The sequence below is a fragment of the Diprion similis genome, chromosome 5, assembly GCF_021155765.1.
Source record: "Diprion similis isolate iyDipSimi1 chromosome 5, iyDipSimi1.1, whole genome shotgun sequence".
NCBI classification, from domain to species: Eukaryota; Metazoa; Arthropoda; class Insecta; order Hymenoptera; family Diprionidae; genus Diprion; species Diprion similis.
In genome coordinates this window covers 502,899-1,064,441 of record NC_060109.1, presented here as the reverse complement: position 1 = coordinate 1,064,441, position 561,543 = coordinate 502,899, and the positions used below count along the sequence as shown (strand labels likewise).

Genomic DNA, 561,543 nt, shown 5'->3' with positions numbered 1-561,543 from the left:
TGGTGAAAATTTCGACGACTTTGAAAAGTGCTGCAATTAATTCTGTAGGGCACTATTCCGACGTAATTTTGCGAGAGAAATCGATTAAACGCAGTCCCAATACGCTGCGAGCAACACCTGTAAAGTTACAGCCGAAAAACTCATGATTTTCGTCGTCATTTCTCTGCTGCTGGTCCTACGCTATTTTTGATGTGTTTTCTGAGTTCCTGGGCGTCGAATTAGTCTAGAAAACGTCATACGAATCGATTCCCAGACAAAAGATTTTTCGGCCCAAAAAAATCCAAGGCTAACCCCTTTGCATTTTTGGTGAAAATTTCGACGACTTTGAAAAGTGCTGCAATTAATTCTGTAGGGCACTATTCCGACGTAATTTTGCGAGAGAAATCGATTAAACGCAGTCCCAATACGCTGCGAGCAACACCTGTAAAGTTACAGCCGAAAAACTCATGATTTTCGTCGTCATTTCTCTGCTGCTGGTCCTACGCTATTTTTGATGTGTTTTCTGAGTTCCTGGGCGTCGAATTAGTCTAGAAAACGTCATACGAATCGATTCCCAGACAAAAGATTTTTCGGCCCAAAAAAATCCAAGGCTAACCCCTTTGCATTTTTGGTGAAAATTTCGACGACTTTGAAAAGTGCTGCAATTAATTCTGTAGGGCACTATTCCGACGTAATTTTGCGAGAGAAATCGATTAAACGCAGTCCCAATACGCTGCGAGCAACACCTGTAAAGTTACAGCCGAAAAACTCATGATTTTCGTCGTCATTTCTCTGCTGCTGGTCCTACGCTATTTTTGATGTGTTTTCTGAGTTCCTGGGCGTCGAATTAGTCTAGAAAACGTCATACGAATCGATTCCCAGACAAAAGATTTTTCGGCCAAAAAAAATCCAAGGCTAACCCCTTTGCATTTTTGGTGAAAATTTCGACGACTTTGAAAAGTGCTGCAATTAATTCTGTAGGGCACTATTCCGACGTAATTTTGCGAGAGAAATCGATTAAACGCAGTCCCAATACGCTGCGAGCAACACCTGTAAAGTTACAGCCGAAAAACTCATGATTTTCGTCGTCATTTCTCTGCTGCTGGTCCTACGCTATTTTTGATGTGTTTTCTGAGTTCCTGGGCGTCGAATTAGTCTAGAAAACGTCATACGAATCGATTCCCAGACAAAAGATTTTTCGGCCCAAAAAAATCCAAGGCTAACCCCTTTGCATTTTTGGTGAAAATTTCGACGACTTTGAAAAGTGCTGCAATTAATTCTGTAGGGCACTATTCCGACGTAATTTTGCGAGAGAAATCGATTAAACGCAGTCCCAATACGCTGCGAGCAACACCTGTAAAGTTACAGCCGAAAAACTCATGATTTTCGTCGTCATTTCTCTGCTGCTGGTCCTACGCTATTTTTGATGTGTTTTCTGAGTTCCTGGGCGTCGAATTAGTCTAGAAAACGTCATACGAATCGATTCCCAGACAAAAGATTTTTCGGCCAAAAAAAATCCAAGGCTAACCCCTTTGCATTTTTGGTGAAAATTTCGACGACTTTGAAAAGTGCTGCAATTAATTCTGTAGGGCACTATTCCAACGTAATTTTGCGAGAGAAATCGATTGAACGCAGTCCCAAGACGCTGCGAGCAACACCTGTAAAGTTACAGCCGAAAAACTCATGATTTTCGTCGTCATTTCTCTGCTGCTGGTCCTACGCTATTTTTGATGTGTTTTCTGAGTTCCTGGGCGTCGAATTAGACTAGAAAACGTCATACGAATCGATTCCCAGACAAAAGATTTTTCGGCCAAAAAAAATCCAAGGCTAACCCCTTTGCATTTTTGGTGAAAATTTCGACGACTTTGAAAAGTGCTGCAATTAATTCTGTAGGGCACTATTCCGAAGTAATTTTGCGAGAGAAATCGATTAAACGCAGTCCCAATACGCTGCGAGCAACACCTGTAAAGTTACAGCCGAAAAACTCATGATTTTCGTCGTCATTTCTCTGCTGCTGGTCCTACGCTATTTTTGATGTGTTTTCTGAGTTCCTGGGCGTCGAATTAGTCTAGAAAACGTCATACGAATCGATTCCTAGACAAAAGATTTTTCGGCCAAAAAAAATCCAAGGCTAACCCCTTTGCATTTTTGGTGAAAATTTCGACGACTTTGAAAAGTGCTGCAATTAATTCTGTAGGGCACTATTCCGACGTAATTTTGCGAGAGAAATCGATTAAACGCAGTCCCAATACGCTGCGAGCAACACCTGTAAAGTTACAGCCGAAAAACTCATGATTTTCGTCGTCATTTCTCTGCTGCTGGTCCTACGCTATTTTTGATGTGTTTTCTGAGTTCCTGGGCGTCAAATTAGTCTAGAAAACGTCATACGAATCGATTCCCAGACAAAAGATTTTTCGGCCAAAAAAAATCCAAGGCTAACCCCTTTGCATTTTTGGTGAAAATTTCGACGACTTTGAAAAGTGCTGCAATTAATTCTGTAGGGCACTATTCCGACGTAATTTTGCTAGAGAAATCGATTAAACGCAGTCCCAATACGCTGCGAGCAACACCTGTAAAGTTACAGCCGAAAAACTCATGATTTTCGTCGTCATTTCTCTGCTGCTGGTCCTACGCTATTTCTGATGTGTTTTCTGAGTTCCTGGGCGTCGAATTAGTCTAGAAAACGTCATACGAATCGATTCCCAGACAAAAGATTTTTCGGCCAAAAAAAATCCAAGGCTAACCCCTTTGCATTTTTGGTGAAAATTTCGACGACTTTGAAAAGTGCTGCAATTAATTCTGTAGGGCACTATTCCGACGTAATTTCGCGAGAGAAATCGATTAAACGCAGTCCCAATACGCTGCGAGCAACACCTGTGAAGTTACAGCCGAAAAACTCATGATTTTCGTCGTCATTTCTCTGCTGCTGGTCCTACGCTATTTTTGATGTGTTTTCTGAGTTCCTGGGCGTCGAATTAGTCTAGAAAACGTCATACGAATCGATTCCCAGACAAAAGATTTTTCGGCCAAAAAAAATCCAAGGCTAACCCCTTTGCATTTTTGGTGAAAATTTCGACGACTTTGAAAAGTGCTGCAATTAATTCTGTAGGGCACTATTCCGACGTAATTTTGCGAGAGAAATCGATTAAACGCAGTCCCAATACGCTGCGAGCAACACCTGTAAAGTTACAGCCGAAAAACTCATGATTTTCGTCGTCATTTCTCTGCTGCTGGTCCTACGCTATTTCTGATGTGTTTTCTGAGTTCCTGGGCGTCGAATTAGTCTAGAAAACGTCATACGAATCGATTCCCAGACAAAAGATTTTTCGGCCAAAAAAAATCCAAGGCTAACCCCTTTGCATTTTTGGTGAAAATTTCGACGACTTTGAAAAGTGCTGCAATTAATTCTGTAGGGCACTATTCCGACGTAATTTTGCGAGAGAAATCGATTAAACGCAGTCCCAATACGCTGCGAGCAACACCTGTAAAGTTACAGCCGAAAAACTCATGATTTTCGTCGTCATTTCTCTGCTGCTGGTCCTACGCTATTTTTGATGTGTTTTCTGAGTTCCTGGGCGTCGAATTAGTCTAGAAAACGTCATACGAATCGATTCCCAGACAAAAGATTTTTCGGCCAAAAAAAATCCAAGGCTAACCCCTTTACATTTTTGGTGAAAATTTCGACGACTTTGAAAAGTGCTGCAATTAATTCTGTAGGGCACTATTCCGACGTAATTTTGCGAGAGAAATCGATTAAACGCAGTCCCAATACGCTGCGAGCAACACCTGTAAAGTTACAGCCGAAAAACTCATGATTTTCGTCGTCATTTCTCTGCTGCTGGTCCTACGCTATTTTTGATGTGTTTTCTGAGTTCCTGGGCGTCGAATTAGTCTAGAAAACGTCATACGAATCGATTCCCAGACAAAAGATTTTTCGGCCAAAAAAAATCCAAGGCTAACCCCTTTGCATTTTTGGTGAAAATTTCGACGACTTTGAAAAGTGCTGCAATTAATTCTGTAGGGCACTATTCCGACGTAATTTTGCTAGAGAAATCGATTAAACGCAGTCCCAATACGCTGCGAGCAACACCTGTAAAGTTACAGCCGAAAAACTCATGATTTTCGTCGTCATTTCTCTGCTGCTGGTCCTACGCTATTTCTGATGTGTTTTCTGAGTTCCTGGGCGTCGAATTAGTCTAGAAAACGTCATACGAATCGATTCCCAGACAAAAGATTTTTCGGCCAAAAAAAATCCAAGGCTAACCCCTTTGCATTTTTGGTGAAAATTTCGACGACTTTGAAAAGTGCTGCAATTAATTCTGTAGGGCACTATTCCGACGTAATTTCGCGAGAGAAATCGATTAAACGCAGTCCCAATACGCTGCGAGCAACACCTGTGAAGTTACAGCCGAAAAACTCATGATTTTCGTCGTCATTTCTCTGCTGCTGGTCCTACGCTATTTTTGATGTGTTTTCTGAGTTCCTGGGCGTCGAATTAGTCTAGAAAACGTCATACGAATCGATTCCCAGACAAAAGATTTTTCGGCCAAAAAAAATCCAAGGCTAACCCCTTTGCATTTTTGGTGAAAATTTCGACGACTTTGAAAAGTGCTGCAATTAATTCTGTAGGGCACTATTCCGACGTAATTTTGCGAGAGAAATCGATTAAACGCAGTCCCAATACGCTGCGAGCAACACCTGTAAAGTTACAGCCGAAAAACTCATGATTTTCGTCGTCATTTCTCTGCTGCTGGTCCTACGCTATTTCTGATGTGTTTTCTGAGTTCCTGGGCGTCGAATTAGTCTAGAAAACGTCATACGAATCGATTCCCAGACAAAAGATTTTTCGGCCAAAAAAAATCCAAGGCTAACCCCTTTGCATTTTTGGTGAAAATTTCGACGACTTTGAAAAGTGCTGCAATTAATTCTGTAGGGCACTATTCCGACGTAATTTTGCGAGAGAAATCGATTAAACGCAGTCCCAATACGCTGCGAGCAACACCTGTAAAGTTACAGCCGAAAAACTCATGATTTCCGTCGTCATTTCTCTGCTGCTGGTCCTACGCTATTTTTGATGTGTTTTCTGAGTTCCTGGGCGTCGAATTAGTCTAGAAAACGTCATACGAATCGATTCCCAGACAAAAGATTTTTCGGCCAAAAAAAATCCAAGGCTAACCCCTTTGCATTTTTTGTGAGAATTTCGACGACTTTGAAAAGTGCTGCAATTAATTCTGTAGGGCACTATTCCGACGTAATTTTGCGAGAGAAATCGATTAAACGCAGTCCCAATACGCTGCGAGCAACACCTGTAAAGTTACAGCCGAAAAACTCATGATTTTCGTCGTCATTTCTCTGCTGCTGGTCCTACGCTATTTTTGATGTGTTTTCTGAGTTCCTGGGCGTCGAATTAGTCTAGAAAACGTCATACGAATCGATTCCCAGACAAAAGATTTTTCGGCCAAAAAAAATCCAAGGCTAACCCCTTTGCATTTTTGGTGAAAATTTCGACGACTTTGAAAAGTGCTGCAATTAATTCTGTAAGGCACTATTCCGACGTAATTTTGCTAGAGAAATCGATTAAACGCAGTCCCAATACGCTGCGAGCAACACCTGTAAAGTTACAGCCGAAAAACTCATGATTTTCGTCGTCATTTCTCTGCTGCTGGTCCTACGCTATTTCTGATGTGTTTTCTGAGTTCCTGGGCGTCGAATTAGTCTAGAAAACGTCATACGAATCGATTCCCAGACAAAAGATTTTTCGGCCAAAAAAAATCCAAGGCTAACCCCTTTGCATTTTTGGTGAAAATTTCGACGACTTTGAAAAGTGCTGCAATTAATTCTGTAGGGCACTATTCCGACGTAATTTCGCGAGAGAAATCGATTAAACGCAGTCCCAATACGCTGCGAGCAACACCTGTGAAGTTACAGCCGAAAAACTCATGATTTTCGTCGTCATTTCTCTGCTGCTGGTCCTACGCTATTTTTGATGTGTTTTCTGAGTTCCTGGGCGTCGAATTAGTCTAGAAAACGTCATACGAATCGATTCCCAGACAAAAGATTTTTCGGCCAAAAAAAATCCAAGGCTAACCCCTTTGCATTTTTGGTGAAAATTTCGACGACTTTGAAAAGTGCTGCAATTAATTCTGTAGGGCACTATTCCGACGTAATTTTGCGAGAGAAATCGATTAAACGCAGTCCCAATACGCTGCGAGCAACACCTGTAAAGTTACAGCCGAAAAACTCATGATTTTCGTCGTCATTTCTCTGCTGCTGGTCCTACGCTATTTTTGATGTGTTTTCTGAGTTCCTGGGCGTCGAATTAGTCTAGAAAACGTCATACGAATCGATTCCCAGACAAAAGATTTTTCAGCCAAAAAAAATCCAAGGCTAACCCCTTTGCATTTTTGGTGAAAATTTCGACGACTTTGAAAAGTGCTGCAATTAATTCTGTAGGGCACTATTCCGACGTAATTTTGCGAGAGAAATCGATTAAACGCAGTCCCAATACGCTGCGAGCAACACCTGTAAAGTTACAGCCGAAAAACTCATGATTTTCGTCGTCATTTCTCTGCTGCTGGTCCTACGCTATTTTTGATGTGTTTTCTGAGTTCCTGGGCGTCGAATTAGTCTAGAAAACGTCATACGAATCGATTCCCAGACAAAAGATTTTTCGGCCAAAAAAAATCCAAGGCTAACCCCTTTGCATTTTTGGTGAAAATTTCGACGACTTTGAAAAGTGCTGCAATTAATTCTGTAGGGCACTATTCCGACGTGATTTTGCGAGAGAAATCGATTAAACGCAGTCCCAATACGCTGCGAGCAACACCTGTAAAGTTACAGCCGAAAAACTCATGATTTTCGTCGTCATTTCTCTGCTGCTGGTCCTACGCTATTTCTGATGTGTTTTCTGAGTTCCTGGGCGTCAAATTAGTCTAGAAAACGTCATACGAATCGATTCCCAGGCAAAAGATTTTTCGGCCAAAAAAAATCCAAGGCTAACCTCTTTGCATTTTTGGTGAAAATTTCGACGACTTTGAAAAGTGCTGCAATTAATTCTGTAGGGCACTATTCCGACGTAATTTCGCGAGAGTAATCGATTAAACGCAGTCCCAATACGCTGCGAGCAACACCTGTAAAGTTACAGCCGAAAAACTCATGATTTTCGTCGTCATTTCTCTGCTGCTGGTCCTACGCTATTTTTGATGTGTTTTCTGAGTTCCTGGGCGTCGAATTAGTCTAGAAAACGTCATACGAATCGATTCCCAGACAAAAGATTTTTCGGCCAAAAAAAATCCAAGGCTAACCCCTTTGCATTTTCGGTGAAAATTTCGACGACTTCGAAAAGTGCTGCAATTAATTCTGTAGGGCACTATTCCGACGTAATTTTGCGAGAGAAATCGATTAAACGCAGTCCCAATACGCTGCGAGCAACACCTGTAAAGTTACAGCCGAAAAACTCATGATTTTCGTCGTCATTTCTCTGCTGCTGGTCCTACGCTATTTTTGATGTGTTTTCTGAGTTCCTGGGCGTCGAATTAGTCTAGAAGACGTCATACGAATCGATTCCCAGACAAAAGATTTTTCGGCCAAAAAAAATCCAAGGCTAACCCCTTTGCATTTTTGGTGAAAATTTCGACGACTTTGAAAAGTGCTGCAATTAATTCTGTAGGGCACTATTCCGACGTAATTTTGCGAGAGAAATCGATTAAACGCAGTCCCAATACGCTGCGAGCAACACCTGTAAAGTTACAGCCGAAAAACTCATGATTTTCGTCGTCATTTCTCTGCTGCTGGTCCTACGCTATTTTTGATGTGTTTTCTGAGTTCCTGGGCGTCGAATTAGTCTAGAAAACGTCATACGAATCGATTCCCAGACAGAAGATTTTTCGGCCAAAAAAAATCCAAGGCTAACCCCTTTGCATTTTTGGTGAAAATTTCGACGACTTTGAAAAGTGCTGCAATTAATTCTGTAGGGCACTATTCCGACGTAATTTTGCGAGAGAAATCGATGAAACGCAGTCCCAATACGCTGCGAGCAACACCTGTAAAGTTACAGCCGAAAAACTCATGATTTTCGTCGTCATTTCTCTGCTGCTGGTCCTACGCTATTTTTGATGTGTTTTCTGAGTTCCTGGGCGTCGAATTAGTCAAGAAAACGTCATACGAATCGATTCCCAGACAAAAGATTTTTCGGCCAAAAAAAATCCAAGGCTAACCCCTTTGCATTTTTGGTGAAAATTTCGACGACTTTGAAAAGTGCTGCAATTAATTCTGTAGGGCACTATTCCGACGTAATTTTGCGAGAGAAATCGATTAAACGCAGTCCCAATACGCTGCGAGCAACACCTGTAAAGTTACAGCCGAAAAACTCATGATTTTCGTCGTCATTTCTCTGCTGCTGGTCCTACGCTATTTCTGATGTGTTTTCTGAGTTCCTGGGCGTCGAATTAGTCTAGAAAACGTCATACGAATCGATTCCCAGACAAAAGATTTTTCGGCCAAAAAAAATCCAAGGCTAACCCCTTTGCATTTTTGGTGAAAATTTCGACGACTTTGAAAAGTGCTGCAATTAATTCTGTAGGGCACTATTCCGACGTAATTTTGCGAGAGAAATCGATTAAACGCAGTCCCAATACGCTGCGAGCAACACCTGTAAAGTTACAGCCGAAAAACTCATGATTTTCGTCGTCATTTCTCCGCTGCTGGTCCTACGCTATTTTTGATGTGTTTTCTGAGTTCCTGGGCGTCGAATTAGTCTAGAAAACGTCATACGAATCGATTCCCAGACAAAAGATTTTTCGGCCAAAAAAAATCCAAGGCTAACCCCTTTGCATTTTTGGTGAAAATTTCGACGACTTTGAAAAGTGCTGCAATTAATTCTGTAGGGCACTGTTCCAACGTAATTTTGCGAGAGAAATCGATTAAACGCAGTCCCAATACGCTGCGAGCAACACCTGTAAAGTTACAGCCGAAAAACTCATGATTTTCGTCGTCATTTCTCTGCTGCTGGTCCTACGCTATTTTTGATGTGTTTTCTGAGTTCCTGGGCGTCGAATTAGTCTAGAAAACGTCATACGAATCGAATCCCAGACAAAAGATTTTTCGGCCAAAAAAAATCCAAGGCTAACCCCTTTGCATTTTTGGTGAAAATTTCGACGACTTTGAAAAGTGCTGCAATTAATTCTGTAGGGCACTATTCCGACGTAATTTTGCGAGAGAAATCGATTAAACGCAGTCCCAATACGCTGCGAGCAACACCTGTAAAGTTACAGCCGAAAAACTCATGATTTTCGTCGTCATTTCTCTGCTGCTGGTCCTACGCTATTTTTGATGTGTTTTCTGAGTTCCTGGGCGTCGAATTAGTCTAGAAAACGTCATACGAATCGATTCCCAGACAAAAGATTTTTCGGCCAAAAAAAATCCAAGGCTAACCCCTTTGCATTTTTGGTGAAAATTTCGACGACTTTGAAAAGTGCTGCAATTAATTCTGTAGGGCACTATTCCGACGTAATTTTGCGAGAGAAATCGATTAAACGCAGTCCCAATACGCTGCGAGCAACACCTGTAAAGTTACAGCCGAAAAACTCATGATTTTCGTCGTCATTTCTCTGCTGCTGGTCCTACGCTATTTTTGATGTGTTTTCTGAGTTCCTGGGCGTCGAATTAGTCGAGAAAACGTCATACGAATCGATTCCCAGACAAAAGATTTTTCGGCTAAAAAAATCCAAGGCTAACCCCTTTGCATTTTTGGTGAAAATTTCGACGACTTTGAAAAGTGCTGCAAGTAATTCTGTAGGGCACTATTCCGACGTAATTTTGCGAGAGAAATCGATTAAACGCAGTCCCAATACGCTGCGAGCAACACCTGTAAAGTTACAGCCGAAAAACTCATGATTTTCGTCGTCATTTCTCTGCTGCTGGTCCTACGCTATTTCTGATGTGTTTTCTGAGTTCCTGGGCGTCGAATTAGTCTAGAAAACGTCATACGAATCGATTCCCAGACAAAAGATTTTTCAGCCAAAAAAAATCCAAGGCTAACCCCTTTGCATTTTTGGTGAAAATTTCGACGACTTTGAAAAGTGCTGCAATTAATTCTGTAGGGCACTATTCCGACGTAATTTTGCGAGAGAAATCGATTAAACGCAGTCCCAATACGCTGCGAGCAACACCTGTAAAGTTACAGCCGAAAAACTCATGATTTTCGTCGTCATTTCTCTGCTGCTGGTCCTACGCTATTTCTGATGTGTTTTCTGAGTTCCTGGGCGTCGAATTAGTCTAGAAAACGTCATACGAATCGATTCCCAGACAAAAGATTTTTCGGCCAAAAAAAATCCAAGGCTAACCCCTTTGCATTTTTGGTGAAAATTTCGACGACTTTGAAAAGTGCTGCAATTAATTCTGTAGGGCAATATTCCGACGTAATTTTGCGAGAGAAATCGATTAAACGCAGTCCCAATACGCTGCGAGCAACACCTGTAAAGTTACAGCCGAAAAACCCATGATTTTCGTCGTCATTTCTCTGCTGCTGGTCCTACGCTATTTTTGATGTGTTTTCTGAGTTCCTGGGCGTCGAATTAGTCTAGAAAACGTCATACGAATCGATTCCCAGACAAAAGATTTTTCGGCCAAAAAAAATCCAAGGCTAACCCCTTTGCATTTTTGGTGAAAATTTCGACGACTTTGAAAAGTGCTGCAATTAATTCTGTAGGGCACTATTCCGACGTAATTTTGCGAGAGAAATCGATTAAACGCAGTCCCAATACGCTGCGAGCAACACCTGTAAAGTTACAGCCGAAAAACTCATGATTTTCGTCGTCATTTCTCTGCTGCTGGTCCTACGCTATTTTTGATGTGTTTTCTGAGTTCCTGGGCGTCGAATTAGTCTAGAAGACGTCATACGAATCGATTCCCAGACAAAAGATTTTTCGGCCAAAAAAAATCCAAGGCTAACCCCTTTGCATTTTCGGTAAAAATTTCGACGACTTCGAAAAGTGCTGCAATTAATTCTGTAGGGCACTATTCCGACGTAATTTTGCGAGAGAAATCGATTAAACGCAGTCCCAATACGCTGCGAGCAACACCTGTAAAGTTACAGCCGAAAAACTCATGATTTTCGTCGTCATTTCTCTGCTGCTGGTCCTACGCTATTTTTGATGTGTTTTCTGAGTTCCTGGGCGTCGGATTAGTCTAGAAAACGTCATACGAATCGATTCCCAGACAAAAGATTTTTCGGCCAAAAAAAATCCAAGGCTAACCCCTTTGCATTTTCGGTGAAAATTTCGACGACTTCGAAAAGTGCTGCAATTAATTCTGTAGGGCACTATTCCGACGTAATTTTGCGAGAGAAATCGATTAAACGCAGTCCCAATACGCTGCGAGCAACACCTGTAAAGTTACAGCCGAAAAACTCATGATTTTCGTCGTCATTTCTCTGCTGCTGGTCCTACGCTATTTTTGATGTGTTTTCTGAGTTCCTGGGCGTCGAATTAGTCTAGAAAACGTCATACGAATCGATTCCCAGACAAAAGATTTTTCGGCCAAAAAAAATCCAAGGCTAACCCCTTTGCATTTTTGGTGAAAATTTCGACGACTTTGAAAAGTGCTGCAATTAATTCTGTAGGGCACTATTCCGACGTAATTTTGCGAGAGAAATCGATTAAACGCAGTCCCAATACGCTGCGAGCAACACCTGTAAAGTTACAGCCGAAAAACTCATGATTTTCGTCGTCATTTCTCTGCTGCTGGTCCTACGCTATTTTTGATGTGTTTTCTGAGTTCCTGGGCGTCGAATTAGTCTAGAAAACGTCATACGAATCGATTCCCAGACAAAAGATTTTTCGGCCAAAAAAAATCCAAGGCTAACCCCTTCGCATTTTTGGTGAAAATTTCGACGACTTTGAAAAGTGCTGCAATTAATTCTGTAGGGCACTATTCCGACGTAATTTTGCGAGAGAAATCGATTCAACGCAGTCCCAATACGCTGCGAGCAACACCTGTAAAGTTACAGCCGAAAAACTCATGATTTTCGTCGTCATTTCTCTGCTGCTGGTCCTACGCTATTTTTGATGTGTTTTCTGAGTTCCTGGGCGTCGAATTAGTCTAGGAAACGTCATACGAATCGATTCCCAGACAAAAGATTTTTCGGCCAAAAAAAATCCAAGGCTAACCCCTTTGCATTTTTGGTGAAAATTTCGACGACTTTGAAAAGTGCTGCAATTAATTCTGTAGGGCACTATTCCGACGTAATTTTGCGAGAGAAATCGATTAAACGCAGTCCCAATACGCTGCGAGCAACACCTGTAAAGTTACAGCCGGAAAACTCATGATTTTCGTCGTCATTTCTCTGCTGCTGGTCCTACGCTATTTTTGATGTGTTTTCTGAGTTCCTGGGCGTCGAATTGGTCTAGAAAACGTCATACGAATCGATTCCCAGAAAAAAGATTTTTCGGCCAAAAAAAATCCAAGGCTAACCCCTTTGCATTTTTGGTGAAAATTTCGACGACTTTGAAAAGTGCTGCAATTAATTCTGTAGGGCACTATTCCGACGTAATTTTGCGAGAGAAATCGATTAAACGCAGTCCCAATACGCTGCGAGCAACACCTGTAAAGTTACAGCCGAAAAACTCATGATTTTCGTCGTCATTTCTCTGCTGCTGGTCCTACGCTATTTTTGATGTGTTTTGTGAGTTCCTGGGCGTCGAATTAGTCTAGAAAAAGTCATACGAATCGATTCCCAGACAAAAGATTTTTCGGCCAAAAAAAATCCAAGGCTAACCCCTTTGCATTTTTGGTGAAAATTTCGACGACTTTGAAAAGTGCTGCAATTAATTCTGTAGGGCACTATTCCGACGTAATTTTGCGAGAGAAATCGATCAAACGCAGTCCCAATACGCTGCGAGCAACACCTGTAAAGTTACACCCGAAAAACTCATGATTTTCGTCGTCATTTCTCTGCTGCTGGTCCTACGCTATTTTTGATGTGTTTTCTGAGTTCCTGGGCGTCGAATTAGTCTAGAAAACGTCATACGAATCGATTCCCAGACAAAAGATTTTTCGGCCAAAAAAAATCCAAGGCTAACCCCTTTGCATTTTTGGTGAAAATTTCGACGACTTTGAAAAGTGCTGCAATTAATTCTGTAGGGCACTATTCCGACGTAATTTTGCGAGAGAAATCGATTAAACGCAGTCCCAATACGCTGCGAGCAACACCTGTAAAGTTACAGCCGAAAAACTTATGATTTTCGTCGTCATTTCTCTGCTGCTGGTCCTACGCTATTTCTGATGTGTTTTCTGAGTTCCTGGGCGTCGAATCAGTCTAGGAAACGTCATACGAATCGATTCCCAGACAAAAGATTTTTCGGCCAAAAAAAATCCAAGGCTAACCCCTTTGCATTTTTGGTGAAAATTTCGACGACTTTGAAAAGTGCTGCAATCAATTCTGTAGGGCACTATTCCGACGTAATTTTGCGAGAGAAATCGATTAAACGCAGTCTCAATACGCTGCGAGCAACACCTGTAAAGTTACAGCCGAAAAACTTATGATTTTCGTCGTCATTTCTCTGCTGCTGGTCCTACGCTATTTTTGATGTGTTTTCTGAGTTCCTGGGCGTCGAATTAGTCTAGAAAACGTCATACGAATCGATTCCCAGACAAAAGATTTTTCGGCCAAAAAAAATCCAAGGCTAACCCCTTTGCATTTTTGGTGAAAATTTCGACGACTTTGAAAAGTGCTGCAATTAATTCTGTAGGGCACCATTCCGACGTAATTTTGCGAGAGAAATCGATTAAACGCAGTCCCAATACGCTGCGAGCAACACCTGTAAAGTTACAGCCGAAAAACTCATGATTTTCGTCGTCATTTCTCTGCTGCTGGTCCTACGCTATTTTTGATGTGTTTTCTGAGTTCCTGGGCGTCGAATTAGTCTAGAAAACGTCATACGAATCGATTCCCAGACAAAAGATTTTTCGGCCAAAAAAAATCCAAGGCTAACCCCTTTGCATTTTTGGTGAAAATTTCGACGACTTTGAAAAGTGCTGCAATTAATTCTGTAGGGCACTATTCCGACGTGATTTTGCGAGAGAAATCGATTGAACGCAGTCCCAATACGCTGCGAGCAACACCTGTAAAGTTACAGCCGAAAAACTCATGATTTTCGTCGTCATTTCTCTGCTGCTGGTCCTACGCTATTTCTGATGTGTTTTCTGAGTTCCTGGGCGTCGAATTAGTCTAGAAAACGTCATACGAATTGATTCCCAGAAAAAAGATTTTTCGGCCAAAAAAAATCCAAGGCTAACCTCTTTGCATTTTTGGTGAAAATTTCGACGACTTTGAAAAGTGCTGCAATTAATTCTGTAGGGCACTATTCCGACGTAATTTCGCGAGAGAAATCGATTAAACGCAGTCCCAATACGCTGCGAGCAACACCTGTAAAGTGACAGCCGAAAAACTCATGATTTTCGTCGTCATTTCTCTGCTGCTGGTCCTACGCTATTTTTGATGTGTTTTCTGAGTTCCCAGGCGTCAAATTAGTCTAGAAAACGTCATACGAATCGATTCCCAGACAAAAGATTTTTCGGCCAAAAAAAATCCAAGGCTAACCCCTTTGCATTTTTGGTGAAAATTTCGACGACTTTGAAAAGTGCTGCAATTAATTCTGTAGGGCACTATTCCGACGTAATTTTGCGAGAGAAATCGATTAAACGCAGTCCCAATACGCTGCGAGCAACACCTGTAAAGTGACAGCCGAAAAACTCATGATTTTCGTCGTCATTCCTCTGCTGCTGGTCCTACGCTATTTTTGATGTGTTTTCTGAGTTCCTGGGCGTCGAATTAGTCGAGAAAACGTCATGCGAATCGATTCCCAGACAAAAGATTTTTCGGCCAAAAAAAATCCAAGGCTAACCCCTTTGCATTTTTGGTGAAAATTTCGACGACTTTGAAAAGTGCTGCAATTAATTCTGTAGGGCACTATTCCGACGTAATTTTGCGAGAGAAATCGATTAAACGCAGTCCCAATACGCTGCGAGCAACACCTGTAAAGTTACAGCCGAAAAACTCATGATTTTCGTCGTCATTTCTCTGCTGCTGGTCCTACGCTATTTTTGATGTGTTTTCTGAGTTCCTGGGCGTCGAATTAGTCTAGAAAACGTCATACGAATCGATTCCCAGACAAAAGATTTTTCGGCCAAAAAAAATCCAAGGCTAACCCCTTTGCATTTTTGGTGAAAATTTCGACGACTTTGAAAAGTGCTGCAATTAATTCTGTAGGGCACTATTCCGACGTAATTTTGCGAGAGAAATCGATTAAACGCAGTCCCAATACGCTGCGAGCAACACCTGTAAAGTTACAGCCGAAAAACTCATGATTTTCGTCGTCATTTCTCTGCTGCTGGTCCTACGCTATTTTTGATGTGTTTTCTGAGTTCCTGGGCGTCGAATTAGTCTAGAAAACGTCATACGAATCGATTCCCAGACAAAAGATTTTTCGGCCAAAAAAAATCCAAGGCTAACCCCTTTGCATTTTTGGTGAAAATTTCGACGACTTTGAAAAGTGCTGCAATTAATTCTGTAGGGCACTATTCCGACGTAATTTTGCGAGAGAAATCGATTAAACGCAGTCCCAATACGCTGCGAGCAACACCTGTAAAGTGACAGCCGAAAAACTCATGATTTTCGTCGTCATTTCTCTGCTGCTGGTCCTACGCTATTTTTGATGTGTTTTCTGAGTTCCTGGGCGTCGAATTAGTCGAGAAAACGTCATACGAATCGATTCCCAGACAAAAGATTTTTCGGCCAAAAAAAATCCAAGGCTAACCCCTTTGCATTTTTGGTGAAAATTTCGACGACTTTGAAAAGTGCTGCAATTAATTCTGTAGGGCACTATTCCGACGTAATTTTGCGAGAGAAATCGATTAAACGCAGTCCCAATACGCTGCGAGCAACACCTGTAAAGTTACAGCCGAAAAACTCATGATTTTCGTCGTCATTTCTCTGCTGCTGGTCCTACGCTATTTTTGATGTGTTTTCTGAGTTCCTGGGCGTCGAATTAGTCTAGAAAACGTCATACGAATCGATTCCCAGACAAAAGATTTTTCGGCCAAAAAAAATCCAAGGCTAACCCCTTTGCATTTTTGGTGAAAATTTCGACGACTTTGAAAAGTGCTGCAATTAATTCTGTAGGGCACTATTCCGACGTAATTTTGCGAGAGAAATCGATTAAACGCAGTCCCAATACGCTGCGAGCAACACCTGTAAAGTGACAGCCGAAAAACTCATGATTTTCGTCGTCATTTCTCTGCTGCTGGTCCTACGCTATTTTTTTTGTGTTTTCTGAGTTTCTGGGCGTCGAATTAGTCTAGAAAACGTCATACAAATCGATTCCCAGACAAAAGATTTTTCGGCCAAAAAAAATCCAAGGCTAACCCCTTTGCATTTTTGGTGAAAATTTCGACGACTTTGAAAAGTGCTGCAATTAATTCTGTAGGGCACTATTCCGACGTAATTTTGCGAGAGAAATCGATTAAACGCAGTCCCAATACGCTGCGAGCAACACCTGTAAAGTTACAGCCGAAAAACTCATGATTTTCGTCGTCATTTCTCTGCTGCTGGTCCTACGCTATTTTTGATGTGTTTTCTGAGTTCCTGGGCGTCGAATTAGTCTAGAAAACGTCATACGAATCGATTCCCAGACAAAAGATTTTTCGGCCAAAAAAAATCCAAGGCTAACCCCTTTGCATTTTTGGTGAAAATTTCGACGACTTTGAAAAGTGCTGCAATTAATTCTGTAGGGCACTATTCCGACGTAATTTTGCGAGAGAAATCGATTAAACGCAGTCCCAATACGCTGCGAGCAACACCTGTAAAGTGACAGCCGAAAAACTCATGATTTTCGTCGTCATTTCTCTGCTGCTGGTCCTACGCTATTTTTGATGTGTTTTCTGAGTTCCTGGGCGTCGAATTAGTCTAGAAAACGTCATACGAATCGATTCCCAGACAAAAGATTTTTCGGCCAAAAAAAATCCAAGGCTAACCCCTTTGCATTTTTGGTGAAAATTTCGACGACTTTGAAAAGCGCTGCAATTAATTCTGTAGGGCACTATTCCGACGTAATTTTGCGAGAGAAATCGATTAAACGCAGTCCCAATACGCTGCGAGCAACACCTGTAAAGTTACAGCCGAAAAACTCATGATTTTCGTCGTCATTTCTCTGCTGCTGGTCCTACGCTATTTTTGATGTGTTTTCTGAGTTCCTGAGCGTCGAATTAGTCTAGAAAACGTCATACGAATCGATTCCGAGACAAAAGATTTTTCGGCCAAAAAAAATCCAAGGCTAACCCCTTTGCATTTTTGGTGAAAATTTCGACGACTTTGAAAAGTGCTGCAATTAATTCTGTAGGGCACTATTCCGACGTAATTTTGCGAGAGAAATCGATAAAACGCAGTCCCAATACGCTGCGAGCAACACCTGTAGAGTTACAGCCGAAAAACTCATGATTTTCGTCGTCATTTCTCTGCTGCTGGTCCTACGCTATTTTTGATGTGTTTTCTGAGTTCCTGGGCGTCGAATTAGTCGAGAAAACGTCATACGAATCGATTCCCAGACAAAAGATTTTTCGGCCAAAAAAAATCCAAGGCTAACCCCTTTGCATTTTTGGTGAAAATTTCGACGACTTTGAAAAGTGCTGCAATTAATTCTATAGGGCACTATGCCGACGTAATTTTGCGAGAGAAATCGATTAAACGCAGTCCCAATACGCTGCGAGCAACACCTGTAAAGTTACAGCCGAAAAACTCATGATTTTCGTCGTCATTTCTCTGCTGCTGGTCCTACGCTATTTTTGATGTGTTTTCTGAGTTCCTGGGCGTCGAATTAGTCTAGAAAACGTCATACGAATCGATTCCCAGACAAAAGATTTTTCGGCCAAAAAAAATCCAAGGCTAACCCCTTTGCATTTTTGGTGAAAATTTCGACGACTTCGAAAAGTGCTGCAATTAATTCTGCAGGGCACTATTCCGACGTAATTTTGCGAGAGAAATCGATTAAACGCAGTCCCAATACGCTGCGAGCAACACCTGTGAAGTTACAGCCGAAAAACTCATGATTTTCGTCGTCATTTCTCTGCTGCTGGTCCTACGCTATTTTTGATGTGTTTTCTGAGTTCCTGGGCGTCGAATTAGTCTAGAAAACGTCATACGAATCGATTCCCAGACAAAAGATTTTTCAGCCAAAAAAAATCCAAGGCTAACCCCTTTGCATTTTTGGTGAAAATTTCGACGACTTTGAAAAGTGCTGCAATTAATTCTGTAGGGCACTATTCCGACGTAATTTTGCGAGAGAAATCGATTAAACGCAGTCCCAATACGCTGCGAGCAACACCTGTAAAGTTACAGCCGAAAAACTCATGATTTTCGTCGTCATTTCTCTGCTGCTGGTCCTACGCTATTTTTGATGTGTTTTCTGAGTTCCTGGGCGTCGAATTAGTCTAGAAAACGTCATACGAATCGATTCCCAGACAAAAGATTTTTCGGCCAAAAAAAATCCAAGGCTAACCCCTTTGCATTTTTGGTGAAAATTTCGACGACTTTGAAAAGTGCTGCAATTAATTCTGTAGGGCACTATTCCGACGTAATTTTGCGAGAGAAATCGATTAAACGCAGTCCCAATACGCTGCGAGCAACACCTGTAAAGTGACAGCCGAAAAACTCATGATTTTCGTCGTCATTTCTCTGCTGCTGGTCCTACGCTATTTTTGATGTGTTTTCTGAGTTCCTGGGCGTCGAATTAGTCGAGAAAACGTCATACGAATCGATTCCCAGACAAAAGATTTTTCGGCCAAAAAAAATCCAAGGCTAACCCCTTTGCATTTTTGGTGAAAATTTCGACGACTTTGAAAAGTGCTGCAATTAATTCTGTAGGGCACTATTCCGACGTAATTTTGCGAGAGAAATCGATTAAACGCAGTCCCAATACGCTGCGAGCAACACCTGTAAAGTTACAGCCGAAAAACTCATGATTTTCGTCGTCATTTCTCTGCTGCTGGTCCTACGCTATTTTTGATGTGTTTTCTGAGTTCCTGGGCGTCGAATTAGTCTAGAAAACGTCATACGAATCGATTCCCAGACAAAAGATTTTTCGGCCAAAAAAAATCCAAGGCTAACCCCTTTGCATTTTTGGTGAAAATTTCGACGACTTTGAAAAGTGCTGCAATTAATTCTGTAGGGCACTATTCCGACGTAATTTTGCGAGAGAAATCGATTAAACGCAGTCTCAATACGCTGCGAGCAACACCTGTAAAGTTACAGCCGAAAAACTCATGATTTTCGTCGTCATTTCTCTGCTGCTGGTCCTACGCTATTTTTTTTGTGTTTTCTGAGTTTCTGGGCGTCGAATTAGTCTAGAAAACGTCATACAAATCGATTCCCAGACAAAAGATTTTTCGGCCAAAAAAAATCCAAGGCTAACCCCTTTGCATTTTTGGTGAAAATTTCGACGACTTTGAAAAGTGCTGCAATTAATTCTGTAGGGCACTATTCCGACGTAATTTTGCGAGAGAAATCGATTAAACGCAGTCCCAATACGCTGCGAGCAACACCTGTAAAGTTACAGCCGAAAAACTCATGATTTTCGTCGTCATTTCTCTGCTGCTGGTCCTACGCTATTTTTGATGTGTTTTCTGAGTTCCTGGGCGTCGAATTAGTCTAGAAAACGTCATACGAATCGATTCCCAGACAAAAGATTTTTCGGCCAAAAAAAATCCAAGGCTAACCCCTTTGCATTTTTGGTGAAAATTTCGACGACTTTGAAAAGTGCTGCAATTAATTCTGTAGGGCACTATTCCGACGTAATTTTGCGAGAGAAATCGATTAAACGCAGTCCCAATACGCTGCGAGCAACACCTGTAAAGTGACAGCCGAAAAACTCATGATTTTCGTCGTCATTTCTCTGCTGCTGGTCCTACGCTATTTTTGATGTGTTTTCTGAGTTCCTGGGCGTCGAATTAGTCTAGAAAACGTCATACGAATCGATTCCCAGACAAAAGATTTTTCGGCCAAAAAAAATCCAAGGCTAACCCCTTTGCATTTTTGGTGAAAATTTCGACGACTTTGAAAAGCGCTGCAATTAATTCTGTAGGGCACTATTCCGACGTAATTTTGCGAGAGAAATCGATTAAACGCAGTCCCAATACGCTGCGAGCAACACCTGTAAAGTTACAGCCGAAAAACTCATGATTTTCGTCGTCATTTCTCTGCTGCTGGTCCTACGCTATTTTTGATGTGTTTTCTGAGTTCCTGAGCGTCGAATTAGTCTAGAAAACGTCATACGAATCGATTCCCAGACAAAAGATTTTTCGGCCAAAAAAAATCCAAGGCTAACCCCTTTGCATTTTTGGTGAAAATTTCGACGACTTTGAAAAGTGCTGCAATTAATTCTGTAGGGCACTATTCCGACGTAATTTTGCGAGAGAAATCGATAAAACGCAGTCCCAATACGCTGCGAGCAACACCTGTAGAGTTACAGCCGAAAAACTCATGATTTTCGTCGTCATTTCTCTGCTGCTGGTCCTACGCTATTTTTGATGTGTTTTCTGAGTTCCTGGGCGTCGAATTAGTCGAGAAAACGTCATACGAATCGATTCCCAGACAAAAGATTTTTCGGCCAAAAAAAATCCAAGGCTAACCCCTTTGCATTTTTGGTGAAAATTTCGACGACTTTGAAAAGTGCTGCAATTAATTCTATAGGGCACTATGCCGACGTAATTTTGCGAGAGAAATCGATTAAACGCAGTCCCAATACGCTGCGAGCAACACCTGTAAAGTTACAGCCGAAAAACTCATGATTTTCGTCGTCATTTCTCTGCTGCTGGTCCTACGCTATTTTTGATGTGTTTTCTGAGTTCCTGGGCGTCGAATTAGTCTAGAAAACGTCATACGAATCGATTCCCAGACAAAAGATTTTTCGGCCAAAAAAAATCCAAGGCTAACCCCTTTGCATTTTTGGTGAAAATTTCGACGACTTCGAAAAGTGCTGCAATTAATTCTGTAGGGCACTATTCCGACGTAATTTTGCGAGAGAAATCGATTAAACGCAGTCCCAATACGCTGCGAGCAACACCTGTGAAGTTACAGCCGAAAAACTCATGATTTTCGTCGTCATTTCTCTGCTGCTGGTCCTACGCTATTTTTGATGTGTTTTCTGAGTTCCTGGGCGTCGAATTAGTCTAGAAAACGTCATACGAATCGATTCCCAGACAAAAGATTTTTCAGCCAAAAAAAATCCAAGGCTAACCCCTTTGCATTTTTGGTGAAAATTTCGACGACTTTGAAAAGTGCTGCAATTAATTCTGTAGGGCACTATTCCGACGTAATTTTGCGAGAGAAATCGATTAAACGCAGTCCCAATACGCTGCGAGCAACACCTGTAAAGTTACAGCCGAAAAACTCATGATTTTCGTCGTCATTTCTCTGCTGCTGGTCCTACGCTATTTTTGATGTGTTTTCTGAGTTCCTGGGCGTCGAATTAGTCTAGTAAACGTCATACGAATCGATTCCCAGACAAAAGATTTTTCGGCCGAAAAAAATCCAAGGCTAACCCCTTTGCATTTTTGGTGAAAATTTCGACGACTTTGAAAAGTGCTGCAATTAATTCTGTAGGGCACTATTCCGACGTAATTTTGCGAGAGAAATCGATTGAACGCAGTCCCAATACGCTGCGAGCAACACCTGTAAAGTGACAGCCGAAAAACTCATGATTTTCGTCGTCATTTCTCTGCTGCTGGTCCTACGCTATTTTTGATGTGTTTTCTGAGTTCCTGGGCGTCGAATTAGTCGAGAAAACGTCATACGAATCGATTCCCAGACAAAAGATTTTTCGGCCAAAAAAAATCCAAGGCTAACCCCTTTGCATTTTTGGTGAAAATTTCGACGACTTTGAAAAGTGCTGCAATTAATTCTGTAGGGCACTATTCCGACGTAATTTTGCGAGAGAAATCGATTAAACGCAGTCCCAATACGCTGCGAGCAACACCTGTAAAGTTACAGCCGAAAAACTCATGATTTTCGTCGTCATTTCTCTGCTGCTGGTCCTACGCTATTTTTGATGTGTTTTCTGAGTTCCTGGGCGTCGAATTAGTCTAGAAAACGTCATACGAATCGATTCCCAGACAAAAGATTTTTCGGCCAAAAAAAATCCAAGGCTAACCCCTTTGCATTTTTGGTGAAAATTTCGACGACTTTGAAAAGTGCTGCAATTAATTCTGTAGGGCACTATTCCGACGTAATTTTGCGAGAGAAATCGATTAAACGCAGTCTCAATACGCTGCGAGCAACACCTGTAAAGTTACAGCCGAAAAACTCATGATTTTCGTCGTCATTTCTCTGCTGCTGGTCCTACGCTATTTTTTTTGTGTTTTCTGAGTTTCTGGGCGTCGAATTAGTCTAGAAAACGTCATACAAATCGATTCCCAGACAAAAGATTTTTCGGCCAAAAAAAATCCAAGGCTAACCCCTTTGCATTTTTGGTGAAAATTTCGACGACTTTGAAAAGTGCTGCAATTAATTCTGTAGGGCACTATTCCGACGTAATTTTGCGAGAGAAATCGATTAAACGCAGTCCCAATACGCTGCGAGCAACACCTGTAAAGTTACAGCCGAAAAACTCATGATTTTCGTCGTCATTTCTCTGCTGCTGGTCCTACGCTATTTTTGATGTGTTTTCTGAGTTCCTGGGCGTCGAATTAGTCTAGAAAACGTCATACGAATCGATTCCCAGACAAAAGATTTTTCGGCCAAAAAAAATCCAAGGCTAACCCCTTTGCATTTTTGGTGAAAATTTCGACGACTTTGAAAAGTGCTGCAATTAATTCTGTAGGGCACTATTCCGACGTAATTTTGCGAGAGAAATCGATTAAACGCAGTCCCAATACGCTGCGAGCAACACCTGTAAAGTGACAGCCGAAAAACTCATGATTTTCGTCGTCATTTCTCTGCTGCTGGTCCTACGCTATTTTTGATGTGTTTTCTGAGTTCCTGGGCGTCGAATTAGTCTAGAAAACGTCATACGAATCGATTCCCAGACAAAAGATTTTTCGGCCAAAAAAAATCCAAGGCTAACCCCTTTGCATTTTTGGTGAAAATTTCGACGACTTTGAAAAGCGCTGCAATTAATTCTGTAGGGCACTATTCCGACGTAATTTTGCGAGAGAAATCGATTAAACGCAGTCCCAATACGCTGCGAGCAACACCTGTAAAGTTACAGCCGAAAAACTCATGATTTTCGTCGTCATTTCTCTGCTGCTGGTCCTACGCTATTTTTGATGTGTTTTCTGAGTTCCTGAGCGTCGAATTAGTCTAGAAAACGTCATACGAATCGATTCCCAGACAAAAGATTTTTCGGCCAAAAAAAATCCAAGGCTAACCCCTTTGCATTTTTGGTGAAAATTTCGACGACTTTGAAAAGTGCTGCAATTAATTCTGTAGGGCACTATTCCGACGTAATTTTGCGAGAGAAATCGATAAAACGCAGTCCCAATACGCTGCGAGCAACACCTGTAGAGTTACAGCCGAAAAACTCATGATTTTCGTCGTCATTTCTCTGCTGCTGGTCCTACGCTATTTTTGATGTGTTTTCTGAGTTCCTGGGCGTCGAATTAGTCGAGAAAACGTCATACGAATCGATTCCCAGACAAAAGATTTTTCGGCCAAAAAAAATCCAAGGCTAACCCCTTTGCATTTTTGGTGAAAATTTCGACGACTTTGAAAAGTGCTGCAATTAATTCTATAGGGCACTATGCCGACGTAATTTTGCGAGAGAAATCGATTAAACGCAGTCCCAATACGCTGCGAGCAACACCTGTAAAGTTACAGCCGAAAAACTCATGATTTTCGTCGTCATTTCTCTGCTGCTGGTCCTACGCTATTTTTGATGTGTTTTCTGAGTTCCTGGGCGTCGAATTAGTCTAGAAAACGTCATACGAATCGATTCCCAGACAAAAGATTTTTCGGCCAAAAAAAATCCAAGGCTAACCCCTTTGCATTTTTGGTGAAAATTTCGACGACTTCGAAAAGTGCTGCAATTAATTCTGTAGGGCACTATTCCGACGTAATTTTGCGAGAGAAATCGATTAAACGCAGTCCCAATACGCTGCGAGCAACACCTGTGAAGTTACAGCCGAAAAACTCATGATTTTCGTCGTCATTTCTCTGCTGCTGGTCCTACGCTATTTTTGATGTGTTTTCTGAGTTCCTGGGCGTCGAATTAGTCTAGAAAACGTCATACGAATCGATTCCCAGACAAAAGATTTTTCAGCCAAAAAAAATCCAAGGCTAACCCCTTTGCATTTTTGGTGAAAATTTCGACGACTTTGAAAAGTGCTGCAATTAATTCTGTAGGGCACTATTCCGACGTAATTTTGCGAGAGAAATCGATTAAACGCAGTCCCAATACGCTGCGAGCAACACCTGTAAAGTTACAGCCGAAAAACTCATGATTTTCGTCGTCATTTCTCTGCTGCTGGTCCTACGCTATTTTTGATGTGTTTTCTGAGTTCCTGGGCGTCGAATTAGTCTAGTAAACGTCATACGAATCGATTCCCAGACAAAAGATTTTTCGGCCGAAAAAAATCCAAGGCTAACCCCTTTGCATTTTTGGTGAAAATTTCGACGACTTTGAAAAGTGCTGCAATTAATTCTGTAGGGCACTATTCCGACGTAATTTTGCGAGAGAAATCGATTGAACGCAGTCCCAATACGCTGCGAGCAACACCTGTAAAGTTACAGCGGAAAAACTCATGATTTTTGTCGTCATTTCTCTGCTGCTGGTCCTACGCTATTTCTGATGTGTTTTCTGAGTTCCTGGGCGTCGAATTAGTCTAGAAAACGTCATACGAATCGATTCCCAGACAAAAGATTTTTCGGCCAAAAAAAATCCAAGGCTAACCCCTTTGCATTTTTGGTGAAAATTTCGACGACTTTGAAAAGTGCTGCAATTAATTCTGTAGGGCACTATTCCGACGTAATTTTGCGAGAGAAATCGATTAAACGCAGTCCCAATACGCTGCGAGCAACACCTGTAAAGTTACAGCCGAAAAACTCATGATTTTCGTCGTCATTTCTCTGCTGCTGGTCCTACGCTATTTTTGATGTGTTTTCTGAGTTCCTGGGCGTCGAATTAGTCTAGAAAACGTCATACGAATCGATTCCCAGACAAAAGATTTTTCGGCCAAAAAAAATCCAAGGCTAACCCCTTTGCATTTTTGGTGAAAATTTCGACGACTTTGAAAAGTGCTGCAATTAATTCTGTAGGGCACTATTCCGACGTAATTTTGCGAGAGAAATCGATTAAACGCAGTCCCAATACGCTGCGAGCAACACCTGTAAAGTTACAGCCGAAAAACTCATGATTTTCGTCGTCATTTCTCTGCTGCTGGTCCTACGCTATTTTTGATGTGTTTTCTGAGTTCCTGGGCGTCGAATTAGTCTAGAAAACGTCATACGAATTGATTCCCGGACAAAAGATTTTTCGGCCAAAAAAAATCCAAGGCTAACCCCTTTGCATTTTTGGTGAAAATTTCGACGACTTTGAAAAGTGCTGCAATTAATTCTGTAGGGCACTATTCCGACGTAATTTTGCGAGAGAAATCGATTAAACGCAGTCCCAATACGCTGCGAGCAACACCTGTAAAGTTACAGCCGAAAAACTCATGATTTTCGTCGTCATTTCTCTGCTGCTGGTCCTACGCTATTTTTGATGTGTTTTCTGAGTTCCTGGGCGTCGAATTAGTCTAGAAAACGTCATACGAATCGATTCCCAGACGAAAGATTTTTCGGCCAAAAAAAATCCAAGGCTAACCCCTTTGCATTTTTGGTGAAAATTTCGACGACTTTGAAAAGTGCTGCAATTAATTCTGTAGGGCACTATTCCGACGTAATTTTGCGAGAGAAATCGATTAAACGCAGTCCCAATACGCTGCGAGCAACACCTGTAAAGTTACAGCCGAAAAACTCATGATTTTCGTCGTCATTTCTCTGCTGCTGGTCCTACGCTATTTTTGATGTGTTTTCTGAGTTCCTGGGCGTCGAATTAGTCTAGAAAACGTCATACGAATCGATTCCCAGACAAAAGATTTTTCGGCCAAAAAAAATCCAAGGCTAACCCCTTTGCATTTTTGGTGAAAATTTCGACGACTTCGAAAAGTGCTGCAATTAATTCTGTAGGGCACTATTCCGACGTAATTTTGCGAGAGAAATCGATTAAACGCAGTCCCAATACGCTGCGAGCAACACCTGTAAAGTTACAGCCGAAAAACTCATGATTTCCGTCGTCATTTCTCTGCTGCTGGTCCTACGCTATTTCTGATGTGTTTTCTGAGTTCCTGGGCGTCGAATTAGTCTAGAAAACGTCATACGAATCGATTCCCAGACAAAAGATTTTTCGGCCAAAAAAAATCCAAGGCTAACCCGTTTGCATTTTTGGTGAAAATTTCGACGACTTTGAAAAGTGCTGCAATTAATTCTGTAGGGCACTATTCCGACGTAATTTTGCGAGAGAAATCGATTAAACGCAGTCCCAATACGCTGCGAGCAACACCTGTAAAGTTACAGCCGAAAAACTCATGATTTTCGTCGTCATTTCTCTGCTGCTGGTCCTACGCTATTTTTGATGTGTTTTCTGAGTTCCTGGGCGTCGAATCAGTCTAGAAAACGTCATACGAATCGATTCCCAGACAAAAGATTTTTCGGCCAAAAAAAATCCAAGGCTAACCCCTTTGCATTTTTGGTGAAAATTTCGACGACTTTGAAAAGTGCTGCAATTAATTCTGTAGGGCACTATTCCGACGTAATTTTGCGAGAGAAATCTATTAAACGCAGTCCCAATACGCTGCGAGCAACACCTGTAAAGTTACAGCCGAAAAACTCATGATTTTCGTCGTCATTTCTCTGCTGCTGGTCCTACGCTATTTTTGATGTGTTTTCTGAGTTCCTGGGCGTCGAATTAGTCGAGAAAACGTCATACGAATCGATTCCCAGACAAAAGATTTTTCGGCCAAAAAAAATCCAAGGCTAACCCCTTTGCATTTTTGGTGAAAATTTCGACGACTTTGAAAAGTGCTGCAATTAATTCTGTAGGGCACTATTCCGACGTAATTTTGCGAGAGAAATCGATTAAACGCAGTCCCAATACGCTGCGAGCAACACCTGTAAAGTTACAGCCGAAAAACTCATGATTTTCGTCGTCATTTCTCTGCTGCTGGTCCTACGCTATTTTTGATGTGTTTTCTGAGTTCCTGGAGGTCGAATTAGTCGAGAAAACGTCATACGAATCGATTCCCAGACAAAAGATTTTTCGGCCAAAAAAAATCCAAGGCTAACCCCTTTGCATTTTTGGTGAAAATTTCGACGACTTTGAAAAGCGCTGCAAATAATTCTGTAGGGCACTATTCCGACGTAATTTTGCGAGAGAAATCGATTAAACGCAGTCCCAATACGCTGCGAGCAACACCTGTAAAGTTACAGCCGAAAAACTCATGATTTTCGTCGTCATTTCTCTGCTGCTGGTCCTACGCTATTTTTGATGTGTTTTCTGAGTTCCTGGGCGTCGAATTAGTCTAGAAAACGTCATACGAATCGATTCCCAGACAAAAGATTTTTCGGCCAAAAAAAATCCAAGGCTAACCCCTTTGCATTTTTGGTGAAAATTTCGACGACTTTGAAAAGTGCTGCAATCAATTCTGTAGGGCACTATTCCGACGTAATTTTGCGAGAGAAATCGATTAAACGCAGTCCCAATACGCTGCGAGCAACACCTGTAAAGTTACAGCCGAAAAACTCATGATTTTCGTCGTCATTTCTCTGCTGCTGGTCCTACGCTATTTTTGATGTGTTTTCTGAGTTCCTGGGCGTCGAATTAGTCTAGAAAACGTCATACGAATCGATCCCCGGACAAAAGATTTTTCGGCCAAAAAAAATCCAAGGCTAACCCCTTTGCATTTTTGGTGAAAATTCCGACGACTTTGAAAAGTGCTGCAATTAATTCTGTAGGGCACTATTCCGACGTAATTTTGCTAGAGAAATCGATTAAACGCAGTCCCAATACGCTGCGAGCAACACCTGTAAAGTTACAGCCGAAAAACTCATGATTTTCGTCGTCATTTCTCTGCTGCTGGTCCTACGCTATTTTTGATGTGTTTTCTGAGTTCCTGGGCGTCGAATTAGTCGAGAAAACGTCATACGAATCGATTCCCAGACAAAAGATTTTTCGGCCAAAAAAAATCCAAGGCTAACCCCTTTGCATTTTTGGTGAAAATTTCGACGACTTTGAAAAGTGCTGCAATTAATTCTGTAGGGCACTATTCCGACGTAATTTTGCGAGAGAAATCGATTAAACGCAGTCCCAATACGCTGCGACCAACACCTGTAAAGTTACAGCCGAAAAACTCATGATTTTCGTCGTCATTTCTCTGCTGCTGGTCCTACGCTATTTTTGATGTGTTTTCTGAGTTCCTGGGCGTCGAATTAGTCTAGAAAACGTCATACGAATCGATTCCCAGACAAAAGATTTTTCGGCCAAAAAAAATCCAAGGCTAACCCCTTTGCATTTTTGGTGAAAATTTCGACGACTTTGAAAAGTGCTGCAATTAATTCTGTAGGGCACTAATCCGACGTAATTTTGCGAGAGAAATCGATTAAACGCAGTCCCAATACGCTGCGAGCAACACCTGTAAAGTTACAGCCGAAAACCTCATGATTTTCGTCGTCATTTCTCTGCTGCTGGTCCTACGCTATTTTTGATGTGTTTTCTGAGTTCCTGGGCGTCGAATTCGTCTAGAAAACGTCATACGAATCGATTCCCAGACAAAAGATTTTTCGGCCAAAAAAAATCCAAGGCTAACCCCTTTGCATTTTTGGTGAAAATTTCGACGACTTTGAAAAGTGCTGCAATTAATTCTGTAGGGCACTATTCCGACGTAATTTTGCGAGAGAAATCGATTAAACGCAGTCCCAATACGCTGCGAGCAACACCTGTAAAGTTACAGCCGAAAAACTCATGATTTTCGTCGTCATTTCTCTGCTGCTGGTCCTACGCTATTTTTGATGTGTTTTCTGAGTTCCTGGGCGTCGAATTAGTCGAGAAAACGTCATACGAATCGATTCCCAGACAGAAGATTTTTCGGCCAAAAAAAATCCAAGGCTAACCCCTTTGCATTTTTGGTGAAAATTTCGACGACTTTGAAAAGTGCTGCAATTAATTCTGTAGGGCACTATTCCGACGTAATTTTGCGAGAGAAATCGATTAAACGCAGTCCCAATACGCTGCGAGCAACACCTGTAAAGTTACAGCCGAAAAACTCATGATTTTCGTCGTCATTTCTCTGCTGCTGGTCCTACGCTATTTTTGATGTGTTTTCTGAGTTCCTGGAGGTCGAATTAGTCGAGAAAACGTCATACGAATCGATTCCCAGACGCAAGATTTTTCGGCCAAAAAAAATCCAAGGCTAACCCCTTTGCATTTTTGGTGAAAATTTCGACGACTTTGAAAAGCGCTGCAAATAATTCTGTAGGGCACTATTCCGACGTAATTTTGCGAGAGAAATCGATTAAACGCAGTCCCAATACGCTGCGAGCAACACCTGTAAAGTTACAGCCGAAAAACTCATGATTTTCGTCGTCATTTCTCTGCTGCTGGTCCTACGCTATTTTTGATGTGTTTTCTGAGTTCCTGGGCGTCGAATTAGTCTAGAAAACGTCATACGAATCGATTCCCAGACAAAAGATTTTTCGGCCAAAAAAAATCCAAGGCTAACCCCTTTGCATTTTTGGTGAAAATTTCGACGACTTTGAAAAGTGCTGCAATCAATTCTGTAGGGCACTATTCCGACGTAATTTTGCGAGAGAAATCGATTAAACGCAGTCCCAATACGCTGCGAGCAACACCTGTAAAGTTACAGCCGAAAAACTCATGATTTTCGTCGTCATTTCTCTGCTGCTGGTCCTACGCTATTTTTGATGTGTTTTCTGAGTTCCTGGGCGTCGAATTAGTCTAGAAAACGTCATACGAATCGATTCCCAGACAAAAGATTTTTCGGCCAAAAAAAATCCAAGGCTAACCCCTTTGCATTTTTGGTGAAAATTTCGACGACTTCGAAAAGTGCTGCAATTAATTCTGTAGGGCACTATTCCGACGTAATTTTGCGAGAGAAATCGATTAAACGCAGTCCCAATACGCTGCGAGCAACACCTGTAAAGTTACAGCCGAAAAACTCATGATTTCCGTCGTCATTTCTCTGCTGCTGGTCCTACGCTATTTCTGATGTGTTTTCTGAGTTCCTGGGCGTCGAATTAGTCTAGAAAACGTCATACGAATCGATTCCCAGACAAAAGATTTTTCGACCAAAAAAAATCCAAGGCTAACCCGTTTGCATTTTTGGTGAAAATTTCGACGACTTTGAAAAGTGCTGCAATTAATTCTGTAGGGCACTATTCCGACGTAATTTTGCGAGAGAAATCGATTAAACGCAGTCCCAATACGCTGCGAGCAACACCTGTAAAGTTACAGCCGAAAAACTCATGATTTTCGTCGTCATTTCTCTGCTGCTGGTCCTACGCTATTTTTGATGTGTTTTCTGAGTTCCTGGGCGTCGAATCAGTCTAGAAAACGTCATACGAATCGATTCCCAGACAAAAGATTTTTCGGCCAAAAAAAATCCAAGGCTAACCCCTTTGCATTTTTGGTGAAAATTTCGACGACTTTGAAAAGTGCTGCAATTAATTCTGTAGGGCACTATTCCGACGTAATTTTGCGAGAGAAATCGATTAAACGCAGTCCCAATACGCTGCGAGCAACACCTGTAAAGTTACAGCCGAAAAACTCATGATTTTCGTCGTCATTTCTCTGCTGCTGGTCCTACGCTATTTTTGATGTGTTTTCTGAGTTCCTGGGCGTCGAATTAGTCGAGAAAACGTCATACGAATCGATTCCCAGACAAAAGATTTTTCGGCCAAAAAAAATCCAAGGCTAACCCCTTTGCATTTTTGGTGAAAATTTCGACGACTTTGAAAAGTGCTGCAATTAATTCTGTAGGGCACTATTCCGACGTAATTTTGCGAGAGAAATCGATTAAACGCAGTCCCAATACGCTGCGAGCAACACCTGTAAAGTTACAGCCGAAAAACTCATGATTTTCGTCGTCATTTCTCTGCTGCTGGTCCTACGCTATTTTTGATGTGTTTTCTGAGTTCCTGGAGGTCGAATTAGACGAGAAAACGTCATACGAATCGATTCCCAGACAAAAGATTTTTCGGCCAAAAAAAATCCAAGGCTAACCCCTTTGCATTTTTGGTGAAAATTTCGACGACTTTGAAAAGCGCTGCAAATAATTCTGTAGGGCACTATTCCGACGTAATTTTGCGAGAGAAATCGATTAAACGCAGTCCCAATACGCTGCGAGCAACACCTGTAAAGTTACAGCCGAAAAACTCATGATTTTCGTCGTCATTTCTCTGCTGCTGGTCCTACGCTATTTTTGATGTGTTTTCTGAGTTCCTGGGCGTCGAATTAGTCCAGAAAACGTCATACGAATCGATTACCAGACAAAAGATTTTTCGGCCAAAAAAAATCCAAGGCTAACCCCTTTGCATTTTTGGTGAAAATTTCGACGACTTTGAAAAGTGCTGCAATCAATTCTGTAGGGCACTATTCCGACGTAATTTTGCGAGAGAAATCGATTAAACGCAGTCCCAATACGCTGCGAGCAACACCTGTAAAGTTACAGCCGAAAAACTCATGATTTTCGTCGTCATTTCTCTGCTGCTGGTCCTACGCTATTTTTGATGTGTTTTCTGAGTTCCTGGGCGTCGAATTCGTCTAGAAAACGTCATACGAATCGATTCCCAGACAAAAGATTTTTCGGCCAAAAAAAATCCAAGGCTAACCCCTTTGCATTTTTGGTGAAAATTTCGACGACTTTGAAAAGTGCTGCAATTAATTCTGTAGGGCACTATTCCGACGTAATTTTGCGAGAGAAATCGATTAAACGCAGTCCCAATACGCTGCGAGCAACACCTGTAAAGTTACAGCCGAAAAACTCATGATTTTCGTCGTCATTTCTCTGCTGCTGGTCCTACGCTATTTTTGATGTGTTTTCTGAGTTCCTGGGCGTCGAATTAGTCGAGAAAACGTCATACGAATCGATTCCCAGACAAAAGATTTTTCGGCCAAAAAAAATCCAAGGCTAACCCCTTTGCATTTTTGGTGAAAATTTCGACGACTTTGAAAAGTGCTGCAATTAATTCTGTAGGGCACTATTCCGACGTAATTTTGCGAGAGAAATCGATTAAACGCAGTCCCAATACGCTGCGAGCAACACCTGTAAAGTTACAGCCGAAAAACTCATGATTTTCGTCGTCATTTCTCTGCTGCTGGTCCTACGCTATTTTTGATGTGTTTTCTGAGTTCCTGGGCGTCGAATTAGTCTAGAAAACGTCATACGAATCGATTCCCAGACAAAAGATTTTTCGGCCAAAAAAAATCCAAGGCTAACCCCTTTGCATTTTTGGTGAAAATTTCGACGACTTTGAAAAGTGCTGCAATTAATTCTGTAGGGCACTATTCCGACGTAATTTTGCGAGAGAAATCGATTAAACGCAGTCCCAATACGCTGCGAGCAACACCTGTAAAGTTACAGCCGAAAAACTTATGATTTTCGTCGTCATTTCTCTGCTGCTGGTCCTACGCTATTTCTGATGTGTTTTCTGAGTTCCTGGGCGTCGAATCAGTCTAGAAAACGTCATACGAATCGATTCCCAGACAAAAGATTTTTCGGCCAAAAAAAATCCAAGGCTAACCCCTTTGCATTTTTGGTGAAAATTTCGACGACTTTGAAAAGTGCTGCAATTAATTCTGTAGGGCACTATTCCGACGTAATTTTGCGAGAGAAATCGATTAAACGCAGTCCCAATACGCTGCGAGCAACACCTGTAAAGTTACAGCCGAAAAACTCATGATTTTCGTCGTCATTTCTCTGCTGCTGGTCCTACGCTATTTTTGATGTGTTTTCTGAGTTCCTGGGCGTCGAATTAGTCTAGAAAACGTCATACGAATCGATTCCCAGACAAAAGATTTTTCGGCCAAAAAAAATCCAAGGCTAACCCCTTTGCATTTTTGGTGAAAATTTCGACGACTTTGAAAAGTGCTGCAATTAATTCTGTAGGGCACTATTCCGACGTAATTTTGCGAGAGAAATCGATTAAACGCAGTCCCAATACGCTGCGAGCAACACCTGTAAAGTTACAGCCGAAAAACTCATGATTTTCGTCGTCATTTCTCTGCTGCTGGTCCTACGCTATTTCTGATGTGTTTTCTGAGTTCCTGGGCGTCGAATTAGTCTAGAAAACGTCACACGAATCGATTCCCAGACAAAAGATTTTTCGGCCAAAAAAAATCCAAGGCTAACCCCTTTGCATTTTTGGTGAAAATTTCGACGACTTTGAAAAGTGCTGCAATTAATTCTGTAGGGCACTATTCCGACGTAATTTTGCGAGAGAAATCGATTAAACGCAGTCCCAATACGCTGCGAGCAACACCTGTAAAGTTACAGCCGAAAAACTCATGATTTTCGTCGTCATTTCTCTGCTGCTGGTCCTACGCTATTTTTGATGTGTTTTCTGAGTTCCTGGAGGTCGAATTAGTCGAGAAAACGTCATACGAATCGATTCCCAGACAAAAGATTTTTCGGCCAAAAAAAATCCAAGGCTAACCCCTTTGCATTTTTGGTGAAAATTTCGACGACTTTGAAAAGCGCTGCAAATAATTCTGTAGGGCACTATTCCGACGTAATTTTGCGAGAGAAATCGATTAAACGCAGTCCCAATACGCTGCGAGCAACACCTGTAAAGTTACAGCCGAAAAACTCATGATTTTCGTCGTCATTTCTCTGCTGCTGGTCCTACGCTATTTCTGATGTGTTTTCTGAGTTCCTGGGCGTCGAATTAGTCTAGAAAACGTCACACGAATCGATTCCCAGACAAAAGATTTTTCGGCCAAAAAAAATCCAAGGCTAACCCCTTTGCATTTTTGGTGAAAATTTCGACGACTTTGAAAAGTGCTGCAATTAATTCTGTAGGGCACTATTCCGACGTAATTTTGCGAGAGAAATCGATTAAACGTAGTCCCAATACGCTGCGAGCAACACCTGTAAAGTTACAGCCGAAAAACTCATGATTTTCGTCGTCATTTCTCTGCTGCTGGTCCTACGCTATTTTTGATGTGTTTTCTGAGTTCCTGGAGGTCGAATTAGTCGAGAAAACGTCATACGAATCGATTCCCAGACAAAAGATTTTTCGGCCAAAAAAAATCCAAGGCTAACCCCTTTGCATTTTTGGTGAAAATTTCGACGACTTTGAAAAGCGCTGCAAATAATTCTGTAGGGCACTATTCCGACGTAATTTTGCGAGAGAAATCGATTAAACGCAGTCCCAATACGCTGCGAGCAACACCTGTAAAGTTACAGCCGAAAAACTCATGATTTTCGTCGTCATTTCTCTGCTGCTGGTCCTACGCTATTTTTGATGTGTTTTCTGAGTTCCTGGGCGTCGAATTAGTCTAGAAAACGTCATACGAATCGATTCCCAGACAAAAGATTTTTCGGCCAAAAAAAATCCAAGGCTAACCCCTTTGCATTTTTGGTGAAAATTTCGACGACTTTGAAAAGTGCTGCAATTAATTCTGTAGGGCACTATTCCGACGTAATTTTGCGAGAGAAATCGATTAAACGCAGTCCCAATACGCTGCGAGCAACACCTGTAAAGTTACAGCCGAAAAACTCATGATTTTCGTCGTCATTTCTCTGCTGCTGGTCCTACGCTATTTTTGATGTGTTTTCTGAGTTCCTGGGCGTCCAATTAGTACAAAAAGCTTCATTTGAATCGTTAGCCAGACAAAAGATTTTAGTTGAAAAAAATTCCTAGGCTAACCTGTTCGCATGTCCGGTGAAAATTTTGTTGATTAGGAAAAGTGCCGGAAACAATCTTCTATGCACCATTTCGATGTGATTCTGCGAGAGGAATCGATGGAACGCACTCTTGACACGCCGCGAGCATCGTATCAAAAGTTATAGCCGGAAAACGATAGATATGTTCCCTTAGTTCTGCTGCTGCTGGTCTTTACTGCGTATTTTCCATGCAAGTGGTCCTTTGCTTATTTCCGTGTGGTTTCCGAGTTCCTGAGGGTTTGATTAGCCAAGACAGGGTTATACCAATTGATTCCCAAACAAAAGATTCGGGAAAGCGCAGAAACTTATTTAATGAGGCACTATTCTAGAGTAATTTTGCAAGAGAAATCGATCGAATGCAGTCCCCATACGCTGCGAGTATCGCATCAAGAGTTTCAGCTGATAAACGAATGCCTTTCTCTTGTAACACCTTTTCTGCTGGTTTAGCCTACGTAAATTATTTGTTCTGTGCCCTCAGCCTTTGTTTTTGGTTCTTACCATTTCACAGTGCTAATCAGTCAAAAAGAGTTTATACAGAACAATCCTGAGACCAACGATTTTTCCGTGCAACACAAACTGCAGGTCAAGCTCTCTGGATCCTTGGTGAACGAACTCCAGTGACTTAAAATAATGCCCGCACAATCTATCGATGCATTATGTTGTCATTTGGCGAGATAAATTCAATGCCAGCCGTCCAGAGTCTCTGTCAGCGGTGGGTGACGAGTTGCAGCAAGAAAACAATGAAATTCTACGTATCTCATCAGCTCTTAATTCAACGATGTCCTTGATGTCTCTTCTTAAATCTCTATCTCTCTCAGAGTCCAATCAGTCGAAGATGGTCCGTCAAGTCGATCTTACGAGCAGAAAATCTTCTGCTCCAAAAATCTCAGAAAAACCAAGTTAAATCACTCCTTTTTTTCCTCAATGGCAATTAGACTGATTTAAAATAAGAATGGAAAGAATTTATGAAGACCCTGCATTATCGTGATTCTTCCGGAGGGATCAATGATGCGTAGTGCAAAGTCGCTGCAAACGACGGTCAGAATTACAAATGAAACGCTTCAAGCGTTACGCTAAAAAGGTGAATTATCTCTAGAAATCGATATTGAATGGTTAAAACCGGAAGGACGTAAACCACGATTTTTCAGATTATCGGGAACAATTCTCTTTCTTTTATTTTTGTTACATACATTCATCATTCTCACTCTTCGACTTGTTCAACAAACTCATACCTCATTTAATCGCCGAAAAGCAAGCAAATATGCCTAATACAGGTATACACATACAGAAATCAAACTTATGCCTGTCTACAATTAACATCCATAACTACAACGGTCACTTGAACCTCATCAAATGGAAATTGCAAGTACACAACTAATCGACATACATTTTAGCCACATGGTTCAAATATCTAGTCTACAATTCATTGGGATACAAAAATATCATCGAGGTGATTATATTTACTGAACTAGAGTTAATAGAAATTATGGGATTTATCACACGAAGTGAATTGTCTTATAATAATCCATTCCTGAATGCTTCATTTGTAGAGGTATCTGCAACAAAAATCACATCAATTGTTATTCCAATGATTCATCGGAGGTAATTTCGCATAAAGCCTCGCATAAGACCATTTCAAATTTAGTACCACAATAAAAATATGAAACGGATTCACTAAAAAAACGCGTTCCAATCAACCGATTAACGTACTTTTTCGATCACAGGGCAGTAAAATCACGAATTCTTGGAAACGGAATCAGTTATGAGACGAACACATGTTGACGGTGAGATGCGATAGTCTACGATCAATAATAAGTACTCTGCTTCATCCTGAGATCGACGCGTCAATGAGAACCGGAGTCTAGAATGCTTTCTCTTCGTGACGTATGTGCCATACCTCCAGAGGCCCAAGTCTCGAGGTAGGCCCAGGTGACGGGCCGCACAAGCCGCTAACCTCCTCCAAGGCAAAGTCGCTACTATCCTTTCAAAAACCTCAGTCCGCTTTCCAACAGAAGCGCCTAAAGACCGCGATCAAGCCGCGAGACTAGCTCGTCACCTCCGTGAAATCGCAGTCCATAAAGTGAGTCAAACTTCGTTGAAAGGTTGGCAGTTTTTCGATAAAATGGAGTGTTGATTTTCTTACGAACACACGAATAATAACTGCTGTCTTCGTCAATTAATTAGCCCCAACGATGTGTGAGCATATGCTACTTTGAAGAATTTTTTTTTTTATTGTTTTTTTACTAACAGAGAACGCGACTTGCATTCTCTAGCGTTTGAACATGTGGACAAGTGTTACCAAATGTTTCATAATCGTTGCAATTGGCTGTTTTTATCAGGGTGAGTTGATTTTATTGATACATATGTTCTAAATATCCATATACAAGAAATTACTATAATATATACAAGAGAAAGGTAGAGCTACGTATAGTTTATCGAAGAAAGTTTTATTTGCTCCAAAAACTTCGCATATTGACTATTTCATCATTAGCTGACAGTTAACTGTTCTGTAGAACTTCAATGTCATCGGGAACATTCTTTGAATGTTTGGTCGCCACTTCCGGTTTGATCGGTTCCTAGAAGATCGGTGACAGCGTTGAGTTCCCTTTTAGGAAGTCACGTGTCGTATAGATTCTTGAGAAAGGATTGACTCTTAATGATTACTTTATGCTGCATTTTAGCTCGCGATCTTTATCAACTTCATACTTTAATAAGGTGTTTTGCAGTGGAAGGGTGGGGTTATGCCGTTCACGCGTCCGTAGAACTCTAACCGACAGTAAAAACAAACTGTAAAATTTTGTCTCCCAACAGCACACGCTCAAGCGGAAGATGACGGGGAGTACAAAGGCAAGTACCTCGGACGGTTGAACAACTACCATCACCAAGTTGCCGGTGATGTCTACGCCGTTGACGAATACACTTTGCTCTTCACGTCGTTCAGCTACGACGGTAACGGCGCTGACACCTTCTTTTGGGCAGGCGCATCCAACCGCCCTGGACCCCAGGGTTTCATAGTTCCTGACGAATGGGGAAAGTTAGTTGATTGGAAAATAAGAACAATAAAATTTTCGTCGAGTCTTAGTCTTAGACCACGTTATTCGTATTTTTCGAACTCTTCAATGTACTGGTCGAAATGCAATTTTGATTGGAAGCGGACGCTAATGAGCATTCTCACTTTACCATAATCATGGTTCCGGCAGAATAGAGACTTTAGAGTCTCGAATGAATTAGTAAACCGCATCGTCCAGTAAAGAAACATGTGTAATGAACACAATTATTTTTCAATTCTTGCAGGACGAACGTGCTGGAAAGATACTTTAACAAAGACTTCACCCTGACGCTTCCCGATGGAAAAAAAATCACCGAAATCAAATGGATCGCGATCTACGATCTCTCAAACCAGGTGATATTCTACTCTCAATAAGAATTGGCGATTCCCTGTCAAGTTGAAAAACATTCTTCTAATCGTTTCTTTCACCATGCAGAACACTTTCGGAGACATTGGCATACCTGATCAATTTGATCCTCCGAGACTTCAGCGGATCGCCCAATTCTCCACAAATTCTCACGGTGTATCTTCGGGCGCTATCGAGGTCCTGGATGCAAAAACTATCAGGATTCCGCAGTTCAATTACGACGGACAGGGCACCGCGTACTTCTGGGTCGGCATCGGTCCGCAGCCCTCGAGCAAGGGCACTAAAGTCCCTGACGAATACGGATAGTTAGTGATTATTCCGGATGTTTTAGCTTTCTTATGATAGGTGGATGGTTTTAAATTAGGTCTCTTGTAGCCTGGATCCACTGCGAGCTTACCAGAACGAGGACATCATCATCCAGCTACCCGGAGAGATGACAGTCTTCCGTATAAACTGGCTGAGCGTTTACGACCTTGAGGAAAAGTCGAAATTCGGATCTGTCATCATTCCGGAGGGTCTGAACGTGCCCCCTTCTCTAGTCAAGGTGAAACCATCGGGAATTGCAATTCATTCCTCTTTCCCACTATCTCAATGAAAATCTAGTAGTAATCATGGAAATGACACTTCGTTTCTCACTCATTTCCTTCTTAGGTGACAAAGCATGCCGAATCACTACCCAACTGTGTTCAATTACACAAAAACTACCAAATGAGCTGGGAGATCTTTGGTTCGCAGATATCAATACAGTTGACCGGTCAAGTCGGTGAGTAATCGTTAAATCGTTATCTTCTCAACTTTACGATAAATCGTCAACGTTTCTCGTGTTCTCTATCTACACTTTCAAAACACTTTCTCCTTAATTCCTTCAGCTGATGACGAGTACATGGCTTTCGGGCTCTCGGGGTCCGACGAAAAGAGCCAAATGGAAGGCTCCGATGTCACAATTGCTTACTTGGACGGCACTCTAGGATTCGCAACGGATTACAGTATTTCTGCGTACGCACCGGTGAGTATTTCGTCTCTACTGATGCCGATAACAGTGAAAAAAATTGATTAGAGAACGGAGGAAAACAGTAGTTGGAAATAGGAGATAATAAAAGCCCCCTTTTCAGTGCGGGAAGGTCCTTGGACAGTACAAGGGTGTCTGCAAGGACAGTCTGGTTGGAGGGCAAGACAGCAACCAGATTTTAATCGGGTCCAGACAGGACGGGATCAGCATCATCACTTACAGACGTACTCTGCACTCACGTGAGTGGAGAATGGGAAAGTTTATGATTGAAGGGGTACGAGGAAAACGTTAAAACAATTTGATCATTTCAGCTGATCCAATCGATAAGGAATACTTAACTGACCGTCCAGTTTACGTGGTCTGGGCGCTGGGTCGTCTGGACGAAAATAAGGAACCGAATTTCCACGACGTTTATCCAAAAGGGAATTTGAAACTCGACTTAGGTCGTGCGCAGCCGGAGAATTCTTGCTTGGACTTTACACAGAACGATAATTCGCTTCAGTGAGGTTTTTTTTTTAGAGATTAAACATTATCCTGGTTATATTAGTCTTTGCATAAGTTTGCGAGAAACTTTGCACAATTATGCAAAGTGCTAAAATTGTGATAAAGAATGTTTGAATACTACGTAGGTGTTACAGTTTGCCGGAAGTTGAAGTTGGACCTTGCAAAAAAAAAACAAAAAAAAATTTTATAATCGGGACAAAGAATCAAAAACGCAAATACACGGTTCATGCAATCATAAATTTGACAAATCCATTTCAGAAAACCATGGGATAAGACAGAGATATTCGACAGATCGATCAGAACATTCGTGGCAACGCTCGGTCCATCCGGTGGCAAAAAGGGCTACCAAGGATTGACCGGTAAGGAAAAAAGTGAAGAAACTATAAAATTGCCTCATTCTTTATTCGATTTTGAATTGGATTATGAGGACGTTGTCAAAAAATTACAGGTCAGACATCGACGGGACTCGCTTGGTACATAAACGGGTATTTAATTCCGGAAATCTACCTTCGACGGGGTTTGACCTACATATTCAGGATCTATGGTGGAAATAATCCACACAGTGCAAACTTTTATCACCCTTTGATAATCACCGACGAATCTCACGGCGGTTACGACAGACTGACTGACATATCTCAGACAAAGATTCGCGTTTTAGCGGGCGTTGAATTCACAAGGCGAGGCAGACCGCGGCCAACTGCAGGTGCGTAAATTTCAATGATCGATTTTTCGCATTTCGATTCGACTTTATTTTCTATTTTTATCAAAATTTTACCTTTCAGTCGGACCACTTTGCCTGAGCAAACACAACGGCAGAGACAGGAGACTGGACGACGATTTTTCTACTTTCAGAAAATTCAACAGATCGTTGATTCAAGTTTGCGAACCAGGTGAAGTCTTTCTGCAATTTATTTTCTCCAATTTTTTTGAAACGATTTTTGCACACTTTCGCGGTTTTTTTAATTAAAAATTACGCAAGTCGATATCAAACCATGGAATAAATAATTGGAAAGCACCGTTTTAAACATCATACAATTAGATTGATTCACGAAATTGAAATATTTGCATCTTGTACTTTACAGATGAAATCCGTCATATGTACACTTTGTTATTATAGATTCCTTAGGTTTCTTTTCTCTTTTCTAATGTGAAACTTCCAAAAAACGATACAGGTGACCCCGGACTGCTAGAAATAACACCGAATTCAACGTGGCCCGATACCGTCTACTACAATTCCTTCACTCACGCAAATATGGGATGGAAAATTCACGTGGTTGACTCTTACTCGACGAGCGAGGCGATTGTAATGAGGCTAAGCTGGCTCTGCGGGATTTTGGTTGTTTGTTTTCGTCTCGTATAAACTGAGATTCAAAATAGTTAGGGTTCTAAACGCGTTCAGTTATGTCAGAATTCGTTAAGAAAAATGGCAAACATACACTCAGGATATTAGACCGTTTGATCTTGATTTAACTAAATTCTGTTGCACTCGTTGCACAGAAACTATTTTGAGAAACTGCCATCAAGCAGTTGTGAATATTGAAATATTAATTAAGCTTTTTTTTTTTATTTCTTAATACTAGCATTTAGAATCTAGATTTTATTATAAGATTGTTTGTAAATACGAATTATGAAACAAAAATCGAGTAAATTTTAATCCGCAAATGTGTTTAAGGAAAAAAAAATATTATATACATATCGCTTGTGATGAAATTATACCTAAATTATTGTTTATCGCTTTTTTCAATTACGATTTCTAAACCGCCAATATACGTAAATTAAATTTTTATTATGGATGAATTGTCATGAAAATTGGTGGAAAAAAACATTGATAAGAGAAAAATAAACTCGGATGAGCAGTAGAAATTAGAAGAAAGGCGTCCCTACGTCACAGACTGTGTAGAATTTTTTTTATACTCTTTTATTTCTCATTCTTTGTTCTCGTGCTCGTCGATTATTTGGTTGGGAAATTTTTAAAACATGTTATTAAAGATAATGTGCCGTTGTATGTTACGTTGTATTATATTTGTATCCTGGTGTTAATATGCGAATAAAAATTCTTTTAAGAAACGAAATATTTTATATAAATAATATATTTATAAGATGTTTAATATCACTTTATTTCCCGCACATAAAAATTCGTGTGTAGATATAAATTTACCACTAATTACTATCAGCTACCATACTCCGTCATTATTATAGACGTATTGTTATTTTATACATATATGTTTCTTTTTTCATTATCAATTAGCATGCTCGTTTGATTGTGTGTTAATTATATTTCGTATGCATTATTGTAAACGTAAAACGATAAAAACTTTTAATTATCTCACAGTATAAACACCGATCATGGAATAAATCTATAGGAATTTTTATTACTATTATGATGTATATTAGGGTGGCGCAAAAAAAAAACGACTATTTTTTTTGAGTCTCGTGTGACAAAATGTTAGTTTTTGATGTTTTAAGAGCCCACTCCAAAGAACAGTTCAAAAAAAAATTTTTAAGAGGTCGCTCCAAATTTTTTAAAACTAACAATTTAATTTAATAAATATATATATACACGTTCTTTTTCATTCACTTTTCGTCTTAGCGTATTGGTATTACATGCAATGATTGATTCAATCGAATTTGTGTTTATACAATATAATATGAGTAACATTAGCGTTAAAACTCTTGACGACTATTTTTTGTTGAAGAATTAGCGTAGTTAAAATTCACAAAAATTCAAATATTCATTAGATATCAGAATATCTGTATATTTTTAACTTTTTCTCAGGATTTACCGATATTTTTACCGCATATAAGCAAATTAATTGAACGGCTTTATTAGTAGAAAAACTAACAAAAAAACTGAATTTCTTCAAATACGTTAACTCTGCAATTGTTTATTTCTTTGTAAAGAAAGATTTTATGAGATAGAAAATTTTCACTTCAATGAGTGAGACGTTCTCCTCGATCAATGACGACCAAATTATTACACAATATAAATTGTATATTGATTGATCGTTTATTAACCAAATAAATACATCACATCTATCTACATACGAGGAAAGAATTGGCAAGAATCTTTTTTATGTACCTCCACGCCTAAAATCTACACGTATTTGTTATCAGTTTCAACTTTGCAATTATATATCATAGCTGCAGCCATTATGTATATTTTATCATCGTTTCAATCGAATAAATTCAAGATCGAATTCAGCGTGAGTGATTTTAAAATAAGAATTATTACCTACACATATCACGTTCGTCAATATACTTTTGTACTCAGGGATAATTTTTTTTTATTTTTTTTTTTTTTTTTTCATATAATATACATAAATACAGAGAAAAAAAAATGTCGTCAATATGCGTGTACCGTTGAAAAAGTCAACGAAAAGGAAAAAGACAAAGAGTAATAAGAATCAAAACCAGTTGTCGAATTATTTTATTTATTCCAGCTTGAGAACCTGTTTTTTTTTTTTTTTTGAGTTGTAACTAAAAAAAAAAAAATCAAAAACAGAAGACACAAAATGCCTGGTTTCTACTTCGTATTTCTTCTCTTCCAATATATTCGAATATTTTCAATGAATACATATGTACATGCAACTAAATCGAGATTATCCTTATTTTTCAATAAAGCGATTCTAATCCTTTCATCGTGTAAAAAGCGATGAGTTCTTTGGATGAAATCGAAATCATGCCTGAATTTTTATAATATTGTTATATTTTTATTTCAAGATAATTTATTTAGAGTGCCTAATGTCACGCTCAGTATATTCTTGAGGTATGTTGCTTGTTCCTTCATAACCGCATGGTTGAATTCATTTTCAGCGTCTTACTTCAGGCTCACATCAGTTCATTAATTAAAACGCGACTAGAAACGTTAAGATTTCTATTCCTTATGGAATTCCAAAAATCTGTGAAGTGTCCTCGGCACCTCGGTGCAATGTATCGCATACTTGCAAACAATTTGTGCAGCGAGGCACTTCAGAGTTATGTAATTAACCAAGTTCACACTGTTGTGAGGATTTAGGGATATCAGACGGGCTGGAGTGTCGCCAGACTTGTTGGGCATGTCCAAATGCGCTCCGTAGTCGAGGAGGAGTTTGATCAGCTGGAAGGAGAAAATTAAACCATTATGATATCGCCGTTACAACCAATTGACGCTCGACGTAATTCCCGAATCGAAAAGCATTTGACTTTAGACTCGAAGAATAAAGAAAAAGCAAAAACAAAACAAATCATGATTACCTTCGGAAATTCCATATAATCTGCAATTATCTTACTTTGGAGTATAAAAAATTAGTATTCATCTGTTTTTTCCTCATACCCCGATTTTCTGTGATTGGAATGTTCGGATTAAAAAGAAAAGATACAAATCCAGGTACGAATATTTTTTTTTTATGTAAATTTTGTTTATCTTCTTAACTAATATCAATGAGTCAGCAGAATATTTTCATTCGGACGAAATTAGTTGAAAACCTCTGCTAAGTTGCGAAATTTCACATACCTACTTCGAGTATGGTAAAATGTTGAGAAACTGATGAAATCTATTCTCATAATTAGTGTACTTACCGATTGAGTAATGAGAATATACTAATAATTACATTATAATTGATTATGACAACCGTATTACTAACGAATTGATAATTAATTACTCACCGGGTTTGAAAAGTTGTAGGCATTACTAGCAACGTGAAGGGGAGTTGACCGAAATTCGTTTCTGACGTTAACGTGGGCTCCGCATAACAGAAGAAGCCTGATTACTTCGAAGTGTGGGAATATCATCTGAAACAAGAATAATTCAAACGTCGTGAGATTTCCCACTTAAAAAAAAAAAAAAAAAAAAAAACGTTGAAAATGAAAAAAGCGGATCTTAGCTTAAAGTCATCGACATTGGCCTCATAGATCCTACTCAGAGTAACAGCATAAGTCATGATTAAATGCGCTGCGTAGACGCGAAACTGCCGGGAAGTTTGCTCAAAATATTGAAAGCAATGCATATCTCAGTCCGGTTATGCAGATATCTCGTAGGTATGAGATCAGCTGAGGAAAACCCGGACGGCCATCTTGGCTCGAGCGTGTTGCCTGAGCGCGCGATACTTACGCGCGAACACATGTGAACCGCTCGAAAACTGGTATTTAAGAGTGAAGTTAGCAGAGAGAAGGACGGAGTACATCTCAGGGCTGAGCGTCAGAATTTTGCAGAAAGCAGTCACGCCGTGACGAGAGAAGTGCCAGACGCTCAGGATGCTGGCCATTTTCGTACTGTGCGGTTTGATAGCAGCGTCGCCATCTTGGTGCCTGGATGACGATTGGGACCCGGAAAGAAACGAGTTGCTTACGAGTGACCTGGGACGACGAACGGAGGAGTTGCTGAACTGCTTCATGCAGCTGGACAGATCACTAGCTGACAAATGGAATTCACGTTACAAGCTTAACGATGATTTGGTGATAGCGAGTAAGGGTGCGGTGGGACCGGAAGCGAGGGAACGAATGCCGACAAGTGAGCTGAAAGGCTGCATGGGGAACCTGACAATCGGACTGAAGAATCCAGGGTTAGCGAAGTGCCTGAAGGACCTTATAAGCACCGAGCTGGAGAACGAGTCGATCATTTCGTCTGCTGCACTCTTCGACGAAACCCTACCGGTCCAATTCCGAGCCTTCCTCAACTACCAGGAACTACTCGATGTGCTCTCAGAGGGTAAAATCCGAATGTGGATTATGCCGGAGTTTCGACCGATCCAAAACACGGTGAAACAACTTGTAGATCGCGACTACAGCGGCGCTGACAAGGCCTTTCTGATCGATCAGGCCTGCGAATGGCGCGACCTCGCCGAGCTCGAGAAGCGTCAGGAGGACTGGGACCAAATGCTTGAGGAGTTTAAGGCTCAGGTTCTTCGCTCGGTTTCGATCCAGGTGGCGCATGCTGTCTTTGGCGCCAAGGATCTGAAGCCAGGCACGTGGGTCACGGTGTACAGACGTTGGCTCCCGGTCAGAGCGAAGAACCTTAAGGATCTGAAGTCCATTATGGGTGACCTTGTACCTGGCACATTCACCACCGAGCATCTCTGCAAGTATGCAACCATTCTGGCGAAGTTCTTCGCCGAGGAAGAGATCACGGTTCTATTAGCCGAGAGGGTTTCTCCTCTCCATTTGGTCACCACTGACTTCAACGACAACAGCTGGCTCAGGGAACTCGAGATCTGTTCCAACGGCGAGTCCAAGGAGTGCCTTGATTTCAGGCGGTTCAGGCATTCCTTCCAGCCTCAGCTACGGTGTATAGAGACTTTCGGAGAGTTGATGTCCAACCACTTCTTGTACTCGATTGTTAAGCGATACGTTCAACCTCAGAACTCTCTCACTTATCCCGAAATCGTCTGCAAGAACGCACCCACCAGTACACCGGAGCACATGGCTATTAGGTACTGCAGATGCGCTGGTAGCTTCTGTACCATCGATGATGTCGGAGAGCTCAAGGCCAGCATGTACAAACTCGTGAACGGCAAGGTTGTATTGAAGACACCGTGAAGAAGACGGAAGAATATGATGTGTCGGTTGACTAAACTCGATATCGAGTGATAAGCTTGTCGAGAATTCACTTGAATTCATCAAGTCTGTAAGAATCGTGAACCGGTTTGAAGGATGAGAAATCGTATGGTGATGACGTATAAGAACGAACTATGTATGTTATAATAAATTATTATTCATAAATGGTTTTCTTCTTTCATTCGAATTATGTACTTCGGTTACTGTAGGACGGAAGAAGGGTTCTTTGAGCACCTTCACAACAACAATGGAGACTACGTAGAAGAGCAACTCTGTTTCTAGTATATAAAGTATATAATTTATAAAAATTATCTACGCAAGTTTTTCAAGGGTGGGAAAAATCTGAGAATAAAAAAACTGTGCCTTTCGTATAATCACGTGACATTTCATTAATCATTAGGATAGATATTTCTATACCAACAAGCAACCGTTCATCAGAGAGTCAAATGATAAAGAGAAAATTAATAATTATGTTTTGTAATATGTGGACAGATCCTATAGTCATGATGACAGTTATTATTAATGAATTCAAACTCGATTCTAAGCTTCATTTTGATTACCTTAAGTTAAAAATAGCGAAAATCAAACAAAAATAAGTAAATAAATAAACTGGCAGAGTAAGTATGTTTTCTTAACCCTTTTTTATACCATGAATAATTTATCTAGCTAGAGACTGTCGATAATAAAAGGTCTTTAACTTTGGTACACACGCATTAAATACTGTCGAAGGTCAATCTTAGTCATTGAGCAAGCCGGGACCGGTTTGACAGGTAAACTACCTGCGATCAATAAAAACAGTGTATTTATACGGAGACTGAAACTGAGTGGTTTGAAAAAAGATACGTTCGTATTATCGAAAAATTTCAGAGTAATTCTTCGGCTGTTTGTCAGTTGTGTCTCTGTCTTAATGTGATACTATTAGAAAACGCTTTATACAGGATAAGATAAGGCAAGTATCTCAAGCACGCGAACGACTGTTTATGACAAACTACTGACGTAAGATTTGAATAGTGATAATAATCAAAAAAGATTCTGAAAAATTCGTCAACTGTGCGTTAGGTTTGAAATGTGACGTCGTTAGTCTTAAATTTTTTGTCAGAGTAATTTCAAACGAGTTACAAGTAACTGACGAACGTTTGCAAACTCCATTAGTCGACATGCGCGGATAACTTGTTCTCGTAAAAACGAATAAAGCCAAGGTTGCCAACGTCGTTTTGTTACTACATAACCAAGGTTTTTAATTTTTGTAGATACAAAACGTGTATTTTGGGGGGGGGTCCCAATTACTATAGTGTTGCATAATTGTAAAATAACGCGAAATAACGTAACACACGCGAAAAAAATGGTTGAAAGTTGGCTATCAGCCTGGTTGTACAATGTACATACTAGTTTGGTTTTATCCCGCCGCAGGCCGCTTATAAAGTGACAATCCCAAAGTTAAAATCCTTAAATTCCACCAGAATCGAGGCGATCGACACTCTTGGTATGGCATCGCTATGCAGTTGATCCTGCTTCTGGTTATTTTTTACACAGCCGTGCATGTCTCCCCACAAAATTGAGAAAATACAAAACTTCAACGAAGAGTATTTCTTCGGACTCCAGCGCGGATACTTCGAGGACTTGAAGTTCCTGAAGAGGATCAACGAACTTCTGGCGTCCAAGTGTAACGGCGAACTGGACAAAATATTGGTCGAAAATCTTAACAGTAAAGAGCTAGAGTATCAGACATACGATAACGGTAAGTGTGGTATAAAGTACGAAGAAGCATCAAATGACGTGATGTTGTTCTCATAAAGACACGAGGAGGAGTGGCTCTTGGAAAGCGGATCGACTTCGATGACAATAGAGTTGTTCTTGCAGAAACTGCTTCCGGATATTGTGCCAAAGATGAGCCAGAGCGAGGTAAACAGCGTGAATAGAATTTTCGAGTACCTCATTAAACGGAAGCCGTACAGGAGGACATGGTTGTCAGATATTTGGAATCATCGCGCCATGAACAGGTTCCGTTCCGCAAGTTCGTCGGCTGGGATGACTTCGTGGAAATGATGTTTCAAAGTAGGACTCCGGATGCTTTGGACAGGGAGGAATGAAACGTTTTCGAACGCAGTAGAGAATCTTGGAGGACAAACCGAAACAGGTTCAACCCCACATTCACAATCAAGCAGGAATGCGATTGGAAGAATGCCAGAGCATCGCGTGAGGCGCAAAATGACGACACGAGGTTCGCGGAGTTCACACGTCAAATACGAGACTGTGAACCAAAAATTAGGGTATCAAATGGTTAGGAAGTGGTCTATGAACGACACGTTGTCTCAGTCTCAGCACCAAGCTTGGGTCAAGGCCAAAAAAAAGATGATGTTGGACATCAACGACGAGGTTGCGAAGCTACTTGCTCGAAAAAAAATGGACACCGGCTGTGTGAGCGTGCCACTAAATTAGCTTACGAACTCTCACTAAAGCAGAAGTACATTCTTTTTGCGGAATGCATCTACTTACCGATGATTGTTGCAGCCAAGGAGGGCGCGGAAAAATGTAGAAAGTTGGAATTGAGGCTAGAGAGAATGAAAGATTTTCATCAAACAGAGGTCAAGATCCTTGGCGAACAATTCAAGAATGCAACAATGTGTTTCGAGGCATTCGTACACCTTGTGGAAAATCATCACCGACTTGACATCGCCATGGCTGTTAGCGACGAGCATCATTACAAGTATCCTCTATTTTTTTTTTGCAAAAATGAGTTGGACAATTTAGACACTATTGCAACGTACTTTTGCAAATGCATTGGAACGTTCTGCACCACTCAAGGCATGGCTCATATTTCCGATGATCGGTATATCCTGCTTCGAGAATGGGACGAAACTTTTAAAGTCATTCTAAACCGACCTATAAAAATTGATTGAGATGCAATTACGTAATGATATGATCCCTGAACCCAACCGATTCTTAAATAATTTTTTCAGTTTAACATCATAGTTTCATTGATCAGTTTTTATGTAATATCGTAAGACTTGAACGACGCCTTTAGCACTTCATACGTTATGATTATACAAAACTATGTGATGTATTAAATTTGGTGTGGATGTATATTAAGAAAAAAGATAAAAATCAAAGAAAACATGTTGTCATGAAATTTAAAGAATCAACAACGCATTCGTTGTTCTATTCACACAAACTTCACCCAATAATTGCTCTGAAGTAAGCATCTTGATTTTTATCTTGTTAATAAATTATTTAGTAAATGCGTACGACTGTTATTGTTATATTCGCTGTCCGATTTTACTGACGTAACATTTTCTTCTTTCATTTATTATTTTCTTCAATCCGAAACTAAAATTTTCTTTATCTAGGTAAGTAGTTATAACCGATAAAAATCTGTGAACTGCACAAAACATCATTCATGCACACAGCAGTGTTTTGAAGGTAGCCTATAACCAACCAGTTTTCGGAAATTTGTTGGAACAAAATAAAGCATGAGAAATTCGTGGAATTTGAAAAAAAATTATCCTCAACAGTACCGTTATGTTAATGATGAACAAAATTTATATCGCGAACTTTGAGCAACGGATTGTTCCTGTTGGGACTAGGGGAACCTGTTATGCCCCCTCTCCAACTGTTAAATTAAGTATAAAGAAGCAGCGGAAAGGCATAAATACCATTCAATCCAAGGAAAGTCTAAGTCGCGTATATAATTTGTGCATATAAGACATGCGCAGTTAAACAACTCCTGGATCAGTGTCGTCATGAACGTGATCCTGTTTTTCGTTCTCCTTTATACTGGAGTGCACGGCCTCCAGAGGAGTCAAGCAAATTTTAAAGAACCAGCAGCCTTCAACGAAGAGTATTTTTATGCACTTCAGCATCGACACGTTGAAGAGTGGAAGTGCCTGCAGAGGGTTGCCAACTTCCTAACGTCGAAATGGAACAACGGATTGGAAAAAGTATCAGACAATGGTTCGCTGGTGAAGCGACAAGACGGTAAGTTGAAAAATATGGGATAAAGCACTGAATCCTTCTTAGGATTCTTGCTTTTATTATCACTCTTATGGATACCTAATTACAGAGAGATATAATACCGACGAAGAAGAATGGCTACTAGAGGCAGGATCGACATCGAATACCATACAGTCGTGCGTTCTCGACATAATGCAGTCAGGCGTAATGACGACGATGAATGAGGAAGACTTAAAGTGCTTTGACGTAATCCTCAGAAACTACGTCATGGAAGAAGCGGCACAGGAGAAAACGTTCAATAGATTTTTGGAATCGTCGCTCCAAGAGCAGCCTCCGTTCCGTAGGTTCGTCAACTTCGTCGAGTTGGTGGAGTTGCTGTTCCAGTCGAAAGAACCGAACGCTCTTAACGATATAGAAAAAAAAGTTTTCGATCAGAGTAAGAAGTACCTGAGAACAAACGAGGATGAATTCGATCGAATATACATAATAGAACAGGAATGCGAATGGAAGAATGCCAAAGCATTGCGTGAGGCTCCAGACGACGACGCGATGTGGACGGAATTCGCACGTCAAGTAAGAGACTCCGTGAACCAGATGGTAGGGAATATAATTCTGAGACACTGGAATTCGAATTCCACTCTGAACCGATATCGGTACAAGACCTGGGTGGATGCCAGAAGTAACATGACGATGGAAATCGATGAAGAAATCGCGAGAATACGTGTAGAAAATAAAGATCCTCAGTGGCTCTGCGTATCGGCATCAAGGTTCGCTTGGGAATTGTCAAGATTGCAGGGATCCATACTTGTCGATCGATTCAGCCACGATCGACCGTCGATCGAACTTCTCGCCAACGACGATGTGCACAAAAGTCAGAAAATGTGTTTTGAGGCATTAACACACGCTGTGGAACACAATCATCAGCTAAACATCACACTGGCAGTCGTCGACGAGATCTATAACTATCCCCAATTGTACTGCAAGAATGATATTGAAAATGTCGGCCATATTGTTCCAATCTTTTGCAAATGCAATGGCACAATATGCGCTACGCACTCCATCCCTCATGTATACTGGCACAATTATACTTTGGTTCAAGAAGAAAATGGAACGTACAAAGTCACGTGTGATTATTCCCCTAAGGATGGCTGGCTATGGACGTGACAAAGTCACGTGATTATATATTTGTCAAAAATTTTCAGATTGTGGTATAATGTTATTGTATGTTTATTAAAAAAAATTTTATGATGCTATATTAATAAATTTTATGTTGGATTTATGACTGACGTTTATTCAAAAAATCGCAGAAGCAATAATACATTCGTTCGTTTCTCCAATATATATTCGATCACCTTCAATAAAAGCAGAAAAATTGATAACTTTGAGGATGTCGAAGTTGAATACAATCATAAACGTTTTTCGCGATTACCTCGACGATCACACAGATAACGTATCACGTTAATCGATCTAACCTCGAGTAGCAATCTTAAAGACACACGCAGTGAAAAGTGTGTAGAAATTTAAAAAAATCAGACGAGGACGCGCAAAGATGATGCGTAACACACTTTTTTACATACCGAAGGAAGTTCGTGTGGCGTACGTAAGCATGATTAATACCCTTACCGTTATTCAAGATTAAAAAAAATTACGTATCCGTTACAAGGATAATCAAAGAACTAATCCGAGATCTAGCAATACACAAACCAATGAATATTTATCAGGAAGAAAAAGATACTCAGTGTCAAATGCACAGCAGATTGTATCGCGTAATCAGATGTTCACAAGAAATCGAATGCTTTTCAGGTGCACAACCCCAAGAGGGGGGAGAGTTCACTTATATATTAGCCGCCATCCAACAGTCTGTACATCTGCAGGATGTATACCAATCAGTGCTCGATCATGAAGCTAATTTTATTAACACTATTTGTTCTAACCGTAAAAATCCACTGCGAAATAAAAGATTTCGCCGACATATCAGCTGCCGCGAAAGGTTACGTGAGAAAACTGCAGACGCAGTATAAGCACGAGTTTTACTGCCTGGAACGATTCGACCACATACTCGCTTCCGGATGGGGTGCAAGAATGGCGAAAATCACCCGAAAGGACCCAATTCAGATGCACATGTGGCCTGCCTGGATTGACGAGAATCCTACGAAGTCCATTTCCAAAGATGCTCTACGACAGTGGCTGATGGAGAGCAGTTCACCAGGGAGAAAGATCAACACGTGCATGCGACAGTTGGTAAAGAAAGTCACCCAGCAGTTGAGGAAGGGAGACATCAACTGTCTGGATAATCTGCTCTCGCGACACGTAAAAATGGAAGATGAACTAGAAAGGAACTTCACGGGTTCCCTAAGCAACACTTCCAGCGATCAGCTCCTCTTCAGAAGCTTCATAACGTTCCACGAGCTCGTGGAACTGATGTTCCAGAACCGAACCATGAAGAACTTGACGCGAGCCGAGAAGATACTCCATGAAAACGCGAAGCACCTCTTGTCGACGGAAAAGGAAATGAACCAAAGATTTTTGACAGTACGACGGAATCGGTGCGACTGGAAGAACGCGATGGCTCTGCGGGCGGCCCGAAACCCGAGGTCAAAGTTCCGAGAGTTTGCATCACAAGTTCGAAGATCGCTGAACGAAATGCTGGGCAAGTCCGTGCTGGACAACGAAGCAGTAATTTCTCAAGAGAACATTGAAGAATGGCTTCGAAGCAGAAAAGCGACGAAGCTGCTATTGGCCGAAGAGATTGGAAAGCTTTGGACCCTGAAGAGAGGTACTAAGTGGCTATGCGAGTACGCGACTAAACTGGCAGGCGACTACTTCAGGTCGGAATCATTCAGTCTCAGTAAAAATGTGACGAACCTTCGAGTGCGATCGAAGACTGGTACGATAGCTGATGGAGTCAGAAGGATCCAAACGGTGTTGAAAGAACATCGCCGAGACATTCGCCAAGTGACCATGAACTCGCTTGCGACGAAACTAGACCGGGATTCCCAGTGTCTGGATGGGTTATTCCTGATGATCCAGCACCACCACCGTCTCATGATGGCCTCGGTATTCACGGAGTCTCGATACACGTATCCAGATGTATTCTGCAGGACGTCGAGCCCTGATTTGGGAAGCGTATCTTCTCACATTTGCAACTGCAGTGGAAGTTTCTGCACCGTTATTGACTTGCCAACGCTACCGGCGGACGATTACAGGTTAGCACAAGATCGGAATGGTGTTTACCACGTCGTCAGCAGGGAAGAGTGGCGAAAAGGAAAAGAGAGATTGGTAGGTGTAGCTGGATACCGAGAGCATCGAGGTCCTCGTTACTTTGGGGTCAAGGACTGGCGAACACTTCGACAAATCTTCTTAAATCTTCGACGAAAAGTGTGATGGTGAATTAGTCAATGTTAGGTGTATACGACTAAGGCTTAATGAGCACAGTTCAGAGTGGCTTATGTCATACATTTGTCTTTTATATCTGTTCTCTGGGCGACACAGTGGTGAACAACATGGATTCGAGCGTAAAAACAAGAAACCGTAAATAGCGTATTAAATTGGGACTTACATAATATAACGTGTATATAAAGTACTGTCCAAAAACAGAAAACCAAGGATATACGAGTATGCACGGATATATTAAGCATCTGAAATGTAGTTATCCCAGTTCGGTAGAGTCCATAAAGCGATCAGTCAAGCTCGAAACTTTGCTTGTGAATGTTGGGAATTCCCACATGTAACAGGTTCAAAACTGATAATAAGAATATTGAAGACGACAAGATTTTTCTCTTTTTTCTCTTTTGAGAAGTAAAAGAAATAATAAACGTGGAATATTTACAATCACTGTTGATGCGGTGAGTTCTAGCCGCATCGTCTCCGACACCTTCACCTTTTTTCCCTTTGAAACTGGTTTAATACATCCAAGCATAAATTACCGTAGGCTAGGTACATAACCGGTGTAATCTAAAGATATACTGGAGTCGAGCCAGATCCTTGCCGAGACGATGAAGTCTGCCTTGTTCTTGTTCGTCTGTTACAATGTCGCGGTTGCGCAAGAAGAAAATTGGGAACTACCAGCCTTCAATGAGATGTACCTCACATCTCTGCAGCGTAAATACTACCGGGATCTGAACTGCCTGAAGAGGGTCGACGAGATCTTGGAATCGAAGTGGAGCAGCGAGTTGGACAAAATATCGACCCAGGATCTGGGCCACGTTGAACCGGAAAGTAACTTCCAGGCACCATCCAAGCCCAAGTTCAACACCGATGAAGAAGAGTGGCTGATGGACGGAGGATCGACTTCAAGGCAATTAGACACCTGCATTCGGGGTCTGGTGCCGGGCATCGTGCAGTTCATGAACCAAGAGGAGATAAATTGTCTGAACTCAATCTTCGCGTACCACATTGAGGAAGAAATAGTACACGAGGAGATGTTTAAGGAGTTCCTAAAGACTTCAACCCGCAAGCAGCTTCCATTCCGCAGGTTCCTCAGCTTCACCCAGTTCGTGGAGTTGATGTATCAGAGCAGAACACCGGACGCACTTAACAGCCTGGAGAGAACAGTCTACGAACACGCGGAGAGCTTTCTCACGACCGAGCAGGACAGGGTGGATCCTTACTACATAATGGAGCAGGAGTGTGAATGGAAGAACGCCAAGGCGCTGCGCGAAGCTTCGAACGGCAACGCGAAGTTCAGAGAATTCGTGCGGCAGGTGCGAGACTCGGTAAATCAGCAGTTGGCCAATCGAGTGTTGAAGGATTGGAACCTGAACTCAACCTTGCCAAGAAATAAGTACCAAGCTTGGGTCGCAGCTAGGAAAAGGATGATTCCAGAGATCAACGCGGAAGTGGCGAAGTTGCGGACCCAGAAGAAGGACGCTCAGTGGCTCTGCGAGAGGGCGACAACCCTGGCTTACAAGTTCTCGGACGAACAGGGGGACATCCTTCTGGGAGATAACAACTCTCGTGTCTCTCTAAGGATTACCAAGGTCGAGGAAAAGGCTAGAGGGATCGAAAAAGCTCTTGAGAAGTTCAAGGACTTTCGTCATCCCGTGGTCAAGACCCTCGCTGATCGGTACCAGAACGGAACAAGGTGCGTCAGCTCTTTCGTGCACGCCGTACAGAACCATCACCGGTTTGACATCGCGTTGGCTTTCGTTGACGGGCGATATATCTATCCACAATTCTTCTGCAAGGATAAGAACCTCAACTTGGGACTTATTGCAACCAGACTCTGCAATTGTGTTGGCAGCTTCTGCGTAGCTCACGGTCTCGCCGCTCTATTTGCTGAAGAATATGCCCTCATTCAGGCTCCTGATGGAACCTTCAAAGTCGTCCAGAGTGGTCTTAAAAGCAGAAAGAAGGTCCAGCCCTGGAGTAAAGACTAGCTAATCGCTGGCTCGCGCGGTAAAAAAAGCGAAATCAACTCAAGAGTATCTTCATTTCTTCGCTTCAAGTAGAAATACGATTTAGCCGGTTCTTTGACATTTAGAGAAACTAGGGACAGACATGTTTATAAAGGTTAACATCACGTTATCGCCATTGATTTATCTATTATAACACTGGTCAGAACGTTTTTTTTTTTTGGCATTAATTAAACTATACATATTTTGTATTTTACATGTATAAGTATCAACAGAAAAGTATTAAAAATATAATTTCATCACATCGAGGTGTCTAAATATACGACGAAGTATATATTTGACATTATCATTAACGCTTTATCGCGTAAAACTATTCCAACTTTCCTAAACGAACGATTCACGATGTACCCTTAATCTCTATACATTTGGCAGAATATTTTCAGAGCATAGACTGTTTACTTCGAATTCATTGATTTTCAAAATTTGCGATAAAAAATAGATATCAAGAAAAATGGTCAACGGAAATGCTCGCAGATTTTTGTTGAACGTCAAAACGAGATTATACATGATATAAGAGAAAAGCAAAAGGTATCAAAAAGTCGACAAAATAATTCAGCAAAAATTAGATTTTTTTAAATTTTTACGCACTTTTATTGTTTTAATGATGAGATTTTTCTGAGAAAATAGTCGTTTGTTTTTTATTTTTACAGCATTATTTTAACTATTTTCGTACCAAGGTATAGAAAAAACATTTATGAAGCAAGGCAAAAATATATGTTTTTGTTTTATTGACCAGTTTAACGATAAGAAAAAATACATTACGCATGAAATGTGTCATTGATTCAAGGTATTCCTTGTCTACTTTTTAGAATATTGGTAAAAAGATGAATAGGTGATAATTTTTTTTAACAGTGAACCAGAAGTATCCCGAGAATAACCTATTTTGCATATTAACTACTTAAATCCTAAGAGTTATTAATATTCTTCTCATCGATTTGTCCAGCCGTTATGATCGCAACGCGTGATAATAAAATATCTGACGTCACTAGCTGAAAAATGGATAATCGTTTTGTAAGTTGTACGCAGAACCATCCGCGAGTCTCTGCGTGGTGAGGAAAAGGTGAAGATGCGCAGTTTCTAGTTTTTTAATAACCACTCTCGCGGAAACTGGTTCCGTGGACAGGGTGACCTTTGTCTGAACAGTACAACAGGGTTTCGGCAAAAAGTAAAATTCATCTCGGCGTATAAATTTAAGGATCTTAATTCGACCGTAGCTAGTACTCCACGAGGTTCTGTATCGCGTCAACGTGTGAACAAGGTGATCAGCACAGACGCGGTTTTTTGCTTTTTTACTTTCTTCGCAAAGTCGAATTCGACTCTACGAGAGTAGAATGCATCTCCACGTGGTGTTTATGACCTGCGCAGTGGTGGTTGCTGTGAGCAGTCACTGTGACTGCGATTGTCCCTCGTTTAACCCGGGTTGGGATGATGACTATCAGCCGGATTTTCGACCACCAACGAACCATAGACCACCACCTAGCACTTGGACGCGGACAACGACTCCAACCACCAAAAAACCGCCTCGCACTACGACGTTGAGACCGACGCCAACCACCAACAAGCCAGTACAGCCGACGGTGGTTTCGAGGTTCCAAGTAGAAGGGGTGGACCTGACCACGATACAGCAGGGGCAAGTTAACGAGCTGTACTGCCTCGTGGTGCTGGACAACCTGATATCTAAACAATGGCAGGAGGAGATCGACAGACTATCTATAAACGATTTGGGAAATTTCTCGACCGTAGCGGCGGTGCCGGTGTTCAAGAACCTCTACAGCAACCCACAGTCCGAGTGGTTACTGGACGAGGGGATGGCTCTGAACAAGCTCGACAAGTGCGTCAGGAATTTAGTGAGCATGGTTGCGCCGAAGATGGACTCCGAGGAGATAGAGTGTCTTAATAGAATGTACCCGAAGTACCTGGTGAAGGAAAACAGGACCGCGATGCTCATGGAACAGTTCATACAGGAATCCTCGCGCGAACAGCTCCCCTTCAAATCGTTCTACACTTACCGCGAAATTACCGAACTCCTATTCCAGAACACGAATCCCGACGCCCTCGACGAGGACCTGCGAGCGATATACGAGGATATGACAGATCTGTATATCAAGACTGAGGAGGACAAGAACATGAAGTTATTCATAATCGAACAGGAGTGCGAGTTCAGGAACGCGAGGGTACTCAGAGAAGTGGGAATTGAGAATGCAAGGTACGAAAAATTCGGGGAACTGGTCAAGTCTCACGTAGACACTTATCTCGTTGCCGAAATACTCCAGATGTGGGTGCCTGGTTCGATAATCCCGGAATACAGGTGAGTACAGCGCGTCAATCGAAGTTTTAAATCGCTTCTTAATGTCTCGTTTAATTACCAGGTACAACTTGTGGAACAAAGCAAGGAGCCGTATGGAGAAGATGATCTTGGACAAGATAAATAATCTTAAGAGAGAGAAACGGGATGCTCAATCACTTTGCACACACGCTGCGGAATTCGCGTACGATTTCTACGTAGAGCAGAAAGATATCATATTTGACAAAATGCCGAAGACTTCACTGTCGTTTGAACTCGAAGCGAGCAAGAAGTATTCGTACATTGTGGCACTGGAAGAGGTTCTCAAGGCGAAAAATGACTACCGTCTACCCGGGGTTCAGCCTATAGTGGCTAACTACAAAGCGGGTTCTTATTGCCTGACCAACTTCGTTCGGATGATAGAAAATCACCAGCGTTACATGATGGCCGTCGCATTCGTCGGCACCCAGCTGCCCTACGGATACGCGTACTGCAACGTCAAAGAAATGTCGTCTGGTTTAGTCCAGCCGAGATACTGCAAGTGTCAGGGGACGTTTTGTGAAAAATTTGGAGTCGCCACTGTCAGGGCTGAACGATTCCAGCTCAACCTGCTTCCGGACAACACTTATGCTGTAATAAAAAACTCTTCCTACCACTATAACCGCGAAGATCTACTCATCAGAACTGCCAACAGCAGAATAGCTCACCAAAAATTCAGTACTTGGTGGTACCGACACCAGAAGAATCCCCCGAAACTCAACATTTAAGCTATACGCATTGCTTTTAACCAGATCATTAACGAAATATAGATTCTTTTAGTGATTATGCACAGTCGACGAATGAGAAGAAGTTATTTTTTAATTTGTTGAAAAAAATGACCAACGTTGATCTGGAGTATAGAAAATTTGTAAACAAATTTTATGAAAACATTTTATACATAACTATTGGCGTAAATAAAGTATAGTTTACTGTACATATTTCTATTATACGTTTCTGTAATTCCTAAAATTCAGGTATTATAGCTTGATAAGTAACACATGGAGATTTGAACGAGGCATAAGCGTATATATCTATTTAAATAATCATAATTAGCCGATCACTAAATAAGAGTAACGCACAGTTTTTCACCGAGTTTCGTAAATTAGCTCAAACCACTTTAATCCCGGGCCAACTAACCACTTTTTGAGTAGGTTTGTTGATTTCGAATATGGACACGGTGTAGTCACCGATGTCATTTTTCTTCAGTATAAACCTCTCGGCATAAAGTACATCAATGTCATGACGGACGCAAAATGTGCCGACGCATTTGCAATACATGGGTGCCAATAGACCAAGATTTAAATTCATTTCCCTGCAGTAAATCTGAGGAAAGGAAAATCCCTTTCCGGTAAAAAATTGAGCCAACTCGTAACGTTGTTGATTAAACATCATGAGATGAACCGACGAGGGACATCGCATCTCGATCTCGAATCTATCTGCCAATTTTTTGAAGTCATCTTGTCTTGTGTCGTTCAGATTTTCCAGGTGTTTTTCAATCGATCTAGCCTTATTCTCAAACGATTCCACCGTCAGGTCACCGTAGGAGCCATAAATAAAGTCCGGAAAAAGAATATCCCTTTGTTCCCTGGCGAATTTATTCGCAATTTCACTCGCGTATTCACAGAGCCATTGAGTATCGTTCTTCGGAGATTTCTTCAGCTTTTCAACGATACTGTCCACCTCAGCGATCATCGCTTTCCTCGCTTTCAACCAGTCTAAAAGATTCTCCCGTGTTATATTACGGCGAAGGTTGATATTTCCGACAATTTCGTTGCCCAGCTGTTGGTTAACCATCCGCAATGTCTGGTTTTTGAACAATTCAAGAACGACGCGTTCAGCGTCCTTGGCCTCTTGGTACTGCCTCAAATCATCCCAGTCGCATTCTTGTCTCAATATCCACACCCTTTCATTTTTATCTTCGTCAGTTGGAACAAAGGACTTCATATGAACATAAGTGTTGTTCTCATGAGCTGTAAGATTGTCGCAGAAGCTTCGGTTTTGGAAAACTAAATCCTCGAGGTCGGTGAAGCTCAAGAATTCACGAAACGGAAGCGGCCTTTCGTCGTTCACCAACTTCTCGATGTCCTCGATGTATTCTTCTTGACGATCAAATAAACGCTTGAAAAATTCGCTCGAACAGCCCAGCGTTTTATTGTCCATCAGATGGGATGCTGCCTTGTACAATCCGTCAATGCATGTCCGCAATTTTGAGATCGGCTTGGGATCCTCCATCAGCCATTCTTGTGTCTGAAAGTCGTACTTCGGTTTGCTCGGTGCCTTGAACTTCTCCCGAAATATCGGTATCTCACCGACGTCACTAATGTCCGTATCGTTCAATTCAATGTTCCAAGACTTCAACCAATATTCGTCAAACTTCCCGATGCACAGTCGTTCCTGCAGTTGGCTATCTTGTAGATTCACAAAGTTCTCTAGGTTTACCGCGAACTGGTCGTCGGCTAGTACGCAAAGTCCAAGCACACTGTATCCGATTAGACCCAGAATAACGGACGGGAAAATATTCATTATGAGGTTTGATTTCGTCTAGGAAATACGCTCGACATAAGGCGGATAAGAACTCGTGATCACCTGTAGTCGTAGGTGAGCACCTTTTGAGTTAGTTCTCCGTTTATATTCACCTTTTATGCCAACGATTAAAATAGAGAAACCAGTTATAATGAGATGATATGCGATATACAAGTAAAAAAAACTGAGGTAGACTGATGGTGGGTAATGCTATACCTCGCCCAATAGCCTAAAGGCTGTATCAATTATCGTGCGCAATAAAAATAATTAAAACTCACGTCAGTTGACTTTTTTTTTAATGATTTCTCTTGACAACTACCTAGTGGTATAAATTAAGTCATATAATTTCCATATGGAATAGATGAACACGGTATTCGTACCTATAAATTTATATGCTCAAAACTCACTATAGGAGCGAATTTTATAGAGAGATGATAGAGAAATAAATGAATCTCAGAAACGTGGAACAACGACTTGATGGTACGAAAAAGGGAAACATTTGTCTCGGAGAGTTTGACGGGAACAATTGACTGATTGAAGAGTTTTACTCACCTGTATGTCATCGCTGGGAAAGTAGCTAGATCTGATAGTGTTCAATCTTGATGCGCAGAGATGAAGGAGAGAATCTCCCGTGGAAGCGGATCTCGGACTTTGCCTGACCAGATTGCAGACCAGTAATTGAGCTTGTGCTTTCTCACTTTCGGTTCGTGCTGTTTCGACCAGGAGGTATATGAGGTGGGTAACGCATTTTAGAATATGGTCGTAGCTGTCCTGCTGCCTTTTGTGAACTGGACGGATCTGCATTGATAATTTAACAATAATAACAAGTGGGATAGGGTTTATAATGCGAGAGAAAACGAAAGACAATAGAAATTTCACAATGTTAATAACTGTAATCTTTGGACAACTGATGTGTCTCCAATTATTGCTTCGTTAAGCTATTTTTCCAGTATTTTGATGGAGTAAGAATTCAAATTGTCTGTATCTATTTATATTTCTCCAAAGATATTGTCTCATGTGAATTACATTTCGAATGGCTGATGGACCTTACTCAAAGATTGCACTAACAAATTTCTCTGTTAACCATTATATCTTACTTCTAATAGCTGCCTTGCTTCTGTAAGTGGAGTAGCCAAGAGATGAAAGATTGCTTCAACGTCACTAAATTCTGGCTTTCTTTTCTCCGGCATTCTATCATCATATTCTATCTTCTTTTCGTTAATATCCACCATTAGCTTAACTAGAGCTTGCGCAATGAAACAGGTATCGCTGCACAGTATCTGTACGATGATAAAAACGTAATATTAATTAGGAGGCTCTCCTTTATTCTCCTCAATCAGAATATCAACTGCAATTATAACGATATATAAGAAAGAACACTTACAGAATCTTTTTCTACCCGAATCTTGAGTGCTCGCCTCCACAGATCGATGCATCTTTGATGTCTGTAACACGGATGGTTATTATATTCTAGGCTTGAACATGAATTGCTTTAATATAAAGAAAAAATTAATAAAGAAAATTAATTTAATTCACACCTCAGAGAGTCCGCGTAAGAGGCACCTCTATAAATCAATCTAAACAGTGTGTCTTTGTGATGAGATCCAAGTATTCTTTCGCAAACTAAAAGACTCTGTATTCTGATAGCGTCGACATCCAAGGCGATAGCATCAAGCTCTTCTACAGTAGTAAATTCTGTCGCGTTCCCAAAACACTCCTGTTTAGGTACGACAGGTCGTTTGGGCAGTGGCTCATTGTTTACTGTGTAAGCATTTCTTATCGCTAGAGCTACTCGCCAGTATTTAATAGTTGAATGAGGGGCGTTATCCTCTTCCAAAAACGTCGAACCCATCAACTCATGCGCATCCGCTAATCTTTCTGGCGAGTAGGTGATGTTTTCGACTATAACAATGCAGAAATAAGGAAACGTTAACGGAGCTCATTTATTTCTCTTTCCATCCTTGAATTACCGCAGTCTTCCCATTAACACTTACTAAGGTAATCAAAAATTTGGGTAGATCCCTTCAAGCAAGCTATTTGAAGGGCGTCATCATTATCGCTAGATCGTATAGTCGGATCAGCATTGTGATCAAGTAAGAGTTTGGCCGTGGCAAATCTGTGTTCTTGGATGGCGTAGTGCAAGGCAGTCTTATTCTGTACATCCCTAGCATTGACATCGGCTTTGTTTTGCAACAGAAACTTGCACAATTCGTAACTCTGCACAGAATTTATTAAACAAGTACCGCCGTTGTAGTTAGCCCTGAATATATCGGCCCCTTTTTCCACAAGATACATGACGATATCTGCAAAAAATTTGTAAAATATGTATATCTCTGTTTTTCGTCCTACACAGAGAGAAAAATCAAGCTTTGAAACAATGAACCTTCATGCTTTCGGACCTTGTAATTTTTACATGCTTTCAAAGCATGAATTTCACGAGTTCAACCGGTGAATTCATCGTTTAGAAGCAAGACTCTATTCACGGGATAGAAGGAGGAGATCCATGCTTTAGCCGCATGGACTTCGTGGTCCAAAAGCATGGAATCTATCGTTCGAACGCTCGGAATGATTCAAGCCTCCAAACCATGAACTCCACCGCTTGAAACTGTGAATCTCGAGCGTTCCCCCTCCCTGCTCTAGCGGCTTATTAATACTCGAGACCAAGAGATTCACAGTTTAGAACCGTGAAAGTCTTGCTTTCGGACCGTGAGCTACTGCAAGCTTCTGCCCGGTGGTATTCATGGTCCTAAACGACGAGGTTCTTGCTGCAAAAGCATGAGTTTCATGCGTTTCGAGCAGAACACATTCCAAGCTTTAGAAGGTTGAATTCATCCTTTAAAAGGATGGTCTCTCCAAGCCTTCAAAGCTTGAGATGCTTCCATTGTTTCAAAGCTTGATTTTTCTCTCTGTGTATCTATATAAAACGATTTCTTGAAATTTTATAAATTACGTGGGTGTGTCATGAAGCAGGCCGACCTAACAGGCGTTGAACCAGTATCGGAAACAGCGTCGATCTCTGCCCCATGGGAGACGAGACATTCGATGACCCGCAACCTACCAGAAACGGCAGCGCACCACAAAGGAGTTACGCAATGAACAGATCTGTCATCAGGTACTTCGTACAGGCCACGCTGTTCAATGTCAGCTTTGCAAACAGTTATCAGATACTCGACTATCTCTACGTTGCCTCTCCTGCAGGCGATAAACAACGGCGCACATCCATCCTTCTGCCGGCATACTATATTCTTCCGTATCTTCGACTGATACTTTTCCAGATGATTTCGCAGGCCATACGAGAGCCGCGCTCCTGGCGCCGCACACTTGCATTCTTGTATCAGATCATTGAACAGATCTGAGATCCTCTCCTCCTGATGACAGTACCTCCACATTTCACTATCGATTCACGATGTCTTCTCTGTGAAAAATCACGACTTTGATTTTACAATTGTAGGAGTTTAAGAAAAATAACAAAAGAAAGCCTCACCTTATCTTCTTCGACAGTCAAGCTGGCGGGACAAACACAATAGAAACCCGCACCTCCGACCTTCGCGGTGTTTTATTCTGTTTAAAGGTATTATAATTAACCGTGTATTATTATATTTAGAACAACGGTATAACTATACTTGGCACATAACCTTCAAAACAACTAGTAGCTATTTTAATCGCGTATCAAGTGCGAGCGACTGCATTTTATACTGTCTTTGTTCGTTTATTTGTGTCTAGTCCACCTGACACTTGACAATGAAATTCAGGTAAGCTTTCGAGAAAACTGAACAAATTATTAAAACGTTAATCGTCCGAAAGTTGCAATAGGTTCAACATTAAAACAATTTTACCAATGGCTGGACATCGGAGAAAATAAGTAAGGTTTGTTGTTTTCACCGCGAGACAATAAACTTATCCGCTCGTAGCATACTCCATTACTTTTGCGAAACGGAACGCATTTATTCGGCTCGGTAAATAACAAGCATGACAGGTGGAAATTAGAATCATAACACAGATGTAGAGAAATCTATCCGCCATCACAGGCTGCTCAGCTGATTCTGATGATGGCCGGTCGTTGTGACCACTTATGACTAGGTTCGGAATCTTGGAGCATATACTACTGAAGGGAGCTACACATACAATCGACCTCGCGAAAAATTCAGACGAGATGATAAGAGAGAGAGAGAGACGTATTTTAGTATTACTCCATCTCTCTCACTCTGCATTTGATTGGCTGAGCGAAAACGTATTAGCCAATCACGTGTAGAGCGAGAGAAACAGATTATAACCAACATATACCTTTTTCTCTCTTACATTTCTGCGCTAGACTTTCTGCACGGAGAGAAAAATTAAGCTTTGAAACGATGGAAACATCTCAAGCTTTGAAGGCTTGGAAAGACCATCCTTTTAAAGGATGAATTCAACCTTCTAAAGCTTGGAATGTGTTCTGCTCGAAACGCATGAAACTCATGCTTTTGCAGCAAGAACCTTGTCGTTTAGGACCATGAATACCACCGGGCAGAAGCTTGCAGTAGCTCACGGTCCGAAAGCAAGACTTTCACGGTTCTAAACTGTGAATCTCTTGGTCTCGAGTGTTAATAAGCCGCTAGAGCAGGGAGGGGGAACGCTCGAGATTCACAGTTTCAAGCGGCGGAGTTCATGGTTTGGAGGCTTGAATCATTCCGAGCGTTTGAACGATAGACTCCATGCTTTCGGACCACAAAGTCCATGCGGCTAACGCATGGATCACCTCCTTCTAACCCGTGAATAGAGTCTTGCTTTTAAACGATGAATTCACCGGTTAAACTCGTGAAATTCATGCTTTAAAAGCATGTACAAATTACAAGGTCCGAAAGCATGAAAGTTCATCGTTTCAAAGCTTGATTTTTCTCTCCGTGTGTATACGCGAAACTTGCGCGAAACTACCTCCAGTAGTACATGTAATACAGTATAATATACTTTCAGCTCGAAATATAATGAATCTTTAGTCAACGCCACAATGATCAACAAAGAGTAACGACCTGTGCATTCGTCACTGCACAAATGCCGCAACGCGGTGAGATTCGCATATTGGCGAAGCCGCTGATTTTGACTGTTAGTCAACGGAACAAAATTTATTTTTGGAATTTTATTGTTCAAATCATCGCTTCTGGAGATTGGAATTATAAAAAATTGCGGGATAATATCTTGAACATTTGTTATACCGAGTTCTGCAATACCGAACAATGAGATCATAATTACATTCGAATATTAAATGCAAACCCCTGTACCATTTTCTTTGTTGAACGACTTTGATTAGATTTGAAAATCGAAGACGGTAAAAAAACGTAGAATAGCCTTTTTAGATAGATATTTTTGATGAGATTGTGAATAAGCCATAGACGCCAAATAACGAACAGAATGAAATGAATTATTAAAATTAATCGCAAGATTGCGTGAGATAGATAGCAGCCTTGTTATAACCGCACAGAACTGCGATTTTGCCGTGCGGATGCCATCGAGCGTCGGCAACTGATATTCCTTTAGGCGTCGGTACACAAGCGGCAGAATCGGGTGACCATTCGAAAATGTTCGAACTCTCGGTAAATGCTAGTAAACTAGTACCTGTGGGATTCCATAGTACACCTGAAAATTAAAAAATTTAGCACTACACTTTCTATCGAAAAATTTTCTCTGAACATGAGATATATTGTAAAAATATACTGTTGCACACGTGATAGCAGGCAGCAATATTTCTAGCTTACTAGTTATCGCGTTATGCAATATGAGATAGTCAGTGGTGTCCGACAGTATGTTCCAGATCCACAATGTCGTGGGATACGCCTGATGTCTCGTAGCCAAGTATCTGCCACAAGCGCTGAACTCAAGAATATCTATTTCAGGCACTGAATTTCCGCTAATTAAGTCTCTTTTCACTACCGGGAGACTTATAGGTCGTGCAATCACCTCTTCCACTGTAAAAAAAATTTCAGTGATATATTATCTGTACGTACAAAATATTGAAGTGCCAACTAACTTTCAACAGTGTGTTCTGCAACATATTTTATTTTATTTAATAGACGTACTGATGTGCCGATTGTGCAGCGAAGGTTGCTTGTTGGAATCCTTAACTTGCATAACACATTCTTTGTACACTTTAGTACGATAGTTATTCTCCCGTATTATTGGGTCGTGGTAAAGCAACAACAAAGGCTTCCAGGTCAAATAATTCAACAGAACAACCTGAAAAAGGTAAAGCAAATTGCAGTAAATATAATTCTTAAGTGACATTATCACTGTCATGGCGTAGCGGCGGAATTTTATTACAGTCTCTAGCTTTCTATTACCAATTCGCCGTGTCCTGCAACAGCTAATAATTGTCCACCAGTGATCCATTTCACCCTGTTAATGCCCTTTAGCTTTCTGGCAAATTCATTTTTGGTGTATTCACAATCTTTAAATTCTTCGTCAGGTACGTATGAACCGACAAGACTCTCCGAAGCGGTTGAAAAAATTAATAATTTAGAATCGATAACGTCAGAGGACCAAATGCAAAGTAAATCGCTATTTGGGGACCATGATATGCCATCGATGCTCTTCAAACGTTCGCATATCAATTTCTGAAATAAATTATACAAAATAAAATTGAAATTATTTCAAATTTCGAATAATATTCAAAACATGGCGCGAGATTTAAAATGGCCTGTAATTGCAGATTTTCGTTCAAAGATGGCGTTGTTCGAAACAAAATGGCCGCCTCCATCAATGACAGCAGAGCAATAATCAAACACGTGCTCGAATGCCGTCGTCGATATGCTGATAAGTATTGATGAGAATAATTACTGACAAAAGAACGAGATGAAGAAACACGAAATCGGCGAAACGGTGAAAACCTCATACATAAGCTGCGCGTGTAATCGATCGCCACATTCGGCGGATTGGGGAAATAACGATTTGCTTTGTTACGGAGCCCGAAATGCGGTAGCGATTTACGACCGCCAAGCGTCGAAAACCGGCAAGGTCTTACTGACGCTGCACAAACACAGCAATCAAGTGACGGTTGTACGTTGGATAAGGCGAAGAAATGGCGAACCAGAGACGGAGCTGATATCTGGATCAACGGATGGCACAACCATAATCTGGTCGAAATTTGGGCTCACTTACAGGCCAGCGACTACGCTGAAAGACACAAGCGCTGTGAGAATAGCAAGCGCACAATATCTCAACGAGTCGAATTCCAGACTGCTGATATGCACAGGCAACACGGACGGTCAGATAAAGCTCTGGGAGAGAGGCGAGACTGGAGACGAGGCAAGCTGCCTCCAAATCGTTGAATTTTCTAGAAAATTACCCATCGAATCGGCTCTCTGGTTCTTGCCCGAGTCGAATACACCGCTCCTTGCAATCGCAGTTGAAGACTCGACGATTCAGCTGTTCTGTCGGCGCCTAGGTAATGATGGAGAGACTACATTTGTGAAGGTCCAGAGTCTCGCCGGGCACGAAGACTGGGTGCGATGTTTGGATTTCACCTTCGACAACGACGGCGATGTGCTATTGGCCAGCGGCTCTCAGGACAGCATGATACGTCTGTGGCGTATATCTGTGCAGACCGAGGATGAAGTTCAGAGCAACGAGCTGCGACAGAAGAAGGAAATATTTTTAGCTGATGACAAAGAGTACACCGTTGCCCTTGAGTCGATTTTGATAAGCCACGAGGGTTGGGTTTACGGGGTGCATTGGCACCCTCCAGAATTTGAAGAAAAGAGGCGACGCCAGCCGATGAAATTGCTCTCCTCTTCCCTCGACAAAACGATGATACTTTGGGAGCCTGACTCGAGTTCTGGAATATGGTTGGAGTCCGTCAGAGTGGGAGACGTCGGCGGGAATTCGCTCGGCTTTTATGGTTGTAAATTTGGCCCACGAGGAAGTTCGCTGCTGGCGCATGGATATCTAGGCTCGTTTCACATCTGGGAATATTCTGAGAAGAGCAGAAATTGGGCGGCGAGATCAGCGCCTGGCGGACACTTCTTAGATGTCGTTGATCTCTGCTGGGACCCCAAAGGGAGGTTTTTGTTGACGACAAGCGCCGATCAAACTACAAGAGCTCACACACCATGGAAAGATGAGGCGGGTGAAACTTGGCACGAAATCGGACGACCCCAAGTGCACGGATTCGATATGTCCTGTTTGGCAATGCTGACACCCTATATATTCGCATCCGGAGCTGAAGAAAAGGTCGTTAGAACTTTCACCGCTCCTGCGACGTTTGTTAATTATCTGAAGAAGCTGTCCAACGCTGACGATTTTGCTGGCTCCATGCCTGAAAGCGCCTCTGTTCCAGCTCTTGGACTCACAAATAAGGCAGTTTTCGACGGCGAAGTTGCTCCCGGGGAGAATTTGTATGTTGGAAATTCGAGGGATTTGGATTTTGGTAAACCGCCAACTGAGGAGGAGCTGATACAGCACACGCTCTGGCCGGAGTTACAGAAGCTGTACGGTCATGGATACGAGGTGTTTTCGATGGCTGGAAGACATGATGGGACTCTCCTGGCAACTTGCTGTAAATCCTCGTCCGCCGAACATGCCGCCATCATTCTGTGGGACACGGCGACATGGAAAATTCAACAGAAACTGATGGCGCATCAACTGACCGTGACACAGCTTGCGTTCTCCCCGAATAACGAGTACCTTTTATCCGTTTCTAGGGACAGGAGATGGTCCCTCTTCACCTGTGATAAAAATCAGTATAATTTGAGCGCCGCTAGTTCAAAACGAGACAGTCTTCACAGCAGAATTATTTGGTGCTGCGCGTGGTCGAACGATTCGAAGTACTTTGCGACGGGATCGAGAGACGGAAAAATCGGAATTTGGTGTCCTGCAGAATTCAAGACTAAGGAGTATCTTCCGATTACCAGTATGGAAGTAAAAGATGCGTCGATAACTGCGCTCGCTTTCGCTCCAGTCAACGTTGCACGAGATTCTTACGTTTTGGCTGTTGGTTTTGAGAGCGGCGATATTGAGATACAAAAAATCATATTCAAAGGAAGCTCTCAAGTGTTTAGGAAATACTTGACCTTGAACTCGTCTCACGCCCATCATCTTACTGTGAAGAGACTTTCGTTTAGACCATGTATAGATATATCACAAAGTGAAATTCTACAACTCGCCAGCTGCGGCTCCGACAATACAGTTAAAATTCACGACCTCAGATTTAAAGATCTCTCGCTGTTGTAACATGTTGAAATGTCGTGAAGAAATAAATAAAATCTATTTATGTACATATATTATGAATTCTTTTCCACAGAATGAGATTCCAATCAGTAAATAGTCTCTGATACTAAAAAAACGTTTCTCTGTTTATTTTAGAATAAAAACATACTCACCCTACTTATCTTCCAATTATTTGTTTTGTATAGAGCAACATTACTCTCCCCGTTATTTAAAACGAGGGCCAACCTCTTTCCATCAGGACTAAAATGTAGAACTTTGCTAAACGACGACTTGATGTTCTGTATATAAGTAACAGATCTATTCTCCAAGGACCATATAGATATTTGTATCTATAAAAGAATGCAGAATTCTTTACAAAAACCGTCCATTGCACACCATTTTTCCAACGAAAGAAAAAATTCATACTTGGTTGTTCTTAAAATTAGTAAAAAAAAAAAAAAGACTGTAAAATTATTCTCACGTTAAAATCTCCAGTAGTGATAATATGCCGACTGTCCGGTGTCCAGGTGACCTGTTCTAAACCAGAGCTACCCTCCGTTAGCTTGCATCTCCAGTCCGGATAACAGATCGAAAATACTTGAATAATGGCTTTTTTGAAGGTAGCGCATAAAATGTATTCGCTATCAGGAGACCACTCGATGTACTGAGAAAAAAATAATCATGTGTGCTTTAATCAAATTTCTTACTTGATTCAAATTGTGTCAGTATTAATCCCAGAGCTTAGCAGTTTACCTCTATGATATCGACGAATGGAAACGAGAGAAATGTATCAAAGGTTCCAGTATTTTTTATCACTAAATTGCCCTGAAACGCGAATGCCAAAAATCTTCCATCACTCGAAAATCTGCACAAGTGATTGTTTGTGCGAAATATTTCATTCGCCGCTTCAAGTGTCATGATGATTTCAGCGTGAAGAACTGTATTGGCTGGCAGGAATACCTGAAAAAGAAAAGTCTTGTCTTATTTTAGCTCGATAGCTGCAATGATTCTGAAACTTTTCAAAATAATAGTGTACACATCATGGAATTTTTAACAGTTTATGTGAAATAAATAAGAAAAACAATGAAAAAAACAGTTATTTTCCAGCTTCATCAACTTATTCGATACCATCAAATTTCTTTCACTTTCTTCATAGGATTAATATTTATCTATGGGCACGTGATCGCGTGTTTTATTTGATATCACAGATTTTATATTTGATTAGTCGAATTTTTTGATTGATTGCGATGATTACGAGTATAGTAAAACCAATTGGTAATTTCATAATGTCTTGTTTCGGTATGACACGCTAAATCACCATCAACATAACAGAAATCAATTTCTGATAAGTAATTGATACAGATACATGGATTGGATAATACTTACATCGCAGGGGTGCAACGATGATAAGAATTTTAGAATTTAGTGTGATATTTGAAACGAATTGTGATTAAATCTGTACCACTTGCTGAAAGGTTTTTTATACAGGTATGAAAAATGAAAGTACCAGCAGTTGTAGGAGAAAAAACAAACCAACAGATCCTAACAAAAATTGGATTGTTTTAGTTTGCTCAATCCTGGCTTTTTGTAGCACAAACAAACCTAGTCATGTATGTACGAGCGGAGAATCGGATCACTGATTGCAGATGCACATATTGATAAATTGATGGCGTATTAATCAATCATCCAAGTATAAAATGGTAGCGTTAGTTCTTTTTATCAACTATCAGATATCAGTCGAAATCACATGAAAGAGGAATTGATAGTCTGAAAACGTTAAAACAGATTAATATTCTGTAATTGATCCAACTCTGATTTTTCCGCTGTAGAAACGACCAGGAAATCTCATGATCGGAGACTATAATGCCAAATATTCAAATTTGATGCATCGTTGACGTTTAAATGGAGAAAGACTGTTGCATGTTGTTTGATCAAATTTGAAAGGGTGGTTCTGACATTTTCAGTATATACAAATTCATCTACCTTTATTCCAAAGTTTGCCAAATGGAGTCTAATGTCATGAAAAGATAGCGGATAGAATTTTCAAGCGAGTTACAATGCTTTCTGAAAGACTTTTTTCGCTTTTATTCCCATTTTCAATGAGCTGCAGGAAATGAACATTGAAATTGTGTTTTGGAATGGGAAAAATAACTACAAAGTGATGAATTAGATAGTGACGAATTGAAAATTTGATAGATATATGATTTGGTAGATAGATAGGCACGTATTAAACGTTCCAGATGAATACCTTTAGAAGCAAACCGAAGAGAAATGATTGATCTGATGTCCAAAAGCATATCAGCTCTAAATTTTTAATTGATTGCAACGCAATAACAAAATAATTACATCTTTGGTTCACGCTATAAATACGGTTTGTACAATTAATACAGCGCCATTCTTTCGAAAGTTTCAATTCGAAGATGAAGCTGCTGTTGTTGGTCTCTCTTGCTGTTGTGGCCTCAGGTATAGTTCAATTCCTTCTTTCACTGCTCAACTTTTACTAAATAACTGCCTTTTGCGTATTTACCATTATAAAATACAAATTTTCCTTTTTAAAATTGATACGAAGTAGTAATAGATGTCAATAACAGAAATTCCATGTTCGCTGATGGTCTCTGTTTGTTGAAATCGTCCTCACCGTCAATTTATTTCACAGCTCATGCTAGGGCAGTGGCCGAGCCTGAACATGACTACATGTATTTTCCGGATGGGAAAGGGGAGCTTCATCTGATCGACTTGAAGGCGAAACCGGAGGATCTGTCCTCTGATGTTACACGCAACGTTAATACCATCACCTTCAATCTGTACACACGGTCAGTGTCCAATGTGTCTCATTGTTCAAATCTTCAACAGCTTGACTCGTTTCTTTCAATTCAAAGTTAATTATTGTTTCAACCATATTTACAACAGGAACAATCCAGGAACCGCCCAAATCTTGACTCTCAACTCAATAGCCTCTGTAACCGGCAGTAACTTCCTCAGTTCTCGCCCGACCAGATTTGTTACTCACGGATGGAACTCTAATCAGAGATCAGACGCCTGCGTTGTTATACGAGATGGTAAAAATGATCTTATGTGTTCTGGTTTCAACGATTATCACCTGAATTTGTGCAAAAAACTTTGCATCCAAACTGTTATTGTCTCGTTTTACAGCCTACCTGACCGCCGGAGACTACAATGTAATCGTTGTGGACTGGAGCAGCATCGCAGGTACTGCGTACAATACTGCTTCAGGTAGTGTTGGAAGCGTCGGTGGAAGAATATCGGCGTTTTTGGACTTCCTCAACAGAAGTGCTGGTCTCAACTTTGGCACCACAAAACTAATCGGCCACTCTCTTGGCGGTCACATCGTCGGTATTGCTGCTCAGGGTGCCAGCGGAAACATCCAAGCTGTTATCGGTCAGAATAACAAACCACGTTTGATACGCCAAATCAATTGAATTCCCCTATTTCAAAGACTGATTCTTCCAGCTCTTGATCCAGCTCTACCTGGATTTAACAACGCCGGCGCTGGTAGCGGAATTCATGAGAGTGATGCTGACCACGTTCAGGTGATTCACACCAATGCTGGTTTTCTGGGGCTCTCCAGGGCTGCCGGCGACAGCGACTTCTATCCCAACGGAGGCAGAAGTCAACCAGGATGTGGCCTCGACTTGTTCGGTAAGTGCGGAAGAATTTTTTACCCAATTATGAGTGTATTCTATGCACTTTGTCTCACGATGTCAAATGTGATATATCGGCACGATTTGAAATCGAAGTTGCATTCAAATTTCTACATTCTTCTTTCAGGAGCCTGCGCTCACTCTCGCGCTTATTACTTCTTCGCCGAGTCTATTCTGAACCCGACTGGTTTCCCAGCTACCGTAACCCGGTCTCAGGATCTTGAAGCTTTCATCTTCAAGTCCACGGTGTTTATGGGTGGCCGAACTCTCAGTACACAGTGAGTATAATGGATAATACCATGAGAAGCCTATCAGCAGTGTAAGCGTCTGTAAACAAGTTGACATTGTGTCTGTTAGAATGAAAATTCACCCTCTAAGATTTCATAATTTTCGAAAATGCACATTTCCAGTTGCGTAATGTGATTTCTCAGTTCAAATTTCATAACTTTTCTCAATACGTTTTTCTTTTGCAGCGCCAGAGGTAGCTTCACTCTCACCACTGCCAGCAGCTCTCCATTTGCACTAGGCTAGATGAAATTTTACAAATCGGTGGTTACCACATTCTGTTGAATTGGAATTTTCGATTGTACATTTTTGAAACCTAATAAACGCAAAACCTGTACTGGACGATTATTATTGATCCTGAATTACATCTCGAAATCCTGTCTCATGTCTTTATTGAAAATTTGCGAATTTGATGGAATATATTACACTTGTACTTGATTTCTGTTGAGAATTATAGAGAAATTTTCAAAACCATCAAGTTATATTTTAAGCGTCGACTTCACAGTTAAAATTTCAAGTGCACTCTTTATTCTGAGATGAAAAACTATCAAGAAATTGATTAGAAGTTGTAAAATTTTGCTAATTGCGATAATGACTGAAAGCAAGCAATTACAATCAATAATAATAGATTGCATCTCATGATCCGATAATTCAACCACACTGGTATAAAGGTAATTATGTGATAAAATCTGAGATTTAGCTTGTTTCACGTTGATAATAAATTAATCATTGTCACAGATTGCTATATAAATACCAATTTTAGAATAGAAAGACGAGTAATATTCGGTGCTCTGAATTTCAGGATGAAGCTATTTCTGCTCGCTACTCTCGCCATCGTGGCGTCAGGTGAAATTCCACTCATTAGATATATAATTCACTATTTCAACTATTCTGCACTGTGTTGAAAATTTTCCGTGGTTGGTCAAAGAAGCGTAACCGAAACTATGATCATACTAACATCACCTTTTTTTTTTTGAGCAGCCCATCATGGGAATGAGCTGGAACATGAACACGATTACATGTATTTCCCTGATGGAAACGGCGTTCCTCACCTAATCGACTTGCAGGAACGTGTCGAAGATGTCGATGCCGTCTTTGCACGCAACGTCGACACTATCGCCTTCAACTTGTACACACGGTCTGTATTTCAGTCCCATTTTCTCAATTTCGATAATACACTGATTCAGTTTTGTGACATTTTCGTACCCAGAGATGTGAAATACAGGGTACAGGACTAATAATTCATCCAAATGTTTTATCATAGAAACAACCCTGCCTCGGCCCAAATTTTGACTCTCAACTCAATAGCGACGGTTACCAGCAGCAACTTCCTTAGTTCTCGTCCAACCAGAATAGTAACTCATGGATGGCGTTCCAGCGAGTTTTCAGACGCCTGTGTAGTAGTTCGTGACGGTATGTAATATCACCTGGCAATATTTTTGCCCATAATTATCTCCTGCGATTACTCAGTTTACCAATTCCCTTAAATTCCACAGCTTATCTGACCGCCGGAGACTACAACGTGATTGTCGTAGACTGGAGCAGCATAGCAAGTGAAAATTACCTTCTTGCCGCTGGCAACGTCAGGAATGTTGCTGGCCAAATATCATCGTTCCTGAACTTCCTCAACGAAAATGCTGGTCTTCAATTCAGTGACACAAAAATAGTCGGCCACTCTCTCGGTGGTCATATCGCTGGTATTGCTGCTCAAGGCGCCAGCGGAGATATTCAGAGCGTTATCGGTTAGTTCAAAGAGAATCACAAACAGTCAATGTTCCCTTACCTCCGACCTCAACAGATGTGTACTTTATCTGCTTGTCCAGCTCTCGACCCGGCTCTTCCCGGATTCGACAGCGCCGGTGCTGGCAGTGGAATTCATCCAAGCGACGCCGATCACGTTCAGGTAATTCACACAAACGCTGGACTTCTTGGACTATCTCGGGCTGCTGGTGACAGTGATTTCTACCCTAACGGTGGCAGCAGTCAGCCAGGATGCGGCCTTGACGTGGTTGGTAAGTGAAATAGAACTGAAGTTAGTTGCAATACAAAATAAGTTATATCAGAAAGGTTTCTAATCATGGATTTTACGCTGCGACGAGGGATCGGCCATATTCTTATACTCTGAGAGTAAACAACGATTTGGATTAAGGGGGCTATACCAGTGTAACCCATGAAAAATTAGGCGATTTTCAGGAATTTTTTTTAAAAGAAAGTACTCGATAGAATGTTTTGAATTTTTTTGAAAATAATAAAGTATATTTTCAGGTATATTTTAAGATTTTTTTTTTACAAAAATATTGAAAAATAACGGAGTTATGTGGTGTCTTCGGAGGTGCCAAAAAAAAAGTTCCCCAACTGCTGACATGATTCCGGCCGAATGAGTAGCCGAAACAAAAAAATTCAAAAAGGTCATCGAAGTTGAAGGTATTTCCTATACAATGACCTAAGATTTTTGAAAAATATCAAAAATTAACAAAATGGCGTAGTTCTGAAAAAAGTGTCGTGTTTTAGAGGAAGAAAATGGTCGTTTTTTTAATGCCAAATTGACAATTTTCAACCAATCAAAAAGATCGTACGTCATTGTATAGTAAATATACTAAAAAATACTCAGTTTAATTTTGAAGTCGATCGGTCAATTTCTCTTTGAGTTACGATGTCAGCAATTTTGAAAAATGTCGTTTCGAGAAAAACGCAGTTAAAGTTTCTAGATAACTCCGCCTATAGGCAAGTGAAGCGGTTTATACCTGCGAACGGTCGCTTTTTAGAACGCTGTCATTCAAAAACTATTCAAGATACGACGTTGCCGCTTTCACAGGATATTTTTGAAGACATAAACTATCGAATAAGCCAAAAAAAAAAAGGCGATTTTTTGAAAGTGTCACACTGGTATAGCCCCTTAAATTTCTTTATTCTTTACAGGATCATGCGCTCACTCACGTGCTTACTACTTCTTTGCTGAGTCTATCATAAATCCGACCGGTTTCCCAGCTACTGCGACCCGTTCTGGCAGTGTGGAAGCTTTTACGACGAAATCAACAGTATACATGGGTGGCGAGTACCTCAGCACGCAGTAAGTATCGACAAGATGACGGAGAATCTCATGATCTGATAGGCATCTGTGAAAAATTGATTCATTAGACATTTATATTATTAGTATAGATTATGTTTATAAATTATATATTCATAAATAAGACAATTTTCGCTAACGAATTATATTCAACTAAAAATTGTTTTGCAGAGCAAGCGGTAGCTACACCCTCACCACTGCTAGCACTTCTCCGTATGCCCTGGGATAAATGGATATTAAAAGAACCAACTGAAAGACTTATCACATCTTTATAATGCAATTCGTTGTTGTATGTCTTTAGACGTTCAATAAATACGACGCAACTATTAGATACCGTTGTTTACTAGATTCAAATTCCCTCCTTCCTTATTATTGTATTTATCAGTAATGTGACGTAAGCGCGAAACAAAAAACGAACGAATGAATGACGTTCGAAAATCGAACGCCAATAACGTAGTCAAGTATAACCTGTCAAAACAGAAATATTCCACTTCGGCTGACAGTTAGAAACGAAAACCAAGGTTAGAACTTACGAATTGCGGTAAAATACCAGGTTGAAGTTAGTAACGTTATCTTACCACGAATATTCAGTATTTTTGAATTTTCGACAGGTCAAAAATCGCGAAATAACGGTTTTTCCAATCCTCAGCATGAAACGTCACGATAAAGTTACTAACTTCAATATGATGATAAAATCTCTTCGTGTGACAGATCAGAGGTTATGTAAAATTGTAAAAACTTGGGAATTGATTTCAAAGTGATGTTATTTTTTATCGAGATCTGTTACGCTTTGATTTAAAATTACGTTCCTTGTTTCCATTAATAGATAACTGATAAAATTAGCAGGCTTTAGAAGTTCTTACATCAGCGTTCCGGCATTAGCGGCATGTGAACAGAGAACGTAAAATGTACGAAAATTTGTTCAAAAGCCCGCTGCAGCGTGTATTTTTATACGGGACGCTTAAACGCGGTGAGCCAAACCATAAACTGATCGAAACTAAAAGCAACGGTTATGCGAAGTTCATCGGGATTGGAAGAACAGTCGCAAAGTATCCTCTGGTTATTGCAACTAAATACAATGTTCCTTTCTTGTTAAAACAACCTAATGTTGGTAATGTAAGTACAATAATCAATCCCTAAAAGTCTTAGCTATCTTGATCCAATATTTTGCTGATAACGATCGGCATAAGTATGTGCGTCATCAAATACTTGAAATTATCCATTTTTTCTTCGCAGCATGTCACAGGGGAAATATACGACGTCGATTCAAACATGTTAAAACATTTGGACGAGCTCGAAGAACACCCGACGTTCTATACGCGGGTTGAGGACGAAGTTCACCTTATTCCAGAGTCTAAATACAAGCAGGGATCATCGAAGTTTGAAGAGGTAATTTACACTTTATCTATACTTGAATCTATACGTGTCAGTGTATCAGGAATTTGAAAATTCAAATTCGAAACATTCCAGGTTGGAGAATTGACAAAGGCCTGGATATACTTCCTACCAAAGTTTAAATTGTCTTTATTAGATGGACCGTTATATTCAGAGTACAGCAACGGCGGAGATCACGGCCTTAAATATGCGGAAAGGTATTTACGTGATCCGTCTTACAATCACCGTACAGAAGTACAGTAACACAAGTGAGAAACAAGCTTGTTAATGTATTGGATACATAATAAACGGCATGCATTCTATAATGAATTATGTCCATCATACCGTGTAAATAAATTTCGTTGATCATTGCTCGTTTAACTTCAAATATGAATAAAGCATATTAGATTTAACTGCATTCCAAATTCTCAATTTTTAAAACATTTTATAAAATTTTTCAGTGATACAGACTTTGTCAAACTGGAGGACGTTCTCTGAAACAGTCGCAGATTGTTAATTAAAATTTCAAATACATATCCTAAGATATTCTCTCACTGTATAACGTAACGATACTATGTACTATGTACAATTTTATTTTCAAAAAAAGTAAACGTTTAACTAGGAGAAAAGCTATATCCATAGGTTCGCAATATAGGTCAAATAGATAGCATATTATTATTAATTAGGCATAAGATTGTAACCAAGAAAAATGCGATCTTAGTGACAAAAGGGCGTACAATTTTTGTCTTCTCACCATTTGCTCTAAATTTGGTCAAAACTTGCATAATTCAATCGAAATCAAACACTTGAAAATATAAAGGCAAAAGTTCGTGTGTCAGGCAGATGAAATCTTTTTCCATTAATAAGTACACGGAAAAAAAAGATCAAAACTGAAATCCGTAACAACCATTCTTTTTTTTTTTTTTTTTTTATGTTACTGGATGAAAACGTTCTAGAAACTATTGAAACGTATGGATAAATCGAAACTTGTAAAGATTTAGAAAACGTTAAACAAAAAAAAATTCGAAGATTAAAACAAAAGAGCGTAACTGCCAACTTCTTTTTTTTTTCCCTCTGCAAGTGCTCCAAAAACCATTGAAACGCATAAACCGTTTGAAATTTGCGAAAATCCCAAAATGTTATAAAAAAAAATTCTCAAAGATAAAAAACAGAGGGTCGTAAGCGTCAATTTTTTTTTTTTTCTTTTCAAACGCATAAAAAAATGCAATTAACAAAATTATACAACAAGGATATCGATTTTCTGTACGTCTATTATACAAATCGTCAATTATCGGAATGCTGATAATAATTTTCGGCAGTTTGACGATCTCATGCGATAATCCTAGTTGACAATCTACCAGCACATACGACATTTTCCTTTTAGTTGACGAATCTTAATACTTGAACCCAAAAAAGTAAAGAAAAATATTTCTGGCATATACGAGCCTGTGGAATTAGTCGACACAAGTTAATTGTTGTTATTGAATCAGTATAGCAAAGGGTTTAAATTCTAACGTTGCTGTCCATATTTTCATGTTTCAAGCCTTGATATATGATTTATAAAAAAAAAAAAAAAAAAAAAAAAAAAAAACATGCACCCTATTACTGCTTTGTTTCGAAATCAGACGTGATATGTAATAAATAAACATTTCTTTCAGAACAATCAATATGTATCGATGAAAATTTATGTAATAAAATCATTAATCAAAAAGTATTATAATTAAATGTCTATCGCTGTTCGACCGCCGTTCGCCTGATGGCGGCAACCCGCCCGACATATTATGACAGTTCGAATTGTTTACACTTGATAGATGGCAGCACAAAACGGGTGCGACCATTTCTGTTAATCCCAGGGGTCACACCACCACACAGTCAGATACTCTTTGGTATACAGACAACCGAACAGACAGACAGACAGTGAGACAGACAGACACACAGTTCAGTTCAGAAGAGACCCAAGTGACGCGAACGACGGAATAAATATTTTTTATTCAATCGAAAAGGAAGCGCAAAAGTGACAAGTCCCAGGGTTGTGTGGTGTATTGTGTGTGTGTGTGTATGCGTGTGTTTATTTTAATCAAAGCTATTATACGTAGTGCGTAAACATACAAATGCAACAATGTTTGTTATCATGGATTGTTTCCTATAGTAGAGCGAATGAGTGATTTTTTTTTATATCACGCATAATATTACAAAGTTTCGAGGAAGAAAGAACGACTGACACTGTTTATCCCATTGTGTGCCCATTTCGCTCAGCTATAGCTGTTAAATTGCAAACGGCATTAAAAGACTGCAAAGCGTACAAAAAAGAGAGAGAAAGAGAGAGAGAGAAAGAGAGATAGAGATAGAGAGAGACACCTTGGACGGTTTTCTTTGTGCACCTAAATAACAAACCGCATAATTTCACCCGCCCAACAACAACCTTGTGCAAGGAAAGTGCATATATACATTACATACCGACGTAATTTGTATACGCTGCAGGTTACGCGAAAAGAGATTTCATCAAACGTCACGGTATTTCGTTGAGATAATATACTGACTTTGCGAAAAGTATTGTAAAATAAATCCTAGTCTCGTCAACGACGTCGTCGACAGAAATAAAAAAAAAACAAAAAACAACAACAACAACAAAAAAACAAAAGAACAATCTTTCGTACATATTAAAATAAATTTGTGTAATGTACCCAACGACGCGTCATACAAAACAACAAAATATCATCAAATCGAGAATTAACTTCGTACATTCGAAAAGGAAAGGGATCTTCATACACCCGAAAAAAATGTTCAAAAACTCGATACATCATCGATGTTTAAGTATAAGTTTGTTAAATCTTCACTGTTTCTAAAAAGACTCGTAGGTACGAAGACGTCTGTACTTCTTCTTCTTTTTTTTTTTTCATCCCTTCCATCGTCAATGATTTCTTTCTTCTTACAACTGCATACAAACATACAAGCACACAGGCAAATGTGTGAAAATTGATATGAACAGATAACTTTAAGTTGAAAAGATTAAACGTATTAAAGAGAAAAGGAAACACGTAAGACAAACGCTGATACTCGTCAGGGTGAAAGATGCACGTTGAAAATACCTGTCGTTGCTGCAATTAAAAAAGCAATAGTTTATCATCGAGCTAATGACATCGTTCTGAGATATCAGCAATTAACGATCGACAAAGACATCGACGACAGAATGAAGCTGTTGGAAAGTACCCGCTTTGAAGCCATCAACAGTGCCTTGTGGATTAAAACCGGCGACAGTAAAATCCTGGGGCGGTAAGTTGAATTCAATTTTAATAAACCGTCAAACAGCTTTAAGGCGTTGACAATATTTTTTACATTCAAAACTAAGATCTTATCTGCATCACTGGCTTAACTGATAAATTTCTTTTGTCAGAGTGCATAGCGATCGAGCTAAGATAAACGATTCTTTTTAGTCAGATATAACGAGTAACGTTTGGTTTATGAATTACAGGATTGAAAGCTACTCGTGTAAAATGGCGGGAAACGATAAACAGCTCTATAAACGGTTCAACGCAGAGCAAGGAGTCACTCCTCACGACCTACAAGCCTTGTCACCTCCGCAAACTTCGTTAGGAGCATCGCCGGCTCAGAGCTATTTCAGGTGAAAGATTGGAGGCGTTTCTGTTGCAACAAAGCTGAGGAAAACAAGCGGCCGACAAGTCGTATTAATTTTTTATCTTAATTTTTTGCTTCTGTATCAACAGTCACAGCATTTCTGGGGACGAAGATGGCCCGTTGTGCGACACAATAAGCAGAAAGACTTTATTTTACCTTATCGCAACGCTGAACGCAGCTTTTTATCCAGACTACGATTTCTCAGACGCCAAAAGCCACGAGTTCAGCAAAGAGCCGAGCCTTCAATGGGTCATGAATGCTGTTGACAGCAATCTCAGCGCCACTGCAGGGGACTATTATCGTACGCTGCGCTCTGCGCTTTGGACAGCCGTTGAAGATGAAATCTCAATGGGAGAATGTGACATCTACAGGTAGTTTATTCGTCTTTGTAACTTTTGTTATCGTTTTGTTGTTATAGCAGCTTGCGTTATTCAAATATCCAGGCAATATTATAAATGGCATCGTTTTCATCGTTACAGTTACAACCCAGACTTAGCTTCCGATCCATTCGGGGAAGACGGATGCCTCTGGTCCTTCAATTATTTTTTCTACAACAAGCGACTCAAGAGGATTGTATTTTTCACGTGCAGAGCAATAAAGTAAGTATCGAAAACGTCGGAATACTGAAATCTCATTTTTACCCATGACGTTTCTCGTGTTTCTGAGTTTTTGTTTCTGATGTTGCTTCAATAGCAAAAATTCCATCAACGTTGAGCAGCCCGAACACCTGCGAAATACGTAATTAGTATGATGTAATATAACACAGTGACTTTGTTTATTTTTGTCACAGCCCAATTTATACGTGGGATTCTGGAGTTGGCAGTGATTTTGCAATGGACGAAGACGACTAAATATCAACACTACAAATGTTCTCCTGTGTATGTATTAGGTCACACTCCTTGAACTACACCTTTAAATGGCAACTTTCACATTTGATTTTCTTTTTTAGCAGCTCTTGATATTTCAAATCAATTAACAACTTAAACTTTAGTATTTTCATTTATGTTACAATCTTTAACGGTGCTTGCAGGCATTTTTTCATATTATTAGCTTTGTTGAGAATGCAGGTTTGTTTCTAATTATGAATCACATTGAAAATAAAAACCACCGAAATCACTAGATCACCAGACATTTCATAATCTTTCGATGAATATTGTTTTTAAAAGATCTTACGTTCCAAATGTCAGATTACATTTTCAAACTTGTTTTTACAATTGACGAAGCGTTACATCATTTTCTTTAATTTTCGAACATATTATTTAATATTTGAGCTTAGATCTGAGAAGCAAACGATTGTTGATACGCCTGATAAATTCATCCAACCAATTGTGTAAACGAGTTTTCTCTTATTGATGTTACAAATGGTACGTCAGGGAAACTCAGCTTCTGTAGATTTAAATTACTCGGTTCTTTTTCAGGCAGTCATATCAGCTGCAGCGTTAGGTATATATATGATGTTAATGCAGGTATTAAACAGAACATTCCTGCAGTCTTGACAAGATATTGAATTTTACCACGCAATTGTTGCAGATTTTTATTCATTAAGGAAGTCTTCAACTTCTGCGTGTGTACAAATGATGAGACATATGTGATTGCCTCTTTTCTGTTACACATCCTGCTACACGTTCAATCTGATAATCTGCTTTTTCAAAACCCCGTGAAGAAATGAAACTTGTCTATTGTTGTTAGAATTTTGCTTCATTGTTCACATTTTCGCCAAGAAGTGTTTTATTTCTATTTCTCGTCACCATTGCTTCGTACGTACTATTAGTAGAATACAGTAGTAATAATAATAAGTACTGTTTTAACAGATAGATATCGTTTTAAATCTTTGAATATAGAATCAGATAGTGTGCAAAATAACGGCGCTTAATTCCGTACATATTAAATTCACTGTAGCTATAAACAATAATAATCGTACTTGCTGCAAATCCGATAATACCAAAATATTTCTCTATTCAGAACGTGCCTTGTCAAAGAAATGGTAGTTGGATTAAGTATATTATTTTACGTTATAAACGTTTACTTGCATTCGTATTGCGTAGTTTTAGTATCAAATATACATGTGTTTCTTTTACCAGATAATTTTTGTCGCTAGTTACTGTTGACCATGCCAACTATACATACATTTCAATTTGAATTTACATTTTCTGAATATTTGTCTTTACTCTCGACAAGATTGAAAGAAGTTAGTTTTCTTTGCAGAATATACATATACTCTTATATTTATATTAGCATATCGATAAGAGGTACCTTGATTTTAATTTGTGATTAAATAATTCAAATAATTATTGAATACCAAATGCGTAACGGTAGGCGCTGGTAATAACAAGGGGATATAATAAACCGGTTTTTTTTTTCTCATATCTTTTCTCTTCTACCAGTTAAAAAGGTAATTAATTTGTGTATACATCAGTCGAATAGAAAATAATGTATTTGAATTCATTAAAAAATATTTTTGGTTCATTACTCATGACTAAACATGGCATTTGGGCCAGATTTTTAGCTGACGCGATCTTTAAAAGTAGGTAGTAACGTGGTCAATAATTGTATTTGTAACATTTCAAAGCTGTTTTTTTTTTTTTTTTTTTGCGTATTTCTTCTAGTAATATCGACGTGTGAGCCGTAAGCAGTGGCACAGATTTTCTTATACATTTGAAATTCTTTGACAATCAACAAAACCTAATGGAAATTAAATGTCATATTTACTAGAATATCAATAACATACAAATAACAGTCTAAACGACTCTAACAGTTCATGGTGATATATACGACAGATTATTATCTAGCAAAAATACAATTTAAAATTAGAGAATCGTAATGAAAGCAAATATTGTGCCGAGTTTACGAAGCTAGTAGGGTAATTTTAATGTATCTCAGAGACTTTCTATTTGATGTAAACTAAGAATTAAGAAAAATACCACTTATTTACAAAGAAAGAAAGAGAGAGAGAGAGAGAGAAAGAGAGAAACAATAGAGAGAGCGAGAAAGAGGATATTTTAAGATAAGAATTATATTTGCGATTCATTAATTGATTATAAAAACATTGATAAATTTATGCCAATTTGAAATTTTGCATAAATTTACCAAAAATTTTCGACTAATGTATCGGTAAATAATATAACTATGTATTTGAATAAATAACGATCTAATACTGTAACTTTGAACATATTAAGTGTGACGAACAGCGTTAAGACTCAGAGGAAACCGATTAGGCCTGTCATTTAATTAAAAGGCTGCGTATGATTTGATATTTAAGAAAGAGTAATACTTAGTTTGAAATTTAATTCTACTTAAAAAGCATATGTATCTCATAGTACATAGTTATAATACATGTATAATATTAATAATAATAATAACAACAACAATAGTTTCATTATAAAATTATAATTATACTTCATATTAAGTGTGTTATTATATTGTATAATTAAAAAGTACAGAAGCGAAGTAGACATATCACACATCTGACAGCGATTTTAAAATCTGACTTCAATACACATACGTATATACGCTGCGGCTTTTAAATTCGCGCACCAAAATCGAAACACATAAAAGTATTATATCAATTTTCGTTTATTTGCCTGTTCAATAAAAGTCATCATTAAATGGATCATTTATGCCTTCATTTTTTTTCTTCCTAAATCATAATACTTGTCATTCGTTTTATCATTGAGACCGATTTCTTCACTGATTGATTATCGGTACATCATCACATCTGGCGACTGATACATGCACATGTAAGCGTCGCACAGCAATCGCTTTGCGTGTTCAGGCAGCTGCCGATCATCAGTCAATTCCGCCAAGTAGTGTGCCCCGTCTTCACTTAACCAGTACGGAAAATCGGGGCATGGAACCATCTCTGGTATGTTATAACCATTTTGTTCTCCTGCAAGATAAAAAAAGAAATTTCATATTATTTGCAACCGAAGCGAGCTCACTTCACTAAAAGAACAGCTTTCATTCCTAAGCTGGTCAGGGTGGCGACAATTTTGCTGATATAATATTACCTGATCTTTTTCTACAAAACTTAGGTAATTTCGGATGGCTTTCATGACCAAAAGCACCAGAAATTGTGCACCAAAACATATTTAAATTAGACTCAAAATCACGATAGTATTGCTTCGTTTCATACAAATAATTAGAAATTGAACATTCCATTTCCGAAAGTTAGCTCGGTTGAATTTACAAAGCTTAGTTGAAATTTGAAAACAATTTATACAAAAAAGTACGTTTTCTCTGTGGTCCATGATAATTCCCGGATTTCACGAAAAATCAACGAAATTCTCTGACTATTCCTGGTTTTTCTGGTGTGTCGCCAGCCCGCTGGTATATGAAGTTAACATTCACCCTTGCGGTCTGCCATCGAATCGAAGAAGCACCAGGGCGCATCCGAACCGGATCCACATTTGACAAATGAGACGTAATGCGATGTCTCGATACATACGACAGCGGAGAGTTCCATGTAGAGTCGTGGAACGGGGCAGTGCTCCTGCAGTATTGCAAACTCGATAGGAACCGTTAGCTTCTTGGCTTTGTGGCTTTTCCGTTTCTCGTGACTATGTACCTGCAATTTGTGTGTTTTAGATTACAATAAGTCAGGAAGAAAACGATGAGTTCTCTCTGCCCACTTTACCTTTTCTAAACACTTGACACAAAACGCTATACTCTCCAGGCCAACTCCACATTGTCCGTAACACTCCTTGCATTCAAACTCCGCTAACTTTCCACATACGGTACATTGCCTGGGAGCTGAAAGGAGAAATTCTTCGTTTAATCAAGCCTCGCACTTTTTTCGCTTTCCATTCTGTCAATCAATTGTACTCAACAATCTTCGATGATGTCTGTTACATCGAGGAGCTGCGAGGGCTGTATTTTCTGATACATTTTAAAGGACTTTCCAAACCGCGGCATTTGGATTATCAGGCAAGAAGGAACTTCTTTCAATCTTATATCGCTAGTGAGGAAACTTTGTTCGAGAAGTTGCTGAACGGTGGGTAAATTTAGGTGATCATCCTTCTCAACAAACAGTTGATAGTGATATGCATCCTGCCCAGAACTTAGCTTCAGAAAGGGCTCGGCGTTCAATATTTGAGCTACCAGAGAAGTGAGAAATTCTTCAGGGTCTGAAAAAAGTTAACGCATTTGAAAAATCGTTCCATAGAGATGGATTGATTGTCTTCCTCGACATGAGAGAACCGAACCATGAGATTCACCTTTTTCTTCGCTAGTAAGTCCCGATATCGACGATAACTTCTCAAGCAAAGTTCTAAGCTTCATGACACGATCTGCTCTGACAAATAGATTCTTTCGCAAAGGGTTTACAATCTCTTCGCGAAGAACTCGCTGCACTTCCTCGTACTGAGCACAGTCCTTTTCATTTGGAGGCCTGAAAATGCGTAAAATTATGTACACCGTTACTGTCCTTCTTACAGTAAAATTTTTCATCGCATACCTGAACAAAAGACTGTCGAAGACATTGGTGAACGTAAACATGCTGAAGAGAGTTGCGTCCAGGTAACAAGAGTTGTGATGTCCTTGAATACCACGGTACTTTCCACAAATAGTTTCAAGATCACCTTTCACAGATATCGGACGAACCATTCCCGCCACAACGGAATTCCCGGTATTGCCAAATTTGTCAAATTCCATTTTTTTGGGCTCACCATCCTTCAATTCGATTATTAATATACAGGTGAATTTTACCAAGTTTTGAAAAGAATTTTACAGAAGAATTCACGACTTACGTCTATTCTATTGTGCGACTGACACTGATTTATATCCACAAACAAAGCTCTGTGTGGTTTACAGTGGAAGTATCTTACGTTGTTACATATGCCGTCGGTTCCCTGCGGATGCTCGTCCTCCTGCATTATGAAAAACATACTTGTTCGAGTTTATAACTATTCAGCTAGATAATTTTTACTAATTTTCTCAAGTATTTACCAATTCAACACCAGCTATAAGTTTCTCAGGCGGAATACCAGGGAGAGCGCCGATCCAGCGAATGAAACCATAATTTCTGGACGATCCCAATTGTATTTCCACATGCGATCCGATGTGCAGTTCTCCCAATTTATCTGTATGACCAACATTTTGACTTTCGTTGTTCACTGGAACGTTACCTGTAATTAAATTTATGTTCAGAGTTAGATTAGCCCAAATTTTTTTTTCACAACAGACGGAAAAATTGGAGATATAAACAAAATAAAATTTAGTAAAAATGGGACAGTTTTATTAATTCTGAGGAAAATTTTACCATCGAAAACTTTTCTTTCGCAACTTTCACCAGTGCGAAAGTTAGATGCAAATGATTATTTACCTGAATTCAACTCATCGTTAGCACACGTGATTTTCTTTAAAACAATATATTAGTTCACATGATTCAGAGGTAAAAATATCTCCACAAGACGAATGGAAATTAAAACGTGATACGTAAGAAGTAAACAAAACCTGTAGTGAGAACGATGCTTACCGTAATTTGGGCTAATTTCTTTTACTTGAGTTTCTAGATCACTATACGCGTTTGAGTCTAAATCACTACTCCATTTATGCTCTAGGACAAAAAGTGGAATATTTTGTAGCATCATAGAAATTGCGAATATAGCGAGAGTTTGTGTTTAAGCTAAATAATTGTAAGCAAGTCTTAAGATCCTCATGTCTTCTAGCAGCTGCTAGACTGGCCAGCTTCTCACAGATCTATTTTTAAATCTCATCATGGTTATTATTAACTCGAACAAGATTTCCAATTATCATGATATAAAATACAATGATATTTGAAGTAATTCAACCTCCCTTAATCCTCTTTCATTATGACTGTCATAGATTCACCCACTGGTTATTTTTAACACGCTTATAAGTATTATTAACTATTTCCCAACCGTGGACGAGTGGGCAAGACTGCAGTGTAGAAATCTGCACGCCAACCGAATTACGTGGGCAGAAAGATTATCAAGAATTTATTGGGGAGTAATTTAGGTGTATGAAATCAATTATTAAGTGAACATGAAAAGTTCATGATATTTTTTTTATTCATATAACAGTTCGACTTGTAATTCTGAATTCAATGTTTTTAACTGCTTTTCAGAAGTTGGAAAGCGAGTCTATTCCTTTCATACTCACAAACACTGGTCACATTGTCAACGATATCGATATTTCTTCTCTCAGGCTCTCCAAAATCCAATAAATCAGTTTTACATGGTCTAATGTTACTCAGGTCTACAAATATCCCAATTCCCTGCGCCGATGTCGTAAAATATTTCTGAGTTAGTTCAACATGCTGAAAGGATTGTCGATTCCCCTGCAAATAAGGCATCCGTAAATAGTGATCAATTAAATATTTCTACAACAGATAAGTTTCTTATCAACTGCCGCAATTTGCTTTTCCAGATTTTTCGACTCTTCAACAACTCAGTGTCTCAAAGAAAAGGAACAAAAATTACAGACGATTGTTTCTGCCTTGTTAATTGATCTTCAAATTACCAAAATCTCAAGACCAAAGTAAAGTCCATAGCCAAGCTCGGGAACAGGTCCAATGTATTGAATCACAGCAGAAATCTGTTCCCCGGAAGTGGGTGCTGGATCATTTTGCAGCAGGACTTTGCTCTTTAATTTAATATCGTTTAACTCCTTGCACAACTGTTTGTCTGTAGCAAGTTTGACCCGTTCCTGAGGCGAAGAAACTGCGGCTAAGTACTGCCACATGATCGACGAAACGGGGACAAGGTCGTAACGATGACAGAGCCATTCCGTGTTCTTCCAAACATCGGCACCAGCAGGATCCGTGACACGTATCCGTAATCCACCGTCTCTCAGTACCTCAACAGCTTCGACGAGCATTCCAGCCCGGAGCTTGCTGATGTTAACGTCGCAGCTGCCGGATATACGATTTAGCAACGTGTTCTTCTTCGCGACATAGTGAATCACGTTAGATCTCTCGGCATTTTTGTCGTTTCCACGCTTGTCCATGTTGCTAGGAATCGTTGGAGGCAGCGATCGACGCTCGCCTCATCGACAGCGTGCTTCGAGCAATCTGAAAGATAAATATGCCTGTTGAATAGTGAAATTTACTATGATACTAAGTCGAATGTTTAGGAATTCAAAACCAGAGAATAAATTTTCTCTTCGCCTCGTTGATTGATTTCTTAACTATTTGTTTACATGTTGACGGTGACTGAAAACGTGTTTGGACTGGGAAATGAATACTGACAACAAGTTGCTGTTAATTCTTTCGTATGCAATTCCAATCCTTTTCGGAAATTCGGGATTGAGGTTAGGCGATAAGATTTTGTATTTTTTTCAATTTTCCCTCACGGCAATAATTCCTAATATTATAATTATTTTGTGTATACCTAGCGAAGATACGACTCGTCAGTGACTGATTCCTCAATTAAACTCATCAGTTATCGTCGTTGTTTTATACCGAGTTAAGCCGATCGGTGTTTATTCGTCTGCTTCATAATTGTTGTAAATTATTTTTGTTGTCAATTTAATCGCGACAGGTTTACAGACCATATCCACAGGTATCCGTTTATCATCAAGAATTCCGTTAATTCCAAATTTCCCCGAGATGGAGCGCTGCTTGAATGTCTTCTCGGTGGCGACATACTTTGGGATTTGTAGAAAATATGTCTATACGACACCTGTTCTAATTCGAAATCTCACATGTAAGCGATGTAAAATGATATGGACAAGATGGAAAGCAAATTGTCAGATTTACTCGAGACTTCATTCCACGCTCTCCTTTCATTCTTGTACAATGTAGTTTTAATGTAATTACTAATTCTTTTCTGTAATAAATTTGCAATAATGCGATCCAGACTCGCGACGTTGGTAAAAAAATAAATTGCAACGTATATTTATCATCGGAATGAGGAAAGGAGATTATTTATTCGGGATTATGTTAATTCAAACCCCGTCGTTATTTAAAGAGGAACGCATTTACGGTTATCGTTTCTGTTCCAAGTGGTTATTTCATCAATCTATGTGCCGAGAAAGCCCTAGTGTGTAAAATTGAGAATTCGAGCTGAGCGCATGATTCGGAAAATGTTTTTATTCGAATGGGTTTTAATTCGAACCAGAGAGTTTAGACTGATAGCCATGGGTCAGCTCTCGAACTTTCTATTTACATGCTGCAGGTTCCAAGTTTATAGGGAAAAAAGAATGACATCCAATTTGAATTTCGAACTAGAAATTCAAGTTCGTGATTACAGATTTTAAAGCCTTCGGATACCATATTACATGAAAATATGACGATTGTTTTTATTTTTAACCACTATAATGGATCCACCATAACAAATTTTGGAAGTCCGCCCTTGGTTTCGTTATCGATGACCCAAAAAACCTCTGCCCACCAATTCCTATCAAAATTGGAATATTTTCAGATTATTTTCCCGTCATATCAGATCGCCATTTTGTATTTCGCAATCTGACTTCAAATTCGTGATCAGCCAGCCAACAAACGGAGGAGTAGCAATTTTAGTTACAATCCAAATGTTTTTTTTTTTTTTTTTTTTTTCAGCTCATTGAATAGGCCAAATTATAATTCAGCAAATCTGACCTTATAGATTCGTAACTAGTGTAGCATCGGAAAACTTTCCAACATGGCAGGCTTCCGTGATTCTATATGAAAAGAAATAAGGATTGGAGGATGAAATATGGAACGAAATAAATTAGTCTAAATACTCAATTGAGCCAAGAGAAATTGTTGCAATTTATTGGTTCACAGAGAAAAAGACGCTGAGGCATAGAAAACCCCTTATTATTACAGTTAGTGTACGATCAATGGTTGTGTCTCGCAAGTGGAGACGAGCCACCGTGAGATTCAGAGGCCGAAGGCGTGAATCTACGGAGGTTCGATCGGCTGGCGAGAATCTGCTGTTTAAATTGGCGAGGAGAGGAAGAGAACAAGAAAGTTCCGAGCGCGACTGGAATGGCCGGAGACTCTAATTAGACTGACAAACCGAACTTCGATTCCCGGTCAGTTATTTATTTTTCCAACGATCAGCGCCATCTTTGCGGTTAACGACGATCCACCCAATCGCGAACCCTCGCGATCGCGCCTAAACTTACCGCGGCTTGTTGGTAGCGGTACGATCGGTAGAGATTTTGGGTATCAGATGGGGTAGAAAGTACGCGCGGACATGGGAAAGGTGAGGATTAGGGATGTGCGAATAATTCGAACTTTAACGAAACGAATATTAATATTCGATTCGAAACTCGAAATTCGAATTATTCTAAAGTTCCCGAATAATTCGAAAAATTTCGAATTTCAAATTGTAGACATATAATAGAAGAAAATGACTAAGTTAATTATTTTTTTTCATGGATCAAAAAATTAAAAATATGTATAAAAAACTTGGAGAAATTAATTTCGAGAACTTTAAAACATTGCATGTGTAACCTTTTTCTTATAGATTTTTCTCAAACCAAAATTAATAATTATAAAAACTAAAATGAATTGAAAAGATCTCTTGCCAATATTAGTTTCTAGATTTTTATGTTACTAACAGAGATAAAGACTCGGATAAAGATATATTGAAATTGAGCAATTGTTTTTGTTTTCTCCGGGTAATTGATTTTTAATAAAAAATTATATTATTCGTAAGTAGAATATTTTGATACACGATGTAATGGAATTTAAATTGGAAACAATAGAAAATCCAGTGATATTTCGATAATTCGCGAATTGTTCGAATTATTCGTCAAGTTTCGGATAATTCGAAAATTCGAATCGAATATTAATATTCGATTCGATTCGATTCGAACGATATTCGCACACCCCTAGTAAGGATTGGTACGGTCTGAACAACTAGCAACTCATAAAACCTCACGGTACCAATTCTCATTGAAATCCATTCACCCATTCTCAAGTGATCGTATTTTGATTAAATTTTTTTTTTAATTTTGTGATTCGAATAATTGAAAAAGTACCGAATCGATCAAAACCAAAATCTAATCAGTTCTAAGTTTTGAAAAGCCGCGTCGACTGAGATCAGAATCATTGAAATCCGCTGACTCGTTCTCGAGATATCGTCGGACAAAAAATTTGATCACATACAACACACATGCATACATACACAGCTCAGACGTTCGTCCCTGAAACGTGTCAAGATCCGGTAAAAATTCAACTTTTCATTTCCGGAATGGTTGCAAAAACTTCCCATTTTCTCTGAGAACAGAAAAACGGGAAGTCGAAACGAATCGATCGTTCCAACTTTGACACCCAACAGACATCTGGGGGATTGACGAAACTGGATCGAGTGGTCGACGTTCGGCGTCGCGGTGCCGCGGGACAAACGTCGAGCTTCGACGACGAGCGTCACTGACGATGCGTCCGTGAACCAATCGGCGCATGTGACCATCAGCAGTAGCCACAAGCTTGGGCGGCAAAGCGGAGTGAACAGATCCGTATGGAAGATCAGGGGTATAAGAGTTAAAATCGGTCGTTGGAAACAGTCTGCACTTGTAGCTGTGGTCTCGGTCCGAAATGTAGTGCGAATACCGTGAATTTGATTTATAGACAAGTTGTTTTTTTTTTTTTTTTTGTTTGTCTGTTTTTTTGGTTTTCTTATATTCTATATTCCATGATCTTTCATTCTTCTCTTTCGTTCGAATAATAAATATAAAAAATAAGAGAAAGACAATTTCAAACTCATGGATGAAGGAGTAAAAATTTTCGAAATAACGACTGCTGGAGTAGACGCTATATAGTTATATTATTATTATTATATTAATCGTAATTTGTTTCAATTGAAATTTAATTCTTTCGCTGATGATCGTCCGCGTAACGCGTGCACCAGTATTAACAGCTATATTACACGATCGCGCATGTATATATATACTGTATAATATACTTGACACATCTGTACAGTAGGTGTACAGTTATATAGGTATGTAGCTGAAGCACGGTTGTGAAAATAACTCGGAACCATTTATAGGAGGAGCATAAGTTATTTATAGTATAAAACTAGTGTGTATCTTTACTGGTAGTGAGAAAGAGAGCTGCTCGCCGGCGTATATTGCGAGGCTGCTATAACCGAAAATCTTGACTTTATTACAATATATGTGTTGTATGTACTATGCGTACATTATATGCATCCGTTATTCATCATACACGCGCGTTACACAGGCATGTGAGCGATTGGAATAAAGAAAGTAAAATTGGTACGGAAAATTAAACGAAGAGAGAAGTATGCAAAAATGAAAGAACGATAATTGAATTTATAATAATGTAAAGAAATCTAATCATCTCTTATATAATAATAATAATAATAATAATCACAGTAATACTAGGGGATTGTTAATTCCGATAATTACCAATGAAGCAATAATTACAATTTCTCTACAATGAGACCGCGATTCTTGCAAATGAAAATGTTTAAAACAACTGAAATCCGTCTCGGTGTATAATTTTTTAGTGCGCGGTTAGAGTAAAAAAAAAAAAAAAATAATAAAAAAACAAAATAAACAGAAAGAAAAGTAATTATAAATAATATAATTGGAACGATTAAACAAGATTTGAATTTTGTTGGTAAATAATAAGTGATCGTTCGAGGAGGGATGCGGTGGTCGTCGGGTGAAGAGAGTGAAAATGATCGGTGCAGGAGTGAGGATCTGCAGCAGGAGGGAAATAACAAAGGTCCAGTCTTCGTTTCTAGCGGGCGAGGATGCAGCGAACGAGGATATAGAGTCGGCTGCAGTTTCTGCGGTTCTTAGGGAGCAGGACGGCGGTATAACGGTAGAGGAATTTCCCCGAGTCGAAACAGAAATAGTCAGAGGAGAGTCGTCAAGTGGTGACGGCGTCGTAGAAGTAGAAGCGAGAGGACGACAAGGAGGACGTCTGGAAGTGCAGGGAGACGGCATAACGACGTTGGATTTGAGCGTCGTCGGTGATCGTCGGCCGACGGATTCCTCGTCGGATCGTCGTCGTGGTGCGGCTCGAAGGTTTTCGCTGTTTCATTGGTTCCGTGGGAAGGGAGTCAGCGAAATATCCGAGTCCAATCATCAGTCGTCGTCATCGTCGTCGTCGTCGTCGTCGTCGTCGTCGTCGACGGTACCGAGCGGAGGAAACAAAGCGACGAATGAGCGGGCAACGAACCAGCTTAACGTGAGGGGTAAAGACGTCGAGAGCGCGACTCCGAATCAAGGCTCCACCGTTGACGTAGCGGCCGCAAATACCGTCGGGCGAAATTCGACGCTTCTAAAGTGCAACAGTCTCTATTCGAGTTCCGGTAGCGTCGACACAACCTGCAGCACGGCGACGGTTCACAGTTTCACATTCCTGCAACCAGGTGATCTGATCGACGGCGTTAAATCTCCGTCGATCCAAAGACGACGGTTCCATCGTTTCCGGGATTTCCGGAAGCATTCATCGGCCGAGGATTTTGGCACGCGGGAGAGAAGATGCGCCGGAAGTCCTTGTGACGGTAACGCGGCCGTTGATTCCCTGCGCGGGGAGAAGGAGGAGCGGGAACTCGTCGACGAGGACCTGGAAGCCGGCTCACCCGGAAGCACTCCGTACCACTATCGCAGCCTCCCTACTTCCGGCAAGACTGCCGACCTTGCGGCGCGAAAGACGAACAAGGTTCACGTGCGGGGCAAACGCAGAGCACCAAATCCACCGAGCGGTTGCGGTTCCGCAGTCGCAACAGTCGAGGTTCGTGGCTGTACCGCGGTTCACCAAAAGACGGGAAACACCGGAAGACGGAACAAACGTCGAGCACCGAACCCGCCGTCGGAGGCGATCGCAAAGACATGCGTCGAGTCGAAGAAGAGTGACTTCCACGGCGCCGAAGAGCGGCCGCAGGTGATAAGCAACGATACCCTGAAGCTGGAAGGGGGTCTACTTCTGCCGACGAGGTTCGACCTGAGCGAGAAACAAACCTTCGCCATGAACCACGAGGTCTCGTTAGACAAGAAGGCGTCTCCTCTGGTACCGACGACGCCTCTGCAGGTGCAGGCGCCGAGGCCGTGGTACAAGAGGAGCAACACAACCCTGAGCGAACGTGACTGCGGATCGTTTAGAAGAGAGGTCCTGAAGATACCAACGCTGTCCAAGAGCCGCGGGGGGGCGGAGAAAACGGGTCGTTTCAGCCTCCATCACGAGGCCCAGAGTTCCAACAGCGACTCCGGGGACACTGGTACCTTCGACAAGTCCTTTTCGAGGCTGAACCACTTCTTCGGAAGGACCACGGAACGCAGAGAGCAAGTTGAGTCGTCAAGGGCGCAGAAGAGAGGGGACGAAAAGCGAAGGTCGAACCTGTCCATCCTCACTAACATCAGCGAGTTGGACAGAGAAGCGGCCGCCATTGTGCAGGAGGAGCAAGCCCGGAATCAGGCTGTCCTGGCCAGGTCTTCAGGCTTGTTTCCGGACGGTTCTGGCGACTTCGAGAGGCCACCAAGCGGCGACATAATCTCGGATATGGTCTCCTCGTCCATCGATCAGCCCCAGAGAAAAGGCACTCGTGCACTGATATCGAAGTTCAATGCTATCAGTAACATCACCAAGGTCACGGTGAACGCGACGTTCTTCACGAAGTCCTCGAACCAGTCGGGGAAGATCGATGTCGTCAGAGGTGAATCGGTTCAGAGTGGTAACGTAAACTCCGGGAATAGTGATAGAATCGTGACTAAACGACTCCTTTACGATGGTGCCGAGCAGGTGAACGAAACCGGCGTTGATGTATCGTCGATAAACTTCTTCCGGCGACTTGAGGCCGCCGATGCTGCCCAGACCAGGGACGATATTCACATTGGTTCTCAGCGCTCAGCACCCGGCTGGGAGGAAAAGATAAAACGATATTTTCCTGAGAGATCGAGCGCCGATTTTCAGGGGCATAAAATCCAGGCGAGGAAATCCGTCGCTTTAAGCAACAAGCAGAGGCTGCAATCGACTAGAAACGATCTACAGGGTAAACGTACCGAGCAAAAAATTGTTACGGAAAAATATCTCCAACCGAACACCGTCGCCGAGCAACACTTGTCGCGTGCCGATCTCAAGGAGATGCTGATAGAGATGAAACACTCGTTGCCAAAGAGACCGAAGCCGAAATCAGGGGCGAAATCGGTTGCCGTTTCGATCGGCAATGACAAGGTGACTGCGCAGATAAACATCGGTGAAGCTCAGCAGCGATCGATGGCCGTTGGAACATCGGGTATCCAGGGTGAAGGACAAGCTGTTCGAGGGGTGAAAACGTTGGTGCAGGATCAGCGATCGCGACCGATGTCATCGACTTCTAATCACACGAGATCGTCGATTGCAATGGGAAAACGCGATCAACAAGCTTCGAGTAGGGCTGGAGTAGTTCCGGAGAAGACGAAGGTCTCCTCGGGTGTTCAGACCAGTGCGAATTTGCGAAAAGTTGGAAATTACACAACGCGGGAATTGAGTCCGGTGATTAATCGTGTCAGGAGTTCGCCGAAATTGGAATCCCGGAAGATCGAGGACGCGAATCACACGTCGAATGGACGCAAGAGTCCGGCACGTGGTGCTGGCCTCACTCGAACCACTTTCCAGCTTATAAGGCCCAGGGATTTCGCCTGCATCGAGGCCCTGAAGACCGAAAAAACTGGAGCAGCAAAGGAATCAGGGCAAAACACGTACATGAACGTGATCGAAGACTCCCTTTACGCAAACACGGTCATTAGTACGTCGAAAAACACCTCCGGCGAGCCTGCTGGTGATGAAAAAACCGGAAGCAGGAGTGCAACTGAGGAGAAAATAAATATCGTTAAAGATAATAAACACGAGAACGTTCAACACTATACTGCAAGCGTCGTTACGCAGGTCAAGATATCCGAGGAACCAACGCGACCGGAAGTAACCTCGACGACGGTTAAGAACGAAGGTAATTACTGCCTGTGGATGGATTTTAGAGGACTGTTTGAGTTGGTTTTGATAAATTGAAGTTGAACAGTGTTTGTGGTTTGTTACACCATTTTTGACAATATCAATTTTTTGTGCACCAGGTCTTTATCCCGAAGAGTTAAAGACGGCCTTAATCTTCAACTGATTCGTGGTAACAATTCCTTTTACAGAAGATGCGGAAAGACCGATATCAGAAACGAACATGAATACTCTGGCGATAAATCGACTGCTGAGGAAATTGGAAGGTGCGATTGCTTCTGGCCAGCACCAGCAGGCAGCTGGACTAGCGAAAGAACTTGCTCAGCTCAAAATTCATTGCTCAGTAGTCCGACAACGGTCCGAAAAGACCAAGGAATCCGACGTCATAAACGTGGATATGTACATAGAAGATAAATTGGCTCATCAGGGTCCGATTCCGCTTCAGGTATTTACTTTGGTGACATGAAATGCGACGAGTGTTACTGTATATTGAAGCCTCTTCAAGGTAGAATTTTGAATTTCTCTACAGCTTTCGGTAAGCACGACCGTTTCTGAGCTGAAGAAGAAGGTGTTCGCGGAATTCGAAATACCAGTGAATGTCCAGCGCTGGATAATCGGAAAGAACTTAGCCGACAACGACGACTTCACTCTGGAAGCATTAAAGGCTGTGGACAAGTCTTCCATTTTTTTATACCTCGTTGCACCAGGTACCAAATTCAAACGATTAATCACTAATTTACGTTTCAATGATCATCAGGATATCTTGAAGAGATTTTCTTCCATTCGCAGACTTGCAAAATGACGAATGCACACGAGTCGAAAAGATAGTCAATGTCAAGGAAGAGATAACGGCACCTATTGAAGCGACTGTTGAAGAACAGCCGCGTGAAATAGAGCCGATCATAGAGGAGGAAGTGGAAATTACACCTCAGGTAAGAGTTTAACAACAACGTAAGTGACGTAAGAGTTTAATAATTCATAAAGTTATAATTTTAACCGAAGGAACCAACGGTGGAGGAATTGAAGTTGAAAAGATACGAGCATTTAATGTCCCTCGAGAACTCTGACCTTATACCAAATTCAGTACCGATCGAGTGTCCGATTTGTTTTGCCCCATACGGACCCTGCGAAGGAGTTATTTTGAGGGACTGTCTCCACATGTTTTGCAGGTACTTTTCGTTATTACTATTCGTCAACGAAAGGGTATCAAGAAAAATTGATTTGAGCATAGATCCCCCCAAAAATGTTGACCTTACTTTTATCTTACAGAACCTGCATTGCGAATACCATAATGTACTGCGAAGAGGCAGAGGTAAAATGCCCCTTTAGGGACTCGGAGTACACTTGCGAATCGACCCTTCAGGAGCGAGAGATAAAAGCGGTAATGTTGCGAAAGCGTGAAAGAATGAGAACTAAAACGAAAGAAAAAGATAGATTGCAATCGTGATATGGTAAAAAAGCGAGACCATGCACGCCGAGACTTTTCATGAGCTTGAAGTTGGCAACGTTACTTTATCAAACATCGTTGGTACTCGGACACCATGTTGATATTTTGAAAAGTTAAAAAACTTGAAAATCGTTTTAAAATTCTATGATAACGGTTTTTTCCATGATGTTTCGTTACGTTAACGTTACTAACTTCGGCCTTATTTTTTATCCGATATTTTCAACTTGTGTTTTCATTGCAGCTGGTCACTTCCGAAGTCTATGAACAGCACTTGGCCAAGTCAGTATCGCAAGCTGAAAACAGCGCGGGAAATAACGCTTTTCATTGTAAAACACCCGATTGTCCCGGCTGGTGCATTTACGATGATAACGTTAATGTTTTTCTGTGTCCAGTTTGCGGAGTAAATAATTGCCTGACGTGTCAGGTGAGTTTTGGAAGAATTCTAACTGCTTGTGAGGGTTTAAATTGACTTTAAGAGAACCGTGATAAGCCTGTTGATTATTTTTTAATCCAAGGCTATACACACGAACAAGAATTGCCGTGAATATCAGGACGAGATAAGGCTTCTCAAAGAAACTGATCAGGAAACCAAACGGACAGCGGCTGTTCTCGAGGAAATGGTCGAGAGTGGTGAAGCCTTGGCTTGTCCAACTTGCGCGGTTGTACTTATGAAGAAATGGGGATGCGATTGGCTTCGTTGCTCCATGTGCAAGACTGAGATATGTTGGGTCACTCGAGGACCGCGTTGGGGCCCAGGGGTAAAGATTTTTCAAAATTTTTCTCAAGATAGCCCGAGGGGTTAACCTCTTGTGAAACCCCGTGTACACTTTTCCTGAAATCTTGTGAAATCCCTTGAAATCTTCTGGAATCTTCTATAATCTCTGAAATCTCTTGAAATCATCTGAAATCTATAAAGTTTTTCTTTGAAATCATCTAAAATTTTCTGAATTCTCTTGAAATATTTTGAAATACATTGAAATCTCTGAAATTTACTAAAATCTTTAAAATTTTGCTTCGAAAAAATCCTTTGAAATCCCACGATGTTATTTGTAATCTTCCGAAATCCTTCAAAATGCCATGAGGTCTCTTCTAATCTTTCGAAATCCTCTGAATCATCCGAAATCTTTAGAAATCCCTTAAAATATTTTGAAATCTTTGAAATCTTGAAGTCAGGATTAACCTCCTCGGGAAAGTGATTAAAAGTGGTAAAAAAATTTCCCCGACATTTGCGTTGATCAAGTTATCATTTTTTCCTGACTAAAACTCGAGTTTAATAGTGTCAATTCGAAAATATCTAATAATTGAAACTCCAAACGAATCTTTATTCAAAGACACTTTCATGATCTTTATATGAGGGATTGTATTATTTCTCGATTCACAGTGCTACAAAATTCCCTGCCTTTTCCCTGATCAATGGTCACCATGTTCCTGCCCATAAAATCATCAGTGACTAAACGTGACTTTCGGTTTTACAGGGCAAAGGGGATACTTCCGGCGGCTGTAAGTGCGGGGAAAACGGAGTAAAGTGTCACCCTCGTTGCAATTATTGCCATTGAGAATTGTTCTCAATTATTCATAAGCAGTCCAGAAATATCGGACAATTATTTATATTAAAGGTGATAAACACGCAGTGGCTTAATTGTCGATATCGTATTAGTTGGATTTGATTTCTACAATATAATTATATTTTATACAGTTTCTACCGATATTATAGACAGACCTGTTATCATTATTATTATTATTATTATGTACACGTTTGACGGTTCTAGGCAAAGGGAGATGTTTAATTAAAGATTTGTGATAAAGAGATAAACCTGATGAGTCGTACACTTGGCGAAGTGTTACATCCGCTGTTACAAAATCAGTTTGTCGAGCTCTACGCAAGCGCTGATATCTACAGAAGTTGTATAGGTATGCGTATAAAGCTATTTGGATCAAATTGGTATCAAAGAATATGAGGAAAAAAAAACAAAACGAAACAAACTAAAACGCTTTATATAACGTGACTATATTCAAACGCGATAAAAAGTGTAAATATTTTCTTCCTAAATAAAATGAAAGAGTTGTGATAATAAGCTTTTTGTGAGCAACCTTCGCGTGTTTATCCTTATACGTAGGTAGATTTTATTAAAATAATGATAAAAAAAAAAAAAAATTATACTTCAATTTCCAACGAAGGAATTACGGTTACATTTTGTACTTGTGTCAACTAATTATTCAACTATCTCCTCGGGCGAATCAGGCGTCGTTTCCGCAGGCGATGATATTTGTTTCAAGCGGGAAACCAGAGTCGACTGATGATGCGTGAGTTGACGATTCAGGTTCACTCCTCCGGCGTTTTGTAGCACCTGTACAAGTCGCGATCTGACTGCTGTGATGTCGCCCATTGCTGCGTAACTCACTAACTCATTCTTGCTCATAAGCTTCCCGTTGATTATCCCAGCTGTGAACAATCCAAAGATATTTAAAGAGTCGTCGTATTCGGATTTCGACTTTGCGATGTGACATCTGGTGGGAAAATATCAAACTAATGCAACCAGGCTGACGACTGACCGTTTACAGTCTTTTTTTCGCGTTCGAATAATAGAACAGATACATTATTGATTATGATCGATGAATTTATGTGACACGAGTGAGTTAAAAGTTCAAGAATTATGATTTCCCTCTATTAAAATAAAAAACTTAGGTTATGTCGTGATAAAATGGCGCCGACAACCAGACTCTGACGTCATGCGGACATTTTCCAATTACGTACCCATCAAAACGAGTTCGGACCTCTTCTGCAAGAGTTTCAACAGCGTTCGAATGTCTGTGTTTGGACTGAAGATAGTCAAGCTGTGGGATTGGAAAAGTGGAAGAACAGCTGGAAACGGAGTGTCCTTGAGAGCGAGCTCTATCGTCGGTCTTCCGTAGACTTTGAAATGCATGTTTTGCTTTTTCAGAGCGACGGCAAAATTGAATTTTTCCTCGCCAGGAAAAGGATTCGCATGACAAAATGCAATCATGTTTGAATTCTCAAACCAATTGCGCGCCTCCCGAGCGATGATTCTTCGCATCGGATGAGGTTCCGCCATCTTTTCCACTCCATCCTGTGCCGACTGATTTTGAAGGTTGGCACATAATTCCGACAACGGTTTACCCCATCTTGCATTGAAGTATATCGGTTCGACAAATTTTTCCACCACCGCTCTCTTGTAATGAGGTGCCTTCGGTCTTTGGATATTTATTTTACCACGAAATCTTTTCGGTTGTACGATCACTTGCCTCGTGGGTAAAAGCCACGCTGAAAAACAACGTAGATTGTTAATTGAATAATAATCAGAGTGAGAAATATTAAGTTGAATAATTATCAATTATTATAATATTATTTCCATTTTTTTTTTTTTTTTTGTTTTTTTTTTTTCTGGACAAGGAATAGAAAAGGTGAAAAATAGGTATGTATTAGAAAATTATTTATTCAAATGGTAAATTTGTTTTATTAACGATATTTTCAGAAATAATTTCATAAATTTAACCATCAATATTTCAAGACACATTTTTTTACATATATATAGATATATATAGCTAATTCAGTCGCACAGAAGTTGATATTAATTGTAACACAATTGTAATATCATTCGCATGTGAAAATTTAGCTGCTGCAATATGCGATATTAAAATTATATTTTTTAAAACTAATGGAATGATTTGTTGAAAAGTCTTGATTCGTTCGATATAGTGAGGGAAAAAAAATATGCATATATAGAAAAAAAAAAAATCAGATTTATACACCCTGTGATATAATATTCAATAAAATTTTGAGCATCTTGTCGTACGATGGCAAAAGTCAAGAGACGTGATAGTTGAAAAAAAAAAAAAAAAAAAGAAAATAAAAACAAAACTATCTTTACTCGCTAATAAAATACCTATTTTGTAATTTATTAAAATAATCTAAGTTAAATCTCATCATATTATCAAGAATTCAATTTCAATCATCACGCACTTTTGATTGTGAAAGCCATACAATACTGTCTAAACACATCTACAAGGTATCGTTTTAAGTACATCGTCATTGTATAATTTGTTACAAGATTCGTTATTATGCAATGAAAATAATTCGTTTAATATAAGAATGTATTTATTAATAATAATAATTTATGTATAGATGTCGTATATGAATGTTTTTCTTTTAAATTATGAAAATCTAAAGTTTTTTTTTTTACCACGACGACTGTCTCCTAAATAATACACAAACGGAAAAAAGTTCAGTCTAATCCGGAAACTACGAAACTGCGTCCTATATGCAAAAACCTAGAAGATAAATATTAACTTTAACGAGTAATTCGACTCAAGCAACTTAATTATGATTTTCTGATACGCCAATGCGCAACTTGATTGATAATTAATAACAAATTGCGCAGCGTTATAAGTCAAGAATTTGCGTTATCATCCATTCAATTCGATTCAATTCAATTCAATTCAAATCAAATCAATTATTCAAGGCACAGGTGTATTATTCTCATTCGCTTAATTATATATGTATAGTATTGTCTTTGTTAAATAAGTATTATATGTATATGTATAATACAAGTTTTCTTTTTAATACGTAATATGAGCTTGTGTGTGTGTGTGTAACAAAAGAACTGTAATCTGACGTTAAAAATTCAGCTGCTCGTCAATACGTCTAGAGAAAATTAACTTTATTATTAAAAAAATGATTTTCATTTTCCTGTTAACGTCTCTGTGAAAAAATATCGATTAAATACTTTATTCTATTCAACTTCGATATCGCTGAATATTTTTAATTATACCTGAATACTGTTTGAAAAGAGTAAATATATGGTATACATATACCTATATAATATACATACTGTGTGTTTTTTTTTTCTTTCTTTCTTTTTTTTACAATGTTTAATTTACCGATTAAAATTAATGTATATAATTAAATTCTATATCGCACCTTAGAGTTTTTTTTATTTTCCCCCGTCACTTTTCTTTTTGCTTTCTTTCTATGTACAGTTATTTAATTCATTTACAATCTGATTTCTACTAATTTTTCATTCAATTTGAATTGTGTCTAAAAACTTACGCATTACAAAAATATAAATTGAAAATTTCAAGCATCGAATCTTGGTAGATAAAAAAAAAAAAACATGGTATTTTGACTGTCGTAGTAGAGGTAGCTTTTCGCAAACAAATATCGCAATAAAAGTTATCGTTTATAAAACATAATATTACATCATATAACGCGTATAATCATAATAATTAGAAGATTATTATTGTGTCGTAGATAGAATAAAAAAAAAAAAAAAAAAAAAAAAAAAAAAAAAAAAAAAAAAAAAAAAAAAAAAAAAAAAAAAAAAAAAACCTTGTCTTTTATTCTCTCTACGGTCATTCAAACCAGTATTACTTGAGTAATGCAGTTTTGGTGGTTTACGTCCTTATCTAATCGTAAATACAACATACAACATACGCATTTCGTGTCTGATTAAAAAAATTTATGAATCCGTAAAATTGATGCTGTCGGCAAAAAATATCTTTGCAAAATAATTTCTACTTCGTTATTATTATATACGTTAAAAAAGAGAAAGTGTTTTTCTTACGAAATAGTATATGTTCAGAGTCTAGAAATATGTCGATTCAACATGAATATATAAAATTATATATACACATAGATATATTATGTAACAGAAAGTTATTTCGTCAACAATCTTAAGGCACAATCATCGTAACGAGGAGAAAAGTTTTTGTGTAGAAATTGGAGGAAAATATATATATATATATATATATATTTTTATATTTATATATATATATATATAGAAAATACCTTAATTACGCTATATAATTTATAGTTCCACTGCAATAATTATTAGCCTCTTGGCGTGACTCTATATTGTCACCGAAATTGAGCGACTTTCTATTCTTTCCAAGTCTGAGCATCGATCTGATGCCACCTTTTTTCCTCGACCTTTTATATCTATCGTCGAGAGCGGAATTTAGCGAAGCTTGTTTAACGTCGCCTCGGCTATTCGGAAAACCATCGTTTTCGCTTCTGTAATTATTCGCATCCGAAATCTCCGCCTGAACGTCGTCGACAAGCCAGTGTTTTCTCGGTGAAATCATTTTCGTTCGTCCAGGTATCGTGTAGAGGTAGTCAGTGTCCGGTGCCGGATCAGGATTGACCTTACGTCGCCCCTTTTGCTCGTCGACGAAGGTACTCTCTCTGGAGATGGTCTTGACGGCAATTTTTTCGAAATTTTCAACGCTCTGCGCCTTCTTCGGGCTCGTATTCATCGGAACTTCCACATTCTCACGCTGATGATTCTGAGTCGAGGATGGTTCAGCGCTTTTCACCTCTCTTCCCTCTCGTAGTTTCTTGTTTCTCTTGTAGGTGTCGGTATTCTTGGCGTCTAGAGCGGCGTGCCTCTTCTCGGACATGCTTTGTCGCCCCAGAGCATCCCGGGAAAACTTATTTCCCGACGAACTGATCTCCTCCAATGACAACTGACTGTCGTAGCTCGGATCCTCGGAAAACTGTCCTTCCTTATCGGTCGAGTTGTGTTTTCTAGTCGTCTCGTTTTTACCGACCTGGCTGATGGATTCCTCGGCGAGAATGGATTCCATCGAATCTTCCTTGTGCATCAGGGCCAACTTTGGTCCCTTGTTACCGTGTTCCAACCAAGTTTTGTTCGTCGCTAAACAATAGCTCTCGTTTCTTAGACTATTCTTGTTGTACTGCTCCGTCAGTCTATCTATAACCGGGTTCCAAGGGGAAGTCGATGTCGCCGAGTTTATTTGCCCGTTGTCCACCATGTCTGACTGGCAATTCAAATCGTTCTTCTCCCTAACTCTACTTTCGCTCTGGTTAGTCGCCGCTTCGGTACCCCCATAGACTCTGTTGACCAGGTCAGTCTTCGATCTGGAATTCGACACGGAGTCGATGTAGATCTTTTCGCACCCTCCGTCGTAGGATGAAACTCGACGAGCTATCGTCAGGGTGATGACGCCGGTGACGGAGCTGTTTGTGTTGAGCATCGCGCGTCTCAGCGTCTCCATCGCGTCGGAATTTGACAAACCGAGTAGCGATACTCCGTTGACATTGAGGAGCTGATCGTTGGTCCTTAGACGTCCGTCTCTCGAAGCGGCTCCGCCGTGCAGAACGCTTTTAATAAAAATCCCAAGATCTACGCTCGAGTTATCATCGGTGCTGCTGGTTTTCCCCTTTACGCTGACTCCGAGTCCCGCTTTTTCCGAATCATGAACAGGAATGTCGAGCGTAAGTATCATCCGATTTTTCCTGGGCGATAGAATGACGTCGTCGGATGTTTTCGGGTTCTTTAGTACACCGCCTTCGGTGTAGCTGTGAGGATCGGTCTTTTCAACGGGTTCGTCTACGTCTCGTTTCTTGCTCGGCGATCTGCTTTGAGCGTTCCAATAATCCGTCGTGCTTTCGCCGGAATGAGATGAAACCGTCAACTCTCTCGGAACGTACGATGGTATTACCGGCACGTCCGACGTTACCGACGATACTTCTTCCTGACGAGATACTACCATCTTGACTTTACCCCCCGGTGAAATACTTCGCAGCAACGAAACTACCTCCGCCTGATTCTTTCCGGTCATTTCCATGTTGTTCACCTCCAGAAGACGGTCTCCAGGCCTCAAACGACCATCCTCGACTGCCGCACCTTTCGGAAGAATATTCTTAATGTAAATCGGACAATGACCACCGGCAGGATTGTCTCTGGTGGTTACGCTGAAACCGAGTCCGTTCGTGCCCTTGGTTAGTTCGATTTCTATCATTCTTCCAATTTTCCTCGTGTTAGCCGTCTGGAGTAGATTATAATTGCTGCATTGTATTTTCCTCAGGCTATCGTCGGCTTCGTTTTTCGAGTTGTTACTGTGGTTGCTCAAGTTCTTCGCGTCCTTGTCGCTTTTCGATTTCCTATTTTTTATGACGGATATCTTGAGACACGGTTCGTTCATGGCGGTCATGAATATCTCTTGAACCTTTGAGAATGGTACATGCAACAGATTGTTCCCATTTATTTTAACGATCTTATCATGCAGTTCGATTTGACCGTCCCTGGCTATCCGACCGTTGCTTTCTATCCTCTCGACTCTGAGTCCCTGATCATTGCCCAATAAATCGTAGCAAGGAACAACGTGGAGTCCCAAGGGTCCGGCCTCATTTTTTATCACCACTTCCTCGGCGTCGTTAACGGCTTGACCGTTGAGGCAAAAGTTTTCATTTTTCGATACGGCAAAGTCAAAATACGACTTTGAGTCCTGACCGAGGGGTTCTTTGCGTCTGGATTCACGGGGAAGAGATTGAGCCGAGTAAGGCGTCAAGAGGCAGGGTTCTTTGGTTGATAGGGAATGCATCGACAATCTCTTGGCGCTCTCCCGTTTTATATGGCTCGACGAATTCGCCGCTCTTGGATTTACGACGTAGTGTTGTTCCTTGTGATCCGTCTGAAAGAAGTCCGGACTATTCGTGCCGACGGAACTCGCGCCGTCTCCACCGACGTGTATAGTCTCTCCGGAGACAAAATGCGCCACAATTTGCTCTCGGTCGTCGGCCACGTCGCAAAGCCTGTCGTCAGGGTCGAGGAGACCTCCACCGGTCAATGACGACAGGCTGTTAATCGTCAACCAGGCATCGCTTCGTCCCGTTGCTTTTTTGTATCTCAATGTGGCCTCGCGCATCAGGTCTTTGACAAGTAGCGTTCCATCTCCGCATGGAACGACCACCCTTATATTGTCAAAACAAACGGTTACCTTCATCCTCAAATAAAGTACATAATCCTGTTACTCCATGTAGTATTTGTTCGGTACTTGTTTTGTTTATGGTGAAAACAGTTGAGCAACGACGACGACGACGACGACGATGATTGGTTGTTGGAAATAGATCGATGAAAATTTACTTGTCACAGTCGTTAGTCTTTGAAATTTTATCGATGATTAACAATAGTCGATAGTTTTGTTGTGCAGTGATTCACTGGCATATCAGCACCACCACCAGTACCAGCAGCAACATCATCGTCATGAGCAGCAACACCCACGGTATTAATCTGAGAACTTTCGACCGCGATCACAGCTCGATAATGGTTTATAGATCCTGAAAAGTCGCGCGATATTACCCGGCGAAAACTGTGCCGCGTTTTAACGCGACGAGGGACTGGTCGAGGCTCACTAATTGTCAAATACCCGATTGAACAGACGCATTCGCCATTACGTTGTTTCGACGGGTTCACGCTCTGGCCACTCTGACTAAGGGACCGGCGGAAATGGGCCGCGGCGTTGCACGTGCGAACGCCGGAATTGATCGACCGACGAAAGTCGACGATAAATATTTGTCGAACAATAACACACTCGGATAAAGTGGAGGATGTTGATTACCTTTGTTCAGAAGAGAAGTCATCGTTGGACGGATATCCTGGCGAACGTTTCAGCTATGATTTTGAGTTCAAGTATCACGCGACAGGGCTGTCGTTCAATTATTATTGCATGCTGCTTCCATTACTCGCGGTCCGCGGAAGGATGAGTCCAATTCCACCGTTCCTTGTGTTCAATACGCATCGCCGCCATCATGGCTTAAGGGAGTTAGGTGTGCTCGATAGAGGACCAATTTTCGTACAAGGTCGCGCATTTCGACAGTGACGTCATGGCCAATCACAGTGAGTCTCTGGCGCAAGCGCATTCACGCGTACACAATGCAACATAACCTCGACGACACCGTCAACAACACGCATAAACAATCTCGGTAAGTCGGCATCGTGTCGGAAAAAGGTGCGTTCCGAAATTAGCTTCTAGTACTGTCAACAATCTTTTATCTCTTTTTCGTTACCGAGTTCACGAATAGCTATATATGCCTTAAATATTATTGCTAGGTTCGAAATGCATCCAAAATTAATCAAACTTTCAACTGTTTAGTTAAGAGCTGTGAGAACCGTGGTGGGATATGGGCAGGTAAAAGTATTCGGTACGATCGATCACCCAAGGAGCCCGAAGGTGCTGCGGAATAGTTGAAAGTTTGCAGGAAACAAACGTTTTCCAATACAAGTAAGTATATTGGTAGCGTCAATAGAAATACATATATTATAAAGATAATTACGTTTTTCGACATACATATTTTTGGTTTTAGTGCAAACAAGCTTGGAACATTTCCTCGGGACTGCTTCTCCAGAAACTTATATTAACGAGTTTTGAAGTATTCGACAACTCGTCGGAGGAAACCAAAGGACGATGCCGCTCTATCATAAAATATCTTGAGCGATGACACGAAAACTACTCCATTTGCCTCTACCAGCACCAATATTGAGATAACGGAAACTCCTCTCAAAATATTCCGTTACAATATTCTCACTTAAGTAAGCAATTTTACTGTCATGTAAATAATATTGAAATAATTATTTTCAGAATTTCTCAAACGCAGATCCAGTTTTGATGGTGATACATGGCAGCGTCGTCAATTTATTTCCTTTAACGTTGTTATCGTTAAATTCAATCTAGTTTTGTTCATAAAATTACGATGAATCACTATTCCATCACTATTCGAAAGCAACAACACACAGGAATATGATTTTGAAGTTAGTAACGTTAACGTAGTTACATCTTGGAATGAAAAATTACTATTTTGCAACTTTACCATGATTTTGAAGCAGTAGTATTTACTAATATAAGTATGTTTTTGTTTATTCCAGCTTACCGAATTTCATATAAGTAGAGCTGTAAAACTACAATCAACGCTTTCACATAGATGTGATATTTATTTCTATTCGGTGCATCGGTTTATGAGGCTAGACGGAGCCATAAAATTATTCTCAATTATGTATTTATCCAATTGTACATATTCCATCAAATTTCGTGTGCAGCTTTTCTATGTAAACTAAATCTACACTCACTTTGGTGCAGAAATTTCTTCTCTTGATCACGTTCAGGGCGGGACATATATTTAGGCAAAGAAAAAATCGATTTTCACGATACTTTTGACAAGGAAAGACTTGTTGAAATTTTTTTAGCCTTCGGGTACTTTTTTTTTGCTACTTTTGTTTATTGCATTGTATTTTTTTGATATTTATGTCTCTTAAAATTCAAACACGGTTTTCTGTTCGGGTTGAGGAGAACGTAATCAGACAGCGTGACGTGTCGCGTTTGCTAGATTAATCTAAAACTAAATGAACAAATATCTTTCTTTCAATAATACTCAAATGCAGAATATTAACGTCCAAAAAGTGAAGAATGTTGAAAATTGAAGAAATCGTACACTTTGAAACAAAAACATTGAATTGCGTGGTTTTGCAAAAAAATAATATTCTGTTTTTATCTAATCTCACAAATATGTAGATTCGTATTTTATATTATAAAGTTACGAAGATGTCCACCAAGTTTCATCGAAAATAATCGATTAGTTTTTTAGCTGTGTGTCACACCAATTTTGAAAATGTATTTTTGAGAACAACTGAATGATATGAAGTGTGCTCGCAAGCAAGTGAATTTTTGTAGGATCATAACATTTTTTAAGCCAATTTGACTTTGAAAATCGAGATCAAGATCGATTTTGCGGTAGCATATCTTTCAGGATCTTCACTGATCTTGACCTGGAGAACCATCTGGTAAAATGACGAATAATAATTTTTTTACACCCTGCATTTCCATTGTCATTTTGGTGGTTTCTAGGTTGCAAAGTGAAGTTTTGTTGATAGTTTTCACTTTAATATACTTGGCGTAAGGTTTTTACACCAGAGGTGCTTTGTGGGGATTTCTGCTCATCCTATTTATTTGATTTCAGTGATACGTAGAAAATAAAGACTAGCTGAAAGAAGAGCCACCAATAACCCGGACATTATCAAGACGGAATCTTTCCTACTAAATCACTCGCAGTGCTTAATTTTTGTTATACAGGCATCAAGACATGCGAGGAAAGGTTCTTCTTTTTTGTTCTTCTGCAAACTTGTTGACACATTTTTCATTTGCATGTTGAAATCGCTTTCTTACGTAATAACACGAACCAATTTTCTCAAAAGTACAGACACCAAGATCTTGTGGCCAAAAAAATTAACGAAATATTTGATCTACCTTATATTTAGAATAGACAACTGATGTTGCGATATCTTACACATTCATCAAAATTCCCTGAAATTTTATTTTTTTACATGCTGTATAACGTGTCGTACATTCATACCAAACGTATTTTAAGTACGATGTGAAGCTAATGTGATGTACCTAACATCCTCTTCAAAAGTACAAGCCTGTTCCCTTCAAATTCTCTCGCGTCCACCGGTCGAATCGTTCTATGATATCCGGACTCATCTCGAATTTCCATTGGTTCATCTCACCACACCTCATGAATTTTCCGTCGACTGTCGATCGTGTCACTTTCTTAATTCTACGAATGAGATCTTCGTTGTTTGTAGCTGGATTTGCTCTCATGTTCTCAAAACTCAAGTGCTCGGTCAGGGATAACAACTGATCCGTGGTAAAATTCTTCCCGAGGAATGTCGCAGTCTTCTTTATTACACCCGGTAAATCCTATTGAATCGGATTATCAATAAGTGGAAAAATATGGACGTGAGGATAAAACAGTAAACGTAGTAATTCAATGGGAGTGTAGCTGACAAAACGGCGAGTCTTACTTGTTTCATGTCCTCGTACTTCAAGAAGAGCAGATTCCCTTCGGTTCTCTTCTCCCAGTAACCAAGCACGTGTTTCCAGAATGGTCCATACATAACTGAAATGCATTGGAATTAGGACAATCCTTTAAAAACTCACAGTTTCGCCTCCAAGATGACGGTCTTTTAACTCACATGCCAGTAAATCATTAATACATGAAGTATGCGAAGTGAGAGTAATGCAAGGATCATTCGTACGAACCAGCGTCTTGAAGAAAGAGATTACACCAGTCCTCGAAGCTCCCTTGCAGATCTTCCAAGGTTCTAAGGTAATGATAGGAAGAGATGCAAGTGTCCTTGGCGTTGCGAACAACGTAAACGATTTTAGGCTTCTTCTCCCCCGTTCGGAGCTGTCGCGGAAGAAGATTGAACGGTAAATGGGTCATAATGAATCGCGGACTGGGTGAATTAGCTATGTATTTGATACTGTCGACGACTGCTTCAGGTATCTGGATGTCAGGATTGGACGCCACTATTTCAGGAAAGTCAGCATGCACCGAAACTCTGTTCAAACCAAAAAACACGGCTGATATGAAGTAAATTGAATCCAATCAGCAGATCTTCCGAACTTACTCCAAGTTAGGAAACCTGTCCTTCAGAGGAACTCTTCCTCGTCCGTAATCCAAATTATTCGCGATGCACCAAACCATTTCCTGCGTCCAAGTCGTGCCTGTTGAAAAATGACCGGAATCAGAATTGATTGTGTCACGTTGTTTGAGAGTTTGCAAACTTTCTCATCCTCACCGGTCTTCGGGAAGCTGCAGACCCAGATATCGTCGTCGCGAACTTGGAAGTTCTCAACGGCGTCCGCCAACTTTTCATATTGCTCTGGCATTGTTACGCCATCAAATTTCACCATGTCACTAATATTCGGATCATTGTACACCTTTCGCATCAGGTCCAACAGTTCACCACTAAACAGTTCGATTTGTAGATGCATTTTAATCCTGCCGTCCGCGTGGGTCCAAGTTGTTCTAATAACTGAACCGACAAACAAATTCTTGTCTAATATTTGAAAGTTGCGGAGTGTCGAGAACCCTACTCTACTTCTTCCCTCTCTGCCTTCCGCCCCCAGGGGACTCGTGGAACTATAATTTATCAAGGTTGAGCACAGTTCACTGAAAAACAAGACTGATAATAAATGCACGCGAGCTGATGCGTGATCTTTTCTCTCCCCTCATGATGAAATTCGACATTTGATCATTTTTATCAGTTTATAGATAAAAAAGGCTTTGATTCCAGCCGTATATTAATACGATCCAGGCACGGGGAACCGAAATGTATCATCTGTCATGTTTCCAACACCGTCGAAATCGTCAGTTTGAACATGAATATCCTTCACCTTCGGTTGTTCTTTTTGCGAACACAGACATATGACATGCACTTATTGGTGTACATTTAGGGCAAGAAACGAGCAAGCCCAACCGATGGGGTCGGGAATTTGAGTCATACATTTTTTTTTAAAAGGGTTTGAAATTAGGAAATGTACTCCTAAAGGGATTTTTTAATTGCCGTCTTCGTTCGGACAGATTCGCTCTCGGTCATTTTGAAAAATTTCATATTCGAGGTTAATTTTGTAATGGAAATAATACATATTTCAAAAAAACTTTTTTCAAATCTTAATTTAATCTTCGTCAAATTATGAACCTTTTAAGCCCTCATACACCATGGAATAACGATTTTTCAATGTCTTAAAAAACATTTTAGAAAAATAATGTCTGAAAACATATTTCAACGAAAAAAATAATTTTTTCTTATATATTTTCATTGTAATTGAACATTTTTTCTTGTATATATTAATGAGTTGCTTCACAGTCGTAATCTTGATACCTCAACAGCTTATCCTGATGACACAGCTGTTATATCAGCTGAAAATACATGGAATCTTGCTCACCTCAAAATGAACAAATATCCAAAACATGTATCTCATCTGATGTGTCTTATAAATCGTCAACGCATTAGTATACTCATAAAACCAGAACGTAATTTAGTAGGGGATTGAAGGCTCTACAAAGGCTCTATTCTCATTTCATGATAAATCTACTCTTTCGAAAGTTATTTATGTTATTTAAGGTCCTTCCTCGACCTTTGACCTTCACAAAAAGACCTTAAATAACTTTCGAAAGAGTAGATTTATCACGGAATGACACAGTCTTGTTGCGAGTCACTTATTTATATTTTAAATTGACGAGTCAATAATATTAATATATTTATAATTATATATACTAATACAATGTAGTGAATAAATATTCAATCCTAACTAAAATGTATGAAAATTTTTTTATTCTTCAGTAATATTTTTCTAGATTGTTTTTTGTTCCAAAATATTGTGTAAAAAATAGAAAAATCGTTATTCCATGGTGTATGAGGGCTTAACGTTCGTAATTTGACAAAGATTGTTTCAAGATTTGATTTTTTCCAATGAAAGAATTGCATATTTTGAGGAGGAAAAAAAATATTGATTATTTTCGTTTATGCTCGTTTTTATGATACCGCAGACTTGTTTCTTGGAACTACGTTCAACGACGTTTTTGAAATACTAATTTTTTCTATTAGAAAATTAGCCTTGAATGTGAAATTTTTCAAATCCACCAATGGCGTTTCTATCCAAACGAAGGCAGCAGTTAAAAAATCCCTTCACGAGTACATTTCCAAGTTCAAAATTCAAATTCCCGACTCCATCGGTTTTGCTTCGTCGTTTCTCTGTGAAATGCCCCATATTGTATAGATATGGAAGGTGATGAAAAGTGAAAGTGTATGAATATTAACCGGGGTTTCGAAAAAATATATAATAACGAACATACAAATAATCGACGGACTTCCATTCAAGTGCCGACCTACCAATAGACTCGGATCAACGATATGGAGAATAGGTCTCGTTGATAAAGTACTAACTCAAGCATTGAAGTGTGAGTCAAGTCACTTTATCTTTGTTTATTGAATATTCAAGTATTCTAATTTTTCGTAATTCCATTCACATCTAAAAGCGAGATTGTAATCAAAAATCATACCAATTCACTCTCAGAGATTGATCGATCAGATCATTTCATTCCGATCATTGCAAACTGTGTTTGCAAACGAATGCTGCAATTTCTGTGAGCAGTCAAAAGATTATATTTCGTCGGTATTTTGGCTCAGAAATCGACACACGCAGCGTCGAAGTGTTTTTGAAATCCGAAAAAATCATGATTTAAGACATGAATATCAATAAACAGTATCCACGCTGTTGATTTCTGTTTTCGAGCCTCAAAGCTCTGTAATTACAAGCTATGGTACTCCAAAACTACGCAAATCTACCAACAAAATTAGTCTATTTGAATTTCTGAGATGCTTGATGAGACAAAGTAAATTTTTCCATACCATGAAAAGTGAATCCATCGCTTTACGTAATTCTCTTCGTAATTCTATGGTGACGTTATAGTTTGAGAGACAGTCGGAACAAATTGTCAGTATGAATTTTGATGTGAGAGTGATATTGTTAAAAAAATCTGTAACTGCGCGATTTTAGTTGGCATTAACTGATTATGAAAGAAGATAAAATTATGAAAAAATTACAAATTTACTCTCGGCTGAATTGTGAGATTATTTGCTCAACTCTGTCGTCTATTAGGTCAACAAACGGATTTTCGACTCCAGTCTATGAGTTATGACCTAACAGGTACGAAAGGCGTCTCGGCGAGTCGCTTACGATGTATTCCACAGAGACTTTGATTCCTCGCTACGAGTAGAATTTTCTATGATCATAAAGTTTTTTAATCCAATTTGACGTTTGAAATCGAGATCACGATCGATTTTTCGGTGGCTTATCTTTTAGGATCTTCACCGATCTTGACATGGAAAATCATCTGGTAAAACGACGGATAATACTTTTTTTACGGCATGGGCATTGAAAAGTCCACTTTTTGTGGCAGTTTTCGTTCCGTAAAGTGACGCTTTATACGGCAGCGAACAAAGTTGCGGAATAAAGTCTTTATTCCGCAGTTTTCATGCGCAGTTCGATGTGCGAATTTACTTTTTACGGCATGGGCATATACAAGCATCGAGATATGTGAGGAAAAGTTCTTCTTTCTTGTTCTTCTGCAAACTTGTTGACTCATTTTTCATTTGCATGTTGAAATCGCTTTCTTACGTAATAACACAAACCAATTTTCTCAAAAGTACAGACACCAAGATTTTGTGGCCAAAAAAATTAACGAAATATTTGATCTACCTTATATTTAGAATAGACAACTGATGTTGCGATATCTTACACATTCATCAAAATTCCCTGAAATTTTATTTTTTTACATGCTGTATAACGTGTCGTACATTCACACCAATCGTATTTTAAGTACGATGTGAAGCTAATGTGACGTACCTAACATCCCCTCAAAAGTACAGGCCTGTTCCCTTCAAATTTTCTCGCGTCCACCGATCGAATCGTTCGATGATATCCGGACTCATCTCGAATTTCCATTGGTTCATCTCACCACACCTCATGAATTTTCCGTCGACTGTCGATCGTGTCACTTTCTTAATTCTACGAATGAGATCTTCGTTGTTTGTAGCTGGATTTGCTCTCATGTTCTCAAAACTCAAGTGCTCGGTCAGGGATAACAACTGATCCGTGGTAAAATTCTTCCCGAGGAATGTCGCAGTCTTCTTTATTACACCCGGTAAATCCTATTGAATCGGATTATCAATAAGTGGATAAATTTGGACGTGAGGATAAAACAGTAAACGTAGTAATTCAATGGGAGTGTAGCTGACAAAACGGCGAGTCTTACTTGTTTCATGTCCTCGTACTTCAAGAAGAGCAGATTCCCTTCGGTTCTCTTCTCCCAGTAACCAAGCACGTGTTTCCAGAATGGTCCATACATAACTGAAATGCATTGAAATTGGGACAACCGTTTAAAAACTCACAGTTTCGTCTCCAAGATGATTGTCTTTTAACTCACATGCCAGTAAATCATTAATACATGAAGTATGCGAAGTGAGAGTAATGCAGGGATCATTCGTACGAACCAGCGTCTTGAAGAAAGAGATTACACCAGTCCTCGAAGCTCCCTTGCAGATCTTCCAAGGTTCTAAGGTAATGATAGAAAGAGATGCAAGTGTCCTTGGCGTTGCGAACAACGTAAACAATTTTTGGCTTCTTCACCCCGGTTCTGAGCTGTCGCGGAAGGAGATGGAACGGTAAATGAGTCTTAATGAATCGAGGGCTGGGTAAATTAGCTATATACTTGATACTGTCGACGACTGCTTCAGGTATCTGGATGTCAGGATTGGACGCCACTATTTCAGGGAAGTCAGAATGCATCGAAACTCTGTACAAACCAAAAAACACGGCTGTTATGAAGTAAATTGAACCCAATTGGGAGAATTTTCGAACTTACTCCAACTGAGGAAACCTGTCCGTCAGAGGAACTCTTCCTTGTCCGTAATCCAAATTATTCGCGATGCACCAAACCATTTCCTGCGTCCAAGTTGTGCCTGTTGAAAATTGACGGGAATCAGAATTGATTGAGTCACGTTGTCCGAGAGTTTGCAAACTTCCTCATCCTCACCGGTCTTCGGGAAGCTGCAGACCCAGATATCGTCGTCGCGAACTTGGAAGTTCTCAACGGCGTCCGCCAACTTTTCATATTGCTCTGGCATTGTTACGCCATCAAATTTTACCATTTCGCCAATATTCGGATTCTCGTACACCTTTCGCATCAGGTCCAACAGTTCACCACTAAACAGTTCGATTTGTAGATGCATTTTAATCCTGCCGTCTGCGCGAGTCCAAGTTGTTCTAATAACTGAACCGACAAACAAATTCTTGTCTAATATTTGAAAGTTGCGGAGTGTCGAGAACCCTACTCTACTTCTTCCCTCTCTGCCTCCCGCCCCCAGGGGACTCGTGGAACTATAATTTATCAAGGTTGAGCACAGTTCACTGAAAAACAAGACTGATAATAAATGCACGCGAGCTGATGCGTGATCTTTTCTCTCCCCTCATGACGAAATTCGACATTTGATCATTTTCGTAAGTTTATAGATAAAAAAGGCTTTGATTCCAGCCGTATATCAATACGATCCAGGCCCGGGGAACCGAAATATATTATCTGTCATATTTCTGACACCGTCGAAATCGTCAGTTCGAACAAGAATTTCCATCACCTTCGGTCGTTCTTTTTCCGAACACAGACATATGACATGCACTTATTGGCGTACATATGGGGCATTCCACTAAGAAACGATCAAGCCCAACCAAGGGGTCGGGAATTTAAGTCATGTATTTTCTACCAAAAGGTATTGAATTTGGAATTGTACTCCTAAAGGGTATTTTTAATCGCCGTCTTCGTTTGCATACATCTTATCCTTATCTTCTTACATCATGTAAAGTACTCTCTGAATTGCTTACGGTCTCGCTGATAGGGTCTAGAGAAATACCTGAGAGAGTCAGTACAGTAATAGCTTTGGCTGAAGTGAATTCATATTAAATTTTACAAAGTAAACTGCGGATGCGTTCCGAAATTGGCTGGCAACGCTAAAAACTCACTAGACAGAGGCAGACCTACTCACGCACTTGGCAGCGCAAAAGAGATAAAAGATCGTTAACTGGTTAACTGGTTACAGTACAGGAGCTGATATCAGAACGCACCCTCCGTCGGTAATAAAGGAACGTCGGTAGCTGGGTGGGTCTTACCGACACAACGTATCCCCGAGGTCTCAAAAAGCAGCGACAGATGGCGTCCAGAAAAGGGCCGCTAGAGTCACGCGTCTGCGCAGTGACAAGTCTGCGGTTGTCACATCCGGCAGACGCCCTGTCACCGTGCACTTTGTGTCAGTCCGAGTGGAGAGTTCGGTGTTGATTTAAAGTCCGAGTTTTTTTTTCTCCTCTCTCTCTAACCCTGTCACATTTCCAACCACCGTTTAGCGTAAACAAGTTCTTCGGCAGAAGGTGTCAGTGTCTTCAGTCCGAAGCAGAAACTCGTTTTGTAAGTAAATTCGTTCCACGTATATATTCGAGATTCTCTACTGAATTACGGTCTGTAATTGTAGCGGCTTGTGGCTGGTCAGTCACTGCCTCTCTCTTTGCGTATAATATGCATGTGTGTGATGCATCATTTATGCCATTCAACTATCGGCCGAAGCATCATCGCCACGTTACGAAAACCGTTAGATCCTGCATCATAAACGCGTTGTGTTCGCGAGCCGGCGAGCACGAGAGGGGCTAACGGAAACGCCGCTGCTTTGCTCACAATCTCATTAGACAGAAATGCAGTCCGGGTGTCTCGCGCCCCCCACTAAGAATGCCCGTCTCATTCTCTCGAATGACTCACCCTGGCACCTGGCGTTTGTCAAGGTAGTTCAGATGACGTTTAGACTAATCATCGCGCGCAGTTTTGCAGATCTCTGGCCCTCACGTCCCAGCGCTAATTTCGTGCTTGTTTACTTTTTTTTCTGTTTCATTGCCTCGCTCGACTTCCGGATCACGCTGAAGTTAGCAACGTTGATAAAACAAAACACACTCATATTTCGAAATCTTAGTTCTTTCAAAGTCATTGGAAAATTAAGCAAATAGGGACTTTTTTTCCTCAATGTTTCGTTATGATTATGTTACTAACTTCAACTTCGTTACTTTAGGTTCAAGCCTGCAAAGTTAATTACACAATGAGTTGTGCTTCCTGTAAAACAGTAATCAATTTTTCACGGAAATCTGCTTCTCACTGATTATAAACAAACCCGCCTTATTTCCGGCTATCGCTTGATCACGATTGTTTCGTTTTTACATTCCATTCCTTCCTGCTTGCTGCGCCGGAACGCGCAAAATGAAATGAGTCTGAAGCTAGTAACGTTAACGTAACAAGATCAAGTTTTGCAACTTTATGGCGACTTCGAGATTGTAGAGTTTTCCAAGTATAAATATATTTTGCGTTATTATAATTAACCGCTTTTAGACATTTTTCAAATTGCGAAATAACAATTTTTCCAATAACATTACTAACTTCAGCTTATTCATGAGACAAATGCACTAACTACCCGACGAAAAATAAGTTTCAACAATTATCTATTTCGTCGAGTAAACCGAAATCGTATTTATTCGGTAACTATGTATATATATATATATATGTAGAATTATGCAAATTGACTAGGTAGAATCCGTTTAATAGCTCCTCTTCTCTACAATCTAGGATTCACAGTTATCGCGGTTCACCTATACACAAAGCTATATTAAATTATGTTCGAATGATTTTCTTGCTTATTTTTTGTCACTCATTTACTTATTTTACAATATTTATGATGACGTACTCTATACAAAAGTCGACTTATTCTCATTAATCGTTCGGCATTTCTCTTCGATTAGTACACAAGTTCTCCTGTAAATACGTACCGGTTTTACGACTACAACATATCCGACACTGTAATGCGCGCTAATAATTAATGCGAAGTAATTTGGGCACTTGATCGGCCAATCGGGAGCCCCGAAGAAGAGGGAGAAAAATAACGGCAAAATGTGCTTTCGAGGCGAGGGATCTATGAACTCGAAGATAACAACGTTATACTGTTGCTGAAAATTTTTAGTTACGTTTAGAATTCGACCGAGGTGCGATCGTCGAGCTAAGATTACGTAAACAGTACCGATAATTCATTAGATAAGAGCGGAATAAATTCTTTCGCCAATTCTATCTTCGAGATATTAATAATAAGTTTCTTAGTCATTGTCGCGTGAAAATGCGCTCTCATTTTTGCTTGGAATTTTGACGCGAATGATTATCGCGCGCTTGGATGCAACCAATCGGAAAATTGATTAAGTTTGTTATCAGTACGTGATTGACTTAGTTCGACGTCGTCACGCCTTTATTTTATCGCGAATAAGGTTCGTCTTATATACGCGACCGTTACACCCGCCTATTATAGATTCGTCCTTCTTTCGCGATATTATGCCACACCTACAGACCAAAGACTCGGGCTCTAGGATGTTCCCCGAGGATTATAAAGACTTGTTAACACTTTGGAAAAATCGTAAGTAATTTTTTTCATCATCCTCAGACTATCTGCTTGGTGAAAACATGCCTGAAATTTAATCTATGAAGCGAATTTTTTCATTTGTCAACGATATTCGACACGATGAAAATTACCTTTTGTCATGTGTTTTTTTTTGTTGCCATTTTACATTTATACACAAAAATGTTATTAACAGGAAGTAAGTAGGTAGTCAATTTATCGGCTTAATAGAACTGAAATTCTTGAACCGATGTATACATTACTGCATGACTATCTCATTTATATTCAACATTTTTAGCAGTATATTTACAAGATACATATTCATCTCAGCGGGGGCTGATTCAGTTTATTTAGAAATCTGTATCTTTAAAGCTTACCGAATGTTTCGACACGTTTACCGCTACTTCGGATTTTTTTTAGACACCAATGCAAGGCGGAAGTAAAAATTTTCACACTATCAAAAAAATATAATCGAAAGTTTCCACCGTTTTTCTCTTTCTCTTTATAGCATACGTCGTACAAGATCGTAAAAAATCTTGTTTCGCCGTTCATCAGCGTTAAAGTTTAAACACATATTTCAATTGATGCTTCTCCTTTTCAACCAACAACTCTCTTCCCCTTACGGTTACATCATAACGGGTTTTTCAATAAAAATTCATCGATCACTCGCGTCAAATTTCGTTGATAATAAGCAAAAAAATAACTGTCGGTAGCAACGAACTCCGTTGTTACCGACTCACGACTCGCAGCAATTCGGTGTCCAAAATTTCGCGTCGAGTCTGCCGTCTAGTTGCGTTAAATACCCGAAACCTACGCGCTGCTTTCCCCCCCTCCTTCCACTCGCGCCCAACTTCAGGCTGTTCGTTTATTCACGATTCGGCCGTCGGCTTTGTAGTGCGGTTGGTTGTCGTACGATTAGCGTCGATGAATTGACAAGTGTAAATTTGGAAGTGTTCTAAATTCCGACACCCTTAGGTGCTACGGGTGCTACTAAACTTAGATAAATAACGATAACGATGATAATATTTGGAGAAAACTAATCGATGCATCGTCTTTTTAAACCTTTCTAAAATATACTTCGTCTCGTTTTTTCAATTTCACCGACGACGGCGACGACGACGGGGAGCGGCAAAGCACTAAGATGTCGATGTGAATTGTGTTTAGACATAGATCCTCGAGAATAAACGACTGCGACGAAAAAAGACGAGGTTCCTGTGCTTTTACATGTATTAATAATTTTTACCTTTTTTAAAAAAAAAGAACCTCGATGTTATCATCCTTTTAATTTACAGTAGATAATCAACTAACCGTTGATCGAAATCTCCCTCCCATTGATGAACTGTAGCAATACACTTGAGGTGGTTTGATTTGATTTCATTCAAACGTTGGATCGACCTTGACTCTTGATATACTTACTATTTCGTGATTTTTAACATCGTCGTTATTAATCGATAATAAATATTTTTAATATATATGATAAATATATTCGGTATTACGTTTTATTCAACTAACTGTGTTCCTGTATTTTGCCAAAAATATTAGAGTATTGATTAGACGAGATTAGAAAGTTTAGGTAAATAAGTATAATCAAAAGATAACGCTAAAAAAAGCCGAGATTATTGTTAATCGTTTTACCGGGAATATGTTCTTACGATCGATAGCCTAATTTTTTCAAATCTCGCTAACACTGCGTTCGATAATTATTTTAATCAATCGAAATGGTACTAAAAATAAACCAAGTTTAAACTGTAATTTCAATTCAAACAACTGACAATTGATAGAATTTTTATCGATTGACGTTGTTATTATATTCAATTGAATAATAATACCTATGAAGATAAACTTGTTGTTTAAATCTATTATGTAAATAAATTTGTTAATCCGTTATACTATTGCAATATATATATATATATGCGTATGCATAATCAGTACAAAAAGTCGCCTGTTGATTTCGTACAAAGAATATAAATAATCGTATAATCTGTTACAATGTTTAAATGCTGCGTGTGTAATAAAAAAGCAAACAAAGAGGAGGCGAATAATGAGATATCAAAAAAGGAGAAGAAATCAAAGCAGAGTAAGATTAACGAAGCTAAGGAGGTAGAAAATCGTTGTGTAACAAAAAAGAACGACGATAACAGCAAGGAAAAGTTATCAAGCAACGATTCAGGGAAAGAAAGTCTCTGCGATAAGCCGGAAGAAAAAAACAAGGCAAATAATCTGACCGTCGGATCCAAAAATGATGATAATCTACGCGAAACTAAAATAAATGCATCCGATACGATTGACGATAAAAATAAAGCTTCGACAGTCGTTCCGCAGGAGATGCCAAATTTAGAAACATTACTGTATTCACCGCATTCTCAGTCGCCTAATAAAACTGCACCGATTCCGCATAAGAACTTTTTGTACGGAGCTGCGGCTTATATCGAAAGAACTATTGACGATGGACCCGAAGAGGAGGGAGACGACTCTGTTTTTGAGGCTGGACCGCCTTCCATAGAAAATAATTTGAATAAGAAATCATTGCCAGGTATTTGACGAAAGAAATGAAAAGAAATTTAAAACAGTTACCATGAAAAGAAAAATTTGTGAATTTATAAAGTTGAATTTCTTTACAATTAAATCTTTCATTTTTATTCACGGGTTTTTTTTTTTTTTTCGTCCCAATCGATTGTTATGCTGAGAAATTGAAATTTTGAAATAGAGAAGCGGAAAGCTTTTTCTTTACACCGCTTTTTCTTACTTATTCACTGTAAATTTAAAGCAAATTTAACTTCACACGCATTCGAACAGAGTTACATTGCAACTCAATTCAACCGGCTAACGAAGCTTGTTTTTTCCTTTGGGAAAAAATACAAACAGCGTCGAGATAACGAAGGATCGTAATTTCCCTTGGGGGTGAGGAAAAATCGCGGACGAGCACCGAAGGCCGTTAGTTGAATTGAGCTGTAATTTAATCGTCTCACTGAAGTATAAATTGAGTGTAAATGAACGCATTTGACATAAAAAAGGAGTATCGCCACTGACGAGATGGCTTTCCCAAGAAGAGACCGATAACACGTCGGAGGGATGCGCCGGAATGCAAGAACCGCCTGCCACGCCGGTAGCTAGGGATGAATTAGCGCTTCGCAGGCACAGGTTTTTCTCCGACTTGCTCGAAGCTGCACAAAACACTTCCGAACATAGAGTTCGATTTGATCCACTAGGACCAACAGTGCACGCCGGTTAGGGGAATGGAAATAAATCATAATTCATTAAATGGATGCATGCGTTACATGTCATTGATGTTTTCACCGGATCGTATAAAAGCTAATTATTATTTTCTTGCATTTTTTAAATTACGATAATCATTATCCAGATGTTTTTTCAAGCCATATTCAAGAATCGAGGAAATTCAATAAGTTTGCTTATTCCATAATTATGGAACTACTTTGTTCATTTTGTAGTATAAATATTAGACTGTATCAAAAAAATAGACTATTTTTTTTTTTTTTTCGAAAAATATACTGAAAATATTGTTCAGGATACCGAAAAAAGGCGTCTGTTAAAATGGGAGCTCTTAATTTTTATACTAAGAAGTGCCTCGTCGCGATTTTCTACTTTCCATAAGAATAACATGGCAAAAATGGTTCTTGCTCCTTGCGATTTTTATAACTAGATAACGACGCGTCGTACAGAAAATTCGTAAACATGTTTTTGTAGGAAATTGAACGTTGTACAAAAAAGGTCTCTTGTCATTTTACGATAAATCTACTCCTTCAAAAGTTATTTGAGGTCCTTTGTTAATGTTTGACCTCAAATAACTTTTGAAAGAATAGATTTATCGTAAAATGACAAGACACCTTTCTTGTACAACGTTCAATTTCCTACAAAAACATGTTTACGAATTTTCTGTACGACGCGTCGTTATCTAGTTATAAAAATCGCAAGGAGCAAGAACCATTTTTGCAATGTTATTCTTATGGAAAGTAGAAAATCGCGATGAGGCACTTCTTAGTATTAAAATTAAGAGCTCCCATTTTAACCGCCGCCTTTTTTCGTTATCCTGAACAATATTTTCAGTATGTTTTTCAAAAAAAAAAAATAGTCCATTTTTTTGATACAGTCTAATAAATATTATATTTGTGGAAAATAATTGTTCCGTGAAAATAATAGTAAGATAGAAAAAACTTGACTAAACAGGTGGAATGAATACATGGAATATATTAGATCGATTAAACTTTACAAATGCATAAACGGAATTAAATTTAGGATACTTGATTGAAAGTTTAATGAAAAAAATTATTCACCAACAATTATAAGTCATCTATGAATTTAGTGTAAAGCTATAAGTGTGCTAACTTACGCCTACACCAATCCATTGCATGCGTGAATTCATTCTTTTTGCTGCTTATCTAAGAATAGAATTGGTATATTCTGGCATCTTGTATCATCCGTAAAGATATCTTAGTTGGCCTGCTCACTAGTAGTCGATTCTGGAAAGTGAATAGAGGTGTGTCCAGAATTATGATATTTTTGTTACATAACCAGTAGAATCAGATTTCCAATGTAATGCATAACAATTGATTTGCAAAAATTATATACTCACTAAAATATTGTTTTTTGCCTAATTTCACCTTTATTTTTTCGTTTGCTACAATTCAGCCGTGCCAATCTTTGAAATTTTTACGTCCGACTCATCGTTAATAACTATTCTACTCACTTTTTGTGGACTAATTTCAATATTTATTATCCTTATTATTTTTCCTTTTCACTTAACGCTCGTTTCGATTGAAAACACGTCATTGTCAAGTAATTGGATCAAGCTTATCTGCTGCAATATCCGTTGAAATTCAATCCCAACCTCTGCTGGATTATATAATTCTAGAAGTCGATATGAATTCTTTTGCACCGGTCGATTGGAATGTTATTGTTGTACATTCGATCGTCGTCTTGAATGAGGAATGCAATTTACCGATTCTTTCATAGATATGATATAATAACGAGAATGAAGTTAACAACGTTATTGTAACGATTGATGTTTAGGCAAAATCGTTTCTTCATGGTTTTAGGATTGTTTAAGGTAAACCGTTATAAGACAAAACATACTCATGCATATGTATGTATTTTTAAAAAACAACTCCTCGAAAGTCGTTCTGAAATTGCCCAATAATGATATTTTTACCTGACATTTCGTTACGTTAACGTTATTAACTTCAACCTCGTTTATAATAATTATGTCTAATTTTCATGTTCTATGCAGTTCTAGCTTATTTTTCTCTTCGATCTTTAATGTATGCAAAATTTGCTACGTATGACTCGTTATTTATTTATTAACTTCGTAATATCTCTATTTTTTTTTTTACAGGCTGCGAACCCGACAGCAGAGAGGAACAGCTTGAGGATCTTGTAACGCGTTTGGAGAACGTAACAAGGCGTCTTGAAAGAGTTCCTGGAGCGGGAGCAGAGACCCAGGAAACCGCCGTTCAAACAAAAACGCCATCTCCTGCCAATCAATCTCCGGTAGCTAATCAAACGACCTCAATATCGCCGCAAGCCAAGATGTCTGTCGCAGGCTATGAAGATATCATCGCCGGGCCAGTTTCTCAATATTTACAACTGAGTCAAAAGATCGGTGGCGATGTTTTGACGCACAGCAAACTGGTCGAGAAAGCTTTCCAGTTAGTAAAGTTTTTTTGTTTCTTTTTCTTAAATTCAGGATATCTCGTTACAATGAATTTTCATTCTATTCTTGTTTTTTTATTTTCTCTTCGCAGAGTTCAGCTGCAGTTCATCCAAACGGCCGCTTCACATCCTGCTCCAGCAAACCAGTCGCAACAAGTCGCTCTCCTCGCTCCAACTTCGACTCAAATTCAGGATATACAAGAGTTCAGAGAAAAGAACAGAGGCTCTTCATTTTTCAATCATCTCTCCGCTATCAGCGAAAGCATCCCGGCGCTCGGATGGGTCGCCGTATCCCCAACGCCAGCACCCTATGTCAAGGAAATGAATGACGCGGGACAATTTTACACTAACCGTGTCTTAAAAGACTGGAAAGAAAAGTAAATTTGTTTGTTCGATCATTATGATTAAGTTTCGAGTTTCTTCTGCCTTTTTTCCATAGATTTGTACATCAATATTTATTCAACAGGGACAAGAATCACGTCGAGTGGTGCAAAGCTTGGGTACAAACTCTGACCGAGCTTCAGCAATACGTTCGCCAGCACCACACGACCGGTTTGGTTTGGGCCAAGACCGGCACGCCAGCAGTTCCCGCTGCCCCTGGTGCTCCACCACCACCGCCGCCTTCGATGCCGGTAGGAGACGTTGCTGCGGATCTCGGAGAAGATAGAAGCGCACTTTTCGCCCAAATAAATCAAGGGGAAGGTATCACCAGAAGTAAGTGTAAGAATAAAATCGTCGCATTGTCAATCGAGAATAATATATTTCTTCTTCTTTTTTTGCCCACTTTACTGCGTAGAACTTGTTTAGAAATTTACTTACGTAGATTCACTGTCTGTTTAGGCTTGAAGAAAGTTACTTCTGATATGCAGACGCATAAAAATCCTGGACTCAGAACTGGACCCGCTCCTTTCAAGGCACCTGCTAGCGGACAGGCTAATTCCGTCTCTGGAAAACCTGCAAAGCCTATCGACAAACCACCAGTCTTTGCACGCGATGGCAAGAAGTGGCTCGTTGTATGTCATCGATTTACAATACTTGACTAGATTTATTCTATTGATTGTGGATTGGCTTATACTTGAAACAATAGTAATACGGGCATTTATTAGAAGAAAATAACTTCTCCCCGTATCGTTTTCATCATAGAATTTTTGCAAAACCCATAAAAACACGTTAAACTAGCATAAATTGAAGTGCGCATTTCGGAATACGACTGAAATTGAATTCGCAATCTGTTACAGGAGTATCAAAAAGGCAACAAGAATTTGCTGATTGAAAATCCCGAGATGAATAACGTTGTCTACGTTTATCGTTGCGAGGACAGCACGCTGATAGTGAAAGGAAAAGTGAATTCTATCGTCTTGGACTCGTGCCGCAAGACATCGGTTGTGTTCGATTCTCTTGTGTCCAGCATCGAGTTCGTTAACTGCCAAAGTGTACAGATGCAGGTATGTTGGTTTCACATTTTATTTCGATAATTATTGCTATCGCGACTGCAAGAGAAAGTTTTTGTTTACTAGTTATTTCAACGAGTTATCGCCAAGTCGCTTGTAATATTCTCACATTTGGCATTACAGTCGGCTTTTAAAGAATCGATTTATTGTATTGACATTCTGTTGAAAGTAGAAGCTTATCTTAGAAAACGATGTTTAATATTTCAAATAGACAGACACAAAGATTGAAATATGCCGATTAGTTTTAACATCGTATATTATTAAGCAACATATTCGTTCTAACGAACAAACACTTGTTGTACAGAACTGATAAAAAGAATAAAAATAGACGTTTATAAAAAAGTTTATAACGTGAACTGAGAATTTTTATGATGTTCGATGTGTAAGGACTCGCTTTTACGAGTCGAAACATTTATTCCGGCTGCTCTTGACAGCCGAGCCCAAGTTTATTGAAGAGTTTGTGCGTTTTTTTACATTCATAGATATTTGTATCTGAATTTAACATCTCTGAGATAATTATTTGCTCCTTCTTAACGTGTTTTTTCGATATGTCGAACACCTCGTTATTTGGATTATAAAACAAGCCTTTTTTCTCCAGCGATGCATCGGGAAAATCTGATACCGATGTGCTCGTATTTTTAACTGACGGTTTTGCCAAAATTTCCATTTCTCTTCGCTCCACTTTATTCGAATTTGAAAGTTCTAATGTACTCGTTGACAGCCTTTTGTTCGCTGTTTTCATCACACTTTTAGGCTTTGGTAAAATTCTTTCAGAATTATTTTCCACACCTTTATTCGTCGTCAAAAGTGGCTCACTTTCGTCAACCAATTCTTTCGTCAAATCTCTAAATAGATTTTCATCCAAAGTTGGATTTACCTTAGAACTTACTTCTTCATTAGATGGATTGGAAATCATGTGTTTCAGAGATAAACTTTGACTCTTTGAGTCTACCGTCTCTGCAATCAACACCGCCTCCTGTTCGTTCACGTATTTAATCAATTCCTTCGCATCTGCAACTTGCATTTCGTTACGATCCGCATCTGATATTATATTTATGTATATAACTGTACATTCCTTAGTCAAATTTCCTTGAGCAGCTAAGAGATTGCATTTTTCTGGCATGGCAGACAATTCTGTCGACACGGATTCCACAGTTTTGCACCTTTCCGCAGTGCGTTCTTCTCTAGTCTCCTTTTTGCTAGGTTCCAGCGTGTACGATTGTTTCCCATTCAACGATTTTTTACTCCCAGAAATTATTCGCTTTACTTGTCTCTCGTTTTCATTCGTTCCGTTAGTCGATACCGTTGCACGACTACTTTCAGAGCGCTGGCTCAGTGGCGTGCTCGATCTACGGATAGGGCTTTGCGAACGTGCTTTGCTCTCCATTGATTTAGCTCTTTTTGGAGGTTCAGTTCGTGATTTCAGAACCGGTATACATGATTTAGACGCTGTTTTACCCTTGCGCAATGTACCGTTCAATTTTGGAGACAATTTTTCCAGATTTAGATTCAGGCTACATTTTGAAACATTTTGATTTGAATCGCTGCCGCTCGCTATGCCAAGTGAACTGTCTTCAAGCTCCGGAGATTGATCTTGTTGATTCTGTATAGCGCGACCATTTGACGGTATACTTGACGGACCTTTTGATAGCAGTTGCGTTTTTGTTAAAGATTCATGTTTTGACTCAGTGTTACTGGCATCTGTTGGTACAGTTTGATCGTTCTTTGATAAATTAACATGCATATTCGAAGAGTTATCTCTGGCGTCGACGTAAACGGACGACGTATCGCTACTATCTGTACCAATTTTTCGATTATTGTTACAGTTCGAATTTTGGGATGCTAAAATTATACTCGATACAGCGAAATCGTGGTTGCTCACGTCGAAATAAGACTCCGATGTATCTGTACTGAAATTAGTTATACTCAATTTTGCTAACTGACTCTTTTTCCTAGCCAAATCATTTTTCTTATTGCTCTGCAATTGTACTTCACATTTTGTATATTCGTCATTATTTTTACTGTTTTCCACAGTTGAGTTGTCACTTCTAGAATTTCTTTCAATATTCGGAATTTCGATTATCTCAAGTTTTGTTTTACTCAGATCAGCTTGCTTTTCTCTCTTTTCAATTACGTCAAACTTATTTCCTAAGATTAAATTCTGAGTATCTGCTTCAAGTGTTTTGATTTCTTCCACATGGATCAGAGATTCGTAGTTTTCTTCAGCACGATCAAAACTTCTCGAAGTTGATGCGTTTTGAGCCGCTGAATAATTCTCAACACTATTTTTCGACATTTCAATTTTCATTTTGGCCAAACTTTCCGTGTTCTTTGCCGAGTTAATGTTGCGTTCTGATACGGGCCTGGCTTCTTTGTCGTTTTCACATCTTTCTGAATTACATTCGTCAAAATCGAGGGGCTTTGTCAAAGCGTCAAGTCCTTTCAATGTACCTAATATATTTTGGTTTCTCCGTAACTTTTGCTGATCCAAATTTAACGCGCTGTCTGAATTAAAACAACTCGCATCTTGCGTAATATTCGTCTTCTTTGATTCAGGATTCTTCGTTAATTGAGAAGTTGTTGGATCTCCGATCTTCTCCAATAGTTCTTCTGCCATCTCGTCGCTACGTTCGCACACATTTATTTCCAAAAGCGAAACTAGACTGGGACTTTTTTTTCCATGCGAATTTTCATGAGCTAATGCAAAACTTCTATCGTTGTAATCCGTTGAGCTTAGCATCAGCAACTTCTGCTCTGCTATAGCGTCGATACTTTCTGATTCTATACTTGCCAGTGTGTTTACAAACTGTATTATACTATCATTACTGGAAGATTGGCTTCCTGAATTCCACGTTATTGCTTGTTCAGAATCTAACGAACTCGAACTTCTGAAAAATTTTATTTTTGCTACCTCTTTCCTGCTCTCTGCATTCTCGGTTATAGAATCTATCAGCTCTTCTATTTTCTCACTTGAATTTTCCCACGGTTCATTGTTATTTGCATTATTTTCTGTAACATTTCTTTTACTACTTTCGTTAATTTCTTTCTCAGGTATAGGAAAGTTTGTGCCTATAATTGTATTTTGAATCTTACAAATATCTACGCTTTTTTCTCTCACAGTAATATCGCTGTTTTCATGGCATCTATTTTTTTTTTCAGCTTCATTTTTCTTCATTTCTAATTCTAAATCTTTGGTTGGCTGATTGATTTCATCGCTTTTTTCTACATCTAATTTCAGCTTATCTTCAGGCGTTTCTCTGCTGTACGATATTTCCATTTCTTTGATTCCATCTCCGTCCGCAACGCACTGATTTATTTTTTGACTGCTTACATGTTCATTGTCTATTACATTATTCGCGCTAAAGTATTCAGACGAAGTTGTGGTGACCGGATTTTTCGAATCCCCACAGGACTCGAAATTTGGAACATTTTTACTACTTTCCAAATTCCTAGCATCATTATTTTCTCCAAGAAACTTACCGGCCTTTTCCAAAATATTTGTTTCGCTTATTGCTCGCGAAAGTATATAAGTTCGGCTTGTTCTTTCCGTTGAACTGCCGGCAGATTGTTCCTCAGAAATAATATCTAGTATCTTAGATCGGAAATGATTGTCAGTTTTGGATTTTGCTGTATCGTCGGAGTCACATTCGCTGTTTTCATTTGTTCCACATTTTTCCTCACTCGTTATCTCTTCGTTTTCCATACGAATTTGCATCAGTAATGCTTTTTTGAATTCTAATGCCTCTCTGAGCAGCATTGTTGTCGATTTTCCATCCGTATCGCTGTCCTTGGAAACTTCCGTCTGGCTTGAAGTCTGTGAAACATACGTCGGATCTTCGTCAGTCTCCATCGCTGTTTCATGAAATTGTTTTTCATTTCTCTGCGACAATTCAGCCTTGGTAATCGCTTTCTGGAAATCAATTCTATTCACTTTCAAGTTTATATTATCTTCCATGCTTATACTATCGCTTGCCATGTCAACCGACTTTGTACCAGCAGTATTTTCACTTGTATCGAAATGTCTCTGTTGATTCACATTCAAATTAAATTGCCCGCATCTATATTCCACATCTTCTTGCGTATAATCGGCATTTGTTTTAAACGACGCACTTGAATCACTTTCAGTCTTTGAATTTTCAACTTTCGATGCTGTCTTCGTTAGAACTAGACTTTTAGTTTTTTTATTCTGGTTGTTTGACCGATTAGTTTTAGATCCTTCATGCTCGCAGTACGGTAGGCCTAAATTTTTCCCCTTCATTTTCTCTTTAGAAGTTGCTAGAGTTTCTCTTGGGGTTGGCTTTGAATCAAACTCCGCTTCGCTGGTTTCGTTAGCGCTGGTAGAAACCACATTTTGAAAAATTCCAAATTTATTCTGCATTCTATTATCCAAAATCTCTCCATTGTTTTCTCCGTACTTCCAGTCTCGATTGCACGAATTACTTGCGCTGTTTGTTTCAGTCAGCATGACAATCTCCGATCTCTTTTTACCGTTCGTACTTCCCTCGATACTGCTCAAAGATTTGGAATTTTCTGTGCTACGTTTGACGTCGTGGAAATTTTCAAGCTTATCTTTGACTTTGTTCAACGATTCGTTCTTTCTTGTTTTAATCCTTTTACCATTTCTCACGCCGTAGTTGTTTGCAGTGAATTTATCTCTCGATGGAACACCTTTGAATTTGTCTGACAAAAACGTTATGCTTAAACCCGGCGGTAAATACTTCGATACGGCTTTAGAATCCTCCGAGGCTTGGCGGTCTTTGTTGGCAGTAGAAAGAGCTGCCTCTTCTTGCCGATAGTTTAACGTAGTAAACTCGCTTACTCCTACGTCTCTGTTTTTCTGGTTCTTTTTCTCACAATCTTCTTCCCACTTTTTTGGATCCATTAAAAAATTTCGACGACTATTTAACTCCGACTAAAATTTAGGGACGAGACGATAAATGGGAATTAGCAGAAAAAGAACTAAGCGAGAAGAGGAAATATATTATCATCATAATAATTATTGTATATCTACCTCAACTCTCATGTATATGTCTTTTATCGAATGCTGATCACTGACTTCTGACGAAGTGTCGAGCAATCCGAGACTTTTATTGCTCTCGTTTATCTCATCCATATACCTCCTGCACTCGTCCGCGGTTCTCACGAGTCTCTCGTAATCCCTGCAGCCATATTCTCTGCCTAGTAATTTCAATTTTCGAGAATACTTTTCCGGGTCGTAAAGATTTTTTTGGTTCAAAAACTGCGACAACAGTTTGTCGTTTTTCAATTCCACGTGATCATCGGTCGACGAGTGTTTATAAGTCGATTTATCATCCTCGGAACTTTGGATACACTTTGATATGTATCTGCAAAAATTTTACATCTTTTTAGATTATTTTTACTCCTTGAAGAAAAAACGTTTTTTTTTTTTATCAAGTCTTGAATATCAATCACCCGTGCAAATGATGCTTCGTCCACATGTCCCGTCTACTCGTGTTCGAGAGTGTTAATTTTACGTTTCTTAACTGGTTCAAACTAGGCGTAGGAATTTCGTGAGGCATCGGCCAAGTTCCGTACTGCATTTTGTACGTCAAAATGTTGATCTTTAGTTCCAAATCTTGCATTTTAAAGCCGACTTTTATCAAATCGTCTTTGGTCAGCGTGTCTTCGCCACTTTTGTCTAACCATCTCGTCTTGTGGTATACAGTGTGAAACAGCATCGAACACAACAGCATCGCGGCTAATATCTTGAGTAATTTTCATGTCAGTTAAATTAATCGATCGAAGGAAAGAAATTATTCAAATATTGCTTACGCGCCACAAGTGTATTTCCCTTGTCAGACTGTCGACAACATCGGTAACTATCTCTGTCCATACGTAATTGGCAACTGCTATCGGACACTCCTTCCAATCGTATTCACAAATCATTCGAACCGGTTCTAAATTACCTCCTGCATTAAGCAATTGAATTATATCAGTACTCGATCGATTATAGCGGCTGTTAAACTCGTGTGCTTTTACTTTTCATTGCACAACCTGTCTTGTCACATTGCTCTATACACGTTCATTTTAAAACTTACCAAAGTTCCACCTCATTTCTAAAGATTATTTCCTTAACAATACAATTTCATGTGTATAAAAACAGATAATAAAAGCTCGATCACATAAATTCTAGATAAACTATCTAATACGGTGTATATATAAAATAGATAAAAAACTGTGATTCTCTTTGACGTCTTTTTACGCCGGAGACATGTTGCTTTATTCACAGACAAATGAAGGTCGGAAGAAAAAATAATGTCACACATTGCATAGCGACGAAATGTGAACATGCGATGACAGGTACAGACGACAAGTATCACAACGGATATGAAAAATGTTAATGTGGGGGAAAAAAAAAAAAAAAAAAAAAAGAATTGCACCGTAAAGAAAAGTAATCTGATCACCATTTTTTATTTGGTTTCGTTACAGGTTCTGGGAAAAGTACCTACCATTTCTATCGACAAGACTGATGGCTGCCAGATGTACCTGAACTCAGAATCGCTTCAAGTCGAGCTTATTTCTAGCAAATCTAGCGAAATGAACGTTATGGTACCGAAAGGAAATGGGGATTACGTGAGTATTGAATTTTGATGAAACTGTTACTTCTTCCTTATGCATAAAAATTTTCAATATTGTTTCTAATCTCGTTTTTTTTTTTTTTTTTTTTTCCTTATCTTACAGACGGAGTATCCGGTACCCGAGCAATTCAAAACAACCATAAGTGGGACGGGCCTATCGACAACCGCTGTCGACTCCCTGGGTTAAATATATATATATATATATTTACATATATATATATATATGTATAATTTTTATTTTTATTTTATTTTTCTAATGAAATGAAATTTCACATAAGTTTACCGTATTGAAGAGGAAGATTAAAAAAGAACTCTACATAAAATGAAATAAGGACGTCACTTTTATGCGAACGTAAAGTATTAGGCGAATACCTAATTATTGGTATGAAGAGATAGGAAAAAGAAAAAAAAAATAATCATCAAACTATTATTTATTATTAATGATTTACTCGAATTAATTCCATTCATTCATATTTAATCTGTAATCTTCATCGTGCAAAGAGAGGGACTTTGTGACTGTGTTCAAAAAAAATTTGAATACTGGATAAATTTACACACCGCAAGAAAATTTTTATTACCTATTATTTTACATACGTTTACACAAATACGATGAATATATTTTGTTCTTTTCTTCGTCTAAATAACGCAGATAAATTATATCGACCTAACTAACGAATATATTATTCTTTCTAACAAATCCTCGTCGCACTCGTTTCATTCAGGATTGAAGCTGTCATTCTGCGGTTTCTTGTTCGTACCTAAGCTAAATTTAATCCATTCAATGGAAAAAGAAAAATGAAAGAAAAAAAAAAAAAAAAAAATCTACGAGGAAAAAGAAAAAGAAACGATATCATAGTGTTTAAAGAATTCTCGATTAACTACTACGGTTAATATACCTAATACAACAGTGTGTGAAATGCGTTCGTGTATTTTTTTTTTCTTTCTTTGCATGAGTACGTGAACAACGGAAAATAACCTAAAGAAAAAAAAAAAAAGAAAAAAAAAGGAAAACTATAATCAGCTTATTTAAAATTATGAATGACTTTTGGTATTCGAATAATAATAATAGTAATAATAATAATAATAATAATAATAATAATAATAATAATGACGAAAAGATGATAAGAAATCGTAAGAAATCAGTATGCAAGATATTTCTTGCACGAATACTTACATATAGAAGTATACATTAAACATTGTTTGTTTCTATGCTAATTATCTATTTAATAAATATCCGATAAAACTAATAGCGCGTGTACTAATAACGTTGCAAGCGTTTCGTGATTTTCCACCGACGATATTTGATATATCCTAACTACTACTACTACTACCTTACTATTGATACTTTTAATAATCACAAATACCACAAATGTATTTACGCTGTTCAAATTGAAACATGAGTAGGTACATTGTTTCGTAGGCTCCGTGAATGATGAAGAAAACAATCAAAAAGCATAAAAAAAAAAAAAAAAACTAATCAAGTTTGGACAAGAGTTTTGCTGTCATCCTTACCCGTAGAAACAAAAAAAAAAGAGAAAAATAAAAGAAAAGTTTTATAAAATTTACACCGTTTTTGTAACCGTACGATAACAAACTTTTGCCCAAACTGTAGAACTGTAGAACTTTGCAATCCTTGATTTTATACTTATTGTTAGACACAGATTAACGATACAATTATAAAAAAAATAGTCAACAACGTTTGTTCCGATGTACAAGTGGCTTCCATAATTATTCGAACGGGATACCATGAAGATAAGTTAAAAATCTGAAATTTGTGTGAAAACGTAAGTAATTTGAAGAAGAGAGAGAGAGAGAAAGTAACACTATAATAATGAATAAATACTCTTAAGAAAAATTGATATTCGCCTGATTCATAATGCATTTGTAGTATCAGAAAATAGCATCAAGATTTTTCAATTATTCTTGTAATATCAACTGTACAGACCAAAAATGTCCCTGTATGTGAAAGAAATATTTATGAAATTCAAACAGGTGAATGTTTCAAAAACTCGTCCTACAGATGTGACGAATAAAAAAAAAAAAAAAAAAAAAAAAAGCGTCATTTTTCAGTAATTCGAATCTTTCACGCATCGAAATCAATCGCTACATCTTTTTCTATTTTCTTTTCACACATTTGAAAATCATAAAACGTTTGTGGGAAATGTTTTTTTTTTTTTTTTTTTTTGTTTGTTTCATTCATTTTTATCCATCTCGTTTTACGAAATATTCACACGTGGCTTGTTAATAATGGGACCGGGATAAATAAAGATGAAAAGATGATTTGTTTTTTTTTTTTCTCAGTTTTTTTTTCAAAATCTTGCAGATACTAAGCTTCAAATCGTATTTCCGTATCAACAATCATAACATTGATAGTAAGTAAGTAAGAGTAGCGAATAATTTTCAGATTGATATAGTAATGTGATTTAAACTTTTTAATACATATTTATTAAATATACATACATATATATTATACATAATCGTAGACCGTTAGTCGTAACCTTGTAAGTTTAAAAATTCAATTAACTGAAGAATTAGAAGGTAAAAAAGAAATCAGCAACTAGATATACTAAAATGATTTAATTAATTAGTCAAGCTTGTTCAAAAGTATTACATACCGTAATTAAATCAATCCATTTGAAATCTGAAACATCAACGCGAACAATTTCATATCGGGATCGTAATTGCGTTTACGGAAGTCTTTTCTTTCTTTTATTTCACGTCTAAACGAAAAAATGTCACTTTACTTGTGAGTAAGAAAATCGCAGAAGTTTTTTTTTTTTTTTTTTTTTTTTTTTTTTATACACAGACGAACGAAATCAACGTTCAACATAGTGGACAAAAAATGTTCTCACTCGACGTTTTCGTCGAACGAAACAGATTCCTCTATAATAGATATAAAGTCTGTACTTGAAAGGCAAACCTGGTAATTTTATTAAAAACAAAGAAAAAAGAAAAAACAAGAACAAAAATCAATCAATCTAAATGAATTTCACTCCCATCATTCAATCCACGATCCAACTTTGAAATTTTCGTTAATTTTTTTTCACTTGTTCTTGAACAATTTCGTACAATTTTTTTTTTTCTGTTCTCATCTAGTTTAAGTATTAGTTTCGTTGTCCGTTGATTTTTTGAACGTTGTGATAATTAAAAACGTGATTCGTCAGTATTCACCGTAGTCGTACACGTACATACACATACCTATACGTATATATATATCTTTATTATTATTATTATTCTCGTCAATTAAATTTTTTTTATTCTTATCGGACTATACATGTTATACGTAATGCAATATACTTATCTACATATAACAATAATATTTACAGAGACGGAACAAGAATTTATACCAAACTTAACATCATTATACTAAATTCTATAGACATGGCCTTAGGGTTTTCTCATTTTTTGCAAAGACAAAAAAAAAAAAATAGAAAAAAAAAAGAAATTGAAAATAAAAAAACCGAATTGCCAGGTTTTTTTTATCGCAACGTGTATCGTATTCAAGTAATTCTACAATTCTCTCGCGATTTTATTGTAAAATTCTAAGCGTGAGAAATTTAGAATTACCTTTCTAATATTATCTTATATGTATCACACAAATAATAATTATTATATTTTTCGTTATTTTCATTTATAAAGGTTTTTTGCAAATCTTCATTATATTAAAAGAAAGAGAGAAAAAAAAAAAAAAAAAACAGTCGTCAATTAACATTGCACACCGTTAGTATTTCCGTTTCTCTTTTTCTTCGTACGTGTAAAAAATAACACGAAAGATGTAAAATAGTATTTCGCTTCTACTAACTATCGCTCTTGTAATTCAGTTGATCGATGCAAATTATAATCAACCGCAGCACCTTCGCCCAAACGATTATTATTCGCCTGTTCAGCAGTAGTATCGGTTTATTTTTTCCCTTTTGTTACATCGTAGAAAAATTCGTTTTTTTGTTCAATCCTCTAATTTTTGCTCGTATCTCAATCGATTTAAGAATAAGAAAAAAAAAAAAAAAAAAAGTTGTAGTTAATAATCGTATGCGCGTTCATTGTCGTTACAATTGTAATAATAATAACAATAATAATAATAATATTTGTTATTATTCTCGTACGATCAGTGATGAGATACGAGTATTTTATTTTATTTTTTTTTCGTCGAGTATCTTCAACTCTTTATTTTTCAATTCTATTTGTTAATCAGTCGATTGTGCATCCTAGCTCGTCGCTACCGTCCGAACATTCTAAATACCCGTTGCAGACACGCGATTTTGGAAGACACTCTCCCAGGGGGCATCTGTGACCCTTGCAATCCAATGACGATGACGATGACGATGACGATGACGATGACGAGGATGAGGTGAACTCATCGCTTGTCATCACACCCTCTATCCACGGCACGTAGCTGTGAACCTTTGTGTAAATTCCCGGTCTCCCGGGCCTCGCACATCCGTATCCGTTCGACGTTATACCTTGAAAAACAGGATAACAAATTACCTTCAAATTTTTTTCCCAACACGATAGTACAAATTTTTTTTTTCTTTTTTCCATTTTGAGGATATTCAGGTGTGTAGATAGAAATCGTGTCAGGTTAATGAAAACTGTACAAATGATCCTTACTTTTATTTTATATAACTGTGTCAAATTTGAGAAAACAGTCGTCTGAACCATATCGGAGTTATTCTACTTTTTATTTTTTGTAATCCTGCATTTATGACTTGTGGGAAACTGTCAGACTCAATGTAAAGTCACGGGAAACTAAAAGCAAAATAATTTCGGTATAATTCAGACATTTGTTTTCAAAATTTTACACGGGTGTTTAAAATAAAAGCACGATTTCGACCCATACACATGTACATCCTTAAAGGAACCTTTTTGTACATATTTCAATGACTACTTTCGAGGCCAAATTATTTTGAAAAAAATCAGTTAATACACTTCTTCAATAGAATTTTGTTATACTGTTTCTTAATTTTTTTCTTCTTATTTAATCCGAGGTGCTAATTACCTTGCAGGGTGTACTTATTGTTCGATTCAGGGCAAACCAGAGGCCCCCCGCTATCTCCTAGGCAAGCGTCTCTCCCGCCATCTTTTAAACCAGCGCAGAGCATACCTGACGTTATTTTGTAAAGTGGTAAAAACAACGTCCTCCTACGGCACTCATCCGTAGATATGACCGGCAAGTCGACTTCTTGAAGTGTGTCGGCTGCAAGGAAATTCCGATTATTATTATCCACGGATGAAAAAAAGTGAAAAAATCATCAGCTTGATTCAAAATGTATATATATATAATATATGTGTTTCTTTTTCGTCAATTTTTTATAATATTTCAAAAAAAAAAACTGAAGATTCTTAATAATGATCTCATGAAAACTTGTGCACTTTCGTATTTTGTGTATAATTTGATGCAATCGTAAATTAATTGCATATTGCTACCCCTAAGTGATCAGGAATTGGAACAGCTCTCTTTCCATTTTCTGAATTACGTAAAGGGAATAGGTACACTTGGCCGCAGCAATTCTGTATGGGAAAAGTTTTTCAACGAGTCGTTTACGTTGGCAATACCGAATCAGTTCGCAGCGCCACCGCTTGCCGGTCGCGGAACAGGCTAACCTTCAATCTTTGTAAACGTAACATTACCCAAGACCGTTGAATCTAACCTAAAAATACAAACAGTCGACAGTTGTGTTACTTTTACGGATATAGAGTCTGCTTTACGGCCGGCCGACGGTGGCGCTGCGAGCTGATTCGGCATTGCCAACGTAACTCACTCGTCGAAAAAAATGGTCGTTTCAGCGTTACTGTGGCCAAGTGTACAAACGTTTTGTATTGAATATATGAGATTCAAGGTTTCATCCATCTTTCGAGTACATTTACAGGTTCATCGAGATCATATCCGCTCGGAATATGGAACTGCAAGCTGTTTCCAGAGACTAGACAGTCGACATGTTCCGCGAATTAAGGAGAGAATGAAGATAAAGCTGAAGAAGAAGTAGAAAGAACGAATAATAGAAAATCTACAGCGCAAGAGTGAAGAACGGAGTATGGACTAGATCGAGAAAGTTCAGGTAATTACCAATCATTTTTATTGTACGCAAAATTTAGGAAAAACAAACGGAATAAACGGTGCAAAAAATCGTTTGCGATGACTTTCGAGATCGTGGATGGAATTTCGGGTTCACTGGCCCTTGATGTGACGGCAATTACTATTCACCCAATTGTTCTAAACATCAATATTCTTCATGACACGATAAAGTGCTTCCATTTTTTTTTTTTACTCACGAAATACTCTGCCAACTTCAAACAATTGTCCCCAGCCGGTAACCTTGCAGATTTCGCCACCTTTTGGTTCGGTTTTTGGCAGACAAATGGGCCTCACATAATCGCTGAAGACTACCGGGCGCTCAAGTTTCAGCAGAGCAATATCGTTTATGAATCCATTATCGATGTAATCTGGGTGCAGGATTATCTGATTAACGTGGATCAGCTGCTCGTGCGGACTCGGAAAACTACCCCTTCTTGTTGTCCCAATTCTTGCGACCCAGTATTCGTTTTGGGTACTGAAAAAAAAAACATAGGTCAGTATTTAAAATATGTTTCTGTTTCTTTTTCTCATGTTTTCTGTTTTCTTCTCTCATTTTTCATGAAACTTTGGAAAGGATCAAACTTGGGAAACTTTTGTCATATTTTTATGCATGATATGTTTCTTTGTAAATTTTGATATTTTTACTTGATGCTGATGTACCGTATTGTATTGAATTTTGAAAAAATCGGAATTGTAATGATGAACTTACTGATAAAAACAGTGTGCTGCAGATATGATCCACATATCGTTTACGAGGGCCCCACCGCATTGGTAATCACCTTCTTTGTAGAGAGCAACTTGCCATGGCCAACTTCCAGATGCGGAATTTTCGCCACCGATGATCCTGGAATCCCGATAAAAAGGCCATCTGGGTGAGCGATTTATTTTTCATTCCGATTGCGTATAATCCTTAATTGTTATTAACATTTTTTACTATAAACAAGCGAGTTGAATCGAACGAAGTTTTCTCCTCGACGTATCCAATGTTATGTTTTTTATTCTCACCTGGCCTGCGTTGGCGTTTGAGTTCGAACACCGCATTCAAGATTCTTGCATTTCACCCTTAAAACCTCTCCGCTTGGGCAGTTCGACGATTTGAATGTTAGACTTGTTTTTTCCACCGATTTTTCGTTGTATACTAAACTGTAGTAATCGTGTTGCCGCGTTTTTGCACTCTCGAGTCTCACTTTTTCAACCCTTTCGTAATCCCTGTGAATAGATAATTCATTTTTCGACTGTACTTTTTTTTATACCAAAATTGCTTTTCGCTTATATTTACAATTTTAGTTACTCATTTCATCAAGCTTTTGTCATTCTTTTCTTATATTCTCGCTTTTCTATGTTCGAATTTCAGAAGTTTAAATCACTTCAAATTTCAAAATTGGGGAATTTAGGATTTTCCGATTTTTATCACGTTCCAGAAACGAACGCGCTTTTATATGTTGATATGTTTTTCAGCAATTTTTTCGACTCATTGCAATTCATGAACTAATTGGCAACATTTTTCTTCCAAAAATGTTTTTGTCTCGTTATTTGAAAAAAGCGAATAATTATAAAAAAAAAATTTTCTATAATTGAGTTTTTCTGTTTAGAAAATTAAACGAAAAAATCCAACGATTACCAAAATAAGTTCGAACGAATATTGTTCTAATAAAAAACGAATCTCTCAGTAATTGAGGAAATTTTCGCTGGTAAATTGATTGAAAAAAAGAAAACTTCAAAATAAGATGATTATCTTAATCTTACTGATAAGTGATAGCCTTGCAGACGGCACGTCCCAAATCCTCTATGGTCCAAATGGTCCTTTTCATCTCCAGAAGGTTGTCCATACCGGTGAGACAAAGTTTGCCCCACTTGCCGTTTTTTCGAACACTAAGAAACCCTTTGTTGTTATAATCGTCGATCTCGCTTCCGTACGGATTACCGATCACCGAACTTATCTGATGATTCGTCGAGCCTTTATCAACCGCATGGAAAGAGTTTCCCCCGTGAATTGCAGCCGATTTTAAATTCGCTGCTATTTCCCTGCCGGAAACAACCCCCCCATCGGAATTCAACGCTTCCTGATCATTTGAATCCAGCGATTTCCTCGTCGTCGTTTCGTCCAACGCGGATTTAACCACTATGCGAAACGTCGTCGTCTCCAGGACCGACGACTCCATCATCTCTTGGTCGGTTTTGTTCTTACCGATATCCGAAAAATCCTCTTCAGCCTCATTTTTTTCCCACTGTGAAAAATTCCCGCCCTCCGTTGTGGTCGCCTCCCCCTCAACTTCTTCTTCATCGTCTTCTTCTTCTTCCGATGCAACATCCCTTGATTCGAGGCTCGCAATTTCAACCCCTTCGTCACCCTCGCCGACAGATATGTTCTCCTCGATCAAAGCCGCGCATTTTTTTTCGTCCTCGCCGCTCGGACAGTCCCGAAGACCATCGCAAACCTTTTCTGGGTTCACACAAGCTCTGCTATTACCGCACACGAATTGACCCTTCCCGCACCATTCTGTGTGTTTAGAAAAAGTCTCTGCGTTTATTTAGGCTCCGGTCAATAAGACAACGATCCAATCACACCCCGAATTATTTTTTCATTTCATGTTTAAGGTGGTTATAAAGAAGCGTTTTACACCTCGAAAACGCGGGGAAGCAAGACTCCTATACCGCTCAAGCGATCAGAGTAAAACTTGGGCAATTAATGCCTTATTTTGGCAAAAAGCGGAGCGTCTTTTTACTTTTTCAAAATTTGGAAAAAGAATTTACAGATTGGTTACCACCCACAGAAATTGGCCAAATTTTCACAGTTTCACTGGATGTATCGAACTATCCGGTATGATGCCACTCGGCGGTGATGAAACACACATTTTGACCCCAGTCCCATGAGATTTGATGGTGAAATGACGAAATGGCAGCTGATCTGGTTCTCGATTACGAAGTACACCGAAATCTCATTTTGGCGACATTTGTTACCGACCTTTCATGCATGCCGGTAATTTTTTACCGACATTACACGCATACATTACCGGCATGCGCGTAATGTCGGTAACAAATGTCGCCAAAATGAGATTTCGGTGTACTTCGTAATCGGAAACCAGATCAGCTGCCATTTCGTCATTTCACCATCAAACCTCATGGGACTGGGCTCAAAATGTGTGTTTTATCACCGCCGAGTGGCATCATACCGGATAGGTGGATCCATTCAGTGCAACTGTGAAAATTTGGCCAATTTCTGTGAGTGGTAACCGATCTGTAAAATTTTTTTCAAAATTTTGAAAAAGTAAAAAGACGCTCTACTTTTTGCCAAAATAAGGCATTAACTGCCCAAGTATCACTCTGATCGCTTGAACGGTATAAGAGTTCTGCATCTCCACGTTTTCGAGGTGTACAACGGGTCTTTATAAGCACCTTATTAAGACAATTTTCAACCATTTGATACGACTTATGATTACTTTTTATGGAACCTCACAAGTGATTCGACTGATTTAAAAGTTTCAATGGTTTTTAACTATTTCCCCTGATTTTATTTCATTAATTCTAACGATTTTGTACAAAACTTTACAAACTAATTTTAACGATATCAAGATATCAACTCATTTCAAACTTTCAGACTCTAATTAGTCTGACAATTTCATGCAATCAGGTAACAAGCAATTCAAAATGATTTGACAGTTGATTTCATCATCATTGCAGAATAATTCACATTACGTGCCATGTAAGGGGCGACATATGGGGGGGATTTCTTAATCAAATTGCTCCTCAACGGTACACCTTCAATAATCGTAACCTACACCATAAAGTCGTGAAATACGAACCGCAATCGGTTTCATCCGAGTAGTCCCAGCAGTCAGGAGTACCGTCGCAAATCTTGTGGTATAGTAGTTGAGCTTTTAAAAAATCACCGCATCTACAGTTAGACTCGTCTTCGGACGTGGCGCATTCTCTCAGCATGTTGCATCTCGCACCAGCTGGCAGGCATTTACCATCGTTGCATTGAAATCCCTGACACGTTTCTCCTGTGACGAATGAATGTTATGTATAACGGTATAATGATGTATGTTTATTTGTCTATATTTCATTATATTTTTTGTATAACACACCGTTTTCTTTTTTTTTTCTGATGATACACAATCACGAGTTGTATCAATTTTGAGATTTTTGAGATTTTTGAGATTGAATAACAGTTTATTCGACACAATTTTCTAATATGTTTCAGATTCCAATTTTTGACCTCATTTTGCCAATTATTTGTTTGAATTATTGCAAAGTAAATAAAAAATGAAGGAATAATTGTATTTTCGAAAAACTATGGTGGAAAATTTATCTTATTGTTTTTTTAATACTATTTTTTTCGATCTATCACTCACCGATATTCTCGACCGGATTTTCCTCGGTGCTAGATCGCATTTTCTCCGTCCTTTCCTCGGCTTTGATCAGAACTTTAGTGGGAATCTTGATGCCGTCACGACTGAGTATAAAGTCTTTAGTATCATTTCTCGAAATGAATTTATCATCGCTTAAAACTGTCGCGAGGTTAGTTAGCTTGTCAAAATTAGCCAGTTGCTCATCTTGGTTCCCGCTCAGTACTTCCGGTCTCGGTATCGTCGAGTGAGCGTGCGACTGATCGTCCTTAACCTGATCCTCGCCATCCTGCTTCGTCGATATCGTCAAGGTGTCAGTCCTGACCTTTGCAAACTGCTTCAACTTTTCCAAAAGCATAATGCTTTCCTGAGCACTTGGTATCTTCCTATCGGAGTTTCCTGGGTTCTTAAAATCGGCAGAAATCGGCTCTTCCGATCGGTCTACTTCAAATTCCGGAGCCTCGATCTTCGCTCGTTGACTTCCACCGATTTTTGAGTCCGAAATCCGCACTTCCGGTTCCGATACCCTCGTGCTGATCGACGTTATCACTTCTACGACTTGCCGATCCGGCTGATTTGACTCGTCCGGACTTCCCGTCCTCTCTTCATGCTTCTCTTCATCACCGGCTTGCAGGTTTTCATAGCTTCGATCGGTTACCTCGGCGATATCCTCCATCGCTACTTCGACACTCTCGCTGTCGTCATTCTCTTCCGTATAATTGTCCGAAGACCCTGGAGGTCTGGGTCGAGGTCGAATCGGTCTACCGATTCCACTATTGCTTTTGGCCGGCGCCAACGTGACGAGATTCTCAACGACGTTAGCCCTCAGAGTGTCGTTGTAGACCTTTGACTTCAGCTCCGATTCCTTCGTCGCTTCATCCTGATCAATGTCAACATCACTCTTGACCAGGGAATCGTTTTTCACACCACCAGGCGTGTATTTCACAGTCTCGATCTCAACGAACGTCGAATTTCTACCGATGTTAACGACGCTCTGAGGACTCGGATCCTCCCGTTGCTGAAGCTTCTCCATTGGCTTCTGAAACTCCTGACCTTCGTTCTTGTTCAACGGTTGAAGAATCTCCGAGTAAACCTCGGTTGTTGGGTGCTTCAGAGTTTTGTCATCGTCGATCGTTATCGAGGTCGTCAAATCGATGATCGGTCGTCGCTGCTCCTCGAATTCCAGCTTCGATTTCTCCTCCAGCTTTGATGGTCCCTCTTGATTCTGATCACGATCCTTATCCTTATCCTTATCCTCGTTCTCCACTTCGGCTATCTTGTCGACCGGTATCGTATGCCTGAAGGGTCTCAAGGTCCCCGGATTCTCCACTAGGATCGGTTTCGCCTCGCCGTTCAAGTTCGGGCTCTTGTAGCTCGTGTAGATCGGTTCTCGTCGCGAAATCGCCTCCTGAAGAACAGCTTTGCGGTCCTGCATGGCGTCCTCGAGGCTAGCCTCGATTTCGGAGAACCGATTTCTCCCCTCGAGCTCATCGATGTCCAAGACAACCTCAGCCTCTCCGATACCCGCCACTTTGGGCTCACTCTGGAGCCCGGAAATCGCGCTGCTTTCGGTTCCAGGAATCTGGACGTTGCCCAACGAGCTGACCCTGACGTTGTACGTCTTCTGGATCGGTTCCGAGTCCGCTACCTCGATCGAATCAGCTCTGAGCTCCTTGTCGATCGGTAGACTCACCACTTCGTCCCTGAACAACGGTTCGTCCGCTGGCTGAGTCGGTATCTTATTTTTGAACTTGCCGTTCACCCTGAAGTTCACCATCTCCTGAGGCACTATTCGGTCCTTGTAATCCTCGGACTCTGGGCTCGTAGTTTCCTCGATCGCTTCGAACACCGGAAGCAAAGAGGGTTCGTCGACCTTCGACGTGACGCTGGAAACTTCGGGTACCGTCGACGGAACGGTTTCGTTGTTCACTTTGAGCTTCAATTCCGTGTTCACAAATTCCGGGATTATCGGACGCCATGGCGACGTCTCAAATTCCGGATCCATGAAGTCCTTAAAGGGCTTCTTCGTCGTTGGAACTTCCGTTACTTTAGATGTCGAGCTCGAAGATTCCGGTCTCGACGTTTCCGTGCTGCTCGACGTTGGTTCGACGTCTTTTCGCGTTGTTTTTATCATTCTCTCGGTCGTTTCCGGGGGAATGTAGGTCGTTGAAGTGCTTCGACTTCTCTCCGCGATTTCTGGACGATTCGTTCCGTTCAGTCTGGTCACTTTGTAGGTGCCTTGAATCGTCGGTATGTTGCTGAAGTCGATGTTTGCTTCGTCTGGATCCGTTCTAATCGGACTCAATGTCGTCGTTGATGATGATGGTGATGATGATGATGATGTCGATGAAGTGTTTCTGATACTTGGTCGCAGAAGACCGTTTTTCGTTATCATCGTGTTCTTCTTTCGCGTTGTTTGCTGCTGTTGTTGCTGTTGCGGTCTGTTTGCTGTTCCTCCGTCTTGATCGAGCTCTTCGTAGAACAAAAGAAAAAAAAAAATGGAAGAAGTCTATTACGATTTGGATTGGACAAAACTAAAAATCGGTTTATAAAAATCCTTGTTTTTTTTCTGTAATTCATATACAATCGATTCTACTAAAAATTTCAATCTTCGTTTCGTTTTCGAATTCCTGATTTCTCTTTACGAATTGTAAACACAAAAACTAAAGAATCGTTTCTCGCTATTTCGGAATGATTTTTTTTTACTCAATTTCGAACATTAATGCGACTTACTTTTAACCGTGATGCTCGTCAAGTCTAATTCCATGTCTTTGAACAAAGATGACGTTGAGTAAGTTTCTTTAGCCAGTATATCGGCTATGGTGTCTTCGACATTGCTAATGGATTTCGGTATCTTCCTACGGTCGAGATAAACTCTGAAGAATACTTTAAGCGTGCCGTTTTCAAATTTGTCGATAAACGTTTGTTTGTACGCAGGAGCCAACACGCTTCTTCTGAACAGTAGCTCGAACTGTAAGGAAATAGAAAGATTTTCCATTTTTTTTCAATCATATCGCTGATCAGAGATACTAAAAACTACAAGACGCGTTCAAGCTTCTTTCTTTTTTCTTTCCTTCCTTCGTACTATTCTTAGTTCTGTTTTCAGTCCATTTTTCACTTACTATGTTTTTGTACTTCCGCTCCTTCTCACGGAATGCCATACTCGTGTTCAGCTTCAACATCGGATAGTAACGCTCTCCACTCGTCACTCGAAAACTGCACGCAAATCCTGTTACAGCTACGAAAAAATATGATCGATATACAGCACACGTTTTTTTTTTTTTTTTCTTTTCACCAAAATTAGTTTTTCCCATTATTTTTGCAACGGAAAAAAAATACTCCAATTCTTTTATTTGGGAAATTTTCTTTTGGTCGTTTTTAAACAAATAAAAATTCTATTCACGTATATCAACACTTTACCAGTTTATTTAACGAATTCGTGATTTCACTGATTGTTATAAGTTTTTAGAAATTTCTGCGTAAAAATATTTTTAAACTGTTCTTACCATTTTTGGGATCATTTCTGAGAGCTGTAACAAATTGAAACGAATAAACGAAATTAATTGATCATATTTTTCAATCAATCGGTTTTCCAGTGTTCGGTTAATAAAAAGTAAAAATAATTAATAAATCGGTAAATTGGAAAAAATTGAATGAATGAAGTGATGTAAAAAAATTTAAAGGTCACTCACCACCCATCCATAAAGCTAAACCAGCAACGGCTAAAACGACAATTAGCACTAGCATCGCAGAAATGATTAGCACAGCGCTACCGATTTTCCATTTCGTTGTGTTTTTACCGTTTTTATTAACGTGGGGCGGCACTCTGTACCAAGCTGATCTTGGCGGCAGGTAATATTCGCTCTGTAACAAAAAAAAAAAAAAAATAATAATAACGCTGATTATAATTACACGGCATATTGCACGTATTTTATTCAATAATAATATCGTTATTAATCAAATAAATTATTGTAGCTTTTTTCTTCTTCGCAAACGTAAGAACGAATTTAATGCTTTTGATTATTATTTTAGTTAGCTTGTCGTACAAAAAACGTTCCATTTATCGTTATAAAAAGAGAAAAAAAAAAAAAACGAAATTTCAAATTTATAATAAACACTTTCGAACGATTCAACTAAAATCTGTAGTCAATTTTTCAAATTAATCTTTATATTGATTGCTTCCGAAATTTGAGAATTCCTTTCAAATAAAATCAAACGTAATGCCGACACTGTGCTCGTCGTTTTTCTACGCAAATTTGGTGAAATTTGTTATAATTTGACAATCCGGAAGCTAGAACTTGGGTTTATAATAGTTTTCAGGAATTTCGATTCAGCAGCCAAAGTTGATGAATTTGCAGGTTTTTTTTTTCTCTTCGTTGAAATTCCTTCTTCGTTGTAACTAATTTTTCAATTTTATCCTAATTTTTTTTTTATTTTGCTCAAATATTATCGTTAAAAGTTTCCAATTTTCAAAATGTTCATTTGCATTTAATGCGAGTCGAAACTCTTTTCTTTCCTTTTATGGTCAGAAATTTGGTAAACGTTTTGAAAAAGTTTTATAACTTCAAGACAAGTTTTATAAATCGTGTTGTTTTTATTTATTTATTTTTTTCTTTTATATCGTTTCTTTATCCTTTTTTTTCTTTCAATTTCTTGCACATTATCTTCACAATATACCCACGAATCGCACTCCAGTGAAGAATTTTATCAATAATACGATCTCCGAGTCGATTACACAAGTTCACAAAAACAAAAACAAAAAAAAAAAAAAAACGTTTTTTTTTTTTATTTTATACTTGAACAAATAAATTTTTGATTCTATACATCGAATAATAACCAAAATCTCCATTTATTATTTATAAAGTTTTAAGATGTTACGGATTTTAAGCAAAATTACCTATTTTCTCAAATATTTATTGTAAATAAATTAGAAAGAAACTTTGGTTTCGTATTAAAATGAATTTTATTGAAAAAATTTGAAATTCTTGTTCCGTGTGACGAAATCTTCTTCCATTAAAACTTGCGTCATGCTTAAGTGATGGGAAAAGTGTATATTTTAACGAGGGAATCTAAGGTTCAAAAATCTCGCGAGATAAGGCGACGAAGAGAACGAAGATTAAGTGAATAAAATGAGTTTAAGGAAGAAAAAAGTAGGAACTCTAGATTTCTTCTTTTTCATCCTCTTCTTCTTCTTCTTCTTCTTCTTCTTCTTCTTCTTCTTCTTCTTCTTTTTCATCCTTGTTTACACCTCGCGTGCTGCTGCAGATGCTGCTCGTTCACAGATATTATCTCTATCAACGTTTTACCGTTAGAAACTCATTCCGCATCACACTTAGAGTTACACATACGGCGTGTGTAAATTTACTTCGCGTATTATATTGTTTCAACGCATGTGTTATAAACTATTATATGTATTACAAATAACTTACACAACAAGCGGTATAAATATTTTACAAATTATAGCTATGCAACTCTATATATTTTAAAGAAAGAATTTCATCTGATTCTATGGGTAAATCATATCCTCGTGTATTTTCGCAGTTTCATTTTTTTTTTCTATATTTACCTTGTAAGTATCGAAGAGTAAAAAGTACTTTTAAAATTGTGTCGAAGAGATTTTCTTTAACGATAACGATAAAAAAAAGAATGTCTTCAAATTTCATTGATGGTAAAATGATAAAAAAAAAAACTTTGCGACGAGGGAGGATGGGGGGGGGGGGGGCTAAGTATCGAAAAGTTCTACCGACAAATAACTCTAGGATTAAAATGAACGGGAAAGCGTTAAAAAAAAAAAAAAAACTAGAAAAATGTTGACATTACGATGACACGAAAAAAAGAAAAGAAAAGAGAAGACAAAAATGGTGGGGAGGGGAGCAATACCGTGGGAAAAACTTTCAGAAAAATACGGACGAAGAAGCGAAAAATTAAGTAAAACGGGCATTATTATAGTCGATTATTTTGCGATTACTGGCTGCTGCAAGCAGTTTTGCACGTCATTTCATACCTATATGTATGTACATATACATACAAACGCAGTGTCACCAATCGCGACTGTCCGAGAATATCACTAGGAGACCGCAGCTAACGGTGGATTCCTAGGAATATTTTCTGACAGTCACGATCGGTTTGCGTCAGCTGTTCAATCAGCCGGCCAATAAAATTCGAACTACTTGACGCACGCGCGTTAATTAAGGTGAACACTTTCATCATGGACACACGGTATAATATATAATATGGTTAGAGCTACGTATGTACTTCCTTTAACTAAATATACTTCACGCAATGTGACAACTTTATTGCAGTTTTATTTGTACACATTAGTTTCAACGGCACACATCGTCATTCATCGTGAAATAAAAAAAAAAAAAATAAAAAAAAATAAGTAAGAATAATAATAATCGCGTATGCGCATGTTTATGTAAGCAGAATAGATCTAAGTTCGTGACGTGTTGGTTCTAATTCATACTCATGTCGTGTCGTCATGCGTGTGAAACTATTATTATTATCATATTCAATTTTTCATTATAGATTTCGGTCTTGTAAAAGCTGTCTGTTATAATTATTTTTTCATACAATTCACTTATTTATTTCGTAATTATTTATTATTATTTTTTTTTTTTTTTTTTTTCCACTACTTTCAATGTTTAATTTGCAATTTGTCAATATTCGATACTTGAATACGTATTGTTTTGATTTTCTTCTATCTAGCCGTTCTCTTTTTTTTTTTTTTTTTTTTTTTTTTTCTCTTCACAAAACCTTACAATCACTTATAAAATATTCATATCGTACGAGTTTTTGATGATTGCTTCTAACTATCGGACGAAAAGATTGTATTACGTGATGAAAAAAATCTACGATTGTGTATAAAAGTTGAGGTACTTCCAGTCGGTAAGAGAGAATAAAAGAAAGAAAGAAAGAAAGAAGGAAAAAAAAAAATAGGTGAATAAATTGGGGGAAAAAAAAATAAAAAATAATAATAACAATGCTGAAAAATGAAACTGAATACAGAAATAAAGCATCATTCTTAACTAACCGTTTCAAGGGTTTCAGGCGTCTGAGACGCGGGCATCCGTACCACGTCAAAGAATAAGACGCGCTGCATTGCGACGCGAAATGCAATTCCAATATACATATATATATATATATTTTTTGCTTTATGAGTGCGTAACGAACCGTAATGGCATTGGTGCCTACTTATACCGTCGGCAAAATCTTTTTAAACGCGTATCGCTTGCGTTGTTTTTGCACTTCTCACGATGCGAATTTTCACGGAGAATTTTACATGGTAAAAATTATTGATGAAATATATTTTTATCTTTTTTTTTTTTTTTCTAGCGTTATTGTATCATATACTTCAAATTATTTTCCCAAGTCTCTTGAAAAGTTTTACAATGTTTGTATTTCATACGGGGGATTAAAATCGTTGGTTAATAATTAAAAAAACAAAGTCAATTGATGATTGTACATCCCTGACACGAAACGAAGAATACTTGAAATAAATAATGTTTTTTCTCTCTATCAACATTACAATATCATACAGTGTAATCGTGAATTCGATCGCTTTCTTTTTATCCGTGATATTATTTCAACAAGGTTGAGCAAAAGGGGAAAAAGAAAACAGGTGATAATAATATTACGGTATGTGTTTTTTTTTTTTTTTTTTTTTTTTCTCGGCAGTCATTAAGTAATTTTATTACCTTCCAGTCACGCGGTCAGCGCGCGTTGTGTTTTCATTATTTTCAATTTTTCTTTTTCATGCAAATAAATTACCTATACTATGCAGTATAATAAACGATGTATGGGAATTAGTGGAACAAATTTTTGTTTTTAAATTTCAGTCGTTTTCCCGTTAGATTCATCCGTTAGACTCGATAAGCGATGAATTTTTTCTTTCTTTTTCCTTCTTCTCATTTTACGTTATTTCCAGTTTCCTGAATATGAAAGAGATAAAAAAAAAAAAAATAAAAAAAAAAAGAAAATGTGTCACCACAAAAATCTTTTTTTCTTGCGATAATCAGATAAAACTTATGTTCAGAATATGTAAAGTAACGTGGATATATCTGATAGAAATTTTTTAAATTTGGTTTTATATTCATGCAGCGATAAAACGATACTTGCAGCTATACTCGAGACTGTCTAATTGTGAGTCAATTTAGGCAGTTCATGGTCGCGATTCACAATGTTCAGGCACCAAATCCTCGCATCAAGCTTCCTCAATCGCAATCGAACCGAGGCTTTTCTTTCGCTGCATTACATATCCGTGGTCGTGACTTTTATTACATTATTATAAATATATCTAAGTTTGATCGATATATGCCGGATATAATCCGTGATGAAATCATTATGCAAAAATTTACACTTAGACATTCGGTTCAATTTATCGTTCGTTCATTCGTTCATCTATCAATCTATCATATTGCACAGGATTAATTAAAAACCTTTCACAGCTTTTGTCTTTTTTTTTTTCTTCTAAGATTTACCTGTCAGTAGATACACTTATTTAGATTTAACGCATAGATCGCTCGAATCTCATATCGTATTTGAATAATTATAAAATGGACATTTTACCTCACTTCTAACCCTTTATCAATTAAAAAACGAGAGTTTAAAAACTTGCACGAATTATCATGCGCATCGACTCTCGCGCAACTCGCCCGAAACGATCAGCTGATCGGCCGGCGCGACGCCATGTTGTACGTAAAAGCCGCGGGAATGCTGGGTAATGTGTGCATTTTTTTTTTTTTTTTTTCATTACTCAAATTGACTTCTACTCTATCGAGTTTTCCTGACCTTTAAGGATTATCGATATCTGGCACAGATAGTTACGGGCATAAGTAGGCATACGAATGTATGTGAAACCGCAAGGACGCTCGTATATGTACCGTGACTATCCTAGATGCGAGAACCAATTCTCAGCTGATATAGCCTTATACACGTTTCATTGCACGTTTATTATATATCTACACGCGCGTGTACGTGTCTCTTTGCCATAACGGAATTCTACTTGACACCCTTTTTTCGCGGCCGTCGTATTCATGCTCACACGCTTCGTAAAACGCTTCGTTTGTTTTGCGCGTGAAATCCATAAACGCGGTTAACTCATGCTCGAGGAATTTAACCAACCACAAATATTATTTCACTTGGTAATTTATTTTTCGATAATATTACACACGTTCTTAAGTTTTTTTTTTTTTTATGTACAGATAAGTGGATAGATAATTAAATTAACAAATATTTTTATAATTAGTTGTAATTCAGTATTCTGCACGTGTTTGTGAGGTAGAATAATCTACAACGACTGATGAAACGATTGATTGACACGTTTATGACAACATTTTTGATCATCGTTAACCCTTTGAAGCATACGTTTTTAAATCATCGTATGATCGTGAAAATTCTTACACCGAGGGGTTTTTGGGTTCACTGATTAGGAATTGGAACTCAGATTTTCAAAATTCAAAATGGCGGATTCAAGATTGCGTAATTTTCAGAAAAATTCCACAATTTCCTACATTTTTTGTCGTCATTTTGAATTTTGAAAATCTGAGTTCCAATTCCTAATCAGCGACCCCAAAAACCCACTTTCACTACATTGCAACTTATTTTCTTGGATAGATTCTTTAAAAATGAATTTTTCTGAAAAAAACGTCATTTCTTTTTCAGTTTGTTTATATATAATATTAAACCTGATTCGGATACGTAAAAAAGTAAATAAATTAGAAAAATTCAAGAAAGTCAAGGTGAGAACGTGGGTTAAAGTAATTCGGATTTCTCAAGCCGAGTGTTCTACATTCGAGTTAATAAACATTGACTGTTATTATATATTATACAGTCGTGGAAAATTATGCATTATATAAACGAAAACAATAAATTCCTAAGTCGTTCAATCCTTCCCAGATATGGCTGAAGCATTGAGCCGTGTTTTATAGTATATATATATATATGAGTAAATAGGTTGGTATCCCTAACAATTTCCGTATGACGTGAAGTGTGACCGTTGTCAATTTTTTTTCTCTCTTTTGCTAGCATCGCTCTCCTAATTTTTTCTCCCCCGTTTCTTCCTCGCCCTTTTATTTCTATATAGTTACTCGCAAAGTTTTATCACGCGTTGCGAAAGGAGGACCTTTTTGCGCAGCTCAACGCAACGTCTCACGTTTTAAAGTTTATTATACCTGCTGTAACGAACGGGCACTTAGAACGTCACGCCGTGCATGTCCGACTAACTATGTCTACGCGGATCGCAAAGCGTGGTAACAGCTAGAACATGCTCTTGTAAAAACTGAAAAATCATGCTTCTTCTCTTCCTTGATAGATCACCTCTTCATCCTTATTATACTGGGTGTTTCTAAGTAAACCTCGCGGTATCTTGGCTTGCCTACATCTCAGGGGAATAAATATCGGTAATACAGATCTACCGAGTTATCGGTAGGTAGTGCATTTAAAGTTCTCGCCAATGACTTGTGTCGTCAAGTTGCAGGGATTTGGCCAAACAGTCGTTTCATTGTTTATAACTTATCCTGAAGCGTTCAGTAATCGCATTCCGAAGTCACGTCGACGTGATTATATGACTTGACTTGACTAAAGTGATAGCCACTTGGTAGGTAGCTGTTTTATCGATATTTGCTCCCCTCGGCGGTAGGCAACCCAACATACGGCAGAGTTTATCTGCCTCTCTTTTAATCCCGCAAATCCAGAGGCGCAAAGAATCGACTGAGAAAGTTTTCTTCATGTATTTATTTATTTATTTTTTTTTTCAAACTTCTTTCACATTTAAATCAAACGATTCTGATTTATTTCCGTTTGTTTTCTTGCAAAGTTAACGCGTGGGAAAATAAAATGGAGATGAAAAATATCGGTGGACAAAATCGAGCGTGTGAATAATGATTACGCGATTGATCTATGAGCGCAACAGCGTTTATATACAACGTGCTGGTTATTAATTACCGCATAGTAATGTGCATAAGAAAATACACCCGCGCTGACGATGGTGATGAATAATTTATGCGTCGTACGAATGCGTGGCTCGCATTTTTTATTGCCGGTATTATGTCTCTGATCGTGAGTATATAATTTTATCTACATCTAATATCATACGGTAGAACCTTTCGTTATAATTCTACTTTAATCCATTTCATACAGGCTATTGTCCCAAGTTTTTTTTTTTTTTTTTCTTTTTTTTACAGGAAAACTATATCTTTTGGGAAAAAAATTATAGATTCTAAAGAATGAAACGAAAATCTCGTGATGATGGGAAAATTGATCTTTGAAATGAATTTAAGGAAGAGAAAGTAAAACAAAAAACATTGAGAGCAGATGTATCAAGTAAATGAATGTTTGGAATTCGGTAAAAAAAAAATTCTTTTTTACGTCATGGGCATCGAAAAGTCCACTTTTTGTGGCAGTTTTCGTTCCGTAAAGTGACGCTTTATACGGCAGCGAACAAAGTTGCGGAATAAAGTCTTTATTCCGTAGTTTTGACGCGCAGTTCGAGGTGCGCATCCCAAACTGCCTTATAAAGTAGCTTCGTCGAACAGATCGCGACATAACCTCACTCTTCGTTATGCTTTTCAATGCCCATACCGTAAAAAATATTGTATGTGGCATGCCCGTAAACCGTTTTTTGGCTCGAATAATTTTGAATACTCGCTTCCGGCTCGCCTTAAGCTCGTTCTGAAATCTTTATCCTTGCCAAAAAAAAAAAAAAAAAAAAAAAAAAAAAAAAAAAAAAAAAAACAAATAGGCGGTTTACGGGCATGCCACATAAATAGCTTTTATACGAAATTTTTTTAACCAAACAATAATAAATTGTTCTCTTATAACTACGTATGCATAATTTTTTCGAAAATTTTATAATCTCTCGTTAGTTATTAGATTTGAAGAAATATAATCCTACGAGAGGTTCTACTGTGTCTAGAGAATGACGTGTAATGTAGATCTATGTCCCAGAATCGACCTTGCATTCGCGGCTTTGACGAGAACAGAACGTCCCGAGTGTTCTCAGGTGGTAAATATCCCACCTTGACTGCAGCTCGGAAGCCTCGTCATCTTGTTCTCGCAGTAGTCCATAGTAGCAGTTGCATTTCGCGGTGAATCGCATGCTGCGCATTGCAGTTCGGATGATTATTTTTTGCACATGCAGAAGGGCTACACGGCCTAAGAACACGCGGGGTAAACCGAGGAGGGGAATTTATACATCGCGTTCATGCCTTGCAGACGACGCTTTCAGAATTTTTACCATAAGAAAAACGCCGCCGCTCACGAGCAGCTATATTCCCTCTTTAAAATAACTCGACCGCATTGCGTTCTTGATACTGATCCTGATCCTGATGCCGCAGACACGAATTACGTATATTATTATAAACAAGATCTCGGTGTCGAGTCATTATAAAGCTTAGATTCATTTTTCTTTTCAAATTCTTTTGATGGAAATTTTTACTTTTACTCTACTTTTTTATAATTATCATTTATACACACGTGACCAGAATTAAAAATTGAAAAGATTCTGAATAATTCTGCGTCAGATATCAAAATTTTTCCTTTCTTACTGTTTTCGAGCTAATTCCGCAAAAAAAAAAAAAAAAAAAAAAAAAAAAAACAACGTTAAACAATTGAAAGCGAAAGTCATTTTACTATGGATGGTTGCTGAAACAATTTTATATGTTACATTGGATTTTTGAAAATTTCTTCACACTTTTCCCAAATAATTTTAGGATTCGCAATTTTTTTTTTCTTATCAGCAAAATGAAAGGGGGGAAAAAAATGTCTGGTGAAGATAGTTAGTTTCGTTTCAAATTTGAGTTTTCAAATTAGTCGATTTCGGTTTTCTTTCTTTCTTTTTCTTTCTAAAAAAAAAAAAAATCGTAGTAATGTTTAGTTCGAAAATTTTTACTTTATTCCCTTGTTACATGAACATTTTTTTTTGGTCCTTTCAAACTCTTCTAACAAGCAATTTTGATTTTTGTTTCGTATAACTATCATCATTTATATATGCATAGATCGATATCATTTTTCGTTTTCATTTTTTTTTTCTCCCAGTTTAAAAAATTTCATTTTTGCATAAATAATGAAGAGTAACTAGAATTTTTTTTTTTACCAAAGAAAGACGATCTAATTCTCGGACATAATCTCATCGACATTCATTCTGTAAATAAAAAGAATTGAATCAAAAAAATTATCGAACGTTGATAAAATGAGGAAAAATCGATCTGAATCGTGAATATGACGAATCGTTTTCCCCTCGAATTTATTATCGTCAGATTTTTAGTGACTGTGTTACACGCTGTATCGAAGTGGTCCATGACCTATGGGATGCTGGGCGCGTCCTTCGGTTTACCGCCGTCAGTTGAAGATGTGCAGCACTGGGCAGAGCAGTGCAAGGAGTGCCTGGATGTGAGGTCAAAGATCTCACAAGGTCGTCGCAGCGTGTAACACCGTCCTTGTCAAATTAACGAGATCGCACAAAGCTAGTATCACGTATAAATATTATTAATCTCCTACGATCTTGGATGGCGCGAATTAAAGATAGATATAATCGTGAATTGTAACTCCAAAATGTCATCTTCACTTTATCAAGTTTCGTTTTTATTCTCTTTTTTTTCTTTACCTACTTTTATTTATGTAACTTTTTGTAAAATTTCTTGAAAATTTCACGTTTTTCTGACCCTTTAAACTTTGAAGAAAAATTTTACAAAATTTCATGTAAATCAAATAAAATCGAAGTATATGTAGAATAATTATCGGTCATAAGACGAAATTTTCACGCTTTGAATTTAAATAACTTTTGTTAGAAAAATTTGAATAGTATGCAAAACTGAAGTTTTGTTTAATTTTTCTTTACGCAATAAATGTTTTGAGAAAAATAGGTAACATTTCATAAAATCCGAAATATCGTTCTGATTTCTACAAAAGTAAAACTTTATCCAACGAAATTATTTCTTCTTTCACCATTTACCTGAAATAAATCAAAATTTCACATCTGGAGAATCTACAGATTCAAAATTCCTGTCGACCGATCTAATCAGTATAAATAAAATAATCTTCATTAGTTTGTAACGAATAAGGCGTATACCGGAAACACGTATGAAAATGCTAATGCGCCGTCGGTAAATACACGTATTATACATACATATATACATGTATATATATATATATATATATAATATACACCTATACCCAAACGTTATTGTTTATACCGAAACGATACAATTTCCGGTTGTTTCTTTTACGGCGTGATATCTTATATGTACCAATATATACGTATATAATATATGCATGTATAGGACTTGTGCAACGCATCACTTATAACGTTTTATCGGACACGTCGATCTCCGACGAAGACGCTTTTAAGAATTTGCATGTGGGAATTATTATATATACCTATATACAGTATATATATATATATATATATATGTATATACGTAGATATTACACACGGATGTGATATTCATAATGGACTTGTGGCGGTTATAAAACGCCGAGGATTATTACAGTAATTGTAATAATATGCGTATAATCTGTGCTTATATATATATACATGAGGCATTCCACGGAAACTCGAGCAATGAAAGATCCTCACTATTTTTGATTAGCTTAACGATTTTTTATACGATTTTACTGTCTCGATAAAATGCAACTGATTTTTTTTTTTCAAATTTAATAAAGATACCAATTCTTAGATGGATTTGAATGATCGTATAATACTGACGGTTGGAGGAAAAAATCAGAACAAATTCAAAAGTGATTTTTTAAGACCGTAGAATCGTATAAAAAATCGTGAAGCGAATTAAAAATGGTTTTTCATTCGGGGAGTTGACATGGAATCCCCCATATATATATATATATATACACAATTTTATATGGAAAACTGCAGCGACGCGGACTCTATATTATATGTATACTTATGCATTTCCATACTTTATACACTATTCAGAATTTGTATTGCAATGTAACTAATAATTGTCACACGCAGAGCAGAAAATTTATTTATAGATATAATATATGCAATGATTGTCAATTCATTTGCATTGCATCCCTTTATGCACTTTATATCTGTACTTGAGGCTTGATAATGTTTATATACTTTATTCACGGTTATCAAATCAGCTGCACTATTTGTAATACTTTTTTAATACTTCTAATCTCGAACTGATTGCGAAACCAAGAGAAAATTTATCATAGATCGTTGTAAACCTCAAGTCATTATTATTATTATTATTATCCATTGGAAATAATGAAATTGTGGTCAAATCAGAATTCAAACTTTCGCGCGGTTTTCGGAGGGAACTAGTTTAGGTTATGTTACCTTAGGTCAGGTCAGGAAACTCGGCAAAAACGATGACCACTAAGGTTAGGATTCCTCCATCGTTAATCGAAGTTTAAATCAAGTTCAGCCTATCGTAAAACTATACAGAAAATATTTAACGCCGTTTAAACAGGCGTGAGATCAAAGTAATCGATGCATCGATTAATCGAGTCCAAAAGAATAATCGAACACGACTCGATTGATTTGGTAAAAATTAATCGAATAATCGATTAATCGATTATCTGGTGTTTTTTTTCAAAGGTGCATTTGAAAGCAAAATCTCGTAAATTTCGATAATTTATAAATATTACTCAATATTTTTCAATTTTAGTTAAAAAATATTCATTTATATTTCACTTAGTAAATAAGGCAGTGATAACAATTAATATTTTAATCACATAAATTCATATCGTGTTGCATCGTTGATGGGATCAAAAAGAAAAAACTAATTGTGAAGAAAAAAAAAAAAAAAAAAAATTAAATTAAATTAAATAATCGAGCAAGTCGATTAATCGAGTTTTGAAAAATAATCGAGTCGATAGATCAATCGAGCTTTGAAAAACAATCGAGTTTCGTAAAACAATCGAGTCGCTCGATTAATCGAGTTTAGAAAAATAATCGAGTCGCTCGATTGATCAAGCTTTGCAAAAGTAATCGATCACACTCGATTAATCGCGAAAAAGTAATCGATTTAATTAGGTACTTGACCAAAGATGAACTCGTCAATTTCTTACTCAAACGTTTTTAAAGATCTGATCAAACGCAAAGAACAAAAAAAAAAAAAAAAATAACTGTCAGAGAGAAATTGAAGGAACGAAGAAATTTTACTCGTCCATACATTGTAATGCATTTATTGAAACGAGCGCACGATTCCCGATTAAACTCCCGCTAATCTCTCATTGCATCTATATATATATATATATATATATATATATATATATAAATATATGTGCGCACAGACACATTCACGTCATAGATATAGTGTAACAAAAGTTGGTACGTTGAACCTAACCTAACTGTGAATCGTATTGTGGGATATTCATCGCTAGACAAAAAGCATTACATGCCTATACGTATATTTCATCTTATAAATACGAGAATACGAATCGCTGGGTCTTCCCGCAAGTTCACGAACTCAATTGGCCAATTCGTAATATATTTGTAATTTTTTTTTCTTTCCATTTTCAAACTTTAAATCATATTCTAGACAGACAATAGAATAAAATTTGAATCGATGTAAAATTGAGTCAGAAATATGTTGTAGAATTTAGAGTGTGTAATCAATCGATATTTTTATGTACCAAGATTAACTTCCATTCGAGTATGTTATAATAGATATATATATATTTTTTTTCTTTCTTTTTACTTTTTTACTCATCTCGAACGATCGAAAAATCAATATGAAAAGCTTTGCTTTATTTATCTTAATACAAGATTTATATTCATTCAGGCTTAGTTCTGGTATTCATGATGACTGGATAATTGGTCAAGTGATCGGAGGAAGCAGTCATACTTTCGTTTTGTTTGTAAAAAAAGAAGAAGAAGAGGAAGTAAAAAAAAAAAAAATTGAGATTATATCCAATTAACAATTTTTTTTTCTTCTGTTCTTCGTACAATACATTGTAAACTAACAACCGTCCAGAACTTAATCACATGAATTAACCACACATCGTAACATATTATACACGAAATTATTATTCGTAGTAGTTTTTTTTTTTTTTCTTCTATTCAAAGTTGAATGCAATATAATTAAGAAGAAAAAAATAAAGAAAGAAAGAAAGAAAATAAAAACAAGCAAAAAAGGATTTCCGAACAAGAAAACGAAATAAGAGAATACAAAAAACGAGACGACAATTCCGAAAGAATTCTTTCTCTTTCCAGTTTTGATTTATCGAGAAGAGAGAAAGAAAAAAAAAAAAAAAAAAATTGGACAGAAGGAACGAAGAAAAAATAATCGAAGTTTGAGGTAAATCGACGTCATATCCTGTCGGTTTAAAAAAAAAAAAAAAAAAAAAAAAAAACACATATTTCCATTCGTTTTATATCGATCATTGTTTTTTTACATCATGGGTATCACACAGCGTTGTCTTATTTTATTATTATTATTATTGTTGTTGTTTTTTTTTTTTTTTTCCTCTCTCTCATCTATCAAGTGTCGACCATCGACTCGAGAACGTAGGTATATAGCATGAACGAGAGCGAGGAATGATGATCGGGCAGTAGAACTTTTTTTCGACCTCGTGTCTTTCTTCCGTTCGACTCCGTAAGAGGTCGTGGGTTCCCACAGTACCGGGTTTCCCCTACCTTGTCCTGCCTATCCTGCTCCTCTTTCCTACTCCTGCTCTTATGTACTTCTTTTCTCTATTTATAGCTGGCCTGCACTATGCCATTACACTATTATATATATATATATATATATACACAACACTATACTTTACATTCTCTTACACTTACACTCTTGTCGTCTGCTTTCGATAAACCGGACTGCAATAGACCGGCATGGCAGGCGACTAGTTTTTCACGGCTATTGAGGTTGAAATAGAAAAAAATACAACTCGAATGTGTGTTAATTCGAACATTTTTATTTCTGTTCACGGTTTTTTTTTTTTTTTGTTTTTTTAAATTCTTTATTTCTTTCTTATTTTTTTTTTTTTTTTTTGGTTTTTTTTTCCTGTTCTTCTCTAGTTTTTATATCGAGTAGCGCGCGTTGCCATCATTTTTATGATGGACTAGAAAGGGCCGTTCAAGGAGGACTAGTTTTAGGGAAATTTTGGGGATATCGAGTTTTGAGAAATGAGGTTTTTGCTAGTTTTTATCATTTTTTTTTTATTTCTTTGGTCCTCGAATCGATTTTTCATCAATTAAAATTCGATAAAACTGATTTTGATGTCCGCCATATTCTTTTCTTGATAAAAGAAAATCGCGAAGATTCATCTATACGTACGAGTCGTAAATTTATTTAAACATTTATCCCAGTTTGTTGTAGTATGGTGGTAAAAAAAAAAAAAAAAAAAAAAAAAAAAAAAAAAAACTGGAAATGTTGGGGGATTTTTAATTTGGTGATGGAAAAAACTGAAAATTTCATTATTCTACTTTTTTTCTCATCGAGAAAACAAATTGGCTCAAACTGACTCTTTTTTACGTTATATTTTTCCTCAATTCGAATTGAATTTTAACCGAATATAAAATTCGTACGCTAAAAAAGATTCAGGTTTTAGAAACTTACTAAAACTTGGAAAATTTCAGGGAAAACTTATTAGGTTTTAGGTCGTGGAAAAACTGGAAATGTCGTGGAATTTTTTTTTTTTTCAAAAATTTGTGGCCACCCTGTCTTGGTTTTTCCATTCCTCCCTTCATTTATTTGCACGAATTGAGAACGTTTTTATCGAAATATATTAACACCGTTTTAACGCTGCTCTTTCTAAGCAGCTGTTCTCAACGAAATAATGATTTTTATTTCAAATCTTTGGAAAGATAATTTGAAATTCAATCACAGATTTTTGCTCACCGATATCGAATATCGCTGTAAAATGTATAGTTTTTTTATTTTTTTGTTTTTTGTATAAACCAAAAGCTTTGTTATTCTAATAACGAAATATGTTTTGTTTTCATTTTGTAACTGAAAAAAAAAATTATACGATACGACGAGTTTAAAATTCAGATCAAAGTTTCGTACGGTGAGAACAATTTTTTGTTTTTTTTTTTAAAAATTTTTTTTTTCTAACTTTGTTCAGAAGGTAAAAATGATGAGGAAATAGCGGTAGCTTTTCAGAATTTTTGTGACGGCGCTGCAGCTGGAGAACGGAATGTGATGAAAGGTTCAATCAGAGGTTCGAGTTCATCATCAGATTGAACATCGAATTCCTCAAGACTTTCTGATCCCGAATCGCACTGTCCGAGCTGTGTAGGTACGATATGAAGAAACAGAAGAAACGCGTTCTCTTCGAGCTACTAAAAGTAACAAGTATATAAGTTGAACAATAAAAAATTACGAGTTGAAAGTAGTTTTTTTATTCTTCACATCGTTTCGGTATTCTACTTGTGTTACTTTATTTATACCGACTAGTTCGAATTTTTTTTTTTATCTTTTTCCCGTAACTTTGAACTGATAGAATTCGTTGTCGGGATTTGAAATTCGTAATTTGAAAATTTCCAAATTTTTTTCTTCCTTCTTTGCTCGAATCAAATTGAATCAGAGAAATAAAATTTCAATCTTTCACGTAAACACGTCCTTATATGACTTCCAATTTTTTTTCTCTTTCTTCTCTCTCGAAATAACTACGAGTTCCTTCGGCGCTGTTTGGTCATGAAAAATCTACTGACACTGACCTAGCAGCTCTACACGCTGCATATATCATATGCCACGAGTCTAGGGTCTAGGAGTCTAGGATTCCGCGCCCACCCGCGTAACACAACTCGCCCAAGCCTACGGAGAAGAGGACCGTTCTTTACGCCCAAGTACTGTTATGTCACTGACATACTTCCGATCGAATACCAAATAGTATTACACGCAGCCGGTATAGACTGAAAACATATATGTATACGGGGCGTTCCGCGCCAAATCGTACGGTTTGAAAAATTTTCATCTTTGATTTCCTCGATTGTTTTTTTTTTTTTTATTATATATATATATATATATATTTATATATATATATATATTCTTTCAATTACCCATCGACAGAACATTTTCTGGTACATTTTTTGACTTTTTTTTGATTACTTGTTTGAGAAGAAAAAAAGTATCAAATTTTTTCGTTTTTTCTTCACAACTTTATTAACAATGCTCCAAGTTGAAGCTGCCTTTTTTTTTCTTTTTTTTTCTGTTAATCCTTGTTTTTAGACGCCATTTGCAGAGAAAAAAAAATACAACAATAGAAATATTCAAAGTGTTTTTGATCAAGATTTTGAGTTTGACATTTTAAATCGTGTTTTTCAAAGCGTGTGTACCTACCGAGTTTTACTCGAAATTTGATTTTTGTTTTTTTTTTTTTTGTTTGTTAACGAACAATCAAACAAATCTCAAAATTTACCAGAAAGGCGTTTTTGACGGGTACGTTATGTTCATCGTAATCATTTTTTTCTAAAATTCGTTCCGTTGGTGTGAAATTTTTGAACGATAATGATTTTCAACCGTTCGAACGAAGAGACGAAGCGGAAAAAGTAAACGAACAATTTTTTCGAGGGTTTTCTTTTTGTTGCTGTTGTTTTTGTTGTTTTGTTTTTTTTTTTCATTCATTCATTACAATCTCATTGTAACTGTATACTTGTGCAGACAATTTGAAGACAGAAAACAACAAAAACTAAAAAAGAAAAGGAAAAACACAAATTTTGCTTCCTTCGTAAAAAAAAAAAAAAAAAAACACCTTAAAAGAGAAAAAATGAAAAGTAAAAAATAAAATCGGGTTCCCGCGATGTTGTCTCAAGGATTGCATTGTGAGTTGGGACAGCGGTCTCGAGATTTTATATTTTCGAGTCGTTGAGTAAACGTTTGATCAGCAGTAGACAGACTACAAAAGAGTCTTGTGTTGTGCGCCCCGCCTACGTCAACATCGTCGGACAGGTGAAGTCGAGCGTGTTTCTTCCTTTCTTTCCGTTTTCCTTTTATTTTTTTTTTCTTCTTCGTCTTCTTTTCGGTTTTTTTTTTTTTTTTTTTTTTAAACTTCTTCTCATTTTTTTTTCATCCGTTTTTCTTCTTCCGACCAGATATACTATATATGTATATATATTAGGGTGGCGCAGAAAACCGACTATTTTTTTTTTTTTTCTTTGAGTCTCGTCCGACAAAATGTTAGTTTTTGATGTTTTAAGAGCCCACTCCAAAGGACGGCTCAAAAAAAAAATTTCAAGAGGTCGCTCCAAATTTTTTAAAATGTCAAAAATCGTCAAAAAAATTGAATTAAAAAAAAATATATTTTCTGTATTCTGTTTGATTTTTAATTCATGTCGTGATGTATTGTTATCGTTTCTTTCTTACTAAATAGAAGAAAAAAAATTTATGAATTTTTCATACGAATACCAAAAACGTTGCTCGAAAGGATTTAAAGAAATGCACGAAAAAGTTGAAAAAAAATTATGAACGATCTTTCAAATTTCAAATTTTGAACTGAAACTTTCGGAAACTTATTTTTTTTTTTTTTGTCTATAAAATTATACCGTGACGAGAGAAAAAAAAATTAAAAAAGAAAAAAAAAAAAAAATCGATCTTTGACGATTTCTGACCTTTTAAAAAATGTGGAGCTATCTCTGGAAAATTTTTTTTTTTGAACTGTCCTTTGGAGTGGGCTCTTAAAACATCAAAAACTAACATTTTGTTACACGAGATTCGAAAAAAAAAAAAAAAAAAACAGTCGGTGTTTTTGCGTCACATGCATGGATTACACCTAGAGAGCCGTTCTCGAAAAATTTGACTTTCTTTTTCTTCTTCTTCTTTTTCTTATTTCTTATTTCCTATTTCTTATCTTTTACTCAGGCGAGAGCCGCGGTGTTGATGCAATCATATTGCAGTATGTGTTTATACACACCTATTCTAACATCAGCCGCGATGTTTATTATCCAAATTAACGATAACATTGTCATCTTAATTTTTAAACATTTATTCGACCCGAGCCGAGTCTCACTTCGAATTTCTCTCAACGTTATTTTATCTCGTATATATATCGAAGGATCGTTTTTCTTAACATTTTTTTTTTTGCTTTTTTTTTAATCTAATCATCAACGTGCAGCATCTCCAGCCTTTTCTTTCCCTGCAGCAGTATTCGGGAGTTTTGAATAATAATATTAACAGAGAATCGTTACTCTTGTGCGTTTCTTTCTTGTTTTTTTTTTCTTTCTTTTCCTTCGATTTTACAAAACTTTTGTAAAAATTAAACGAGATTTTCTTTTTTCTTTTAAACTACTTTTCTCACAATCATTTCTCAAACGATATATCAAATGTTTATCGAGAAAAGATCGTTTTTTTATATTCTATTATTGTTATTATTAAGTGTAACATCGTGTCTATGGAATCGATTAAAGTTATTAAAAAATTTATCTGCAAACAATGGGAAATCTCGACTCGCATGGATTATAATTGTTCCCATGCATTTACGAGTGGCCGTTGTCTCTGGGCCTTGGCCTTGCAGTCTTTGAGCTCGCATGAAAATTACGCAAGCTATATATACGTATTTTACATACACACACATGTACGTAAAGTATCAAGAAGGTTCTGCAGTCGACGCTGATTCATCAGCATCCCGTCGAGATATTCATCTAAGCGTATTTCTTCCGCTTTTATCCCTGATTCGCCTTTTTTTTCCTCCTTAAACTCCTTTTTTCGCATTGCCTGAATTTTATTTTATATTTGTATTATTTATATTACCTTGTTTAATTACTGCTCGTTTACATAATTTGAAAATCAAACATGAAACCTAACAACGATTACAAAATTGTATATGATTAAAATTATTCTAAAATTAATTATATTATTTTAGAATATTCAATGATATTTCACAATAATGCAAGGGCAGAAAAAAAATATTCAATAATTTCAAACAATATTAATATTTCTATTCAACAATACCTGATAAGGGTAGCTTCCCGGTCTGTAAAAACTGCTCGTTGTCAAAGCCGGATGGCTTTTGGTACTTCCGCACATCGAGGCCATATTTCTCGAATATTTTCTCCTCCTTTTTCACGATGAAAAATTCTCCGCAGTCTTCGTATCGAAGTTCTTGATCAGTGACATAATCTTCATCTATATTTTATATATATATATATATTTTTTTTTTTTACCCAATTTTTATCCTTTCGTTGAATTCTTATTCTTTCTTTTTCATTCACATAGATTATTATTATTGTTATTGTTATATATCGAAGATTACTTTAAAACTTGCAAATTGAATCGTTTGCACAAAGTTCATATATATACATATATATATATATATATATATATATATATATATATTAATATCACCTTTAAGTTTTACTTGGGCATTTCGTTATACATATATATACATACCATATGTATTTACCCTCGGAAACGGTAATTAACTAAACACTCAGGTATATCGTATCCACGATAATGTCAATTTAACGTCCCTTTTCTGTCTACACATTTAGTTATGCATATAATAACCGTGAATTTTAAATATGCATTTAGACACGTAATATACTCAACTTCAATGTACGTAATTAAACACTTGGAAAACTTTTCGACTAACTTCGTTATGCAATGATTTGATATTCGATTTAGTATATATATATATATGATACTTTAAAGTATCTAAAATTTATCTGAATTATTATTATTATTATATTTATTAAAATTCAGTATCTTGTACGATTAAATACATCGAATAACGTTGTTTATTAAAAAAATATATTCAAGCAATTGAATCAGTCGTTAATTATAAGTGAGCTTTTTTTAATTATATGATTTATTATCGATAATATTCTCTCGCGTAAAATTTTATTCCATCTTCAAATATCCAAAATTTATTTTTCTTAAATTTTCTTCATAATATAAATAAAATATTTAATAATATTCTTATATTAAAAAAAAAAAATTCACTTTTCGCGATATTCTTGTCTCATGTATATCGTATCGTTATGCACTCTTTTTCTCGTCCATCGTGTCTCTTTCTAAACGATTTTACCTTTCCGGTTGAGGTGAAAATCGCTCGTGCAATCGACACTGTCTTCACTCGAGCACGGCTAACCACCGACTGACTGACTGACATCCCGAAGATCTTCACACGCCGCGTATACACGTCCACCTATTCTTCATCTTCGCTCTTCCCTATGCATTCGTCCTGTATATCTACAGTATACTCGCATAGCAGCCATGACACTCGACTTTGTATATCCTGTTCGACCTAACTTCACCGTTATTTTTCGGGGTAAAGTATGTCCTTTTCGAAAAATTATGCTTTTATATGCTCTCTTATACGAAAGTCTCATTATTTCATGATATGCATGGAATTTAAAGATTTTTTTCTTTCTGTTTTTTTTTTTTTTTTTTTTTTTTTTTTTTTTCTCCTCTTCATCGTCGTTTCTTACAATTTTTTTTTCTCAACCGAAATCAAAACTAGGGCAACGCGTGAAATATTTTCAGAATTTTTACCGTCTAGATAGAATGTGAGGTTGAAAACAAAAAAGAGAAAAAATGTTTTCCCACTTTTTTCAGACTCGCAAACGAATTTAAAAAAAAAAAAAATTTTTCCTCGAGCACTCTCAGGACTTTTTTCTCTCAACCTTTCCTCTTTCAATCATGATTTGTGAAATCGTGAAATTTTTTCCGTCTAGATAGAGTGTGAGGTTAAAAAAAAAAAAAGAAATGTTTTCCCGCTTTTTTCGGACTCGCAAACATTTAAATTTAAAAAAAAAAATTGATAATTAGAATTTAAAAAAATGTTTTTTTCTCAAACACTCTCAGAACTTCTTTTTTTCTCAGCCTTTTTTCAACCTCTTTCAATCATGATTTGTGAAATACTAATATCGGTACTGTCGTCATCGAATTTTGGTAAGAAATTCAAAGAATCGAGGTTGAAAATATTCCTAAACTAATGAAATATTAACACGAAGTATCTATATATTTTCTTTCGTTCGTTTAAAAAAATTTCCGGGTCTTCTCGCGTTCTGTTTAAAAAAAAAAAATTTCTATTCCTCGTTAGAAATAATGGGGGGAAAAATAAAGAAGAAAAAGACAAAAAAAAAAAAAACACACCACTTGCTGTATGGCTGTGAGAATTAATTGAAAGTCTATGCGAATTTCGGTGACTTCGACGCGTGAGTAGAGAGTAAACCGCCTGTTGACAGGCAATCGCATCGACACCGCGCAACACGTGTAGGTAGGTACGTATAAATATAATATACAAAATGAATTTGCGGTCTGCAAAGTTTGGTTTTTTATTGTTTTTTTTTTTTTTTGTCTGGAGGGGGAGGGGGGGGGGGGGGGTTATTATCTTCAAGACAAACCATTGGAAAAAAAAAATTCTCATAATTTTCAAATTACAGTTAACGACGTTTGAACAAACTTGGTAAATTTTTTACGACATGAAATATCGAATATATAACCCAATGTAAACTGCCTGATAGGAAGGTGTGTGAAAATAAAAAAAAATGTGCCCGAGTGTAGAAAAGAATTCGTCTGTTCTGCTAATTTGAAATAAAAAAGGGTAAAAAAAAAAAAAAAAAAAAAACGGCACTTTTGTTTGTAGACTTTTGGCTATGATATGAAACAGAATGAACACAAAATTTATATTAATAATATAAAAAAAAAAAAAAGAAAAGAACCGTCACATTATACGACGCCGTTAATGCGCACGCGCTGCGATCCAAGAGCGGCTGTTTAACCAGGGTGACCAACCGTCGTCGTGAAGGTAACCTCGAAAACTTTGAAGGTGTATACATAAAACTGTGTCAGTGTGTCAAGTGTAAAAAAAATTTCAGGTTATAGACAGTTGGTCAGCCTGGCAAACAGCTGGCTCTCAAAATTGTAGCGCGTGCGCATTAAATTTTAGCAGACGACGGACCCTGCAGTCAATATCTATTCACTCTGTATACATATACATATACACACATTGAGGTATAAAATATTTCTCTCTCGCTCTGTTCACTCTTGTGTTGCAGCAACGCGGTTGGCAGTGAACTACACGACACTAAACAGCCATTGACCGCGAGACGGTCCGGTTTTCTCACGTCGACTTCACCTACACACTTAAACGTGTATTACATGCCTGTCATACATGTGTGTATATATGTATATTTATTTATATATATATATATATATATATATATAGCTTTGAGATATTGCATTGCCGTGTGATGGTGCACGATGGGTGAATGTTATTCGAACATTCCGTTGCCGTGCACTCCGCCTTTCGGATTCTGTGGATAAATACGTATTCATATTATGTGTATTCATTATACCTTTTAAGTGGACATTTTTACCATCATAATATAGAGTGTAGGTAGGTAGGTAGGTAGGTAGGTGTATACCTAAGGGTGGGCGAAAAAAGTGAGGTAAAAAATTTTTTCGTTAGCCACCATGAAAATATTGTTGAAGATGACGGAAAGAAAAAAAATTCCGTCAAAGTTTCAGTTCTTAAAATTATTGTTAGGTATGGTGCCTATTTGCGATTTTCTATTTTTCGTTTAAATAACACTGGAAATTATTTCTTTTTTTTTTTTTTTTTTTTTTTTTGGAACTTTATCGTTCAATAACGGATTATTGACGTGTCGTAAAGTGCGATACGGATTTTTTTTTTTTTTTTTTGTAGGAAATTGAACGATCTCAAAAAAAAAAAAAAAGGTTTCTAGGGATTTTTTTTCTTCTTTTTTGCGAATCTACTGGTTGAAAAGTTATTCAAGCTTAAAAATTAGTTGTTTCAAATTTTGGGATTTTTTCTTGCATTCAACTATGAAATAATTGTTGAAAAAGTATAATGTTTCTTAAAATTCATGTTACCTTCGTTACTGAAATATCGAAATTTTCACGTAATTTCCGATTACTTGACAAAAAATGAGTTTTTAACTGTAGTAAATACAAAATTTATATTCTTATCAACTTTTGCATCAGCAGATTCACCCATAGAAATTCGAATTAGACTTTTATTGTATATTATTCAGTATTATATATGTATATATGTATAGATGAACATATGCGTATCACAACATTTTATTCGTGTGCTTTCATTCGTAGATTTTTATTTCTGTTTCGTACTATTGGTCAAAAACAAAAACAAAACGAAAAAAAAAAAAGTAAAGGAAAAAGAACGAAAGAAAGAAAAAAAAATTGTATTCTTTTCGTTCGTCAAGTCTACCAGAAAATCTGCTCTGCACGAGTGACCGAACGAACGAGACGAATGAATGAATGGGTGAACGAATATGTTGAGAGAATTTTTTTTCTCGCCCGGTAACTTCTTTTTTATCACATGTTTCTTATTCTTTTGTTGCATTTTACGTTAGGTTTTTATGTATTTTTTATTTTTCCCGCCTACATTCGAATCGGTGGCAATTTTCTCGGCTTATGAATATTTAAAACAATTGAAAATAAAAAAATGAGAATTGTTATAATAATAATAAATATCAATATGCAGAATTTTTGGATCTCACGATAAATGTGATAAGGAAAAAAATTGCTCACTCAGATAATTTTGAAGCGCTGTTAAGCGTACAGTTTTTTTTATATAGGGTGGGAGTTTTGAATTTAACGCGAATATTTGAGCGTGTGCGACGACGGCTATAACAGTAAAATGCATACGAGTCAAGCGTGTGTACGTGTGTATTCGAATATCGTGTCGTTGACTTAAGGAAATATGTATAACGAGCGGTTTTGTGTGAGGTTCAGACGTGCGGCTCTGCCGGTTACCGGTCCTTGGACCAGACCGATCCTGAATATTTTACGCCCAAGTACCGAACACAAATGTGCATGACTAGTTTTGCGGGACTGACATTTTTCCAAAAACGAACTTTATCGTAGGTCGAACGAATGGATCGTAGGGAATTCAAAAAGAGGCCCAAAGTTTTCTAAAAACAATAGAAACCCCGAGAAGTTCCGGGAAAAAATATTTATTACTTGTCTTCAGTCCGCTAAATGATTTGAAAATAAATGTGAAAAAGGCCCAAATTATGAAAAAGGTTCTAGGAGTTAGATATTTCAAATCGATGTCGTGTATTGATTAAATTTAGACTATTCTTCATAGTATATATTATATTTTTTCTTTTACGTAAGTTTAGTTGTAATATATGGTCAATGCAGAAAATTAAAAAAACAGGCCCAATAATATTCTGAAGGGCCCAAAACCTCGAATCGCCGATATCAGAAAGATAAGGTCCTACGTGGTATTAACTTGTGTCAACGAATTGCCAAGGATTTTGAAAAACGTCCAAAAGTGTACCAGAAGAGTCCAGTGGACCCAAAAAGGCCCAAAGAGTAAGAAATTCAAAGTCGACGTCATGTATCAATTAAATTTAGACTATTCTTCTTAGTATATACATTATATTATTAGTTTAGTTATAATATAGTCAATGCAGAAAATTAAAAAACAGGCCTAATATATCCTAAAGGACCCAAAACCACGAATCGCCAAGATAAGGGTGATAAGATCTTACGTGGTATTAACGCGTGTGAACGAATTCCCAATGATTTTAAAGAACGTCCAAAGGTATGCCAGAAGGGTCCAGTGGACCCAAAAAGGCCCAAAGCGTTTAAATTCGCGAAGAAAATTCGACGTGTCGATTAAATTATTTAAAAACTTTACTCCTGAAAATTTTTTGCGCATCAACCAATTAGATGGGAAAAATCAAAAAATGTCATGGAAATTGGCGAAGTACAAAAATTCATAAATATCAATCAGATGACCGTGATAGTAAAATTTTGCCGGCTGATTCCCACAGCAGCACTCGGGTATATGGTGGTTGGAAGAACTACCGATTCTCGATTTCGCTCCTCGTGCTCGAGATTGCGTGCCGAAGCATCGAGGAGTGAATATAATTACCCGATGCCGAGATTACGGTTTTTCTTCAATTATCCAAATTAGCATAATCGACGCTGGCGTACAGCCAAGTTCAAATTTACGTCACGTTCGCCGTACATACTATAATACTTCAGGCTAATCAGAGGCTTATATACCTTGTGTTCTTTCAATTCCATTTACGAGCTTCAACTTTGTATACATCAAGTTCAGTTAATACCAGCTCATACTGAGATTTTTTCCCACCAGACGGAGGTTTATCTAATAAAATATTCTCAGTACAGTGTAGAATTATTCTTTATCTTAAAATACTTTTTTATAAATTTTTTTTTCAAAATATTTCAAACAGCGTTGCAATTAAGTTCCATTTTGAAACGAATTAGAAAAAGAAAACAAAAAAAATTATCATGAATTTTTCTATACTTTATCTCGTCATTCTACTACTGTAATACTGTTTTTCTTCTTCTTTTTTTTTTTTTTTTTTTTTTTTGCAACTTCAAATCGCGAAATTTTCATCGTTCCGTATCGTTTTCTTCTCACAATTGCGGACGTTACGTTAGACGTAGGTACGAATCAGCGTATGATCCTTTTTTTCACATAACCCGCGCACCTAATTCTCGGTTATTACATTCAACGCTGGAACTCATACGCTTCTAACATATGATGTGATTTTAGACGTACCTATTTGTAATACCGTTTCTCCCATGGTTTGTACGGTTGTTAGATTATACGCTTATTATAATTTGTATTATGCTCAGTAATTTTTTTCTCAACTTTTTCTTTTCCTTCTTTCTCTCGTACAGTCGCTCACATTTACGACATGAATAATCGTACCCACAATTAGAGTCAAACTTCGTTGTTTCTATTCTATGAAATTATGTATGGACGCAGAATTCTTTTTGTAGGTTATATTTTTTCTTCTGTCATTAGAATGTTAGGAAATTTATGTAATCGGGAATCTCTCTTTTTTTATACCGACTACACGTAATTTCAATGTATCAATAAATTTTACGATATCGGCTCCCGTGAAGAACTGACGAATTAGGAGTTGAAAAATAAATTAAACGGATTCTTAAATATACAGAAAAAATTTTCAAGATCGAAAAAACGTTTTCAGATTGAGGATTTCGATTAAGTCGATTATTTTTCCTATAAAATATCAAAAAACTATTCCGCTATTAAGACTAAAAAAATCAAAAAAAAAAAATCGAAACAATCGATTCATTTTTATCGACTCAACCGAGTCGTGTTCGATTGTTTTCTTGGACTCGATTAATCGATGCATCGATTATTCTTAGCTCACACTCTAGTGGCCACGCTGAGATCGGCCGTTGGCAAGAGAGTACGGAGCGAGATTATCGTGCGTTTATCGCTCTGATGGTAATTTATCGACTCGACGCACATATGTACCCATCCACTCACGGCTCGAGATGAAATACAACTGCAGGTACTGCACACCTGCGCGCCAATTTGGCTATACAAAATTGCAAAATCGTTTTTGCCGCAGGCTCGGTAATGCCTGCTTATTTCTTCCTCCCGCTTCCTGCGCCTCAGCCTTCTTCCTCTTTTTCTCTTTACGTGTTCGTGCTTCGTGCTTCCTTTTTCGCGTTGAAAAAATTCCTCTCGTATTTTTTACGCTATTTTCTTACATCTCCGATCTTTAAACTGCTGCAACGTGTATTCGTGATTATCTCACATACGATATCTGCATGCAAGACTTAACTCTTCGATCGTGCTTGCCGACCACGATTGCGTGCGATCTTCTTGAAACAGCGCGGTGAAATTTGCTGTAAGATTTAAAAAAAAAAAAACTGTAATTGCACCGAGCATAATTTGGACGCAGCGCGTACAATGTACGACATCGTTTCGTCAAACGAAACTCGAGATCGATCACGATTCGATGCCGATTATTAACCTCGTCGGTAATTTACGTATTTACCGATCGTTGGTAAAGAATTTTTAAAGAAGAATAATCCACTTTTGCCAATATCCGAAAGCGCTACGATTAATTGAAAAATTGAACGCTTTTTTTTCTTCATTACATGGTCAAATTTTTTTCGCATACCATTTACCCAAGATTTTCATTACCGAAATATATGTGAAGAGAGTATAAGCTGCGCAAATGATATATATTTATACATATATATATATATATATAGGTAAAAGGTACGATTAAAATATAATTAGTTCGTCGAACCGGTAAAATATTTTCTGCCGTATAAAGTCGGTCGAGGATGAGACAGCGATCCACCGCAAATTTTGTTCTTTCGTTTTATTTATTTCGGGCAAAAAAATTCACCGAAAGATCGAACAAATGACAATCTGCCCTGCAGACTGTCCAACGCTGTGTGCGGAAAAATGCGGACGACTCGACGATTTGCGGGAAGGTTGCAAAAACACGCATTTCTTCATGCTGTCCTCCCTTCATATCTGATTTCGATGCTTTCATTCCTTTACTCTCGATTTTTGCGCTGCTCTCTAATTGCACGAATACGTCTTATAATCCGTAGTTCTAATTTCCTTCTTTTTTTTTTTCTCTTTCTCTTTGCGATGTTCAATTAAAATTTTCCTCTTATATGACGAATTCTTAAAACTATAGTTATATTTTGTTACAAAGAAAACAAAGAAAAACAGAAAAAAAACAAACAATAATAGATAAAATTTACTTATCACTGTAACGTTTACAGTTTTTTTTTCGTTTTTTTCTTTTGCTTAGCGGCCATATGGGGTAACTCATTACCCCACGCTGAAAACCCTAATTGTACAAGAGTTCCTCTAAACATTTCTAATGATTTTTATCGGTAAATTTATAGATGGCGTTTTAAAAACTGGTCATATATGTGAAAATTCAGGAAAAATGTTTTTTTTTTCAGAAAAACAATTCACTACTCCGCCATTTTTCAATATTAATTAAGCTAAAAATTTTAGGATTGTACGCACAACATGTACCACTGACATAAAAAAAAAAAAAAAATAGTATCCGCCGATCGTTAAAAAAATTCTGTTTGTTTTGCAAAATTACTGGAGAAAAAAATGAAAAAAATTACAAATCATAAATTTTGTTTTCCTTGTCTTTTATTAGCTTCCAAATACTTATTTTAGACCTCTAATTTTACTAAGGGTTAAAAAAAACTTGGTGGATTTTACGGGATTGAAATTTATTTCCATTGATCCTTAATTATTTTTTTTGCTCATTGTAATTTTTTCACCATTCGAATCTGAGTGATCGATTGAATTATTGAGAATCTGTCGTTGAAAATGATTATTTGAAAGTAACGAAATATGGAATTGCGCAGATACGACGCGGCGTTCCGGCTCGCCAATCTCGAGGAAAAGAAAAATGCGTCGAAATTCCATTCGAGGTACATTCCTGCAGCTGGACTGCATTTGCTGGGAAGTTTTTTCCGTCGTAATAACAACCGGAGAGTCTTTATTTTATAAACCCAACGTCTTGTAACAGCGCAGCGCAATTCGGCAGCCTTCAGTTTTTTTAGCTATTTAATCCTATATCTATCTTGTATTGTTGAAATTATCACCGAATTTCACGATCATGTCCCGCCATATTGACTTTGTATGATATACGCAAGACATGGATTGACGCCATATTTTTTTTCCAAGCTAATTTTTACCGACAATTATTCAGCTAATTTGATCACTTTTTGATCACGTAGATCAGTGCAGGGATTTACAATGATTTCTTTTTTTTTTATCATAGATCGATAGTAATTGTAAGGACACGTTTTGCAAGTGTGAATATTGGAAGCATTAGACATCAACAAAGTGAAACAAAATATCGATAATTGAGTGAAAAAATAAGTGAATAATCAAAATTAGCTGCGGGAAGTTGATTTAACAGGTCTTTAAGGGGTCTGAAAATCAGTCTGAAAAAAGGTAGGTTTTCGGGTGTTCATGATTTCTCAGAGATGGTTAACAACATGATAAAAGATAATTTCAATAGTATTTAAAACGTTTTGGTAGTATAATAATTAATATTTCACGAATGAGATTTTTCGTAGCCTGAGAATTTTGGTATTTGAAAATATTTCAACCCCTCGCTGATCCGACGGAAATTCTAATTCTGGATTTGAACTCCCTCTTCTCGTGCAAAACCCGGGCTTCGAGTCACGGACGAAAAGGGCCTTAGGGCCCCCCATCTCTTCCTCCCTCTCTTTTGCTCTCTCTCTCTGCCGTTTCGTTCGTTCGTCCCCCGCGTTGCATCTCTGTACCCTATACTTACACTACGCTTATCGGAAATTTCAGATGACGTTGGACGTGGGAGAATGCAGCCGGGCCCACGAGGCACGCCTGATTTTTCTTCGTCACAAGGTGGCGCCACCATGGGAAAGGGGAAATTCCGTGAGCGTCGCACCAGTGGCTGGATATTATTAAAATATGATGAATTTTTAAACATTGAGAGACAACAAGTAAGCAATTCTTAACGATTTAGTTACTTTATTACAGAAAAATCATTTGAGGACTGTTTCATTGTCTTCAAATTCGCGACTCTTTCGATTTTTCAATATTAAAATTGTATACAAAATACGCCAAATAACGTAACATCGCTTTATGGCTTCTAAATTAAATATCTTTTCATACGATTCGGTGTCCTGATTGATTGAAAAATAATTTCACTTATGATTTCAAATAATTGTTAATTATTTATTCAACTCAAATCTGTAATTGAGATTACTTTTTCCGTTATATAGATCCTGTGTTGCAATCAGAATTTGAAAATTTTCTAGAAATCAGGTACAATTGCCGGTTTTAATAGGTTTGACTTTGAATGAAGTTTACCAAGAAAGTATAATAAAAATTTTTAATACTTAACGCGAGAAAATGTAACCAGAAAATGTAATTAACTGCAATTGATGGTAATTCAATTACAGGAATACAACTTTCTGGTGTTATTGTTGAGTGAAAAAAAAATGTCAGACCAAGAATCGCCTTCACTAGAACCTCTTTGAGATCAACGATACGTAGACTCTGCAGATAATAGCTGAACAAGTGAAATTTCACTCGGTCAGTAAAGACTGAAGTTTATCAAGAAAGTTTATTAAAAAATTATTTGTATTTAACTAAAAAATAACGCCAGAAAATGCAAGTAACCGCAATTGATGGTAATTCAATTACAGGAATACGATTTTCTGGTGTTATTGTTGCGTGAAAAAAAAATTTCTGACGAAGAATCGCTCTCACTAGAACCTTTTGGGGTCAACCATACGTAGACTCTGCAGATAATAGCCAAACTAGTGAAACTTCACTCGGTCGGTAAAGACTGCCTGTAGCGTCACCTTAAGATCGTTTATTGCGCGCGCATTCTCGACAAGAAAATTTGCCTCGAGGTTTCGACCGAAGGCCCGTCTTCCAACAGTTCCTCTGATTTATCGGGCCCCACTTTCCGACGTTTTTTACCGCCTTTTAATACTCGCGAATATTTAGTCGACCATCTACCCTCCTTCATTTTTCGCCGATTCAACTTGCGGACATTAATTATACGCGTGTTGCATGCCGCGTGCGTATGTAACGCATCGATGTCTCTCTAAGTACTCCTTCCAGAGAGACTTTGGCCAGTAGTTTTCAGCAAAAACTCAAACCCCGGCTGCTGCGTTCGCCTCGGTGGTCGTGACAGACGGACCACGCTGCCAGATTCGATCGGACGGATAAAAAGAGGGAGGGAACGCTGTTCGAAATTGTTTTACTCCCGATTTTTACCTCTATTGTATATCATACGGTTTATTCGGCGTTGTATAATTTAAGGAATGAATGGTTTTTTTGTTTTTTTTTTCTTTTCTTTTCTTTTCAAAAAAACGATTTCAAACTCGTTTTAAAGGAAGATTATAAAAACATTGATGTAAAGATCACCCGCACATTCGATATAGTAGAACGTGAGGAAAAACAATCTTGATAGTTGGTTTAAGGCTACTTCGATTTAACAGATTTCCATCAACAAACTCGACGATTCATCTAAAGTTATATAAATTTTATTAATTCGTGACAAGTTGATCATTTCTTCACAAGTTTTCTTTTTCTCAATATTCTTGTGCTTAAGAGTGTTTTAAAATTTTTATTTCTAGGATTTTTTAAACCGACTCTAGTACGGAAAAATGATTTTAAATAAAGTATAAAACATTTTTCAAACGGACTTTTAATTTATTTAACTCGATTATTTTTGTTACTCGAGTTTTAAATTCACACGCGAATAATATACATGTAGATACAAATTTATGTTTTGTAAAAACTCAAAGAAGATTACAAAAATTTCATATAAAAGAAAAAGAGACATGAAAAGTAATTATTAAATATTAAAATAAACTTTCAAGTATTAGGGTTATATTATAAAATAATTATGTTAGATACAGCGGTGAGGCTGAGTTTCAGATACATTCTATACATAATGTATTTACTTTTACACCTGCTTGAAGTAAGAACAACCTTAATATACATTCCATATAAAATCGTTCCTAATTATCAGCGGTGGAAAGAAATTGTCACAATCCGTCGATATAACGCGTCTGACATACATGCAAAACGATCGGAAAGTAAAATTTTCTTTTTCTGTCTTGAAAAACGCATTGAAAAAATATATAGAAATATTTATATCCTAGATTGACGTGTGTTGGAATTTATCGCCACATTCTATACATTTATAATAAACATATTACATATCGTCGGGTTAGTGGAATAAAGAGACGAGCCATTTTCATTTTCGAAAAATTGACGCGCAGGTTTTGAAGTTGAAGAAAGTGACACGTCGTTTTGATTTTCAAAAATAGAACACGTCGTAGATTTTTCTAATAAATTCATTTTTAATATAAATCAATGCGTTTTGAGGTCTGCTTAACTTTAAAGATTGTTAACTTGCGATGTAATTTATTAAAAAAAAAAAAGTAGAGTTGGTCTACTCAAGTCGATCAAAAGTTAATCCATTATAAAATAATCCACATAATCATAGTTTTTTTTTGTTAAGGATTCTAAAAATAGTCTTTTTATTTATCACAACAAAAAATGACTAATGAACATCATTTTTTCAAATCTATAAAATGTTGCTATATTCCCTTTTGTATAAACTTGATATTTTTCATTTCATTCGCTATTCAAATTATTATACCTACTATCAAAATTTGTGATTAAAAAATTTATCTCCGACGTATCCTGTTTTTGGAAATCAAAACTGAGGTGGTTCCTTTTTTTTCAAACTTAAAACGACGTGTCCCTTGATTCCACCGACCCGACAATATTGTACAGAATGTGCTTCACTGCATCTTGAACTCTTAACATCCGCTAATCGGAATTACAACAATGGTAATTCAAACCGCGTGATACGATAAGCCGAAGCAATATCCACGACCGATAAAAAAACAAGTAGACGGAAAAAATTGTCAGTAAAATTCCCTCGCCACCGCGTCCAGTATCCTTTGAAAAGCCTCGGGACTCAGACCAAGGAAGGTCCTTTCCTGAGGGGGTCGGTAGATCGACCGACGTCTCCGCAGGAAATAATCCTCGTAGTCGTCGTCTGTCGAAGGATTCACCTTTGCGTAGTACAACGCTGCGAAACCGCTGTAAATCAGCAGCGCCGCTGTTCCAAGCTGAAAAGTTACGTGAACAGGTTTCTGTATTTTTTTTTTTTTTTTTTTTTTTTTTTTTTTTTTTTTTTTTTTTCTTTTTTGGAGCGGGGGAAGCATTTTTTTATTGCGCAACTGGAATGCGATTATTCAACTTCAGATTTAGAATCTACGATTTAGTTTCATAAGAATCAGAAAATTTTCCAAATTTGAAAATTTCACGTTTTCTAAACTGCAAAAAATTAGCAACTTTAATCTTACGGTTAAGAACTTCACTAGCTAGTTGTTTTATTGATGATATTTCGACCTCGATTTAGAACTTTGGATCTGTTTTTCAACTTGATTTTTCATTAAAAAAAATCTACGCGTTGCACTACAACAATTTTCAAAAACGAAGAAAACTCGGCTTATTAGGGTTTGAATGTTCTTACCTGGAAGACGGCCCAGAATTTGTAGCTTCCTTCGTTAATGAGGAAGTCGTAGTAACCTCCCCAGTAATCCTCCTTCCCCTCGACCATCGCCTTTTCCTCATGGTGTACCTCGTGGGCATCGTGATAATCCATCACGTCGTCGTGATCGTCGTGATCGTCACCTCCTCTGGCGAGTCCGCCGGGTCGATACCATCGCGATTCTCTGAGGTGACGTGATAAGAAAAATATAAAAACAATTTATAAACATTCAACATTCTTTCATTTGTCATTGGAATTCATGAAAAGAAAAATGGTGGCAAGTTTTACCTTAAGGACTGGACGGTAGTCGCGACCCCAGATGCCACTTCCGTCGTGGAAATCGTTTCCGGTTCTCTGGTACCCGTTATTGACTCGACTTCCGAATCGTCCATGATACTAGCTGTCAGTACGGAACAGGCCAATACCAGAAGCAGGAACGACCCATGCAGAAAACTTGATTCCATTTTGACTTGAGGATATAAAAAGAATGAAAATACAAGTCAGGGAAATTCATCGAGGGAAACAAAGACGCTGAAGAAGATCGAAAGCTCACCTAGAAGAGGATCAAATCTGTGATAGAAATTTTCAAAATTTTACGATTCAATATCAGGGATAATTATGAATTGTAATTCACGTCTTTCTACTTTCCCTACATGGACTGCAAACACTTTTTACAACAAATCTTATCACGTTCTAATCACGCGGAACAAATTTTGATCAAGTAAAAATTTTCGACAGCATTTCGACTCTGTGTTATATGTAATTACATTTTTTTTTTCTCGCGCTCTCGAGTTAAATAATTTCACTGGTTAACCGGTCGACGCAGAGAACTCGAAAGTTTTTTAAACGTATGAATTTTTTTTTCTTCAACTAATCACGCCGGAGTCTGGCGAACAATCAGAGGAGGTTTTTGGGGACGGGACACGTTCTGGGGGATTTCTTAGATCGAACTGAGCCTCCGAGACGTTGAGGGTGAGAGATCCTCGACGTCTCGCATCTTTGTAACTGTATTACAAGAAACGTTAGGTAAACAACCAATTGGTGTTAAACGTCCTAATTGTTACAAACCCAACGCCCAGTCTGTACGTGCATATCTATATACTGGAATAAAATTGGCTCGTGAGTTCGCCAGATATCGATTCGTAGGCAAAAATCTAACAACGCTATTTTTATTTCCCCAATTATTGTCTCTGTCTGGCAGGGATTTATTTTTTTCTCTTCAATTTTCGTGTTTTTTTAATTTTTTTTGTTATTTTTTTATTGGTGAAATAAAAGACAAGAAATTAAATCATGTCTCAGAAATATTACTCGAGTTTTTCGTTGCCATTCGTTTTCGACACAGGTTGATAAAACGTGACTGCATATTTGACACGAGATTTTTTATCGAGGAAACAGAAGTAACGTGTAAAAACTGCAACTATCGGAAGTGAGAAATTGGAAAGATAAAAAACTGAAAGATTTTTATAAATTGTTATAACAGGTAGCAGCTCGAAATTACTTGGACAATATTTTTTCCATCACGTGAACATTTGACTCGAGAGTGACATCAGACGTCGACTTTATTGAATTGAGGGCGAAATGAAAAGATTAAACCTCGTTAAACTTACTGCTCCAGATTTCTGTTTGCTCTAATCGGTTTCATTCAACACTTCACCGCAGGTCCGTTCTTGTTATCAGGTTCAATTCTAATTTTGGATATACTAGGTTGAGCTTGAAATATGTTTTTACATTTTCGGTTCCGGAATCTCTTACATGACACAAATGATAATTTTCCAAGTTTTGTGGGTTAAATTTCAATCGATTTTTGAAGATATCGCTAAATTAAAATGATGGGTAACAAAAACTCCGATACATTTCCGGATGATGAATTCCCGGAACGCCTAAATTTGGAAATATATTTATAATCAGATTGATCGGTCAAAGATTGAAAATATGATTAGCGAATAAAGCTGGATTCCAACTACAAAAATTTCATTTTGCGAAGTGCACATTTTTCCTGGATAAAAAATTCTGATCACGAACAATCTTTTGCTCTTAATTAAACTGTTATTCGATTTCAACATTTCTGATCATATTTTCATATTTTGAGTCTAGATACGATAAAAAATAAAATATCAACGCCCTTTTGTCTTTTTCAAATGCAAAAGGTCGTAAGTTGACGCTCAGAACCTTATGCCATTAGACACCCAAAATAGAAATCGATTCTAAATGGAATGTGCATGTCCTAATATAGTGAAACATGTAAATTTAAAGATGTTCCCTTGGTTGAGTTTTTTCTCGAAAAATCTTATAAACGGGTGAAAACGACGATCAGATACTAAAATGCGTTTGAAAGAATAATACAATTTTAACGGAATTCTTCTTCAGCTCGGAGTTCAAGGCCAGAAAATTTAGCCTCTAAGATTTATTGGGTCATTTGCTCGTCTAATTAGCCAGTGAACTCGTCGACCTCCTCGTAGCTCGTGGATTTGACCAGCGCACGGGGACCAGTTAGATGCTCCATATCTATACCTTGGTACGTTGGAACAGCTGATTAGCGATCACAGCCAAGTCCCGTTGAAACACTACTCTAAACAACCGACGATAATTGGTTCCAGAACTCGGCCGTTGGGACGACACGAGTTCTGTTATGCGAGGACCTTGGCTGCGAAGCAGCGGGATTGACGTTGCGAGAATCGGCGCCATTATGGTCCCAAAGTCGTGAAAGATCGAACCATTCTCAAATCGAAAAGTCAATCGCTTTTCATCTCCCGCCAAAGACTGTTCCTTCGAGTAATGGCTTAGAGTAAAAGTGATCCAGTGAGTACAATTACTGATCAACTAGGACTTTTTACTTTGGTCTTATTTGTGACCTAATGATACTTCCAAAGTCTAGAATTTATAGTAATTATCACACAGGCTTGATGGGTTTTTGGAGCAGCTGAATAGGGATGTTTGGGTGACAGTGACTGGTTGATATGATTGCGAGTGTAGTAGGGAAGTTGTTTTATTGGTTTCATTTATCGTCGAAGATATATATTACAAATTTTAGCTAATTATTATACAAATACAAAAAAAAAAACACAAGGCTTAAACTATGTACAGCGGTACGGTACATACTGGATACCGTATCCTGTGCATATTCGCATTCTCCTCCACTAGATAGCCGAGATGCGAATAATTCTTGACCGTGTCAAGACTTGGTCGCAATGGGGCTCAATTGGAGTGACGAGAAGGTTAGATCGAGAGGAATGGCCTCGTTCTAACCTTCCTACGACAGTCTCAAAACGGGTAATTCAACCGAACACTGAATCCAAGTGACGCTACGCCTTCTGGGCGAAGCTCTTCCTGGCCGTCTCAATGCCCTCGAGTACCTTTACGGTGAGGTCGAGCCACCCAGGGGAGTCGTTGCTTCTGCTTTGAACGGCGGAAGCCAGAGCGTGTGGGAAGTTGATCTTGTGCCTGGCGATGCTCTTCAGTATAAGAGCGGCGATGTAGATGATGAAGTAGATGCTGAAGTAGAGCGGTACGTACCACAGCTTCTTACCAACGAAGTAGTACGAGTATGGTCGCTTGTTCAGACGCTGGTCCATCATTTCTGGCTCCGGTGTCGTGTGGTCATCCGGTATATGGTCGTATATTATGTCGTGGTGAAAGTCGTGTCCGTGGTCATGATCGTGGATGTATGGATCATCCACGAACGATGGATGGTCGTAGTGACCTGCATAGTCCACTGGCTTTGGCGGTACCGCACCTCCGTATATCGGACCCGAACCAAAGTCCGAGGAGTGAATGTCGCTGCTGAGTTCAGGGTCCGACTCGTGGTGGTCATGGTCATGGTCATGATCATGGTCGTGGTCGTGGTCAGGGTAGTCTGCTGGTGGTCCATACGGAATCGATGGCGAGTCGTACGAACTTGGAGCCTGTGAAACGTTTTTGTGTGGTTCATTCATCGGTACCTTAAGATATACCCAATATGTGAATAGGACGCCTGAGTAGATGCTCCAGTGTACCTTCATATCAAATCTCATCAATCTGAATGGTCGAAATTCGGAATAAATGCTTTTGATCTTCTCATTGTCTGAATTCTTGTACAACAATCTCTCATCACTGATTACAATCACTTCAACCTTCTAACTATTCTGACCTCTGAGATTCGACCTAATGGACGATTTCGATTTACACTCACACCCAGAAGCGTTTGCCGAACGGAACTGGTCCAGAGTGTCAAGTACTAAGTTTCACTTTCATCTAATAGTGCATTTGTTCCAAAATCCAGTCAACTCACCTTGGGCATCGAGTCGGGGGGTGAGTAGCTGTCCATGGACATGGTCATTGGCTTGACGTCCAGGTAACTCGGGGGTTTGTAGTCATAACTACCCGGAAATATGGGTGAAGAGTATCCCGGTCCTGTGGCAACCGGGCTGCTGGACGCGCCCGAGTCCTGTGAAGATGAACCGGATGGTCCGGAAGAAGACGAAGAAGAAGAAGAAGAAGACGATGAACTGGCCATCGGCTTTGTACGCATTGCGTTTCCGTGAGCAATATCGTGCTCGAATATTGCTGGAGGATGGAACCTGTCTTGGGCCCTGTTTCGACCCGCCTGAGAGTCTAGACGTGCCAGCATTTCCTCGTCGAGAGTTGAATACCTGAAAAATATGAAATGTGTGTCTTCTCTGTGTCGAATGAAGGCAAGAATTATGGTTAGTTTACCGACCTCTTTGTGGTTGGATAATCCACGGCTTCCCCTTTGTGCAGTTGAGGAATTCTTGGCGGAACGTAGACAGGCGAAACGGTGATGCTGACGTCGGAGCCACTTCGCCCCTCCGAAACTTCGGATTTCGTTTTGTTGGTCATTGATAATGTGCTTTAACAAAACGAGGATTTGTAGTGACAAGCCGATGTCAGGGTCCAATTAAATTTCGTATAATGATCACTTGTGCTTACTTGATCAGCCATGTTAATGGTCCGCCGACTCCACCCTGAGTATTATTCGTCTCTTCTCCATTCTTGGTCACTTTGGCGTAGGTTGTTATTTCCGGTAGGTTTGCAGAGGTCGCAAGCCCCAGAGCGAAGGCCAAAACGAGAAGCTGACGTTTCATCTCAACGGTTATTCATCTAAATGACCAGACGAGCCCAGTTGCACCTCATATATAGACTCGTAACTGTACCTGACACGCGTCGGTGGCAATGTTACTGTCCGTCTATACCGTCAATGAGTCTCACTTCGCGTTTTAGTCGGCCATTTTTATTTCCTAACTTATGTATTGTCGAGCAGGGTGAGAAAGTGGCGAAAAACCTTTATGCTCGTGATTAAGATGGTTTGAAGTTTTCCGTGCACTTAAGACTTTTCCGAAACAACCAATAAATGCTTGGCGCTTTTCAAGTGTCAAAAGATATTCTTCCAACGCTAATGAGGCGCTAACCGGGGTCAAATTCTTCCGACAAAAATCCTCCTAATTTCTTTGACAAACTGTAACAGACCGTTACGAGCATTCCGAAACGTTATTAAAGATTCAGATTCACCAAAGTGAGAATAAACTTTGAACGATGGTCCTTATCCTATTCTAGATGCGTGTGAAATTTTACAGGTTTCGGAAACGGAACATTCGTTGTACGTTCTTCATCCTTCTGTGTTAGTTGATAATTTGCCCCATATTTCACCGACACTGCAGAGGTCACGAAAGACCGTGAAGAAGAAAAATTCAAGCTCTGGAATTCTTCGTGTTTAGAATTCAGATTTTTGACGAAGATGATTAAAAACGTTGTAAAAAGTGAAATAAGAAAAACGACAAGTTTTGGAGACGTACGAAATTTTCAAAATTTTTTTTTTATTCATCAACATTAATTAATATATCAGTATGTGGTTAAAAGTTGTTCACAATAATTATTCTAAAAACACTGATATACACGTACAGTATTGTGTTCATAATCTGAAAATTTTGGGATACACAAAAAAGTAGCCTCGTTTTTTTTTTTTTCTATTTTACATTATCTAAACGCTAATCACTAATATCTAAATGCAGGGGAGAAATAACCTGGTCGACGGTTTTCTTACACTAAATTAAATAAACTTTTAACGTTATTTTTATTATTATAATATTTACCTGCACCCCGCGTGCCGTGGTTTTACGTCTTAAATATCAGACCCCGGTCTCTCCCGTCGCATTGTTTCCTGCTATGAAATCTCACTATTATGTATATGTATGTATGACCATATTCACGTGCGATCCCAAGTTATTTGATTGAGAAATCTCTGATACATTTGCATTTTTGCACCATATTTGCACAGTTATTTGCACACATTCAGGTATTTATAGGTATTGTTAAATATTTTTCCTAGATCAATCGAGAGCATAAATAGAAGGTTTTTCGATTAGGGACACCGACTACTGCGTTGAAAATAGTATGAAAACTAGGTACAGAATATTCTTGAGAAGCGTGTTTTTTTTCAGAACTTTTTTTTTCTTTCTCACAAACTAATGTAACAGTTATGCGTCTTATATCTGCGTACGTAACATCGTCATTATTATCGAGAAAAATATAAATAATAAAACATAACGTACGTATATTGAACGTCGATATAACTGATATTTCTATTAATAATATGCATATACCCAGCTGCTATAATTATATATACCTATCTATACTACCTACACGGTAAATAAAAATTACTTTACAGTCATTCGTTTAATCGTATTTCAAATGTATGCGGAGCTTATCTATAATTTATAATATGTTTACATTTTTTTTTTTTTATCTTACTATTTACCTCTTGTCTCGCCTGATATTGACATTACGGGTAACGAATTCTTTTCAGAATGGTATAGAATAATGGGTAATAAAAGAAGTGAAGAAAAATTATCGCTCAAGTTCATCGATGAAAAAAAAAAAAAAAAATTTGCGAGTATATCTACAACTGATTTTAAATTACGTGAACGTCGCGCTGATTCTCGACGCCATCACCAGTTGGCGCTACCTCCGACTTCTTTGCCCCGAACTTGTTTGAAAATCACAGTGTATAGATCATCTTCTTATCGAATTTTCTTTTCATTCTATCGCGCAGATTAAGCTTTGTGCTTAATATACCATCGATAAAAAAAATTATGTTACGACGTGTATTCGCAAAATTGTACGAGATCTCGGTTTAAAAAACTTCAGAAATCTTTTTGGGTAATTCAGTGATCTATGGCAATTGGGTTTGATGTCTTGAAAATCACTGTTTGGGAATCCAACGAACGCCGTTTGGCGTTTTTTCTTTCTTCTACATTCGACGATACTTAATTTTCTACTTTCTTTGAACAAAATATTCACCTTTAACAATCCTGTCTTGAATTATCTTCGTAAATTCATTTATTTTCTATCTTCGGGCTGTTTTTCGATCGTGACATTGCACTTTCCCGTATCATCGTCGTCCTCCTTGTCGTATGCGAGATTGGTACTTCCGTTTAGTGAGCCGGCGACCTTCACGGCACTTCCGTCTCCGCTTTCGACGTCATCGGTTACGGTCTCGTCCCTCGAGTCCTTGATCTCATTTCCCCCGTTTCTCTCAGCCTCGTCGATTTTCTCTATCCTATCGAGATTCCTCGCGTTTTTGATCGCCTCCATTTCCTTAGCCTCATGCATTTCCGGTTTAGTTTTTTGCGCGGTTCTTTTCTCGATATCCACGTCGTCCTCCACCGAAAACGCCTTGTTTTCCGAACCGTAGGATAACTTATCCTTGGTGAATATCACCCCCGATTTTTCCTTTGGCTCGATTTCAACCCCTGTCTGCGACTCGCCCTCTGACTTTTCCACCTTCTTGGGCTTCTTTTTCACTATGTCGTTGCCCTCAACCTGCGGTCGCTTTCGTAGGTAAAGCGCGTTGAACAGGAAATACACTATACCCGTCACCAGCGACATTCCTGAAAATATTTGGTACGTTGGCCGCGTACCGAAAGCCTTCATCAGGTAGCCGCCGATCAGACTCCCCGATCCTTTGCCTGAAAAAGTTTGTTTCGAATGGTTAAAAAATGTATTTTTTCCGTCTAACATCCGTTTGAGAGTTTATTCTACTGAATACATCAAACGAAGTGATTTTTTTCACTTGAAAACGGGTCAGGCACTTTTTGGCTACATGATGAGGTTCAAAGAATTACGAAGAAGCAACAAATCCGCCTGTATGTAGGCAATTGGATTTACTTAGCCTCTTTTTATACAGGCAATATAAACACACGGACGTAATGTAAGTTGCCTAAAAACAGGCGGGTTTGTCCCTTTTCTTTTGTAAAATCTCACATACGCGTAATCTCGAAAAATCAGATAATAACTTAAACTTAAATTTAGTTAAACGAATACCACGAATTTATTATTATTCATAAACTTGTGCTCACCAACACCGTAGTAAAGCCCCCCTAGAAGACCTTGAATTGAGCTATCTGTCGTCGTCGTTGAAAGTTTCGCCGCGTAAGTAACGGCCGCTGTAAAACTCAGGGATGAAGTCACTGATTCAAGAGCTTCAAATATGAGGCACAGCCAGGGATTGTAGATCAGCGAGTATCCTGCGAAATTAATGTTGAAAAGACTATCAACGAGAATATCAGACCTCCCGAAGGATCCATTATTAATCTATATCAAAAACGATCCAATGGATGAAGCACTAACAGATCAAGAGTTCTATGTTCCAGGGCAAAGAGACATCTCTAAAAGTTTCTGAGGTCTGGGAGTAACTCTTTTAAGTAAACATCATGCTTTATCGAGAAGTATCGAGTTGGTTTTCGTAAATAAATTTGCAAATTTCGAGTATAATTGTTGGATTGTCAATTGCCGAACTCACCTAGGAGTCGCACTGCGTAGAAAATGAAACCAATGAAGAGTACATTTGCGTGCCCAATCTTCTCAATTATCGGACCGGACATGACGAGCAGCGGAATTCCCGCGAGGCCACCGACCGTTATGGTTATACCCATGAGCGATCTCGAGCCCCCCAAGTCCTGGAGGAGCCAGAATAAAAAGGACTCGATGTAACCCCACGCAGTTCCTAAAGAAATGCACAAGAATTGGAGGTGGAAAAACATATTTTGAGGGTCTCCTGGAGGCGATATTAAAGTTTTGGCACACTACTGCGTTTCTAGTGAATTTTTCACGAATTTTCGGATCAGAATGACCCCGATATTCGAACGATGGGAAATGTCAACTGCAGCAAATTAGCCACGCTCTGCCTCTCGAATTAAATTTAAACATTTATACATGTGTACATGTATACGTGATGCACTCGTCGAGTATTCAATGCATTATAATTTGACCAATCAGTTGTGCGTTAAAGCGAAACGAAAGCCGTCGTCGTCGTCGATCGTTGCGCAATTTCCGGTTATTATTGTCGCCTTGGTGACGTTTTGTTGTGTCACGGTCGCCGGGATGCGCGACACTGCGAATGCTGTTAATTTTCAAACGTGATCAGTATTCCGACTGACGATCAATCCGCATACACGAGCTGAAATTTAATCGTACCATATCGAGTCGTGCATGTGCATGCACCCGACCAATTAACAAGATGCCGCAAAGCGATTGACGAAGAAACTCCGACGATCGGTTACATTTCTTGCCAATTTTTTTTTTTTTTTTTTGTCAAAAATTAGATGTCTGGAAAAATGCATTGCAGACTTGTTCGAAAGATGAGAAATGAAAAGAAATGAAAAACTTGATAGCTCGTCAAGAAGGTTGAATCGATAGAAATCTTAAACGATCCAAGGTGTGTGTTTCATTAGTTTGAATTCAACTTATGACGTAATGCGTACCCAGAACAAAGCAGGCTATGAAGAGCGCGACGATTTCGATGTTTTTGAGAACGCTCATCACGTCGCTGACGACGTTATTGGCGGGAGCTTTGAATTCCAAATTTATTGTCAGCATGAGCAGACCGGAAAGGATTTTTAGTCCCGCGTAGAGGTAGAAGGCCGGTCTGAAATGGATAGAAAAAAAGGTGTAACAGAAAAGACGGCGTTTTTTTCGCCTTCTTCAGTTTTCTAGTTCGTTTAATCTTGGTGTCCAACTATTCAAAATCCACACCTGAAATCCGTGTACTCTTTTCCGCTGCTCGCGTAGTCGATCAAAAGCCCTGAGAGGAGAGACGATATCATTCCACCTATCGTTCCATATATCCTCTGGAGTCCGTAATCCGCTTTTTGGTCTCTCAAAATGGCGATAACAGCTCCTTCGAACATCGCAAATGCTGTTCCACCGATCATACCTGTGAACAAAGCGATTATTCATGGATCCTCGAGTCATTTTTAATCAATTTCCTCCAACATCAATGTTCGAAACTATGAACGCATATATTTCGTTCCAAAATTCAATGGTTCTTTTGAAATCGAAATGGATTACGAATGTAAAACCACGTTTCTTAGTATCTCTTTGAATTTTCACTCTCGCCAGACTTACTGATGAAAACCCTGATCGCTAGGTACAGCCAAAACGTCAAACTGACGTCGTACTCGATCTGTGTGTTCATGTTAGAGCAGACATCCTTCCTCGGCGCTGTAACGACGCACCTTTTGCTGCATCCGTCGATGAACAACGACTTGTAAACCTCATTGCCAGCGGTGTAATTCACCAACGGCACCGTCAGGATAACTCGCTGATCCTTCCGGTCAGGATTAATGCAATTTGGTTTTTGGAAACCGGGTTTCCCGGTCCACGATATCGTCTCTCCCAAGTATCTCCGTTTCGCCTCCAGCGTGTCTATATCGGTAGCGTTCAAAAGCCTCAGCGTCGAATTGTAATTGTGGTAATTCACGTCTCCGCTTTTGTTTCCCTGTTCATAAAACAAAAATAAAATAATTAGAACGAAATTAAAAGGAACAAAAAATATTCAACATAACATAACAACAACTACAACAATAACAAGATTCGCTAAAGGCAACGAGTAAAGCGACAAGATTAGGAATGGAATATCCCGGAACGGAGCGATCATTCATATTCGCATTCATCTATTATGTGCTATGACTCGGCAATTTTTTGTTCATTCAACCGTGTTTGGAATCTCTTGAGATTTTGTTTTGCATTAATAAAAATGTCGAATCATCATCGCGTATTTAGCCGTCTCGATCGTCGGAGCTGGTGGCACGAGAAAGCGGCGTGTTTCACGGAGGATTTAGGTCAGGTTTTAGGACTCTCTATAATTTCCTGGTCTCTTGGTAGCGGAACATTTCTTTAAATCAGGAACTTAGTGAGAAGTTGCACAGAATCCGATTTTATTGGATGGAAACATGGATTTTTCCGTGTTTTTTTTTTTACGGAATTTCCAATAATGGAAATATGCTAAAGATTTTTTCTTTGTGTGAAAAACTACTTGAAAATAACTCCAAGTCTCTTACCTTATTTCCGAATCGTCCAAAGGAACACCGAGTCTGGTTTATCGTGACGTTTGATTCTGTGCAAGTGAATTCGTAGAGTTTGCTCGTGGGAAAGAAGTAAGTACTTTTTGAGAGCTGCCTTATTGACGTCTTGTAGAAATCATTGTTAGAAAGTAAACGGTGCTCCCTCACGTCATCTGACGTAGTTTTAATAATCGTCTGCAAAGTTCATCAAATTCATTGTCACAGATCAGTTATAATGCAAATTTTTTTTTTTTTTTTTTTTTATTGTATTTTGATTATTTTCCTTTATAATCCAAGAACATGTTGTTTCCGCGTAATGAATATTCTCTTTTACTACTACTACTTACTTGCCAAGAATATAAATTATAACTTTCGAGTAATCGCTTGGAGGTCATGCGCAGTTATAATTTTTATTACACTGATATTTATAATCCATAAAAACAAGTTATATTCTTCAAGACTATTATTCAATGAACTTCTACTGATTAGTACTTGAAGAAAAGTAATTAATAAAAAGTAATAAGTATAAATAGATAATAAATGTGTTATAGTCACCTGAGGTAATTCCGATTTCGAGATCGTGTATTTATAGGAAAGATTTGAGCCCGTTGTAAGATCGTAATGCCTGACGGTGTATCCTCTGGATGCCAAGACAGCCTGAACCTCGGTGTCGTTGTGCAAATCGACGTGGCAAATGTACCTGCACGTAAGGGGATACAGGTAAAAGAAAAAACGAGGGGTAGAAATAAACGAATAAACGAGCAGCAATAATAATGTATTGAAATATCGACTTTTAACATTGCGAAGAAATAATATTAGCCGATTTAAAGCAGGTATGTATTATGAGGTGAACAAATTTTTACAACAAAATTAACAACAAATGACAATATTTACTATTACTCGAATTATTTTTTGTCCATTTAATTTTGTCTCATAAGTTTCTTTTTACGGCATGGGCATTGAAAAGTCCACTTTTTGTGGCAGTTTTCGTTCCGTGAAGTGACGCTTTATACGGCAGTGAACAAAGTTGCGGAATAAAGTCTTTATTCCGCAGTTTTGACGCGCAGTTCGAAGTGCGCATCCTAAACTGTCGAATAAAGTAGCTTCGTCGAACAGATCGCGACATAACCTCACTCTTCGTTTTGCTTTTCAATGCCCATACCGTAAAAAATATTGTATGTGGCATGCCTGTAAACCGTTTTTTGGCGCGGATAATTTCAGTACTCGCTTCCGACTCGCTTCCGGCTCACCTTCAGCTCGTTCTGAAATCTTTATCCTTGCCAAAAAAAAAAACAGGTGGTTTACGGGCATGCCACATAAATAGATATTTCTCGCACAACGCGAGCATGTTTTACGCCAATTTAGTGCCTTTCTTTCACCTACCCGCAACTTTCTATTCGCGTAGCGATTTCCGGGGCGAGTTTTGTCTCGCAGGGGTGTACCTGGCTCATTGTGTATACGAGATCACCGTTCGATCCCGGACAGCCCAGGTCCATTACAACCCTCTCAGGAAATCGGACCGTCACCCTTCCTACGGGTACAAGAAGAAGCAGAAGGGCTGCTGCTCCTCCAAGGGATGAAAACAGGGACAGCAATATCTGCGGGTGCGAATAGGCAAAAAATTTATCGCCAGGTTTAATGGTTTTCGAGCAAAACGTGTTATTGTATAATCGGAAGTTTTAAGATTATTTTTGCAATATTCAGACACCTGAATTATTTCCATTGAAGTAGAAATAATTTCCTGATGATTAGAGATTCAGAAAAAAAAATTTCTTACAAGAACAGAAATCTGTACGATTAAACACACAAGAAAAAAAAAATCGTGAAGCAATAGATTTGTGGGAATTAAATACCGATAAAAATTCTTTCGGGTTTAATATATTATGAAATTTTCGGTAAGGAAATTATTTACGACTCATGGCCGATGGCATTGCAATTTGTAATCATGCGAATGCGTACCTTGAAGTTTCCGATTCTGTCAGCTATCATGCCAGCTAAAGGTGGCATTACTATTGCCACGACCGGTGTAACTGCGCTCATTATTGCCGTTTCTTCGACGCTTACGCCCAGTTCTCGCATGTGGATTGTCAGGTAAGGATAAAGTACGTACAATGCTATGGAAATTCATCAAATTGTTATGAAGTGTGAGCCGAAATCGTGTGGAAAATTCGAATCCGATAATAACGATGATAGCAAGTGATTGACATTATTATCCAAACAACAAATAACCCGAACTTTATTTAAGGCAGCAAAACCAAATAAGAAGAAAACACCTAATCACAAGGTGAAAAATTTTTAGTGACAATTTTTCTAACTTGGTTTGCCATTTTTCGGCGGAATATTTCCAGCGGTGCGTTTGCTCAATGACTCATTATTGACAGATCTTATATACGTCACCAGATTCAAGTGTCAATGGGTGAGACGTGACGCGAATTAATTGCTGGCAAACGGTACGTAGGCTAGGCATAATCGAATGCGTATTCATAAGTTAAGTAAAATATATGTCTGGAGGATACTGCATACAATGGGAATTGATTTGAATTTGTTGCTAAACAAAACAACTTCTCTAAAAGCTTGAACACAATCAAACTGTTATTTCGTGGAAATGTTGGTAAATCCGCCTGAATTTATGCAATATGGGATACGTTTGACAAAAACTCGCCGGAATTTTGACAATTGGAAATACAACGTAGCATACCATATTGCATAATTGCAGGCGTACTTCGTCAGTATGTCCTTCGAATTGCATAAAAGTAGGCGAATTCATCCTGTGATAAATAATCCATCTCGAATTCCCATGAAATGACCTGGTATATCCTGGAGATATTATTTGAAGGTGTTCAATGGTTTTTTTTATCTCGTTAACTTTTTCCATCTACTAATTCGGGGGGTAAATATTATGTAGAAACACCTTGAGGCGCATTAAGCGAAAATATAATACGTAGGTTTACCCACACATACATTATATTATAATTGTAAGTACTCAGCTGCCTTCCGCCTACGTCTCAAGTACATAAAATAACGTTCATATGTCAGGTTGTACACGGGATTTGATGCCGCCGTCAGTGAATTATTAAGAAGATGATTGAGCACTAGCCTCGGGCCTTCGCGCATTTTATTTTTATTCTAATTCTCCTTTCTGATCTTCTGTAGATGGCAAGCAATTTTGAAGAGGACTCGCGAGGAAGATCGTAAATCGTAATGACGGTGAAAAAAACTGTGAACAATATTATTTTCGCATTCTGTTTTCGCGTAATCGTCGTAAAAAAAAATTTCATTCTCGTTCTATACGATTTGTGTAATTATTCTTTTACGGAAGTTTACATTATATCATCAATATTTAATACGTACTCGCTGCCTGAACGAAAAACAGCAGCTTCAACGGAAGCAGCTCCTTGTGCCGGAAGTCGGTGATTATTCGTCTGAAGAAACTCCTGAGCAGCATCATTTTGCGGTTTTAATTATTATCACGATTTAAAAAGAATAACAAAAACAATAACGAAAACAATTGGAATAAAAATAACAAAAACTTGAACAAGAAGGCTAAAAATATTCAGGGGAACTCGAAATCGGTTGGGAAAAGCTTCTTTTCCTTTCGTTCACGGCTTCCTCTGACTACCTCATGGTAAAAATTTCTGGTTTGATCTGAAATCAAAAGAGACAAATCGGTGTCACATATTGCGATACGGTGATTGAATTTCGTCGTGTTAAATTACACGGTTCGAACACTTTTTATCGGCTGTTGATCAATACATGCTCGCAGGAAAGGAGAAAAGCAATAATGCAAATTGGACTGAATTCATTTTTTGTCATTTGAAATTACGCAGTAAATTAATACGAACAAATAATTTGATTGTTACATTCGCAGAGAGAAAAATGATTAAATAGTAAAAGCAGGCTATTTTGACTTGTGGAATCCTGCAGCTTCAATAAACCGTCTTCTCTATTCATCATTTCGCTTTTCTGATCCGATGATCACAGATTGACTATAAACTTTGATCCTATTATCGGTTGAAAATATCAAAGATCTTTGCAAAAATTTCGCAGGGGATTTGAACGAGGAAGAAAATGTTCTTTTTTCTACTCGAAGATAAGTGAACGACAATTGACACACAAATCAATTTTTTCAACGAATTTCGTTTTGGCCAATGCGAAAAAGTCATAGATCATTCGAACGATATACATATTTCCTGTCACGTATATAAACATGCGCCTCGATGATCCACCTCCGACTGGCCTCCGGATTTTAAATCACATGGCCATGGGCAGTATAATTCTTCACGATGACTGCCATGCCGGGCCAGTTATTGTCAGGAGTTTTCAATGACCCAGACATGATTGGCTTTCTACAGCCAATGACCCTGATGGCTGCCAGAGCCATGGGATCCTCGTGCAAATTATTCACCTTTACATAACCGAGACGCACCTTCAAGCGTCAAATTATGCAGCTCATCGATCGGTGATTTATCCTCAACTACGATTGCATCCATTCTCTTTACTGCTAACAATAATCAGCTGTATAAATAATGATCATGCCTCGAGTAGTTTTTAAATTTCTTCTTTCCTTCTTGCGATTGATTTGCAACGATGATCGATTCTATTATCGATCTAATGACTTGATAAAATTATTTTTAAACAGTTAAACTCTAAGGGTAAAACGAAAAAAAAAAAAAAAAAAAAAAATTAACGAGTTTTCAAATACACAAACGCGCTTACATTTTATATTTTTCAAGGAGTAACGCGTGATTTGTTTTTACTTTTTTCATTCGAACACACGTTGTGCCAATAATGCACGTGCTGCTGCAGTAGCATGGCTAATCGTAAATCTTTCTAGGAACAATGTGACATGTGCATGCCATTTGCAACGATAAACGTGCCATAAGCCTTTAAGTCGAGTGGAGCAACCGGATCCCTTCAGATTCCTATGCAGTTGCAAATTGAATGAAATACATAATAACTAAACAACAGCTGTCTTAAAATATCATTATTTTACTTGTCACTTCCTGCAAAGATGACATCTGTCTTATGTTTACATATATATATTTATGCAAGTGTAGGTATTCAAGTTCGCAATGCTGCAAACGAAACACTGTTTATGTCTATTTTTATTACTAAAAACACAGCTTCAGTATCGACATTGATCGAGTCTTTTACAAATAATACGTTATAAAAATTATTCGAAAATCGTTTTATCAAAAAATGTTTTCCGCGATGCTGTATGGATAAGAAAAGTTCGATACAAACGTCGATTTGAAATTGATCGATTTAAAATAATTATAATAATTTTTTTTTTGGCATGAATCTTTAACCGTTTTTTTAATTTAATTAAAACCGAACATTTCCTCTCAATTGTTCTTTTTTTTTTTCTTTGTCGCCGCGCAGAATTTCTACGCGTCAGTTTTATTGTTCGTAGTAGCGAAAGCATGCGGTTTCATTATTGAATATTAAATGTTTGATATTGTGCGTTCGTTGCAATCCGAGATACATACTGCATGTTTGTGTTATAACGTCGAAGGTATAAGCTGCTGTGCTTTTTGAACACCGCGAGCGATGTTTGTTATCGCGTTTCATATATCTTACAATGAAGTGCATCGTATCGTACAAAAATTGTACATCACGTGCGAACCGATGGGGGAAAAATAAAATATCCTTAAGGCAAAATTTAAGTTAAAGTAGAAAGTAAAAAGTTGAGGTAAATTGTATACGATTTTAAAGTTGGAAAATGAAGGGAAAATTAAAAAAAAAAAAAATTTCCGAACTCCTTGCGGGCAGTGAGAAATTTTTTACAAACTATACTATCTAACGGGTATGAAAATTTACTAATAACTCAGAAAAATAAGTCGCGTTGCGTAATCTAACCATCGCACGCTATCCGTACGATTTCTCAAGACCTTGTTGAGTGTTAACTAACGGCTTCCTGAAATTCCATCGAGCTACGATATGACAATGGCTTAAACATAATTTGCACAAACGCTCGGCGAGTTTTTCCCGAGGAAAGAGCAAAACGAGAAAATGAAAGATTAATGTGTGATTGACAAATACAAGATACTTCGGATTTTCTTATAGTTATACGTGTTTTGCTAAATATGAAAATAACGATATCCGGTTTATCGATATTTGCACGGATTACTGTGAAGCATTACGAAGCAATATGTGACCGAATCGTGCAGAATATCTTTGTCATATTCTCTTCGGTGAAAATATGTAAAAAAAAAGAAAAGAAAAAAATTGTAACCCAATCGAGTACTAATTAGGAATTGGAAATTTTATCTTTACATTCTCGTGAAAATATCTTGATTCTTATTTTTATCAAAGTAACGTATCATTTTCTACGATTTCTGTCATTTGTGTCGATGGTCATTATAAATGCTGTGGAGACTCGAGTGAACTTAATTGTAATGCAATTGACGATTATCGTCGAGTATATGTATGAAAGAAAATTTCTTGGAAATTTCAACTACAGTTTTTGTGTATAAAAAGTGATTAAAATCAATGAAAAACAATTTTTTTTATGTAATTTGGGAGTGTATTTTCTAAGTCTAACAAAGCTCATATCAATATACTATACAGTTAAAACTTGTTAAACATTTTTTTGAAAAAACCCTTTTTTTTGCTCGTCTGTTGGGTAGACCCCGTAAATTAAATAGATAGATAGATAGATAGATAGATAGTAGATAGATAGATGGTAACGGAGAGCGTCTGAGTCCGCACCAGTGTCATTGGGCCCAATTATCCATTTTATCCGGTTACGTTTGCTTGTGACTCGGATATTTGCGGCGCCTATTCTAGGCGACGCTGTCGACGCTCGAGTCTGCGGACGTATAAAACCGTTAAAAATTCATCTGCGTGATCATTTTGCCCGATCTTTTAGTGTAATCCGAGATATTGTATTTGTTTGAAAAAACAGAACCACAGATTTGCAGCGAAAAAATCAACCAAGTAACGTTATATTAATTTTTATTACTTCTGACTTTGCGATGGTTTCCTTTATAGAATTGTTATTTATTTTTTTCACCGTCTCTGCTGCACCCTCTTTAAATTAATTCAACAATTCATATTCAACATTCATTCCGCGATAGATTCTGTAATTAGTATGATCAATTCGAGAAACCAGTTTCGCTCGGTGAGAATGTAAGAAATGATGAGAAAATGTGCAAAAATGAAAGTTTGGCGTGTGAGTAAGAGAGGAATGAACTCGTAGAAGGAGAACTTGGAGTGAAGATCGACGAAAAATGCATGGAATGAGTCCGAAATCTGATGTCCAAAATATATTTATCAAAGAATTCGCCGAATCTCATATGATGAGAAAAACAAACCTCCATGGTCAAATTTCCAAACACTTCGTGCTTCACGACACAATTTCACGACGCGAAGATCGACCTTGTCTTCACTTGCCGGAATACGGCGGAAGTGCGTTAAATAGAAGCGAGCAAATCAACCTTGTCGATTCGCTCGTGAAGACATGAATTGTAGAATGAAAGAATAAAAATATGTAATTATTAATTCGTTACACAAGTTGAATAATCGCTAATTGCTAACGAATTTTTTACGAAGATTAACCCCTTCGTTAGCATTGACGAAATAGTGCGTCAACCTTTATTTTTGTTTCCGCTGAATCCGAATTTGAAGGCAAAATTTAGAATCTCAAAATAGCGGCGCCAATATGGCGGACAAAAACCAAAAAACTTTACTCGATTTAGATAAAAATTAGCACCCAGAGATTTTTGAGGTCGCTTATCACGAATCTGAACTCTAAATTTGAAAATTCAAAATGGTGGCGCTAAAATGGCGGACCGAAATTGAAAATTTTACTCGATTTAGATAAAAATTGGTACTCTGGGCTTTTCGAGGTGGCTTAATACGAATCTGAACACAATATTGAAAAATTCTTAATGGCGTATCTAATATGACGGACGACCGTGCAAAAAACAGTTCGAAATAACCCATGAGTAGCAAGATTTATCCAAATTAAACCGTTTTTCGCACTTTTGATGGCCATATTAGATCCGCCATTTCGAATTTTTAAATTTTGAGTTCAGATTTCTAATCAGTAACATAAATCACTTATTTTGGGCACTTTTTATCGAATTCTTGCTGCCAACGAAGGGGTTAAATCACCGGAAATTTTCAACACATCGGCAGCTAGTCGTTCACAGACATGCCTTCTCAAATTAAACCAGTCACATACGATCGGTTTATGGTGGCGTCGTCGTGTACGAAATCCGTTAGGTACTCATTACTGATCGTAAACTTAGCACGAAGCGGCATCGAAACGATGAATAGACGAAGATTGCGATCAAGGATCTGGGGAATCCCCGCGAAATGTTTTCACAATTCTTGCTTGGCCCCCCACGTTGCTGCGTTCAATATTGAAACGAAGGACACTGAACCCCTCTAATATCCTTATTCTTAGCCCACTTCTTGACGTAAGTGGGCGTAGACGACGCTCTTCATTGGCGAAATTCTTCGCCCCTAACCTCAAAATTCGCGCTGCAAATTAGACCCGGAATAGCGGAATAATAGCGTCGAATTGTAATGACGATTTTTTCTCTCCCTCTTAACAATTAAGATCAATGACAATACGTGGATGGAAATTAGGTATATTATTATTATAAACTGCGTTAATTGCGGATATCATTCGTATTGCAGATCGGATCAGCCGCTATAGCGGAAAAAATTTCACGAGATGAATAATTCATCGGTTGTAGATATATTTTGCGACAGCCGTATGATAATTTGTCATTTTTTAAAACCCATATCCATTAAACATGATTCTATAGGCGATGTGACAGCGAAGTCTGTGCCGATCTGTAATCTCGCGGATCACTGCAAATCCAATACCGCAAATCATTTCTCGCCAATGTTTGCGGTTTACTTAGCTGGAGGCAAATTTTACTCTTTATGGTCACACGTCAATTGATATCATGCTGATTGAAAAGTTTCTTTATGGATAAAAAAAAGGTACGGTATATACGTGATTGTTGACGTTTTTTGCCACGTAGTTAGTCGTCCGAAAAAACTTCATTTTCTAATTCCGAAAGCAATTATACTTTGAATCGGATGTGTAATACATGGTTCATTATGTACGTAATCTTAGCACCGTATACGTCCATGTTTATTACCAATTATCTACTGCTAGATAATTTACGCAGCGCGCTTAGAGCCGGAGATTATCTAGCCTGCACTTTCCTTTCTCTTTCACTCTGTATCGGCAGTTTTTTTTTATTCTTATTTTCCAACATATTACACCGCGGAGTTGTTTATTGTGTCTCCGAGTGATTGTTTTTGATCCTTTGAAACGTTTCGCATTTTTTATTTCATTTTTATTGTTTATGACCGCGTACGTATTTCCCAAATTTCGATCGTATTAAGATTATCGTTACGAGATAATGATTGTAAAAATGAAACCACATATTTTCAATAAAATCTAATTATCACGAGATTGTAAATAGCGATATTTATTCACTCGTTATTGTTTTCAGTGATTATTATTAGTCGCATGAAATTCAAGTGAAAGAATATTTCCGAAAAATCCTCCTAACCGCAAGTTGTGTTTTGCCAAATTCTCTCAGCAGAGGTATATTACCTTTATTCGCATGAAATATTGTTCATAAATTCGATTAATAATAATAAATAAAATAATATATATTATATAACATCTCCGATTTCGTGATTTTTGATCTTCGAATTTCCAAGAAGACGAGAAAAGGTGGCAAACAAAAACTCGTCCTAGATGAAATAGAAAAATACAATTCCTTTGACGGAGTCTTGATTTCAGATCGTCGGATCACTCGATCGATCGAGATGCAATAAGCTTTCTACGTAATTCTGCGTATCGGATTGCGTCGTGACGCAGTTCGGTTTAACGGCGCCTTATACAATTCTACGAGGCAGCGTGACATTAAACTGTAAATTGTCTAGACTCTTTCGACTGTAGTAGGATCAAGCCATGCTGTTTCAAACGTGAGTGAAATCTGCAAGGCCGGATTTTTTTTTAACCTTAATCGCAACGTTGGGATAAAAGTTTTCTCGACGTCCTTAATCATAAAATTATATTTTTTTTTTATTTATTTATTTATTTATTTACGTACACAACACAGGTATAGTATTATTTAACCTAACAGAAGGAAAGACAGGATAAGCAAAATAATCTTTCAAAGCGTAACATAATATGGCGGGTAGAAAATTAACGATAAAAAAAAAGACAAAAAAATATTATACCAACTAAATAAATTCAATTTTTCAATTCGATCGTATCACGATTCATAGTTATAATCTATATTCATATTTTCATCTCGGGATTCATTTGTCTCGCGATTCTCGTTGAGGGGAAAAAAAAAGGCGAAAATTTTCTTAAAAATAAAATAGAAAAGAAAGAACATTGCGCAGCTGCTTAGGCTTTCGTATGTATAGATTATAGATACATATATGTACACAATTTATTATCGAACGATGTATAATCGATGGATTTGTTAACGGTTAAACTTGTGTAAGAAATTATCATCGTAAACGTCTCGGTGTAATTATTATCCCTAATAATTGATAGTCGATTATCATAGCGGTATAATGACTGGCTTAGTAAAAATAATTTCAAATCAAAGTCTGTATAATTCAGTTGAGAGTTTCGTGTCTTTGTCACATCACTAAAAACGGTATATAAAACGAAACAATTGGATGCCAATAAAATAAAAATAAAAAAAAAACACGGTAGCTCTTAAAGTTGACTTAAAAAATTCGGATGAATCGAATAAAAAACATCTTAACGTCGATAACGAAAATCGTCGAATTGCGGGCACGTGATTGCGGCGAATTTGCAATTTTCTACTTTTATCGGCCACGTGATTGAGTCCCTGACTGCAAAGTCGTGTGTTGATGCGACATCATTTCGACTTCAAGAACCTCGAAGTGCGAGACATACTCACTCGATATTCGGGGACCGTTAACGATTATAGCAAACGATGTGCGATGCGCGGTGAAAGGTTGGGCATAGCACGTCAATTTACCATCGATTAAAACCGCGGTTTTTCTTTCTAATACCCTGCAGGTCCGCCGAGACTTAACAATAAATAAAACGTGATTACGAAATATGCTTATCGCGTATATATAGTAAAGACGGATTTTCGTCGCATGTATTTGCATGCTTAGTCAGAGGTCCGGTGCTTTGGTATTTCGACACCGTAGGAGAGCCGAAATATTTGACGTTGGTGAAAATTTAGGTCAATGGTACCACCGTAATATTCCACGTCACTTATTGACACAGGTATTCCATGCCAGTCGTGTAGTACAGCCAGAATCAAGACGTCCTACTTTGTTTTGCCGCAAATCATCGGTATTTACTTCACGTCTTTGAATCTAAATATTGCAATTTACCGTGAAAAAAGTTTCATTCGTGAATTTCAAATGAGTATTCGTCGATGTTGGGTTGGCAGTGTCGACTTCATGCGAAAGCAGCTCAAATTCTACTCCGGGGTGGCCGTAAAGCCCGCGATCAACTCTCCTATGGGAGCGCTGAGTGTCAGCGCCATCTGGCGCCGAGTTGGCGAACTAAAAATTTTTTTTTATTCCATCCGATGCGCTACGTCAGCTTGTGTACGATTAAACAACCTCCGAAACGCTATACAGTGTTTTGGTCAACACGAAAATACAAAATTATCACATTATGCCTTAAAAAAAATAAAGAAAACAAAATAAAAAAATTAAATCAGCTGTTTTTCGTTTGTAGATAATTTTTAGCACTCACCCTTTGAATTTTATTATTAATCCACAGTTATCGATCGCATGCACTTTTACACACTTGTTATACTCGCACCGAACAATGAGCTTGAATAAAGAGATTTTTCAAATGTCGTTATTTTTTATTCTCAGTCTCTTTTTGCAACGGTTTTGCGATTGCAGTTACACGTAGTTATAGAATATTTGAATAATATGAATTATCGCGTTATTGGAAAAGAATGCGGTCGTTACTGCAGGTATACGTTAATGGATCGAATTGTAGGATATCGATCGCGCGGTGAGCATTATCAATTCACAAAGTTACATTATTTCGTTTCTATTTTTTTGTAAAAATTGTGCAAAATGTTGAATTATTGCTTAAGGTTAATCGATCTAGAGATCTTAAGGAAATTTTTCTTCTATAAATCGGTGAACTTTTCGAAAGATTATAATGTTTTATTTTATTTTTTCTTTCTTTCTTTCTTTCTTTCTTTCTCTTCTTTCCTTATTCACATTCCGCCAATCGGTGAATACAATTATATTAGTGCAGTGTTCTGCACAGTGCGATGTCGGCCGCGCGACTGACTAGTTACTCGCTGACTACATTACTCGCACTCACTACCATGGCAGAGCTATTGTGCGACTTGTATTACCTACTCGTGGGGCTGCAGTCAGGCTCGAGGTACATGGGCCGAACAGCGGTGGTCGCTTCTCTTGCGTCAAAACTTATTTTCTAATCACCGAAACCAATTGCGCCAAGAGGCGAGTGAGTATTTTATATTCGACTCGGTCCGCAGCTCCGCGGCCAAACGCGATCGGCGGATTTTTACTTGGACCGATTTTTTACTCCTCGATTAAAATCAAGGGGTGCAAAGACCGCAGGGGTGATCAAATTTCGGGTGGGGGTTGAATATTTCGAATGGCCGATACATCGAAATTTCAAATATGCGTAAATAAAATAACGAAAGATGAAGTTTTCGAAATCTTGAGACATTATTGGATTGGTAGTCGTTCTAATCAGTGACACTTTTTAAAATCAAGATTTAGAATAATTCATTCTTTGTTATTTTATTTTCGCATCTTTGAAATTTGAACGAATCAAGTTTGGAGAAAAAATCCCAATTTTCAATCTATGAGAAAATATCGTGAACTTGGCAAAAAACTGGATTTTGAAATTTCTGGATGAACCTGAAAAGTACTCTACACCGTTAATTTTAACTCTTTTGGAATGCATGGAGATTATTTTTATTCCAGATACTTAATTTCTGCAATGTTTAACGAGAAAGAATGTTCTGTTTTTATTTTCAAATTCTTTCTCATTATTTTCACACATGTTTTGCGTAACGCAGACAGGTATATAGAAGGATTTTCTTCAAGCACATGTGATACGCACCTCGTGTTCTTCCTGCGTTGTTAAGTATACCTGCCATCTGTATATCTATATATATAATATACAAGCGAGCGAGCGTCTTTACACGAAAATTGCAATAACAACGTTGTTGCTTGTTAAAACTTGACGACCGCACGTCCAGCTAAACGTACGTGCAAATACGAAGCCGGAGTAATCCAGAAAATATTGACCTTTCAAATTCAACGCCATGGATATAATAATTCACGCGTACAGTAATGTGCCATTATTATGGGGTATTCATGCCAACTCAACCAGTGTTAAACCCCGACCATCTCAAATCCATTTTATATTTTTCTCTCCGTTTCTTTTTTTTATAAATATTTTGAAGTCGATTGCGAATGCCCATTTTTTTTTATCTGAAAAATATTCTCAAAAATCCAGTGAATTATACAAAACATCCCCCGTTATGAAAAACGAGGGCCGAATTTTTTTTCTATTTTTTTCTGCATCGCCTAATTCGGAATTTCGAAATTTTTAAACCCAAAATTAACGCAGGATCGAATCGTGAGTGTCAAAGAAGGGTCAATTTACTTGTAAATGTTTGGTTAGTAAAGAGAATTTTGGGTTTAAAAATCTCAAAATTCCGAACTAGGTGATAAAAAAAAAAAAATTAAAAAACGGAGGGTGTTTTGTGTCATTCACGGGAATTTTGAGAATTTTTTTCAGACTTAAAAAAATTGGTATTCGCAATCGACTTGAAATATTTATAAAAAATAAACGGTTTAATAAGAAAAATTTGAAAAAAATTCAGGCAGTAATTTTTACCGAGTAAAATGTTAGAAAAAAACATGAAATGATTTTGAAATGGTCTGGGTTTAACACTGGCTTGTCGAGTTGACGTGGAATACCTCATATACGTATGAAATTATCTTTACTTAAAGTCTATTATAATGTTATGTACACACGGTGTATCTGAAATTGCAGCTCGATTTACGATATTATTTTTACTTTTACATACACAACACTGATAAGTTAATAATTGTTATTGTTTAGCGCAGATATTATATCTTTAGTCTGCGGTGTTTGAATCATTCGCATTATTTTATCTCAATTTCACTTGTACTTTGTTTTTACAGCATTGGTATAATTTCTTCCACGTATGTACGTACATACCTACATACGTTTTACTATACGACAAACAATACCGTAAAAGAGTTCAACTTCATCCGAATCTAATATCTATACGTCAATTGGTTAAAGAAAAATATTTATTTACTCCAGCAACGCGTGAAGAAATTGAATTCTAATAAACTCACGGAATCGAATTGTGATTGGATTTCTGATACTTCGTAGAAGAAATATAATTCATTCACCTAGTATTCATTCTTACACTTTGCATTTTGCGCGGGTCGGTGAACGATCACTTTTATTCGTCGTTACAATATCTGGAGCGTTGCGCAGCGCCGTAATATCCTCTAGATATATTATACACGTAGCGCTTGAATCGCCTGAAGGGTAATTATTTTTTTATTCCCCCTATTCCGTATACTTGTTTCGAAATATGTAGACCTTTCCAGACGCGGTCTACTTTGTCTATATCTATTATTATTTTATACGGATACCGCTAATGATTTCTCTACGTAATTTTAACTGATTATGCACAGGATAAATTTCGGGGTGTAATTATATTAATCGTTATACGTAAGGATAATTAAAAATCGTATTATAATTACATATTTTTAAGCATATAATAATTACAAATATTATCAATCTTGGAGTTATTAGCTCGTTTTATTAACATCTGGAAGATCAGTGTAATTATACTTCGATCAATCAGGTGAATCAATAAGACTCGTTTTGAAATTTTTTTCTATAACTAGAAGAGATGAAGAACGATATTTTTTACAATTGATACAAACGTAGGTTTGGACTTTCTTGAATTCATTTTATACCGTATCGTTAAAATTATTTATCGTTACTGAAGTAATAACTCTGCAAATAGTTTTTTCATCGTACTCTTGGACTCAGTATTTAAAAATCGAGATGAAAAGCGATCAAAAAATTTCAACAAAATTTCTCTTTTTCTTTTTTAATCTTGCAAAAAACAAAAAATGTAAAAATTTCCGCGATTACTTTGCATTTACGTTACACCTTTGCCTTCGAAGTAAAGTAATTTCTTACTTGGCTTGTTGTTTTCCTATTGCAGGTAGGATATTATCGGTAAGATACCACGGCTATTAAACAAACGCTAGTGAATGCCTGTGAAGAATTTCTTGGCAAGAAACGAAGGCTAATAGTCTGAGGAATCATTCATGTCTTGCGAAATTTCCTAGTCTTCTATCATCATGTAAGGATCATTTCTTTATCTCAGTTTCATTCACGTTTTTTTAATCCTCTTATGTTACGGACATATTCGAAATAAGCGTGGCTGATCGTGAGTATCGAATATATGTTTGGTCGATTAAACAAATTCCATAAATAGACGCTGTACATGTAATGCAAAATATTTACGGTTGTACGGCCTCAATTTTGCACAGCGGCAAAGTAGGTAGGTAATTGAAATCGTTGAACGAATAGCTCTAGTCATCAGTTTTGCAATGGCGTAATACAGCATGATGTGTCCATTTACTCATTTCCATTTCCGTGTATTCGACTTGGAAGTCTAATTACTTTACATTCATTCGTACCCTTCATTCATCGACATTCATTTCTTCTGTCCGAATGAATGAATGAAACTAAATTTTCAACGTATTTCACACAGATGTTATAACATTGATCGATCTAACGATATCTATGCCGATTAAATATGGCGTAACGAATATTGGATCAACTCACTTAAATGTGATGCTTTATTCACTTAATAACACGAATCACTGTTTCGATTATTTTTTTTTTTCTTTTAATTGAATAGCATTTATTTAATTCGAACAAATATTTCGTTTGCCATATTTTATCGCAATATTTATTAAATTATTTGTTTGTATGATACAGGCGACGACGGTTAAAAAAAATTATACAAATGATTTTTGAGTCTAAATTCATTTCGATTTATTGTTTATAGAAAAATATTTATGTACACAATTTATAACGAAGTTTTAATTTACAATGTATGTCAAATTTGCGGATGTAGTGACAGCGTTGAAATCTCCTAACCATCGGCCAGTATCTTGAAGAAATATTCAACCTGTAAAGAATATAAAAATATAAAAAAACAAATATACAGCGGCGTTGCTTATTTTTTCATAAAACTCTGAAGAAGGTGATGGTAAAGAAGAGATTATGTTTATCTAAAAATTATTCATGCGATTCGGAATCACAGGATGAAATAAAGGATTTAATTTACTCAATTTACCTCCAGTAATCCATCCTCCGGCAAATCGGAACAGTGAACAGCATTCTGGACTTTGTTCTTCCCGTACTTTGCTCTCAGGGTTTCCGGCCTCAACTGCCGCGCTATGTCCTGAGAAATTCAAATGGAAAATTGCGTCAGTTTGACTAATGAAATTTGAGTGCTTCGCGAAATCAAGCATACATCGTCAAGAGTAATTTAAAGATAGTGGAGATTGCTTCGAAGAAAATTGATTGATTTGACCAGAAAAGCGGCGGGTGGGGGGGGGGGGGGGGGGGGGAGAAAGAAGACTCACGGGGTCCATGGGGCCACATAACTTCCTGAATTCCGTTGGCACATCTTTTCCACGGTGGCTGTGCGTGATCTCCATCGCAACACAGGGTCCAGACTGCATTTCTGTGACCATTGCCTGCTCGACATAAACGCGATTGGATTATGTACTGCTCCGATAATTCTCAAGCTCATTATTATCGCAAGGTTGCGTTATGTCCTCACCCCATATTCGGGTAAAACTCCTTTATAGACCTCCAGAAATTCTTCGACGTTTGTAGGATCTACGTAAAACTGTTGTACAGCTGATATTGTGTATCCTGCCTTTTGTATATCGTCGATGATGTAACCTACGTGTTGAGAATGTTATATTTTTAGTATGAAAATTCACTTAGATTGTCATTCATCGACTAATTGTTACTTGATCTTCTTTCTTTCGACGAACCTGAGTTACAAATACTCACTAATAAGACGCGACTGAACGGCGTGTGGTTTTATCACGCAGCAGGTGCAGTTCTTGAGCGTTGCGGTGTTCTTGATACTCCTGCTCCTGACCTTTGCATCAGGAAAGAAGTATCTCAATTCCTGTAACAGTTTACATTCAGTTTACACGCTCTCTATTCCATCTAGGGAAATTTTACTGAATTGTTCAACATACTCTAGCTGCACTTTCCGTTGAATCCGACCCATGCACAGCGTTATAGATATTGTCTTTGCCGTAGCAAGCCCGAATTGAATTCTGAGCGGTTTCTCGAGCTTCCACGCTGTCCATCGGTCCCATCAGTTCTCGCCATTTGTCAATTCCCTGTTCGCCGATAAGCTGGAGTGCCAAAATTGGACCTGACGTGATGTACTTCAGCAACATTCTGCAAGAACGGTGTGACATTGTCGCATTAAAGTCAAGGAGCACCGAGTCAAAGTCGCATTTAGAAAACAAATGGTGTTCAAAACTCACGGTAAGTTGCTTTGTCCTCTATCTTTGTTATAAAATTCCTCAGCCTCGTCTCTGGTCATGTGGACCATTTTAACATTTCCTATATGAAAGTTGTTCCTCGTTATCCGTTTCAATATTTCTCCCATTTTATCTATAGCATCCGGTTTGATTATCGCCAATGTTCTGGAATTTTTAAATTGCCCCAGCTTTAGCATTATATTCAAACTCAAACGCCGCAATACTGAATTACCTTTCCATCTGATCGGCAAGTTTCGCTTTGGTCGCGCCATCTGCAAAATCCTTTATCTTTAGGCATCGTGAAAATATGTGTACCATTCCTCCGACGTAGAAATCTTTCGCAGTAATTCCTTGGCATTTTGTTCGACGTAGAAATACTTTCCTATTCTTAATATCGTACTGTAAAAAAATGAGAAAGAAACTGATTTCATCGTTCGTCGTTCTCTGTACAATTCTTTAGCTCTTGCCTTGTTCGGAATAGTGAATCGATTATCGCGCTTACAATTTCTACCGTATTATCAGCAGGAAAGTAGTAGAGGAGAAACTTTTTCAGGAGAGACGCAACCGGATCGAACCACTCGGCTTCGAAAGTATGCTTCTCACTATAATTGGACGACATTTTCCTCTGATGCTCTTCCAAATTTCCTCCGCCGCCGCAGATGAGGCTAAAAAGATTTAGAATTGTTGTTCAAATTAGATGCAGATCAATTATTTTTGGCCAATAAAACTGTTATTGGCATAATGATCAGTCAAATTTAGTTCTTGGTCGCGTTTCTTGAATGAAAGTCAGCATGAACGAATCAGTTAAGTTGTGGACAAAAACTTACCGATACCCTGAAAAGTTGTTTGATGTGTCGATCTTATTTGTCACAATTGGAGTACAATTTCCATGCGCTTACACCACGGCTTACACTTATGACAGTTTCGTTTCCATGACAACTCCGAATCTTACTGGTCCTTTCATACTCTAAACAGAATCTGTTTAATGATTATTTCAGACGTATCCAGATGCCGCTACTGTCCGAAGTCGTCCGTATGGCATTCCTCAGTCAACGGTGTTGATTAAGGCGCAAAAACCAGGGGTTAACAGCTACACGGATGCATATCAAGTTGCCGCAAGTCAGGCGCAGTAGAACACCGTGACTGTGATGGATGACTGTGCAGAGACTTTTAATCTTTCGTCTTCCAACAATATGGTGTTAGAATGTGGGATAAGTGGATTGATAATGAATTGTTTGATTCATTTCTGATAGTCTAGTTGTGTTACTATACGTAATTATGCGTGTAATTTCATGATTGAATAAGACGCGTTGTTAACTGCAATAAATAGGGTACAGAAATTATGTATAGTTCGGAACTTGGAATCAGATACTGAGAGGATGATACGTTTGTTTACGTACTATAGGATGATATCTAAGTATTATTCTGTAATTCATGTGAATTTATTGCAAGTACCTGTATGAATACCTGATACTGGATATAATACTGAGGAATGAATGAGGAACACTGTTGGACGAAGTTATAGCCTAGATTTGTGTGATGTAATAAAAGTGACTTTGTACATTCGTTGGTGTTCTAATTATAATTGGTTGTGCAGTAAAAATGAAAAAGAGTTTTGAATCATATACTGAATTGGTAAAGATATTCACTCTGTAAATAGATGAGAAATTAAGAAAAACTGGGCCTGTAAATCTGCAGGTTGATGTAATAAAACATGAACTGTGACATGCAGTTCCAGAATCGAAAGAAGACGCCGAAAGTTTTTTTGGCCGGATAAATTTTTGTCTCGAATCCAATGTGTATGACGCGCACCAAACTAAGAGGACCCCCAGGATCTCCAAGTCTTCGAAACACGGATAGAGAGGAGCGTGGGACCAATGGCAAAGAAATGACGTTAAAAATCTTCAGTTTCTCGAGGCGTATAAGGATTGCGTTGGAGCGATTTCTCTGGAAAAATTACGTCGCAATAGTGCTTCAAAGAATTGATTGCAGCCCTTTTCCGAATCGTCGACATTTTCGCCAAATATCCAGAGGGGTTTGCATTACTTTTTTAGTCATTTTCGGAGCCGAGAATTTCTCGTCTCGGAATCGATTTGTATGACCATCTCGGGAGTCAATGGAACCCCAAAAACTCAGATGACACATGAAAGAACGTAGGACCAACAGCTGAGAAATGACGACAAAAATTTTCAGTTTTTCGGCTGTAACTTGGCAGGTGTTGCTCGCAGCGTATCGGGACTGCGATTAATCGATTCCTCTCGCGAAATCACGTCGGAATAGTACCCTAAAGAATTAATTGCAGCACTTTTCAAAGTCGTCGAAATTTTCGCCAAAAATGCAAAGGGGTTAGCCTTGGATTTTTTTTAGCCGAAAAATCTTTTGTCTGGGAATCGATCCGTATGACGCTTTTTGTACTAATTCGACGCCCAGGAACTCAGAAAACACATGAAAAATAGCCTAGGACCAGCAGCAGAGAAATGACGATGAAAATCTGCAGTTTTTCGGCTGTAACTTTGCAGGTGTTGCTCGCAGCGTATCGGGACTGCGATTAATCGATTCCTCTCGCAAAATCACGTCGGAATAGTACCCTAAAGAATCAATTGCAGCACTTTTCAAAGTCGTCGAAATTTTCGCCAAAAATGCAAACGGGTTAGCCTTGGATTTTTTTTAGCCGAAAAATCTTTTGTCTGGGAATCGATCCGTATGACGCTTTTTAGACTGATTCGACGCCCAGGAACTCAGAAAACACATGAAAAATAGCCTAGGACCAGCAGCAGAGAAATGACGATGAAAATCTGCAGTTTTTCGGCTGTAACTTCGCAGGTGTTGCTGGCAGCGTATCGGGACTGCGATTAATCGATTCCTCTCGCAAAATCACGTCGGAATAGTACCCTAAAGAATTAATTGCAGCACTTTTCAAAGTCGTCGAAATTTTCGCCAAAAATGCAAAGGGGTTAGCCTTGGATTTTTTATGGCCGAAAAATCTTTTGTCTGGGAATCGATCCGTATGACGCTTTTCAGACTAATTCGACGCCCAGGAACTCAGAAAACACATGAAAAATAGCCTAGGACCAGCAGCAGAGAAATATCGATGAAAATCTGCAGTTTTTCGGCTGTAACTTCGCAGGTGTTGCTGGCAGCGTATCGGGACTGCGATTAATCGATTCCTCTCGCAAAATCACTGCGGAATAGTACCCTAAAGAATTAATTGCAGCACTTTTCAAAGTCGTCGAAATTTTCGTCAAAAATGCAAAGGGGTTAGCCTTGGATTTTTTTTGGCCGAAAAATCTTTTGTCTGGGAATCGATCCGTATGACGCTTTTCAGACTAATTCGACGCCCAGGAACTCAGAAAAAGCATGAAAAATAGCCTAGGACCAGCAGCAGAGAAATGACGATGAAAATCTGCAGTTTTTCGGCTGTAACTTTGCAGGTGTTGCTCGGAGCGTATCGGGACTGCGATTAATCGATTCCTCTCGCAAAATCACGTCGGAATAGTACCCTAAAGAATTAATTGCAGCACTTTTCAGAGTCGTCGAAATTTTCGCCAAAAATGCAAAGGGGTTAGCCTCGGATTTTTTTCGGCCGAAAAATCTTTTGTCTGGGAATCGATCCGTATGACGCTTTTTAGACTAATGCGACGCCCAGGAACTCAGAAAACACATGAAAAATAGCCTAGGACCAGCAGCAGAGAAATATCGATGAAAATCTGCAGTTTTTCGGCTGTAACTTCGCAGGTGTTGCTGGCAGCGTATCGGGACTGCGATTAATCGATTCCTCTCGCAAAATCACGTCGGAATAGTACCCTAAAGAAATAATTGCAGCACTTTTCAAAGTCGTCGAAATTTTCGCCAAAAATGCAAAGGGGTTAGCCTTGGAATTTTTTTGGCCGAAAAATCTTTTGTCCAGGAATCAATCCGTATGACGCTTTTTAGACTAATTCGACGCCCAGGAACTCAGAAAACACATGAAAAATAGCCTAGGACCAGCAGCACAGAAATGACGATGAAAATCTGCAGTTTTTCGGCTGTAACTTTGCAGGTGTTGCTCGCAGCGTATCGGGACTGCGATTAATCGATTCCTCTCGCAAAATCACGTCGGAATAGTACCCTAAAGAAATAATTGCAGCACTTTTCAGAGTCGTCGAAATTTTCGCCAAAGATGCAAAGGGGTTAGCCTTGGATTTTTTTCGGCCGAAAAATCTTTTGTCTGGAAATCGATCCGTATGACGCTTTTTAGACTAATTCGACGCCCAGGAACTCAGAAAACACATGAAAAATAGCCTAGGACCAGCAGCAGAGAAATGACGATGAAAATCTGCAGTTTTTTGGCTGTAACTTTGCAGGTGTTGCTCGGAGCGTATCGGGACTGCGAATAATCGATTCCTCTCGCAAAATCACGTCGGAATAGTACTCTAAAGAATTAATTGCAGCACTTTTCAAAGTCGTCGAAATTTTCGCCAAAAATGCAAAGGGGTTAGCCTTGGATTTTTTTTGAACGAAAAATCTTTTGTCTGGGAATCGATCCGTATGACGCTTTTTAGACTAATTTGACGCCCAGAAACTCAGAAAACACATGAAAAATAGCCTAGGACCAGCAGCAGAGAAATGACGATGAAAATCTGCAGTTTTTTGGCTGTAACTTTGCAGGTGTTGCTCGCAGCGTATCGGGACTGCGATTAATCGATTCCTCCCGCAAAATAACGTCGGAATAGTACCCTAAAGAATTATTTGCAGCACTTTTCAAAGTCGTCGAAATTTTCGCCAAAAATGCAAAGGGGTTAGCCTTGGATTTTTTTAGGCCGAAAAATCTTATGTCTGGGAATCGATCCGTATGACGCTTTTTAGACTAATTCGACGCCCAGGAACTCAGAAAACACATGAAAAATAGCCTAGGACCAGCAGCGGAGAAATGACGATGAAAATCTGCAGTTTTTCGGCTGTAACTTTGCAGGTGTTGCTCGCAGCGTATCGGGACTGCGATTAATCGATTCCTCTCGCAAAATCACGTCGGAATAGTACCCTAAAGAATTAATTGCAGCACTTTTCAAAGTCGTCGAAATTTTCGCCAAAAATGCAAAGGGGTTAGCCTTGGATTTTTTTTGGCCGAAAAATCTTTTGTCTGGGAATCGATCCGTATGACGCTTTTTAGACTAATTCGACGCCCAGGAACTCAGAAAACACATGAAAAATAGCCTAGGACCAGCAGCGGAGAAATGACGATGAAAATCTGCAGTTTTTCGGCTGTAACTTTGCAGGTGTTGCTCGCAGCGTATCGGGACTGCGATTAATCGATTCCTCTCGCAAAATCACGTCGGAATAGTACCCTAAAGAATTATTTGCAGCACTTTTCAAAGTCGTCGAAATTTTCGCCAAAAATGCAAAGGGGTTAGCCTTGGATTTTTTTTGGCCGAAAAATCTTTTGTCTGGGAATCGATCCGTATGACGCTTTTTAGACTAATTCGACGCCCAGGAACTCAGAAAACACATGAAAAATAGCCTAGGTCCAGCAGCGGAGAAATGACGATGAAAATCTGCAGTTTTTCGGCTGTAACTTTGCAGGTGTTGCTCGCAGCGTATCGGGACTGCGATTAATCGATTCCTCTCGCAAAATCACGTCGGAATAGTACCCTAAAGAATTAATTGCAGCACTTTTCAAAGTCGTCGAAATTTTCGCCAAAAATGCAAAGGGGTTAGCCTTGGATTTTTTTTGGCCGAAAAATCTTTTGTCTGGGAATCGATCCGTATGACGCTTTTTAGACTAATTCGACGCCCAGGAACTCAGAAAACACATGAAAAATAGCCTAGGACCAGCAGCGGAGAAATGACGATGAAAATCTGCAGTTTTTCGGCTGTAACTTTGCAGGTGTTGCTCGCAGCGTATCGGGACTGCGATTAATCGATTCCTCTCGCAAAATCACGTCGGAATAGTACCCTCAAGAATTAATTGCAGCACTTTTCAAAGTCGTCGAAATTTTCGCCAAAAATGCAAAGGGGTTAGCCTTGGATTTTTTTTGGCCGAAAAATCTTTTGTCTGGGAATCGATCCGTATGACGCTTTTTAGACTAATTCGACGCCCAGGAACTCAGAAAACACATGAAAAATAGCCTAGGACCAGCAGCGGAGAAATGACGATGAAAATCTGCAGTTTTTCGGCTGTAACTTTGCAGGTGTTGCTCGCAGCGTATCGGGACTGCGATTAATCGATTCCTCTCGCAAAATCACGTCGGAATAGTACCCTAAAGAATTAATTGCAGCACTTTTCAAAGTCGTCGAAATTTTCGCCAAAAATGCAAAGGGGTTAGCCTTGGATTTTTTTTGGCCGAAAAATCTTTTGTCTGGGAATCGATCCGTATGACGCTTTTTAGACTAATTCGACGCCCAGGAACTCAGAAAACACATGAAAAATAGCCTAGGACCAGCAGCGGAGAAATGACGATGAAAATCTGCAGTTTTTCGGCTGTAACTTTGCAGGTGTTGCTCGCAGCGTATCGGGACTGCGATTGATCGATTCCTCTCGCAAAATCACGTCGGAATAGTACCCTAAAGAATTAATTGCAGCACTTTTCAAAGTCGTCGAAATTTTCGCCAAAAATGCAAAGGGGTTAGCCTTGGATTTTTTTTGGCCGAAAAATCTTTTGTCTGGGAATCGATCCGTATGACGCTTTTTAGACTAATTCGACGCCCAGGAACTCAGAAAACACATGAAAAATAGCCTAGGACCAGCAGCGGAGAAATGACGATGAAAATCTGCAGTTTTTCGGCTGTAACTTTGCAGGTATTGCTCGCAGCGTATCGGGACTGCAATTAATCGATTCCTCTCGCAAAATCACGTCGGAATAGTACCCTAAAGACTTAATTGCAGCACTTTTCAAAGTCGTCGAAATTTTCGCCAAAAATGCAAAGGGGTTAGCCTTGGATTTTTTTTGGCCGAAAAATCTTTTGTCTGGGAATCGATCCGTATGACGCTCTTTAGACTAATTCGACGCCCAGGAACTCAGAAAACACATGAAAAATAGCCTAGGACCAGCAGCGGAGAAATGACGATGAAAATCTGCAGTTTTTCGGCTGTAACTTTGCAGGTGTTGCTGGCAGCGTATCGGGACTGCGATGAATCGATACCTCTCGCAAAATCACTGCGGAATAGTACCCTACAGAATTAATTGCAGCACTTTTCAAAGTCGTCGAAATTTTCGCCAAAAATGCAAAGGGGTTAGCCTTGGATTTTTTTTGGCCGAAAAATCTTGTGTCTGGAAATCGATCCGTATGACGCTTTTTAGACTAATTTGACGCCCAGGAACTCAAAAAACACATGAAAAATAGCCCAGGACCAGCAGCAGAGAAATGCCGATGAAAATCTGCAGTTTTTCGGCTGTAACTTTGCAGGTGTTGCTCGCAGCGTATCGTGACTGCGATTAATCGATTCCTCTCGCAAAATCACGTCGGAATAGTACCCTAAAGAATCAATTGCAGCACTTTTCAAAGTCGTCGAAATTTTCGCCAAAAATGCAAAGGGGTTAGCCTTGGATTTTTTTTAGCCGAAAAATCTTTTGTCTGGAAATCGATCCGTATGACGCTTTTTAGACTCATTCGACGCCCAGGAACTCAGAAAACACATGGAAAATAGCCTAGGACCAGCAGCAGAGAAATGACGATGAAAATCTGCAGTTTTTCGGCTGTAACTTTGCAGGTGTTGCTCGCAGCGTATCGGGACTGCGATTAATCGATTCCTCTCGCGAAATCACGTCGGAATAGTACCCTGAAGAATTAATCGCAGCACTTTTCAAAGTCGTCGAAATTTTCGCCAAAAATGCAAAGGGGTTAGCCTTGGATTTTTTTTGGCCGAAAAATCTTTTGTCTGGAAATCGATCCGTATGACGCTTTTTAGACTAATTCGACGCCCAGGAACTCAGAAAACACATGAAAAATAGCCTAGGACCAGCAGCAGAGAAATGACGATGAAAATCTGCAGTTTTTCGGCTGTAACTTCGCAGGTGTTGCTGGCAGCGTATCGGGACTGCGATGAATCGATACCTCTCGCAAAATCACTGCGGAATAGTACCCTACAGAATTAATTGCAGCACTTTTCAAAGTCGTCGAAATTTTCGCCAAAAATGCAAAGGGGTTAGCCTTGGATTTTTTTTGGCCGAAAAATCTTGTGTCTGGAAATCGATCCGTATGACGCTTTTTAGACTAATTTGACGCCCAGGAACTCAAAAAACACATGAAAAATAGCCCAGGACCAGCAGCAGAGAAATGCCGATGAAAATCTGCAGTTTTTCGGCTGTAACTTTGCAGGTGTTGCTCGCAGCGTATCGGGACTGCGATTAATCGATTCCTCTCGCAAAATCACGTCAGAATAGTACCCTAAAGAATTAATTTCAGCACTTTTCAAAGTCGTCGAAATTTTCGCCAAAAATGCAAAGGGGTTAGCCTTGGATTTTTTTTGGCCGAAAAATCTTTTGTCTGGAAATCGATCCGTATGACGCTTTTTAGACTAATTCGACGCCAAGGAACTCAGAAAACACATAAAAAATAGCCTAGGACCAGCAGCAGAGAAATGACGATGAAAATCTGCAGTTTTTCGGCTGTAACTTTGCAGGTGTTGCTCGCAGCGTATCGGGACTGCGATTAATCGATTCCTCTCGCAAAATCACGTCGGAATAGTACCCTAAAGAATTAATTGCAGCACTTTTCAAAGTCGTCGAAATTTTCGCCAAAAATGCAAAGGGGTTAGCCTTGGATTTTTTTTGGCCGAAAAATCTTTTGTCTGGAAATCGATCCGTATGACGCTTTTTAGACTAATTTGACGCCCAGGAACTCAATAAACACATGAAAAATAGCCCAGGACCAGCAGCAGAGAAATGCCGATGAAAATCTGCAGTTTTTCGGCTGTAACTTTGCAGGTGTTGCTCGCAGCGTATTGGGACTGCGATTAATCGATTCCTCTCGCAAAATCACGTCGGAATAGTACCCTAAGGAATTAATTGCAGCACTTTTCAAAGTCGTCGAAATTTTCGCCAAAAATGCAAAGGGGTTAGCCTTGGAATTTTTTTGGCCGAAAAATCTTTTGTCCAGGAATCAATCCGTATGACGCTTTTTAGACTAATTCGACGCCCAGGAACTCAGAAAACACATGAAAAATAGCCTAGGACCAGCAGCAGAGAAATGACGATGAAAATCTGCAGTTTTTTGGCTGTAACTTTGCAGGTGTTGCTCGGAGCGTATCGGGACTGCGAATAATCGATTCCTCTCGCAAAATCACGTCGGAATAGTACTCTAAAGAATTAATTGCAGCACTTTTCAAAGTCGTCGAAATTTTCGCCAAAAATGCAAAGGGGTTAGCCTTGGATTTTTTTTGAACGAAAAATCTTTTGTCTGGGAATCGATCCGTATGACGCTTTTTAGACTAATTTGACGCCCCGAAACTCAGAAAACACATGAAAAATAGCCTAGGACCAGCAGCAGAGAAATGACGATGAAAATCTGCAGTTTTTTGGCTGTAACTTTGCAGGTGTTGCTCGCAGCGTATCGGGACTGCGATTAATCGATTCCTCTCGCAAAATCACGTCGGAATAGTACCCTAATGAATTATTTGCAGCACTTTTCAGAGTCGTCGAAATTTTCGCCAAAAATGCAAAGGGGTTAGCCTTGGATTTTTTTCGGCCGAAAAATCTTTTGTCTGGGAATCGATCCGTATGACGCTTTTTAGACTAATGCGACGCCCAGGAACTCAGAAAACACATGAAAAATAGCCTAGGACCAGCAGCAGAGAAATATCGATGAAAATCTGCAGTTTTTCGGCTGTAACTTCGCAGGTGTTGCTGGCAGCGTATCGGGACTGCGATTAATCGATTCCTCTCGCAAAATCACTGCGGAATAGTACCCTAAAGAATTAATTGCAGCACTTTTCAAAGTCGTCGAAATTTTCGTCAAAAATGCAAAGGGGTTAGCCTTGGATTTTTTTTGGCCGAAAAATCTTTTGTCTGGGAATCGATCCGTATGACGCTTTTCAGACTAATTCGACGCCCAGGAACTCAGAAAAAGCATGAAAAATAGCCTAGGACCAGCAGCAGAGAAATGACGATGAAAATCTGCAGTTTTTCGGCTGTAACTTTGCAGGTGTTGCTCGGAGCGTATCGGGACTGCGATTAATCGATTCCTCTCGCAAAATCACGTCGGAATAGTACCCTAAAGAATTAATTGCAGCACTTTTCAGAGTCGTCGAAATTTTCGCCAAAAATGCAAAGGGGTTAGCCTCGGATTTTTTTCGGCCGAAAAATCTTTTGTCTGGGAATCGATCCGTATGACGCTTTTTAGACTAATGCGACGCCCAGGAACTCAGAAAACACATGAAAAATAGCCTAGGACCAGCAGCAGAGAAATATCGATGAAAATCTGCAGTTTTTCGGCTGTAACTTCGCAGGTGTTGCTGGCAGCGTATCGGGACTGCGATTAATCGATTCCTCTCGCAAAATCACGTCGGAATAGTACCCTAAAGAAATAATTGCAGCACTTTTCAAAGTCGTCGAAATTTTCGCCAAAAATGCAAAGGGGTTAGCCTTGGAATTTTTTTGGCCGAAAAATCTTTTGTCCAGGAATCAATCCGTATGACGCTTTTTAGACTAATTCGACGCCCAGGAACTCAGAAAACACATGAAAAATAGCCTAGGACCAGCAGCACAGAAATGACGATGAAAATCTGCAGTTTTTCGGCTGTAACTTTGCAGGTGTTGCTCGCAGCGTATCGGGACTGCGATTAATCGATTCCTCTCGCAAAATCACGTCGGAATAGTACCCTAAAGAAATAATTGCAGCACTTTTCAGAGTCGTCGAAATTTTCGCCAAAGATGCAAAGGGGTTAGCCTTGGATTTTTTTCGGCCGAAAAATCTTTTGTCTGGAAATCGATCCGTATGACGCTTTTTAGACTAATTCGACGCCCAGGAACTCAGAAAACACATGAAAAATAGCCTAGGACCAGCAGCAGAGAAATGACGATGAAAATCTGCAGTTTTTTGGCTGTAACTTTGCAGGTGTTGCTCGGAGCGTATCGGGACTGCGAATAATCGATTCCTCTCGCAAAATCACGTCGGAATAGTACTCTAAAGAATTAATTGCAGCACTTTTCAAAGTCGTCGAAATTTTCGCCAAAAATGCAAAGGGGTTAGCCTTGGATTTTTTTTGAACGAAAAATCTTTTGTCTGGGAATCGATCCGTATGACGCTTTTTAGACTAATTTGACGCCCAGAAACTCAGAAAACACATGAAAAATAGCCTAGGACCAGCAGCAGAGAAATGACGATGAAAATCTGCAGTTTTTTGGCTGTAACTTTGCAGGTGTTGCTCGCAGCGTATCGGGACTGCGATTAATCGATTCCTCCCGCAAAATAACGTCGGAATAGTACCCTAAAGAATTATTTGCAGCACTTTTCAAAGTCGTCGAAATTTTCGCCAAAAATGCAAAGGGGTTAGCCTTGGATTTTTTTAGGCCGAAAAATCTTATGTCTGGGAATCGATCCGTATGACGCTTTTTAGACTAATTCGACGCCCAGGAACTCAGAAAACACATGAAAAATAGCCTAGGACCAGCAGCGGAGAAATGACGATGAAAATCTGCAGTTTTTCGGCTGTAACTTTGCAGGTGTTGCTCGCAGCGTATCGGGACTGCGATTAATCGATTCCTCTCGCAAAATCACGTCGGAATAGTACCCTAAAGAATTAATTGCAGCACTTTTCAAAGTCGTCGAAATTTTCGCCAAAAATGCAAAGGGGTTAGCCTTGGATTTTTTTTGGCCGAAAAATCTTTTGTCTGGGAATCGATCCGTATGACGCTTTTTAGACTAATTCGACGCCCAGGAACTCAGAAAACACATGAAAAATAGCCTAGGACCAGCAGCGGAGAAATGACGATGAAAATCTGCAGTTTTTCGGCTGTAACTTTGCAGGTGTTGCTCGCAGCGTATCGGGACTGCGATTAATCGATTCCTCTCGCAAAATCACGTCGGAATAGTACCCTAAAGAATTATTTGCAGCACTTTTCAAAGTCGTCGAAATTTTCGCCAAAAATGCAAAGGGGTTAGCCTTGGATTTTTTTTGGCCGAAAAATCTTTTGTCTGGGAATCGATCCGTATGACGCTTTTTAGACTAATTCGACGCCCAGGAACTCAGAAAACACATGAAAAATAGCCTAGGTCCAGCAGCGGAGAAATGACGATGAAAATCTGCAGTTTTTCGGCTGTAACTTTGCAGGTGTTGCTCGCAGCGTATCGGGACTGCGATTAATCGATTCCTCTCGCAAAATCACGTCGGAATAGTACCCTAAAGAATTAATTGCAGCACTTTTCAAAGTCGTCGAAATTTTCGCCAAAAATGCAAAGGGGTTAGCCTTGGATTTTTTTTGGCCGAAAAATCTTTTGTCTGGGAATCGATCCGTATGACGCTTTTTAGACTAATTCGACGCCCAGGAACTCAGAAAACACATGAAAAATAGCCTAGGACCAGCAGCGGAGAAATGACGATGAAAATCTGCAGTTTTTCGGCTGTAACTTTGCAGGTGTTGCTCGCAGCGTATCGGGACTGCGATTAATCGATTCCTCTCGCAAAATCACGTCGGAATAGTACCCTCAAGAATTAATTGCAGCACTTTTCAAAGTCGTCGAAATTTTCGCCAAAAATGCAAAGGGGTTAGCCTTGGATTTTTTTTGGCCGAAAAATCTTTTGTCTGGGAATCGATCCGTATGACGCTTTTTAGACTAATTCGACGCCCAGGAACTCAGAAAACACATGAAAAATAGCCTAGGACCAGCAGCGGAGAAATGACGATGAAAATCTGCAGTTTTTCGGCTGTAACTTTGCAGGTGTTGCTCGCAGCGTATCGGGACTGCGATTAATCGATTCCTCTCGCAAAATCACGTCGGAATAGTACCCTAAAGAATTAATTGCAGCACTTTTCAAAGTCGTCGAAATTTTCGCCAAAAATGCAAAGGGGTTAGCCTTGGATTTTTTTTGGCCGAAAAATCTTTTGTCTGGGAATCGATCCGTATGACGCTTTTTAGACTAATTCGACGCCCAGGAACTCAGAAAACACATGAAAAATAGCCTAGGACCAGCAGCGGAGAAATGACGATGAAAATCTGCAGTTTTTCGGCTGTAACTTTGCAGGTGTTGCTCGCAGCGTATCGGGACTGCGATTGATCGATTCCTCTCGCAAAATCACGTCGGAATAGTACCCTAAAGAATTAATTGCAGCACTTTTCAAAGTCGTCGAAATTTTCGCCAAAAATGCAAAGGGGTTAGCCTTGGATTTTTTTTGGCCGAAAAATCTTTTGTCTGGGAATCGATCCGTATGACGCTTTTTAGACTAATTCGACGCCCAGGAACTCAGAAAACACATGAAAAATAGCCTAGGACCAGCAGCGGAGAAATGACGATGAAAATCTGCAGTTTTTCGGCTGTAACTTTGCAGGTATTGCTCGCAGCGTATCGGGACTGCAATTAATCGATTCCTCTCGCAAAATCACGTCGGAATAGTACCCTAAAGACTTAATTGCAGCACTTTTCAAAGTCGTCGAAATTTTCGCCAAAAATGCAAAGGGGTTAGCCTTGGATTTTTTTTGGCCGAAAAATCTTTTGTCTGGGAATCGATCCGTATGACGCTCTTTAGACTAATTCGACGCCCAGGAACTCAGAAAACACATGAAAAATAGCCTAGGACCAGCAGCGGAGAAATGACGATGAAAATCTGCAGTTTTTCGGCTGTAACTTTGCAGGTGTTGCTCGCAGCGTATCGGGACTGCGATTAATCGATTCCTCTCGCAAAATCACGTCGGAATAGTACCCTCAAGAATTAATTGCAGCACTTTTCAAAGTCGTCGAAATTTTCGCCAAAAATGCAAAGGGGTTAGCCTTGGATTTTTTTTGGCCGAAAAATCTTTTGTCTGGGAATCGATCCGTATGACGCTTTTTAGACTAATTCGACGCCCAGGAACTCAGAAAACACATGAAAAATAGCCTAGGACCAGCAGCGGAGAAATGACGATGAAAATCTGCAGTTTTTCGGCTGTAACTTTGCAGGTGTTGCTCGCAGCGTATCGGGACTGCGATTAATCGATTCCTCTCGCAAAATCACGTCGGAATAGTACCCTAAAGAATTAATTGCAGCACTTTTCAAAGTCGTCGAAATTTTCGCCAAAAATGCAAAGGGGTTAGTTTAGTTTAGTTTAGTTTAGTTTATTGGATATCTCCCATTTCGGTGAACACAATACATTTTTCAAAAAATACGCTACATAGTTATACTTGTAATTTTATATAATGTTTTTTTTTTTTTTTTTTTTCATTTCTGTCTGCGTGAAAATTAACTTATATTCTACGATGTGTACCTCCATGTAGAGTGCGTCGCCCTTCCCCACATAAGTTCGGAAACTTGTGCGTAGGGTGTCAAGGGTTCGGCTTACTTATTTTCCTTATTTTGTTTGTGTTGTCCGTCCTGTGTTCTGATTTGTAGGTCTTATCTGTTTCATTCCTGGCTTGTAATTTTGTTGAAGTATTCTCTTCCTCTGCTGAAAATCCATTGTTTCATGTTTTTTTTGAATCTGAGTGTTGGTTGTTTCCTCATTTCGTTATCGAGTTCGTTATATATTTTTCGGCCTATGTAGTCAGCTTGGTGTTGTCCTTTCGTTGTGTATGTTTTCAGGTTTGTTACCTCTTTGTTGACTCTTGCCCTTGTATCATGCGCGTGTACGATCTGGTATTCTTCGTCCGTTAAGTTCGATTTATGAATCTTTATTGCTGCAGCCTTCATGTAAGTTTGTCTAATGTCCAGTAGTCCCGTTTCTTCATATAATTTCTCGGTAGAGTATTTTCTATCCTTCTTGTACGCTATTCTTAGGATTAGCTTCTGAGTTATTTCCAGTGGTTTCAGATGTTTGCTGTATGTTCCACCCCAGCCTATTATACCGTATTCTAGTACGGAGTTCACGAGACTATAGTATACTCTTTTCATTGTTGTTTTGTCTACCATATTTTGTAAATTGATGAAGGTGTGTATCAGTTTTCGGATTCTTGCCGATGTTTGAAGTATATGTGTCTTCCATGTTAGTTTTTGGTCAATGATTATTCCTAGGTACTTCATTTCTTCTGTCTTTTCAATTTCTTCATACGTACATTTCTTGTTTGTTGTATCGCATCTATGTAGTTTAATTGAAAATTCCGGTCCTCTTGTTTCTTCTCCTATTTTGCTGGATGCGTATGTCATATATTTGGTTTTTTTCTCATTCAGGGATAGTAGGTGTTCGTTAAGATATTCATATACTGCATTCAGGTCTTGGTTTGCTGTTTCAAAGGCTTCTTTCCACGTATCCTTTGCAGTCAATATGACAGTGTCGTCGGCGTATGCTAATATTTTCGATGACATTTTCATGTTGCATATATCATTTACATATACGTTAAACAAGATTGCCGATAGGACAGTCCCTTGGGGTATTCCGCATTCCGTAATTTTTCGTTCACTGTATGATGTTCCTAGTTTTACTTGTTGCGTTCTTTCTGTCAGGTAGCTTCCGAACCATCGCAGAGAGATGCCCCTGATCCCTATTGCTTCCATTTTCTCCAACAGTCTTTGATGTGGCACCGTGTCGAAAGCTTTCGCTAGGTCTAGATACACTCCTACTATTTTCTTCTTTTTGTCTATCTTCCCGTATATGTACTTTGTTAGTGAGTAGATCGCATCCTGTGTGCTGCAATTTTGTCTGAATCCATATTGATTTACTGAAATGATGTTGTGCTTGTCCATGTGTTTTATCAGCCTAGTTTTCATACATTTCTCAAGGAGCTTTCCTATCGCACTGGTGATAGCTATGGGCCTATAGTTGGCCATGTCCATTTTATCCCCTGTCTTATATATAGTCGTTATGGTGTTTGTCTTAAAGTGTATCGGAAATATTCCTTTTTCTATACTAAGATTGAATATGTATTCTAGGGGTTTTGTAAGGTATTCTACATTCTGTTTGAGAAATTCGGCTTTAATGTTGTCATGTCCCGTGGATGCACTGTTTTTCTGCTCCATTATGTGTTTTTTTATTTCTGCTTCGTATATTGGTGTCAGGAATATTGAGTCCTTTATGTTTATTTCGTTTTTTGTGTTTCTCATCTTGGTTTTTGGGATTTTTTTGGCGAGATTCTTACCCATACTGATGTAAAACTCGTTAAAGCTGTTGGCAATTTGTTTAGGGTCGGTTATTTTCGTTTCTCCTATTTTTATTGTATATACACGTTCCTTGTTTCTATCCACTTTTTCATATCGATTTTCGTTGATTACTTGCCAGATCCTCTTCTGGTCATTGCCTGCTTTTTCTATTTGCTTACTGTAATAAGAGTTTTTTGTTGCTTTTATAAGTCTTGTGAGACTGTTCCTGTATATCCTGTATTCTTCTTTTTGTACGGTGTCGTTTTTGTTTCTCCGAAGCTTTCTCGCCATCTCGTCCCTCTTTCTAATAGATGTGATTATGCCTTGTGTGATCCATGGTTTTATTTTTTTCCATTTTGTGTTTGTTATTATGGTCTTGGTATTTGTTGCTTCATTGATTGTCCATTTTATTATTTTAATCAGGGCTTCCGTAGCTTTATTGACATCAGTTTGTGTTGTCACTTCTTGCCATTCTTCTCTCCCCAGAGATTCCCTGGTTTTGTTGTAGTCGATTTTTTTTATTTCAATTATATCCGGTTGCACTGCTTTGACGGTCTTCATTTGTATCATCGTCGAGAAGTGATCTGTTATGTTAGTTTGGATGACACTTGCTTTGACGTTTTTGGCATGTTTTTGTTTAACGAAGATGTGGTCGATACATGTGCTGTTGTTGTCTGTAACCCGAGTTGGAACATTTATGCAGGATATAAATTCGTGGTTGTACATTACGTAAGGTTAGCCTTGGATTTTTTTTGGCCGAAAAATCTTTTGTCTGGGAATCGATCCGTATGACGCTTTTTAGACTAATTCGACGCCCAGGAACTCAGAAAACACATGAAAAATAGCCTAGGACCAGCAGCGGAGAAATGACGATGAAAATCTGCAGTTTTTCGGCTGTAACTTTGCAGGTGTTGCTCGCAGCGTATCGGGACTGCGATTAATCGATTCCTCTCGCAAAATCACGTCGGAATAGTACCCTAAAGATTTAATTGCAGCACTTTTCAAAGTCGTCGAAATTTTCGCCAAAAATGCAAAGGGGTTAGCCTTGGATTTTTTTTGGCCGAAAAATCTTTTGTCTGGGAATCAATCCGTATGACGCTTTTTAGACTAATTCGACGCCCAGGAACTCAGAAAACACATGAAAAATAGCCTAGGACCAGCAGCGGAGAAATGACGATGAAAATCTGCAGTTTTTCGGCTGTAACTTTGCAGGTATTGCTCGCAGCGTATCGGGACTGCGATTAATCGATTCCTCTCGCAAAATCACGTCGGAATAGTACCCTCAAGAATTAATTGCAGCACTTTTCAAAGTCGTCGAAATTTTCGCCAAAAATGCAAAGGGGTTAGCCTTGGATTTTTTTTGGCCGAAAAATCTTTTGTCTGGGAATCGATCCGTATGACGCTTTTTAGACTAATTCGACGCCCAGGAACTCAGAAAACACATGAAAAATAGCCTAGGACCAGCAGCGGAGAAATGACGATGAAAATCTGCAGTTTTTCGGCTGTAACTTTGCAGGTGTTGCTCGCAGCGTATCGGGACTGCGATTAATCGATTCCTCTCGCAAAATCACGTCGGAATAGTACCCTAAAGAATTAATTGCAGCACTTTTCAAAGTCGTCGAAATTTTCGCCAAAAATGCAAAGGGGTTAGCCTTGGATTTTTTTTGGCCGAAAAATCTTTTGTCTGGGAATCGATCCGTATGACGCTTTTTAGACTAATTCGACGCCCAGGAACTCAGAAAACACATGAAAAATAGCCTAGGACCAGCAGCGGAGAAATGACGATGAAAATCTGCAGTTTTTCGGCTGTAACTTTGCAGGTGTTGCTCGCAGCGTATCGGGACTGCGATTAATCGATTCCTCTCGCAAAATCACGTCGGAATAGTACCCTAAAGAATTAATTGCAGCACTTTTCAAAGTCGTCGAAATTTTCGCCAAAAATGCAAAGGGGTTAGCCTTGGATTTTTTTTGGCCGAATAATCTTTTGTCTGGGAATCGATCCGTATGACGCTTTTTAGACTAATTCGACGCCCAGGAACTCAGAAAACACATGAAAAATAGCCTAGGACCAGCAGCGGAGAAATGACGATGAAAATCTGCAGTTTTTCGGCTGTAACTTTGCAGGTGTTGCTCGCAGCGTATCGGGACTGCGATTAATCGATTCCTCTCGCAAAATCACGTCGGAATAGTACCCTAAAGAATTAATTGCAGCACTTTTCAAAGTCGTCGAAATTTTCGCCAAAAATGCAAAGGGGTTAGCCTTGGATTTTTTTTGGCCGAAAAATCTTTTGTCTGGGAATCGATCCGTATGACGCTTTTTAGACTAATTTGACGCCCAGGAACTCGGAAAACACATGAAAAATAGCCTAGGACCAGCAGCGGAGAAATGACGATGAAAATCTGCAGTTTTTCGGCTGTAACTTTGCAGGTGTTGCTCGCAGCGTATCGGGACTGCGATTAATCGATTCCTCTCGCAAAATCACGTCGGAATAGTACCCTAAAGAATTAATTGCAGCACTTTTCAAAGTCGTCGAAATTTTCGCCAAAAATGCAAAGGGGTTAGCCTTGGATTTTTTTTAGCCGAAAAATCTTTTGTCTGGGAATCGATCCGTATGACGCTTTTTAGACTAATTCGACGCCCAGGAACTCAGAAAACACATGAAAAATAGCCTAGGACCAGCAGCGGAGAAATGACGATGAAAATCTGCAGTTTTTCGGCTGTAACTTTGCAGGTGTTGCTCGCAGCGTATCGGGACTGCGATTAATCGATTCCTCTCGCAAAATCACGTCGGAATAGTACCCTAAAGAATTTATTGCAGCACTTTTCAAAGTCGTCGAAATTTTCGCCAAAAATGCAAAGGGGTTAGCCTTGGATTTTTTTTGGCCGAAAAATCTTTTGTCTGGGAATCGATCCGTATGACGCTTTTTAGACTAATTCGACGCCCAGGAACTCAGAAAACACATGAAAAATAGCCTAGGACCAGCAGCGGAGAAATGACGATGAAAATCTGCAGTTTTTCGGCTGTAACTTTGCAGGTGTTGCTCGCAGCGTATCGGGACTGCGATTAATCGATTCCTCTCGCAAAATCACGTCGGAATAGTACCCTAAAGAATTAATTGCAGCACTTTTCAAAGTCGTCGAAATTTTCGCCAAAAATGCAAAGGGGTTAGCCTTGGATTTTTTTTAGCCGAAAAATCTTTTGTCTGGGAATCGATCCGTATGACGCTTTTTAGACTAATTCGACGCCCAGGAACTCAGAAAACACATGAAAAATAGCCTAGGACCAGCAGCGGAGAAATGACGATGAAAATCTGCAGTTTTTCGGCTGTAACTTTGCAGGTGTTGCTCGCAGCGTATCGGGACTGCGATTAATCGATTCCTCTCGCAAAATCACGTCGGAATAGTACCCTAAAGAATTAATTGCAGCACTTTTCAAAGTCGTCGAAATTTTCGCCAAAAATGCAAAGGGGTTAGCCTTGGATTTTTTTTGGCCGAATAATCTTTTGTCTGGGAATCGATCCGTATGACGCTTTTTAGACTAATTCGACGCCCAGGAACTCAGAAAACACATGAAAAATAGCCTAGGACCAGCAGCGGAGAAATGACGATGAAAATCTGCAGTTTTTCGGCTGTAACTTTGCAGGTGTTGCTCGCAGCGTATCGGGACTGCGATTAATCGATTCCTCTCGCAAAATCACGTCGGAATAGTACCCTAAAGAATTAATTGCAGCACTTTTCAAAGTCGTCGAAATTTTCGCCAAAAATGCAAAGGGGTTAGCCTTGGATTTTTTTTGGCCGAATAATCTTTTGTCTGGGAATCGATCCGTATGACGCTTTTTAGACTAATTCGACGCCCAGGAACTCAGAAAACACATGAAAAATAGCCTAGGACCAGCAGCGGAGAAATGACGATGAAAATCTGCAGTTTTTCGGCTGTAACTTTGCAGGTGTTGCTCGCAGCGTATCGGGACTGCGATTAATCGATTCCTCTCGCAAAATCACGTCGGAATAGTACCCTAAAGAATTAATTGCAGCACTTTTCAAAGTCGTCGAAATTTTCGCCAAAAATGCAAAGGGGTTAGCCTTGGATTTTTTTTGGCCGAAAAATCTTTTGTCTGGGAATCGATCCGTATGACGCTTTTTAGACTAATTTGACGCCCAGGAACTCGGAAAACACATGAAAAATAGCCTAGGACCAGCAGCGGAGAAATGACGATGAAAATCTGCAGTTTTTCGGCTGTAACTTTGCAGGTGTTGCTCGCAGCGTATCGGGACTGCGATTAATCGATTCCTCTCGCAAAATCACGTCGGAATAGTACCCTAAAGAATTAATTGCAGCACTTTTCAAAGTCGTCGAAATTTTCGCCAAAAATGCAAAGGGGTTAGCCTTGGATTTTTTTTAGCCGAAAAATCTTTTGTCTGGGAATCGATCCGTATGACGCTTTTTAGACTAATTCGACGCCCAGGAACTCAGAAAACACATGAAAAATAGCCTAGGACCAGCAGCGGAGAAATGACGATGAAAATCTGCAGTTTTTCGGCTGTAACTTTGCAGGTGTTGCTCGCAGCGTATCGGGACTGCGATTAATCGATTCCTCTCGCAAAATCACGTCGGAATAGTACCCTAAAGAATTTATTGCAGCACTTTTCAAAGTCGTCGAAATTTTCGCCAAAAATGCAAAGGGGTTAGCCTTGGATTTTTTTTAGCCGAAAAATCTTTTGTCTGGGAATCGATCCGTATGACGCTTTTTAGACTAATTCGACGCCCAGGAACTCAGAAAACACATGAAAAATAGCCTAGGACCAGCAGCGGAGAAATGACGATGAAAATCTGCAGTTTTTCGGCTGTAACTTTGCAGGTGTTGCTCGCAGCGTATCGGGACTGCGATTAATCGATTTCTCTCGCAAAATCACGTCGGAATAGTACCCTAAAGAATTAATTGCAGCACTTTTCAAAGTCGTCGAAATTTTCGCCAAAAATGCAAAGGGGTTAGCCTTGGATTTTTTTTAGCCGAAAAATCTTTTGTCTGGGAATCGATCCGTATGACGCTTTTTAGACTAATTCGACGCCCAGGAACTCAGAAAACACATGAAAAATAGCCTAGGACCAGCAGCGGAGAAATGACGATGAAAATCTGCAGTTTTTCGGCTGTAACTTTGCAGGTGTTGCTCGCAGCGTATCGGGACTGCGATTAATCGATTCCTCTCGCAAAATCACGTCGGAATAGTACCCTAAAGAATTAATTGCAGCACTTTTCAAAGTCGTCGATATTTTCGCCAAAAATGCAAAGGGGTTAGCCTTGGATTTTTTTTGGCCGAAAAATCTTTTGTCTGGGAATCGATCCGTATGACGCTTTTTAGACTAATTCGACGCCCAGGAACTCAGAAAACACATGAAAAATAGCCTAGGACCAGCAGCGGAGAAATGACGATGAAAATCTGCAGTTTTTCGGCTGTAACTTTGCAGGTGTTGCTCGCAGCGTATCGGGACTGCGATTAATCGATTCCTCTCGCAAAATCACGTCGGAATAGTACCCTAAAGAATTAATTGCAGCACTTTTCAAAGTCGTCGAAATTTTCGCCAAAAATGCAAAGGGGTTAGCCTTGGATTTTTTTTGGCCGAAAAATCTTTTGTCTGGGAATCGATCCGTATGACGCTTTTTAGACTAATTCGACGCCCAGGAACTCAGAAAACACATGAAAAATAGCCTAGGACCAGCAGCGGAGAAATGACGATGAAAATCTGCAGTTTTTCGGCTGTAACTTTGCAGGTGTTGCTCGCAGCGTATCGGGACTGCGATTAATCGATTCCTCTCGCAAAATCACGTCGGAATAGTACCCTAAAGAATTAATTGCAGCACTTTTCAAAGTCGTCGAAATTTTCGCCAAAAATGCAAAGGGGTTAGCCTTGGATTTTTTTTGGCCGAAAAATCTTTTGTCTGGGAATCGATCCGTATGACGCTTTTTAGACTAATTCGACGCCCAGGAACTCAGAAAACACATGAAAAATAGCCTAGGACCAGCAGCGGAGAAATGACGATGAAAATCTGCAGTTTTTCGGCTGTAACTTTGCAGGTGTTGCTCGCAGCGTATCGGGACTGCGATTAATCGATTCCTCTCGCAAAATCACGTCGGAATAGTACCCTAAAGAATTAATTGCAGCACTTTTCAAAGTCGTCGAAATTTTCGCCAAAAATGCAGAGGGGTTAGCCTTGGATTTTTTTTGGCCGAAAAATCTTTTGTCTGGGAATCGATCCTCATGACGCTTTTTAGACTAATTCGACGCCCAGGAACTCAGAAAACACATGAAAAATAGCCTAGGACCAGCAGCGGAGAAATGACGATGAAAATCTGCAGTTTTTCGGCTGTAACTTTGCAGGTGTTGCTCGCAGCGTATCGGGACTGCGATTAATCGATTCCTCTCGCAAAATCACGTCGGAATAGTACCCTAAAGAATTAATTGCAGCACTTTTCAAAGTCGTCGAAATTTTCGCCAAAAATGCAAAGGGGTTAGCCTTGGATTTTTTTTGGCCGAAAAATCTTTTGTCTGGGAATCGATCCGTATGACGCTTTTTAGACTAATTCGACGCCCAGGAACTCAGAAAACACATGAAAAATAGCCTAGGACCAGCAGCGGAGAAATGACGATGAAAATCTGCAGTTTTTCGGCTGTAACTTTGCAGGTGTTGCTCGCAGCGTATCGGGACTGCGATTAATCGATTCCTCTCGCAAAATCACGTCGGAATAGTACCCTAAAGAATTAATTGCAGCACTTTTTAAAGTCGTCGAAATTTTCGCCAAAAATGCAAAGGGGTTAGCCTTGGATTTTTTTTGGCCGAAAAATCTTTTGTCTGGGAATCGATCCGTATGACGCTTTTTAGACTAATTCGACGCCCAGGAACTCAGAAAACACATGAAAAATAGCCTAGGTCCAGCAGCGGAGAAATGACGATGAAAATCTGCAGTTTTTCGGCTGTAACTTTGCAGGTGTTGCTCGCAGCGTATCGGGACTGCGATTAATCGATTCCTCTCGCAAAATCACGTCGGAATAGTACCCTAAAGAATTAATTGCAGCACTTTTCAAAGTCGTCGAAATTTTCGCCAAAAATGCAAAGGGGTTAGCCTTGGATTTTTTTTGGCCGAAAAATCTTTTGTCTGGGAATCGATCCGTATGACGCTTTTTAGACTAATTCGACGCCCAGGAACTCAGAAAACACATGAAAAATAGCCTAGGACCAGCAGCGGAGAAATGACGATGAAAATCTGCAGTTTTTCGGCTGTAACTTTGCAGGTGTTGCTCGCAGCGTATCGGGACTGCGATTAATCGATTCCTCTCGCAAAATCACGTCGGAATAGTACCCTAAAGAAATAATTGCAGCACTTTTCAAAGTCGTCGAAATTTTCGCCAAAAATGCAAAGGGGTTAGCCTTGGATTTTTTTTAGCCGAAAAATCTTTTGTCTGGGAATCGATCCGTATGACGCTTTTTAGACTAATTCGACGCCCAGGAACTCAGAAAACACATGAAAAATAGCCTAGGACCAGCAGCGGAGAAATGACGATGAAAATCTGCAGTTTTTCGGCTGTAACTTTGCAGGTGTTGCTCGCAGCGTATCGGGACTGCGATTAATCGATTCCTCTCGCAAAATCACGTCGGAATAGTACCCTAAAGAATTAATTGCAGCACTTTTCAAAGTCGTCGAAATTTTCGCCAAAAATGCAAAGGGGTTAGCCTTGGATTTTTTTTGGCCGAAAAATCTTTTGTCTGGGAATCGATCCGTATGACGCTTTTTAGACTAATTCGACGCCCAGGAACTCAGAAAACACATGAAAAATAGCCTAGGACCAGCAGCGGAGAAATGACGATGAAAATCTGCAGTTTTTCGGCTGTAACTTTGCAGGTGTTGCTCGCAGCGTATCGGGACTGCGATTAATCGATTCCTCTCGCAAAATCACGTCGGAATAGTACCCTAAAGAATTAATTGCAGCACTTTTCAAAGTCGTCGAAATTTTCGCCAAAAATGCAAAGGGGTTAGCCTTGGATTTTTTTTAGCCGAAAAATCTTCTGTCTGGGAATCGATCCGTATGACGCTTTTTAGACTAATTCGACGCCCAGGAACTCAGAAAACACATGAAAAATAGCCTAGGACCAGCAGCGGAGAAATGACGATGAAAATCTGCAGTTTTTCGGCTGTAACTTTGCAGGTGTTGCTCGCAGCGTATCGGGACTGCGATTAATCGATTCCTCTCGCGAAATCACGTCGGAATAGTACCCTAAAGAATTAATTGCAGCACTTTTCAAAGTCGTCGAAATTTTCGCCAAAAATGCAAAGGGGTTAGCCTTGGATTTTTTTTGGCCGAAAAATCTTTTGTCTGGGAATCGATCCGTATGACGCTTTTAAGACTAATTCGACGCCCAGGAACTCAGAAAACACATGAAAAATAGCCTAGGACCAGCAGCGGAGAAATGACGATGAAAATCTGCAGTTTTTCGGCTGTAACTTTGCAGGTGTTGCTCGCAGCGTATCGGGACTGCGATTAATCGATTCCTCTCGCAAAATCACGTCGGAATAGTACCCTAAAGAATTAATTGCAGCACTTTTTAAAGTCGTCGAAATTTTCGCCAAAAATGCAAAGGGGTTAGCCTTGGATTTTTTTTGGCCGAAAAATCTTTTGTCTGGGAATCGATCCGTATGACGCTTTTTAGACTAATTCGACGCCCAGGAACTCAGAAAACACATGAAAAATAGCCTAGGTCCAGCAGCGGAGAAATGACGATGAAAATCTGCAGTTTTTCGGCTGTAACTTTGCAGGTGTTGCTCGCAGCGTATCGGGACTGCGATTAATCGATTCCTCTCGCAAAATCACGTCGGAATAGTACCCTAAAGAATTAATTGCAGCACTTTTCAAAGTCGTCGAAATTTTCGCCAAAAATGCAAAGGGGTTAGCCTTGGATTTTTTTTGGCCGAAAAATCTTTTGTCTGGGAATCGATCCGTATGACGCTTTTTAGACTAATTCGACGCCCAGGAACTCAGAAAACACATGAAAAATAGCCTAGGTCCAGCAGCGGAGAAATGACGATGAAAATCTGCAGTTTTTCGGCTGTAACTTTGCAGGTGTTGCTCGCAGCGTATCGGGACTGCGATTAATCGATTCCTCTCGCAAAATCACGTCGGAATAGTACCCTAAAGAATTAATTGCAGCACTTTTCAAAGTCGTCGAAATTTTCGCCAAAAATGCAAAGGGGTTAGCCTTGGATTTTTTTTGGCCGAAAAATCTTTTGTCTGGGAATCGATCCGTATGACGCTTTTTAGACTAATTCGACGCCCAGGAACTCAGAAAACACATGAAAAATAGCCTAGGACCAGCAGCGGAGAAATGACGATGAAAATCTGCAGTTTTTCGGCTGTAACTTTGCAGGTGTTGCTCGCAGCGTATCGGGACTGCGATTAATCGATTCCTCTCGCAAAATCACGTCGGAATAGTCCCCTAAAGAATTAATTGCAGCACTTTTCAAAGTCGTCGAAATTTTCGCCAAAAATGCAAAGCTGTTAGCCTTGGATTTTTTTTGGCCGAAAAATCTTTTGTCTGGGAATCGATCCGTATGACGCTTTTTAGACTAATTCGACGCCCAGGAACTCAGAAAACACATGAAAAATAGCCTAGGACCAGCAGCGGAGAAATGACGATGAAAATCTGCAGTTTTTCGGCTGTAACTTTGCAGGTGTTGCTCGCAGCGTATCGGGACTGCGATTAATCGATTCCTCTCGCAAAATCACGTCGGAATAGTCCCCTAAAGAATTAATTGCAGCACTTTTCAAAGTCGTCGAAATTTTCGCCAAAAATGCAAAGGGGTTAGCCTTGGATTTTTTTTGGCCGAAAAATCTTTTGTCTGGGAATCGATCCGTATGACGCTTTTTAGACTAATTCGACGCCCAGGAACTCAGAAAACACATGAAAAATAGCCTAGGACCAGCAGCGGAGAAATGACGATGAAAATCTGCAGTTTTTCGGCTGTAACTTTGCAGGTGTTGCTCGCAGCGTATCGGGACTGCGATTAATCGATTCCTCTCGCAAAATCACGTCGGAATAGTACCCTAAAGAATTAATTGCAGCACTTTTCAAAGTCGTCGAAATTTTCGCCAAAAATGCAAAGGGGTTAGCCTTGGATTTTTTTTGGCCGAAAAATCTTTTGTCTGGGAATCGATCCGTATGACGCTTTTTAGACTAATTCGACGCCCAGGAACTCAGAAAACACATGAAAAATAGCCTAGGACCAGCAGCGGAGAAATGACGATGAAAATCTGCAGTTTTTCGGCTGTAACTTTGCAGGTGTTGCTCGCAGCGTATCGGGACTGCGATCAATCGATTCCTCTCGCAAAATCACGTCGGAATAGTACCCTAAAGAATTAATTGCAGCACTTTTCAAAGTCGTCGAAATTTTCGCCAAAAATGCAAAGGGGTTAGCCTTGGATTTTTTTTGGCCGAAAAATCTTTTGTCTGGGAATCGATCCGTATGACGCTTTTTAGACTAATTCGACGCCCAGGAACTCAGAAAACACATGAAAAATAGCCTAGGACCAGCAGCGGAGAAATGACGATGAAAATCTGCAGTTTTTCGGCTGTAACTTTGCAGGTGTTGCTCGCAGCGTATCGGGACTGCGATTAATCGATTCCTCTCGCAAAATCACGTCGGAATAGTACCCTAAAGAATTAATTGCAGCACTTTTCAAAGTCGTCGAAATTTTCGCCAAAAATGCAAAGGGGTTAGCCTTGGATTTTTTTTTGGCGAAAAATCTTTTGTCCGGGAATCGATCCGTATGACGCTTTTTAGACTAATTCGACGCCCAGGAACTCAGAAAACACATGAAAAATAGCCTAGGACCAGCAGCGGAGAAATGACGATGAAAATCTGCAGTTTTTCGGCTGTAACTTTGCAGGTGTTGCTCGCAGCGTATCGGGACTGCGATGAATCGATTCCTCTCGCAAAATCACGTCGGAATAGTACCCTAAAGAATTAATTGCAGCACTTTTCAAAGTCGTCGAAATTTTCGCCAAAAATGCAAAGGGGTTAGCCTTGGATTTTTTTTGGCCGAAAAATCTTTTGTCTGGGAATCGATCCGTATGACGCTTTTTAGACTAATTCGACGCCCAGGAACTCAGAAAACACATGAAAAATAGCCTAGGACCAGCAGCGGAGAAATGACGATGAAAATCTGCAGTTTTTCGGCTGTAACTTTGCAGGTGTTGCTCGCAGCGTATCGGGACTGCGATCAATCGATTCCTCTCGCAAAATCACGTCGGAATAGTACCCTAAAGAATTAATTGCAGCACTTTCCAAAGTCGTCGAAATTTTCGCCAAAAATGCAAAGGGGTTAGCCTTGGATTTTTTTTGGCCGAAAAATCTTTTGTCTGGGAATCGATCCGTATGACGCTTTTTAGACTAATTCGACGCCCAGGAACTCAGAAAACACATAAAAAATAGCCTAGGACCAGCAGCGGAGAAATGACGATGAAAATCTGCAGTTTTTCGGCTGTAACTTTGCAGGTGTTGCTCGCAGCGTATCGGGACTGCGATCAATCGATTCCTCTCGCAAAATCACGTCGGAATAGTACCCTAAAGAATTAATTGCAGCACTTTTCAAAGTCGTCGAAATTTTCGACAAAAATGCAAAGGGGTTAGCCTTGGATTTTTTTTGGCCGAAAAATCTTTTGTCTGGGAATCGATCCGTATGACGCTTTTTAGACTAATTCGACGCCCAGGAACTCAGAAAACACATGAAAAATAGCCTAGGACCAGCAGCGGAGAAATGACGATGAAAATCTGCAGTTTTTCGGCTGTAACTTTGCAGGTGTTGCTCGCAGCGTATCGGGACTGCGATTAATCGATTCCTCTCGCAAAATCACGTCGGAATAGTACCCTAAAGAATTAATTGCAGCACTTTTCAAAGTCGTCGAAATTTTCGCCAAAAATGCAAAGGGGTTAGCCTTGGATTTTTTTTGGCCGAAAAATCTTTTGTCTGGGAATCGATCCGTATGACGCTTTTTAGACTAATTCGACGCCCGGGAACTCAGAAAACACATGAAAAATAGCCTAGGTCCAGCAGCGGAGAAATGACGATGAAAATCTGCAGTTTTTCGGCTGTAACTTTGCAGGTGTTGCTCGCAGCGTATCGGGACTGCGATTAATCGATTCCTCTCGCAAAATCACGTCGGAATAGTACCCTAAAGAAATAATTGCAGCACTTTTCAAAGTCGTCGAAATTTTCGCCAAAAATGCAAAGGGGTTAGCCTTGGATTTTTTTTAGCCGAAAAATCTTTTGTCTGGGAATCGATCCGTATGACGCTTTTTAGACTAATTCGACGCCCAGGAACTCAGAAAACACATGAAAAATAGCCTAGGACCAGCAGCGGAGAAATGACGATGAAAATCTGCAGTTTTTCGGCTGTAACTTTGCAGGTGTTGCTCGCAGCGTATCGGGACTGCGATTAATCGATTCCTCTCGCAAAATCACGTCGGAATAGTACCCTAAAGAATTAATTGCAGCACTTTTCAAAGTCGTCGAAATTTTCGCCAAAAATGCAAAGGGGTTAGCCTTGGATTTTTTTTGGCCGAAAAATCTTTTGTCTGGGAATCGATCCGTATGACGCTTTTTAGACTAATTCGACGCCCAGGAACTCAGAAAACACATGAAAAATAGCCTAGGACCAGCAGCGGAGAAATGACGATGAAAATCTGCAGTTTTTCGGCTGTAACTTTGCAGGTGTTGCTCGCAGCGTATCGGGACTGCGATTAATCGATTCCTCTCGCAAAATCACGTCGGAATAGTACCCTAAAGAATTAATTGCAGCACTTTTCAAAGTCGTCGAAATTTTCGCCAAAAATGCAAAGGGGTTAGCCTTGGATTTTTTTTGGCCGAAAAATCTTTTGTCTGGGAATCGATCCGTATGACGCTTTTTAGACTAATTCGACGCCCAGGAACTCAGAAAACACATGAAAAATAGCCTAGGACCAGCAGCGGAGAAATGACGATGAAAATCTGCAGTTTTTCGGCTGTAACTTTGCAGGTGTTGCTCGCAGCGTATCGGGACTGCGATTAATCGATTCCTCTCGCAAAATCACGTCGGAATAGTACCCTAAAGAATTAATTGCAGCACTTTTTAAAGTCGTCGAAATTTTCGCCAAAAATGCAAAGGGGTTAGCCTTGGATTTTTTTTGGCCGAAAAATCTTTTGTCTGGGAATCGATCCGTATGACGCTTTTTAGACTAATTCGACGCCCAGGAACTCAGAAAACACATGAAAAATAGCCTAGGTCCAGCAGCGGAGAAATGACGATGAAAATCTGCAGTTTTTCGGCTGTAACTTTGCAGGTGTTGCTCGCAGCGTATCGGGACTGCGATTAATCGATTCCTCTCGCAAAATCACGTCGGAATAGTACCCTAAAGAATTAATTGCAGCACTTTTCAAAGTCGTCGAAATTTTCGCCAAAAATGCAAAGGGGTTAGCCTTGGATTTTTTTTGGCCGAAAAATCTTTTGTCTGGGAATCGATCCGTATGACGCTTTTTAGACTAATTCGACGCCCAGGAACTCAGAAAACACATGAAAAATAGCCTAGGTCCAGCAGCGGAGAAATGACGATGAAAATCTGCAGTTTTTCGGCTGTAACTTTGCAGGTGTTGCTCGCAGCGTATCGGGACTGCGATTAATCGATTCCTCTCGCAAAATCACGTCGGAATAGTACCCTAAAGAATTAATTGCAGCACTTTTCAAAGTCGTCGAAATTTTCGCCAAAAATGCAAAGGGGTTAGCCTTGGATTTTTTTTGGCCGAAAAATCTTTTGTCTGGGAATCGATCCGTATGACGCTTTTTAGACTAATTCGACGCCCAGGAACTCAGAAAACACATGAAAAATAGCCTAGGACCAGCAGCGGAGAAATGACGATGAAAATCTGCAGTTTTTCGGCTGTAACTTTGCAGGTGTTGCTCGCAGCGTATCGGGACTGCGATTAATCGATTCCTCTCGCAAAATCACGTCGGAATAGTACCCTAAAGAATTAATTGCAGCACTTTTTAAAGTCGTCGAAATTTTCGCCAAAAATGCAAAGGGGTTAGCCTTGGATTTTTTTTGGCCGAAAAATCTTTTGTCTGGGAATCGATCCGTATGACGCTTTTTAGACTAATTCGACGCCCAGGAACTCAGAAAACACATGAAAAATAGCCTAGGTCCAGCAGCGGAGAAATGACGATGAAAATCTGCAGTTTTTCGGCTGTAACTTTGCAGGTGTTGCTCGCAGCGTATCGGGACTGCGATTAATCGATTCCTCTCGCAAAATCACGTCGGAATAGTACCCTAAAGAATTAATTGCAGCACTTTTCAAAGTCGTCGAAATTTTCGCCAAAAATGCAAAGGGGTTAGCCTTGGATTTTTTTTGGCCGAAAAATCTTTTGTCTGGGAATCGATCCGTATGACGCTTTTTAGACTAATTCGACGCCCAGGAACTCAGAAAACACATGAAAAATAGCCTAGGTCCAGCAGCGGAGAAATGACGATGAAAATCTGCAGTTTTTCGGCTGTAACTTTGCAGGTGTTGCTCGCAGCGTATCGGGACTGCGATTAATCGATTCCTCTCGCAAAATCACGTCGGAATAGTACCCTAAAGAATTAATTGCAGCACTTTTCAAAGTCGTCGAAATTTTCGCCAAAAATGCAAAGGGGTTAGCCTTGGATTTTTTTTGGCCGAAAAATCTTTTGTCTGGGAATCGATCCGTATGACGCTTTTTAGACTAATTCGACGCCCAGGAACTCAGAAAACACATGAAAAATAGCCTAGGACCAGCAGCGGAGAAATGACGATGAAAATCTGCAGTTTTTCGGCTGTAACTTTGCAGGTGTTGCTCGCAGCGTATCGGGACTGCGATTAATCGATTCCTCTCGCAAAATCACGTCGGAATAGTCCCCTAAAGAATTAATTGCAGCACTTTTCAAAGTCGTCGAAATTTTCGCCAAAAATGCAAAGCTGTTAGCCTTGGATTTTTTTTGGCCGAAAAATCTTTTGTCTGGGAATCGATCCGTATGACGCTTTTTAGACTAATTCGACGCCCAGGAACTCAGAAAACACATGAAAAATAGCCTAGGACCAGCAGCGGAGAAATGACGATGAAAATCTGCAGTTTTTCGGCTGTAACTTTGCAGGTGTTGCTCGCAGCGTATCGGGACTGCGATTAATCGATTCCTCTCGCAAAATCACGTCGGAATAGTCCCCTAAAGAATTAATTGCAGCACTTTTCAAAGTCGTCGAAATTTTCGCCAAAAATGCAAAGGGGTTAGCCTTGGATTTTTTTTGGCCGAAAAATCTTTTGTCTGGGAATCGATCCGTATGACGCTTTTTAGACTAATTCGACGCCCAGGAACTCAGAAAACACATGAAAAATAGCCTAGGACCAGCAGCGGAGAAATGACGATGAAAATCTGCAGTTTTTCGGCTGTAACTTTGCAGGTGTTGCTCGCAGCGTATCGGGACTGCGATCAATCGATTCCTCTCGCAAAATCACGTCGGAATAGTACCCTAAAGAATTAATTGCAGCACTTTTCAAAGTCGTCGAAATTTTCGCCAAAAATGCAAAGGGGTTAGCCTTGGATTTTTTTTGGCCGAAAAATCTTTTGTCTGGGAATCGATCCGTATGACGCTTTTTAGACTAATTCGACGCCCAGGAACTCAGAAAACACATGAAAAATAGCCTAGGACCAGCAGCGGAGAAATGACGATGAAAATCTGCAGTTTTTCGGCTGTAACTTTGCAGGTGTTGCTCGCAGCGTATCGGGACTGCGATCAATCGATTCCTCTCGCAAAATCACGTCGGAATAGTACCCTAAAGAATTAATTGCAGCACTTTTCAAAGTCGTCGAAATTTTCGCCAAAAATGCAAAGGGGTTAGCCTTGGATTTTTTTTGGCCGAAAAATCTTTTGTCTGGGAATCGATCCGTATGACGCTTTTTAGACTAATTCGACGCCCAGGAACTCAGAAAACACATAAAAAATAGCCTAGGACCAACAGCGGAGAAATGACGATGAAAATCTGCAGTTTTTCGGCTGTAACTTTGCAGGTGTTGCTCGCAGCGTATCGGGACTGCGATCAATCGATTCCTCTCGCAAAATCACGTCGGAATAGTACCCTAAAGAATTAATTGCAGCACTTTTCAAAGTCGTCGAAATTTTCGACAAAAATGCAAAGGGGTTAGCCTTGGATTTTTTTTGGCCGAAAAATCTTTTGTCTGGGAATCGATCCGTATGACGCTTTTTAGACTAATTCGACGCCCAGAAACTCAGAAAATACATGAAAAATAGCCTAGGACCAGCAGCAGAGAAATGACGATGAAAATCTGCAGTTTTTCGGCTGTAACTTTGCAGGTGTTGCTCGCAGCGTATCGGGACTGCGATTAATCGATTCCTCTCGCAAAATCACGTCGGAATAGTACCCTAAAGAATTAATTGCAGCACTTTTCAAAGTCGTCGAAATTTTCGCCAAAAATGCAAAGGGGTTAGCCTTGGATTTTTTTTGGCCGAAAAATCTTTTGTCTGGGAATCGATCCGTATGACGCTTTTTAGACTAATTCGACGCCCAGGAACTCAGAAAACACATGAAAAATAGCCTAGGTCCAGCAGCGGAGAAATGACGATGAAAATCTGCAGTTTTTCGGCTGTAACTTTGCAGGTGTTGCTCGCAGCGTATCGGGACTGCGATTAATCGATTCCTCTCGCAAAATCACGTCGGAATAGTACCCTAAAGAATTAATTGCAGCACTTTTCAAAGTCGTCGAAATTTTCGCCAAAAATGCAAAGGGGTTAGCCTTGGATTTTTTTTGGCCGAAAAATCTTTTGTCTGGGAATCGATCCGTATGACGCTTTTTAGACTAATTCGACGCCCAGGAACTCAGAAAACACATGAAAAATAGCCTAGGACCAGCAGCGGAGAAATGACGATGAAAATCTGCAGTTTTTCGGCTGTAACTTTGCAGGTGTTGCTTGCAGCGTATCGGGACTGCGATTAATCGATTCCTCTCGCAAAATCACGTCGGAATAGTACCCTCAAGAATTAATTGCAGCACTTTTCAAAGTCGTCGAAATTTTCGACAAAAATGCAAAGGGGTTAGCCTTGGATTTTTTTTGGCCGAAAAATCTTTTGTCTGGGAATCGATCCGTATGACGCTTTTTAGACTAATTCGACGCCCAGGAACTCAGAAAACACATGAAAAATAGCCTAGGACCAGCAGCGGAGAAATGACGATGAAAATCTGCAGTTTTTCGGCTGTAACTTTGCAGGTGTTGCTCGCAGCGTATCGGGACTGCGATCAATCGATTCCTCTCGCAAAATCACGTCGGAATAGTACCCTAAAGAATTAATTGCAGCACTTTTCAAAGTCGTCGAAATTTTCGACAAAAATGCAAAGGGGTTAGCCTTGGATTTTTTTTGGCCGAAAAATCTTTTGTCTGGGAATCGATCCGTATGACGCTTTTTAGACTAATTCGACGCCCAGGAACTCAGAAAACACATGAAAAATAGCCTAGGACCAGCAGCGGAGAAATGACGATGAAAATCTGCAGTTTTTCGGCTGTAACTTTGCAGGTGTTGCTCGCAGCGTATCGGGACTGCGATTAATCGATTCCTCTCGCAAAATCACGTCGGAATAGTACCCTAAAGAATTAATTGCAGCACTTTTCAAAGTCGTCGAAATTTTCGCCAAAAATGCAAAGGGGTTAGCCTTGGATTTTTTTTGGCCGAAAAATCTTTTGTCTGGGAATCGATCCGTATGACGCTTTTTAGACTAATTCGACGCCCAGGAACTCAGAAAACACATGAAAAATAGCCTAGGACCAGCAGCGGAGAAATGACGATGAAAATCTGCAGTTTTTCGGCTGTAACTTTGCAGGTGTTGCTCGCAGCGTATCGGGACTGCGATCAATCGATTCCTCTCGCAAAATCACGTCGGAATAGTACCCTAAAGAATTAATTGCAGCACTTTTCAAAGTCGTCGAAATTTTCGACAAAAATGCAAAGGGGTTAGCCTTGGATTTTTTTTGGCCGAAAAATCTTTTGTCTGGGAATCGATCCGTATGACGCTTTTTAGACTAATTCGACGCCCAGGAACTCAGAAAACACATGAAAAATAGCCTAGGACCAGCAGCGGAGAAATGACGATGAAAATCTGCAGTTTTTCGGCTGTAACTTTGCAGGTGTTGCTCGCAGCGTATCGGGACTGCGATTAATCGATTCCTCTCGCAAAATCACGTCGGAATAGTCCCTAAAGAATCAATTGCAGCACTTTTCAAAGTCGTCGAAATTTTCGCCAAAAATGCAAAGGGGTTAGCCTTGGATTTTTTTTGGCCGAAAAATCTTTTGTCTGGGAATCGATCCGTATGACGCTTTTTAGACTAATTCGACGCCCAGAAACTCAGAAAATACATGAAAAATAGCCTAGGACCAGCAGCAGAGAAATGACGATGAAAATCTGCAGTTTTTCGGCTGTAACTTTGCAGGTGTTGCTCGCAGCGTATCGGGACTGCGATTAATCGATTCCTCTCGCAAAATCACGTCGGAATAGTACCCTAAAGAATTAATTGCAGCACTTTTCAAAGTCGTCGAAATTTTCGCCAAAAATGCAAAGGGGTTAGCCTTGGATTTTTTTTGGCCGAAAAATCTTTTGTCTGGGAATCGATCCGTATGACGCTTCTTAGACTAATTCGACGCCCAGGAACTCAGAAAACACATGAAAAATAGCCTAGGTCCAGCAGCGGAGAAATGACGATGAAAATCTGCAGTTTTTCGGCTGTAACTTTGCAGGTGTTGCTCGCAGCGTATCGGGACTGCGATTAATCGATTCCTCTCGCAAAATCACGTCAGAATAGTACCCTAAAGAATTAATTGCAGCACTTTTCAAAGTCGTCGAAATTTTCGCCAAAAATGCAAAGGGGTTAGCCTTGGATTTTTTTTGGCCGAAAAATCTTTTGTCTGGGAATCGATCCGTATGACGCTTTTTAGACTAATTCGACGCCCAGGAACTCAGAAAACACATGAAAAATAGCCTAGGACCAGCAGCGGAGAAATGACGATGAAAATCTGCAGTTTTTCGGCTGTAACTTTGCAGGTGTTGCTCGCAGCGTATCGGGACTGCGATTAATCGATTCCTCTCGCAAAATCACGTCGGAATAGTACCCTCAAGAATTAATTGCAGCACTTTTCAAAGTCGTCGAAATTTTCGCCAAAAATGCAAAGGGGTTAGCCTTGGATTTTTTTTGGCCGAAAAATCTTTTGTCTGGGAATCGATCCGTATGACGCTTTTTAGACTAATTCGACGCCCAGGAACTCAGAAAACACATGAAAAATAGCCTAGGACCAGCAGCGGAGAAATGACGATGAAAATCTGCAGTTTTTCGGCTGTAACTTTGCAGGTGTTGCTCGCAGCGTATCGGGACTGCGATCAATCGATTCCTCTCGCAAAATCACGTCGGAATAGTACCCCAAAGAATTAATTGCAGCACTTTTCAAAGTCGTCGAAATTTTCGACAAAAATGCAAAGGGGTTAGCCTTGGATTTTTTTTGGCCGAAAAATCTTTTGTCTGGGAATCGATCCGTATGACGCTTTTTAGACTAATTCGACGCCCAGGAACTCAGAAAACACATGAAAAATAGCCTAGGACCAGCAGCGGAGAAATGACGATGAAAATCTGCAGTTTTTCGGCTGTAACTTTGCAGGTGTTGCTCGCAGCGTATCGGGACTGCGATTAATCGATTCCTCTCGCAAAATCACGTCGGAATAGTCCTTAAAGAATCAATTGCAGCACTTTTCAAAGTCGTCGAAATTTTCGCCAAAAATGCAAAGGGGTTAGCCTTGGATTTTTTTTGGCCGAAAAATCTTTTGTCTGGGAATCGATCCGTATGACGCTTTTTAGACTAATTCGACGCCCAGAAACTCAGAAAATACATGAAAAATAGCCTAGGACCAGCAGCAGAGAAATGACGATGAAAATCTGCAGTTTTTCGGCTGTAACTTTGCAGGTGTTGCTCGCAGCGTATCGGGACTGCGATTAATCGATTCCTCTCGCAAAATCACGTCGGAATAGTCCCTAAAGAATCAATTGCAGCACTTTTCAAAGTCGTCGAAATTTTCGCCAAAAATGCAAAGGGGTTAGCCTTGGATTTTTTTTGGCCGAAAAATCTTTTGTCTGGGAATCGATCCGTATGACGCTTTTTAGACTAATTCGACGCCCAGAAACTCAGAAAATACATGAAAAATAGCCTAGGACCAGCAGCAGAGAAATGACGATGAAAATCTGCAGTTTTTCGGCTGTAACTTTGCAGGTGTTGCTCGCAGCGTATCGGGACTGCGATTAATCGATTCCTCTCGCAAAATCACGTCGGAATAGTCCCTAAAGAATTAATTGCAGCACTTTTCAAAGTCGTCGAAATTTTCGCCAAAAATGCAAAGGGGTTAGCCTTGGATTTTTTTTGGCCGAAAAATCTTTTGTCTGGGAATCGATCCGTATGACGCTTTTTAGACTAATTCGACGCCCAGGAACTCAGAAAACACATGAAAAATAGCCCAGGACCAGCAGCAGAGAAATGACGATGAAAATCTGCAGTTTTTCGGCTGTAACTTTGCAGGTGTTGCTCGCAGCGTATCGGGACTGCGATTAATCGATTCCTCTCGCAAAATCACGTCGGAATAGTACCCCAAAGAATTAATTGCAGCACTTTTCAAAGTCGTCGAAATTTTCGCCAAAAATGCAAAGGGGTTAGCCTTGCATTTATTTTTGGCCGAAAAATCTAATGTCTGGGAATCGATCCGTATGACGCTTTTTAGACCTATTCGACGCCCAGGAACTCAGAAAACACATGAAAAAAAGCGTTGGACCACTAGCAGAGAAACGACGATGAAAGTCGCGAGTTGTTTGGCTGTCAATTCACAGGTGTTGCTTGTAGCGGATTCGGACTGCCCCTGAACAAATTTTTCTCGCTAAATTACGTCTTGATTTCGCATGACAGATTCGACCATAGCATTCGTCAAAGTTGTCTATACCTTTCATATAAATTCACCACGGTTATTCTAACTTTATTCTGAGTTACAAATATCACGTTTCAGAATTGATTTGTACGATCCTTCTCAGTCTTAACAGACCCTCTGGCGTCTGAAGTAAATAATCACATCAGCAACCAACGCCCTAGGGGATTCAACAAAAGATTCACAAAAAATTTTTTCATCCATTCATTACACTACAGGTTACCTAAACAGATACTATAAAATATCACACCGCATCGTAAGCTGCGGAGGCAAGTTGGGCCTGTACGCAGGTCAAAAATGCAGCATATTTTTGAAACCATCATATTAACTATTCGATCTAGCTCATGCTCATATAATGTTTATGACAACGTACACTCATTCACAGTATCCGCATATAGTTATAATATTTCTCACTCAATGTTGTATAATAATCACTTTTCTATTTCTCACCCATTTTTCACCTTGTTTAATAACTACTCACTCACAACCGAACACTTGTAACATAATCAAGGCATATTGAATAAACTAAAACTCTGAAGTATATATTTTTCAATCATTTTGTTTCATTCATGCCCAATTGTTGTATGGCGTAGTATGAGTTCCCAGCGTGCCCATGCCCTGGTGCTTTCGATGTTTAATTGTCTCCGGACGTCGTTTAAGTCGCACCAGCACATAATTAATTACACTTTGACAATCCTGAAGACTTGATGGCGTAGCTTAGGTGCTACCTGTTTGAAGTGTTCTGTCCACTTCAGTCCCCCGTCAATGGTGACATCCATATATGTGATGTGAGCTGTTATATCTATATCTTGACAGCTGCATCCTGATATGGCTTTTCCGCAAGTGTTTCCTTTCAGCTCCAACTTTCTACTGTCTTCAAGATCTTCGATTCAATGGAGGCACCAAGAGATTCTATCTCTTTTCCGTAACTTTTTGTGACATGTTTTGTGTGCGTAATATGCCTAGGATAACCTGATATAGCATTTCGAGCACTACTAGCATAGCCAATTTTCAATTTTTAGAGAGAATGACAATTGCTTCTTCTCTAAAACGTTTACTTATGAAAATACTGGAAACGGTTCTTGAACTGGTCCCTCCAAACCACTTCTTTTCATCCATCTTCCAGTAAATAATTCAAAGTTTTGTATTCCACGCATCATAGTACAGACGCCAAGTTTCTCTGGGCTAGCCCATTTCAGACGTACAACAAAATATTCAAACCACTTAACAATAGAAGCAGACAACTCATTTTGCGATATCGTATACGTTAAGTAAAATACCCTGACATTTTATTTTGTCATTAATTGTCTCAAGTATTGTACATTCATTAACCAAATGAGCTGGTCACACTTTGGTGTAATGTCGGTTTTCGTTACGATATAAAGGGAAACTATGTACGCAACATCCTCTTCAAAAGGACAGGCCAGTTCCCTTCAAATTTTCCCGCGTCCACTGGTCGAATCGTTCGATCATATCCTGAGTCATCGCGGACTTCCATTGGTTCATCTCACCACTTCTCATGAATTTTCCTTCGACTTCCGATTGCAAAACTTCCTTCATTAGATGAACGAGATCTTCGTTGTTCGCCGCTGGATTTAATTTCATACTTTCGAAACTCAAGTGCTCGGTGAGAGATGACAACTGATCGGTGGTCAAATTCTTTCCGAGAAACGTCGCAGTCTTCTTTATCACACTCGGTAAATCCTATCGAATCAGATTATCAATGAGTAGAAATTCAGACGTGAAAACAGAACAGAGGAAATATAGTATCGGAAATATCGCTAACAAATCAGCGAGTTTCACCTGTTTCATATCCTCGTACTTCAAGAACAGCACATTATCTTCGATTCTCTTCTCCCAGTAACCAAGCACGTGCTTCCAGAATGGTCCGTACATCACTGAAATACATTGGAATTAGGCGATCCTTCGAAAAATCACAGTCTTACTTACTATGTCATTGTTGTTCATGTCACCATAGATGACTTATGCTAAACGAGAGTAAGGCGGCAATCTCTTATACTGTGAGACTGCGGCTACGTGTATGTTTAATTTTATGAACTTGACGTTGGGCGCCAATTGCTTTGAACAATAATAATGAAGGAACGGAGCGGAAATAGGAAATGCGGAGAGCCCCTCAAAGCGTTGGAACCATAGAAATGTCATACTGGGCGAGTAACATCAAGCTAAAACGTGAATTCAAATACTAAGATCTGCTGTTTTCAAAAATCAAACAGCTTAATGAGCGGAAGGACCGGGGTCAATCTGGGGGCACCACTACTAATTTAAGGTCATGTGGCAGTCCTGCCTTTACCTACCGAGTAAACTCACAATTATGCTTTCTATGTTAGGTAAACACATAAACAAAATTCCGATATGTGACAATACGAACCAGCATCTTGAAGAAAGAGATTACACCAGTCCTCGAAGGTCGCCCGCGGATCTTGAAGGCTTCTGAAAAAATGATAATAAGAGATGCAAGCATCTTTGGCGTTGCGAACGACGTAAATAATTTTTGGCTCCTTCTCCCGGGTCCTCAGCTGCCGCGGAAGAAGGTTGAACGGCAGATGGGTCTTGATGAATCGCGGACTGGGTGAATCGGCTGTATATTTGAAACTGTCAGCCATTTCTCTGGGTATCTGGATACCAGGATCAGCTTTCAATATTTCGGAGAAGTTGAAATGCGCCGAACTGCTATTTAAACCAAAAGATATGGTTATTCTGAAGCAAATCGAATGCAATTATTAGAGTTTTCGAACTTACTCGAAGAAAGGGAACCTGTTCGTCAGAGGAACTTTTCCTCGTTCGTAATCTAGATCGTTCGCAATGCACCAAACCATTTCCTGCGTCCAAGTCGTGCCTGTTGAATAATAATAGGAATGGGAGTTGATCTTGTCGCGTTACCTAAGAGCTTGGAAGTTTGCTCTTTCTTACCGGTTTTCGGGAAGCTGCAGACCCAGACGTCGTCGTCACGAACTTGGAAATTCTCAACAGTGTCCACGAACGTTTCATAGTATTCCGGCATCGTTACGCCATCCACTTTATACAAGTTACTATGAATTTGATCTTTGTACACGGTTTTGATGAGATCGGTGACTTCATCGCTGAAACGTTCGGTTTGTAGATGCATTCTAATTTTGCCTGCTTCTACGCGGGTTGAACTCTTGCTGATAACTGAACTGAAAGAAGTTCAGGTACGACGATGAGACTGACCGGTAAAAGTTACGGAGGAGTATATCGCGACAAATATCTTTTATACCTTCTACAATTTACAAAAACAAAGATAACGACGATAAGGATATATCCTTGTCAGGTGATGACTTTATGATTTCCAATGAAACAATCTATCAAGAGCAATAATACATATTATACAACGCTGCACTTGATCCGCAGTATTTTCAGTTTATGGCCGATGCAGATAAGTTCGTGCAATATAAGTAATCACGTTCCGATGACTAGCTGACATCAAAATTGAAACGCATGGATAATACCAGTGTGTATAACCGCATATCAAGACAGCGAATGCGTCGATAGATGATATACATTCATTCAATGTCCTCATTTACAGGAATTCAAACGTTACATTTGCCTTCATTATACTCACCTTCGCAGTTCCACTTGAGATCAATAGTCCTCCTCTAATCGTAGCCTGTGACGCTATCAGACCGAATGATTCTCGATTTCAGTAAATCTGAAAACTTGATCGGCTACGTTTGCACTACAAGTATGTACTACGCCTATTATTTATGGTACTGTAGGTACTATATTGAGGTACCGCGAATACCTATTTTTCGTTGATTTTTTGAATCGATGGTCAGGTCACTGGTGTGGTTATGCCTGAAAGTTTGTGTAAGTCAAGTACCAAGTTTTTCAACGTCCTATTCGAAGAGAATGAACAGTTATGTTATTCGTGGGATAAGAAATATTCCGACTTTTCACCGTATCTTTATGATGGCACTTGATTTTGAGCATTATTGGCACAACCAATCGTAAATCTTTACAGAAAATGGCGATTACTCTTCACTGACGATTTTTATTTTTGAAAATAACGGAAAAGATTTCACGGCTGGTAGCTTTAACAACTTTTTTCCCTCACCTATCTACTTGTGAGAGATTATTCTTACGTCAATCCAATCCAAAATCTCTTCCATTCCACTACTCCAATAGTTTTTCATACGCTTATGTACTTTAACCCTATTTATTTGGTTTCACCGATGTGAATAAAACACAGAATAGCTGGAATAAAAACCACCTTAATAAGTCGGTCATCATCGAGACGGAATATTCCGTGCTAAGTACTAAATCACGTGGAGTAATTAATTTCCGTTATACAGGTGTCAAAGCGTGTGTGATAAGCTCTGTGAAATTGGGTATTTTGTCGAAGGATCGTTTATTTTTTTAAATTTTAATTGTTTGTATTTAAAAAAAAAACTTGACCACAAATTTCGTTTTGGTACGTTGAAACTGCTTCCTTTTGTAATAGAACGAACGAATCTTCCTGGTAATACAGGCATTAAGTTTTTGTGGCATCGCCAGATTCTTAACGAATAACAAAATGTTTCAATCACTTGACATTTGAAGTAGACAACTAATCTCGTGATATCGTATCGTTGAGTAAAATACTTTGATATCTTAATTTGTCACAAATTCTCTCGAGTATCGTACATTCATTAACCAAATGCGCTGGTTACGCTTTGGCGTAATGGCGGTTTTCGTTACGATATGAAGGGCAAATATTGTACGCAACATCCTCTTCAAAAGGACAAGCCAGTTCCCTTCAAATTTTCTCGCGTCCACTGGTCGAATCGTTCGATCATATCCGGAGTCATCTCGGACTTCCATTGGTTGATCTTACCACTTCTCATGAATTTTCCCTCGAATTTCGATGGCGTAATTTCCTTCATTAGATGAATGAGATCTTCGTTGTTCGCCGCTGGATTTAATTTCATACTTTCGAAACTCAAGTGCTCGGTGAGAGATGACAACTGATCGGTGGTCAAATTCTTTCCGAGGAACGTCGCAGTCTTCTTTATCACACTCGGTAAATCCTATCAAATCAGATTATCAATGAGTAGAAATTCAGACGTGAAAACAGAACAGAGGAAATATAGTAACGGAAATATCGCTAACAAATTAGCGAGTCTCACCTGTTTCATATCCTCGTACTTCAAGAACAGCACATTATCTTCGATTCTCTGCTCCCAGTAACCAAGCACGTGCTTCCAGTATGGTCCGTACATCACTGAAATGCATTGGAATTGAGACGATCCATTAAGAACTTACTGTTTCGATCGTAAGATACCTGTTGTTTACGTCACAGTTGAATTAGGCAAAGTGGGAGTAAGGTGGCGATCATTTATACGAACCACCACCTTGAAGAAACAGATTGCACCAATCCTCGAAGCTCCCTTGCAAATTTTCCGTAATTCTACAGTAATGATAGCGAGAGATGCAAGTATCCTTGGCGTTGCGAGCGATGTAAATAATTTTTGGTTTCTTCTCCCCGGTCCTCAACTGCCGCGGAAGAAATTTGAATGGTAAATGGGTCTTGATGAATCGCGGACTGGGTAAATCGGCTACATAATTGACACTGTCAACCATTTCTCTGCGTATTTGGATTCCAGGATTGGCTTTCAATATTGCGGGCCATTCGGAACGCGCCGAAAGACTGCTCAAAACCAAAAACACAATCATTATGAAGCAAGCTAATTCAATCAGTAGAACTTTCGAACTTACTCGAAGTAAGGAAATCTGTCCGTCAGGGAAATTTTTCCTCTTTCATAATCTAGATCATTCGCGATGCACCAAACCATTTCCTGCGTCCAAGTCGTGCCTGTTGAATAATGACAGAAATAAAAGTTGATCTTGTCGCGTTACCTGAAAGCCTGCAAGTTTTCTCATCCTCACCGGACTTCGGAATGCTGCAAACCCAGACGTCGTCGTCACGAACTTGGAAATTCTCAATGGCGTCCGAAAACTTTTTATGTGTTTCTGACATCGTTACGCCATTCATTTTAACAAAACTACGAAATGGATTGTTGTACACTTTCTTAATCAAATCCTCCAGTTCATCATCAAACCGTTCGATTTGTATATGCATTTTACTTGGCCTTCTTCGACGTGGATTGAAGTTTTGATCACTGAACTGAAATTAATTCGATCTATCGATGAGACTGAGCGGTAAAAATTACGGATAAATATATAGTAAGAAATATCTTGTATATCTTGTGCATCTTAGAGATAAAAAAAACTAGAACAATAACGATTGATTCTCGTCGTGTGATTACTTTATCAATTCGAATCAAGCAATCCAGTAAACACAGTTCTGGACTTCAATATTTTGAGATCGGCTAAAGCCGATACGGATAAGTGGATCCAATATCAATGATTACATTCCGATAAACACTTGCAACGGAATTACGATCGAGATATAAAACAATGGATCAAAAAAGTATAAGTCACGAGCATGCGATGTTACACAATCGGCCTTTCCTTTAATAATTGTTTACCTCATAGTTTGATCGCCACTCTTTTCCACACTAGTGCCAATGGTATGTTACCCATATTGCATTATGGAAAAAGTTTTTGAGCACATATAGGGTGTGCTTCGACAAATGCAGAAGGGAAGAAAAGAGAGGTGAACAGGAGAGGGACACTCAGATCAAATAATCTTACGAATATCAGCTGCTGCCACGGTTGCTTTGCTCACCTGAGCCGCGAAGCGTTGAGACAACTTCGTAATCCCCTAGCCGAAGGGCTCCCAAACTGCGACGGAAATCAATCATACTTAACGAAACTTAGACCGCCTGTATAAAAGAAGATTTTTAAAACTTTTCCCAAAGAGAAATCATTTTACACGATTAAACCGTCATACTCACCCTCGGGTGTTCAGCCGTCTCCTTAGCGTCGACTTAAGACTGACAAAGAAGGAATGATGACAAAGAAGAAAGGAAAAGTAACGGAAAAAGACAAGTTTCGAAAATGACTAGGACGTGACGGTGACGGAGAGAAACAGAAAATCTCAGGAAAATATTGACTCAACTTTGTCGATAATTGTGACGTAATTCAACACGTGACCACGAAATGTATCATTAACCCTAGAACGGTAACGTTGCTTTTGTTTTGACCTATTCCCGTAAGGGGGTGGGGGTGAAAAACTCCCCAATAGTGTAAATTCCACTTCTCTTTTATTTCCAACAAAGAATCACGTGAACCAAAAAATTTTTTTGGTGTAACTTCGAAAAAAAGTGGTTAAATATTTTTTTCGAAGGGTGAAAAACTGTAAGCTGTTCCCTTGCGGGGGGAAATTTAAATTCGCAGTTCCAGGGTTAATATTCCAAAACGTTTATTATTTATCTTGACTTTATTTTTTCGGTCTTCTTTGCAACTTGAAATTTAACAAAATTGCATATCGACGAATACAACGAAGCGCGAAAAGTGTCCTTCAAATTGTTCACGATAAAGCGAGAAAAGTTCAGCGTGTTTATTTGTATGTAAACCTTTCGCAAAGGATAAGCGAAATAGAATTTGCATTTTGCCTTGTTTTCAAAGGATCCAGAGAAGCAATTTCCTACGAGAACGATGTTGCCTACGTACACATTTGTATATGTATATATATAATACATATACACATATATATATATATATATATTCACGTTCTGTCTTCCCCAGGCGGAATTCGCTACGAGTGAAAATATCCGCGGTTGTAAGGTAAATTGGTGAGTATGTATGTACCCAGAACCTACGGTACATACGTGGTTATACAAATACATACCCTTCGATCGTCTGAGCTTGCAACACAGTTTCATTCCGCGTCTTATTCGCTACCTTGCGCAGTGCTTGTAGACTGAAAACTGCAGTGCGGCAGCGTTTCTACCCCTGTCTTATACCTGCGTAAGGAAAAATTGGAAAACAGGATATGCCGATGTACCGAGAAAAAGAAAATTAACGGTACTTGTAAATCGGAGATGAAAAGTGATTCCTTAATTATAAATTATATTTCTTCATCATTGCGATAGGAGTATGACATGAAAGATCCAGTCGAACCGGAAATGCAAATGTGCTTAGTAAGGAACATTTTTCTACTCGCCTTAGTGAGTGTTTTTTTTTTTTCTTTTTTCTTTCTTTCTATTAAAAATTTTCTCTTCGCTTCAACGGTTCCCCACTTGTTTCGTTCGATTTTTTTTTTGTCGTAAAATCGATGACGAAGCGAATTGAAACATTCAACAAATTTTATATGCAGTATAGGGAAACGTATCTTTTCAATGATTCGGTGCAAGAAATTTGAAATTATTAACTTTTTTTTAATTACTTATAACGATTTTCTCGTTCATTGTTTTTCAACGATTATTGACTACTCGAAGGTTTCTGTATCTTTATGTGCTATCATTGATGCAACGGTACTGATATTGATGATCACATACCGATATTGATAATAATAATAATAATAATAGTAGTCAGAATATTAATAATAATAGTAATAATGACGATAATCATAACAATGATTACAACGATGATGATGTTGATGATATTACTTAGACGAATAAACGATAACATAATATATATGTAATTTTATTTCGATATCAGTTATTTACAAATTTTCCTTTAGCGGTTTTTTTTTTTTTGTTCTTCTTCTTTTGTCACTATTAGTATGAATTACGCATATTAGTTGCATAATGCATAACATTCATGGTTCGAATTATATAGAAAATCCCTATAACCGAGCACATGATTAGAACGCGTATTTGCAATAATTGGAAACCACGTTCTCTGTACAAGTTGGATAATCCCATAGCTTTATTTTCACTTTACTTCTTAGGATCAATGAAATGGATTAAATTTTTGATCATAATTTATAATCTCATCGATTATAATTTTCATCGGAATCTGTAAATTCTAATTGCAGTCGGTAGATAAGGGTTCCGATATTTTAGTTTTCTTTCTCCTTTTTTCCTTGCAATAATTTTCAAATTCAAGATTGGTAGTCACATAATATGCATATACATGTACATTATATATCATATTCATATATATTATATACGTATATATATAAATTATATTTACAAAGTTTCTCAATCTAAAAAACAGCTGTTAAAGTTCTTTTGTTTCTTTCACTGCTCTGTTTTTATGTTTCACCTCAAATCGGGTAAAAATTTATCGTCACTTTCACAACAATAATTTCACCAATAATTCATCATTCGTATAATATAAACGTCATATTTACTCGTCTTCATATGTATGTTATATAGTATATTATAATTATTCATATAATTGTATTTAAATTTACCTTATCAATTTTAATCTACCTATATTATATTTTTTCGTTAAAATTCTGTTTTTCATTTTCCTCTTCCTCTTCACTTTATAGACGTTTATGGAAAAAAACGACGATCAATCGCTGCTCCGTGTCACAGAGTTTTCCAATCAAATCTGGATAGATTTTATACACTCCGATAAAAATTTAATTCGCATTCTTATACCGGTAATTAAATGAATTAAAGTTGTCATCTTGTTTATTCTTCATTTTAGTTACGATAATTACTTTTTATTATTTTGTCTCCAAGTCTTCTGTGTAACTTGTTATGAAACAAGTTCGATCACACTTTCGATTAGTAACATGTAACTTGTGTATGTTTATCGGAATATTATTATTACTGAATGTACGCATGAATCTGCTTTATTTATTACTACTATTATTTACTTTGGCAGTTGTGAAAAAGATATCATCGGTTCAATACCGTTTCCGTTATACAAACTCACGCATACAGTGTAACAAACGTGTTCGTAAAGCCAGGGCTTTTCTTCGTTTTTCAAACGAATGGCAATGCTGGATATAAAACGATTTGAAAGTCATGCGAAATTTTCCATCAGTGATAAACGTAGGAGAGAAGAATAAACGAAAATGTCTCAATTCTCCAGCGAGTTACTATAGACTACCATTACCATCCAACATTGCAATGCTGAAATTCTATTTCCGAGAATCGCGTGTATATCACAGATCATCGTCACGAGGAAAAGAAAAGGCAGGAGTCAAAAAGGAAGAGAGAAAAAATCGAGGACAAAGAAAACGCAGGAGCTTTTCCTAGGCGAAAAAGGCTCTTCTGGAAAACCACAGTAACCACAGGAGTAACAGCCTCCCGGTTACTCGGTGAGTAAGAAGTCCCCTAAGGGAAAAGGTAGTTCCAGTCGTCCTTCCTCCGCCTGATCCTGTCCGCCTGAATTTCCTCCTCCCGCCTAAGTCAGACCCTTAATTCCTCCATGATCTGTTGATGGTTGTGTCCCTTTTTCAGGGTCCCACCACTTCCCACCATCGCCATGCTCTCCTGCTGGAGCTGGTTGGGACTTATGATGAGGTTGGGCCCAGCGGGCTTTCCGGGTTTCGTGTTCTTCGGGGGTGGCGGGGGCATCGGGACGTGACAGGAGTTGTTCTGGAGGTCGGCGAACTCCGGGGGTGGGATATGCTGGATGTGGTGGCGTTCGGTTTTCGTCTCCAACTCGCCGCATATGTTGTTGGGCATCTGGCCGTTTTCCTGGGTCCGTTTCTTCGGGCAGTTGTGCTGGTTTTTATCCCGCTTGTAATAAACGCCGGCGAATATAAGGACGTTGAGTATCAGGAGGCTGCAGCCGATCGCTATCGTCACACTCAGCGCCGTCGAATATGCTGCGAAACCGTCTTCCGGCTGTGGCGTCGTCTCCTCGAAGGCTAACTCGCTCGGCATGGACGTCGACGCGTTCTGGCTCTTCTCCGTTGTAGATTCCTGCGTCGTCGGCCTCGACGTTGTAGGCAAACGCTGGATTATCCTCGGTGGCACCTGCGGATCGTTGGGTTTTTAATTGTTGTGAAATTTTTAAGTGCTGGGACTTAAATCGTCCGGAAATAATAGTCGGAAGAAAATTAATACCCAGATGGAAAATAACTCGTCGGTAAAACAATCCGTCACTGCAAAAGTAAACCACATAAAATGTGACTTATGACAAAAGTAATCCATATAAAAATAACTTATGACAAAAGTAATTTACATGAAAATAACTCGTGACAAATATATCAGATCTGAAATTCAGATTTACTAAATTCAATTCAATGTAATTTAATTTTTTGTCAATTAATTTTTTTTTTCATGGATTATTTTCATCTCAAAACCGAAATATAGAATCGTCAATAATTTTTACGATTATTCATAAATTTTGTCTGGTAGGTTCGTGTTCTTGTTGATTCTAATCACTGTACACTTGATTTTTCTATACCTCCATATTAGAAATCGTGAAATTCTGCAAAACGGATTATCGCGTCTTAGCGAAATTTCAATATTGTTACCCTTTTATTTTCTGATCTTTTTATATTTTTACAGACACCGATGTTTTTTCCATTTTAACTGCCATTCGCATTTATTCATTTTCAGTAACTGCATGACGCGAATAACGAACTTCAGCTTTTCCGTTTTGAATGGGAGTTTTTCGGAAGTAGTCCTAATTTTGTTTCACTACTCGAAATTTTATCTCAAGCTTTAACATCTTTTCTCGCGATCACAATAATTACAATTTACTGTCTTCTAGTTTCAACGATCTTCTTTCATAATTATCAATTTTGGAGATTGTTCCGAATCAATTTTGAGCCTAGTGAAAATCAATCGATAAAAATGAAAATAATCAGAATTTAGATAAAATTTGAAAAATAATATTTCCAGTCGTTGAATTTAACTTTGTTACTGTTTCTATTTTTACTTATCTAGATTCAGGCGTCTATTAAATTTATAATCGATTCCTATCCATGCCATGCCATCCCAGATAACGTTTCGCGGCGTACAACCGTCTGGTATATCGACATGACAGTTATTGCATTACAGCTGAAAGCAATTTAGCTGAAATTGGCACCACCGTGTGACAGTGATCAGTATTACACACTCGGTGCGTAAAATAAATATAACGATTCCCCGATCTGGTGATAATTAGCCCTGATCTGAACGCGCCACCAAAGTGCTGGATAAAAAAATGATCATTCAATTGTACTTGATTGGTTTAGCCACATTAACGTGTAGGCAATACGATGATGGATCGAAGAAGAAAGGATCAATCGGAGGATTTTAATTCTCACTAACTTGTCTTCTATTCTATTCTATTTTATTTTAGTCTCAGTAATCATTATCTCGACTCGATTACACTTGATAAGATTTTAAAGGGCGAAAAAAGTGCAGGTATTTAAATCAATTAACCCGAATTTTTTTTTTTTTTTTTTCTACGTGTTTAGTGTTTAGACAATTGTTTCAGAGTCGAGGATAAGATGATCTTTTCACACATCAAGTGAACGACTCAAAGTTAAGATACCGAACTTGGAGGAAACATCAAAGTTTCGGATGGTCCGGAACCCGTCGCTCAAAATTCCGAAAGTGCGAAAATGAGAAAATTAAAAAATCTGAAAAATCAAAATATTGAAAATTCATTTCGGAATTTTGCGCCATCGGCTTTCCGACCATTCAAAACCAAATCGAACTTCATCCCCATAGCAAAAAAATCATTCCCGCAGGCATTTCTATTTCAAAATTGATATATTCACCTGCTCCGCGTCGAGGAGATGATGAGACCGAGGAACATCGTCGGCACCGGGTTTGTGCAAATCAGGGACCAGGTTGAGCCAAAAGGAGAGTCTGTGGGCTCTGTAGTGGCCCTTGAGCTTGGACTTAATGTCTGAAAAGAGGACAAAATTCAGCTTCGTTTTAGCAGAAAATATCGCAGGAAATTCAGAGAAATAACGAATGTTTGCTTTCGTTTCCAAAGTCTAACAGAGAATGGAAGAACACTCCTCTCACCTATATTGAGGTATTTTTTGTGAACCGCTTCGTACGCCGTCCATTCAGTGTTTTTTAATTTCGTCCTCTCTGGCCTGGAGCTCGAAGGTCCTGGTTCTGGCGTTCCCTCATTTGGGTTCCTGGAACAAGAACAGCCACCGTGAATTGACATTTCTTGTTTGCACGAAAATTCAGGACTGTATAAGTAAGAATTTCACAGAGAGACGGAGATAATTGTTTGATGTAAATTACTGCCGAAAAATTAGCAAGGAAATCGGTCTTTTTTTTTTTTTTGTCCTTTTCATCCCATTTTCAAATTTTCGACTTCTACAAAAAAAAAAAAAAAAAAAAATCAAACTAATAAAAAAAGGAATCATTTAAACCGGTTTATAAAATCTGAAAAAAAAAAATGTCGAAGACAAATTTTATCCTCCTTAAATAAAAATTGAAAAATAAATTAGAAAGAGTGTAAAACAATTGGTGTTCAAATAATCTGAATACTTGTTTGCTGTTGATAAACCTGCTGAAAAATTCTGTAAGCATGTTATTGTGGCAAAAAAAAAAAAAAAAACCGTTTCAACGTTTCTTTGACAAGATTTGAAGAAGAAAAAGGGGGAAAAAAAATTACCGTCGCTTATGTTTAGTGCAGTTTAAAAATGAAATTACTTGGCGATAAGAACCGTTGACATTTCTGTAAAAAAAATTATCCACCCTTGGAGATTTGCGGAAAATATTTTCTGCCTCTGAAAAAATATACAAACGCATGATAATATCGTAAATTTTGAGGATTACGAGACAGTCGTGACTCTGACTCGTTAATTGTAATTAAAATTGTAGAATGAAAATTGCCCAGTTGTAGGCACACTTTTGCACCCCACAATGTGACTCCGTGGCTTTCTGTATTACACCATAAAGCGCCCTATGCAAAATATATCTGCCTACTTATCCACGGCTGGTACACGCATTATAAACGCATTCAGTCTGCTACGTAACACCTCGGCATGAATATCTCGAAAATTAACAGCTCGTCCCCTCTCCTTTCATCTTTTTTCTCTTAATTTTCAACTATTTTCACCAGTTCGCGCGATCGGCTTGCAAAAAAAAAAAAAAGAAAAAAAAAAGGAGAATTATTTTTCATTCTTTCTTCATCGTTTTTAAAAATTCAGTTTTCAACTAAAGTCTGGAATCGGATTTGATTTTACTACCCACACGATTCTAGTTCAAATTAGTACGATGATCGGTGTGATTAATTTTAAACTCGTGTTCTTCTACTCACCCGGTACGTGCGAAATTCGTAAAATACAGGATCACGCTTTCCGAGAGAGCCAATTCCGCCCTCGTGTAATTTCTCGGCCAGTGAGCCAAACCGCCGACGAGTGGTGCTCCAAAAACATAAGGCAACTCTTCTCCGTGGATGCAACCCTGTCTCTGAAATTTTTAAAAAAGTTCTGCTTTCAGAGTTGGCATAATTGTGGAAAATTTTTTTAAACAAAATCAAAAATCGTGGGATCCAGACGTCGGTTGTGTTCGCATGGAATTCCCCACATGTGGGAGAGGGTGGGGCAAAGTTATTACCTTAAAATTTTTAATATCTCAAAAAATTTGGGGGCAAAGTAGGCCCCCTAAAATTTTTTTCAATAACAAGGGAAAAAATTAAACCACTCAACTTTTTATTGAATATGAATCATTCGGAAATTATTTACTCGAGTAAATCGCCCAGCTTGTAACGCGAAACGTTTCAAGTTGTGCTTTACGCTCAACTCGTCAAAGTGAAATAATTTTCTGAACTTAAATTTATGATTATACTTTTTCTCGAGAAGGCTAGATAATAATTAAACGTAATTATTCATATGAAAACTAAACATTTTATTCTCATTTTAGGTATTATTTTCTTAAGGGGCCCACTTTGCTCCACCCTTCCCCATAAAAATATAGATATCTTTCTATAGATAAATATCTTTCAGTTTCGCTGCTACCTTCATTCGAGAGAACTGAAATTTTCAATTTAAAATCCGTATTTCCATTTGGACACGATTCGACAAAAAAAAAAAAGAAATAAAAAAATAACACGAATCGTCGATTCTGCGAGTCGTATTTTGTGTTATAATTTTTACGGGATGTATCTATACGTTCAATTCCATTTGACTTGATTTATTCTACGTTATTTCATTCCTTTCTCATTGGTTAGGAAATTACGTATTCCGCGGTCTTCGCAAGCTCGCAGTTGATATTATTAAAGTGAGGAATAGCCGTGATATCATCTTGATGAAAAAGAAAATAAGGGAAAAAAACAGACACAATAAAGTCTTTTTATTTCGACTGTGAAATATTTACGAGTATAATAAATCCGAGTAATTTCACGTATATCTTCATTTATTCTAAATACTTTTCTTTATTGTCTTTATGAATGAAACTTCCATCTCTTTTCTTTGAAAGGCATTTTCACTATACCACATAAATATATATATATATATATATATACATAGATTCGACGATTTATACTGAATAAATATCTCTACTCTTAATCAATTTCACACAGATCGCTAATTCGTGAAAAAAAAGTGGCAAAAGAAAAAACAATGTCGCTAAGAAATGTTATTTTCAAACTGCGGATAGAGGCGAGAATAAAAAAGCTAGATAAAGGAAGAGAAGAAAAATTTTTTAACAAAAAAGTGAAACTTATTTCTCACCGTCTATTAGGTGAACATTAATTGCAAAGTATTATCGATATCAGGTAAAGTTGAGTAGAAAAAATGTTATAAAAAAAAAAAATACTGTTTCACTAACATTAAACGTAGGGGGACAATTTTTGTATGCAGCAAAAAAAAAAAAAAAAAAAGAAAAAAACTTCACGAAATTCGTCGAGAGAAAATTTCGTAGATTGAAAAAAAAACGAAGCACGGGAATGCGCGATTTTTTTTAGAAATGATAAAATAATGTAAGAAAAGAATCTTTTCTTCTTTCTTTATTTCGCTGATAAATTTTTCTTCAATCACGGTCAAATTAATTAAAAGAAAATAAATAAAAAAAAAAAAACAACCTAATTTGAGACAATTAAAAAAATTCTCATAATTGTATACCTATATTTAAACATTGACCCGGCTCTTCGTACTGGTCTGAAGTCACCTGCAGTTCACTTCGCATTGCTACTACAACCACCACTACCACTACTGCTAATGCGGTTTTCCGCAAGCTCTGCCAGCCAGGGCCGACCTGTCCCAGCAGTAATCACTGCAGACGTTTAGCCTGAGGCTGCAGAAGTCTAAGATATAGGGCATTCGGTATTGGGGCTACAAGGGTGGGGTGGAAAAATGCGAAAGATGAAAAATTCGACGGGACGAAATCCCGAAACTCAAATCAGCCGACGCGACGGTTAAAAATGGTTAAAGAAAATTACGGCACGAAAAAATATCTGCTGCGGAGTATTTTTTATCAATAATTATTTGTGAATTTTATTTTTCCTCAATGATTTCTCAGAAGATTATGAAAACTAATGATATTTTATTAAATTTGTTTATTTTTTTTTTTTTCACTATTATCGAAACTGTAAACATACAGTTTCACTTTTTGTATTCGATGAATTGCATTAATTTACAAACAAATCGATTTTTGTAATGCCGATATTTGGATTACAAATAAATTTCATAGGCAAGTATCGACGAAAAATGAAAGTAACGAAAGATTTGTGTAGTACGTACTTTTTGTTTAAACGCAAAGTCCGAAAATATATTTTCTATTCCCTGTAAATAAATATTTGAACAAATTGTCGGCCCTTGGATGTATAAAAATTGCGATGCAGGTATAATCATGGGAATGATAATAATAAACGAATGATAATAACAATATTAAAACACATCGTAACGAAAAACGCGAGACAATTTTTTACTCCTTTCAGCCTCCGGTGAAAGTCGTCGACGCAATTGCATGAAATCAAGATTAAGCACAATTTAACGAAGTAAAGAAAAAGAAAGAAAGAGAGAGAGAGAGAGAGAATAAGAATGGAAAAAGGGAGAAAAAGTAAAGCAAAAAAATCAAATATTCATGCGAACCTCCACGTCTGCGTTCTTTGATACGTATACCTATACGTATATAAAACAGGTGGCTAATATGCAGAGTGTTTCTGTGTATTTACGCGACTACCACGTCGCTTATTCTTCACCACCATTTCTTAGGCTTCAACCACTCTGAGGAAATTCACCCTCGGGTTCTAGACCCTCGGGATTCGGGTGGTTTATTTTTAGAAGCGAAGCTTGCGTTTCGCGAATCTCTTCAACTCCGAGATATATATATATATATACATATTGTATCTTTTATTCTTTGCAAGAACTTTCTTTATTAAAATATAGAGAATTTGAATATATGAAAGTAGAACAATGGCCTAAAAATTTACACAGTTGACGAGAAATGAATTTTCCAATTTTGACAATTTTTTTCACCCCGATTTTTTAAAAATCACATAAGAAATGTAAATTGATTATTAAATATTTGATAATGTTTCGTTAGTTATTTAATAATTAATCTTCAGCTACTTAATTCGTTGAATATCATACTTACAAAGTCGTCAAAACTATGAAACTAAAAATTAATAAACGAGTTTACCACAGTGTAGAAAAATTTTGCAAAATCTGTAAATCCCCATACGAATCTGACTGTAAAATCTGAAGCTTCGCATCAATTTTCATTGAAATCGCAACGCAGCTTTTATAGCATCGTTAATAAAAATTATAATCCACTGTGTATGGATTGAGATTTTTCGAAACTGTAGGAGAAAAAAAAAAAAAAAAAAAAAAAAATTGGAAAAACAGAAAATCACGTACCGTCATCCATTTTGATAACGGGATTTTTTTTAATACGATTTATATGCAGATGCGACTGCAACCTATTTCCTGCACTTTACAAATCCCCGAACGACCTCGAACCCGTCCACCACCACCTGCTTATACACCGCGTGTAGCCCAGTGGCTTATGCAATGTGCAAGCCGTCGAGGCGGAAACTTCGCCGTGCAGTTCGAACTTTTCCATTTAAATAGAAATGCTCCAGAGAGTCCGTATTCAAGCTACATACCTCAATTTACACGTTTCTTTACACCTACTTGAGAATGTCGGACAAATGTTCTGCAGACTCGCGATTGTGAAGCAAAATAATCCCAAGATATTTCTGTATTTCTCAATTTTTTCATTTCTTTTTTATAACTGATAACTCTGCAAATACACTTTACGCAAATATTTTCAACACAAGTATCTCACACAGATATATGATTCAAAAATTAATTAACAATGAGATCTAAATATTTTTAGAATCACAGAGAATCGTGTAATTCATTTTCCAACTTCACTTTTCATACTTCATAGTTCTCGAATTCTGTGTTTTTTTTTTTTTTTTTTTCTTCTTCTTTTTAAATTGTAACCGAAGAAAATAAAAATGATTTTCACATGTCAGGGTACAGAAAAAGAAAATTTTCGAAAATTCAAAATAATGCTCAATAAAGTTTATAGAAGTAATTTTTAACGATTTAAAAAACATTCTGAAAAAGAAAAAAACTTTTCATAAAATTTTAAGGATAACCCCCTCTGCGTCGTTTTTCCCGCCCCACCCTTATTTTATATATATATATAAATAAAAATTCCAGTTTTTTTTTTTTTTTTTTGTGATTTGGATGATCACCATAATCGAAAAAATTGCTTTTAATCTCGCGCTCGATTTTTATACTCAAACGTATTACTTTCCCTTTCATTTTTTTCCAAACAGTAGTGGGATTTTTTTCATATTACATCCAGACGCGGATAAATAAATTTAAAAAAATCGAGTAGGCGTGTTTTCACACAGCAGCGTGACGACGCGTCGATGAAAAGAAGGCGAAACGAGGGTTTGGGATAAGGTGGTTTCGACCCTTTCGAACTGGGGCATACACAAGGTAGGTATTTATTATTCCATGCCTTCCATTATGGACCCAAGGGCTGGCCACCATGATATTCATTTCAGGACGCTGCGCTGCGGACATGTTTAATACATTATACGGAAGAGTGTGTGTTTGGCTCTTTCAATAAATCATTTCTCTGCTAACATTTCGCCCCGCATCGTCGCGTATTTTTTCCTCTCCAAGTCCGCGATCAACTAGGCATGAGTGAAATAAAGTGAAATCGAATAGAATTTGTGTTTTTTTTTCCCGTTTTGTTTGTTTTTTTTTTTTTTTTTATTATTTTCGTTTTGTTTTCACAGTAACCGATGAGCAGAAAGACGAAAGAAAAAAAAAAAAGAAGAGATAAACTGAAAATCAACATTTTACAAGCGATCTGTATTAAGGACACGCATAGGTTGGACTATATTTTTCTCGTCTATTTTTTTCCGCCGAACAAGAATCTGTAATCAGAATTGGGGATGAATGTGAAAAATCTTGAGAAAAGCCATAAAACCCGTGAGAAAGACGATTTAGTAACTTTTTCTTATGATTCCTTCATCGAATGTTAAAATATGTTTGTAATTTTTTTTTTTTTTTTTCTCTCTCCCTCTTTTTATGGTTTTAATAAGATAAAAGCTCCGTAAGATAAAAACAAACATATTTGTAGAGTACTGGTGTAGGGTACAGAGAAGCAAGCAAGAAAAAATAAGAAAAAAAAAAAAAAACAATATCCGACGAAAGAATGATAAGAAAAAATTACTAGATCATAGTTTTTATGGGTTTTATGGTATTACTCACGATTTTTCACACTGACCTCCAAAATTCTGACTTCAGATTCGTGTTCAGGGGGAGCAAAAAAAATAATACACAAGAAAAATATAGTCTGACCACCAGCACGCGTGGCTTTTTTTTTTTTTCTTATGGATCTGTAGTATCTCAGTGAACGGAAAAATCTGGAAAAAGAAGGGGAAAAAAAAATTATGACATTACAGAAACAGATACGTACGTGAAAGTTTTCCGAAAAATTACTTTCCAAACAAATAATAATCCCTTATTCGTCTCGCTGAATATCATTTCGTTTATCAAGGATATAATTCTAAAAACCGCGAGACTCACGAACAGCTGCTGTGTCGAGTATGAGACACGCGTCACGGCTGCTTTTCGGTTGAGTGACGTGTGTTTCAGAAAAAAAAAAAAAAAAAATTTCCCCGCACGATCCCTCGGGAGTTTATCCCTCCGGGGAATCGGGTGTCTCGGATAATGCGTGTGTGGTCGCAAAGCGCGGGCGGGGAACAGAAAAAAATTTAAAGCGAAATCCGAAAAATAAAGCAACAAACGAAACGAAACGATGGAAACAAAAAAAAAATCGAAAAACAGAAAACGAGAATAAAAAAAAAAAAAAAAAAAAAAAATTTGTAAAAAACGACAGGTATTTGTACGCATTAACATCCTCTTTCAAAATCACCGATAATAACGCAGGGAGTGACAAAATACTAAACGCGACGAGCTTTCTGTATATAATCCGGAAAAAAAGCTTCTCTTGTTTTTACCCTCCGGCTGTCTACCGCAATTTCGTTTTTTCATCGAGCCATCTGCAGTCGCCAACAGAAAATCAATTTGCAAAGACTCGATACAGTCGAATTTCTAGAGATTTGATAAATTGGAATCTTTTTTTTCTGGTAAACGTTGTAAAATCAGTAGAATCGATTCATTTGATTCAAGTTAACGTGTTACGCGTAGAATACTATAAATTCTACATTTGGTGACAAAAATATTTATCGCTGCACATATTTTTAAATCTTTTTCTTTATAGTCTTAGAAATTTTTTTTAAATAAATAAAATTTTAACATTGATTTATCGTAGCATAGATATCCAATTATTGCAATAGTCGAAAAAAAAAAAAAAAAAAAAGAGAATGACCATTAAAAAAAATAAACTCGTTAAATTCCATTTCGTATGTATAGAAAAATATTTTTCACTCGCGATGAAAAACGAATAATATAGTCAAGGACTGCATAGTATAAACCATATATTATTAGGTAAAATTCTTTCCCCCAAGACCAAATTATTGCTCAAACATCGGCTTGACAAGCGCTTCTTAATCTTTGACCTCAGAGTCGCACCCTCGAAGTTTTTCGCGATAAAATCGGTGAGAAGATGGAGAAGCATGAAGCTCAATATCGTGGGCTTCGATTGTCCGTCTGTAAGGATGATCGTTGGGCGAATCCTGGAAAATTCTCCTCGGTTTCATATCAAACGGATGATCCCCCCTCCCTTCGGTATATTTTTCACCCACGCGAAATAGTCTCGGGATATTCTGAAAGCCGAGTTTACTTATAATATAACGAGTTTTCTGGGCGCCCTGATCTTTGCATATTCGCTGTAAATACGCGCGATTCGCGTCGAGCCTCGACCATTTCAACCCCTGAAACGAGGGGTGCGAAAGATGCGAAGGTGAGATTGCGAGGGTCCGAAGCATATATCAGACCCGGTCTCAATATCCATCGGTCAAGCATCCAGCCTTCTTTTCTCGATCGCGTTTAAGACGCACTGTTCAAAGCGCCAGACTGTCACGGGGTGAAAATGCTGAGCCAGGCACCCCGTGATTCTCACATTTCACTTCGCTGCCTGAGATATCGGCGAGTAGGGGAAAAATTGTCTGAATATTTGGAACCGCCATAGATTGCTGAGAAAATACGTAAATCGAGGTGTTTTCCTCGGTTTGGCAATTTTTTTTTTTTAACCATTTTCGAATCCACCCTTCACCAAAAACGATATTTTTTGGCATCAGGAGAGAAATTTTGAATTTTATCTAGCGATAATTAACCCTTTGAACGGCAAGAAAAATTTTATTTTCACACTGAGTTTGCATTCTGGGACGCACAAAACCTCTGAGAACCAGATTTCATCCCAATCATTTCACTATTTAAATTTACGTCCCCTATATTGGATACGCCATTTTGAATTTATAAGTTGCGAGTTCAGGTTCGAAATCAGCGGCCTCAAAACCAATTGAGTCCGAGTTTCATCCGATTAGAATCAATTTTTGTACTCAGGTCCGATATATTGGATCCAGAATTTTTCCGTAAAATTTCGCAAAAATCATAATTCATGTGCGCTATATGGCGTCAATGCCATTCAACTGGTTAATTGTGACTATAAATAGCAATACTTGATTATACAAAAGAAAAAATTAAAATTTTCGGTCTTGGACCTGTAACTAGAAAATCTAGCATATTTTCATATTTTTAGCTTAGTACTTAAGTATTTTCTAGTATCTATTGCGACGATTTAATGCTGGTGTTACAATAAATTAATGTAAGGACCTCATTTGAATAACAAGATAAAAAAAAAAAAAAAAAAAAAAAAAAATCGAACATTATGAGGATTATAACTTAGAAGAATTTAGCATACCGTATAAATTTTCTTGTCATTTCATTCAACCCTTCGAAGCTCATAAAAAAAAATAAAAAAAAAAAAAGTATTTCTTTTGCCAAATTAATTGGTACAGAAAAGTAAAAATAATTATAAAAAACAGATATGGAAAAAAGACAGAACACAGGTACATGAAAACAAATTGGCTTTTGCAGATGAAAAATTGGTGCAAAAGTGAATCCCGCGGGTACGATAAATCGATATATTGTGATATAGCAGAAATATAGATTGATGATGGATTCTGCAGGTTCGATATTGAACTGACGATGAATTTGGGCAAGAATTTTCTCTTTTTTTTTCATTATCGACGCCTTCTTTAGATGATTTTTTCAATTCGTGACGGTATTGAAAAATACGAAAACAACATCTGTAAGTAAAAAACACACGTCTAAAAATAATATCTCGAGAAGTGTCGAGAAGAAGATAAAGACGTCCATATGAACGACGTACGAGGTATTTTACGACGTAGAATAAAGCTTCTCCTGGCGATATCACCCGGTTTTCATGCCTGCAACCCTGCGGTGCATCCTTATGCAGGATTTTAGATGCGTTACGTAGCCGGCTAGAATAGAGAGAATACATCTGCAGTGTATGTGAAGCCAACGATCTCGATGCAACGCCATTTTGCATTTATCTCCGCAAAACGAAGCCGGACTTCTTTCCTGCTTTTGCCCGGAAAATAGGTAAATCGGTGCGCTGCAGTTTGCGCGATCGTTTCGATAAGAAGCATGAATTTTACGACGACGGATCTTGGCCGTTGAAATTTTTCTCATTTTTACTCGAGTCACTTGTATATTCACGAAACTCCTCGTTTCTCTGTGTTTGAGACAAAAAAAAAAAAAAAAAATTTCATTTTCTTTTCTCAAGAATAAATTGCCTTTTTTCGCTACAATTTTTTTTTCTCTCCAACATCTGTCCAAAGTATATAACTTTTTAATCTGCTCTGTGAAAAATACTTAAACATTCTGATCAGCGAAACTATACTGGAACAAAGTTTGTACCGTTTTTTTTTTTTTTTTTTTTTTTTCTCTTTTTATACGAAGTGATGTGCAAGATGTTTGTAGATTAAAAAAGTCCGGTCAAAAAATTAACAAAAGTTCTAGCTTGATTTGTTTAGAAAAAAAAAAAAAAAAAAACCTTCTCGAACATTCTAGAAATCAAATTCAGACTAAATAAAAAGCTCAAAATTTTAAAACATCCACTCTTCAATTTTCCTGTGAAAAAATTTCATTATATTCAACAAAATCTTCGTTGATAATAAATTTTCGCTCGGTCAAAATCGTTGATTTTTTATCTTTATTTGCATTATAACCAACGCTTAAAGTTCAGAGTCAGAGTCGACACACACAAGTCTAGAAAAATGGTGAATAATTATTCGCTCATAAAATATATCCACGTGAAGGTCGCACAAAATCCGTGAATATAGTCGTTTAAAGTAAACCGTGTATTTCTCCCCTTTTCCATTTTTTTCTTTCACCGTTGTGTAGGTGGGAAGAATAATCTCAGAGAGAAAGAAAGAAAAAAAAATCGTACTCATTGCCTGACGTGATAATAATAATAATAATAACAATAATAATGATAATAATAATAATAATAATAATACGTGCGCCACCCATCTACGTATATCTCTATATTGTAACCATGACATAAATTAACGTCGAGTTTTACAGTGGGAATAAATTTTTTTGTCCTTCTCCTGTGACGGTTGTAATTTTTTCGAATTGTTTTTCGTATCTTACCGCGGTAGCATATTTCATTTCTTGCCTCTTTCCTCGACGAGCGGAATCGTTTAATCGATAGGGTAAAAATTTTCCCTCCGTATAATAATTCTTTCTGAGACAGAAAAAGAAATGAGCTTAGTTTTTTTTTTTTTTTTTTTTTTTTTTTCAATAAACCGTGAAATGTCGTTTTACACTCTAACGCAATGTTTGTTGATTTTTAATACAGTTTTTGCCTAAATGTGCATCTAGAAAATTGGGTAATACGAAGTGTGAGAAATGGATCATAGAATAGAAATTAGATTACTAATTAGTCGGGTTAGAGCGAGCGTTGCAGTCTATCTGTAAGCTCGACCACTGAATTCACGGCAATAAGGGGATTAATTAACCGGGTCGTAATCAATTTTCACTGATTGACGTAACCTGGAGCGAAACTTGGTTGAGGAAGATACGCGACTCAGGTTCCTTGAAGAGATTTTGCGTCTAGCGTGCACTTGATTCACTGTCTTTCAATAAATCGTTCAAGATTTTAAAGCACCTTACAATATGCATATTTTTCAATCTTAATGATCTCTGCACAATTTCCTCGTCATTTGTATACTTATTGTACGCTTGCATAAAATATCCGATAACGTGGAAAATTATGGGAAAAATTGTAAAGAAAAATGAAACGAAGACCGAGGATGAAAATAAAAAGTCCAGGAAGCTGAACGTCTTCGTAATTGGATACTGACACACGCCAGTCAAGTCAACGTATATTTTTCTCCTTTTTTCCTCCACGATCTCTCTTCGAAAGCTTTTTCTGACTTCCTTTTCTCCCTCTAATTTGCCGTAAGGTTTCTCTTATCATATTTGCATTAATAATAGCGAGTTCCGAGTGGAAGGACTATATAAACTTGTGAGGCGAAGAGATCTTCTACGGTACATTCTCACCGAACACATGATTAAAGAATATAATTGTTTACCGTAAAAGTAAAATAAAAAAGCGATTTCTGGACATAGATTCTTTTACCGACACTTAGCCAAGACACAAACCTTTTTCTAGAATGTTTTATCACCCTGCCGCCGAACATTGTAGAAAAAGGTTTGTGTCTTGGCTAAGTGTCGGTAAAATTTAGGTATAGGAACCTGTGCCCAGAAACGGCTTTGGTATTCTACTGGTAGAGAATTAATGGCTGAGAAAAATGCCAAAAAAAAAAAAAAAACACACACACACACACAGAAAATATCAAGAGACGAGAAATTCTCGTATGAAACAAATGAGAAAAATTTTTCATACTAAAATTATACGGACGATTTATCTGTCTCATCCACTGCGACCTCGGTGTGTGAGTAAACGATTTGTCTTCGCGGGTTAAACGCGGTTAAACACAAACTTTAAAACCCGATAAACAACCCCCTGAAGTATCGCTGCAGGTATTGCATGGCTACCAATCGTCTACAGTAAGTATACCAAAAGTAGATGGATATAATTTATACAAGTACATGCATATATAATGTATACCTATATACATAGACATACGTGCCATGAACAAAGTTGGAAATCAGAACTGCGGTGGTATAACTTCTGATATAGTTTCCGCGGCGGGATCAGATAGGGAATAAGTATTAGAGCTATATATCAGGCATATTGCCGCAGCCCCCAACGCAATCGGGGGATGTTCCGGATGCTCGGAAATTAGGCGGGAAATAGCAGGGCGGCTCGGCGTCGCGGATGAGCGGAAGTATGATGAAAAAAAAAAAGAAAAAAGGAAGGTTGAAAAAGAATGAAGAAAAAGAAGGAACTGAAGGAAGGAAAAAGAAAAAAAAAAAAAAAAAAAGAAACGAAAACGAAGAGGAAAAGCCCTAGAGGAAAGCAGGAAACGGTGAAATTCCAACTAGCTGACGATTTATGATATTAGTTTTACTCGACGACGACGGGGTAATTATCACATTTCGTTTCCTCCGGTAAACCGTCGAGATTATTTATGCGTACTAATATTATATCTATAACTATGTATACGTATATGTGTGTGTGTGTTTATATATACATATATCACACGTGAATGCGGTTTAATCGTGTATGCACTCGTGTTACGTACATAACATGGCGATAAAATTCTAGGGGAAATAATGGAACTGAAAATTAAGAAAAAATATAGAAGCATTACGAAGGTCAGAAGACAAAGAGTTTTTTGGTAATGCAATTTTTACTTTTTTTTTACAAGAAATTCGGAAATGGTTTTAACAATTTTTCGAAAAAGTTTGACAAGTTTTAAGTTTAATACAGAGAAAGCAACCGATTTTTGGTTTATCGTTGGACATGAAAAACGTGCATTTTGGAAATAAGTTAGGAGCAGCTCATCCAATTTTGCTTAAAATTTAACGAGCCCTAAGTTAGGACTCGATTCGCAAAAATTCGTTGATCACTCTCGAGATTATTGCCAGGCAAAAAATTCGAGTGATCTTTAGAAAGCTCGAGTCAATTATGATAGAATAACTTCTCCTCATCTCCGAATGCGGAGAAACGGGAAGTCGACGATGTACCCAAGGAATTACTCGAAATTAAGGAATCTGGGGTGTTTTACTCACTGGGGGATAGTCGCCGAACTTTGTTTGATAGTCGAATACGTAGAGGTAGGAATTCCGGTGCGTTTGACTGTGAAGATCCGCAGTCCGCGTTGCTGGAGCGACGGTATTTGCATCTCCCAAGGCTTCAACGGTCTCGTCTCTGCAATTATGTGCGTCAAGGATGTAAATAAATGGCACCAACTCGTTGATTGTTCACTAAGATCTCTGAATTTCGCTTGATTACCTCATTCTTGCCGCTGCACGGTTAATCGAGAAAGAAATCGTGTGAAGCAAATTCGTTCGCCTGAAAAGCTTTGCACGTATTTAACTACGACTTTATCTCTTTATTTTTTATTTTTTCTCTTTCTCTTTTTTCTTCTTCGGACAAGTGTTCAATTATTATTTCTACAATTTTTCCTTGCTTATTGCAAATCTGTAATTGAGCCTTTTTTTTTTTTTTTTTTTTTTTTCTACCCCGCTTCTAAAAATCTTGTAAATTATTCTGAAATTTCGGGACAAGGAATTCGAAAATTATGTAAAATCTTTTACAAGTGTGTGAAATTTTTGAGAATTTTTTCGAAAATCTTTAATAATTTCATCACGTGATTTAAATTATTTGATTTTTAGTTGAACTGACAGAGATTTTTTTAAATATTCTAAAATTTGTGAAAAAATATAGAGAGTTAGAAAAATCTTGGGAGTATTGAAAAAAAAATTTATTTCAATTTGACGGTTTCAATGTTCCCAAACACTGTTGATTTTGTGAAATTTTTGATGAAACGAATCGGACTTTTCTGAGTGAAAAAAAAAAAAATGAAAAATAATATAAAAATCAACACTGTTCAAAACCGAAATCTGAGGGAAATTCAAAGCCTCGTTTATAAAGCGAGAAAATACACGGGAGGATCAATGTTTGAACTGAAAGTAACAAAGTCAACAGTCAGGAACATGTCACACGCGTCAAGTATTACAAATGGATATTCGGTGGGATGATTACCTGCCTACCAGTATGCCTACGTCGTATCAAACGGTCAAAAAGGGTGAGGACTTCGTTTCGAGCTCACAGCTGACACGAAAACGTGTCCAATAAATGAGGTTGAAACGCGTGAAACCGTCCTCACAAAATATAGAGAATTCGAAACAAGGTATAACAAACGAAAGAATTACGAAATAACGAATTAACAAGCCTGGATGTGATGTTGATGGAGTTAAATTTTGTTACAGCGTTAAAAAGTGAGTCAAAAAGTAACGAAAATTTTTTAAACAAAATGCTGTTCAGCTTTTTTCTTCCAAATTGTAATTAAAATTTTTTTCGAGTACTTTTTGGTTAAACAAAAAAAAATAAGTTTTCTAAAATCAATACCGGTCTCAGGTTATTCATTTTTCAACCATCTCTGACAGTCTTCCTGTATAAGAATTATCAGCGATTCACTCCGTTGCTCACAATTTTCTAATCATTTCTATCGAACTGTTTTTTTTTTTTTTTTATCGTAACAATTTTTACTGGCCTTTAAAACCGGCGTTGGCAAAGTGTTTCCCCTTAATTTCTGATCAACGTTACTCACTTCCTGTACCACAGAACCGTTCCTCTCACCTGATATTTACAGGATGTTGAACCGCCCTCTCCCAGTCCGTGTACTCGTTTATAATGGTGGCCAATATCTCTGGCTGATGATAAGTGTAAGTATTGCGAACGAATTCCCTGAGTATCTCAGTCCTTCGGTCAGCCTCGATTCCATACTGCGCGTTATCGGCAGTCAGATAAAAGTAAGCTTCTGATTTCACCACTCCGACCATAAGATCGTACCTGAAAATCGACGAGCATTAATCGACCAAAACTCAGCCTTGTCATTTGGTCTCAAAAATTTTTTCAGTACATTCATAAAATAAAAAGTACCGCAGCTACGAAACAACTCGACCTGCAGAACAGATGTCGTACGTTTTTCCAACCAAAAGTTAGTTTCTTCAACATAGAAAAAGTTATATACATACATATACATAGGTATGTATATAAGTTTGGCCCCGCTGCTGCTCGGGGGAAAGTTTCAAAGAAAAGGGAAGGAAGGGGAAAGAAATGTCGAGTATTATGTACACACATGTAAGGAAGTCAGGGTGCAATACAGTTTCAGGCTTATACTCGATACAACAGCACGTATTTATGTATATTCTATACATATATGTACGTACAAATGTACAACGTACGTTATACCAACTACTATTCAAAGACCGAGAAGCAGCAGCTTTTAACTCGAGTATTCATAGCTGTTTGCTAAGGGTATGTGTACGAAGTTGTCCTTCCTCTTCTACTTTTTATTTTACCATCCTTCCATCTTTTCCGCCGTCCATCTTTTTCTTTTTTCCATCTTTTACTTTTACGCTCGAGTAGCGCCAACTTCAACCCTCTTAAAGGATCGTTGCATCGAGTTAAAACACAGAATTGTACGTCAAATAAATTTATAAATTAAACTCGTTATCATTAATCCTCGAAAATTAAAATTATAGAGAAAGAAGAACAAAATGGTGCAGAGGAACAAATTCAAATGGTATTTATGGTGAATCCTATGCGAAACCGAACAACGTCTGACCCTCGTCGTTTCCGAATTTTTTAAAAATTTTTCTAAAATTGTCCCAACTCTGAAATAGTAGCCTGAATTTTTTCACATTTTTCATCCAACTGCTCAATTATTTATGAATATTTGAAGTGATTTTGAAACAGACCTTTCTTAAAGCTATAAAAAACTTCTCAGAGACTGTATTTTCTACCCCAAACATTTTTAAACCGGGCCCATGATGAGCGAAGTTTTTTTTCCACTCTCTATTCAGCACTTTCAATTTTTATAGACAGCTAAAGCATTGTTTGAAAAATTTGAAAAATTACCGAGAAATTCTTAAAACTTTCATTTTTCACTTCGAACATTTCTACACTGGTTCCATTTCAGGGCAATCTTTGTCTATTTTTTGTCCCCTTCAACCTTGTTTTATCAACTCATAATGAAATCGGTCTAGAAATGTTCCAAGTGAAAAATAGAAGTTTTGTGAATTTTTTTGGGAATTCTCAGACCGTTTACACAACGTTTTAGTTGATCAGAAAAACTAAAAGTGCTGAAAAAAAGAAGAAAAAAAAAAATAGAAACAAATTGGTCCATTCTGGGCTGGTTCTTAGAATGTTTGTAAAAGATAATACAGTTGCTGTGAATTTTTTGAGAACTGTAAAAAAAGTCCTTTTTAAAATCGCTCTTCATATTTATGAATAACTAACCAGTTGAATGAGAAATCTGAAAAAATTTTGAACAAAATCAGAAGTGGCGAGGGTCAGACTGTTTTGAATTCTCTGTATCCAGAGGAGAGTAACGAAAGCGAGGATTTCAGTTGAAGTAATTTGGACACTTCTATTCTACGGAAAGGGAAAAAAGGCAAAATAAGCCATCGCGGCGGAAAAATTGAATCAATTGATTGTGAGACGAGGTTATAATTTTTCTTTCTTCTTCTTCTTTTTTCATTTTTTTCCTCTTCGAATCGCCCTCCACCTTTTGTCAATACGCAGACCGGTTAGCATGACAGCATCTGCACAAGACGGCGGAATAAAGGGAGGAAAGAAGCAGGGGGGAAAGATGATTTAACTGGGTAAACTCAATTTCCCAAGATGTGTATAAGCAATATCGCGTCGCGATACGTCGGCAGTAATACGTTATATATACTCGTATCTAGATATTGCCGGTTTCGATCATCCGGAAATTTTGCACCCATTGTTAGTGATGTCTTTTTCTTTTTCTCTTCCTCACCTCCTCCATCTTTTCCTTTCGTTTGACACGATAATATTTTCAAAATATTTATCTCCAAACGCTTGTACGCGAATACAATTTCTTTTTTCTATCAAATCTGTACATAATTTCTCCGCGCTACGTAAAAGAAAGAGAAAGATGATCAATTTTTTCTTCTCCCATATTTTCTCCCCTTGATTGATAACTGAAAGTTATTCTCACATTGTATATTGGATATACGTATATGTACAGGATATATCAGCTCCAAGTGATCAAACTAATAGGGGTTATAGAGGAGGTCAAACTAAGTAAATTAACCCGAAGAACATGTGGTCTCCGAAGTCGCGTTCACGAGATACGACTGGTTAAAAAAGTCCCACTCAGCGCCGGCATTTAGGCAACCAAGCACGCAAGCGCCGGCACGTAGGCAACCGAACACACTAAGCGCCGTCATGTAGGCAACTGAGTACACAGCGGGCAGCGGTTAGCGGTCTTGTTGATACGCGCTTGACTACTGATGCGAAACATAACGCTTTCAAATTCACAAATTTCAAACGAAAACACTCTTGACATTGAATTTTCGCCACATCCAACAAAGAAGATGTGTGATAGAAATATCCTTATCATTTATCCACAATGAGCTGTGAACTCAGTTGCCTACGTGTCGGCGCGTAATGTGCCCGGTTGCCTATATGCCGGCGCTTAGCGGGACTTTTAACCGGTCGTATCTCGCAAAATAAAAACATTCGAGCAAAGTGATCGGAATGGAATACAAAGAATGACGACACCCTGAGCATGAGAAAGAAAAAAGAAAGAAGAAAAAAAACATAGAAAAGAGATTACAGTATGAATGGCATGATGTGAAAATGAACTACGTGTTCATCGAGTTATTTTATATGAAAACTGCTCGAATCAGATTCCGTTCAATTGTGGATATCGGGTCGAGGAAGCGGAGGGCCGAACGTCAATATTCCATCGGAATAGAATATCATTTCCAGGCAAATAGATGGCGGGATAATAGAGTTCAATAGTTCAATAATTCCAATTCAGAATACGTGAGGCGATGGCAAAGAGGCATCTCAGATAAAATTCAATCGTCGGATTTGCGAATATAAAATATTATACGTATCTATTCCATGTAGGTAATCTATAAAATATAATATTGTCAGTACAGAGTTGCAGAACTCGAGATTGTAAAATTCATTGCTATATCTCATGAGTGGCAATAAGAATTTGCATTCTTTGAACCATGTCCGCGAAAATTTGGTCTCGAAAATGCAAGACGAGAGACATAAAAAGGCGACCACTGAATTTTCTTTTTATCTTCTCTCGCCTTTCCGTTACATATAATGCATTTATATCTATATATATATGTATACATATATGTTATATACATATACAAAAGCTTCGAAAGAGGAATTTTTCCCGGTATTGAAGCTGCAGGTGCCCGCCCGTCGTTCTAAAGGCTAGACGACGAGCTAGGTCAGTTACTCTATGCGAGCCGAGGCCACGTTTAGAAAATTTATATTCACGCCGTGCAGTTCGCCACAAAGGGAAGAGGAAAAAAAGGAGATAGACGAGAAAAGAAAAACGAAGAAATCATAGGAGGTAAATGGGGAAGAAAAAAGGAAGCTGAATAAAGAAGACGAAGAGATGTGAAGTGAAAAAACGAACGCGAATGGGAGGAGATGAAAAAAAAAAAAAAAATTCCTAAAATAAAGTAAAGTAAACCTCTCGCCGCTTTGCAACGCGATGACGAAGTTGAGGTTTTCATTCTTTCTGTTATATTCCGTCCAGGGTCCACCTGCGGTGACTCGCAGGCACGGATTTTCACCGGGAATTTAAACCTCGGAGTTACAGCAAAAAAAAGATTTAGAAAAAAAAAAAAAAAAAAAACAGCGCGAAAAGTACTCGTTTGCGGATTTTAGAAATTATTATTATACCTACGTATATTTTATTTTACGGTATCAAATTGCTGGTGGATGAAAAAGGAGATGAGAACACAGGAAACTAAAAAAAAACTAAATCAGGAGCAAGAAAAACGCAAAACTTGTACGCAAATTTTACGGATTCTTTTGTATATTTGTGTTTAATAAAAGAGAGCGGTAAAAAATTGCTTCACAAATTTGTATAAAACGTTCGTCAAGTTTTCTGATAACGTTTTTAGGAAAAAAAAAAAAAAAAAAATACAAATAGAAAAACTTTCTCGCAAGTCTTGGTTAGAAATTTTTTTTCAACATTTCCGTAGAAAATTCTCTTTTCGCTACCCCTCTTTGCAGTGAATCTTAAATCGAGAAAATTTCTTTTCACTTAGTTTCTTCAATTCGGAAAATGAAAGTCTCAACTCAAACGACAAAATTATCAACGAATTTAAGACGACAATATGACGTACAATGGAAGAAATTTTTTAATGAAAGATTTCGCGCTACAGATATGATCGTTTTTAACGGACGAGTGATTTCGAAAGCGGGAAAAGGAGGGAAAAACAAAGTTTCAAAAAATAACGGTAACGTCAGAGAAAGAACGTTAGCGAGCGAACAATAACAAGATCTTTTCTGAGGTAACGAGGTTCGGTTATGGCTGTGTGTACCTATACCAATCGCCATGCATGCCCCATACAAACTAGGAGGATACGCGCAGCGTGAGATCTTGCAGTTAATTTTTACGATAATTTTTCCTGCCACCCCTCCAGCATCGAAGCAGCAACAGCCAGCCTTCGTTAACTGTATTTTTTTCTACTCTAATCACGCCTCTTTAGGTTTTACGACACTCGGTATTATACCTACTCCCTCCCCCCCCCCCCCTCCCCTCTCCCCTTAATTTTATGGTTGAAACGAAGGCCTGCCTTTTTACAAACTGACTGAAATTTTTTCCATCCAGACAGTGGTACCAACTTCCGGTAATTCTGCTGCTGCTGCTGCTGCTGCTGCTGCAGTTGAAATGAAGTTGCGTTTTTCACGTTCAGAGGGGTAAAAAAATTTATACACAATACACATGAAAACAGAAAAGAGAGAGAGAGAGAGGGAGAGAGAGAGAGAGAGAGAGAGAGATGATGAAGTGAAAAAAATCACCGAGCTGGAAAGCAAAAACTCAGTCGTTGAGCTTCGTCGAAAGTAATAAAGAACAAGAATAGTAAATAAATGAATAAACAAATAAAATATACAGTATAATGAAATTTGTTAAATGAATTTGTTTTCGTAAGAATTTTCAAGGCACGCACCGATAAAAATCGTCGTTCATCAGAAGATAAGAAAGAGTAAAAGAATATCGTTTTGTAAAATCATCAACCGCGTATAATTCGTGTCGAAATAACAGATTTATGGGTTTTAAAATTTTTTTTTTTTTTTCAACAGACTTTTATAGTGTTCAGCATAAAATTCGTTCGATAAACGCGTTAACGCCTGCGGAATGCCGGGTATTATATTAAACGTCATTTGTTATCGGGTGCGGCTGATTTACCTCGAGGGTTGTACGGTGCTAAAATTTTCCCTGCATAATACAGACCCGCGACATATGTATATTGATTGATCTGATCTGGCTCGGTTTTCCAATATCGCCCGACGCCTGGCTGCTCGTTCATTTGTGCAGTTTAAATGACAGTCGCAGCACCAGCAGCAGCCTGGGAGAATCGATCTTTAGATAGTGTACGTATCTCGATTTTTCCCCACGAGATGGGACGATAGAACGACCCGGATGTCAGCGTCTCTCTTTTACATCTGCCAAAAGCACACCGTGCAAGCTCGCCGATCGAAACTGCATCCGGTTGACGTAAATCGTTCAAATTCATAGTCGTCAAGTCATTTTTTTTCAATCACTGTCTCTCAGTTTTTCGATTTGTTCATAACTTTTGTTCTCAATTTTCTATTTTCTTCTTCTTCTTCTTATTATTATTATTTTTTTTTTTTTTCTCGACGCCTTTCAACGGTTACGTAGAATGCATGCAGAAAAATATCGCGAAGCTTGAAATTATCGAAGCTTTTGCAATTTGATTGGCAATTTTGTGGACGCGTGTACGGAACTCGATGTTTCCTGCATGTGTATCGTACATATATAGCGCCAATTTGCCGCAGACTTTGACTTTCTAATTGCAATTTCGAAGGCCTGAAGTGACATGTGGATGAAATTCAATCGCGGGCAGGAAAAAATTGTCGCAACAATAATGGTAATTAATGAACGGAGCCGTAACGATCGTTTCCAACGTGAAAGGGTGCGCCAATATTCCGCGAATTTGATGCGCTTTGAAGTGGACATGGTGGAATGCACTTGTACGTCGTGTCTACTATTTCATCGAATTATTATTCACCGGTTGCAGCTAGTCTGCGAAAGGCGCGGAGAAATTTTTTCGCTAATTGTACCCAATTGTCTTTTTGTTACACCTTTTTGCCGCCGCTTCTGTTTCATTCCAATTTATCGAAAATTTATTTCACCATGAATTTGTCTCTTCAGTGTCGAGCAATGATGGTATCATAAAAGAAAGAAAGAAAAAAAATAACCCAGCAGCGTATACCAAAGTTGACAAATACTGTTGTGATATTTGAATCGGAAATTGCGATAAAAATTTATCTTCTGCTTCTGGGTGTCGACGAAATAAGGAGACGAAAGAGAAAGTGGAAAAATCGGCTCGAACGTGATATATCTTACCTCGACAATTTGGCGACTACGTCCTTCCTGAGCAGGATATTGTTAAGGGTGTTTATGGTGTCTACTTGGAGGGTGAAATCCTGGTCGTCGGGATCCCCGGGATCTATAACGACGCCATCGATGGAGGGGCCGAAGGCAGGGGCGAAGGCGAGGCCCTGGACGGGGGTTGATAAGAGTGCGTTAAGGGGAACATCCCTCAAACACCTGAGCAACGCCTGCGGATCGCCGGCGACCTGAAACACGACATCATGGGTATTAATTTCTGCCGAAAATCAGTTTTTTTTTATTTTTTTTATTTTTACTTTACTCCACACTGCACTGAAATTCTTGCAACCTCGTAAGAATTTCGAAAACCCAATAAGAGTTTCCGAAACCTCATAAAACTCCCATAGGAATACCCTATAAGAATTTCGGTGTTTTAAAAAATTGCTATTCATTTTCTAATAAAAATTTTCTTCCAATTTTCATAATTAAATGGAGCGTTACTGGTGCTAGAGATATTGATAATAGTAATAATAATAATAATAATAACAACAATAGTTCAATTATATGAATATGGAGAAGCGGTGGTAAAGAGTTTTCCGATTTAACGGAATTGCGGCGAAGAGATGAAACAAGGCGAATAAATTGTGTAATCGGGGAATAAAAACGTAAAACACAGGTGATAAACGTGAACAAGTTAAAAAAAAAAAGAGGAAGTGGAAGAGGAATGAAAAAAAAAAAAAAAAAAAAAAAAAAAAAAAAAAAGAAGAAGAAGAAACAAGTGGAATAACCCGATAAAAACAGGTAGGAAGCGAAGATCAATATTTACTCGACGTCTATGTAAGGATGAAAATGTATATAAGGGGATTAAATGACTTCGTCGTCGGTTATAGAATAAAGAATCACTTTACACACGGATGATTTCTATTGCGTAATTAAATCTCGCTTGGAGCAGTCATTCACCGAAACGTGGTGAAAAATATCCGTGGGAAATTCTTTCCAGATATAACAACAACAACAACAACAACAACAACAACAACAACAACAACAACAAGAACGTTAAACGACAACGTCGACGTCGAGATTGAATGAATATTTTATTTCAGCATCTCTAGGCGAGCTTGACGTTTAAATAAAAATACAAGCAGAGGAATGGAAAAGGAATTAGACGTAGATACAGAGGTGAGAAAAAAGCAAAAAAAAAAAAAAACAACAAGATTTATTGGTATGCCGTTTGCAAAACGACGTCGTACGACTGCAAATTGTATATATTAATATATAGGGGAGGAGGGGGCAAAACGGGGTACTGATGGTAATACTCGGTTTTCGAGGACTCAAATACGCTAAATCTTTCTTGTTTCTTAATTTTTAACCAAAAAAGAAAATCAAAATGTTTTTCAGCTGTCACGGATGAAAAAAAAAATCTTTTGACAATTTTTGAAAATTTAAAATAATGCTCAATAATGTTCGTAGAAGTCATTTTTATCTATGTAAAAAAACATTTTGAGGAACACTATTTTCTTATAAAATTTTAAGGGTACTACATTTTACCCCCCCCCCCCCCTTCCCCCCTCTCCTATGTGGTTGATTTGATACTTAGGGTGAAAATATAATATTGATCAAATCGCCGCAGTAGCGAAATCCGAGTACCTATAAGCGATCGGAGTTGGAAATCGGCGATAGGAACGAAGCGAAATTATACCGAGCACATGTGTACGTGTGTTGATAACGCGATTGTACAATAAACGAGAGATTACAGATGTAGTACGGTGTGTATAAGAGAAAGGGGCGCGTTCGGATTACCTATTCGAATTGTTCAACAATTGTTAGTTGAATGGAGAATCGTTCGATTTATGCGGTTACCGATTTAGACGCTCGTGACGATTTAACAGCACGTTTCACTTCACTACCGAATCTCGAAACGATCTTTTCTCTCTTTTCTGAAATTCGCTGTCTATGATTAAATCAGAATTAAAAAACGATAACTGGAAAATGATTGATGACGAAAAAAATAAGAAAAAAAAATAGGTATAAGGTGATTTGGGGATGATTAAAAAAATTCGATACAACGATATTTTGAATAGGAAGTTTTTCTTTTTTGGCAGATAACTGAGTCAAGAACTTAATACAAAAAATAATGATAAACTAGATACAAGAGAAAAGAAAAATTTTCATTACATTTTTAAAAGCCAGGTGCGAACAAATGTATTCGATTTACCCAATTCTACGATTATTTGGATGTTTATACATCGAGATGCCAATGCCAACGTCGTATCTTTGAATCTTTGGTCTTCGACATGAAAAATAATTGCATGAATAATAGTGCGAGTGAAAAAATTATAATTCTTCAGCTTTTTCTAGAACAATTTGACATTAACAGGCAGCTGCACCCCCATCTAATGCTATAAACGGATGATAAATCGATGGGGTCAACTTACCGCGGAGCAGTTGAGGTGTCTGGCGACTTGCATCGCGTATCCAGCAGCCCCTCTTATGAGGGCCCAAGGAGATAACGCGCTGCCGGACATCAGGATGCCACGATGAAAAAGCAGTCCTGAAAACAGAAGACAAAATCATTAGCAACGTAACCGTGAATGGCAATGCTATTTTCATTATTAATCATTGCTTTAATCGAACCAAAAATTAACAAACAAACGAATAAACCACCAGTGCAAGGACACAGAGAAGGATCAGTCCCGACACTGTCGAACCGTCAAACCTATCCATTTCCAAATTTTGTGGTTTTCGGTTCACCCTGTCGGGATTCGAGCGGTCCGGGTGGTCCTGAAAGGGTGAAGTTGTATTCGGGAGGCTGGATCGAGCCAGTGTACTGATTGTGTTTGGTTAGCCACTTGATGGAGAGTGCGTCGCGCGTTAGCAGGTTTAAATAGCTCCCCTCTGGTTCGGGGCTGATTAAAGGGTCTTTTTCGTTGGGACCGGATGTCGTCTCGGCTGGATTTTACTGGAGGTTGTAACGCGTCTTGGTCACGGCTACGAGGCTGGCTGGACTTGTCCAGCCCTTCCCTTTGTCAAACGCGACAGTAAACACAAGCCATCCTGCAGTGGCCGTTAGTGTTGCCCAGCGTTAGACCAGCCGGAGTGAGTAACCTCGGTTAACAATGAGCCATTATCCGCCCTTCAGCCTGAGTTATGGCCGGTTGAACCACCCTGAGCCACGTATTGACAACGTGTATCCCTCAATTCGTGCCTCCTCATCCAACTCCCCCCGATTCTCACTCATAATAGCGCTCAACTCTAGCCACCCTTCGCTACCCAACTTCGATGATGATACACACCGCGCTGTTTCAGCCATCCACCACTACCGACACACACCTCTTACCCTCTTCGATTATATTGTCACAAGTGGCGAGGACCATGATCTGCATCATCCTATCCTATAGCAGTTGCTGTTGTGGTATGGTCATCGTATTAACCATTGAAACGCGTTACGGCGATTAATATGCATGCCGTAGATACGTGGTCAAGGGTACGTCACTGCAGTTGGGCAGGCTGATGGTGATTGAATGTACTCGAGAAAACGTGTGCCTGCTGGATTATTCACTGTTCTGTCAACTGCATTTCATTGATTTACAATTCGTTGCAATTGCTTTGAAATACTTCAAGTGTATCGGGATGGCTCTGGACCATTTGACGTGTGACTTAAAAGTGGTGTTAACACTGCTTTGTGGGAGTTTGAATGGAAACAGAAGACTCGACCACTAACCGAACTTGAAGATTTTGGCAGGTTTCGTTCGGTTGGAGACCCTCTCTTCATCTAAAGAAAGAGAGAAAGAGAGAGAAAGGGAGATTGAGATAGACAGGAAAGGCGATAAAGATAGGGGATATAAATCGAAGAGGAGGGGGTGAAGACGTGATGGTCGCAGAGGGTTGGGATGGAGAATGATAAGAAAGAAGCCAACAAGCGAGAGACGTTCGACAATAATAGCTGCGGCATATTTCTCGGCGAAGGAGGTCGACGTAGTCCTATAAAGGTTGAGTCATTTCCGGATGATAGAGAAAGAGGGAGAGCGGAGGAGAAGGGGAATGAACAAAAGTCCCTCCGCTAAACGGTATTGGCGTAACGGCGGAGTCCTCGAATGAGAAAAAAGGAATGAGAATAAGCTGGACCGCGAAAAAAAGAAACAGAAAGAAAGAACACCCACACATTCCTCGAAATATGACGCCCGGAAAAAGGGATGCCAGGAACGTCAGACATTTGTACAATCTATTCCACGTGGCGAATGAATGCGGGAATGAGATAAGACTTCCAGGTTCAACTGAAGATCTTCTGTCTTCTCATTTCAGCTTGTTCATTCCTGCATCAAACCATATAGTCTGTCTTCAAAGATTCATTATCCAAACGAATCAAATATTTTTTCGTAAATTTAGCAAACGTGAAATGATTTTGAAGGATGATTTCACATTATTTTCGCTTATTCGAAGTCCATTTGTCCATCAGTAGTGATGTATGGCCGTTTCTGGTTACAGATCCCGATACCGACGTCTTACCGACATTTCAACCGCTTCATAGCCCGGACACTCACCCTTTTTTCGAGGTGGGAGTTGTCTCTGCTCCGAAAAAACGGGTTCGTGTCCGAGCTGGGAAGTATCTAAAATGTCGGTATCGGGATCTATGCACAGAAACGGTCGTACGTCAATAACTCATCCAAAGTGACTCGTTCCGAATTCTAACAACTTTTCCGAACTAACAATTAAAAAGACTCAAAGTAAAGTTTTCATAACAATTCGGGTGTGATTCCTTTGGAAGAAAAGAAATCAGAACATTAAACGTTGAAACCGGTGAATTTTCTTCGGAAAATTCACGTATCTAAAAAAAGAAAAGGTCCGTGACTCTTCAATTTCTACGGTTGGTAAGATTTTTATGCACTTTTCGTCGGGATGCAGAACAATTTTCGATTACCTTGTCGCGATATTCTCTTACGTCCCGAGGGAACGAGTCGTCTGTATTATACGTGCGATGACGAGAAGATGAAACGGGGAAAGTGGGGAGGGGAAATATAAGCGTCATCCCCCTCTTGAGGCTAGACTTACCATCTGGGACCGCGTGACTCGTCATCAAAAAGTTGACACAGGCTGCTCCGGTTCCGTGGCCGACCAACGTCACGTTTCCCGGATCGCCACCAAAGTAACCGATGTTCTCCTGCACCCAGTGCAGAGCAGCAATCTGATCCATGAGTCCGTAATTCGCCGGTGATCTGAGATGCGCGTCTGTATTCGCGTTTAGAAAACCTGGAACAGTCGATAAGCATCGAAGAATCCGGATTAAAAAGACAATTCGAACAGCATAGTCGCACAGTTTTCCTTCTGGCTGTCAGTTTTTGAGCTGAATAACTTTTCTTTTCATTGAGCATAATGTAATGTAAATATAAGGGATTCCATGCGAACCCGACTAACGTCTGACTCTCACGATTTCTGATTTTGTTTAAAAAAAATTTCTGCAATCGTTTCAACTTTTAAACAGTACCCTGAATTTTTTCACATTTCTTATATTAAACTCCTCAATTATTAATAAATATTTGAACTGATTTTGAAAGAGACCTTCTTTAAAGACCTTTTCAAAAATTTTTTAGAAACTGTATTTTCTATTCCAAACACTTTCGATTTTTTTTTTTGGGCTTGACTAAAGCATTGTTTGAAAGGTCTGAAAACTTAGAAATGTCTAGAAATGTTCTAAGTGAAGAATAAAAGTTTTGCAAATTTTTCAGGACTTTCCAGACCGTTAATTCAAACAATGTTATACTTGATAAAGCAAATTAAGAATGCTAAACAAATAGAAAAAAAATCAACGCAGTCTGAGTTCGGTCTTAAAATGTTTACAAAAGAAAATATAGTTTCATGCGATTTTTTTTATAAGTTTTAAGAAAGGTCTTTCTCAAAATCGCTCTCAATATTTATAAATAATTAGGAGGTGATCCTGAAATCACCTCCCACGAGCACATCATGTGACTCGTCTGATACATGGAACACCATCATAGAGAATGGACGCAATATAGAGACCTGATCGAGTGTACGGCAAGTTATGAAACACGCGCTAAGACGCGCTCGTCCGCACTAGCTCGCTGCCAAAACTTATCTGCCCAAAATCGCGCGCTCGTGGCTCTCGGGCGTAATTTGCACCCGCCCGCCCCCTGGTTTTTAGCGCTGAAACTATATTCAAACTACGCCCAGCGTTTTCAACCGCACAGATCGCTAAAGGCGCGAACACAGTCTGTTCCGTAAAATGAGCGACCGTGAAGTAAAATCGAAGAAATAGGGGGGGGGGGGGGGGGGGGCAAAACGGGGTACTTGAGTACTTAGTTTGCGAGGACTCAAATACCCTAATTTAAAAAAAAAAAAAATTTCCAAACTGTAACCAAAGAAAATAAAAATTATTCTTAGATGTCAGGAGAAGAATAAATTTTTGAGCATTTTTGAAAATTCAAACTAATGCTCAGTAATGTTTATGCAAGTTGGTTTTGACTAGTTAAAAACCATTTTGAAAAAAAGTATTTTTTTCTAAAATTTTAAGGGTATCCGATTTTGCCCGCCCCTCTCCTACATAAATGGATTTTTTTTTATAATTTGATTATTTAATATTTTTGTATACTTTGAGAGACCTGATCGCAGCTTCCGAGTAAAATAAATTAATAATTCGAAGCAGGAATATGTTTCGGTGGAATAATTAATAAGGAGAATCAATTTGTATTCAACCAACCTCTTCAAACGAGCAGTTACAGAAAAACAATTATTGATACACTAGCCATAAGGTGGAAAGAATTTTCTCTCCAAATTACGCGGTACGTTGAATCCTTTCCACGGTTGCTTTGATATCGGTAGAAATAAAACAAATTCAATTTAGAAGCTCTCCGTGATGTGGTTTCCTGATGAGAAAAAGCTTTGCTTCATTTTCCTTGACTAGCGTGCCCAGCATATGTTCGATTTCTACGGTTTAATTAGTGATAAACGATCTGTAAAATTTTTTTCAAAATTTTCAAAAAGTACAAAATTGCTTCAATTCTTGCCAAATTAAGGAATCAATTGCCCGAGTTTAATCCTGATCGCTTGAGCGGTACATGATTTTAGGCTCGCCGCGTTTTCGAGGTGTACAACGCGACGACTTTCTAAGCACCTCAGTCGGTAAAAAAATCTGTATTTTTAACTCCTCCCCATGATACACGGCGATGGTGTATCGTGCATGGGAAAACGGTAATATATCGTTTTTAATATTGACGACAGCGTTGGTATTCCGGATTCCATCGAGGGAAATGGCGACGGGGCTTAGCCAGAATCTCTCGGATATTTATTTCCCTCTTCCCTGCTCTTTTCGCCCTACTGCCAGACTCCTGATCGGGTGATTTTTCTCAATCGTTATCAGTCATAATTTGCCGCAATTTTGCTCGTCACTTTGTATTCAAAGTAGACTTTTTTCAGTTTCTTTTTATTTTTGAGGTGATAAAATATGCACGTAGGTACAGTTCAAGCTTCTCCCCGACTTTTCAGCGCAATATTTGGCACGAAAGTGAAACTCATCCCACGCTTCGCTTACGCAAACGTGTTTACTAATTCAAAAGCTTCGCAACTTTCACCCTGCGCTGCAGAATCGGCTAATAACACCGCACTTACCGGAGTGTTACTTGAGTGGCAACACTTCTGAAACCTGCGCCGCAACTTTTCCCGTCAGAGGGAAAAACCGAGAAACTACAAAAATTTGCCACTGGCTTGTTTACGCGGACAAAAACAACAAGCCGAAAAAAGAAGAAGAAGAAGAAGAAAAAAAATAAATAAATAGTTTCTTCGCGATACTTTTCATCATAACCATGAAAAAGAAATGATTCTGTCAGTCTGTCCTCCAAATTTTGATTTTCGATCCAAATCAATGATTTTTTTTCCTTCTATCACCGAAGCTGATTAAAAGTAAAAATCATCGCACTTGGATCAAATGGAGGTTCGTAATTTTTTTCCAATTTCAAAAAAAAAAAAAAAAAAAAAAAAAAAACCGGGGAACTTTTCGCCGGAGTATAAAAAGTTCCTTGATATCGAAATTATTACAGAATAAAGATGAAAAGAAAAGAAAAATAGATGAAAAAAAAAATACCACAGAAACGATTATCAAGAGAAGAAAAATAAGGTATAAGGTGGCAACAATATAGGGCGTACACCAACTCGGAGAGAAATTGAAGCAAGGTGGAAATACGCGTAACTCGGGGAATCGGAGAAATATCCTTAGGGATTCGAGTCGCAAACCTCGAGGCGTTTGCGAATTACACTTGCACTCCAGTCTTATTTTCGTTTTAAATTATTTCTCTCTGGATTGAATTCTTCCCCCATCCTTCCCTCTCCTTCACTCGCTCTGTCCTATCCTCTTCAGCGAATTTTCTCCACCTCGATACCGCATGATCACGTTTTTTTTTTTTTTTTTTTTTACACTTGCAAAATTTTTTTCTCTCTCACCTCTTCAATGTGTATAATCATAATTGTTGTTGTTATTATTATAGTAATATTATAATTACAGGTCTGAGAGTTAATATTTTTTTGTCATTTTTAGCGTGAAGAACACGTTTCAATTAGGATAAATTATTGCGCCTGCATACCTGCTCGACAATTTCTTCTTACACGATTCGTTTATCCTCTTATAAGCCGTGATTCTAGTTTTCGCAATATTGTTTAATCTCATTTTTAAAATAACTGCTGATACTCGACTTTGACGAAATTGAATTCAGTGAGTTAGATTAGGCGGTTTTCTTAAGGGGACGAAAGCAATTTAGCATGATTTTTAAAGTTGAATAATTCAAGGTTTAAAGTTAATCATCTCTAGATAATTATCTCGATTTTTACTAATCGTTCATTATCATGCCTGTCAAGTATCCACGTTTGGTGAAATTTTCATTTTCACTTCCAAAGTTTCGTACTGGATTTTGCGCTTTATTGAAAATCAATTTGAAAAAAGAAACCAACGAGAATGATAAAATCGTGGTTTAAAAAATTGAACTCCAATCGATTGCTCAGTCTGAATTTTTCATCGATAAACGAACCTTTTCCTGACATCAGAGAAACTAAAATCCCTAAATTCGAACGTTTAAAACGTCTCTGTAATAAATTATACACCTGATTCAGTCGCAGGTTTTTTGTATATTTCCAATTTCTTTTCAATTAATTTTTCAAAAAAAAAAAAAAAAAATTCCATAACATTGGTTTCATACCGCAGGAAAAAAAAAAGATGTAAAACGGCGAAAAAAACATCGATTCATCCAACGAAAAAGGAGAAAAATGAAAAATGAAAAAAAAAACTATTAAACGTACAAATAATTATGTAAGCCGCTGATGAAAAGTGGCTTGGAAATTTCAACGGGGATGAGGAAAACATTGGAAGAAATTAGGTCCTGGGACTAAATTATAATATCTTACAGGAAAACCGTCGATACCGAGTAATTTGATTGAAAGACATGAACGATCGGCACGGAGAATAAAACCAGAACTCAAAATGATTGGGAAAATTCCCAGGAGGTGGTGGAAACGGAAATAAACAAGAAGACTTTCCTCGTTTCGCAGCGAAGGCGAGGATTTTTTTTATTTATTTTTTTTTATTTTAAATTATAAACCTCTCAGGTTGAGCTTAAAAAGCTTTTTTTACCTGCACGTGTTTTCCGTTCAAGGTCTGAAACCGTTCATGTAGATATTAAGTTGTGTATTTAGAAGCGTTACATAATAAAAAACACTTGTGAGAAACGAACGGAAAGTCGAGGATTGATATCGATTTTTCTTCGACCCAAATTTTGTTTATCCACCGATTTATCAGGGGGAGAGAAAATTCACGGACACGGAAAATTTATTAGTTTCAAGAATGAACGAAGAGGGAAGAGAAGAAAAATCAAAGAATTTCGATGGAAAAGAATCGAAGTTGAAATTTCGTAGCTATACCAATTTCTTTCAATTGTTTCTTTTTTTTAGGGGCAGGAAAAAAATTCATCGCAAACACGTTCGTCGAAGCGAAAAGAATTTCTCAAATTGACTAAATTGGAATTATTTTTAACAATGCAAGAAGAGAAATGTTACAGAATAAACAAAGAATGAATAATACGAATGAAATATATGGAATTTCTGAGCTTGAAATTTTACAGCAAGCATCGGAAAGGAAAATAGGGAAAATACTCGTTTGATTCGTTCCGAGAAAAGCGTGTGCTTTGGCTTTTACAACTCGGTTCGTCTGCGCTCTTTACGATTTCACCTTATTCAGCTCACCTGCTTTTAGCCTCTTTTAAAATGGATAAATGGATTCAATATGCATAATACGGTAAAGAAAGTTGCACAAGGAAACGAAGTAGAAAATAAATGAGAAGCTGGAGAACAAGAAAAAAAATTTTCCGGATCGGCAAAATAAACGTCGAGTAATTCGATTTCAATTTTTATTTCTTTTCCGTTGATTTTGAAAAATCATTTTTAATTCCCTTTTCTTTTTCTTTTATCTATAACTTTGACTTCCGGTTCTTTTTCAACTTTTTATTTACGTATGATATGATATGTGTATGAAAGTCGGCTAGAGCCGATTAACTTATTTTTCAAATTCTGGGTGCGGCTATGAATTTTCTATCCCGAAAACGGAAGGTTTTGTTGTAATGAGTTTCCTATTAGATTTGCGACGTCTCGTTGCTTGGCAACCGCCGCCATTTCCGCCTCTGCGCTGGTAAGAAACTTTCAATCCTTTTACTTCCTTTGCTCCTCTCATGATTTACGATATTCGATCTCTCCTTACGCCGATTTTCCGTTCGCTTTGCGAGTCGAATGTGGAAACTGAATGCATCGATATTCGGAAACTTATCTAATCCGCAAGAAATAAAAAACAGACGTGTGTGAATGCGAAAAATTGTCAAGCAAGATTATTACGATGTGACTTTTTTTTTTCCGCGTCAGAATATCTTGTATTTTCGTTAAACTTCAAAAATTCAATTACCGAATAGAAACCAAACTTTTTTTTTCATAAGAAGCAGACTGGCGAGGAAAAAAATCAAGGATAAAAAATTGAATTACGCAACGCAGCGTAACTTGTGGAACAAGACTATAAAAAAGTTGAAAGCATGGAAGAAAAAAAAGAAAAGAAAAGAAAAGGAAATGATCGAAAGACGTAGAAATAAAAAACGAAGGAAAAAATCCGTGCATGTGATATATAATAATAATCTTCTTATACCTTTGGCACGGGGAAAATCCTCGGCTTTTCTAAATTTACAGCCAAATCCGCAAACGTTGAAATAACTTTCAACGGCGAAGTTTAAATTATTTATTTATTTTTTCCCCTGTTTTTCTTTTTTTCTCTACTTCCTCATCGTATTCCCAGTCTTTCCGTTTTTAATACTCCTTCGCAAGGAAAGAGAAATGACATAGATCGATGGCGCTTGAGCCTTTTTCACTTCACGAGTCCTCTTTACGCAGCTTTTCAATGCCGAAGAAAAGCTCGTTTTTCAATTTTACCGGGACACCGCGAGCAATGCGTACGAATTACGGGTTCCGGAATTGTCCCAACCAACACAATCGGCTCTGAAGGCGCGATTTATTACACGTGTTGCAAAAATTTGTATTTATCAAAACCTCCCGAATCATCCTTATTTCTCTTCTCTCGATACTCGTTTGTTTTTTTTTTCCCCTCCCTTCCTTCGCTTCTTATTTTGTCTTTACGCTGAAATAATTTTCTTACAAAACTTGATCTTATTTAATGAAAAAATTTTCTAATTTCAAGAAATTTTCTTACACTAAAAAAATAAATAAATAAATAAAGCTGTTTTTCCGCCTTGTTTTCCTTTTTCTTCTTTCAATTTTCGACCGTTCGCTTGATAATAATGAATATATAAAATTGCTGGTGTGGTTTGGTTAAGCTTACCCAGAATTCCGAGTCTGTAGTTTATCGTCACAACGACGACGCCTCCAAAGCTTGCCAAAACGCTACCGTCGTACGGATTTCCGCTGCTCCATTCGTAGCTCTCGCCATGAACGAATACAATGACGGGATAACGTCTGCCTCCCGAGTCTCTCGCACCAGCTGAAAGAAGAGAACAGAAAAAAAAAATATTGAGGAACGAAGAAAACTGATGGGAGACATGAAAATTTACAGAAAGATTACGATTTTCCTTTTTTTTATTTGTGTTTTTTTTTTTTTTTTTTTTTTTTTTTTGTTGTTGTCTTTTCGTTTTTTCTTGTTTCTAAAAATCTTTGGTTTTTATTTTCTCTTTGTTCGTTTACATCGGATTAATTGAAGAAAAAAAAGAAAAAAAAAAAACAGTTTTTATCAAGCAGTAGTTTGTAGAGAGATTTTGATGAGAAAATTTTTCAACCCTCGACACTGAATGAATGAGACGAGCTTGCAGGCTGCAGGGTGGTTTAATAGACTGTGGGTGGGTATAATTAAAGTGGCACGTGTGTAAGGCGCCATTGCTCATCTACCGCGAAAGCTTTTGCGGCCTCGCGAAGTGTCTGCACAGTGCAAATGTTTGCTCCGACAAATGTTGAAATTTAACGAGCTGAAGACTCGCTGCTTCGCTATCTCTCCCCCTCTCTCCCTCTCTTTAGCTCTTTATGACCGCACTGTGTGTTTAAAACGAACTTAAATTTCAGGCAGACACAATAAACTTTGATATTCATGTGAAAATTAACATCCCGTTTTCGTCGTTAAGAATTAATAGAAAAAAAGAAAAAAAAACGTTTCGAAAGATAGAAGAAGAAAAACTGATTTCTTACTTTCAAACTTTTGAGTGTATGAATGTTCGTTTCTTTTTCATTCATGATGAAAGCTTTGAAACAGCGAAGAAATTATAGATAAAAAAAAAAAATTCCTGACCGTAAAAATGAACTTTAATATTAATGAAATAAGGAACAGGTGAACGAAAAATTAAACTTTATTATTATCTACATGCTATGGTTTAAAATATTTTCAAAGGTTGGTTAAAATTTTTTTTTTTTAAATTTACCTCCTCTGGTTTTGTAGATTATCAGTGAAATTCGTTGTGACATGGCGGTAAGATGAGAAAAGTTTAAAGAAATATAAATAAAAACCTGAAGCTTAGCGCTGCGCGTGATAAATATATATATATATATATATATATATTACGGTGTTTCAGAAAAAAATAATCTGCGATTTTCCACCATGGTACCCCCTGAAAAGTTTATTCTGGTTAAAAGAAAAGTTCTGGCAAAAGATTAGCGTTCTACGTTACGTGGAAAATCGCGCTCAGTTGGTTTTACTTTTTTCAAATTTTTTTTTTTTTCAATTTATGAAGAATCGTAAATAACATTTTTTTACAGTATATATTAATCATAATAGTATTAAGTCTCCAATTGATGTTTTGAGAATTGTATCTGACGATCTTTTTCATTACTAATTAAACCTCATAAAATAGTTATAATTTAATACGTACTTTTAATTTAAAATATTTTTCAAAACCATTTTACTGATCGACACAATTCAATAAATCTGAGAAAGTTCTATGAATGGTTGTTGAAACATTTTTATATTTCACACCAGATCGTTGAGAATTTTTTTCAGATTTTTCGCAAGACATTTTTTTTTTTTTGAAAAAAAAATTGCAAATCGTAGAATGTTTCCGAAAAATGTAAAAAATTTTCAAACATTCTATACGACATATGAAAATATTTCAGCATTGATATATAGTAAAACGACTCCCACTTGTAATTTTTTAAACATTTTTTTACCAGAAAAGTTTGAAAACAGTGAAAATAAAAAATCTCCCCACTTCGGCTCTAAGCTTAAAAATTTTGATACATGGCACAGATTTTTCAGATTTTTTAATTTTGTCAATCAATAAGATGGTTTTGAAAAATTGTATAAAATTCGATGCGTGCCGAAAAAATCTGAAAAAAGGAAATTTGTGATTTTTGCTTTTTTCTATACCTACGGAAAAGTAAAAATTTTCCCTCATACATGAAGATTATATATAATAACTTCGAGAGTGTTGTGTAATATGATGGTTCACCGAGTGCAGGCAGCTATTAACGTCTTTGTATAACGATAATTTCTGATAGTGGCAAACGTTTGCAGTAATGGAGTCTGTTCATGCGATTACATCCCGAGTTTCATTAGGAAGTAGCTGCGGTTTCGAGGGCTCGATTTTCCCCGTTGCTCGATCCCATCTTTCCTGAACGACGTAATTAAATAATAACACTGATGTACACCGCACGTCGCGGATCGTTCAGGATTCTATTCACTCCAGGAATTGAAAGCGAAATGGAATTATCCTTCAGAAAGTGTCTAAAGTCCTTAGCGGTTCTTGAATATGAGTGAAAATCATGATTTTGAGGATGACTTGAGTCACCGCTTGATGGATAAAATGACCAATTTCATCAATACTAAGATCCAAATTCCAGAAATTATTTTATTTCTGGATCAAAGACACACGCTTCTGCTCTTTTTCATCATGACGTTTTGTCCAAATCAAACATTATCAAGCGTGGAAGGTTAATTTTTCATCTATTAAAATCTTACAAAAAATTTGATGAAAACAATTTCTCTCGTTCTCGGAAAGCACGTTCAATTTTTGAGCCTTAAAGGGAAGAGAAAAAAAAAAAACTCTTATTAAATTCTCAGAGCTTTTACGCTGCATTGCGGGCTTTTAACTGCGAGCTTGACCCTCCGGTTAACCTGTTGAACAAAACGTGGACGCTACAGCTTCATTGTGTGAGAAATTATTGCAATTTCAGATTTACACAGCGTTTCTGGAGCGTGGTAGGTTTTCTATTTTTTATTTTTTATTTTTTTACCCCTTTTGTTCTAACGGAGTCAAGACTCGTTTATTCATGGGGGGAAAAAACACGATACAAACGAAAATATCAAGATCAAATTTTCGGAAATTTTTCACACATGAACGAAAACTCTCTTTCCTCTTAAATTATAATTTTCCAGTTGTTTTAACAAATCTCTTAATATGTGTGAAAGAGAAAATACAGTTTTTGAGAATAATTATAGAATTTTAAAAAAGTGCTTTTCAAAATAACTTTGAATATTTCTGGATAATATTAAATATTTGTAATTAATTTGTTCAATTGAATGACCGTTTAATCGTTAATTTTTCTTCTCATGCTTGGATTTTGTTTCTTCTTAATTTTTTTTTTTTTTTTTTGTCTTACTAGCATTATTTCGTGATAAGCAGATCCAGAGTATCGTTTATTTTACTTGACAGTTTTCTTCGTTAATTAAACATTCTCCGAAACGCTGGTAAATATTTTTGAGTAAGAAGAAAATGTTAAAAATTGTTTCAGGGATGTGAAAATACTTTAGATCCGACAGAAGAAATAAAAGTGCGATCTTCTGATTTCAAGTACTATCCGAGTTTCTTTTCATTCACTGTTATTTGAGGGAATTCGCGAAGAACCAGAATAATAAAAATTGGTGAATTAAGAAAAACGTGACGGATTTTCAAGACGCTGTCTTTTCTCGACGAGGAGCGATTGAGCCGCGAGAAAAATCGACGCTGTCGAAACGCGCCGGGGGTTGAAGTGAGATTCGCAGCTGGAAGCTCTCTGTGTACAGAACTGCGGATGAGAAAATATTATAAAGCTAGGAAATACCTTCCTTCCTTCCTTCCTTCCTTCCTTCCTTCCTTCCTTCCTTCGTTCCATCCGGATTTACAGATTTTCCCCATACCTAACCGGGGTGAGAAGAGCTGGGAAAAATCGGGACTTCTCGGATATATTTGCCTCTGCAGAGAGACGCGGATGTGTCGTAAGGGCGAAATCAAATACATGGAAATCGAGGCGGTGACGTGGTGCGTCAAAAAATTTGGCCACATCCATCGACAACCCTCCTCAATTGCGATGATTGAACTGCGAGGGATGGAATGAAAAATTGACGAAACGAAGAAACGCCTTTTTTCATCCCGAGACTTCGGTGAAATTTTTCCGCTCGTTTCGTTACTTTTTTATTTCTCCTTTCGTGTTTCTTAAATTCCAATAATTCTCACAGACTGAATAATTTTTTTGAGAGAAGAAACAAATCCAGATTTTTTTCGGATTTTTTGTCTACCGTAAATTAAAAAAAAAAAAAGGATACAACGTAGAGAGAATCGGTTTGTTGCGCAACTAGTGCTCGTAATAGGTGATTCTCGCACGTGTTGCACATACTATTTTCCCTGACTTGGTGTGCGAAAAAATCAGAATATCCAGTTACACTGCGGGAAAAGATGTTCCAATTCAATTTTCGCACTAGTGTGGAAATGCACCGTTTTACGCATTCATCCGCGTGCGAAATATCGAATTTTACGCACTCAGTTGGGAAAAAAATGACCTGCGACGAAAATCAAAGTGTCGACGTGCAAAGTGAAAGCTGGCAAGTTTTCAGGTAGGGAGCGTATCGCGTTTCAATGGTTAATTCCGATTGCGATGGGAATTGGATCGGATGAATCGATTGACGGAGGTCGATCATCCGCGAATTTAGGTTTTAACTCGGGTTCCCAGGCAGGCCGGCTCTGCGGCCGCAACAACGAACGTTCCGATCAATCGAGCGTTCGGCGAGCCCTCAATTGACTGGAATTAAGCCCGTCCAAAGAGCGAATTAATGCTCTTTGCAAGTACCGACCAATCAGCCGAGGAAAACTGGCTCTGAGCGCTTTTCGAAAGTTGATTTTCGACAGTGGGATGAGACGAGAAAGTTGGTACACATCACAGACTCTGCGTATCTTCCCGGTTTTTGGGGCTGCGATCCAAAAAAGGGACCGTCGTGTAAGTTTCGAATTATTTTCTCGTCATGAACGCTTATTCGAGAGGAAAAAAAGTACGGATTTGTATATGGAGGGATGAAAAACAGTGAAACGATGCAATTATATGGCGGTGACGGAAATATATGTCACAGGAAGACGGGTAAACTCTTGGAATGCAAGGATAAGGGGAGTACAAGAAGAACCGCAAACTTTTATTACTCTTAAATTGAATCTAGAGAAATTTCAAATTTTCATCCATCACGTCGACGTGTCTCTCTGCAACGTCGTCGACAATTCGATAAAAATCTCGAAATTGAACAAATATCCAGAAAATTTTTCATGTATCACGTGAATTGTTCAATTTCAAAGCTAAGGAATTGCTTATTGTTAAAGAAATTTATTTCAAGGAATTGCGAATGAGGTTTTGCAAATAAATCCTGTCTTCAAGCTCAGCACAATTGTGAACAATTCTAATATTTATTTTCAAAAAAATCAAACGTTTCATTTTTTTTTTTTTTTTTCTTTTTTCCAGAGATTATTCAATTTACGTTCGGATAAATGTGGCTAATTTTTTTCTGCAACGTCAAAACGATAGAATAAAAGTTTCTAACTGAAGTTGCTAAAAAAAAAAAAAAAATAAAAAAAAATAACAATGATATTCAAAAGCAAAAAAAAAAAAAGAAAATTCCATTAAATTTACAAATCTTCCGTGTGAATGTCGAGCCGCAAATAAGGCAAAATGTCGAAAGTTGGTTTACGTTATGCATACATATACGTGTACAGTGTAAATCCGACCGTCTCGAAATCTGAAGAAAGGAATCTGAAACTGGAGTAGATTTGCAGGAACTGCCGGAAAGGCGGATGAAGGTAGTTGGCGTACTTCAAGTCATCCCCAGAAAGCTGGATGGAGGATATCCGAGGGATATAGCGAGAGGCGACCTTTGTGTTGAAAACTGGCAGCGAGCTCGAACGAACAAACGAACGTGGGGTAATTTGGGAAAACTTTTACCCAGTCAGATGCAAATTTTGAATTAAGGCGCGTTAATCACAGAGGAAAACCTCGCGGACGGTGAATTTTCAAGAGAAATTAATGTATACGTAGCGCGCTACAACGTTTTCCTCCACAATCTTACAGGCACGCTAATGTACCCTTTTCCGGACCGAGGAATTCCGACGTCGACGACGCTTTCGGTACATTGAGAGAAAGTTTTCTCTCAACGAATAGTTGGAAATTCTTAAAGAGTTCTACCCAACTGACGAGCAAAAAAAAAAAATGGTTTTTGCAAGAATTTTTTTTCATATCGGTTTTGAACATTTTTTTTTTTCATCAGTTCAAAGCTGATTTTATAAACTGAGGTTCTTGAGGTTGCTGATTACGAATCCGGTATGAAAATTTGAAAATTTAAAATTGCGAATCTGATAACTTATTCCACATGAAATTTGTGATCGAAAGTATCGTACACGTTTTTTTTTTTTTTTTTTTTTTTTTTTCTACCAATCGTGTAATTTCTTTGAAAAAAAAAAATCAGGTATGTGTCCGATAACACAGATTCACCTTCAGATTTTGATACCAGATTTTACTTTCCCGAAGGAGATTTTCGACGCATTCAATCCGAATCGAAAACTAATAAAAATATCCGCCATATTGAATATTTCAATTTCTTCAACTGCAAAAAGAAAACAAAACGGGAAAAAAAACAGCGGAATTAATTAATTCGACCATTCGTTTCGTATCCAAGTTATGCATGTTAGTTAGTTTTAATTAGATTAACCGGCGCCATGAAATAATCCTGATAAATTATTGAGGAATAATTGTGGATGCATAGATGAAAATGCTAACTTACGATTCTGGGATTAAATATCTGAAACAACGAACCGCTTGCCTCCGGGAATTTCGGACTAAAATAAAGCACCGAATTCGCGAATACAGATGTGTACAAAATCCAATTAACATTCGCGGAATCTCTCTAAAGTTCTTCGTTGTTCATCATTCGCGACGTTGCGTTGGTAATATTACGTTTATCGTTTCGTGAAAATATTTCTCATCCTGAAAAAAAGTTTGCGCTGAAATTCATGCTTCTGGAATGATAAATTAAAATTGAAACGTCTTTATCGGGAATTTTTTTTTTTTTTTGGGGGGAAAATAAAATTCAACAGTTTTGTTTCATTGGTATGTTATTATTGACATCTAAAGGATAAGAAAAAAGAAAAAAAAAAAATTGACTACATTGACTAATATAATAACAATAATAAAACGTTGTAAAATGAAACTTCAAAAAAATGTTTTTTTTTGTGTTCCTTAGATTTGAATATTAATAACATACTAAAAAACCGTAAGCATTGAATTTTGTTTTCCCGTAAAGAGAAAAATTCCGATTCCGAAGAAGAAATCGATTTTTCCTTGCAAAAAAATGTTAAGACTTTGTCTCCCTGAAACCCTTCGGATTATTTTGCGTCAGATGTTCGCTTTTGATTTCATCGTCGTTAATCCGTTCGGAGAAACGGAAGCGTGAATTTGAATCGGGACTCAGAGCGCCTGGAAGGCGGCCGCGTTTGTTTTAGTTTCGGAAAAATCCTCGGGATCAGAAAGGTTGTCAAATAAGGGTGGGAAAGGGTGGGGACCACCCCATCTGCCTAATCCGCAGAAAATCACCGGGAAATATGAGAGCGGAAGGGTTCGCGAGGCGCGTGTAATATATTATTTAATTTAACACCCCGCGAGGCTTAAGGGGCCGACTGACTGTCGGATCCTCCCTTGGCGTGTAAGGCCAAATTTATGCCACTCGTGCCTCTCGGACGAATCCGCAGAGATCCAACTCGTCCTGCACTTCACTTCGCTTTCATCGTTGCCTGCCTGTAAGTTGGAATTTATTTTTTCAACATAAGAACGAACGACAAAAAAGAATCGACTATTTTTGCCCGATTAATCGAACGACTCGATTATTTTTCCTCAGGATCGTTTTTTATTACTCAATCGCATTAACGATGCAATAAAATATTAATACATATGTTATTAGTATCGATTTTATTATCATTCCCTTACTCGTTATGTATCTATTTTATATAATAAGTGAAGGATAAACGAATATTTTCTCCTGAAATCTCAAACGAAACAATAAATTATCAAAAAACTTTTCTGTCATTAAGACTAGATACTAAAATTCACGAAATTTTTCTTCTATGCGAAACGTTTCCAAAAAGTCGTGTTAGATTATTTTTTCGGACTCGATTAATCGACGCATCAATTATTTTCTAGCTTAATGGCCATCGTTTAGTTCGATTACATCCCGGCGTTTTAGCTTTTCGCGAGTTTGCGGAATTTTAATTACATTATTTCACCACTGCCGCGGCAAGGAATTTTTTTAATACTATGAAATCGTTGTTTTTTTATCCCATTTCTTTCAGCACTGTTTAGATTTCACGAAAGTCAATTGACTGTATATTGATTGATCGATAGATCGTATGAAAGTAATTAATTAATTCAAAGAATTCTAATAAAAATAAAAAAATTAAAAAAAAAAAAACAGATTTCTACTTAGATTTTTATGAAAAACAAAATTACTCAGTATAAAAAAGCAACGTTTCCAAATGTAAATACATGTACATGATTTTATAACGATTTATACACTTTTAAACCACAAAATATGTGCATTAAAAACTGTAATAATTCAATTTTCTTCGAGCAACAACTAAAAGTTTTTACATAATATTATTTCTCCATACATTTCGTTTGTTTCCTTTTATTTTGCAACATCGACAAAATCCCGTGAAACAAACATAACAGAAAAACAAACAGAAAAAAAAACTCGTAGGAAGAAATTTTTGCAAAAAACTTATCCATAACAAATGAGAAATAAAAAAATAAAAGAAAATTACAATATTTTTGGAATTCAATCATCAGCGTTCGGTGTGAAGGGGGGGAGGGGGTGGGGGGGTGGGGAATGCGGAGATAAATCGAAACAAGTAATTCTTGAACGGAGATAATTATACCTTATTAAACCAGCACAACGTAGAACGTTTCAAAGCGTTCGCGTGACAATTTCGCAAAATCAACGAACAGCAACCCTCGAGCCAACCGCAAGAACAACACAATTACAACTGCGGTGATTTTTGAGGGATGAATTGGGGCGGTTTACCTCATTGTATTTTGGTTTAGGACTGTTTGCCGGTGGATCTCTTTGTTCCATGTCATCCAGGGTCGCAGCCCTTAGGAGCGCTCGGTTTAATTAGCATAAGTTTCCCGCCATTGGCCAGCCTCCTGCTCTCCAGGGGAACGAAGAACATCGTACTTGTGTATCTCTACCGCAACGCGGGGAGAATTCCGCAGGCGGCAGTGACGGCGGCCTATATCCTGAGGGAAATCACCAAGATGGAGGCTGCGGAACGTCGTCCGTTGGGTTTCCTTACTACCTGCAGCCTGCTCGACCGGTGATGCTGGTGATCATGATTATGGTGATGATGATGGAGCGGAGATTATATTCGCATAGTCCGTTCATCCTTCCTCCTTCTCCTCTTCCTTCTCTGCTTTTCTACCTTTTCTCAGCCGTTAAAAAAAAAAGAAGAAGAAGAAGAAGAAGAAGAAAGAAGGGGGAAAAAAAATGATAAAATCCCACCCCTATGGATATTTTTATTCCTTTTGTGGAAAAGGGGATACAAAAGGAAGACAAAATTTACGAAAAAGGAATTACGTCTGATATTGATCGCAAAACCGTTTTTTTTTTTTTTTCTCTTTCTTTCTCGATGTGGACAAAACATCTAAGTCATTGTTCACAAAATCGCTGACGAATGACGAATTGACTGAGGCTGTACAATTTTATTACAGTTTGGTTCGGGACAAATCTTTCAAAAAATGGTTGCAACCGAAGATATAAAACAAGTTCTACTAAACATGTTCGTGTTATCTGAAAAAGAAATTTTTGAAAAAACGAATTTTAGTTCTAAACACTTTTGCTCATACAACGTCGGTGAAATCACGATGATGTTACTCGGTTGTCTTCTTTTTTTCTTTCCGTTTTTCTTACCGCAGAAATCGATGTAGTTCGTTACGGACTCTGATGAAAAATATCTTATTTTGTTAATAAATAAATTCTGCGGATATCGTATCTAGTTGATTTTCTCTTTGACCTGGTAAATTGGTGAAAAGAAAAACAAAATTTTCTACTATCCTTACAATAAACAAACGATGAACTTGTGATTGAGCAGGAAATGCATATTTATATTATCATCTAATTAAATATAACTCGGAAGATTTGTGAAGAATTTATTTACGAATAAAACGAGGTATTTAATTAACCTTTGGATTTCGATTAGAAATGTAAGTTTCTTCGGATAAAAAATCGCAGAATATATTTTACGAGACTTGTTTATCACGGTCAAAAATTTAGCTCATGCATTTCGGAGAAGTATTTTTAGTTGCGTGTAAATGTTTTTTGCCACATCCTAATTAATCATCGGGTTATCGATTCAAAAATAAACGAAAAAAGAAAATAAAAATTTCTATCTTTACCTCAAAATTTATAACCTGATTGAGTGAAATGAAATATCGAGACCTTAGAGAGAATTTGCAAAGTCTTAACCGTGAAATCGTACCAATACAAGCCCGGAATTCTTGGAATCCCAATTAAGGAATCTTAATTGTCCATTCAACTCTTTGACCATCTCTCTCTCTCTCTCTCTCTCTCTCTCTCTCTTTGTGAGTTCGTTTCGGGGTAGAATGAAGCCGTTGAATTCGAGGTGGAGACTGTTTTTAACCAGAGAAATGGGGTCTCTAATATTGTCGGAGAATTTTGGTCGGTGACTCGGTGACGAAAGGGCGAAGAGAAGAAGCAAATTGTCTTTTCCTCGGACGATAAAACAGGGAACACAGGAGCGTCGGTAAAGAAGGAACAGTCTAACGCGACTCGGATGGTGGAAAATCCTCCCTCGATCCTTTCCATCTCGCGTTTCACCGTCACCCTGGCGTCAAGGAAAGTCAGAGGAACGACGATCAAAATGTCTAGATAAATTCTAGAATCTAGAATCTGTCCGCAAGCTGCTGGGAAGCAAAAAAAGCATTCGAGTAATCAAGAGTCAAGTTTTTACCTCGTCCTGCATATTATTATTGGACGGTTTCACTCCCCTGCAGCGGCATTATAAGGGAAGGACAAAAAATAAATTTGTATTTTTATATTATACATATATATATATATGCATGTATATGTAAGTATGCAAATTGGGGCAACGACGTCATAAATCGTCGCTCGGCGAGCCGCGTATGCAGGGAATAGGAATCGAGGGATGGATCGATTTTGGGGGTGTGCAAGTGACGTCAGATCCGGCGTCGTTAATTCCGCGACGTCTTATCCCGCTGCAGGAGGAGCATAAGAATGTCGAGGAATATGCTTAGCTTGCTGAAATTATTGAGCGATTTTGGCAGAGCAGCTGATGCGTTTAAAAGCGTATATAATCGAATGAAAGTCGTCGTTTTTTCTCATTCTGTTTTTTTTTTTTTTTTTTTCTTTTATCCTTCATCTCCTTACAGTGCCTGAGAGAAAGTAAATACATATCTAGTCGCTGATGATCGGTGTGTTTTTTTCAACGTATCTTATTACCCGCGGTGCGACTAGTCCTTTTTTACTCCGAGAGAAAATTTTCTTGGCGATGAAAACTTTTTCGAAAGCTCAGAGTTTCCATCCACCTCGTACACTCTTGTTGACGGGGGAAAAACTTTTCGTATAATATGGAGAGCATCGCGAATTGTCTGTATTTTCCCGAACACGCCGTGAGGTATAAGGTAAATAAGTCGACTTGTTTATTCATTCAGCCATTATCCTTGTTGTAAAGGTAAAAATGACACCGAGCGTAAATAATAACGCTCTTTGTATACTTTTTTTTTCTCTGGTAATCTCTACGCTTCGCGGATACATCGTGCAACGAGAATAATAAAAACTGCAAGCTTATTTCAAACTTTCCAGTGTATATTCTGTTATCGAGGATTTCGCTTGATTCCGGCACCGTGAGTTCCTGAATAATTGCTCTTTTCCCAGAGTTAGATTCTTCAACATCGTAAGAGAGAGATTTTTTCTCGCGAGGCTGAAGTAATCAAGCATCACAATCCTTCAAGGCTTTCAATTGATTCAAAGTGCTGTCAAGATTTATCTTCGATTCCATGCCTCGCAGAACTCAAGCCAATGTGGTCAAGGTTGTATCTCATGGTTTGCTAAGCAGGTATAATAAGGGTGTTTGATCATTTGTATCGATTTTTGAGAGAATCGATTTTTTTACTTGCTTCTGGGTAGCGGGTTTTCGCTTCTGAGGCAATAACCTAATAAAAAATCTTATTATACCGAGACACGTGAAAACAACGTTAGAACAACGAATGACTAGAGCATAGAGTAAACAGTAGACATTGAGGTTAGAATTTTAGTTATTCGCTTGATTTGCAGTTTAGCTTTTTTGGAACACGTGAGACGAAGAGATCGATTTCAACGAGACCAATCCTTGGCCTTTCGATCTTTAGTAGAATCGATTTTCACACGTCCGATTCCGAATCGATTCGGAGATCGATTTTTTACAGAAGATCGAACGTCCTTAAGGCATATAGAACGCACAGTCAGCCGACTGCTCGACTGCGGGCCAATCGGGTTCTCCAATTAGCGAAGGGAGTTGCGAACCGGATCCGGTCTGCACGATTTCTGACATCAATAATACCGGACTAATTGCGGGACTGAGGAACCTCGAGGAACAATAACGTCATTAGTGACTACCCATTCCGAATGCATGCAGCGTCATATCGTCTTAGCCTTCGAGGTATCGAAACAAGACCTTCGAGCTTGCAGCAGGATCGACGATCCTGCAACTGTTGAGGGTGAATTTCGCATGAATAATCCCCTCGAAGGTCGGTGAGATGGATACCGATAACTTATTAGACGGGACAAGTGGATGGAGATGACTCAACGGCTATCCTCTTCTATTTACTCAGCATTTGTCGGAATGCACCATAGAAACCGTGGTTATCTCTTGGTTGAGACAGAGACTCGATCCGGAAATTCTCATTTTGTTTATTTAACAAGCCTGCTGGGGGAAATTCTATTTCTACTTGAAAATATTTTCGTTTCATTTCATTAGTTCGTCTTGTTAAGGATAAATTGGTTGTACATTCTCAACGAAAAGTGAGGCTCGTCGATAATATTGAAAACCTTATGATATGATAAGAATATGGAAAAAATCAAACACGATAAAGACGATAAGAAAATTAAATTTTAACTATGATAATGCCCAAAAGTTTTTAATAAACTGTTTAAACAAAACATTGTTCAAAAAATAGTCAGGAAATCTTCTTTTATTGTCATGTGACATCAATTCCTCGATTTTTCTGAATACACATGAATTTTTTGTATATTATTAAAATTACCGTTTTCGAGAATTTTCAATTTTTTAAGACGGATGAAAAATCATGAACTTTGAATACGTTTTCGTGAAAACGTCGTACATTACAATTAAAAAGTTTTCGGGACACTGACCGAATAGTTTCGTAAATACAGCCCAAACAAATTTTAAAAAAAGGAAATTTCAAAAATGTGAGAAATTCATTTCACGAGACAGAAAAAAAAAAAAAAAAAAAAACAAACAAACAAACCAAAAAACAACATTTCATTTTGCTCCCCGTTTCTTTGAAATCCCGTTGGGTGGCTAAAACTCATTGTCGCAAATCGTTGCCGTATTTTTTTTATCTCCTAAATTTTTCGGACGGGCTCAATGATTGGAGGGGGTTGAAATTTGTAAACAACAGATTTCGCGTCGCTAATAGTCGCGGCTTGAAATGTACCGGTACGTTAATTTGGGGTTGTCACTAGGGTGCTTGGAGTGACTCCGGCTGGATTTGGCTGGATCGAATTCCCGCGAGGGGGGTTGGAGGGTGAAAGAAACGGAACCGGTGAAAAACAAGGGTGAGATACGAGTAGAGAGAATACACCGAGTGAATTTATTTGGTTTCATCAACTTTTGAGAATCGTTAAAGATTTAAATTTGTACGCGAATTTTATGCAAAACGTGCCGTGAGACGTGTCGTTAAAAAACTACCTCACAAGTAAAAAAAAGATATGCAATTTCAACCCACCGTGAGGTGTCTAAATTCGAAGCATAGAAGATATCGCGTATAAAAATATTTTTGCAACATTTTTAAGGGATGAAAAAGCGCTGTTATGAAAAAAAAAAAAAAAAAATTTTAAATTTCAAAAATGCTCACACAGCATTTGGGATCCTGGAGAATATGACAATGTCGAAGGGGATGAAAAGCGAAGAAGGATTTTTTTTCCTCACCACCAACAGCGAGACATTCGTTTTTGGCAAGGCATCGAGGATTCAATAGACGCAACCCTCGGTGCGTTTGCCGAATGAAATTACGAACCAGATGCACGGAGGCGTAGCATCTTTTCATTTAATCATCCAGCTTTCTGCCTCCCGGAATAAGAGGGGGACCTTTTTCATCACCGGCGACAATAAAATGAGTGGCAGATCTAGCCGGTGCCCTGAGTGCTCGAGGTACATATATATATATATATATATATACACATCCGAATGGTCAGCCGCTTGTAATCAACCCCCGAGTTTCTTCCCAGTGAAATCCCTCCATCCAATCATTCATTCCCCTCCCTTTCTCCCCTCGACGCAAGTGTTTCCAGTTTTCCGAATCCGTTTGACGTCGGTCATCGCAAATTGTATGGTTGATTGATTCTCGGAGTCGATGACATGATTAAAGCACCCTTCAGAAAAATTCCAATGAATATTACTTTCCTGCTCTGCCACTCGAAGGTCCAAAGACTTGTCGATCCTAAAGAGAAAGAGAAGTAAAATTGACTCTTCAATATAAAAATTATCCACAAGTTTCTTTCCAGACGATGATCAAAGAATGTGAGATCAATAAAAAATGAGCGAACACATAAGGGAATTCCAATTTAATAAATATTGAAGGAAGGAAAAGACAAAAAAAAAAAAAAAAAACACGAGTGTATTACAGGAGGTGAAGTTTTTGCTGAGTTTCCAGGCACAAGGATCGTTTCAAAGAGATCCGCGGGGATTAATATGTGGTAAGATGAGGCTCGTCGGTATATGCATTTCGAATTTAATGGCAGTGAGATTATCCGATCTGAAATTTCGCCGGAGCTCCTGCTGATACCGGGGGGCAATTTCTTGTCTGAGATCCAGAGCAAGGAAGAAGGGAGGGAGGGGTGGCTATCGACTCGCGGTTACTCGACTACTCCTCCTTTGAATATACACACACACACGTATATGTATATAGATCGCAAGACTTGTCCTCGGAGTTTGATGGCTTCTGCTCCGAAACTAGTTTAGGCGCTGTCCTCTCCAAGATCATCTTTCCTCGGTAATTATACCTGCAGTCTACGATCCTCACCACCTACCTCCTCTCGATCACCCCTCCAACTTTCGGAGATTTCAATATATCGTATACGCTCGTTCAAAGTCGACTAGATTCTCGGACCGTTAATGTTTCTCGATGTTGGGCGAAATGCGAAGACGTAAATAGGATGGTCCAGGCTTGGAAGATGAAGAGTAATTGGAGATCCTGAGGATGAGGCTGACAAAGAAAAGAATCATACACCAGAAGAAGATTAACTTCATGCGAAATGAGTGATAGACGATCAATTCCATAATGAAGAAGACGCCGAAGACGTGAAGATAGACGAAGATGACCTAAAGACGAGTACATCAGAGGACAGAAGACCAAGTCTGACCTAATGGTCAACTGATGTGTAAGGAATTTGGTATATTTGACGTACAATCTCTCCTCAATAATAACTTTCGCTCTGACTGTAAAAAACAATTTTCATGGTAAGAGGAAAAATGATAAAATAAATTGACTTCGTTATATTGTAATTGAGTGGCGGCGGAGAGTTGAGGGAAACGGTTTGATTGTGGCTGGATTCGACGGTGAATATTGTATGTTCTACCGTTCATTTCTACGGTTAAACTGAACATGTAATCCGAGTTAAACATTACAACTGTGTAATATAACTGTAAGGATACCTGGTTGTTAGGCATGAGGGAATTTCGTGATTTAGCAAGGATTTCATCCGTTCGTGTCTCTCGAGCCAGCAGAGTTATTTGTCCCGGAAATACGTCACTGTATAATGGCTGCCGTTGGGGCGATGGCGACAAGGGTGGGGTGGAGGTTCCTCGTTAACCGAAGGATACCGAGCTCGCGATAGACTACGTCGTATTCATTAATTCCTCCGCACCCGATGAAGTTACCGGGTTTATATCTGCTGTAACTATATATTCTATATTGTATACTGTGTGTGTGTGTGTGTGTGTGTGTGTGTGTGTGTGTGTGACACATCCGTTGTTGTACCTCATCGAAGACCTCGCCGGAGGCTAGAGAGAGACTATTTCTTCGGTACACATGATTGTGTGTCTTGTCTATATAGATTAGGATGGTCGTTAAATGGAAGATCATGTTGGACGATCATAAATCTGCTGAAAATGTAGAAAAAATTGCTCTACAATTTTTTCACAGTTTTTTACTCTGAGCCTTTTGTCTGATCCATCAACCATCCAGCATTGAGATTCCAAAAACAAGCCATTTGGGTTCGAAACATGGAAAGTATGTACGATTTTTGTACTCAATTCAATTCTCTGTTTGGTCTAAGCTTAAATCGAATGGTCTGACCTTTTTTTGAAAATGATTTCGAGTAAATGGAAACGATTTTGTACCACGATTACTTCGAGTCTGCAAAAATTGAGAGATAAAAAGTGATTATCTGAATAGATTTGTTCGTTAAATTGATATCTTTTGTTTCCGTTGCGGAGGATCTTGGAGTAGGATCGTGATCGATGATCGTTGCTTCTTCTTTTTTAAACCGTTCCTAAGATTTTCGACGTTCGACCAATCTCTGTGAAATGTGGAAGCCGAAAACCAACGCGTCGAAAATGAGGGAGGACGGCAAAGCCGAAGAAGAAGAGGAGGTGGAAGGGGAAGAGGAAAAGGAGGAGGAGGAGGCGGTGGGGTGGAGGTTGGCCGACAAAGAGACGAAACTAGGAAAGTTTCCGCCTCCCGCGGAATTTCTCTGTATACCCGAATCCGAGGATATCCGACCGCCAAGAAGAGAACCTCGAAGTCTGTAAATTCAGCGGTTCCAATACCTCCGACGAGACGATATCTCTGTGCCTACGTGCGGTCCTCTAATATCCACCCTTTGAACCATTTTCACCGTTGTGAATTTCAACCGACAAATTTTACCCCGGGCATCGTGTTCAATACATGCCGTACATGAATATTAGAAAAGAGGCGGATTTTTACTGTGCAATGGTTATGTTCGAAAGCGAGAAGGTTCGAGTTAAAGAATTTGAATAGTATGAAGAGTAACGAGCAACGTAACTTGACTGAAAAAGATGGAAAAACAGTTTCTACTAATTTAGGAAGTTTTTGAAGTAAGAATTAGAAAAATGTTATTTTTTAGAAGCAAAGACTTCATCAAATTTAAGAAAAAAAAATAAAATATGTAAACTGAGAAAAACGTAATCGTATATTCAGAAAAAGTGATGAAGAGGAAAAAGTTTTTGCTTGTCGATGAAACATTGGAAATCGATTTATTTCCGGTGGAAGAGGAAGTTCAAATTAGACGGGACATCGCAATTTTCTATGTCCATCGTTCGATGGTAAAATTCTGTAAGTTTGAAAGTTTTCATTAGTCTTTTCATCAGAGTTTATCGGATAGATCGACGTTTTTTTGAACAACCGTTTTTCGGATTCTAGCGGTTCGAAAACGTAAGGATTTTGTTGACATTAAAAAAAATAATTTTTGACCAAAAACCAATACTTTTCTTCTACAAGATTTATAATATTACGGAACACAAAAATTATGTAATTCGAATTTAAACTTTTGGATGAATGAAAAAATTGGTTTCAGTGAAACGCAGCAAAAATTTATAAAAAGCGTGTATTGAGTGATTACAATAAATAAATAAATGCTTTATATTATACTATATAGGTGAATGAGGAGCCGGCATTTCTACTGATTGGAAATATAAACGCAATCAGCGAATCGGTATACGTTTATAGTCACGTGGCACACAAAGGCAACCAAGAAATGGGCGATAAGGATTTGAGCGTTATTGGAATAACTCTGTTATTTCACGATTGTGGTATTCGATATTGTTGATCGCGGGTTCGCAAGAAGAAGAAAAAGGAGACGAAGAAAAGAAATGAAAAGCAGCCAAAGTGCAGAGAGAAAACGATGAAGAAAAATGAAAGAGGAGAAAAAGGAGTAAGAAATCGTCGTCGTTTTCTATACCCAATCCAAAGCGGACATTGCGTCGAATGAAAGAACTGCGATAAATTAATCGGGCGTTGTTCTCTTTTTCGAGGGAAAAATTCGGGAACCACGGATATATTCGCAAGGCGAAGAATTCCCGGATTCGTCGAATCCACGTCCCTTCATATTATCGGTAAAATAAAATTGCACACTTCAATGTGGGTTGAGTTTGAGGAATTTTTTTCATTTCACATTAAAGATAATTTAACAAGAAAAGAAATGTGTTTTTACTTTTGAAGAAAAATTATTTGGACTTATTTATTTTTTCGTTATTTTTCGGACGGGGTCGAATTTTTTTCTGAATTCGAAAAGTTCCGAAATTGCTTAATTCCGAATTATTTTCCGGCCAAGTTTCAAGTGAAGAAATCAAACCTTTAAGAAGTAACGAAGTTTCGAACGGCCGGAAACCCGACTGCTAAAAATTTCGAAATGCAAAATTCTTAAAATTCAATTTACGACAGAGCAAAATTCCGAAAAATGAATTTTCGATGGCTTGAAATTCTGAAAATTAAAATATACCCACCCAGAGTAGTTTTTTCAACGAGTCGTTGTAAAAAAGCAGAAAAACCGAAAATCAAAATGACCAGGATTCCGAAGGTGAAAATACATCGAAAATCCAGAACAAAGAAAGCTCAAAGTGGTGAAATTTCAACAAGCTAGAAATTGACAGAACTAAAAATCTTGGATCATCCGGAATTACGATTTTTCAGATTTCTAAATTCTCTCATTGTTGTATTTCGGAAATTGGACTTGTCGGAGTCACGCTCTTTCGGCATTTTGTCTTTTCGGAACTTTCCAAATTCGGAACTTTGCCTTTTCTGAACTTTGAGCGTCTGGTTTCGAAACTTTGATTTCTTCACTTTAAGTTTCACCACCAAAAAAATCAAAATTTGTCGATTTTGGAACTTTTCAAATTCAGAATTTAAACCTGCACCCACATATCAATATTCATAAAAAACAGCAAAATTCACTAATAGCGATATAATTCTCCCGATAATTGATTTCAACCAAAATACACAAAATCCATCGAATTTATTTTCAACCACAATAAACAAAATCCATAGAATTTATTTTCAAACCATAATAAAGAAAATCCATTGAATTTCTTTTCAAACACTCTACGTCATGCATGACCACTTTACACACTTTCACCCTCATTCGGTGCAGGAAATCGGTGTTATGGAAGGTCGAAGTCGCTGCCATGCTCATACCACTCGACATGGCCGACCACTCTCCGGGCTGATCTACTGGCTAATATGTCAAGGCGTTTATCCCTCCCGACGTTTCTAAATCCAGGCACGTAGCCCTCAACCATCCTCAACCATCCTCAACCATCACCGCAGCCCTCAGGAATTTCCATTGTCTAGATATTTTCGGGTTTGTTTCCTTTCCAATTTTCCCCACTTTTTTCCCCCTTTCTCAGTGCGGAAAATTCGAATTATGAGCAGGTCGGCGGTTCCTCCTTTTCCCGCAATTCTTCCCGTCCTCGTAGTAGGATCAGGTGTCAGAGGGGTCAAGAACGAGGCTCTTCACGCGAGCTTGCAATCAGAGTAAAAGCTCCGGCCCGATTCCCTTTCCCAATCTTTTGTATTTTCATTTTCCAAATCAAACATTTCCCGCAGCAGTTTCAAATCGATCAAATGCCCAAGGACAAATCCGTAAGACTTTTTGACAGTCGAAGTTTTCACCTCACTCAATAATAATTACTGACAAATTTTTAAAATCTATTTCAGTTAAAAATATAAAAATTTAAGAGAGAAGAACGACAAAAATAATTAAAAAAAAAAAAAAATTAAAAAATCGACACTTTTTGAGACAACCCGTCGATTTTTCTGCTCGAAAGAATACAGAGAATTCGAAAGTTACCCTTTCTACCTTGTGTAGAAGACGTTTTCTGTATCCATAAGCTGTTTCATACACATCGAGAAGAATATCCGCAGTCTCGTAGCCGTTATAGCTGTTTGTTATTCCGAGCTGTTTCTCCTCTCGTCGTATGAAATGTCGCGAAGAGGATTTTCCGAGGGACGTATCCTGCGAATACGAGCTTCGCCGAGAAGCACCCCCCCCCTCCCCCCCCCCCCCCCCCCCCCGCCACTCACTACCTAAGAAATGTACTTCAAATAATTGAATTAAATGGAATATAAACGTCAAATTAATTATAAAAACCTACATTTTTTTTTTTTTATTTCTATAGAGTATAAGTGACATAAAAGGATTAACATAACGATAAATTCGCATTTTAATAATTCTACTTTTCATCTTAGATGTAATTCTAATGGGTTCTAGATTTAGTTGCAATTTCCGCCACCAAAATGTGTGGCAAAAAGTTTTGAGAAAATGAAAAAAACGGTATTACAGAAATGAAAACTAGTTTTTCAAAAATAAAATTCCCATTCGATTGACACGTGGAAAAAGTTTTCCTTAAGGGTGAAAGAGTTTTTCGAAAACTTTTTCTTTATTTTTGGAAAAACCTTTTTCTCATTTCTGGAAAACTTTTTGTCGTGCTCTGTGGTGACAGCAATTGGAACCAAAATCCAGAATTCTCTCATCTATCCTATTAAAGTATAGAATCAAGAAGAAAAAAAAAACGAAAGGAATTCATAAGCGATATAAAAACACTATATTCAATATCATATACGATACTTTACAATTGTATTATTATTTCCGTAAAAGCTGTAAGAATACACAATTGCGGTGATTGTTATACAGCTTATTTTGGATTTTGCGCACACCGTATGAAAAAGTGCTACTTTACGCACTAACAGTAATGCGTAAAATCAAATTTTACGCACGGTATCGCAAAAACCCTTAAACACTCTTCAATTCCGCAGCTTATTTTTATTTTGCGCACACTGCATGAAAAAGTGCCACTTTACGCATTAACAGCAAATATATAAAATCCAATTTTACGCACATCATCGCAAAAACTCTTTTACACTCTGTAATTCAGCCGGTACTAAACAGACGGGAGCTTTTCCACGACAAGAATACTCTGAAGGTGTAAAAATTCCCGAAGAAGCGAACAGCCTGCAGCTCGCAGTCTCCAATATCAGCTCACAGCTGCAACACAGTATATAAGCGATGCAGACGTTCTTATACTCGCGGCTTATAACGAAAAACCTTCTTCACAGATAAAACCCAACCCTGTGGCTTCAGACGCCAGAATACTTCCTGCACGGATATTCGTTCCGCCTTTCGACTTTCTCTCTCTTCCAACATTTTTTCCCTTTTTTTTTTTTTCTTTTTTTTCATCGTCTAGTTTTTCATCCAAAGAAGAAATCAGCTTTAGAAACAGTTTTTGTAATTCCTCGTTAATACACGTTTATTCTACCGAAACTTTGATACTCTTCTGTTTTCGTTTTGTCGACAAATTTCCAACAAAAAAAAAAAAACGGACAAATTACCGACAACAACAACAACAATGACAATAATAATAATAATAATAATAATAATGAAAAAAATAGAGGGAAAGTAAAGAAGATCTAGACGATATTATCGTCGGGATGGATTATTTTCGAACTGACCGATTACAAAGATAATTTAATGCTTCCAAATCAATCAACGCACGAAGACTGATTCTTCCTTGTCGTTTAATATTCTTTTTTGTTTGTTGTTGGCGGGAGACGCGATCCATCTTCTTCATTTCGTTTGATCGAATGTAAAAATAATGTTTTTTTCTCCCCCCCCCCCCCCTCCCTTTCGCCCTGCTCGCCTGTCCTTGATTTTTTAATCAAAAGGCTGGTCTTCCTTCAACGACATTCGCAACCCCTCGACCATCTGCACTAATTGCGTTTACTTTTCTTTTTGTTTTGTCAAGCTTTTACGCGATCAAACATTTACACTGATGGCTCTGTTTGCTCGGGTGGGTAGAAAAGTGAACAAGAAAATAGAATGAAATAACGATGGAACAAGTATTTGAAGCCGGAGAGTTTAGAAGCGATATATTTATTCAATCTTTTCTTTGATTTTAAGTAAGCTTTTCTATTTTCATTATCGCAAGGGATTCGAGTGAAGTTTTTATCTCTTTGCCTGTGAGCTTGAACGATCGTAAAATCGCAACGTTTCTATACATATTTCGTTGAATTTAAGCCGAACACCGATCTCAGTTTGTTTCAAACTGCATCCAAGTACTTTCGTTACTCAAGTCTGCGCAGGGATGAAAATCGTCTTTTTCGCTAAGCTGATTACTCTCATTTTCTACTTTGTAAAAGAATAAGGTCGAAACTGTTTGATCGAGTTCACGAAGACGGGCTTGGCGGTTGTTAGCAAGTGTCTAATTAAATTCAATGACACAATATGCAAACAAAGTAATACTCCAAGTAACGTTTACTAATGAACAAAACAATACTTCCGCATTAAATCCGTATACAGCATGCTTAACGTACACAATAATACGAACAATGGGAAACCTTTATTGCAGAAAAATGACATCAGGTTCCCGTATAATAAAAATTACGTCGATTATAATTATCGATAGATTATTCTCTTAATTTATTCGTACTTTTACCAAGGCTTTTACCCGTATACATATTTTACACTCATTTATCAGTCGAAAGCTTCAATTCCGATGACTAGGAAAAAAAAAAAAAAAGAGATGAAAAATTTCTGAGTGACAGCAGCGAGAAGAAGAAGAGAGATAAAAGCTGCATCGCTTTTGCAGAGAGTTTACACTTCCGGCCTCGGTTAGAGAAACAGAGGAATTTTTATTATCATCTCTCTCCTTCTCAGGCTCCAAGATCCTTTGAAAAGAAATATCCTGCGCCAAGCCCGCATATCTCCTTCATTCACCCAGAAATATTCTATATATATACATAGATATATATACATATATATATATTTATATATAGAATACCAGGGGGCTTAATATAGGAGATAGCGGCGACTGGACGTCATACGTTGCGGCCAGACTGGGATGCTGCAATTCATAGATATCAGGAGGACCCGGTGTATACAGATATATACTGGTTGCATTCCCTGCGGGAATATTCACCCTTAGTTATATCGCCTTATGCGGCCAAAGCCATAATGCACCTGAAGATACGGGCAGGGTTTCAGTCCCGATTTTCTTCTTCTTTGGCGAGTGTTTTATTTTATTTATTTTTTTTTCTCTCCTTGAGAAACCGAATCAGTCTCGTTGCTGATTATTTCGAACGAAGAAAGAGAATTGGATCCAAGCCACTAGTATGAAAAAATATTTAGGTGATGGGGATTCTAATATAAAATATATAGAAAAAAGTATGTGTTGGAAGAAAGAAATTGAGAAATTATAAGGGTGGAAAAATGATTTGGAATGTAAAGATCAGGAAAAATAGGTTGTTGTTGTTGTTGTTTTTTGTTTTTTAATTTCTCATTACTTATCAAGCGGTCGACTGGAAGTCAGGAATTGTGGAAAGTTGATTTATGTTTTCATTCTTAGTTACGTGAGTTTGAACAATAACAGAATTTCGACGAAGGTAAGAGATTTTGTTATAATTTAATATAACGGTGACTGGAAATTCGTCTTTGCAGCGTTGAATGGCAAAAGACAGACAGACAGACATCAAAGTATAATTACGGAAATTTAGATTAGTTCTCTAATTAAGAGGATCAACAAAGTCGTCGTTACGTATGCGGATTTCACCGAAACCTCCTTTACATAATCGAAGAGGAAAAAGCGTTTGTAGAGAATAATTTTAACGATGATGAAACGGCGTTGTGTATAAAATATCGTCAAAGGCTTACAAACGAATATCATCCCTTGTCACTGGCTAATCTTTGATCTTGTTGAATTAATCCATCCGCCCACCGTTTCGCATCGCTGTTTTAACAATCGTGAGGACAAAGAAAATGACTCGGTAAAATTAGCCGGCGAATTTCATCCCCCAAAATCGTAAATGTCCCGAGTTTAGGTTACTGCGGGTTGTTAGGGGGTGACTTTATTTATTTTTCTACCCCTCCTCTCTCTCTCGCTCTCTTTTTCTCTCGCTAACCACGAACCGTTTCTGTTCGGTAACCGCGAGCTTATTACACCGAGAGAAGCGGGGTTCAACTGTTTTTCCACCCCTTCGGGCACGCGGGGAAAACGCACCAGACGTTTTCCGAATTAAACCGATTACAATCGCTCGATTCAATCAACCGAATTGGCAGATTGCCTCGAGAAACGGAAATGAACGGGAGACTGAAATCAAATTATGGCCTTTATCCTCTCTTTCTTTTTTGCACCCTTCGTCTCGGTTCAAACCACGCCGAGGATAAAAAGGTTCCGAAGAATTTGTCGGTTCGGGATGAAAATCGACACCAAAGATCTCAGACGCACGCTGCACAGACTGCGGTTTTTCCAGTGAAAAGGGGGTGAAATTCGATGGCATTGAACGGATACAGGAATGATCAAACAATTTTTCATCTCACAAAGGTTGACGTTGTTGAAATTTTTTTTTCCGCTCTTTATTATTTGTGTATAACAAACGGTTGAATTTAGATTTTTCAGTCAACGTTCCAGACTTGAAGGATAAAATTTCTGCACGTCGTCCACAGTCCTTGACTGCATTAGGTGGTATCCACCTGCTCGTCGAGTCCTCCTTGGTCCTTGATGAATCAGGGATTTGCAGGACGCCGGGCTATCGGTTTGAATTATGGCTACCTTAGCATCGCGGCATTTCCCCTTTTGTACAAAAAATTTGGTCCACAGAATAATTTTCAAGGTTAAACACGATGGCTGCGAGGTATCAAAAATTCGCGACAACGCGATTTTTCTCTCCATTTTTTTTGACGTCATTAGTTTCACCGATTTACAAAATCAATACTCAAAGTGTCGGAAATTTCAAATCGTTGCTATCCTCACCCTCGTCTGTATCTCTTGCTCTCCATTTTAACAGATTTCTTTTTTTCATCTCGTCTGTGAATAACGTTGATCGATTTTAGCCGACATTTGTCCTACTTCCGAGTGAAATTCTTGGCTTCCGGAAATTCGATTTTCAATTTTAACTACTCGACATTCATCCAATTTCGACAAACTTTTAAAAGTGTAAACTACGCAACCATTTTTCAGAAAAACGTTTGGTTGTCCCTAATACTCTTCACGTTCCTCAACAATCGATTTCATCAGCTTCTTCACCGTCGTTATGAGTTTACCAAATCAGTACAATGAAATCGGAGTAACTCTGACAGTAAGAAAAACTCAGTATCAATATCGCGGCTGTCTTATCCTTCTACACCCCGTGTTATCGACAAAATATTACATTACGTAACAAGGGAATAAAGTCCAAGATTATTCCCGCAGCTGCTTTAACCTCATATTTCCCGCTGTTTCCGCTTTCCAGTTGAAAAAAAAAGTCAACATCATAGTTGAATAGGGACTAAAAGGAACATTCAGCAATGCAGAAAAGATGCACACCCGATCGGTCACCCGAATGTCTTATATTACAATTTTCTGGCAGCTTTTATAATTTTTCACCCGTCGGAGAAGACTATTCAATCGAACAATATTCGTAGGGTTGAGGGGATGGGGGGGGGGGGGGGGGGGCGAAAGTGGGAAGACGCAAAAGTTCTCTCTCTTTATTTTCTCTCGGTTCTCTCTCCTACTTGATAAATACAAGAACACGCGGAGAGAAGACGACCAAAGCGAAATGGCTGTATAACCTTTATCTCCTGCACTTCCCTGGGCAAGACTATACGGTGAGGGTGGTTCACCCCAGCCCCATTCTCCCCGTCGTTGTCGGTTTTTTGTTTCTTCTTGTTCTTGATCTTCTCCCTGTTTCTCTGCTTCTTCTTCTTCTTCTCCTCCTTCTTTTTCTTACGGAGCAACTTTACAAATAATCAAATACTGTTCGCCGAAGGTAAGTAGCGTAGATAACAGAACGGAAGCCGGGCGACTACTCGTTGGTAGGTAAAAGTTTTTTTCGGGGGTTGGGTATTATACCGACAACTTTCAAAGTGAAAAAGTTATTTTCCCCATGTCAATTCCCCGCTTCCTAAAACTCGATCCGCGTATCCCCCTCTTAGGTCTTCCTTCGAGATATCGGCATTGGTATCAGCAGCCAACGATATTGGCTAATACACCCTCCCGAGAAGCCGGACTCAGCACTCTCTTCACATCGACGAATATTTTTCACATCTTCATTCGCCGATTTCAAAGAAATGTTTCATCACCTTCGCGACACTTTAACTACCAATAGCAACATGTCAAAAGCAGAAATGTAACCAACCGAGTGTTCGAGGACACTTGATCACACACAATCGTTAATATCAGGGCTCAATTCCAATTGCCAAAATACAGTAGTAGCTTGTATACTAATTTCAGAAACAAGACAGAGGAAGAGAACTTTCATCGTCCAATCCGCAGGACAATGGTTAGGAATTTTTAACAGCTGTAGCCAGTGCCGAGGGAGTGTCGAGATGAATATTTCAGACCATCGGTTACCCAAGAGAAATTCCGAACCGATTGTGTTCACTCCGTCTTCACCAGGTTCCCTTTCTCTTATTTCTCGTTATTCCTCTTTCCCATCAGCGGTGAATATTCGCAAGCTGTCGCCGCAAAGCTCAAAGCTCAAGGATATATACATCGTCTTTGTGATACTTGGTCCGGTGGACGTCAGAAGAAACGACGTTTGATCCAACCGGGTCAAGTCGCAGGCATTGTTCTTCTGGAAATGGACCCTGGCGTTCGAGACGTCGGTGACCGAGTGAGAAAGAAGAAGAAAAAGAAGAAGGAACTGCGAGGGGATGAAAAAAGCTCGACGATTCATTACCACCAGCAGCCCGGTGAGCTTTTCGTATCAGTCTTCGCAGTCGAGAACTCGATCAGCGACTGTCTTCGCTGCAGGTCGATATAACCACCGCCAGGTGAAATCGCGACGGTTTTTCGATTCCCAATTTCGGAGAAGAAGGAACCCGGAGCTTTTTCCGACTCTAGTCTACGAAGGGGAGGGAGGAAAAAAGGAGAAAGAAGAGCAGCCGGCTGGCGTGTCTCGTGTAAATAGCAGAGCTGTAATTGGGTAATCCAATTAACCTCGCTCGGCCCGGAGAGCAGTCTGGATTTTTAACCAAAGTTGGTAAGTCGCGTTAGGGGAGAGATAAGGCCTGAGGGTGCGTTTTGGGCCCAGTCGGTGGCTCGATTAGTTGATAATAATTTAAACGAGTTTAGTCCAAGAGCCTGATCGTTACGTTCTACGTTTTTTCCCCATCCTTAGATTCTTCTGATCTTCCTGTAAGGGGATGAAAGTTTCGTATTAATAGCGGAATCAGCTCATTTCCTCCGCTACTCACCGCGTGTTATATTCCGCGTCTGCGATTTATCTTCAACGAGTTTTGAGATCATCTCACCACGGTCCCCGCAGTCACGTACGCTCGTCCTTTATCAGTTAATTATCTTTTAACCATCTTGTTTATCCTGGCTAAACGGTGCGCTACCCTTACCACGAAATTGCTTCTCCTCGAATCCTTGTCGGCCTCGATTTTCTCCAGTGGAGAAAGCATAAGAAAAAGAAACTCACAAGGAAGGTATTCCAGGTTGATCTCCCCGATTTGATTTCTTTTGTAATATGTTACAGTAGACTGAAAACTGAGCGACACGTATTGTTTTCATCCGCCAATAAACATTTTATGAGGGTGAAACTACCCTCCAAAGTAAGGCATGTCAAACCGCGATTTGGCAGTTTCACCCACAAGAACATTATATTTTTTAACCAATTCAATTGAAAAGGTTTTCCCGCAACGAGAAATGAAAACTGTAATCTTCTTAATTAAAGAAAAAACAAAACTACCAAATTTCTGCTTCACCTGCCTTACTTCAAAGGGTGGTTTCACTCCCTCGAACTATTTAACAACAGACAAAAAAAAGTACGTGTCCTCAGTTTTTAGTCTATCATATTAACATATTGCAAAATAAATGAAATCTAAGACATCGACCTGGGATACCTTCCTTGTTAGAAAAAGTCTACTTTCTAATTTTCACAAGCCAAATAGCAGCTGGTAATACACGCTTGATAATTCGACTGGGAAGTGTTATCTAAACCAGATCTCGAGCCTTGCTTGACTATTCGGTGTTATTAATAGACGGGTGGGAATTTGCATGTGGATAAACCTGGAGAGGGAGGGAGTATATAGTCACAGCTATCTTCGAGGATTGGAATCAGTAGCTTGAATTATTAGAGGGTTTGATGTAGCTGCGTTTGGTAGTGCAGTTGCACGTTGAGAAATCGGTAATATCGCCACGATCAATTCTCGACAACGATTTCTGATCCACATCGAGTCCAATGACGAATTGATCTATTTGGACACGGTTTCCCTATCCTGACTGTCCTGGTTCAGGAATCAGGGGGTTAAGGTGCTTATAAAGACCCGTTGTACACCTCGAAAACGCGGGGATGCAAAACTCCTATACCGCTCAAGCGATCAGAGTGAAACTTGGGCAGTTAATGCCTTATTTTGGCAAAAAGTGGAGCGTCTTTTTACTTTTTCAAAATTAGGAAGAAAATTTTACAGATTGGTTACCACCCACAGAAATTGGCCAGATTTCCACAGTTGTACCAGATGGATCGAACTATCCGGTATGATGCCACTAGGCGGTGATAAAACACACATTTTGAGCCCAGTCCCATGAGATTTAATGGTGAAGTGACGAAATGGTAGCTGATCTGGTTTTCGATTACGAAAAACACCAAAATCTCATTTTGGTGACATTTGTCGGTAATTTCTTACCGACATTACACGCATACATTACCGGCATGCGCGTAATGTCGGTAACAAATGTCGCCAAAATGAGATTCCGGTGTACTTCGTAATCGAGAACCAGATCAGCTGCTAATTCGTCATTTCACCGTCAAATCTCATGTGACAGGGCTCAAAATATGTATTTCATCACCGCCGAGTGGCATCGTACCGGATATTTCAATCCATTCAGTGCATTTGCGAAAATTTGGTCAATTTCTGTGGGTGGTAACCAATCTGTAAAATTTTTTTCCAAATTTTGAAAAAGTAAAAAGACGCTCCACTTTTTGCCAAAATAAGGCATTAACTGCCCAAGTTTCACTCTGATCGCTTGAGCGGTATAGAAGTTTTGCATCCCCGCGTTTTCGAGGTGTACAACGGGTCTTTATAAGCACCTTAAAATCACTGGAAAAAAAACGAAAGGAAGGTGATGCCGAAAACAAAGTTGACCAGTATCAGCACGAAAATGGCTGTTCGAGTCGAAGACGGAAAGGGAATCGTGGTTTTTTTCTGATTATACGTCAGTGAGGTTGGGAGGTTGTTTAGTGAAATCTGGAAGTTACTTTTCCTCTTGTATTGTACTTTCGCCTTTTCTTTTCGCATCGTTCCATATTTTCGTACTTTGTGTGTTCGCTCTGTCTTTTTTTATACTTTTATTCGTATATTTTATTTCCCTCCTCGAGTCAATCCAGCATAAAGATGTCTCTGTTGGTAACGTCGCGATTTCGTTGTATCCAACTTCCGCTCGCCATCTGCCTCGTTTCATGCTACATTGGATGCCGTTGCGGAAAAATACGAGAACGAACGAGACGGAAGAAGATAAAGGAAGGCACGCTGAAAGTATTGAAAAATAAGAGAAAGAAGGAGAAAAAAAACCATACCTGATAGTAAAAAATATCCTTCAACATAAAAACGCGTCGTTTTTCAACCCGAACCGCACAATGGATGGACAATATACAGTGTCCCTCGTGTTTGAATAGAACAATTCCAACATCAGTATCTGTCGATTGCGAGCGATGGAGATTGCCTCGTTTAGATTCCACAGGTAGAAATTTCTACTCGATTCATTGACCAGAAGCCACGTTGGGTGTGTCGTTGAATAAACACAGATAACGGATGATAACGAGAGAATTTTCAAAACAGAGTTATGTGCTCGTGTGATACAACTTGGTCGAGATAATTTTTTTTTATCATCCCCAAAATAAGATAAATGAAATGATAATAACGAAGGAAGAGAAAACGGATAAAACAATATCCATAGAACTGGTGACAGCGGTGGGATGTAGAAAACTTATGCCAACTCTGATAATCCTTGAAGTTGTAAGTAACGAAGTTAAATAGGAGAGAGAATTTCATTACACTTTTAGTATAAATATATGAGAAGAGCTTATCGTTCGGGATAGATTTTTTTTTTTTTTTTTTTAACTTTTTTTTATTTATCTTTTTTTCATCCTCTGCAAACAAGTCCGATAGTTTACAGGTGGTTGACCTGCAAAAGCGAGGTGAAATTCAGTTGAGCGAGTTTACTTTGCCGAGTGGTGATGATCGTGGAATCGTTTCAGCATTCATCCGTGATAAAATATTTGAACCCACTTATAATTAATACCGAGCATCGAGTTCGATCGTTAATTAATTAACACCAACATCGAACCGTGAGAAGACCGAGGAAACTCTGTTGAGAGTCTGTATTGACAGGTTAGAGTATATAAAAAAAAATTCCAACTAAAAGCGATTCGAGTTTAGTAGTAGGGTAACCCTGAGAACTAGTGAATAGACATCGTCGAAGCTGCGGGGAAGTTTTTGGGGTAGTTTTTACCCCGAATTGCCTACGGCGAGGCGGCTGGAATCAATTGGGTGCAAAAAAAAGGTAGCGTTACCATTCGTTCTGTCGTCTTTTCCATTGTCATTGTCATTGTCATTGTCAATTAATACGATTAGTAGACGAGAGACCCCATCAGAGAAAACTTTTGCAATTCTTGTTGCCGATTTCTCAGGGACGAAACTGATGGAAAAAAAAAAAAAACAAGAAAGAAGAAAGAAAAACACTAATGAATCGATGATGATCTGACGATTTTAATTCGCGAAACGTACACAGTCTTGCTATTTCCGGTTAGAAGCTAGGACTTCCTGCAGGGTTTTTTTTCCCCCCAACGATATTCACGCTCGATATTCTAGACCCACGCTATCTTGACGCTGCTTACGATTAGACGTCAAAGAAGGGACATTTGGCCACTCGGTAAAATTGCCTATTCTTTCCACCCCGACGGAATATTGCCTCACCACTCGCCTCGTGGCTTCTTATTGTTAATTTGTATCGCGTTGCCCCCGGACTTATTGTCTCGCCTGGGACAATGTTTCGGGCAATAGAAAAGAAAGGAGGGAAAAAACAGAAACAAAGCCGAAAAGTAGGAAAAAAAAATAAAAAAATAAAAAAAGGGGCGGGGGGGGGGAGGAATGAAATGGAAGTAAAACGGAGGGGAAAAAAAGACGAGAAGAAACGAGAGGAAATTACGCTAATTGCAAACGTACGTTTTTCTCCGCGGAAAAAGGGATGAAGACGAAAAAAATAAAAAAAAAAAAAGGAAAACGTTCCAAGGTATGTCGCATTCCCCATTCCCCCTCCCTCCCCCCCTCTTTTTCCCTCTTTCTCTTCGTACAACAACTTGCAATCCTGGTAACGAAAAGCGCGGAGAATAACGATGAGGCTGGTGTACATAAATTTAAACTGAAACAATTGAAATTTGACGAAAGTGAATCGTAAAAGAAGGTTGAACCAGACTTAAGCTTGGTTTGAAATACTTTAGTAACTACGATCTGTTGTAAGCAGTTGACTTTAATCGAAACAAAATATCTTTGAAGACGGAAAAAAAAAAATGTAGTTCCTGAACGTTGGTTGGGAAAAATGAAATTTCAGTGAAGTAACGTGATCACATATCATATTTTGACCGGAATTTTGATTATTTTGAGAAAATGAAATCTCAACTCGATATCCTATACTCAAGTTTCACTCCGTTAAGCCATATTTTATCATTAAACTTCATTGCTTTTGACAATTTCCTTTCGCAGGACAGTACGAGCGTTGAATCCTTGATGAAATTAATTAATTAATCCCAGGTAGTGGCAGCGATTGCTTGGAATCCAAACTGCGTAATGGCTTACGAAGGCAGCAGCCAGCGTTTTACGACGTGCTGGAGTAGTACCTGCTGCACAACCAACCAGGATTCGAATGCGCTCAAAGCTTTGCTAGCCAGGTAATTAAATTAACTCCGGAAATCTGGCCAACTGTGTGTACATGCATGTGAATATATGTGCGTGTGTATGTATATATAGAGATATATATATATATATATATATATATATATCACATAGGTATATCTATATACACATATGTATAAACGCCTCCAGGTTGCACTTTACAACATGGAAGGAATAGCACTCAGCTGCAGAGTTTGTTTACTGTAAATTCTGAAAACGAATCCATCAAACTGATGGCGGTGCAGCTTTATTGAATGATCAGCATGTTCAGTACCCTCTGCACCCTGGTCGTTTTCGATGTTCACGTCGTATCTCCAGATATCGAAGTCAGCGTCTTTCAAACGCAAAAAGGGCTCGACAGTCCCATTCTATACACAATTCTGAATCAAAAGACTTCCGACACATTTTCATTTCATGCAGAAATAAAGAAATTGCACGAAAACTACGAATTTACCATTGCGATTTCGTACTTTTCCCGCCATTTTCTTTATTCTTGCATCAAATGAAAATTTACTACCGTCTCTTTGTTCAGAATTATGCATAGAATGGGTCTGTTAAGAAGCCCTTTTTTGGCTTTAAAATACGTGGACTTTGATATCCGAAGATAGGTACGACGACGTTAAAATCGACCAGGACACTCCCTTAACTTCCGGAAAAAACATGCAAACGATGTTTTTTTTCCTTCCAGTTAAATTATTAATACAAATGTTTTTTTTTCACCCATTTGAAAATTTCAAGAAACATTTTTTTCTATCGACAGTAAATATTGATGCCTTTAATTTTTCTGCCGAATTTTATTATTTCATACGAAGAAAAAAGGGGCTCGTTTGAATTTTTACGCAACAAATAGGGGGGGAGGGGGGTGGGGGGAAATTAGGCCAGAGCTTTTCATGCAAGTTTTAGCGCCGCTGGGACCGGATAGACTGATTAAATTTTAATTTTTAATACGTGAATTGGATAATTTTAATATTTGATGTATCAGCTAGCCGTAAAGTATGCGTGGTTGTTTTTATTTGTGTGTGTGTGTGTGTGTGTGTGTGTATACGTATTTATTCCCACCCTCTAAATTTTTTCCACTTCTTCTAATATTAGCAAATATAAACGAGTACGAGACTCGTTCGTTCGTGATAATTTCCGGTCTGTTTGTTTCCGTCGTTGTTCCGCGTGTGTATAAACAGTAGAAATGCAAATTGGGTTAATAGAAGACCGAATAAATATAACGTAGTCTGTAAAACAAACGGTCGAACCACTCTCCTCACGTCTCTCTCTCTCTCTCTCTCTCTCTCTCTCTCTCTCTCTCTCTCTCTCTCTCTCCCTCGTATCTGGTTATTGTATATAATTCAAGTATGATAATTACAATTCATATACCTACAGCGATTGTTCAAATATTTTCGCAACTGATAATGTGTCTGTCGAGCGATGAGGGGATCCACGTACCAGAGCCGGGTAAAATTGCACGCAAACAGTCGAACAGCCGAACAAACCCACACGCGGCACGGCACTCTCTCATATACCTATATGCATCGCGTTATTATCAACATTATCTTGTATAACTATAATTACCATCAGAATTAATTTATTGTTCAACCCTGCCTCGAACAATGTCCTTTTAGTCGTTATTCGCAATTTTACATCACATTCTTGCAAAACGGATTTTACCTTTGTACGTAAAAAAAAGCATGGGATTGAAGAGAAATTTGGGAAACAGAAGTGATGAAAAACAAGAAGAGAAAAAAAAAAAAATAAACAAAATGTCCATTCGAACCAATATCAACGATTCGTATAGAATTTGGGTACAACACGAGAAAAAAAAAAAAAAAAAAAGAAAAAATTTCCCAAACACGTTTCAACTTGTGTGAATTGAAAGATTGAAATTGGATAAGATGTGAAAAGAAAAAAAAAATAAAAAATAATAATTACCAAATTCGTTTGAAATCGTGCGAATTGATGAAAGAGAATTAAATTAATGAAAAATCCTTTGATCGTAATAATTTGAACAAACGGTAAAAAAAAATGTTTGTTTCGATACTGAGCAATTTTTCAATCGTTTTGTTTTCACCTTTCACGCTTATTATTTTGTTTTTTTGTTTCTTTCTTTTTTTTTTTTTTATCAAGAAACGAAGTGAACGAGAGGCGCACCTGCAAATACGAGGGTGATTTGCTTTTCAACTTTTTTTTTTTTTTTTTTTTTTTTTGTTGTTTTTTGTTCTCTTTAGTTTTTGTACCTTCGAGTCTTTGACACGGGAATTTATTCATCCGCGTTATATCACGCGCATCACGTCGCAGGTGTCGGATCTCAGCGCAGGATGGGAATGGTCTTCGATATCGGCCAGTGTCCATTTAACTCGGTGAAATTGGAGTTTTCATCTCGACGTTATGCGCTGTGATACCTGGCAGAGAAGTAGCTCAGTTTATTCCTACTGACATGCGATCCATAGCAGTCGCTATTTCCTGCATCCGGAGTGAATATATATGGGATGTTCCGCGCTAACTCTCGAACAGTGTTAAGCCCCGACCATCTCAAAATCATTTTATATTTTTTTCCGGAAATTCTACTCGGTAAAAAATGTGACCTGAATTTTATTTAAATTTTTTTTATCAAACAGTTTAATTTTTATAAATATTTCGTCGAGTCGATTGCGAATGCCCGTTTTAAAAAAAAACTGACAAACATTCTAGAAAATCCAGTGGATGACACAAAATACCCTCCCCCCCTCCCCCCCCCCCCTCCCTCGTTAAGGAAAACGTGGGGCAAATTGTTTTTCTTTTTTTTTTTTCATCACCTGATTCGGAATTTTGAAATTTTTTAAACCCCATAAATATGTATGTATGTATGTACAATAAATATTATATGATTCAATCGAAAGTGAATTTATTGGTAAACGGTATGTCGAGACTGAATTCGATGCGAAAACTTTGCCAAAACCAAATCGGGTACATATATATATATATATATATATATATATATATATATATATATATATTTATTGTAGGTGGCGAACGTTCGAAACGCTGGCCAAAAAGACTGTGAAATATGATACAATGATTCTGAAGGTATTTCTGCTTTTGGCAAAGGATTCATGAATTATCTTTACCAGAAGGATTTTATTTCCTTTGTGCGCAATAAATAATCAATATTCTCGTAAATTGAGAAATTCACATTCGGTTGTGAGTTACACCGAAATATTCAACGACTGAAGATTTTTCCTGCGTCATAAAATTTTTAAACGATTTTCAATGATCCTCGCGTTAATAGCGATTATTTAAAATGTTTCGAACAAACTCAAATCCGTCGAAAAAATACTATAATTTGAAGCTATCCGATTTTCTTGTTTCAGATGTCTCAACAAGTTTATTTTTAGAAGGGGTTGCATTAGACTGATATTTTTACCCATAAAAAAGTAAATAAAATAAAGAAAAAATTTTTTCCTCGAAGTAATTCAAGAGTGCATTAATTAAGCCTAACAAACCCTACATCGAAATCTTTATCAATAACGTGATGGAAGAAAAAAAAAAAAAAATGTACAAAAATGGCGTTTTTTCTAGAGTAAGCTGCCAGAATGAACCCTTAAAGTAAAAACGATTTTGGGATCTCGGAAGTTCGAAACCGCGAAATTTATCCCAAAAACATTCACGATAAACAGCAAGTCGAATTCCTAGTTCAGAAGTCATGGAGGAGCAGACGATTAGTACAGACATGGTGAAATCCGGGGGTTGATTTGAGACCCCGAGAGTCATAAAAACGCGCACCTGTCACTCGTACCGAAGGTAAAGCAATTCCTCCGAATGTTTTCAGCCATTTTCTCGTCCCCTTTTCAGAACGGGTTCTCCCTGGGCGTGCGAAACTTAGGTTAGGGTTTGGGGGTGAAATTCGCGTCCCAAATCGCAAAAACTTTCGGCATTAATCATTCTCGCTAACGAAGGAACTCCTCCGGACGGGGAAACTCCGACAGATCGACAGACGCGAGCTTGAAAGACCAGCAAAACGAGCACCTTGAGTCACTGTCCGATCCATTGGAGTCGACTCGAGTCAGAGACTTGCGAAAAGCTCAACCCCTTGGAGCGCCGATGATAAGTCGGCTGATTTTCGGGATGAAAAATAGTTGGCAGCTTTTAGACAAAGCTTTATTTCGATGGTGAACAACTTCCTGTTTCGCTCGTCTTTCGTTAATCATTAATTACTCCCACGCGTTTTTTCCCCACCCCGCAAGTTTCTAAACTCGTTTCCAACCACGTCTACTTCCTCGATTCTACCATATCCGTGTTTTATTCGACCCCCATCTTTCCGTTTTCCGTTTTCTTATTCCTTCCGTTTCATCCCACGATCAGTGGCAGCGAACACGCAACCAAGACGTCGGCCGTAATTGATCACGGATAATCATCACACGCTCGGTCAATCAAAAAGCGTCGAGATTCGCCTTTTTATACATTTTCGAGACGCTGTAATTAGCTCCAGAGCGATAAGAGACGAAGAAAAGCGAAAAAATAACCAAACCGCAACCCAGCGAGCCTCGTTTTTTCTTCCACCTTTTATGAAAAAAAAAAAATACATACACCACATGAACCGAACTGAGAAAAAATAAGAAAATGAACGGGGAAAAAAAAAATCAAAACAAAATTCGAAACAAAAACATACACGTTCAACTCTGCAAACAACGAGTGCAAGCTTTTTTTTTTCATTTCATCTTTCTTCAAAGGGTAAACATACGTTGTCCAATTTTTTTTTTCCTCTCTCATTTTTCACCCTTCTCGTTCCTGCAACTTTTTATCATCCCCCAAGCTCTTGTTTCCCGTTCTAGTTAAAGAAAAAAAAAAAAAAAAAAAAATTCCATTTGATGTGTCTTTTTTCTCCGTTATTTTTTTTTACTTTTTTTTTTTTACTTCTCCTGCCACCGCTTCTTCTTCTTCTTCTTCTTCTTCTTCTTCCTCCGCTTCTACCAGAGTATTTTTTTGTTTTCCATTCTCTTGTTTACCCCGCGGTAGTTTTTTTTTTTTTCATTCCTCTTTTCCTCTTTTTTTTCCCCTCTTCTTTTAGTCGGCTACTTTTCTCATCGCCTGCAGAGCTTCCGTGTAATGGACTGCGAGCGGGGCAAAAGCTCTCGCGAAACTCTTACCGAGGAGGAATACCGCCCTGAACATTTAAATTGTGTGTACAACCAGTGCCTGTTTGGAGTTATGAAAGCGTCGAGCTTCACGCGTGTGTTTTTAAAAACCTAGTTTTATGTCAAAACAATTTTTTTTTCTATACCTGTGATAAATTTTCCAATTTTTCTCTACTTTTCAGGCTACGCTTCTCGCTTCGCTTCGTTTTGCACCATCGATTTTCACCCACATTCATAGCTCTTCGGAATTGCCACTATACTTCACACACACATACACACACACACACACAGCTTCGACAGCAGACAGACACTAATCCTCACTTATATTGATTATCGAGCTTCGCGAGCTTGTAGCTACGTTGGGATAATCGTTCGAGTGCTTTTCTCGTCAGTGATGGTAACCCTGATGATAAGGAGGGAAAAGAAATGTGGAATCGCGGGCCGATGCGGAAATACATAAATACATCGTCATGTGATACGGATAAATTTTTTACGGTTTAGATTACATGCCGTTAAAATTTTGAAAAGATCGATTTTTTTTTTTAAATCTTTTATTTCGTAATATACCTACATATATTTATGTACATAAACAGAAAATTTCTTGCCAATCCGGCAAGTATTGACGACTCGATGTAAGTTGAAAAAAAAAAAAAAAAAAAAAAAAAAAAAAAAAAAAAATCTCTACTATATATGTAAAGTGCTTTTGAAACTTTAAACGCGTTTATCTAAAAATTGTGTTTTTGAAGTCAGTGAGCAATATTTCTCGGCAACGTCTCAAGCGATAAGTCTCAACACAAGCTTTTTAAGTATATTATTTAATAATTAGTCGAAGGTTTTTTTTCTGACCGATGAATATTTTCCATTTCATAAACTATTTAAGGCCTGAATTTTTGTCGAAAATCGATTTTTTTATTACTTGAAAAGTCACCATTTTGTCAATAATTATTATTCTGCTTATTTCTTCGATCAGTTACTAGATAATACATTATATTAATGAAATATTTTTCGTTTTTTCATTTTAGATAATCCAGATATCGTGCTCACCGAAAGACACCATTTTTAAAAACGCTTCCGAAAATCAGCTATAAAGCAGCTTTCAAAATGATTATTTTTACAAATGAAAAATATTGAAATACAGATAAAAGTCACCATAATATGTGTAAAAATTTTTTACTTTAATAAATTAAAAGGTCTTCTCAAGTAAAATTCTTGAAAAATGGATTTTTTTTGGATACCTCCTGACTGTATACAACCCCTTGAAGCCAAGGGTGTTTATTCACAGTAAACGATATTACTCGTCGGTTCAAAGTTGCGACTGAATTGCTAATTGCGAAATTTCGTGCCAAAGTTTATTCCAGAGGGTTTCAGATCACACACCGTTTAAATGAAATTCAATTCCTCCATTTTCCGAACTTCCAGTTTGATTTTTGACGCGTCTATAATTGGCTCCTTCCTTTTCCCTACAATATAATCCCGATATTTCGATCCCTTTTTGCGCGTTCCGTTGTATTTCTGAATAGAATCCGGCAGCTATTCTAAATTCGAAAAGTGAATTTCTCAATTGGCAACATAAAGCAGATTCCGAAATACTGAATGGCGAGAAATTCAAAGTCACTGAACGCGATGAAACTGCCGTGAAAGTTTGCCGATTCATAATACACACCGGTGATTTAATTCTTTGGCAAAATTCAACCGGCATATAATATACGCGAAAGTTTTAAGGGTGTTTTCACCCTCCGATTCACATTTCGTCCGATAATAATCAGAGAGCGTCGCAAAGACGCCCTGTAATCATTGTCACACGCCATCTTCTTGGGTAGAAAGATCGGGGGTTTAAATTTCAGGTTCAATTCAAAGGGTTTTTGTCTATATATTTCCCGCCCTTAACTCGAAATTCCGATTCTTTTATTCCGCGCTTTTCAACATCGGCGAAATAAAGCTCAAGCTGTTGTCCGTCGAGTCAACCGCAGACGAAGAAACGCCGGTTTCAGCACTTGAGTTTTTCATTAGATGCCCCATTTCTCTACCAACGAACACTCCTTATCCCACCTAATTTCTCCGAGTCTTCTCTGACCGCTCGACCTTTCGCGGAGAAATAATTAAACGCGTTACTCGGGCTCCAGATCATCCTGAGACAATCTTCATTAAGATTTTGTGAAAATAATTGGTCGGGCTGTTCTTCCCACTGAAATTAGAGAATGCAAACGAGCAAATCTCCAATTTCAATGCCCCCCCCCCCCTCCCCTATAAAATTCTTTACACAAAAAAAATATGGAAGCAAATTTTCAAGCTTATATATAAGGTATTCCAGTTCATTTCGACGCACGTACACTGCTTGGCCTCTCGGATTTGGCCGGAAATTTTTTGTGTTATTGATCTCACTGAGAGAAGCACTTTTTTTTTATTTTACATTTTTACGACACGATTTTATTTCTTATACAATTTTTCAAAACCAACTTATTTGATCGATGTAATTTAAAAATCTGCAAAGATTACGGCAAACCACGTGTAAGGTATAAAAATTTTGAAAGCCTAGAGCCGGAGTGGGAAGATTTTTACTTCTTACTGTTTTCAAACTTTTTCCGCAATATTACGTCAAAGAAATTAGAAACGGGAGTTGTTTTACCATGGATAGTTGTTGGAACATTTTTATATTTCACACCAGATTACTGAGAATTTTTCTACAGAATTTTCCCAACAAATTTTTTTTTTTTTTTTTCCCCTCTTCATTTTACTGATAAGAAATTGCAAATCGTAAAATGGTTCCGAAAAATCGAATAATTTTTCAAATATCCGATTGTGACATATGAAAACGTTTCAGCAATGACATATATAGTAAAGCGGCTCCCGCTTCTAAATTTTAACCTTTTTTTTTTTTTTTTCTTTCTTTACCAGAAAAAGTTTGAAAACAGTAAGAAAGAAAAATCTCCCTACTCCGGCACTATATGCTTAAAAATTTCCGATATCCGTCGTACGATTTTTCAGAACTTTTTCAGATTTTGAAAATTGCGTCGATCGATAAGTTGGTTTTTGAAAAATAGTACAAACAATCAAACCGTGTCGTAAAAATGTAAAAAAATTCAAGAAAAAACCCCCCTCCCCCCCAAAAAAAAACAAGTGCTTTCAAAGTGAAAAGAATGATGCAAAAAATTGCGACCGTCGTCGTAGGTCTAAATTGTAGGTCGTCGAAATGATCCGAACTGCTTCACATATGCAGAAGCTCACGATGATAATAATTGTTGACCAACGATGTAAAAAATAAATAACGTCAGCCGCAAGCTCGGCAAAATTTAGCACAATCACATTCCGTTAGTTTTTTGTCACCGTCGACCGCAGGTGAATTTCTTTTTTTTACTTCCCACGGCAGACGCGACAAGGCATCGCGGTACCTTATCTACGATTAAGCCGCAAAACAAGGCGGACCAGGCATCCTAGGACGCGATTTTGCCGCAGGAAAACCGCAAGTCCGGAATCCGATATATAACAGATAAGAGATAAGGGGGGGGGGGGGGGGGCATGCATTGTGTTGCTGGTGAAATCGATATATATATATATATATATATATATATATATATGTATGTGTGTGGTCAGACCGGTGAGCGCTAACCGCAGTGATGGATCCTCGGGCAGCAGACGACGTCGAGGAAGAAACTTTTCACCATCTTCTCCTATCTTCCCATTTCTTTCTCTCTTTCTCTCTCTCTCTCTTCTTCTTCTTTCTTTCACTGGACGCTCTCCTCCCATTATTAAGAGACAGGGATTTTTCTCGAGTGAAGCGAAAAGCAGCGAAGGGATAAAACTGTCGACGAAATCCGCTTATTTCTTTACTTTCTCTCTCTCACTCTCTCTCTCTTTCTCTTGCACTAAATATAAGCTACTTGATTTGCCGCGGTACGTCAGCCAAGGAAGTTACAGAGAGTGATTCGAGGCCGGTGATTGAGAGTGAATGGGAAACACCGTCTGAATGGAAAGATCGAGGGAAGAGACAGAGAAAACTGTTTTCAAGATCAACAGTGACGGTGGACGGGACTAAAACGAAACTTTTTTCACCCACTGACAGGAGTGAATATGAGAAAATTTGAATTGAAGAAGTTTGAGATGTGACCGAAAATTTGAGAAAAGTGGTCTTGTAATTGGGACACGAAGAATCATTGTAAGTTCTGCTGTTTTCGATCCTCTGTTATCGTATTCTTAAATCAGAGAAAAAGCAAGAAAGTCTAGTAACGCGATCCCACAACTGTCACCAAATTGTTTAATCCTTAAATTTGACCCAATTCTGCGATCAGGGACGTCGTTTTTTCATCCCATTATAAAGTGTTTTGGATGATATTATTGCAAAGGGTGAAATCACCCCTTATTCCTCACTTTCTAATAATCTGGTAGTCGGTGAAGATAAAAGAAGTTAAAAAGTTCTCATATCTTAAAATTAATAAGATTGGCTGCATCAACCAGCATTATTGTAAAAAACAATAAAAGCCTTTTTCGAGCTTTACTTATCCGTGCCTTTGAATCAGTGCTTTAAAGCTCAACGAAACCACATTTTATCCCTTAATGCAAAAGCGTTACAATATTATGTTAACAGTAAAGATTGCCCGAGAATAATTGGCCATTTTGAATCGATCGACTCTTCGAGTATATCGGGCAAAGATCGCTTTCGCAGATTACTTGAACAGAGAATTTTCAAGCTCCGTAAGGGGTTCGGATTTTTTTCCTCCACCGTGAAACCGGAGGAGCACGGCACGTGAAATTCGACGCTTTTAATCTTCATTTAGTCGAGAAGACACTCGCGTCAAGGGCCCTTTCGTCCTGTCTCCGCTGGGCCATCAGTTACTTTAGCCCTACCGGCTCGCAGCTTTCGCCGGGAAACAGGGAGAAAAAAAGCTCGGCGGTCCCGGAAGCTGGCTGTTAATTGTGTAGCTGCAGGAGCGGAGGCGTCAAATTACGGCGAAGCTGGAAGGAACGGGAAAAGAGAGAGAGAGAGAGACAGACTTTGAATAGATACTCTTTTCAGAATTTAACGTGAAAAACTCCGCGGATTCGCCGTGTTGTGTAATGCGGCCTGCTGCTCAGCAGGGGCAGAAAATAATTGCTCAAAACTCACGATGTCATTCAAACCAGCTCGATTCCTGCTCTCAGACAGCAGTTCACCTTATCCTCTTAATTAGTCGTCAACTGATATTCGTTAATTGCTAGCCGGTATTGAGGGACCGTTACGACGGGGCTAATTAACATCGTCATCCGATACTGGAAGCTTCTCGCTAACTTACCGGGAACATAGACACCAGCTAATTCATTTCATTTGAATCGAAACATGAAATATACTCTTTCTGAAATTAATATTCTTAATATAATTGCAACTAGTTGAAAATCTGTTTCAATAACTGTCGTTCCTTTTCTAACAAAAATTTTTTTCTTTTTACTGAAATTATCGTTTCCTTTGTGTAAATATTCGTCATGCATCGTCGAAATGTGAGCTCGCGTGATTCTCGGAATTGCAGAACAAAACGAGAGGCGAAATAAATTCGCTGAATAAGGGTGGTTCGGGATGGGGATGAGGAAAGGTAAGCTAGTGTCCTGAATTACCGACGCACCGTGTATTTCACGAATTCTCGGTTTCGGTCGAGTGTTCTCGGGTGGATTCGGAGCTGCGTGTAAAACACGACCGTAACTCAAGGCTTGTACAAACCCCGCCCAAGTTCGCCAGGAGCTTTCCATACACACAGAGGCAGAGAGACGGAAAGACAGACAACAAGTACACACGAAGGTAGATGGAAGCTCCGAGTCCTGCGTATACAGGACGAGTCAACTGGGCGGGAGGACAGAGAGTCCTCCTTGAATATTTAGAAAATAAAATATTTATGCTAAGAACGAAACTGCTTTAAGCCGAGAGCCAGAAAATCCTTTACCTTCTGCCTTCAGCCTCCTAGTCTGGGCTCCAAGGACGACCTGACGGCATCATTCTGATTCATAATTCCCGCCTTACCGCCTTAAAAATTAATACATCACGTATGCATTCTGGGTAAGTAATCGTCTGCGAAGCAGAAAAAGAGAGAGAAGATGATGATTCAACGATTCAATTTCGAAGGCTTCACGGATTTTATATCATCGAACAAGCGGTGTATTCTTGTGCAAAGATGAGAGAGGGAAACGTTTTTTTTCCCCCCAAATAAATGAAGAACGAGAAGATAGAAATAAAAATCAAAGGAAGACGGAAAACTGATGAGAGAGTGAAATTTGCATTTTTCCCGAGCCGGTATTTTCCGCGTCGAGTGTCTTGTTCGTGTCCACTCGAAGATGAGAGAGACGCGAGAGAGGTTTTACATTTTTAGAACCACGAGCCGGCGTATGACTCTGACGATACGTAGAGCTCGAGTTGACGCTCGCAGAGAATACACTCAGCCAAAAATCTCGCGACGTGTGCTGTGTGCGAGCACTAAAGTTTGTCACGTTCGTAACGGTGGTCGCAAATTTGCAATTCAAATTCGCATGTATTAATGCGGGACTTTGCATTTCATACCACTTACACACCACCAGTACTACCAACCGGCACCTTTCCCGATGTAAACGACGCCTCGAGTTACAATGTTGCATAATAAAATATGACACAAGCACGAAATTACGACTGTAATTCATATCGCATCCCTGAATTTGATGAAATTTTTCACACCAATGAAGAAAATGTGGAAATGAAACGTCGTTGCAGTACAATATCGCGGATTCAGGCAAGTTTTTAAGGGTCGAGCGGAACCCGCAGGGGGTTTTGGTGTTAATTGAACATGTAATAATAACGGACAGCGGAAAGGACAGCTCGGTGGCTGGATGTATCAGAGCTTGCGACATCGCGTTGGGGCTCCCGAAAGGTCGGAATATGTTCAGGGAGTGACTGCGTCTTGGGATAACACGGCGGTTCTCTGTCGCTGAGATAAAACTGCAGATTGCTTTGTGAATAAGGAAGGATCCGCGGGCTTAGCAAGGAATAATTCTGCGAGGGAGCTTTAAGCGAAAACCGTCGAGTCAAGAGGGGCTGAAAAGTCGCGAGAGGAACATCCGGCGCGGGTCAAGAAGCTGCGGACAGAAAAGCGCAGGTCATTACGCCGAGGCGGTGGAGACCGGGTTCCGGAATTGCTGGAAAAAGTAATCAAGCTTTCTAGCCTGGGAAAGCTCACCCATTCCCTACTTTCGATCGATTTTCCATTTGCCCTAGTAATTCGGACAAACAGCCTTACCCTATCTGGAAAATCTCTTTCGAGTGAGGAAATTCGCCATATCAAACTTCTCGACTTCGACTTTTTGGCGATATTTGAAAAGCGGGTAATTCGCTGTTTCGAATCAACGCTTTGTTGCCTTGACTGACAAGTACTCGACTGATATATCAACAATTAATTTCAATCGAAAGCTTGACACAGGCGAACATTGGGATTGAGCGAAGAGGCTGACGCCGAGTACGAGCCGTACTTTTGAAGCTATGAAAAAGCACGAAATCTTCGGGCACTCAAAGAATCGGGAATTCAAGTTGCAGCTTTTTTCAACCCGCGACAAATTGGGTTTCACATTATTTAACTGTGAACTTCGAACCGACTAGCAGAAGAAGCTTCAGTGTTGAAAAACTAGCTTTTTCAGGAAGCTTCAAGGACGCGCTGGATGAATTTGTACTCTTGAAGCCAAGAGTACAAACGAATGTCAAAGGACGTACAGTTTGTTTCCATTGAGCTTGCGGCTCAAGTCAAGGATTTGAGGTGCGTTTTTGGAGTGGTTAAGTTATAATACACCTTCAGCGGTAAGAATAACGGCATTGAGCCGGAGAATGAGAGTGTATAGCCGCATCAGGGGGATGTATAGGATGCAAAGTTCATTAATTTTGATTAGACTTTCTTGAAGAGAACCGACGAAAACTTTTTATGTTTTCAGAAAAGTTTCATACAAGTGGATAGGTACGATCCAACCCAACCTGATCTTATTCCGCGCAAGACTCAGGCCGAGCTTTCGTGGTCCTTTTTCCTCTGCACTCTTCTTTCAACCTTATAATCATTCATTTCCCTACTGTATAAGAAATTCCCTTCACAGGGAATTATATCGCCGGCGGGTTTTCCTCGAAGATTTTAACATCCGCGTGATAGTCGAGCTAGAAAAGTAGGTCGAAGTGTAAAAATGCAAAAAAACTGTATCGTTACGTGTAAAGATTTTCAAATTCGGTAATTGAGAAACCGACGATTGCATTAACCGAACGATCAGAGACCTTCGACAATTACCTATCTTCATGCCCGCGGTCCTGCCTGCAGAAATTAAGGCGATAGGCATGGACAGAACACACAACTGGTGTGTCTTGTCGTAGCGAGATCTCTGCGAGTGACACTAGGGGACGAGTTATTACACCGTTATGCATATTGCCGTTGGTTCTGCACCGTGTATCGCTGAGTAACGGACATTATTTATCAGCGGGACGATGAGTCCTCGCCTATTCATTCGTCTTTGAATATTCACACAGAGAATATTACAATCAATTCTCGGACCCTCTTCACCACCACGCGCACTGGGCCTCTGAAGTCAAATCCAGAAATGGAGTGTAAAACGTACAGGCTGTTTCCAAGCGAACACCGCAGTACGTTGGATTGCCTATCACCGAGGGGAACAAATATCGGTAAAACAGATCTACCGAGTTATCGGTCGGTAGCGCGTGGTAACTCCTCGCGAGTGAATTGGAACCAAGCAGTTGTTTCACAGTTTATAACCTACGCTGAAACGTTCAATGATCGCATTCCGGGGTAACATTAGAGTGATTATAAGACTTGACTAAAGTGACAGTGATAATGACTCGGTAGTTCTACTTTACCGACATTTGTTCCCCTCTGTGGTAGGCAACCCAAAATACTGTGGTGTTTAGTTGGAAACGTAATGTATAATTCAAGGCGTTTGAAAGCTCGTTGAAACGCTGATATCAGCAAAAATATTCATTTAGATCAGGGTGAAAAAGTTTCAGGTAAAGGTATGCGTTACATAATTAGATATGTCGTACGTAAAAAAGTGTATAACAGTATATAGGTACAGTGTCAGGACTCCTGAGTGCAACCGGCGGTAGGTACCTCATATAACCCCGAGAGTTAATAACTATTAAAAACTTAATTAAAAGTAAACTATTTAACGGTAATCAGAGCCGAGAGGATGCCTGCGGTGGCTTATAACTTTTAAAAGCTGCTGCCGTTCCTGGAACCTCATACCCTTGCATCGTCGTACCGTTTACACTTTCTCCATCCCTCTCTTGGTTTCTCTTTGTCTATTTTTTTTTTTTTTTGAAAAAATTAATAGAGGAACGTTTGAACGATGGTTGAAAGAGTTGAAGATACAAGCGAAGGAATGAACTGCAGTGAGTCGTCGTCCTCTGCAGGATCAAAATGAGACAAACGACTCTATTTTTATGAAGCGCAGTTCTCCGCTTTGCACGAGGGGTTTCATTAAATTCTTTCCACATATATGTGCATGTATGGGGCATTTCACAGCAATCTTTCTTATTTTTTTCAATTTTGCCAAAAAAATCTAAAAAAAAAAAAAAAGTAGAAGTTGACTTAAAAAATTTTATATCCAACACAACATTCTCGTTTAAGAGAGTTATTTTTTTTTTTGCAGTTTCAAGCAAGGTCAAAAGACATGTTGGTTTTCAAAAATCATAAGAAAAATAAATTCAATCAGAAGAATCTGCAAAAAGAAACGAAAGAAAAAACTGAATGCTTTCTACAGTCAGGATAAAAACATTAAAAATCGTCGATCAAATACAGGAAGTCGAGGGTCAGACCCTAGTTGATTTGGCGTGGAATACCTCATATATGTATACACCATGTACACCGTCATACACATATTTCATCCCTTATGTATCGCACACACGTATGAACTGATTATCGAACTTTTTTGGTGTCTCTAAATTTTGGCTGAAATAAATCGTAACTGAAAGTTGCAAAATTTGAAAAAAATTCAAAGATTGAATGGAATAAAATTTGCATTTAACGAAGTATACATAGAAGATAAAAAAGAAGAATATAAGGGAAGAGGTTTTACCAATATAAGAGCGAACTCAATGATCTCAAGCGGAATTGCGTAATTTTGAGTACAATAAATTGTGGTTAAAAAGGGGATTAAATATAACTGCGCATTCTCCAAGATATGAACAATAATCAGCAGGATTGGCAGAAATCTGAGTCTTAGTTACGGGTACAAAATATTTCGCTTTTGAAATTACTGCGGTTAATTCTCGTCTATATCAGGTTTGTTATAAATACGTTACCGCGTTTTATTTTTCGCTACGTTGTTATTACTTGTGTAAAATGGCAGCGGTCTTAGTGTTTTTTTTTTTAGGGGTCTAACTTATTATTTTCCTAACCGATAAATGAATAGCGAAAGAGAGAGAAAGAGAGAGACGGAGAGGATCAAAAGGTGAATTTAGGAAAATTAATGGAAGACAAAGGCTACTCGAATTTCACCCTTGATTTGCTTATCGGAATGGTAAAATTATTCTCACAACCGTAATACTAGACTAAAGAAAATTTCAGCTTTCATAAGATTCGTTAAAATTAATAACAAATCGATTTCACAAGTTCTCTTAAAAACAAGAAGAAAACATTGTTCAAGAGTAAGAGTAAAAGAAAATTGCCGCGACGAATTGTCGCAACCGTTGAAAAAAAATTTCGAAATTATATTTTTCCAAGTAATTCTCTCTCTCTCTCTCTCTCTCTCTCTCTCTCTGGAAAGTATAATTGAAAAAATTGTTCGTTGAAAAAGAATGATTTTGCACCAGCTTACAACGGGGAAAGAAAAATATTGACAAGAGAATAAAGCAAGAGTTTAATTTTCATATTCCAGAATACTTTCCATTCGTAGTTTAAGTCTCGAGTGTCGAGGTGAAATGTTCGAAAGAGATCGAAGTCGCAATAGTGAGTGGTTGAAGAGGAGAGAAGCTTCAGCAGACGATCAGGTCTCCTCGAGAGTCGGATAGCTGGTATCAGGGAGTTTACGAGGAGCTTTACGCCTTGTTAGATCGACGAGATTTTGCAATATCGAAATTGCGCGAGTCTCGGTTTTACTGCGTGGTTTCAGATTTACCACTCGCAGTTTCTGATTCGCGTTCTACCGAGCGAAGAATGGCTCGAGGCTCTTAGGCATCATCAACCCAAAAGAGAAGAATTAAACCTAAACTGCAGGGTTGAGAAATCGCGTCCAATCTCGAATAGCCGGAAGAAGCTCTGGGCGGTTAGAGATATCGCGTTACTAATGCCAAGAAGGGGGTATCAAATTTTTTTTTTTGTATCCAATCAACTTAAAAATGTGTCGAATGTATAGATCTATCGAAAAAATGGAGAAAATATATATTTTTTTTTTTTGACATTCGTTCTTTTCGATTTAAGAAACAGAATTTTCAGACCTAAAAGGGCGTGTCGTTTTTTTTTTTTTTTTTTTTTTTTTTCTTCTCACATTCAACTTATTATCAATCGTTATTGGGCCAAAACAGGGAAAAAGATCATAACAGTGGTAAAAATAATGACTTAGATTTAGATATATAATTTTATTTAAAAAATAAGTAACCGTCGCTAACTTGTAAAATTTTGAAATCAGTTGTAAATGGCGTGAGTGGAATTAAGGTGCGAAAATTTGAAATACATTATAATTGATCAGTAGTCTATTGTTTCAGTAGAATTGAATTATTTGTATTTTTTTTTACTCTACTTATATTATCATAGTTTGCATGATTATATAGAATTAATTAATGCAGGCATCAGAATTAAACTCATACAACCAAAAATTGTATTTTTTTTCTCCCCATTGATTCAAATAAATATTTTTTCAAACAGATTCAGTTGTGTACACAATTTTTACCAGTCTTGTGATATTTTTTTATGTCTTTCAACCTTATAATTGATAATAATAAGATGAAAGAAAAAAAAACGATTCGCCCTTTTTTTTTTGCACTGCTACTTACTTTACAAATCGTCGCGTGCCTTCATTCGGACAGGCGAGTTCGTGTTCGTTTTTCTTTTTCTTTTTCTTTTCTTTCAATTTCGTTCTTATGCTAGTTTCTCCTTTTCTTCGGCATAGGGAGAATGAGAAATGAATAAAAAGTGAAGAGTAAAAAGTTCAAAGAACTCGAGTCCCTTTTCCTCTGCAGAGAAATCAGCTCATACATTACGCATGTCGGTTGTAGGTATATATTGCATTACAGGCACCGAGGCCAGGAAACAAACGACTTTTTGATTAGACGGCTAGCTTCCTGCTCTCGGCCTACGACTCACGGCACCCTTGGTGTATCGCAAAAGATGCAGAGAGAGAGAGAGAGAGAGAGAGCAAAAAGTGAAGAAAAACCTCACAACCGAAGAATGAAATTAATCAAGATTTACACGAACTTGCCAATTCCTTTGGTCTTACACGTGGGTGTTTATTTCTCGTATGTATTAATGGAGTTCGAAAGATTTTAGAAAAAATTCCATCATCTTAAAGAACTAATAACAATGAACGTGCTCAGATTGTTATAATTATCATCGTCATTTGTTCGCATTGATTTTCTTCATCGTTAGTTTATTATCAGATTGTGAGGAGTGTGGAAAAGTTCGATTATGAGAAAAAAGTAATTTTAATTTTTTAGTTCTCGATATGTTACTTTCGCAAAAATCGAGAATGAAATTTTACTAGATCTAGAATATTGTAGAAATATCTTTGTATGAATTTGGTAGAAAAATATTTACTCTCGTTTCACGATACGCAATAACGTTGAAAAAAAATATGTAAGCCTCAAGACCGTAACGTTAATTCCACGGGGTCACTTTTTTTTTCTCCCGAAAAAAATCGCCAACTTGTAACATTAGGATTGTACGAAATTCAGTAAACCGTAATAAGCAAAAAGATATTTGAATATTTGTAAAATTCCATCCCCTTGAGATTGATTGTAGTAATAAATGTCTAAATCGTGATATTTGTTTCGAAAATTTTTATCGTTAAATTAAGCTTCGTGATAAAATCGCGATTAGTAACCAAAATTCCGGGATCCAAGTTCATCTCGTTTCTTTTTTTCCCGCCCTTCTTTTCATCCCCACGACAACGTCTGCAAAGAAAAATTCTGCATGCCACAAAAGCAAAACAGGATCCCTTTTCAGGAGTGCAAAGGTCGAATAAGGAGCTGCACTTAATCAGGCCTTTCATCCGGCCGCAGGACTAACGATAAGTCATTTAAATGAAGTGGGTATATAATTTTTATCGAGATCTTAACATAATTCTTCATCCCCCTTCACTTTGCGAGACATTTTTCGCGGGAGAAAAGAGAAAAGAGAAGAGAGAGAGAGAGAGAGATCGAGAGAGAGAGATCGAGAGAGAGGCGAGGGAACCATCGACCCTTGTCAGTCTAGGCAGGATCCTTAACTCGTTTCGATTCGCATTGGTGGTCAACCTGTATCAGAGATCTCAACGGTCTATTAATCATCGTCAAAGACGATTGGATCGTGCCGTCAACATTGATGGGGTTTCTGTAATAATAACGATACACGGTCGTATGTATGTATACCTATAAATATAGGAGGAAAAATACAAGAAACAAATTGACGATAGACCGTCTTTTTTGCAATCGGATCGTTTTTTATTTTTTTGGTTCTATTCTCGGCATTTCTTTTTTTTTTTTTTTCTGCTTTCTTTTCTTCTTTTCATCTTAATCTCCTTACGTCATAGTTTTTTTGCTCCATCCGTCGAAGGATTTCGGGACTTTATCGGCTGGTCCGTGAACTCGAGAGAAAACTAATCTTCTCAAATTGTGAGGGAAAAATGATGGACAAACATTTTTGTGGATTTAAATAATCAGAATCTGTTTGACGGTGAAAAGTATTTATTAAAAATAGAATAGAATCTGCTTCTCGAATATTTTCAATGAATTTATTTCATGTTTAAGGAATAATTATTTTTTGGGTTAGAAAACGTTTTTGTACCGTTATCCAAATCGATGGATTATGAAAAGAAATTTTGACAGATTACCGATGAAATAGAAAATCTTTTGAACATTAGATTTAAGGCTTTAGTTTTCAACTCGTAAGCTCGGTAAAGTTTTATCGAAAACTTTACCTGCACAATAATACCGAGACAAAAAATCTCGTCGAATTTTCATCAACGATGGAAAATCGGGCAATTCATATTATTCGCGTTTCTGGGTCGAGGTAACAAATATCGGATGAATTTGATCGGCAGTTGGCGAAGTCCGATTAGAAAGGGAATTTCATTTGCATGTCCGAGTTTCTCTCTCTCTCTCTCTCTCTTCGCTTGTCTCTCTCCGATACTGCATCACGTGATTCGCGAAACCGTGCAGTTAGTTGTCAAGAGCCAACAAACGGTTGGATGTAATTTCGCATTAGCTTATATTTGAGCTTGCACCGAGTTCGTGAAAATTCACTATTCGTGACTAGGCGAGAATTTGCATCGAATTCTGGCGTCGAATGGGGTGAAGGAAAAAGAATAATTAAAAAGGAAGAAAAAGAAAAAAAAAAAATGGTAAAAAAGAATTCTGTGATTTTGTACTGCTAAACAATATTATTTTCTTCTCACTTTTTTCATAATCCGTGCTTCGATGAAGTGAACGAATGTAAGAGAAAAAAATAAATAAATAAATAAAAATACATCATAGATATATAAAAGTTTCGAGCAAGCTTTGTTTTTGGTTTTTTCGTTTTTCAATATTGCATCCAATTTAACATTTTCAAGGGCACATTTTTCATTTGCATGAAACACAAAAATCTTCGCTGAATTAAAGGTTTTTAAGGTTTTACTGATTAAGATTATGACTCAGTATTGAAAAATTTGAACCATGTTGGATCAAATACGTTGGTAATTTTTTACGCTTTTCGTTTAATTTGCACAACATCGAATATGAGAGGGTTTTTGAGGTCTCTAGTATTTTTATTTTTTTCTGTGTAGATAGAATTGAAAAATTCAAAATGGCGGATTCAGCGCGTCAAAAACCTTCGAAAAAACATGTAGATATAGTCTGGTTTCAGGGTCTGAAGGTGAGTTTTGTCAGTCTATTGATATCTTCCAAGAAAATAACAAGTTTGATAAAAAAAAAGATTCTAAACTAAACAAGGTAAAAATTTTTTAAATGCAAAATTTTGAAATTTCGAGTCCGCCGTAAAAAATAAATTTTCCAATGAATTTCGGATGGTTTTTCTCAAATCTATTTATATCCAAGCGTTGTATCGTATTTAAGGAGATAGAAATTATACGCCCACCGGGTGAAAAATGGCGTCTGTAATTTCTGGTTAATTTCATCGGAATGCCTCAGCGCGAAACCGTCAATCAAAATGCAATTACTGCCCGTCACTCGGCGAGCGTCTGACCAAACTGTTGCCTTTACTACTCGGCCGGTTCCAAGGGTCATGTCAGCAGGTTAGACACACGTGAGGCTCTACTAGCTCACTTCGTTAGCCCATCCTAGCCGGTAGATTCGAGGGTCAAACTAGAGTATCGTTAGATCGTTTGGCCGAAAATTTGCAAAACGAGATTTGTTTTGGGTTGCAGTTAATATCTAGTAGCAGAAAATTCCCTTAAACTCGAGATTAACATTTTTCTCATAACAATAATCAAGTATTATTATTATTACTATTATATCAATTTTTTATAATAGAGAGTATAAAATTTTTATTCCGAAGCAAAAACCTGCAGATTAAAAAATCATGGCTAAGATTGTATCTCGATTTTTTTTTAATTCATCGTTGATACAATTTGTTGGGTGAATTTTCAAAAATTGTGTTGAAATATTTCTTTTTTCTTTTCCAGTTCAAATCAATCGTTAAACTAAAATATTTCAGGTATAATGATTTCGTTTGTCAAATTTTTGAGACATAACTTTGGGCTAAAATAAAAATCTGAAAAAATTTTTTTGAACTAACGGGCATGGAAAAAAGAATACAACGAAACGAAAATACTGTATAAAGTTCAGATTACACGCGGTGGCGGATTTGAACGGTGAATTATACGTGTCTATTCATTTTCATCGTATAGTGTGGTTCTACTGTTATGGGAGCCTATACGTATCGTTTTCACTGCATATTTGAACCCAACCGAAGGTGATAAATTCTGATAATGGAACTTTATACCCAACGCGGGTATAAAAACCGGTTAAAACGTTGGAGGATTTTTTATTTCATTTCATTTCGTTTCGCTCCATTTTTTTCTATCTTTCTTCTTTCTTTTTTTCTTTTCACCTTTTTTTTCATCACTTTTCCACTATAATTTTTTCCTTCTTTTCCTTTGTTTTTCGTTGAATTACGACGGCGGAAATCCGGTTATACCAAATCCCCTTTGCAATATACGTCAAACGGTATCACGTATAAAATTTTCCCAGTATAATATTTTACGGAATTTCAATACACGCAAATTTGTCGCGTCATATTACAGTAAAACTGTACAATGTAGATTCGATTTTCCGTTTTTTTTTTTTCCTCTGTCCCTTGTGAAAAATCAAACAAATATCTGTATTCTTATACTCACAGTAATTTCATTGAAACGTGTGTAAAAATTGAAAAACAAATAAAATAAATGAAAATCGATTTTTAACAAATATTTAGGCTCTAAATAGTTTATAAAATGGAAAATGTTCATCGATGAGAAAAAGATTTTGTTTAATTATTGAAAAATATACTTAAAAAGTTTGTGTTAAAATTTGATACTAATCGGTTGAGACGTTTTCCGAGAAATCTTGCTCACAGACTTTAAAAATACAGTTTTGAGAAAAACGCGTTTAAAGTTTCAAAAACACTTTACATGTAGCAGAGAATTTTTCTTTACGCCTTACATCGAGTCGTCAATATTTGCCGGATTGACAAGAAATTTTCTGTGTAAGTATGTACAGAAATATATGTACATTACGAAATTAAAATTACAAAAAAAAAAAAAAAATCGATTTTTTGACAATTTTAACTGCATATAACCCCTAATAAAAATAACGTGTAGAAATAGGGGTGGAAAAGGAGATACAAGTCAGGTTATATCCTCCTCCCTCAGGTTCGCCAAATTCTGGTTCATGTAACGGACCAACCGAATGTCGCGGTTTTTGCGGTTTTGGCTAATTAGTTTGCCGAAAGGCGAGTGTGCTTCGAAGCGTTTGAGATCGCGCCGGGGGATACGTTTAATTTCTGTAAATTAATCCAGGAACGGAATGTGGTGTGTTTATTATAAATGTCTGAACCTTTGTGTCAAACGAGAAATATTATACGTAATATAATATTATGAGAGCACGATAATTTAACTATACGAATATAACCGACTTTTTTTTTTTTTTTTCTGAGTTTCGTGTGACAAAATGTTAGTTTTTGATGTTTTAAGAGCCCACTCCAGAGGACAGCTCAAAAAAAAATTCTTAAGAGATCGCTCCACATTTTTTAAAACGTCAGAAATAGTCAAAAATCCGATTTTTTTTTTTTTTTTAATTTTTTTTCTTGTTACGGTATAATTTTATAGACAAAAAAAATAAGTTTCCGAAAGTTTCAGTCCAAAATTTGAATTTTGAAAGGTCGCTCATAATTTTTTTTTAATTTTTTGGTGCATTTCTTTAAATCTTTTCGAGCGACCGTTTAATATTCATATTAAAATTTCATACATTTTTTCTCTTCAATTTAGTAGGAAAGAACCGATAACAATACACGACGACATGAATTAAAAATCAAACAAAATACTGAAAATATAATTTTTTTAATTTAATTTTTTGACGATTTTTGACATTTTAAAAAATCTGGAGCGACTTCTTAAAATTTTTTTTTTGAGCTGTCCTTTGGAGTGGGCTCTTAAAACATCAAAAACTAACATTTTGTCACACGAGACTCAAATAAAAAAAAAAATAGTCGTTTTTTTTGCGCCACCCTAATATACATACATACATTGTTGGAAGGAAAGCAAGAGAGATAAAAAAAATTGGATAAAATTATTCGTACCCGTTGCGAGATTTCGTGAAATTTCCCACGACCGCGAGTATGAATAAATAATTTATTCATTGCAGCGTGGCGTTAAAATGAAACTTACACTAACAAAAATGCGCGAGTTTAGATGCGTGGAAAATTTAAGTATCGTTACGTGATGTTTGCTAAAAAATTTATCAGTTCAACCAAAGTCTGTTGGCGTTCAATTCGCTCGTTGAATAAATTGAGCGAAACGATAATTATAAGAATAATTTCAGTTTATAACGAAGTTTTAATGTTGCCATGATTTTTTTTCTCCTTTCTTTTTTCTCTTTTGCAAGATATTATTGCGGATTAATTTAACGTCGGAATGAAAAATGGATTTGAAATTTGGTCCATATTTTAAAGTAAACGTCGATATTTCAAAGATTTAAAAAAAAAAAATCTTATCAACAAAATTGTGACACGTCTTAATGTTACCGCGTAAGATTGTCACGGTTTTTCTCATTCTCACGAATAAAATTCTCCGATTTTCTTTTTTTCTTCTTTCCTCAATTTTGAATTATATCAAAAAATGATTTCCATCATTTAATTTTCCTGAACATAAAATCGATTTTTTATCAATTTCTTATATCAATGCGAAACAAATTTTCTGATTTTATATCGCAAGAATTGAATTCGAATCAAGTATTTTTTCTTCACCAAGAAACGAATGTCAGCCAATTTTTCGACCAATGAAGAAACCAGTCGATTCTGACAGGAGGCAAAAAAAAAAAAAAAAAAAAAAAAAAAAAAAAAAATCCTGCAAGACGGGAGAAAAAGTTTCAAGTAAAAATGGGCAAGTAATGTCAAGTTCGCGTTCAACATGACAAGATTCGATGTGCCTTGTACCCTGAACCGAGTTATAAAACATGACTTGATGTTCCGTCGAGCCTGAGCTACGTAATCGTGCATAATAATTATTGCGTCATCAATTACCACGCGGTTCGTGACGTTAATGTGCAGGCGTGTGACCACGACAGGTCCTTGTAGCCAGCTATGCCTCGTTACGGATTTCCCATCCACATTATACTGTACATATATAATATTATATATATACACACCAAGCATGTAAATAATACGTATATAGAAATTATAGAAGCGTCAAGTTTTGAGAGAAATCATTGGGAGGGTGGGGCAAAGTGGGCACCTTAAGATTTTTGATATCTAAAAAAATTTGGGGGAAAAATGAGCCCCCTGAAATTTTTTAATTACAAAAGGATAAAATTAAACACCTCAAAAATTATTTACTCGATAACGCGAAGCGTTTCAAGTTGTGCTTTACTCTCAATTCGTCAAATTGATATAATTTTTTGAACTTGAATTTACGATTAATTTTTCTCGAGAAGGCTTGATAATAATTGAACATAATTTTTCGTATGAAAATCAAAAACATTTTATTCTAATTATATTAGGTATAATTTTCTTAAGGGGAAAACTTTGCATTGAAGTAATTTTGTCAGGACAGAAATCAAAATACCCAATTTAAAGTGAAAAAAAGATCAATTTGAGAGTGAAGTTTTGTGTCCTTCGATAACTTAAATTATATTATTGCTGATAAGTAATAATCAGACAAGAATAAATATTGCGTTCAATTTTTGGTAGAATTGTCGGGTTTTGGAATTGAAATTGTCATAGTAAAAAATTTTTTCGCAGTAGATGAAAGTGCGTATAATATTCATCCAAAGTTGTACAATCAAACGCTAATTTTGTACGTACCATATATATGACGTATTCACGATACCAGCACGGTTTTTTGAATCTCTATTCTTGTTGTTTCTCTTTCCGAAAACAGAAGCTCGAAACGAGAAACGGAGGAAGAAAGAGAGAGACAGAGAGAGTGAGAGCAAGAGAGCCCATGAAATATTAATTTCTTAATCAGAGGGTGAAACGAAAACGGACAAAACAAACGAAAGAGGAGAAATAAAAAAATAAATAAATAAAATAACAAACAAAATAATAAGAAAAAGACGGGAAATTAAAACAGTGCGAAGTAAATCCGTCGACATCGGAAGCTGCAAAACTATATAACCTTCTGTTATAGCCAACTCGGCATAAATTGCATCTATACAACTCTACTTGAGTGTAATATACATATATACGTATGCATGGGTGAGCGGATTGGCAGCATGAATTTCTTCGGAGAAATGAAAACCCTCTAGAAATATAACCGAACGTTTCAGATGGTAACAATAGGATTTATCTGATATTAAGTGCATCGTTATAAAAGTTTCAAAGAACTTTTGTACTGGATTTTCTATTAAATCAAAAAAGGATAGAAAATGCTTTGGAAGCGTGTATGTGAGAAATTGAAAAACCCATTCAAATTTTATCATTGTCGTATGAAAAATTCGATCTACATCTGATTTTCATTTGAAGATTTGGAATATCTCGATGCTGTTTAAAGGGTTGATCGTAGCTATTCAGGGGATGTATTTTCGTTTTTCTCTACACGTACGACGATTTTAGGTATTTGAATCTGACGCTAGGATAAACGAGAAACTTGAGGAATGAACGAAAGCTCCTGAAGCCCGAGAAGGAAATGGAGAATAGACGGAGACGGAAAAAGAGAAAAACACTCACTCACCCCGCATCCATTCACCTATCTATCCATCTATCTAACTCAAAATTGGCTGAAACTCGTGCCAAGAAGAACGCCCACCGTTCGATTTCACCGGGGAATTTTCCATCTCTCGTTTTCTTTCTGTTATATAGCTAGCTACACTAGCTATGTAGAAACACGCGCCGCAGGACTAAAGAGCTTTATTTGGTTCCCGCGTGGGCGGAGAGAAAAGAGAAAAGAGCAGAGAAGAAGAGGAAAAGCGTAGCAAGAGGCGAAATGCTGTTTGAATACTCGGAAATGCATACATGTATAAAGGAAATTCTGCTACACTTCGTTCTTTATCCAATTTCATTTGAATCTTGGCCCGAAAAGTTTTGGTCAGGAGAAAAAAAAAACATGCAATTGTATTTGACGGAGATATTCGATTATGCAATACAACTGTGGCAATTTTTATTTACCCAAAGTTTGATCGTGTAATTAATAAGATTGGAAATAAAAATAAAATTCTTCTTGTACTTGACATTTCCAATAATCACAAAACCTTAAAACTGCCGAATTAACTACAAATCGACTCTTTTTATTACAGTAACTATAAGAATTCCGGATGCAAATCCCTACATTACCGACACAGCTGGCACACTCTGATCGATTTTACCGACCGTATGAAAAAAATTCTTTCCATTTTGCTCTCCGTTTTATCGACATTGGATAAAACTCTCCAGAATTATGCTCTACGTTACACAACTACAAACAATACGTTAACTAGCAAGATGGAAACGTGAAATTCAGTAAAAATCAGAGATCTTTAGGGGATTTTTTACCGATGACGGTGATAAAGCTGAAGGGCAGAGCCCTCGAACGTTATAGAAAAAGGTTTGCGTCCGAGCTGATACGTCGGTAACGAAGGATTTTGTAGCCAGAACTCTCACAGTTACTCTATTTCTTGTAAAAATTTGAAAAATTTTCAAGCTTTTCTCTTTAATTGAAATAATTAAATACAGATCCTTCCTTTTCTTTCGCGATGATCCTTTTTCAAAACGTGCAATATCTGTGCGTCACAATTCCTGTGCATGTAATAAATTTCAATTGCTTCACCGTTTTGTGATAGTGTCGGATATCAATTTGTCACCGATTGTTCAGTACTATACCTACGACGGAGAGTGAATGAAAATATATTGTGTCTGTACCTATAAATATACACTCGTATGCAAACTACAGCCGTGAGATACGTGATACGGATTTATTTCGATCCACGATGCATAAATAATCGCATCACGTAGTCGCGAAAACGATATCGGCACTCTGATTATTACGCACTGTTAGAATATATGGAGAATTAAATTACAACCTATATATATACATATGTATATACTCTTGTTATTTTGCCACGGATATTATAGAAAATAATTAAGTAGCTAGAATAAGTAGGAGTGAAAAGTATGGACAAAAACGTAACGCCAATCTTATTTGATGAAATGAAATTTGGAATTGTATAATGTTTTATTTGACCAAATTTAAACTCGAGAATTACTTGTTGCACCAGAAATAAGACGAGTTGGTATTTAAAAATATCAAATACGATGAAAAATGTAATTTCGAAATTATGAAATTAAATCAGCGTTAAATTTAAATAATAAAAAATATTTTCAAAAATTACAATCTTTTCACAAATTCATTTGAAATTGCAAAGTTCGAATAAGAGAAATTAAATTTGTGTGATTTTTCGTAAGTCAGTTTTTGGTGTATTAAAAAACGTTGAAAGCATTCAGAATATAAAAAAAAGGCAATTCGTTGAAACGTAGCCCGAGTTTTTAAACATATTCAAAGAATTTCGAGGCAATGCGTTATGGCAATGAATTTTCCGATCCCTCGGTATATCAATGCAACTCGTGTTTACTTTGACAGATTGAAAAAACGAAGAACAAGTGGTAAAACGTGTTCATTCGTCGCTAAAGCCACTCTTTTTCATTTTCATCAAATGTGTGTTTGCGTGTTGCTTTTTTGTATGATTTTTCACTATCATCATTATTATGAATATTTACATTATTCATAAACTAGTTTAAAAATAATATTCGTGAATTGAAAAGGGGTGACTACCCTTCCCCCCCCCCTTCCCCCTTCCCCCAACGTTTCATAAATTCGCAGTTATAATAAAACAGTTCCTTGATACGTCCTTACATTTTTCTTTCACAAAATCCTTTCAAATAATAATTACCTTCCAAAAAAAAAAAAAAAAATTATTTCGTCTTAAAGTTATACACTTTTGAATTAAATTTGCACGGTTTTGGCAAAGAACCATTACAGATGCCGAAAACTTTTCTCAAAATGAGAACGATAAAAAATGAAAATTCGTTTAAAAAATATACCAACGCACACCTTGTACGCAGATGAAAAAAAATAAATAAAAATACCGGGATGAAAAAACAAATCAACAAAGCAGAAAAAAAAAAAAAAAAAAATCAAAGAAACACAACAAAACCGAAAATCTATGCAACGAAAACGCGAAAGGAGAAGAAAAATAAAAGGTGGCGGGGATGAATTTGAAAACAAGAAGGGGTGGGGAGAAAAAAAAAAAAAAAAAAAAAAAAAAAATGCGAAGGTTAAAACGAAAATGATGGAGGAACGGCAGAGCGAGCAAAGAATATCCGAAAACAATACATTTTATTCGGACGTAGCTGACCTGCGGTGCACATAAATATCTCCAGTTTTGCGGACTGTCCGACATGATACACCGCGCTTTACCGTTTGATGCTGGTGTCCATGTATTACACCCGCTTTATATATGTATATATGCCATGAATACACATGTAACGATGCGACACAAACACACACACACACACACACACACAGAGAGGCAGCCAAACACCGTAGATCCACTTCGCTTTTTCCTGTAACTGCATGGTAGTAGCCGCATTGCAGTTCACCAAGTGTAAACGGAAATGTGTATAGATATGGTATGTGTATGTGTATGTATATGGGTCATTCCACGCCAAATCGGACGGTTTGAAAGATTTTGATTATTAATTTCTTAAATTCTTTGAAATTTTTTAGTACGCCTCGAAAGAGCCTTTCCGGTAAATTTGGAGATTTTTTTTTTTTTTTTCAAATCATTCGATTTCGAAGTATCAAATATTTTTGAAAACACGATTTAAAATTTCAAACTCAAGAATATTAATCAAAAAGACTTTGAATATTTTTTTTTTGTAATTCTTTCTGTAAGGGCCATATTAAAACGAAGGATTTTAAAAAAGGAGCTTAAATTTGGACCATTGTTGAGAAAGTTATGAACACAAAACCAAAAAAAAGGGTGATTTTTTTTTTGTAAATTTGCTATTTTTTTAACAAGTGGTAAAAAAAAAATCAAAATTCAAAAAAAGGCTCTTTCGAGGAGTAGGAAAAAATACAATAAAAAATTGGAGAAATCAAAAATCAAAATCTTTCAAACCGTCCGATTTGGCGTGGAACGTCCCATATATATATATATATATATATATATAAATATGTATAATGTACCTGTATATAATTCGATGCACATACGTATACGTATGTATATACATTTGGTGAAGCCAGTGCAGCGGAAACAATGCGATTATAGTTTCGCGGAAACGGGATTTTCGATCGAACGGTTCGGGCGTGTTTCCGGCTCAAGGAATAATCATCGTCTGTTTCTCTCAGCGAAACTCTCATCGAAATTAAAAAAGAGACTATGTATTAATCATTTGGTCATGATATATAGATCATGAAAGTATAAGTCGAGTCAGAGTAAAGTTGAAAACAATAATTTTCATATTTTCAATGTATCAGACATTATTTCAATTTAATTAGTTAGGCACAAAAAATTTTTTTATCTGAGCAATTTTTTTTTTTAAAATCATAAAACCGTCAGGTTTTTTCAGATACATACATATATATATATATATATATGCATTTATATTTTGATTTAATTAATATTTTGTAATTTGCGAAAATTTTTGCCGAAGAGAAAAAAAAAAAAAAGGGGGAACAAAAAGAAGAAGTGAAAAACCAAAGAACCCAGAAATTTTATCTCTGGTTCTTCACCGATGGGTGATAAATAAATTAAGCGTTTGAAGAGAAAGAGAGAATGATTAATGGCTGAAGCGGGTCGCGAAATTTTGACTGTACCTAATTGTAAAGTAATACTGGGATACTGCAATAGACGATGATTTTCTACGTTCCCTTTTCAGATTTTCAATTTTGCAGTACGCAAATTATTCCACCTTTGCATACGAATCGCTAGTATTTGTTAGTTGCTGATCGATCGGCGAATGGAATGTTTGAAATTTTCCACCATCGTATCGTCATGTAAATACCAATTATTGGGGAACTGCGAATATTGCGAAAATTAATTACGCTGTTGCATATTTACGCACAGCAATAATGAAACCGCAGAATTTTTAGTTACTTTTTTTTTTTTTTTTTGTTACCATGCCACGTATGCAGTTCCTGAAAATTTTCACGTATCATCGACATTTATTGAATAAACAAACAAATTCAACAATTTGACTTACATAAATTTTTGTACGTTAATTAACGGATGTATAAAAAAAATTCACTCACGGTTGGGAGATTGATGTGAAAACTTGAAGAGTATAAAATAATTGTATGATAAAAAAAAACCACCACCTCATCTTTCTTAAGAATGAAGAAAATATAACTTAACGTTGACTTTATTACAGGTACTCGACGACGAACTTTTCAACGAATAATAATAATAATTGAACAATATTTTCTCGAACTTGATTTATACAGAGAATCATTAAAGAGTTCGACAGAGAGTTGAACACCGAGTTTCATCGAGAAGAAAATTCCGAGTGACATTTTCATTATCGTTAATAAATAACCGTTCCACCACTGTTCGGTATTGATTGTAAAAACGTGAAAAATGTGGATTAAAAAAAAAAATAAAAAAAAATCATTGATAGAGAGTAAAAAAATGTCCTGCAGACAAATAGTCGAAAAAAAAAAAAAAAAAAAAAAAAAAAATCAAATACTCAATTCAATATGAAACAAGGTACAAGACTGATGGAGATGATATTCAAGCTCGACGCTTTAACATGACTAAGGAACAAGTAAATCAGCAGTAAGATGTTTGTCGGTACTTGATATATAAAATTAACAAAGGTATTTCGGTTAACAATTCAGGATTAAGAGGCTTCGGTATTAAGAGGGGCTTCAAGAGTACCTAAAGTAGAATAGAGTGAAGAAAAAATCAAATAATAAATAAGAGCGAAGGGAAAAAACCGCGACGAGAGGGGAAAAAGTGGCGGGGCGGAAAAAAAAACAAAACAAAAAAAAAAAACACGCACAATCAAAAAAATTACACGAAAAAACCGAAAATAAAAAAAAAAAAAAAAGGCCGTCCAATATATCTTAGTTTCCTTTGAATAGAACAATCCATCAGCACTGCAAGCTTAACCAGCTAGCGCAGACGAAGGCGGCGAGGCGAAGGAAGGGTGAAAAGAAAAGAAGGGGTTTCAGGTCTCTCGAGTACCCCCCCCCTCCTCAGCACCACTCGCCAAACGGTGGTTCAAATGAGAGAAATAAAACATTCACACGACGCGAGTGCGGGGCGAGAGAAGGAGAAAGAGAAAGAGAAAGAGAAAGAGAAAGAGAAAGAGAATGAAAACGAGAATAGAAAAAGAGGATATTTTACAAGTAGGGTAGGGATTTGGAGCGGTGAGACAAGGAGGAAAGGGCTCGAGACGATGGAAAGGGGTGACAAATGAAGAGGACAAACCTCCCCCTCCCCACCCGCCCCTCAAGCTGTATGAACCTGCACAGTGTTGTAATATATATATATATATATATATATATATATATATATATATACATATATATATATTTATATATATATATATATATATATATATATTTAAGTGAAGTATCTTGTTAACGCTGCAGGAATATTATTCGTTTCACTCTAATTTTTTATAGTTTAGACGTTTTTTTGAAACGAGCATTTATAATCGTTTTCTCATTTCGTAGGGGGAGAAAAAAAAAAAAAAAAAAAAAATCGGCTTCGAAATCAAAAGTATAAAACGATAAAAAAAAAAAATATAAAAGAAATGTGCAGACAATCGATCCGAAAACATCGACTACTGCCCACACTAAGTGTCGGAGTGACATATTTATTTTTTTCTTCCTCTACCAATCTTTTCTGTTTTTCAATGGAATAAAAATCGTTGGGAAAAAAATGGGAAGATTTTTTTTTTTTTTTTTTTGGCAAGGAGGGCGGAGGAGGGAAGGCAAGGGGGTGAATATTATTATCGTTGAAAAACTGTTTACACATACCCCTATCACCGCATGTATATAACAATCGAGTTAATCAAATCAACATCCTAAATCACATGACATTTGTTTGTAATTAAGGTTCGATTAATTACAGTAACCCTCCTGCCGACAATAACAATATCCGAGATTGTAAGGTTATACCTCATCCGCCTTTCGCCTTTCGCCTTTCGACTTCCGACTTCCGACTTCCATTTCACATTAGTATTCAGGGTGCACGGGGGGTTTTATATCCGTGCTTTAGATCTAAATAGCCCCTCTCCTTCTCTCTCTCTCTCTCTCTCTCACTTCGGGGCACGTGTTTGCAAATCGGCGACAAATTACAGCCAGTACGTATACACATATACCCGGTTAGTTGTAACGGGGAAATAATAAACGGGGTAGAAGCGTACGGAATACAATTGGGTATATACGTATAGACGCATGTACCTAAATATCGGGTCGAGAGGTCATCTCTAATTGTATCACACGAAGGGTCACGTGCCTGCGATTAAGGGGTCTACCTAACTGACGACGACTAAAAAATAAACAAGAAAAAAAAAAAAAAAAAAGAAAAAAAAAAAGGGTTTTTTCAAGAATTTTTGTTTTTCATCAAATTTTATCGGTAAATATTGATACGGGATTTGTTAGGCTTAATTTATTTGCAGTTTAAATTCGTATCGGATAAACAATTATTTTCCCTAAGTTTTAAGTAATTTCATAAGGGTTGAGAAAATTTGTTTTTCACAATATTCTAAACGATATAAATTTACTCTGTAAATGTAATTTTCTTCATGCGTAGATGACATGATGGAAATGTAAAGCCACTTTTTTGTTTTTACACATCAGCTGTATAGATGACTGTAGGAAGACTGAGAATATAGAAATTTGCAGACACACATCGGAATTCTAATTTTTTTTTTTTTTTCACAATTTTACTTTATTTTACAACCGACGTATAATGTTATTAAAATACAATTCACCCGAGTGTGTAAATAGAAAAATACTGTCGAATTTATGCAATCCGTCAACCTTAACAAGTAATAAATCAAGAAACACAAGTATTCTCATGAAAACGAGAATAAAATTAAAAAAAATTTATTTATAGTAATATGCAAGTTTTATGTAAAAGTATCTCTTCCAAGCCAACATTTGATGCATAATATTTTCTCATCAAATCGATCATCAGAATCTCAAAAACCGAGAAACGAAAGAAAAAAACTTGAAAATATACGTCAATTTCAGAATCGCATTTCTTCATTTCTACCAAGTTTTCAATCAAGTAGGTACAAGATACTGTATGATGTTTTCGAAGAAAATATAAAAAAATTAAAAAAAAACCAAAACAAGGGAAAACAGCGGATCCGAAAAAAATCGTTTCGGTTTCAAAACACAGTTAAATCGTGAAAGCTGCCCTCAGCCGGGTTTTCGGATCGTAACTAACACTTGGTTTTTTTTTTTTCTTCTTCTTCTTCTTCTTCTTCTTCTTCTTCTATTCTAACAACCTTTCCCTTTTTCGGTTTCGAATCGAATCCGCTCCGGTCGGTTGGCCGGAGTTATACGATCCGGGCAGCCGTAAACATGAAATAAAGCCTAGCGATTTGTTAATTTGCGAAAACGTCGTAAAAACCGCGTGCTGGCTACACGAGGTTTCCGCGCCAGAGGTTCCGAGTGTTTACATCCGTTCGGTTGGCAGTCCTGGGTTTCGGGAAAGCGCGGAAAAGCGAAGCGCAGCGGCTGGCTTCCGTTTTCCGCACCGCGATTTCTCGCCGCGTGCCTCGAGCTTTATGGTTTACAAATAATGGGGGTTAAGTGCTTTCTACCCCCCCCCCCCGCCCCCCCCCCCCCCGCCACGCCACGCTCCATCCCTCTTGCGATATCTAAACAGGGGCTTGCGGCACGCTCTCATCGTGCTTCCTTCGATGTGAAACCAGCCCTCATCCCCTGTCGTTGTTTTGCTGCGTTCCGGTCTTTCGGGAGATATACTGGAAAAACCATTATTATACGGCTTCATGCACGCCTCCGAATATCGAGTGTCGTGCCACAAACGTATAACGCGAGCGTAAATGTCGTCGAGGAATTTCCCTACCCCTCGAAAAAGCCCGAAATCGAATATCTGAAATGTAAAACGCACCCCCCCCCCCCCTCCCCCGAAAATCAAAACCTATTTTTCAAACTCAAAATTCAACCCTTAGAAGCCGAATTTCACCCCTGAAAAGCAAAATCCAACCCTTCTACCTTATCAGAAGAAACCCGAAACAGGGTTAAAAATTTAAAAATTCCGAATCAGGTGATAAATAGATAGAAAAAAAATTCTGTGCAAGTTTTCCTCAACGGGGATTGTTTTTTGTAATACACTGGATTGTTGAGAATTTTTTTCAGATTTAAAAAAAATGAGCAAACGCGATCGACTTAAAAATTAAAAAAAAAAGTTCAGGTCACGTTTTTTACCGAGTAGAATGTTAGAAAAAAATATGAAATGATTTTGAGATGATCGAGGTTTAACACTGGTCGAGTTGGCGTGGAATAACCCATATGTATCGTGTACCCCCATAAGCTTGCGTGTGGTTTGGAGCTTGAATAACCTCCACCCTTCTAATATCCATTTATACAAAATAGAATCTTATCACCCGCACGTGAGTGACTCTGGACTTAGGGAGGATCGCAATTAAGGGATGTTATACAAAAGTAAGTTACGTTGCGTACGAAATACGTATGTACGTATGCCTGAATATAGACGTAATGGGGGTATTTTTAATCAAAGTAATGTCCAACCCTCCGACGAGTCACGCACTGAATATCATTTCGTGCAGAGAACACGAATTCAGGTTTCAGAATTATAACGACAACAACAAACCGCACCCCCAGAAATAAGCTTTTCAAACCACCAGACGTATGATGCAGGGTGAAAAAATGTCGTGTAAAAATTTTCTTTCTCTTTTGCATTTCCTTCATTCACACTTTGTCGAAAACGTCAGAATACTTCTGAGAATTTTACAATTTTCGTAGTTAACGATTTTCGATATTAATTAAGATATCAAAGTGTTTTAATAATGATGTTAAAATTATTCACTCACTTCTATGACGTATAAAATATTATATTAAAAAAGGTTATTTTCGAATTTCGACTGTCTCATCTATTAAATCGGTTCCAAATAATTGAAAAATAGTTACCTAATTTTTCCAGATTTTTTTTTTTTATCTCAACTCTAACCCGTGCCTCAAAGAGGGTTGATTTTCCATTTAACCCTTTTCAAGGGAAGAGTAAATCTGCCAAACAGATCTCAATGAAATTTGATACGGGAGAGGATTTCTTAGGTCGCTGATTGTAAATCTGGACTCGAAATCTTATAATTCAAAATATATTATATAAATTTATTTTGTATAAAATTTTTTGTTGTAACATTTTTTTATTTTCTTTCGTTTGTATCGATCGAATCCAACCGTGTGAACCAGACCGTGAAAATTTAACGCGCAGGCAAGTTTCGAGTCGTTATTTTGAATTTTTCTTTCGTTGTTCGTTTTTGCAATCGTTACTGTTTTATTAAAGTGAAACATGCGATAAAAAGAACAAATCAAAAGCCTCAAAGGAATCGGGCAAGCCTTTGGAGTCGTATGTAAAATGAAGGCGATAAAAGGGAGGATGAGAGAACTGAAAAAAAAAATGTATGCAAGACAGAGAGAGAGAGAGAGAGAGAGAAAAAGAGGGGGGAAGGGCACAAGAATAAACGCATTAAACAAATTAAAAAAAAATAAACAAATTGAAAGTATAATCTGATACTATCGTACGGTTTTTACTGAACCTCATTTTCACTTTTAATTGGAACAAAAGAAGAAGAAGAAGAGAGAAAAAAAAAACCAAACAATAATTAAATAAAAAAGCAAAATATAAATAAATTAATAATTGATCTCGTTACAATGACGTCCGTTTTCGACGTTTAAATAATTTGCGAAGTACGTACAGCGAAGCTTCGAGTAACATATACACGAAACGTAGACTCGAAGTTTGCATTAAACATAACCAAGAGACTAGTTTATCAGGGGTTGGTACAAGGTGCGAGAGGTCAGTCAGTCTAGAGAGAGATCGCTGCAGAACCAAGCTGAGAGATGCATTGCACGAATTTTGTCCGGCTGCCAGGTTCGTCGGTAACAAAAACTGTTTGCAAGCGAGAGTGAGAGAGAGAGAGAGAGAGAGAGAGAGAGAGAGAGAGAGAGAGAGAGAGAGAGAAAAAGGGAGAGAGAATGGGTGCCGCGCCACTAACTGGAGATAAAATAGAATAACGTACTATGACTACCACGGACCAACTGCCAGGGCAACGAATGTCTCTCTTGCGGGGTGAAAAAGCCCGGCATTCAACGCGATATATTCATCGCAAGGAATTCGGTATGCATGATAAATAAATTTTACCCGTGTAGATATTGCGCGGGGGTTGAGTTTTTTTTTTTCTTTTTTTTGCATTTTTTTTTTCTCTTTGGGGGGGGGGGGGGGGTGGTGGTTTCCTCGTCGCGTTATTTACTCATTAACGTGTAGTTTCCCTTTGTTTTTTTTTTTCACTCGCCGATTTCTATTCGATTACTTTTACCTGGCAAAGGTACCAAAAAAAAAAAAAACAAAAAAAAAAAACAAAAAAAGGCAACAGCTTCTCGATTTAATTGAATAATTCGTGCTGAAATTTTCACGCAAATAGCAAGCCATTGAAGTTTGCAATTATATTTTTAATTATATTTGAACGGAAAAAAAAAGTAACAAGTTAGGTAATTTACGTAGTTATTATTATTATTATCATCATCATTATTATTATTATTATTATTATTATTATTGTTGTTGTATCGTTGAGAGTCTGAGTGATTGGTTACTTCCGGCAGGCAGAAAAACGGAATTCAAGAATTAAACGACAGGGTGAAAAATAGATTTCCAAAAAAGAAAAATAAAACGAAAACATGTATAAATTATTTATGGTAGAAAGTCGATATCGAATATTGGACACATAAATTGGGAAAGATAATTGAGATTCATTGTTTTTAGTTTGAACAAGATCCTGGCATTTATCGTTAGTTTAGTTTTAACCGAAACCGGGAAACGGCGACGACTAATTGATCTAGAAATAATTGAGTTGTTGTGAAAATTTCACCCCACGACATCGAGTGAAAATAAAATTCTTAAAACTGATTTTAACTCGAGATGTTTTCTTTCCTTAATTATTATTGTTCCGTTCAAAGAAGCACGTCGATAGTTTTTTGTTTGTTGAAAGTTTGCTACATTAAAGGCCTGTGTTTAAGGGTTCAAGTTTAGTTTCCAAGTAGAATTTACATACAGCTCAAGCTAATTAGTTTCAAACCAGCACAAGTTTCGGTTTCGGGTGAAATTAGAATCTCTGAAATATTATTAAGGTTTTAAAACAAAATTTATATCAACTCCATTATGAGTGAGGGAGGAGAAATGTAATTGACAAAATAAGCCGATTAATGAATCTCTGATTTTTACTATCGTCCTCTGAAAGCATGATTATTAATATCTTAATGTCTCAAAAGACAGAAAATCAAAAATTGTTCCGATACAAGCAGCCTTTTGTGCTTCAAAAAACCGCTGATAAGAAAAAGATAAAAAAAACTATCAACATAATAAAATCCGTTTTTACTCATGAGGCATTGAAATAATACGCGAAGGAATGAAGAATGTCAAAGAGAGAGAGAGAGAGAGAGAGAGAGAGACAGAGAGAGCAAAGAAGATTGCAGTAAACGAGATAATTATACTTGCACTTTTCTTTTTCCCTTTCCTCTCAGCCTTTCATCCTTTCACTGCTTTAATTGCACGACGTTTAACTCCGAGAAGTAACGAGATTTTTACATTACTCACGTTTATAACGCTGGGAATAATTGAGATTTTTTCTATACTTTGTCTGCTTTCTGTTGTACGTATCAATGTTGTATTTTTCTTTAATACGAGAAAATAATAATTGTTTTCATTTTTCCATCCGATATTCGTCTTTTCTACTTTTCGCATTTCGGAAAAAATAGCCGATCAATACGCAGTGAAAAAAAATTCCAAAAACACCGAAATCTATTTCCTATTCGCTCTAACAGTTGATAAATAATTAAACGGTTAAAAAAAAAAAAAAAAAAAAAAACAACTCCTAAGCAGTATCCTGAATATTTTCAAATTTTTTTATTCGACTGCTAAATTATTCACGAATATTTTGAGTGATTTTAAAAGGGATGATTTTTTTTTAACTTTCAATATATTCTCAAAAACTATGTTTTCTATTCCAAATATTTCACAATTTTCAATTACTTTTATCAACTAAAATATTGTTTGAACGGTCTGGAGATTTTCGAAAAAATTTTCAAAACTTCTACATCTGATTTACAATATTTCCGAACCGGTTTCATTACGCAGTAATTTTTGTCCATTTTTTTTTTTTTTTTTCTTGTCACATTCAACTTTTTTTTATTAACTTCATAATAAAACCAATCTCAGAAAGTTCTAAGTGAAAAATCTAAGATTTTGAGAATTTTTCGGGAATTCAATAGAAAACCCTTTTCAAAATCACTCTCAATATTCATAAATAATTAACCACTTGAATAAAGAATCTAAAAAAATCCATTTTTTACTGTTTCAGTGTTGTGACAGTGGCCAAAAAAATTTTGAACAAAATCAGAAACGGGGTGAGGGTCCAGAGATTGGTTGGATTCGCATGGAATTCCCCATAGACAAAACGAGACCAAGCTTTGGGACTAATACCGGATTGGTCGAGAATTAGGGATTGGTCCTGTGCTTCCCTGCACAGTATACCGTCTGACTATGCGTGCATGTAATATTGTTCAATCGTGTTAATCTGTGGCACTCAATTGATTATTGAATTATCTCTGGCCCGGCGTGCTTTCAGGTCAGTAGATAGGTTATAATATTAACCCTTGGAGAGAATCGGTCAGACCATTTGGGACTCGCTTTGAGCCGTAATTCATGTCAGCAATTTCGTGTCACGTCAAGCCAGACAAGTAAAAAACGTATTGTAAATAAATATTGTCTGCAATGAAAAAGAAATTTCTTCAACTGGGAAGAAATAGTGAAAAAAAGGGTAAAAAAAAAAAAAAGAACTAATTTTTTTTTAGTTAATTACCGTGAAAATATCGTTCAGGATGACGAAAGAAAAAATTCTGTAACAGTTTGAGATCTTAGTATTAATATTAAGAGGTGACTGTTTGCGATTTTCCATTTCCCCGTTTAAATGACAAAGGAAATTTGCATTTTTTTTTTTTTTTTTTTTTATTTGGAATTTTATTACTCAAAAACGAATTCACGTATCGTAGAGAACAATCGATACTTTCGTAGAAAATTGAACGATTTACAAAAAAGGTCTCTTTTAGATTTTTTCGTAAATCTACTGTTTCAAAAGTTTATAAGAATATAAATTTTGTCCAATAGTTTACATTGAAAACTTATTTCTTGTCGAGTAATCCGAAATTTTGCTAAAATTTCGACGTTTCAGTAAATACGATAACGTCAACTTTAAGAAATATTATGTTTTCTTTTTTATTTTTTTATTTTTCAACCATTATTTCACAGTGAAAATGAAAAAAAAAATCGTGAAATTTGAAATAACTAATTTCTTATCTTAAATAACTTTTGAACGAGTAGATTTACGTAACATGGCAAAAATGGTTCTTGCTCCTTACGATTTTTATAATTAGATAACGACGCGTCGTACAGAAAATTCATAAACATGCTTTTGTAGGAAATTGTACGTTCTACAAAAAAGGTCTCTTGTCATTTTACGATAAATCTACTCCTTCAAAAGTTATTTGAGGTCCTTTGTTGATGTTTGACCGAAAAAAATTAATTTTCGACAATTTGCCGATGATTGGGAAATTTTTTTTTCCTGCCCCTGTGTTTTGACCTTTCCAAATTTAAAAAAAAAATAGTAAGAAATTTTTTTTTTCAATCCCTGCTTCCAACCATAGAGGAATACACAAAGAACATTTCCACCAAATTTCAAGTAAAATCGGTCCATCAGAACTTGAGATATCGTGTCAACCATATCGAAAAAAGTAACGCGTTTAAAAATTCATTCCGGCTGGATCAGTTCAGTTTGCGCGTCACAAAAATAACTGTAACTCCGACAATAATTTAGATTTCTAAAAATCCTTTCAGAGGCTTATTCTTAAAGGTCTAAAGTTTGAAAATTTGAAGAAAAAAGCATCTATTTTTTCAAATTTCTAGACCAGAAATTAATTTTCCAGAAAGACGAATTGGAGGGCAAAATTTGTGTCTACGCGATTTATCAATATTGGCGATATCGAAAACAGACGACAAATCAAAACTCTGATTGATAAATCATTAGCAATTCCTTATCGAAGAGGGTATTAATATAATATCCATATAAATATGTAACCGCAAATATTCTCTTCGCGTTTGTCAAGTGTATAAGCCATGAATTATTCAATAAAGCTGAATACATATATACATGTATATAAAAGGTAAATATTTCAGAGTCTCGGAGGATATGAATCCAAATATTCTGATCCAATATTTAAGACACCAGACGGTTTTTCTTTTTATACTCATTTCTCTTTGACGAAATTTTGCGTTTCTTTACACTTCGTTTGGCAAACAAAGACGAAACAAAATATTATACATTTGCCGTTCCTTCCTTCTTTCTGATTTCCTTCGTCTTGGTTCAAAGTTTCCGGCATGAAATACGTGAGAAAAAAGAATAACCAAACTTGAATATATCAATCAATTTTTTACTCCTGTGTAAAAATTGTAGAAAACAAATTCAACAGCAATAATTCTTATTCACATTAGTTCGAAATCAGTTGAGTATTAAAAGAATAGAACATCAAACTAGCCAAAAATGCGGTTGGTAGTGAGGGTGAAAAAATTTCGATGAAACTCAACTTGTTCGAACAACGGAAAACCGGGTGAAACATACACGCGGCAGTGGGTCTGTAGTTAATCGGGGATGAAGCTGGGCGTCACAGGTTGGATAGTGTAATTTCCTTGAATTTGAAATGGCGTATATAGTATGAGCAGTCTATTCCAGTTGCAGGGAATGGTTTGAGTGAGTGAAGAGGCGTTCACGGGCGTTAAAGTACGTCTAGACATGGCCGGACACAGAGCGAGAGAGATAGAGATAGATAAAGGGCAACGAAGGGAGGAAGGGAGGAAGAAGAGAGAGCAGTAGAAGTGGCAGATAGTAGACAAGAACCTGGACCATGTTCAGATAACATTGCAACTGACCTAATTACGCGTCTGACGCCACTACAAAGTCACCCCTTAAAGTCCCTCCCCCCCTCCCCCCTTCTACTCTGCATATATCTGGCACATAACTGCGAACCGCATGTACGAGCTTTCGACACGGCTCGTATTCTCCTAGAGTGATCTAGAGTGATCTAGAGTATGAATGTAGATAGATATATGTGCGTGTATATAAACTCTACGCGGTTGAATCTTCGTTGCATCTTGTCACTTTATAGTCCCCTAGTCGTAAAACGAATCCTGGTATGCATTGTTGGGCTTATCATCCGCAGGTTGATGACAGCGAAGATCCAAGGTGTTAAGGGTTTTTGAAAAAATACTATAAACCAGGCTCCGAAGGGACAAAAATTAACAGTTTTGGTAAGAAAACAAATTTATGGAACTATAGACTAAGTATGATTTTTATGTATTTTAGTCCGCTAAATCCAAATCTGAAGTTTATTCAACAATAAGCCTTTTAAGATTTGAGTAAATTGCAAAAAAAGAAAGAAAAAAATACCTCTGAAAATTGCGGAAAATAGCAAAAAATTGCAGTTATTGTGATAAAATAAATTCTATAGAGCTAGATTAATAGATCAATTATGATTTTTATGTAGTTCGATCCGTTGAATCTAAATCTTGAGCCTATTTGGCTTATATATCTTTAAAAATCTCTGAAAATTTCAAAAAATTGATGTTGTTGTGATGAAAATCATTTTTTAAATCAGAACAAAATATATATTACGTTATTTGATTCGTGGGGTATAAATTTAAATTCATTTCTCAGATTTTCATGACTTTCCAGTCTTGTAATTCTTTATTAATTGAAAATTTTAACAATTTGTAAATAAATATAAATTTAAAGTTTTAGGTTTTTTTTTTCAATTTACTTGAATTTTAAAAGGCTTGTGGTTGAATAAACTTTAGATTTGGTTTTAGCGGACCAAAATACATAAAAATCATACTTGGTCTATAGTTCCATAAATTTTTTTCCTACCAAAACTGCTAATTCTTGGCTATTTTTATAATTTTTTGCAATTTACTTAAAAATTTTGAGGGTGTACGGGCAAAACTGACTTCAGATTCGGATTCAACGCGTCGAAATACATAAAGATAGGTAGGTCCGGTCAAAAGTACGGACCAATTTTTTTTTTTTGTGGGCCGGTGAATTATTGTTAACATTTAATACGATTGTAATTGTCTCGTTCCTGTTTTTACGACGTTGATTTCTTCACTTGACTTTAAAAAAGTGCGTAATGAAGACAGGAAGTTTAAATTCTTTCAGAACTCAATTTTCGTAATCGTAAAATAACGGGAAGGTGCTTCTGACGCTTTGGTTAACCCTAATTAGTCACACTTAGGTAGAATAACATTAAAAATCACACAGGGTAAAATTCACCCCAGTTTCAAAAAAGTTCTCTCAGTTTTTTTCCTAACCAAAATTGAATATTCAGATATCGTAGAACACCGGCAAAGTCAAGATTCTCAAAAATTCCACGAAGAGTTTGAGAAACGTGTGATTTTATATACAACCCCAAGTGACCAATTGGGGTTAACATAATGCAAAGATGCGGAGAGATTTCCGTTCCAGTAATTCCGTTGTCGATCGCGTTTGTCCTGCAACTGGTGAAACTCAATCGCTACACGCAGCAACAAGAGAGTATGAAAAACTGGATGAGGTTTGGTCTGTCCGACCCGCATCAGCCGCCACTACTTGCTGTCGGGTTACCAGACTAAGGGAGGCAGGACGAAAGGGTGAAAGGCAAGCGGGTCCTCGAGAAACCTCCGTTTTAGTGCTAAAGCAAGTTTTCCTTACTGTTAGAAGCAGCAAGTCTCGCCAGGAAGCCGCACGGGGGGTTAAACTCAAAGTGATTGACATTAAGTAAGAAACCATTTTTTCTCTTCCATTATTTTTTCCCTCCTCCTCCTAGTCATATATGTTACTCTACATTCGGTATCGTCGTTTATAGCTCAGATTCACGAATCTTGCGCAACGATGTTTCAAGACTACTTTGTCGACAAAAAAGTTCCTTCGATTCATTCGAGAACGTTAATGCGCCTACAGATTTCTACCCTGAACGAGAAAAATGAGACCAAGAAACGAAAGCATCTCTTGAATTCTGTAACGAAATTGAAAAGATCCTTCCCTTCCCTCCCCTCCCCCCCCCCCCCCCCCAACAGTTTTTGCAACAATGAATTTTTTGCTCATTCGGAATTCAATAATAACGATAGAAATACTTTGACGTCGGATAAAGCTCGTTTGAACTAATAAAAAACTTTGAATTAATGATTTTCAAAATTCCTGAAACCACCACTGAACGAGAAAAATAAGACCAAGAGACGAAAGCATCCCTTGAATTCTGTAACGAAATTGAAAAGATCCTTCCCTTCCCTTCCCCCCACAGTTTTTGCAACAATGAATTTTTTGCTCATTCGGAATTCAATAATAACGATAGAAATACTTTGACGTTAGATAAAGCTCGTTTGAACTAATAAAAAACTTTGCATTAATGATTTTCAAAATTCTTGACACCAACCAGACGCACAAATATCCTAACCTTACCTAACCAAACCTTATTTAATACATCGTGAGCTGGGAAGGAAGAGAAAAGAGAAAAGAAAAAAGGCCGGAATGAAGGCGAAGACGACGGATGTAAAATGGCTGTAATTCCGAAAGACGGAAGTGAAATCACAGAGCGGGTATTGTGCGGCGTGTCATAACAGCCTGCGAGATCACAGTTGCAATCAATCACGACCCTTCGGCTGGATAAGCATCGCCGTTTCTCAATGGCTTGGCGCCGGGACGCCAACCAACCCCTGATCATCCCTCCGCTTTCCACGCTTCCGTTATACTTTCTCGTTTCTCCCTTTTTCGCATACCTACTTCCGCCACGGCCATGCACGAGATAGAAAAAAGAAGAAAAATACATCACGTTCGGAGGTTCCATGCACTGTCGATACTGCACGAGACGACGTTCGTCCGCAACAATTCAACCCCTATTTCCACACATCCACACATTCTCGACATGCATTTTCTTGCACAGTACGTGCAATCAACGTCCACCTTTTGTAAATCGATGCAGTCGACGATTGAATATAACCTGAAGATATTTTAACACTGCAGAACTTGTCTCACTATTACGGAGACGTTTTTTTTTTTTTTTTTTTTTTTCTATTCTTTGTTATATTCGTTCATTGAAAATAAAAATAATATTCGAAAGTAATTTGAAAGACTTTAAACTGTAAAATCACTTTGTTTGAAAACAAAAAATAAATAAATAAATAAATAAATAAATAAATAAAAACGATACGTTACGGACAAAAATTTTACAATCCACCTGCACCGAGAAAAGTTTCAAAAAGTAAAGTTGCGGTAGAGAAAAATTCTCAAAATCATATTCACGCAGGGTAATTCGCTCGACGAGTGGGTGTAAAGACTGGAATTTCGATGTTTCAGGATTTTTCATAACTTTGACTTGTCACAGTTAAGCCCTTTCGGAATTTTTCCCTCTAAAAATTTTGAGCCTCGTTTTTTGGACGATTTGAAACTTTAATATCTCGTCAAAGTTTAATTTCTTCAATCCAAGTTTCGTGACAAAAAAAAATCGTAATTTCAACCACGGCCAAAAAAATTCAACCCTCGGCTTCAGACCTCCGGCATCTGGCAGCTAGTTTGGGGGATGATTCTTAGGGTAGCGGTCAGTCAGTCAGTCAGTCAGGCTTTGCGCGAGGCTCGCTGCCTTTGTAATACGGTTCGCCAATCGTGCACTCGAGGGATTGAAGTCTCGCCGAGGCGTAATGGCCGAGTTTACAGTTCCGGTTTACTCTGACAAGAGCGCAAAACAGCGAGCAGAGCGCTTCATCCCTTCCTCTCTCGATCTCACCCCTTTTCTCCGCCCCTCGAACACCGCCGGCTTTCCGTACGTTTGCCAAATTCTGCACAGACTCCTACAGAAATGTTTCGTACTTTACTCGCTCGCTAGCTCACTCGGCCGACCGTAGTTCTTCACTTTATTCGCCTCCTGGGAGCATCAAATCAAATTAGCGCACCGGTCTGCGCTAGCTCTGAGAAAATTTCCTCGACGCGTAAACAACCGCGTTTCTTTCTTATTCTTATTATACGTTGTGCAATAATGTAGAAATGGCATTCAATGCCAAAATCATGACGAGAATTTGGATTTTTTTTTTTTGGCTGTTCGCGAAACTTACTAATGCCAAAAAGGGCGTGTCAAGAAAAAAAAAAAAAAAAAAACAATTTTTTTCTCCAATTAACATAAAAATATGCGTAACATATAAATCTACGGGAAAATATAATTTTATGGTGTTTTTTTTTTTCTCCATTTTTTCCCATTGATTTATGCATTGTAAACGTTTTTAAGTTTATTGGAGCAAAAAAAAAATTATTTTGAGATACGCACTTTTAGCATTACAACAATAATTTAATGCATCGGTCGTTTAGTATTTTTTTTTTTTTTTTTCATACTAATTTAAAAATCTGAATGCCGGAAGCGACGAGTGAAGTCGAGAAAATGACAATAAGGTTTGAAATTAGGATGTCACTCGGGAAAATCCGTTTTTAAGGTAAAAAAAATATCGACAAATATGTAATTTTGCATGACGCGGGGAGAAAATTGTATCCTCTGATTTGCTTTTGTTAGTTTTCTTTTTTTTTTGTCTTTTTTCTCTTCTTCTTTTTCACCCAACAAATAAGATTGCCTTTTTCTTGACGTTGAAAAACTTTCGATTTCATAGATTGTTTTCTCTGTTTTTCGTGAAAATTTTTTTGCACTCGTGGCGTATCTGAATGGAATATGTAATTTGGTTCGATCTGAATACTGACAGTGAAAAATGCAGACTTTAGAAATTTTCGTTTTCATGGAGAAACTTCGGAAGTTGACGAAAAGTCGAAGGAAATCCGATGGATTGTTTCGACAGGAAATTGGTGAATAAAATTCGCAACGATTCGGTTTTATTCGGAATTTCAGGGATCAGACTTGAAAAAGTGACGAGAGAAAAAAAGATGGGAATCGATTCAGTCCTGATTCCAAAAATATCCGCTCACGCTTCTGGTTAATTGCTTGAAATTGCGGAATATATGAAAAAATAAATGCGCTTTCGGTGAGTCTAGGTCGACGAAGTAGATTGATAATCTCTGGAAGGTAGGAAACTTCCGTTTGCTCTTCTGACCCTCTTGCTTTGAGTTACGATAACGTCTTTCATTTGCGGGGTAAAACGCTCCGCGTCGTTAGCACTTGACTGACTAGCTGCAATTAGAGGATAAGGAAGGGGATAAGGAGGAGGAGAAGGGTGGAAGAGGAAATAAACAAGCTAAAAGAGGTGAATTGGTGAGGGAGAAAACAGGAAATAGGAAACAGGATACGAAAACAGGTACAGATTCATTCATTCGAGGGATGAAAATCGAAATGATGAAGAAAAAAAAATAATAACTTTGATAAATAAGCTCTAAAAAGTGAAGAATAATTAGGGGAGGGTGGGACAAAGTGGGCACCTTGAGAAAATGATGCCTAAAATCAGACTAAAATGTTTACTTTTCATACGAATAATTATGTTTCATTATTATCCAGCCTTCTTGAGAAAAAAATAATCGTAAATTCAAGTTCATAAAATTATTTCACTTTGACAAGTTGAGAGTAAAGCACAAGTTGAAACACTTCGCGTTATGAACTGTGCGATTACTCGAGTAAATCATTTCCGAATAATTCATATTCAATGAAGAGTTGAGGTGTTTAATTTTAACTCTTCTTATTTAAAAAAATTTCCGGAGGCCAAGTTTGCTCCCAAAATTTTTTGTGATATAAAAAATTTTAAGGTGCCCGCATTGCCCCCCCCCCCCCCCCCCGTCCCCCGTCCCCTAATTCTATTCACATTTTATACCGAAACGTCTACCAATTCGCAAATATCCTTTTTTGTCTGGTTTGAGAAATTTTTAAGCAAAAATGATCGTCTGACCAGAATAATTGTGAAAGACAAAAAAGAAAAGAAAAAAAAAAAAAAAAAAAAAAAAAACGAAAAATGCAAAATCATGCAGCTATCGTAATTAAATTTTCATTGCAACCGAATTCGTTCATCGCTACGTTTTGGATCGTGAATAATATATTAAACGGTGACAAAATAATATCGCGCGTTTCAATTTACACTCGTCGTTTACGGAATTTACGACCAGATCTCATTGCCGCGTAACTATTTCGATAACTTCCGGCAATTGTATCGACGTCAAGTTGACGTTCGGCACTGCGTGAAAATTTCGCCGTAATTTCACGAGGATCTGAAAATAAATATGTACGAAGGGTGTATGGACGCGTATTTAGTTCGATTTTATCGCGAATTCCTGTTTCCAACGCTTTCAACGTATCGTCGAGAGCTCGTGTTTCCCCCCCTCAATTTCTCATTTTACGTTATTTTTTTTCCACTTTTTTTTAATACCAGTCACGCGCGCCACTTCGCAAATTTCAAAAAGCTCGTGACGTTCGTCCGCGTGTAAAAAAAATATCGCGTTTCCCCGCATCAACGCTACGTTAAACTCAATTCGGGCTAATTTTCATTGGTATTCAGATGTCCGAAAAACTCTGGCTCGGTAGCAAAAAAAACAAAACAAAAAAAACAAAAAAAAAAAAAAAAAAAAAACAGAACAAATAAATTCTCAATGCTAAAAGTAATCCGTAAAAAGTGTGAACAGAATTTTTCACTCGCTCCCCGCTGTTCTTTATTTTGTTATTAATTATTCTGATGACAAAAAATCTGTCTCTTTTTTTTTCATTTCTATTCGAGATATTAAACTTCACACAGAAACTTAGATCTTACAACTCATTTTCGTCGCCCCTAACGTCTAAATTCAGAGTCGACGAAAGTTTCTTATCTATAATAGTAGGTAACCAGAATCGAGCTTCTTCCGTTGATGTACAATATTCATTTTTTATTCCTTCCTTTTTCCTCTTTTTTTCACCCTCGCCAACCTTTTGAGAAGCGACCTTAATCGGTGACAAAAAGTGAACACCTTTTATGCTTGTACTTTCTCGCTTCTTGCTCCTTAACTTTAATATTCGTTTTTTACCGTTATACGTCCACGGAATTGTTAAAAGAAGAAGAAGATAGATGAAAAAAGAAAAAGAAACAAAAACACAACAACAACAACAACAACAACAAAAGGAAAAAAAAAACATTCGCTCTTTTTTTACAGCTTACATTTTCTATCGCAATTGTCACTTGTGGTCAATTTTTTTTTTTTTTTTTTTTTTTTTTTTTGTGCGCAATTTTGAATTCATTTTCGACCAGACGATAACTTTGTCTCCGTATTAGTTTTCCTCTTTATTCTAGAGTTGGTGAAAAAAAGGAAGAAAAAAAAAAAAAAAAAAAAGAAAAGAATCGTAAACATTTGCGAAAGAGAAAAAGGTTGGAAAATAAAATGGCGGGGCGGGGGGGGGGGGGGGGGGGGGGGGAGAAGAAATTGATAGGTTATCACCGGGGGAATTCGATTCACGTGGACGGCAGCTACCAGGCTATGAGATATAGACGTATACTAGCGTCTGATTGACGTGTCAATCCCTCGATTCAATTTCCTCCTTACATACCTTATATACACACCGTCTCCCTATGCCGTGAATGAGTATAAGCGATACGAAAGTGAGAATGACGGGATTAATGAGCCAGCGAGCTGTCACATCTTGTATATACATATATATATATACATATATATAATGCGTAAATTGCTAAAAGCTCCGAGGAAGAAATTTAAAAATTTTTTTTTTTAAACACACCTGACCTGATGTATGCAGTGTTTTTCATGCCACTGACTCGACGAACACGTCAATTTCGTGGTGAAAAAATGATCGTTAAAGACTCACCTGAAACAGAAGAACAAAAATATTCATCAGTTTACAGAGTATTTTATTTTTAACGTGCTGAAACATTAATCGCACGTAAATATTATCGTAATTTCTAAAAAGGTCAGAGATAAAAATGTTTTCTTTGTAGATAATTCTATCGGAATAAAAAGTTCTTTCACTTTGGCAGGAAAAACGTTTCGACAAATCCAGAGGCAAATATGAGTAGACGATAATTATTTTTTTATTCCATACCAAATCTACCTTTTAGATCAAAAAGAATTTTTAATACAAAAGAATTATTCAAACATATCTTCATCGTGTTTTTTTTTTTTTTTCTTTTTCTTTTTTTGGAGAAAATGGAAAATTTCTCAAGAATTGCTATTTTTGATTTTTGGTACATATTACATTAAACTTTGGGATTTTCTGCAAGTTCTCAAATTTCTTCAGAGAGCGGTGTTTTTTTGATTTCTGTGTTAAATTTTTTTTTTTCATCCATCTGAGAAACGTTTTTCATAGGGTAGAAAAGGATAGAAAAAAAAAATATATATTTCAGTAAAATGACAGTGAAAAATGGATTTATCCGTTATTTTGTTCGCTAAAATCGATAACGTGGTTTTGACTTTGTTTTTTTTTTTGTGAAAAGGGTGGCACGTGTACTTAGTTTGAGATCGAAAGTTCGATTGTTTGTTGAATTTCAACGAGATCACGAGGGCGGTTAATATCGAACAAATTCGATGCCTGGGCTGGAGAAGGATCGTTAATTTGACGTAAGATCCGTTTGAGGCTGGGGGAAATTAATGGCGTAGTAAGCTGAACCGAAATTCAATGCTAAACTGCGTACCGCGGCTTTGTGCGAATGTCTCGTCGCGAAATCGGCTGGCAATTTTGGGGGTATTTGCTCGTGTCGTGTTTGCCCATAAGAAGACGGGCACCTAAACGCGAAAACAATTCGCTCATTTCACACAGGCGTGTCACCAAAGCCTCTGAAACAGACAGACGAACCTGGCAAAACCCGTTTCGCGATTTTCGCTCGCTGTCAAAACGACATTCAAGGGTTTATCAGGGTGGCTCATTATTTAAGTCAGATGGAGAATGAATTCAAAATTTATAAATTAACAATCGAGTTGTAAATTTCATTGAGAATTTGTAATCTAAGCGTGAAAAAAGAAAGAAAAAAATACATTAAACGCATTAATTTCAACGAAAAAAAGCTCAACTGTAGTAATTGATTTAAAAGAATTACGTTGTTGGTCCGATTTTTCCGCGCATTTTTTTTTTTTTTTTTTTTCTTCACTCCACCAAAAAAACAATTCATCGGAGAAAATTGACATAAAATTTTACTCGCAGAAGAGAAAGAAAAAAAAAAAAAATTATCGATAACCTAAAGGATTCTTCAGTCGAAATTTTAAGGTTTCAAAGTCGTTCGTTTGCATCTTTCGCTGTCTTGCTGAGATATCGTTTTAATTAAACTCGATTAGATTGGAAATAATTTTTTTTAATAATGGTAAAACCAGGGAAAAAAGTACGAACGAAATTGAAATGAAAAAATAATGAATCACTAGAGAGAGAGAAAGAGAGATTCAGACACGCATTTTTTGCGTGCCATAAACATTGCTCTCTTTAATCTGCGGTACTGAATTTCCGCCGGTGAAGCGAAAGGACGGAAGTTGAGAGTGCAAGGAATGCGGAAAATTTTAAGCAATTTTACAGCATATTTGCGTTTTGAAATATTTTAACGTTAAAATATAAGGTTCAAGTACAGTCATTAAATTGTCAGTTATTTAATTTTATTTATACCTATTATTGTTGATAATTAGTTTCTTGTCCAGTTCAAATTTAATTTCATTTATCAACTTATTTATTTTTCATCGTGACGAACCACCAAAAATTTATCACTTTCTAGGTTGAATATATCTGGTAACCGATAGTTGTATTAAAAGTAATCAAATTGAAAAAGAAACTTAATGCCTGGAATTGTATAATAAAATAATAAAAAAAATGAAGAAGTAATTTTCTTCCGGCTCATATTTGGTGAATAATTAAAAAAAAATTTGCAAAAAGTATATTAAATAAAAATAATTTTATTCCGAGACTTTTTCACAGTTTGATTTTTACCCTCGACATCAATTACAAAACCAAAATTAATCGATTTAAAAAACGAGATCGTTCTCTCCGCAATTATGAAGTAACGAGATTTTCTTGAGATCAGAAAGTAGAAAAAAAAAAAAAATGTCAAATTTGTCATAACTTCCCATATTGCAAAAGAAAATACGTCGAAGATAGAGAAGAGAATAAAAATAATAGTCGATATTGTTTCAGGATTTTTTTTCTTTTCTCGAGATCAAGACTGCGTAGTAATTTGAAATTTTTTAACTTTCAAATTTCAAAGACTCATCAGCCACTAAAAAACTCCACCGCACAGCAGTTTCTCGAACAAATTTTTCTCCGGCACCCTCTCGCTTTAATTTCCATTTAGAATTCCCTTTTTCCTCGCATCGATCTTCCCCGTTTCTACATCTCGCACATTACACAGGGGCGAATCTGGTATCGCGTCAGTCACTAAGGTCTGGGGGGTTGAAAGCAGAAGCGAAAGCGAGTTTTTCTCTTTCATTTTTACCGCTAGTGAGGCAACGGGTCTGTTTACGAAGCGACCGCCCTTCTTCTTCGAGATGACGTTGCTCTTCCCTTCTCCCCTTACCCCCCGGTCTAGTATTTCCCAAAATTTTTCCTCCCTCATCTGCCGTTCACCCCGCGCATTCGTTGCTGTTGTGCATTATTATACCGAGGTGTTTTCTTCGGCTGAGCGACGCTTTTCACGCTCGTTTTGAACCCAACAACTGCTGCAATCATTCACTCTAGAGCTTTTAGCCACTCCTTCAAAGTCACGTGATCGCTGGGGGTGAAAATAGAAGAGGCTGATACCAAATACCGCCACGATACTTCCGAATTTTTTGTGCCAAAAATGCGAAAGACAAAAATTTCTCACTTGAAGATTCAAACCTTTCGATCTAAAAATGTTCCTCGCGAAATTTTGTCTAGTTGAAGTAAGAAAAAGTAAAAATAAAATTAACATTGTGGAACTAAGAAAGAACTATAAAAAACGGAATTGATAATTTGAGCAACGGATTTTTCATGAATTTTCTGTTTTACCTAAACGAAGAAAACAAAAAAACCCGAGAAAATCGGAAGATAGAAGAAGAAAAAAAACCAATAATTTGGAATCATTAAACTCGTCAGAATAACGGCTTAATTTTCCAGCATCTTCGTCGCGGAATAAATGATGTCAATCGTAGAAACTGAGAAAAGTAGTGATTTTTTATTTCGAAACATCTTTTTTGAAAAAACAATAAAGAAAGCTTTGATTTCATACTTGTTTTCATATTTTCGTTTTCATAAAATTTGCCCAATTTTGTCTACTTTCAGAGTAAATTTCATGTCAAATCCGCGAGCCAGATTTCCAGAAATTATTCAAGCTATCAATAATAGTAACTGAACAAAAATGCTGGATTACGGTTAAAAAAATTCCACAAAATAATCACTAGTTACAGATTTTTACATTTTTATATGGTTTTCATCATATTAGTGAAAAAAAAGGAACGATATTGGATTTTTATAAAAGTAACAACTCTCGATCAAGATTCTCAATGAATATAGAATATTGCAAAGTTTCAATGCAATTAAGATGCAAATCGGCTTCTAAACTTCCTGAAATTTAAATAATGGTCCAATTTCACAGATGCTGCTGCAGATTCTTATTTGAGAAGCTTTGAGGAATTTCAATACAGTAAAGAAACAGGAACAGTTGAAATGGTAAAAACTCGAAAAAGCACAAGTTTCATTAATAAAGTTAAAAGAGAAGCAGAAGAAGAAAAAAAAAAAAAAAAAAAAAAAAATCGAGAAATCTGTGTTACAGTTTCTAATCAATTTAGTGTGTTTAAAAATTATTGCGAGATGATCGAGAAAAAAAAAAACAAGAAAAACATATGAATTCCGGTACCATTTTCGGCCGAAAACCAGACACTTTACAGAATAGCAGAACTTGCTTCGTGAGCAGTTATAGTTTCCAGCGAGATTCCCGAAGGAAGGATTCCAGGACGAGGGAGCGCGGAGCTTTAATACAGCCCGTCTGTTCTTTCTCCCAAAACAACAGCACGTGGCGCAGTGAAGCTGCACAACGAAGTAACCGAAGGAAGTTGGAACCAGACGTTGTTGCACATCCGACCTGAAAGCTTCCTAAAGCTTCTTCCCTCGCCTCCAGAATCGCGTCTCTATACGTGACGCGAAAATTATCACTTGTATACGTGCATGCAGAACCAAAAGCAGACGCGGAGAGAGAGAGAGGGGGGGAGGGGGGGGGGGGGAGAAGAGGAGGAGAGACGGAATCGTGAACTCCGACTCAGCCAAGGCATGGCAGAAAACCAATAATTACATCTTAATTAAAGCACTTCACCTCGTTCAGCTTTCCAAACCTGATTTTCCAACTCTATCGCAGCCGCGTGCGACACGACTTGCAATCAGTGATGCCAACGATTTATAGATTCTTTCGAGACTTGGACGAACGATCGAGAATTTATCAAATTATAATTTTCGTAAGCCATCATAGATCTCTTTAAAAACGCAAATTTGAAACGTAACGAAATAACGAATGTAATAAACTTCGATATTGAATTTCTTTGAAATGGCGAAGAATCTGGTAAATTTTCGTTTTATTCGGAAGATTATTTTCAACAAGTTGACCAAAACGTGTTCTTCGATTTTTTTCTTCTTTTCTTTTATCTAAATTCATAGGCAATGGTGGGGAAATATGGGCCCTCGAGGGCAAAGTGGGTACCTTAAAATTTTTGATATCGCAAAAAATTTTGGGGCAAAGTGGGTCCCTTCAAATTTTTTAAATAACAAGAGATAAAATTAATCACCTCAATTTTTGAATTGAATATCAATTATTCGGTAATTATTAACTCAAGTAATCGCAAAGCGTTTCAAGTTGTACTTTACTCTAACATCGTCAAAGTAAAATAATTTTCTGAACTTGAATTTACGATTAATTTTTCTCGAGAAGTCTAGATAATAATTAAACCTAAATTTTCATATGAAAAGTAAACATTTCATTCTGATTTCGGGCATTATTTTCTTACGGGGCCCACTTTGCCCCAACTTCCCCTATTAAATTTTATAACCTGAACTTGCAATTTAGTCCGCAGGCAATGTTATAAGCTATCGCTATTAATTTCCGTTCCTGCAGCTGCTCCTTAAGCCTCCCCTATCTTACCATCAGCGTTACGATTGTAATAATACACCTGATGCTGCATAAAGAACTCCTCCTTCTCAAATTATTCAGCTCAGCTTGAGCCTCGGACGATTTTATTCAACGTGTAAACGCGGCTATTCACCCTTCAAAGAAAATCAACCGCCTTAATTCCCCATTTATCCCAGCTGTTTCTTCTTTGACTATAGTAATTGGTCACCCGATGCAGGATGACTATGTTTTCCTCTAATAAACGACGCAAAGATTTCCTCGCTAACGATAAACTTATTTCACATATCATCACTTTCGTTTACGTAAAGAAAAAATTACACTTTCCAATTTTTTCCCTTTTTCTTTTTTTTTTCTTTTTTCCTCCAAGCTTACTTACGGAAAAAATTATTCGCTCAAGAGGTAGAAAAAAAAAAAAAAATACCATTCATAATATCTTGAATTGAAGAATAAAAATCGTCAAATTACAAACCCAGAAAACTGTTTAGATCCATTTTAAATTTTCATCGTAGCTTCAACCGTCGGTTAATATGCGTGAAAGAATTAGCGGAAAGGGGGTTTGGTTTTCAATAGAAGAGCAGAAAGCGGGGCTGCATCCTTTCGGTAAACACGATGCACAGAATTCTATGTGAAAGGCAACAGCAGCAGGAGCAGAAAAAACGCGAGATATAATCCTGGGGCAGCGAAAACGGATCATGACATTGTGAATAAGTGAAGAACTTGCCGGCGGAATACGCCCCCGTGTTTTTTACTCTCATACCCAAAGTTCTTTTTTCTTCTTTCCTTTTTTCATCCCTTCGTTCAGTTTCGCCACGTGGAAAAGAGAGCCGGACGTCCGTCGGTCTTCGCCCCCCCCCCCCCCCCCCCCCCTCCTCGCCCACCACAATCCGATTTCTTCGCCCGACCCTAATCCAATGGGTTAACCAAAATCTATCCTAAACCCTGAAATACACCGCCTCGAGGAGATGAGAGGGGGAAAAAGAGAGAGAAAAACGGGAAGGGTGGACCGAAATTCTCTACCGTGGATAATGTTTTCTCATCGTTTGACACGACAATCTTTATATGTATACCTATACACTGATTGCGAGAATGAGATGGAGAGAGAGAGAGAGAGAAGGAAAGAGAGAAGAAGCACCCTGGAAAAGGAAAATTTGAGAATAAAACTCACCCAAAACGTGACGCTGAGCCTGAAAAAGGATCTCATCTTCCTTCCTTCAGGCACTTCTCACATGATATTTCCACTCACAGAATCTGGCTAAGCCTTTCACTTTCCACACTTTCGGATTCAAATCAAGCGTGATTTGGTCCAAAGAAATAATTTTTATAGTAAAATTTACCTCGTGTTTTAAAAGTATTTGTTAAATTGGATAAATATAGATATTTTAGCGATTAAACGAGAGCACGCGAAGATTCTTATATAGAGTGAATAATTTATTTGATAGCGAAAAGATTTTTTTGTTTGAAGGAATTTTTTCATTGCTTTCTATTCGTTAAGATCGTGTGAAATTTATCGAGTTGAACATAGTTGTGCGCGCGAAAAAGTAACAAAGACAGAAAGTATAGGTTTGGGATTAATTTCCGGTAGAACCGCGGAAGTTAAAATGGAAAGGAACGTAAAAATTTTTCATTTCCATAATTCAATCATGAAATCCTGTAAACTTAAAATTTTCAATTTCTCGGACAGACCGAGATTCTGAATTCTGAAGGTTAGAAAACGTAAAAATTCGTCGTTGTATTGAAAAAAAAAAAAAAAAGTGATTTTCCAAAAAAAGTACAGCCAAGTATACCAAAAATAAACTCGATAAACTCTCCAAGCTGTTTCAAAACAAAAATCATTTCGCTACTAGTGTAATAATGAGCGGAAGTCAAGGTTTGGAACAATCGATGTTACACGATCACTCGCCGATTTCCGTTACTCTCACAATCAGTATTTTGAACAAAGCACTCGCGTGAACACAAACACACGTTTCCAAATTTCCCGAAGGTTATTTTCGTAACGTTTTCCACGCCCCGATCCGATACCCACGTTTCGTTGTGGCCGATATTATTGCCGGTTCTCGGCGAGGGTTTCTGAATGCTTTCTCATTTTGTAACTGGAGCACGTCCGCTTTCATTGAACCTTCGAACTCTACTGAAAGCGGCACGATTCGGACCCAGTTCAAGATAACGTCCCGGGAATCGTAAGGTGCTCCCCCCCCCCCTACCCCCGCCCTCCCTCTTTCCAGACTTCAGGAATAATCCACTTCTCCGTACTTGTATAGGTATTATCTCTCCGCGAGAAAGAAGAAGCCTCTTGAATTCCGAAAAGAAATTTCTTTAAATTTCAAAGAGTAATCAAATTTTGATACTGATTTTCTTATGTAGAAAAATAAATGAATAGAAAAAGAAATTTAGCAACGATCATAAAAAGTCTTATCAGAATATCGGATGCACTTGATGAGGAGAATTTTTATCATCTGGATCGATCAACGTTGTATGTTGAAAAAAAAAAAAAAAAAAAAAAAAAAAAAAAAAATGAGCCAACGACAAATGCAACGAGTATACGCAAAAGTTGATTTTACGCACTGTGTCGAAAAAAAGCCGCATCGCGCATTGATTACAGTATGTAAAATTGAACTTTTTAACACAACTTGCGGTGGGTGAATGTTACCTTTACAGCGATCTTTAGAATTGTAAGAACATACTCCGGCGCACTGTGTATTCACTGGATTGTACTGTATACGAATTATGGGTCTTACAATCGATGTAAACAAACGCGGCGCTAAGCAGCGGAGCGAAGGCGACGCTCGGATTACTAACAGGTCGTATTAGCCTTTCTTTGTGTATGTTGTTTTTGTATATTTCTGTCCCCACCATTTTTATACCAGATCATATATCGCGAACTTACCACAATTTGTGTCAAAAAATAGTATACATAATAACTCGCGCAGGAATCACCTACTTTCCGCACTTGTGACGTAATAAACGATTTTGCATGTTTAGCGTAGAAAAAAAAAAAACAAAAAAGAAAAAAAAAAAAAAATCTATGAATAGAGAGAATTATTTCTGAGGAAAATTTTTATTTCATATCGTCGAAGCGGGAAATATGAAAATTTTCAAGAATGTTTCAGCATTTCAAGTTTAAGATCGTCGTAGGTAAACTGTCGAGTAGTTTCTACGATAGCGAGGGTAAAAAAAAAATCGATCGAATTTTATCGTTTGCGTATAAAGCCATCTGTGGATTGATAGTCGAGTATTCCTCGGTCAAGATAGGCGGGTATAAGATATTCGATGCCCGTCTGTATTGATATTCCATGGTCGCATGTGCCGTTGAAAGCATTCGGCATATATCGTGCTGGTTCGATGAAGACGAACCGGGAAAAGCACAAGTGCCAGCTATTTCGTGCGAGCATATATATATATATATATAGAGAGAGAGAGAGAGAGACGCGCTGAATAAGATGGCCACTTGAAATAATAAACCACTCGTCGCGGGAGACGAAAGTGGTTCAAAAAGGGGCAACGAGGACTCGAGTCCTCGGCGTTAAGTCGCCTCGCGATCGAAGGATCACTTTGAAAGCTCCTGAAGAGATCCACGTACCCACATCGTGCATTTGCCCTGTTTAAAACCGAGCGAATATTTTTCAAAAATTTAAAAACAGCCGTTCTCCAAACAGTGGAAGAGAAATATGAAGTCATCTCAGACTTTCAACTTCATTGATTTCCATTTCACCGTGAAGTGTTTCACAAAAAATTTTCCAGCAACTCTTTTAACTCTTTCGGAAAGGTTCGTTCTTCTCACACTTGGGACCAATAAGTCTCTATTGATTTTTAACGAATCAGGGCTGCGGGAGTTCGGAAATGGGGCTGTTTTACACTTCTCATTATTATTATTATTATTGTTGTTGTTGTTGTCTCTTTCTTTTTGCACAGAAATTTCCCGAAGGCTAGCGGTTATAGTTCCTGACCCTCTTCAACGAGGACGTGGCATAAGGAGGTAGGTTGACTCAGTTTCTCAACGCTGTCTCATCCCCAGCCTCCGTTTCTTTTCGCATTACTTTCAACCCCTCGGTGAGTCGTTGGTGGGTTGAGTTGACGCGGGCTGGCGGTAAACGGGTAAACAGGAGTGAGATAAGTCTGAGAACCCTTTTAAAGAAATACAAACTGCCGACAAGGCAGCCGGGCTTTGAACATGACGGGGAAAACCTGAAAGACGAATTTCTGAAAAAGGGGTGACGAGTAAGACTTTTTTTCTTAGCAGAAGCTTCAGAAACAACAAACAGCCTCGAAGGGGAAAGAAATATAGAACGATACTGATTCACAATTTGCACTACGATCTGTCTTGTCGATACTATTAACTCTAAATTTTCACCCTGGTTTTTTTACATACCTATAGATATATACCCGTTACAAAAAGGTGAAATTTTTTCGGCATTTGTTTCCGCCCCTACACGGTCGAGATATAATTCGTTCTTAGCACCCCGTTGCGATCGGTTGAAGGGATGAAAAATTGATTTCAATTCACGCGTGCGTCGGGGGTAAAAAATGTTATTGAAAAAAAGAGAAAGATACAAAAAGAAAAGAACCAAAAACGAAGCGTTCATTAAAGCTGAAAGCAACACAACTCTCTGATGTTAACGGTTTTCATAAATCGTTTTTTATCGAATACCAGCGAAACCAGATTAGAACTAATAATCGTTGTTTCTTTCATACATACATAGCTTGTGATGAAAATTCTATTCCTTAAGTTTCTGGATCGAGGATTTGATCCTTCAACGGAGAGGCTGAAAGGAAGTCGTGGAGAAGATAAGCATCGTCCTCTCCATGCCGCTGGCAGTCTCAATTCATTGAATCTATGTATTCTCAAACCCGAATGACACTTCCATGTGTGACACAGAAGCGTTATACCGATATTGAAAATCGATTGGCCAATCTTCGGCTCATCGCATTTGCGTTTTAAATTTCCATCATCGCTTCGACTTCCTTAACACGGTGTGAAACCAGCCGGATTACCGAATCCAGTATCTCTCACTTCTGTTATCAATCTCCCTGCCTTCATCAAACGAACGAGGCATTCAAATCGTAGGTTAAAATTTTCGATGACTGATCGAAAGCTTATCGGTAAAAATAAAAAAAAAAAGTCTTATCATTATTTACTATCTTAATTTAACGCGATAATTTTTCAACGCAGTAAAATTAAATATTTCTACGTATAAATGAAAGTCCGTCACAATTTACCCTTACCAAGAAAGTATCGTACGTATAGACTGCATGAAGTTGTTTCTCTACTATCGAAAATCGATATCGAGTGATCACGCAGCTTTGCGAATCGCACGGCTTAACGAATAAGCGGTGGTTAAGAATGCAGGAGTTGAAGAGCCGAGGCGTGAATAAAAAAATGAAGGCAGAAAATGGCTTAGAAAAGAGAAGATATCGATGAGCGTGAAAAGAACCAGATTTTGCTTGTCTTTGCAGGGATAATGAGATCGAGTAGCGAGAAGCGGAGAAGCTGAGAAGGAAAAGGAGCGATGAGGGGTGGGAAGGGAAGGGGGGGGGGGAGAGGGTGGTGGCGGATTCAATTTTGGCGAGGGTTTTTGCAGCCGAGGCTTTCACTTCGCGTCAACTTGACGCGTCTTCCAATACCGTTGATCGGCATTTGTTTACAAGAGCAGGTGCACGGCGGAAAATTTATGGCCAAGAAAAAGGGGGCGAGAGGGGCTTGGGATTTTACAGGCTGCCCGGAGACGCGGGCCAATAGATTTACCGCGTGTATCGTGAGCGCAGTATAAACACACACGCACACACAAGAGAGAGAGAGAGAGAGAGAGAGAGAGAGAGAGAGGACATCGGCTTCGGAGGGTTTTTCGAGATCGGAAAACGGGTTCAATGTAAATCATGTTTGTTTATGGGCAGGGGTTCGAGTGAGAGAAGAAAAAGAGAATAAAAAAAAAACAAACTAAAAAACAGAAAACAGAAAAACAAAATGAAATAAAATGTGGACGAAAAGAAAACGTAGGGGTGGAATAAAAAGAGAGAGAGAAAGAGAGGGTGCTACGGGGGATAAAAAAAACGAAGAACGAGGTGAAAAATTACACACATACACCATCCTATAAATCGGCAAAGGGGGTACGGAAACACCACCCCCAAACCACCACCGCCATGTGAAATACCGCCGAGGGACGTCTCGCGCTCCTTTGTTTCTTACTTTATGGATTTTAATCCCTCCTGTAAAGAAAAGCTTTAAAATTCATTCAATACCCCTGCGCCGACAATAATAATCACCGCTCGAGTTACACAGGGTAAATTCTCACGACCGGAACGGTTTCACGCTTCGCGACTCATCGACAAATCGCCAGTCACGTGCCGCGTTTTTGTTTTTTCATCCCGCAAGCTGCATCCTTACTCGAAATTCGACAATTTAGCACCAATCACGCATTTTTACGTTTTATCGAAAAAACGGTGTCCCCTCGGTTACATTTTTTGCTTCTCTTTTACCGTTTTCAGTCTTTTTCTTTTTTCCATTTATTATGAACTTATTATTCGTTTGAAACGGACGATCTTCGCAACGTTTCACGTCTCGTTTTACGAAGGGTGAATTTTTAACGAGCTTCAAGAAAAGTACGTGCGTATCTTTTACTTTTATGTACTATGCCGCTTATACATATATACATATATACATATGTATACCGGAATATATATATATATATATATATATGTATAGATACATTTTTTGGAGAAACTCAACGCTGCGTATTATTTCAGCCACGCGATATCCACCAGCAGAATATTATTAAAAATAATCTCTCTAACGAACCTTTCTCCATGTTGCGAAATGCGAGAACAAATATTTTTTTCTTTGGTAAACTGATCGCATTTTTTTTAAATTTCTTCTTTCTCTCGGAAATGGTTGAAAATTTTTCCAGAACTCTCCCGGACTTTGAAATTGATCAGGAAGTCTCAAAAGATGTTTAGATTTTGAAATGATCGTCATACGCAATTCCGCTGTTTAAATTATTTGTCTTTAATTTCTAATTTCTAAATGTTAAATTGAAATTTGAAAAAAAAAATCACCTCCAATCCACACTTTGTGAAATCAAAATGTATTTTCACTTTCATCGAGTTCGTCCGGTTCATACCTAAACTATCTCGTTGGTCAGATTACGCTGTTAAAAATTCGCCAGGGTGACAACAACCGCGGGATAAAAAGCGGCACGGCTTCGGTAGTTCCTTAGAAGCTGCGGAAGACGGGGTGCCTCGTTGATTAAACGAGTCAGTTGTTTCCGGGATCCACCCCCTGGTTCCAGCAAGCGTCCCACGGCAGAAGATACTCGTGTTTGTTGAAGGATAGCGTTTAATTTGGCTTTATTTCGGAGGGAGTCACCAAGGGTATAAGGTATAGGGGGTACAAGGTATAAGGTATAAGGCATAAGGTATAAGGTATAAGGTATAAGGTGGTAGGTGTCTCCTAGCTGGTATTTCCTTCTCCACCGGCGTCTTTTCAGCTCCGAGTCGTGTTTTCTCTTTGCCGGATAATTGTCTCCGGCTAACCGGCACCCCCGGCAATTCGGTATAACATTTTCTCCCCCTTTACTCACCCCTTCTTTCTAACCCTCGTACTTTATTACGGGGACCACCCGCGTCTCTGCACGTGAACCAAGTACCGAGCCTACGTTATCGTCGTTATCGTCGTTATGTAGTCCTGCGCGAAAACGACGCCGACGTAAGACGATTGCGATTTTCAACATCGTCAAATCTGCTCGAGATATTATCAGATGAAAAAATTTCATCACTCGCAGAGTTTTTTTTTCCTGAATTTTTGTTTAGATGTTGACGGGGTTGGTTGACTAATTTTATAACAAGATAGTCGCACGTACATTGAGTATAATTTATCGAATTACTGGGGTTATAAGAAAAAAAAATAGGCTTGGATATCGATACTTCCTCTCAAATCTCTTAAAAATTATTAAAAATTCTCATACTATTCAGAATACTAATTTCGACGAAGCCTCTGGAAGGGATTTCCTTTTTTTACCTGTCGATCCAATATTGCCGTTTTTTTTTTTTTCATTAAATCAAATATTGATCGATGCTAATATGATGATAAAAAAATTTCCCAGTCAATCTTTAGAAGACATTCTATCGAAGCGATTGAAAATGATACAGTGAGATGAAAACCCTCGTTTATTATTCCAATATTCAATATCTTTGCATGATCAAAGTAATATTCGTAGCTTACTATAACATAATAATACGATGAATACAGAATGTGCGACTACCTCGTAACGAAAATGACTAAACAGTATCCACTCTTGTTGATCCAGCCTCCTCAAAGCTGATCAGGCATGATAAGTTGAAGAAAAAAAAAAAAAGTCCAGGATCAGGAGTCATTATCCCTCGGATTCCACGGTCCTTGACATGAATGTGAGACCGGGCATTCTATGAAACCCGCACACGTAAAGGTAGGATTCCCGATTTATTTACGGCGACAAAAGGGAGTGCGCCCCGATCCCTGTCCTCGTGAAGCTTTGATAATTATTTGTGGTCACTCGGGTTTGCGGTGTTGTGGGTTGGCGGGGTTCCAGCCCGGGTGGTGCGCCAGTCTACGATACTCTAGGGTCAGAATTTCTAAGCTTCTGGTCGCCGAGCCAACCCTCGGAAGGCAACAATATCGCCGGGCACCTGTCCAGCCGAAGGGCCGAGTACTTTTGAGCTTTAAGCAACGAGAGCATGGCCCGAGCTTAGCCATCGGCGAGCGTCGTTTCGTTGGACCGTTTGTTTGGATCTTCGGGTTAATTAAATCCGGGATCAAATGCGATCTGCCTACTTCTCAATTGCCCTCGTCTCTCGTGGCGGGACGTCGGTTTCCCGCACCTCAAAACTCCTTCTGCTCCCGACGATTTGCGGTCCTTCCAAGCATTCCACCGACGCGTTCCATCCCTTCGAGAAGGGCGTCGGCGATTTGTTCCTACGGTGGTAAGATGAGGCTGGTCTTGGGGTTAAAAGGTGGGATGAACGTCGTTCCCGGGATCGTGGCTCCTCTAGTATCGTTCCCGACACCGGCTGAAGGGATCCCGACTGAAGGGAGCGGTCATTCGGCCTCGAAACACTATAACCTAAAACGTGCCGGGAGCAGCCGCTGTGGATACGGATTGCGAGGTTAAACGGGGTGAAAGGGATATTACACCCTTCAACATCGGACACCTAGCTAGGCCCTAACGCGCTTCGTTTTTTTTTTTTTTTTTTACTCCTCTTTGTTTCCACCCTTTCTCTTGTTTGCTATCGTTAAACCTCGCGAACCACTTCGACCGCGAGATCAGCCCACCTCGTAAGCGCCGCACTCACCGTCACCTGAGCTCAAGTTACGTCATGTCACACGTTTGTTTGGACTATACTAGGGCGGTCAATGTATTCGGTTTATCAAATGCAGTTTACAAGAACGTGCTGAGAACATTAGTTTCTCCCAAGTTTGGATAAAATTGTCCAACCATCTTTACCACTCACGAATATCCCACCGCTGTCACCAATTTTCTGTAGAGCAAAGGTATAACGTTCTACTACGCAAAACGCACTAGAAGTGTTTTTTATTCTTAGACATCCTACCGCTGTGACCAGTTTTTTCGAATTACAAAAGAAACGGTTCATTGATCAAACTTTACTGGAGCAAAAATTGTGGGAATGATATTTCAAAACAATCTGAAACAGGGACGAACGAATCGATATCGATCAAGACGGGATCGAGTTGAGCAGAAGCTGAGGAGTACGTGAATTCGGTGGATCGAATGCGGGTGAACCGAGGTGACCGGGTCGTTAGTCCGTGGCTTCGGTGGTTGATCGGGGAGTACTTGATTGAAATTAAGTCTTACAGTCCGGTCATGGGCTGACCAGCATTGTCCAAACGCCGTTGTCCCGCGTTGTTGATGCGAGGGTAGCGTAGCAGAAAGAGACGTTGGACGTCGTTGGTGTAGCCGGGGGTTCAAAGGTTGGGTTGTCCGAGGACAGGCCGAAGGGGGAACAATACCATCTTCGCGTTTCATTGTCTGAATGCAGGGGAGAGACCGAATTCCTGTAACAAAACTGGGACCTCGAGTACCTGGAGTACTTTACAGATTATCTAGCGAACGCTTCGTACCGAGTCCTTCGAGCAAGACGCGTGTTCCGGACCACCGGATGGTACCCACCGAGTCATTAGTTACGTCACCAGACACAATGGGCTCCTCCCGCCCTTATCCAGCACTGCGATGGCCAGCCCATGGCTGTGCCGTGACAAACCCGGCTGCTGCTACACCATGAGTTGATGGTACATACATGGATATATGCGCTGGGGGTAGAGAATCGTCCCCCGTTTCTACAGTGCGAACGAGATTAGTACCGAGAATCGTCGCCCTCCCTACCTCCCTCCCTCCCTCCCTTCCTCCCTCTCGTTCTGTTTATACACATCCATCTCTATCTCTCATCGGTTCCCAACGGGGTACCAAGTCACGGAATCTGGATAATTAATTAAGCAGAATTGACGATTCAATTAACGATTAATGTTTCAGACGCCACACACAGACTGTATAATTATCACAGTTCTCAGTGTGACATCGGGGCGTTTGTGGTAGTGTTTCAGTGCAAATTGTTGGGAGGTACGCACTCTGAAGGAGGCCTAGGCCTTAATGCTCAGTTGAGTTGTATTATCCATACAGTTGTTGATTATATTATGAGTACAAATTGGTTTTTGATTACCCCGTAGTCTCGATTAACCCTTTCCTCTCAAAGGCGACCAGGAATCGGGAAATTGTCCGCCTCTTAGGGTCCGTCATCAATCTTGACGGGACAATTTCCACTGAACTCTAAATTCTCCAGAGGGTACAAAAAGACGTCAGGACTGACGGAACAACAAGAAGGACGATCATCTCCACGTCTAAGTACTTGCAGATGTTTCGAGCAGCACTTGATCAGTTTGTGACGATGAAAAGTGACGCGGAAACACCAAATTCAAAAGCGACAGACTCGGTCCAAAACCGATGAAACAATGTCCTTAGGATGAGAAATAGATTCAAGGTGAAATTATTCCGTCGCCTTAAGTTTCTCTCTCCACACAACGACTGGATTTTCTTTTTCGATAGCTTCATTTTTTGTCCACATCCTCCAAGCTCGACGTACCCTTAACTCAGGCAGAAGTAGGCAAACGCGTTACGAATTTGCGGTTCATTCCATTATGCAAAAGTATGATAATGCGAATTGCGGGAGGTCCTCGGTGGGAGCCGGCAAATAAATGTGCCGCCAAACGCGTCCTGATCAATCCCAAGGTCTCAACGGGGGTGTTTCGCTTGCCCAGTGTAAAGTGCCCACGAATAACGTATTGTTTTTCAATCCAGGTGACCTTCCGGGTGACGCGACCAAATCCACACTTCACCAAGTTGGTGCCGTCGTTCTTCCATCCGGCAAACAAACCAGAGAGCACCGTAGTAGTGATTCCTCAGCATTACACGAGTCAGTCTCTGTTGCAACGTTGTGTAACTTTTACTCGTCCTGGAGACAGCTGGAATATTGGTGTGTTTACCCGAGAGCAGGGAAGAAGCCTTTGCAATTCGCGTCAGCTGGTCCGGAACGAGAACAAACGAGGCGGGATTAATCCCCTCCCTCTTCCCCCCCGCCATCTTTCTCGTCGTCTTCCTTTTTCTTGGTCGTTTGTTTGTTTTTTTTTTGTTGTTTTTTATTGTTCTCTTTTTCTTCGCTATTCTGCACCGTCGAGTCCCGTTCTCAGGAGTAACGTAATTGCGGATCAGCCGCAGTGTGGGAAGTGAGTGGACAGCGGCAAAAGCAGCGTCGCGTCGCTTCGTTGGATGGTTGGGGGTTGGCGGAAGTAAAAAGAGACCGGCCGGAATTTTTATCCTTAAACGAAACCCGTGAAGCGAGTGAACTTTCTTTTACCACGATTTCCGAGTCACGTTTCGTCCCGGTCCTTTTTTCCTACGACAAAGTTGAGCTTCTGGACACAAGCGGGTGTCAAGAAGATCCTGCGAGCCAACGTTTCCACAGCTCCTTTCAACTTCCTCTAACCCGGGTTAACTCGGGTCTTGGACAGGCTCAGCGTCCATCGATCTGGGCTAAGCGAGAGTAAAAAGGTGGCAGATAACGAGAAGAAAATACAGCCCGCAAGCGCGACACCCATTAGGCGAAAGGAGGTTGACAGCTCATCATGTGTTCCGCCAACCAGACACATCAGTCCCAAAAAGTACAAGAACCAAGGACCGAGGGGCGTGTGTGAAAATGCGGGGAATTTACCCGGGCCGCCAACCCTCTCTGGTTCAGCTCAGACACCCTTTCACTCAGCATATTAAATTTATGGTATGCACGGCACATAACTCAGCTCCTGGAGGAGGGAGGGTCGGCGGCGGGCTCCGCTACCCCGGCATTTACTGGCGCCCCGAGTCCCGCCAGCTTGTGTCGGATGTTTGCATTTTCTCTTTCTCGGGAATATTTACCCGCCGTTTTCACCTCTCTTCGTCTAGGACTCCACTGAATCTACTCCTCAATTCCTCTGAAGTTAATGTCCTCGTGTCCCTCTGTCACACCCGCCTTATGGTACCTTCGAAAACGTCACGGCTTCTCCTCACGATCGGTGTCTATTCTTCTCTCGATATCCATCGATCATCTATCTAGATCCTCTGAAGTGAAGTTACGAATCGTCATTAGTCAAGTATGACTAGGATGGCGTTTTTGCCTCTCAACTTCACTACTTCGTATCGTACTCCTCAAAAAGCGTCCAAATTTTCATCCAAGTCAGAAATGCAACTGTATAACAAAATACAGGAGGAACTGTCACAAAGTGCATAATTCATATGTCGAATGTTTCGTGTCTATGCTCCTCATCTTCGCGATGAATTTCGTTCGTCTCAAACTGTTCGAGTCTCCCGACGGTGTAGCGAAACGGAGTTTCTTCATTCCCAATCAGAGGTGAAGGATTCCTCCGAAGTGAAACAGTGATCGAGAGAAGCCAGCGGTGTATAAGCGTGTAATAAATTTGCAAACATTGAAACGGCGTCTGGAGGAGCGGTAAGACCTCGGTCAAAGAGGTACGGAATCGTGGCGAGAGTCTGCGCACACAAACAAGTTTCCAGGTAGACGAATGTGTGCCAACGCCATTATAAATCTACCGACTCAGGGAAGGACGCGTCTCGGCAACTATTTGCCTCTCGAGTTGAGTTCCTCACCCCTCGACCACTTACAACTAACAACTCTCGCTCGGTGCCCTGCCTGCAGTCAGCGGTTTTTATAATTGGCAGGAAGTAGTTCAATTACTGAGTACGGGTACCATCTCTATTCCATCCCCATCCCCATTCCCTTCCGTCTACCTCTCCTTCCTTCCTTCCTTCCTTCCGCTCACCTTCCCTCGAATCTGCCGCCAGAATACCTTGCGGTTTCCATTACCGCGGTTGACTGATGTCTCGCTCCGATTAAGCCATCAGCGAGGGTGCCTTCCTCGCTCAACAAGCTGGTGTAACAATGCTCTCCTTGTCACGACCTCGCGGGAAACAAGAGGAAAAACGTTTGGGCTCCATAGTTCCACTTTTCATACGAGCTTATCGACACTTGCCAGCGTTTCGATGTGTACCCCTACTAGAGCAAAAACTTCAGCTTGATAAAAGCTGATAAATTTCATGCAGCTGTGACTTTCGGTTACATTTTGGAAAGTCTGGAGGTTCGGTTCGATTCTCCTCAGTATCGTTCAAATGGAATTCCTATCGAGAACAATGACGAAGTATTTATCCTTGTCCCCTTGTTACTAAGAAAAAAAAAACTCACAACCTCGTCTTGGAGGGATTGGTTATATGAACTCTCATTGGGTTAAAGATCGACAAAACAGAACAACGCGATGAATTCTGGATTTGAAAAGTGAAACTGAAATTGATGGAGGTGAACTTTTCTCCGATGTTGAGGATCATATGATGAAAAAAAAAAAAAAAAAAAAAAAAAAAAAAAATCACTTCAGTTCAGCATCAACATTAACGGAGAGATTGAAAGTAGACGATGCAGGGTTGAAGTAAAAAAAAGACTCGAGATCGAAAGACAAGAGGGAAGTTAGGAGAAATCGGATTGAAAATTGCGAACCAAGGTGAGATTCTTGTCATCTATGCTCCGCTCGTGCCTCCATCATCGTGCCGAGTCAAGGGTTCCGGGCATTATAAAGTCTAAACGTGATCTAAATAATGCATGGGGTATCTTTGGTAAGTTAATAAATAAATACCCTCAGAGAGTCCACTCCAGGGATATTCGTGTACGCGGCCATGGAAAGCTCGAGAGATGGGCCTTCCTTCCAACCGGCGGTCCGTTCCACCTGAACCCCGCCCGCTAAAAGCGGAGAATCTCCAAAAGGCTGAGCTATCCACTATTCATTCGAAAAATTTACAAGGGATTGGATTCCGCAGGGTGAAGCCAAGCCACCGAGTTTGCCGGTCAGCCGCCCCTTTCTGCCGCCCCCAAAACCCGGGGCGTGTGGAAAGAGGAAAAGAAAGGGGGTCGAGAGGGGCTTTTTAAGCCTGAAGGGATTTTTTCGTCAAGGTATTTTCAAAATTTCCTCTGGAATTTCCGGATGGGAAGAAGAAGAAGAAGAAGGCCTCGAAGGGGCGAGAAAGGTCGGATGGTCTGGTCGTCAAATTTTCATCAGTAGCCCAGCGGGTGGCTCTTATGACATCTTTTGGCGATCTCCGTCCCACAGGGGTTGAAATATTCTTTTTTCTCGCTCTTTCTTACCACCCAATCGCAGCGGGTGGGGTTTTCGTCTCGCTGAATTTTGCCCAAGATTCTTTCTCCCTCCCAGCGTTCGCTGAATTTAATCATCACATAACTCGATTAATTGATCAACTTGAGCGAGACCCGCGCGTCGCAGATCAAAGCGAAAGCTTCTGTATCTCGTTTTCGTCCGGTCAAAGGAAGACGCAGAATAAAGAAATGGTTAAACAAGCATCACAGTTCCTCGAGTAGGGATGGAGAGAAACACAGAGGATAAAGATAAAGAGGAGAACGAGAAAATACAGAAATCTGAAACGGATAAAATACCTTGTGCAGAAAATGCTGACAATGGATTTCAGACTTCGAGGACGGAATGAATAAGGGACGAATGAGAAAAAAATGCATGAACTCAAAGAGAAAAAAAAAGAGAGAGGGGTGAGGGACAAAGCGAAGCAGAGCAAAGCTGAAGAAGAGGAAAATTATATGAAAAATAAATAAACCCGCCTCTGAAGCTGTAACGACGTGGGATTTCAATGACGGATGTAATTATGTTAATATCCGTTCGTTAGGGTGTGTTTTTTTTTGTCTTCTCTCTTTTGTTTTTACTTTTTTTTTTAACTCTTCTACTTCTCCTTCATTCTATACCGCGTCGCCGAGTCCAAACTGCCCGCCCATTTCCCCCGGCGCCTTGACGAGTATGTAATTGGTTTTTAAAATTGATTGAAAAGCGATCATTCTTGCGTCGGCAGTTCTAGCGACAGGCAGCGACCCCTGGGATCCCTAGACTAGGGGAGGCCAGGCAGGCAGGAAGGCAGGTAATGCATCTGTATGGGGCAAAAGCGGCCGCCGTCACCCCGAAACTTCGGTTGAGTGCTTTTTGCGGAAATTGGATGCGATTTCTTTTTCTCTTTTCCGTTTTCTTGTTATTATTTCGTGACGTTTCTCTCTCTCTCTCTCTCTCTCTCTCTCAAACACCCACAGACACATACACAATATAATTTCAGACGCGCTTCGCTCGTCGGTCATTTTTCAAATCAAGCGGTTTTATATCGATACATTTCGTTCGTAGGTCACAGTCAAGATCTCTCTCTCTCTCTCTCTCTCTCTCTTTGTATTGATAATCAACGTGACACAGTTCAAGAGAGAAAAAAAAGTGACAAATTTGTAATTCAAAAATTCATAACGTGAATTCGGAATGACATTCCTGTTTGTGTTGTAAAAAACGTGACTGTATTTGCTTACGGTTTTTTCGAGCAGTTACGTTGAATTTCGTACTTCGTTATCCAAGTGCTGGTTTTCGTTTTTTTATTTTTTTTTTACATATTATTTTTTCTGCTTTTCAACACTAGCACGAAAATTCGATGTGAATTACTATGTATAGTAGGGTGGCGCAAAAAAACCGACTATTTTTTTTTTTTCTAGTCTCGTGTGATAAAATGTTAGTTTTTGATGTTTTAAGAGCCCACTCCAAAGGACAGCTCAAAAAAAAAATTCTTAGAAGTCGCCCCAAATTTTTAAAAATGTCAAAAATCGTCAAAAAATTAAATTAAAAAAATTATATTTTCAGTATTTTGTTTGATTTTTAATTCATGTCGTGGTGTATTGTTGTCGATTCTTTCTTACTAAATTAACGAAAAAAAATTTATGAAATTTCAATATGAATATTAAAAGGTCGCTCGAAAAGATCTAAAGAAATGCACCAAAAAATTGAAAACAAAATTATGAGCGACCTTTCAAAATTCAAATTTTGAACTGAAACTTTCGGAAACATATATTTTTTTTTTTTGTCTATAAAATTATACCGTAACGAGGAAAAAAAAATCGATTTTTGACAATTTCCAACGTTTTAATAATAAATGTGCGCCACCCTAATGTATACATAAGAAAATATCGCAACGATCTTGAGTTTATATTACTTTCAAGTAAAATATTACTTTTCTCATCGGAAAGAATGTTGCCATTTCGTTTCGCAATTCTGTCGCGCCAATTACAGAGTGATTATCGAGTTGAAGACCCGATGAGACGGTGAGGGTGGGTTGAAAAAGCGGGTTGGGGGTTGTAATTGAATCCGAAACGAGGGGCACATCCAGCTGTGTAAAACGTGGAAGGATTAATAATGGCCGGGTTTGTTAACGTTACAAATGAACGGGTCTTAGTCCCGCTGGTAGGATTTCGAAATTGGTAAACGCGCGCGCGCTGAACGATAGAAAGGGTTGTTTCCCTTTTCGGGGAGCCAGGGGATTTAAGTTGAATATTGCCAGCGGGGAACGTAATCAGGACCCAACTCTCGGGAAAAGTGGTAAAAACAGAGCTGCGTTGCGTTGCGTTGCGTTGCGCCGCGGGGAGCTTGCGCCGAGCTGAACCGGGGATTAAAACATCCCGTGTATGTGCTTTACTTCCGGTGAAGAGGGTCTCCGCTCACGGCTGCTTCAAATCCCGCAAAACGAGAACCCGTGGGTGGAAAAAAAAATCAAACTAGGATCAAAATCGATTCGTTGAGTTAAGGGGGTATTCTGGTCTGGAAATTTGAAAAAATTGATTTTTTTTACACATGTTTTCAAAGTTTAGACTTTTAAGAATAAGCCTCTAAGAGGATTTTTGGAAATTCCAATTATTTTCGGAGTTACAGTTATTTTAGTGACGTGCCAACTAAACCGGTTTTGGCCGGAACGAATCTTTGAACGCGTTTTTCTCGAAACTATTTTGTGATCTCTCAAGTTCTGATGGACCGATTTACTTGAAATTTGGTGGAAATGTTCTTTGTGTATCCTTCTATGGTTGGAAGCAGGGATTAGAAAAAAAAAATTGTTACTATTTTAAAAAATTTCGGAAAGGTCAAAAAACAGGGGCACTGAAATTTTTATTTTTTTTCCAAATCGTCGGAATTTGGTGAAATTTTTTTTTCTCTTTTCCGTGCTCCAAACTGTTGAGACGTCTTGACTAATCAAGAATTTCTTTCAATTTTTTGTTTCAGAACACTACAAGCGAGTCAAGAACATGTCGACCAGGGCGTGCCTTTTTTTTTGTAACCTCCACTTCACCACCCTGTAACTTTTTGTATTTTTGATTTTTTTTTTTGTATTCTTGAAATATCAATAAACGTCTTGGAAAAAAAATTGAACTTGAAAATGTTTTTCATTTCCTTTTTATCTTAGAAAAATGGTCTCTGGACCAAAATACCGATTTAAGGTGATTAATCGTCTGAACTTTGAGTATCGATTAAAAAGAGAGACAAAACTGTTGGAAAAATCTTCAGCAATAATATTTGCTGCAGTGATACTGAACGCGAATCGAAAAATTTTTCGTTTGAGTGGGTACGACTCACCCTCAGGGGTGAGAAATTGGATTTTTGCTATTGAGCTGATTCTTGTTTAGCATACTTAATTCTCCAGCTCATTACTGCCATCGTGATGTTTTCACTCCGGTTGTTTTCGCACCGGTTCTGCAGCAAATCAGGCAAAGTGATCGTCATCTGGAGATGCAAAAAGTCGGAAAGAAGCACGAGCTCCCATCGGAAACCGCAGCCCTTGAGCAACCCCGTGAAATTATGTATTCAAAGTAGAAATTCCGAGGCTGGAATTCGGTTTGCTCACGCTTCGCGGCTTATGGACGACAAAACCGAAAAAAGACGAGTTTGGTGGGAGCAAAAATGGAGCAAGATGAGAAAACAAAAGATTCGGAAATTCATATTTTACCGACGGGTAAATCTGTTTTGATACAGAACTTGAAAATGTAGAAAGGTTGGAGTACAGAATGCCAAAATAGAACTTAAGATTTTCTTAAAAACTGTCAAATTTTTAATTTCAAATTTAGAAATTTTGAAGACCACTTTGTGAGTAGTTATAATGAGTATAGAATGTAAAACACAGAATATAAAAACACGAAGTGATAAAGTATAGAAGCATACCGTAAGTGCACAAAGATAAAGTAAACGTAAAGGAAAACAATTCAACTTATGCAAAATTTTATATTTTACAGCATTCCCAGAAAGAAATACTCCATTTCCGGCTAATTGGAGTAAAATTTTATTTTACAACTCTTAAATCATTTTAAATCAAGCCAAAACAAGTAATAATATTAAACATTGATTAAGATTCATTGTTTTAGATTGTATTTTCACGATCTTTCTCTGAATGTTTTTAACTCTTTGGAAGTTTATTAAATACCCTGATTACCGTGACCAAAACTTCTCTTCCTCATTTTTGGTAGTTGTAGATTTTTGGACTTGGTTTCAGAGATAAAAGGAGATTGCAGTGAAAAGAATTGAACTTTGTGAGGAGTGCAGCAGATTATATTCTGATTCGTTACAAAAATTCTCTATTTTGACTTTTTATACTTTCGGCTGTTTCATTTTTCCATTCTACGACCCTTAAAAATTCTCTAAAACGACTTTTCGCATCGCTGAAAGTCCGTTATCGTGACCCTTCCATTCTCCGATCTTTTTACATTCACACAGTGCCGTTGAATATTGGAAATCCTGCTTGATGAAAGCAGCGAAAAATGACCGCCTCTCGCAAATTCTGAAGAAATGCTGGACCACCAGCCGCCCGCACGGTTCTCGGTTAACGATCGGTTTTTGTCCAAATTTTTACCACCGTCGAAAATCTTTTTGCCCCTGCCCAAGACCCTTTTTATTCCTATCCTCACTCGTAGTTTCGCGGTTATTGTGCTTCTTCGTTTTTCGTTTCGCTACAAGAGACCTGCTGCTGCTCCTCCTCCAGTGTACAACGGTAATTATTTACACGCAGCCCTTCGGAATAGCTCGTAAAAAGTAAAAAGCAACCACTGTCGTTGCTCTCGATTCGCGAGGCGCCCCCTGAGCCATCTTGTTGTCTGAAAACCACCGCCGCGTCCTGATTTATGCAAGCTTCCTGATCGCGCTGGCTTGTACTTTTTTCCTTTTAGTCTACTTTCTTCATTCGCAGATTATAACATTGTCCCGAACATAATTTAGGGATTTTTCTGCTGACATTTGTCAAATGAGGCACCTTAAAATTTTTCATATCTAAACAAATTTTGGGGCAAAGTGGTCCCCGAGAAATTTTTTAAATAACAAGGGATAAAATTAAATTCCTCAACTGTTTATTGAATATTAATTATTCGGAAATCATTTACTCGAGTAATTTCTCAGGAGAGCAAACAATTTATTCTAACTTTAGGCATTATTTTTTTAAGGGGCTCACTTTGCACCACCCTCCCGCAGCAGTTCTACCTTTACCGACCGATCAAACTCACAAAGAAGAGTTTCTTTTAATCAAAAATATTGCGTGTAAACAGTCTCACGATAGTTGATTGTACTCCACAACACATCCACAATACGTGTAAGAATTTTTACTTCAATAAATCAAAAGGTCTCTTGAAAAAAAAAAAAATTCTTGAAAAATCGATTTTTTTTATCCACCTGATCCGTTCACAAGATAAACACAACCCAGCGTCAAAGAGCGCAGTAAATTACGAAACCACTTTGCGCCCGATTTCGCGAGCCTCAAAACCGGAAGTGGACAACTCCTCCACAGAATAAGGATCGACATCACGAGAGCGGAAAGCCAGTAATAGAAACAGCAAGTGGCGATGCCGATTCATCCGAAACTCCGTTTCAGGTTTGATCCTGGTGACACGGCGTGGCCAAGTTGTAAAGTTGTAAAGTTCCAACCGAGCTCAAAATACCGGGGCACATCCCCATCGCATGCGTCTTCTCCCCCCCCTCCCCCCCCCCCCACACTCCCACCCCCGAATTTCCGGTCGACGAAAGGCCGTTTCTTGACCAACGATCCGCGACGCAGGAATGCAGACATGCGGCAAGTTTTCAAATAAATCGAGCCGGACGGCGGTCGTGATATTACTTGGCCAAAGTTTCGAGGGTGGTTTCTTCCCCTCGTCTCTTCGTCGGCTTCATGTTTCTCCCAGCGTTGTGGCTTTTTTTTCGGATTCTTCATCCCCCGAATTACTTCTCGGAGCTTCCGGAACTCGAGAGACGCCGCTGTGGAAAAACTGGAAAACAATCGTTGGCTCCCAGCGACGATAACTTAGTTAATGACACACGCCACCCTCAGCAACCCTTCGACTTTACCGGTGAAACCAAGCTCCGCGGGAGGCGGCGACACATGTTGTTCGAAAAGAAAAGTTCGGCCAACCCTCCGGGGCAGGCGGGGGATTCCATCAGGGTTTATTCGACCCTCGACGACCCTCGACTGTCCCTTTTCGTTTTATTGCACCTACAGGTTAACCATGTAAATATATTATCCATACCCTGAACCTCCGGATGGCAGGAAGCAAAATTCGTTAATTTATGTACCGTGGTAATTTACAGATGTAGGTTTAGCCCGTTATTTTCACTCCGCTTCGCGTAACTCGCGCAGTTTTTTTTATTATTTATTACACCGCCTTGATTGCTAATTCGAAATGATTGATAGACTCTCCATTTCTTTTTTCTTTTTTTTTTTTTTGCCAATTTTCAAATATTCCACAAAAGCAGAAATATATATTAAGAAATAAATTCAACGCAGTAATAATCATCGATTATATTCGCGAGAAGAATTGAAATATTTTTTTTTTTTTCTTTTAGAAAATGTGAGCAGTAAAAATATTGCCGAGAAAAGAAAAAAAAAAAAAAAAAAAAAAATCAACCAATACTCGATGAAAAAAAGTTTCCCCTTAAAATCAAACTTCTATTGGATATTCTGTAAAGCTTCTTTGAAGAATTTTTGCTCAAATATTTTAAGGGTCAATTATAAAATAACGTCAATATAATGGGGGTGTAGAAACGTTTTTGCAAAAAATTTGCGAATGGAAAATGAATTCCGGTCTGAAAATATTTCGGTCGCGAAAATAGAAAAAAAAAAAAAAAAAAAAAAAAAAAAAAAAGAAGAAGAAGAAGCAGAAGTAAAAGTCTGACGAAGAGTCGGAGAATTAGAAATCTAAAGAAGAATTTGAACCCAGCAAAGTGCACTTTGAGTACGCGAGGCGTCTCCGAGGTTTCGTCGCGTCTTGGAGTTCTCGACGTACGTAGCGATGATCTCATGCAAATTACGCTTTCAAGAAGAATATCCACAGAAGAGCTGCAAAGATCCTCGCGGCTTGCGGGTTCATTGCGATGCAACGTAGAATGCGAGCCGTATCAAGAGCTGCAAGAAACGTGCGCAAAAGCTCGATGCAAGACACGAGATTCGCGTTGCGGGGTGAATTAGAAAAACTTTGCGCAGGAGAAGTGAAAAAAAAAGAGAATTTCAACAAAAAAAAAAACGCGTAACGCGTGACGACGAACTGGAGGTGGATGAAAACTCAGCCAAAAAAGAAGGAGAAAAGAGAGAGAGAGAATGAGAAAGCGCTAGGCGGGTGGGGGCGGGGGAGGGGGAGGAAAGTTGAGCCGAGTGAATATTGCCGGTGACAGTTTGCTAATGCGTCTCTGGCCCCGGAGGGAAATAATTAAAAAAATATATGTGTATAATATACACGGGAGGGCAAGAAAGAAAAAGAAAAAAGACAAAGCGAGGGTTGCGAATGGTGTTTTTCGCCATTCGTTATTTTTTACAATTCTTGTCTCTCGTTTTTGTTTTCTTTTTGTTTGTTTGTTTCTTTTATTTTCCCGTCGTCCGACTTTTCATTACCTATTGCGTTACGAGAAAAGTATTGGTTTCGGTCGAAAATCAAAATTTTTTTACTTTCTTTTTTTTCGTTTTCTGAACACGTCGAGGAAGAAAAAATTTTCGAAGTTTTTCGGCCGGATGAAAAAAATTCAAAAGTTACAGGATCTTACAATCAATTGATGGGCGTGAAAAATTGCCACGTCACGTTCAATACTAACTTCCGGTTTTATCGGAAATTAATCGATTTCGAGAAAATCAATACTTCTCTTCTTCATTACTATTACCGATGAACAATCAATGTTTTTTTTTTTTAGATTGATTTATTTTTTGAAAAACTTTTTTTCTTCCGTCTGTCGTTTTATCTCGGAAATGGTTGGATGAAAAAATCTTAAAACTTACAGGATTTTCTCGAGGAAATCATGGGCATGAAAAATCGTTTTTTTTTTTTTTTATCAGTGTTCGGATGAGACGCCATTTCGTTTGTGTTGAAAAAGTGCTGGTCGAACATATAGACGCTCGGAATGTGAGACGCCGAGGCGGTTGACGGAATGAGAAATGAATGAAAACAGAATTAGAAAAGAGATGCTGAGCTGAGGAAGCTAAGCGGCGGCGGGAGGGGAGGAGTGGAAAGCTGCTTTACGCCGGTTAACAAGTTCCGACGTCTCGAGTCGCCGGGATTCAACGGGGATGAAAATCCAAGGCTCGCTATCTACCCTCGCTCCGCATCAACCCCTCCGACCTAATGCAATGCGCGATTTCCCCTAACAGACGATTTCTGATTCTGATGGTTCAAAGGAAAGGTTTTTCAGATCCACCTGTCGTTGAATTAATTCTGTTATTAACCATATTTTTGGTTTCCATTATCCTGGTGATAAGATCGGAGTAATGCAAACCCCATGAAATGTTCACGGACACAAATCGTCTGATCACGTGTCTCAAAATATTGTGGAAAATCATTTTGCAATTAGTTCTGATTATGAGTCAACGGTGTTATTCGATATAGATAAGCGATTTTCTTTAAAATCGTCGAACTAATAAAATTCTGATTAGATTAAAATTTCAATTCCAGTATTCTAATATTTAAGTAATAGATGAAAAAGACAAAAAAGAAATCCAGAAATAATTCCAACATAAGAACGATAATAATAATAATTGGTAAAAATTTTTAAATAACAAAGAAAAATAAGAAAAAAACAATAATTTAATGTTAATCAACTAAATGTTGAACCTCCTAAACCACATAACTCATTGAAAATCGAGCGGAAAAATGATTTTCTCTCTTCGTCACTGAGATCTCTGAAAATTTCTGAAAATCACTTTGAATCGCATCTCAAACCTCGTACAATTTTTTTTCTCTTTTGCTTCAAATAAAGTTGAATTCTATGATAAAATCTTTCGAATTTATGTAAGACAATAAATATTTTCAACATATGACCAAAGCGTTTTATCGTTATGCATATATTATCTCAAGCACATTATTTATAATTTTAATTTTTCTCATGGGCGAAATTCTCTCTCTCTCTCTCTCTCTCTCTCGAAAAAAAAAAAAAAAAAAAAAAAAACACAGCTTTTATCACTGCTCAGGTTATATAATTTCGCATCTAGTATCCTTGCAAATGTCTCGCTTTGATTTTCTCCCGTTCCGGAAGCGGAGCTCAGGAACAACCCTCGGGATAAGCGAGGCTATTAGCCAAGATTGGGAGAAAATTTCCTCCCTTTTTCGTACCGGAAATACGCGAAGGTGCGTGTAGGTATATATACCTATATATATACACACAGTAGACACACGTGTCGAAGAAATAGACACGAAGACGGGGCGAAATTACGCGACGCTGTATAAACTATATAGTATATGTATAGAAGTATATGTATAGAAGTATATGTATAGAAGTATATATATAACATCGTGGCGGACGTTTTATCTGTGTTATACCAATCTTGACGACGAAACTTTTTCCTCGTTTGGTTGTATATTTCTTCTCTTTCCATCAATTTCTTTTCTTTCAACATTTTTTTCTTTTCAGTCTATCTCTCTCTCTCTCTCTCTCTCTCTCTCTGTCTCTTTCGATTCTTCCTTGTTTCCATTTCTTCTGTTACTTACACGATACGCTTGCAAAATTAACAAAACTGTTTATTTCGGGGGGTTGAAGAAGAAAAAAAAAGCAGGAAATTTTTTTTTTTTTTTTTTGTTTGGATAAGATAAAAAAGTAGACAAAAATAAAAAAAAATAGCTTGAAAATATTTTAAAATTACCGGAGCAACTTTCGAAAGGCGTAAATTGAAAGCAAGTATTCTCGAACGGTTCTGTTTTGAAAGATTGAAAATATCCGAGGACAGAGCTTTCTTGCCTGATCAAAGCTGGAATTTTTGCGACAGCGCGTCATACTGGGAGAATCGTAAATTTAATTCGTACAACTTTTGTGGACATTCAGGAAGCTCCGGACCGCAGCCGTCGGCCATGTCGTGTCCAGGATCATACCCACCTAGTTGGAATTTATGTTGGCTATAATGCGGGCAATTCGGGTCCGCAGAGCGAATATAAGGGTTGCAGGCCGGCGAAACGGATACGGGATAAGCGGGGTAAAAAATAGGGGGGGAAAAAAAAAAAAAAAAAGAAAGACGAGAAAGACAGAACAGAGGATTCTGGTAACACACCGGTAAAAGCAACCCGGGAAAAAGATACATTGCGGAAAACTGGAGGAGAATAAATGGCTCGCTATTGTCTGCGTAAATATCTGCCTCCTTTTTTATCCTCCTTTCATTTATGCGACGCTGATGTCATGTTGCTGCTTCTGCTTCTCCTGCTGCTGCAATTCTTGTATAAACTCTTTTTCTCACTCACTTGGATAGCTTCAATTCACGGTTAAATCCGTCGGGGTTGAGATATTTTTACTTTGAGTAGATAGGGGAGGGTGAGGCAAAGTGGGCACATTAAGAAAATAATTCTTAAAATCAGAATAAAATGTTTACTTTTCGTAAGAACAATTATGTTTAATTGTTATCCAGTCTTTTCGAAAAAAATTAATCGTAAATTCAAGTTGAGAGTAAAGCACAAATTGAAACGCTGTGCGATTACTCGAGTATAAATGATTTCCGAATAATTCATATTCGGTAAAAAGTTGCGATATTTAATTTTATCCCTTGTTATTTAAAAAATTTCAGGAGGTCCATTTTGCCCCCAAATTTTTTAAGTCATTAAAAATTTTAAGGTGCCCACTTTGCCCCACCCTCCCCTAATCGATCTCCGCGGTTTCCTGTTTTATTTTCTCGCCTGTTTATTTTTACTTTCTAATTTTTTTCCCGTATCGACAAAATTCAAGAAGTCGTCGGAAAGAGAAAAGATTCGATATACTGGTGGGAGTGGAAATAAACGTACGAAAAAAAAAAAAAAAACAAAGGCTGTGCAAAAAAAGACTGATTCAAGATGTTTCGTGAGTATTAGAAGTTGGCTTTTTGAAGTGGATTGATGAGGGTAAAAAAAATCACAGTAAAGTTTAAACGATCGGAATAAGAAGGCGGAGTAGAAAAAAAAATAATAACAAAAAAAAAAAAAAAAATGAAACAGCAAAGTCGTCCAATAATTTATTTCTATAAATCTTGACAAATGAAAAAAAGGTCAAAAAGTACGATGGCAGATTCGATGAAATTAGATTGAGAATAAGAAAAGAAAAGGCATCAGGTATTCCCGACCTTTCTTTTCTTTTCTTAAACGAATGAAAATTACTTTTTTTTCCTGCATCTAAACTGCTATGAATTTTTTGCAAAATGACGAATTTTTTTTTTCTCGAAAGAAGCATTCCGGAATTAGTAAGTAAAAAAATGAAAGTCGGAGAAAAAAGCGTAGGTATGCACGCCATGTGTGGTGAAAGTGTTATAATTATACTTTTCCTTAATCTATTTTCGGTAATGTACGCAGTAGCACGAAAAAAAAAAAAAAAGAGAGCAATAAAAATGAAGAATCGTTAAAACAACGATACGAGGAAATAATCGCGGTATGTTATAAAAAAAAAAGGACAGATAAAAAATAGAAGACAAAGAAAGAAAAAAAAATAGATAAATAAATACTCAGCCATGCTGCGTTCGAATTAAAGAAAAATCTGATTACGAAGGCACGAAAAAAGAGGGGAAGAAAAAAAATATATAATTCCTGGAAGACAGATGAGAAAGCGAAAAGTCACGTTGCTCCGGATGTTGCACAGAGCCTGGGGTGAAATTCCCGAAATGAAAAATCCCGCGACATTTTATCTCTGCCGTTGCTATATACAGTCGCTGCAGTTTCCGCCAGCTCTCGATTCGGCGTGTTGTATACATATACCTATATTCCCATATTGTATATGGGAAATTCCACGCGAACCTGACCAACGTCCGACCCTAATCATTTCTGATTTAAAAAAAAAATTGTATCTGCAATTTTTCTAACTCTGAAACAGTGCCTTGAATTTTTTTCAGATTTTTCATCCAATTGTTCAATTATTTATAAATATTTAAAGTGATTTTGATTTTTAAATTATTTTTTTTTTTCAACCATTTCAAGACCGAACCTATGATACGACAGATTTTCTCCCTTCAGAAACAAAATCAAACTTCCGTCACGATGTTTAATTATAGATTCAACAAATCATACCTCTACGTATAAATTTGCGCCTCCTTATAAACAAATGAATTTTCTCCTCACGATAGAGATTACGAATTAACAAGAAAACAAAACCGTGTACAAACAATGACAGAGCATTGGCAAAAAAAAGACAAAAAAAAAAAAAAAACAGCCACCCCAAAAAGTGATAAAAATCGAAAAACGAGAAATGTGAAAAGGTCGATCCTTGGGCAAGGATTTCCCCGTTTCTATTCCGTTCTAAAATCGTTTTTCACTCCTCAGCAGTGCGATGGTGTAAAGAAGTAAGACGGCGTTGTGCATTAGCCGCAAGACAGCAGCCAGTGCGTGAGTTGTGGCCTCTGGAAGGGTGCGCGTTCAGTCTTCGTCTTTCATTTTGCTAAGGGTGCTTCTCGCCCGGCTCCTCGGCCGGGATACATTATATTCTGCAAAGACCGGGAGGGTGATTTCTCATTGGCAGCAGAACCCTGCATGCCGGCGGGTTTCGTCAGACAGGCGATATGTTTTTGCAGGGACGCCGAGCACTTCGAGCCCCTCTAAAAGCGGGCTCGCTGTTTTCCATTTTTCCTCCCCCTCGGACCCCCGATTCTTTTATCCCTTCTTTCCCTCGCCTCCGTCATTCTCTTTTTCTCTTTTTCTCTTTCTCTCACTCCGCAGCGTCATCTTATTTTCCTTATTTTCTTTATTGTTTCGGAAAAATTTTCCCACCCTTTAGCCGCAAGCTGCGCAGTGTAGGAAAACGTTTATCCGGTTGAACCCTGGTTGCATAAAATAAAAGGGTAGGATCACCCCGGGAACAGGGTGAGATATCGAGCCGTCGTAAAACAGCGATCCGTGAGAATTTAAGGGCGACGCCTGCACTTATAAACGCCCGCACTTTTCGTTACAATGATTTTTTTTCACCCCCCTCCTCCCACCACCACCGCCCCTCTTCGGAATCTCTTCATTTTTCAACCCTCGGGGTCTTCGCGTGCGTCCACCTGACGAAGTGGCGAGCTTGTTTTTTCACCCCCGCGGTTTTCCAGGTGATATTTTACCGCCACCATCGAGCCGCAGCTAAGGGTTCTTTAAAGCACCGATTTACCCTTGAAGGTGTATTAAGTCCGACGCCATTACACGCGCTCTTGTTTTTCACCGTTCATTCTCCACTATTTTATTCGCTATATTTTCCTTGCGAATCGTCGCCTGCAAACTTTTCGCCCCGAGTATTGGTATCTTTGCCGAAAATCGTTTTGCAACCCCCGATTTACTCACACGCTAGTAAAACTAAGGCTTTACCTGCGCGTTTTTGATTTTTTTTTCTTATGTGTCACCGTAACTTGTACACGTATTATACGCCTCATGGAAATATTACCGCCTTTTATACACACGTTGTTAAATGTTTTTTTTTTTTTTCTTACTGCTTTTTCACTCTCCAAGGAACGGAAGATGATTACTTTATGTCAAAGCCGTGAAAAAGAAATGGAAAAAACTGACAAAGAGATAATCAACGGTAAGATATTTGAGAAAAAAAAAAGGTTAAATACGATTAAACGATGTTTGCATAATTTTTTATACGAATATAATATCGATATAAAATATACGCTTGAACTAATCGCTGAACTGTATGAATTACCATAATTATTATAAAGCTGAATGCAAGATAATAAATAATGAAAGATACGAAGTAGAGCGGACGGAGGAAAACAAAAAAAGAGATCGTTATTATATTGATATTATATAAATTCTGCGGTTGTGTGTGGTTAATCGATTAATCGAAAAAACGATTAATCGTGGCTGCCGATTTAATATACATATTACGTACGACTCAAAGAATAATGTGTAACGTAAAAGGACGTAAAAACTCTTTTTAAGGATATTGTGAAGTGTATATAGTAAAAAAAAAAAAAAAAATAGCAACGAATAAACTGCAGTGACAAAAATTTCTTAAATCTGAAAAACTTAATTTATTACTAAATTTTCCTTATTTTTATTCGCATTCTCTTATTTTCTCACGTGACAATATAACAAGTTTCGTTTCCTTTTTTCACCTCTTACGAGGTACTATAAAACGGCGAGGTCCTCAGCTTTCATTAGTTGTCCCTCAATGTTGCGAGTGAGGTTGGAGGCACGAGTCGCAGACGTTTTGCCGCAGCTATTTCGTTTTTTCTACCGTATTACGAGGCTGGATGTAATTAGCATGAATATTTGCCTACATTACAGGAACACATAGACAAACCTGCAAAGAGGCTTCTCGTGAGCTTGATGAAAGCTCTTTTTTTTTCTCCTCCAAGTGTTTTTGCTTCGTAGAGAGTTTTATTTATTCACTTTTTCGTTTATTCATTTATTTATTATTTTTCAAACAAGGACGAAACCTGGAGGATAAAAAGGAGAAAAAATTTGCTAGAAAGATTCGAGAGAGGAATGAGAGGAAGAAAAAGAAAATAAAGAAAATAAAGAAAAGAAAAGAAAAACTGTGTAAGGATCTTCTCCGCTGACTTGATAACAATTTTATTCCTTTGCCGCCATATTTTTTTTCACCTACTGCTACATTGTACAAGTTCACGAAATAACACGCTTGTTGAGCAAGAAAAAGGCAGCGTCTTAACTCAGTCAGTCGTATCGCATCGAGTCAAAGAAGGAAACGGAAACGTAGTTTAGAGTTCGATTCTCTCCCTGAGAGACTGGCTTTGAACTTTGTGTTCTGTTTTCTGTTTTTTTTTCTTTTTTATCTCTTTTTATCACTGCACATTGCAAGCTTCCCTTAGTATTTTTGTGCACTTTTACGTACTTCACACATCTATGCTGTTCTATTTGTACAACACACGTGATAATTTTTTATTTTTGACAAACCTGCAGGACCTGACATCCTAGGATTGGTAAACGTGATGCACGATTTTTCTTTCCCAGTTCTTGTCGTCGCTTTGCAATCCGAAGATGTAGAGAAATATGATGCGTTTTTTAAACTTGTGAAATAAAAATCTAGAAATAAAAAACAATTTAATATTCCGCTTCGCGTAACTATATAGTATTCTACGTACTCTGCACTTTTCATTGCGTGGGAAAAGTTCTGGAGAAAGTTTTCGAAGCAGGAAAAGCGCACGCGAGGTGAAACTCGAACTCCGAGCGAATAGTTTTGTTTTCTGAAAAACTAGCCACTCGGTGAAAGACGAAAAAAAAAAAAAAAAAACTGGCAGATATCGACCGGCCACTTTGAAAATACGATTCTCACAGATTTTACTTATTTTCAATTTTGTAAAATGGGCGTCCTAAGTAAGTACATTGTGTACAACTTAAACGGGCTGGAGAGGTTCTCTTAACCACTTGGCAAGCAGCCTTTCTCTCTCTCTCTCTCTTTCTCTCTCGACTCAAACGGAGCTTGCGGTTGCGTAAGAAATTTCTACCTCAGACATTTTCTCTCGCAATTTTCATACAATGCTTCGCTGTGAAGCGCGTACTTTATGAAACGAGCCAAGGGAAGAATGGACGAGAATATAAGCGGTGCGGAATAATATTTAACGCGACAATTTCGTACGAACGTTATCCACATGTGTGCATGAATTTTTTGATCCAAAGGAGTCCAGATTCCATCACTTAGTTTTATTTCATCTCAATCTTGTGCTTCACGCATTGAACCGAATTCATTCGGAAATCGAATTAAAAGATGTCGAATAAAATAGGACGAAGGTTAGAGTTCTGAAATCGAAGAAAATCTGACCACAGAATGATTATTGTTTAACCGTTCAGACAGCGATTAAAATCTGGATCTAGGAATCCAAATTTATGGATATGAGTCCGATCGATTTTTCAAATTTTAACACAACTTATCGAATTTCGTCTTTGGTTAAATAAGGACTCAATGATTCTTACTTGAGAAGTGAAAAGAAAGGTGAAGAAAGAAGAAAAAAAAAAAAAAAAAACATATGGGGTTTAAAAATTTCAAAATTCCGAATTAGGTCATAAAAAAAAAATGGAAAAAAAATTCGGCCCACGTTTTCCTTGATGGACTATTTTCAAATTTTTTAAAATAGGCGATCGCAATCAATATCAAATATTTATAAAAAATAAACGGTTCAATAAAAAGAATTTGAAAAATATTCAAGTCACGGTATTTACCGAGTAGAATCTTAAAAAAAGACTTGAAATGATTTTCAGATGGTCGGGGCTTAAGACTGATCGAGTTGGCGTGGAATACTCCATATAGACATTAGAAACGCAAATATTGTAGTTCATGTTTCGCCAAGAGGCTGCTGAATCCTTGATTTTGAGAATAAAGCTGGTAAAACAAGGCGACAAAGTTGATTGTTTCGAATTTCCACCTTACGCAATATGGCTCGGAAGTTGCAAACGCTATAGTTACTATACAGTTCAGTCGGAAGCTTTCTGACTCCGATTGTTTTGGTGCAACACTCCAAAGTACAAAGCAGGATTACGTCACTGAAAATCAGAACTGCAATCGCGTGTCTGTTGTACGAAACTTGAAAATTGTTGAATCGAATCCAAGTTTTGAGCCGCTTTAATCAAAGTGTCACCGAAAAAATTAAGGTCTAAAAATTTTTCACTCGAGACTGTCATCAAATAAAAAAACTGACAAATAACATCTCAACAGCTTTTCATATCTCCAAACAATAAATAACCTTTTCATCCTATTTCTTTCTTCAAGTATCTCACCCCGAGTGATAATATTTCGTCTGCGGATCGGTGAAAGGATGAGAACAAAATGAAATAAAAAAAAAAAATTGAAACAAAAAAAGAAAATAAATAAATCGCTCAGAGAGTTGTAACTTCGGGGTTGTATTACATATATATATATATATATATAGGCGAAATTCCCGTGGGATATCTTGAAGCTCCCGTTTGTAGCAATAAAAGAAAAAAAAAAAAGAAAAAAAAAGAAAAGAAAATTCCAATTTTTTTGTTCCCTACCTTTTATTGTCTTATTATCGAATCTTTTTCCCGCGCTATACCTTTAAAGATTCGTCGAAAAAAGTATAGACGATAAAAAAAAATAAGAAACGAGGACGAAGAAGAAGAAGAAGAAGAAGGAAAAAAGGGAGAAAGTTTCGCGGCAGAACTTTAAGCTCGAATATATTAGACCTTTATGACTCGTGTTTCACACTTTTCTCAACCCACTGGGACCTCGTACGAGACCCGCCGACGCACGTCGGGGTGGATATATAACTTGTTAGAACGATCCAGCTACTTTGTACCGAACACGCCAGCTTCTCTCGGCGGAATTATTAAACTCGATTTTTATTCGTTTATTTACGAATCAAGATGTTCCCCTCCCTCTTCATTTATTTTTTATCATCCCCCCCCCCCCCCCTCCCCCCGCAATTTTGGGGGTTCATCTTTTATTCACCATCCACAATCCGTGACTTATCTTGGCTCTCGGGCAAAATTGCATTGAAAAGAAAAAGGACTAAGATTTTGAAAAAATAAAACAATTCCGATTTTGCGCATGGAACGTTAATTGAAATTAAAAAGATTCCGGACTTTATCGGGGATTGAATTTTCGTCCTTTATATACGAAATGCGATGAGCTGTTTGTCTGTGTAATTTTATTTGATGTTTTGTTTCTTTTTTTTTTTTTTTATATCAAACCAAGCTTTTTTGTACGAAAATCTTAAGTTGAAAATTAGTCTGAAAAAAAGGTAGGTCTGCGGCGTTGATGATTTTGCGGAAATGGTTAACTTGAAAGCAAAAAATTGAACGGTTTTAGATTCAGCATGTTAATTGGCCTTGGAACGAGTGATACGTTTTTTGAAATTCTCATTTCAACTATATTAGTTTTCCAAAAATGGCAAAAACAGCGCTCTTTTTCAACTCTATCGAAAAATGACCGCCGAGTTTCTTAATTTTGCAAGTATCAGAAATCGTATGATTCATTCCAAGGCCATTAACACGCTGAATCTATGAAATCCTTTTTTTCTGCTCGTCAGTTGAACAGACCCCTTAATCTGCTACAGATGCTATTGCAATATAGTATATACAATATTAGACTGTATCAAAAAAATTGGCTATTTTTTTTTTTTTTTTTAATATACTGAAAATATTGTTCAGGATACCGAAAAAAGGCGCCTGTTAAAATGGGAGCTCTTAATTTTAATACTAAGAAGTGCCTCATTGCGATTTTCTACTTTCCATAAGAATAACATGGCAAAAATGGTTCTTGCTCTTTGCGATTTTTATAACTAGATAACGACGCGTCGTACAGAAAATTCATAAACATATTTTTGTAGGAAATTGAACGTTCTACAAAAAAGGTCTCTTGTCATTTTACGATAAATCTATTCTTTCAAAAGTTATTTGAGGTCAAACATTAACAAACGACCTCAAATAACTTTTGAAGGAGTAGATTTATCGTAAAATGACAGAAAACCTTTTATACATAAACTTGCATAGTTTGTATATACATATATACATGTAGAGATCTGATGCTACTCGAGCAGCAGCAGCAGCAGCTGTGTATATAGTACACTTGCACAAGATTTACATTTTAGCCACGTACTTACTGATTGAATTGTTCTCTTCAACGCCGCACCTTATATCGCGAGGAAGTGTTCCTCTCCCTACCTTTTCCATCTTTTTCTTCTCTCCTCATTCTATTATTCTTGTTTTTCAATTTTTATTTCCTTACTCCCAGATTCTCTTTCTCCCCCTCTCCCTCCCTTCTTACCACCCCTCTCAACTCTTCTATTATCCGCGTTTATTCCTTGCCAGGGAGAAAACCACCCCGTAACCCTTCGCAGCCGGTTTTATACCAATGTGTGTATGTATACTACATAAGGCAGTTTTCCACAGCACGCGAGCACTCACCGTACAATTTTTTCATTTTTATTCATAGAATTTTTTATATCCACCCCTCGCGCGATACTGGAAAAAAAAAAAAGAAAAAAGAAAAAGGAAGAAGTATAAAAAACGCAACCATCATGCGTCTGTTTGTAACTATAGACGGCGGACAGTAATATTCTTAACATCATCGTCCTTTCCAACTACCTACGCGTGCTTACGAACTTTGAAAGTTTCGAAAATCACCCTCCTTCTCACCCCTTAATATTCTTCCTGGAATTTGTCCTTCTGTTTGGGATTCCCAGTCGCGGATTCCAACCGGAAAAAGGTACACCCTCTATGTGTATATATAAACCTTGAGGTATTACGTAATTTGTCCTGGGTGAATCAAGTTTCGGTGACTCTCGAGCTTTAAACAGTAGCCAACAGTTGCCCAAAGTATGAACATTTAGACCTATTGAGGTCAACCAAAATTTCCTCCCTGTTGTATAAAGTTTATAGAGTATACTATACGGGTGACACAGGTGATAACACAAATGAATTAGAATATAATTCACTTGTTCATTTCAGAAAAGACAAGAAGAAAAAAAAAAAAAAAAAAAAAATTCTATTCGTCTGCTTTTTTCTTTTTTAGATATTTGAATTTTTTGGTGACGGTTGAGAAATATAGTTTTTATAGCAGATTTTTTTCCGCACAGCATTTGTAAGAACCAGAGAACACGAAATGAATTGTTAAACACGAGAGCGAAAAATTATTAATGCAAAAGAGTTATTTTTTCGAACGTTCCTTAAGCAATTTCGAGCTTTTTTTGTAATCCTTCCGATTATTCGGGAGCTTTTATTCCGGTTGCTAATATTAGAAAGACCCCGCAGATCCTGAGTGGTCTAAAATTATTCAAATTATTCAATCACCGTATCGATCGGTGCTCCTTTATTCAAATGCGGTAGATGGACGAGTCGATTGGGGTCGTGTAGCCCCCCCCCGGAAAAAAGGTATAAGAAATTCCCTCTCTCATCACCTTTGATATTTGCTTTTGAAATTTGTTTCTTTCTTTTTCTTTTTTTCATTCCGTGCTGTTTTATTCAGATCCCAAATGATCTCCGATTGAAGGCTTATGATGTTTTTCTTTCACTTTCAAAAATCACGCGACGATTTATAAAACGAAAAATTCAAACAATAGCGTTGCTCAATTTTTGGTCCTTTCGGAGGAAAATTTTATTTTTCACAGTTACTAGAAAATTTTAATAAAATAAAAACTCCTACAACAACTGTATAAATACTCTTTCAATTAATTACAAAAAAAGACGAGGCATGAGAGAGAGGAAAAAAAAAAAAAAAAAAAAAAAAAACCACCCCAATATATATATATATTTTTTAGATTTTCCATTCACAGGCACAAAACTAATTTTCATTTTGCACCTAGAACTGCTATATTTTTCGGTTGTCGTAAAAACACACAGAAAGAAAAAATGAAAACAATTAAGGGCTGTGTCGTAGCAGTAAATAAAAAACTTCTCTCGGGGTGAGGTTGGTTAGCCATGGAAATAAGAGGGGGCGTTACGTGTCGTCGACTGTCGTAATTATTGATTTCGGAGAGACGCGAAACCGCGTGGCTGTCTTCTCTTCCCGAAGGAGCCTCGCTGTGAGGTTCAGCGAAAAATACTCTCCCCTCATCTCCACCCTCCAACCATGGAGCTTCTTATTTTCCCCTCTCGCCCCATCATTTATCCCTCGTTCCGGGGTGGTGGGAAGGTGCTGCCGGTGTTAGTAACGCGAGGACAAGAGAGGGTCGAGTCGAGAGCAAATTTGCATCCCCATGTCGGCTAACGGCCGGGGAAACAGGTCAATGGGGTTCGCGGTCCAGCCTCGCTGATGGTCCCGGATTCGAGGAGCGGTGAAAAACTTGAGAGAAAAAAGGAGTCGAAGACGATGATCTCCGATTTTTATGCACATGTAACGTAAGAATGTCGAATGACCTTAATGTCCCGTGTAAAAATAAGCAATGAAAAAGTAACCTGTCGTAAATAACCCAAGATGAAGATAAGCCATGGCAAAAAGTAAACCAAGGAAGATAATGAGCCGAACAAAAATAACACCAGACAAAAATTACACAACCATGACAAACGTAATCCAAGAAAAAAGTCATCCAAACAAAAGTGGCCCAAGTAAAAAATAACCGGTGACAAAAATAACCCATTTTTACAAAAATAACTTATGACAAAAATGAACCATGACAAAAGTAATTCAAGACCAAAATAACTCGAGAAAGAAACAGTCTGAAAGGAAAAAAAGACTATTAAAAAAAATAACGCATTACAAAAATAACGAGTGTGAAAAATAACCTATGAAAAAAATAAACCATTACAAAAATTCAAGACTAAAATAACTCGAGAAAGAAATAGTCTAAAAGAAAAATAGCCTATTGCAAAAATAACGCATGACAAAAATAACGAATGTCAAAAATAACCTATGAAAAAAATAACCCGAGACGAAATTAACCCAAGCAAAAATAATTCAAGATCAAAATAACTGGAGAAAGAAGTATTCTAAAACAAAAATAAGTAAACAAATAACTCAAGGTAAAAATAGTCTAAGACAAGCTTGACTTTAACAAAAATAAGACATGTAGCACTATGACAAAAAATTGCGAAAAAAATTCATGAAATATGATAAATTTCCAAAGTCACATCGTCGTCGTGGGTTATTTTTTGTTTACGTGTGTTTTTTTAAAGGATCATTTTGTCCTAGATCCCGTAAGAATACCGGATGAAACTGTATTTTCGGGATCCGAATTAGCGCACGGGTCCATTTTATTTTCTAGTTTGTTCGGTCTATTTGTAGTCGGCGATTGTGTCAGGGTAAAAAAAAAAGAAAAAAAGGAATTTTGTTGAAAGTTAAGAGAGAGAGAGAGAGAGTGAATCAACCCCTGATCTGCAGGCACGAACCCCGTACGTAATATAATTAGACGTGCCCAAGCACAAATTAAACTTTCGTCTGAAGTCGCGCTGACGAAGATGTATCAAATACCGACTCACAGTGCAGGATAGCGAAGGGGGCGGAAAGGGGCCAAGGGTGGAGGGCAAGGTGGTCGTGCCAAATATGCTGAAGCGAGGCTGATAAAAGGGGCAAGATAACGAGGGGGAAGAGAACAGCTGATAGCGATACTGCGAACAGAGAATAAAGTGTCCGGGCTCCGTGGCGAAGAACAGACAGCTTGTACGAATAGCCGAGTAGGTAATTGAGGGGCGTGGATCAAGGGGTAGGAAATGTATCCCTGAGGAAATTAATTGAAAAAGTCGTAGGTGTATTGAAAATTTGTCAAATTTATGTATTCTTTGGTTAAAAAGATCTCTTTAAAAATAGAAAAACAGAAGGTCTGGGAATTATGAAGAAAAGGTGAGACGTCGATTCTTCGTTTAACAATAAGAAGAGTTGAAAATTTTTAATAATAATTTCTTTGAATTATTCAATTTAACTCGACGTTGGTTCATTTTGTCTAGAATACTATTTTTCAAAAATTCAGTAGAAGGTTTCTTTCTTTTTTTTTTTTTTTTTTTCTTTTACAACGATATCGATTACGATCAACGAATGGCAACGTATAGTATTGATTACTGAGAGTGATATAAAAAAAAAAAGAAAAAAATAAAAGAAGAGGAACATCTCTCTCGGTGATTTTTATAGAAAACAATTTTCTGAATAAAAAATATAATACATACCCGTGGATAAAACGTGTATAATTAGGCGTAAACGCAGTGCCTGCGTAAACGAAGCTGCAGAGTTGGTGAGAGAAAATCTTTCCCGGTGGAACGAAACGGCACACATGCGTTGGCTGAGCCGCATTAGTCTGATTAAAAAGTTTCCCTCAATTCTCTCATCTACCGGCGCGGCAGCGTCCATGAGAGAAGTTTAATTAAAACATAATATCGTTTTGAAGAATTAACATTAATTATCGCCAAGAGAAGGGTTGGCGGGTGAAGGGGTGGGAGGGAGGGAGGGAGGGAGGACGAGGGTTAGGCGTTAAATTAAACGCGAGGTAATACGTGACCGATAAGCTGATAACGCGAGCCAGAGTAATCTAGAATTGCTGTTGGTTCTCCTGCAGGGTGTCGCACCCTCCACTTCCCCCTTATTCCTTTACCGCACGTTTTACGAAATATAACAACCATAACAACAACGATATAACCGTGGGGATGATGTTGAGACTAATAGTTGTAGACGCGATGGTAATAACAATGAAAATTATAATAAAAACCACGAGAGAGTGAATTTCCTTTATGAAATTAACTCGGGGGTGTACACAAAAGAATCTGAATGGTCTGCAGCTATTGGGTATAAAAATTAATACGATGCGATGGAAACCAGGTCTCTGTGAATTGATGTTTTCTATTTTTAGAAAAAGTCAAGTAAATGAAAAGGAAAAAGTCGCAGCTTGTTTTCGAAATGTGAATCTTCGGATTCTCACCCTCCTTATCGCTCTTTCGTGAGATAAACAAGAGAGAAGCACTTTGGCAGTGGCTGTGAGAATCGATAAATACCTGGTTGAATAAGCTAGGGAATAATGGTAGAGAAATTATAGAAACAAATGGAAGTTGTTGCCGGTAAAGTTGCAGCATCCTTCCGAACAATTCCTCGCAGCGGTTATGCAGGGTTCACACCAACACGAACGCCTGAGCTTACTGCTATACTTGAACTTCGCAGAAGGTGTACACCAACCTCTTATATATATACTCGCAGCGCGGCACTCTGCTCCCGAGAATCCATTACAATATATTATAACTTGGTAGAAACCTTCGGGTACAAACCTCCCTCTGAACAACTGCCCGCTATTTAACAAGGGACTTGCCGAAAGACTGAGCTCAGTTACTGATTACAAGTACCAATTGGAATCGGTTGACCAGAAAAGAGCCTCAAGCTGGACTGAGTCTTGTGATATGAAGTCTTTTGCACTCGCTTGAAGTCAGTTTCAGGCATGAAAAGTTGAACCGATTTATCCTGGGTCAGTTTAAGTCAAGTTCGGATAACTTGAATCTGTTTCGAATCATTAATTGAAGTCAGATAAACTCGTTGGAGTCATGAGAAGTTGAATCGATGTATGCCAAGTCAATTTAACTCAATTTTGGATGTAGATATATATTTCCCGAGAAAGTGACTCAGAGTCAAGTTTATCAGAATCGTTTGAGAACTAGAACGTGCAGTGAGGAGTACAAGCTGAAGCAGCGAAATGATGAACTTCTCGTGTAAGAAGAAGCACCTTCAGGTGGTGAATATTTGTGTGCTGGTACCGAGAGGCGAGCGATTGCAATATCATCCGGAAGGCGATTGAGAGTGAAGCATTGATGCGAATGGAATGAGAGAATGATCGATACCGGAGCGATGAATATTTCATTGGTATTTGATCATCGCCTGGATAGGGGGGAGGGGGGGGGGAGGAGGAGGTTGCCGAGGATTGGGAATAGTTTCTCTGTTTTCGTGTAGACTTTTAGCCGGTCATCCCCTCGGCGAAAATACAAGCACCATAAAGCCAGGCATTTCACCCCCGCGAAAACGAGCCGCGAGGCCATTATTTATTTGCCGAATGAAAAGTGAGAGAATTATTCAAATTATTCGATTCATGAATACGGCCAATATTTCATCCGGATGCTAGAGAGAAGAACGGTTTCAAAGGGGTTCTTGTCATCACCGGCAAATCCGCAAGCAACCCTCCGGGTCTTCTTACGTGCACACCGTATGCGCGAAAGTTGTCTTCTTCTCTTCTACCCTTCGTCTTTTTTATACCTACTCTCTCGGAAACCTGTATATTACCGAACATGCGCGCCACTTGACTTGTCGGTGAAATTAATCGGCGACATTTCGTCGACCGAAAGCCATTCTCGAAGAAGAGAAAAAAGTTGTAAAAAAAAAAGAAAGAAAGAAAGAAAAGAGAGATAGCGAGAAAGAGAGGGCTGAGAATCACACCCCCACATCGTCGCCCGGTTAAGAAGAAGAAAAAAGTGGTTTGGAGACCGTGTTACGTCCTGAACGATATTTCACTTTTATGTTCCCTCGTTCCTTTCACTTCCTGCCCTCCGTCGTTTCTACTCACTATCTTCATTCATGGGGAATAATTTGCTGCGGTCTACAAGCGGTAATAGGGTCTTATCATACGTAAGCCTAGATCCGGGTAAGAATAGTGTAAAAACAGAAAAAAAAATCAAAATCGAATTCAAGTAAAAAGTTTTAACCAAATTTCAAACCACACATTTCTCACCCCCTTCCCTTTAGTCATGATTTGTGCTTTATGCCGGCTTGGAAAATGCGGAGCGCATTCTATTAATTACTCTGAACGATGGTGTCGCAGGTGTGGGTGGCGTTTTATTTCAATTTTTTTTTTCTCTTCTTTTTTCTACTCGTTGCACCGAGGGTTGGGAGAAAGAAACTACTTTACGAATTAATTGACCCCCGCGTTTCGCACGGAAGTCTTGATGCCCAGACGCAGCTAACCGTGTTCCCGTTTCGCAAACGATGTTCCAGCGGGGAATATAATAAAGTTGATAATGAAGTTGAATACTTTATAATCCGTGAGGCCTGAGCCGTTCGTCTCCCTGTGTTCCTCGTGTATAATGGATTATTATACGTAATACCGAGGGAAGAGGGTAAGGGCGTGAGACTAAGAAGGGAGGAAACAAGTGCCCTGGCTGAGCCTCAAATGGCCGATGAAATAGATAAACAACCGCGAGACCGAGAGACTTGGACCCGCCGAATCTCCTCGAGCAACCCCTTGAAAACTTATCGTGCCTGAGTCCCTCTTCCGCGTACGGTTAAAGCAATTTCCGCTTCATGTTTACCTTTCGAATGTCTATTATAAGCCCGGTGATATTCATCCAGGACACTCGCTTCGCGCTGTGTGTATTCGACGAATTTTCCATTTTCATCTAGGCGTTACGCTTCCACTTCGATCTCAACTCTTCTCTCAATCGAAACTGTGAAGTAATTTTATATCAACGAGGCAGGGTTGCGAAAAAATTTTTAACGAATACCTTGACTTTGCCGTTTTTTTGCGGAAAAGTATGCAGTCATTGTGATTCGGGTGGCAAAGTAAAGTTGAAGTGTAATAATGAACGGGATTGGTATTGTTTTTTTTTTTTTTTTTTTTTCTTTTTTGTTTTTTCTTTTGATCGTAAGAATTCATTCTGTGAAAAAGTTTTTTTCATTTCCCGTTTCAGACAGGTTAAAAACCGCGTTTATAATAACGTGTATAATTCTTCAAGGTAGAATTGTATAAGATTTGCAAATTTTTAAATATATAAATAAAATAAAAGCAGGGGGGAAAAAGAGAGGAAAAAAATGATCCCAAGATCGTAAAGCGTCTCGTTTATGGCGACTCGCGAAAGAAAACCGGCATCAGCTGTCCGTTTTGACAGGGTTGCTTGAATGTAGAATAAGAAGCAGCTCGGAGCTGAGGCGTAAATTCGAGGGCGTGAAATGAGCCGCGTCTGAATAACTTCCACCACCCCCGAGTTTCGCGGGAATTTTGCAATATAACGCGCTGTTTCATTAGACCACGATCATGAAAAGTTCATCAAAATAGTCTCTCGGGGAAATTGTCGTGCGTGTTGAATGTCGAACGGGGTGGAAAAGCTCTTTCGTAAAATTGAAAAAAAATTTCGAAATTTTCACCCCATAAAAGACGAACGATACTGATTCCGAAAAGCCGCTATTTTCTATTCAGCAGATCTGGCTTCCTCTGGTGAAAAGCTCGTCCGGAGAGCCAAATAAACTCTCGTCCTGCAAGCTCTCGCTTTCTCTGCACTCGCGGTGTGATTGCAGTACCTTCACCTACCGCAGGACGAGGAACACAAATTGCTCCGGGAGAATTCAAAGTCTGATTGTGAAGTTGCGAAATTTAGCGAAACTCGTACATCAGCCGGAACCGGCGGCATCGCCTTTCACCTTCGACGAACAGAATTCAACCAGTTTCGTAAATTTCCAACGGTCATGATTTTTGTCTCGATCTCTCTTTAATTTGGATACTTTTCACAAAGAAAAAACGCTACTTTAATCACGCTCGACGGATTTTCTCACTGCTTTACAAAAAGTCTTTGATAATTCTTTTCAAAAAAAATACTTTATAACGTACATTCGAAAGAAATTTGGAGACGACGATTGAATTTTGACAAAAAAAAAGCAATTTATCAAAGCAACAAAATAAAAAAAAAAAATCCATCCCATCGTCACTGCGGATTACTGAAATATCTTTTGAAACTTCTAACAAATTGAAGGAAAAAAAAAAAAAAAAAAAAAAAACATGCAACAATTTCAGGCTTCTTTATGACGCGAAACGATATGCATCTTGTATGTAAAACTGTTTCTCAGAATGACTTGCGGTCGAGTTTGGGACCAAGTCGCCTGCAACTTCAAAGTTACCTCCGTCACTAGGTAAAAGCTACCCCAGTTTCGCCTGAAGGTAAGTTTGTCTACCGTCGAATTGGCCAGGGAGCTGAACTCCGTTGAGACTTGCAGAGAAAACCAAGCCAAAGTTCACTTCATGGTCACGTATTGTCGGCCAATTAACGGTGTATCAAGACTGCAGTATTATTGAAGAATGCGGTTCGATTCTACAGAAATTAGTTCTACAGTGAAAATATTCCGTGTAGAATATGTTCAACAGACTTGTTTCTAATTATATATATTTCTAATAATATAATTCTGCAAAAAAATATTTTACAGGGAAATTGTTCTACATACTCGTTTCTACAGAAATATTTTGACTACTGAATATTTTTCTACCTGTACAAGAAAATCATTGACATAAAAAAAATTATACAACATATTCCCTTTTTGTATGGAAAGTATTCTGTAGAAAAATACTTTCGTAGAAACGAGTCTGTAGAAAATATTTTGTAGAATGTTTGCCCTGTAGAACTGATTTCTGTACGACCGATCCTCCTCCTGTTTCAAACATGTTACAACAAATTATCTTCATCGAAAAATAAATTTCGTACGTATCGAGATCGTAAAATATTTTCGATATGAAAATTCTCGAAAATATTGAAAATATGCTGGAAAAATAACGACGGATAAAAATTTTCTCAACTTACCCGAAGAGTTTCGTTCGCACAATTTTTGTGTTTTTGTGTTTATTTTTTTTTTTCCTCTTCTTTTTTGCAGGCAAATATTTTTACACAAGTTTAATTAAAAATTTGATAAAAAATCACACGATATAAATTCATACGGATATATGATTCGGTAGAATGTAGAAAATATCGTGGCGCCGTGACGCGTCCGAATTAAACAGAGAATCATTTCAAACAGTTAGTTGATGATTTTCCGAGGCGGGAAACACGTTCAACCGGTTATAAATAATTCCATTGAAAGCAGTAACAACACCGGCAGCAGTTCGGGTTGCCATTTCAATATTTGACCGTCCGTAATGCTTTATTCTGTACGGTATAACGCATATAATTTAACAGAGTCGCTTACACAGGGAAACGCAAGCGTGCCCCCCGAGTGGGGGGTGAATTCGAGTGGACGGGATACAAATTTTCCAAAAATTCGTTCGGCTTTTGTTGGGTGTTTTGTTCCCCTCTGGCACACAGCCCGGATAAATACGAATCGAATTTTCAACCACGTCGCGTATTCGATAACGCCTCTCAATTTTTCTCCGTAATTCCACCCCCCACCCCAATATTCCCTGACAACAAACGCGGTTTTGTTACTTACACGTCGCGTTTTACCACGAGCGGGATGAAATTTCCGTTAAAAGAACCCAATTATCCCCTCGGACGTTAATAATTTATTCCCTGGTAAAAACACGCCCTGTTTTCAATCGCGCAACGCTTTACGTTACATGCAAATTAATGCTTTATATGCTACATCTGCTGAATAGAACCCTCAAGTAAATGCAGCGAAGGGATGCGACCAACGTACCTGGCTTTAAAATTTTATTAACAACTTTTTTCTCCACGTTTTTCGATACGTGACTCGAATTCCTTCAATTTTATAGAAATCATTTTTGACGATTTAAAAAACATTCTGAAAAAGAAAACTTTTTATAAAATTTTAAGGTCACTCCCCCTGCGCCGTTTTTCCCGCCCACCCTTATTTTATATATATATGTGGTAGCGATACTAGCATCGAGGGTGCTCATCCCTTCAGCCCTGAGTTCAGAGCGCACAACAATTGGGTGAAGTAGAAGCCGATGCGAATCGTACGCGGACCGATTCACTTCTGATCTTTTCGACTGATATCAGCTCGCTTTTATTACCATCAAACTACTAGCGCCATCTGTCAGCCCGTAATGGTTTGCCGAATCAATCCAGTGTATGTCCGTATATTCGTATTGAGGGTACGTGACGGTGTTTGAGGCTTCTTGTCTCACTATCACGCCCACATATATATAAAAAAAAACTGCCACAATATCATTATTTTTCCTTTGATTGACAAAATTTATATAAATTTTGATAGCAAACTGTTTCTTTGATTTCTCAATTGAACAGGAAATTAGAACGTAATCTGAACATCAAAAAATTTATGGTAACCATACTGAATTTTCGATATCTCGCGTAATATTTGAACTCTCGATTTTTATGAGAAAAGAAAAAAAAAAAAAAAAAAAAACTCTGTCTCGGTAATTTCAAACATTCGATATCAATTGTGGGTCCGAAAGTTTTTAAATTAAACGATAAGTTCGACGAGAAGGAAAACAAACAGTAACAAAAAAAGTAGCCCGAACATTTTGTGAGAAAAAAAAAAATAAATAAATAAAAATAAAAATAACAATTCTGTGAATTCGGAAACAAGAAATGAATTTTTCAAACTTTCGGCATTATTTCCCAAACATTTTCCGAAAGCTCCCGAAGAAGAATATGCCTCTTGAAAATTTCATGCCATAATGAAAATTTGAGAAGTACTATAAACTTTGACGGTTTAATCACTTCGGCGCTAAACTTTATCGCCGAGAGAGTTGAAACTCAGCAGGTTTCGAGGTTCGTTCAGACCTTTCGCTATAACCCTGAAGTACGGCCAGAAGTCGCACGTCTCACGTGTTTGTAATTACAGAGCATAGAAAAGCCGGTGTAAAGAGCGTCATTAGCATCCTTTGGATTCTTTAAATCAAATTCATGCACACACACACACACACACACACACAGTCTGGGGGACGAAACAAAGCACTCAAATGCAGCAGCACAAGTATTCGCAATTTTAGTGCAATTTGTCGCAGTGGGTTGTTACGCAGCCTTCAAGAGTCACTCGAGCGCCCAGAAATGCCTGGAACACTACATATTTCGTTTTCTATTAAATTCCATTTTATTCTACCCTTCAGATTTCTGTCATCGAGGTCACGTTTTGCCTGAAAAACTATCCAGGAAAATCGAAACAGCCGATATTTTCTAAGTTTGAAATCAAAGTTTCGATACTTCGGCGAATCAAGTCGCTTCTTTTCATTCGTAGTTTTCGACCGTCACTAACGACCCAAAGCACAGTAATTTCAATTTTCAATCATCTCTCCTGGAACTTTGAGCTCTCTGCAAAGGTGACTCAAAATTCCTGAGTCGCCAGAAATTTGAAATTAATTTCAGTGCTTGAGGTTTTTGAATGGAAGAATTCCGAAATGCAAAAACGGATTCCGACGTTATGATGGTCACTTTCGTTCTATGAATTATTCTCCGCTCCGGAAGCAATTATCACTTTTTCCACTCACGATATTATACGTATAATGTATTAAAGCTACGAGTGGTAAAGATCGAGATCGAGCTTTCGACGAGTCCCCCAAAGCTTCGAACATTTGTTATGCAAATAGAGCTGGAACTCAGCAGACTAAGACTTACTCACACGTAACGCCTCCCCCCCCCCCCCCACGATCGCTCTCTCTCTCACTTTCTCCTTTACTCTCTTTGCTCCGAAGAATATCAGGCTCAGGTACTTTGTCCGTTGCGTAGCCTCTTTAACTGCCTGTTTGATCGCCCCATAAAGATATTCCATAAGAATTAATGACTATCGTCATTATACCTCCCTGCACAAGATTCTCAACGTCTCGGGAAGGAACAAATTTTTGTCCTCAAAGTTTATCGCTTCTTGAATCGCGGATCGATCGCTAGGACAGGATGTCGTCGATTAGGGTGAAGGAAAATTGGTAAACACTGCTTCACCCATTAATTCTGACTACTTGAACCAACGGAAAAGGAAACTGGTTAGAAGAATTCACAACGACGATCCACCAGCAATACTGTTCAGATCACAGAAGCAGATCAAAGTCAGAGGACTAATTCAAAGGATCATTCATTACAACGATCAACAGCTGCTTTGAACTGGCTAATTGAAAGCTTCATGGATCGGTAACTCCTGCAGGCTAGATTATACGAGTTTTCAATCCCGAGTCGAAGCTTTGACAGGAGAAACCTGATGCTTCATCCCTCAGGTAATCCATGCCGATGCAAACTTAACTTGGCTTAGTCAGGTTTTCTTCAGGCAGTCCATATTAAGATCAACCTGATGTGGTCCTGGTCAGAGTGACATCATTCAGTCGTTCTCAAAATTTTCCTGTTGCGTTCCTGATCAGGTTGGCATCAGCAAGATCTTAAGGTTTGCCTGTTGCTCTCTTGATCAGGGCCTAATCAGACCCAAATCAGGCAAACTCAACTACACCGTGTCTAATCGGATCCTGACTAATCCTGAAACTGGGCATCATGGGAGAACTTGTCGTTCTCGCGATAAAGGTATTAGATGACTTGTGATTAGCCGTGACCATCTACCTTTAAAATCGTTTCCCCAAGTCTAATCAAGCTGCACTTTGACTGTCCTTGTTAAACGCCTGATGAGGCCCTGATCCAGTTCTGATCAATACCTGATCGACAGTAAGGCAAGCTTGATGGAGTGACGATCCCGACTAGATAAAAATTTCTACCCCACCAGGGCCTGACCGTTGAATATGATCAGGGCCTGACGAATACGGACTGATCAGGCGATTGTAAAAGACTGCGTTACAAGCCTTATGAAGTCCTTATGATGCATTCCGACGTCAATATCAAGTCGGGATGCTCAATCAGGTTTGAAACACCTGTCACCTCGGTCTAAAGGATCCCCGTTAAGGCGAGAGGATATTAATACAGGAGGTATATCGACATCCACAGGTCAGAGTGTGAGCTGACGAAAAATCGCGAAGATCGCGATCCAGGCTGCAGTTGCAGTTCATCTTCTTTATTGGAATTCCTTGAATTTTTCCACGGAAATTCCAGCCGTCGGAACGGGTTAACTGCCACTCTTGCACCGCGTCGCTTCGCGCAGGTTCCTGTGCAGCAGTCGTTGGATCGAATAAGGTTTAATCAATTCATCAGCCGCCCTCCCGCGATGCTCGGAAGGCTTGCTTGCCTGACGGTTTCGCTCCTTCTTCTCGTTCCTTTTTCCGACCTCGTTTGCCTGATGCTCAAGCATTTCGTGTCTTTTCCTTGATAATGCAGTGTTCGATAGAAATGCAAGAATCAAACGGTGATAAAAGTTCACACAGAGATTGTCTTTGCGGACACGATTTTTTTGTTTGTTTTTTTCGAAGAAATTATCACTTGCGGTCATTGTGCCATTTGAACAAGTTTCGGAGAGAAGCTTTTCAGCACAAACTTGGTTATAAATACTCCATTACTTACGGAGTAAGTTTGTGACGAATATCAAAAAAGAAACTGTCGTAAAACGTGGTAGAGTTAGGAAAATGTATATTGCTTTACGTTTTTCAAAAAAATTTTTAAAATGAATCACCCTGCGGTTCCTCTATCCTACTGATTACGAGCTTTCCGAAATGAAAGGCTGGTGCAGGGGATGGAAAGACCTGTATTGAACAGGGACGGTAAAGAAAGGCATAAAAGAAACACTTACTATCGACTAATAAATTCGACTCGGGGTGCAGATGGGATCCAGGATTGGGAGGGTGCGAGGGTTAAGCCCGTGGGCTTAGAGCTCCGTCCGGAGGGGGGATTTCGGTATCTGGGTGCCGCCGACGAGCCGTCGATACTGTAACGCTAAGTGATTTCGAGAAACGTCGAGTTCTCGAGTTTCGTGTGGGAAAAGTGGGTCTGGGTACCAGCTACCAGCTACCAGCTACCAGCTACCAGCTACCAGCCCACCCGGGCGCTAAGCGAGGGCAGTCATTAGCCGAAAACTTCTAAGCTGTTTAGTCGTGATAGGGTTAGCCCTCGAGAAACGATATCCCGACATGTATCTTCAGCTACCGCTCAACCACTAGGCGTCTTGAAATTTCAACGGACATTCGATTTCCGCCGAGTATTCGAAAGCTATACGTGGTTTGAATATATTAACCTCATCCAGGATCCTCCAGTGCCTGAAAACCGGATGTCGGAAGTCTGTAATTAGAACCGCGTAGCTGGCTGTTAATTCTCCCCTCAACGACTTCCTGCACAGACGACGACGTCACCAGAGTTTATCATCACAATTTTCAAGTCCCGTACAAGATTTTGAAAGAAGTTCGAACAGCGGGCAACAACTTCGAGGAATCAAGTGACGAAGATTTATTATCAGAGTCAAGGAAATTGCGAAGGTTCTTCCAAAATTCTAACTTCGATGAATGTATGACTAATTCGTTAAAAGTCAGGGAGCAGAATTTTTATCTTAGCGATCAAGATCCTATCGATGATGAAAACGTGAGGAAAATAAAGAAAACTCTGAGATTTAATCACCTCTCAGCTGTTTCTAGACTAGACCCTTTTGCCGATGAACGAATACACCCTGGGTTATTCTTTATTTGAATAACGGCTACGGCGGTATCTGCAAGAGCCGCAGATTGCGAAGGGATGGTAGCGATACCCTTCATCCAAGCCCCTCTCTTCACGGGAGAGACAAGATTCAAACGACCCTTGGCTCGGCCCAGCGAAGCCCACGTGATGCATGGTTAATATCTGGAATCGCTGGGTCAGGCGAGCGAAGTAGGGTGCCAATAAATTACGCCGATAATATATATCGCAAACTTTCCCTCCCCTTCTCGATTTCCCCGATTTCGTCTCCCCCGCACGCGCCATCGGTCATTTCGTTCCTGATTCCCAGGAGCGTGAATCCGGATGATCCTGGGCGCCGTGTTTTGTCAATGCTTGGGGGGTGCGCCTACGGAATGAAGCTTTCCTCCAGGGACCGAGAGGGTATCGGGGAATGAAAAGGGTGGATCGACTCTTGGCTTAAACTTCTCGGCTTTTGAGCTATAATTTTCACAAGGTGACGCTGATAATAACGATCTTGCGTCAATTCGAATACCTCGAATTCATTTCCTCGTCGTGCACAAGAGGGTGCTATTAAAGATCAAGGAAAGATCAAGGAGTCAAAAATTTTTAACAGAAAAAATCTTGTACACCGTAGTTTTTTACTTATTTTAAGAGAATACGAACCGATTGATTCACTGTTTAGAGTGACTAATGTAACGGAAACTGAGGCGTTGGGTTATCGAACGAGTGTCCCACCCTTGCTCGCCGTCTGAAAACATCATGATAATGTACTGAAAGGATTCCTGAGCTCGCTTAACGTTTGATCTTAAAAAGATGAAAATTTCCATCTTTAGTGTTCAACGTCGTGTATTATTTCCTTCCCTCTCGTTTTACGTGAATTCGTTTTCTCCTTGTGACAGAAAAGTTGAATGATCTTCAAGACTTCTGAAGATCAGAGACAAGCAGAAACGAAATAGAACGGAAAGGAATAAAATGTAATAATAATAAATGTCAAACAGAGAAAAGTGCGGCAAGTCATCCGTACACATCCTGGAGTGGCTGAGTGGAGCTTCGAAACGGTCGAAGCTAGGGGTTGGTACGCATAAAAAACAAAAAAAAAAAAAAACATCTCCCTCCCCCACCCCCGCTTTCCAGCATGGTTCAACACACACGTTACACGTCGTATCGAAGTATCTATATATATATATATATATACATGCATGTATGTGTGATTTCACGTGTGCAACGAACCGTGTCTATATATAGGTATTCACCTTACACGGAGCAAACGACCATACAAAAATGATTTCCCACGGGAGTGATACCCGGGCTGCGTAGCGCGTGCCTGTGGTAAATAATTGTAAACTTCCATCAGTCCAACGTCACACGGTTCGAGTCACACGGATCTGTGATAACTCCCGTATCACGGGAATCTCTTAAATTTAATTGTTTTGCCATATTTTCGATGAAAAATTGCTGTCGAATATGCGACTGAAGTTGTTTAAATCGATATTCTGAAACTTGTTTATAAAATTGTTTATTCGATTTCGGATAATGAAGGCATAAGCTGAAGCATCGCTCAGTGAAAATTGAATATTTTGTTTAACTGGAATTTGGTTGTTTTGTTTCAAATTCCATTTTCATGTTCAAAGAAATCACAGATCTATAACCAAAACCAACCAAAGCTCAATTTAGCGTTAGCTGATCCCACCGCTGTCACCAAAAATTTTTCTTTTTAAGTCCAGAAGGAGGTTGAATTATTCTTGAAACTCGAGGATCGATCTCGACTTTAACCTTGTCTCGAAAATCGTAGATGCCGTGAATCGATCAAGCTGTGACGCAATCTGTCGCGGCACGAGACCCTCGAGGTTCTCGGGTTTCGAGAGGCGGGTGGCCGGGGTGAGTAGACGAGAGACTGCGGAGCTGGGGCGAAAATTCTCGAACGATAAAATTCATCTTGAGCTATTAACGAGGGAAAATCGGGAGGCGTCGCGACGTCCTTTCGGACCGCTCAATCGACTCCTCTGTCAAGCAGGGTGGAAATTTCAAGCGATATTCCGAAGGCTGAACCGTTCAAAAGCTCGCGCTTCGTTCCTTCTCGCGATAATCGGGGCCCCCAATTTTTTGGGCCCTTTTTTTTCGTTCACGTTTTTTCACGGCGACCCTCGTCCTGCATAATATATATTGAACATGGATATTTATACACTTGGAGTGTTCATCAGCTCAGCAATAACGACCGTACACCATTATCGGAAAAATTTTTACCTTACGCTCGCGTGTTTTTCTCCGATCTTTAGCGTTCCGTTTTATCTTCTTTTCTTTTCACTCTGGTCCATCGTATTTCAACACCACAACCAGGCTGTTGTATGAATGTGTACGATAATTTGATTTAGTCGGTATTTCAATAAGTTATACATCGATAAGAATAATGATAGAGAAAAAAAAAAAAAAAAAAAAGAAAACAACCGTGAACAAGGGAGGATGAAAACAGTTGAGGAAAATCGACGAGAAAATTGACAATGTATTCGATCGGGTGGAAAACAGCTGGTTGAATGTATGTGCTTGTATTTTTCGTGCAGAATAAACAACCAATAACGCGCACGTTTCTCAGGAGATGCCTAAATTTCATGATTTTATTTTACACTCGACTTGAAGTTCCTCCGAGCATGCTTAGATCAAGGATCATGATAGAAAAATAGGAGTCAGAATATACAGAGCGGCTAAAGAAAGAGAAAAAATAAGAAGGAACGTAAAAGTGAAAAAAACGCGACGACGGTACAGAATCGCATTCCTAGTTGAAAATTAAATGTTTTTATTTATTTCAGAAATCGATATCGGTAAATAATGAAAGTTTTCTGCTGTCAAGTAAAAGTTAAAGGATCGATAATGATATAATCAATTCCCAGGACATTTCACTGCATGATTTGAGCAATGAGAGAGATCCTCGTCTTCTGTTTGTCAAGATCAAATGATTCTCCATGATGAATATTTTTACGTGTAATTATTGCAAATTACGTCATCGTGAGTCTAACGTTAATGCGTTACTTCTGAGGCTCTCACGCATGCCGTTATGACTCGATTTGAATCCCCCAAAGCCGGTGTTGATTTGATTTTCTCACGGGCTAAAGCACGCGAAAGCTTCGTCAAATTTAGTGGCCATAGCAAGGCACTCGATCCTCCAGCAAATACAGAAATTTCTTTACTTTCTTTTTCTGTAATCAAGCCGGCCATCAAAACTCAAAAATAAATAGGATGATACTTGTGTTCAATACTGATAAAAAAAAAAAAAAAAAAAAACAACAGATAAGTTGTTACCGTGTAGAATCCATAAAACGAAATTTTTTTCGTCGGTAAAGATTTTCAAAACTTATGACGATAAAAACGATAAATTTTACTTTCACATTCTCACTAAAAAAAAATAATCATCCACTCAAACTGATCGCTTTAAGGCAGTGAATATAAAGTCAACCAATGAACGTCTGATCCCTTCAAATATATAAAAATGATATTTCTCCTTTCGTCAAAAAATATTCTCTAATCCTCCATAGGCATAAGCTGTCGGTATATTTCTGTATCCTTCCCCGATCGGATTACGGACCGTTTTTTCGCGGCTTGGTTGAAGCAGCAAAACGTTTCAGCTGGTTATATAACTACGAGCGTAGAGCCAACGGCCGCCAAAGGAGATGAAAAAAAATATATACGGAGGAAAAAAAGGGACGACAAGGTTCAAAGAAAAAAAATCAAAAAATATGAATAATTTTTCTGAAAAGTCTGAAAAAAAAAAACGAAATGAAATAAAAAAACAACAAGAAAAAAGGATGAACGAAGGTAAATTTGAAAAATTCAAACTCGTCGAAAGATTTCCTGTTACGGGTATTCGAAATATATATTTTTTGCAAACGCAGCGCGTGCGAATAAGTCGGGGGTGTCGAAGGGTTCGCGTCTATCGTCGAAAAAGCAGGAGACGAAGAGGTCTATTTTATGGGGGCGAACCCTGGGTGGGAATAAAAGGAAATTTTACGAGATACTTTTTATTCCTGGAACCGAAATCCAGCCCCTCTTTCATCCCTCTTTGCATATAAAGATCGTTCGCGATACCCCGTCGCTGCATCCTCGTCTCTCGCCAAACCTCGGCTTCGTCGCTTCTTCCCCGCCATTTCCGCCTCGTATTTACCCACCCCTTGTCCCTTTGTCACTCAGCATGCGTGTCCCTCTTCAACCCTTCAAGCTCCGGGCTCACAGCCCGGTAAAATCCTTTGCAAACCAAAATTTTCTTGCCCAATTTTTCTACCGAATGTCGTCCAATAAACCCACGGAATCAAGTATTTCAGACCATCCATGTTTTGGGATCGACTTGTAATCTTCTGTTCACTGGTTTATCGTTTTTTTTTTTTTAAATCGATTCGGTAGTAATTTTTAATATCCTCAAAGGCTGAATCAGTTCGAATGAAAAATCAAGTACCTAAATAAGAAAAGATGTTTTCAAAAATCCAAACTTATCTTGAATCATTTTTCCGTAGTCTGTAAACATCTTAAATAATTATCATTTTCAACCCTCTCGTTGTTAATTAATTGTCGAACTTATTTCAGACTTCCAATCAAAATCTAAGCTGCAAAATTTCTTTCAACTTCTCAGTGATCCAAAGTGGGACTCCGTGCGTAGAATATTTTAGAAAAAGAATCCGTCTAGAAGGAAGAACAAGAACAAAAAGAAAAAAAAAAAAAAACTGAAAAAATATACAACCCTACGACCTCGTTTAGGGTTCCCTGAGGATTCTCGAGAGCGATGCAAAACGTGACAGTTTTCCCTGTACATACATATACGTATCCATTATTTTTTCCGTCTCCTTACTTTACACGCCTTTTCTTAATTTCGGATGAAATTTCTTCTTTCACCCTTAAACCTGCTCCATAAATTCTTCTCCAGGTAAGCAAAAGTGGGCAGACAGACAGTCGTATTTCCTACTAGTGGAACGTTAGGAATTCATAGCAGACGTGAGAAATATGTTTATTTATAAATTAAACAACTCACGACTCTCTTTCCCTCTCGGCTGCTTCTTAAAAAATAAAGGAGAGGCAGATAGTTAAGCTCGCTTCGTTTAGATATTGTTCCTTGCAGGTAAGAGGGTGTGAGTCTAGCAACTAAATGCAAATGAAACGTTCTTTGCCTTGCTCGTTTGACCCGTTTCATTTTTTCTTTTCTTTCTTTTTCATTTTTACTATTTCTCCCTCCCTCCCTCCCCCTCTCTCCCGCCAACTTTTCAACATATTTTTCCGCTATTTTCTTCTTGGTCGCGTTTCTGGAGCGGTTAAGTTTCTGACGCGGTTTTAGCATGCAAGCTCCTCCATCAACTCTGTATATAATTATAGACCTCGGCTACGGGTAATCAAAAAAAAAAAAAAGAAAGAAAGAAAAAGTAGAACCTACTCTGCAGGAAATTACGAACAGAAGGTAGGCGCGGAAACTTTTTTTTCCCTCTTTTACGAGCTTGTTTTTTTCATCAATCGTTAGGTGTTTTTTCGGAAGCTGAGTAAGCGTAAATGGGCGTGAAAAAAGAAAGGAGAAAAAAAGAAATTAGGACAAGTCGATCATCTTACTTAACTCGCGCTTGTTTGCATTGTTTTACATTATTATTGTTGGGTTCTCCTTCAGTATCGTAAGCCTAAGGAGAAATTTCGGATAACGTTATTCACTATTTAAATCCTTACTCAAAATGTTAACAATGTAAAAAATTTTGTCCGAAAAAGGCTAAAACGAAACAATAAGAACACCTATAGTCAAATGAATAGTGCTAGATATTTGGAATGAAAAAATATTCCACCCAAAATTCATCCCCCTCTCAGGATCACAGTAACACAAAACAGAAATTCTCTATTGCAGACTCACAGGCGTTGTGAACAAAAAAAATAAAATAAACTAAATAAACCAAAAAAATAAATAATAATAAAGCTTTGGCTGAATGAAAAGTGAGACTTGTACATTCGCGAATTTGTACGAAATGAAAATAAATATCCTATTCCTTGATGTGTTTTTCCTCAATTTTTACCCATACATATATGTTATATATATATAAGCAGGGTACGAAAATCTTGAAAAATGCTGCGCCCACTGATTTCTGGGCTTTCAATCTCACGCTTTCTTCCCTTCACCCTCTTCTTCTCTTCACACGTTCTCATTTCCTTTTCTTCCCTTTTCTACCTTTTTAATTTCACGTCTCGCCGAAATCATTTTGACAACGTGGCTATGGATATAAATATAGTTCTTCGCAAGGATGAAGCCTGGGGTTTGGGCTATACCACCCCCTGAAGATCCTCGCGTGAATATGGCACGTTATTTGAAGAAGAAATCAAGATCGAGTATCTAACACCTGCGCAAGCACGAGGCGTTAAGGGTAGTAGAAATCATGGCGTGATGGAGGAAAGGAAAAAGGAAAGAAAATTAAGTAGAATCTGAGAAAATAATGTCGGAATATGCTTCCCCTATTTTTTAGTATACTCGTACATACATATCCTCGTTTCCGTTGAAATGTAAAATTTTTTAACCTCAACTTTTGTCGCGTATTATTTTTACTTGTCAAATTTTCGATTTGTGTGTGTTTATTTTCTCGCCCGATTTTTCCCTCTTCTTTTTCCCCTCTCTTCTCATCGTCACCTCAAATTGACGTCGCAAGTAAAACGGTGCGCCGCTTTGAATCATGAGATATTTCTCTCGGAGTTTTTTTCACCCTTCGCATCTTGAGGTGTACCTACCTACGGCAGTTGTGCAGAGTTGGCGCGGGACTCGAGTTGTTGAGAACGCAACAGTGTCGTAAGAAAAACGCGTTTCCACCCTCCTGGCACACTTCAGCCTCCTCTACTCTCTGTATTTACGATTTTATACGTACGCGCGAGGAGCACTTGGCAAAAAGAAATTTTCCGAGCTCCCCGAAAGCGTTTGACAAATTTTAACACGAATCAAAGCTCGATGTGTTGTATTCCGTGCGGTGAGAGAAGAGAGAAAGAGAGATAGAAGAAAAGGCGAAAAAACAAAGACGAGGGTTAAAGAAGTTAAATATCGATAGATAAAATAATATGAAAATTAGGGGATGATGAGAGAAAAATATTCAACGCGAAAAATTCCTGAGCTTCAGGACAAGAATCCTGAAGCTCAGCTGATTACAATAAATCGCATTAATCGCTGCTCAATTTCCTGAATGAAACTTTTTTCAAATCACAATATTTAACAGTTTGAGTAGATAAGTTGGGAAAAAAGTGTTCTGAAAAATGAACGAATTCATTAAGCTCGTCCAGGAATCAGAAATTTTTGTGAAAGCTGTTGTTTATTTTTCGATAAGAATCGTTAACGAGGATATTAAAATATCTCGAAGACTTCTTATTGCAGAAGTGAGATTGCCGGGTGAAATATTATGTTTTTATACGAACGTAATAATTTCCAACTTTCCGTACGGTTTTACGACCACTTTCTCTTTCCCTCTTTCTCTTCCTCTCTTTCGCTCTTTGGCAAGCAAAAATTGCGCGCCGCACCCTCGATACACAAAAAAGTTTTAACTCCTTTTTTTTCTCGTTATTTTTCATTACCGCGAGCTTAATTACCGCGACCGTGCAGGGTTCAAATTTCTGCTGGAATATTTATCAGGAGAGTCGGAGAAGGGGAAAAAAAAGAAAGAAAAGAAAAGAAAAGAAAAGAGAAGAGAAATGAGATCACCGCGGGGTGGAGGCTGCCTTTTTTGGCCAGTAATCGACTCTCGATGTGCGAGAGATTTATTCACTGAGCTTGATCCCAGTCGTGAATTGATACAATATAATATACCGAAAATGCCGCCCCTTAGTGCCAATTTATATTGCACGACGAGAGTTCTTTGAAAATTTCAAACTGAAGAAAAAAATATACCAACGTCTTACCGCCCATTTTGAAATCTTGTATTATTCTGCGAAATGAAACTACGTGAATACCGTGATAAAATTTGCAGAACAACGAGTAGAAATCTGAGTATAAAATAAATCGATAATAAAAGTGTAGAAATTTAGAAGTTTTTTTTTTTTTTTTTTTTTTTCAACAGATGGTGAAAATCGCAGATAAGCTTTTTGATGGTTTATAATGTTAATTGGTTTTCGACAAAAGATTAACTCGAAGTGAAAATAATATCTGATCTGGAATTTAGGGGAGGGTGGGGCAAAGTGAGACTCTTAAAAAAATAATGCCTAGAATCAGAATAAAATGTTTAGTTTTCGTATGAACAATTATGTTTAATTATTATCTAGCTTTCTCGAGAAAAATTAATCGTAAATTCAAGTTCAGAAAATTATTTGACTTTGACGAGTTGAGAGTAAAGCACAACTTGAAACGCTTCGCGTTATCGAGTAAATAATTTCCGAATAATTCATATTCAAAAAAAAGTTGAGGTGTTTAATTTTATCCCTTGGTATTTAAAAAATTTCAGGAGGCTCATTTCACCCCCAAATTTTTTGCGATATCAAAAATTTCAAGGGGTCCACTTTGCCCCACCCTCCCCTATAACTGGACTAAAACTACTTTATTTCAAATTTTCTGGCCTGAGTGAGAAAACCGATTTTATTCCCGACTCAACCGCAATGTTAACTTTTTCAACATAAAAATCGGAAGAAAAGTGTCATATTATTCCCTCTTAACTTTCATCCCTTAATCTAAACAACCCTTGGGAATAATCTTCGACTTTATTCCCTTTTCAGGTACACAATGTACTATTAATTTTCTACCGAGGGCAATATTTATCGATCATGTTGAAAGGTGAAACCACAACTAGAAATTCCTCTGATTCTACTTCTCGAAAAGCTAAGCGACTCAGGGGGTAACTAAGATGGCTTTTTTCTCGGGGTAAAAGTCAAGCGGCAGTGATCGGAAAATCCGGCGTCCAGTCCTTGGTAGTGGAAGCATCGTTTCCGGGGTGGAATTAAGCCGGCGATCCGAGGCAGCCCTCGAGGTTAAGCCAGGAAGTTGGCATGTCCGTTTGAGAAATCTCATTGTTTACGAAGGAGCTAAAACCACCGCTTAACAAACTCTCTCCTCAATAATCCGCGGTGCGGTTTGTCCGTTACAAATGGCTCGTAGAAAGGAAATGCTTCCGCTGTTTCGCCTCTCTAAATTTTCCCGGTCTCTATGTAAACCGCCCCCAAAGGATGCGTGGGATTAGCCAAACCGGAAACGACAGTTTCCTCCTCCTATCGTGATTCGGATTAGCAGCTAAGATTTCGATCCTGCTGTAACAAATTATCGCAAACGCAATCATCGAATCGATCTTATTTGCGTGCTCGGACGATTCCGACACTTTTACTTGGATCAAAATTAAAAAAAGGGGGTGAAATCTTGGACAAAAAAAATTCCAGAGAGAATCCAATTTTTGCTGTATTTTTTCGTTGATCGATTTACTGAAAAACCGAATCAATCAATTACTCCGTAACTGCCAAGTAGGGGAGTGACATTCAAAACAGGGAAGGAGGAGGGGGGGGGGGCAACATGGGATACCTTTAGAATTGTATAAAAAAATTTTTTAGAATGTTTCTTAAGCAGTTAAAAATGACTTTTGAAAGCATAATTGAGAATTATTTTGAATTTTATTAAATTTAACAAAAAAAAAAAAAAAATCTTTCCCCACATCTGAAAATCATTTTTATTCTATTTGGTTACAATTGCTAAAACAAAAAATATGTAGCGTATTCGAGTCCTCGAAAACTAAATATTTAAGGACCCCGTTTTGTCTCCCCTCCCCTCCCCTCCCCCCCTCCTGCCCCTATAAACATGCAAGAAAATCAAATCATAGCTAAAGAATAAAGTTCTTTCGAATACAAAAAAGTATCTCTACAGTAGTGGAGAAAAATTATGCGCTTTATTTGGCTAAAATGTATAGTTTCTTGAAATTGAACAGAATTTGTTCAACCTCATTGAATTATATTGGTTAATTGGTTTGTACGGAGCACAAAGAAATTCATCCCGTAATTTTTACAGGCGAAGATGAAGGATCGTATTTCGAAACTGAGAACTAATTAGGGTAGTTGAAGATCGTCGAAGTGTCCCTGTAGGCGAACCCTGGAGGAATATCGGGATCGTTGGCGTATCTCTCATCGCGAGACAACAAACCTTCAGGAAGTGAAGGGGCACGAGCCAAACATCGTGGAAATTAAGGAGGGAAGGGAGGCGAAGCGAAGCGATCAGAGTGAAATAAGTCCCGGGAGAAATTGGAGTATACATTTGCTCTGGGAATTTGCATAGTTATATGTACATTGAGAAACCGAAACTCCCTCCACACTTCCACCTTACGAAATTACATGCCCACTTGCGGTGGCGTAGGAATTGTAGAAAAGGGATGGAAATCCCATAAGAAAATAGCGTTTCAAGGGTGCTAATTAATTCGAGGATGAGAAGATATGAAATTTAGTTTGCCAAAATTCGATTACCGCTTCTCCCTGCTCGAAGCTTCTTCGTCACTTAAACTCATTTCAAATATCAGATGCTTGTAACGATTGTTATACAATTTCTAACGATTCTGAACGTCAATTTCGTTGATTATCATTACTCGTTGCTTAGACTTTATTTTTTGTCTAGACTTTATCCTGTTGTTTTACGAAATACGCCTATGAGAAATACAGAGAGTGTGAAAAAAAGGAAAAAGAAGAGGGGAAACAAAAAAAAATAATAATAATAATAATAATAATTAATTAATCGGAGAAGAGAACAGCCGCGGAATCGAATGAATTTCGATCAAAAAATTAAGATCGTCAAAAGTTTTAAGCCCGACTTCGTTGAAATACAGTAAAAGTTCAAACATAAATCGTTCGTATATAATAAAATTGTGAACCACCTACAGAAACATTGAAAATATTACGCTGCAGTATAGATCGTGGGTAACACAGGAGATAAAAATCGGGATAAAGAAGACTGAGAGGGTGCACGAGACGTGCGAGCATACATAGGGTGGAAATTGACTCGATAAATAAAAGTTCCGAGAGAGCTGGTATTAAGGAAGGGGTGAGAAAGGAGTTTTCGCGCTCCTCGCATCGCCGGCGTTACACTTAACACATACATGTAATAACAACGAGCCAGATGTTCGCACCTCGTCTTGTCTTTGTTTTTCATTTATTTTCCATTAAATTTTCGACTAAAATATAAAAAAAAAAAGAAATAAACGAAACAATTAAAGGTTACCTTCTTCTTTACTCGAAAAACGATATTGCTTCTATTATTGTTTTTTTTTATTTTCAACTTTGAATCGATTTCAGCACCCTTTCTAATCAAGCCAAAAATCTGAAATTATTTATACACTGTTTTTTTTTTTTTTTTTTTTTCTCGTCATTATTCATCGATTTCAGGGGTGAGAAATACATGCTTGAAATTAACAACCACTCTAATGTATTATATAATAGGGAAAGGGGAGGCAAAACGGGATACTTAACGAAATACTTAGCTTTCGAGGACTGAAATACGCTGAATCTTTTTTTTTTTTTCAACTATTACCACATAAAATAGAAACGATTTTCAGATGTTAGGAAAAAAAGAAAAAACATTTCCAGGCAACATGGGTTACCCCCTGAGAAAGTGTGAAAGAAAAAAAAAGAAATCTGAAAACAAAGTAAATTTTATAATATTAAATTTCCTTATAAGTAATTTCAGTAAAAAAAATTAACATTTCACATAATTATTGGATGCAAAGATCGGAACAAAAAATTTTGAAAATTTAAAAAAAAATGCTCAATAATGCTTATTGAAGTCATTTTTGACTGTTTAAAATTTTTTTATAAAATTTTAATTATTAACATTAATTATTATTTGAGGATAATTATCATAAAAAGTTTTCAACACGTTTTCACAGCTTCTCGCATTTGATTCAAGTTTCTTTTTCAACAAGATTTATATCCCGCGACAAAATTCCAGATAATTTTCTGTTCAGAAATTAACAAAACCTACTACAACCATAGTACGAATGAAACTAAAACCAGCACGCGTAACCCGCGCGTCTCTTGATTTAAGGAAACAGAAAACAGAGAAAAAAAAAAAAAAGAAGAGAAAAGAAAACAGAGGCTGTTTCGACACGGCGGCAAGTGTTATTAATCAGTATGTTAAACATGGGTTTAGTTATACAGCAAGAGGGTGAGAAAAGGGGGAGAGAGGAAGGCTCGGGTTTGTGTTACTGTGCCTGAGTATAAACGAACGACGAAAGCAATTTGCATAAATTAATTACCGGTTGAAATTAAATGTATAACAATAATTTCGGGGAACACGGTGTATGTAAACCGATAATAATATTCAAGCTGCGATCTGTGCCGCGAAAATTGCGTAATATTGTAAACGAGCGCATTGCACCCTGCAAAAAGCGACGCGAATATATATATGTATATATATATATATATATATATAGGTAGATACGAGTTCATTAATGCGGCTCTCATTTTATCGATTACGGCAAACGCGAAGAGACGGATTACGTATCGCCGATTAATGCGGCCGCAGTGTAGCGCCGAGAATCACGCGGTTTCCCCGCGGCCCGCAGATACGAGATGGCACGTAATTTCGGGCCAATAAACTTGTCCAACCCTCAAAAAAGGGGCCCCGCTAGTCTCCCCGAATATATACCTGATATAAGATAGCATCGGATTCACGTCCGCTGATATTCGGTCAGTTTATTTCACCCTCGTAAACCTCGGGGGCGGAGAATGTTGCTGGTGTGTGTGTGTGTATATATATATGTATACATACAGCACGTTTAAGATCCTCGTAAAAATCAACCCCACCAAATATCTACAAACCCCCTTCCCTTATTTCCCCCTTCCAAGCGTTCTTTGCCTACTTTCTTTGCTCTTCGATTATTATCAAGACCGTAACGATCTTAAAGGAGAGGAATTGTGGTGTAGAAATTTGAAAAAATCGAGTTTTTGTTTCTCCTTTTGATTTTTTTTTGTATTCTTAAAACATCAATAAGGGTCTTGTCAAAATGTTTTTCATTTACTTTTTATCTCACTTGGAAAAATGCCGAAAATTTAGGCCTCTAGACCAGAATACCCCCTTAAATCCCGAGTCCTGACAGATTTTTTTTTATCGAAAATCCCACCTACTATCGACGTATGTTACACTTTGAACAAATGAAAAAATTTTTATGCTAGGTACTTTTTATATAGGAATGAAAAGTATATTGAACTAATAATTATTTAGAATCAGGCGCAACGATATCCATATAAATTACAACGAATCGAATGTCAAATCGTAAAATAAAGGTTCATAATTCTGATCAACAAAAAAAAAAAAAAAAAAAAAAACAAAAGAAAAAAAAACGAACAACAATTATCTTCAAATAAAGAAACTTCCCATTTTCCGAATATTAAAAACTTAGCATATGTCGTATAAGAATTTTTTTCTTGTTTCTAATTTGGTAAATTTTTTCTACAAATTTAATATTTCATCCACCGGTATAAAAAATTGTCGAATCTCAAAGCTTCAGAGTTCAAAGAGTATCTAATAAGAAAAATACCCGAGAAAGAATCCGCGACATTATCCCGAACAGTTGTTCAGGTTAGGCGGAAATTTCAACCATTTTGTGTTCAAGTTGGCGAAAAGTTTGTCGCAAGTTTGTGCGGTGAGGTACCTCTGGTCCTTAGCCTGCGATGCAAGTCTCTCGGAGAGTGAGAAGTTTTGCAATTTTTCAGGGAACTTTCTTATCTCGGAAACCGAAGCTGGATAGTTGCTGCACGTTTCGCCGAGAGGAGATACGTGGACGACTTCTATCCAACTCCTGCAGCTCCTGTGTCTCGCTCCTCGAAAATTTCCACGTCGTTTACACTCGATCTTTGATCTTTCATCTTTTTTTTTTTCTCCTTCTTTACTTCTTTCTTTTATTACGCTTCTTTTCTTCCCATGTTTATACCAAGCAGAGCGAGAAACTGTATTCAGGGGGTAGATGAGGGGGGGGGGGGGGGGGGGGCAAAACTCGAACGCCCGGAAAACAAACAGACAATTGAACGTGATCGCCTTTTGATCTAGAGAGATACCGTTGAAGTATGTTTTTTTTTTCTTCCAAAAAATTCCGATTGTTCCAAATTAGCGTTGAAGCGTTTTATTCGCGAATAAATTTAATAACCTTTCCGTTGGCTGGTTGAAATACTTTGAATTTCTGCGAATCGTTACTGACGTTACGAATCGATCGTCAGAGCTGTTTTCATAATTTTCTTTCAACGATTGTGAATATAACTTTTGGACAATCTCTTTGTTCCATATTATTGTTACCAAAGAAGATAAATCTTAAATTCACTCAGTGTAGAAGAATTTTTCTTTTTTTTTTTTTTGTATTCTTCAATTATTACAATATATAATCGCGTATATTTTTATTACATGATCTAAAATGCAATTTTATCTATCCTCAATATTATTTCTATCAGAATGCTCGGCAAAATGGTTAGACAGAAAAAAAAAGAATTCAACTTTCTCTGCAGAAAGCGAATAGAGAATCTGAAGATGAGATTCTCGGTTCGGTTCACTTATTTATTCTCCACTTTCTCATTTCTCACACTTTACCTCTCACCCGAAGAAAGGAGTGAACACCGTTAGATTAATGAACCGCATTCTTTTCTATTCTTCGATACTACTTAGATCTAACGAAAGGCTATTTTTTTTTTTTTCTGAATTATTAAAAAAAAATCTTTCGATCCTTAATATTGAAAATAGTTTTTGATTCGAAGACCATAACAGCCTAAAGACGTCACGACTTAATTTCGAGCAGTTTTTCCTAATCCTCCTCTTTTGTTCTTGACTAAAAATCAATATCGAAATCACGAAATGCTAACGGAAGATTGTTCATCAGGTCTTGTACTCGAAAAGCTGCCCTTCGCAGGTACCCGATTACGGAGGATCGTTCGCCGAGTAAACTTCCACGTGTATACCAACTTGAGGCCATAATTCCAAGGGACTCGGTGTACAGTTTGAAACAAATCTCGATACAGCCGTTGTAGACCGTGTTTCAGAAATCCCAAAGATAAAGGAGAGGCGAGGCGAGGGTTTATCTCAGCGGGTGTTTTGAATTCAGCAAAGACAGCGGTTCTCGGTTACAAAGCGCGGAAATTTCGCGAATTGACCGTTTCGCCCTCCGGGGGCTCGTCCCCGTCCCCCACCCCTCCCCCCGCCACCCTCGTCGCCGTTAACTCTCTGGCAAACCTATAAATTGAAAACTTGATAGCAGCTTTCGAGTCCGCTGTGTCCACCCGCCGTTTTCCAGAAAGCCACGCGCGCTGCCTCGCCTCGCTGTCCGACCCTAATGGACGCTTACTACTTGCCGGTCCAAGACTCTGCGTTACCGATTGAACCGAGCTTTTCGGGTTTCGAAGATCGACAAACAGATAGATAGATAGTTAGATAAATAGATAGATAGATAGATACGTGACTAAGAATACAATAAGCATAAAAAAATCTGAAGAACCTCTGGTTAAAAAGTTTTCGACTTAATTACACGATGATGTTGGAAGGAGATGAAACAAGATAAAAAAAAAGTTGAACAAAAAACAAAACAAACAAAAAAAAAAAAAAAAAAAAAAAACAGCGACGGAGTAAAAGACACGAATTTTAACCAAGACGAAGGTGAGATTTGCATGAAACGCCCCAAATTGCACGTAACAACCAACAAACAATACATACGCGCGCAGCAACGAATTGCTCATACATATATATGTATATTATATGTGTGTATGTATAAACAATATACATATATGTATATATACACTCTGACCTTTTAAACCATCCGCGCGTGAATTCCCGATGGAATTGAGGACTCGAGGGATGGGGGCACGTGGTGCTCGTTCAATATCCAAGGGCGTTGAGCACACAAACTCATCTCGTCTACCCTCCTTTCTTTCCCCTAAGCCAGAAATTCAGATCGCAGACTAACCAGATGCACCAATTGAACACGAACCGAGGCTGTCAAGCGCCGCCTGCGAGAGGTGAAATTATTTTTGTCCGATATTTTTCACCGGCAAAACATTCCTCGTCTATCGCGAGGGTTTTAAATTGCATATGCAATCGCGTGAGAGGAGAATTATTTAAAATTAGAATATTTGCACAAGAATTAACAACAGCGCCTTGAAAAAATCGAGCCAAAATATTCGACGTGAAAAAAAATTTAGAAACGGTTTACACTGAGCAAAAAAAATATATATATATATATATATATATAGTGCAAAAAACAGATTTTATCTACGAAGTACAAAAAATAAATAACTTGAAACCTCTATTAGAAATTGATTAGTGTGCAAAAAAAAATTTTTCACACAAATTGACAAAAAAAAAAAGGAGACAGATTTTAAAAAATAGACAATCGCAATCGACTTGAAATAATTATTAAAAAAATAAAAAAATAAACGGTACAATAAAAAAAAAAATTGAAAACAAATTCAGGTCGCGTTTTATTACCAAGTAAAATGTTGTAAAAAAATATGAAAAGATTTAGAAACGATTCAGGGTCTTACTCGTCGTCGTGCATTTTTGGCGACTGAATTTTCTTCACTCGCAGCACACATAAATTCTTAATTGATTTTTATAAACTAACCAATAATAATAATAATAATAAAAAAATAAAGAGCGTAAGACTTGGGAATCGGATGAGCTTTGTCGATTAAAACTAGGGTGGAGGTGTATGTACAGTATAATAGAGGAAAGGCTTGCGTCTGCAAGAGCGAGGCGCGATTCAAATAGATAGATACTAAGCAAATATCCTCTCGGGCGGTAGGTGTAGCTGGTTTCAGTCCGCGTAGCGCTAAACTCTCCGGTTGTATGCGTCCGCATGAACCGTTCGTACCCCACTTACGTCGGCAAACGCCTGACGGTAATAATTGGCATGTGCAAACCTCGTGAGCGGAAGTAGCATAACCAAGCGGTTTCATACTTTCGCGTAGAACAGTGCGAATAAGCCGGTGCGAAAATCGAGGAGACTTCTAACTTCCGGTCAACAATCAGCTGAGTAGTTTTCATTTTGAAACGTAATTTTTGTTCTTCGTTTTTTACAGAACGAATTTAAACGAAAAATTTCAATTACGGTGGACTTGAATTCTTGTTTCGAATATTTTTTCTCCTTGTTGAGTCAATTATTTTTTAACAAACTTGAAAATCATTCGACGTGAAGAGAGGAGTGAATGATTTGAAACTCATAGGACCTTGCAGTGACATGAAAAAGTTTTGAAAGGAAAATTTGATGCAAAACAAAAAAATTTCTTACAAGTTTTTTTAGAAAAAAAAATATATATATATACATATTAGGGTGGCGCAACAAAACCGACTATTTTTTTTTTTTCTTGAGTCTCGTGTGACAAAATGTTAGTTTTTTATGTTTCAAGAGCTCACTCCAAAGGACAGTTCAAAAAAAAATTTTTAAGAGGTCACTTCACATTTTTTAAAACGTCAGAAATCGTCAAAAGTCGAGTTTTTTTTTTTTAATTTCTTTCTCGGTAAGGTATAATTTTATAGACAAAAAAATAAATAAGTTTCCGAAACTTTCAGTTCAAAATTTGAATTTTGAAAGGTCGCCCATAATTTTTTTTCAATTTTTTGGTGCATTTCTTTAGATCTTTTCGAGCGACCTTTTGATATTCATATTAAAATTTCATAAATTTTTTTTCTTCAATTTAGTAAGAAAGAATCTATAACAATACACAACGATATGAATTAAAAATCAAACAAAATACTGAAAATATAATTTTTTTATTTAATTTTTTGACATTTTTTAAAATTTGGAGCGACCTCTTAAATTTTTTTTTTTTTTGAGCTGTCCTTTGAAGTGGGCTGTTAAAACATCAAAAACTAACATTTTGTCACACGAGACTTGAAAAAAAAAAAAAAAAAAAAAAAAAATAGTCGGTTTTTTTGCGCCACCCCAATATATATGTATATAAACTGGGAAAAATTATCTTTTCCATACTACATATACAAATAATACTTTTCCATAATACATTAGACAAATTTTTAAGTTGATCGGAGAAAAAAATTCTCTACGATACATTCTTTTCAGATTAGTAACGCGATATATCTTGTCCCAAAGGATTTAGTTGCGTGATTCACGGAGTTGATTGTTTTGTAAGTTGAAGAAGAAAAGCTTCCAATCAGTGAAAAACTTTCCAGACGTTTTTTCCGATCAGTTATGCATAGTTTTTATCAGTACAACACGACCCCGCATTACCTACTCTTATGGTGTAAAGAGGAGAAACAAGAAGTCGACGAATAAAATTCTGGCAAAGTGCTAACAAAAAAGTCGATGAAAGCCGCGCAGGCATAAATACGCCCTGTTGAATTTGCGATTGGGGCGGTTTGACCATGGGAGAGCCCTAGGCGTGTGTAACGAAAGCCAATAATTATTCATTCCCTCCGAATCCTGCAGTCCAATGTACACATATAACGATGTGTGTATTGACGTCGGTACTGGCAGGTCAATCCGCGCAGTTTTGACTGTATATCTGCGTCCCGCCATGCATGCTGTAATATTCAGTGGCTAGCAGTAAAACCCGGTGCAGAACAACGATTACAGAGTTGAATCGAAGGAGAGAGATAAAGCTCGAGCTGCCGGAAACTGGAATTTCAAATTTTTCAGAATCTAGTCGATGAATTGTCACAACAGTAAAACAGACAAGAAAATTAAATTATTAAACAAAAATCTATAAGCAATTGTAAAAAATATTAAAACAATTAATCGTTTATTCTAGTTTCGATTAATCTCAATACAATCAACAAAGGTAACCTCCTTAACTCTCTTATTTCCACAAGAAATAAATTTTCAAAAACAAAACAACAAAAAACGATCTTCAAAAATTCCATCAAATTAGAAATTCCCTTTCAAACGAAACGAGTTTAGTCATCACGCGCAGACGTCACTCCCGGCAAAAGCGTGGTTAAACGTGGGGGTGAAAAGGGGTGGATCCACGACGTTGCTTGACGGGGCTTGAGGGGTGATCCTGACGAGTCGAGGGCTGGTCGAAGGTTTTTCCGGACGAAACGTGGGACATAGAAAGCCGGCGATACACAATCAGCCCTCGTATCATCCCGGGATGAAAAAGAGTGCGCGTCAAGCGTGGGTATAAACTGCGTAAACCAAAATATTGACCTCCGCACCCTCGGGTCCAGATTTCCCCCCCCCTTTTTTCCCGTTTGATCCGCGTCTGAAGCAGCTTAACTGACGAGTCGCGGCTGAAATTTCGCTCGGTAAAAACGCGCCGGTTTACCCCCGAACATTCGGCCACGTGATGTCTCGATTGATCGACGGGGATCCAGGATCCTAGCGGATAGATCTTCTTCCCGCCATCGCATTATCGGAGACAAAAGTAACGGGCGAGTTCCAGGAAACGAAAGGGCGTATTAATCAATCAGCCATTCCTTGCAGCCCGAATTCCGCAATTCCGAGTCGATAGACTCGACGGTATTAATAAACCACTGTAGTGGCTTTAAGTATGTATAGGTTATACGTGTGTGTGCGTGTGTGTGTGTGTTGTGTGATATATATATTCACACACACGTGGGTGCGTACGCCGTTAGGTAGTCAATAAAAATCTACTATTCCGCAAGCCAATTCCGCGAATCATTCTGCGGAGTCGTATTTCACGATTATTCCTCAACCCTGACCAATTCCAATCAAACTCAAGCCCCGCTCTCCATAATTCAGACCTTCCTTACGTGTGTTTGCTTGATTTATCGTGCAGATAATACACGGGGAAAGAAATTTGGGGATGTGGAATTACAGGAATAATTGATACCCTTCTTTCACTTTCTTAATTACGAGTCAAGAATCATTATTAGAGATCGAATTTGATTCGAACGACTTTCATCTCCATCCCTTTTATCGTAGCTGAAGAGGGTACATATCCTAGTACAGAGATCTGGATTTTGGGCGTTTTTTTTTTTTCTAAGCAGAAAAAACATGGAAATTCAAAATAATTATAGGTCTTTAAATACGCCGGTGAGCAAGAAGAAAAAAAAAACCAATTTGTTGTGTTCCAATTCGCCGGAAACAGAAAAACAACAAATTTTCTTGATCAGTAAGAATTTTTCTGTAACCCGTACGAAGAATGAAAAAAAAAAAAAAATAAACAATAAATACAAAAATGGCGACTGTTTGAAGATCCGTGACAAATTTTCTAAACTTTTGAAAATATTACAACAGTTTTTGGCTAAAATATTCTCAAATGATGTAACTATAATAATATGCAAAAAAATGAAAGTAAAATAAAAAAAACGAAAAACGAACCTATTCTTCCAAATTTATAGACCTGGACACCCTCTTAAGAGGCTTTTTGAGACTTATGTGTAGGTCTGACCAGGCGGGATGCTGGACTACAACTGTAACCAGGCTGCAGTTGAAGCCGCTGTGCGATTATATACAGGCTGAATAAGAGGAAAAAGAATTGCAGCGGTCTGCTGCAGCGGTGCACTTAGCGACCGGGAACCTTTCGCCCTCGAAGTTGTGTCCTTTGCTCTTCTCTTAGGTGCACTTGCCCCGAGTCGTTGAACCGGAACTAAGCAGTTTAATCCGAGGGTGAAAAGACGGGTTGAAAGAAGGTCGCTAAAACTGCAGAGTTTCGGGGTTAAAAAAATGTGTAAAAAGTTCGATACCAGTGCGTAAAAACTGGAGATCCGGCTTCTTTGGACAAAAAAAATAAATAAAAAATATAGACGTAAAGTATCGATGGTTTTTGGCAGTTTCTTTTCTTTTTTTTTTTTTTTTTTTGTACTTGATTACTTCTCAACTGGCTGTAGACGACGAAGAGTCTGGGTCTGAATCGCGGGAATAAAGACCTTGAGTTCGATCAATTGAACATTGAAAACCGGGCTTGAAGTTGACGAACGAAATGGATGGCGGGTAACGAGAAGAGATAGAAGGAGACGTAGATACGAGAGGCACCTTCGGCGAACCGTGAATTCCGAGCGAGTTAAACCGGAGGTTCGAAATGGGACAGAAGGGAGTAAGAAAACGGGGATAAAACGAAGAAGGGCTTTAATCCACCCGGTAATGTGCCGAGCAATCTGCGCCCTTCGATCGAGCTGATCTGTCGGATCGAACCGCCGCGCCGCGCTGGTTTAAAGATCGTTCATGACACGTAAGGTCGTGAATTGGGTGAACGGTGGAATGAATATCACGTGAGGGAGGAATAAGATGGAGTGAATGCATGATGCATGAAGAGGGAGAAAGTGCGGGGATGAAATCTCGGTCAATCTGTTATAGCCTTCCATGCCAGGGCTGCCACATAATCGAATATCTGGATCTGAAATCCACCCCCGTTGAAACACTGATCGAATTACCGTCCTGCCGGTTTGACTCGTTAATCGAGTGAGGCTCCCGATCAATTGATTTGAAAATTTGGCACTTTCCCGGGCCTTCGAACGTCTGTTCGTCTCGCGAGGTTGATCAGCATTCAGAAATTGAAAGATGAAAGTTAATCCGAAGCCCCTCTCTTCCTCATTGATCGTCACGGGTTTGAGAAATGAACACAGGGGAGAAGGACGGAGTTGGGCGGAAAAGAATGAAAATCACCGAGAAGAACGAAGGAAAGAATAAAAGAAAGAGAAAGAGGAAAGAAGAAAAAAAAAAAAAAAAAAAAACGCCGCAGGGTACGAGGGCACAAAAGATTTCCGATTTGCTTCAGCAAGCCATTGCGGAGCGCTTTTGTCGCGGCCTTTTTACGGTTATCCACCAGCCGGCCATCAAGCGGAAAAATTTTCGATCTGAATTAATATTTCACGGTTGTAAATCGGATGTAACCGAAATTCGTAAAGCCGCTAATTTCGTATTGCCGAATAGAATCGGCTTGTTTACGGTTTAACGATTAACTGGACTAAGTGGAAAATGTGTTGGGGTAAATTTTTATTCTATGTAAAAGGATACATCGACCGTTTTAAAAGGCTTAAGGGGACGTTTTTCAAGAACTAATAAAATTACCCTCGGGTACTTTGAACTTTGAAACGACCAGGCTTGTTTGCGAAATTGGTTAACTTCGCCAAATCTGACGGACCGTTTTTCTTTCAGGCTTGCAAATAAAGTTGACAACTCCTGACGATGAAATCTGTTTATCAGCGTCTCGTGAAGTTAAAATTTTTAAGAAATCAAATTTTCAAAAATTTTACCCGAGCTTGCAAATATCGAAAGTGTTTAAGTGGTTATTCAATTCTGGAACACAGATATCATTCGAAAACGTTACAGAGACTCTTCAACGTCTCAGGAAAAGCTTAGAGCATCTGAAAACTTGAAGAATATCGTATTTCTTACGCCGATCGCCATACTTTGCAATTTTGCACATTCCACAACTTGCTCTGTTTATGAACGGTGATCAACGATTCTAAAACCTGGAAAACGTTCTTCGCTGAGACTCATATATGTTATAGAACATTGAAAACTAAGAGACAAATATTTTTTCTTTTTTATCTGCGGAAAAACGGTTTAAAGGGGTAAAAACGACCCCCAAAGATGGGCGTCAACGCTTCATGTAAATGTTTTTTTTTTAATGAATAGGAAAACTGCAGCGTTAGCTTCATTCAAATTCATCAAGCACGTCGAGAAATCATCTCGTTGGTTGCTCATCTTTGGGGGTGGTTTTCACCCTTCTAAACCATTTTTTCGCTGATAAATTTAAAAAAAATGCATGTCTCTCAGTTTTCAATTGTCTACAAAATACATGGGTCTTAAACGAAATCAGAAGGAGACACCAAACTGATCAACGATACCAATTCTCTAATAACGTTCTTAAAAATCTCGGTAAAAGCCTGATTGGATTTGGATGAATTAAGAAACTCCCCCCCCCTCCCCACCCCCCCCCCCCCCCCAAAAAAACAAAAAAAAAAAAACAAAACAACGTGCTGGTTAAACTTGCGTTCACCTTTATCAACGTCGATCCAACAGTGTTCCACGTCACTCGACGATTCGAAAACGTGAACAACCCTCTCCAGGGTGGCCGTAATAAGCCAACTCCCCGGCTTCTCAGCCGCCTTCTGAATTAATCATTGGAGAAAGTTCCGATTCTTATCAACCCCAGGCAGGCGTCCCGGGTCCGCCGAAGGGTGGCCGATGTGTCCGGGTACCCGAAAGCCGTCGTAACAGAGGGAAATGGTCGAGACGGTACGCGTTGCGGAAACGAGGTTTCTTTTACTGCTGCACCTTTTAGTGGTGGCTGGACGGGCTTCCCTCTCGGGTCGACCGGTCGAACTTCCCCGAGTAATAACGAGGTTAGGAAGGTACCGAAAAGCGTGCAATATCGGGACTCGGCCATCGGCGGGAAGGCTGTCGTCCAGTCCTAGTCGGTCCACATCCCTCGGGATACGGGCCGCGTCCCCGTGTCCATCATCTTCAAGCGGTTAGCCTCCGCTTGCGGAATTGCTTCCGTTCCGGTTTGCCGTCCCGGGCATTGTCGCTCTAAAGGGACCCGAAACGCCCCGAGCCATTCCGGCTGTACGTGTGGCCCGACGGAATGCGTAATTCGTCATCTGGCAACCGTAGTTTGCGTTTTACTGGCAAGTAGCACCAGCCGTGGCTGCCTCGCCGCAAACTCTGAGACTTCGAAAACGAGCTTCAGACCCAGCGACCAGCACGCCTCGTCCTCTACGGGCCGAAAGGAGATTCGAGTATCGCGATGCTGAGAAAATCCAGCAGCTGTCACACACACCCTGAGGTCATGCCTCACGAGAGGCCTGTTGACGCGCCCAGATTTCGCAGGAGAAAGTCGATGAGCGCCACTCACGCGTGGAAGGTACTCGAGATGTACTTCGGTAATTGTCTTCAGTCTGCGAAGCGTCGATGAACATTGGACGTGTATTTTTATTTTTTTTTATTTTCACATGCCAACCCAGCCGTTTTTATGGAATCAACTTGGTGTAACGGGTGGAATTTTTTTTTTTTTTCTTTCTTTTCTTCTCGACATTCGCTTCTTTTGCCGGTCGTTGAAACACGCTGGTCGGTCTGATTTTTTTTTTTTTTTTTTTTCTCGTTACGTCGAATCGAAGCACACGCGAAGAACTGAAAATAAATTCTTTTTATTTCTTTGTTTGTTTTTGTTTTTTTTTTTTTGTTTTTTTTTTTTTAACGTGGTTTTTCAAAACGGTGAACACTATCGGCGAAATACTTTTCAAGATATTTTTGACACGTTATTCTTCACGCCATTCTTTATCTTGCTATGGAAGAATGTTGGAAATAAGTTCGAAAAGGAAATAAATAAATAAACAGATTGATTAACGTGTTTTAACCATTTAAACAAAAAAATTGCGAATATTGGCTATTTTTCGATCTGTTACACTAAGAAGATCCCTTAACGGGTGAAAACCACCGTCAAATTTACTTCCAACAAACAATGAACATACCCTCTTATAGTGAAGACACTGTGCATAATATCGCGCGTCGATAGCGAACCTTCGATGTTGACTCATTTCAGAAAAGTCTCGAAGAAGTGGAGTATAAAAAAGCAACAAACACATCCGATTATCGAGTATGACAGTCCATGTTAATGGAGGAGGATGCCTGGAGTGTTTCGAATCGATTCTATACTTGGGTCGTTCACTTTTCCAATACACATCTTCCACCCCTTAACAATACTCCAAGAAGTCAATGAGACTCGAATGAGTGGAGAGCTGGGGAGTTTGATAAGTACTTCGTACATAAAGTGCCACCCGAAGAGTCGGAGTTGGTTCGTTTTAATTGCCGGATTTTTTATCTACGTAATATCGCACGTTTATCGCCTCGAAAGAGGGGACGGAGGGGGAGGGAAGGGAGTAAAGCGAAGCGAAGTGAGATATAAGTAAGAGCTCAGGCCAGTAGAAAGGTGTAATTTTTGGTAGTTAAGCATAATTTAAAAAGTTTTTGCCGGATTAAAAGTGGAACTGCAGAACCATAACCGGAGCCGCGTTAGCGTCTTCCTCTTCTTCCAGTTCCAACGCTCGACTTCCCGCAGGCGGTATAAGGTAAGACCGCATTCATTCCGTTTTTCCTGGGGGTGCGTTTTATTTTTTACGCGACACCTTCCGCCCTCCAGACTTGGAGGAATTCTCTTCTTGCCTTCGATTTTTTTTCATACTTTTCTTGGTCTTCGTCTTTGTCTTATTCTTCCTCGTTTTCTTCCACGCTCGAGATTGTCGACAAAAGGGATTTAATAATACAGTTGAATATCGTGCTTAAATTACAATACATGCTCACCGAACCACGCCAGCCGCTGCTAGGATTTCGCAACGAGAGTTTTCCTTTCCGGAGTAAAAAAGAAAGCCGTCGCGTTTCTTTCACTCAGCCTTTTCACTCCTTCACCTCTTCTTTCTACCACCGTGTAAACGCCCGGTGGAAGAAAACTGCTGCCAGTGTTTTAAACACTGTCAAATCTCCAGCACTCCCAAGCTCATTTCCTAAACGACACAAACTCCCGACTCCCGAGTTTTAAGGCGGGACTAAAACTTTTCAATATTCTTACTCACGACTCTACAAGACCTTGCATTCTTATCCATTGTCCTTCTTCGACGCCCGCAAGTTGTTCGTCTTACACTGTCACAGGTCGACCTTTGACCGCTTTAATCGAAACAAGGACAAGAAGATGCACTTACGATAAGCTCAAATTCCCTTGATAGAATCAAGATCAATTGATCCTGCGAGGTCATTCCTGAAATTTTTCAGTAACAGTAGATGCTCTTCGTCGTTGCGAGAAAATGATTCGTCAGTTACTTTTGAGGTGGTGCTAGCATTCTTCTTCAAAGTACTGCCAATACATCGGATATCTAAATTATCTGATTAGCGTGGATTAGATATCGGTTGTCAAGAGACTCCAACGGGGACGAGAATCAGCGGAGAATTGGGAATATCGGAATTCCACGAATGGAGGAATGGAGCGTGAATGATTGATACTTGGTCCGATGGAGGGAGAGAGAGTCGAGTAGTGCTTTCGCCGCTTCTCCCAGGGATCTCGAGGAAAGGATACGACCTGCGGAATTAGAGAGCGTTACCAATCTTGACCACGATAGAGTGGACCCAATATCTCGCCGGCGTTGAACCCACCGGCGAGTTATTATCCATCTCCTCGAAAAGCAGCGGAAAGGGGTAGAAATTCCGGGTTCAATTTAGGTTCCGAAAATGCCCAAGAATATGGCGAATTTATCTCCGGCAAGGGAAGCGGCGGTAAGGATCATATCGGACCCTGAAATTGGAATTTCTGATCGCCGTTCGGGCGATCTTTCGGGTCTGATAAAGAAGCCGAGTTTATTAGGTACCCAGGAGACCCGAGTCTAGGGTGAAGCGCCTCCAGAGTCCCACGATCGAGAATTCGCCTTTAGCCGTAGTCTAATTAATGATAATTACACTAGAGCCTCGGATCTCAAGTGTAAAGATTAACGGAGCCAGAGATGAAAGGGCGGTGAGGGAGAAGGAGGGTTGAGTGCCGTGAGGGTTGGAGGCCTTTGTTTCGCCCTCTCTTCAAAAGAATCGGTAAGTGCCTCCGCCGTCGAAAGACGTTAGGAGGGACTCGCGTCTCAGGACTCGTCTCCAATTAAGGAGGTCCCATCCACCATCCACGTCCCACCCAACTTTCCTCGGCGTCTGGTCACCCGTAACTTGACCCTCGACCGTCAGCCCTTCGCCCTACTAAGCCCATGGTCGGTGGCCTGCCGCCGCCACACTCCTGAGAATTCTCGCACATCCTGCAGGATCACTCGTGCCTTTCATCGTAGTCAGGGAACTCCTGTGGACTGTAATTATCACCTGCAGCGATTCAATTACACCCTCGTGCCAGATCGAGCAGTTTAGAAAAAAGTCGAGAGTCTCTCGTGACTCGGATTTCAGATCCTCTTTATCTCTATGGTAAAATATTATGGTGTTAAAATTAAAAAAAAAAAAAAAATTTCCCGCTGCTCACTGCTACTGAACAATTTTTAGACAGCGTTGGGCTTGGATCAAATGTCGATAGAAGTACAAAATTTTTTTTTTTTTTTTGGTGAATGTCAGAACTACGAATGGTCAGGTCAACTTTTAGGTAAAGTCACGTCGAATTTAATGGTCTAAATCGTAAAGCACCAGGTCAATTTGTCAGTAAAAATAGCAAACAGTGAAGAACAGCGAATCCCAAAAAATCTCGAAACGATTAAAATGAACAATAAAAAATTAGCAAAATGTAAAACAATGTGGCTGAAAAATGTTCAAGAATTACAATCATTCTGAAATATTTTTATGATTCGAATTCCGTCATCCCTGACCTTTGACCCGCACCAAAATCTACACCTGGGTTCAGTGCCACTTGGCTTCGACAATAATCTGGAAGAGTGTAATGAATGTGGGTTGGCACTCGAGGCAGAGGATTGCTGTAAGTTTGGGCACGGATTGTGGAATCGTAAAAACGGTAGGTAGGACAATTCGGAGATAAAACGAGGCCGAGATTCTGGAAAATCCCGTTATTGTTGCTGCGTGCCAAACATTTCGCGGTTTCCAAAAATTCACAGACGTGATACTCGGCCGCTTTTCTCCTTTCTGCTTTGTTACGCTCGCCGCAAGAATTTCAGTGTTTATATATACAACTCGACTTCTTTTTATGTGTAACACACTTGTACTGCATATAATGCAAAACGTACACAGCATGGGGATGAAAAAAAAAAAAAAACATTTAATTTGTATCACGTTCTTCTCTGGAATTCCGGCGAATTCGCAAGGTTAGAAAAAAGAAAAACAACAACAACCGTAACCGTTTCGCAAAATTAGACCCCACAAGCTGTGTACCCTAAACGTAATGAACAAATTTTCACCGTCGTAAGTAAATTGCCTTTTAGTAGGACAAGGTGAGCGGAAGATTAAGCTCGTATTCGTTGTTTTTTTTTTCCACCCACTTTAATCTTGATGAAATACAAATTTTCGACTCGAGTGTAGAAAATTATGTAATGCAGAAGTGGGTGAGAATTTTTTTCAACTTCTATAACAGTGTTTTTTGCCGAATCCATATAAAATTGCCAAACTTCATCAAGAGCTAGCGTTTGAAAATAAAAAGCAAGATGGACAGTCAAATGGGGGAAAAAAAAAGGAAAGAAGAGAGAAATTTCAACGAACAGTACTGAAATAACGAGAAAATATCCCCGACAGGAAAAAAGCTCGCAATGTGTCATATGAGAGGGGGAGGAAGTTTCTCGCTTGATTAAAACAGTAATTTCTGCAGCGTTCGATATTCAACAGTCAATCACACGCGTGATTACCATTCCAAAGTATCGAAGGGGTGGGTTTGGCGCGTAACAGATGTTGGACTTCTGTTCATAGTTGGCAAAAGCAAGAGCAGACGCGCAAAAAAGCTCGCGTAATGCGTGACAATCGGAGGGTTGAACTTTCAGATTTTCCGAACGCGCCAGACTCACCTCGCTCGCTCGTTTGTTATAGTTCGGCGAAAAAGTTTAGTCCGCAGTTTTCATATTTGCATGCAAAACCGTCCGAATAGTGTAAAAATTTCGAACATTTATTTTCGATACTATAATAACAATTTTTTATTGTACATGTATGTCATTTATATTTCAATAGTTTTACTGACTGTGATTCGATGAATTAACAATATATTATATATGTCAGAAAAACAGTGGAGGAAGACAAAAACTAGATGAAAAGGTTTCAAAAAAGTCATTACAAATATCGAATCAACGTTTAAGTAATACGAAATTTAAAATGTTGATTGAGTTGAAATTTTCGACATATTTTTTCACCGTGCTGAAAATAATGAAAAAAAGAAAAGAAAGAAAAAAAAAGCCTTTCAATAAAATCGAACATGATTCACATCATCCGCAAGCTCTTGAGCTTTTCATACCATTAATATCGTCGACGTATCGAAGCTTTCGTTCGTATAACACATAACTGATAAATCATGTTAATCGCGAGTATCGACAATGCGAATAGATTTTAACTTTGACGATAACAAAAATAGTATAAATTCAAATCTGGTATCTGGATATGAATCTTGTTTAAAAGTTTTTCCCCCGCGCAGCGAACCAGCCGGTGACGATTGATGGAGTTTGACGAAGAAAAACCGTGAGAATAAAACGGGGGAGGTTTTGCGATGATATCGCTAGACTTTAAGGATATCGAGCTTTTGCAGGCTGACCGGAAGACGCAACCCGTGTTTTTCCATAATTGTGAAACAATCTCGAACCGGCGATCAGCGGATTTGTAATATAGAGGGTGATAAAATGAAACGGATCCTGAACAACGACCGATTCGAGTGCCAGCTGAGGACTGCACGCAACTGGGCGCAGCTCTGTAATCATTAGACAGGATCGAAACGAAGTTTCGTTTTCACCCCCCACCCCCTACGCCCGTCGCCGCCCTTTTTATCCACGCCCAATATACATATACATAGGTATACATATATAAATAAAATTTTTTTCACTTGTTTTCTTCCTCACTAAAAACCTCATTGTCCCCGGTTGATATTTCAAAGAACTTCCGTCCCTCCCGCACCCCCGTTTTATCGTGTTCCCTGATCGTTATAATAATACCTGCGGCTTCGATCCTGGGTTTTTTTCTACCCTCGATCCTTTTATTTCTCGTTTCTTTCCCCGGGAGAAATACGTCGGTGCGTGTAATCGCCGTCAGCCCCCCCCCCCTACCCCCCCCCCCCCCCCCCCCCCCCCCGCGCCGCACTCCCCACCTTCCTCACACCTCGGCAAAGTCACCGAACGCGGTGAAACAGCGAGAAAATTTGCACGCAGAATCCAACCTCGAGTTTCCGTACGTGATACGAGTCTTCTTCGTTTCCCAATTCTGTTTCTTTGAATTCGCTACGTTTTTTCTTGCCTGCCTACCGCGTTATACTCAAATCCAAAGAATGAAGTCAGATTGCGGCAAAAACGGTGTCTTTTTTTTCCCATTCGCAATTATATGTATATTTTTTTTTTCCCCCCTACAACGCTTGCGAATGATGAAGAAAAAGGTAGGAGGGATGAAAATATTGAGAATATTTTCAAAATTTCGAACGAAGACCAATTCAGTCGTTTTCGTATCAAAAATATCGCGGATGATAAGGAAGTTCAGCTTCGACGGTTTAAAATCCTACCTGTTGTTTTTTTTTTTATCTTAGAAAATGAAAACACTTAAGAGTAATTTGAGTTTGGGGACTTTATTAAGTGTATTCGGTCAATTTTTATCCGATCAGCTTGAAATTTTGACACAATCCTTTTCAGAGATCCTTCGGCTAGATTTTTTAATTTCGATGCTAAAATTTTCTTATAAAAATTTTCTTAACGAAACATGGAATTTTTCGTTCACAATCGAGATCGAACTCGAAAAGGTGTTTTTAATTAAAAAAAAATCTTCTATCCGTTCAAATTTGGACAATAATGTCAGGAGATGCATCACCGCAAAAATCTTCGAATTCGGAGTCATTCCCTACTTCTGTGAACCATGCCGCCATTTTGTTATTAATATCAATAAAAAAAAATCTAAAAATTTCTTGAAACTATGAATAAAAAAACCCTCAAACTCAAATGGCTCTATGTGTTTTTATTTTCTGAAGAGAAAAAAAAAAAAAAAAAAATCCTAAGAACAGGAAGGATGTCAGCGCGTCCTGCAAGCTGTATCCCCTCCCTGCCCTTTAAAACCGCGATGACAGTATAACCGTGGCGATTAAATTGATTGTAATGCCAGGATCGACGATGATCCCAAGATGATTGAGGAAAATGAGTAGGGAAAATCCCGTCTAGGAGCGATCAAGCGTTGACAAGGAGCGTTGCGAAGCCAGAACCAAGAGACAAAGATGGCGATAACGGAAGTGTGTAAGTTTAACGTGTGACGTGCGTGAGGTTCTTGAAACGGATGATCGAAGCACGAATGACGGCCTCGGGAATATTCATGCAGCTTTGAGTGGTGCGTGATTCACTCGAGGGTTGAGAAGGGGTTGCAGGACTATCGGTGATAAGTGCCAGCCTAGGAGACATTCAGAGGCCTGATTCGAGGGCTCGGGGGTCCTGGAGGGACGGCAGCCGCCACGGTTATTTCCGAGGACTTAGTTCGGACCAGAAAGCAAATTGTTCGGGTTACAAGGACGGTTCACGCTTCGGTTCGACCGAGTCTCGAGCCTTCGAGGAGTATCACACCCGAGGCGAAGGTGTCGTTCAGGTAGAGGCGATAAAGGATCACGATCTAGGAAGAAACGAGGATCTCAAGGAAACTGAACAACTCCTCGGATTTCGAATTGGAGGATTTTTTCTCTCACAAAGAAGGTATCTCAGATACATCTTTTGTAACGTGTTATAGTAGACTGAAAACTCAGCTACGAGTTGTTTCTTTCTTTCTTTCTTTTTTTTTTTTTTTTCTATTTCTTTATATGCCATCAAACAGTTTAAAGGGAGTGAAAACCACCATCCGAAGCGAGACGCGTCAAGGTACGATTTTTGGCGGTTTTTTTCACTTTTTTTTTTTAATTCAGAAAATGATATTTTTCATTTTTTGTCATAAGGAACTTTTAGATTGTTAGATTGGTTACAAGATGTTACGTTCTTGTGGGTGAAACTGCAAAACCACCCCTTGACATGCCTTACTTGAGAGGGTGGTTTCACCCCTTTTAAGTGGTTAATCGCAGATAAAGAAAAAAAAAAAATTGGTAACAAAAAAAAAAAAAATACGTGTCGCTTGGTTTTTAGTCTGCTGTGAAAAAATTAAATAACATTAAATTCAATTGACTTGAATCAAAACTTACAAAATCGACGATTAAACGTATGAATCTGGTGATTCGATGATTGCTCTGTATGCGTGTTGTGACAGACGGAATCTGTAGCAAAATGTTTTTTAAGAAAATATTCTGCAGAACATATTCTGTCGAAAATTTTCTCTGCAATATTGACTTCTGTAGAATCGAATCGTATTGATTTTAGACAACATAATCCTAAGGGGAAGGAATAAGAATTTTTTCTAAGAACTCATCGTCACATTGAAGTCATCAATTTCAATCTTATCAAATTAAGCTTTCTTTTCTCAATATTCAACCACCGATTATTCAACAGTCAAAATCGCCAAAATTGTCATCGAAATTTATCGAATATATATATATATATATATATATATATATATATATATATATATTCTCTAAATCTCTACTCTTCAGCATAAAAATGTTCGTGTGGGAAATTACTGTTTTTGAAAACAACGGAAAAGTCTTTCGCACCACTTGATCGTTCGCCTCGATTCTACCCCCCACCCCCGTGAAGATCGTGGCTAAATTTTCCCGCCAGTGTCACGTGACCTCTTTTCCACGTCCCAGCGGTCTCTCCTTATTCGATCTTCCAACGGTAGTCGGCTCCTCGACTTGGGTTACGTGAATCTTAATTAACGCCGATGAGGAGCTCGAGGAACGGTGAGCGAGTGGCGCGATATCGAGTCGTAGCGTGGATAAATATCGTGTGCAAATACCGAATGGGGCCAGTGGCAGGCGGGAACTGCTGCTGGGTTATAAGATTTTATTAATGAGACGGAAGGGCAAACCCTTAATTTACAGGCGCGCCTGAGCGACTCGGTTAGGCGTCGAGGTCCCTGCGGGAGAGAGAAAACAGGGAAATGGCTGGGAAATATCGCTCCTGATTCTCTTTTTATACTCGCAAAATCTTTAGTCTTTCCTTCGTGTTCGGAGAATTTTCTTAACGATATTGAGTAATTATTTTCATCAACGCGTCAAACGTCTTGGACGAGACATTATATAAGGGATGAAATTTTATAAAATTCACTTATTGCAATTAACAACCTCCCGGAATTTTTCAAAATCGTTGAACGTTGATTTGCAAGCTTTGCAGCTTTGCAAAATGAAAGTAAAAAACATGTTGTAAAAATTTCTAATACATTTCTCTGAAAATTATCAAACTTACGGGGGTGGATATCGGGATATGAATTTCGAGTGTAAGCGATCGGTTGGCGGTTTCGAGAGAGAGAGAGAGAGAGAGAGAGAGAGAGAGAATCGAGTGGCGGAAGTGCGTCAGACCGTGTCTGGAAGCTGATGTCGAACATTTGAGTGATCTTCCCGTCTCCGAAGATCAAAGTCCTCAAGGAATTTCCCGTCGACGTTGTGCACCCGACGTGGAGATCCGTCGAACTCAGTACAGTATATTGGTAGACTTTGTAATATAACAGGGCAGGAATCCTTCAGGGGTGGGGTAATTTCGGTGATCAAGGATGCGCGGGTTTCACGAGCTGGAAATTGATACACAGCCGCTCCTACACGTGGTTCAGAAATTCGGGCAATATTATCGGGCGTGAAGCAATTATTATCACATTATTAATAATAATCAGGGTTATATACGCACGTCGTTATAATATAACGCGATCCCTCCGTAATTGGATACCTGGCTGCTATGCGTTGTTAATTTATAAACGATTCGTTCGAGATATTGCCGGCAAAAATTTGAGCGAGAAAAAAATATTTCTATATAATTTCTGTGTTTAGGGTTGGTAGTTTTCGTTATTAAGAAGAAGAAGAAAAAACAAAAAAAAAAAACAAAAAAAAACTAACTAATAATTGAAGGAAAAGCTTGAATACTAAAACGAATAATCATTCGTTCAAGAAGGACGATATTTCTCGATTATATGCGACGCGTCCAAGAAGGATATAATTTCTGATTCTGGTTTCTGCGGGCTGCAACGAGGCTGGCTGGGCGGGGATTAGATCGTTGAAGGAGAGTAAATGCATTCCCGAGCTCGAGTTAGGAAATTTATAGAAGAGCGGACACCTGGCTATAAAATAACACTTCCTATTCAAATCGGCAAATTAACGGTCTCTCCTTGAGATAGGTATATAGATATTCTTTGTTCACCGACGTTCCTCCACTCGCGACGCGAGACGAATTATGGTCTTTCGCCGAAAGGACACGCCGAGAAATTATCGTCTCGAAATTAGTCATCCCTCAACCCCTCCTTTATTTTCTACCTTATTATTATTATTCAAATTATTATTATTTTCTTTTCTTTTGTACAATTTTTTAAACATACCATTACTTTATCGATTTCCACATTATCAGTGTGAAACTTACTTGATTAACAAGGTTACGAGACCGAGGTCCAAAGTGAGGAAGTGAAATTGATCAAATTTCATTTTGCATGGATAAAAGAATCCATCGTGGATAGAAATGAAAAAAAGCATTTGAAAAAGGCATTCAATTTTCTATTTTTTTTTTTTTTGTATTGTCTCCAAGGCGCAAAGAGTCTCGAGATAATTTCTTGCTAAAATTACGACAATCGTAACCTGCATAATCAGCATCAGCATTTGGGTATAAAAATTGCGTGGAAATTCACGGGTTGATTCTACTTCGGCATATTTTTATCCCAGGGACTCGGTAACAGGGTAAAAAATTCCGAGATAGATGTTTCAAGGAGCCACGGGTAAAGAAGGAGAAGCAGAAGAAGAATCGCGGAGTGGTGGTAGAAAAAAAAAGGAAAAGAAAAGAAAGCAAAAAAAGGGAGACCGAAGAAGAAAGAGGAACGGAAACGACAGGGTTCGAGGTATAGTCAGTAGAGACACTCTTCTTCAGCCTTCCGGAGATCCTGGCTGTAACCCCATTACAGGCTCACTTCAACCTTGATCATATTTTTTTATTCCAAAAGCTACGTGAGTATATATTGTACGTCAATCAATTCCACTCGATGCTTATACACGTATTCGATACATACTAATAAAAAATTCTCATACAGTCTATGAGTTTCTTTAAAATTTTTAAACGATTGGAGTAGAAAGTAAATGCGACTTACTTCAGAATCAGCACAAGTCAAACGACGAGTATCTTTTTTTTTTTTTTGCTTTTCAAAGACACAATTTCTCAAACTTGTCGTCGACGCGTGATATACTTTATGGTTCGAATTTTTCGCCACCTCAACATCGAGAAAGGCAAACTCGAAAGCTTAGCTTCAACTTTAATCCGCACCGTAAGTAAAGAATTTAATCCTCTTCACCTCAAATCCATCTTTCGAATTTGGCAAAAGCTATACGATCAATCTTCTCGGTAAATTCTAAGCTTTTCCTACGTAAGTTTTACTGCTCAAAAGGTCGTTGAAGCATGACTTGATTCTTTCTTTGTTCGTTGAGTTTCCAATGCAAATATCACCAGTCATGGTCTGAATTTTTCCAAATAAATAAATGATCAACTTAGATTTCCAAAATTTCTTTTCACACTGCGAGAAGAATTCGGGGAAGAAGATAAATCAAGAAACCGACTTCGATTTCAAATTTCAAAAACGAACTCACCTTGGACCGGTGCGTAAATGTTGAGGTAAAGGCAGTCCTCGCTCTGGTTTTTTAGGTAGGGAAGAAGCCGCTTGAGATACTCGAGGCGTCCCCTGGGAATTTTTTCGGATAAAACCGGTAGCTTCTGGGGACAAACGGGTCCAAATTTGTCGGCAATCTTAACGCCTTGCCAAAGCGCCCCGCTGACCGGAGGCATGAAGCGGAGGGATCCGATGGGTGGTGAGGCGTAAGGAACACCCCTGAAGACCTCGACGCTTTCGAGGTATCGTTCGAGGTTGACGATGACGCCGGAAAGCTCGCCGTACTTTGTCCTTACGATGCGTGAGCTCAATTCGGCATTCGAGGTGACAATCATCGCGTAGACGATCCCGAAGAGGAAGCTGCATCGGCGGCAGTTCCTCGTCATATTGCCGCGGTTAAACCGGTTCAAAAAATCGTCAACGAAAACAACCGGAAGCCGCCCCCCGCGACATGCCGCCGGGTGCGAGCTTGAGCTTGATCTGTGAGCTTTTTCCCTGAGTTCCTCAATTTGGCGTCATCAAGTCAACGATTTCGACGGCCGATAGTGCCGAGAGACCGGATACCGATTCAGCCTTGAATCCGCGGGTGAATTCGACGGCCAGGAAAAGCCCAGCGTCGCGACGTCCAAGTTCGGCTGCCGCATTCCCGCCGTCTTAATTCTCGGCTTGATTTCTCCCCGTTTAGCCCTTTCCAATCGACGTCTATCGGCGGTTATTCTCACCTAGAAGGTGCAGTTTCAACGAATCCACCACCTCCACTATCACGGTGAAACGCATTTCTCACGAATCTGTCACAGGAATACTATCTCGTTTTTTATCGCGTGCTTCAGGTTACGGTAAACGTAGAAAGCCCCAGCCTTCAGGATCTTGAAGAAGAGACCGACCCTTGGACACCCGCTGCTGGATCTTTTTCTTATTCTTTCACGCTGCATTCTCTCGGAGCGGGTCAGTCATCGTTTGATCGAAAATGATTGACTACTTGGCGCTGATCTGATTCGCCTCCGACGGAAGGATTCTGCCCCCCAAGTTTCAGAGTCTTGATATCGTCTTCTTCTTCTTCTTTTGATACTCCTTCTTTTTCAAGCGCGAAAATAGTAAACTGCAGGCTTGTTATAACCGTCTGAGAAAGTCCACGCGTGACAAGCCTGACAACACGCTGCCAACTTGATTCAAGTCTAAGTCTCGGTTGCCGACGAGCCGTAACTTCGACTCTTAAAAAATTTCACCGATATCTTAAGATCCAATTTTCTCTGCTCAGAATATCACTTAGTCGGTCTTCATTGAAAATTACACTTCGAGAAGAAAATTATGCGTTGTTGAAAAAGGACAAAGTAAATTCTCCTCTTAAAAAAACAAGAATAGAAAAGAAAAAAAAGAGGATAGCGATAAATTCTTCACCTTTTCGCCTAAAAGCCGTGCGTTAATCCGTGCAAGAGCCAAAAAAAAAAATCACTCGATGTCACACTGCGATGTAATTGTTCCATATAAATATATTAAATATGAGTATAATTATAATTTATATCGTCACACTCCGACGCTTTGGTAATCCTTGATGAATATTTTTCCTCGCCAGAATAGATTATTTCACACCGAGAAAAAACGTTCGAAAAACGGTATAAATTTTATTCTAGGTTAGAATCAACGTAAAAACTGAGAAGTTGTGTCACGAGTTTGATTATCCTTGTAACGCGTATCGTTTAGCTACTGTAGCAAAATCAGTACCAAGTGTTTTTTGATTTTTCTTATTTCGCCACCGAAGGAGAAATGAAAATAAAAAAAAAATTACCAAATCAAGAGTAGAGAGAAAAGAAATCAGTCACGGTAATCACACAATCAACGTTATCTTCTTCGCTGCCACTTTTCTTTTCCTGTTATAATTTCTTTTTTTTTCTTCCTTTTTTTTTATTTTCTTTTTTTTATCTTTTCAATTGTTGTATCTGTGGTTCAAACACTATGCGACGAATTGGCCGAAACGCAACGAGCACTGAACAAAAATTATAACACGCACAAAATATCGCCAATCGGATGCGGCACCACGTGCTTCGACGAGTATAAGGTATTATTATCACGGACGACACTCTCGATCAGTTGTAACATCCGAATCTGAAAGCGATGATTGGCGCCGAGCGTTGTTGTTGTACAGTGATTGAAAACGAAGGATCGTCGAAAGATTTTTGAATAAAAGTATGTATATAATCGTTAAACGAAAGCCGAAGAAAGCTCGAACGAGGAAACGAGCCACGAATTATAAAGAGAACGATCGTACTGAGGGAGAAAAAGTAAAGAAGAATAAAAAAAAAACACAACAACAACAACAACAACAACAACAGTTTCATTCACCGTACGTTTTATGAAATAGAAAGGAACGCAACCGATCGCCGAAATCGCGGAACGAGGAGAGAGAGTTCGTCGGTAGAGAAACTCGGGGGAGAAATCGCGATGGAAACTCGATGGACACGAGATTACAGCCCTGAACCGCTCGCTCCGGGTTCGACGTTGCTGTTCGTTCGACCCCCGACAAACTGGCGTCAGGCAAAAGCTTTCCTCTCAGCTGCGCCGGCGCCGCGCAAGCCTCGCTGAAGGGTGGAAGTTCGGTACGGTCGATACGTCAGGGGCAGAGGGTGAGATGAGGGGGCTAAAATTACAGGGTAGAAACTTGGTTCGAGTCTGGGATTGGAAATGCGAAACGTAGATGCCGATTTTTTAACCCTGCGGCTCCTTCTTTCCTCCCTCCGCCCCCTTTTCACCCTTTCGTGCATTCGTTTTTGCGTCGTTATCACTCATCTCTGTCTCATCTCGTTTCTTGTCTGATTCTTCTAAAATATCATCGGGGTTTCTTAGTGTTGTTTCGATACCACGTTTATTATTATTTTTTTTTTCTTTGAAAGTGTTTGCGCGAGAGGTGCAGAGAACGAGTGTTCATTTTATTAATTTATTTTACTTCTGTTTTAACTTAGTGTCAAAAGATTGGTAGAAGAGAAAAAAAAAAAAAAAAAACGACGAAAATGTTGACAACGATCAAGAACAATGTGTTAATTGACAATGAATGGTCATTCAGCCAATTTCGAACATGATCCTACTCGAGGAATAAACCTGCAGACTATTCGTCACCGCGTCACATTTTAATCCATATTTTTAGCTTCCATCGTAGTTCCGCCCGATAAGTGACAAGCAAATACGATTACGAATGTGAATGTATTCGACATAGTTGAGTCGAAAGAGAAGGGAAACACGAGCAAGGGGTTTGATGATAGGAAAGAAAGGGTGGAGGATCGGCGGGAAATACAGAAAGTTGTAAAGTGCGTGTGTGTATGACTGTATATATATATATACATATATATGTATATACCTATAAGACGTCGTAAACCAAGGAGGATCTGCAGGATTCGCGGGTAGGTAGGTAGGTAGGTAGGTAGGTAGATAGGTAGGTACCTACCTACCTACTGTTTTACTTTTTTTCGCTTTCCACCGTGTTTCATCCCCCACCCCCATCCCTCCTTTTTTTCTCGTTTCTTTTCCTTCTCTCTTATATCCTCGAGAAATATTTCATCCCCGAGTCGTAGTTCTCAGCATGGTATAAGGTATAGTGCAGGGGGTGTGAAGGGAGGGGGTATAAGCATGGTGTCTGAGGGGTAGAGTAAAATGTCGGAGGTATCGGGGGTGTGTGTGGGTGGGTCACGGGTGGTATAGTTATAATAATACACGTGCAGAAGCGCGTGCATAAACAACGTTGACATTCTCTTGACGAAGAAGGATACCCACCCCCCACTCCATCCCTTCCTCCCTTCCTCCATCCCCCACGGGCGTGATTTACGACGAGCAATACCAGAGAATGATTCCAGCTCGGAATATTCCATCAGGTACAAAAGTAGGTGTATACCCATACGAACATCTGTATAGCACATATATCCATGTAATACAGTACGTGCCTAGAGACATACGCTTGGTGTATTGATGTAGCCGTATTATGTACACACCGTCTGGAGGTACGGGGGTGATTTTTTTTAGCACAGGGTGAAAATTGTCGGGCATTGCAAAAGGACTTGCAGGACTCGCATCACCTTATCGCCAGATTCCACTTGGCGCTAACCCGTCATCGTCTCTTACTAACCGTCTCTTGACATTGTGAGTTTCGGTTTTCGTATGTCTTTCTCCCTCTTTTTCTATCTTTCTCTCTCTCTCTCTCTCTCTCTCTCTGTTACCCTTCGCTGCCGAGTTGTAACTCAGATGCCAGACGCCGTTAAATATTTACCTCCATTTTCCCCGAAAACCCCGTAACGTCACCCCCTCACCGCCTCGATTGCTTGTAATGTCTATGTGTATGTGTGTGTACGACATGTATATACATTAGGGTGGCGCAAAAAAAAACGAACTGTTTTTTTTTTTTGAGCCCCGTGTGACAAAATGTTAGTTCTTGATGTTTTAAGAGCCCACTCCAAAGAACAGTTAAAAAAAAAAATTTCCAGAGGTCACTCCACATTTTTTAAAAGGTCAGAAATCGTCAAAAATCGATTTTTTTTTTTTTTAATTTTCTTTCTCGTTACGGTATAATTTTATAGAGAAAAAAAAAACAAGTTTCCGAAAGTTTCAGTTCAAAATTTGAATTTTGAAAGGTCGCTGATAATTTTTTTTCAATTTTTTAGTGCATTTCTTTAGATTTTTTTCGAACGACGTTTTAATATTCATATTATAATTTCATAAATTTTTTTTCTTTCATTTAGTAAGAAAGAATCGATAACAATACACCACGACGTGAATTAAAAATCAAACAAAATACTGAAAATACAATTTTTTTAATTAAATTTTTTGGCGATTTTTGACATTCGAAAAAATTTGGAGCGACCTCTTAAAAATTTTTTTTTGAGCTGTCCTTTGGAGTGGGCTCTTAAAACATCAAAAACTAACATTTTTTCACACGAGATTAGAAAAAAAATAAACAGTTGGTTGTTTGCGCCACCCTAATATACATGTTCCGCAAGGTCAGGGTCAAACATGGACGACCCATTTCCAACAATTTTTTCAGTCTTTTGATTTACTTAGTTAACCACTAAAAATTTTAGACAGGTTCCTGAATGGTGGGATTTTTAAAAATTCTTCTTCAAGTATATACCAGGCAAAAATGCATGAAAGACGTTTACGAAGTACAAGATGTCTTACAACTTTGTAACTCTGTATCCTCGATTCGTTCGAATTACAAGCTCATATGCGGTTGAAAAGCCGAAAACCTTTTTTCAAAAAACGACTGAACATCGCCGAATAGTTTGGGCGGAACTGCGTTACCCAAGAAGTTTCAGAGTCGTCTAGCACAGCTTTTTACAAGTTTTTCATGAAGGAAAATCTGATAAACCAGTACCTGTAATTCTCACACGCCAACTGCGTAGACTTAATGTGACCTTTTTGTCGCGTTGCATGCATCGCGAAACGCGGTCGGATGTGAGCCTTTCGCTGTTTTCTTTCGCGTCAATTTTTCATTTTGTCGCCTTGTTGTATCTCGGCATCCGGGTCGTTGAACGACTGGCACGCGCGAAGTGAATCGGCGAGCGGTTTTATCTTGTCGAGAGGCTGATATCCGGTTCAGAAATGTCCAGCAAGCGGATAAACGCGGTTTCCGGACCGATCGAAGAAGCTCAAATCGTCTCGCCGACAGCGGCGTAAACAACAGCCAATCCGTCTCTTTGATCGAGCTTTTTAACGGCATGGAGAAAGAGGGGGAGAATCGGAGGGTGATTTTGTAGGGGGATGGAGAAAGTACCTCGCGTTCGCGATACAAGTCTGGATAGTAAAAGTTAATTGTGAATGAAGAATGGGGGCGCGATACCGTCACGAACAAAGGATTTCATTGTCGCACAAACGACCGGGCATAAAACTAAATTTTGGCTCAACACGATCGCGCTTATCCACCCTGGGATTCACGTTTCGCACCCTCGATTCGTGTCAGCTGCACTCCCTGTAACCAACTCCCGTTTATGCCCATATTTCGCGAATACCAAAGCCTGCAGGTATTCGAGTCCGCGGATTATACCCAAGAGCAAAAAAATTCATTTTATCCCGTTGTTCGCCTCAACGATATTTCGAACAAGGTGAGCACCAATTTTTATCGAACCGTAGCGACTAGACTTTTTGAAGATGAAAGTATTAGGAAGAATACAAAGCTTGAATACGACATTTTATACCCTGAGAGTGATCGAAATTTTTAATTGAGAAGAAACTTTCGATAAATAAAGCTGCACCGAAAAAAAGGATCGATCAAATTCCCGGCAAATTACCGTTGTCAAAGGGTGAGAAGAGTGATCCTCGCTGCAGAATAAGGATCGTGGAATCCCTGCGCCATGTGCTCATCTGACAAAAGAATTTTCGTTCAAAAATACGACGCCAAAGGAGGATCCCGGGAGCCAAGCCGGGTTGATCCGATATTCCTCACTGCTTGCGTGCTTTCGCTCGTGTATATCCAGTCCTGCTAGACCATGACGGTTTCACAAATCCTGATCCCAACGTGCCGATACTGATCCTGTAGAAGATCGGCAAACTGACGTTGTGCGGCAACGTGTTATAAAATTCTCTTACGGACGAAATTCTTTTTATACATCGAATCGATTCTCTTCGCCAAGCTTATTCGCGATTTAAAACATTCGCTTATTTCCACTACATGAACAGATTATTCTTGATTGTGATTATACTCGCGAAAAACAAAGAAAATAATAATTATTATTATTCAGAAACAAAAGCTTTTCTATTATATATATATATATAACTCGTATATTTCAAATAACCGTGATATCGTATTCTCACGTTTAATACATTTGCCAAATTTTTGCAAAATTGAGTTTCCTAGTAGAACAGCAAGAAAAGTTCTCGATAGAGATTCGGTTACCGACGCTTAGCCAAGACACAAACCCTTTTCTAGAATTTCGAGTGTGTAGGAGATATCTGGAAAAGGGTTCGCGTCTTGGCTAAGTGTCGGTAACCGAGTCTGTATCCAAAACTTTCCTAACTATTCCACTAGTAAACGCATGAAAAAATTATATACGTGCCATTTCATCCCTTCAGCCTGTTTTTAAAAATTACACTTTGTGTAATTAGGTAACGTAAATAAAAAATCGTAACCCAAACAGTGGCTAGATTCCGTGATTCTTATTCTCATAGTATTTTCAAATATCATACACGTACTCACATACCTTTCACGTATAAGCTCTACGAGGCAACGGGTGAACTCTGCGAACGAGAAGAAACGAGCAGGCGACGAAACGATCCAGCTATAAGGCAGTGACGGGGTGAGAGGGAGCGCTTTTGTTGAGGGTGGTATAGTAATTATGATTTATACGACATATGTAGAGGGGGTGAGTATAACGGGTTCAAATCTGTGAAATAAATACATCATCGTTAGGTGCCGTTTCTGCGCCTGCACCCGGCACCCTTAATTTTTTCCCCGCCACCCGAGGGGTTTCCTTCTAACGAATCTACGATATTATTTGCGATGTGAAGAGTGAAAGAAACAGACGGAGAAAGTGATGAAATCATTAATGTCAGATACTTTTTTCTCCTCACGAAACGTTAGCGTGATAAATCGATCTAGACTTTCAATTTCAGAAGTAACATTCAAGTCTTCCAACATCGCGAAACTATAGAATATTAGTGCGAAGTCATGCCGAATTCTATGGCTTGCAATTTCTGAAATTTTTTAATTAGTAATTAACAGGATTCATTTCAAAGTCATCCGAAATTATTCAAATTCCACTCGAATTCGTTTCGACGTCAATTTAATTTGAGCTAAGCAAAGCCACGTGAAGATATTCAAGGAATATCGTTAAGTCATTCCAATTCATTCAGCCAACAGTCATCTGACGACAGTTGAAAATATTCAAAGTCTCTTGTTTAGTTACCACAAATTACTTAAAATCAGATTCTAATGAATTGAAGTACATTGACTGAAATCGGTTCACCAAGTCGTTTTCGCTACTATCCGAGCTACTAAACTTCACTCGGAGTCAATCGAACTACTTGGCATTGACCGGAGGTCGCCTACCGAAATGATTGGAATTCACGAAGTAGCAAAACGCGTTGCGAATTCCACGCGAGGATGTTAAACGCTGCTGTGTAGCAGCATGTAATGAAAATTAGGGGGTCAAATTTTCGGCGAATGTTTTCGAAGCGATTTTTCTGCACCAGAAACGTAATCGCGACGGAGCCTCGCTTTCCTTTCGTCTCTATCTCTCTCCCCTGCAGGCATCTTCTAGCCGGTGAGGAAATTAAAAACTTTGTCTTATCCAAGTTCTTCTAATGACTGTCTGATATATATATATATGTATACTTAATCTGTCTGCCCTGCACCCACCACTCCAGTTCACTCACCCTCGTTTCGCTGCGCAGAATAGATCGGCAATTAAATTTGCTAATCTAAGACCGAGAATTAACAGATCCACGATTCTCCCCCACGCCCCAAAGACGAGCCGTTAAATTCGTCGGTGAAATCAAGATTTGGCAAATTGATTGCCGACTCGTTTGAAAGAAAAGCAAAAAGAAAGAAAGTAAAAGAGAAAAAGCAAAAGAAAAATGAAAGAATTGAAAAGAAGAAACTCTCGGAAACGTTCCAGTCAGCCAGGCAGACAGGCGTCTATAGACAGCTGTAGAAGATATTTCTCTACAGAAACTGCAGAGGACGAGGATATTTCTCTCCTCCATTTCTTTTCTGGCGTCCCGGTAGCTCTGCTCCTTATTATATAATCTTGTTCAAATCAATAAGATCGATCGGCGAGACGTGCCACGGAATTTTTTGCCTCAAAATTCACCGCTCAATCCAAGTTCGCGTGAAAAAAATTCGTCACGTTACGTTGAACCTTTTTTTTTTATCTCCCTTAAAATTTTCTTTAATCTTTAAATCTTGAAAAAAAAACAACATTTTTCTCTCAGCTCACATTGAGGAAAAACAAGCGTTCACCTGGCATGTCTGAGTCTTGGAATTGGTTCATCGATTTCTCGAGATGTAAAAAAATTTATCATTCAAAGCACGTAATCGACAGCTCATACCCCGCTGACTTTCTTCTGTCTCAATGTTTTTCGTTTCTTATTTTCCTAATGCCATTTTCTGTGCTTTCATTTTACCCCGCAACATCCCTCTCGTCGTTTGAAAGGATCTCAAAGTCCACCCACAAATCTGCAATCAATCTTTTGTTTACTACTTACTTGTTAATAACAAATAGTCGATGATTAAATTCAAAAGAATTGCAGAATTCGTCAAAAATGTTATCATTTTCATTTTCGTATGTCACCTTTTTTTGGTGTGAATCGTTTCGCCAATCCACATTGGATTGTCGAAAATCACTTCAAGAATATCTTCTACTAACCTTTTGTACAGATTTATTCATTTATTCATTTCTGTTTTTTATACTTTCTTTTTTACAAAACATTATCAAACTTTTCGTAGGCTAATAAATTAGAGATATAATTTCGCGAGTGTCTAACGACACCGATTCGCATCCGAGACTAATTCTACTAAGCGATCAAAGTCCGCTGTGCATATAGAAAAAGGAAGTTTGGCTCTTGAGAAAAATTGAATAAACGAAATAAGTACAGAAATAAATGGAAACACACCCGCAACTTCTTGGTTTTCAGAGAATTCGTAACCTGCGCTAACCAGTCTGGCCGATGCGCCCCAACCGAGATCCTCGCGCGTCTTTTACCGTCGACAGATGGATGAATCTAATTGAAGCTTTCGACTTTTATGCCTTTTCTTTACCCTCCGGGGCTCCAGGAGTTTTTTCTTTTTGCTTTTTTTTTTTTTGCACACACATATATATATATCCTCCCCCCCCCTCCCGCCCCCCGTGAAATCGCGATCTCCCTCAAAATCCGAGGCGTAGCTTCCGAACTGAGCCCAGCCGCCATTTCCGCCACGGCTCAAAGTCTTGTGGCTCTTCGCCCTCGAGGCTTCTGCAAAATTCTAACGGGTTATTTACCCCACGGATAAAACGCGGGGTTGGCTGCTGTTACGCCAGCTAAAACCGTGGATGAATCGAAGACAAAGTTCAAACTTGGCGACCCTTTCCTTCTTTGCCCTGTCTTTACTCTTTTCTTTTCCTTATTCGTTGCTCTTACTTCTAAGTTTTCAATCTCGGAACTGCTTAGCTGTTATAGGTATATATATATATATATATATATATATATATATATATATATATATATATATATATATATATATAAAAAAAGGAAAGAATAGAACAGAAAAAAATAAATAAATAAAAAATTATAATTTTCATAAAAGATATTTTTCAATAACGAAATTTGTCAAGAATACATGTTTTCTATTTTTTTGAATCATGGGAAAATTTTCGAAACTTACGATCATTGATTTTCGTGAATTTAAAAATGATCAAACTGCTGTGAAGGATATTATGAGAATAAAAGAAGAAGACAAAATCAAAGAATAATTGATCTCAAAACAATAGTCACAACGATTGAATTATTCTCAAGAATTCAAGGAAGGAAAACTATCGTCGCAAAAATGTTTCTAAACCAACGCTGAATGAAATAATAGGAAAGAAGAAAAGTGAAGACAGTCGAGGCTCTGTTGTTGCTGAAGAAAAAAAAAAAAAAAAAATTTGAACCTTCTTAAAATTGTTGAGGTCGGAAGCGGATGAATTTGGCATGGAATGCCCCATACACGCCGGTATAAAATCGGGGGCTTAGCGCCTGTGTCTAGGTCTGATTCCGGCGGGCTTGAGTTCCATTCCGGCAACTGCCTGCCGCCGGTTGCAGTTCAGTCAGCGAGGAAATGAGGCGACCGATAAAGTTATCGATAAATAACAGTGCAGCCAACTGCAGCTCTAAAATCTGGAATCTCCCCGGCGCTTTGAACCGTAACGATTACGCCCCGCTCTCCTTGAAAAACAGGGAAATTCCCGGACGCTCTTCGCGCCCCTAAACGGTTCCAGGTTCCAGGATCCAGAAAACGTCTCGGCCTGCAACGTCTCTCTAGCTAGGCCTTCCAATAACCATTCTACTTCGGAACTGTTGTTACCGCCGAAGCTCACCGCGCATTGTCCCTCCTCCCTCTCCACCCCTCTTCCCGTTGCCCGATTGAAAACCGGGAGGAAATGAGGGGTTTGGTTGTACTATCCAATGAATTCGAATATCCTTTAATTTCTGACTTCCTGCGGGCGTTTCCTGGGTAACTTCGATTTTCGGTGAAAAAAGAAAATTTCGAAACACGTCCGATCGTTTATTTTCGATCATCGATTTTTATACGAATTTATCCTACCGAGTATATGCTTGTTTATTTTATTTTTTTATTCAATGAATTTTCATGAAGAATCTAGTCAGTGAGCTTGTCTTCTTACCGATCTACAACGTTTACGTGGATTTTTATATCAAGCTTTATCATCGCAGCTTTTTTTATGCTTTATCATTACTTGATCGTGGTAATGATTGTTTTTTTTTTTTTCTCTTTTTTTTTTTGTTCTTTTCAAGCATTCAGATCAAAGCTTTTTCGTCCGTAATTATCGCGTAATCGTCACCGTTTGTTTTCTCGAGCTTTGTTCGCCGCAGCTTTTTCAAGCTTAATCACAACTTAATTTCTTTTTTCTTATTTCCTTTTATCTTTAGTACTTTGACATCGCAGTTTTTTTTTTCCAGCTTAAACGTCACCCGATCGTAAAATATTTTTTTTCAATCCTTCTCGTGAAGACTTTTTCAAGTTTTTTTAGTATTTTTTTCTTCTCTTTTTGAACCACAGATTTTTCACACCCAATCATCGCTCGATCGTGACAGTATTTCATCAAAACTTCATCGTCACAGCTTTTCTGCGCTTAAGCGTCACCTAACCGTAATAACACTGCTTTCAAGCTTTCTTATCAAAGCTTTTTCAAGCCAAATTGTCATTAACTTTCGGAAAAAAAAAAGTGTATAATGTATCCGATAAACAGATCTCGCGTATCAAACGAGTGATAAACAGTAAAAAAGAAAAACCACAAAAAAAAAAAAAAAAAAAAAAAGAAAGAAAGAAATCAAAGTTCCCGTTTGCCCCGTAAATTCTGTCTCTTCATTTTCGAATGAATAAACAGAGAAAACTTAGGTAGGTAACAGAGAAAAGGAACTGCGAAACGGCTGAGAAAGTCGCGGAGTGAACTAACAGGGAAAATGAGGCATTAATTTTCTCTGTTACGGATGAACACTAAACGAACCGGGAATACTGGGGAATACTGGGAGGGCCTAACATGACGCGAAGATCAATATGACAAGTTTCACGCTTGGCTAGCTCGGCATACACAGCTGGGTTGAGTTGGATCCATGGAAGAGAGAACGAGCTGCTGTCTCGTTACCCTCGCGATTACTTCGAGTCGACAGATTGCTTTCAACTGTATATCCGGAGCCTTTGCGAGGATAGAAACAATGCGCAATGACGTTTATTAATTAAAATAATCATAGACCTATGAAAATTGTTGAATCAGCATTGAGCTCACCTCCAATTTGTGCTTTCGTTGAAACGTTCGAAGCTGCAAAGTAGGTCTCCATTCTCCTTTGAGAAACGGTATTGAAAAAACTTTGATTTTTGGTTTGAGGGGTCTACCTAACTGACGAGCAAGATAAGGGTTTTTTCAAGATTTTTTTAAAATAAAATATAAGCTTTGTTGGGCTTGATAAATTTATACACTTTTGAATACCATTAAATAAAAAAAAAAAAGTTCTCGAATTTAATCACTTTTTATGTAAAAAAAAACGTTGACGAAAATCAGTCTGAAAAAGGACTGATTCACACCTTGTTTGAAATTTTGATTTTGACCACATTTTTTTTTTTTTTTTTTTTGCAAATGACGGCAACAAAAAGCCTTCTTTTCCGACTTTTTCGGAAAATGGCTGCTATTTTGTTAATTTTAACCATCTCCTAGAAATCATCAACACCGCAGACCTAACTTTCTTCCAGACTGATTTTCATCTACGATTTTCGTGTATAAAAAGTGATTAAGATCGATAGAAAAATTTTGTTTTTATGTAATTCAAGAGTGTATTCATTAAGCCTAACAAAGCTTATATCAATACTTACAGTTAAAACTTGTTGAAAAAAATTCTCGAAAAAACCCCTTTTTTTTAGCTCGTCAGTTGAGCAGACCCCTTAAATTTCATCAAAAACAATGCAACGCATATTTGGTTTAATTATTCATTCGGATGAAACTTCGATCGTTACCCCGTATACAACAAATTAGTGGATTCGCTAAGTAGACCGCAGAATTCGCGAAATATACGCTGAGATACAAAATTTCGGCAACGCTTATTCGAGGTATGAGGATAATTGAAATTTAGCGGATAAATTCACGGAGATATACGTTGATACAACAGAATTTTGAGTATCGAACTAGACAAAAATTTTCCATTCTGTATACCGTGCATAAATACGTTTAGGTATGCGTGTATGTACCACCGACCTATATTTCAATCAGTCATACCATCGTGGTAATCACGCGGTCAGTTGAGTCTGGGGTGGATTCGCGGGGTGCAGAATCGAGCGCTAATTGGGTCGTCCTTTTTCCATCGATGTGCGGGAAATGATACCAACAGGGCCGATATCAAAACGAGGAATTTGGTCAGAGGAGATATTATGGTAATTGCAATACCCACGTCATGCACACACGAATGTTAACGTGAGAGAAACGAGCCAGAAAAACAGTTTTTTCTTCAACCATCCGCGATGATCCATAAAACTCGCGACCGAAAATCTTGAATATTGAAAAAAATGAATAAAGAATTCATAATTTTTATTTTTTTTTTATTTTTCAAAACGTATAAGCTGGAAAAAAACATGATCGTTTGTTTGGAAAATATAATATGGAGGAAAAAAGTATACATCCTTCGGTAAAACATTGAAAATCGATTTATTTCCCGTAGAACCGGAAGTTCAAATTAAACGGGACGTGGCAAATTTTTCATGACTGAAAATTTGATTTTTGAGTGGGTAAAAAAATTGGGTCGGTCGTAAATTTTTACACGATTGAAGTCAAGCTTCTCGTCGACTCGTTAGCACCAAAAAAGGTGAAGAAAAACAAAAACAAAAACAAAAAAAAAACGACGTTGCCAAGGAAAGTAGAGAAAAAAAAATACCAAAAAAAATAACCAGCTAAACGAAGTTCTTTATTGTTTTTCCGAGGCTTTGAAAATACTTCAAAGGTCAAAAAATGTAAGAGTGATCGTATTTTTGTTTTCACTCGTTCGATTTATTCAAACGGAGTTATGTGTATATATGTATATTATACATATACATATATATCCGGTATGCAAATGTATTATCTATACGTTATAGCGTAATACGTACGTAGGTTAATACGTATCGTTTTATTCCTTTATATTTCTGACAGCCTCTGTATGTGTGAATAATATATAGGAATTCTAATTGACGTTGAAAGCGCTAACTTTTATACATTTTGCATCAGTTTTCTCCGGCAGGTAACATATATATCGTGAAAAATTTCTCCGGCTAAACGAATTATCAATATTTTTTACTGCATTTCATTGGCAGTATAATTTTAATTGAAATATTTGAAAAATGTTGCATCAAGTGAAAAGAAAATGAAGTGCTATAAGAATAAGATAAAACACCATGTTTTTTTTTTTTCGTTTAAACGATGAAATTTTGTGCGAAGAAATCTGAGTTGAAAATATTTCACATCTTTCTAATTGTTAGAAATTATTTATATTGAATCTATGTTTGCATTCTAATTTGTCAAATTCATTTTAATGAGGTGTATATATATAATCAGAACTTGAAACGAAATTTGGAAACGAGGAATGTATAAATACGATAAATGAAATTATGTAGACCAAAGTGAAGAATTAAAACATTTCCAACAACATTCGACGCCATTCAGATTGCCATTTCTGGTCATTTATTTGTTCACTTTTTTTCCACCTTTTTTCGAGTCTCAAGATGTAATTTGACCGAAATGATTCGAGCTAAATAAGTGCGGTTCAAGAGAGAGTTTGACTCGGTTTGTCACCTGAGTGTAAGGATAGAAATTGACAGAAGACTTTGGGAAAGAGAAAGCTACCTGCTGGCCTGCTTAGCTGGGTAAGCACGATGTTAAGCAGGCTTAGAGTTTCGATTCGATTCAAACTTTGTAGGAGAAATTTCGCGTACGACGAGCTTTAATCGGATGCTTGCAGCCAGTGGTGGCCAGGAATTTCCATCTTCTCCATTTCTCCTCCAAGTTGCATGTTCTTGAACACCCGATGGCGCGAAATGCTTGAACCTCAAATTTACAAGTCTGCGATTTTAATATTCATTCATCTATTTTATGACTTTACAGGACCTTTGTTAGAGAATTTATTAAATGCATAAGTCTGGGCAGAGCAAATTCGAATGAATTCCCATAACCTCGAGTAATTTCATTGCGATGATCAAGATCACTTGTAAGATATTGAAATGAATTAATTTTTTTACGGGCTTTGACTGATTTTTGGTTAGGTTAGGTTAGATTAGTTGGACCGATTTTTGGTTAGTTGAAACGTGGAGGTGGAGTTGAAATTCAGAAAGCGACGAGTTCCGAGTTTTTTTCGTGGCGGAACTTGAAGTAAGGAAATGAAACTTTGTCGGAACTTAGTTCTATCGTAACTTAAATTTTCGGAACTTTGATCCATCGGCTTTCCAACCATTCTATACTTTGTTGTTTCTTGAAAGTTTGATTTCCTTACTTCAAGCTTTCCCGTAAAATAATTCTGAAAAATAGGCGCTTTCGTACTTCTCGAATTCGAAACTTGATCCGGGCCTCGAAACGTGAGTTGAAGAATGAACGGCATAAATTAACCCGCTTGAAAATGAGGTGATTTGAAATATCTCAAAGTGATTCGAGGGTGTTTGAATTCCGGTGAATACTTGATGCGGTTCGAGATTACTTAAAGCAATTCAAACTGATCGCATACTCCAATTGAATCCGAATAACCGGAGGTGAATCGAATTGAATACCGGTGACCCCGAGATACTTGAAATGAATCGAAAAGCCGTCCATTCAAGGCAGGGGAGAGTATACAACCGACTTAAGGGCAGGGTTGCTCCTCGGAGAATTCCGGGATTCTCTCGTAGCGATTAAGCCTTGTACCTGTAACTGAATTTTCCTGAACGAGGCTAAAAGATTTTCATCCGCTGACATAAACGTCCGTTTAAATTCTTATAATGAAATTCGCTGCGCCCATCCAAGCGAGGAAGAGAGGAAGAGGCGAAGACAGGAAGGCCAAGAGATTTCCATTTTCGACTACAACGCGGTACAAAAGCTTCGAAAAGCTCCGGCTCGCCTCTTAAATGCGGTTCTACAGGTGAAAAGGTGTAATTCAGTACAATCGTGACTTAACATTCCTATTCGACAATCTAGTGGGTTTGAAGTCTAGCCAAAGCAGTGTCCAAACAATAGAACAGAGAAATAAAAATAGAAAAAGATAAGATTTTTCGGTAAAATCTTAATGAATTTCATCTAGTTTTTTTCTCTCAATTGATTATCTCTAAGCTATTTGAGCATGAATTTTGATTGAGCTTATTATTGAATCAAAAAACTAAGTAATTGTGTGAACTTGTTTATTTATCCTGGCCCAAGACTTTGACCAAAGTCTTACATTTTTTCTTCTCTAATCAAACGTTACGGAAATTTTATCATCAGAAGATACAATGAATTCATAAGTGGCTTTGTTTTTTTCGGAGTGAATTTTTATTCGAATTTTCATCGACAAGATAAATAAAATGAATTGCATTTCAGTATATTTTCCACGCATTGTTTCAACCACTAATTATTATTCCAACTGCATGTTTAATAATTCTGAAAAATATTTCACACATTTCTGTAATTAAAATAAGACGAATAATTATTCGGTTTAAATTCCAGTAACAATCAGGTGTAAAAAATAGATACAATAATCATGAAAGGTGAAGTATTTTCCAATCCGAATCCTTTTTCATTCACAAATTATCAGAAAGAAATTGAATTATGCGTTTCACGTGGCTTTTCATAGATGCAAAATAATTTCTACAGACTCATGGAAGGAAATTACGAAGAGGAACGAAGACACAGACACGCCTTGTTATTTCTAGAAATAAAACGTGAAGCCTGCATGCCGCGTTACTATCCGCTTTCTCAGACTCCCGCGACGCGGCGTTGCGTCAGTAGTTACCAAGTTTAAAATTAGATTTAGAAAATTTCATTGCGAGCTTCGCATCAGTTTCGAAGGTGCAAGCCGCAGCGACGAAAGTTAAGCTCGCAAGACTGCGTGATGCGAGCGGTAAAACCGGTTTAGAAATAAAGAAAAATGTAAAAAAGCAACGTTAGTGAAAAATTAAACGTATGTAACATATAATTGTGAAAAAGTTCATCAGTGAGTGTGAATCAAATTTTCGCCACTTAAAGGAATTATAAAAAAAAATAAAAATTGTTTTATAATTTAAACAGTGAACTAAAATCAAACAAAACGTGTGCAAAGTGAAATAAAAAATGTGAAAATATTTAATCGACGCTTTACTTTATCGCGGATTAAAAATTCTTTCCCCATTTTTCATTCAAATGTAAATAAATACTTTCGAGTAATTGAAACTCGGCGACTATAGAATGAGGAACAAAATTCTTACAATAAAGTAAAGTTCGCGGGTTGCAATACTTACTTTCTTTTCTTTTCTTTTTCTTTTTTTTGTTTTCGTTCGTTCGTCTTTCCAAGATCCCTCGCTTCTTAAATTCCACAAGCAAGTATACACAATGTGATTAAAAAGTTTCGCAAAGCGTCTGTGACAGACAGAAGTAACAGGCTATCCGTTATTATATTACTGCAGAGATATTCGCAAGGATGCGAGAGATGAAAGAATAATTTTTCACAGGCGCAGAGGGAAGGGGGAGGGGGGCCGCCCCGCCCCATGGCTGAAAAGAATTTCGTCTTTGAAATTCCGTCGTCGTGTGCCTCTTCGTATTCTATATTTGTGTTAGAACTGCGTGTAAAGCGTATTCCGCGGTACGTTAACCCTTGTTTGCGTGCGTCTAATAATACACATGTATACTCATAGTGTAAGGACACGTCTTAAGTGTATAATCGCGACGATATTCACGGTTTATGAATTTTTAAGAAAAAAATGTTTTTCCTCCTCGATATTTGAAATTGGATTAATAAAAAATTAGAAGAAAAACATTAATTAATACAAAAAAAAAAAAAAAAAAATTGAAAATTATGAGGTAAAATGAGTGACAGTTTTGAGAGGGAAAAACCTCGCGACGATTGAACGGAAATCATGTGAACTTCGTCGAGTTGAGGTGACGAAATAAAAAGTTTAAAAAGAAAAGGGAAAAGAGGAAGAAGAAGGTCTTAAGGGGCACAATTTTTCGGACGATGGATGTAGCGAATTAACGCTGGGCTGGATTTTCAACGAGGTTAACGCAAATGTCCAAAATGCTCAGGCTCGAGTTAGTTGGTCTTGTCCTTTTGGCATGCACCCAAATACTAACCGAGCACCGAGACACTTACGACTATGGGAATCAATACGGACACCAGAGACAATACGATTATCAGGAAGAGAAATTCACACGGGAAGTTAGCGTTGCACGTCAAGGAAGGCTGCGCGGTATCGTCGTGCATTTCAGGAGGCATCCGAACCTTCAACCCGTCGACGTTTTTCTCGGTGAGTCGCGATATGAATTTATTTTATGCCGATGGTCGTCAGATTTCAGGATTTTTATAATAAAAAATATCTTTTATCGGTGCTTACATTCGATTTTTTTTATAATGTGGTAGAGACGGAAAATTATTCACTTGGTATAGTGGTTTTTAGAGATCAATAAACTCGGAGCTTGGCTTGAAATAAACTTGTTTTTGATTTTTTTATTGGTCAAAAAGTGGTAAGCTTCACCGAAATTCGGTTTTATAAGGTCAGAAGAAAAATTATTACTTCGCAGAATATTATTTTTCTGGTTTTTAATGGAAGGGAAATATTTCAAAATTCATAAATACGTCGATGCGGTTTTTTTAAATTGGCAATGGCAATTTCTAATTTTTACTGTATAAAAAGGACGAAATTTAACGAAATGCCTTTTCTCTTACCGTCACAAGAAGACTCTAAATTTCACACGAGACTTGTTTTCACAGGGTTGTAAACTTCACAAACAGAATATGACAAAAGTACAAATTCTACAGTATCGCAATTTTCATTAATTTCTAAATTGGATAATTCAGCAGAAAATTATTTTCTAAAAGATTAAAAAAAAACTTTAATTCGATAGCAATCCGATTTACTATATCTAACTGTTATTTTTATATTAACGTAGTTATTTTCAGGTAATAAGAAAGTCCAAGTTCCTTAGCAAATACTTGACTAAAGAATCTTTATTCAACGATATGAAATAAAAAAAAAAAGTCGAACTGAATTAAAAGTGCTCAAAAATTTTTTGTAGATATCAGAATTTGATTGGGGATAAGAATTTCACAAAATTATGTTTAATTTTAAACGGAATTTAAAAAAAAAACAAATAAAATAAAAAACTTGTAGAAATATATATATGACTTGATTAAGCGAGTGAATGATGGAGTAAAAAATCGATACCAGAGGGATGAATTTCGTACTATTGCATCATTCAATCCGTCCTAGAAAACCGTTTGAGCAAAAAGCGAAGAAATTCGTAGGCATTCGGTGCAGCTGGATGCAGTTCAGGTCTAAAGTAAGCTTGCGGAATGAAATAAAATAGCAGCGTGCAGCAGTAGAAGAAATAAATAATTTCAGGTCAAATTTATAGAGGATCTAGAAGCCTCACGTGCGATCGTACGTCTAAAATTTACCGGCTTCAGGTTTTCGCTGATATATTTATCGCTCGCCCCCCGCGATCCCTGCAGAGGCACATGCTTCGGATATGAAAGGCTCAAATCGAGCGTTAAAAATTCACCATTATCATTCAGAAGGCTTATGGATCGAATGGCCTGTCGATACCTCCCGATTCCGAAGAATTCACTTTCAAACACAGAGTTTTAAAATCCGATTGAACCGCCAAAAACCTGATTAATTTATCGCAATATTTCAGCACTCATTGATATGTGTAACTTGGCACCTCAGATATTTCATGTCCTGCTAAAATAGAATGACGTTGACCAAATTTCGTGAAAAACGTTAATTATAAAGAGTCAAGAAGCTTTTTTTTACAATGAAATAGCTGCAAGTTTCCAAATAATGATGTCTGACTTTAGATTCGTTATCAGCCCCCCAAAAAATTTTCAATTTTCACAAAAGTCAAAATGTTTTTAGTTTTCGTCAGCACATTTAAAACGCCAAATTCAAATTTTAAAAATCCGACTTTACACTTGTGATTAGCGAGCTGAAAAATTTCGCGGTACCAATTTCCACTCAAATCTATTAATCCGTTCTCAAGATATCATCACTTTCATTTTATTTCTGAGAATTTTGTTATTCAAACAATTAAAAAAGTGCTAAACCGATAAAATCCAAAATCTAAGCAGTTCCAAGTTCTATGCATGATGCACATACATACAAACAAAAAAGCTCGGAGGTGATTTTCTAAACGTGAAAACATGGCGAGCCAGTGAAAAAACTTGACCTTTCATTTTCGGGATGGTTAAAATCATTTCCTTTTGCCTCTGTTCACAGAGAAACGGGAAGTTAAAAAATGTAAAACGAGGAGAACAATTCATAAACCTATTCGAATTCGATTCATCGATTTTCTTGGCCTCCGCGTCTACCTGCTATTTCTTTTAATTCCATCTATTTCTTTACTGAACCGAAAATTTTCTATCTCTTAATTTTTCCAGGGGTGCCTTACGCCGCGCCGCCCCTGGGCACCCTCAGATTCACCCCGCCTCGGTCACCAAGGCCCTGGAGCGGGGTTCGTCATTCAAATCGCTTCGCTCCGGTCTGTCCTCAAGTACTTCCGGATCTGCACACGGAAGTGACACCCGGTCGTTACGAGTATCTCAAGAGGCTACTTCCGTACCTGAGAAATCAGAGCGAGGACTGCCTGTACCTAAACGTTTACGCGCCGCATCAAAAAGAAGGTGAGTCACCGATTCCGGTCGTCATTTTCATTTTACAACTGCACTAAATATACGGAAATCCGTATTTCCGCCATAATTTTATATTCCAGGCTATAAAAAGTCTTCCATTACGATCTGAGTATCAAGTTATTTGGGTCCAATATTTCTTTTTTTTTTTTGTTTCTCCTATTTTGGAATCTTGTGACCCGAAACACGAATTTCTTGGCAATAATCAAGTTGAAATATATATAGTCTTAAGCCCTGACCATCTCAAAATCATTTTATGTTTTTTTTTCTAACACTTTATTCGGTAAAAAACGTGACCTGAATTTTTTTTACGATTGCGAATGGCCATTTTTTAAAATCTGAAAAAATTCTCAAAAATCCAGAGAATGACACAAAAAACTCCCCGTTAAGGAGAACGTGGGCTGAATTTTTTTCTTTTTTTTTTCATCGCCTAGTTTGGAATTAAAAAAATTTTTAAACCCAAAATTAACACAGGATCATATCGTAAGCGTCAAATAAGCGTCAATTTACTTGTTAACGTTCGGTTTCACTAATTCGACGATGCGCCAGTCCAGTTAGTGAAGATAGTTTTAAGTTTAAAAATTTTTAAATTTCGAATTCGGTAATAAAAAAACGTAGAAATAAAATTCGGCCCACGTTTTGCTTAAGAGACATGTATATACATTAGGGTGGCGCAAAAGAACCGACTATTTTTTTTTTCCTTGAGTTTCGTGTGAGAAAATGTTAGTTTTTGATGTTTTAAGAGCTCACTCCAAAGGACAGCTCAAGAAAAAAATTTTAAGAGGTCGCTCCAAATTTTTTTAAATGTCAAAAATCGTCAAAAAATTAAATTAAAAAAATTGTATTTTCAGTATTTTGTTTGATTTTTAGTTCATGTCGTGGTGTATTGTTATCGATTCTTTTTTACTGAATTAAAGAAAAAAAATTTATGAAATTTTAATATGAATATTAAAAGGTCGCTCGAAAAGATCTAAAGAAATGCACCAAAAAATTGAAAAAAAATTGTGAGCGACCTTTCGAAATTCAAATTTTGAACTGAAATTTTCGGAAACTTATTTTTTTTTTTGTCTATAAAATTATACCGTAACGAGAAAAAAAAATAAAACAACAAAAAACTGATTTTTGACCATTTCTGACATTTTTAAAAATGTGGAGCGACCTCTTAGAATTTTTTTTTTTTAACTGTCCTTTGGAGTGGGCTCTTAAAACATCAAAAACTAACATTTTGTCAAACGAGACTCGAAAAAAAAAAATAGTCGATTTTTCTGCGCCACCTTAATATACATATATATATATCAGATCGGCAAGGGTGAGGCTGAATTTTGTATAAGGGAGTGGAAGGACTTCCTGATCGTTAGTAAAGTCGTAATCTACGTTACCAATTCCGGACACAGGCTGCGACGTCCGTTGGAGGCTCGTGCGGCTGGCTCGTCGTCAGCCTTCTGGGGTGGAGTTCTGGGGATGAATTATTCCGAGTGCGAACTACCTTAACTGTAATTAGTTTCACGTTGTATAACCTAACCCTGACGAAAGCCGGCGAGTCGGGAGGCTCCGCCCCGAGGCTTCGTTTTCCTTGCGAATATAAATGCCGCGTGAAAACATTGCTCAAAAACTACGCCGATTGCCGATCAGATTTCATAAATATTTATCGATGAAATTATCAGTGTATTTATTTATAACTTGTATAGATTTTTCCTGTCTAATTTAACGGATAAATTCATCAGCTTTCGGGAAGAGTTGAAATATTTACGTACCGGAAACTGAATCGTTTTTTTTTTTTTTTTTTTTTTTATTTATTATCGCATCTTCGATAGGGTGTCAGAATTCATTAATCTGCAGTTTTACCGCAAGTTTTGTAAACATCGAGAATCGAGCTTAGTTTTCGGGCCGATTTCAAGCTCTCGAAAATTTTAACTTCCGGTGAAAATTTTCCCAATACAGAATAACTTTCGATTTTCTTTCGCGCGTACAAGCTCTTCCTCCGCGAATTATTATCCTGCAGATTGAAATAGTGACCGATATTCATGGAATTTCGGATGTTGCGCAAAGGCGAGATATTCGATGAATGGTTTCTGGGTAAGACAACGTGCCAAGAACTTGAAATATCAAGTGAAAACAACACGTGAATACTCCACTCTCATCCAGCCCGCCAAAACAATGTGTTCGGTTAAAAGCTCGTCGAGTATCTTGGTAAGATCGGAAATTGTTTAGCCGACTTTAGAAATCTCGCTCCTTGGCAATGTTCCATTGTTTACTTGAGTCTTTGAAAATTGGAAAATTTCTTCAGAATATCCGTAATTTTTGACAAAGACTAAAAACTAGGTTAAAAAAAAAAAATGTCCAATCAAGAATTAGACAGAATAAATCGACCGGAATATATCTCAAAGTCCACGACCCGAAATTCTCTACATTCAAAAACTGAAAACACATTGAAATTCTTTTTCAAAATTAATTTTGAAAATCAGAAAAAATTAACTCCCCAACAAAAAATCAATGTGTAGAAATTTTCAAAGACTAAATATCGAGAGGATCGACTGAAATGACGCAGATTTTTTGTCCGTTTTTACCCCCCTCCCCTCCCCTCCCCTCCCCACCCCCATCCCCATCCCCTCAGAGATTCGGTTAAAGACGAAAAAAACGAGAGCGAAATAGAAATGCGTGCGATAACCGGAGGAAAAGAGAGAAGCGATAGAACGGAAATATGACTTGTAGGATTCTTTCGCCTCGCGTCAGCCAACAGCTAAAAGGGAAAAAGGTGATGCATTTGGGGGAGTCAATTTTATCCAGAAAAAACGATCAGTTTTGTCGTTCCGTCGTCGCGGGGGTGGGGGTGGGGGGGGGGGGGGGGGGGGGGGAGAGAAAACGGGGGGTAAAAAAGGCTCATGAAAGGGGGAGACAAGACGAGAACGGAAGTTTTCTCACCCTCGACTTCGTCCCCCCCGCCCTTCGCCACCCTTCTTCCTTCCTATTGCTGTTTCCGCGATATTTTCATTCCCACCCTTACAACGTAGCTTAGGTACGTATATATTATTGATGCCCTGAGATCAGCGACGAGATTCGACAAATTGCGGATCTGCGAAGATCTTGGTGACTCTGAAAATTTCTTTCTCTTTTTCGATTTTTTAATTTTTAATTTTTCTTTTATTCAATGTACGGAAAGGGTTTAACCCTTATTTTTCGTTCGAATTCTCGTTCTGTTTGATTTTTTGTAAGTACCTGTATCAAGAGTCTAAACGTATCGATTGTTTGAAAAAATTTGCAAAGCTTTGCGTGTGCTGAAATGGTTGAAAGTAAAACCGAATCGAATTACTTTGAGTAAATTTTGCAAAGGATTGAATCAGACCCGAACAACAACTTCGAGTGATTCGATTTATCTGCAATGTAAGTTTTGAAGTGAGATGAAACGATTTGAAAGAAATGAAAATTCAAAATTAAAATCAAATGAATTGAAACTGCCTCGAAAATCACAGTTTATATTCCATCGATTGAATTTCTTTACAATGTCACGTCAATCGATCCAAAACCCAATTTCACGTGATTCCAAATGAATCTGAACGACCTTAGATTACGATTTAAAAAAAAACTATACTACCTCCGAGCTGTAACTTAAGGTGACTTGAACAATGAAGTAGTTTTTTAAGCAAGTTTCTAAGAGATATTGCCGAATTTTTTCTCCCGACATTATGCTGTAAAAATGTATTTCATAACGTCGGATCGACACAACAGTAAATCCTCTCATCAGACATCGGTGAAGTAAAATGGTGTTGAAAATGAATCGTGCCAACGCAACGGCGCTTCAGCCGAGCAATTAGAGGCAGCTGTATAACCAGCTGTGACGATGATGACGCAAAAGTTGGCATACCCGAGATAATGATAGAGAGCATGAGAAGCAGCAGCCAGGCAGCAATGGCGCCATCCGAGTTAAGGATGGTCTTCGCAAAATATTTTCCCCCAAAATCGGTGGAATTTTCATAGATATTATAAACCGTAGCAGCCGCGGCAGCCCACCGCCTAACAAAGATGGAGATTTATAAAGGGGCGACATCGATTCAAAGGTGGATTTACGAAATTCTTTGGTGAAATTTGGGAGAGAGAGAGAGAGAGAGAGAGAGAGAGAGAGAGAGAGAGAGAATCGTGAAAAGTGATAAAAATCGTGTGTCGTCGGTGTTTCATCGAGGGGTGAAAATAATGATCGATATAACATTATAAAGGGTGTGAAAGGGTGAGAAAAAAAAAAAAAAAAAAAAAAAAACAATTATTGAGTGATTTATTTCCCAGGTGATAATAACGACAGAGAGTTCTGTAGGAAAAGTTTTCTCGAAGGATTATACACGTGGATAGATTTATTTATAGTAAACGAAGACTTGCTGCAGCTGTGAGCTTTTGCGACGTACGACGACGAGCCCGGGTTTTTTTCCTGACACAGATTGCACCCATTGCAGCACGTGCTAACAGTTTTTGTTTTTATTTCTCTCTAGAAGGGGTGCAAAAAAAAAGTATATATATATATATATATATGTATACGCACATGTTCAGACATAAAGAGAAGAGAGGAGAAAACGAAAATTGATCGTATTAAGTGTGACTATAAGAAAACTCAATTAGTGAACATGAGACACGAGCATAAAATAATTTGGGGGTAAGAGAAAGGAAACGATTTTGAGTTAATTTTTAATATTGACATTAACAAGTGAAACGAATTAAACCAGATACTATAAAAGCGATTATGAAAATTGAAATATATTTGAAAAAAAATCAAAGACGAGACTCCGATGCTCGGTGGAATTGAATTTTGTTACAAGTGAAGCTTCGATAATTAGCCATTGGAGTAAAATAGGAAAACCGAACGGAACTGGAGAAATATTCGGAAATGAGATTTGAGCCGGTCCAATTATCTCCCCGCAGTTTTGAAACGGGGAAATAGAAATCGTCGAAATCATTTCAAATGAACGCGAGTTTCAATTAGCGGCTGATCAATTTGTCTCTCCCTCTTTCCCTCCCTCTCTCTCTCTCTCTCTCTCTCTCTTTCTCTCTCTATTTTCCGTCGCTCGCTACGAGAGAACGATGGAGAGAAGAGAGCGAAAAAAACTACACAGACGGAAAGTAGGGTTAAGAGGATTAATTTTCAAATGAAATATCGCACAGGGAGAGAAAAGTGTAGACATCGTATATTATATACCCTCTGCACTGCCAGTGTATGGGGTTCCTATACCTGGTCTGAGGTATGGGGATTTGGAATTTTCAATGGAACTGTACATCGAGCTTATATATTTTTACAAGGCTTCAGTGCTAATTACGCGAAGCTTTAGTAGTTCCGAGATACCCTGTACACATACCGCGAAATTAATATCATCTGTAGATACATTTACATTCATATATACATATGTTTTTATATATGTACGTGTAGGTGTTGGTATAAAAATTGGCTCGATCATTCAAACTCGCGATTGCTTTATGCAGATTGTGAGATCTCGGGTGATTTAATTACTTATCAATATATATACTACACACCGCCGACCAGACTAGAAGATGAGAGGAAGAAAATTCGCAGATTATAATATAAAGTGAAGAGGAAATATAAAGGTGGTGGTTAGATGTCGTTAATTTTTCAAAAATAACTATCTTTGAATTGGACGAGAAAAAAAAACAAAAAAAAAAAAAACTCGGCTGCTGATACGTTTTTTCTCTGGTAGGTCAATTACTCAGAACTCCGGGGAGAAATAAAAAGTCGATTCACATCAGCGACTAAAAAGCGATAATCCATTAGCGTCTGCAATACGGTGCCGGATGGGTATTAAAAATCGATTGATTTATCGGTGTATGAGTGCGAGGTTAAGGAAAGGGTTAAGAAAATAATACTAATAAAGAAGATCGAGAGAGAGAGAGAAAGAGATTTACCAGAAAATCTTAAACAGCATCGACATCCGCACGTTTAATTCCGAGTATTATTAATTATTTTCATGCATGCGTGCACATCGGTTATAAGTTCAGTCTAATCGTAAGTCATTCGAGATTTCAAGCAGCGTGATGATCGTTGTGTAATTTGCAAAAACTTGAACGGTTTCATTCCTCTCGCAGGGCTCAATCGTTGCAAGTGCCGAGCCTTGTAGAGAGATTTTTATTTTTCGTAGAGAAAAACTAGAGAAGAAAAAAAAAGCGTTACTGGACGAAGAACGAGCAGCAATTTCTTCATCCAATCACCAACGATTAATTATCTCTTTCATTACTAAATCCAGCAACTAATAACCTGATATTTGCAAAAAACATTTAAACGAGTTCGAACGGAAATCCAAAATAGTATGAGAGAGAGAGAGAGAGAGAGAGAGAGAGAGAGAAAAAAAGTAAAGAACCGCGAAATGATTTTTCGGTGAGTGAATTGATTATATCGTACAAGCTGCAGGCGATCACGTTGTAATAAATTTATCGAGTTTAAATAAAATTTTATCCGATGTTAAAGTCAGCGGCTTGAGAGATAGTTGAAGCGTTGCTTTACGATTTCGATAATAAAATGAAAAAAAAAAATAAAATAAAATAGCGAGTGTGGAAAAAAAAAAGAATAAGAAAGAAGATGGAGAAAATACGTCGTTATCCTGTTGAAGATTTTTAATATTATTCTTCGAATATGATCATGCTGCTAGGAATATGAACATGAACGCTATTCCCATATCCCGAAGGAAGACGGTTTACGGCTCTTCAATGTCGTAAAAAATTTCACCGGCCACAATTCAAGCCGCATTCGCAAAGCCAGCGAGCGAATATCCTGCACAGTCTCTTCAGGATTCTCGTCACGGCGCGATAGGGACTTGAGGGGAAAAATTTACTGTCTCTAAGATCTTACCGAAGGATAAAAAACCGCACCATAATGTCGAAATTTTTTTTTTTTTTTTTCTCATATTTAATTCATTGTTATAGTTTATTTTATTTTGTTTAACTTTTTTCCGTCTTACATTTTTTGCTCTTCTACCAAAGAATCTTCTCACCGATTCAAATAATAGAATTTCCAACCAATTCTTTTTATTATCCAACAATTTTCAGGAGCGTTAATAAAACAATACGAAGCAACTGCGGATTTTGCTCTCCGCGAAATTCAGGTTATTAAATAAACGATAACGAATAAATGAATCAAAAAACGCTTTGCTTAAATTTTCTCAAATCCTTCTCAAATGCCGTAGTATTTTATGAAAATTCGGTAATACATAACCTTAAATATTTATAATCTGATACTTGGGAATTTCGTGCTTTTCAAAGTGAAAGCTCTGGTCAAAGTTTTCATTTCAAGCAGATTTCGATAGATTTGTATTAGAGTATCTAAATAAGGGTGAAAAATGGATGAAAGAATTTATTTTTTTGCAAGGAGAAGGCCTTGACTTGATTTTTAGGCCCTTAGCAACAAAGGAAAAACAAACAAACGAAAGAGAGAGAGAGAGAGAGAAAAAAAAAATTGTAAATATATAAAAAAAAAAAAAAAAGGAACCAGTAAAAGAAAACAAACGTCGCGGAAATGGCGGAGCAGATAAATATACAGAGAGTAACATGGGTTCGGGACGTTGTGCTTCCGGGTTTCGAAAAAGCGAGAATTCAACGCAAGGCTTCGGGTAGAAACAACAACCCCATACCCGAGAATTTTGCGGGAGCATAGGCCCTTCTGCCAAATCGGACATCCGTCTGCTCCGGCTTATTTTTCCCAGGAACACCGCTGCGATAACATTAAACAAACTCAAAGGCCTCCTACAGCTTCTCCTCGTCCTTTCCACCCCCCCCCCCCCCCCCCCCTCGCCCCTCGGCGTTTTCTCGTCTCCGAACAAAGCCCGAAGGATTTCAAGGATCTGAACTACTTTCACCGCTGAAACTTGTCACCGTTGTTTAATGCATTGTCAGGGAAAATTTCGGTGGAACCTGCAAGCCGCGTGGAAATGAAAACCGTCATCCTCGTGTTCTGACAATTTTAAACGGTCGGTTCGGGGAGCGAGAAAATTTTTAAGGCCCATTTCAGACCCGGAATTTGATAAATGAATTTTGAATGATTTTATCTCCCACTTTAATATACATTTTTTTCTTTCAGTTTAGTACCTATAAATATATATTTATGATTAGGTAATTCGTTTTGCAACAATCTGTCGTGTTAACGCAAATCTGATAGATATTTCTTTTAATCAATAATAAAAGTATCATTCTATTAATTTTTATTCATCAATGTTATAAGAGAGTAGGAATGCCAGGCTTGATCTGCTTACAGATTCCCATACCGACATATACCGACACTTAACCAAGACACGAACCTTTTTCGAAAATGCTTAATAGCGGGGAAATCTGTGAACCAGAACCGGCCTGGTGTACTTGCTGAAGGAAAATTCCTCAAGAAATTGAAACGGTATCTCATATAAATAACTAATAATAATTACTTAGAAAAACCTCTAAATACGCGAGTTAAAAAAATCGGATTATATAGTATAATTTTATGTAAAGTAAAAAACTAACTATTCGTCAAATTCTCGTAAATTCTGAGTGACAGAATGCATATTTGATAGAAAATAAAAGACTATATGAAAAATCATTAGTTCCAGTGTATAACAGGTACGAAAATTTACCGAGTAAAAATTAGTCAAAGAATGAAAGAAGAAGCCCAAAATCAAGTTGGGATATTTACTTTCGCCCAAAAAGCGGGATTATCAGACGATGCTTTTACTTGCGTACATACAGGTATATATTTAGACATATACAGCGCCTTTCCCTCTCGCGCGGCAACAAGAGACGACGTCTAACGAGTCCTGACATTTATCTGATTATAGTTTAAGAGAGTATATAATATATAAGCCGATGTGACGAGATAGATGGAGGGAAGTTATTTGCCTCGGAGATGCTTCTTGGTGTATTATGTATGTCTACATACACACACACACACACACACGTATATAGTCTCATTAAATTGAGGCTTCAACAGACACGCCGGCAGCCACCGTCAAAATTTGATTTCATTCGTTGAAAATAAAACGGTTTAAATATATTACATTAAAAAAAACGTGAATAATAGCACAATTCATTGCAAGCCTATGATAAAACCGTAAAAGTTTAAAGTCAATTTTTCTTTAAATCATTCAAATTCTCTCTTTATTCACGTGATTTTTTTTTTGATTTTATGACTATGATTAACTGCATGTTATTTGTTTTTCACTATTTATTTCGAACCAACAAAACATGGGAACAACGTGAGAAAAATTTCTTCAAAAATTGGTAAATTCACGTTTAAGTAACAAAACAAAAAATATACATATACATTATACATATATATGTTTGACGCAAAAATCGTTATCATATAATGTAAGAGATCAGGCTTTGTTCCGCGATTTGAAAATTTGCATATTTTATCTATATCGTCGAAAGAGTAATATACTACATTATAGAAAAGTTTTTTGAAGTATAAATCCTGAGTATAGACAGATCGGGCGACGCAACGGCACTTGCAGTAAGACGCCCGGCGGAAGTATAGAGGAATGAATTTTGGGAAAAAAAGGATCGACAAGCATGATAAGGAAAAAAGAGCTCGTGTGTGTATATTTTCAAGGGCGGGGGGGAGGGGGGAGATTTCGCATCGTCAAAAGTTGTTGCCGTTAGCACTCGAGCGAGCTGTTGCCAAGAAAATTGGCTTTGTTTTGCCGAAAGAGAAGCATTATATTGTCCCTCTTCGTTCCAATCCAACGCCCTTCGCCCTCCTCCTCCTTCTCCTCCTCTTCCTTGAACCGAAAAATCTCCCTTATATTGGGCCTCCAATTTTTATGAGATATAATATTATTTTCCTCGAAAACTTTCAGCGAGAGCCTGTCTGCACCTTTTATTACGATGTCGCTTATTATTATATATCTTCCCTCGCTGTAGGATATTTCTATCAGAAAAATTCATTCTTCGCCTTCTGGTGAGAGGATGATTTCATTCTCTTTTTTCTACAATATACAGTTTACCCACAGCTTGCGAATCCTAAGTTCGAGTTGACCCGACCGACCAATATGGCGTCGACGCGAACGATCAGCTGATATCTTTGCCGGAAAAAAATACGTCGTGCGAGCAACGAGACACTTTTTTAAACGCGTTGAGTCGATTCATAGCAAATGATAAGATGAAACAGGATTTTCATATCGAAACACGACGCCCTTGAAACGTAAAAAATCGACATTCTATTTTCCTAACCACCAGATGGCGGTGATCAGGAATTTTCTTGATTCGAATCGAATCTCGTTCTCCGAGGTTTCTTTTATCCCATATCATATCAGCAGCTGGTGATCCGATGGAATTCGAGTTTGTGCAGATTGCGTCGTAATGAAAAAGCGATTATCTGTAAACTACGAGCTAGCATGCGAATGTTGGTACGAGGTAATACAGTTCGTTTGACATAATCGCTATCGGGAATAACAGAAGTTATATACACGCGTATAAGAAAAATCGTTCGGGAAAACTTTTATCCGTCGAATCTACGGCCGGGAGTTTTAAAGCTTATATCCACAGTGCAGCAGCTAGCCGGGTATCCAGGACGAATTTTTAAGTGGTTTCAACGTCTGGAAGAGTGAAGACAGAGAGCGACTATATAAGCTATATATAAAATTTGTCTAATGGTTTGAACCGGGAGTTGGTCGGTTGTTTTTTTTTTTCGTTTTTCTCCTCTTTTTCTTTTAATCTTTTATTTTTATCGTCACTTTTCCTGTTCCTCTTGCCTTCTAGCTTGTCTCACTTTTTCCTCCCCCATCTTCTTCTCTTATTTCTCGCCGCTCTATTTCCGCCAGCACGCGCTTCTCTCGGCTACCAGGCGTCTCACAATTCTTTCGTTCTTTATGCCTTTCCCTCGTTTCTCTTTCCTCTTTCTCCCCCTTATTTCTCTCCTCCGTGACAACCTATACCCAGTCAAGTTCGAAAGAAAGTTCTTAAAATAAACGGCTCGCGTCTTCCCGGTACTGATGCTGATGCTGCTTCTGCACCATATCGAAACCATCTCTATACTCGCTTTTACGCTCTCTCTCTCTGATCTTCCCTCTCCGCATTTCTATCCCCAGACTTATCCATTTTCAGAATTTAACAATTTCCTACTTTCAGTAATCGACTGAAGTAACCAAAAAATCTTCTCCACATCGTCGAAGAAACATGTTTACATGATATTTTCGATATCTTAAACACCTCATGCTTGGCGAGGTATTCTAATGGAAATCAAGTTAACTTTACCGTCGAGAAAGGTCGGGTGATAATTTTTAAAAATCAATGTTGAGAATTTTCTTCACAGATGTGTAAATTTTTCTCTTCTGCGAGCAATCGGCAGTTGTAATTATCCAGAAGTCAGAATCCCCAGGGATCTTGCAAGAGCGATTGTACGTAATCCGTGTTTCCTGGCATTAGCAAAACACTAGCTGCTTCTTAGTCGTTATACAAATTTGAAGGCGAGGTATGGGCGAGCAGCTCGTCTATCTCAAACCTACATCCACACATCCACACATCCACACATCCACACAACCGCATAATCATCTCTTTCTCGTCTTGCGACACATGCAACGTAGTTCATATATATATATGTATTAGGGTGGCGCGAAAAAACCGATTATTTATTTTCTTTTGAGTCTCGTGTGACAAAATGTTAGTTTATGATGTTTTAAGAGCCCACTTCAAAGGACAGTTCAAAAAAAATTTTTTTAACAGGTCACTCCACAATTTTTAAAACGTCAGAAATCGTCAAAAATCGATTTTTTTTTTAAATTTTTTTTCTCGTTACGGTATAATTTTATAGACAAAAAAAAAAAATAAGTTTCCGAAAGTTTCAGTTCAAAATTTGAATTTTGAAAGGTCGCTCGTAATTTTTTTAATTTTATTTTTTGACGATTTTATACAATAATTAATGTAAAATAAATTTGTGGAAGATGCAAGCCGATCGATGTATTAATTACTATAATTTTATGTTTTTTGATGGAGACGATATTCAGATTCATTCCTGCAAAATTTTTCATCTTCCAATTAATCAGTTCCACTATATCGTGCGTAATTGATGATCGTAGAATAGATTCGAATTTAAAAGAAGAGGAGAAAAAATAAAATAAGAAAATAAAGTGGTACAGTGTTTATCGTAAAATTATAGCAATATTTTTGTAATTAAAAACACAAATTTCACTGTATCAAATATGACTGAATTAATTCAGCTCTCTGTTTGACGAATAGTGAACATAGACAGTAACAGCGTTATTTAAAAACAGTTTTTCCGCGATACTTTTCATCACTTTGAAAAGGGATAAGATAAGAGTCTGTGTTCGTCTGTCCGACAAAGTTAAATTTTTTGAAAAACAGGAGATTTGTAATTTTTTTTTTCTTATGTATACAAATATGCAGGGTGAGTAAAAACGATGAAAGTTCCTAAAAATCTCGCGGGATTCGTCGAAGAAAAAAATGATAAAGTTTAAATCTCAGGTAATTTTTAACAGGGATTCAATGGTAACTTTTCACATGACCCTAAACCTCATCCTCAAGTTCATTTTCAGATCAACTTTAATTTTTCAACTATGAACCGCGATCACTTTCGATACCGGAATCCGAAAAAGTGAGAATTTGAAAAGGGGGAAGAAAAAAAAAAAAAAAAAAAAAAAAAAGAGTGAAAAATCAAATTTGATCTAAAATTTAGCTCGAAGCTAAGGTTCAGGGTAAAATAAGAGGTCACCATTGAACCCCTCGTTAAAAATGACCCAAGATTTATACCCGGTGATCGTTTTTTTTTTTTTTTCTTCTCTCTACCAAACCTCGCGAAATTTCCAGGGCTTTCGAAAAGCAGAAAGGAAAAAGGACGGGAAAAAAGTTTGTAGGCGAGGTGAAGGAGGGCCGTGTATGCCCCGGATTACGGACCATTACTATGTAAGTCTCGAAGCACCCGGGAACCCGGCGAGCCATCGCCCATCGGTAGGTGAGCTTCGTCCGTCGGTCCGTCGGTCCGTCGAACCTTAACAGGCAAAGCATCGCGGCAGCCAAGCTCCGACATTTATCGCCTAATTTATTCAAAACCGAAACCATCCCCGAGGCGCGACGCCGATCTGCTGGGAGCCACTAATCACTGCCGCAGCCACCTTAATCGAACGATTAATTTTGGATACCGAATTAAAGTTAATCCGGATCCAAGTAATCTCCTGTAGGTACTTGTATTACGGAGGCTCGGCATCCCTGCACTCTTATTATACTCAGCTTCTCTCGTACTATATAAGAGTGAAGCCGAATCACTGCCTCCAGGATTTTTCACCAAGAAGATACATCGACCTGAGATTTTCTCCTTTTTTTTCTATCTTTCTTTTATTCACCGTCAATTTTTTATACTTGTCGGAGAACTGTGTTTTTTATTATACTTTTTTTTTTTTTTGTAATTACGTAAGTTTGATAAAAAATCAGATGACATGGATTTTTTTTTTTTTTTTTTTTTGGAATACCACCCACGACAAATGAACGACGAATAAATCATTTGAAATTTGCACGATGACTTGAGAAGGATAGATTTTCGGAAGAACGTTGAAACTTTATTGAATTTCTGTGAATGTATATTTTTTGTTAATAAATTGCATTCTTGAGAAAAAAATGTGTATACCGGGCATTCCAAGCAGAATCAACCAACGTACGATCCTTACGGTTTTTTGATTTCGTTGAAAAATTTTTGGCGCAATTGTTCGAACTCCAATATAACATTTGTTTTACTTATGATTATTATTGATTAACTCATCATTGGTCGTAGTTTAAAGATTTGAAAAATTTCTCGAAAATTCTGGGCTGTGTATAAAAATGTTTGATCAAGAGTCCACGAAATCCTGTTTAAATTTTTTTTTTTCAACCGTCTTCTTCCAAGAGCTCGAAAAAGATTAGAAGCGAACGCCTAAAAGAATTTTCATACCTGATAAAAGATTTTCCAAATTTTTTTCAGATTCTCGAATCACGGCAGAAAACTTTTGCGATATCTGCGTTATCAGTATAACACGTTACATATTATATGTATAAAAATTCTATACTCTATCGTCATTTCAATTGTTAGCTCATCTGGTTTTTCTCCACAGTTTGTACAAACAGGTGTGTGTATTTTACTTACTCGGTGAAATTCAATTCAATATCAATTATGTAGTGCGGATATAATCGGAACGCCGAGGTAAAACGTAAAATATAAAGAAATGAAAATTGTACTATGCAAATTGATATATTATATGTATGTACCTACACTATATAGATTAGACGATTCACCGGAAATGTCACGTAGATTGTATTTTATGTAGGGATAGGTGTTGTTTTTTTTTGTTTTTGTTTTTTTTTTCTTCTAGTATGAACTTGATTTATTGTCATTAACTGAACGTGATTACTTGTTTCTTATTTACAATCGTAAAGATCGATTTATCGTATATTCAGTTTACCGTACAATATGTCGAATGAAAATCTGAACTAACTTTCAATAATCTCATTGAAACAAATACTCATTAACAACGAAAAATCTTGGGTTAAAAAATTGGCTTGTTATTTATTATGGAAATGAAATTAGAGTGATTTATAATTTATGCACGAAATTGAGAATTTCTATTTATCCATGTGAAACTAAAATGTAAAATGAAAATTGGTTAAATAAATTTGTCTCTTCTTTTACATACCGTTATATACTAAGTTTTCGATTAATATTAAAATCTTTTCAATTTCCTGTTTTTTTTTGTTTTTTTTTTTTAATTTTTTTCTCTTTTGATATCTCAATCTTCACGATCAGTTTGCTTATGCGGCGAGTAATTTACTCGGAGACGCCGTCAGGATACGGACGATTCGACGCACAGCTAAATTATAACCGAGTTATATTCCCCTCGCCGATGTCGATTAATTATCATCGATATGAATACCTCCGCAAAAGTAAACCTCGTATACACATATATATACATATACATATATAATATATATGTGTATATATATATATTGAATATACATCTATCGACGAGCGAAATACCAGACATTTATTCATTCGAACCCGCAGTGAAATTTAAGTGAAAATACACCCGAGCAAGGGTTGACTTTTTGTTTCCGTTTGTTTGTTAATTGATCGACTTTGTTTTATACATTCATTTTATTTTTCTTCTAATTTTTATATTCCACATGTTCACTTTTCGATACGATCAATTAAACAGCGATTAATGAACGAATCAAAAAAAAATTTAACGAAATGAGCAGAAAAATTGATGTAAACAAAGTAGAAAAAAAAAATAACCAATTAAAATTTTAAGAAAAATACAAAAACCAGATTGAATATTGTAACAAAAATTTGACGTTCCCTATAAACGTAATATAGATACGAAAATTTATGGAAAAAGAAAACAAATGTTAAATTGATAAATATTTTTGATCCTGCAAATTTTTGTGCGAATTTTTGAGTTTTTCCTTAACCGTAATTATTTCCAACGTACTCGAAATACATATTTATTTTCCTGTCCTCTTCATCGATCGGCAACCCGCAAAAGATCACACAGGATCATCCTGGATGATCCTCGGGCGTTGGGATGAATTTCAATCGCGATCAACCGCATTTCTGTCGGAAACGCGGAGGCAGATAATTTAGGCTTCGTAAATAGTCCCGGAATTGCAATATTTGTAATATAAAGGTTCGAACATGTCTCTGAGGCATTCATAAAAAAACATTTTTTATTAGGTTTCAAATTTTTTGTACCACCACGAGTTTGATTTTTACTGCTCCGAAAAACACGAAAACCTAATTTTCGAACGAACAGCCCCGATCGATTTCGTTTAAAATTTTTCTCATGAATTCTTTGTTGAAAAACAGAAATCTTGAGAGGAAGAAGAAAATGGGCAAGATTTTAAATCATAAGCTACAGGTGAAATAAGTTATTAAAGTTGAAAAAAAAAACGATCGAGATATATAAGTTTGTGTTCTTAAATTTATATTTATTTCGATTTTTCATACTTTTTTAATAACTCGTTTCGTCTGTAGCTTCTGAACAAAAAGCTTGCCAATTTCCATCTTGATCTCAAAGTTTTCGTTTTTTAACAGATAATTCACGAGCAGAATTCGAAGTCAATCCATCAGAGCTGTTTATAAAAAAAAAATTGGCTTTTTGTGTTTCTAAGAGCAGTAATAATCAAACCCATGGCCCAAGAATCTGAAACTCGGTGAAAGATGTTTTCTTTTTTTGAACACTGCAGCATATTTAAAAATGAATAAAATCGTCGAGGGTGAGGGTCAGACGTAGGTCGATTTGAGGGGAATGCCTCATACACGTATTATACATGTACGATAGCTGAAAAATGTTTTCCCAGATTTTATCCCCTCCAGAAAATGAAAATCATACGTTCGGAATCAATATTAGCTATTATTCTAAAATTTTTTGTGACACAAAATTTACAGTTGATTCATAATTAGATAAAAAAAATGTGCAGTTTTTCATTAATAAAAAACTGTTAATAATACCGTTCTTCTGTAAGCAAATAATAATTCTATTTTTTTTTTCTTTGTTTTGTTTTAATTAATTAATTTGTTTATTTATTTATTTATTTTTTTTTTTTTCAACTTCATATCGAAACCGTTTCTCTTGTGATAATTGAAATTCGTTATGAGTAACGGTTGAAACTCGTTTCACCAATACAACTGCAACGTCCATAAATACGTGTTATTTATAAGATTTATTTTCGAAGCTCATAAAGCGAGTCGAGCAGGCTTGATAAATATGGCTGCAGGTATTATACCGGAGTGAAATAATTCTCTATTCCCTGGATACCTCAGCAGCAGCTTCGAGTTCTTACAGTTTGAACCCCATTGAATACGAGTGTAATATACAACCCCTTGTGTAATTGTTACCTGAGTCTGTTCGTCCCTGCTTCGGATAAAGTTGCTATTATTTCACTGGAAACGGTTCTCAAATTTGTCGATTCTGCTATTCAAAGTCCCTCGAATGTCGCGTGAATTATTATTGTTATTAATAACAATAATGATAATAATACCGTTATTTTTATTATTGTTACAGAAATTTCCGATTTTCGTATGTGAAATTGAATCGGGATTATTCTTACAAATTAACGGTAAATATAAGTTAAAAACAGTTTGTTGAAAAGATTTGAAAATTGTATAATACAAAAAAAAGTAACAGTGATGTGTTATAAAAAAAAATCTGACGTTTAATTGAGTCAGCAAAAATTTTTGGATCTAAAATTGTAATTTTAGTATTTCTTTTTAATGCGGTTAAGATTGAACAATTTTTCGACTCACCGAAGCGTTGAATTTGATAAATTTTAAAATAGAAAAGTGAGAACAAAAAAATAATAATAATAAAGTTACAAGAAAACGTGACGTCAAAATCGGAAAACTATATCGATTACCAAAACTTGAATGGAATCGAATCACGTTGTCTTGCGAGAGGAGAAGTTTCGCGAAACTAGAGAATAAATTTATATATTCCACTTGGTATATATTCCGAGTCAAAGAGCGCGGCCTTTAAGCGTTTCGACACGTCCATTATTGGCTATAATAACGGAACGTTCATTTAATAACTGTAATAATACACACATAGTTGAAATTTACTTGGGCTAAGCTTGTTCAATGATAAAGCGCTCTTAACTTCTGACTACGAGTGAATATCCACGTGAAGGCGACTCCTCCTCCCAGTATTGTCAAGTACTTACTTTGAATTCAGAACGCTCACGATACCGAAATCGGTTGACACGTGTTCGCGATTGGTTAGTTATTAGAGGAATTCCCAAAATTGATGGCCTTCGATTTGTAAAAAAATATACAGTGAAAAAGGGTGAGAGAATTTTTGGAAAAAATCTGTTGTTGAAGCATAACTGGCGAATTTCTTCAACGGTGAGAACCGCTGCAAAATCCCAAACTCTACGCTGCTCTTTAAGCGCGATTCCTCGAACTAAAACGCCGTCTTAATCAGCTAATGGAATAACGCTTAATTGCCGTAATTATAGAAACGAGTTCAAGAAGCGAACAATAGGCACGTACTTCCAGCTACTTGAGAGATTCCCTCGGCGAATATCGGCGAATTATAACCAAGCTCGATATTGTTTTTTTTTTTTTTTTTTTTTTTTTCCCCCACCAGTTTAAGAGCGGAAAATGAAAAACAGCTGGAGAGAGGATTTTCAACGCAATTAATAAACCTACAACCTCGCTCTCTATGCTTTTGAGATTAGAACTTAAGGAGTCTAGCCAACTGAGGAGCAAAAACAAGGTTTTCTCAAGAATTTTTGTTAATAAATATAGAGGCTTTAAACTTAAAAAAGGCTAAAATTTAATAAAGGCTTAGTAAATACACTTTCGAATTACATAATAACAAAATTTATGATTGAATTTAATCACTTTTTGTAAGCCAACCAAAGCCTATATCAATATTTACAGTTAAAACTCACTTATAAAATTTTTGAAAAAACGCTTTTTTTTGCTCATCAGTTGGGTAGTCTGTTAGTTTAGAGTTCTTTTTACACTTTATTCTAATTTTGTCCAACATTGTTATGGATAATAATAAATCCCATTGTATTGTATTCTATTTTATGTATTCAGTGAAAAATAGAATGGAAAAGCTCAAGTATAGAAGCAGATTACTGCTTTTTTAAGTTCGAATTTGAATTCGAATGCGCATTAAAGTTGAAAAAAGAACTTACTCTGATCAGGAGAAATGCAGTTCACACATCAGAAAAAACCAGAAGGAAGCCATCCGAATTGTTGTCTGCTAATTCGTCTCGTGTATCGTCGATTCACTGAACAGGCACTGAAACAGTGGGAAGAAAATCGCACTGATAACTTAAACTTTGAGTAGTTTGTAGCCAAAATTCATATTATCAACATATTTTGAAAATCCAAAAACGGAGAATTTCGCTCAGTTCCTTTTACGACTTTCTTTTTCACCATATTTCATGAGTAGGGCCCAAATAAATATGTATTAAAAATTGCAAAATATATAAATTGTACGTAACACAGACTTAAAAACTAGAATATGGAAAATAGGACCTGCATTTACTGGCTCCAAGCGTCATACTTTACATAGAAAAGCAAATAAGGAATGGAAATGATTTTGATGAAAAAATATGCATTCAGAGACAAGTGACGAGTGATTTGTTACTGCAAAAAACGTTCCTGATGTTGATTGGTTCGAAGTTTCCTACGATTGTTGAACCGTCCATCCGAAAGAATCGCACTTAACACATATTTCATTGATTGATAGTAAACTCTTCTGAAATATCATGCAGCTCATTAATTTTTCTCAATATAACTCGACGATAATTCATTACCCGAAGCTCAAAATTCCCTCTCTCAGCATCAATTCGCTTTCAATCTCGGTGTCTAGCTGCGCAAGTGTAATAAATGGCTCCAACCTTAACGTCCATTAAATTTTATTATGTTTTAATTAGCGCTGCTGCTGCTGCTGCTGCTGCTTCTCTCGGAGAAGACTGTGCAGATTTACAATCTGCTGCAGATAAAAAAACTAAAATAGAAGGAAATAATTTGAACAGAAGAAACAAAAGAATTGTATGGATCGAAGAAGACTATTCGATGGCAAAAATTAGTAAAAAAAATTCCTGTGATCATTGATTTTGTTACTTTTGATCAACCTCGGTGATACGAGAAAAGTCCAGATTTCCGTGAAAACTGACTTTTTCGAATTGCATAAAATCTCTACGTTTCGGAACCTCGATAATCCTTAAAAAAGGTTCTTAGAAAAATATCTATCGTCCTCAACTTCGCCCAGAACTCATATCGCAGACTCACGCATGGGGCGAAAAGATCAAGATCGTTATCCAAAAAATTATTTCGAGCTTGTTTCTCTGTCGATAATGGTTTGGCAAAGGATAAACAAGGATCAAGGTGATTTTGGATTGGCTAATATCGATCGATTTACGATCAACGAAAGTTTCAACGAGGCGAGAAACCTCGAGCCCCGAGTATCGTTCGAATGAATCTTGCATGGTGTCCACCACTCAGCAGATTGGCAGAGTAAAGTCGCCCTGAAATATGCCCAGAGTATCTAGGCAGGGTGGCGAAGGCGATGCCTCACTCCATGCAGGACGACCCGATACCAGAGGCCACCAGAACGCCTAAGGCCTCGTAAAAAATGCCCAGTCACAGCTGATATACGGTTCACGGTGCAGAAAACATCCAAGTGGCATAAAACCCGGATATAATATGGGCATATGGACGCTGGTAGGTGGACACGTAAGACGCGGATGTCGCTCCGGCGTGGAATGGTCAGAGATATATGGAATCAAGTCCGTTTTACCACCAGAGACGAGGAAGATGATATCACCTTAAGCACTGCGACTTACAAGCCTTCGAACGAGCCTCAAGCACGTTTTACTGTTTTTATCTCTCAGTCACAGCGTGCAAGGCTTTCGAATTCGATAGTTGGACCGGTCATTTCATTCGCACAAAGATTACGGTTATCCCCCTTATTCGACAAGGTGTTTGAATCATATGACGAGACGACTTTGCTTCTGATCGTGATGCTCGTCTCGTTTCTATCCTAGAACTCATTCTCAGACAACCTCCCAACATTTCATTGACGGATGAACCGTGTATGGATTGTAATGGCGTTTGCATAGGAATACAAAAACAACCATAAAGAAAACGAATATGTAGAATACGAAACATAATTTGGATCATGACTACCTGGTCGATCATCGATCGTGGTGTCCAGTAGAAGATCCGTAACGAATCCAAGGATATTTTCCAGGACCCAAGAAAAATTCAAGGACATTTCCAGAACCACTGGACACCATGAAATATTACAAGAGGTCACTTCTCGAGACGTGCTACATTGTAGGTTACACGAATTCCGTTGGATTGAGACAGGATGTAGAACACCTTAGCAACATTTAAACTTCATTGCTAGCTAACAGACAATCCCTGAGTTGGCATTACGGTTTCACTCTAGTGTGGCTGCGCGATGCTTGACTCCAAGGGATACGTGATTCACCGCCATCATTCTGTTCTTGGAACTTTTTAGTGCCAACGTCCTGCTGATCGTTGATCTTTATTACCAACTTTTTTCTACAATCCGAGTCATTAATGCGTAGATGATATCTAACTTCCTTTCCGTTCTTTCGTTTTACTTCTTTGCGTGGTTACTTTCCAAGGTTAGTATGTAGGTGTTGTCATTTTTGTATTCTTTATTTTTTTATTTTATTTTTTTGTCTCTTTAGCAATAGTAAATTTTACTCCGAAGGGAGTCCTCATCAGGGGTTGAAACGTTCGTTGAAATACATCGTCCTCGTTCATTTTTACCTGCGTTATTCACGATCCACTGCGCAGATAAATACCGATCTCAAGACTCATCTTTTCACTATCCTAAAATTCTCTAGTCAAGTTGTTATTCAACAAACTGAAAAAAATGTCATCTTTTGAAACAAGCAAGCATCTGCCAATTGATCACGAATCATAAAAACGACTTTAATCCAGATCGATCATCAGACAAAGGTTCTGCGACGATGTCGAAACGAAATGTCCCCTCTTATTTCAGGCTTGAATTTGTCTTCCAATCACTCAGTCGAGATGAAGAAGAAAAAACAAATAAACTAGACCATAAAAAAAAAAAAAAAAAGAAAAAAAAAACTAACACTTCCTCGCAACGCGCCCCGAAAATCCATCCATGCACCGCGGAGTAAAACGGCTCCCCTTTCCCACCCTCGGAAGACTGCCACCAAAGGACACGTTCACGGTGTATCTTCTTCGAGGGAAGAGGAGGAGTAGAGAAGACAGAAGCAGGAGGTGGACGGAAATGGGGGTGGAAATAAATCGGCAGGAAGAATCCTGAGCTTCGCTGAGCGAATTGACATATGGGATGACGGAGGGTGGTTCGATCGGTCGATCGGTTCGGGGTTTGAGACGTGAAAGATAGCCGGCTGAGCGTCGAAGGCAGCTGGAGGTGGTGGTTAACGAGGCTCGGAAGGAGCAGGATGGTCAGCCTAGCTCGGCTTCCCCCGACGGTTTTAAACCCGGACCGCGTGGCTGTAGTCACCATTTTTCATGACGTCGGTAGTTTTCCGCTTCACTAAGCCGAATTTCCTCCTCCCCCCCCCCCCCCTACCCCCACCCATCCCTCGCGCCCCTCGCTACCCCGCCGAATATCTGCAACCCAGCTGTGACGTCCCCTTCCGGTCACTCTCCGCTGCCCCTTTTTTTACCCTCGCACGGTGGATCGGGCAATCACTTCGCCGGCAATAATTATCCTCGGATGAACGAACGGTTTTGGTTTCGGGGCTCGCACGTCGATCCAATTACACTCACGCTTTGCCTCCACCGATTTAACCCCGGAATAACGCACCGCGTGAAATCAGAAGAAAACAAATCTTTCTTCGATATTTGGTGAAAGAGTTTGCGAATCTCGACTGTATTGTAAGGGATTTTTTTTTTTTTTCTTATTTTGACTGATCGCATTTCTTTCAACTTTTAGGGGACGGTGTTGAAATGCCGAATTTGAAAGGATACGGAAGAGTGAATTATTTACTGGCGAAAGTTCAAGTGAAGATATCAAACATTTACGATACAAGAAAGTTTCGAGTGGTCGAATAACCGATGGATCAAAGTTTGCAAGTGCAAGATTCCGAAAATTCAAGTTACGATGGAGCAAAATTCCGAAAAGAAAGATCGAAATAAAGTGATGAAATTTCCCGAAGCCACTAACTTACAGAACTAAAAATCTTGTATCACTCGGAATTTTGATGTTTCAGATTTTCAAATTTTCTTATCTTCGGACTCCCGGAACTTTGAGCGTCAATTTTCGGACCATTCGAAACTTTATTGTTCCGTCAAAGTTTGATTTTCGTAGTTTAAGTTTCACCACTAGAAAATTCGGAATTTATCGCCTTCGAAACTTTTCAAATTCGGAACTTCAACCCCGTCCCGAATGGTTCACAAAATATTTACCATCGAATTAGGTAAGAATACTGAATTGTTTCAAAAATTTGTGGGTCATATGCGATAATTTGAAAATTCATTCACACCCTTTTCTCCTTAAAAAATCTGAAAACTCGAACAAAAAATTTCAAATAATCAAACCGAATCAATCTCTGTATGTATATTAACAAGTGACTCGAATGACGTCATAGTGGAAGGCTTTCGATGCAGGATATGCACATGTTTCCCCTTCAGTCTTCACGGTGGCTGCACGCGTGCTTCAGACTGGAGCAAATGATTATTATCACTGTCATTGAATACGTTTGATTAATTGCCAAGTTAATCTGGAATAGGGGTAGTAACTGGGTGTAATTAGAGGCATCGTCGAATACAAATCAACGTCAGCAGGCAGCAGAGTAGGAAAAAAATCAGAGCAATAACAATAACAGAATTATCGATGACGTTGACAGCAATGATAACAACAACAACAACAACAATGATAATAATGTCATCGATTGGCCGCTTTCATCCGTTTTCGATGAAACGTATCGGATGTTTGTTTCCGAAATTAATTACCGCGTTCCACGTTTTGCAGTAATAATAATTTTTCCCGCGACCACCTTGAAACGCAATTACGAAACGGAAAGGGAAGAAGAAAAAAATCGAGACCTTTGTCATCTCGTTTCGCCGAGCTTATAACGGAGCTTATTTAAGCCTCGCATGTGTCCGACATGACAGTCCGGTTATTGCAGGTGAATCCGGGTATTTCGAAGCTCCGTAAGGAAAAGGAAATAGGAAAGATAGGAAAAGGACTGACCGCGTGGGTAGCGGCATGCATTTAAACGACCCTGAACGAAAAAAATGTATGAGATTTTAATAACTCTCATCAGCAGAGGAAGGATTCTCGGCAATTGGTTTTACCGTCTACGCGATTTGACGACTTCCGGTCTCCTCCGCTCAAGTTTTCCCTCATTTTTTGCGATTACCCCGAAGCCGGGCAAAATGCGTAGTGCAATTTTCAGAGTTCATTCTTCTCTTTCATTATTTCGTATTTCTTATGCAGAACGCAGTTTCAACCCTTCTAGTATTTCCAATATACGAGAGAAAACTACTGAAGTTATAATAATCACGGTTTTACGATACCAACCAAGCAATGACGTCACGGTTCTGCTAAAATCAAAAATTTCATCCCCCATGTTTTTACTTTTCATCACCGAAGGTTACTTTCTTTTCCTCCTCGTTACTTTTTCTCAATAAACGATATTATATTTCCCCAAATTTGTATGTTTATTTGAAAACAAAAGTATAAAAAAATTTTTTTCTACTTCTTGATCATTAATTTTTCTTTCAAAAATTTTTCATCCAGCTGCCAAGTCCTATCGCATAACTATATAAAAAAACAGTTTTTCCTTCTTCTGTCTCTGTCGCTGTTTCGTATTCCGTTTCATTCTTATTATCTGTTTGCTTTTTCATTCTCCACCGGAGAGGGTGAAGGAAAAAAAAACTAAAAAAAAAATATAGACACGCTTCCCGCGTCAACAGCCGCGTGAATATTGAAAAGCCTCGTAATCTGAGACGAAAAGCACGCACGTTGTTGCACTGGGAAAATTGTTTCCCCGTGCTTTGTTGGCAAATGAGCGTTGTGGGTGTGGAGATTCTCCGAGGCCTGTATCAACGGTGCCGATATTCAACTCGGCGAAGGTTATCCCGGGAGAGAAGCACCAGCCTCGGTCTCGATTACTAAGCTAAACAAATCGCATCATCCGGAAACAGGGTGGATCACACCCCCACCCCCTTCCGAGGGATTCACTTTAAGCCGACACCCGGGCGCGTATTATTTCGAAATAAGTCGATGGGTCTCCGTATACGAGGGTGGTTCTTATCTTGGTCATGTCGGAATTTCTCTTTTTCTTCTCTCAACCCCAAAACGTAATCAACATCGATAGAAAAATATCTGGCCAAGTTCCCGAATTTTTACATGAAAAAATACCTGCGTTTGAAATTATTTATTTATTTTTTTCATTTTTTTCTTATAAGACAACTGTTTATTAATCTAAAATCATACATTATGAAAAACCAAAAAAAGAAATAAATAAAAAAATAACAAGAAATGCTTGCAAATTTTTTGGCTTCGGGTTTAATCGGAGTCAAATTCAGAGTCCCGAGTCGATGCAATACGTGAGACGCGGGCTGCAGTTTCAAAGTGAGTGAAGCAATATGGCTGTTCGGCTTTCACCGCTTCGTTGAATAACTCGAGTTACTTTCCGGCTTCGTTGTAGGCAATAACGTGAACCGTAAATTTTCCGCCTTCCTCTCTCTCTCTCTCTCTCTCTCTTTCTTTCTCTCTCTCCCTCACTCCGTGACTCTGTATTTACCATGCATAGCAATCTTCACGCCATTTTACGAAATATTGCAGGATTCTCGAAGGATTTGCAAAACAATTGATATCTACAGATCGATCGATAAATTGAAACAATAGAATCTCCAGGTAATCGCAAAGTCGACGGAATTCTTCTGGTTTTATTTTTGTCTCGAAAGAATATTTACAACGTATTTTTCATTCTCACGAAGGCATAAAATCTATCCGTAAGACTGTCCGGTCACTGTAAAGAGATTTGTAAAAGAATATGAAAAACATTTCGAATGAATTTCCACGGTTGAAGTATCCGCGAGTATGAAAAACGTAGAATGAAAAAAAAAAAAAAAAAAAAAAAAAAAGAGGAAGGAAAAATTTGGCGTAAACGAATGTGATCAAAGTGATTATTACCCAGTTATCCATCCAACCACCCCCAGTTCTGTTTTCCCTCTGAAAATACAAGCAGAGCTCTGATATACGGTAGGGATGTAATAAAAAGGAATTCGATTAAGCAGTTTACCCTGTACCTGTCCGTTTCATGAACTAATTACTTCCATCTAATTCTCTCTTTTTAGCAGCCGGCTGTACGTACGGGGGTTGAGTTTCGCTCAAAGGAGCACAAAAATGAAGAAAATGAAGAGAAAAGAGCGAAGAGAGAAGGGGAGAGAACACAAAAACACAAAAACACCGGCTCTGCATCGTCGCTTTACGATTGTCAAGTGATTCGGTTACAGAAGGGCGCGTGTAATGTCTGTTAAAAATAAAAATGCGGAGCGAATAAAACGGCGCGAGAAATAAAGAGGAGAAGGAAAGGAGAAGGGGAAGGAAAAAATGAACACCTAAAATCGACGTCACCCTTCGCCTCTTCTATTACCTTTGCCCACGTTTTCCCCGATTTTCTGCGGTTCCCCGTAGCGGCTGACAAGCGTCATTTATCAAGCACGGACAAAAACCTTTGGAAATAATTACCGAAGGGGTGGGAAAATCCTGCAGGATCCCTCCCCCTGCCCCAGGATCCAGGGGGTCTCGCCTTTCTACGTCGGATTTCACACCCCCGAGGGAAAATATGGAACCTCTATTTTCTCCCGCTGAAACCTTCTTCCGTATTGAGCGAGTTTTTCAGCGTTTTTATTGTTATAATTGCGAATCCGGGTTATTATTGAAAATTTTATTCACTCGCCTATCAATTGATATTCGAATTCCGGATTACCTATAGGTCCTACTTTCTCCTGCGTTGCGGAAAAATGGAATCGGACTGACGACGACGAGAGGGAGAAAGAAAGAAAGAAAGAGCGCGGACGGAGAGTCGGAGCTTTTTATCCAATTAAAGGATTAACCGTGAAATCAGATAAAGCTCAGCCGCTTCTAGCCGCCGCGAGATCCGGTTGTTGTTGTTGTTGTTGCTGTCGTTTCTAGAGCTCTTTTATTATCAATCGGAATTTCTCAATGGTGGAAAAACTGCGCTTTTCGACTTTGTTTATTATCTTCTCTGATTGTTTCTTGTTTTTTCTACCTTATCGATTGAACAAATATTTTCATATCGTACACTTACCGTCGTACTGAAAGATAAATAATCTAGATTTCACGTCTCCTGTCGCGAATATTTGAACGATATTTTCTTATAGAATTAAAAAAAAAAGCAAAATGAAGGTAAATTTGTCTTCTTCAAAACGCTGCTTTGGAAATTTGATTATTTTCTAGAAATTTCGACTGTTGTACGCAAACTTTTGGCCGACAGTGTTTATATATTATTTTTTATCAACATTTTGTAGAAAATTTTCATCGGTCCTTGCAAGCCTTGTACACTTGAAAAAGTTGTTTAGATAGAAGTTGAAATGAGAAGAGACGATGATGGTGGATTTATCGGCGTGTCGTGTAAGCTGGATCACGATTGAGCCGAGGGCGATTTGGAGTCGCGGAATGCGAAACGCGAGATGTGAAGTGTGAGAGATGTGAAACGCGAAATGTGTCCGAACATTTGTTTCTCCATTTCAAGTCCCGTCCCGCCGTTCGCCCCTTGAGCGTCTCAATTTTCCGAGCTTTGAGTGAAAAACTTGCGACACAGTTTCGCACTTTGTACTTACTCGCCGTAAGAATTCCATCCAAGACTTTGACGCCGCGGGTTCCATTTTTGTTACTCGTATTCGACGCGAGACGGATAATGCGATAGCAAAAATAAAACGCGATTGATGATCATCGATGATCGATGGTAAAAGCATTAGTAGAATTGTAAAATGATTGAATCGGATTTTAAAACGTCAAACTTGGGCTTGTCGAAGTTGAAATTTATATTTAACGAACTTCTCTTCGACTTGGCGAAGGAAATTATTCCACTTGTTGTAATCGATACGCGAAAAAAGACGAGGAACAAATGCAAGAATTTCATTTAATAATAATCAAATATATTCCCTGACGAGCAGACTTCGTTATCTACATCTTACGAATATAATAACGATGCATTTGAAGATTTCAATTGTTTCTGAACGGTGCTTCGTCCCGGAAACAGAGCGCTCTTTGATCCGATCGTAATTGTTCCGAGCTTTGTATAATACATTTATACATATACCTATATACATACATACATACATATGCATGAATACAAGATTTCAAACGTCGAGGAAATATACTCGAAGAGGTAAATATTTTAATGATAATCGGAGTAGGAAGACGTTGATACCGTGATGAAGTCTCGTTTCTTTGATCATGCCACGAGGCTTCTTTGTTTTCTTTTTATTTTCACCCAAGTACACTCTGCAGCCAGGATTTCTACCGAGTAGAAAGATTCAATTCCGAGTATAAAAAAAGGATGAGGAAAAATATTAACAGAAAACTCTAACGAAACGCGGAGGAAAATATTCGGGAGTAAAAAAAGTCGACGGAACAAAAGCGCTGAACGGAAAAATTGTTGCAAGCACCAGATCCTCTCCCCGTCACCGGAGCTTGCAGAGTGTCAGCTGCAAGCTCTCGACCCTCTCTTTCTCCGGCCGATAAACTTTCGACCGAAAAGCTCGCGCTGCACAAGTATTGAGCAAACTCAGTTGCGGCAGTTTCCGCAGCCGCCATCTCTGCGGGGTTCCCGGAAGCTCGCAGCTTCCAGGAGAAGCTTTTCGAGCCGTATTTCAGATAGCAGCAGCGTCCACGTTTAGGGTGAACTTCCTCGCGGCGAATAGATTCGGTTTGAACGCGAAAGAAAGCTTCGTTAGACGAAAAAGAATTTGTATCTAAATTTTTCCCGCAATTTCAGTCGATGCAAAAAGCTCGTTGGATTACTTTGGGCAGGTTCTGTTTTTTTTTTTTTTTTGATCAGAGTACTTCAGGAGAGTACTTGAAGCTTGGAATATTTTCGAATCTGATCTCTTTCAAGTACGCCGGATTTTTTTTTTTTTTTTTTTCGCCCAACTTTCCGTGAGTTTAAGAATTTTTAACAAGCTTTTTTGACTTGCTGTAGCGATGAATTTCTGATTTATTAATCGATTTCGCAGGGAGTCACGAAAAGTTTATTTACGAGAGTGGCCGGATACGTTGATTGTTAATCACTGCGAATTCCAAGGCAAAACAAGATGTCGAAATTAAGAGGAAAGAAAAATTTTGCGAAAGGGTTGAAAAGTGAAATAAATAAATCTAACTAATAAAACCATAGAAGCAGGTGTTATTAGCATGGAACACGCTGATCCGGATGTCGTCAATTCAGCTTGGATGCAGGAATTTTTTTCACCATATATTTGTTCTTCACTTTTATCGTTTTTCTTCTGTGCACATAAATTACAAGGGTTGGTTGACACGTGTAGCCGCGAGGACACGAAACACAGTAAAACCATGGTTACGTATTTTTGGAAATTAATTCTCAACCGTCCTGTGATTATTTTATAAAAAAAATTTCATTTTATTTTTCATGCATAACGCCGCGTGTTTTTTTTTTTTTTCATTTTCAATTCGTGTTTTCAATTTTTTTTTCTCCGCTGTTTTTCAGCGTGTTACCTTTTTTTCGAATCTAAAAACCACACGTTCACCAAAACCACAACCCTCGCTTTTCCGCCTGCACCATGCTGCTGTATATATATGCTGTATGTGTATTCGTGACGCGAATTTATATTTTGCATTAACGTGATAAATTCTTATTTACCACAGGATGTTAAAACAGGTAGGGGGTGCAATTTTTCTTCCTGCTTTACGGTGAAAAATACACCGACACACCTGTACTCACACCCCGTGATGCTGTGTAGGCTGGCGCTTATATTCAGAGGCAAATATCGACACGGGCATCATTATTTCACCACCCCTAAGCCACCCTGCAACCCTCGTTCATTTTTCGCCCAGCCCAGCGCCGCGGCTCGTGTATATCAATAATTGCAGATCGAGTATCGATCTCCGTGCACATTATATTAATACGCGTGCTGCAAAAACGGCCGGAACGTGATATCCTGCAGATTAAGGGAGGTTTGACGATGCTCGACGACGAACGGACAAGAATTTTAATTAACGAAATAGTAACAGTTAAAAACACGATGAAAAATTTACTCAAATATTTTTTTTCATTCCACAGTTAAACTTTTCAATGATACAATTTTCATTTCTTTCTCTCGTTTTTCACAATTTTGCGAAATGACTAGTTGCTTTTTACAGCAACTCTGAAACTCGGAATAATTACGCGTTATTTATTATTTTAGAAAATTCACGATTGAGTTTTACAAATTTTCAAATCATTCTTGCATCTACGATTCGCACAAATCGTAGATCTGCTTGTATTTGAGAAAAATTTGTATTAAACAATAAATCAGAATTTCGCAGAGAAAAAAACTCGACAGAACTTCACGTTATTTTCCTCGTAATTTTTATTCTCATTGTTCAATGAATAAAAGCAACTCAATTCTACCAGCCACAAAAATAATATTCAAGAGAATCCTTTTAACTTTTCATCACCTTTGACGATATAAAAAAAGTATAGATTTCGTTTAATAATCACTTTCTCTAATTTCAACGAATATAATTATAAAAAATTGTTTCTCCCGCCTGACTTTCGTCCATTTGTCACCGTGTGAAAAACAGACGAATATTGAATATACCTACGTTATGATTTAAAAAATACATATATCGTATAGTTGAAACGCCCTGTAGAATCGAAATCCCTCTACGGCTGCTCAAAACTTTGAACACACCCACCGCGATCCCCGCGAGTGTTGCAGCAGCATGTTAAATCCGTTCAAGCCGAGGATCCAAGCGCTTCCAACGTAGCTCTAAACACTGCAGGCTGACCACACAAGCTGCGTTACTACTTGCGCCGGTTCACAATCAAACCATCGCATCGCCGTGAGGCGAACACAGTCGGTTATTTCCTCGCCACGCCTCGCTTCACTTCCGGGGAAGCCTTAATAATTAAAAAACGCTTTTGGCATGGTTACCGGCACGGTAAAGTAAATATTTACTTCCGTATTATTACTGCAGTTATACGTATATTGTATATATCGATACTGGAGGCGAGTTGTATTCATATCGAATTTTAAACAACGTAAAACTTCCGTTTGGCTGAAAAATTTTCTCACTTTTTGACGGATATCAATTTTTGCTGTTTAGTTAAGGAAAAACAGAAAGAAAAAAAATTCTATCCATAATTTTGATTTTCTTGTCTTCGATTTTTCTTTACGTTTGCATCGCACAAGTTCATCAGATTTATAACTGTGACGATTACGTCTGCATCGAATATTCAATTCCACTTCTTGCCTTTCTTGTTATTGATGTGCGTTCGAAATAGTTTGATCCCAAAAACACCGGAATAAACTATTACGCGAATATTTTATGCGTAATTGTGATAGTTTACTTTATTGTAATAAAAGATGTGTTTAAAAAAAATTTCAGCATTCTCATACGCTTAAAGAAATTACCATTCAATTTCAAATCATACCTTCTTTACCTTTCGTGATTCAGCACAAATAAATCAATTTCTTTTCTTACTCATCAACTACGCGCATTCCGCAAAAAAAAAAAGAGAAAGAATCACTCTTTTCAAAAGAAAATCAGCTGTTTTTTTCTCCTTGTACCTAAAAAATTCTTTCCCCAATCAAATATAAATGAAAGAGAAAAATCCAAGTTAACCGTTGAAGAAATATTTTTGATTAAATATATTTGACTTTGAGTATATATTATGAAAAATGCAACAAATCTTTCTTCACTTTGAACACATTTTTGCCGTAGATGGAACGAAGGGGTTCAAAAAAAAAAAAAAAAAAAAACACTCAATGACTTTTTCCTCCAATTACGGTACAGGATTAAGTCTGCCCTTAAGGACTGTAATCGGTTCGGTAATTCGGTCCCTCAGCTTATATTTTGGAATCGCCTCACTTACATGGGGTTGCAACGCTCGAGGGAAGAACCATTGGCGGGGGTGAAATGGTGACGTATGTAGGTCAGGCGCATTCCGAACCTTTCGAGAGAGTCTCCCTTCACCTGCTGAGAGAGCCGAGCGGATCGTATATTACGCTTTCGTGAATAGTGAAATTTATTCCCTAATATCGAAAACGTAAAGTGAATCGTCCACCCCTCGGGAAATAAATTACGGGGGATGCTAACACTGACCTGGGAGAATCTAAAGCCATTTTTCATATCACTCGTGAACCAGAAACTCCAGAGTGTAAACTGAAGGAGTGCGATTTCGGTGATCGAAAATTTTCAAAAATGAATTCGTATCAGTGATAAAAGAAATTTTTTCCATCCAACTAAATATAGTCTGGTTTTAGAATCGTTATCACGAGTGTGGAAAGTGAATATAAAACTCGTTTCACAACTGCTTTCATCCAATCGATATCAGGAAAGTTAGACGGAGTTCGGAATACAAATTTTTCTTGGTTTTGTATTTTTTTGATTTTGACAAACTGAAAATCCTCATTCAGGGACGTTGAGATTTGAATTAACGTTTAAGGGGCTGTATTATGGTTCGAAAATTGGAAAAGAGGACACCTAAGATTTCGAGATCCGGAAAATGTTCGGAAATGTTGAATCGTGTGTTGCGGGTGAGCGAGGAATGCGTGAATGATGTAACTTGGTGGTGAAAAGAGAGGAAAAAAAATTGCGTTACCCCTCGTACGTGGCCTGGTTCTTTGTTTTCATTCCCACCACACATATTTATCTTCTTCCTTCTGTTCTTTCTTTCTTGATCCTCTTCTGTTTACTCTGACATTTGACATGGCCGCCGGTATTTCACTTCTATTATACGAAACGAATCGTGCGAATATACGCGAAAGAAATTCGGCTGGTAAAGAGATGACGATAAGAATTCTGGTAGGTTTTACGGTCGGTGTTTAGGTTAGGATTTTCCTTTATTGCATTTGAAATAGCAGGCTGGAATCACGATTTTCACATTTTTTTCTATAGTTTTCTGATAAAACTTGAATAATCGAAGAAAAAAAAACATTCCAGCTTATTCCCGAGACACAATAAACGAAGATGTGTGAGAAAGCAAAGTTTCACGAAATTCTGTTATGTTGTATTACTTAAGATATCAAAATTCAATTCCATCACCATAGATTTCTCCTTCAATTAACGGGGAACTACAGTGAAATTTTGATAATATCGAGTTTTTGATTTTTGAAACGACTGAAAAAGATGTGATCAAAAATTCCTTACAACAAAATTCTTCCAAAAACATCATAAAAGATGTTTAAAAAGTAAAAAAACTAATTTGAAAAAAAAAACCTCGTTATCACCAAAATTTCACCGAAGTTCCCCCTTAAACGTCGAAGTGAAACTATTTTACTAAAAGAGGATGAATGAAAAATAAACTGGAGTAAAGAAAAAGAAACAAAGAAAAAACAATACAGAAAAACAGTAAAAAAAAAAAAAAAAACTTAAGTCGAGTTATGTGAGTTTCCGCGGCTCGCTTGCATTATTTTCTGTAAAAGCAGTACGTCATAAAAATTGCGTTATTATTGCACCGTGAGTAAAACAATAACACATCCAGTAATTACGAAAACTGGGAAAGTTCCTGCAACATTTTTTGCGGGCAAATAAAATGTGGATATATTTTGTTTCTCCGTTCGTTTTTCTTCTTTGATCTTTTTTTCACTCTTCTTTTCAACTGTTACAGGTCAACGGACCCTGCGAAAGTATCCAGTGATGGTTTTCATCCACGGTGAAAGCTTCGAATGGAACAGCGGAAATCCTTACGACGGTAGCATGCTGGCAAGTTACGGTGACGTTGTATTCGTCACGATTAATTTCCGCCTCGGAATTCTCGGTGAGCCCACAGGATCAATAATTATTACCGTATTTCCGGTATCAGGGTGGCGATAAGTTTGTTCAAATAAAATTCCCTCAATTTTCCATGTTTCTTCCCTTGATAAAAAAAAAAAAAAAAAAAAAAAATCAGAACTCCCTAACGTTTTCCCACAAAAATTTTATACCCAACGTTGGCCAACTTTTATGACCAAGAAAACTCCAAAAGTTGTGCACCTCGAGTACATAAATTTCTGTCTAAAACACAAAATAGAATCGATACGTTTTACAGAAATATAATTTAAAATTGAACAATACTATTTCCGAAAAAAAAAACGAAGTTTGGAAATGATTTATAAAAAAAGTGGGTACTTGTATTTTTTCTTATGGTCCACCACCATAACTCCCTGACTTTTCTCAAGTTTTCGTTGTTGTTGTTGTCATTATTATTTTTTCTTTCCTCTCGTTATTCAGCCTGCACGCACTGATAGGTAGACACTTTTAATTGGAACGCATTATATCATGCCTCTATGAATTTTAAATCCATCCAGTATGCATGGCTATCTATTTGTATAGAAGGCTGCGCGCTCTCAACACCTGGAATTAACGCTGTAATTTCATAATATCCTCGACAATGCGCCAGGATTTCCCCGCAGTTATTTGTTCAACCGCTAAATACCGCTGCTTCAGTAATATTTGTCGGTATTCTCCCCGTCCAGCAGGCATAATTCGATCGTTCCCATTAATCAGCGTAACAAACAAGTTATTGATTTTTGACTGGACAAAAATTTCCATAACAGTACGTCGGCACAACCTGCGTAATTTTCATCCCTGATCCTCTCTGTGTGCGATTGCACACGCACTTAACTTCAGTCCCGTCATTGGCATACGGACGTGCCATATTTATTGCTGTTTAATTATTAACCTATGCACGGACGTTCTTTTTTGTTTGATAATAAAGGAAAAACGAAATAAAGATTCAAAATTCGGAGGGAAAAAGTTTTTTTTTCAACTGAATCAGGACTTTTTAATAATTTCTTATCGCGGTAGTTTCAAGTATGGACGAGTTGTGGGAAGAATATATGTATATTCGTTTGATTGTTTTTATCGTGAAAAATTAGAAAAGTTTTGTTTCGAGCAGCGTGAATTAAACATCGATCTTACGATTTTATCTCTTCGTAAAAAATCAATACAAGATATACGCGCAAAATTAGAAATGATTAATCTATCGTTTCTTTGCGGTTTTATTTTATGTACACTAGGGTAGCGCAAAAAAACCAACTATTTTTTTTTTTTTTGACTCTCGTGTGACAAAATGTTAGTTTTTGATGTTTTAAGAGCTCACTCCAAAGAACAGCTCAAAAAAAAAATTTTAAGAGGTCGCTCCACATTTTTTAAAACGTCAGAAATTGTCAAAAATCGATTTTTTTTTTTTTTTTAATTTTTTTCTCGTTACGGTATAATTTTATAGACAAAAAAAAAATAAGTTTCCGAAAGTTTCAGTTCAAAATTTGAATTTTAAAAGGTCGCTCATAATTTTTTTTTCAATTTTTTAGTGCATTTCTTTAGATTTTTTCGAGCGACCTTTTAAGATTCATATTAAAATTTCATGAATTTTTTTTCTTTAATTTAGTAAGAAGGAATCGATATCAATACACGACGACATGAATTAAAAATCAAACAAAATACTGAAAATATAATTTTTTTAATTAAATTTTTGACGATTTTTGACGTTTTAAATAATTTGGAGCGACCTCTTAAAATTTTTTTTTTGAGCTGTCCTTTGGCGTGGGCTCTTAGAACATCAAAAACTAACATTTTGTCACACGAGACTCAAAAAAAGAAAAAAATAGTCGGTTTTCTTGATCTACCCTATTGTACACGTATCAGTATTGATGATATTTTATTACCGTCAAACATATTCTTCGAAATTGAAGAAACTCGAGGAAAAAAGTAATAAACATATATAAACGAGACATCGTTTCTTCTCCTTTTCTTCAATTCTAAATCACATATTATACACCGCATGATTGGCAATAATTTTCGCTAAAATTATGTCCTTTTTCTCTTTTTCTCTCCTTCCCTCCTTCTCTCCTTCTCTCACGTTTGGTGAATAAATTTTGCATAGGATCGTTCGTCTCCCACCGCGCGAACTGGGAACAAGCATATAGAATATAACGAACCGTGTATTGTCAGCGATAAATTATTTAATTGCCACCAATCAGCCGGCGGTTTTAGCCTCGTTGAATACAAGCCGGAAACATTGTCAAAGGGATCGGGGAGCGTGAACCGTTGCGTCGAACGAGCTAACGAATTTATTTTCAGCTATGACCGATGGTGTAGCTATTTGAATCAGTCGAAATTGTACAAAAGCATACGTAACAAAGAAAGGAGGAAATGGAAATATCGAGTAGTCGAACGAAAGAGGAATTTCCAATTTTCTCTCCACATCGGTATTTAGTGTGTTTTGAAAATCGTTTTTAATCAAACTCACTTTGAACTTTAAAAGCTGCTTGGTTAGTTAATCAATGACTAAGCCTAGGCTAACAAAGAAAAGAAGAAATACGAATATTGAGTAGTCGAACGGAAGAGGAATTCTTTTCCATTTCTTTCTGCACATCGAAATTCTTAGTGTGTTTTGAAAATGATTTTTAATCAAAGTTACTTTAAACTTTCAAAGCTGTTCGAATAGCCAATCGATGAGACAGATATCGGAGCGTTTTGGTGAAAAATTTGATTTTCAAAATCCGTGACAGTTAAGTGGGAATAACTATTTTTGAGAAATATGAAAGCGAGGTTAATTTAGTTGGAATAACTCATCGGGCCTCGGATATACGTATACTTAAGCCGGTACTTACAAGGACGGATAATCCGCCCCTAATCCGTTACACGTAACTACCACAGACTAGACTCAAACGGCAATAACTTGATCCTACGATCCGTTCCTTGTACCTACCCGTTGAATTCCAATATAATGCAGGCGCACTTTATAGACCACCTGCAGCCGGATATAATAACGACGGTATATATCGTCGTTGCAAAATATCAGCGCATTAATGAAAGTTTATTAATGAAAGTTTATTTCATTCCGATTCCGAAGACTTTATCAACATTTAAAAAATTCAAACAACTCTTCATCGTATAGTATATTCTCAGGTGTAATTTTAAAATCCTCAAGTATTTGTCGGTCGACGATACTCTGTGAGTAATTAAAAAATGTACGGTACAAGAAGAAAATTAGAAGAAAAAGGTGAAAAAAAGAAAATTGGAAAAATGTAAACAGAAAGAATAATAAGTAGAGAATATAAGACGAGAGAAAAAAAAAGGATATCCCAGGGTAAAGAATAATACAAATAGTGAAAGAAAAATAGAGAATGCGAAAGGCAACTCCAGCGAGGTGAAGGAAAAAAGAAATACAGTAGGGAAACCATAATCATAAATTAGGTTAAAGTGCTGGGGAAGTGGTTAGTACTAAGGTACCGTAGTACGTTAGGCGAGGCATGGATAGATAGATATCTCTTGTATAAGAGAGTTAAACAAGGTCCAGGGCGAAGGAGAGGGCGAAGAAAAAGGCAAATGGAAAGATGTAGGGACGGTGCGGAGGAGGCGAGGCGCTGACTACTTCGTCTTGGCAACAAGACTCGAGCAGCGATGCACAGAGAAATATGAAGCAAAGTGCCCCGCGGAATCCGGCGGTTGAATACCGAATTATAATCGAGTTTATCAATCTTCACTTCACCCTCCGCGCGTAATTTTGTAGAACAGATGGAAGAAATTGGATATTAATTTCTACCTGCAGTCGGTTTGGTTATTTTCTTTTTCAATTTTCCCTCGTTTTTTTTGCATTTCATTCCTAGTATTTTATTTTCTATATCGCTAATCACTTAACATTATTTCCATTCGTTGTAGTTTTGCTTGCATTTTCTGCTATCGCTGATATAAATCTTGGTTTTTTACGTACTCTCGACTTCTTTTTACTTTTAGTTCAATTTCACATGTTTCTATATACTTCACAATATATTCTACTTTTATCTTTTGCCCCAAAGTTTTCTTGAGCATAATGAAGCGCAATCAATCAATCAATCAATCAATAAACCTCTCTTTCATAATGTACGTTGTAAATTTTTCAGGTTTCCTCAGGCCAGGAACGAACGACAATGCATCGAGTAATTTTGGGCTGCTGGATCAAGTCGCGGCTCTGTTGTGGCTGCAGGAAAATATCGCTGAATTTGGTGGTGACCCCAACAGCGTAACGCTTGTCGGCCATGGCACTGGCGCAATATTTGCCAATTTACTACTCATAAGTCCTGTGGCCATCAAGGGTGAGTTTAGTTCGGAAAAGATCAAAGGGAGGAGGTGAAAAAAAGAGAGTCTAAAACACGAGAGCGATCCATCATGGATGGAAAAGAGATTCGCTGAGGTACCTTTTTCATTTTGGTATCCAATGGGATGAATTGAAATTCACCTACCAATTAGTCAGGAGTCCTTTAATGATCTATTCGTTAAATTGATTAATCCAAGTCACTTGGAATCGTATGAAGCTTGCGATTCATTCAATTGGAATTCACATAAGTGATCTCGAATTATTTTAAATCATGAAATCGCAATTAACAGATAAAATTACTCGAAGCAATTGTAATGTACGAAGTTAAGTAACGCCTTGAGTTCAACTTCTCGTAGATTTTTTCTTCAATCGTATCGTTTAGTATATCAGAATGATCCAGTAACACAGATATTGTTTACTTCGCAGTAAGAAGTAAATTTATCATTCCGCAGGTACCGGGTTATTCAAGCGTGGAATTCTGATGTCCGGATCAGCACTGAGTGCCAATGCAATTGGAAAAGCCCCGCTGCAGGTGACCAAACAGGCAAGAGATGCACCGATCATTTTTCATCAAACCTGATCTTTTTCCATCCGTAGAAAAACAAGTAGAAAGAATAAATAAGGAAGATTGAAAGAGACATTTTACAGCGACACAATCATGCTTTTGACTCAAGGTTTCTTACTTCGGCTTCCCGCAGGTCGCCCACGCTCTGAACTGCCCGACAACGTCGGACGAGGATTTGTCAAATTGCTTGCAGAATCGACCCCTCGATTCCCTCCTCGGTGTTCGTATCGTTAAGCCGTTACACGTACCGGCTTACGCCCCCCTGATTGACGGTGCAGTTGTTCTTAAGAACCCGTTCGAGCTGATGGAAAGTACCGAGGTATTTGGCAGGTGAGGAGACTGAGTGCTTTTTTCAGGCGATGGAATTTTTACGACGGGCTGCAAGTTTTTCACATTGAACACTAAACCGGTAACGTGTCGTTTGTCGGTATTCGCAGGTACGATTTGATGTACGGTGTTACCGAGTCGGAGAAGTTTCACGAACTTCCACCTGTCGCTCTGCTACACGGACTTCTCGAAAACGAGAGAGACAGCTTTCTCCGTGAACATTTAAAGGTGAGAATTAGTCACGATCCGTTATGGATCTTTGAAGGTATGTCAAGTAAAGAGGTCACTCAAAGTCCTGTGAAATCACTTGAACTCACGTGACGTTAAATGATGTCACTTAAAGTCACATGACGTCATTTGGCATCGCGAAGTCACTTTGAGTCACTTCAAATCACGCGTTGTAACTTGACGTCACTCGAAGTCTTTCGAAGTCTTGATCGTCCTGAAGTCGAGTGTACACGAGTGTTTACATCCTTAGTCATGACTGAAGTGAATAAAAAATTTGAAAAACGGCTTTAGCCCTCGTTTCCGTGATTCAGTATCGTAAGAATACCAAAAATGGATGTTAAAGTGTTTTTGAGTGTCCAGGCGACGCACGAGCTCGAACCAGAACTGGTGCTGTCAAAGATCCTGGAGCACTACGGTGATTACTCGGACGGATTCACGAACGGTTTCGCGATTAAAAATCGTGAATTAGTCCTGCAGGCGTTATCGGACAGTGGCACTGTCGCCCCCCTCCTCATGACCGGTAAATTGCACGCGAAAGTCAACCCGAAGAGCTACATGTACGTTTTCTCTCATCCGAGAGCGATGCAGGACTACTACGGGGTGCGTAAAATCGTTTTAATAAGGGTGACATTTTTTCTATTCTTTTTTGTTTTGTTACCTATTCGAAAAATAGTATTATCGAAAGGTGATGGGGAAAATTTTTCGTCTCAAATTTTGTACTGTCGTTCGGAGAATTAATCACGCAAGGTATAGTAAATTCCATCTTTGCAATTTCACCTCTCGGTTCGAAGTGGGAAGATCGCATTGTGATTTTATCATTCCGCAGCAGCATCACCAGCGAACGGTCCACGGGGAGGAGCTGCCCTACATCCTGGGTATCCCGGTCGGTGGTGGAAAGTACCATTTACAAGAGAGATATAACATCGGTGAAGTATTGTTCTCCGAGGCGATGATGACCTGGTGGTGTAACTTCGCGCATACCGGGTAAGTCGGCTAACGATCGAGATCCTTGTCACCTTGTTGTTAATTAATCCTAGTCGGCCACACTTTGGTGCAATCGCATAATTGTCACACACTGGGTGAAATTCATCCCTAAAGTGATTTTTTACTTAAATCTAAAATGAGTTCTAATTTATATATCCAGGTATCGTTTAAGGATCGCAAAAAAGCTCTTTTAGTTTTCCCAACGAAAATTGATTGTTTAAATATTGTAAGACATCGGAAAAAAGTTATAAAAATATTGAAAAAGGCCTTTTTTCACCTGAATAATGGCGTCATTAGGTCCATTTTCACGACTAAGCGACTCTACGAGGAGTTTGAAAAATGTTTGGGGTGAAATTCACCCCAAATGACCGATTAGGGTTAACTACCCCACGCCTTCAATTACTATATCACCCTAAGAGGATTCCTTCTTTTACTACGTTTTTTCAAACGTTCATCGATCGATCAATATCATTCTGACTAATCGGAAATTGATTAATTTTCAAATTTCAAATTGACAATAGAAAAGTATGATTTTGCATGATTTCCTTTAAGTAATTCCGTTATAATAATAAAACCCTGCGTTCCTATATATACATGAAATGTGAACTGATCTCTCCTGTTCCTACTACTCACTATACTATACTCTATACAATTTGTGCAACAGGTTTGAAGATTAAATATAGATAAAAATTTTTTCGTCTTACTTTCTACCCCGTTTAAGTTTGCGTCTGAAATTACCGAACCTCGTTTATCGGGTTAAATGGTGAAACAGTTGTCGTAATTTTGAGAAACAAAACCAGTAGATCGATAAACATATCTAGATGAGACTGTACCGATAGAAAGAGACAAAAACATTTACAACAGCGTGTATACGAGAAAAACGTAGATTGGATGGTTAACTTTTGACCAGAATAGAGGATACAAATATGAACTGAATAAAAAGAGTGGAGCCTCGAGAACATGAAGCGTAATTTTAACAGCTTACGGGCAAAACCAGATCCCTCGAATAACCATTATCCCGGGCAAATGGATATAATATACATATTGTATGTATACATATATATATATATATAAAATGTACATATATGGTCAGTTGCAGCGAAGCCTGAGGGTGAGGATTACAAAAAGTGGAACGATCCATGCGGGCTTGAAAATTCGATGGTAATTGAATTTGTCGGGATGATAACGAGGGTGGGAGAAACGGAAGCGAAAGAGGATCGAGGAGATTCGGAATAGGAATCAAAGCGATGAAAGCTGTGCAACGACGCGCTAGATTTTCTCACGTTAAATTTTACGTCTACGCATAGCAACTTTGAAAGGAAATTAGAATCCTAAACGAGGTGCTGCATTGCTGCACTGTGAAGACTTCCGTTGGACTATAATAATATCACATTTGCTGTCAGCCGTTTGATACGTAGTCTGAAATGATTTTAATTTCCTTCAAGGTGTCACTGATTCAGTTTAAATTAATGCCGAATTATAAAAAAAAAAAAAAAAATCCAGCCACGTCGATGAAAAACTCATTAATTAAAGAGGCACGTAAAGTAATTTCGATTCAATTTCAATTCATCGATGATTCTCCGTGAAAGAAAGTGCAGATCGAAGCTTCGCGAAGCCGCAGTTAAAAATCGTTCGAGGAGATATTCTGGTCTAGAGGGCTAAGTTTGAGGCATTTTTTAAAGTAAAATGAAAAAAGAAATAGAAGAAACATTTTTACCATCCATTTTTTTATATATAATATTTATTGACATTTTCAGAACAGAAAATAGAAATCTTGGAAAGAAAAAAATCAAAAAATTCGTAGAGAGTTGAAGTGGAGGCTACAAAAAAAAGGTGGATCCTGCTCAACGTGATTTAAACCCTTACAGTAGTCCGAAACAAAAGAAACTTGAAAAATTCTAAGTTGGTAAGGATGTCGCTATGGTTTGACTCTTGGAAAGAATAATAAAAAAAAAAAATCTACAAAATGGCGACGATATAAAAAACAATTTTTCTGTACCCATTATTTTTTTTTTTTTTTGACCTTTCCGAATTTTTTAAGAATATAAAAAAAAAAAAATTTCTCCAAATCCAAGGGTCAAACTATAGAGTGATAGATAAAGAAGATTTCCACCAAATTTCAAGAGAATCGTTCGAGTAGAACTTGACATATCATGTCGACAAGCTCGGAAAAAGTAGTTTCGAGAAAAACGCGTTTGAAGATTCGTTCCTGCCAGACCGATATAGTTGGCGCGTCATAAAAATAATCGTGACTCCGAAAATAATTTGAATTTCCAAAAATCCTCTCAGAGGCTTATTCTTTGAGGTCTAAATTTTAAAAATGTGGAGAAGAAAGAATCTATTTTTTCAAATTACTAGACCAAAATATCCCCTTAAACATACACCGATTGTGACAGATCCTAGATTTTCTCGGTAAAAGGAGCACGCGTCTTTTCTTTAAGCGTGATCTCTCCCGACTCACTGCAGATAATTATACTTCGAAACGCAGAGAACTCGAGAGCATTGTATTGATTGGTGTAATTGGACGCCAGGCTCGTTCAGCAAGGTGCGGAAAAAGGTTGAATAAAAAGAGTGGTAAAGAGCTGGAATATGGACACCTTCATACCAGGCAAGAGAGGGAGAGAGAGGGAGAGAGAGGGAGAAGGAAAGAGGAACAGAGAGGTATGAGAAAATCTTGAGTTGACCGAGCAGCCGGCTGCGTTTCTCACACCGTATAATTATACTTCCGTCGGTAGCTGCCTACTGCGTCTCTCCTGGATCTAATTCCCTTTTCCCAAATTGAAATAAAACTTTAATCCAACATTGATAATAACCTGACCAAGAAAAGGAAGCAAGAAAAAAGAAGAAAAAAAAAATATTGGAACAGAAATTCCCTTCGCAGGTGTACCAAATCGGTGGATAGAAAAGATGAACGGAAAAAGAGATAAATAAATAAAATAACAACGATGAACTGAACAAGATGAGAGAGTTCCTTAGACGGAAATGTGATACTCGAAAAATTTTTTGTTAACCACGTAGATAGAAGAAGAAGAAAAAAAATGGTTCAACATTTCGATACAGGATGTGATAAAATTTTGAAAATTACTTCGTTGCTCGGCTAAGCGAACGGAGAAGTTTCGATGACGGTAAAAATACGATTTAATCGATAATTATAGTACAATAAAAATATACCTGCGTGAGGTATTTCGTTGCGACGGTGAAGCCAGTCTCTAATTAGTGGCTGCGATTCGAAATGGTGTGCGTTTCTGCAGGTAGATAGGCCTAACCATATTCCCGGGTTCGGCAAACTCTAATTAGACAAAAGGCTAATTAACCACGGTTTTCAACGATCTCGGTCCTTCGGGAGGAGAGCATCTCGGAATCGCGATCTTAATTTACAAGTTACAGAGGCACCAGCCCTCCTTAATGGTGCGTAGTTTAGAGCTGTGTTACCCAGACTTCACGACTCCGTGGCGAAGAAACGAGACTGAAAATCTTCGGTTAAACAAAGCTATGCAAACGACTAAAGGCCTGCGAAATATATCGGAACGAATCTTGAACGACCGTTAAATTTGGCAGTTGATTATTACTCTGGAAGAGACAGTCTCTTACGCTTCTCACAAAGTTAGGATATGACGTTTTTTTTTTTTGTTTTTTTTTTTTAATGATCACTCGACGATACGCTGGTCTTTGCTCGACCAAATTCCTCTTTCGGATATTTCGTTATATGAGTAACGTCACTCGTGATGAAACAATCACACGCTGATGGATTTCGATTGTAGTCTTTCAATTTTACCGAATTGGTGAACGAGCACAGCAGCGTGTGTTGATTGGGGAACACCGAGTGGTCAGGTGCGCAACACAAAGTATGATGAAATTGACGAAACCATAACCGAGTCGACGGTGGGTAGATTGTAAATTGTACCCGACGAACGGTTGATCACAATGAACATCCTCTTCACAGTATACGAGTTTTATTTCAAAGCAGTGAAAATTAAGCAGCGAAGAATTATTGCAACGACACCTGAAACCCTCGATTGGTTGAATTTAAATTTTACTTTACGTCCTCCCGCAGCTTCTTCCTCTTCCGCTTAACGGTCTGCTCCACTGTTTGCTTGGGATCGACTAACGACAGTTCTATACTGTCGAACAAACGTCCTAAGCAAATGTGGCGGCGGTGGTGGCAGTTTGAAAAAAAAAAAAAAAACGAATGCACTGGACCAAATAGCTCAAGTTTGTCGGTCCTTGGGTTGTAGCTCGCTTAAACGCGCATCGCCCGATCGGACTTTGGTGTATCATTACAGGTGAAACTGGCGAAAAGGGATCCGCAAAGGATATATTTGTGTAGCTTAGTATTTTCTGATTAATTAAAAGGTCTTCCGTGCCCGTCTGGCTTTCTCTTGCTCTTTCTCTTTCACCTCCCCCTTTGTGTTTGTCCAACTCGTGCGAGAGGTTCGCCCGCTTCACAGCCTTTTGTTAACCGTGCGTTTATCTTGACTTGGCTGAATTACGTTTGTTCAGGAATCCTAATGCCCCGAGAAGATCAACATTCCTGACCGATGGAGCCAAGGAGTGGCAGCAGTATGAACTCGACTGGCCTGAGTATAACCCCGAAAATCAGACCTACTTCAACCTGAGTGAGTATGACTAAATTTTCACCATTTCTTTTACACTCTCAAAACTGTGTAACTCTTTTCGAACTGCTAAGAGTTTCCCAAGTTAGTTGAATCGCATTTTCTTTCCAGTATTTTACAACCTTATCTACACTTGAGTCAAGTTCTCAAAATTTTCAAGTAATTATTCGAAAATTTTTCTTTTCCATTTTTTTTTTTTTTTTTTTTTTATATTCATGACTCGTATTTATGCTTCTAAACTTCACCATCACATTCTAAGATGGTGAAAGTATACCTCGAAATTTTCTCCGGTATTCGTACATTTGAAATGATGACATATCAAGTCGTTTTGACCCAGAACATTCTCGATTCAATTGATCGATTCTATCGCATGTTGATTTTTCAACGACAAAGATCATCACTCTTGAATCTTTGCCAGGTTACACTTACAAACGTAAGCTGAAAAATACAAATCAAACCAAAGACTTGAATAACTTTCCATCAAAATCCCTCCTGAATCTATTTTCTAACTTCAGCCATACCACCGGAAGTTGGTACACGGTACAGATATGCAGAGATGAAGTTCTGGAACGAAGAATTACCGGAATTAATCAGACGGCCAAACGGTGAAACTATGCCTGCGCCTGTCGACACGCCGGTAAGACGAAGACCGACGATTTTGGACATCGCTGATGGGATAACTGACCGTTCAGGTCAGGCAAGGCCGGGATTTGACTACGGAGTAAAGACTTACCAGCGACCTGAGCAAACGAGAGAGTCATCGGGTACGGAAACGGAGAGCATGAATAGATTTCCGGGGCTGTTCAACCAGGCGAATACCGGAGAGAAGAGTGCAGGAGCGGACGAAGAAGTCGCAACGACGCCGGAGTCGAGCACGAGTCGAAGTTCGTCCGCGATATCGCTGGTCGTTGGCTTTGGCGTGGTGTTCCTGCTGATAAATTTAACCGCATTTTTTTACCTTTACCACAAGCGGCACAACCTGAAAAACAAGGAAAAGAGCCTGAAGCGAAGGTTGAGCCAGAAGGACGAGGGCTCGAAGCGGTCAAAGGTGGATAAACAGGGCGTGAAGAACGTTGAACTCGGGCACAAGAACGACAGCAAACCGGACCTGAACGAGGTTCTGAAGAGTGACAAGGCTTACGACAACAATTCAAATTTTGGTAGACGGTCGAAACTCTCGCGACAAAATTCCAGCTCGACCATCGACACCCACATCAAAGTCAGAGAGTGGATTCAGCAGGAAATAGTTCACAGGTAAGTTTTTTTTTTATCAGTTTCTTACCCTGACACAAGAAATAGTTGAAAAATCTTCCCCCTGATGGGAGGAGAAAGCCAGCCAGCAGTATCCAGGAAAGAACTATGAAGCGATTTATTGTGGGAACTCTTACGCAATTAAAACTTTTCTCTAAGGAATTGACAGATACACTTACTCTTCCAAAAGTCGAGCACATAAGACAGCTTTGCTGGTGTCTTGGTAAATAGCGTCTGCGGAAGACATAGGATCGCGTAAATCGATGGACAAGCAAAAGATTTCACGCATGACCACTTAGCGGTAATGCCTTCTCTACGACACTTAACGCCCGTGCTTTTTACGGCCCGTTAATAGTTTCGAAAGTGTTTTCCCGCAATAGGTTCAGCTCTCCCAGTCAAGCGATGCAATGTTCCCCATCTTTAATGGCACGAATTTGTCAGCCTCACGGGTGTTTCGAGTACCAGGTTTCCCGGCACTGTTTCCCAGATTCGAGATCAACTTTCGTAGAGTAGTACCATCTGTGCGTCGTCCCCTTGCGAATTACAACCCTCGCGATGATGCTAGATGGGAGCATAAAGTAAAAGGAAAGTGTGTCATGTAGACGCATATCTCAGTAGCAGCTGGTCTCCGCATTCGGTACCCCGAAAACCATTTCTGTCATAAGCCATTGCTGGTCACTGCTGTGCAGCCAACTCAGGATCGATTCAACAAACCAGAACGATTTCTTTCATTGTTTCAGATGCTCTCCAAGGTTCCTGAGAAAAACACGTGAAACCTTGCAGAAGGAGCATCACGAGAAGTTGAGTAAACAGCAGGAGGAAGAGCGTCGCAAGCTCCAACTGGAGAAGATAATGAGCAGAAAAGAAGAGCCGATATACGATTCAAATCCAAAGATCACCGTGAGACCCGGGAAAAAGTTGAAGCCCTCCAGAGTCCCGAAGGTCTCAGTGGCCATCGACGCGACTCCAGCGACCAGGACTGAGTCGGTACTGAACCAGATTCCGATCGAGCTGGCACAGGGGGAGGCATCGCAGTTCCAGAACCGCCTGGATGATCTTCACTCCGAGACGCCGGACTCGAGCTCGGGGGCCACTGCGCCACAGGTTGTGGTCATAGAACATCACCATTCAAAAAGTGACCCACTGCCGATGAATGGAGCAGCAAAGATCAGCGAATCGGACTACGGTAGTGGAAGCAGTCTTTACGCAAAGGTGAACACCAAACTGAAGTCACGGTTGCCGAGGATCGGTTCACCGCAGAGTTCAATCGGAACGGGAACGGGCAGCGAGAACCTGTACGACCAGGTTTCGACGGACGATAGCAGCCTGCACGTCACTTCGAAGCTGACGACCTTCGGAGGAGGCGACATCAACGTCACGTGCAGAGAACCCTGCACCGAGGTGCGGGACACCGTGAGTCCGGAGGAGGCGTTGAGGACCATAAAGCGCAGGAAGTATCCGAAGGTGCTACCGGACATCGAGAAACGCCGGTCTTTACCGGCACCGAACAGTCTCTTTCTACCCAAGCAGTACGGCAACTCGTTGAAGGACTACAAGAACGGTTCGCAGCCGAATTCACCATCGAATCACAACCTCCCTCCGCTTCCACCACCGCGAGTATTTGGCACCTCGAAGAGCCTCGACCTTGCCGAGGAGGGGGAGCAGGTCGAGGCTGAGCCCATAACCACGAACCTGCACGTCGGGCCTCTGCTGAAGCGGCAGGATTCGACGAACAAGAATAACTCGGATCCGAATCTCATCGAGGCCTTCAAACGCAACGAGCATATTCCGGCGACTGAGCAGACGATGAACCAGTCGCAGAGCTCAGGAAATATCAACGGTAATATTCACGGGCTGGAGCTCAGAGCTGCCGTACAGCTGTCAGCACCGAGTCTTAACCAGGCGGCTGGATTCTTGGGAAACAAGACTGGTAACCCGAACTGGTACAGGACAAAACCGAAGCCCATAGAGCCCTCAAGTGCTGCCCCTGATTTTAGCATCGGGAATCCAAACTGGTACAAACCTTTAGCGAGTCTAAGTGACGGCAATATATCACCAGCTGTTATCACAGTTCCTCCTGTCCAGGATAAGGATGCGAATTCTGGCAAGACAGCCGGTGGTGGCTCGAGCCAAAACTTGATCCCAAACTCCTGCTCGACCAACAGCAGCGAAAGTTTACAGCCGAGTGTTAATCCGACGCAAAACTGGGAGACGAAGGGACCCGCGGTGGAACCGAAGATCGTAATCACTCCAAGAGTGGGCAACCTCTTGGGACAGTCGGGACAAAGTCTAAGTCACAGTGTATCGAATATGTGTCAAAGGCTGATTAACCAGGAGGATAGACTGGAACCGAAGATCATAATAACCCCGCACAGCTGCAAAGGCCCGGGAGTGGGAGCCGGTCTGAAGCAGCCAAAGATCATAATCAAGCCTTCCACAAATCCGCACAAGACCAGGGACAACAAAAACATACCAAAGGTATCAGCGATCCCCTCACCGGAGTGCCAGAACCTGAGGAACACGGAGAAGGACAGGAGCTTCGACAGGGATCAACTCACCCTCGAGAAACCCCCGCTGAAAGAGAAGCCCAAGGTCACAAGGATACCATCGTTCTCCAAAAAGAAGGAGGACCTGATGCCGAAGTTGGAAAAGTCGCCGAGTCCTGTTTACGCCGAGAAGGCCGAGGTCGTGCAGAAGGTCGAGGCCGTTCTCGGTGGCAAGGTCACCGATATTTCTCTCCCTCCAACCACGGAACACAAGTCCTCCGGCATACCGATGTTCACCAAGAAGAACAGCGAGGCATCGTCGAGCACTGACTCTTCCAACAGCACCGGCTATTCCAACCCCTCAAACACGGGGACGATCAAGAAGAAACCGAAGTAGTTGCAAGAACACAGTGATGATTCTAATGAGCAATAAATCACAGACTCTACATACGCAGATCAGCTGTTGGTAGTTGTTCTATTTGTGGTTATAAAGCCAGTGTTGATCGAATGATTTTAGAGTATTACTCCACGTTTTTAGACAGATCTCTAGTTCCAGTAGTTTTACATCTTCGATTATCCACGGTAGTTCCGTATCACGTGGTTAATCACTAGTTAATCAGACATATTGTTGACTATTTAAACATATTTATTCTTTCTACTACGATTTTTTTTGTACGTGTTTCATGTCGTGATATCCACGGTAAATATAAATATACTTGTAACGAATTAATTTTTTCAATTATTTGCCTAACTTCGTCATATATCTGTAATTGGCGTAATGGATACAAGGATTCAGGTTTTCTTACGTGAGATCGATCAACCGTCTTTATGTCCTTGAATTCATCACCGTTTCAAGAAACAAACCTTTTTCAAAGTTCAGGAAATCCAAATAAATATTTCAAAATTAAATCGATATCATATTTATAACTCCAGATTAAAAATAAGATGACAAAGCATCTCAACCCACATTTCCGCGATGTACCCAACGGGGCTGGCACTCAGATACCTGTTATGAAAAAGTTTCAGAGCAATAAACAAAACCACGTTATTTAACTTTCAACTTTTCTCTGTTTCGAGAGGCTCCGCAATATCTTCGCGATGCAGAACTCGGAAGTAAGATCGTACAGGTACTTTCTGCCTCTTGAAAAGGCAAAGAAAAAAAAAAGAGTCTGATTACAAGTAGAATTTACGACTCTGCGCATCTCGCGTCCGGTTTGCTATCCAGTTTTCACGAGTATTTCAACGTTTTGCAGCTGATAACTTGTACGACTTTTTTGCTGGCCTTTTCAGTATTTCTTTTTTGTTTTGTTTTTGTTTCTTGTTTTCCAGTGCACCATTCGGCTCGTCAGAAGCTCTGATATCATGCGGTTCAGCCGTCAAAAATATTGAGTTTAACAGACGGATGGACAAACAAAAACAACTCGACACCGTAAACGTTCTGTCTATGCAAGTAAAAATAACGGCGACTCTTGTTTATTCGCAATGGACGGTTCGGTGGATATAAAATTTCATATCGTCGCTGATGGCAAAGTAAAAATGATATCCTCAAAGGTTTCTCGGGATATCAGGCGAATGGAGACGATGCTTTTTAAAATAGTCCACTTGAGCAGACAGTTTTCGTGGGCTTGTGACAGGAGCTGGGTATACAACCGGTGAAATATGATGTAGTAGTTATAAAATGCGAGCACTTTGAACCAGACGTTGATCGAACGACCATGTAATAAACATATCGAAACCGATTTCATTGCGGACGTAAATGTGAATGGAAATGATTATTCTTTTTTCATTTCCTTCGCCCCAATTTCATCTCATTATATGTAAACACCTTTTTGATTTTTTCATTCTTCTCATATGGTCGCGAATAGAATATCTGGCCTTGTAACTAGACGTGATTATTATTTTTTTTTCCACAACTTTCTCACTTCGATGTCATTTCCATTTCCCATAACTGAGAAGAGAAATTATTTTTTGTTCTATAATCAACTCTCAACCGTAAAAGGTTTTTCGCTATCCTTATCTCAGAAACCTGAATCATTTTTGTCCGGCATGTTTTTCACCAACTTAATCGATTATAAAAAATCTACAAAAATCCATATACCATCTTTGAACTTTCTACTGCAATGCTATGAAGAAAAAAAAAAACCGAAACAATTATTTGTAATATTTTTTTCATTGCAAACATATTGTGCTGGATGCGTGATGCGCATCGAACAATTCGAATCAGCTCGTTCAAAAGTAACCCAGGTTTCAGGATTAAGAGTTAAATTCTGAAAATACTTTACAAAGCTTAAGCCTTATGGAGAATTATTGAAATCCCAAAAAATTTTCAATATTAAACTAACGAACTCTCCCCCGCAAAGCGGAGCTCTCAATCTGCCAAAACGAAACCGAAATCGGATATATTCACAGAGCTTTTACTGTTGTACGTATGTCATCGTGTCAGGGATCGAAAATTTTAATCAAATACGTTTCAAAGTGTTTCATAGACCGAGTCGCGAGCATGGTGGATATGTGTATAAAAGGGGTGAGAGTCTCAGAAGCATTTGAATTTATTCTTCTGCCAACATGGCGACAGTGCATACCTATAAGCTGTAGGTCGGGCTCCTATAGTTGCAGAAGAATCTTACAACGCTCTTTATTTTTATCCACCCTCCTCCCCCACGACCGACGCGTAGTATACGTTTCCTTTATTTTCATATTCCATTTCTATTACCGGAGGGGTAGACACCTCTGGGTTTGCAGGAAGTAGGCCACGCGCTGCGAGACACATCGGTAGGAGGGCAAGAGACGAGGGTGAATGCAAGCTTCTCTCGTAGGCCACCGCCAAGAGGAAGCTTTGCAATAACGGAAGGTTAGGCGTCGCGACGCGTATCCGGAAGAGAGAAGCAAGACGGCCTCGCGCCGAGCGGGAAATAATTGGAGGCAAGTGAATTGGTGACCTTTATCGCCCAAAGTGCACAAATGGCGCGTCCTCCATCACTTCCTGTCACATAAAACGAGAGGGTCGTATATTTCCATATATATTGACACACGTATCCGGGGAAAATGTATCAGGCCACTTTCCACCCCTCGCTTCTGCCGCTCGCTGAACGCAGTCCAGTATGCAGAATTGACCGCTGGCAAAATTTATTCCGGATTAAAGATTTGCATTGCTAAACAGCAATCGTCGTTCGATTCTGTCTTTCGGTCGCCGCCGGATGTTCCGGAATCCCTTATTCGTCCCTATTTTGCAGCCGAAACCTTCTTCGACGTGAGACTGAGCTGCAGCTCGAAGGGCGCAGCTCACAAAAATGTGCAGAAATATTGCGCCCGATGCAGATCGATATGATCCAGAGGTCTGAGTGGAATCGCGGATCTAGAGTGTTCTAATAAAACTCGTTTCACACCGTTTCAAATATCTGTCAAAGTTCCAGTGACGATGAGTCAGTGCAGCCAGGCAAGTTCGCTCAACCCTCGTGGTCAGACAGCCCTCGCGTACACGAGGGAAAAGAGCGAAAGACGGGGGGAGAGAGAGACAGAGAGGGGGGGGGGGGGGGAGAGTAAGGTGTTCTACGGCGTTTATATATTTATTTTAGAACCACTCTCCAGGTGCCTGGCAACGCTTCAGACCACTACTCTATAACCGTGAATGCTTTTTTTATTTTTCATAAAATGTGCATTTGACAGCTCCCCAGAGACTGTCGAGTACTTTTGAGAAAAACACTAGCTATGTACGCATGTGGTAGAGGCACGTCACATTCGATTGAAATTCATCTTTCCGTCTTGGGTTTTTGTTTCGTTTTGCAAATTTTTCACCTCGAACATCAATCCTTGAAACATTGCCCGAGTAAATACGACTATAGCAAGCGAGAATAAAGAGTCCTATCACCGAATAATTCGAGAGGAATTCTTTGAAAAGTGGAGACTAGCTGGTTTGTTTATAAATTTTCTTTGACGATGTCTCACAGTTAAAAGAGCGTTTCAATTAATTTCTTCTGTCTACCTCCACAGCGTACAGCTATTAAGAAGTCCCTTTTTCTTGGCGTCCCTCTATTTACATCCACCGAATGTCCATATCTCCGAAGGTCCTAGTCATGAGTCTGGAGCACCGCCTTGTTACGGCATAATACCAATAAGACATAACGGTGTTTGTCGGTCGGCGAGTTCGTTCGTCGGATTATTCAAGTGGTCCTGGGGCGTCGCTGGTCGAGGTCGCTTCACCCGCCGTCAACGTAAGTGAGTGCCATACCAGCAGAGCCACGGCAGACGGGGTGAAGAGCGAAAGGAGGAAAGGGAGGGTCGGTGCTGCTATAACTATGTGTGTAGTGTAGTATAATAAGCCGTCGTGTTCCCTGTCCTTGTCGGTGTCCCGTTCCACCTTCCACTTCCACTTCCACTTCCACCAACAGGAAAGAGATGCGACGTTGGATGGAAGAGGAGGGTTGGCGTTACAGCTGCGGTCGTGTTTTCCGTGACTGAATCTCATTAAAGATGTCGACGATAGCGGGAGTGCGGTGGTGGGCTGCCTGGTATGGTGGAAGGAAAGTGGACAGCTCAATTTGTCAGAAGACAAATAGATTCGCTTCTCGTCCCCCTCACCACGTAGTGTATGCATGTATAAACCACCCTTCGAGTGTATTCCCACACACACCCTGTCACCCCTCAGCCGTTTCACCCCTCGTACGGATCAAACTGTGCCAAGGGCACATCACGGGCCACGGAGGTGACAGTACAGGCGTAAGCACACAGATCTATTGCAGAACTCAAACATGTGGTTAAACCTGGTCCGTCGTGATTGACCGATTCGTCAACATCGATATCTCTGAATTTGCCCATGGATTAAGATCGGACATTTATCAAGGACCAGGTGTCTGGACGAGCATGGAATTTCGAATGCGGAGTATAGCGGGATCGCCACGAATAAATTTTCGTTCCACGATCCGGAACGCCAAAGTGCTTGGTTTTCTTCATTTTTCAAATATTTCACTTGGTCCTTGCAGTTTGGGCAAGACCGCATCATGAAACATCAAGTTTTGGACAGTCAGTCGCTATTTTCAAGGTAATGAGAAGACAGTGCTGATAGCTGGAGGCCAAGTGAGTTATATGATATTAACGGTGGTAGACCAGAGGTGTCGGATCTCCACCAAAGTCCGTTCAACGCGATCTCGTCTACCTGTGTCAAAGACTTTGTTGCATGAAATGATCGAAACTGACAACAAGCAGTAAAATTGGTCTTGCTGCTGAGAATGGAGCGAACAAAGTTCTCGAGCCAAGTAAAGGGAAGGCGTTAAAAACAGTGTAAAAAATGTTTCGCTGGCATTATCTCTCTTGATCACGTACAAAATGTCGAGTTTAACTTAAGTTTAAAGTCTGTAAGTTCAGTCTTGAGTCACGTCCGCAACTTCTCCGCACAATGGATACAACTTTGATACTAAGAGAAGAAAATTCTAGTTTTCGTTGGGATCTGAGCCTGACCCGCATCATACGGATGTCAGCTGTTTCGACCTTGGCCATCCCCCTCTAAAATGGATTTAGAATTTTTTGCGCATTCATTTTATCTCGACACTGTCATGCTTGCCGACGGTCGGTGATGAATCTTTCCGGCTCGACTTGCACTACGATAATCGGGTGAAACGTAAGAAAAATTGGTTCTCGGTCGGTGGAGGAAAGTGGTATCGATTAGCTCCGATCGATCGTTAAAGTGTTGCAGACCAAGGGATCGGGTGGTGAGCGCGCCGCCTTCTGGGGGTGGTGAAGTCGGGGCGAAGACGGGCTCGGGGCTCCATGTCGGGATAATCTTTCATTAATCGAGATAGAAATTGCGTTGGGTCGGCACTGTGCTACCTCCACAATGTCCATGTATTCCTGGCACATTAACCACCCAGGAAAGCATTGTTCTCCGGAACAATGCTCCTCGACTGGAAGGGATAAGCCGGTCGGTCCCGCACCTCCATCACGCCCGTCAAACTGATATTAATGCATTGATAAACCAGCTGTTATTTAGCGAACGTCGGCCTGAGTGCTTTCTAATTGCACTTCCTCCGTCCGAGTCGCCCGCCAACACTCGTATCCATGTTTTGCGTTTCCTTACCGATGAATTACAGGTGTATAATGGATTCACCCGCCTTCCGACTCTCGTTCAATCGTACCGCTCAAAAAAGTCTCGCCATCTATTTTCCCATCAGCCTTGGAAGCCTAGCTCGGACTACCCGGAAGTTTCTACCCCACCGAAATTTGTGCCAGTGAATGATTTCCGCGTAAAACTGCGAAGCTTTGTCTTCATACCTGAAAATCCCGCGGCTCTTTCCAGCCACTTGGCCTGCTTCGCTCCGTAAGCCGGCACTTTCGCCCGTCGTCTCCTGGATCCGTTGTGCATAGACACACACGTGGCACCCAGGTACACGCGAATAAGCGCACGACGTATGACGAGTACAAAATACAGCACCTGTAACAATACCATATGCAGCTGCTGGTCGGGTCAACTTTGCTCTTTAGTATCGTGCCCAGCTCCGCCCAACGTGCGGTAGCTAGGGGTTGTTGTTGTTTGTCATCCTCGTCCGGGTTCAATTAGCGTTGGCTTTGCCAAGTGGCTCGGCGGCAGGAACACCGTGAAATGCATGCGCGCGTAGTTCTGTCCAATGTAGACAGACGTACGGTGATTGTTCAAGCGGTAACAAGTTGTCGTTCTCTGTTTTTCATCGAGGGAAACGTGAAGAGAGAGAGAGGCAGAGCGAAGCAGAGGGTGAAGGGGCAGTTCGAAACTGCGCTAATTATTGGTACAACGGAATACTGACAAATGCATCCCGGTTGGAAATAAACTTCAATGTTATGAGAATTCGTGAGTTTTTTGTTTAGTGAACGTGAAATGGCTTCGTAAAAATATCTACGTACTTGATTACAGTTATGTTTAACCTGAAAACATTCCTTCTATTCCCACGAATTCATTCAAGATCTATAAAATTATCTCATTAGCTACGACGAATCCACTACAACCCTTACGAAATTATTCTCAAAGATGTCATTCCCCCGCAGAATAGGTCGCGGGTTTCCGAATCCTTGAGAACTTTTTACTCCGGTTTAATCTTGATGTACTCAGTACCGCGTGATTCGAAGTTTATAGGGACTTTGCCAGAGAACTTCTCAGCGACAAAAAGTGGCGGTGGAGTCTGAATCAAGGCGTGTGGGCAGGAAACGCAGGCGCATTTCGATACCTGACCACCGAGCTAACCGTCGACTGTCGCGAACCCGCGGTTTTATAGTCCACATATAGGTACTTGAGCCAAGTGGAATTTTGCCGGTACGTGAACAGCATGAGGCTGCAGTTTGCTTCAATTTACTATAAACTATCGTGCACCTAGGGGTAATCCAATTGCTAAGGGTATTTTACGACACGACCCTCATGCAAAATTATTACGCTGCATCAGTATGGGACGCCAGGACGATCCAGGAGTCAGTATCCTCGAGTACATAGCTCGGACTCGCCGTTTATCCAGGCACTTCGAGTTTTGGTGACAGCGGTTGGACGCGTCTCACCGCTTTCAAGATTCTCAATGTGAATTAGGTATTTGAATGAAAAATTTCATTAGATTCGTCAGATATAGAATGTTAAAAAATAATTGACACGTATTTTTTTTTTTTTTTTTTGTCTTTTCAATTCAATGTTCATTAGCAAAGAATTGAACTAAATTGTTGTTTAAATTGGCGGGTTTTTCGTTTTGCTTCCTGACTTTCGCGTCCGAGAACCGACGCCTTGCGGCTAAGCGAAGACGTGTGACTTCGAGATCGATCTCTGGCTTGATTTCTCGTAAAGTTGATTTTCACATTCGCCGCTGCAGGGGATAACAAAATGAAACTATCCTCCTCGAGCGTGATCCCGATGCGAGTAAGGCTGAGGAGGAGACGAATCTTGCTCACTTTCTCGAAACCCTGGACGAGGGATGAGAAAGAGGGATGATGAGAACGCAGGGGGTGAGAGTGGGGGATGGAATTGCTGTCCCCACCCTCGAGGTCCTACACCTCCTGCCATGCTCACGGGCTCCGCCGCGTTTGACGCTCGGCGCTTATTAGGTTTTCCTTTTCATCGACCTTCGAGAGATTTCTTTTGAATATAATTAATTCTTCCTTCCACCCCCGCGAAGATTCAAGCTGAAACAGCCCACCTACGCGGAATAAAAACGAGTCGTACAAAAAGGACGTGAGATAAGTCAGATCGCGGGAAATAATCAATCACAAATCCCGTCCGAGACTAGTCAGTGAAAATCAGAAATAACACCCTCAGGGGATGAGAGTCAGGACTCAATTGTCATGCCGGATTAACTTTTCAATATCCTTCAACGCTTCTCGCTATTGTCACGAATGGCAAAATCGGAAAGCGCCGGATTACGAGGTCGCATTCTGCCAGCACAAAATGCTCGTTCTGCAACTTTGAAAAACCTTTCAAATCTGCCCCAATTTAGACTGTATAGGCTAGCGTCTTTCTCCGAGGTAAAACTTTGTCTTGTTGCAGAATTTGCACGGATGTAGGAATTTTTTGGATAAATTATTACTTCCGTTGTGATGCATCGATTTGCAAAATTGAATCGAACTTCTGTGTCGAACACGGAAAATTGCAAATCTTTTTACACAAGCAATAAAAACTTACCGATCTACCAAAGTCGTCAGGTAATATCAAGGGAATATTTTCATCCTGCGGCAGCCGTTCGTTCAGAGCTGTCTTGCAACGTCGCGTGCATACTCATCCAACCTGCAGGGAGGAAGTCAATTTCTCGGTTGTGTCTTACGGACGAAATTGAATTTTCCCGGGTCTATTCTTCATTTTCTTACCTTTGAGACACCGTCTCAGCGATACTTGGTAGGCATATAACCATGAAAGTGCTTCCGTTTTCTCACACTATTGACTCAGCGAACGCGATTCAAGCCCGAAAATTTTAATAACCGTAACTCCTGTCTCGAGTGACGAAGAAAAAAAATTCCTACGATTCTCCTTAATTCTATTTTGGAATGCTTAACGCGATGAAAAATGTAGTAAAAGAGTAATAAAAAAAAAAAAAAAAAAAATTCACAGTAAAGATTGAAACCACAGCTCGAGAAAATTCAAGACACTTTCTTGCACAGTCGTTCAATAAATCGTTAAGTCGATCCCAACGTGAGGTCTAGAGTTTCCGTTCAGCGCTTTTGAAAAGCGCGCTTTTGCGGTACCGGCGCCATGAGAACCGCGGAATTCCCTAGACGTGTTGGAAGTAACCGAATTCAGAATCCCCTCAGTTGGCAAGCCCGAATCGATATCTCGGCGGTATCCTTTCGTCTGATTGGTCGGAAGCTCGACGAGCTTCGCTGAGCTTGCGCGGGGTGATTCGATGAGGCCGCAAGCTTTCCGCGCTCCCTCAGCAAAAGGCAATATTTCAAACATTATACACAGCGCTTTTGGGAACGAAAAGAAAATCTCGCGTTCCACGAATCGCCAAAGCCATCTAACCGATTTTTTTGGCGGAGTGGATGGAAGCTATTCGCTGAAAAAATTCATGAAGCTCGATTTTATCTCCCAGGTTCGGTCCCCCTTAGGCCCTTATCACGGGTCTTTTTCGGAAGCCTCGCGTCCGGATCACCGCGATTCGAGGACGCGTTGAAAATCCGGTAAGCAAAGTAGGTGGCGAACAGGGCTAAGGTTGCGCGCTCTGATGACGAGCCGCAGCATCCCTGGACCGCGTCTCGGCGAAGTGTAAACCGTGCGATCGACCCGCGCAACCGAGTCGAGTCGAGTCGAGTCGAGTCGAGTCGAGTCTTCGCCCCTCTCTGGCGACGGCAGGCGCTCCAGTTCATTCCCGTGTCCAAGTTCATCCCGAGAGCATCGGGCGCGGGTTTCGTAGTCGGTCCGCGTGCCCCGCGAGTCCTACGTCGGATTTCTGTGCGAAAGAACGCGGTTTGATGAGTGGTGCAGTTTTTTATTCGAGGTACCGACCCAATTCACCCCGAATCGCAAGCTCGAAGTTTGAGGAAAATAACTGATCAGGGGTTGGTTCGAAAATCGGTGGGAAAAAATCGTGGCGACATCGAATCGCTGGGGTGTCGTTATCGTCTTCATCCCCTACCGCGTCGTATTTCAGACGACGGAGAGACAGGTTGTCGGTGTTGTGGGACTACAGGTGTTGTTTCGCGATGGGGTTGCATAGCTAAGAGTGCAAGGGGTGGATTGTTCGTCGTTTCGTTTGATTCGGTATGCTGCGTAATTTTAACGCGTCACCGCGACTCTGAGGGTGTCCGTGCAAAATGCAAAACGCGGTTTTATGTATCCGCGACGAAACTTGAGAACGTGAAAACAAACATGAGACGGCTGATTCCAGCCGAGGTTATCGCCCCGTTTGACAACATCGTGGATCGAGCGTTCGGTCACGAAATTTCGACAGCCAGTGTAGGACGAAGCTTCTTCGTCGATTGGGTCAGAAAAGCTGAGGATTGAGAAGTGAGAAGTGAAAATAGTTGTCAAGAGCGAAGCGAAGATTGTTACCTCGTGTAAAAATCTTGAGAAACATGAGAAACTACGATGAGCTTGCGAGATTTTCGTTTCACTGTAAAAACGTGATCCAGCCCAAGCTGTAGAAGCTGGAAACGTAATCTGAACCGAAATTTTCTAAATTGAATAAGAAAAACTTTGATGGTGGAATTATTTTTACCGAAAAATGAAGAAAACGGATTTATAACAAAAAAAATATTTTTTTAACCAATGAATAGTGAGTGTAAAATAAAGGTGTGAATAATCAACGTCAACTGCAGTGTGATGAAAGGCTAAGTGCGCAAAATAAAATTAAGGGAAATAAAGTAGAACGAATAAATAAATGAATTTAAGAAAACAAGGAAAAATTAGTGGGAAATAAAGTGAGTTAAAAAATATACTTCGCGGTAATGACAAAGATGCTTAGTATAATGTGCCAAGCTTTATCCAGCGGGAGATGACAGATTAAACGGTAAGTATTATACATTGCCTTATTATTATAATAAACAGCATTATTAATAATCTCGGAAGAGTGTTCCATACGTTTTATTACAATAAATTTATCTCTCCGTTGGACGGCTCGACGTTTAATACTTGGAGCGGCGGGCGAATCTTAGGATTGGAAACAAAAAAAAAAACAGAAAACGTTACGGAAAACGGTGAAGAAAATGGTTGAAAATCGTTTCGAATCACTGCGGCCGCAATTACACGCGGCTATAGAGAAGTCGAGATTAACGGACTTGAAACGGCTCGATGACAATGCCCCATAATTATTTGCAACGACGGCGGTGTTTCACCGAATCCGCGGATCTTCTGTCTAATTGACTGGATGACCGATTATCCCCTCTTCCTACCGACTTGAACCTCTGAAGACTTATTACCCGGATCTTCCGCTGACGGCGAAAATCAGAGCTCCGATAGATCGGCGAAAGCTGAGCTTTCGCTCATTCCGTGGACTCGATGCTGTGAATAGTGCGAGAAAAAAAAAGTTTTTGCTTTATTATCAAACGATACCCGGAATATATTCGTGATGTTCTAACATGCTGATTTTTTTTTTTCTCTTTTTTTTTCCTCTAGCGCGACACAAATTTGATCTCACATTATACGATGATTTAGATATTTGTTTTTTCGAATAATAAATAAATCGTATTATAATATCGCGAATGAATATTGAAACGAATGTTTTATAGATTGAACTATTTTTCCAAGTCTTTTTCTTTTCCCTGCGACAAGCGGAATTTTGTAATTGAATAAACGAACGGCTAAAAGAAACACAGAATCTGATTAGGCTTTTTCAACCCCTCCGCCATTGGATGTAAATCAAATTTTACGTGGACAAATGCGTACAGAGTACAAGGTAATTAATATCCGCTAGTTTGCCGGGTTATCTCACCGCCGATTCCCGTTTATCAAACCCGAATTCAGAGCTTGAAGTAAAGTGATACAATTAGGAGCCGAGCGGTTGCGATAAAAAGTTACAAGCTCCTGTGCAGAATCCGTGCGACGAATAGAAATTTCCACGCGTCTCAAATTTGGCGTTGGTAACGCCTAGAAATAGAAAAAATGCAAAACAAAAAAAAAAAAAACAGAAGAAATGAAATAAATAAAAAATAAACAAACAAATAAATAAATACACACGTATGAAAACTCTACGAAAAAACGAAAAAAAAAGTCAAAAGGGATGCGTCACCCCTCCACTTTGAGCCGAAAGAAAGAAGAAACTTCGCGATGCGGGAGGATGACTGTTTGGGCAAAAAATTCTACCAGCTTTTTCCCGGTACCACAGAGGCGATAAGCCAAGAATGGCGGAAGGTGGCAGCGGCTTTCAACCCCCGCGCCTCTTTTGCAATGTTTCGTCAAAATGGAAACCGGGGCTACACAGTCTCGATCATCGGTCATTATTTCCGGGGTATCTGAATCGATCGATTCCTTTTCTCCCCCCTCCTCCTACACCCTTGTTTAACTTTTTCTTCGTCGTTATCTTCAACGTCATTGTTTTTCCCGTGCTCTTTATTTTATTTATTCACTTTTTTTTTCCTACTTCCTTTCAATACAAACAGCAACTCGGAATAATAAGCTCGCTCTCTCTCTCTCTCTCTCTCTCTCTCTCTCTCTCTGAGTTGTCTCTGTTGTGTATTATATATAACAGCTGTTTCACCTCGATGTACTTTCTTGTGCCCCAGAGGCTTGGAACCCAACCCCGTATATTTATCTGCGGCATTGTGCGAAACGAGATTTAATTCTCCGCTCTTAGGGGGTGAGGGGTTTAAAGGGGGGGGGGGGGGGGGGATTCATCGAGGGGAACGCGTGGCGAGACACGCGAACGAGAGAGGCTTTAAACTGAGACGTGACCGTTTCTTAATTTTCAAATCGTCGAGTTTCTACGCCCCCTCGGGGCTTTTATTACTCGGGGGTGGATGGAGGGGGAGGGGAGGGGGGGGGTGAGAAGAGGGTTGCGTAAAACATGGACATTTAATTCGGCTGGGTATTAAAATTATACGAAATGAAAAACGACGTTTCAGAATTAATTATTCAACATTCAGAGCTTTGACAAAGCTCACCAACGTCTTACACACACGGTGTGAAGATGAATTCTACCCTCGCAAAACGGATTCCGTAATTACCGCGCCTACAAGCCTGACTCGCCTACGGACGATCTGAAAGTCGCTTTTAGGTCAGGGAAACGGCGAGTTTTCTTGAGTTCTTCTTCTCTTTCACATTTTAATTTCTCACAGATGTTTGTCGACGGATCAATTACACGGATCTAAAGATAAATAGAAAAACGATCTCCGTGTTCAAGGGTAGTGAAAGTTTACCACATTCGATATATCCGTCGATCAACTTTTCCCTTCCACTCTGACAGTCTACTCAATTCCCCTGATCCCGAATTATTCGACCAATCGATTTTTTCATCCAAAAAAATCAATGATTTCTCGTGCGAATATAAAATTGCTCAGAATATCTCCTCTGTTGATTTGAATAAAGTATCAATGGATGGGTGAAATCACTTGTGGATACGTATAAGTTGTTTTCATTTCGGATAAAACCTGCAGCTGAATTCGCCAGGAGAATTTGCTCAGCTGAGAATTCGAAGCGAGCGATGTCATGAGACAGGCAGGAAGAGAACACGATGATTAATAGTAGTTGAATGAAACTTGCGTGATTTTTGACCTCCGTGGAGAGCCATAAGTGCCCAGAGTATGGCGAGGGGGGGGAGGATATGAGGAGAGGGATCGAGCGCCGAGGGAGCAATAACAAGGTAGCGACGAAAGCGAATCCCCGTGGAACATGGCGACCAGATCCCTCTCGTTAATTCTTGTCCTTCGTTGTACGGTGCAGTAATTATAACGTCGGAATGTCGTTTGATGTTGAAAGTACAGTAACTACCCAGCGCCGACGGAAAGAAACAATGGCCCGTCAGGAACGAGGTGGGAAGAGTGGTGAAAGGTGAAAAGGTTGGAACAAGAGAGGAAGGAAATAAAGGGAGACGGTTTGGGGCTTCGCCCGGATTCGACAAACGAACAGCATTTGTTTATCGAGACTAATTCGACCCAAATCTTTCCCCCAGCAGACTACCAAATGAGAGTTTGTTCGCGCCGACTCGATTCCTTCCTCGAATCGCATACCTACCCCCGTTTTTTTTTTTTTTTTTTTCTCTCTCTCTCACCACGATCCCTCCCCTCGAGCACAAGGAGTCCTCTCCAAGGAGGGTGGAAATGCTTACCCCAATTACACCCGGTGTTCGAACAAATCTAGTTTTCCGGCCCACCTCACCTCACCTCTCCTCGAATCCACCCTCGATCCTCCTGCACACGTGCCAAACTTTCTAAGGACTCGCAGAAAAGTTCAACTTTGGTGTAAATCTTTGGTCGAAAGAGAAAGACGGAGAAAGAGAGATGCAGCCAATGGCGGATGGATTTCTCACTCGGGGTTCTCAGTCGTCATGGGAATTCTTCAGTCATGATATTACAAAATCGTTCTTGGTACAAATCAAACAAAAGTTTAAAATGCGATGTTAAAAGTTGAACGTGTATCTTTTTTAAAAACCCAAAAGCACCGGTCAACATAAACTTTGTGACTTGTTTCTTGAAGATTTTTCCACTTTAGAAATATTTGTTGCACAGTTGAAGAGACAGATCTCAGATATTCATTTATAAATCTCTATATGTGCATTGGATTTGTGAGATTTCAAAGGACGAATTTCCGATTAGATACTAAGATTGGAATGGACTTCCTGACTCTCTCTTGGTCGATTGCAACCGGTGAATGGAACACAACGAAGTTGTCTAAAGTAACATCAAGCCACTCGGAGCAGCGAGCGGGCCGGTAGAAATTTCCGGGATTGCAGGTTGGAGAAACTGTAAGACGGAAGTACCGTAGCTAGTTGGTGAGATTCTGCTGAACCAGAGAGCACGAAGGGAGGTTAATCGGTCAAAGATGGTCGGTCAGGTTGCATTTGATCAAAACTTGCGATACCCCGAGTAATCGGCGAGCAAAACGAGCGCCTAATCTGAACTACAAGACAGCCTGAAGCCGGCGTGTAGAATCTCGGGACGTTGGTCAGTTTGCCAAAGCGAATGACGACGGGTAACCGGATAGCCGGAAAGATGCCCGGGGGGTTTGAGAATTTCGTTGGAAAGTTTCACCGCGTCATTGGGGTTGGAAGAGGGATACGAGAGTTTGGATAGAATGAGAAGGCTTGTGGGTTGCGATTAAGATGCAAATGCGAAGTAGGGTTATCTAAATTTCTTGGTCTCGGAAAAACAAGGAGGCCCTTCCAACGTCTCGAGGAGAGAAGCACGAGCCCGTGATAATACATACATATACATAGAAATAGAAGGGGGGGGGGGGGGGGGGGGAGAGCCTGCAGGCGAGAATCTCCGAGATGGAAAATTATTTTGGCAACATTACTTCTGACAGTCTGCGCAGGGTAAATGAACGTCTGAACCATCGCGGTGGGGAGAATTGCTACGTGAAATGGCTAAAGGGAAAAGCAAAGTGGAGGTGGTGGTGGTGGTGGTGGTGGTGGTGGTGGATATAGGATGGGAAGAGACGGGATGCGCTGTCAAATAAGTTGAAAGCTTTATTAAAATGAAGCAGTGCGCGAAGAGAAGAAGAGAGGAGACGATGACGACGACGACGACAACGAAAAGAGACATGAAATACGAAGGAAGACGAGGATGCTAGGAGCCAAAGGGGACGCGAAGCAACGCGAGCCGGGAACTTAGTCGGCGAAGCGAAGGAAGGTCTGGACTCAGATGGATCCGATGACAACGTGAGTGTGACAAGCGTGAGAACAAGAACTACCGTCAGTACAGTAACGGTCGCATTCCTCGGGAAATGCAACAGCCATTATTAAGGCCAGGCCAGCCGTGAATGTAGTTACTCTAAATGACTCTCCTCTCAAAGACTCCACTTCGCTGTTGGCCTCCTGCGACTTCCTCCGGCAGCTTTCTGCTGCTTTTTCACCACGAAGTGCGAAATAGCAGGGGTAGGAATTGGTCGTCAACGTGGGATTTCTCGTTCGTTGATTAGGGACGAGCAGCCAACCATTCGATACTGGAATAATTACTTGTGTGGATTCATGCGTGGCTTGATTCTTTGGTACCGTATGAACGAGGTGTGTTAAAAGAATTACGGAATTTTCTCATTCTGTGTGTTGCATTGGTCCGGTTCGCGTGATTTTTTCGTTCTTCTGTTAGCCATATTGGATATTTAGTCTGTTGTCTGCTGTCGGAAAGGTTACATATGTGTTTTGGTTGGATCGACGATAATCCACCTGCTCACACTTCGTTGCTTGTTCGTGAGTGACTTTTTGCCCAAAAAACAACACTGCAATGATGCTCCAGAGCCTCCATATTTGCCAAAAAATAAATAAAATCTTGAAGGGCCGTCGTTTTGCAAGCATAGTTAGTGACATTAAAAACGCATTGCTGAAAGAGCTAAAAGCCCAATCCCAAGGAACGAGTTGCAAAAGTGTTTCGGGGATTGGAAACAGCGCTGGAATAATTGTATAATATCCAATGGGGATTATTTTAAAGGGAAATAACATTGTTGTAGACGAATGAATGAAATTTTTTAAAAAACAAAATTTCCATCATTTTCTAACACACCTCGTACGCCGTATTCCGCACTTCGTCTTGGATTAACAAATTCTTCTCGTTTGTTTTTTTCAAGTTCGACAGGGACTCTTAGAGTTCCTGATCAAATTCCCTCATTGTAAGCAATCTAACTTGTATGGACAGTTTTTTTTGTTCTTTTTTTAAGAAACAAAGACTAATCTTATGACTATCACCTCGGTTTCATATAATCGGTTGAAAGACGTGCCTGCGGGAGAACAGGTCGAGAAATCTCGGTGTGCTTTTCATGTAACCGCAGATAAAACGGCCAACGAACCGTTGAGGTGGTTCGCCATTCTGAATATGGTTGTAACCGCAGTTTGAGCAACAAGTATGCATGCATCGTGCCGTTTATACTCCCTGCCAGCCTCACTGTGGCCACAATGTGCTCGTTAGACTGGCCGATATTCTAACCTGCGGAGATTACGCAATAGCCATTATAGAACAGCGGTTATACCGAGGATCGTGTTCTAAATTACTTTTTTTTCATGTGTCGTATGTTTTTTATTTGTTTTATTTTTTTTTTTCAATTTCCTCTCCATGCATAAACTTCAGGCCAATGATCACCATCTGTGACCATTTCTTGAATCTACGTTAGCGGAATTTCACATGTTTCAGTGACTTTCGGGGGAATCTCTTACCCTGGATGATGCGAACGATTTTGAGCATTCTTTGAAAGAGAGTGAAAGCTTTAGAAGAGAGGCAGAGAGTGAGAGAGAAAAAGAAACAGAGACAAGTGAAACATTCTTGAATCTAACGACCTTCGGGGGCACTTAACCGTCCCTGAAAATATACCCATTCAAGAGTCTGACGATGAGACTGGCGTTCGGGAAGTTTTGACGTGGTAAGAAAACGTCGAAAAAGAGATGGAGAAGGAAAAAAAAGAGGGAGAAGAAACGGCAAACTCCTTCTATAAATCACGCTACATGTATGGGGAGAAAAAGAACGTGCAAAGAGAGAGAGAGAGAGAGAAAAAAGGATGCAAACCAAGAGAAAACATCCGTTCATTCCTCTCTCCCTCAGCCAAATTCGGACTGCCACGTCTACTCGGCATTCTCTTCAACAAGGGAAAACATTTGGCAAATATTTCATCCTCTTGTCTAAAGACATTCTCCCATTCTCCGTTAGCGTATATATGCAGAAGAAAGTGAATTCATTCTTCATCTTTTGCATAGATAATAAACTGGTCAGTGTGATACCGTACCGAAGAAAGCAGAGTAAAATATTTCGTTCGCGAATGGATCGAGGCACGATATTAATCACACGTCGAATTTTGCGTTGATCGCGCTTTCGCAACGCTTCGAATAAATTACAAACGTCCGTTTTCCTTCCCCCCTCTCCGTACCTAGTTGATCCATTTGAGAATCTGAGACACGCGAACGTTTCCATGGCTACGAGAGTCTCGCCCATCGGAATATCTCTCGATTCTAACCGGAAAATTTATTCCCCTGTAGCCAATAATATATGTATAGGCTTCGTGAGAGACTTCCGAGAGGAATTCTCAAGGCCTCTAATTTCGAGCGTTTCATAGAATATCATCGCAAGTTTCTAATTCCCATCCCGGCTACTGGGGAAAAGGTTCAGAGAAAGAGAGAGAAAGCGAAAAACGGAAGCAAGATCGGACGGTGACACGCGCCACAATGAAACTTCCGGTACCGAGACACGCCGTTGACAATGTGCCGTGTTTAAGAGGGAACTCGTTTCCCACCGGAAGTCCCGGCGGCTCGATGTCTTTTGAACTTTGGACTTTGGACTTTGGACTTTGCGGACGTTTTGTACCCACAGCTCACGCGTCGTTAATTAATAGAATCACGTCGACTTAATAACCCCATTGCGGTGGAAGGACGCTGCCGAGGCTTCAGACCCCTGTTGTGTTATTTTGGGTATAAACACTCACGCACACACACACACATAAACACAATGCTTGCGAAAATTTAGGGTGTTTTGCGCGCCTTTATTACGCGGAAATATATCCGTCCTTGATCTTCAGCAGTTGGTTCGACACAAGCAAAAATGGAAAGAAGGCTCATTAATCGTTTGTTTGTCACGCGAATATTTGGTACAAAAGTGATTCCTTTTATTTCGCGAGCGGCTTTCACGACGAAACGGCTTTTCAAGGGTACATCATTCCTTAGTATTGCTTCGCGAGCAGTGAAATTTGAAATTTCAACGTCAACGGAATTACGCAGGGACTTATAACGAGCGTTTGTTATTTACTTATTGTTAGTTATATATAAAGTAGCTACGTCTTCGCCAATCCGGTAATTAATAAGGCGCCTTTGTGATAACTAATCATTATACAATGACGAACGGGGGCAGGATAATTAGCCTTTGATGTTATGTACAAGAATCTGATAACTGTGATGAAGCATCTCAAAGCTAAGTTATATTTCGACAAGTAATTTGAAACCTTTGTTGGTACATTTATCGCACAAATTTCTAGACAATTATTACTGGCTTTTGGAATCTGGTTGACCAGCAATTGAAGCTGTGGTGCAGCTGAAAATAAACTTTCTCGGTTCTCCGTCGCGTGGTTCGCTCTAAATTGCCAGTTTGCCCAAAGTTCGTCACCCGGATGTGTGTCAAAGGGTGAAGAGCGATCGCCATTTACGAGTGAAGTTTACGTCGCAGATGACGTTCACAGTCACGTCTACGGATTCAAGCCTGAAGCCCGACTCCGATAGTTCGGTTTCGAATAAAAAACGGCGTTGGTGGATTCTCGTTAACTATAAATGAGATCCTTATTTTTAACGAGTGCGTAAACTTCTCAACGGTTAATCATCCGAGCGCACCAAAGCTATTTGCGCCTCGAGTCGAATTTGCGTTAAGAAGCATCCTGGTTAATTAAGCGTAGCAAATTCTCAACGACAAGGTGATAAGCATTAATAATCAAAGACAAATACGAGGAATAAACAACGGCTTAATGAAGCAATATTATAACGTCACGTGATGAAGTTTTCCCGTGATTTAACGAATCAATTTACTAATCCATTTTTCACTACCCCTGAAACCGGCTCCGAGACGGTTCGATAATGTTGTTTTCTCTGCCTGGACTTGAATCGGATCAAGATAATTCATTCAAACTAAAATAATAATACTTGGCTCTTCAGCAATGCTTTGGACATGCAAAGATAAGACCTTAATTTGCGTTGTAGGTGTTTTAAAGATCATTCGCAAGTGATGTACCGATAATTGGTGACAGCGGTGGGACGCAAGATGCGGATACGTGATTTCGTGGATTAAAATTACAATTAAAAACCAGAGATTCAAGTTTTCCAAAGCCGCGATAGCCCCGCGGTGACTAAGTTAAGCGAAAAAGTCAGCTAGTGGCTCTTTGCCAGATGTGGAAATGGGATATGAGGTAGAATTTCAATTCAGTTAGTGCCAGGCGTAATCAACCTCGGCAATAACTTTCACTTACACCAGAGGATGAATATAAATTCCGGAGAAATTCTTTCCACAAGAGACGCGACGAGGGTGAGGATCTTCGTAAATAGAAAGTCTGCGTTACGTGATAACAGTCGGCGAGTTTTCCTCGCCTCTTTCCCTGTCGTTTCACTCTCGCTTTTGTCTTGATGAAAAGTTAGTCCCGAAAGAAAAAAAGCAGACATTTGGGTTCGCAAAATACGTCGAGCGAGAGTTTCGTTGCTCGTTGACATTTCGGTTGGCAAAAATTCGCGCAAACTTTCGATGAAACTTGTTGTAAAAAATATTTATTCAAAAAACTTTAAGCAGGTATCGATATAACGTTTCCTGACAGGCCTCGTCAAGTTCGTCGTAATTTTTCTTCCACCCGCGGCTTGACGTTCGGTAAACCTCGTTAATCTAATACACCGCACACCTCAAAAGCAGCCTTCGTTAATTAAAGCTCCTTCGACCGTCTAGCGGAAATTTTCCCGCTATTTTTCGGCCTGCTTTCAACGGCGAAACCCGTGATTCCGGACACCCTGGCTCCTCGCAAGCCGCGGTTGAGCTTTTCGCTCGGCGTCGCTTTGGCACCGACGGACGTTCGCTTTCGCTGAGATAATTATAGTTAAGTGGTTAATGGAAATCCTCGGCTACACCAGCCGGCTTCGAACGGCCAAGCGAGACAGCCGCTGAAGGTCCTTTCAAGTCCTTAGTAAACAATTTTTAGGCATGCTCGAAAAGCAGTGAGCAGCGTGGATTCGTTTTTTCGAAACATGTCGAGTTCAAAATCACGTGCATTCTACGTTATTTGAAAAGTTACGGTAAGCCAGATAACTTCAATAAACGACTTCGTAAGTAAATTTGTTTATAACTGAATATTTAAGGCGAACGAAATGATTTCGTACACACGTATATCGTTGTTTATTTTCAACTTGTAGTTTCGGTTTGTTTTTAAGGAAAGATTCGCTTATCGTGATAGTTACCAGCATTTAGTTGCGTTGGAAAAGTTGGAGGTGCTACTACTTTACGTTTTATGTCCCGAAGCTTTTTCCGGTGAAAGAGAAGAAAACTCTGGGAAACTCTCCGAGACTGAAAAGTTTTCGAATCTGTGGTTTGCGGTTTGGTAAAGGGATATATACTTTCGGTTTCTTTTCTTTTTCCGCCAATTTTTCCATCTCAGCATCCCCCCCCCCCCCCCCCCCCCCCTCCGTCCCTGTAGCCGGCGATGAATAAACTTGGAAAATGTATAGGTACCGACATTGAAGGGTTCATCTTCCGCGATCCGAAAGAATAATAAAAGTATCCGCGAAAGCTTTTGTCGAAAGATCAGAGGACTCAAAAGAGTGCTGGAAATCACGCTGTACACACACCGGCTTTTTCCCCTTCGGTCCCTTTTCGTCCGCCTAATGATATGAAAAGGGGTATTTTCCCCTTTCATTCTTTCAAAGGAGCCATACAATCGTCCGATCCCAAGACCCTTGTTACCCCCTCCACCCGACACTTTTCATTCGAGAATTTCGTCAACTTTTCAATTTCCAGATACGTGGGAGCTGGCGTGCCCGATTACAAAGCTGTCGTCGATGTATAAGAACAGAAGCCGTAAAAGCAAAGAATAAGAGCGAGAAAAATAGGGAGGGGAAGAAAACAAGAGGAAAGAAAGGACGGAAATTGATGAAACCCTTTTCTTGAAAGGCTCCAAGCTTTTTGATACCAACGATTTAGATTACGGCTTCATCGTGTTCCAATTTGTTTAATGTTTCATTGTCTTCTATGTTTTCTTTTATCCTATTTTTATTTCCTTTTATTATTACGTTCAGTTTTTACGGTAGTCAGACGTTTTAAACAACGATTGAAAACAATCAAAAATTACAATAAAAAAAATTCTGAGTTCTTCTTGAAACTAGATAAATAACAAAGTCCTCAAACTCAAATTGCTACGAGTGTTTTAATTTTCTAAAAAAAAAAAAAGCTCGCGGTAAAAATTTTCAATATTCCGCTGATCAATTACCGCAATCTCACATAACCAATGACAAAAACGAGACTTGACTAGCTCACCGGGTCCCGGGTCAAGGGAATATCGAGTTTCGCCAGGAGGGAGGAGGGGAAAAAGCTCTTTGCCGCAGCAGCCTCTCGGTAGGAAAAGAAGTATCGATTGTATCGGAGCACGTGCGTCGCGGCCGCAGCGTCGAGTGCGGAATAATCGTTCTATATACCTAACAATAAGTTTCGTACGTGACGTGCAGCGAGGCAGGACTTGGTAGCCTCTGGAAACCCATCGTCCTAGGATTCCTTCGGAAATAGGGAATTCCTTTCCCGAGTGTTTACTTTACCCTGCAGTTCCTTCTTCGAGGCTTAAAAAGACTCGCATGCTTTAAAAGCTCGCACAAAACACATCCTGTTTCGAGAATTTGTCGAGTCCAGACTCGATCAGTTTAGCCAACCCCCAAACTTTCGTCTCTTATTCGCCGTAATCAGATAGAGTTTAGTGTCCGATGAAGGACTCGGGTGAAAATCACGTCAAACCACCCGTCAAACGTCAAAAACGATTATTGATCACGCTCAGGGCTTTCGGCACACTCTGCACGTAACAGCGTCATGGGACATCATTACGGAGAAACAAAAGTCCTGTTTTGTTAGATGGTGAAATAACTGTGACGACGCTTAACTGGCTCGTGGGAAACTCGATTGACGATCAGCAAGGAAAAATCATCATCCGAGGTTTTACAATTTTCTTTGTATTCGCTGGATTTTAAAATTAAACCAGTTTTGTCAACGTACGAAAACGCAGGTTCCGTCGACGTTTCAACACCCAAGATCGTCAGGAAACGAATAGTTCTGATAAAAACCAATGAATTTTCAAAATATTTTTAGACATTTTTTTCTGCACTTGACCAATCTATCGATTTTACCGTTTTGCATTCGTTTGGCAATAAATTGCGAGAAATTTCAGACTCGCAAACTGAACGAGATCATTTTTAGAATAAGAATAGAAAAACAGGATAAGATATAAAAAAAAAAAAAAAAAAAAAAACGGGCAAAAACCGTGAATTTCGCTCTCGTAAAAACGCGATAAAGGGGGGATGAAATAAGCCGTGACTTGAGGACATCGGACTAAGGATAACAACTTCGGTTCTCCGAACATCTCGCGAAGTAGCGACTGTACGAGGATGCAGAGCGAGTCTCGCACCTGTCTTCTGGGGTATCTTCAACCCCTCAAAAAGTTTCGTCGACGAAGCCCCGCGGAGTATCGTCCACCGTCTCAAAATTCAAATCCTAACCCAGTTGAGGGAACTTCGTTCAAAATTCACTTCCATCCTCCTCTAAGGAGGGACTTTGGATCGTGCGACGAATCGCTGGAGGATATTCAGATTGAGAAGCAGAAGCGAGTCCCTTGATTTTTTCTTTTTTTTTTTTTCTTTTTTACTTTTTGATATATTTTTTGTTTTTTTTTTTCTTTACAGTCGTGAAGTACACAGCGTGGCAAATGAAAATGGAATTGGTCCGAGAGAATCGGAATCGGCCGAAAGTGAGGTTGATGGTAATCAAAATTTGTTCGGGCAGTGTTTTTCAAGGGTTGATATCCACCGAGATACTCTTTAATCCGCAGTACGGTACTCGGCGAAACTCTCATATCCTTTTTTGATCCTGGTTGGCTTCGGCTTCGCGATAGCCTGAGGGTTATTCATTTTGTCGAAAAGCTCGTTTCGCGACGTGTGCGACGCGGTCGGCTGAATTCTTTTTCTCATTCTATTTTTTGTTTTTCTCAGCAATGGTTGATCCCGTGTATGCCCTTTGACCATTCAATTTTTTGTTAGTTGAAATATTTATCACGGTCGGCGGGTAGTCGCCTTGAAATTGCGATGTTGAAAAACAGCGGGGTGTTATATTTCATTGTTTTTTTTTCCCTCTTTTTTTGCTCATAGAAATGGAGAATACAAAACAACTGTCCAGTACCCATCGCAATCCTGTTGCAATCCTGCAAAACTTGTTACTTGGTAATCGGATATCCTGTCGGAAGCGTTTGTAACTGGAATTATATTACATCGCTGTGCGTTGTGATTGAAGCTCTGAAACGATTTGATCGACATTTACAGCATGTAATTACAAGCGAAAAATATTCACAGAGTATTTGAACTCAATTTGACACCCCACTGCAGAGGGTGTTCACAATTATTGACGTATATCGTTACACAGGGCGAATATTCATCGGTTTATTGCAGTCCCTGCAATTGTGAGACTCAAATAAACAAATCAGCAGGATTGATTGAGAACTGAAGATCTGAACATGGCTGACAAGCACCATCTCCAAAGAATGTAAGGTCAGGGCTGATGACAGTCAAATGTTCCTTTTAAAATTTCCTTTTAGACTTAAATAAAAGTGACTCAAAAGTGACTGATCAAAATTAATCATTGTATCACAGTAATTGAACGAAAAGTGTGAAAGAGTTTTTCTTGTTTTTTTCCTGACATTTTTTCGCATTACAAAAAATGTTAGTAAATGAATTACAAGTGCAGAATAACTCTGATTTATGAAATTATCGTCCCTTAATTTTTTTCGATATTAAACTGAAGCTAATTCTTCTGACAAAAATACAATATTATTAAACAAACAGACCACATTGTCCGATGGATATCGTTTTAGGAAAAAAAAGAGTGCGTAACTCAATCACAACGAGAAAAGTAACTCCGCTAACCCTTAGAGGACCACCGACATACGCCATTTGGCGTAAGGTCTTTAACCTACCAATATTTGACTTTGATTTGGTCCAACGTTCTGAACTTTAGATCACTTTTCTATAGAAAAAAAGATTTTTCTAAATTCCTCAAAGGTCCCAGGTCCTCTGAGGGTTAATGAAAAAAAGAAAGAAAAAAAAACGAACCACCAATAGTGAGAAAAGTGAGTAACTACCAGTCCTCTACGGTTCGAACTAGAAGCATGTCCGCCGGGAAAAAGATAAATGGAGAAGGTGTAACCTGGTGTGCGAGAAAATAAAAAATAAAAATAAAGAGGCTGAAGGGTGTCACATAGTGTCGTTGTATGTGCCGGACGACGTCACTACCGGAAGAGGGGAAAAGTTTGACATAAAGAGAGAGAGAAAAGCCGGAGGGAGATCGAGTCTGGTCAATCACCCGATTCTCGGCGGACGTTTTTTTTTTTTTTTTTTTCTCACAGCGAGTATTTGGCGAAACGTCGACGAGCGTCGGGACGCTTTGAGACACACTTCGTGGTGGGGTTGAGCTTTTGTTCATCGTTCAGGGTAAAGCGTGGCTGTTGACAGGTGGATGCAGGGGTAAAAACGGTCGGAGACACTGAGCCGAGTGGCGTAGGAGCGTCGTTCGATACTTCCGGTTGAATTTTCCAATTTCCCGAGAATATTTCCCCGCCCTTTTACCGACCCTCACGTTCGTTCGATTCACCGGTTCGTGTACAGCTGTTTAGTTAAAATTCCCGAAGGTCTCTCGATCCGCCTCTGGAAACCAGCAGGATATGGTTTCCATTCTCTCGAGTTCTCGTGTTCTTACTTTGCAGGATCTTTTAAAAATCACTTTGCGAGCCACGCTTAGTATGCTGGAACGAGTCGCGTTAGTCGACTGTGATATTGCCTCGCGTCGACTATTTTATATCAACCTTTCCAATTCTCTTTCTCTTATCACAACGTGTATATTCTTCGAAGATTTTAATTCGCGTCGTTTCATCCCCCTTCTCTCTGGGTGAATGAACCATTTTCTCTTCACCGTCTCGCTTGTTTCTGACTTTTGTTTGCCCGAAGATTGACGGATCGGAGTTCAATCGACGTGTGACACGTATAACATTGTACGCATCCCTCATCCTCGGTATTCTCCCGAAGCTACACGGCGCAATCATGATCTTCCAGTCTAGAACTGATTCCGTTAAACATCAAGTTCCTGGTCGTGTGTCTGACGTATCATCGGTTGAACTACTTGATAAAATTCTGCGTCGTTATTGCAGGTAGAAATCTAGGTTTTTGAATGAAATATTTCATTAGGTTCGTCGGATATGAAATGTCGAAAAATAATTCATGGATCATATCGATATAGACATAATGCAATATGGACGGTTAAACGTCACATGGAATTCAACTTGCTACGTACATATATGTTTGTTAATAAACAATACAAAAGTAGATGTAAATTATTTTCCAACCTTCTACCTTACGGACCAAATAGAACGCGTTTCAAGACTTTTCATTCCAATACCTAAGTGTAAAATTTCCGATCCATTCCAAGCAGTCGCAAAGATTCAAAAGTCCTGGTTTCCGGGCTGGATGGACGTTTGGAAGAAGTTTTTTGGCAAAGTTTCGTAAGCATTGCACATCGCTTAATCAGGACGAGAGTCAAGCTGATACCGATGGTCGCAAAAATCCAGCAATGGATGATAATTGGATACCCCTTAAAGGATACCACCATACACACATACACCGAATCGATCGGTCTCAATTCCAAGCCAAACTCCAAGGGTTAAATTTCCACTTATTCCAAGGGTGGTTCGGCCGACGGTCACTTTCCGTCCACATCCAGTCGCCGAAGTCCGCGTTTCAGGTGTCAACCGGTGATCGGGTTAACCGTGAGTCGTCGAGGTCGGCGAATGAGTTCCCGGGTCCACTCAGACCCTCCATTAAACCGACTTTCGAAACGGAAAACAGCATTACGCCGGCCTAATTTTCGTTATGGGAAAAGTTTGCGTGCAGCATGTGGAGGAGTATGGGAAGCAGCTCCGTTATGTCGTTGAGTATACGATAAATGCTTCTTCGCAGTCTCTACGGCAAATTCGTGTGTACCTATAGCTCACAGTCTCTCTCACCGCAAGGATGTTACAGGTATGGTGTATACATGTATATATATATGCGCCCTTGCACTCAGCCTTGCCGGTTAATGTCTGTAGGCAGCAAGTAATTGCGATCTATACCTTTTACGGGTTCCGGAACTTTCCGGTTAGGCGGTCGCTAGAAGCTCGACGCGTAAGTTTGCGCATGCAGGTGAGAACCTGTATCCTGCACAATGATATTACCACGCCGTTCAACTACCGGTTTACCATGCAGTTAACGTGTTTTATCACCGGTTCGCGTTAGAGGACACGCCGAGTATCGTTAAGGGGTTATTCTGATCTAGAAATTTGAAAGAATCGTTTTTTTTTTTTTTATCCTCCATATTTTCAAAGTTTAGACCTTTAAGAATAAGCCTCTGAGGGGGATTTTTGGAAATATAAATTATTTTCGGAGTTACAGAGTTATTTTTGTGATGTGCCAACTAAACCGGTTTTGGCCGGAACGAACCTTTGAATCTTGAAGTTCTGATGGACCGATTTACTTGAAATTCGGTGGAAATGTGTTTTATATATCCCTCGATGGTTGGAAGCACGGATTAAAAAAAAAAAAATTTGTTATTATTGAAAAAAAAATTCTGAGAAGTCAAAAAACAGGTATACAAGAAAACCTTTTTTTTCAAATCATCGGTACTTCGTGGAGAAAATTTTTTTTTCTTCTCTTTCTGTGAAACGTTAACGTAACGATAAACCAGGGTGAAAAATCATTATTGATCAATTTGAGAATGACTTAGAAGGAGTTAGGTTTTCAGAAAAGAGTATATTTTCTCCTCAACAATTAACCAAATTTCGGAAACCCGTAAATATGCGAATTAGCGACTTCTTCTAAGCATGCATCGTTGCAGCGACGTTACCAACTTGATCCTCATGGTGTTTCGAAGTCAGGTAAAAGGTCATTTTACGCGTCTTCCGTTTCCGGAATCCCCCCCCCCCCCCTCCCCCCCTCGTAACGCACCCCGGATGCAGCGCACTGCACAACTCGGTGACTCGTCCGCATGCATAATGCATTCTATGCGAGTACACAGGACTGTAGACCTGAAGTACGAGTACAACGCGTACGCTCGGTGTGTGTTCCTGGGATTTGCATAATAGGCGAGTGGCTCCTAGGCAAGCTCAACTCCCTGGGATTAACGAG

General features: G+C 38.7%; 26 protein-coding genes, 1 long non-coding RNA gene and 1 pseudogene across 38 annotated transcripts; 13 read left to right on the top strand and 15 right to left on the bottom strand.

The window, feature by feature from the left end:
* The first annotated feature begins 37,156 nt into the window (after positions 1-37,156).
* LOC124406338 (protein Skeletor, isoforms B/C) lies at positions 37,157-41,309 on the top strand. Its single transcript, XM_046881728.1, has 13 exons — positions 37,157-37,302; positions 37,774-37,996; positions 38,257-38,365; positions 38,448-38,683; positions 38,754-38,922; positions 39,030-39,141; positions 39,248-39,384; positions 39,491-39,626; positions 39,699-39,888; positions 40,150-40,250; positions 40,340-40,594; positions 40,674-40,781; positions 41,064-41,309. Exons 1-13 carry the CDS (start codon positions 37,245-37,247, stop codon positions 41,249-41,251), a joined length of 2,022 nt encoding a protein of 673 aa, XP_046737684.1. The 5' UTR covers positions 37,157-37,244; the 3' UTR covers positions 41,252-41,309.
* A 2,393-nt stretch (positions 41,310-43,702) lies between these two features.
* Positions 43,703-64,683, bottom strand: LOC124406339 (protein fem-1 homolog C). Of its 4 annotated transcripts, none has more exons than XM_046881732.1 (10): positions 64,558-64,683; positions 64,118-64,194; positions 63,584-64,048; positions 62,628-62,936; positions 62,172-62,535; positions 62,018-62,078; positions 61,731-61,913; positions 61,186-61,431; positions 44,536-44,661; positions 43,703-43,987 (listed from the first exon to the last, which is right to left on the bottom strand). In XM_046881732.1, exons 3-10 carry the CDS (start codon positions 64,020-64,022, stop codon positions 43,766-43,768), a joined length of 1,950 nt encoding a protein of 649 aa, XP_046737688.1. In that variant the 5' UTR covers positions 64,023-64,048; positions 64,118-64,194; positions 64,558-64,683; the 3' UTR covers positions 43,703-43,765. The 4 variants fall into 4 exon arrangements, 3 of the variants coding, with proteins under 3 accessions (XP_046737688.1, XP_046737686.1, XP_046737685.1); XM_046881730.1 differs by lacking the exon at positions 64,558-64,683 and adding an exon at positions 64,470-64,493; XR_006929209.1 differs by lacking the exon at positions 64,558-64,683 and adding an exon at positions 44,125-44,212 and having other exon boundaries at positions 43,862-43,987; positions 64,118-64,509.
* LOC124406357 lies at positions 48,635-51,624 on the top strand. Its single transcript, XM_046881750.1, has 2 exons — positions 48,635-48,648; positions 50,930-51,624. Exon 2 carries the CDS (start codon positions 50,968-50,970, stop codon positions 51,535-51,537), a length of 570 nt encoding a protein of 189 aa, XP_046737706.1. The 5' UTR covers positions 48,635-48,648; positions 50,930-50,967; the 3' UTR covers positions 51,538-51,624.
* Positions 53,984-56,122, top strand: LOC124406359 (annotated as a pseudogene).
* Positions 56,994-58,847, top strand: LOC124406340. Its single transcript, XM_046881733.1, has 2 exons — positions 56,994-58,095; positions 58,157-58,847. The coding sequence occupies exons 1-2, from the start codon at positions 57,119-57,121 to the stop codon at positions 58,836-58,838; spliced, it is 1,659 nt and encodes a 552-aa protein (XP_046737689.1). The 5' UTR covers positions 56,994-57,118; the 3' UTR covers positions 58,839-58,847.
* On the top strand, positions 64,295-79,109 carry LOC124406360. Its single transcript, XR_006929211.1, has 3 exons — positions 64,295-64,306; positions 65,933-65,935; positions 78,882-79,109. It is a non-coding gene; the product is annotated as an uncharacterized LOC124406360 (long non-coding RNA).
* Positions 66,004-75,675, bottom strand: LOC124406341 (WD repeat-containing protein WRAP73-like). Its single transcript, XM_046881734.1, has 8 exons — positions 75,538-75,675; positions 70,561-70,767; positions 70,289-70,471; positions 69,981-70,157; positions 66,945-67,217; positions 66,684-66,840; positions 66,363-66,572; positions 66,004-66,243 (listed from the first exon to the last, which is right to left on the bottom strand). The coding sequence occupies exons 2-8, from the start codon at positions 70,723-70,725 to the stop codon at positions 66,038-66,040; spliced, it is 1,371 nt and encodes a 456-aa protein (XP_046737690.1). The 5' UTR covers positions 70,726-70,767; positions 75,538-75,675; the 3' UTR covers positions 66,004-66,037.
* On the top strand, positions 67,337-70,182 carry LOC124406335 (probable elongator complex protein 2). Its single transcript, XM_046881723.1, has 2 exons — positions 67,337-69,853; positions 70,014-70,182. The coding sequence occupies exon 1, from the start codon at positions 67,456-67,458 to the stop codon at positions 69,829-69,831; it is 2,376 nt and encodes a 791-aa protein (XP_046737679.1). The 5' UTR covers positions 67,337-67,455; the 3' UTR covers positions 69,832-69,853; positions 70,014-70,182.
* On the top strand, positions 72,138-74,093 carry LOC124406347 (pancreatic triacylglycerol lipase-like). The gene is made up of 7 exons (XM_046881740.1): positions 72,138-72,270; positions 72,464-72,620; positions 72,718-72,866; positions 72,961-73,206; positions 73,279-73,467; positions 73,597-73,747; positions 73,943-74,093. Exons 1-7 carry the CDS (start codon positions 72,228-72,230, stop codon positions 73,998-74,000), a joined length of 993 nt encoding a protein of 330 aa, XP_046737696.1. The 5' UTR covers positions 72,138-72,227; the 3' UTR covers positions 74,001-74,093.
* LOC124406346 (pancreatic triacylglycerol lipase-like) lies at positions 74,501-77,148 on the top strand. Its single transcript, XM_046881739.1, has 7 exons — positions 74,501-74,600; positions 74,736-74,892; positions 75,019-75,167; positions 75,251-75,496; positions 75,578-75,766; positions 76,674-76,824; positions 76,993-77,148. Exons 1-7 carry the CDS (start codon positions 74,558-74,560, stop codon positions 77,048-77,050), a joined length of 993 nt encoding a protein of 330 aa, XP_046737695.1. The 5' UTR covers positions 74,501-74,557; the 3' UTR covers positions 77,051-77,148.
* On the top strand, positions 77,255-78,795 carry LOC124406358 (putative gamma-glutamylcyclotransferase CG2811). 4 transcript variants are annotated; one of them, XM_046881755.1, is made up of 5 exons: positions 77,255-77,362; positions 77,665-77,937; positions 78,058-78,210; positions 78,292-78,413; positions 78,657-78,792. In XM_046881755.1, the coding sequence occupies exons 2-5, from the start codon at positions 77,728-77,730 to the stop codon at positions 78,691-78,693; spliced, it is 522 nt and encodes a 173-aa protein (XP_046737711.1). In that variant the 5' UTR covers positions 77,255-77,362; positions 77,665-77,727; the 3' UTR covers positions 78,694-78,792. The 4 variants fall into 4 exon arrangements, with proteins under 4 accessions (XP_046737711.1, XP_046737707.1, XP_046737708.1 ...); XM_046881751.1 differs by having other exon boundaries at positions 77,257-77,362; positions 78,292-78,464; positions 78,657-78,795; XM_046881752.1 differs by having other exon boundaries at positions 77,257-77,362; positions 78,292-78,506; positions 78,657-78,705.
* Positions 79,110-80,542: 1,433 nt separating the features above from the next.
* Positions 80,543-83,637, top strand: LOC124406354 (repressor of RNA polymerase III transcription MAF1 homolog). The gene is made up of 5 exons (XM_046881748.1): positions 80,543-81,468; positions 81,668-81,817; positions 81,921-82,202; positions 82,311-82,430; positions 82,622-83,637. Exons 1-5 carry the CDS (start codon positions 81,386-81,388, stop codon positions 82,680-82,682), a joined length of 696 nt encoding a protein of 231 aa, XP_046737704.1. The 5' UTR covers positions 80,543-81,385; the 3' UTR covers positions 82,683-83,637.
* Positions 83,638-85,468: 1,831 nt separating this feature from the next.
* LOC124406337 (ubiquitin carboxyl-terminal hydrolase CYLD) lies at positions 85,469-90,366 on the bottom strand. The gene is made up of 11 exons (XM_046881727.1): positions 90,180-90,366; positions 89,311-89,860; positions 88,951-89,128; positions 87,775-87,953; positions 87,576-87,695; positions 87,284-87,498; positions 87,045-87,217; positions 86,658-86,954; positions 86,465-86,580; positions 86,179-86,395; positions 85,469-85,717 (listed from the first exon to the last, which is right to left on the bottom strand). Exons 2-11 carry the CDS (start codon positions 89,794-89,796, stop codon positions 85,527-85,529), a joined length of 2,172 nt encoding a protein of 723 aa, XP_046737683.1. The 5' UTR covers positions 89,797-89,860; positions 90,180-90,366; the 3' UTR covers positions 85,469-85,526.
* Positions 90,367-94,307: 3,941 nt separating this feature from the next.
* Positions 94,308-101,005, top strand: LOC124406331 (serine-rich adhesin for platelets-like). Of its 2 annotated transcripts, XM_046881718.1 has the most exons (9): positions 94,308-97,676; positions 97,867-98,120; positions 98,205-98,382; positions 98,465-98,607; positions 98,678-98,844; positions 98,945-99,056; positions 99,364-99,546; positions 99,638-99,880; positions 100,598-101,005. In XM_046881718.1, exons 1-9 carry the CDS (start codon positions 94,421-94,423, stop codon positions 100,676-100,678), a joined length of 4,617 nt encoding a protein of 1,538 aa, XP_046737674.1. In that variant the 5' UTR covers positions 94,308-94,420; the 3' UTR covers positions 100,679-101,005. The 2 variants fall into 2 exon arrangements, with proteins under 2 accessions (XP_046737674.1, XP_046737675.1); XM_046881719.1 differs by lacking the exons at positions 98,945-99,056; positions 99,364-99,546; positions 99,638-99,880; positions 100,598-101,005 and having other exon boundaries at positions 98,660-98,798.
* A 217-nt stretch (positions 101,006-101,222) lies between these two features.
* On the bottom strand, positions 101,223-108,655 carry LOC124406353 (39S ribosomal protein L10, mitochondrial). The gene is made up of 3 exons (XM_046881747.1): positions 108,504-108,655; positions 101,878-102,405; positions 101,223-101,565 (listed from the first exon to the last, which is right to left on the bottom strand). Exons 1-3 carry the CDS (start codon positions 108,523-108,525, stop codon positions 101,336-101,338), a joined length of 780 nt encoding a protein of 259 aa, XP_046737703.1. The 5' UTR covers positions 108,526-108,655; the 3' UTR covers positions 101,223-101,335.
* LOC124406333 (partitioning defective 3 homolog) lies at positions 104,694-108,470 on the bottom strand. Its single transcript, XM_046881720.1, has 2 exons — positions 104,906-108,470; positions 104,694-104,867 (listed from the first exon to the last, which is right to left on the bottom strand). Exon 1 carries the CDS (start codon positions 107,886-107,888, stop codon positions 104,934-104,936), a length of 2,955 nt encoding a protein of 984 aa, XP_046737676.1. The 5' UTR covers positions 107,889-108,470; the 3' UTR covers positions 104,694-104,867; positions 104,906-104,933.
* Positions 108,656-111,313: 2,658 nt separating the features above from the next.
* Positions 111,314-112,730, bottom strand: LOC124406350 (luciferin sulfotransferase-like). The gene is made up of 5 exons (XM_046881744.1): positions 112,520-112,730; positions 112,349-112,445; positions 111,978-112,279; positions 111,740-111,834; positions 111,314-111,635 (listed from the first exon to the last, which is right to left on the bottom strand). The coding sequence occupies exons 1-5, from the start codon at positions 112,713-112,715 to the stop codon at positions 111,342-111,344; spliced, it is 984 nt and encodes a 327-aa protein (XP_046737700.1). The 5' UTR covers positions 112,716-112,730; the 3' UTR covers positions 111,314-111,341.
* Positions 112,731-115,959: 3,229 nt separating this feature from the next.
* Positions 115,960-117,571, bottom strand: LOC124406351 (luciferin sulfotransferase-like). Its single transcript, XM_046881745.1, has 5 exons — positions 117,322-117,571; positions 117,151-117,247; positions 116,780-117,081; positions 116,542-116,636; positions 115,960-116,437 (listed from the first exon to the last, which is right to left on the bottom strand). The coding sequence occupies exons 1-5, from the start codon at positions 117,515-117,517 to the stop codon at positions 116,144-116,146; spliced, it is 984 nt and encodes a 327-aa protein (XP_046737701.1). The 5' UTR covers positions 117,518-117,571; the 3' UTR covers positions 115,960-116,143.
* Positions 117,572-120,551: 2,980 nt separating this feature from the next.
* On the top strand, positions 120,552-135,025 carry LOC124406336 (adenylyl cyclase-associated protein 1). Of its 3 annotated transcripts, none has more exons than XM_046881724.1 (9): positions 122,705-123,284; positions 123,766-123,978; positions 126,102-126,414; positions 126,511-126,795; positions 126,885-127,138; positions 127,259-127,431; positions 127,657-127,863; positions 134,320-134,463; positions 134,572-135,025. In XM_046881724.1, the coding sequence occupies exons 1-9, from the start codon at positions 122,741-122,743 to the stop codon at positions 134,653-134,655; spliced, it is 2,217 nt and encodes a 738-aa protein (XP_046737680.1). In that variant the 5' UTR covers positions 122,705-122,740; the 3' UTR covers positions 134,656-135,025. The 3 variants fall into 3 exon arrangements, with proteins under 3 accessions (XP_046737682.1, XP_046737680.1, XP_046737681.1); XM_046881725.1 differs by having other exon boundaries at positions 122,707-123,284; positions 126,885-127,132; XM_046881726.1 differs by lacking the exons at positions 122,705-123,284; positions 123,766-123,978 and adding an exon at positions 120,552-120,769.
* Positions 135,026-138,652: 3,627 nt separating this feature from the next.
* On the bottom strand, positions 138,653-167,923 carry LOC124406330. The gene is made up of 13 exons (XM_046881717.1): positions 167,750-167,923; positions 148,583-148,754; positions 148,397-148,420; positions 148,013-148,128; positions 147,624-147,861; positions 144,897-147,362; positions 144,345-144,545; positions 142,288-143,041; positions 141,547-141,750; positions 141,251-141,409; positions 140,739-141,016; positions 139,465-139,662; positions 138,653-138,928 (listed from the first exon to the last, which is right to left on the bottom strand). The coding sequence occupies exons 1-13, from the start codon at positions 167,831-167,833 to the stop codon at positions 138,657-138,659; spliced, it is 5,166 nt and encodes a 1,721-aa protein (XP_046737673.1). The 5' UTR covers positions 167,834-167,923; the 3' UTR covers positions 138,653-138,656.
* Positions 167,924-181,024: 13,101 nt separating this feature from the next.
* On the bottom strand, positions 181,025-182,124 carry LOC124406355. Its single transcript, XM_046881749.1, has 3 exons — positions 181,945-182,124; positions 181,639-181,840; positions 181,025-181,231 (listed from the first exon to the last, which is right to left on the bottom strand). Exons 1-3 carry the CDS (start codon positions 182,118-182,120, stop codon positions 181,025-181,027), a joined length of 585 nt encoding a protein of 194 aa, XP_046737705.1. The 5' UTR covers positions 182,121-182,124.
* Positions 182,125-184,788: 2,664 nt separating this feature from the next.
* Positions 184,789-186,945, bottom strand: LOC124406342. Its single transcript, XM_046881735.1, has 4 exons — positions 186,583-186,945; positions 186,353-186,502; positions 185,924-186,284; positions 184,789-185,558 (listed from the first exon to the last, which is right to left on the bottom strand). The coding sequence occupies exons 1-4, from the start codon at positions 186,735-186,737 to the stop codon at positions 184,959-184,961; spliced, it is 1,266 nt and encodes a 421-aa protein (XP_046737691.1). The 5' UTR covers positions 186,738-186,945; the 3' UTR covers positions 184,789-184,958.
* A 1,953-nt stretch (positions 186,946-188,898) lies between these two features.
* Positions 188,899-204,879, bottom strand: LOC124406334. Its single transcript, XM_046881721.1, has 12 exons — positions 204,733-204,879; positions 196,344-196,637; positions 194,952-195,106; positions 194,376-194,590; positions 193,548-193,692; positions 192,990-193,187; positions 192,055-192,427; positions 191,683-191,863; positions 191,412-191,575; positions 190,451-190,654; positions 190,008-190,175; positions 188,899-189,617 (listed from the first exon to the last, which is right to left on the bottom strand). The coding sequence occupies exons 2-12, from the start codon at positions 196,438-196,440 to the stop codon at positions 188,989-188,991; spliced, it is 2,529 nt and encodes an 842-aa protein (XP_046737677.1). The 5' UTR covers positions 196,441-196,637; positions 204,733-204,879; the 3' UTR covers positions 188,899-188,988.
* A 4,215-nt stretch (positions 204,880-209,094) lies between these two features.
* LOC124406344 (nucleoside diphosphate kinase 7) lies at positions 209,095-211,305 on the bottom strand. 2 transcript variants are annotated; one of them, XM_046881737.1, is made up of 9 exons: positions 211,129-211,305; positions 210,859-211,025; positions 210,630-210,791; positions 210,333-210,540; positions 210,139-210,259; positions 209,900-210,024; positions 209,700-209,813; positions 209,408-209,515; positions 209,095-209,239 (listed from the first exon to the last, which is right to left on the bottom strand). In XM_046881737.1, the coding sequence occupies exons 1-9, from the start codon at positions 211,243-211,245 to the stop codon at positions 209,204-209,206; spliced, it is 1,158 nt and encodes a 385-aa protein (XP_046737693.1). In that variant the 5' UTR covers positions 211,246-211,305; the 3' UTR covers positions 209,095-209,203. The 2 variants fall into 2 exon arrangements, with proteins under 2 accessions (XP_046737693.1, XP_046737694.1); XM_046881738.1 differs by having other exon boundaries at positions 209,138-209,265; positions 209,365-209,515; positions 211,129-211,291.
* A 37,869-nt stretch (positions 211,306-249,174) lies between these two features.
* Positions 249,175-251,050, bottom strand: LOC124406349 (luciferin sulfotransferase-like). Its single transcript, XM_046881743.1, has 5 exons — positions 250,800-251,050; positions 250,629-250,725; positions 250,258-250,559; positions 249,672-249,766; positions 249,175-249,572 (listed from the first exon to the last, which is right to left on the bottom strand). The coding sequence occupies exons 1-5, from the start codon at positions 250,993-250,995 to the stop codon at positions 249,279-249,281; spliced, it is 984 nt and encodes a 327-aa protein (XP_046737699.1). The 5' UTR covers positions 250,996-251,050; the 3' UTR covers positions 249,175-249,278.
* A 1,487-nt stretch (positions 251,051-252,537) lies between these two features.
* Positions 252,538-253,965, bottom strand: LOC124406352 (luciferin sulfotransferase-like). The gene is made up of 5 exons (XM_046881746.1): positions 253,773-253,965; positions 253,602-253,698; positions 253,232-253,533; positions 253,013-253,107; positions 252,538-252,913 (listed from the first exon to the last, which is right to left on the bottom strand). Exons 1-5 carry the CDS (start codon positions 253,963-253,965, stop codon positions 252,620-252,622), a joined length of 981 nt encoding a protein of 326 aa, XP_046737702.1. The 3' UTR covers positions 252,538-252,619.
* A 3,889-nt stretch (positions 253,966-257,854) lies between these two features.
* LOC124406299 (neuroligin-4, Y-linked) lies at positions 257,855-465,068 on the bottom strand. The gene is made up of 11 exons (XM_046881668.1): positions 464,344-465,068; positions 294,505-294,663; positions 287,688-287,885; positions 285,074-285,189; positions 282,654-282,886; positions 275,846-276,058; positions 274,273-274,411; positions 261,924-262,075; positions 260,669-260,787; positions 260,416-260,546; positions 257,855-258,676 (listed from the first exon to the last, which is right to left on the bottom strand). The coding sequence occupies exons 1-11, from the start codon at positions 464,747-464,749 to the stop codon at positions 258,104-258,106; spliced, it is 2,439 nt and encodes an 812-aa protein (XP_046737624.1). The 5' UTR covers positions 464,750-465,068; the 3' UTR covers positions 257,855-258,103.
* A 17,641-nt stretch (positions 465,069-482,709) lies between these two features.
* LOC124406271 lies at positions 482,710-534,227 on the top strand. 2 transcript variants are annotated; one of them, XM_046881626.1, is made up of 12 exons: positions 482,710-482,988; positions 485,121-485,363; positions 518,664-518,813; positions 522,922-523,113; positions 523,568-523,659; positions 523,814-524,010; positions 524,118-524,235; positions 524,596-524,835; positions 525,065-525,219; positions 529,720-529,835; positions 530,348-531,086; positions 531,824-534,227. In XM_046881626.1, the coding sequence occupies exons 1-12, from the start codon at positions 482,751-482,753 to the stop codon at positions 533,964-533,966; spliced, it is 4,623 nt and encodes a 1,540-aa protein (XP_046737582.1). In that variant the 5' UTR covers positions 482,710-482,750; the 3' UTR covers positions 533,967-534,227. The 2 variants fall into 2 exon arrangements, with proteins under 2 accessions (XP_046737582.1, XP_046737581.1); XM_046881625.1 differs by having other exon boundaries at positions 525,062-525,219.
* Positions 534,228-561,543: the final 27,316 nt, after the last annotated feature.

Coding starts and splice junctions, on each gene's coding strand:
- LOC124406338 (XM_046881728.1), top strand. CDS start 37,245: ATGTGGACAAGTGTTACCAAATGTTTCATAATCGTTGCAATTGGCTGT. Junction 40,251..40,339: donor GGGCTACCAAGGATTGACCG/GTAAGGAAAAAA, acceptor AAAAAATTACAG/GTCAGACATCGACGGGACTC. Junction 40,595..40,673: donor CAGACCGCGGCCAACTGCAG/GTGCGTAAATTT, acceptor TTTACCTTTCAG/TCGGACCACTTTGCCTGAGC.
- LOC124406357 (XM_046881750.1), top strand. CDS start 50,968: ATGGTAGGGAATATAATTCTGAGACACTGGAATTCGAATTCCACTCTG.
- LOC124406340 (XM_046881733.1), top strand. CDS start 57,119: ATGCATCTCCACGTGGTGTTTATGACCTGCGCAGTGGTGGTTGCTGTG. Junction 58,096..58,156: donor TCGATAATCCCGGAATACAG/GTGAGTACAGCG, acceptor TTTAATTACCAG/GTACAACTTGTGGAACAAAG.
- LOC124406339 (XM_046881732.1), bottom strand. CDS start 64,022: ATGTGGAGGTACTGTCATCAGGAGGAGAGGATCTCAGATCTGTTCAAT. Junction 62,079..62,171: donor TCTTACGCGGACTCTCTGAG/GTGTGAATTAAA, acceptor TCCGTGTTACAG/ACATCAAAGATGCATCGATC. Junction 61,914..62,017: donor TTCGGGTAGAAAAAGATTCT/GTAAGTGTTCTT, acceptor ATCATCGTACAG/ATACTGTGCAGCGATACCTG.
- LOC124406335 (XM_046881723.1), top strand. CDS start 67,456: ATGAAGAAACACGAAATCGGCGAAACGGTGAAAACCTCATACATAAGC.
- LOC124406341 (XM_046881734.1), bottom strand. CDS start 70,725: ATGACACTTGAAGCGGCGAATGAAATATTTCGCACAAACAATCACTTG. Junction 66,841..66,944: donor TTGCAGGACACGGCGAATTG/GTAATAGAAAGC, acceptor TACCTTTTTCAG/GTTGTTCTGTTGAATTATTT. Junction 66,244..66,362: donor ATTGCATAACGCGATAACTA/GTAAGCTAGAAA, acceptor TTTAATTTTCAG/GTGTACTATGGAATCCCACA.
- LOC124406347 (XM_046881740.1), top strand. CDS start 72,228: ATGAAGCTGCTGTTGTTGGTCTCTCTTGCTGTTGTGGCCTCAG. Junction 72,621..72,717: donor ACCTTCAATCTGTACACACG/GTCAGTGTCCAA, acceptor TATTTACAACAG/GAACAATCCAGGAACCGCCC. Junction 73,748..73,942: donor GGCCGAACTCTCAGTACACA/GTGAGTATAATG, acceptor TTTCTTTTGCAG/CGCCAGAGGTAGCTTCACTC.
- LOC124406346 (XM_046881739.1), top strand. CDS start 74,558: ATGAAGCTATTTCTGCTCGCTACTCTCGCCATCGTGGCGTCAG. Junction 75,168..75,250: donor CTGTGTAGTAGTTCGTGACG/GTATGTAATATC, acceptor TAAATTCCACAG/CTTATCTGACCGCCGGAGAC. Junction 75,767..76,673: donor ATGCGGCCTTGACGTGGTTG/GTAAGTGAAATA, acceptor TATTCTTTACAG/GATCATGCGCTCACTCACGT.
- LOC124406358 (XM_046881751.1), top strand. CDS start 77,728: ATGTACGAAAATTTGTTCAAAAGCCCGCTGCAGCGTGTATTTTTATAC. Junction 77,938..78,057: donor AACAACCTAATGTTGGTAAT/GTAAGTACAATA, acceptor TTTTCTTCGCAG/CATGTCACAGGGGAAATATA. Junction 78,211..78,291: donor GATCATCGAAGTTTGAAGAG/GTAATTTACACT, acceptor GAAACATTCCAG/GTTGGAGAATTGACAAAGGC.
- LOC124406354 (XM_046881748.1), top strand. CDS start 81,386: ATGAAGCTGTTGGAAAGTACCCGCTTTGAAGCCATCAACAGTGCCTTG. Junction 81,469..81,667: donor GACAGTAAAATCCTGGGGCG/GTAAGTTGAATT, acceptor TATGAATTACAG/GATTGAAAGCTACTCGTGTA. Junction 82,431..82,621: donor TTCACGTGCAGAGCAATAAA/GTAAGTATCGAA, acceptor TTTTTGTCACAG/CCCAATTTATACGTGGGATT.
- LOC124406337 (XM_046881727.1), bottom strand. CDS start 89,796: ATGGACAAGCGTGGAAACGACAAAAATGCCGAGAGATCTAACGTGATT. Junction 87,696..87,774: donor TTATAGCTGGTGTTGAATTG/GTAAATACTTGA, acceptor TTCATAATGCAG/GAGGACGAGCATCCGCAGGG. Junction 87,499..87,575: donor AGTCGCACAATAGAATAGAC/GTAAGTCGTGAA, acceptor ATCGAATTGAAG/GATGGTGAGCCCAAAAAAAT.
- LOC124406331 (XM_046881718.1), top strand. CDS start 94,421: ATGATCGGTGCAGGAGTGAGGATCTGCAGCAGGAGGGAAATAACAAAG. Junction 99,057..99,363: donor AGGAGCGAGAGATAAAAGCG/GTAATGTTGCGA, acceptor TTTTCATTGCAG/CTGGTCACTTCCGAAGTCTA. Junction 99,547..99,637: donor ATAATTGCCTGACGTGTCAG/GTGAGTTTTGGA, acceptor TTTTAATCCAAG/GCTATACACACGAACAAGAA.
- LOC124406333 (XM_046881720.1), bottom strand. CDS start 107,888: ATGAAGGTAACCGTTTGTTTTGACAATATAAGGGTGGTCGTTCCATGC.
- LOC124406353 (XM_046881747.1), bottom strand. CDS start 108,525: ATGACTTCTCTTCTGAACAAAG. Junction 102,406..108,503: donor GACTTCTCTTCTGAACAAAG/GTAATCAACATC, acceptor GTTGTTTTTCAG/CGTGGCTTTTACCCACGAGG. Junction 101,566..101,877: donor GTCCGAACTCGTTTTGATGG/GTACGTAATTGG, acceptor GATTGTTCACAG/CTGGGATAATCAACGGGAAG.
- LOC124406350 (XM_046881744.1), bottom strand. CDS start 112,715: ATGCATCTACAAATCGAACTGTTTAGTGGTGAACTGTTGGACCTGATG. Junction 112,446..112,519: donor CTGCAGCTTCCCGAAGACCG/GTGAGGATGAGA, acceptor ATTTTTCAACAG/GCACGACTTGGACGCAGGAA. Junction 111,835..111,977: donor TCTCTTTCTTCAAGACGCTG/GTTCGTACGAAT, acceptor AATGCATTTCAG/TTATGTATGGACCATTCTGG.
- LOC124406351 (XM_046881745.1), bottom strand. CDS start 117,517: ATGCATCTACAAATCGAACTGTTTAGTGGTGAACTGTTGGACCTGATG. Junction 116,637..116,779: donor TCTCTTTCTTCAAGACGCTG/GTTCGTACGAAT, acceptor AATGCATTTCAG/TTATGTATGGACCATTCTGG. Junction 116,438..116,541: donor AGTACGAGGACATGAAACAA/GTAAGACTCGCC, acceptor CCGATTCAATAG/GATTTACCGGGTGTAATAAA.
- LOC124406336 (XM_046881724.1), top strand. CDS start 122,741: ATGTTTAAATGCTGCGTGTGTAATAAAAAAGCAAACAAAGAGGAGGCG. Junction 123,979..126,101: donor AGGACCAACAGTGCACGCCG/GTTAGGGGAATG, acceptor TTTTTTTTACAG/GCTGCGAACCCGACAGCAGA. Junction 134,464..134,571: donor CGAAAGGAAATGGGGATTAC/GTGAGTATTGAA, acceptor CTTATCTTACAG/ACGGAGTATCCGGTACCCGA.
- LOC124406330 (XM_046881717.1), bottom strand. CDS start 167,833: ATGGCCTCGATGTGCGGAAGTACCAAAAGCCATCCGGCTTTGACAACG. Junction 148,755..167,749: donor CGGGAAGCTACCCTTATCAG/GTATTGTTGAAT, acceptor TTTTTGTTACAG/AGCGAATATTACCTGCCGCC. Junction 148,421..148,582: donor TTTAGCTTTATGGATGGGTG/GTGAGTGACCTT, acceptor AATTTGTTACAG/CTCTCAGAAATGATCCCAAA.
- LOC124406355 (XM_046881749.1), bottom strand. CDS start 182,120: ATGGAATCAAGTTTTCTGCATGGGTCGTTCCTGCTTCTGGTATTGGCC. Junction 181,841..181,944: donor ACTACCGTCCAGTCCTTAAG/GTAAAACTTGCC, acceptor ACGTCACCTCAG/AGAATCGCGATGGTATCGAC. Junction 181,232..181,638: donor AATTCTGGGCCGTCTTCCAG/GTAAGAACATTC, acceptor GTAACTTTTCAG/CTTGGAACAGCGGCGCTGCT.
- LOC124406342 (XM_046881735.1), bottom strand. CDS start 186,737: ATGAAACGTCAGCTTCTCGTTTTGGCCTTCGCTCTGGGGCTTGCGACC. Junction 186,285..186,352: donor GATTATCCAACCACAAAGAG/GTCGGTAAACTA, acceptor CATATTTTTCAG/GTATTCAACTCTCGACGAGG. Junction 185,559..185,923: donor CCCCCGACTCGATGCCCAAG/GTGAGTTGACTG, acceptor AACGTTTCACAG/GCTCCAAGTTCGTACGACTC.
- LOC124406334 (XM_046881721.1), bottom strand. CDS start 196,440: ATGATGCTGCTCAGGAGTTTCTTCAGACGAATAATCACCGACTTCCGG. Junction 194,591..194,951: donor ACAGAATCGGAAACTTCAAG/GTACGCATTCGC, acceptor TCGCACCCGCAG/ATATTGCTGTCCCTGTTTTC. Junction 192,428..192,989: donor TTGGACGATTCGGAAATAAG/GTAAGAGACTTG, acceptor TTTTATGAACAG/GGAAACAAAAGCGGAGACGT.
- LOC124406344 (XM_046881737.1), bottom strand. CDS start 211,245: ATGTCGTCCAATTATAGTGAGAAGCATACTTTCGAAGCCGAGTGGTTC. Junction 210,792..210,858: donor CTTGCCGATCAGATGGAAAG/GTAATTCAGTAT, acceptor TAAAAATTCCAG/AACATTGGCGATAATCAAAC. Junction 209,240..209,407: donor CGGAGGATGGATTACTGGAG/GTAAATTGAGTA, acceptor TATTCTTTACAG/GTTGAATATTTCTTCAAGAT.
- LOC124406349 (XM_046881743.1), bottom strand. CDS start 250,995: ATGCATCTACAAACCGAACGTTTCAGCGATGAAGTCACCGATCTCATC. Junction 249,767..250,257: donor TCTCTTTCTTCAAGATGCTG/GTTCGTATTGTC, acceptor AATGTATTTCAG/TGATGTACGGACCATTCTGG. Junction 249,573..249,671: donor AGTACGAGGATATGAAACAG/GTGAAACTCGCT, acceptor CTGATTCGATAG/GATTTACCGAGTGTGATAAA.
- LOC124406352 (XM_046881746.1), bottom strand. CDS start 253,965: ATGCATATACAAATCGAACGGTTTGATGATGAACTGGAGGATTTGATT. Junction 253,699..253,772: donor TTGCAGCATTCCGAAGTCCG/GTGAGGATGAGA, acceptor ATTATTCAACAG/GCACGACTTGGACGCAGGAA. Junction 253,534..253,601: donor GACAGATTTCCTTACTTCGA/GTAAGTTCGAAA, acceptor GGTTTTGAGCAG/TCTTTCGGCGCGTTCCGAAT.
- LOC124406299 (XM_046881668.1), bottom strand. CDS start 464,749: ATGACGAGGAACTGCCGCCGATGCAGCTTCCTCTTCGGGATCGTCTAC. Junction 285,190..287,687: donor GAGTCACGCGGTCCCAGATG/GTAAGTCTAGCC, acceptor TTCTGTTTTCAG/GACTGCTTTTTCATCGTGGC. Junction 274,412..275,845: donor CAACATCCTGTAAATATCAG/GTGAGAGGAACG, acceptor ACATAATTGCAG/AGACGAGACCGTTGAAGCCT.
- LOC124406271 (XM_046881625.1), top strand. CDS start 482,751: ATGTCCAAAATGCTCAGGCTCGAGTTAGTTGGTCTTGTCCTTTTGGCA. Junction 523,114..523,567: donor AAGTCCTGTGGCCATCAAGG/GTGAGTTTAGTT, acceptor ATCATTCCGCAG/GTACCGGGTTATTCAAGCGT. Junction 525,220..529,719: donor TGTAACTTCGCGCATACCGG/GTAAGTCGGCTA, acceptor ACGTTTGTTCAG/GAATCCTAATGCCCCGAGAA.